The sequence below is a fragment of the Microtus oregoni genome, unplaced genomic scaffold (genome assembly GCF_018167655.1).
Source record: "Microtus oregoni isolate MIOR12 unplaced genomic scaffold, Mior012 000004F_ref0000308, whole genome shotgun sequence".
Lineage (NCBI taxonomy): Eukaryota > Metazoa > Chordata > Mammalia > Rodentia > Cricetidae > Microtus > Microtus oregoni.
Window position 1 is genome coordinate 21,612,921 of NW_024543063.1, and position 567,080 is coordinate 22,180,000.

The window sequence follows — 567,080 nt, forward strand, 5'->3', positions numbered from 1 at the left end:
ATACTAATCCCCTCAACAGTGCCCAAACTTTTATCATTTGGGGTCCATACATGCATGAAATGAACACATGGATGAATCAGAGGAAAGCCGAGCCAAGTGAAAACTCAAGGCCACAATTAAATGCTTCCATTTCAGAAAATGCACTGATTGGCGCATTTTCATTTTAATTTTCTTTGCACCTTTTCTAAACCTGGACTTGATTGTACGTGTATGCACGTGTGCCTGGGTGTATGCAGATACCCCTAGAGGTCAGAGAAGGATATCACACCCCTGATACTCTGAAGCTACAGATACTTGTGTGCCACCTATGGATGCTGGGTACTGAACCCAGGTCCTCTGTAAGAGCAGCAAATGCTCTTGGCCGCAGTCATCTCTCCAGCCATTTTGTGTGTCTTTATTTCTAACTATATTTTAATTTCCTTTGAAGTTGTCTTTAGTACAGACTGGGAGTTTGCCACTCAACTGTATAGCTCAGATAGGGTCACTCCTTTGGCTATTGGGGTGGGGTGGGGTCACAATGGCTCAGGGCTGGAAACTGAACTCAGAGTCTCCTGCCAGCTAAGCTAATCCCCTACTGCTGAGCTGTATCACAGCCTTCTTGTAGGTCTGTATTGTGAAACAGGGTCTCAGTGAAGTTCCCTGCTGGTCCTGAACACATTGCAGTCCAGGCAGAATTCTAGTTTGCAATCTCTCTGCCTCAACCTCCCCAGTAGCTCTACCTGCAAGAACAGAACATGAAGCCAGCTCCACTCAGTATCTTACGTTTTTCATTCTGCTACCATGTGGTCGGCTAAAATCTGACACCCTAAACTGACTCTCAGACAGTTTGCTGAGTTTTCCTTCTGTGTGCATTCTATCGATGGTGAATGCCTTGTGTGCTTTACTGCATGGCCGGGGTCTATACACGCAGCTACCGTACGCAGTATCTTAAACTAACTTCCACACCCTTTTCCTCCTCACACTCTTGCCTGAACTCTAAACCTGGCAATTATGTCTTCTTCTCTCTTGTTTGATATTTTAAAAAAATCAAAATTTCTCAAATTGGGGTTCATCACTAACTAGAGCTTAGAAATACTACTTTCTTTGGTCTATAAAGAAAGGAGCTCATGTCGACTCCAGGAATTAGAATTACGTTGCTATAGGAGGTAATGTCCCCTGTGACACTAGGCAGAGTCCCCGACATCAGGATTGCCTAGGGAGTTACTAAAATCAAAACTTGCTCCAGAAGTTGTGCCCATTTATGAGACCACTCAAAGGTCACAGGGCTTCATAGCCACTACACACATGGACACTATTAGAAGAAGGAATCAAGCCCCTGCAGAGAGAAGCGAGCCTAGATCATAGTTTTGATGGAAGGAGTGTTAAACAATTTGTAGCCACCTTTTAAATTATTACAGATCGGAAGATATAGAACAATAGAAAATGAGGAGGGAAGAAAGAGGAGAGCCTTCAAGCTGAGGTAGCAAGTGCACATTTACACATGGGAGACTGAAGCTGGAAAGACGAATCCGGGCTAAAAGATCATTAACTCTTAATTTTTCCAAGGTCAACCATGGCTTGTTTATTAGTGTGAGAGGATTCAATAACTGCTAAAAACAACAACAACAAAAACCCACTTTCCCCTCTGCAGACTCTCCACTTTCCCTAATTTTTGGTTTCCTTTATATCACATTAACAGATTTTGAAAGGAACACCAAAGTGTCATTCAGGACCGTGGACAGCATCAAGAAGGGGGCACTGCCAAAAGCCTTCCTCCTGTGGGTGGGACACAGGATGATTCCAGGACCACTCAATGCGACGTGTGAGAGGAACGATGGGCTCCCGACTTCCTGAAATCTGAAGGGACTGGTTCCTCCAGACATTCAGCTGGTGCTGTCTGACTCATTGAGAGTCAGAGGTGGTGACGACACCTGTACTCAGCGCTGACTCAGGAGACAGTGACAAGAGGTCACTCGGGAGTTCAAGGCCACTCTCTCTGCTCAGGACAACAGGGCTGCATAGCAAGCTCTTGTCTCCAAATAAAACACAATTTCTCAACTGAATTCCATCTAATGACAGACAACAAGACACTGAAAGTGAATAGTCACAAGTTGCCAGTTTAAAATGTCCAATTTTTAAAGTTTGCAATTTATAATTTGATGCTATTTATGCAATTTTCACATTTTTGAGAACTATGGAATACGCCAGCCCACTAAGAGAGTTAAGTCATACTGAGAGAGCAGGCTTGACACTGGACGACGATAAAGCATATAGGCTCTGTCCCCAAATATCTAGAACTCTTCAGCATTGCTTTCCCATTCTTTACACTGTGGTGATATTTTGTTTATGTTTTAACAAATAAAACTTGCCTGAAGATCAGAATGCAGAGCTAAGCCACTTTAATCCCAGGACTGAGACAGAGGCGGATGGATCTCTGCTAGTTCAAGGCCACCCTGAGATATACAAGATTGACTCTGTCTAAAAGAGAAACAGAGCTCATACAAAAGTGATCCCAGCACTTGGGACCACACACCTTTAATGCTAGCACTAGGGTGGTAGAGGCAGGAGTGATGTGGCTGGACGGAGGAAGGAATATGAGGTGGAAGACATCAGGAGCTCAGTGCAGTCTCAGGTTTGGTGGAGACAGATGGAGTCTGGAGATGCAGTCTGGGGACAGGACCACCCCTTCTGTCTGAGCATTGGTAAAGTAAAAGAACGCTCTTGTAGCTGGCTGCTCTGCTTCTCTGATCTTCAGCATTAACCTTCAGCATTTGACTCTGGGATTTTATTTTTAAGACAAAATAGAATTTGTGTTACGCTACACATTTAAATTCCCCTTAAGCCGGGCGGTGGTGGCATACGCCTTTAATCCCAGCACTTGGGAGGCAGAGGCAGGCGGATCTCTGTGAGTTCGAGACCAGCCTGGTCTACAAGAGCTAGTTCCAGGACAGGCTCCAAAACCACAGAGAAACCCTGTCTCGAAAAACCAAAAAAAAAAAAAAAATCCCCTTAATATTTAGATGTTGCTTGCAAGTGTGTGTGGGTGTGTGTGTGTGTGTGTATCTGTAGGATTTGGACGAAACACTGAGAGTTCTAGGAAAGAGTAAAAGATAAGGAGGAATGAGTATGACATGGAGCTTCTAGAGCCATGAGAGAACTGGCTAAGGAAAACCCAGTGGTCCATATGAAATATACTTAAATATCTTTTTTCACTATGGTGTGGCATAAACTGTATAAATTACTTCAGCCCCTTCAGATGGCAGTTGAAGATGAGCTACACAAATTTCCAATGCCTATTTCAAATTGACCCAGAAGTTCCACTGATATGGGGGAAAAGAACTATACAGCGCGTGTAGAGGAATATACTCAAGTGTTATTTTGTCAAAGAGAGTGGCTGGGAACAATACACGTGAACTGACCTTGCTAAATAATTTATGCTGTGTCTCTTTAAGGCAATAGAATACAGCCATGAAAAATACTGTAGTAGATCTGTATGTGTTGGTATTGAGCAATCCACACAGAAAAGAGACAGGGTGCAGAACTGTGTTACAGATGCTCCATTTATATTTTTAATAAATTTATGAGGGGCTTTCATATATGTGAAAACTTTATAGCTGAGCAAACAGGAACTCTTAGGAGCTATTCTTCTCCTAAGGAGCCTGAATTTTAAAAATATTTATATTCCATGTTTCTTTTTTAATGACATTGATAGGTTACTATTTGTGTTAGGTTGCTTTATATGTAATCAAAATACAAAGCAGGATGGGGTTGGAGAGATGGGTCAGTGGTTAAGAGATGGCAGCGATGGGTCACTGGGTACTCGTCTAGAGGATGCAGACTTGATTCCCAATGCCCATGACTTTGTTCAGTTTCTGATTTATTTTCTGAAGTATTACCTTTATGTTCATTTGTTTTCGAAGTGTAGCGTTTGACCACCCCCACCCCCACCTTTTTTTTTTATTTTTAGGTGAGTTATAAGAATCTTGAAAAGGGGGCTGAAGAAAGTTCTAGGGATGGGCTTGTGTAAATAATGGTAGAAAAGTTGAGAAAAACACGAGGCATTCCATGCTGCTGTAGTCTCATGCTGCTGCTGTGACAAAACACGTTCATGAAAAACAGCTTAAGTCCCTACCTACACCAACAAAGCCACACCTCCCTACAGTGCCACTCCCTTTGGGGGACCATTTTCTTTCAAACTACCATAAATGGGGTATTAGGCTTATATTTCCAGACCACACTCTGCTAATGAGGAAGCCTAGGGCTAGAACTTAGGCAGGAACTTAAAGTTAAATGAATTCCATGCATTCGTACCTCTAGCTAGGGAACAAACACACTAACGTGGAAGTAAGTACAACAGGAACCAAGGAGGATGCTGTTCTAAGCTTTAGCACTCTGCTTATCAAAGCTCTATTTTCATGTCTCTTTATAACATGTGCATGAGTCTTTTAAACATTATCATAAAGGTCTACAACTTGGGGTAAGGGAGTAGAATAGACAAGAGGCTAGGACATAGCCGGAAGTGTTCTTAATTAGTTGTTCTTAGATAAGGCAGGGACAAATTTAATGTCACCTCACCTCTGCTAGGAAGAATTCAAGACCCATCCTTGTGACCCAAAACCTATAGGATATTTGAGTATTCTAAACTGTAAGTCAGATTGCATTCACTAGAATTATATGGAGAAAATGAGAAGGAAAAAAGACAAGATGTTTAAGAACTTATCCATTCATCTTCTGGAGAAATTTACCTCAGAGATCGTAAATTGCTTTTGTCTAAAGATGCTTGGAATGGTTTAAGAACTAGCCTAGTTATGATCTAGGCTAAGGGATTAAGTACTCTAAGATCTTAAACTGTTCCACATACTCAAGATCTTGTTGTTTACAAGGTATGAAGACAAAACTTAAAAAAATGATCTAATGCCTTTACCTGACCTCCAGTGTTATAAAATGATGGTTTGTATTTTGACTTTTTTTTCCAGAAGCAAAAATAACAACTCATATTTCAATTGTGGTTTCTCTCTGACACTAAAATGCATAGCTCTTTGTGAAAATGTCGGTCATTATCGCTCCCACCTTCATGGTGCTCCCTTGTTTTGTGTAAGAGTGTGCTATGAACTAAATATTCTTAATAGCACGTTTACTCACTGAGGTTAAAAACAGGCAGACAGAGGTGAGGGGTTATGTTATGTGTTGATGGATTCATTTGGTCAATGCCATATAACAAATTTCCAAAAGCTGAAAGTTAGCCTGGTTATTGACTTAACTAAAATGCCTAGTAGACTAAAGTAGATGACTGCTCAGTTCCTTCACAGACAGTTGATCTGGTTCGCCTTGTTGACAGTGTTCTAATTAATGCATAATAGTCAATCAAAAATGACTTACTGGGCACCGATCAGGTACATTACACTAATACTCAGCAGGGAGCCTGGGGAAACAACCCTGGAAGGGATTAACTAAACGAAGACATAAACTGAAGCCATAAACTAGAAGCTAATGAGATAGACATTTGTCTTTATAAAGTGTCAACCTGTACCTGCGGAACTGGGTGACCCAAATGCAATTATGCTCAGGATCACCCAGCCAAGCACAGACCTGGAAGATCCAAATTTCACTCCTTTTAAAATTGAGGCCGTTTCTTCCTGGAAGAATTGGAAAGAGACAAGAGTTAAAAGTAGGAGTGAAATCACCATAGAGCGAGCACGCTCTCCATGGAGAAATTCTCCTAATGTCTGTGTTAGAATCCCTTGGTGATAGCATGGACGATTTCAGCGTGCTAGGACTCACATGAGACCAAATACACACAAATGCAGCACGTGCATTTTAAGTGAATTCTGCTGTAGCAGGCAGAGAGCACTTCGTATGCTGGAACAGATTTTGTTGTTTTACACGGATCCCTAAGCCTTTCCTGTGTGACTTGGTTAAATGTGGCAAGTGCATCTGTTATGATGTCTAAAGGTTAGTTCAGAAGCTTAAGAATTCAGGATGATGAGGCATTAATTCTATGACTATCATGTCTTCTTTCATGAAATCAGAACTTGCAAACTGGTTGCTTGCTGGTGGCATGCGCTTGAGCAATTGGTGGTCTTTTTAATCGGGCTAAATAATATTTTAATTAGATGTTAGCATTAAACATTAGGTGACAATACATCAAAAATATGATAGTATTGTTCTTTTTGAAAACAATCACAACTTAGGGACAATATGTTAAGTGAAATAAGGCAGACACAGGAAGGCAAATATCACATGTTCTCCCTCATATGTAGAAACCATAAAAATGCTAACACAGAGATTGGGGGCCCTGGGGTAGAAGGAAGATGACAGAATATGACAAATACAGATTGTAAGATGTATGCAAGTAGCCACACTAAACCCCATTACCATACACAATTAGTGTGTGCTAATAAATAATAATAGGATCAGCTTTGGCCCCAGGTGTTTGTCTGGCCTTGGTCAGGCAACAGAGAAAAGCAGCTGCCCCTTCTAATGGTCAGTGTTTCCCACCATCTTCCTGACATCATGGTCAAGTGTCAGGTACCATTTGTCACTATGATGCTTTCTTGCAGCTGGCCCACTTGACTCATTTATATCACCTGCCCAGATCCTCTAGGCACTTGAGTTTACGACCCCTGTCTTAAATGTACTTCAAAGGCGATTGCATTTGAGCAGTGTTTGGTGATGAAGACAGATATTCCACATTCGGACTTGTCCTACTGCATTCCCCTGGGGCACCCCTTTCTGCGCTCCTGAGCAGACTCTGGACTAATTCATTTAAAGGATGCTCATTCATCAAAAGGAAGCCCAATCTAACTCCAGCCTTTCTAGTAGGCTGCGCAGTTTGTCTCGTCTAATTGAGGTGCACCATGCTTTACTTTGCATTTCCACAGCAAAAGAAAGAACATTGCTCACAGAAACAGATGTCTTGTAAGAGATGGTGCTTTACAAACTTTTTATCAAAATGAAATACATAAAAATCACTTGGGGAAAAAATCATACGTGGATAATCCTGTGTCAGTACAGGCTCTTTTGTCTACAGTCCATGTGGTAGGGTTAATAATGGCAGAGACTGTGTAGGAAAGGATGGAGTCCATGTGATGTCTTCTTCTGAAACTGTTCTAAAAAACAAAGCGGAAAGTTTGCTTTAAATCCATAACAGGCACGTAAGAGCCCAAGAATATCATCCAATGGGTCCTGTGTTTCTCCCGTTCCATAAAAATACAAATAGCTAATATTTCATATTATTTCTCAGTAGTTCCTTGAAAGCCGAAATACAGCCTTTCCCCCAAAATAAAATGAAACCTGACCCTGAGAAACAAGCCTTTCCTCTTATTCTTTTTAGTTCTTTGACTATATGCATTGAAAATAAACCTAAGACAACTGGAAGCAAAAGTCTATAAATATAATATCAAGTTGAGGTTTGTGCTTGAAATGACCTGTTCTGGTGCTATTTTTTCTCCTGTAATTCACATCTACCTACTGGCTAGGGAAAGCCGTCAATCTGTGCGTGACTCATGATGACTCTTTAGGGTTGGAGGTTAGAGAGATGTCTCGGCAGGTGAGAGTGTTCCGTGTGCAAGCACGAGGACCTTAGTTACCATCCTTAGTGCCCGTGGCTGCGCACATGACTGTAACCCCAGCGCTGGAAGAAGGACAGACTGAATATTACTGGGGCTTTCTGAGTGCTAGACAGGCTCCAGGTTCAAGGAGAGACTCTGTCTCAAGGGAATAAGGTGGAGGGTAATTGAGCAGGACATCCAGCATCGTCATCTGGCCTCTGTGTTTGCATGGGTACCCACACATACACATGCTTACATCACACATATGACCTCATACCCCCCCACACACATACACATGCTTACATCACACATACACACTCACACACATACACATGCTTACATCACGCATACACACTCACACACATACACTCACACACATACACATGCTTACATCACGCATACACACTCACACACATACACATGCTTACATCACGCATATGACCTCATACCACACACGCTCACACACATACACATGCTTACATCACACATATGACCTCATACCACACACACTCACACACATGCTTACATCACACATACACACTCACACACATACACATGCTTACATCACACATATGACCTCATACCACACACACACATACACATGCTTACATCACACATACACACTCACACACATACACATGCTTACATCACACACCACACATACTCACATACACATACACATGCTTACATCACACATGCACACTCACACATACACATGCTTACATCACACATATGACTTCATACCACACACACTCACACACATACACACAAAGAAAACTTTTTCATGTTTCTCCATTTTGGGCTGTATGAACTTGATGTTTCTGCTTCTGGCCTCCTTCTTTGTGTATAAAAATGTACTGGTTATTCCACATCATTGCTGCAGTACGAGGATACATACAGTGTGGTGACAGAGTACAGGGCAAAGGACAGCCTTTATCGATACTGATCGGGCACCTTTCTTCCTGTTCTGAGACCAAGGCACCCGAAGAAAAGGCTCTTTACGAGTGGAGGTGGTGAACTCCTGTTTCCATCCTTTTTTTAGGCAGTTTTATTCACCCAGCAGACGACAAGGAAAGTGAATTTTGGTTTTCCACGACAGAACATGTTTAAGCTAACTGTTAATCACTGCTCTTGCCCAAGACTTCATCTTGCTTGTATATGAAATCAGGTATATGTGGGAAAGAATTTCACAGAAAAGGGGTTGTTTATATTTGAAATTTTCCTTTTGAAGGCCATATCGGGAAAGTTACAAAGATAAAGAAAGAGAGGAAGTGTCAGCTGGTGTGTGGAAGAATAATGTTGCAGAAATGTGGCCTGGCCCTGGCCGGGGAGCTGAGCAAACAGCATCTCTGCCATTGTCATCGAGTTCTCAGATTTTGTTTGTTTTTGTTTTTTCCCCTTAACACAGAGAACTGAATACAAATGGCGAGAAGGTAGCTCTGGCAGTTTACATGTGTGGGCCTTTACAATGGATCGTCATGCGGCTGTACTAGTAGGTGTTCATTGTGCTTTTCCTCAAGGGATCCTGACAAAAACCCACAGAGAAAGAAACAACCAGCAGAAGAGTCCCGAGGCTGCCACTGAGGGGCCTGGAGCTTTTCTGACTTTAAGCCACTTACTAATGCAGTTGGGACTGGGAGTGTTTTTCACATTCTTTAAAATCAACAAATGAACTTTTTGATAATTTCCTACCAGATTAAAAATAACTGTTTGAGGCCAGTATAGTTTACAGAGCAAGTTCCAAGACAGCCAGGACTGCATAGGGAAACCTTCTATGGAAAAACCATAAATAAATAAATAAATAAATAAATAAATAAACAAACAAATAAATATTAAAAATTAAAAAATAAAAACAAAATCATTTTTACATTTTCTTTGGCTTAGTAACTCTTACTTTTAGTCATACTTTAATATATTAACCCTTTCTTTTCTAGAATACTATTCATTTTTTCTTTTGGATGTTAGGAACCCAAAATTTAAAAAGAACTTTAGAAATAATTTAATGCTATTCCATCACTTTTTGGTGGAGAATATTATATTTCAGAGCTTACATCGAGGTTTAAAGCTCATGATAGAGATGAAAATCACATTTTTTTTACTTTCCAGTTTTCTGTTTTTTCTTACTCAATGTATGACAAAAGCATTAGAAACAGGAACTTCTGTTAGGCCCACAAATAGCTTTCCAGCTCTGTGTGACATCAATTTCTACCCAGCCTGTTACAGACAGATCAGCCACAGCGCCTTCCAAGCTCTGCCAACTCATTCTCTGATAATTGTTTCTTTTGTTTGTCTCTTTGGCTTATATTGTATCCATTCAATTAATTAAATTTAAGGTTCTTGATATTGCTTAATAAAATTTAACTTTGTTGGGAGCCTTGCTCTTTCATGCATATGAAAAAAATGTTTAAGAGTCATGCCAGCAGCTTAAATCAAAGAGTCGGTTATATGTTGAATGTGTGTGTGCTTCCAAACTCATATGCTGAAAGCCAGTATAGGATGCACTGGCATTAAGAGATGGTACTGGGTCATAAGGATGATGTAGTTGGCATTGAGAGATGGTACTGGGTCATAAGGATGATGTAGTTGGCATTAAGAGATGGTACTGGGTCATAAGGATGATGTAGTTGGCATTTTCTTTGGGCCACCAACCAGTTCCCAAGTAAACACATGGAGACTTATTATTAATTATGAATGTTTGGCATTAGCTTAGATTTGTCCCACTAGCTCTTCTAACTTAATTTGTTTCTATTCATCTATGCTTTGCCTTGAAGATTTTTACCTTTCTTTCATTCTGTATGCCCTACTTTCTTGCTTCCTCTATGGCTGGCTGGGACATGGGGTCTCCCTATCATTTCCTTTTCTTTCTTCCTGTAATTTAAATTCCTCCTACTTACTCTCCCTATCCTGAAGTTCCTTCATTCCTATTGGCCATTCAGCTTCTTATTAGACCAATTAGGTGCCTTAGGTAAGTAAGGTAAAACAATAACACATGTATATATAATTAGACAAATGTAACACATCATTACATAACGAATGCAACAATCTTTGTACAGTAAAATATTCTGGAACAAGATGGAGACTTATGAATAGAATCAGAGCCCATAAAGGTCAGAGTGAGGTTTGTTCTGCTCCTACTTCTGACCTTCTACATGAGGGGACATGATACCTTCTACATGGGTATCAAGGATGATCCGGAAAGCTTTTTGCTCCCCAGGCATCAGATCAGTTGGGAGCTTGCTTTTGAAATTCCCAGCTTAAAGAAACATTACCAATAAGTTTCTGCTGCCTAGAAATTACCTAATCTATGGTGTTTAGTTACGGCATCACAGATGACCTAAAATAGAGTCAATCTGCATGTTATTTCAAAATCCCAGTTTATGTTCTACTTGGTATTTGGATGTATACTGTGGAACAGCTATCTATGCTTCCTGTTAACTGAGCCCCAGGGCAGCTGGATATGGACAGCTTAAGGATAAAATAATACATTGCATTTACCTTACAAGAATAACATTTTTTCCTTAAAAACATATCCTTGTTCTTTGAAAAACAATCACACTTGTACACAAAACAACATATTGTCTGCAAAATACCTTAAAATGAACTGGGAAAGGTATACACATGTACATACTTGACATCAATTGTTCTCTCTCCCCCTTCTCTTACTCCTCTCTCCTCCCTCTTTACTGTCAGTCCCAACAGAAGCCATGGAGCACTTTCAACGCCGCTGCTTACGTATTTCCTGTGCCCCCAAATCCAACTGGTTGCTGTGAAATTCTCCTGCTCACAAAGTCCTGGGGTGTGGATGCTGTATTTATCTAGGTTCTTTGCAGCCCTAAAAATGGAGTATTCTTTATTCTGGGTTCCAATGCCTGGCTCCCCATTCTCTCTGAGGCCTCAACAGAATATATTTAGTTTCTATATTGTACAAATACAATGATCAAAATCATGTAACCAATCTCTAGGAGATTGTCGATTCTTCTTAGAGTCCCTGTCTCCCGAGCCCCACTGGTACTGCCCTTACAGCTCCATTCACAGCAATCTAGGTCTTTAATTTTCCCAACCTGCCCCTCTAAATTCACTATTAGTTCCAAATCCTTTCCTACAGGTTCAGGTATTTGTTACAGCAATAAGCTCATTTCTCAGTATCAACATTCTTGTCTTAGACTGTTTTTGTTGTTGTTGCTGTTGTTGTTTTGTTTTGTTTTTGTTGCTGCAAAATAATTCCACAGGTTGAAAATTAGATGTGGTCCATGGTTCTGAAGTATCAGAAGTCCAAGACTGAGAGACACATCCGGCGTGGGCCACTTTTCTGCACCATGGCATAGAAGGATGTATCACATGGGCAAGAGTGAGTGCATCATAGCACAAAAGGATGTATCACATGGGCAAGAGTGAGTAGCAGAGGACAAAGAGAATTTAACCTTGCTACAAAACCAACTCACCTCTCCAGTGACAAAACAACTTCTGAGATAATGACATTGATCTACTAATGACAGTTAAGCCAACATGTTCCAAAGTCCTTCCAGGAATCCCTGACTATAAGCAATGGCACTAGGAATTAAGTTCAGCACATAAATTTTGGGAAACATTCAAATCAAAGCAATCCATTTCAGAATTTCATTGATATATAACATATTACACACTACAAACACACACACACACATACACTAGCATAGACTTTTTCTGCATGTATATATATTCAAATATATAATGTGTACACATAGCCATCGAATATGAATATTATATATTATATATGTACACATTCTCTATTATAAAATATGCATCATATAACATAACTATATAATATACATTAATTTTATAGAGACAGCTTGAATAAAATAGAACAGATACTAACAATTAGGGCATCTTGAAAAGATTATACAGGAATTCTCTGCTATTTCTGACAGTGTTTCTTTATTTTTAAATGGTTTTTAAAAAGTGATTGCCAACATTATGAGTTGTACAATCCCATTTAAAAATTGGCATTCTTGTCATTTAATAAACAAACCCATTAAGCATCTTGTTCTCTTATATAATTAGCACCTTAGATAACTGACGACCTTTGATTCATGAAGTTAATTCCCAAATAACAAATCCTGCGAGGTATCAAAAGGCGTCTTGTAGTAAGATGTGCTAAAGTGAACCAGGAAAGGAGTTAAATTGATGGGAGTTATCTTGACTTTCTGTGCCACCCCAACATTTCTATTCTTCTAGCCCCACTAGAACGTTAACGTTAACTTTGCAAAACTTTTCCACCTGTATTCTCTCTCTATTCTGGCTTCCTTCTGGCCTCTGCGCAGGACTGCTATTTGCTGGCGGCTAGATGGAATCACTGAGATGAATTTGAACTTTGAACTGAATCATTCATCATTACATCTCTAAATAGTCTTACATTTCACATTTTTACTTAGTGTTTCTGTGCTATGTATATATGTGTGGTTACACATATGTGTGTGGGGATCAATGGGTAACTTTCAGGAGTTGGTTCTCCCCTACCACATGGGTCCTGAAGCTGAAATCAGGTTATCAGACTTGACTGCAGGCACCTTTACCCACTGAGTCATCTTATCGGTCCAATTTAATTATTTTGAACACATTAGGTCAAATTGTGATGGAAAGACCCCTTTGAAGGGAAACACACTTGTGTCTGGGTATGTTTGCAACTGTCCAAAAGAGGCATTGCAATCACTTTTATACCATAAACTAGCAGGAAAGCTAAGCTAAAAGCCTATAGCATCGATTACTGTGGTCATTGCCAGATTCCCCAGATTTTGATGCAAATTCCATTTGCACTGTTTTCCTAGTAAGATAGCCTGTAGCTCTTCCTCTCCCAAGAACCCATCACCTGGACTTGTTTCTCATACAGCATTTAGTGCTCATAAAACATTCTGCCAGATTTTAGGCAGCCTGGCTTAGAATGCTTCGTTGGAGCTCGCAAATGGAACATGGAAAAACAACTTGGGAACTGAACTCAAATTTCTCACCTTGGGGATGGAAGCCTGGGTATTTATTTTGGTTGTTATAAACATAGGCAGTAGATGAATTTAAAGTATTTTAAACCAATAATTATTAAAATACAGTGCAGAAGATTTATTATTTCCTCCAGGTGATGATGGCACATGCCTTTAATCCCAGCACACAGAAAGGCAGAGGCAGGCGGATCTCTGTGAGTTCAAACCAGCTTGATCTACAGAGTGAGGAGTTCTAGGACAGCCAGAGACACAGAGAGAAACCCTGTCTGTAAATCCCCCCAAAAGATTTAATATTTCAATGAAATAGAAAGACTGAAACTGTGACCTATTGCCTTATAAACTGAAGATCAGTGGACAGCACTAAACTAGAGTTGGAGAGAATGACCATGATAAGCTAAAGGACAATTGAAGGTTGCACACCACACTGGTTAGAAAAAAAGTTCTAAAATGGAAAAAATATACAAAAATAAAAAATTATTGAAAATAATTCAAAAGCAAATCATAAGTAGCTATTACTTTGGGTATTTGCAGCTTAGACAATGAGACTATCAAAATGATGGAAATAGGCACCTGAGTAAAAGAAATGAACTCATATTTTAGATGATATAATTGAATGCCTTCCAGGATGAGACATTTACTACTCAGAAGGAGAAATATGAGCTAGCCATGCTACATTCACTAGATATGGAATCTAACCGTTTGTTACCTTATTTGTAAAATACCAATTACATTTAGTGCTTGGCATATACAGGCACATACAAATGAGAGCTAATAATAATGAAAATAATTAACTTGCATCATTTATTGTGTTCCTACCACTTTGAAAAAAGCTCAAAATCCATGGTCTTAAGTGAATAGCTGGTGTAGGAGGTTCTTCTGTTCATGTGTTGCTTTCATTGGTTAATGAATAAAGAAACTGCCTTGGCCTTTTGATAGGCCAGAACTTAGGTAGGCGAGGGGAGGGGGGGCGGCAGAACTGGATTCTGGAAGGAAGAAAGCAGAGTGAGAGACGCCATGGATCCTCTACTGAGGATAGACATACAAGACCTTTGCTGGTAGGCCACGACCTCGTGGTGATACACAGATTAATAAAAATGGGTAAAACTAATATGTAAGAGTTAGCCAATAAGAAGTTAGAGCTAATGGCCAAGCAGTGTTTTAATTAATACAGTTTCTGTGTGGTTATTTCGGGGCTAAGCTAGCAGGGTGGCCGGGAAGAACAAGCAGGCCTTCCTCTTGCAACAGAAGTCATACTGGTGATAATAGGAGATCTTGCAGAGTGTCCAACGAATAAAATAAGGAATTTCGAACCTGCCAAAAATAAAAATAAAGACCTGAGCTGTAAGAAAAACAGCCTGAATCCAGAGGTGTTAGCAAGCAAATAGGTTCAAAGTTTGTGTTAAAACTTAGAGTGTCCCGGTTGTTCTATTAGCACCATTCCTTCCATTCTCCACTGAAGCTCTGCCACCTAATGGTGTTGATAGGACACTGACCACCAGTCACTTCCACAGAGGGCCCAGTCAAACTTCCCAGAGATACCGTTGGACTAACAGATTCTATGCTGTACCACTATTCCCTGGAGAGACCAAGACAGAGAGAATGAAGTTTATTTATCTTCAATGGTGGGAGGAGATGGCTCCCTAAGGGAAAAATATAATTCATGATGAGAGAATAAAATTTTCTTTGCTTAGTGCCCCAATGTAGGAAATAATCTGTTTATGGTATGATTGGAAATTAGAAAATGCTTGATATATAAACAGGAGTTTAAGCATTAAATTGTTAACTATGTTAAAATACTTGCACAAATTATTTTACTTTATCACAATCACCTCAGCTTCATTAGACTAATCAAGAGTTGATTAGTAAAATTGATATGCAATTACAATAGTGTCCATAATCACGTTGGGATAATTAACTACCATAGGTCTTCTTGTAAATGCAATGTTCTACGTGTTTGGGCTACACTTTATTGCTGATAAGATCTTTCTCATTGACTGTAGATTAACTCTGTCATGATGGATTTTAATTCTATTATAGTCTTTGAAGACAATGAAAAACCATTTGAGGTCTAAAACACACATTTTCATGTAAAGACCAAAGAAAAGATCACTATAACAATTTCTAAAACATGCTAATAGGTTGGATCCCATTATTGAATGGCATTTTCCCAACTATGATTTAATAGTCATTTTAAATATACAGACTATAGATTTTCCACTCTTCTTACATGTCAATTTCCTATCCCATTTAGTCTCGGATGTTGGAGATGCTAGGAATATAGACTGTCTGACAAGGAGAGGTATAGGTACACAGTGAAGCCAGCTCTACAAAGAACACATTGCAGGCTGCAGAGTCATGGGCTGGGGTCTACTCCAGCTCACTTGGTGCTCAGATCATTTCTCCACTTGCAGCTTCAGCAAAGAGTGTCTCCCTCACCAGACTTCAGGCTTGCTTTAGTCTAATCTTGCTAGGTCTGTTCCTCCTCTTTGGAACATAAATATTCACTTTGTGTGTTTTGGAAGCATGGAAGTTACTGGGTGACTTTACAGAGACCTGCAGTTAAGACATTGTCTCCAGTCTCAGAAGAGACTTTGGACTTTTGAACACTGTTGAGAGGAAGACTATGGAACTTCTGAAGTTGGAACTAAGTACAATTTTGTGTCATCTACCAATCCCCAATAAATACGATAATGTCATTGGAAGGTAGAACCTGTCTGGAGGGTGGTTAGGTCATGGGAGAGGAGCTCTCATAAATGAGGCTGTTACACTTATAAGAAGGATTCCTAGAACTAATGCTACCCACAGTCAGGTGAGAACACAGTAAGAAATCTATGAAAAAGTAGGCTCCCACTACACAGTCTGCTGGTTTTGACAGTGAACTTCTCAGACTGTTTATATTATTATTATTATTATTATTATTATTATTATTATTACTATTATTTTGTGGTTTTGAAACAGGGTCTCAATATGTAACCCTGGCTGCCTGGCTATTCTGGAACTTGCTGTGTAGACCAGACTGACTTCAGACTCACAGAGGCCCACCTGCCTCTACCTCTTGAGTGCTGGGATTAAAGATTTGTACCAACATGTGTAAGGCCCACGGGTCTACCCCTCCTCCCGGGGGTGGGGGTGGGTTCATTTTGAGGACAGTTTCTGGCCAGACATCTTGTTGCGATTTCCGGCTAAACATCCTGTTTGTTTCTGTGCTCCCTCTGCCCCCCTGGTGGTTAGCTATAAGGCCATGGTTTACGCCATTTGGGGCTTGGTAATTTTCCACCTGCCTGGCGGGGGTGGGGGGGTGGGGGGGTGGGGAGGATTTCCATTGTGCGGTAGCTAGGTATATGTTTTCCTAAGCTTGAATAAATGGCATTCCACATTATCTCCTCATGAATGACCCAAGTCTCTTTTGTGTTCTTTTAGACTCCAGGCCCTTGCCCAGCTTGCGAATGGTACAATAGCAGGAACTGTACCTTAGAGAGTAACGCAGGCATTACAACCATGCCTGACTTAAAAAATTCCTTTTTTTAACGAGCAATTTAATCCATTTATAGTGTTGTTGTTATAGTGCCCTGTTCTAGTTAGCTTCTCTGTTGCTGTGAGAAAACATTGACCAAAAGCAACTTGAAGAAGAAAGGTTTTATTTGGCTTACAGGTTATGGTCCACTATTTAGGAAAGCCAAGGGCAGAACCCAGAGGAAAGAACTGAAGCAGAGACAATGAAAGGATACTGCTTATTGGTTCACATCCAGGTCATTCTCAGCTTCCTTAGTTCTACAACCCAGGCAAACCTGCCCAGGGAAGGCACCACCCAGTGGGCAGGGCCACCAAACACATCATCCTTAAACCATAACCTTTCCATTCTTGCTCCTGAGATCTCAGGTTGATGTCACAATATAAAACCCAACCCGACTTTTAAAAAGCCAGTCTTTAAATTTTTTTTTATTGCTTTAGAAATTCAATGTCTCTTTAGAAGTCAAAAATCTTTTAACCATGAAATCCTGTAAAATAAAAATTAAGTTACATAATTCTTATTCCAAAAGGGACAAACCAACGGCAAAAAGGCAACAACCCAGTTTCACTTAAGCAAAACTGAAGTATAGCAGTGTTACTCCAAATCTTGAAGCTCAGCTGTCTGACTTCTGGGACTCAGAATAGGCTCGATCAGTTCCGCAGCTCTGTGCCAGCCATCCCCAACATGCAGTTTATCCAGTAGAATCAAGCTGGCTCCACTTCACTGGAAAGTGTCCTTGATGGTCGTAGCATCTACAGTATCCCGGAATCTCCATGGCAACTGAGGCTGCATCTTTACCAATGGCCCTTCCTGTATTTTCTTCAGGAACTTGACCCTGCCGTATGTTGCCAGGCCTCATCCAAACTCAGTGGCCTCCTATGCCTACAAAACCAGTATGTGGGAGATTCTTAAGCATTACTGAGTTCAACTGCTGGCTTAAGATGCAGCCTTGGCACGCCTGGAAGAAGGTCACCATTTGCTGACTGCGAGGAACGATTACTCAGAAGATTTAACTTCCAAGAAGCTAGGCTTTTATTAATCACAGATTCCCCCCCCAGCATCCATTATTCTAGTAAAACAAAGATTTTACTCCCATAGATTCGTAATTCTAATATGACACACAGGCATGAACATGCATGCATACACACACACACACACACACACACACACACATACATACATATAGTACTTCACATTGAGTTTTAAAAAGTAAAATCAAACACTATACTGATCTTCACATATTTATGACTGGATTTGTATTGCTTTGAGCTTTTATATCTATATGAAGCATATTATCTGTAGCTTTTTTTATTTTAATAAATTCTTTATTATAGTATCAGGGTAATTACCTCATAGAATGAGAACTGATCTTCTATTTTCAAGAAGTTCACACAGTTATTTATATCATTTTTTTCCTCAAATATTTGATCAAATTCATCAGTTAGTCCACCTGAGTGTGAGCTTTTCTTTGTGGGTAGGTTTTAAATAATACACATTCTTACTTGTCTATTATGAGATGAATTGTGTCACTCATAAAGATAGGATGAGATCCCACTGATCACCACTCTGATGTTAGACTACAGACCCCTTTTCAGGGGACGCCCATCTACCTGCATCCCTGTCTCTCTCCACCCTCCTAGCTGGGGTGCAGTCCCCAGGCTATCAGACAACAGTGGCTATTCCACAGGATGGATTCATGTTTAACTAAATGGGTCTTACTTCCTCAACATCAAGATCGTATATTTTTCCTCAAAATGCAAGATCCTCTTAACCTCCTCTGTCATCCGGGAATGAAGGAGAGCTTGACTGTACACAAACACATAATATGGATCACTCATCAACCACACGGCATAGAATTTCCTCATTCGTCTGAAACCTACGGGACCCCCCCCCCCCACTCTCCATCATGGGCCTAAACTCTCATCAGAGCTGCCACCATGTTGTCCCTCCATGGCATTTATAACACTTACATTTCTTACCCCAAAGTAGTTTTGTCTTAATGTCCCTCTTGATCTACTCACCTGTGACCTTACACTCAGGATGTTTTATTTGAATGACGACCATTGCAAGTGTAATGTTTAGATGAGGTCACATTGAGATAAATGGGAGTTTTCAACCCTGTGACTGTCATAGAGAGAGTGTGCGTGTGTGTATGCATGAGCTGCTGGGGAAGCACCATGTTGCGGTGAAAACCAAAGAAGACTAAAGTTTGCTACAAATACCAGAAGCTGGAAAGAGGCAAGGATTTTCCCTCCTGGTTTCAGAGGGAGCTTTGATACTGGACTTGCAGCCTCCAGAGCGCTGAGAAAACAAGTAGCTGATGTTTCAGGTTGCCCAGTTTCTTGTTACTTTCTTTCTTTTCCTATGTTAGATATCAATCCTAGACAATGAAGTCTTTTTAGATGTTATTTTTTGAACAAGTTTTGACAGTTTATATCCAAGATCTTGTCTACTTCATTTGCAACAATTACCTTATTAACATACATTTATACATAGTTTCTTATAATCTTGTAATAAATTTCTATAGAGTGGGTCATGTGATATATGTATTTTCAGGCCTAATTTGGGGCATTTGTATCTTTTTCCTCTTTGTAAATCAAATAGTCATTAAAAAAAGAATCATAATTTTTGTAGATCTCTCTCCATTTTTCTGTGCACTTGTTCCTCATTTATGTTTGCTGTATATATCTCTGTGTGTGTGTGCTGTTCGTTTTTGTTTGTTTGTTTGTTTTTGTCTTAAAACTAAACTTTTGAGACCCTTTTCCAAGACAGTGCTTTGAGGAAGTAAGTGCCTTTCAGATCATTGTTTTAGACAGAACTAGGAAATTTTAATGTTTTCTTTTTGCCCAGTTAAAACTACTTTTTAATTTTTTTTACCTTTTTACCCATTGAATAATTTAATTTCCCAACACTATTGTCGATTCCTAATTTAATTCATTGTTACCAGAGAGGATACCCTGTATGATCCCATTCATTCTAAATTTATTCACACCTGTTTTATGACCCACCATATGGGGCTATTCAAGAGAACAGACACTTTAAAATGAGTATAAATTCTGCTGCTATTAAGTAGAGTGGTCTGCACTTAGCATTTGTGTTGAGTGTTTTTTTCCCCCCTACAGCTTCTATATACTTAATGGTTTTGGGTCTAATTTCCAACCAATTATTGAGAGCATTGAAATATCAGACTCTTGTTGTCTACCTCGTAATTCTATTTTCCCCCACCCCCTTTTTGCAGCTGCTGGGCAGGCACTCCATCACTGGGCTACACCCTGAACTCCCAGTTCTACCAATTGTATTGTTGGACATTTATAGTTCTTGGATTTTCTTAATGTGTTGGCTATCTTACGTGAAATCTTTTTATTCCTACAAAGCTTTAATTTTCTTAAAGTCTATTTCCCATGCCCACGATAAGTCTCTTAGAATTACTCTCTGTGTGTATAGTCTGCTGTTAAGTATTGACAGTCTTATTATAACACGTGGTCCATTTCTGCCCTGTTGTGATCATGTATATCACAGTTGAATCATTTAAATTTGCAAGCTGCTCCATAAGAGGGATGATATACATTCCTTTATCCATCTTTTTAAAAAAAATATCGACCGGGAGGAGACAGTGGCACTGAAAGAGAAGATTGAATCTGAAAAGGGGAAAGACTCCTTTCCAGTAGCAGGTCAGAAGCTAATCTATGCAGGCAAAATCATCAGTGATGACACCGCTCTCAAAGAATACAAAACTGATAAGAAAAACTGCGGTGGTTATGGTGACAAAACCCAAAGCAGTGACAGCCCCAGTTCCAGTGACAGCTCAGCCATGGAATGCTCCCACCATGGCTGCAGTTAGCTTCTCCAGGCAGCAGTTGTGGCTCAGGCTCCAGCCCCCACCCCTGCTTCAGCTCCCACTTCCACACCAGCATCTAATACTCCAGCCTCAACTACAGCATCTTCTGTACCCGCACCTCTAGTGCAACTCAGCCTAAGAAAGCTGCAGAAAAGCCAGCACAGTCCCCAGTGGTTACTAGCCCAGCACCAGCTGACAGTACACCAGGAGATTCGTCCTGATCAAATCTTTTCCAAGATGCAAAAAGTGCCCTTGTGACAGGTCAATCTTAAGAGACTATGATAACTGAGATCATGTCAATGGGTTATGAACGAGAGCAGGTAATTGTGGCCCTGAGAGCCAGTTTCAACAACCCTGATGGAGCTGTGGAATATCTTCTAATGGGAATCCCGGGGGACAGAGAAAGTCGGGCTGTGGTTGATCCTCCTCCCCAGGCAGTGAGTACTGAACTCCTCAGTCTCCAGCAGTGGCAACAGCTTCAGCGACCACAACAGCAATGACAGCTACTAGTGCTGGATTTTAAAGGACTCAACCTCAGTTTAAACAGATGGGACAAATTATCCAGCAGAATCCTTCCCTGCTTCCAGCTTTGCTGCAGCAGATAAGTGGAGAGAACCCTCAGTTGCTGCAGTTAAAGGCACGAGATTTCCTGAAGGACTTGTGATTCAAGCTTACTTTGCTTGTGAGAAGAATGAGAATTTGGCTGCCAACTTTCTTCTGCAGCAGACCCTAGACGAAGATTGAGGAGACTCTTTTGCACTGCACTAACTTTGCTCACTGGATTGTCTGGGGTGACTTGGGCTCATACCCACAATATTTGGTATACGGTAGTAGGATGGTGGGGTGGGAAGGAGGGAGCTAGGACACAGGGCAGGGATACACACGATGCATGTCTGCTTCAGTTAGCAGATGCTACAAAGCCACACAGTGTAAAATACTAGACAACCAAACATCCGCCTTTGCAGGTCTTTATTCTTCTAAACAGTAGGTAACATTTCCTGGGTTTCATTCTAGTGTATTAGATCCAGAAATTTAGTGCGATGCCCTGCTTTCTCTGTTCTTTGACTTAACATTGGTTTCTGAATCTTTGCTACCTAGAATCTACAATCTGTTTTATGGCAACACTGGATAATGGCTTTTTGAAATTGGAAAAAAAAATTGGAGCATCTGTAAACAGAAATGCCAAATTATTGGTGGTCATTGTTGCTGCTTCACATAAATATGAAATTGATGCAAAAGGAAGCCCATTCTTCATGTTCAGTACTTGGGAGGGTAGAGGGGGACATTTTCTTAAAATGAGAATAATTACTGCGATTTTAAAATTTCCTGATTATTGAATTTGAGACCCTCTAACGTGATTTGAGAAGCTGTACATATATAGGCAGAGTTATTTTTACATTCTTTATTTGTTTGTGGAAAATTGGTAGGTGTCTAATTACTGTTTACTTCATTGTTGTATTGCAGTAAAAACTTTAAAAAAATAAAATCATATTTTACAAGCTAATATAACAATTGTGTGCTTTTTATGTTAGAGGGCTTATTCTGGCATTGATTCTTTAGTATTTTTAGTGTTTTGCTTTTTTTAGCCCTGGCTGTCCTGGAACTCATTCTATACACCAGCCTGACCTTAAACTCACAGAGATCCACCTGACTCTGTGCCCTGAGTGCTGAGATTAAAGGTGTGTGCCACCACCACCCAGTGATACTTCAGCATTTTTTAAGTCTTGTTTACATGTAAGAATCTACTGACTATTAAATTTAGGCTAGGAAATTAAGACCCAGGTGACATCTGTCAAGTTAGAAGGGATTCTGGCATGATACAAAAGGCTCATCTTACCTAGAACTTTTAAAGTCTAGCCTGCTCAGCAAATCATGTTACACAGGCTGGAAGAGCAGTTTTGAGCCAGGGTCTCCTGTGGCCCAGCATAGACTCAACCTGGCGATGCACCGGTGGGTTTCCTGAACTCCTCATAGTCTTCTCTCTACTTTTCAAGTGCTGAGATTACAGGCATTTGCCGTCATACATGGTAAAGTCATTTTCAAAAAACAAAAACAAAACAAAACAAAAACCGCTGTCCTCTCTGTCTTCTTAAATGCCAATGAAACATTTTACTTATATTTAAAATAGGATAGAAATGTTTTCATTTACTTTTTTTTTTTTTTGAGACAGGTACTCATATAGCCTAAGCTGGTCTTGAAGTTATGTAACTGAGGCTGGCCTCAAGTTCCCGTTCTACTCATCTCTACCTTCAAACTGTTGGGGTTATTGGTGTGTATCCTCATACCCTACTCCCTAAGCACACTCCTAAGCCCTGTCTACAAATGTATGTTTTTTTTTTTGAGATTACTGATTTGAAACTTGATTTCTGGCTCTTCTAAAGTCACCTCTGCATCTAATGACTTAAATAGTGACAAAAACGATGTAAGTATAAAAAAGTGTGGAGGGTGGCAGAGAATAGAAGACAGGAGCGAAGAGGCACAACTTAACAACAGTGCAGTCATGACAGGCTGCAAACTAACAACAGTGGGACTAGGCCTCACCAGTACAGTAATCAGGAAATGCCCAGACAGTACCCTGAGGGGACCAATCAGAATTGAGACAATAAAAAAGTACTAGATGCTCCAGAGCATTAAGAATACCTTACCTGCCCAAGCCACACCATTGTCACCTGTATTCAGGGGCCTAGTTTGGTGACAACAGGTTCCCCAGTTGTCAGTCAGGAGTCAGTGATCTTCCACAAATTCGGGTCAGCTGATTCTGTGGGTAGATGAAGTCACTGGTAGGGGGACCAGGATCTAACTCTAATGCATGAACTGACTTTGTAGAGCTCATTCTCTATGGACAGATACCTTGCTCAGCCTAGGCACAGGGAGGAGGAAGACCTTGGTCCTGCCTCAAGGAGGGGATGGGACAGTTCTATTGACTTCTCAGGGGAGGCCTTAACCTCTTTGAGGAGTAGATGGGGGTGGGTGGAGAGGGGTAGCAGGAGGAGAGGAAGAAGGGGGAACTGGGATTGGTATGTTAAAAAAGAAAAAATAGCTTCTTGAACTTGTATATAGGTTGCCAATTTTCTTGTAGTGACACCATTACCAATCCCTGTTTGATAAAACTGTTACCTTATTGCTGCCCAATCAGTTCAACCCCCATCTGATTTTGGAATTTCCCTATCCACCCATCCATTACTTTTCAAAAATCCTGCCTCAACTAAGCTCAGGGCTCCCTGATCCAACTGCTGTGTCAGAACAGACAGAGAGTCCAAGTTCCAGTTTTGCAAGAAAGACTTTGCTTTTGTATATGGACTCGGGACTCCTGGTGGTCTCTGGGGAAGAGAGCTCATGACATGGGCATAACAAGGAGTATATTAATAAAATGGATGCATTATGATTGATCAGAAGGAAAAAACAGGGAGTCCCTCTATTTGAGAAATTGCACCTATTTTTTCTAAGGAGATATATATTTAGTGTAAATTACTTCTCCCTGTTTAAGTGGGCTTCTGTTTTCAGGAATGCAGTTTCTCATTGTCAGTCTTGGACCAACATACTCTTTCACCTTAAAAGAGTTAAATTATAAGGTTCAAGAATTCATCCTTGAATTTGCTAAGAATTTTGTCATTTCGAAGTCTCAAATATATCTTCTATAAATGAGCCACATTTTCACTTACATTCCAACCCTAAGATAAACATTTCTAGGAAGAGTTATTCTATTATACAATAATAGAAGAAAAACTTTTGTGGCACATGAAGTTTTAACCCATCAACTAAACACGGCTGCTATAACCTTTGGAAAATACACAGAGGGCTACCTGCACCCAATTCGCGCCCTGGAAAAGTGAAACTTTCCTCCAATTCCTAGAAAAATTGATGTCAAAGACGTCTACTTGTACGAAATTAATGCAGCATAGTTTTTAGCTGAAGCTGGCTTCTACACTGCCCACGAAACCGGTTCCACACTAGAAGCAGAAGGGAAATTGCATCAAATGACCTAAGACTCAAATACCTTATACCTCAAGCCCTTCAAGCAGTAAACAGGCAAAGCAGCGCAGCCTCGGAACTGCGCCTGGGGACCGAAACGTACACCATGGCCTTGTTTCCCTGGCCTACTTTCCGAGACAAGCGGCTCTCTCCGGCCCGTGTGGAGCAGGCGGTGTCTCCCCTGTCCACTTCTCAGGATGCACTGGGCCAGGAATGAACTTTCTCCACCTTGAGGGAGCTGGCCATAGGCAGGACTAATGCGCTCTGAGTGTGTTAAGTGGTCTTTGGCTATTTGTGGCGGTAAAAGGACGCTGACATCGTTGTTACTCTGTGCTGAGTCGGACGACCCCTATATAATTAGCTAGAGGAACCCGAGAAAGGCCGTAAACAGCACTGAGCATGCGCGGCCAGTGTGCTTCTTTACAGCCAGGCCGCCGGAAGTGGAGCTTCCGGAATCGGCGTCCGTGCGGGAAGTGGAGCCTCGGGTTTCGGAGTCCGGGCGTGATGACGCGCATACGCGGGAATGCGTGAGGACGCAGGCGGGTCTTAAAGAGAGTGAGTTTCCGCGTCTGTTCGGCTGAGTTTGGGGCGTCGCTTTTGTGCGGCAGGTGTCGCGGCTTTCCCGGACCTCAGATGCAGGGGCCGGGGCTGAGATCCCTGGCGCGGGCCGGGCGGAAACGCTGCCTTGGGGCTAGGGTCCGCCGGGCGGAAGCGCTGCTTTGGAACCGGGCGGGAGATCAGAACCGGCCGGGCTGGTCTGGGTCTTCTTATCCCCCTCAGGCTCAGGGTGGGTGAGAGTTGGGGTGGAGGGGGAACAGGGGCCTGGTGGTGGTCGGGGAGGAGACGCGGGCCGGTCTCACCCTGATAACTTGCCCGAACGCTTGGAAGTCAGGGCTTCCCCGATGGGCTTTTGATAGGTTCCTCTGATATCGGGAAGTTTGAGACGAAATTGCATCAGCCACAGAGCTTATTGTAGCAAGTGTCTGTGGGACCGCTGCTTCAGTCTCGGTACGAAAACCCATACTAACCTCTGAAAGGCTGTTCCACGTTATTGGGTACAGACTTACACCTGAAGGACTCATCTCTGTTCTGCCCACACATAAAGCTCGTATTGTATGCGTTTCTGTTGTTGCAAACAAGGCATCAAGTATTTTTTAAAACTATTAATATCTGATTGTTACACAATTAAGATTTATTTGTCAGGCTGTCTTAAAGTCCCTTTCAGTAGGTTCGTGGCACACACTTTTTTTGTTGTTGTTGTGGAGGGTGTCCAGTTATCATACCTCTCTACTTTTTGTTCCAAAGTCCTAGCCGCTTTTACCTCTTCCTGCTTTTGTTACTGGTTCTGCTTCCACTCTTCTAGTGTTCTGACTCATTCCAGTAGAGCAGGTGATCCTCACACAGTCGTCCTGCTTTGGTCCCCGAGTGCCACATTATCAGCGTCTTCTGGGAAATTGTTGGCAATGCAGATTTTAGTGTCACAGCCCTTTGAGCAAGCCTTCAGGTCCATTCCAGTGCTTCTGGGTGCTGAATTTCACGAACAGCATAGCTATAAAAAGTACTTACTTGCGAAGTCACAGATGATGTTTGAATAAGGTGAAGTCACTTAACTGTGACGTCATAGTGCTAAGCATTCCATGAGCAAACACATAGGTAGTGCTAACAGGTTACTCAAAAGTCAGGCGTTACTAAGTTACTAGACCTGCATGAAGAAAGCAACGGAGATTGTGGAGGAAGGGCAGATTGCGGATCCATAGGAGTTGGGAGTCCATGGATATTGTGGCTGCCGCATAAAGGATGTTTCTTTTACCCTGTCACATTCTGAGAATTTAGACACAGGATAACTTTTTAGCTGGATTTGGTGGCTTACACCTGTAATTCTAGCGCTCTGGAGGCTGAGGTAGGAGAAATCAGAAGTTGGAGGCCAGCCTGGGATACATAATGAGGCACTATCCAAAAAATCAAAACACCAGAAAGTTACAGCAGTAGGCATTAATACTAGTATTATTTACAAAATGGGCTGATAGTAATTGTGACAAAGTAATTTAAACTTTCTTGGTTTTCTTGTTTCTTCAGCTTAGTTATACCAAAGGTTGGCCTAGAATTTGGTAAAGGCCAGAACAGAGTTGAAAAGAAAGGTAGAGGAGTGGCTAGCACGCCAAAGCCAAAGCTGATGATGTTTCTAGCCTTATCTTTTGTCCTCATATGTCATGCAGCTCCATAATAGCAAAGAAGGCCTCCTGTCTGTTTTTATTTGAAGGCTCACAATTAAGTTAGACAGGCTCTCAACCTGCTGATAGTCTTCAAGTTGCTACATGTAGCATTTTCTAAGAATTATTCCTTTCTCCAAGAGTCCACCTAGGGGAAGAAAGAATCGTTCAGGATTTGAAGCGGCTGCCCTAGAGCCTAGACTTTGTCACAGTATTGAAAAGGATTAGCAACTAACTGTGGCCTGTATAACATCCAACTTTGGCTAGAGAGCACTGGCACTCAGTACCTGAGACTCTGCAATATCATAGGGAGTAAATTGTCATGTACATATGTTGCTTGTGATACCAGTTTCTGTCAGTATCACTTAACCTTACCACCAAAATGATTCAGTCCCTTCACGAAACAATTGTTTTTCAAAGGCTCCAAATGTTTTCTTACTCTCTGTATGAGAAGCATGGGTAGCTATGGTTCTGGGTCAGACCAACCCTGCTTGAGTCCTGTCCCCCCGTGCATTGATTTTGGCTTACAGACAAATTAGCATCTGTCCAGTTTTAATCTCCCCCTGTAAAGTGGAAGTCATAACAGCATCTGAGGTGCCTATGTTAAATGAGACAGTGTGTTAACTCTTATTTGTTACTGCATCATGTTAGACAATGTCTCTTGCTGGGAAGGGGAAGAAATGTTTGTCAATTTCATGCTGACTGTCCTGTTTATTTCCTAATGACACAAGGTCATTTTATTACCCGGCCACTTCTCTTTTCAAGTGAGAGTCAAGGCTTCACAACATTGTGAGAGAAAGCCAACACTTGGAGAAAGTTACAGCTCAGCTTGGTAGAAAACCGTCAGTTATTTCATCAGCAGTGATTTCTAGACATTGTTTTCATAATTTCCAGAAGATTAGAGTTAATTAACATCAAAATGTCTTTGATTATCTTATACTTGATTTCTTTGGGTACAGATTTGTCATATGATGCTTTTTGTGTTATAGACAATGATACCTCTGCAGATAAATGCATAAAAATGTTATTGGCCCTGAAATAATCGATATTTTTCAATATATATCCTTTACCTAGAACACTGGTGTGTTCTACTTTTTAAAAAAAGTCGAAGTCCTTATATTTTCCTCATGTTTTTACATAGCTATAAATGTATGAACATGAAATATACTTAGAAAAATTCATAATGGGCCATACTTTTGTTTACTTTGTAGTATGCGGGTGAGGAGCAAATATAAGAATAAATAATCTATACACTTATACGTGTACTACATTAAAATTATTCTAAAAAGTCATTAAAAGTTTGAAATTGTTTTTAAAAGAATTCCTTTGATGGAGCTTTTATTCCGTCTAAACAGTGATTTTCAGATTTTTTATTTGTTTAATTTTGTTTTAACTTGGAGCCTCTTAAGCAGAAATTTACATAGAAAATTGAAATGTCAAAAGACTCATGATTTCTGTGGGGTTGAAAGACACAGACTCCTGCTGCAGACTGTGTCTAGAGAATGGGATTCTGGGAATCTGTGTATGAGTCACTGTCAGTGACATAGCTCCACAAGGGCTCTATACCTAAACCTGGGATGTTAGAATCCTTAGACATGCCGCTAGTTTTGTCACTGGGGCAAGCATATGTCTGGGTTTTCATACGGAGACATGGGTGGTTATTTAAAAACAAAGTAACGAAAACAACAACAAAAACCTGAACAAACAGAGTCTTCAGTCTGTATTTTTACAGAAATAGTATTCCATGCAGAAAAACAAACAACAAACCCCACAGCTTTTTAAAAATCCCTCTTACACTGTGACAGCTGTATCTGTATTAAAAACTGCTTCATATTTTAACTGTTATTTAGTATCATAAGTGACTGGGGAAGAGAAACAATGAGTCAAAAGAAAGTAGATGGTGTTGTTTGTGTTTACAAGCGGTACTGTTTTTGCTGTATGACAGTATCTGCTTTTCATTCATATGGTAAAGTAGTCTTTGTTTGTTTTGTTTCTGTTTTACTTAATTTTTACTTAATAATGACTCCCCATAAAAATCTAACCATTTGTGAGCTTGTTCCTAGTAGTGGTAGTACCACTGTCATTTTCACACATTGAGAGGGGTTTCCTGGTGACAGCTGGAGAGTGGGGGAGGGGAGTCACTTTCAATCAACCAGCTGCTCCTTGCAGCATCATGGTGGTGATATTTCAAAGCTGGTGGCTAATTCTGGCTGTATTCGGAAAAGAAAATGTGTCATATTTCTGGGATACAGTAGATAGCGTGCAGGAGCCCTTTGGGATCCAGATGATAGCCAGCTGACAGCGTGTGCATTCAGGCTTGCATGTCAGTGTTATTTACCGTCTAGTTTCTTGGACATTGTTACATGTACATCATAATTACAAAGCAATAAAGTCCAGTTCCATGGGGAGAAAGTCTCATTACTTTATGGACAGGAAGGGAAAATGAAAGCTGAACTACAGTGGTGTACTACGTGCTTTTATGTGGTGTGCTATTTCATCTGTCTTCACCATGGCTGTAGTAAGTCAGAGGGATTTTCTTTATCCAGCAGCTAAAGAGCCAGCAAGTTCGGGAGAACTGAGGTCGTGGTGTGTCCAATCCAAGGTCACATACCATATTTGACCCCTTCTGACTTTAACTTCAGGGATGTTACACCATGAGCTGTTTCCTCAGGGTGCTAAATGACGTATATTTTTATTCCAGAGTCACAGTATTAGGATAGCAATGAATGAAATTTATGTATGTATTACAGTGACTTTGGATTTATAAGTAACATGTAATGAGTGTGTGTTGCAGCCATGTGTAATTCTGGATTTTCTTTTTCTTGAACAAAGTGTTTTGGGCAACACTGAAACCATGATACCTTTCTTTCAGCAACTTGGTGATTTTGTGCATTGTGATGAATGAGTTGTGCTTCAAAATTTGAGCCACTATAAAAAGATGATATACTGGCACCTCGTCTCTTCCCATGTAACCAGTATCCTCTTCTTCCTGTCAAGGTGTGCTAATTTTGTATTCATAAGGGGCTTCTAAATTTTCACCCTGAAAAGTCCTTTAATTTCCATGAAATGGTTTTACTACTGTTCTGTGGAATTTGGGGAATCATTTCATCTTCTTCCTCATGGCTTAAGGACAATGTTTCTGCTAGTGTCATTGCCATAGAAAACTGCAAAGCTTGTTTTGCTATTTCCTCTGTATGCCTGCACATGTATGTGCAGTTTTGAAGTAGTTCATCCTATGCTAATGCTGCTCTTGATGACATTGCCTTTCTAGGTGTGGCTTCCTCAGAGGACTAGCTTGTTAAATAGGAGTATAGACTGATCCAATCATGTTCTTCATGTGGTTTTAGACACATACCCTGGCTGTTCCAGGCTCATGATTATTGAAATGTGTCTGTTTATGCACTGGGTGCAGTGAGAATTGAATGGATGAGTTTCTGGGAAGTGCTTAGAACCCTTCCTGGAGGCCATGTGATGGAAGAGATTCAATGCTCGCTTAGTTTTTCTTTTTTTTCTTTTCCTTTTAAGATTTATGTATTATGTATACAGTGTTTTGACTGCTTATATGTCTACATACCAGAAGAGGGCACCAGATCTCATTATAGCTGGTTATGAGCCCGCATATGAGCTGGGAATTAAACTCAAGACCTCTGGAAGAGCAACCAGTGCTCTTAAGCTCTGAGGCTCCTCTCCAGCGTGTTTTTTTTTTTTTTTTTTTTTTTTTTTTTTTTTTTTTTGTAGTGGATGAGTGCAGATGTTTGCCTGAAGTTTTAGAGACCTTTGTATCCAGTGGCACTTCATTTGTGTACTCTGGACTTAATTTCCATGAAGAGCAGAGGCACAGAAATGCAGTGCAGTTACTTCTAATTCATTCTTTTAAAAACACCAGTTTGGTAGAACTAGATGACACAACTGAGACCCTCTGACTTTCCTTTCGAGACTACAGTCCTCATCTAGTGCTCAACCAAGAATGCGCATTGATGAGGACTTCCTGGAGAAGTTGCTCTGGCCTCCTTGAACCTGTGCTCCCTTAGGAACAGCAGGCCCACAGTGGACTGTTGAGATAAGCCCATGTGACCTCCATGTTCTGGCTAGAGCCTTTGTTAGTCTAAAGGAGATGGCAGTGCTTGAAATAAACTCACACCTGCTTGTGAACACTTTTGTAAATATGTCGTTTTGTGATAGACGTCCTGGATTGCACACAGAAGAAGCAACTCTATCTGATGTGATTCAAGCAATTTAATTAAAGTCGAGACTGACTGGAAACTATGTGGATGAGCTCAGATTGAACAGAAAATCCTGATAGCTGTACCTCAGTAAAGACGAGTGATAAGGAGAGCTCTCTGGGTTTGTGTACTTGTGGCCACATTCTTCCAGGGACTGCTGACCTAGTTCCAACACCATCAGCTAGTCTACCAGTTCCAGGACAAAGCTGTTACTCCAGGTAGCTTACTCTTACCCTTGATTGAGAGTCCCTCTTTTCTCTCAAGATCACAAATGGGGTGGGCTATAGATTCTTGTTAGAGGAAGAATGAAGTATTCATGCTAGCTAGGCAGAAATCCCCAACCTGTCCCAATCACCAAGTCATTTGCAGATGTCCCGTGTACTTTGTGGGAACGCACCCAGTCTTTGAAGTGTAACTGCTTTTCCCACTTGACTAGTTTTTGCGCAGAGCAGATTCAGTTCCATAAATTATTCAGAAACCATTCATGCACGGATAAAATGAGGGGCGGCAGTGGCAGGCAGCGCTTTCTCACTGACTCAGGATAGACAAAGAAATTCGATGTAGAGCAAAGATGAGATTGGAAGTCCTTAAATCCTCTTGAAGGGTATGATCATGGCATACTTGCGCTGTGGTCCCCACGTGCACCCTGGTTTCAAACCTTCGGCTGCAGGGCTGTCAATTGGGAAACTTTAATGAGCTCTCATTACACGAAAACTTGTGGTCTGAGCGAGGAGGAACTGGCTTATGATTGATACTGGAAATCATGAATGTTGACGGGGCAGGAGTGGAGTTGGCCTGAAGTCACCTAGAGCTGTGGAGCAAAATTGAGGATTATATGCAAAATCTAGTAGCTTCAATTTTTCAGTCACTTTTTATGTGTAAATATAGTCTGATCTCTAGTGTTGAGCCAAAAGCACTTTTAAAAGGGGAAAAGAAAAATTTTGTCAGCTGACATCTTGAGATTTTTTTTTCTTTTACTCGCCATCAATGAAGGGTCATTAAATTCTCACAGTGTCAGATAATCTTGACAAAACGTGGATTGGGAGTTGAGTATATAGTTTATTTTAATTAAGAGTAATTTATGGGGCCATTGAGATGGCCCAGTGGATAACAGTTTGCCATGTAAGCTTGATGACCTGAGTTCAATCCGAGGGGCCCATGTGTAGGTAGGAGGAGTGAAGACCAGTTCCACAAAGTTGTCCTCTAATGCACTGTGGCCCATGCCCAGTAATAGAAAATAATGATAATCCTTCTTTTAGGATTCTTTCATATACTGTACTGTTAAAAGGTATGTGTGTAATCCAGTCACATAATACATCGTAAATATGGGGGATAGTATTCCTAGAAAGTGTTAGACACCATCTTATAAAAACACTCAGAAGTATTTCCAACTTTTTTTCTTCAGATCTATTTTAATTCATTTGTGCACACAGACCACTATCACTTTGCAGTTTATGGTTTTATGGTGTGTGTGTGTGTTCAAAAATCTCAGTTTTTCCTTATAAAATCAAACGAGTCTGTGTTATCCTGGGGAAAAACTGACACGTTTCTGAAGGTCAGTTGGTCAGTGTATTGTGTAGCTAGTCCTTACCCACACTGCCCTATACTACGGGCATTAGTAGTGCTCACCTTAGATATAATTTTGTCAGAAAGGATCTGTATGTTCCTCTTTCCCAAGCCACCCTTTTGATGCCCCCACTCCCTAACAACTTTTATGTTTTGAAACGGTTAAAGGTGTTGCTTATCCATCATCGTGCTCCTGTTTCCTCGCCGGTGCCAGCGCTCCATAGGGTAGCAGTACGCTCCGGGAAGCCTTTTGTCCTTCCTGTCTCCCAGAAGCCTGACAGCCTTTCATGTGGAATTCAGCAAGATTGCTTTTCATCGAACAAAGCTGAATGTTGCTTTCTAGGTGAAAAAAATAATTAAATGCTTTTAAAGATGTATTTGATTAACAGGAAGCTGATCTGTGTAAATTAATTATAAGTGTAATGATGTCATAGCCCTGTCTTTTGTTATTAAGCAGGTAATTGACCAGGAGTTTAGAAGCTTATTGTAGCTGACGGTTGGCAGTTTGACCTTGTGTGCTGCCTGGAAGGAAAACGTGCACGATGAATGTAAATGCAGTTTGTTCATTGTCCTGTGCTCCTGGTCAGAGCATCTGATCCCAGGGTCTTGTTTTCATTCTTTCATTACTTCTCTGTTGAAATTGCTGGCCTAGCGTGTAGTCCCAAACTGGGCATTATACTTATAGCCCCCACTAAAAGCATTTGACCAAACACAAACGCCTGTGTCCTTGAAGAACTATAATCAAGACATGAAACCTGGGCACATTTGGGATATATGGTCCGGTAAACAATTACCAAAATGAAAAGTCTCTGTGTTTTAAAGTCTGTGTGGAGGAACCTAAGACAGCTTTTGATGGAGGGACATAGGAGCACACTTGATAGGTGGAGAGTTTTTTCCATATTGTAATTTGGCAAAGTAAGCCAAGAGTACTTAAGAATGATTGGGTGATGGGAACCTTTAGTGAGTTCTGTTAAAGATGGGAATGTAAGAACCATAGGCTGGATATGACCATCTAACAGCTGTTCCCCGGCATAGCCATCCCACTCTTTCCCATGCGAACTGTACTGTCAGCCCGGTTAGATGAGGACATAGCAGTTTTAAAAATCACGATGCTATGTTAAATTACTCCAAGGACTAAGGAGCCTGGAGAAAGATACTGTCACGAGAACAAGATGGCAACCATATTCAATGGCAGCATGTTTTACATGTTTTACATGTGTGAGTGTGGCACAACGTGTGGCACCCTCTGTTCAGAAAGCCTCGGGCCTTGCTTCCGAAGGTGCTGCAGCGTGTAACATACCATCCAGTGGTAAGAAGATGGGATCTAGAAAAGTGAGGCAGTGGTGGGTGCTGAGGAGCATGTCCACTCTGTGCCGCTGGTCTCAGCTGGGGCAGCTGTCTGCAGGCATCCAAGTGGATTTCTATTCAGATGCTTCTCTAAGTATTGGGTGAGTTGAACACATTTGCTTATTTCTTTAGCAGAAGCCAAGAGACTGTTTGCTCCTTCTACATTCTTGCCTGGCAACCCATGTTCTCAGGGTTGATAGTATAAGTTCACTGCCTGATCTACCTTTAAAACCCCCTTTCTCCTTTTACCTACTTGTTTTTCCCGTCAAAGCTTGACTCAAGCAAGGAAACAGCCGTAAGTTTTCTGAGTTGAATTGGACTTAGCACACTCTACATTGGTAAGTTTGTATGTTCTTGGCACCTTGCTGAAAAGCATGTGAACTTGATGATACAAGATACAAGCTTGTGGCCAAGGACAACACTAGACCCAGATGGCTGAGATTCTCATCAGGAGAAAGACACCCACTCATCAGGTGAATGTAACCTGCCTTAGGCTCTGTTGAGATTTTGCAGGAGGAACACAGAGACTGAGTGGTCCTGTACACCTGCACAAAGATGGTCCTTTGGGCGAGACCCAAGCCAGGGACCCGTGAGAGTTACAACTAACAGCTTATTCACAAACTGGACCGTGGTCTCATTTAACGAAGTGACATTTAAATAGGTTATTTGAGCTAAATCCTGGCTTGTCCACAACATGAGTACTGATTGATAGGCTCTCCTTCATTGTTAGCCAGGTCAGTCTTACTTTGGAAGAGAACGCCTGAGGATTAACTAGCTCTGCATGTGTGTGTAGAATTGGCCAGTGGTCCTCCTTATTTTTGATGTGTATTTTTAGAATAACTAGATAGCAGAGTAGAAATGTATATTTCTTTTACAATCATTTAAAACAATAGATGCTAGACTCGGATTTTCAGGACTCTGGGCTGCAAAGCAGCCTAATGTTTCAGCTCAAGAAATAGATCATTCCAGAACCGCAAAGGTGAGGGCTGAACTGAACTGAGCAGATGTAGGCCAGCTGGTACAAACAGAGTGGGAGTACTGTGGCTGTGTGACCGAGCGTGGGGCACTGTGGCTGTGTGACCGAGCGTGGGGCACTGTGGCTGTGTGACCGAGCGTGGGGCACTGTGGCTGTGTGACCGAGCGTGGGGGCACTGTGGCTGTGTGACCGAGCGTGGGGGCACTGTGGCTGTGTGACCGAGCGTGGGGCGCTGTGGCTGTGTGACTGAGCGTGGGGCGCTGTGGCTGTGTGACCGAGCGTGGGGCACTGTGGCTGTGTGACCGAGCGTCGGGGTACGGTGGCTGTGTGACCGAGCGTGGGGCACTGTGGCTGTGTGACCGAGCGTGGGGGTACGGTGGCTGTGTGACCGAGCGTGGGGGCACTGTGGCTGTGTGACCGAGCGTGGGGGTACGGTGACTGTGTGACCGAGCGTGGGGCACTGTGACTGTGTGACCGAGCGTGGGGCACTGTGGCTGTGTGACCGAGCGTGGGGCACTGTGGCTGTGTGACCGAGCGTGGGGGCACTGTGGCTGTGTGACCGAGCGTGGGGCACTGTGACTGTGTGACCGACCGAGCGTGGGGGCACTGTGGCTGTGTGACCGAGCGTGGGGCACTGTGGCTGTGTGACCGAGCGTGGGGCACTGTGACTGTGTGACCGAGCGTGGGGGTACGGTGACTGTGTGACCGAGCGTGGGGCACTGTGGCTGTGTGACCGAGCGTGGGGCACTGTGGCTGTGTGACCGAGCGTGGGGCACTGTGGCTGTGTGACCGAGCGTGGGGCACTGTGGCTGTGTGACCGAGCGTGGGGCACTCTGGCTGTGTGACCGAGCGTGGGGCACTGTGGCTGTGTGACCGAGCGTGGGGCACTGTGGCTGTGTGACCGAGCGTGGGGCACTGTGGCTGTGTGACTGAGCGTGGGGCACTGTGGCTGTGTGACCTGTCATCTCATTGACTCGTTGCTTTCAAAGTCCATGTTACCCTGTGTGTGACTCTCTCATTGCTTTGGTGAAACACTGGAGGAGAGCAACTAAAGGAAGGAAGGGCATATTTCGGCTCGCGCTTCCAGGGCTTACCATGGCATCAGAGCTTGAGGCAGCTGGTCTGCTCTCACAGATGCCAGCCCAGCTCATGTAGCTCTTTTACTTTGGACTTCTCGTCATCAGTAGAGTAGGAAAATTTGGGTTTTGATTTGGGAGTGGGGGAAGCTTGTTTTCCTGTTTTATTTTTATATATTAGGCCATTGTTTATCCCTCTTTAGTGATGAGATCAGGACAGAGTTCAGAGTTTAACCCTTCTTTCCTTCCTTCCTTCCTTCCTTCCTTCCCTCCCTCCCTCCTTCCTTCCTTTCTTCCTTTCTTTTTCCCCTGAGACAGGGTTTCTCCATAGCTTTGGGAGGAGTTTAACCTTTCTGCTCCACCATCTTCTTGGTTGTGTGCAGCTGACCTCACCTTCCACCAACACTCTCACTCAGTGTTAACACTGCATCTTGGTTTTGTGAACAGAAACCCCCTCATCATCAAGTCTCTACCCCCGATTGTGTTTATTATCATTGACATGGATTTTAAGGCTCTAAATAGAGGACCACTTAATTTGAAACAGTCGTTCCATGTTTAATTTAAACGCTTTTCACAGCTACCACCTCCCTTTGCTTCAGCAATTCTGTGTTTACACAAATAAGGCTGCTTGCATGTCAGTGGGCTCCAAAACTCCTGACTCCAGAAAACCCCATCTGTAGTAATTGGGGGTCGATCATGTGGAAAGTGATCAGGCCACATGGGTTTGAGGCATGAGTGGGAGCCATACCTTATAAAAAGCCCAAGAGATCCCCCTGGCCTGGTTCTTCCCACATCTAAGGCTCTCATCACAGTGACATCAGTCTGCTGCTCTGACCTCTACTTTCTGGCTTCTGAAACTCTGAGGACTGAATGTTCACAGATCTCAGTAAGTTTGAATTAAATGTCATGGTATATGTTGTAAATAAATGTTGCTTCAGGATTAAACAAAATTGGTTTCTTTTAGTACCGTTCAGGAGTTGCTTCAGGCTTTATTTATTTCCTCCAAGAAGCGTTCATATGGAAGAGAAATAGGAGTCAGACTTTTTGTTTGTTTGTTTTGTTTGTTTTGTTTGTTTTCACTGTGTAGCCCTGGCTGTCCTAGAACTCACTCTGTAGACCAGGTTGGCCTCAAATGCACAGAGATCTGCCTGCCTCCCAAGTGCTGGGATGACAGGCATGCAATGATGCCTGTAATAAGTGTTTCTCATTTTATGACTTAAGTCAGAAGACCCTGGGGCTGTATAGCCAGACATTGAACCATTTCCCCATCTACTCTGCCATCACAGCACCAACAGATTTTTATTTCATCTGAAGCTCCTGTTACCCACTGTTCAGTGCAGGTTGGGAATCTTGGCTTTCATGAGTGATGTGCAGGTTGGGCACTGGGACCTCCCTAACGCATCAACAGTGGCAGTCAGTGTTGCTACTGAGAGACACAAGCAGCTGAGGGCCTTGACTCCTACCCAGCCAAGTCTGCCCAAGAGCTGGTTGTGATTCCTAATAGTCCAGTGTATGGGTACTGTCCCTTTGGTCATTCTTATCTGTATAATGAAAATAGAATTTGTGTTTCAGTTTTACACCAGGACTGCTGGAAAGGCATTCACTGGTTCAGGCTTTTGGGTTTGGAATTAGGAACATGCGCTGTAAGCTGTATCATGTTCATACATGACTTCCATGCCCTCTGGTGGGAAGAGACCCCACCTGACTGTCCATGGAGATGAGCAGCCCAAGTGGCTGTCCATCTGCAGAGATGGCACTGTGTAATAAGCACCTTGGACAGAGAAAGTTGAGACCTGGCATTTCACCACCCTTAAGTGTCTCGGGCAGAGAAGCACCACTGGGCTGTTTCTGTGGATAACTGCTGGGGGTGGGGGGTGCACCAACACAGGCAATTCCCTACATGAGTGCTGGACAGACCAGCTAGTATATAAAACAAAGAATGCCTTCATAAGATTTTTTTTTTTGGGGGGGGGTTTTCGAGACAGGGTTTCTCTGTGGCTTTGGAACCTGTCCTGGAACTAGCTCTGTAGACCAAGCTGGTCTCGAACTCACAGAGATCCGCCTGCCTCTGCCTCCCGAGTGCTGGGATTAAAGGCGTGCGCCACCACCGCCCGGCGCCTTCATAAGATTTTAAGAATGAAGTGAAATGAAACAGGTTACATGTGTCCACTATTAAACTAAATGTGTAACTATCAGCCATTATTAAAAAGGGTATGGATTATCAGAAGACATTAGTTCTGAGGCTGAGCCTAGGGACAATGATGATGATAACGATGTGTTATCCACGGGTACCTAGAGTTCTTATGTTTCATGAATTGTTAGTCATCAGTCAGTTCTAGAAGGGAAGTCTTGTCATTTAGGGCCAGCTTCAAAGGTGAGGGCTTCAGGCATAAATTAAAATTTACTCAAGAGCACGTGTGGTGCTACATACCTTTAATCCCTGTACTTTTGAGGCAGAGACAGGTGAATCTCTGATGTCTGAGGCCAGCCTGGCCTACAAATAGGGTTCCAGCACTGCCAGGGAAGTGAAGAGAAGCCTTGTCTCAATAAACCACAAATAAATAAATAAACAAACAAACAAAAAATGAAAAAGGGGAAAAGAAAGAAAAAGGATTTACTCAAGATCTTACCGCCTGAAGGCATTTAAGTCATTTAAGTCAGGATTTAAACCAGGGCTTTTTGACCCCAAAGTCTATCCTGTTAATGATGACATGCTTTATGATTTTTTGCAAGGTCAGAAAGGTATTTGATGGTTCACAGGGGAAGGTGTTGTGATGAAATTGGATTCTAAGCAAATTGAGTCAGGCATTTTGTAAGCCGGTTAGGGAGAATGCGCTGAAGACCCGGCGTTTGTGGGTTGTGTCCGCATGTCAACGACATGGCTATTAAGGGCCGCTCACTTGTCGGAGATATTGAGTCCTCACTCCTCCAAGGTATCGTGTTTTACCAGTGTGCACCTTCCATGGGATTGGTATTAAGACAGACTATTATAAAAGACAGTCGGACTTCATCCGTTAAGGGGCGAGGAGTTTTTTACTTGTGAAGATGGTGAATGAGCAAAGATAGAGGAGGAGCCATGTGTCTTAGAAGCTAGGTCTTCTCACTTACAGCCGGAAGAGGCAGCTGGGGATAACCGGGCAGACTCCAAGCTGGCATTCCAAACTGAGTGGCTGGAATAACAAAGGCTCTGAGTCAGGAGAACCATTGTCCCAAAGGACGCTGCAGACTCGAAAAGAAGACAGTGTTCTTAATCCTACTTTCTTTGGAGCAGAATCCGAGCTGTGGGCCTTTCCACGAGTAGATGACACTGGAATGTAATTATTGATAGTGTCATGGTATTCATGAAGACGAGACTCCCATTACCTTCTTAATATAATTTGATTCCCATATTCATGTTTTATTCATGAAGTCCATTTTTATTCATTTTGTTGTCTTCATCTCTTTATATTTCTCCCTTAAATGGGAAGTAAGAAAACAGAGCCCTCTTCCGATTCCCTTTGATTTTGACATTAGTACAGTTCAGGAAGCCACTTAACGGGTCTTAGAAGGCTAGGAAAAATTGTTGTTTGTGTGCAGCTTGTCGTCAGACGATTATGGCGTCTGATGAAGGTTCCACGCCGTCTCCCCCAGGACTCCCTATTTACCAGTCACCTTAGGTAGATGATGCTTTCTGGTAAATTGAACATGGTGTAATGATGTGAAGCCATACCATCTGCTATTATAGTTAATATTTAAATGTTAAGTCTGGAAAGCATAATTTGAATGCCATTTTATAAAACTTTTAATATAGCGTTTTGAAATGCATGTATTTATTTGAAAACGGACCTGATTTTGTCTGTAAGGAGTCAGTTAAAGAAATTCTTGTCTTTCACTAATAATGCATCTTATACTTTTTTAATTTTCAGAAGTATCTTGAATATCTGCATTGTAATTCGAATCTTCTAGGACCTAAGGAAACTACTACCTTTTCAAAAATAAAATTGTGCCAATATGTTTTATTAGAGGAATAAAATAATTGTGTTATGGTGCTGGGTGGAAACACTCTCCTCCATTGACTTTTCAGTGACACATGGAAAAAAGTTTGAAGCTTTCTAGGAATGCTTCAGGTCAGCTTATTCTGTCCTAGAGAAAGCAGACACATTGAGACAAGGAAGGGGGGCAAGATGCACTGCTGCTTCCTGGCCATTCTCACGGTCCTTTGAGTAGGTTAATGCTCTGTTTGTTACGAATCACTTTGTTATCTGACTCTTGCAATTAAGAAAGCAGAGATATTTTTATGTTCAGTATGAACATTTTCTCTTTCCATAGCATTTTGCATGGTTTGCAGAAATTAGAATCACCCACCCTCTGTGTTCTTTTGAAAGGACTTTGCGCTGTTTACAGGCTGATGTGTTCGTCTAAGCTGCGCCAGGCTGTTGAAGGGCATTCAAGCTTCCTCTCAACATACCATATCACAGGGGAATTGTGGTGCCAATCTTTGAAGTTCAGCCAGGTGCTTTCTTTGTGATTTCAACTTTCTTTTCGGTGCTTTCTCTCGATCCAAGCTTGTTCAGTGACTTCTCAAGGGTAAGGGGTGAGCTGAACACACTTCTACGCTATAAACACATCTCAGTTCATATGTGTTTTCAGCAATGTGAAGTTAGCATTTTATCACATCATTAGTCTTACATTAGGGAAATGTTTGTGCATACCATTTCATACTCACTAGGAAAGCTAGAATAAGAAGCATCAGTAAAAAGCAAAGGCTCTTGAGAATATGATGAAGTTGGAGGCCTTGCACTCAGAGAGAGTGTGTACACAACAGTGTATGAGTTTGGAAAATAATTTGCTGGCTGGCCCAGCGACTCTGCTCCTAGGAGTGTGTGTTCATACAGAGAATAGCACACTAGGATCATGGGAGCGTTATGCATCATAGGGCCAGGCTGCAAACAGTGGTCAAGCCCATCTGCTGAAGAGCAGAGAAACAAGATGTGGTTCATCTGTACGATGAAATGTTACTTGATCATAACAAGCATTGGGTGTAATATCAGTGATCTTTGGAAATAAGGAAAAGAAGTCAAATGCTCTGTATTGAATAATCTCACTTAGGTGAGATGTCCAGAATAAGGAATAGGCAGAAATGAGGTGGATCATTGGTAAGACCTAGGGGAAGAGAGGTATTGGGACTGCTAAAAGGTATGGCATTTCTTTTTGACATCAAGAAAGTTCTGGAAGACTGATTATGGTTACATAACCTATGAATATACTAAATTCCCTTAGTTGTGCACTTCAAGAATGTGATTATTATGGTATGTGAATTATGTCTCCATTTAAAAAAATTCTAAAGTTAAGTGTTTGAAAAGTCGGATATTTAGAAAGCTCTCAGCCTGGGCAATAGCAGACCTTTAATAAACTGTTAATCATATTTTCCCTAAAATTTTTTAAAAAGAGTATTTATTAAACTGTGTAAAACTAGTAAATGAAATTTACCAAAGGTCTCAAAGCAGTAATGGCATACCATTGATCCTTCTCCACTGTGTAACAGTAAACAGTTTCTTGGAGAGGGAGCCACCCAGTGTAAGATGATTTTAGTGAATTTGTTGCCCTCACAATAATACAGCGACCCCAGTCTTCAGTGTGGCCTTTAATTACTCCCATTAAGACTCTATCATGTCTGTTTCTCTTGTGGAATTAATTTGGTTAGTATCACATACCAAATTGGGAATAGAATTTATAGCTGGTATATACTCTTGCAATTTAATGGTCTCAGTTCTTATTGAACATTTAAATCTGAAAATTGAGATATATACTGCCTTGGTAAATGATAATGGTGAAATATTTTCTGCTTTGCAAGTAGAATTGAAAATCCCTGTAATTAGTTTCTTTTCCCTTTCTACTCCCCCCCGCCTCCTCCCCCCAACACACTGGTTTCTCAAGTTATGAATTCAGTTTCTTTGTTTATTCTAGCCATGTAGTTTTTCTTATTGCATACCTGTTTAATTTTTAATTTCTTATTAAAAGTAAATATGGCTAATTCCCCCATCAGTTTTCAAGAAATCTTCCATGTCTCTGCCACAATCTTGATACAGTGCTGTCTAGTGTATGTTACCACATAATTAAAATGGTGTTTTGTTTGTCATCGGTGCATCTGAAGTGACTCGCAGGTTTATTTCTGTGGAGCTGACACGGTGTTCTGAAAGGCAGGGTAATGTACATTGCATGGTGGGAAGATTGTTACATCTGGGCAGTGAATAGAGAAGAACTCGTAGCTGTCCTGGTTTTCTGGTTGTGTATGCTGGTTTTATAAACCTGGTCAGGAGCCCTCGACTGGGAAAGTCCTAGACTCCAGTAAGGAGTCTTTTACTGTTTTGGTGAACCATCATGTTGTCTGGCTGCTTTTCAAGTACTCATGTTCATACCCCAAAAAGTGCTGTTCTTAGCTTTCTGTCTTATTTGGGGTTCCTATTGCTGTGCAAAAACACCATGACCAAAAGCAAGTTGGAGGGGAAAGGGTTTCTTTGAGTTATAATTCCACAGTTCCAAAGGAAGCCAGGACAGGAACTCAAATATGGCAGGAACCTGGAGGCAGGAGCTGATGCAGAGGCCATGGAGGGGAGCTGCTTACTGGTTTGCTTCTTTCTAGTATTCTTTTTTTTTTAAAAAAAAATACTTTTTTTTATTTATTTACTTAACTTTATTATGTTTGTTGGTGTGAAGGTGTCAGATCTCATGGAACTGCATTTTCAGACAGTTGTGAGCTGCCATGTGGGTGCTGGGAATCGAACCCGGCTCCTCTGGAAGAGCAGTCAGTGCTCTTAACCGCTGGGCCATCTCTCCAAGAGCCTAGAATCACCAGCCCAGCGGTGGTACCAAGCACAATGAACTGGACCCTCCCCCATCAATCACTAATTAGGAAAATGCCCTACAGGCTGATCTACATACTGATCTTATGAAGTTATGTTCTACAATTGAGGTTCCCCCCTCTCAGATGACTATTCCTTGTATCAAGTTGACATAAAATTATCTGGCACACCTTCCTCAGATAAACTGCCTACCGCAGCAGGCATTGCTTAGTGCAGAAATCTGTCACTGTCCAAAGTACTAAGAATAAGTCATGCTGGAGTGTTCTGCCTCAACTTGGAGAACTATAAAACCTGTATTAGTAACTTTTCTATTGCTGTGAGAAAACACCGTGACCAAGGCAACTTATACAAAAAAGCATTTAATTGGGCTTAGGCTTCCAGCAGGTTAAAGTTCACAATGGCAGAGTGAAGTCATAGTGGCAGGAATAGATGAGAGCTCACACCTCAAACCTCAAAAACAGGAGCCTGAGAACACACTGAAAATGGTATGATTCTTTTGAAACCTTAAAGTCAGCCCACTGTGACACACCAGCAAGGCCATACCACCTTGAGACCAAGTATTCAAACATAGGAGCCTATGGGAACCATTCACATTCAGACCACCGTAAAGCACCCTCAGAGGCTCGAGGAACATCTTGGAAGAGTGGGTGGAAAGATGTAAGAGCTGAGAATGGGGAGGGAGATGTGCAGGACATGACGTAGTCATGACACTCATGAACATGTCCGCTGCAGGCATGGTTGTCTACATAAGGTCTGTACAAGATTGGGGCCGTCAACCCTTCATCATGGATAAAGTAGGAACACGTGAGGCCACACCCTTCCCCAAAGGATTACAGCAATCAAAGCTTGTATATGTGTGTTGGGGGTGTGTGTATCACTTTCTTCAGTGGGATAGCCACAGGTAAGTGGCTCTCGCTCCACTCAGTGGCTTCCTTCCACACTCCAACCAGCAACTCTAAATTCACAAGAAGAAGACATGAAAGGATGTGGGGAGACTTTTTTGAAGGGTGCCAGTGGGAGAGGAAGTGAGTTCGTGTGAAGATGACTAAAATTCGTTATGTAATATATAGAAGAACAAGAAACGGAGACTGAGTTTTCTGGACTAATTTCAACATCAATGAATGCCCCTATCAAAATGAAAATACTAGGACTTTCCCAGAACTTTCTTTTTCCCTAGACTGTCACCTCTGCGCATTTTTTCCTGTGTCTCAACCTGACTCCCCACCCCCTACTTTCTGTTAGTCCTTTCAAACTCCTGATCCTTTTTATTGGCCTGTCAATACCTCCAAAGTCAATACCTTCTGTGTTAGTAATTGTGCTTATCAAACCACTCCAGAACTTACCGCTCCGTGGTTCAAATTAGGATGGGCTCCTTAGGCTTTACCTCTGTATGCATCTCAGGGTTAGCTGGCCAGGACCGTTGGGGCACAAGAGCCTGTGCCGACTAGCCCAGACTCTAGCCCACACAGGAACACACGCCTGAAATGCATCTTGGGGCTAGGTTTGGGCCTCATGTATCATCCGTCCCTCCACTTTCTGTCATCCAAAGCGTGTCACAATGCCAGCCTCAGTCCGGAGGGTAGAGTGGAAGACCGCGGACTCACAGAACTCTCCCTTGTCACTCACTCAAAGGAATTCCCGTGAACACAGCCATGCTTTCTGTCACCGCCTTTGGCAGAGCTGTGTACCTGTGTTGTTGGGCTCTCTGTGCTTACAACATCTTGTGGTCGTGGTTGGTTTTACTTCTTGGTGACAAGTGAGCTTATAAACAAGGACCACATTTTTTCTGTGTAGAATTTGGCACATAGATAAATTTTTAAAGTTTATGACTAATAAAAAAATTGAGGAAGTTGACATCTGGTAGTATGAAAACTGGGCTAGACCGTAACATGCTCACAACCCTACATTTTGGCATTTCAAGTGTTTCTGCTAAAAATAATAGAAGAGATAAAGAGACTTGGCAAGGATTTGAGTTAAATTACTTAATGTTTCCATGCTGTCTTTCCAGGTTGTCATCATGCAAGTTGTCATTTTTACCTTTTCTATGTGTATGATGTGTGCTTATATCTGTATGATATGTATATGGATAAATGTCTGTGATGTGTGTGTATGACTTAGAGTCTGTGAGTGCTGGCACACATGTGCTCTGGCATGTGGGTGAGGGTCAGAGGCAACCTCAGATGTTGGTCCTCACTCTGGATAATGGGATTCCAGTTTTCATGTTTACGTGGCAAGCTCTGCACACCGAGCCTTCTCCCTAACCCATGTCTTTTCTATTATTATGACTGTATGTATACTGTGTGTATTGTGGGTGCGTATACCACAGAGCATATATGTAGGTTAGATGACAACTTTGTGGAGTTGGTTCTCTCCTTCCACCTTTTTTGTGGGTTCAAGGATCAAGCATAGGTTGCCAGGCTTTTTAATTTAACTAACTAATTAATTAGTTAATTAAGAAAGACGCATTACAAGTTCAAGGCCATATTCGTCAGCCTGCCTGTCCTTAAGTCCACTGGGTTCTGGGATAAAATTTCTAGTTTAGAATGTGAAATTAAGAAAGAGTTAATAAAAGTGAGTGTCTCTGTTGGGATGAGAAGTAGGCTGTGCTGGTGTGTACTCAACTTCCAGTGAGTGTCCTAGCAGCACACAGTTCTCAGCTGATGGACCTCACGTGCACTATGTGTTTCAGGTGCTGTTCTCTGCGTTCCTTCCTGGGTTTCTAATCCCCGAGCAGAATTCCCCGTCGGGGCTCTGCTAGCCAGCCATGCAGCGGAGATCAAGAGGAGTCAACGTTGGGCTCCTCATGCTGCTCTCTCAAGTGTTCCATGTTGGGATCAACAACATTCCTCCTGTCACCCTGGCAACCTTGGCTCTCAACGTCTGGCTCTTCCTGAATCCTCTGAAGCCCCTGCACTATTCCTGCATCAGCGTGGAAAAGTGTTACCAGCAAAAAGACTGGCAGCGTTTGCTGCTCTCTCCCCTGCACCATGCAGATGACTGGCATTTGTATTTCAACATGGTGTCCATGCTCTGGAAAGGAATAAAGCTGGAGAGAAGACTGGGAAGCAGATGGTTTGGCTACATCATCACCACCTTCTCCCTACTCACGGGGGTGGTGTATTTGCTCTTGCAGTTCACTCTTGCCGAATTCATGAATGAGCCCGACTTCAGAAGGAACTGTGCTGTCGGCTTCTCAGGTAAGGTGGACACTGTCTCAGGAAGTACTTGTGATGGCCGTGAGGGAGGCTGCCTGTTTCCTTTCCTAGTTGATGAGAGGACAGGATCCGGAGTGGTTAATGACTGCTGGGGCCTGCATCTTGAAGAGCAAACTGGCTAGGGTAGAAGAAGGCATTATTTAGGCCATCTCACTTTATGCTGCATCCCCATTCTGGTGCACTTAGACCAGGGCCTGCTAGAAGATGGTTTTATAGTACTGGACGTGTGCACCTGACTCCCTCATGGTAATGCTATGGAGGGACTCTTGGGTGTCTTTAAGGAAGAGTGTTCTTGAAAACTGAGTGTGCCTGTGAAGCAGGTTCAGGGCGCACTAGTTACCAACTGGCTTGAGTCCAGTGAGGCATATTACACTTGTCTGCACCAGGTAACACTAAGCAAGTGGAATGCTTACATATAGGCAATCAAGGGTTCACTGTGAGCTGGTCCCCGAGTCTCAAAAGGCTTCCAAGCAGATGAGGTCTCGACTGTGTATATCCCACTTGCAATTGAAGCCTCTAACTTTACCCCAGTACACCCAAGGAATTCCCTAAGGGGAAGCCTAGAAGACAACCTGTGCCACCTTTATCTTAGCATGTTGCCCTTGATATTTTCCATGGTTTTTCTTAAGAATCATAAACATAGCAGGGGGAGAACTGAGTTGGTCCAGAGTTACTGTGCCTCTCAATAATGTCATTAAAATAAATATCCAGTCATGATGGGAGATGGGTCAGCAGTTAAGAACATGAACTGCTCTTACAGAGGACCCAAGCTTGATTTCCAGCATTGTTGTCAGGCAGCTCACAGTCACCTGTAACATCTGTAGCTCTACTGGAGTACAACATCTTGCTTCCAGTGTTTTTCCATAGAGGCTACAAGAGTATGTGTTACTGGTATTTGTTCATTGTTCATATCCGTATAGCAAAAAATTAGCTGCTTTAAAAGGACAGTTCCCTGGTATTTGATACCATTGCTGGTGGCTCATTCCCACCTTCTGTGTTCTATACTTGGAAGCAGGTTGAACTTCCATGTTGGGATCCATCAAAGGAATGACTGACATGCTCTCTGACTGTATTTCAAAGCAGAAAGTTGGATGTAATAATTAGTAATAGTGTTTAGTCTCTTTGTATCCAGTGATTCTTCCTGAATCGGAATTGTTGATATTGGTGTGTTATTTATTCTCTTCTAGGAGTTTTGTTTGCCTTGAAAGTTCTTAGCAATCATTACTGTCCTGGAGGCTTTGTCAACATTATGGGTTTTCCTGTCCCAAACAGATTCGCTTGTTGGGCAGAGCTGATAGCCATTCACTTCTGCACCCCAGGGTAAGTCTTTCCTCTTGGGGAATAAACATGGGGCCCTCTATGATCCTTATAGAAAAGGAGTCCAAATAATAGAGGGAACAAGTTATTTTCTATGTGATGTTGGCCTGAAACCCCAGCATTTAGGAATCTGAGGTTCTAGAGAAACTCCTGTCTCAACAACCTGGCTTATAAAGAAATTCCTTGTCTCAAAAACTAAGAGAAAAACAAAATGAGTTGCTTTTAAACAATGAAGTTTATTTTTTAACCATGAAAACAGAGTTAAGTTACACAATTTTGATATTAGGCATTTCTTGGGTTGAACCCTGTCAGCTGCCGAACTGTAATTTAGGAGTTTCAGTCTCTTTCCTTGTAACTGGGGACAAGAGATCATGGTGTGCAAACTTGAGCATCAGTATTAGCCAGTCAGGAGTGAATTCTAATAACAATATTCCAAATATACCAGTATACATAGATACCACAGAAAGATAGAAAAAATGCCTTGCACTCTAGTCTGATGCTTTGGGGCCATGTTAAACGAGAAATTGATTTTGTAATAAACTCTTTAAAATTTATTTCCTTTGTGAGAAATAAGAGAAAAGCAGTGGAAAAGTGACCTCTTCTCTCTCTTCTTCTTTTATCCAAAAAGTGCAGAATCTTTCTCTCAGCCCTTCTTTACTACTTTCTATGTCTCTCTATATGTCCTCAGTCCTCCAAAACCTCTATGGCTAATTTTGGTCTGCCCTCTGATTGAAAGTAAACTTTATTGGGAATCTTGGAAGTGTCATTGTGATCAAAATATCCCACAACTGTAGACCCTGCTCTATTTACTTTGCCTTTCCTCCTTTGTTAATGTGGCTTCCTCAGAAGTCCCTCCGTAGAACCATCTGGGCCCCCAAGAACTACCGTTTTGATTTGTGTGACTTGTTGAGTACTACGTTCATTTCAGAGCACATTCCCTGTGTTGTGTGATGGCCTAGTGACTTGGATCCTCCTTTAATGCTAACTCTCCATCATGGCAGCATTGGCAGCTGGAGTATAAATGGCATGTGTGTGACACTGGACACCACTCATTTACAATTGTCTTGTTATTTGTGATAATTCAAGAAGGAAGGCCCAACAAAATCTTCAATGTTTTCTTTGAAAAGACGTCTAGAGGTCTAATAATGTCTGTCTCTTATCTGAACAGCCCCCCTCTCTGTTACTCAGTTCCTCCACGCCTTTGATGAGACTTGGTTTTCTATATGCCCAATAGGCTCTTGTCTTTGCCTAGCTGCACTCAACATTCATATGAAAATCACCCCCTCTGGTGCTTACACGTCTACCCTGTGATGAGCTCACTGAAAAACAGTGCTCCTTAATATTCACATGAGCGTTTCTGAAGCGCTCATCATGCTTCTTGCTTGCTTTTCTTTTTCTTAAGGGTCTCCACTTAAACTTACCTCATTCTGGGTGTAGGGATGTAATAACCCAGAAATTAAATGAAATTTCCCATCTCTAAAGCTTGAAAGAGTAAATTTTTTGCTTTTCAAGGTTTGCTTCAAATGATAAACTTTTAATATTAAAGCATCTATTTAGGTATGTGTCCAGAAACAGATCAGGCTGACCACTGGTCTAGAGAGCCGAGAAAACAAGTGTTTCTTGAAGACAGATCTATAATCTCAACAAATAAGAGAAATAACTTAAAAAAAAATCCTCATTGGGGGACACGAATGGGAAGGGGGGAAAAGGATGGGAAAAACTAGAGCTCCCAGTACCGTCCGTTGTGAACTTCCTGGTGACTGTTAAATGCAATTTTCATTGGGGAAACATGGAAAGTCTTCAGAACAAAACATGCATTTCTTGTTAGAACTATTTGAGCTGCCCTATGGATGGGAGCAAACTTTTGCTGTGTCTCTGGGTTTCATAAAGCCATGGTTGGTAGCTGCCCCAGGTACTCTCAGTGGTATGGAGGAACGTGTCCCGAAAAGGCCACCAGTAGGCATCATGCAAGAGGGAAGTGCTCACACTCATCACACTCAATTCCAGGGTGTCACTGCTCGTGACCACTCAGCTCCACACTTCATTTCCTTTCTCTCCCTGGGACCCTTTGTAGTGCTTGTGTTTGAGGAGGAGTCGCTGCTCCCAAGGCAGCTCAGGATGGGTGGGAAGGTTAAGTCCTCAGAAGAGGTTTTAGCCCTTCCCCACCTAGGCCCCCTCCCACATCTTACTGATGGAAGTAAGGGGGATCTGAGGCAAGGCTTGTCTTCCAGCATAGATCAGGAGTCTCTGCAGAAAGCTAGGCGCAAAACTGAAGTTCAGAGGACTAAACAGCACCGAGAGTGTGAGGACAGAGGCCAAGTGTGACTGCACCAGCAGTGCCATTCCAGCCCTGTGCTCCGGGGCAGATCTGACAGCCTCCCTGGGCCTCGCTTTTTCCACCTGTGGACTGAGGAAGATGAATGGCTCACAGAGAGCAGATTTAATTTTGTGGACATTAAGTTTATTCGATTATTTGATTCTGCTAACCCTCCTCAAAGTATGGGAGGAATCAGATACAAAAGAAAAGAAAAAAATAACTGAGGAAAGAAATCGTAATTTAGGAATTGATTTATATTGTAAACATGTCGAAATCCACAAAAATAGCAGAATGTAATTCCCAGGCCCCGCTGCCGAATTTCTAGTCTCTTCCTATGAAAATAATCTGGGGCTTGCGTTTCTGGAGTGAGGATCAGGGTATTTCAAACATAGGTTTTTATTAACTAGTTCAGAACACACCCTTTCATAATCCATCATGTAACGCAGAGTTCTTGTTCAATCTGGGAAAGCCTCTTCAGGCTGTTTTCATGGACAAACTATAAAACCCTGGGCTTTTCTAGTTTTTGTTTTGTTTAGCTTTGTGTGCACGGACCTCTGTCAGATGTTGTCCGACTGACTTGAATGCTGTCACTTAGTGGTAGCGGTGTAATGCGAAATTTCATTTCTTCCCTGATCCCAGTACTCTGCTGATTATTAAGTACCTAAAGCACTTTAGTCCTTTTTAGTGTAGTTTTCTTTGTAAATTCTGTTACCGGCTGTCCTTGCTGCTCACTCCTGCTTGTAGCTTGGGGTAGACCTTGAGGACGGTTGGCTTGGGCATCGCAACTGCCCAGTCCCTAGTGTATCTGTGTGATTGCTCAATTGAGACTGAAGCTGGTACATTGAAACTGCCACCTTGTCGCGTTTGTCACAGGGGAACTTCTATTTAATTTCTCTTTCAGCAATCGTCCTGGTTTGCTTTCTGCTGCTGTGATAAAAACCATGACCAAAAGCAACTCAAGAAGGAAAAAGCTTATTTTGCTTACAGTTTACAGTCCATCGCTGATGGAAGCCAGCTTGAGGTGGCCACCCTGAAGCAGGATGGACACAGGTCATGACGGAACACTGCGTACTGGCTTGTTCCCAGTGGCTTGCTCAGTCTGTTTTCTTATCATCAAGGACCCGCTTGCCCAGGGGTGGCATCATCCACAATGAGCTGAACCCTCCCACATCAAAACATGCCCAAAGACCAGTCTGATGGAGGCAATTCCTTAATTGAGGGTCGCTCTTCCCAGGTGATTTCTTTCTAAGCTGACAGAAACCAACCTGCACAGCTATCAGTACTGAGTCTTCTGCTCACGGCTTTACATGCTTGGCAAGCGGAAGAGTTTAATAGGCGCTGAGTTTTGAGACCATGACCCTACCGACAGTACTTGCTAAGCTGGGATTCGAGCTCTGCCTGTTAATGGCCCAGTAGGGAGCACACACAGTAGGTAGTCCAACCATTTCTGCACAGTAATGACTAACTTAACTATACACAGAAATGAAAACTTGCTCAGCTTCCACTTAACAGAAACCCCCAAACTGTGACTCTCCATCCCCAACTGATGTGGGAGGAAGTGTGGAATGGGGGAGATTGAAATGGAAAGAGGCAGCAGTTTTAACTGATGGTGGCTAAGGCATCTCATATTCACAGATTTTACCAAAATGCATGTTTACGTGAGCACATGGTCGGGACCCCTCCTGCAGCTCTGGCAGGCACGGGACCTGATCCTTATTTTCTCCCTTGTAAAAGGCCGTAACCCTAGCAGTTATTAATTAAATCCTGGCTAAAGGAGGACTGGAGGACTGCTTCTCCCTCCCCCTTGTGTGTATGCTTTTGGGTCCATTTTCAGTGTTGACTTAAACCATAACACTGTTCCCTTCCCCCAAACACTCTTCTAGTGTCTTCCTGATTTGGTGAAAGCTGCTGACTGAAATGAAATAGATGAGAGACATTTCTAGAGAAAGTAGAATTTAGTTGTGAGTTGATGAATGAGAAGCTTCTTCTGGAGGGGAAGGGATGTGTATATGGAGGGTGTGCTGGCTACTCTGTGTCCTGTGTCACCTCGACACAAGCTAGAGTTACCTGAAAGGAGGGAACCTCAACTGAGAAAAATGCCTTCATACGATCCAGCTGTAAGGCGGGTTTTTTTTTTTTTTTTTTTTTATTAGTGATTGATTTGCTGGGGGTAGGGGATGCTATCCCTGAGCTAGTGGTCCTGGGTTCTGTAAGACAGCAGGCTGAACAAAGCCTCAAGGAGCAAACCAGTAAGCAGCACCCCTCTATGGTCTTTGCATCAGCTCCTGCCTCTAGGTTCCTGCCCTGATTGAGTCCCTACCATGCCTCCTTCAGCGATAGACAATGATGTTGAATTGTAAGCCCGATAAACAGTTTTCTCATCAACTTGCTTTTTGGTTATAGTGTTTAATTGCAGGAATAATTACAGGGAGGAGGTGTAGGTATATGGAGGGGAAGGTGTCTGTATTCACTGTTAGGAAATAAGGCGGATGAGGCGTGATTCCCTTCACAAAGGAAATAGAAATGCTTCAGTCAAGCAACAGACCTTGTGGCACATCCTGGGAGATAAAGTGGGCATTGTTCCCCAAAGTATGTTCTTTCAAGTACTCGTTCCTCTGTAAGTTTCCTTACTTAGCTTGTGTGAAATGAAATCCAGGGGCCCAGAACCCAGGCAGTACATCCTTTCCAAGGGAACTTCAAGTCGGAGGCAACAGAGGTATGGCCTATAAAACAAAGAGCTGTCACCCTAAACAACTAACTATTCTCCGGAGAGCAGTCTCTTGTCCCTCTAACTGCTAACACTGACTGTATAATATGCCTGTGTCCCATTGTTCAGACAGACGGCAGCTCCTCCAAGTTTCTCTCCAAATTTTGAATTTCATTTGCTTCTTATGGGAAAGAGAGAGGGACCGGGAGAGAAAGGTGAGTTGAGTTTGGACAGAGTTTATCTGAGGTGCCAGGTGACACACAGGAACCTAGATACATTGTAGATTCTTAGATCTTTGCCTCTGGGATTAAGAGTGAGGTTGGGGATGACAGTTTAGAAAGTGGCTATGGGTAGTATCTCCTGTCCCATCTGTCCTTTTATAATTAGGCCACTCAGTCTCTAAGAGGTGAAGGTGAATTCTCTTATCTTTGACCTGTTAGATTTTTGGCACACTGTTTAATAGAATACAGCTTAAGTAGCATGCTGAGGTCACAGCTTTGCATTTTTTAACCTTATGAGTGAAAATATTTGTCCCTGATTCCATGTAAGAACTGTAACTTTCTTGGTCCCAGCAACCAACTGTCAATTTCAGGTTTGTGAGTCCTTAACTTTAGATGCAGCCTCAGGTTTTCATGCTGTGGCTATAGACAGTGTGGGACAGAGCCTGGCCACCCCTCGGTGTTCTTTCTGAATTCCTGACCCACAGAATCTGAGTCCTAGAAGACAGTTTTGTGCCGTGCAATACTGGGACAGTCTTTTCTGCAGGAGTGGTATCAGCAGGGAGCCTAATGACAAGAGGAAAACAGAGGAGGGGTGCAGAAAGTGTGAGCGGAGAGAAGTGGGCGGCGGAAAACTCCGAGCTAAAATAAAAAAGAACCAAAGAGATTTTAAAAGATCCATATTGAGCGTATGTGGAACTGCGAGTCACATGACAAGGCTTCAAAACAACAGTTTTCTCTGTGATTTGAACCTTTCAAAAGTCGTGACTGGACATAGCTGCTCATCCCTGTTCCCAGCACAGTGGAGGCAGAAGATCACAAAGATCTTGAGTTGACTTCCAGGCTGGCCTGGGCTGCATAGTAAGACCTTGTGGGCGGGAAAAGAAGGGAGGGCAGAAGGAGGAGAGGGAGAAGTCTCTGAGAGGAAGGGGGAAGAGAAGTCGGAGTCAGTGATGCACGTATGTAGTCTGGCTAAACACTATTTTAGAGGACTTGGGTTTCAGTTCTGTGTATGGGTGCTCAGTCAAGTCTTAAAAAAATAATGTGATAGGTTATAAAACTTTTGAGTTCTATATTAAATCAACCACTAATTTCTTCAACTCGAATCGAAGATATGTGAGTATTATCAGAGTCCTTCTGTGTCTGTGGTGGAAGAGCACGTTCGATCGCCAGGACGTTGGTGGCCTTGAGAAGAATAGGCTGTAACGACAGGTTTCTAAACTCTTGTGTTCCGCTGGGAGAAGCACTGTTTGTCCACAAGGCTTCCCCATGACCACTAACTCTCATGATTTGTCTGTGTGTGAAGTGTGTGATTCATACCTCGCCTGATCAAGAAGAACTTATAGCAGTGACTCATTCGTAAGCAAAGTTGTTACCGCACCTCATTTGGAAAGATACGCAGGGTTATAGAAGGCAAAGATGAAAAAGAGGTATAAAGGTTTACACAGTCCCCAGACGCCACTGCCACGTTTCCTTGTAAACTTTTTGAAAAGTAAAAGTATTTTCAATAACATAATACAAAATGAACAAAACCCACTGGACACTGAGCTGAGATACCCATGAAGGGTTTGTATAAGCGGACAAGCAGGTGGTAAACTTGCTGATCCAGCCGTATTTGAACCAATGAAGCTTCGCAGAGAAAGCTTTTAGACAAGAACAGGCTTCCAGGTAGAAGCTCCAGAAGACATCTTCTCTCAGGGCTGGGCCAACGCTCATGTGGCTTCCCTAACAGGACTGAGGCTTGCTGTCTGCGATTGGGGATTTTCAAGCATGGCTTATACTGTTTTTCAAGAAATTCCTCAATTTGTGCCATCCTTTTTTACTGGGATTAGCACAGAGTGACCTGTGGGGGGAGCATTCATTTGTTGTCCAGGGCATGTTTCTGTAGGATTACTGTTTTCGTTTTTGCTTGTAGTGGAAAATCACACATTTTACCTTTATATTGACTAAGGCTATTGCTTTTTTTCCCCCCCTTTTCTGTGTGTACGTGGAGGCCAGAGGTTTATATTGGGTGTCTTCCCTTTTAGACCTCTGTTACTATGTCTTGAGCCATTGACTTCACTAGGCTCAGCTGGATCCTCTGACTTAACTCGCCACCACTGGAATTAAAGACATGTGCAGCCCCCTTGGCATTTTACATGGATCCCAGAGATGTAGACTCAGATCCTCAGACTTGCACAGCGAGAGCTCCCCAGCCCTGTTTCATTATTCTGGAGAGCTTAGACAGGAGATACGTGGAAAGTGAGCATCCGGTTTCATTACGTGGGCATTGTTTTCTCAGCCTGTTAGAGTTTAGTTCTGATCAGCATTCCAGAACTGTTGGGAGAAGATTTGTGGTGTAGGTGAGATTTTTTTCTTCTGTCTTCTTTGGATGTCTGTTTATGTATTTCTCTCCTTTTGTCTTAACGTGCTCCCATAAAGGACTTTGCAGATTCTCTCTGCCTTCCAGGAGGGCTTCCAGTTGGGCGGAACTTAATGCGGGGGCATTTTTTCTTTCCAAACCAAGACTCCCTGGAGATTTTTATACAGTGAGATAGAAATTTTGAAGCAAGATATTTCCCCTCCCACTACAGTTGGAACTCACTGAGGGAACAGTAGTCTGTAAACCATCTTTGTGGCCATGGAAACCCAAGCCTGTGGAAAGAGAGACAGCCCAGCCCAGACCTAAACAATTGGACTCTCTCTACCTATTCTTGCAGATCTGGTAGAAGTTGGGCATACTCCATGTAGAAAAGAAAGCTAAACCTGACTGCTAAGCTGTCTTTAGTTCCTGTTTGCTGAGATTTGGTGTAATCTTACCTCTTAAAATCCCGTTTCTGAATGATGGCTTAGTCTGTAAGCCCTTGCCAGGCAAGCATGAGGACATGGCTCTGGATCCCTGACACCCATGTGAGAAGCTGGGCACATGAAGTCACTGAGATGACTCTGTGCACAGAGGCACCCTGCTGCTCAACCCTGATGACCAGAGCCCACATGAAAAGTCGGATGTGGTGGTGCCCATCTGTAATCCCGCAGTCCTACAGGGAGTGGGAGGCAGACATGGGAGAACAGACCAGAGACTCACCAGTCTGCTAGCCTGAAGTACTTAGCCTGTCATAAATAAGAGAAAACTTGCCTCAAAAACAAGACAGAAGGACAGAGCTAACTCTGGAAAGTTGTCCTGTGGCTTCCATTTGTGTACCGTGGCATGTGTACACATTTACATACATACATCATACACATAGTAATAATGGAAATAAATAAAATGCTGGGTTTATTGGTGCATGTCCAGCCCCGGGGAGGCAGGAATAGGCAGATCCATGGAACTTGCTGGACAGCTCTTTGACGATTTGTCAAACTCTAGGATTACTTTGGTGCACCTTCTCAAACCATAATGTGGAGAGTGATTGAGGAGGATAGAGGATGTTGACTCTGGCTTCTGTGTGAACCTACACACACCCACTCAGGCAAGTGCACATACCACACATGCACATACATTTGAAACTGGACATTATGGCTGCAGGAGCTCATGGCAATGGTGGCTACTCACAAGCTCTCTCTTTGTCTGTCTCTCTCTCTCTCACACACACATACACACACACACACACACACACACACACACACATGTTCTCACATTATTATAAGTAAGCTGAAAGTGAATGAATAAATGAAAAGGTGCTCATTTTTCCATGTTCTAATTGAAAGATTAACATAATCACCGCAGAAAAATTTTTTAAAAAAGAATGGTAATTAAGACAGTTACCCATCATTGTCCATCCAGGAATAAACCCTACTCTACAACTATAGCTTACCCGTGACCCTGGTGCACAGTAATGTTTTCTACATTTGTAATCACAGAACTCCAGAAGCCTCAGATTTAATGGCTACTTAATGTTTTCTACTGCAGTTTTTCAATTTGTTTTCCCACTTACTAGTTTGACTGACTGGTATTACTGCCTGATGTAGGCAGCGTTTGTCAGTCTCCTTTGCAGGTCTTGGCACTCAGGACTGAATCCTTGCATAGTTTCCCAGGGCAGTATTCCCTTGCCTGTCATTTGTCTTGTTTGTGTCCCCTTAAATAATTTCGAGAGCTTGTGATTGTTTATGTTAATGGGCAGCGAGAAAACCCTAGATGCCCTTCTTTCTGTTTCACGTTTTATTTGTTGGTTGGTTTATTTTTTATTTATTCATATGTGTGTGTGGGTCAGAGGACCTCTCTTAAAAGCCAGTTCTTTACCTTCACTCTGTGGGGTCCCAGGAGTCAAACTCAAATGGTCAGGCTTGGCAACAGCTACCTTTTCTGATTAACTGAACATAAAATGTGGACTCTTTGTTGTTTATTTTTTATTTTATGTTATGGGTATTTTGCCTGAATGTGTTTAAATGCACCGTGCGTGCAGTGCCTGTGGAGGCCAGAAGGGAGGGCTGGATCCTCTAGAACAGAGCTAGAGACAGCTGTGAGCCACCGTGTGGGTGCTGGGAACTGAACTCGGGTTCTCTGGAGGAGCAGCCAGTGCTCTTAACAACTGAGCCATCTACCCTGTTCCAGAAAATCTTTCATACTGAAAATAAGGATATAATTTGGTTTGAGGTAGGAATTAAAGACATAAGCCTGTTTAATTATTTTAAATCTTTTCTGTTTAAGATGATTTTAAAGTAATAGAAAAATTGCAAAATAATAAAAGTGTACAAGAAAGCTCCTATATTTCACAAATCCAGTTCTGCCTATAATTAACATTTTATTAGTACTGTGTCATTGTGTTGGCTTTATTATTACTATGACAAAATACCTAGCAAGCAGCTTGAAGAAGCGTTTGTTCCTAGCTCATGGTTTCAGCTGTGATACTTGCTTCCATTGATTCTTGGCCCAGGTGACCTGGTTGTCATGGCAGCAGGTGCTTCTGGCAGTGGCTCCTCACTTCATAGTAACAGGAAGTGGGGATTGGGGCAAGACAAGGCATAAGAACATGTCCCTGGAGACTCACTTCCTCCAGGTAGTTCCCACTTCCCAAAGTTTCAGAACCCCCTCAGGGACTAAGACCTTCACCAGGGAGCCTTCTTGAGTGACACTTCATATATAAATTTTAACAGGACATTGGCTAGAAGTAGTGAGGTGGTGTTGGTAACACTTCCTTGTTAACTACAGTCTCTTCTTGCCTCAGTCACGTCAGCTCTGGCTGTCCTAGCATACCACGGACTGTCTGACTTCAGCAGTGGGAATCCGTTCCTCATCATTGAGAGATCTGTGATTAAGGTGCCAGAAAACAGTTCCTACTTAGGTATGTCTTGCTGGCTACCTTCCTGGTGTGTCCTCAGTTCTCACATGACCAGTGAAGAGAGCGGTGAGGGGAAGGAAAGGAACAAAGATAGAGAAAGGACATGGAGGCACGGTGGGTGGGAATGGAAGAGGGGCAGACACAGGGACACAGACATTTGCAAAGTCTCCAGTCTCTTACAAGAGAGCTCATCCCATGCTCAAGTCCCCATCCTCCCTGACCCCATCTGAACCTTATTATCTCTCCAGGACCTTGTCCCCAGACACTCCCCATCGGGCAGTAGGGTTTCATTCTATCACTTGGGCAAAGACACAACTGGTCCCCAGCAGTTCCTGTTGCCCATGTTGGTTGTTTTACTCATTTGGTAATGAAGACTTAGGAAGTCCCATTCCTGAGCATCTGTGTGTGAGCATCTATTCTCATCTGTCCTTGTGTGACTCAGAAGCCGCGATCAATCAGCCACATTGTATGACTTCTAAGCCAGTTTTAATTTGCTAACAGGAATCCATATTGTCCTGTGTGATTGGACAGTTTTGCCATGGTTCCATTTAAAAGTCTATTACAAACAGAGGTAGAAAAAAAAAAATCTCTGTACTATCCTGAGCGTGTGAGCTTTGAATGGCCCCTTCTGTCCATAAATGAGTCAGGCTGTGTTCAGGGGCTGCTTTCTCCAGCCAGCCAGTTCAGAATAACAGTAAGCAGTGGGTAGAATCAGGAAGCAGCTGTTTCTCTAGGTGAAGGAGGGGTTGTCTGGAATAACATTCACCACAGAGGCTGGAACTAATTGGCCCTCATGCTGTGCTATGATTGTTGCTGTATGGAGGATAACACCTACTCAGTCTATACCCAACTAAACAGGCTTGTTAACGAGCCTGCTGGTGGCTTGGTGACAGTTGGGAGGCTTAGGCGTTCCGTGTTTGATGTCATAGGTAATGATGGTTGCAGATTATTTTTAAAAGATCAACTTTTTTTGAAAACTGGCAAAGAAGTTTTGTTTCCTTGTTCAGCAGGCGATACCTGCACATGGTACAACAGACAGCCCCATGCAATATGCACAAGCGATAGGTGATTCAGTTAACGTTTTACAGAGTCTTTGAGGATCTCACACGCATACAATGCTTTTTGTTCATATTCACCTCGCATTCCTCCTGACTCCCCCATCACCTCTTCCCAACTTTGTGTCCTTATTTTAAATAACCTACTGAGTCCAATTTGTGCTGCTTATTTCCCCATGTGTGGCCATCCACTGGAGTGTGGTCAACCCATCATCAGCCATAGAAAACAGGGTGATTTTTTTACACAGGAATTTAACTGCAATGTAGTTATTACAGTGACTTGAATTTTCCATAGTAATATTTTTTTTCATTGAAAAAATAATGAAACCTATTAAACTTATTCTCCCTCCCCCTTTGGCCTACTTAGAATAAGCTTTGGCCCTTTTGGAATTTTTTCCAGCAGACACTGTTGGTGATAAGTGTTTTATAATTAAATATTCATTCTCAAATAATAAGATGATAAATCTTAGCTCTGCTATAGCTGATTCATTTACCTGATTCTTTCCATTTCTGTATGAGGAGGAATGTTTCAAAATAGTGGTGTTGCTTCTATCTGCTAACCTCCCCTTCTGCAGTAGTGAGTGATTTTTAGTTAAAGGTCATGGGCACTAAACAGGCAAGAGGACTGTTTGTCATTTATATTCAGATTTGGTTCAAATTATGCAAAATGAAGACAGTGGGTGCTATGAATTGAAATCATTAGTACATCAATTATTCTGTGATAACAGCTGAGGACAGGCTGCAGACCACATAAACGGTCCTTCCATTTAAAGTCAGATTCTCATTAGCTTATATGAGAGAGAAAATAATTTGATTCTAATTTATCTCTTTTTAAATGGACATTGTTCCCTTCTGAATTCAGAAGGAGAACATTTTAATATTACAGTCATTTATAGTATACAGGTCAAATAAATAACATGTTGTATGTCTAACAGAATATGTCACTGCTATAATTTATATTATAGCAATTCCTTGCTTCTAAGATATGCATCTTTTTGTATAAAACAGGCCATGAACACAATGAGGATAACATTAGGCTTCACGAGACGAGTGCCTGTATTGTTTAACTAAGGATTGCCTTTTTGTTTGGGTTTTGTTGTTGTTATTGTTGTTTTGCTATTTGTACAAAGCCAGAGCTTCATCTCATGGACTTGTAATGTTTAGATTCTCTGGTAAGAATGATCTGAAAATGCCTAAGAATATATGAAGAAAATCATCCTTTTCAGTTCTGAAATGGAGGTCATGCCTGAGGTCAGCCTCAAACTCATCCTCCAGCTTCTGTCTCCAGCATCTCATGGTGCCTGGCTGAGATTTATATTTCTAAGCTTAAAAGTAGTGAACATAGTTTTACATGTTGATAAAAGGAACAGTTTTTTTTTAGGTCCAAATTCATTATAAACCAAAAGTAAAAGAATAGTGGTATAGGAGAGTCTTCTTTCTATGTGTTGCTTTCATTGGTTGAATAAAGAAAACTGCCTTGGCCTTTTTATAGGACAGAAAATTAGGTAGGCGGAGTAGACAGAACAGGATGCTGGGAAGAAGAGCAGAGTCAGGCAGAGGCCATGATTCTCCAACCCAAGACGGACGTAGGTTTGAATCTTCCTGGTAAACCATGGCCTCGTGGTGACATACAGATTATTAAAAATGGATTGAATCATGATGTGAGAGTTAGCCAATAAGAGGCTAGAACTAATGGGCCTAACGCTAGAAATAAACGAGAGGAAATGACTCCTTTATAATGAGCAACATGAGCTTCAAGAGAAATCTCAACAGGCAGTTTGGCAAAGGCCATTGTTCACAGAGGTAACTTAGTGCATACTAAATGCATGGCGTAAAGATTGATTTAAGTAATGAGAAGTTACAACAACCAGCTTTCTTCCTCCATAACTTAATAAGCTGTTTAAGGAAGCCATTGGTATTATTGAGGGTCTGGTGACCCAGGCGGTGATATGAACCGGTAGATGGCATGCTGGGGTGGACATTCTGCAGAGCGCATAGATGGCGAGTGGACAGAGTAGGAAAAAGGTTTATGTCCCTTGATTTCTGAGGATCTTTACAAACTACGAACAACCATAAACATAACAAGTAAGTATTGATACCATTCTGTGCATTGACATGGGCTTTGGGAAACCACTTAAATGTCCAGTTGCAGGTAAGTAAATCAATAATCATTACAGAGTACAACATTATACAGCCATTAAAATTATATTGTTAGAGATTAGTTTAATGAATTTGAAAAACACTCATGGCAAAATAAGGTGGGAAGCAGAATACAAATCACTGTATATAATATGCCTTCAACATTATTTTTGTGTATTTCGCATCCTGGGATGGAACCCTGGGCCTTACACATGCTAACCAAGTGCTCTATTGCTAAGCTATCACCCTTGGGTTTTTTTTTTTCAAGGTGAAAACTAGCTTGCATAAACGGCTGAAGAGAAACATATCAAAATAATAATAGTGAGTAGCTTAGATGAAGTATTAGTATGTTTTATATTTTTTCTTAAATTTTTTTTCTTCCCAAATTCTTTTTCATAGTGTCTTAGTTAGGTTTCTGTTGCTGTGAAGAGACACAATGACCAGTGCAACTCTTTTAAAGAAAAACATTTCATTGGGTGATTTAGAGTTCAGAGATTCATTCCATTATCATGGTGGAACATGACAGCACACAGGCAGACATGGTGCTGCAGATGGAGACGAGAATTCTACATCCTGATCTGCAGGAAACAGGAAGTGAGCTGAGCTAGGCATAGCTTGAGCATAGGAGACCTCAAAGCCCACCCCCATAGTGAAACACTTCCTCCAGCAAAGCTATATCCACTCCAACACTGTCATACCTCCTAACTGTGCCACTCCCTTTGAGGTTAAGGAGGCCAGTACATTCGAACCACCACACATGAGAAAATGTTATTTGTAGTGGGAAAGCCAAGCCATTGAAATAGAACTAAACAGTAGCATCTTTTCACAAATCTTAACCTGTTACGTGTCTTGTCCTCCACTTCTTCTCAGACATTGGCTGGTACATTATAGTTTCCCAATGAATCTTGTTGAATAAAATCAGAGATTGGGGTAGACCAGCCACTAGCCGAATGAAAATCCAAACTAGGTACAAACAATCAGATTTGCCACTCAGGACTAGAAATCGTGGGTGGGCTCAAGGGAAACTTCTGAGATCCAAAACTCGGTAAAATCCTAAAGGCACTTTCTGATATTCTGCTGAGGAATGGCAGGCTGAGCAGCTAGAGGAGTTGATAGTTCAGTAGGTGAGCAGAGAGGGATGCTTGTCCTGGGCCAGGAAACCGGTGACCCCCCCCCCCCCCCCAGCTGAGAAACCATACGGTGCGGCTTCAGAGGCAGCCTCACTCGGGGTGAGATGCAGGATGTTGTAGGTTGTGCACTCCACTCACACTGTGACCACAGTGACTCAGTCATCCTTGATAGAAACTCACAGACTAATAGGAGCACCGTGTCACATGGGCATTTAGGTCTCCAGAAAAAGAGAAAGGAAAAGACGTTACAAATCTCTGCTGAGAACCAGTATTTAAGCCTGTGGTTGACGGAGGAAGGTCATTGGTTAAGTAATAAAGAAACTGCTTGGCCTCATAGGTTAAAACATAGGTGGGAGGAGTAAACAGAACAGAATGCTGGGAGGAAGAGGAAGTGAGCTCAGAGGCCATGCTCCCCTCTCCCGGGCAGACGCGATAGCTCTGCTCTCTGAGGCAGATGCATGAAGCTCAGACCCAGGATGGATGCAGGCTAGAATCTTTTCTGGTAAGACATGCTACACAGATTATTAGAGATGGGTTAACGGAATATGAGAATTAGCCTGTAAGGGCTAGAGTTAATGGGCCAAGCAGTGTTTAAAATAATACAGTGTCCGTGTAATTATTTCGAGGCATAAGCTAGCAGGCGGCCAGGGTGCTGGGGATGCAGCCCCGCCGCTCCTATTACTACATGTGGTCAAGACAGTCCACAAGCACAGTGTATTATAAAGCAAGAAAGTTTAAATGTAACTAACCAAACCTTTAAGAAGCTCAAACAGGGAATAGATATGTGTGTATGTGTATCACACACACACACACACACACACACACACACACACACATATACATTCTCTTATCTCATATATGACATAAGAAGGAGATGGGACTGATTATGAAAAAGACATTTTAATTTTTTTCACATTTTAATTAAAATATAATTACATGAATTTCCTCCTTCCCTGTCCTCAATGTCTGTACTCTCCAGTTCCCTCCAGATCTGTCCCCTCACTCCCTCTAAGAACCTTGGCCTTTTTTCTTTGTTACTGTTCTATGTGCCTATGCACATGTCTTAAATGAATAAATGCAACCTGTTGAGTCCATTAGTGTTGCTGGTATGTATATGATTTCAAGATTGACCACTTGGTATTGGGTAAAAAGGGGGAAATCTCCTTTCAGGTCTTGGTCAGGGTTGGCCTGGAGACTCCCAAGTCAATATAAGTTGTTGCTGTTGCCCTTGGTTGAAGGGTAGTCCCTATTGCTAAAGACACCACACGTTTTAGGCACAGGAGTTGGATGCTTTTGAGCTAGATCTGCCCTAGAAGCCTCCTCCCTGAGATCTAGATTTCATAGTATCAGCAAGTGCTGTGCAAGCTGCCAAGGAAGGAAAGCCACCGATAGTCCTGCCCAGCGGTGACAACTGTGAACCCCAGTGGCCAGCATAGCTTGATATCTATAAAGGTGCAGCTGCCAACTTGTATCTTGGCAATAATTAAAATTGTATAATTAGACTTGATTGCTCAACAGGAGCGAAATCATGCCTGGTACTTAATCCTAGCCCACTACCAGGATCTAGTGAGGCCATAGATCGTAGAGGGAGGACATACTTCCACCACGTCATCAGACTGCCATAATCCGCTAACTGCTTTGAAATGCTATGCCCACAGGTAAGGGTAGTTCTCATCACTCATATCCAGGAGCTTGTCTTTGCAGCAGAGATCAATACAGAAAGCCACAGCTGGTCAGAATGCAGGGAAATATAATGGTTTATTATTTGTGTTTTTTTCTTTTCTCAACTTGTATTTGCAGATTGTTTACAAAAGTAGAAAAATAGACATTTTGTGGGAGGTCTGAGAACCCACACACATAAATAAATACTTTTTAAAAAGTCATGAAGGGTTATAAATTAAGGCGGGGGCTTGGCGAGTCCACACAGTGCAGAATTCCAGCAGCTGACAGGAGGGTCTGAGGTCAGGCACACTGATCTCCCCTGGCCACACACTCCAGGTCCCCCATGAGCAGGCGGAAGAGGTTGGAAGTGACAGAGGCCTCCAGGCAGCCAACGGTCTCCTTCTCCTGGAACCTGTGCAGCCATTGGGAGAGGAGGCGACTCGGGGACCCTGGCTCTGCTGTGGGCTGAGATTGTGTACAGGCCTGCAGCTGGGACTGGATGTAGCGCAGTGTGCGAAGAGGCTGGTGCAGGATGGAGCCCAGAGCTGAGTCAGTCATGTTCTCCAGGACCTCCAGTGTCAGGGCCAGCTTAGCCTGCAGGGCCTTGGGGCGCTCCTGGACCTGCAGCCGCTGTAGGTTCCAGGCCTTGGGGAAGAGACGGGATCTGCAGTTGACATCTTTCTTGAGCAGCCACTCTTCTATGGCATCCCTGGCCTTCCTGAAGGCCTGCACCTCTTGCGGAGGCAGAGACTTGAACCGGGCTAGGTGGCATTCCTTTGTATCTGATGGGAGCCTGGTGTCACCAGGCGCAGGATGAGCGCGGGTTCCTGTCAGCACCGTGGCCAGCAGCAGCAGGAGGAGCAGGCGGCCCCCAGCTGGCTTCATGCTGCTCTCTGGGGTCTGTTAGGAGACGGGGATTCGCGTTGTGCACTCGAGGCTGTCCCCGGGTTCCTCAGTCTTGCTCGGCGTTCCCGTGTGGCTCTCAGCCTGTTGCTGTGTCCTGGCTGAGACGCTTCGTCTCCAGTGCCTTGCCATCCCAGCGCCATGCTTTTAACCTGGCCTCGTGGGCAGCCCTGGCTGATGTAGAAAAAGCGAAAACAAGGCTGGAGATTGACACCAGCCACCAGAGCAGCCCAGACTGGGGAAGCCTGGAGCAGGGCGGGGCCAGAGCAGGTGAGAAAGTGAAAGAGAAAAAGAAAGAGCAAACATCACCTGGGGCAAGGTGAGTCAGGAGAGTTCCCACTCGCAGCTGGGTACAAGAACAGGTTTAGGATGTGGGCTGCAGCCCTGGGTGGGTCCTGTGCCACATCCCTCTCTGGAGTGCAGAGAAGACTGAGGTCTAGAGAGAAAAATCTCAATCCTGGGAGAAGAGGCTCTCCTTTTTGTTGTTGTTGTTTTTTGTTCTTTGTCTGTGAGGCTGTATAGAGGTGGCTATGGTCACTCTAAATTGCTCCATTTTATTTTGAGTTCGATACTCAGGTTGGCCTGGTACTTCGTTTTCTTGTCGTTTCAGAATGCTGGCATTACAGATGTGAGCCAGCCACATTGGCTCACTCCCAAAGTGCTCAAAGAGAAAACAATGCGTGACGTGGTGGCACACGCCTTTACTCCCAACACTGGGAAAGCAGAGACAGGCAGATCTTTGTGAGTTCAAGGCCATCCTGGTCTACTTAGTGAGTTCCAGGACATGGAGGGGTGTGTAGAGAGACACTGGCTAACAAAAACACACACAACAAAAAACACACAAAAATAAAACCACCCCACTTTTGTTAATTTATTTATTTGGGCTTGTGGAGGTAGAGGGTACCATTTGGAAAACAGTTCTCTACTTCTACCGGGGGGGGGGGGTTCCCAGGTATCAAACTGGAGTCTTGCAAGCCCTTTGCATGTTGAACCATCTCTCTCAGCTCCCCAAATTGCACTGCTTAGGAACAGAGTTGGCCAATTGTTTGTTGGGAGTCACACTAACTTGTAACAAACATCTTTATTTGAAGGCTAGAGAGTTGACCCAGTGGTTCAGAGTAGACCAGGATGGCCTTGAACTCACAAAGATCTGCCTGCCTCTGCTTTCCCAGTGTTGGGAGTAAAGGCGTGTGCCACCACGTCACGCATTGTTTTCTCTTTGAGCACTTTGGGAGTGAGCCAATGTGGCTGACTCACATCTGTAATGCCAGCATTCTGAAACAAGAAAACGAAGTACCAGGCCAACCTGAGTTGCTCTTCCAGATGACCTGGGTTCAATTCCCAGCACCCACATGACAGCCCACAACTGTCTGTAACTCCAGTTCCAGAGGATCTGATGGCCTCTTCTGGCCTCCATAGGTCCTTCATACAACAGTGCACAGACTTGTGGGTGAAACATTCATACACATAAAATAAAAATAAATCTTTAAAACAAAACAAAAAAGTTTTCATTTATTCTCTAAGGATCCATTCAGCCCCTCCTGGTGGTAGACACTGTCTGGGGCATTGGGATAAAGCATTAGAATGGGAACAACAAAAGCCCATGGCAACATAAACCACCTCCTCTGGGCTTTTATTTGTGTTTTATTAAATAAAGCTTGCCTGAAGATCAGAGGACAAAGCAGCCATACTAGTCAACTAAACCTGCCAGGGAGTAGTGGCACACACCTTTAATCCCAGGACTCGGGAGACAGAGCAAGATGGATATCTGTTGATTTAAGGCCACCCTGGGCTACACAGTATCGTAGAAAAATATTGCAGAAAAAGAGAAACCGCTCACACAAAGGTGATCCCAGCAGTTGGGCTCATACGCCTTTAATCCCAGGAGGCAGAGGCGGTGGATCTTTGCATTCAAGTTGAGCCTGGTCTACAGAGTGAGTTCCAGGTCAGCCAAGGCTACACAGTCAAACCTTATCTCAGAAAACAACAACAACAAAAATGAAACATAGAGATTATTCAAGTCGACAAGTCTGTGGCAGATTTCCATCACGAAAATAAGGTGGGAAGAGACCTGCAGACTGCAGAGATAGAAGGTTCACTTGTCGCTCTTACAGAGGACCCAAGTTCAGTTCTCGGCACCCACATGGCGGCTCACAACCATCTGTCGCCAGTTACAGGGGAGCCAACACCCTCTTCTGAGCTCGCAGGCATCAGGCACACACATGACACATACTCATAGATGTAAGAAGGCATTCATACACAACAAGCTGAATTAATATGTCTTAAAAAGAAAAGTAGAAAGAAAACTGAGTAAATAGTATGAAGACCAAGATGTCACCCTGGACAGGGAAGAGACAGGGTCATCTTAGATAGGTCTCTATTTTTATGGGAGAATGAAGTTTGCTGCTTTAAGATGTCTTACCCTGTTTTAAAATGTTTAGGCAAATGGTATTCAAACCAGATTTTTTTGTATAGAGAAAATCATCACTAAGTTTTCATGATTCAATGGGTAGAATGTAATTTTTCAGGACTCTTGGTATGTGTCTACTGTGTTACAATTGCTTTTTCCAACCAGACCCTCAGTCTCCTTCAGAGTTACACTTGGGGTTTTCTTCAGTGAGTTCTTACCCAGAAGACAGTCCCAGTGCCTGTTGGGAGTTGATGGCTGTGTATCTTTCCAGGGAGGGTTGCCCAGGATAATGAACTTTTGGACTTTGATAAACCAGTTACTCTTACTTACCAGGAGGTATAAATAGATACTGAGTAACTTGAACTCTGGACAGAGGCTTCCTTTCGCCCGTTTTCTTTAAAACAGAGTTGAGGTGTGATGCACGGGGGTAAAAATACTCAGAACTTGTTAATGAGAGACAGTGTGCACATAGTCTAATCTCAGCACTCACTTTTGCAGTTGCTGAAAATGCTGTTGTCAAACAGTATTTTAAAATCGTCAGAAGTGTGTGTGTGTTTTAAATGAGTTTTAAATAATTCAGCACCATGCAGGCAACCAAAAATGACTTTATAAACGTACAGTCTAGTTTTGCATTACATATACTAGAAGGTACCATGAATTAAAAATGACCGCTCTCCCATCCATCGTGTACCAAGAACAGGCGTGGAGTTGATGGATGTTTGCTGTTGCTGGTTGCATTTTCCCATTAAAGAGTTGCGGTACAATCATTTCAATAGATGCTGTGTTGTGAAAATGGAGAGCCAGGTTCCAGACAGCAGGTCTTGTCTGGTTTGTCTGACAGGATGGCTGTCTCATGGCTGCCTCTCTGCTTCCTTCTGCATGCTGCAGGTCCTCTGTCTCTGTGGCCTTCCATGGAGTGATGGGTTGCTCAGTTTTTGCTAGCTAACGAGCCATTACTACCTGAGCTGCACCGGAGGAAGAGTTTATTGAAACTGACTCCTGTGTTCAAGAGCCGAACAGCAGGCAAGCAGCGGTCACAGACCACGGAGGCCTTTAGCCACATTTAGCATTGGGTCATTTATCACCCTTCTCTGGCGCTTCCTGTTCCGTTTCTTTTTAAAGGTGTGACAAAGAAAACCTTTTTATCCCCCTGTGAAAACTCATGCGTAGAAAGTGTAATGCTGCCCTTTCCTTCCTCCAGCCAAAAAGTAGCAAAGCACTATGGTTCTTCTGAAGACTAAACCCTTTTCTCTCACCATTCTGTTTATGACTGTTGTGAGTGTTTTCTGATAAAAATGGGAGTGGTCACAGAGACAGAAGTGACTGAACTTCTCTCTGAGCAGTCAAGTAGCTTTCAGGACAGCACATTTCATTTGTGTTTATAAGGTTTGGGAAGTGACTGAAAGCCACAGAGAGTCGTAGTTCAAGTGGAGAGCACTCTTCTTCAAACACCACATTGCAAACGTTGAGTAACTGCAGTAACTTTAAAGGTTTGCCCTAAGAAATTATACCCCAGTGTCTTTCAGAATACACTGTATATAACTGCCACCAGGTGTCTGGAGCATGCCAATCGTGACATGTTTAGCACATAGTGTGTGCAGTGGCACTTCACGTGCTCCAGCACCTGCTCACGTGGACCCCAAGCTATGGCCACCTGGTGGGAGTGTAAGGCTGGGGTGAATGGCAGGCGTTCCTTCTGTGCTCCTCATAGTTAAGGCGTTCCTTCTGTGCTCCTCATAGTTAAGGCGTTCCTTCTGTGCTCCTCATAGTTACGGCGTTCCTTCTGTGCTCCTCATAGTTAAGGCGTTCCTTCTGTGCTCCTCATAGTTACGGCGTTCCTTCTGTGCTCCTCATAGTTAAGGGCCTTCTGAGAGCTCTCAGCTTTAATGATTGGCCAAGCCCCCTTTTTGTCTAGATTTCTTAGATGTTTGCATTTAATAGAATAGGATACAGCTAAGACCCCACAGTGAAAAGCCAGAACTAAGCGTGGAAAAGGCAATGTTTTCTGAAAATAGTGACAGTGATTAAATCCACCCTATCAAAGAAGAGTTCAAATAGGCATGTGTTGTTTGTTTTTTTTTTTTCCAACATTTTGTTGAAGAATACCAATCAGCAGCGTAGATTACATTTTGGAAGTGTTTTGTGGTTCAGAATGTGAGCACGATGTTGCTAGACTTGAACTATGTGAACGGTCTTGCAACTGATCATCCTAATTGATGTTTTCTTATCCCTCTGTGTGCAGAGGTTAAATTCAAATCATACTTTTCCAGCGACCTTCAAATCCAGCCAGACTGCAAAAGGTGTTCTCTTAGCCTCCAGGCATGGAATTACTAGATAAATTCTCTCTTTTCAGTGTCCACAGGCTGAGTGCTGCACCTATATTTGGGCTTTCAAAGCCCCGGGTTCTGGGCTCAGCAGCTTCTAATTTTAGTTCCTTATCTGTAAAGTGAGACAGTAATTGTATTTAAGCCATAGTCTGTTGAGAGGCAACACAGAAAAAAGCTGCTGCCATGTTAGTATCTATGCGTTGCCATCTATGGGTGTTGGTGAAGTGACTGATGAATGAAGCCCAGAGCAGTCAGAGGCAGGTGGATCTCTGTGAGTTCGAAGCCAACCTGGTCTACAAGAGCTAGTTCCAGGACAGGCTCCAAAGCTACAGAGAAACCCTGTCTTGAAAAACCAAAAAAAACAAAAAAACAAAACAAAAACTAAACTAACCAACCAACCAAACAAACAAAAAACCCTTAAATTTGTATCAGTATACAAAAATCTGTATCAGTGTACAATATTCAAGACTATTAGTTGCTTTTCCAATATGATGTGGTTCAGAGGGTCAAACAGTTCACACAACTCTGGACCTCCACTCCAGTGTCTCCTCTTGCTCTACCTTATTAGTCATCTGCTGCTAAGTAGCAAATATTCTCAGACTACTGGCTTAAAGAAACACACGCTTGTCACAGCCACTTCTGTAGCTCAGGAGCCTGGATGCAGTTTGTCTGGGTGTCTGCTCAGGCTGTTCCGCACGCTGTAACAAAGGTATTAGCTAGCCCTGGTTTCTTCTGGAGGCTTGATTCAGCATGGATTTGCTTCCAGTCCTTATGGCTGTTACAAGAATTTGCTCCCTCATAGGTTGCTGGACTAAGAGTCATTGTCAATTGGAAGCAACTTCAAATTTTCTGTCTCTAGAATGGGTCCTAGTATACCAACTCCCTTCAAAGAGGAGTCTGCTAGTGAGGTGGACATTGTATTCTTAGGGTACATAATTATGAAAGAGACAAGCTTTATTCTGTTGGTTTACAAACAAGTCATGGGTCCCATTCATGGGCTTATCAAGGATTGAAGACCAGGAACATTTGTGCATAGAGCAAAGGAATGAGGGCCAGGAATAAGGGGGCATCTCAAAGTCAGCCTTCTTCCCCTTCACTCTCAGAAGGGCTTTCTCTGTGATGACAAAGATGACTATTAATTCTCTTCACAAGACCATCAGTTCGAGAAATAGTGTACTGGCATCCACTCTGGCTTTATTAACCACAGGACAGATTAGAAGGGCATTAGGTTGTTTCTACTACTGTTAAGAATACTGAAATACCAGGTTGGAGAAACCCATAGGACTGACTGACACCTGCTGCTATTGACCTCTCTTCCAATAGGCCGATCTCATCACTAGATTCTTAAGGTTATGTATAAAGCATAGCCATCAGAGGGGCCTGATGTAGGTCATGTACCTGTTCTCTAGCTATCAAGAAGGAAGGCAGGTAAGAGACTCAGTGTTCATTGTGGCCCTGGGGGTGAGGTTGACCTTCTTTGATTGACACGGATTTGAGCCCATACAGAGGGTTTGATAGATGTCCAATATTGCAGGCTGCATTGCAGAAGCAGTTTCCGCTCTAACGGACAGTTTTCTGCGTAGCTGATTGTTCTTCACTGTTGTTCAACATTAACAGATGGACCAATAAAGCTTTTAGGAAGCACAGTGTGATATTGATGGTTACTCATGGTATGTGAAACTGACAGCATGCCTAGGTCTCTGAGTCATGGAATAGGTAGGGCATGCCACTTTTTAATGCCTAAAGTTTTATTCATTCTAGATATAACTAGAGCAGAATGTGTTTTTTGCTGAAATTTTAGGATAACTTTATAGTCTAGTTTGCATCTCAGTTTTTTGTTGGATATATGTATCCAGGGGCTTCCCTAACTAGCCACCGTCATTGTTTTGTCCTTTGTGACTTATGTACATGTGAATAAACTGACTTATCATGTTTTCCTTATAGTGGTATTTTATTTGTGTTTTAATAAATAAAATTTGCCTGAAGATCAGAGTGCAGAGCTAAGCCTTGAGAGGCCAGGGAGTGGTAGCACACACCTTTAATCCCAGGACTCGAGGCCAGCCTGGGCTACACGAGATTGAATCTGTCTAAAAAAGAAAGAGAACTCACACAAAGATGATCCTAGCACTTGGGATCCCAGACCTTTAATCCCAGTACTAGGGAGGTGGAGACAGAAGTGATATGGCTGGGTGGAGAGAGGAATATAAGGCGGGAGGAGAAAGGAACTCACTCTTTTCTGTCTGAAGATTTTGTAGAGGTACGAGCTCTCTAGTGGTTAACTACTTGGCTTCTCAGATCTTCGGGCAAGCTTTATTTATTAAAACACAAATAATATACCACTGTATTTCCTTGAGGCTATTTTATTTTACATGGATGAGTGTTTGCCTGCATGTTTAAATGTTTGTATGTGTACTGCATGTATATAGTGTCTAGGAAATCAGAAGAGAGCATTGGAAGCCCTGGAGCTGGAATTATAGCTGGTTGCAAGCTACTGTGTAAGTGTTAGAAACTGAACCTGGGTCCTCAACAAAGGTAAAAGCTCTCTTAACCACGGAGCCATCTTTCTAGCCTCTTATTGGGTTTTTATAAAGCCCAGAGAATGTGTAAATCTTTTAAAATAAGTTCATGTTTTCCTACTGGAATTTGCCAAGTTATAACTACTCTTATATAACAACACAATACATTTAGTAAGATCAGCTTAGCCGGAGGCAACCCTGATGTCATTTCTATGTGGTAAATTATGAAATGCAGAATTTTGCCTACTGTTAAAATATTATCTTTACTGGTCCAATATATCAGCTGATACCAAGCCAGAGGAATTAGAATTTGGGGTTAAGATAGCAATTTTCAATACATTAGAATCACTGAGGAGAGTAAAAGCAACACTAAAAATTAGAAATAATCAAAGTCCAAGTAACTTTGAAAGCCTATTCATGAGATTCATAAATGCAGCCAGGGCTGAGAATCAACAGATCCAAGAGGCGGACCTGGGAAAGGGAGCCTGCCATAAATGTTGCCATGTGTACAGTGGCAATGCAGAAGTCATTGCCACAGCCCCACTGTTGAGTCTGTCTCTGTTGCCCCTTCGCCTTGAACTTCCTTTAATGGATGTCAGCCTCTTCCTGCAGCTGTAGCGGGCACAGCTACCAAGGGGGCAGTCATTGCTAGTTCCGGAAATACCTTCAAAGGGCTGAGCTCTTGAGAGTGTTATGTTTACTTCATCACAGAAGCAAACTTGAAGATCGGGCCATAAACACTCTTACCCCTCTTCTACTTTTTGTTTACTTTCTGGAGGTGATGGGAAAATACTCAGGCACATGGGCTCCAGAAGCGTTTCTATCTGTAGTGATGGCAGATGGCAGAACATTTTCACGTGCCAAGTCGGGTTTCCTCTACCAGAGTGCAGTATGGAAGTGATCATAGCCTCATTCAAACATTCCTTTTCACCATGTGCACTTCAGCTGTGGGGGAAAGGTTTCTGTCTATCAGCTCCGTATGTTGGAGATTTACTAGGAATCCCAAGAATTTGTGCATGCAAAATTCACGTGAGCAATGCTTTGAAAAGAAAAATTTGTGCGGTCTCATGATTAAAGGTTATCAGTTAAGTAAACATTCAGTAAGCATATTCCAGGTGGTTTTATACTGTATAAGGTTGTTTTTAGTTGTCATAAAGATTAGTAGGGGAGTTTCTGGCATTTGTTGTAGTGGGGCCAAAGGTGCGACGTATTGTACAGCCTGTAGGACAGTCCCCTCAAGAATGGTCCCTTGTGTGTGTATTGTACAGCCTATAGGACAGTCCCCTCAAGAATGGTCCCTTGTGTGTGTATTGTACAGCCTGTAGGACAGTCCCCTCAAGAATGGTCCCTTGTGTGTGTATTGTACAGCCTGTAGGACAGTCCCCTCAAGAATGGTCCCTTGTGTGTGTATTGTACAGCCTGTAGGACAGTCCCCTCAAGAATGGTCCCTTGTGTGTGTATTGTACAGCCTGTAGGACAGTCCCCTCAAGAATGGTCCCTTGTGTGTGTATTGTACAGCCTGTAGGACAGTCCCCTCAAGAATGGTCCCTTGTGTGTGTATTGTACAGCCTGTAGGACAGTCCCCTCAAGAATGGTCCCTTATGTGTGTATTGTACAGCCTGTAGAAGAGTCCCCTCAAGAATACATACATATGCACACTCACCCCACACAGCATATGTTCTTCTGAGGGACTAGTAAAGGTGAAAAATCTGCTTATAATCATAAGCCAAACCTTCTTTGAGCCAAACCTCAATTGTACTTTTAATGTAAACACAGCAAACTTTTTGGCGCAGATTTAATATATACTGACTGTTTCCAGGGAAAATTGTAAGCTGAATTGTGAATGTAAGTTGGGTGGGAGTTGTACTCTGCTGTTTGGTATCAGGAGTTATTCACTCTCATGTGAAATCATGTCACCACTGGAACCAACCCGTGATACTGGAGTCACAGAACACCATGCTGGAGAACAGCCTGTGTTTGTTATCCCCACTTTATTTAAATCCCATGCACAGGTGGAGGAGAAGGCTTGTGTCTCCTGTAGTGCTTTGCTGGGACATGTATGATTCATATAGATTATCATGTTACTTTTAATTTTTCTTATTTTTACCTGGAGGATGTTGTGTTGAGCTGTGGCTGAGTGTATATGTGGAAGGAGTATTACTTGTAAATTTCACTTGATGAAAGTAAGGGAGATTTCTAGATATTTGGGTTATAAGGGAGCACTGACTGTAGGAACGTTGTGCCTTGTTTCAGCTGCAGGGTGACGACAGACAGGCTGACAGTGCAGGAAACTCCAGAGTCTTTCAAGGACACAGAGGACCCTGCAGGAACCAGGACAGCAGTCCTAAGGGAAAGCACAGGCCCAGGGCTTTGCTGGGGTTAGCTGGCTACGATGAGAGGCAAAGGGAACTGGGCCTGCCGAGACCTGGAGTGCCAAAGTACCTTCTGCAAATTGCTTGAGCGTGGGCCAGTGAAGGACTGGGGACGGGCAAGGAGAGGCTAGAAGAACACACACCAAGGGTCTCCAGACCTTGCTTGCATTCTAATCTAGCAACACCGAGGAGCTATCAAAGTGTTGGAGGTTAGTATTGGTTTGCATGGTAGGCCGTCCTTGTCTCTCACACTGTAGCCAGCATCCTGAGCCGGGGATGGGTTGACCTGACCCAGTGGGAGAGCGAGGCAAGGTTGTGTGGACTCTGGAAATATCAGATTGGGCCATAGAGGCCGTCTGCTATGGCTCCTGAGCTCACTGTCATTTTACTGCTTTGTCCCAGAAGCAGAGGTGTGTGTGTGTGTGTGTGTGTGTGTGTGTGTGTGTGTGTGTCTGTCTGTCTGTCATGGGCAGGTGGCAGATTTATTAACAAGCAGGGTCTTCTCAGCATCGAACATGAATATGGGGAAAGAGAAACCAAGGATGTCTCTGGCCAGGCGAAGTGTCTGTTAGAGATTCATTTATTTTGCACACAGTTTCTCTCGTTCTCACTTGCTTTGCCACAATGTTCCATTTTGCTTTGAAAGAGATTGGGAAACAGCACAGATTCTGAAGATACATAGAGTACAAACTGAGACATTATGGTTTTGATTTAGAGTGTTGTTTAGAAATGGAGGAACATGTTCTTAGAACCTACCCGGACAACAAAAGTATTTGAAAGATTTATCTACATTAGTGAGAAACACTTCTTTTTTAGATGATTTATTTTTATTTTATGTACCTTGGTGTTTTGCCTGCCTGTGTGTCTGTGTGAGTGATTGGATCCCTTGAAGCAGGAACTATAGACAGTTGTGAGCTGCCCTGTAGGTGCTGGAAATTGAACCAGAGTCCTCTGGAAGAGCAGCAGTGCTCTTAACCACTGAGCCATCTCTCCAGCCTTGAGAAACACTTCTTAAACAGAGAGCCTTTCTCAGCTTCTCCTACTTTTTTATCTCTTGAAATAACAAAATTAACAAGACACTATTATAAAACATCTGAAAAATAGGGCAAACTCATAGCTAACATTGTCTTACTGTTTTTGTGTATTTTCTTTTTGTTTTTATACATGTGTGTTTATGTATATATGATATGTTACATGGTACACATAAAAATACATCGGTATACAGATATTCTAAGAGTGGGATTAAATGGAGCTGGGAGCAGTAATTTGAATCATTCTTTAATTTCCAGTTTGCCAACCAGCATCTGGTAAATCCTAGACATCTGTGTTTAGTTGCCTTACAGGCTTCTTGATGAGCATATGAAAGCCGAGCTCTCCAGTGGCCCCACATCCTTCCATTTGTTTTTTCTAGTATTCCTCATCTCCGTTAAAGTCCATCAGCCATTAGCTCACAACTCGGAAACCGATGTCTCCTTTTCCTCCCTTTCTACACTGAATCCACCAACAAGTGCTTTCATTCTGCCTGCAAAGCAGGACCAAAAGCAACTTGAAAAGAAAACTTTATTTGGTTTCCATAACTTGAGTCACTGTCCACTGAGGGAAGCCGAAGAGAAACTCAAACCAGGCCTGAACCTGGAGGCAGGAGCTGATGCAGCAGCCATAGAGAGCGCTGCTTACTGTCTTGCTCCTTGTGCCTTGCTCAGATGGCTTTCTTTCAGAACCCAGACCAGCAGCTCATTGTGGGTGGAACCCTATCAGCCACTAATTTAAAAATGTCCTACAGGCATGCCAGCAGCCCAGTCTTAGGGAGGCATTTGTTCAAAAGCTAGCCAGTGTACCTCCCGAGTGTGCCAGCTTCAAATCTTACAATCCCTTTAAATGACCCTTAAGGAATCAACCCACACCACTCCATGGAAAGTAAACTGCTTCCTTACACTTACAACGCACGGTATCTGTGTCTGTCTGTCTTTCTGCCCTTCCATTTGTCTTCATATTTGCCTCAGTAGATTATAAGCTTCAGGAAGCAGGCGCTATGTTGTCTTGTTTATATAGTTATCAGTCAATAAATATTTGAGTAAATGAATCAGTTCTTAGTGACTCGGTTTAAGAAATCCTGTGCTTGGCATAGGTGGGTGGAATTGACAGCCAGGGAGTTGTCAGCATCATCTTTGCTTTTAGAATGACTTCTCTACCTTTGCAGGACTATTATTATTATTATTATTATTATTATTATTATATAATATTATTTTAATATACTAAAGTTTTGTTATGATGATTTTGTGCACATATATTGTCTTAGTTAGGGTTTCTGTTGCTGTGAAGAGACATTTTGACCATGACAACTCTTTAAAGGAATACACTTAATTGAGGCTGCCTTGCAAGTTCAGAGGTTTATTCCATTATTATCAAGACAGGAAGCATGACACTCAGACATGCATGGTCCTGGAGAAGGAGCCAAGAATTCTATATCTGTGTCCACAGGCAACAGGAAGAGACAGAGGCACTGGACCTGGCTTGAGCTTCTAAAACCTCAAAGCCTACCCCCAGTCACACTTCCTCTAACAAGGCCACACCTCCTAATAGTGCCACTCCCTAGTGACCAAGCATTCAAATGTATGAGTCTATAGGGGCTGTTCCTAAACAAATTATAATATGTTATTACTGTACTCATTATGACCCCATTTTTCCTTTCATCCCCTTCATGCTCCCCTCCCCCTCTCCCCACAACCCTCCCCTCTGCTTTCCCCAATTTCTATGCAGATCTCATTTGGTAAGCCCCAAGTAGAAGTCCTCAGAAGTAGTCTGTTGCCAGTCCCATGTCTGCAGTTGACATCATGTTAAATAAAACAAAATAGATAGCACACATATATAGTCCTGCCTTTACAGCGTACCAAGAAGGAGCTACAGTACCTGTGATGCCAGTGGTGGTGATGTCAGTGGCTGTGATGTCAGCGGGGGTGATGTCAGCGGTGGTGATGTCAGCGGGGGTGATGTCAGTGGGGGTGATGCCAGCGGGGGTGATGCCAGCGGGGGTGATGCCAGCGGCGGTGATGCCAGCGGGGTTGATGTCAGCGGGGGTGATGTCAGCGGCGGTGATGCCAGCGGCGGTGATGCCAGCGGCTGTGATGTCAGTGGTGGTGATGTCAGTGGCGGTGATGTCAGTGGTGGTGATGTCAGTGATGTAAGTAAGGGTGATGTCAGTGGTGGTGATGTCAGTGGCTGTGATGTCAGTGGCGGTGATGCCAGTGGCAGTGGGGAGGCATGGTAAAACTGTTTACAGACTCAGTCTTTCCTGCATTTCATGGCCAAAAATTCATGCTGGTTGAGTGGCCAGGGAGGACATCAAGAGCAGAAAATAGGCCATTTAGGGACATTTCATCTTGGGAAGAAACAGGAAAACGCTCCGCTGTGGCATTAATATTCAGAACTGTCAGAAACATTCTGCCATGCACCCCGCACTGCTAACTCGAGACCATTTATTCAATTCCCCAAGCCCCAGAGCTTCTGATCAGCTCAGTTCCCAACTGGTGTTAATCACTTTTACAGGAAGAAATTATGGCAAGTTCTCAGGCCCTTTTCCAACATCTTCCTCTATCATGTCCAACACTGTGTCTCCATCAGGCCCTGTCCTTAATGAGGTCATGGGCTCTGTTGACACTGGGAGACACCGTCTGTAGTCACGCACTGCCTGCTTTCTGAGCCGTGCTTGTGCTTGAGAGGACTCACTCTTCATCTGCGGGGAGAGTTAGCCGTTTCGCAGAGGAGGACCTTTCTAGCCGGACAGCTTTCAACCTCACTTTCAGATTTGGATCCTTTAACAGTGGCACGTGAGAACAGGAGTGCTTTACATAACAAGTTAACTCACCCTTACAAATGCCCTCTTAAAGGGTGACAGTCAGTGTATGGTGATTCCCTCCAGAGGAAAGAACTTGTTGGTTTGAATGATCTCTGCATACCATTTACAAAACTGAACCCTGCTGCCGGGTGGTGGTGGCGCATCCCAGCACTCGGGAGGCAGAGGCAGGCAGATCTCTGTGAGTTCGAAGGCCAGCCTGGTCTACAGAGCTAGTTCCAGGACAGGAACCAAAAAGCTATGGAGAAACCCTGTCTCGAAAAATCAAAAAAAAAAAAAAAACCCAAAAACTGAACTCTGCAGTGTCTCAGTTTTTCTCAGAAGTTGCCCTTCCACCATCGTTATTCTAGGGAGATTTTAACTTTTCGTCTTTTATTTTTTGTCTTTTCCCCTCACATGCCCACGTAAATATGTGTCAGCAAGTAAACAACAGCTACAGATCTCAAAAATTGCCATGGCTGGGAATTTTTTTAACTCGAGAAACACATGAGAGAGACATATATCAAAAAGCATAGCAAATTGTAAGCAGGTTAAGTAACTCCCGTGTGAAACTCGAATGCTGGCAGTGTTGTGAGCACGTGTCCACCATAAAGAGACGGCTTAAAAAGCTGGGAGGAAAGACAGATCGTATATGGAGGAGGTGGCTGCCTCCATTTCTTAACAGCAGCAGTGGATCCTATATCTGACATCAAACAGATAGCATAAAATAAAGACCCTTTAGAACACCCAGACACTAAGAAGATGTTTTTCCCTTTTCAGACAATAGCTGAAAGAATCTCTAAAAGATACATTTTAACAAGAAGAAAACTGACCCCAGAAATGGATGATACCATTGCAGAAACAATGACAAAATAATTTGGACAAGGAATAAACTCAAATACTTTGCATAAATGACTGCCTTTTGCAGTGATTTGATTACTAAAGAATGGTTTGGGTCACTATTGTTTTATGTTTATCTTTGAGGCAAGGTCTCACTCTGTAGCCTAGGATGGTCTGAGACTCACTATGTAGTCCAGGCTGCTCTGGAACTCGTGGCCATCCTCCTGTGTCTGGCCCCCAGATTTGGAGACTGAGGCACTACCCCAGTGTAACAGTGTTTTCCCACAACCACCTTGTCGAGTACAACCACCTTGGCATGAGGCTAGTCTCTGAGGTGCTTCTGCTGTAATCAATGGCTTTCATGCCAGGTTGTTGATGTCAATATCCACGCATAGCTGAAAACAAATAGCTAGCCTTGAGATCAAAGTTTCTATTGCACATTTATAGTTTATAGTCATTGTGATGGTTTGTACTGGTTGACACACTGACAAGATCTTGTCAGAAGATAAACTCTGAACCCTCATGCCTGTGAGGAACTGTCTAGGTCAGGTTAATTCAGGTAGAAGGACTCTCCTTAACTGGGCTGGGGTCTTGAAGTGAATCAAACAGAAGGGAGCTAGGTACCAGTATTCATTCCCGACTGCTCTTGACTGTGGATACATTGCAGCCAACTGTGTCACGCTGTCCCTGTGTTTTCCGGAGCCAAGCTGGACTGTACCCCCAAAACTAAGGGAAAATAAGTCCTTCATTTTTTCAATTATTTTTGTCCAGTTTTTTTTTTATCACAGTAATAGAAAAAGTAACTACTATAGAAACTGATGCTGAGAAGTGGATCCATTGCTGTGCTAAGCCAGACCATGTGTTTCCCAGAAACTTGCTTGAAGGAGGACTGCGGAAGATTTTGGCTTTGGGGTTAGAAAAAGCCTTGGGCACTGTAAGCAGAACTTAACAGACCATTTTGGTGGGTGCTTAAAATACAAGGATGCTGAAGAGAAATGTGTGCAGTGAAGACCCAGCCTAGGAGGTTTCGAAGGGAGCAAAGATGCTGTTCGGACTGGCTTGAGGCCATTTTGGGGTACTCAGTAGTGTCTTTCCCGTGTTCTGAGATCACAGCAGTAATGGGAATGTGTGCCCTGTGCCACTGTGTTTTGGAAGTGTGACCCTTGTTTTTATTTTATGGAGACAAGAGATCACTTGGAGTCTCAGTGTTGGAATCAAAAGCCTATGCAGACTTTCTAGTGGGACAAAATATATTCTATAGTACTAAATGACCTAAGGGGTCAAGAGGAGGGCAGCTTTGGTTTAAAACTAACACATTTGAGTGTCAAGTCAACAAGGGGCAGACTTGTGATGGATTAATATTGATTACCAACTTGCCAGGGTCTAGACCCAACCAGGAGACAAGCCTGCTTGTGAAGGATTATCTAGGTTAGGTTACATGAGATAGAAAGACAAAGACCCCATCCCACTCCTGACTGTGGATACAGTGTGACCAGTCACCTCGAGCTCCTGCTCTCATGAGGCTGTTCCAGATGAGCAGAAATCAAGCCTTCCCTTCCTCCTTTGGTCAGGTATTTTATCTTAGTACTGAGGACAGTTACTAAGGCAGTCATAACACTGCGTTTTCTAATAGGGCAGGTACATTTGAAAGTTGTCTTGTCATCGCTCCAAAGTCCAAGGCTTCCTTTTGTGCCTAAAGGTAACTCCTAGCTCAGTCTCTTACATTGAGGACGCCTGTATCTTCGAGGAAAGGAAGGCATTCTAGTGAATGGTTATCAGCTGCCGGGAAGAGTCATGATACTCTTTAAAACAAGCTGTCTTCCTTTTCTGTGGGGAACTTTCCCCTTTCTCTGTAGGAAGCTTCCCTCCTTTTGTGCGTGATGTGAAATATCTAGTTTTGATCAAGATCATATGTTTTCTTTTTATTTCAAAAGCGAACACTTTTTCTGAGCATAGATGAAGTAATAAAAATAGCTGATTTTCTTGTGGTAGGAGCTTTATGCCACTGTTCAGGATGGGAGCCGTGTTCCCCTTTGCTATTTTAATTATATCAGAGCAATTAGATTATAACTCATACTTTTGAAACCCCATTATAAAGATAAGGAATTCATTTTGCTGTATAATGCTCCAAACTGTAAATGAGATTTAAGATTAATTGTCTAATAGGTTGGATTTTAAATGGAAACTCTTTACATTTTATTTTGTATCTGTATGATTCACCGTGAAGCTTGCTTTAAAAGGTTTCAGAATTACTGATTCTTCTTTGTATTTAAACTGAAGTCAATTTCTATTTAAATCAAAGTTTTTTTTTCCTTTAAACTATCACTTTCTCACTTCTAGGTGGAGATGTTTGTGTTGTTATTGTTGTTGATGATGATGGTTGAATAGAGAATAAGAACATAAACATGGGGCAGGAGAGGGGGTATCGTAATAAAAAGCCCAGTTCCTCCTGTCCTTCCCATAACACGGAAAACACTGAGCCAATTCCGTATTTTTATTATCAGGTTATAAATTCCACGAGGTAGATCTCTGATGAAAGCAATAGTCTTCTCAGCCTATGGGTATAGCTGGGTATGTGGTAGAGTGAGGTAGAGGAACAGCCCTGAGGGCAGGCAGCGGAGGAGGAGTTCCTGGTTTCTGACAGAGGTGCAGTTAAACTTGGACTCCGGGCCACAGAGAGGGTGAGGATGTGTGGAGATGCTTGTGGTGGGTCCTGGGGCTAAGGGAAAAGATGATCGAAGCAGGAAGTGGAGTCACGTGCATGCTTCCTGTTCTGTAAGTAAACCAGTAGAGGTCAGAGGGAGGCAGTCACGCGGCTTGCGCTCTGGCTGAATACTTCTTGTGGGAGTGGTTGGAGCAAATGCTCCAGGTGGCGGATTAGCTGGTTTGCTTTTGCTCATTCAACATGCACTCACCTGGTGCTTACCTTGTATCGAGTGCCGGACTTTTCCTAATAGTTCAGTCGGGAACCCATAAGGACTTGCATAGCTGGAGTGGGAAGGGGTACAAAAGCTGCATTGGGCGTGACAATCCTCACAAGCTGGAGCTTACCACTGTGTGGAAATGAGACCCGAGAACAAGGCCAGTTTAGGGTAAAGGGGTATGTGCACATTTGTGTGCGTTTTCATGATGCCCGCCGCTGACAATCCATCAGGTACTCCAGGTGAGGGACTCGGCCATCTTACTGGTAAAATGTCCGGCTCAGTAAATCCCTAGTTACTCCTAAACTTGGGCTGCATGAATGCCACAGATATAGTCCCCAGTCCACAACCAACCTGGTCTCTAGAAATACTGCTGTCTTGATAGATGTGTGCATCTGAAAACATGTTTTACAAGTGATTGCCAGACTTCCGCAGTAATTCCAGAAGAATAGACCCATTTGATGCACAACCCATCTTCCAAGCTTGAAGTCTCTTAACTGTTGTTCTTGCCGAGTGACCCAAAGGTCTTTATGAAAACAGAGGAGGCAGTGCCTGGGGGCATCTGGCCTGAGTTTGGGTGGCTCATTGTTCTACATGAATAAACACGCAGCTGTCTGCTGTGCCGTGAACGTGGCTAGACACTGGCCCTCACAATGGCTGGGCCATCCAGATTGAATTCTGAGCAGACAATACTGACTCCATTTTGTGATGATGAGAGGTCCAGGGAAGAAATGGAAGTAATTTAATGGCTTGTCGTCGCCGAAGATGTCCACTGCGGAGAAGCAAGCAGATTTGTTTCAGTTAAGGAAGGATGATGTGTTTTAGATGTGTGAGCATTATTATTCATCACCCTGGTTTGGGGTTTTGTTTTTAAGGTAGGAAATGTTGTTCTGTGGACTGAGTGAAACGCGACTCAGCATAAAAGGCTCACAGTGGAACAAAGCGTGCAGACTGTGAGTGATTGGCACGCGCCTGGCTAATGAGAAGACAGTGTCTCTAATCAGCAACAGAACAAACACTCACAAGGCTCCCTTTCCCTCCTAGGACATCCTTCGCTGGGCACCTGGCCGGCATCCTTGTGGGACTGATGTACACTCAGGGGCCTCTGAAGAAAATCATGGAGACATGTGCAGGTACAGAATGAGACACTTGACCTGGCAGCAGTTTGAGGTTCATGTTCATGTGCATAGGAGCAGCCCTAAGATTCCTCGTGGTTCTCTTTGGAAATGTCCTGATAGACCCAGAGTTCTCTTTAAACCGAGAGGTAATGAGACCCCAATCACAGGCCTTCACGTTGATCCGCAAAGGAGAATTCAAGCCCAAATTTCAGTTCTGAGGTGTTCTTAAGGAACAAATGCTGGTGTAGACTTTTACTCTCAGCCCTAATGTGTTCACAGAAAACTGCAATTTTCCTCAAAACCTGAGTTTATAATAATGTATTTTCTATTAAATTCCTCGAAGTTAATAGACAGGCCTGGCAAGGTTAACAGAAGAAAATCAAACCTGGACTGGAGTACAGGGCCAGAAATTTGAAGAGTTCAGAATGACTACCAGGTCCTTGGTGGGTAAAACATTATATTCTCGGGAAGCCAAGCCATGTAATTTATCTCTTGAGGTTGGTCCCTGTTTTTTATTTTCTTTGCTTTTTTTCCTTTGTTCCCCCCCCCATACTGATGTTCAATAAAAATGTTTTATTTAGTAGTGAATGCATTTAGACCCTTTAATATAAAATACTGTACTGATTTTGACTTGTAAGGCAGCTATTTTGCAAACACTTGTTTTATAGACGATGCACATTCTAATATTTCATCTTTTATTCATGGGAAATCTTCTGAGACTATTTTACCTTTTTTTGAACCATAAATAATTTGTTTTCACAGTGTGTGCCGATGACTGTTGTTCTCGAGAACCATATAATATTCATGGTGTTTGAAAGCTTTCTGGGCCCTGTTCTGCTGCCTTTATTGGCAGGTTGTTTTCACTTTGGGGTAATTTTTACAGGCTGTACTGCGTCTACACAGAGTCCCATTCCTGCTCGTTCCCCAGTCCTGTAGCCTGTGTGCGCTTGGAGGAGGCAACAGGAGCCAACTTCACCTGCAATGCCCTGTTCTGCCACATTCTCAGCGTGGCTGCACAGAGCCTGTCCAGTGCCTACTGCTGAGAAAGGGGCGTGCCTCATCCTGATCCACGTCTCTGTGCCTTAAGATGTAAAGGATCTTAAGGCGGACGAACTAAAAAGTTTAGACACTTAATTGGTTTAATTTTCAAAAAGGATTTTCTCTACAATGATAACATTTAAACCTTCCTTAAGACCATTGCTCTTTTCTGTGCAGACATTTTTATATCAGGTTTGTTTTTTTTTTTTAAGTGCCACAGAAGAAAATTAAGTTTGAGAAGCAGCCTGCGTTCTGATGAGAGCAGAGAAGACGCAGTAGCCTAAAGGGAATTGACACAGGGACTTGTAGAAAACGGCCAGGAATGCAGATTCTGTTGCTTCTTGGGTCATCCTGGGAGTGTGTCTGGGCCTGTTTCTGTCTGGTTCACTGTGCCAGAGGAAGTCGCTTAGGAAGGATAGAGAACATGGCTCTCCTAATACCCTTGTTGGGAGAAGGCTTTTTTTCCTTATCACAGCCTATCTGGTGCCCTGTGAAGCAAAAATCACCTGAAGTCACCTAGAACCTTAAAGAAACCACAGTGCATCTAAATTAGGGTTTCACTGACACCTGTCTACACACACACAGACACACGCACACACACACTTGTGCACACACACACTGTTCCCTAAAAGGTTGGCTCCAAACAAATGAAGTTTGTTCTAACAGTTGTTTAGAAATGATTTAAGGTGACCCCGGGCTTTCTCATGAAGAACTGTGTAACTGCTGGAAAGATTAGCTGTTCAAACCTATGACCGCTGTTAAAGTCTTGGTTTTCTTTGTGTTTAGGTGTTTTTTCCCCCAATGTTGGGTACCCAGGACAGCAGTACTACTTTAATAGTGCAGGTAAGTTCATGGCATCTAATACAGTTTCACTTGTTTTAAACACTGAACGGTTCAGGAGCATGGAGATGCTTTAAGATGGCATTAGTTTGGCATCTGCTCGCACTGCATACAGTTGTACATGCACTCTCCCTGGAAACCGAATGGGCAGGGGTAAGCTAGGGTGCATCAGGTGGGCTGTTAGGAAAGACGGTAACTCCAGCATGAAATAGTTGTCTAAATGGTACAGTAAGGTACATATCACCCCAAGACTCCCACTGGCGGGGTGTTTAGATTGGTCCCAGGGATACAGTTTCACACTGTCTATCCCATCCACACATTCAGCGAGGCTTTAGCTTGTCCTATTATACTAAGAGTCTGTGGCAGCACGTAGCATTGCTTTGGCCAGACAGGAACATAGTAATTGTGTGTGTGTCTTGTAAAGCCAGTAAGATTGGGTGATGATCTACCCTGGCTCGTGAGGTCTTGTCTCCAGACACAGTCAGATTAAGCTTGTAGCCTCTTAATACTATTAAACTGATATAATTGAAGTTCAGCTCCCGCGTGAGAGGAGAACGTGGATGCATGCACAGTAGTATTTGGGTCTTTTGAGTGAGTGGCACAGAAATAGGTACTGAGTGTCTTAATGCAACAGACTGGACATGTCCCCCTTTAAAGTTTGTCTTGAAATCCTAGCTCTTATCATAACAGTATTTAGATTTGGGTTCTTTGGTATGAAATCAAATCACCATAAGGTAACGTCCACGTTAGTGCCCACATGAGAAGGACTCTTAAGAACCCCTTGTCTCCTGCCGTTTAAGTACACTTGGTGCCCATCAGCAGCCAAAAGAGAATACTCACGAGACCTGGAGCTGACATCCTAACTTGGACGACTGGAACTTGTCATAGCCGTTACCAATGACCAGAGATTCCATGTGAGGCTGGCAGCCTTTGTATCATGTGTCACATGGCTAATGTTTTAGACACTGAAGGCTTTATTGCCTATTTGGCTCTGTTCTAGCTAGCCGGCCCTTTCTTACACCATGAGAACAAGCAGTGTGAAGGTGTAAGTCGCAAACAATGCCACACCAGTTTGGAATTATGATTAATAGGATGATATTTATTTAAAGGGGAAAAAACTTAACAGATAACCATCCCAGACAACAGCCCTCTGCGCAATCAGGAAGGAGTCTAGTCTCCAGAAACGGAGCAGGAAGCGAAAAAGGGGCGAGAAGGGAAGTAGCCGCTTTTTTAAAGGGAGAGAGACCACGCCCCAGTGGGCTGGTATCTCAGCAGCTATAGGCTGGAGGAACGGAAGGACCTCCTGCAACAGCAGTGAGAATTCATAGATGTGGGACAATGACTGTGTGCCCAAACGACTTATGGAAATACCATGTTTCAGCTTCAGACCAGAGGTCATAGTTTTGTTGCTTTGGTTTGCTTTTGAATTCTGGCTTACCTAGACCTCTAACAGGTACAAAGAATTGTTAATATATATCTGATACTGATCTTGATTGTCAGTCTGACTAAATTGAGAGTTGACCAAAAAATCAATAAAGGGCCCATCTGGGCATGTCTGTGAGATAATTTCCATAGTCCATTAACTGGAGGGCCATGACCTGCCTTGGATGTGGGTGATAACATCCAGTTGGCTAAAGCCCCCCTGAAATAAAGAGGAAGAAGAATGAAGCCCACGGGCATCAGACATTTTCTCTCTCTCTGACTGACTCTCTCTCTCTGACTGACTCTCTCTCTCTCTCTCTCTCTCTCTCTCTCTCTCTCTTTGTCTGCCTATCTCTGTCTGCATCCTGACCTCCATGATGTAAGCATTTCATCCTCACTGCTCCCCTCTGCGGTGATGGCTCTTCCTTATCACAGGCCCATAGTGACAGGGGCAGGTAGACATGGCCTGAAACCCTGAGTCAAAACAACTCCTCTGTCCTGCAAAGGTGCTCTCTCGGGCATTTGCCACAGTGACAAAAAAGCTAATACTGTGTGCATGTAATGTATATACATATACACACATATTCACATGCATTTGTACATGTGTATCACTTTGGGTTTATTTTCCCATACAACTATACAAAGTTTTTTGTTTTTTTTGTTTTTTGTTTGGTGGGGATTGGTTTTCAAGATAGGTTTTCTCTATGTAGCTTAGGAACCTGTGCTGAAACTCTCCCTGTAGACCATGCTGGCCTTGAACTTGCAGAGATCTGCCTGCCTCTGCCTCCCAAGTGCAGCCACCACCCTGCCCCCATACAACATACAATGTTACTAAGTCACAGACTGTTATCCATCAGTACTCGGTGAAGATCACATTGCAGAGTGCTGTTATGGACACTATAAGAAAAAAAACAGCAGTTCTTCTCTTGGAGAGTCTAGAGGAGGAGCAGGTATGTTTATTTAGAGGTGGGTATATAAGGGTGGATATGTAGGAATAGGTGTATAGACATGGGTGTTTAAAGGTGGTTATATAGGAATGAGTATATAGAGGTGGGTATGTAGGCATGGGTATATAGAGGTAGGTATATAGAAGTAGGTATATAGGCATGGCTATATAGAGGCTGGTATATAGGCATGGCTATATAGAGGTGGGTACATAGGCATGGGTATAGAGAGGTGGGTACATAGGCATGGGTATAGAGAGGTGGGTATGTAGGAATGGGTGTATAGAGATGGGTATATAGAGGTGGATATATAGGGGTGAGTATATTTGAGAAGATGAAACAAAAGAGCTCATGACACTAATTAGATGATAATAAAAGCTGAGACATGATGTCATGTGAGTGGATAGCTAGTAATCCTAGCATTTCTTGAATTTTTCCCTACTCCCAATTGTCAGGTTCCACCTGCAGCTCTTTCCTGGGAGACGTCCACAGGCAGGGAACCTGCTCCACCCTGCTCTTCTCTCCTCACTGCCCCGCAGCCTGGAGAATGCCTTTATTATTTTTTTCCTAAAGGTCCAGAATCCTTGTCTGAGAATGGTTTTCTCCACTCTGCTACTAAATTTCCACAGAGGGGCTCACCCATTCCCTCTGTTCCTTCTAAGCAGAAGTCCAGTCAGGAGTGCTGACATGGAGGCAGGTAGTGATCTGAAAAGGAGAAAGGGAGTAACAGTCTATGAAGCTGTACAAAGGAGGTGGAGTGGTGAGCATGGCAGGTGACTAGGAGTTAGGGAGAGTAATTATGGAGAGAGAGGACTTCCCAGGGTCCTTTGAATTTGAAGGAGAATCAAATGTGGCCTGTTGGCGACTGTCCAGAATGTACTAAGAAAGACCTTAAGGATTCAATCCATAGCATAATAGTCTTAGAAGTAACGGGGTTCCATGTACTCTGTAACTCTCAAGACTCATGACTGTCAACAATCCTGGTTTATGTCATGCATGAGTCACCTGAATAGCCTGAAATTCACCCAGGTAATGAAGTCAGAAAGGGAAGACTGGGAGCCCTGACACACACACACACACCCATACACACACAAACACACACATACAACGTCTCAGGTGATGAGACCAAGAGTAAAAGCTCTTCATATGACTAGGACCTTGGGCTTGGGGATCACAGAGTTCTGTCTCTGCCTCAAGAAGGTGCTTTGTGTGTGAGGTTTTCACCTTTGCTTGGTCTGGGTAGGGTGATGAGTGTCATCTGAACTGAGATGGTGCGATAGGCCCGCCATTGTGGACAGAGTTGATAATGGCAGTCCCTTGAAGAGCATTTTGGTTGTCTTCTGTAGAAACCAGTTCATAGTGTGGGAAGCAGAAGAGAAGTAAGTGTTCCTGGCCTGTGTGACTGGAAGGAGCCGAGCTGGTCAGGGAAACCATCACCGGTCTGTCTCCCAGTGTGGTGCCTCATCTTGTTAACTTCTGCTCTCCAGGAGACAGAGAAAGAGGCAGGCAGCAGTGTGCAGTCATTAGAGGGAAGGGGTTTTCTCTGTTCTCTGCTGCTTCACTTTTGTGAGTCTCCACAGATCACAGTGGAGTCTGGGGAAGAGTTCTGTCAGGAGACATTCTTGCTGCACAGTTGTGAGGATGTGAGTTTGATCCCTAGAACCCAGGTTTAAAGAAATCAGTAACACACCCAGTGGCATATCCCTGTAACCCCAGCACCAACAAGGCTCTCTGAGCAGCCCACCTAGCAGCTTAGCAAAGCCCAGACCACTGAGACAGTGTCTGAAACACAGCACCTTGCAGAGGAATGGCACCTGAGGTTGTCCTCTGGCCTCCACGTTCACACACACCTCATTATGTAGTGTGTACACACACACACACACACACACACACACACACACCGGCCTTCTGGGTCTAGGGAAAGGAATGAGCTCTACCACACTTGTGCACAGACTTCTTGGTCCTGTCCTTCCTAGTCCTGACATCTTGCCTGACAGCTGGAAAATTGAACTTAGAAAGGCTGAGTAATATGGTCACATTTACAGAATAGCTGAGGGTAAGTCTGGGACAAGGATATGAGTTGGTGGTTCATTGATTGGCCCTGCTTTTAGGTTGTATGGAGCTGTGAGAGGCACACACACTCTGACCACTGAACTTTGGGAAACAAAGTAACCCTACTTGTGCTGTCTCTCTTTCTCCCTGCCTCCCCTCTCTTCGCCCCTCCCTCCCACCCAATACCCCTCTGTTTGCCACATTTACTGATATTTTCTGTTGGCAGAAGGAAAATCTCTCTTCTGTCCTTTTGTCCTTCTTCTGTGAGAGGTGGTGATACAGCTGACACACAGACTAGAGAATTCAAGACAGAAATCCAAACCTTTTTGATGTCCTGTAAGATTAACATATTAATATCCCTTCCTCTGGACTGATTGGATTTCCTCAAAGACAGCACTACAGAGGGCCCAGGTGGCCAGGCTAATGGTTATCTATGCAACTTTGATATGATTGTGCGTATCTCTTACAAGTAGGGATTTATTCTTAACATGGCCACCTTCAGCTGGGAAACTCCTTAGAGGTCAAAGAAGCTAAGAAATGTTTTGAAAAACTGTTACCAATTTTTCTAATCTGTGCTGTTTTTCTTTGCGGTGAAATCCTGGAATGTATATAAGGACCAGGTGGGGCAGTTAGCAAAGTAATGATAGCCAGAGAGCTTTTTGTTAAACTACAGAGCCGAAGTATATAACTTAAGAAGTAGTTATCACAAGACATAATTTAAACTTATTTATCCTAAGTATTGGTTGTGAGATTCCTCTGCCCTTGTTTATTATGAAGACTTAACAACATTTGATTGGGCCTTAGAAGAACAACTGTTGAAAAGTTTTGTTTCTCATGGACCCCTTATCATAATAGATGTTGGTGGCATTTTTGGTCTTGCTGGTGATTTATGATCGATTATACAAAACCTTTAAACCACACCAGTCCTTTTGACCAAAGACACCAAAGTTTTCCTCATTCTTTGTCTCCACCATTTGTCTGACAAGTGTCAAGTTAAGATTTTATAATGTCTGTATGATGAGAGCTGTTGAATTTATTTCACCCAAACATTGCTGGGTTGTTTTTAAACAAAGAAATAACATGTAAAAAAATGTCTTTCTATCAAGTGGTGGTGGTGCACGCCTTTATTCCCAGCACTCGGGAGGCAGAGGCAGGCGGATCTCTGTGAGTCTGAGGCTAGCCTGGTCTAGAAGAGATAGTTCCAGGACAGCCAGGACCATTGCACAGAGAAACCCTATCTTGAAAAAAAGAAAAAGAAAAATGTTTTTCTGGAGCAAGAAAATGTTACCTAACATCACTGCATTTAACACCCATGCAAGCTAAGACTGAAGACACGTGTGCTTTCTGCACAGGCCAGTGCTGCAGAGTATCGGGTCATTTGGATTTTGAATTAGATGAGCACTGTGGAGTGGGCTAGGGAGGATGCTGCTTAGCCCTTCTCAAGCACAGGCTCTTCCACAGGGCTTTAAAGGTGTCAGTGACACACGTGGGAAAATAACCGTGCATGGTTTTTGCCTTGCAATAAAATAATTAGCATTCTCAGAAAGTTGGGCAGTGTCACTTAGGGACTGTTGAGGCATTCTGCTGTGTTCAGTGACTTACTCACAAATATTCTGTTAGTGTTGTGAGGGGGATACTCCTTCCATTTAGGCTCTGTGAAATGAGTTTGTTGACCACTGCTGTCCAGCAGTGCTTGGTGTCTGGTGAAGAGTACGAAAAATCAATATCCATAATTCTATCCCATTCTCCCTTACCCTTCAGGAAGTGTGCTAAGGGTGTCCCTAACACATCAGGGGACCTGAGCTTTTCTGATGGTTCCACTGAGTAAAGAAGAATTTGAAAAGAACATCCATCTTTAAAATTGTTTTCTGTTCCCAAGGTGGTCATAAACCACTGTGAGAATTTGGAATTTTTCATTTTTCTTCCCCTGTTTTGAAAGTTATTGCTATTACCATTCTGACATGGACATGTAAGAGAGAACGTAGAAATGGGCCTAGTGGAAGTATTCAGTCAATACTCAGTGGCTTTTACTGCGTTGTTAGCAAAGCCCTCATCATTCCCCATCAAAGTCTAAGATGTTTCACTTAATCCTTCTTTCTGTATTCATTTTTTTTTATTGTGTAAGGAAATTCAACAAAATAGAACCAAGCCAGTAGAATACTACAGCAGTCAGTTACAGGAGTGAAGTATGTAGTGATATTTTGTTTGTGTTTTAACAAATAGAGCTTTCCCAAAGATAAAAGTGCAAAGCTAAGCCACTAAAGGCCAGACAGTGGTGGCAAACACTTTTAATCGCAGGACTTGGGGGACGGACTGATCTCTGCTAGTTCAAGGCCATCCTGGGCCGCACAAGATTAAATCTGCCTAAAAGAGAAACAGAACTCACACAAAGGTGATCCTAGCACTTGCGATCATACCCCTTTAATCTCAGCACTAGGGAGGTGGAGACAGGAGTAATATGGCTGGGTGGAGAGAGGAATATAAGGCAGGAGGATACGGGAACTCAGAACTCAGTGCATTCTGAGGAGCGGTACAGTCTAGGCAGTCAGTTTGAGGATGCAGGCTGAGAGGCCATCTGAGGGCAGAAGCTCCCTTTCAGTCTGAGCATTGGTAGAGGTGAGAACTCTAGTGACCGCTCTGCTTCTCTGATCTCTCAGCTTTCACTCCCTGATAGCTGACTTTGAGTTTTTACTATTAAGACCAACTAGAATTCATGCTACAAAAGTATCTACATAGACATTCTTTAAAGAAGACTTATAAAATGACTTATCAATCCATAAAGAGATGCTCAATGCCATTGATCATTAAACCACTGAACAGTGAAAGGGATGGGGACAACAGTGCATTCCTGCACTTAAGAGATAGAAGCATGAGTTTCACAAGTTCAAGGCCAACCTGGGCTAGTCTGTTCAGGGCCAACCTGAATAATATGATAAGACCCAGTTGCAAAAACAAGATGGTGGTAACCTTGTACCCACTTATATTAGTCAGAGTTTTGCTGCAGAGATGAACAGAACCTGATGAATTAATAGATCGCACACTCTCTCTCCCCCACACATGAAATTTATTAGAATGACATATAGGCTGTTGTCTAGCTAGTCCAACAGTGGCTGCCTATGAATGGACGGCTCAAGAATCCAGTAGTTGTTCAGTCCTTGAGGCCAGATGTCTCCGCTGGTCTTCAGTAGATGCCAGAATCCCAAAGAAGTAGACTCTAATGTCAGTGAAGGAATGGGCTTGTTATCAAGAGCAAGAAAGCAAAAGGAAAACTTCATTCTTCCATGCCCTTGTATGCCTGCCAGCAGAAGGTATGGCCCATATTAAAGGTTTGTCTTCCCACAAAAGTCCAGATTAGAAGTCAGTTTTTTTTTTTCATTTCAGATGATTTAATATTAAGTAAAGATCCTTCTCAGGTGTTCCCAGTCATTTGGGTTTTAGTTAATTCCAGTTGTTCTCAAGTTGACAACCAAGAATGGCCATCACACTGCTATAGTAGCTATAGCTAAATTTGAAAAGCTGTATAGTAGCAAGGATTGGTGCGGGTGTACTGGAGCCAGAGCCCTCATGCACTGCTTGTAGGTCTATGATATGGTGCTTCTACTTTGGATAACATTCTGGTGGTTCCCGAAAGATCTAAACAAATGTGTAGTCGACCAGCAGTTACCCTCTCAGATACACACAAATGTGGGTTCATGAATGCATTGGCCCACAGCATCATTCAGATGTTTGAAAGGTAGATCTAGGGCTGGGGGTGACAGCTACCGGGGTAAACTGCTTGTTACAAAACCCTAAGAACCTGAGTTTGGATCCCCAGCATTCACATCAAAGCCAGGCGTGATGACATCCACACGTGCCCTTGATGCTTGGGGGTGGAATCAGGTGGATCCTAAGAGATCATTGGTCATTGAGTCAAGATCAAGAAAATAAAGACGGGGAGAGCTTGAGGAAGACACTCAAAGCCAACCTCTGACCTTCACATGGGTCCATTATGTGTGTGTGCGCCCACATACACAAAGGCAGAAGGCAGTGCCCACCAGCTGCTGTGCAGATAAACTGTAGTTCAGCTATCCACAAAGATATTATGTGGCCATTAGAAGGAGTGAAATTCTGACACATGTCACAATAGTCAGAAGCCTTGAGAGCATGCTGTGTAGTGTTCCATACACAGTACAGCATGCACTGTCTGCCTCTGTGTATATGATTTGTGCAGAACTGACACTTCTATAGAGATAGAAAGTAGATTAGTGATTACTCAGAACCAGGAAGGATGTGAAACTGAGGGGTGTTATCTAAAGGGTACACATTTCTTTGGGGGAATTAAGAAAATATTTACAATCATTCCTGGTGATGCGGGTCCAACTGCATGCATGTCCGGGGAGCTGTCTCCTAGTGACGCTGTCTTACCTGAATTACTTTGCAAAGGTCCCACTTCCATGTACTAGTGACACATGACACAGATATCGATGTGAACGTACAGTAGTTATTGGGTTATCGATTGAAGCCGGCAGGGTTTATTGCAGTTTTATTTTTTAATGAAAATAAAAATCCGAAATTGCTGAATATTTTTACTAGTTATGATAATTTCCCTTTCAGTCTTGGATATGGAGGGCAGGAAGACGGGGGGTGGGTGGGGGAAGGGTCATCTAAAGCCAAGCACATATGAAAATGTTATGTATAAGGAAGCCTATGTGTGCTAATTAAAAACTGAATCAAAGTTTTGTCTAAGAAGTCATACATATTAAAGACTTTTAATAATAAAAAGTTCAAAAATAAATTTTAAAATAGATTGAGTTCCAGTGATCTAATTTCTGAGTGCGAAATTTCACTCAACCAAGCTCTGCCTTTCTCTGCAGTTACTAAAGTTAGTACTCACACATGCACTGGGTAGGATGAAAGAGATGCATGATACTGGTGCTTCCAGAGTTTCATTGACAACCTAGTGCATAAATTAAGACTTGAAAGATCCCCTTCAAAGAATATGATAATGCCAGGATGGGGGAAACGTGGAGCAGAACATAACTTCTCTCCTTGAGCCAGACTGTTATCTATAGAGTTCCCTTCAAACTAATCCTGTAGCCATTGACAGCTAAAGAAACACAGGGACGAGATCCAAACTGACAAAAGTTTGATAGAATTAGTTTAGAAAAGCAAACTTTGTTCCACTACTGTCTTTATTAATTGGTGTCTGTGTAGTGTGTAAATTATTATTTATTTATTATTTAGTGAGCATGTCTCCTGTTGAGTACCGTTTTCGAAAGTGCTATTATTTGGAAGTTCAGTGTCTGATGAAGTTATAGTCAGAGAAATTGGCTTATCCGTCTCAATCTAGTTATGAGTTTTTGAAATACAATGCTCAGCATGGGCACACTGTGGTTTCTGTGTGAAACACTGGTTGTCTCTGATTGTGTGGAGCCGCAAGGCAGTCAGACTTTCTCCGCTACTCTCCTCCATTCTCCTGACTCAAGTCAGAACTTCACAGGAAATAATCCGGTGCAGCAGGACAGTCATCATCTCTAAGCTGACAGCCACCGTCCATAAAGCCCATCCCAGTCTCTTCTCCGCACTTCCAGCTGCCTTTAAGTCAGTGTTTCTTTCCTCGTTAGCATGTCACATCTCATTCATGCCCAGTCCGGGTTGGACGCTGTGGCCGCAGCAGTGACAGGATCATTGTTGCCTACTCTTGTGCAAGTCTTCTTTGTATGTCCTCTTTCCTTAATGCAAGATGATTATTACACTCAAAATAATGACATGAATCATGTGCTTGTCTTTGCATACACAAAGCCGGAATTCTGAAGCAAAAGCCAAATCCATTCCTAGGGTCTGTAACATTTTGATTATACCCACAGGCCCCTCTGGATATCAGAATCACTACCCAGATGGCAGAGCAGGGGCCTATGAAGAAACTCGCAGGAACTATGACGCCTACACGGCAGGACTGAGTGAGGAGGAGCAGCTGGAAAGAGCTTTGCGAGCCAGCCTCTGGGACCGAGGTAAGAGCCCCGCACCCTCCAGTTAATTTAAAACCCGCCTCCTGGCCAAGTGGTCTGAGAAGGGACTATTTGGAGCAAATTAAGTCTTGAGCAGTTTATAAAAAGGGCATCTAGGTGAAAAGCCTGTGCAGATTGTGATCTCAAAGAAGAGGATGTGATGCCGCTGTCCCACAGCCTCAGCTCCCAAGGTGCCAGACTGGAAGCATTGTTAAGTGTTCTTTTTATAGGCCTGCTGTGCTCTGTGCTTTAACATTCAAGTCAAGAAACTTGAACCACATGTCTTAAGTACATGAGAAAGGTTAGCTTTGAATTCACGATGTGAAGTGGCGCTCCGTCCCTATACACCAAAGTCTTGGCCGTGAACCTCCCCACGGATTGTCCTTGAAACCAAATAGACTCAGGCTGGAGTCCTACTCAGTCTGTCTCTCCCAGGGGCGGAGTCTGGGATTTTGTAGTTTTAACACATTTTCCAGAGGATTCCTTTATAGGCTGATAGCTAAGAATCAATATACCTATCTTGCTATCTTTGCTTTGGGTTTGGCTCACGAAGTTGGGTATAGGTATCTTCATTATTGCCCTATTGTAAGTTACTAGGAAGCAGCCGTTTATACAGCATTGATACAGGCTTTATTATACTTCACATGGGGTACGGTGCAGGTACAGAGTGGACATAGAGGTAGAAGATGGGTCCCACTCTGGAGAACGTCACTGCCTCTGGTTGTGTATGTACTTAGTTGAAACCACCTCCTGCATGAGTAATTATAACATCAAGAATTTACGCAGAAAAGCTTCCCAATGCCTTACAAAGTGTATTTATGCTACATACTGCACTGCACAAGTAACCATAATTCCAAGTCCTCAGTGGGTGCTAGGGGTGAGAAGATGGGGGAGTGTCCTTAGATCCTCACAGAGGCAGAGCTGGTAGGATGTCAGGAATTTGTGGAATGTGCAGAGATGTCAAAGACATTCTTAACAGATGCTCTAAGTGTTGTCGCAAACAGAGAACTAAGGGATATGTTTGCACCAGCACTGGTTCTTGAAATGAGCGTTGAGAAACTGGCCTGGGCCGAAGTCCTGTAGTCGATCAGCCTCTGTGAAATGGTGCTGCAGTGGTCAGTCTCAATCGTCAGCCTGAGTAGGTTTTAAATCTCCATGGCTTGTCTATGAAGGCGTTCCCAGGAAAGTTTAAACATCCCGTGGACTGAGCTCCTGGGCTGAATAGACAAAGAGAGCAGGTTGGACACCAGAATTCATGTATTTCTGTGTCCTGACCTTGGACACGGTGGGATCAGCCACCTCACTGTCTTGCTATGCTTTCCCCACCTGGGGTTGTGTACGTTGGGATAAGCACATCCTCCCTAAAGTTGTCAGGAGGTTGGTTACAGCACCGAGAACCGTCACTGTGCTAGTGCTGGAAGGATCGCAGATGGGGCTCTGACGTGAGCTGTGTTTGGTGAATCTGGCAGTGACTTTCCACAAACAAGAGCTGAGCAATGATTAGATGCTGCTCAGTTATGAGAACATGCCAAGTGCAGCCCTTGAATTTAAGGAGAGTGGTGTAGGATGTGTTGCTTTCATTGGTTGAATAAAGAGACTGCTTTGGCCTTTTGATAGGGCAGAAACTTAGGTAGGCGAGAAAGACAGAACTGGATGCTGGGAAGAAAAGCAGAGACAGGCAGACGCCATGAATCTCCAGCCTGTAAGCCACAGTCATGTGGTGATACACAGATTTAATAAAAATGGATTGATCAAGATGTGAGAGTTAGCCAATAAGAGGCTAGAGCTAATGGGCCAGGCAGTGTTAAAATAAATACAGTTTCTGTGTTATTATTTCGGGTATAAGCTAGCCGGGCGTGACGTGGCCCTCTTCCCCTCATACAGTAGGAGGGCAGTCTTAGCAACAGCATTGTGCGTAGAGATACTGTGGTGTGATGGACTGAAGAAATAAGGTCCCAGATTGTGAGAGGAGCAAGAGGCTGGAGAAACCGGTACTTCCGGGTTGAATGATATCAGAGCTATGGTGTTTTTGGTACTCTTATCATTGTATGGCAGGTCACTCTGAAACTGGAGGCTGATGATAGTAGACATTCTTGCTTTAAGAATGTATGGGTCAGCAGGGCCAGAATGCCTTGCTATTAGCTGGCAAACTGCAGCAGTCAGGTTGGAGTATTCCCCAATGGCCTCATGAACCTACCTACTAGTTCTCATCCAGCAGATTTGTCCAGGCTCATTGCAGGATTTCCAGAGGCATTGTGTTAGAACAAGCAAGATGACTGACACGCTAGCAGTCACATGGCCTTTTGTGACCAAAGCACAGCACAAGGGTAGGTCTACTCAGCAGAAAGGGGACATGGACACTATCTCTCAGACTAAGGAGAACCCAGCCGTTTGGAGATCACTGATCTAGTGTCACAGTCTCAGGAAGCAATGCTGAAACCTGGAAAAGGGTCCCAGGACCAGTGTTGCGATGAATCCTCGTGGATTCCCCTATGTATGTGGCTAGTCATGATGCATTGCAGACAGGCAAGGCAGGGCCAGGTTCATAGGCACAGAGTTGTAGTAATATGAGCGGCGGGGCTGCATCCCCAGCACCCCGGCAGCCTGGCTAGCTTATGCTCCGAAATAACAACATACAAAATGTATTCATTTAAACACTGCTTGGCCCTTTAGCTCTAGCCCTTACAGGCTAATTCTCACATCCCGATCAACCCATCTCTAATAATCTGTGAGCACCGGTCTTACCGGGAAAGGTTCAGCATGTCTAACCTGGCGGCTTGCTTCATCGCGTGCGTCTGCCAGGGAGAGCGGAACATGGCATCTCTGAGGCGTCTGCTCCAGAGAGCAGAGCTATCACGTCTACCCGGGAGAGGGGATCATGGCGTCTCTGCTCCAGAGCAGAGCTGTCGAGCCTGAGCTCACTTCCTCTTCCTCCCAGAATTCTGTTCTGTTTACTCCACCCACCTATGTTTTAACCTATCAGGGCCAAGGCAGTTTATTTAACCAATGACCTTCCTCCATCACAGAGTGAATAGCTAATCTCCATCACCTTCCACACTGACTTCAGACGAATCCCAGGAGCCACAGAATGAGTGCATGATAGAATAGGTCAACAGTCATGTTTCTGAGGGGACAACACTGGATTATTAGCACATCTTTTCAAAAAATGTGTCTGCCAGTAGCAAGCTTCAAAAATGATAAGAAGTCAGAGGAGAACTCAGACAGACTGGGTCAAATATGAACATAGGATTTAGAAGTTTCCCATATCAAATGGGGAGAGAGAAGGGATCCATCCCAAGTGGATAGGCACCCTTTTGTGAAGTTTCACATTTTAGATTTGTCCAGTTTTAACCGGTGTCAGCAGCAAAGGTGCTGTCTTAGTTTCCCAATACTGTCAGAGAGCCTAAGGGAGAAATGCCTTGACTGAGCTCATGATTTCAGACATGTTAGTCCAGGTTGGCTGGATCCATTGTTTGGAGACTGAGGTGATGCAGAACATCATGGTAGGAGCTCCTTTCTGGCCACTCCTCCCTTGGCTGCTGGGAAGCCCGGAGCAGCAGACAAGAAGAGGCCCGGAAACAATGGGACGGATCATCAGAAACAGGTTCCTGGTGACCCGTTTCACCTCACAAGTCTCCACCTCCCAGTAGCTCATTCAGTTCTGAACTCACCCACTGAGGACAGTGCCTTCACCACCTGAGCCTTTGGGGAGGATGGCTGACATCAGATCCAAGCCATAGCAGGTGTTTCTCAGGAAGAGAGAGTGGCTTCCTCCAGCAGTTGCCTTCTGTGTTCTGCAGAGACAAGTGTGTAGGGGCTGTATATCAGGAAGCATCCTCCCGCTGATGGGCCTGGTCATTTCCGAGTAGCTTGGGAGTCTTGAATATAATAACTACAGAGAAAAGGTCCTGCATTTTGTGGATCAGAAGAGGAAGTTAGAGTCAGCCTTAGAGAATATTGCATTTGTAACCTTGATTAATTATGAAGCTAATATAAACATAATTAGTATTTAACAGAAAATAAACAAAAACATTTAAGTATTTAATGATGGACAGAAAATCAGATACATGCGACCATCAGAGGTTCCATACATTTAATCCTGTATTTTTAAAAGAGTTTATTGATTTTGTCTGTATGGGCCATTTGCCTGCGTGTATGTCTGTGTGCCACATGCTTGCAGTGCCCCGTGAGTACAGAAGAAGGTGTCAGATTCCCTGAAACTGGCATTATAGTAGAGGATTGATGGTCACCATATGGATGCTGGAATAAAACCAGCGTCCTCTGCAAGAGTAACCAGCTTATCACCGCTGAGTCATGTCCCTCTTTTGGGACAGGGTCTCATGTAGCCCAGGCTGGCCTGGAACTCCTGATCCTTCTCCATCAAAGGCATACACCACTATGCCTGAACAGGCTTAATCCAGTTGTCTAAAAAACAGTTGTGAAAACAACCGTGGAAAGGAGCACTATGCTGGATGGAGAGCAAGAGAAATAGCTTAAAATTTTCTTCTATACCTCTTTTAAATATTTTTCCTCAAAGTTTCATAATGGCATTTTATTATTTTATTGTTTTTATTGAGGTATTTATTTTCTCTGCTCCCCCTTCATTCCTCCTCCCCCAACCCTTCTGTCCTCTCCCATGGTTCCCATGCTCCCAGTTTACTCAGGAGATTTTGTCTTTTTCTTCTTTTCATGTAAATTAGATCCATGTATGTCGCTCTTAGGGGCCTCTTTGTTGTCTAGGTTCTCTAGGGTTGTGAATTGTAGGCTGGATTTTCTTTGCCTTATGTCTAAAAGCCACTTAACAAGTGAGTACATATTATATTTGTCTTTCTGAGTCTGGGTTACCTCATTCAATATGATGTTTTCTAGATCCATCCATTTGCCTGCAAATTTCAAGATACCATTATTTTTTTTCTGCTGTGTAGTACTCCATTGTGTAAATGTACCACATCTTTACCCATTCTTCATTCGCAGGGCATTTAGGTTGTTTTTAGGTCCTGGCTATGACAAGTAATGCTGCTATGAACATAGTTGAGCACATGTCCTTGTGGCACGATTGAGCATCCTCTGAGTGTATACCCAAAAGTGGTACTGCTGGGTCTTGAGGTAGATTGTTTTCTAATTTTCTGAGAAATTGCCACACTGACGTCCAAAGGAGCTGTACCAGTTTGCACGTCCACCAGCTATGGAGGAGTGTTCCCTTTACTCCACACCTTCTCCAGCATAATTTATCATAAATGTTTTTGATCTTGGCTATTCTTACAGATGTAAGATAGAATCTCAGAGTTGTTTTGATTTGCATTTCTCTGATGGCTAAGGATGTTGTCTTTCAGCTGTTTTAAATTCATCTGTTGAGAGTTCTCTGTTTAGGTCTCTGCCCCATTTATTTATATTATTTTGATTTTTTAATGATTCATTATCTCATTTGTAAAACATTTCAGGGAATGTAAAATAATTTTATTTTTCAACGTTTGTTGTTGCTTTTCCTGCCAGACACTATTAAGATTGGCCTGGTGACTTTGGGATTATTTTAATGCCAAAATAATACAGTCATATGCTGTAGGTAGATATGACCTACACTTTGAGTACATGCGTTTTTGTGGTGTGCCTCCCAGTGTGAAACTGATGCTGGCAGTCTCCCTGCTCCTTTGCTCTCATCGGCTCACCACTGTTCCTCCACACAGCCAGAAGTTCTCCCTCCTTTCCCCATTCACTTGCAAATTTATTGTCTAAATTTAAAGTTTTTCCTTTTTTTCCATTTTCCGAAAATAACAATAGCAACTGGTATTTGACATTGGTCCTTCAAAGGGTCCATGTAGATCTGAAACCCCTGCCTCATGCGAGTGTAGACTTTGTGGTTGAGTGTATTTGGGCCAGAGAGAAGGCAGATGGGATGATAGTCTTGGCTGAGGCCTGTAAAAGTGGTTTACACACTTAGTGTTACTTACTTCCCAGTGTTGTTGTGTGTCCCAAGAACAGAGGACATCCTGCTACTTACACACAGCACTGCTACCACGTCCAAGAAACTGAGCAATTCCCCAGCATCAAACATGTCATCCAACCCAAAATGTACCAGTTTTCCTTTTAAAAAAAAGTTTTCAGGGCAAATTCTTTTTATTCGTGTGTGTGTGTGTGTGTGTGTGTGTGTGTGTGTGTGTGTGTGTGTAGGGGGGGAGTCAGAAGATACCTTGTGGCAGTGGGCTCCATCCTCCTACCCTCAGTTCGGTGATTAAATGCAGGTTATCTGATTTGAGTGATAGGCACTTTATACCCTGAGCCATTTTATCAGCCCTACAGCAATTTTTGAAGTTTCTAATGTTGCATCTGATTGTTTCCTTTTTGTATAAAAAGTGCACCCTATTTTTTCCTGTTTTTTTTTTCCAGAGAGTGTATTAGGGTTTCTCTTGCTGTGATAAAACATCATAAACAGAAGCAGCTTGGGGAGAAATGGGTTTCATTCAACTTCCAGTCAGAGTCCTTTGTCAAAGGATGTCAGGGCAGGAGCCTGGAGATGGGATCTAAAGCAGAGGTCATGGAGGCGTGCTGCTGTCTGCCTTGCTCCTTGTGGCTTGCTCAGCCTGCTTTGTTATAGAGTCCAGGACAACCAGCCAAGAAAGGGCACCAGACACAGTGAGCTGGGCCTTCCCCATCAATCAAGAAAATTCCTCACAGGCATTTCCATAGGCCTGTTGGGTGGGGGTATTTTCTAAATTGAGGTTCCCTCTTTCTAAATAACTCTAACTTATGCCAAACTGACATAAAACCAGCAGCACAATTGGCCCTTCTTTAGCTTGACACACAAACACACCTATCTCCAAGGCTGGACATGTTAATATTAGTATCTCAATATAAAACACTGTAACTTTTTAAAAGTCCCATGGTCTTTAAAAAAAAATCAAACAACTTAAAATTTCAGCCTCTTTAAAATAGCCAAAGTGTCTTTCACAGTTTCTCTAAAATATCCAGTGTTTCTATAAAATTACAAATTCTCTTAACTGTGGGCTTCTGTAAAATCAAAAGTAGGTTATATAATTTCTTTCTCCAGGGGAAGAATCAGGGCACAGCCTGGGGCCCACTCACAGTCCTCTGGTCTCGGAAGGGCTTCCCTTCCCCAGCTCTGCCATTCGTAGCCCGCAAGAGCTTTTCTCGTGGGATCAGGCTGGCTGCACACCACAGGTGCTGCTGTCCTTGGCGGTTGCCATGGTACCAGCATCTCCAAAAATGTTGGATCTCCACCTACAGCTGAGCTGCACCAATAGTGTCTCCTGGGTTCTCTTCAAGAACTCTGGCCCTGCCACAAGGTGCCATTCCTCAACTATTCCTCAAGGCCAATTCAGTCCCTGGATCTCACCTGTGACTGAGGCTGTATCTTTACCCACAGCCTCTCATGGCCTCTCTTGGTGCCAAGTCCCAGCTGCTCTCCACAATCCCGTAAATCCTGCAGCGTTAGTCCACCAAGATCAGTTACATGTGGGTGATTCTTACAAATGAACAAACTTGGCTGTTAGCTTTATGTGCAGCCTTGGGCCTCTCTGGACCACAGCTTCTGTGTGTCGGTCCTGATAAACACTTTGCAGCAGATTGTGTTCCAGTGATGCTGGTCTCTTTTTACTCAGAGCTGCGGAAGTAGCCACAGCTGACCAATGTTGATTGTTTCAGCAAAGCAGAGGCTTGGCTTTAGTAGGTTTTGGTCTTTACTAATCACGTTGATTTTCAGTCCCAGCTGACCAGAACCACAGATTCTTGCTTCAAAAATATTAGTTGATCCCAGTACCGTCTTTAAGTCACTCTCAAGCTTCCCTCTGAAACTTCACAAGTTGACCTTCATTGTCTGCGTCTCTTCCCGCATTCTTACCTTCTAGGGTCCCACAGAACAGCCCACTGAGCTCTGAGACAGAATTCAGTAGCTTTTCCTACCCATAGTTCCAAAGTCATAACACAGTCCTCCTCAAAATATGGTTAGGTCAGTCACAGCCATATCACAAGAACCTCATACCAACTTCTGTCTTGGGCTTCCTGTTGCTGTGATAAAAGGCCATGATAAAAATCAACTTGGGAAGAAAAGGGTCATGTCAGCTTACAATTCTATATCCTAGTTTGTCATCAACAGAATTAAGGACAAGAACTCCAGGCAGGAACCTGGAGACAGGAACTTAAGCAGAGGCCATGGAAGAGTGTTGCTTGCTGGAATGGTTCTTGTGCCTTGCTCACCCTACTTTCTTACCAGCAGCCCAGGAGTGGAACCGTCCACGATGAGCTAGTTGTTCCTACATCAATAATCAAGAAATCCCACCACAGGGTTGTCCAGGTCTGAGGATATTCTCACTTGATGTTTCCTTTTCTCAAATGAGTAGGGCTTGTATCAAGTTAGCATAAAACTTGCCAGCACAGACACCAATCCTACTCAACTGTAAGAAGTCTACATCTTATCTGGTTATTTCTTTCTGACGTCTTTGAGATGTCTCTCTCGTCTCTGTTTCCTTCATGTTATCGTTTACATCAAGATTCCAGCCAGCCATTTTTAGCACAAATATGACATAGCTACCGTTGTATCCTTCACAGTAGTCATGAGGTCTTACACACACACTATCAGGCCATCCCTTTCCAGTTGTCACTGAGTCAGTGGACATTTCCTCTGGTTTCTTTCGTGTCAGTGTATGGTTCGCCCTGGCTTAACACCAGTGGTTTCTGGGTTCTCTTGCTCGCCCACCCTTCAGCCTTTATCCCTCCTCTCATGGTTTTCTCTGAGTTCTTCCTGGCAGCAGAATTTGAGGAGGTAAGCAAGTTCCCACTACTACTTTAGGATTAGGGTTTGGTGGTTTGTCTATCTCTGCAGCTCTCAAATGGACTCAGGAGAAGTTACTGTTTAGATTGTCCAGCCTTTGTGTTTATTGTAGGGGTGGGAGAGCACGTCTCTGCACTTCTCAGCATTCCACAGCGGGTTTTCTTCATTGGAGTTTGAGCCAATCGTTCCTTAGGGATTTCTTTTAGAGGCGTCTTATTATTCATTGGATTTATTTTTACTTTTGACTTCAGATACTTTAAAAACAGTAGTTCCTAAGGCTGGGTATGTATTTATTTCTCTTTGATTCATGGGATTTTGCAGTAAGGAATGTTATTTTCATAGTTATGTTTTGTTTGAAAAAGAGCCAGCTAAGAGAAATTCATTGGGAGAAAGAATACCAAACCTGCACCAATTAGTTTGAGACTCTTCTTTGGTTAAATATATTATAAAGGCAAGTTAAGGAACCAAGGTAGCAACTTTTTGACCTGAGAATTTTCTAATATTTCCAAATAGTGCCTGCCCATAATTACAAGTCCTAATTACAAGTGCATGCCGGGACTACTAACACCAAAGTATCCTTTGTAGGAGAAATAAAGAGATCTCTATTATTTCAAGTACTTGCACATTCACTATTAACAGAAATCTTGTCTTGTTCTGTTGGCAGTCGGCAGTTACAAATGGGTCCAAGAGGCAGCTGATACCATAATAGTAGGAAAAACTTGGATAAAAGCCACCTCTTTGAGTCAAAAAGCAGATGCCAGCTAGGAGCATTAGCTCACTGAGGTTTTTGTTCTCTCGCATCCACACTCCTTATACAATTTCTCTTCCTTTTTTCCTTGTTCTTCTTTAATAACTGACCACCAAGTTCAGCTGGCACTGGGCACAAAGTTCTGTCCTTTAGCACTTTTGTCTGTCAGCCTGGGGCCTGTGTCCTGGTTAAGCCTGGAAGTCCTTGCATCATGATGTGTGGAACAACATATGTATCTTCTGTTAGGTTTCTGAAAGGCACACACCCACATCCACACTGGTTGTCCTGTGAAGATCAGGCAGAGTTAACACACACACACACACACACACACACACACACACGACACTGTGAAACTGGCTGGCTCCTTAGCCATATGTGAAATCAAGGCAAGATACACTGTGGAAGCCTTGGCTTAAGAGTGAAACTGGTTGCCATAATGGAAGAAAAATAGGCTCCCAATTAATATCTAGCACTTTTACTGTTGATGTCTTTGAGTCCTGTTTATAAGAATCATCTATTCAGGGACATTAGCTGAGGTACAATTTAGATGAGGGGAGATTTGCTGTAATTAAATTATACATTTTTTTCCTTCTCTGTAGCAACATCAACACATGTAAAGGTAGTGTTTGTCTTGATTATTTTATTGTATGGGAAATCATAAGAAAAGTGGGCTGTGTTGCATTCAGTGCTCTTTTAGTTAGTTATATTATACAAAATAGGTTTCATCATGACATACTCATGTATGTACTTAGGGACTTTGAATGTGTCAGTTGTCCCCATTGCTAAGTCCAGGTTTGTTGTTTCGTAGCAGCAGACTGGAGGAAGTTGTGTCTAGGAAGTGTGGTGGGGTAGGGAAGGACCCGAAGCAGTGGTGTCTGAAAGTTAAGTATCCTGCTGTACAGATGAAGACCTCTAGAAGATAAACTCACACAGCTCTGTAAGGAAGACCTGATTTGATCAATACACACATGAGATGGTTGTATCTTAGTTGTCTGATTTTTTTTTTTTTTTGAGCCTCCCTTGGCTTAATGCAGTCACTGGCAGTTGGTGGTTTATAACATGAAATTTCCAGCTGCTACCTTGCTTGGCTGAGGAGCTCTGCAGCCAGGACAGAGATGTATAGCTAATGCTAATTCTGTGTGACCACTTAGCCTTTCTCTCTTTCTTTTAGTAATTTGATGTGTTTTCCCTAAGGAAAACTTCTACATAATAATAAAAAAAAAAGTACCATCTGCCAGATTGTCTCAAAGCAATTTCAGTGCAGAACAACGGTTGCCTTAAATTACTGGCTCTTTCTCACTGCTCTGCGTGTCAGGGTTTTTATCTCAGTGAATCAAGTTTTCTCTTTGAGACCATGTTTAGGTGTGAAATTGTGCATGTAAGGAAATAGAAGTATTGCCATATAACTTATGAGCGTGGAAGTGGGGGTAGTAATAGGAATCAGGTTCTGTGTCGGTCCCTTCTGGAAAGCAGGAGACTTCTAGATAGGGCCACCATGTAAACGTATTAGAGTAGCTGTCGGAAGTGGGGCATAAACAATCTGAATGTGTCGGGGAAATTCACACGAGACATTGTATGCGAATTAGTTTACATTTTTTCTGAGCCCACACTCACCCATGTATGGAAAGGCATCATTCATATGCTAATGATCACAGCTGACAATTAAAAACTAGCTGGAGCAATAATGAATTCCCCCCCCCCCCCGTCTGTCTCCCTTTTCCCTCCACACAGACACTACTCACTGGGCTGCCCAGTCAGTTTTCAGAATCACTGCTGCCTTGGATGGGGCCAGAGGGAGGGAGGGAGGGAAGGGCAGTGTCTCCCATTCTGCTTCTCAGCAGGTCCTCACCCAAGCTTCGCAGTGTGAGGCACTGTGGGCTGAAATTGTGAATAAATCTGGGTCTTTATGGTGAGGTAAGAATACTCTGCACTCTGATGGGCAACAGGAGAGTTCGGCTAAGCAGTGTAGCGGCTGTGGGAAAGAGAGGCAGTAGGTAGCCTTTGACTTAAGCGAATGATGGCCTTACTTGCTAGCCTGTGATGTTTCCTGCTACAGCAACCATGAGCTGCCGTAAGAACCAGCTGAACCAAGGGTAGAGGGTAGGGCTTACTAATACAGTTGTTTGAATTTTCCAGTTATTTATGCAAGTTTTTAATCTCAGAAATTACTGATACGTATATTTGTTGTTTCACGTGATAATTTGAAAAATTATTACTGGCCTGATTCAGTCTTGCTGTTTCTCTAAAAATGTGTTAATTTAGGAAAGGAACTGTCAGGTAGTATGTTAAAATTGCCCACGTCTTACATTCTTATTGATCAAGAGATGAGAAGAGGTTTTCAAAGCTCTGAACTGGGGCAAAATAATGACACGAAGTAGTACTCCTTTTTCCTTGGTTTTTTTGTTTTTTTTTTTTAACTAAGGGTCCTAGATTTCAGTATATATACTCAATAGTTGATACTTTGAGCTAGTAAAATTGTGTTTTAACAGAAATTTACTGATTTCTTTCCAAGTATTGTGAGCCCACTTCAACATGGTATATAGCGTGTCCTCTGATTGAGTTACAGTTTTTTTGGGCATTAATAAAGAGGTGTATTGTTGATTGTATTAAGCATATAAATCTCACTCAATTCTGGGGGTGGTGGTGGATATATATTATTACTATGATCCTATGCTAATTTATTGCTGTACATATATCATGATGTCATTGTACTCCTAAACTAATTAAGGCTAGGATCTGTTGCCTTTTCTCAAGGTCCAAATCAGGAGCAGAAGGAGACGGAGCACGAGCAAGGAACTCAGGACCACAAGGGGTGCACCCACACACTAAGACAATGGGGATGTTCTATTGGGATCTCACCAAGGCCAGCTGGCCTAGGTCTGAAAAAGCATGGGATAAATCCGGACTAGCTGAACATAGCGGACAATGAGGAATACTGAGAATTCAAGAACAATTGCAGTGGGTTTTTGATCCTACTGCACGTACTGGCTTTGTGGGAGCCTAGGCAGTTTGAATGCTCACCTTACGAGACCTGGATAGAGGTGGGCAGTCCTTGGGCTTCCCACAGGTCAGGGAACCCTGATTGCTCTTCGAGCAGATGAGGGAGGGGGTCTTGACCGGGGGAGGGGGAGGGAAATGGGAAGCGGTTGTGGGGACGAGGCAGAAATCCTTAATAAATAAATAAATTTAAAAAAGAAAAAAAAATAAAAAGGTAAAATTTACCTTATTTCTAGACAAACTGATAGAGAATAAAACAAGCAGTATAATTTCATATATAATATAGAGCTGGAATGTTCTAGACTAGAAACTGACCTCAGAGGCTACCAGAGCTGACATGTTGGCTTTAAACGGTGCGGAGACATGGAAACCAAAGGCTCGGTGTCCTCATGGTCTGTTTGTCTGAGTATGATGACATGCATCCTGCTGACAGTTTCTGCCCCAGGGAGCAGTGGAGGACCCTGGGCTCCCTTGGCTGATGGAAGGTGCTAGGCCGGACCCCCACTTTGTGGGCTATTCAGCCTTTCAAGCCTGCAGAGAGACCATGCTGGGGCAAGTTCACCAGCACACTTACATACTTGCTGTGAGTTTTGTACACATCGGCCTTTGTCTCACCGTGTGAGTCAGCGACACTCCACCATGTGCTGGAAGAAGGCCCACCTAACTTCCTAAGAGCCTTGGGCTGGGTGATGCTGAACACTTAAAAGAGATGATGGGCACCTAAGCTTATCAGTATGGCCTTTTCAGTTTGGGGTCGTGGTATTGCTATGAAGTAATACATAGTCACTCTGGAGAAATACAAATAAACAAAATGATGTTAAAGCATGACCTGGGACTGAATGGCTCAGCTGGTAAAATGTGTGTTGTGCACTCATGCATGAACACACACATGCACACACAAACACATGCAAGTAACCTGTAACCCTGCTTCCCAAAGAGAAACTACTTCCCATTTGGGGTGTGCTCTTGCAGCTATCTGTAAACGTTTTGTTGAAGCTCCTCCAGGCGGCTGAGTATAGATAATGAATGCTGTGTTAGGAAGGCTCACATGCCCACGTGCCCTGTGAAGTATGCGTTTTCAGTTATCTCCATTATTCTAGATATTAAAGAGAGGCACAGAAACATTAAGTGACTTTCCCAGAAGGGTCACATTCTAAGCAAGAAATGCCAGACTAGAAGGCAGATGTCACTATCCCTATACAGGATGCGCAAGTAGTCTGAAAAGAAGAGCCATGCAGACCTCTGTGAGCTGTGACTTGAAGCCCAGATCAGCATTAACTGTCTATGTCCCTCAGAGCAGTCTGCAAAACTGAACCAGACAGTGTTCTTTTGTCATGTTGTCTATTTTCACCGTTGTGGATTGAGAAGCCAAAGGAAGACTCAGCACTGTGTGTCACCTCGATGGGCAACTCTTTGCTAAATTAAAACCAGTATGTTACAAAGAGAGAATGTTCATGTGTCTTTGACTCTCATCCTTAATTCTTGCTGTGGCTTAGATGTAGTTGGCCCATGCCAATGGTGTTGATGTTTGATTCCCAGTGTGACAGGACAGGAGGTATCTGCTTATGGGATAGGATTAGGTTGTTAGAGAACCTTTATCAGTGCTATCAAAGTGAGTGTGAATTCTTGCTACAGTGTAACTGACTTAGTTCCCTAGAAGGAGGGCTTCTGTGCGGGATGCCTTCCTGTCTGTAGTCTTCCTCAAGTGCCCGCCTGCCCTTCCTCCTGCCAGAGATGACATTTTAGGGCTCGTGTTGATACTGTGCTCTTGAATATTTCAGGCCATGGAATTATGAGCCCAAATCTGCCTTTCCCCTGTAAATTACCCAGTTAACAATGTTCTGTTACAGCAATGGAAACACACTGAGACACCTGTCCAGAGATTGTCTTGCTCAATTCTATTGTTCCAGTAGTTTGAAAGTTTATTATTTTTAAGCAAAAATTCCTGATAAGATTTTTAAAAAGTTAAGATAAATTATTTGTGTTGGAAAGAATTAACCTCCTTTTATGGGAAGGTTGCATCTTAAATACTACACAGGACACTGTGTCAGGTCAGAAGCAAGATGCTAGGGTATATTTATTTTTGTTAAAATTGTTAGAATGTGCGTTTGGAAATACTGTGTCTTTTATTTTTTCTTTCCTCTCTCTCTTTCTTTCTTTCTTTCTTTCTTTCTTTCTTTCTTTCTTTCTTTTGAGGCCAGGTCTCACTACATTGCTTAGCTTGCCCTCAATTGGTCCTACCAAGCACTGAGGCTATATTCCACCATGCCTGCTTGGGGGAAAGTATATTATTATAGATATATTATTTATTATTATATTGATACATAATATATCTACTCTTATAGATCTATATCTGTAGTCCCCATCTTCAGCCATTTCTGTCTTCGAAGTGATTCGAAATGCAGAGGAGTCCATGTGCTTACGTGATGCTCGCATGAAGTGCGCCTTCAGATGCTGTTCTGTGACGCTTCCTCCCAGAATCCTCACGTGATAATTGCACGCTATCAAGTGTTCACATGAGAACATTTCCTCCATCTGCTCCAGCCTTCCCGGAAATCTCAGTCCTGCTTGTGTGTGCTCCCCCCCCTGCTGTGTGTGGTTGATAGTGCTGTGCCATCAATGAGGAAAGCCAAGAATTGTATTACTGGTTTCTATGTATTGTAGAATCACAAATCCACCTTCAGAGAGGTCAGGCTTCATCACGTGCCAGTCTGATTTCCACTGCCCTTCACTCCAAGGAGCCAGATGGGAGGGTCGCACTCTGTGCATTTATATATCCTCACCAACTTCAGTTAGAGCATCACCCGAGCTATTTAAATACATTATTGTGGTCATATAAGATCCAACATTCAAAAAGTTACTGAGAATAATATTAATATTAAGTGACTTTAATTACACTGTAATCATTGGCTTTGGCAAAAAATCTCAAATGGCATAATGGTGCTCAATGGGAAATAGGTTAAATAAATCCTCATATAATACTGAGCCATTAAAAGGACAAAGATGAGACATCTTTACACTGCAAGTTGTGATTCTGTATGATGATGATTATTATTATTGTTATTATTATTATTCTGTATGACTTGACCATTAACCTTGCTTCAGTTGGGATTATTTACAAATCTACTTGGAACACCAATCAGTAGTTTTGTTGTAGCAGTTTGTATGTTTAGTTGATTCTGAAAGAACACTGCTTTTACCTAGTGTGATGCTGAAATAATTCATAACTAGCTGGTGGGCAGGAAGGGAAATAAAGTGTTTAATAAGTATCTTTTAGAAAGAAAGGCATCTGTATGGAACATCTGCTGTCTTCATTATACCTTTAAATAAACTGTGCCTCCGGGGGCAAGCAGGTACCTGCTCTGGCACATTGTGCTATGACAAAGATAAATCTTGGACCTCTGGTAATTTATTGTTGTGTGGAGGATGCCTTGGGAGAGGAGGGACATAAGGCCCCGACTTATATATATGGGTCCAGCAAAGCTCATTTGGAGCCTACCCCTGAGAATGTGACATTTCAAAGATAATAATGTTCCCTACTCCTTGGTTGTTGACTGTCATTTTAATGTTTGGTCTAAACATTTCTCGAGGGATGTAGCACACAGACAAGCATGTGGACAGTGCTTTTCGGTGTGTGTCGGCACAGGCTTAGTGGAGTTGCTGGATCTCTTTGGTGTGTGTCGCCACAGGCTTAGTGGAGTTGCTGGATCTCTTTGGTGTGTGTCGCCACAGGCTTAGTGGAGTTGCTGGATCTCTTTGGTGTGTGTCGGCACAGGCTTAGTGGAGTTGCTGGATCTCTTTGTGTGCTTTGAAGGGATGCACGAGACCAAGGAACACTCTCCATTTACTGCTCAGTCCTGCGTGCAGTCAGCCAAGTGTGCGGAGGCCGCAGAGCCCCGCAATGGCTGTTCTCTGAGCGCCTTGTACATCAGCTGCCAGGTTTTTACAGACTATGACCTAACCAAGGGTGGTTTCGATAGTCAATGACAGAGAAAGACCTTGTGGCTCCAGAAAATAATATTTAATCACCAGCATGACTCATCTTATTGGCCAGAGGAAAAAATAATGACCTTAGCGATGAATTTTAAAGCCAGAATCAAAACATTTTTCAGCTGTCCCCGAGAATCAGCATTTCTGTGACTGCCCTGTGCTCTCTCCCAGACCTTGACAAAGGGACATCATCAGAGTTAATGAGCAATTAAGACATACTTGCCTGTCAGTTAACTGGCCTACTAATGAGACCAAGTAAGTGCTGTCCTTAAAACTGTCAGAACTTGTATTTTCTAGAAACCGTGTATTCTCCACTCTCTGTAGCTATGAGACAGGCCAGCACTTAACTTTGAAAATGTAAAATAGAGACAAGAAGTGTGCAAACTCAGTATAATTTACTCTAAACTCAGAATGCGAATTTTTATTCCTTTTCCATAAATGACCAAAGTGATACCTTATTTATCTGAAATCTTGTCAGACAATTTAGGTACTGAACAGCCTTTTCTCAATGAATGTTAAAGTCTGGGGTATATATTAGATTTCTCTTTTTAAAAAAAAAACAGAACTGATAGTAGATAGGTAGATAGTAGATAAATGGGTAGATGGTAGACACAGATAGATAGATAGATAGATAGATAGATAGATAGATACACACACATACATACATACATACATACATACATACATACATACATAGGAGATCTACTAGAGTAGCTTACAGGTTGTGGTACAGCAATCTCTGTCTCCTAATTGAAAGGCCACTGTTCATTGCACAGGGCTGGATGTCTCAGCCAGTCTCCAGTCTGTGTTAGAATCCCTCAGAAGGTTCTGCTCTCAGGGAAGAAGTGCCTCAGCAGCAGGAGAGATGAACTTGCCAGTGAGACTGAGAACAAGCAAAGTTTCCTTCTTCCATGTCCCTTCATTTGGGTTACCAGCAGAAAATGTGGCGCAGACTTCAGGTTGGTCTTCTTCAAATGATCCAATCAAGAAAACCTCTCACAGGTGAGCCCACCTGCTTGGGTTTTGGTTGGTTCCAGATGTAGCCAAGTTGACAATCAAGATTATCAATCAGAGGGTCAATGTGGAATTGATTCCTCAGTTTTAGATAATAAAGTCCAAACCATAGCCCATGTCTGGCTTTCAGTTTTGCCTTGAATATGATGAGAAACTAGAAAGGTGTGATTGCAGGAATAAGCAAAGTGCTGGGAATGGATAAAAATGGATAAAAGCTGGGGCGGGAAGGTGGGCTACTGGAGGAATAAAGGGGGCTGTGACCGTGATATACTTTAAAGTGTGGGGACCTGGGTGACAAATTAGGAAGATGGAAACAGAAACAGGAACTAGACCATGAAAAGCCTAGTGTTTACACGCTACTTTGCCCATGAGCCTGAAGACAGTTTAGAACAATGACTCTCAACCTTCCTAATGCTGCAACCCTTTTATACAGTTCCTTATGTTATAGTGACCCTGATAATAAAATTATTTAATTGCTATTATATAACTATAATTTTACTATGAATTATAATAAATATCTGATAAATATATATATATGGTATATGATATGCAACCCCCAAAGGTGTCACAACCCACCTATGGTCTAAAACCATTGAGAATTTTAAGCAGGGGAGTAACTACTGGGTATGGTGGCTCATGCCTATATTTTCTACACTTGGGTTGAGGCAGGAGGGTCACAAGTTTGAGACCAGCCTGGACTACTTGTTTAGACCCCATTTTAAAAGAGCAATAAAAAAACAAGCAAACCCTAGCCAAAGCAAAAGAAAGCCAGAAAGGCCAAAAACTAAGGGAGTAAGCAAATCACATGTGTGTTTGGAAATCGCTGTGCTAGGTAGGTATGGAGGAGCGAGGTACTTCAGTGATAGGCAGCATCTCAGGCACCATCGTCAGGGACCCATGCATGAGTGCATGGGTGTGCATTTGCGTGGTGCGTGACTGGAACCCTGAACTGACTGAGGCCCAAAGCTGGGCAGAGTAGAGCTGACATTGGAGTCCAGTGTCCAGCCCCAGACCGTGTACTTAATCTTTCTGTTGCTTTGCTTTCACACTGCCTAATAATTGTGGTATTAAATCATCATCAGTGATAATTTAATAATTATTAGTTTTCTAGAGCTGCCATACAAAATAGCCCAGACTGAGTAGATTCAACAACAGAAATGCATACTCTCCTGTTTCCAGAGACTACAGGTTCAAAGCCAAGGTGCCAACAAGTCCATTGCCTATCTCCCACACCCTCAGTGTGATCTTCCTTCTTTGCCTCTGGCTCTGAGGGCTCAAATCCCCTCTTGTAAGTACGCTATTCAAACTAAATAAGGGCCCATTCTAACAGCTTCTTTTTTAAAAGAAATTAGTTGCTTTGGTTGACAAAGGTTGTATATATTTATTCATGAACAGCATGATGTTTCAAAATAAGTATGTAGTATGGAATATCTCATTCAAATGAATTAGCATACGTTCACACACACACAATCTGTTGATCAACATGTGTCTGGCTCCTGGTCCCTCTCTTTTACCCACATAAGGAGGTTTCATTTACCTTTCTGGCCTGGCTTATTCACTCAACATAGTTAAGTCCATCATGCTATTGCAAATGCCAGGGCTCCCCTTTGAAGGAAACTGCTGCTCTGCTCTGTATGCATATTATTTTCTTTATTATTTATGCATCCACAGGCACTTAGGCTGATTCTGTGCTGATTGTTCAAATACTGCCAGACTGCAAGGGCAGCTCTTCTTCCAAACACTGAATGCCATGTCTTTAGCTAAATGCCCAGGAATAGGGTTTCTAGATTTTACCTTAGGTCTACTTCTAACTTTTTAAGAAACCTCTATATTGTTTGTCTTAGCTATTTTTCTTTTTGCTTAGATAAAATACCCAGACAATGGTGGCTTAAAGGGAGAAAATATTTCTTTTGAATCACAGTTCAAGAGTGTGACCTGTCACTGGGGCAGGAGTTGGAAGGGCCTAATTGCCACATCCCAAGTCAGGAAGCAGAGAAGGATGAGTAAACCAGGCAGCTTTCTCCTTTGTCTGCCCTCCAGCACTCTCTCAAGCCCAGGGAATGGTCCACTTTTAGGATGGTTGTCTCCCGTCAGTTGAGCTGATCACTGTATTCCCCAAAGCACAGCCAGAATCCAGATGAATCAACACAGTCCCTCACAGGTGTTCTTGTCTCCTGGGGATACTGATATTTGCTTTCTCTCACTCCCTCCCTCTCTCCTCTTCTCTCTCTCTCTCTCTCTCTCTCTCTCTCTCTCTCTCTCTCTGTGTGTGTGTGTGTGTGTTGGTGTATGTTGGTGTTATACATGTGTACATGTTTGTGTATGACTGTACACATACATGCATGTACATGCTGAGGCCAGAAGGCAGATCAGATTCCCTTCCCGATTGCCCTCCACCATATTTTTGAGACAAGGCTCCCTGCCATACTTCCTGGTTTGGCTAACTGGTATACCAACAAGAACTAGGATTCCCTGTCCCTACTTCCCTGGACCAGGGTTTCTGATGTGGGACAGCACACTGGCTTCTTAACGCCTGTGCTGGGGATCAAACTCCAGTTCTCACACTTCGCCAATGGCGCCACCTCCTTGACCCCACCTCCACGCTGATTTATATAAAGAGCACACTGACTACCTTCCCACCTACAAAGACGGGCCCTTCTATCACTTCCTCTGCAACATTTACCCGGTGACAGACATCTCACTGCGGTTTTAATGTGCATTCTCTATGATTGGAGACACTGAACTTTTTTTTCAAATACTTATTGGTCCTTTGCTTGTCTCCTTTTGAGAGCTGACTGCTCAGATCCTTTATCTGTCTTTAGACTGGGTCAGTTTTGTTTTCTGTCTGTTGGCTTGTTAACTAGAAATTAATACATAGTCTAGGTACTAATTCCTTATATCTGTAGTTTATGGGCATTTTCCTCAATTTATTTGTTGTCTGTTCATTTCATTGATTGTTTTTTGCTGTGTTTGAAATTCCGTTTGTTAAAGTCTGTGCCTGGGGAGGTCATATCCTAGCAGATACGTGTATATATGCATGCGCTTTTGTAGTGAGATCTTCCCTCATGGTTCTGTTGTTGTAGCTCCTTTGTTTTGGGTTTCAGTACTTTTGTCTTTCAGACCTTATGCTTTTCCTCCCGTTTTGAGTTGCTTTGTGAATATATGGTGTGAGGTGTAGGTGTAAAATCAGAAAGTCTTCTCTGTGCAAGTATTCTGAGAGCCTCATTATAACTTAATCACATCTGGAGGGTTCTAGATTTTAGTGCTTTAAGGTGTACGTGTGTAGGAATGCAATTCGGCCCCAGATGATAGCAGTGCTAGCAATAGTTTTCATATTCTACTAAGCACTATAAATGTTCTACTGGTTTAGTTTATGTTTTTGTACTCTGTTCATTCCAATTTGATTGAAATTGGAAGAATTTTAGTGTTCGTTTCTTTTTTTTTTGTAAAACATTCATAAAATAATTAAGTTAATCTTTATAAAGCACTGGTTGTTACTATCTTCTTGGATAATGTTAAACTTGCTATAGAAATTTCCACTACAGGTTTTATCATTGTTTTCGATCTTTTTTTTTTTCATTTAAACAATGCCTGGCCCATTATCTCCAGTCCCTTATTGGCTAACTATCACATATTGATCTAACCCATTTCTAATATCTGTATTGCCACTTGACTGTGGCTTGCTGGCATGAGTCTAACCAGTGTCCGTCTGGGAGAGGATAGTCAAGGCGTCTGCCTGACTTTGCTTTCTTCCTCCCAGCATTCTGTTCTGTTTACTCCACCCACCTGTGTTCTGACCTATCAGGCCAAGCAGTTTCTTTATTAATTAACCAATGAAAGCAACACATAGAAAGAAGACCCACGTACATCATTTCCCCTTTTTCTGTTTAAACAAAAAGAAAGGCTTTCACTTTAACATAGTAAAATTACATATAACAAAACAGTTATCAAGCAAAAATTACAATTATAATATTTATATCTACTTTATCTTTTATGATAATGTTTTCAATCTTCTTACTGGATAGCTAAAAAAAGTCAGAAAATATGAAATCTCAAAATGTTTTCCAAGCTACAGTTAACATTCATTCAACTATATATGTAGCCTTTCAGTTTAGTGAAAAGGTAGAATTCAGACAACATTAAGAGTGTCAGGGAAGACTTTATTAACAGCATAGTTTACATCAAGAAGGAGGGGCAAATTTATAAATGCAATGACCTTACTGACTTCCCATCAATAGAGACAGTCTTTTCTGGCGAGTTTAGGTTGTATGAGTGGTGACTGTGGGTATGCCCAAGGACTGCAAGGCAAGGAGTGAGTTTGCTAATCAAGTCAGTAAAACATTCTGCTTCCTCAGAGCTATTAGTAGTGCTGGTTGCCTGGAAGAGTCATTTGCACAGCTGACTTAAAATGCTCTGGCCCTTACATTGGAATCCATAGCAGGGATGTGGGACAAGTCAGGGTGCACAGGCAGTGGTCACAATCCATAGCAGGTGGGTGGGGCAAGTGAGTGTGTAAGGCAATGGTCAGAATCCATAGCAGGTGGGTGGGGCAAGTAGGTGTGCACAGGCAGTGGTCACAATCCATAGTGGGTGCATGGGGCGAGTGTGTATGGGCAATAGTCACAATCCATAGTGGGTAGGTGGGGTAAGTGAGTGTGCGCAGGCAATGGTGTAATAGAGGAACTGGGCTTCCTTCATCCTACACATCCCAGATAAGCTGGGCATGGCTTTGCTGGTGGGAACCGAGTTCTGAAGATCAGCTTGGGTTGTTCTCCTTTTGCTCTGCATCTGTAAGAACAGAGTTGGAAATTGGGTCTGTTTGTTTCTTTGCTTGTTTGAGTCAGGGTCTCATTATGCAGCCCTGATTGGTTTGGAAGTACTCGTGTAAACCAGGCTGGTCTCAGGCTCAGGGAGCTCTGCCTGCCTGTCCTCCAGAGGACTGCAATTGATGGTGGGCACCGTCCCGTCCAGCTGTGTTGTTTTGTTTATTAAAGTTGAAGATGCACATAGTGCCACCACCTACTTTAGAACAGCCTGGCTGTTCTAAACCTTGCATGTCTACATTTAATACTATGTGGAGAACCCATATAGTGTAAAGAAATGACTAAGGTGGGTTTCTCTAGCCCCTATTCGCACATAAAGATAGTTTCCTTATGTGTCTCCATAAGGGTAAAAGAAGCCATTAAGACCAACTTTCATCACATTCCAGATTTTAATGGAAATTTATGCAATTAAGAAAATACAAAATAGCATAATTTTTACGTATGCTGTGCTCTAGGCTTTAGACTTTTGAAGAATGCCAGCATAATGCAGTGAATTTTAATGATTTTTGCTTATAGTGCCTTTTAAAAAATGTTTGCCTTTTAACATGTTTCTTATTAGAGAGGAATGAAATTTTTTCATTCCTAATTAGAGCTGGCTATAATGCGATGGCGGGGCTGTGCCATTTAAGAAGGGCTCAGCTGACACTTCGGCACAGAAAAAGGACTAGTCTGAGCGCTTTGGCAGCCGCTTGGCCTGTAAAATTAAGAAGTCCTTATTAACACAGCTCTTATTGGACTATCACTCCGTGAAAGCCGTGGAGATGGCTGGTCCAGACTACCTTGGCACACAGCACTTGAGAAAGAGAGGTTGTCATTGGCTGAGAGTCACGCAGCCTGTCAGTCCCCAATCTGATCCTAGAGTCTGTGTCGCTCTGCTCTCTGTACGGAATCGTTTCTACCGGGTTAGCCTAGTTTCTGTTGCAGTATTACAGTTCTACAGGCTGGGTAATTTATAAAGAAGAAAAGTCTATTTGGGCTGTAGTTGTAGAGACATACAGGTAAGGCCTCCGTCTAGTGTTGGCCTCCTGCTGATGGCCTCCAGGTGATGTGGGGCATAGAGCACATGCTGGAATAGCATCTCCTGTCTCTCCTTCATGAAGTCACTGGGATTCCAGCATGCTGAGTAACACTATAATTCAGTGAGTCATGACCTCTTGGGGGTGGAGCGACCCTTGCACAGCGTTAGGAAGGTTGAGAACCATTGCTCTAACTCTGATCATCCTCTGAGAGATCCATCTCCAAACGCCACAGTCAGCTTAGGTTTCTACCTTCTTACCACCTCACACGGGGTGGGGGTGGGGTCCATTGCAGAACAGAGAGTCCTGGGACACACACAGCATTCTAAATTATACCATCACCTGGGTTCACGTTTCCAGTGTGATAGTCAGCCCTAATATAAGCTGAGTTCTTTGTGGCATGGGATCTTCACGTGCCTCGAGAAGTACCTAGTGAGGAACCACAGCTAAGAGGTCGAGGGCTGTCTCTTTAAATAAGTTCTAATGGGTTCCAGTAAGCAGTCACTGATAGAACCCAAACCAAAATAAAGACAGCCAGTAACCATAAAGGACATTGAAAAGGGGCATGCCTGCCGTCTTATGTTTTATGTTAAGGCTGCTCTTGTAATTTCAGTTGCCTTTGCATGATAGGGGCAGAGCAGGTGACATTGTGCCATCTCCTTCCCGCCACAGCCTCTACAGGAGCAGTTCTTAACCTGTGGGTTGCGACCCTTTGGGAGTCGAATGACCCCTTCAGAGGGGTCACCCAAGATTATCAGAAAACACAGATATTTACATTATAATTCATAACAGTAGAAAATTACAGTTATGAGGTAGTAACGAAAATAATGTTATGTTTGGGGCAACATGAGGAACTGTATTAAAGGGTCGCAGCTTCAGGAAGGTTGACAACCCCTGCTGTAGGTTAAGAATAAGCAGAGACAGACTTCCTCCTTTCACCGGGTACTCGCAGCTTGCATTCATACGACAGTGGCTGCTGAAACACCTAGAGTGTGTGAAATGTGGTGCTGAGAACACAATGATGGTAAATAAGATATAGACCATCCGTGTCCTGAGGGAATGCATGGCGTCCGGTAGAGAAAGCAGTCAACGGGAAGATAAATGGATAAGAGGAAAGACACACAAATAAATCAAAGTAATCATAACTGGGGGCATTGCTGTAGAAAGGATATGAATAGGGTGTGGTTAGAGAAAATAATAGACTCAAGGGAAGAAAGTGGAGCCACAGGGAAAGATCGCCAAATTTCTGCCCGAGTTGGTATTTAGCAATTGATGTTGAGACCTAAAATATGAGAAAAAGCAGACAGCTGGGAAAGAATTTCGCGTGACATTTACACATCCTGCCAGGATGTGGCAGGGTAGAGCTGACAACCACCATGGTCATGTTTATCCCTGGGAGATTGGTATCCATAGCCTCAAGGTGAGGAAGAGACAGATGTGTGTGCATCTGACAAGATGGAGAGCAGGGAGATGTTTCCTAGTGGTGAGTAGATTGGGTAGTACAGGGCCTAGGACCGCAGGCCCTCACCAGCTCTGCAGGGTCTGATACCCTGGGCCAGTTCTGCCTTACACCGAGGATGGCATCAACGAATTGTGGCTGGTGGTGCTTAGAGGTGGAAGAGAGAATCCCAGCTGTGTGTGCTTCCCAGCCTCAGTCTTGAGGACCTGTGTGCTGGTTGCTCCATCTAGAATCAGGTGAGTCAGTGTGTCAGAGGTCATCAGAAAGCTACCGTTCGGTTTGTGATGCTTTGCAGTAAAAGTTGGTAAGCTTTAGACGAGGCCAGACACCAACACGGTATCCCTGGGTGTTCCAGCTCCTCTGTGTCGTCTTGATATCCTTCAGTGGCGTGACAAGTCTTTTAGGGCCTGGGATCTCTGGCCTTTGGAATGGGAACAATGATGCCGTGTCCTTCCAGCTGGGTCCTGCTGTATTGGAATGTCTGCGGTGGCACATCCATAGGCTGGAGCAGTTTAGCCAGCAGATAGTGACTTCTCACCATTCTGGAGGCTGGAAGGCCAAGGTCAAAATGTTGGCACACCTGGCTTCTCTGTGTCATGTGAGCGTCCACCTCACCCTTGGCCTCACACCCTCTGTACGTGTCTCCTGCCTCTTTCCTTGTGAGAACCCCATTCAGAGTAAGTTAGGGCCAAACTCATATTATCTCACATAACCTTACTTACCATTTTAAGAGCTTTCTCTTCAAGGGAAAGCATACTCCCCTCCCTGTGGGGGCTTCTGCCATTTGTCCTTAGAACATCCCTAGTCATGTTTTCCTGCCAGCTGTTTTGGGTCAAAATAAATAATTTTGGTGGTTATAATGTATAATTAGAATATTTTAAGCCTCGAATAATCCTTGTACTCTGATTCTTCACAGAAATGTAAGGCCACAGAAAATGTGGTCATCTGAAAACTAAAAGTTTCAGATGAGCTTGGGGGGAAGCAGTTCAGCTCCTGTCAAATAGGCGCCATCTATGAAGTGTTCACCACGCCAGTGTCTGTGCTTTCCCGAGATCTCTTTGTGGTAATAAAGGGGGATGCAGTACCCATAATAGCCCCATGAACTCCCCTTTTCAAGATCTGGGGCACAGAGGAAGGAAATAGCTTGCCTGGGCATGTGGTTAGCGGCAGAATTCGAATTCTGTTTCAGTCCATTGTACTCAGGCATTCTTCCCCAGGAGTCCCACTCTGAGCCAGGACTTATCACTAACCTGTGCCCAGTGCCTTCCTCATGCAGAGCCTCTGTCCTGAAGGGCTCACAGCCACTCTGGGGGTTTCTCCTGGAACCAGTATGGCCCCTCTCTTTAGCCAGTCAGCATTCTTGGGCTTCTAGATATCCGTCTCTGGAGTCCTTTAGTGATCTCAGCAGCGAAAGTTGTGTTTTTCCTTTGCTCTGTAAAAGGCACAAGCCTGGGCTTTGGGAGAGTCGCTTTCCAGTTCCAAAGGGCTCTGCTTCAGGAATCAGAGTTTAGGCCACAAATTCAATATTAGTTTCCTTCGACCACATTTTCTGTAGCCTTACATTTCTGTGAAGAATCAAAGTACAAGGATTATTCGGGGCTTATAACCATTTAATTATAGTTTATAACCATCAAAATTATTTATTTTGACCCAAAACAGCTGGCAGGAAAACTTGACTCAGGATGTTATAAGGACAAATGGCAGAAGCCCCCACAGGGAGGGGAGTCTGGGCAAGGCAGCCATGTGCAGGGTTGTTCTCCGAGATCACAGACTTAGCTTCATGCTTGGTTTCTGAAGTCTCTCTTTGTGCATTACCCTAGAGCTAACTCGGTGCATGCTGAACCTTTTGCCCTGGGGTTTACCAATTCATCGCATCTGCTTCTGTGCATCTACTTCCATCGAGAAATGATACAAACATCACCACTGATGGCCTCAATAAGGTATTTCAGAAGGCTCTGAAATTCCCCATCTCTAAGAAGGTCTGGATAAGAATCAGTTCTCTTGTGCCTTCTTTCTGATGCTGTTGGGAAAGGAGCAGAACGAGTTGCTGCCAAAGAGCCAGTCTAGACGGAACCGGATCTGAGTATGGTCACACTGTTGGTGACGAGTAACGTAGGTGAGATGTGGAAGCAGCCCGACCGGATGACTGGTACACATGGAAACACATGTAAATTCCCACATCTGCCTGCAAGTGGAACCAAAATGCAGCAACCAAGCACAAGTAGCTAAGTTGGACTTCATTGAAATTAAGAAGCTCGGCGTCATAATGGCCAGCATCAGAAGGCGCAAAGATGGTTTGTAAGTGACGTCTGATGAGGGAACTTGCTTGCTTATCTAAAGAGCTCTGCAGACCCAGAAGTGACTGAGAACATGATTAAAGGTGGACATGTGATCTGAACAGATGCTTCTCCAAAGACACCCAATAGTCTACCAACAAGTACACACACTTTACAACCTTACTACAATAACTTTTAAAAATCCTAAATCTTAGCAATAATGTAGAGAAATCAGCAACCTCATGCCATGATGTTGAAACTATAAAACGGTAGCATGGCTTTTGACAACAGCCTGGTACTTACGTGAGTGAAAAAAGAATAGTTGAACTTTGACATACCAAACAGGAGTTTCCATAAGAAGGAAAAATGTAGCTTATGTAAAAATCTATGTGTGGAAATTCTTTGTAATAATCAAGTAGAAATAACTTTAATCGGGTATGATCAGACAAAGGGCATGTATTTCATCTGTTCCGTGGAATAACATTTGGCCGTGAAGATAGTGAGACACTACTAAAATGCTCTAACCCAGATGAACCCGAAAGCATGCTAAGTGAAAGAAGCCAAACATGGAGACCCTCATTGTATGAGGGTACTAGTTCTCCACTTTGTCGCTATTATTTATTTATTTATTTCTCCACGTTTTTAGATTGTCATATTCATCCTAGTGGTTGTGAAGTGCTGTGACCCCGTGGTGTGATCTGCATGCCCTCGAGGACGGTGACACAGTATCTTCCATGTCAGTGGACTGGCCAATTGTTCTTCTTATGATTTGTTTGAGTGTTGTTGTTGTTGTTGTTGTTCATTTGTTTTGTTATTTACTCTTCAACCAGTCTGGTAGTGTGCAGTGACACCTTACAGTGATTTTCATGCAACTATACTAAATAATAATGAAACTGTACATCTTTTCTTGTGTCTGTAAGTTTGTTGCGTCTGTCGCTTTGGTATTAATTCAGTTCCAACCCACTCGACAGGTGAAAGAACCTGTGAGTTACTACTCACTCTGTAGGTAGTAGACTTACATGTCACTGGAGATGCCAGTGGATTCTGTTACCTTGTATGGGATTGTCATTCATGGAAAGGATCAAGTAGTTCAGCTACATTTTCTTTGTATGTGTGATGCTGTTTTTATTTTTCTGGTGCTAGAGAGGATTACACATGGGGCCCTGAGCATGCTAGACAATGAGATGCACCCTGGCCCTTGCTTGTTATTGTTTTAATAAAGTACCTCACTATATAGTGCAGGCTAGCCTTGAGCACCGAGGTGCTAGGAAATCAGGTGTGTGCCACCATGCCAGATTGTGTTCAATTATTTCCATGCTCTAAAAGTTTGGCCAGATTGATTCTTTTTGTTGTTGTTGTTGTTGTTTTTTTAGTTGTTTTTATTGAGCTATACATTTTTCTCCATTCCCCCTTTTTCCTCCTCCCCATCTACCCTCTTCCGTGACCCCAAGCTCCCGATTTACTCAGGAAATCTTGTCTTTTTCACCTTCCCATGTAGATCTATGTATGTCTCTCTTTGGGTCCTCTTTGTTGTCTAATTTCTCTGGGGTAGTGGCCTGTAGGCTGGATTTTCTTTGCTTTATGTCCAAAAGCCACTTATGAGTGAGTCCATACTGTATTTGTCTTTCTGGGTCTGGGCTACCTCATTCCACATGTGCTCAACTGTGTTCACATCAGCTTTATTTGTAACAGCCAGAATGTGGAAACAACCTAGATGCCCTCAACTGAAGAAAATAGGTAAAGAAAACGTGGTGCATTTTCACAGTGGAGTACTACACAGCAGTGAAAAATAATGACATCTTGAAATTTGCAGGCAAATGGATGAACCTGGGAAAAACAGATTGATTCTTAAGTTATTCTTCAGGGATTTTCTTTTTAGAAAGAGTTAAGAATTATCAACTTCTTATTAGTTGATCAATTCTGTAAGCTAAGTTTACAAGAGTGAATTTTTAGTTTATGGCTTTAATAGTGACATCTTATTATTTTCTAGAATATAAGGGCTTTGAATTGGTGGGGTGATGGGGAGGGGACTTCAGCCGTACTGTCTATGGGCAATCAGTGAGCTCTCTGTAGCTCTTCCTACTGATAGAGAGAAACAGGAGTCTCTGAAATCTTGCAAAGCAGACTGTAGAGTGGGAATATGTTGATTTTTATAGGTTGCTGCCAAGTAGTTACTTATGAGAATTTAACTGAAATATGTGAATTACTGACCTTAATTTAAAATAGGTTTTATGTTAGCTATTTTATAGTAGCCTTTAGATGAGATTTTAGCAGCCAGATCAGCTCTGCCTATTAAGAGTTTGACTGCCGTGTTCTAAAATGTATGGAAGATGGAAGGAGGACCCTCGAAGGGCTTAGCAACCATGTCACTAAAGTCCCTGGTGAATCCTTCTGCAGTCTAGCTTTGCAGTTAGCCATACCTGGAGTCCCAGCTGTCTCTCCCTCCCCAGTGGACACTGCAGGATTGATGGGAACTGGTGGACAGGGAATGGTGTCCCCCTGGTACATCTGAGATGCATGCCTGAGGTGGGGGATGCAGGACACTTGGAATATTTCCGCCCTCGTTTTCCTGTCTCCTTTTCCCTGATCGTACACAGTGAACACAGGGGAGGCTCACCACACTCTTTTCAAGTTCTTGCTGTCCCTGTGTTTTCAGAGGAAGGAACCGAGTTGCAGAGAAGCAAAGTAGCCTGTCACATAGCGGAGGTCACACAGAGGGGAAATTCAACTGTTTCTCCCATTACCTCAGCAGTTGGTGCATTCTACCTTCCAGTCTAGTTCAGATTAATAAAAGAGAGGCTCCCGGGGCAAGTTAGGCTCCCTTCCAGTTTTCCAGTAACGTAAGGAAGTCCTTCCTCATCTCGGCAGTTGTCCTTCTGAAGTGGCCACACCAACTGCTTCATCCCAGAGCTGAAATAACCTATAATCTGAGCAAGGGAGAACCAAGAGCAGCCTCGGTCACTGCGAACCTGTCTGCAATTGATTCCCAAGGCTCATTGTGTAGCCCGTACTTCCACATCACTTTTAGCCATGAATAAGGGAACGTGTGCATTTTCCAGATGCCTTGATATTTACAAGTCTCACGTTTTACCATTGGAAGCGACTTCAGCGAGCATATTCATGGGTTGACACAAGTAATTAGCCCTGACAGTAGAACTGCGAGATGATCCATTCATAAATTTGTTTCTCTGTCACTCCACTCCAAATCTAATAGCTGTCTAGGCTTTAATCAATTCTCTGTGTGGACAAAGGGCCACCTTACTAAATTCCTCCACCATTGGTTCTAGTAAGAGAATTTTATCAGAATTAATATATGCTTGGAATTTAATCTTTCTATGTGCAGGAACTGGTAAAGATCAGAGATGCTAATCTTTCTAGAGAGAACAAATCAATAAGACAGAGGATGGGCAGGAAGAAGAAGGGAAGGAAAAAGGGAGGGAGGGAGGGAGGGAGGGAGAGAGGGAGGGAAGGAAGGAAGGAAGGAAGAAAGGAAAGAAAGAAGGAAGGAAGGAAGGAAAGGAAAGGAAAGGAAAGGAAGGGGGAGGCATCTAGTGTGTGCTGATGATACACTAGAGGTCCTGAGCCCTTTATGAACACCCCCACCCCCCACCCCTGCTCCGAGAACATGGAATCCTGTCTGAAGTGCCTTCACCTCCCTCCCAAGGACTAAAACAGCCTGTTCAGTACTCATTCATTCTGGAGAAGGCTGGGAGACCCCATTCCTCTCACCTGCCCCATCTCAGGAAATTCTTTTGTTTCTCCCTTGGTGCCTCCATCTCAAGAGAGACCACCTTATAGGGTGTAGGGGAGGGGCAGACCCACCAGAGGAAAAAACACTGCTTTCCTGCTCCTGCCCTTTTCTAATAAGATGTGCACTTCCCAGAAGACCTGCCCTGCCGCTGTCACCAACTCTGAATCCTCCAGGCTATCAGGAAGCGGCTTCCTCTCAAGAGACACATCCCACTAAATTCCTACCATTTCTGTTGCTGAGGCCTAGGGCCGCCTCCTTACCTTAGTGGCTAACCTGCCCCTTTCTCAATCCTTCCTACCCCTCCCTGCCTTCCTAATGCCAGGTGTGCCTGCTTTCCCCCTGCATGTTCTCTTCTGCACGCTCTGGGTCATGTCCACCTCTAAATATCTCCTTTCCTATTGGTCAGTAACTTCCACATTTATCTCCTCAGTACAGATATCTTTAGGAGCTTCTGAAATTGTATGTAACCTATCCAAGGACTTCTCAGAAGCTGCTGTACAAATTGGATTTCTCTCCCCTCCATCTGGTCCATCTAATGTTGCCTCCTGGCTGCAGGGAGTGACCAAGTGCTCCTGATGTGTCCCCAAAGGTCCCAGTGCTTCCTCTTCTTGTCACCTCCGGCAGAGCCATCATTACTCTGACTGGATACTCAGAGTTAAAAATGGAGTGATAGGAAGCCCACCCAATCATACAAGCCTTGCAGTTTGGTCCCTAAAGGAGACGGGTGCCCTTAGAGCACCAGGGGGCTGCTGCGTTGAAATGATCTGTAGGGTGACACAGTGGGCTGAACAGTCTCTTCAGAAGCCACTCCACCCAGCTCTGAGTGTGACTTTATGTGTAACACATATCTCTACAGATACAGTGAAGGCTGTCAAAATAATATCGCCCTGGGTTAGTGGTATAGACCCTAAATGCAGCGACAAGTGTACTGATAAAAGAGAGGAAAGGTCGAGTCAGACAAGGACGGATCACAGGAAGAGAGAGGTAGGACTGGGGGCGGGCAAGAGGCCAGAAATCCAAAGAACTCCTAGTGCCCCAGCAACATGTCATGGATTCTCTGAGGATTTGCTATCTATGTAAAGCTTTGGATATGTTCACCCTGACTGAGACCTGCTCAGCCAGAAGCTCTGCCAAGGTTTCAAAAGCTCTGTGGGCTAGTCTGAAATCCACACTATCTCTTAGGTAGCATTGCTAGGCCCCACCCTGAGCTCCTGATGTGGTAGGTCTGACTAGAGTCTAATAAAACGCTTATCCACTCATCTGGGAGTTGCTCTGGGAACCAGATGTGGAGGTGGACCCAGTCCCTGTAAAGGGGGCCCCAGAACCCCAAGAACATATTCTATAAATGCCACATGATAAATGTGAGTCAGCCTGTCTCAAGTGTACTTTCTATGAAACTCCTTTTCAGTGTTATCTAATGATCTAGCAGCAAAGGGTTTCTTAAATACCTGTTGAGTTAGTCAAAAGCCGTGTATAAATCAGCCTAGATTAGATGTCTGGAGTTGAAAGTTCTTACCCCACCTAAAACTTTCTACCTGTCTTGGCTTCAGCATCCATTATAATTTATTATATTCAATTTCCACTTTTCTGATCCATAATTTGAAATTTGTTTGTGATGTTATCAGCAGTCATTATTCTGCAACTTGATATATGTATTATAATGGTAAAACAAAGGCAATTTTCTTTTTGAAGTTAGATATTGGTGCAGTCTGTGCCAATGGGGCATTTGGCAGTGTGTAGATAGAGGATGTTCGGTAGTTACAGTCAGAGAGAGAGAGAGAGATGGTCCAGACTTGGGGCCTAGCGCTACTAAATGTTCTCCCTCCAGAGGACTGCCCTGTGCCATGAAAAGAAACAATAACCTATCCGTAGCTGACATGGATAGCTTCTTGGTGACATGACTTCTGGGCCTGTGACTCATGTTGGCTGGACTTACTTCCTGTGAGCATCCTGTGTCTGTTTTACTGGTTCTTCAGGAGGGCTCCACATCGTCTTATATATAATGTGATTTAATTCTTCTAGCACATACTTCTTCATATGCAAGTCTAAGCACTGTGAGTTTTCAAGGACCTCTGAGGTGTAAGCCTGTCCGCAAAAAAGTCACAGTGCCAGCACCAGCAAGAAGCTAGAGGTGGCATAAGAACGAAATAAACAAGAGGAACCCAGAGGGAACAATATCTAGTGTGTCAGGCAAAATTCAACCAGCAGACAGAGCCACTGCGAGTTGGTATCAAGAGTTACTACAAGGAACTGACTCATACAGTTGTAGGAGCTGAGCAGGCAAGCCCAAATTCCATAGGGTGGACCACCCCAGTTCTTAGGAATGGCTGAAGATTCAGTCCGTGATACAGTTTCTTCTGCTGCTGCTCTCGGGCCTTTACACCGATTCACTCAGGCCCATCCAGATGGCCCAAGGTGAGTTCACCTGGCTGTGGACTTTAAACACCGCATCAGATACCTGTACAGCAGCACCCTGGTTTGTGTTTGTTCTGTTTTTTGAAGAACGGAAGAGTCATCAGTGGAGAAGTGGAGAGGAGACATTCCAGACAGCTTGATACCTAAAAACTAGCCAAAGCAAACAATGAAAAATGCCGCGGTGGAAAGGAAGGCAGGTGTCTGGACTGGCTGGCTGTGCTCCGTAGCCTTTCTCTGACCTTCAGCTCTCCATTTTCTCATCTAGAGAAACAGGTTCAGTAGTTGTCAGAACTTTTCACCAAGAACAATGAGATGATGTTTTATGGCCATGATGGTGGTGATGTTGTGTTGATGTGAGCTGGGGTCACTGTGTTGGAGGAAAGGCTGGTAGGAAAACAGAGTGTCTTGTGACAAGCTTTATCTAAAGTGTGCATCTTCAATCAAGGAACAAAGCATGAGCCAGCATTCTCTTGATTCATATTGGTTCCTAATGACTAAACATGAATGAGAAACCTATGTATCAATCTATAGCCAGTTACTGCAAAGTCATTTGCTTTGGGCCTAAGACAAGGCAAATTTCCTTTTTTTTTTTTTTTTTTGGAGACAGGGTTTCTCTATAGCTTTTGGTTCCTGTCCTGGAACTAGCTCTTGTAGACCAGGCTGGCCTCGAACTCACAGAGATCCGCCTGCCTCTGCCTCCTGAGTGCTGGGATTAAAGGCGTGCGCCACCAACGCCCGGCGCAAATTTCCTTTTTAATACAGAAGCAAGCAGGCTGTATTGTTGGTACTTGAAGTATTGGTGAGGAAGAATCACTTATTATAAAGTACTGGATGCTTTGCCTTACCAGGAAGAGAGTTAAACCATTGACAAGGAGCTTGCTCCAAATTTAGGTAGTAACTGCTGTGGCCAGTTGACAGTCACCAAAGCAAGTACCAGTAAAGGCCCGGCAGAGTGAGAACAGGCTGGCTTCTTTCTCCCAGGGCTGTGCCCTACCAGCCGAGCTGACTCTGCTAAGCTAGTCTCTCCCCTAGTTTGCAAAGCCATATGTATTTTGAAGGGAATTTAATCCATGTGTTCCTGAATCAGTTTTGGCTAAGTCATTAAGCAGTTATTTTGTAAATGTGATTTCATGTTTGAAGTCTCTTAAATGTATTTTTAGTAGATTTTCATCCTGCACAAAGCTCATTTTCTCGTGGCCTGTTTTCTTGTTTGGCACGCTGTGCATCATCTCAACACATCTCACGGTGGAGGCACAAGGGAAAGCTTGGGCCCAGCAAGTCCAGTGCGCTGACAGGGTGCTTTGAAGCAGCCGGTGTCTGTTTGCAGGACTGTGAACCCTCTTCAACTGCAGGTGCTATACCTCAAGCTACTGTTACCCCAGCCACATCACCTTCCTAGCCCTCTCCTACCCTGCTCCCGACATGGGCATCATGAAGAGGACTCAGGGACAGCAAGAAAAGGGTGAAGAATGAAATCAAATTGCCTCCGAAGGCCTGTTTTTATGCTTTGTCATGTGAGCCTTTCTTTTCAAAATTGAGTTCATTCTCCTCTTTTACCTAGTGCTCTTGCCCGCCGGGAGGATTAAGGAGTCTGATAAAAGAGACTACAAAAGAGAGAAATAGAATTGAATTAAGAGCAATCCCCGGCGTCTTACTCTTGGAGCAAATAGAAAGTGTGATCTACTTGGCCGAAGCTAATTGAAAAGTGGTTTCTTCTTCTTCTTAACTAAAAGAAGTTTGAAAAGGAAAGTCTTTGGATTCCTGTGCGGTGGGCCAGGCTGTGCCTGTGCGTTCAGGTGAGGCTTGAACGCCAAGGACGCTGCTGACTGCACAGGGCAGTAGGGCAGCCATGTTTGGGATATGACTGAGCTCTGGGTCAACCCTGACTGCCTCTGTCAGTGGCATTTGCCACCTGCAGGGACAGGTTTAAGCAGTTGACGCTTCCCCTTGGGCTCTGTTGGCCTCTGGAGTATTTTTCCATCAAGTAGATGGAAAACTGTTTGTCCTTAAACCTTTCCTGAGCGCTATATAGTTGTGGTGTTGTTTTGGGTTGTTTTTTACAAGGAAGTTGAGATATTCTTTCGTGGTATTTTGTAAGGCAGCGATGGCTGTTGGCAGGTACCTGCCTCCAGCAGGTTGAAGTCTCTGTGAGAGTTATAGATGTCCTCCCCAACATATGGAACCTTTGAGGGTCTTTGTGGACTTTAAGAAGCCCACTCCCTGTCATTTCCACTATATTAAAACCTGTGCAATCCCATCCTTAGTCCTTAAATACACAGTTAAAGCATAAAAATATAGAACACAAACATATATGTAAACATATGTATAACTGAATTGTAAATTGTTGAAATGGTATTTTTCATAGGCATTAAATTAAACACTTTTTACTTTTTTCGTAGTTTATTTTGGGGTCAACTAATTATTATATGGCTTGAGCGCTTTAGTCCCTCAACCCTGACCCTGCAGTGGCTAAAGTCACCTCTTGCTTCTTCATTCCTTCCAGTTCCCCTCACCCTAAGACAAAACCTAGGCCAGTGCTTCATAACCGTGACTGGATGACCAAGCAGTTGAGGAAAGGAGAAGAAGAATTACCAAACAGAGAACAGCTGGAACATGGAGTTTAGCATTGATGTATGTCTAGCCTTCTGAACTTTTATTTTACTTTTTATTTATTTATTTATTTATTTACAGTCATAGGAGAGCTAAAAGGACATTCCACAAACTGTCAATTCAAGATGTCGTTGGGAGCACCCTGGTCCACACCTGCAATCCCAGCTCTCAGGAGGCTGAGGCAGGAGGATCACAGGTTTTGGACTGTCTTCTATACAGACCATCTCTGTAAAACTATTGTATTTCTGTGTTTTTCTCATTGTTCTCTCTCAAACTGTTCCTATTCAATGACAGCGAAGGCACAGAGAGAACAGACTGCAGGGTTTGGGCATCTTTTGTAAACAAAGGCTTTTCGTCCCACCTGGTCCTGTGTCCAGTGCTATGACAGTTTGTGATAAATTATCAAGATTTATAATCCTTGACCACTTCATGCTCTCCTCTGCCTTTTCCTCTCTGTCCATCTGAGCTGTGTTGAACACTGACTGATGTGCTTTGTGTAAGAGGAGAGAAAACAACCAATTGAATTCATGCATTGGGTTACTGTCTCATTTGGAAGGGAGGAGAGGGAACAGTGTCTATTAGCACTACAGGCAAAAGGACAGAGTCAGGCACATTGCAGGCACCTGGCAGGTAGGCACCTGGGTCCTGGACATGAAGATGGTACCAATCATTAACCATAACTCTGCTCTTATGATCCTATCCCACTTTGGTAGTACTTTATGTATGAAATTTGAGGCTTCATTTTAGTGTACCCCACCTGGCCTCTTGGAGATTTATCCTATTTTTTTCTAAGACACCTCAAACAAGGTCTTAATGGGAGATCTGGTGCTTGGTGCAAGAAATGGGGGCCTGGAATACTATCAGGCTGTGGTAAGTCCAGCTCCTGAATTTGTACAGTCTCTTGGCTCTATAGCTTCGTGTTTAGAATGAGCCGAAAGGGTCAAGAACTGTCACTGGGACTTCTGTCACTGGTGCCTGGACTCTGCCTGCAGCTTACTGTGTGTTCATTTTCTTTTGCACTCAGTACGCTCTTGCATCCGTGACTGTCCCCACCTCCTCCTCTGTAAACAAGAATGGAAAGTGTGTTGCTTTGGTCTTCGGCTTTACCCTCCCCCTCTGTATCCAAAATAGCTGCTTGGAATTCATGAGAAAGTTGTCTTCAGATGTTTATAATCCTGCAGAACCTCCCTTCTGTTTTTTATAATAAGACGATGCTGATGTTGGTGTTTTGGGTTAGAGAGGCTAGCCTGGCTCCCAGAGTGTCTATTACAGGGCAGCAGTACTTTTTTTGTAGCCTGTCCCAGCAGCAGTGGTGACCCTTGAGACACTGTCCTAGCCCTACAGTGTAACAAACAAGATCAAACAAAGCACTGGGGTGGGGGTGGGGTTACACACAATGGTTGTGCTTTGGGGCAAAAGCAAGGAAAAGCTCTGGTAAACGCAGTGTACCCCAAATTATATAAAGAGCATCCCCTTCTCGGGCCAAGCTGACTCAAGAGCATTCACTGCTAACCAATGAACCCTTTTGAGGTTTAACAGCTCGTAATTTGCACTGGCAATCACCCTGTTGCTCTGAAGTTTTACATCTTGCCTTTAAAGTTAACAGTTGTACTTTTTTGCTGTGTTCCTCCAGTAACAGCATTGTAAACACGAGGGCTTCGCATTTTAGCCTAAATTTGAACAATGTGTTTTTAAAGGAGCGCACCACATCAAAGCCAGGCTGTTGGGGCATGTTCTACAAATTCCTTTCTCTATAGTATTTAAAGCTACAAATGACTCATAGAGTCGCATTCCATTCAGATTAGTCATACTGGCAGAGCTCCTGGCTGGGGCCTTACTGCCCTTTCTCTTTGTGGCCTCAATCTTGAAAGCAGGTGTGAGCATCCAGCCAAGACAGATGCCTTTGCCTGCTGTCTTCAGATCCCAAGGAAATCTTGGGAAATGTTGCCCTTGCAGCAGTAAAGCCGAGGCTTCTTCCAGACCATCAGTTTTGTTCTTGTTTTCTTTTCTTTCTTGAGAAAAGGTCTCGGTTTGTAGCCCTTGCTGGGCTAGAACTCAGCACAGAGGCCAGGCTGGTCTGGATCTCACAGAGCTCTGCCTGCTTCCCAAGCGCTGGGATTAAAGGTGCACACCACCATGCCCGTCCTTCTTTTCTTTTATTAACTCAGATAGTCTCCGTGTCAAACGACTTTCTCTTCTCCATGCACCTTCCTAGCTTTGCACTTAATATTAAGAACATTCTGCCAAAGCAGTGGTCAGAGTGAGGGAAATTATGGGGAAGGGAGCTTTTGTACTCCTAGTTTTGAAAGCAACATGGGAGGATATAAGGGCACTGGGCTGGAACCTGACTCTGTCTACACCAGGGCTATGAAACCACGTGTTAGAATCACATACTCTGGTGGTGCAGAGGTGAGGGCATGTCAGGGGTGTGAAAGACCTTGGCCTGCGTGGCTGTGCTGCAGAGAGTGCAGCTTGGAAAAGGAGTTACTGTAAAGAGTGGCACCCTCACGGATCTCCTTCAGGCTGGGTACACGACTCCTCGAATTCCCTTGGTCGTCAGAAGACAGCCGTGCATTCTCTAGATTTCTACAGATAACAAAGTTGAGAATCAGCCCAAGAGCTTGTCTGAAACAAAGGGGAATAAAGGGAAGCTCACATTCAAACTCCTCTGTAGCCACCACAGCTGAGAAGCAACAGCGCAACTTCGGGTGCTTACTTCAGGCTTGGCACCTGACGTTCGGGTTCTGCTGGCTGCGGTGACTTGAAGAACAAAGCCAGGCAGCCTGAGCAAGCTGCTGCGGAAGCTGGGGCGCTGTCTCTCCCGCCTCTCAGTTCACTGGAATATGTGCCCCTCTCTGGAACTCAGCTGCCCTGCTCTGGAATCCTGTAATGTTCATGGTCACCTGGATACCACGCACAGACTCTTCTTTCCATACTCTAGCCAATGATTTATTTTTGTTTTTGATGGGATCTCATGTAGAGCAGGCTAGCCTTGGGCTTGTCATTTACCCAAGGCTGAGTTTAACCCCTTGTCTCCGTTTCCCGGGTGCTAGGGTTAAGCATGCACCATCAAACCTCACACACTTTATCAAATCTTTTTTTTCTCTTGAAACTGTAGAGAGGCCTTCCAGTACTAGCTTTTTATAGGACCAAACCACATGTTTAGATGTTTCCAAAACTGCTCAGAGAGCGATTTGCCCCCCACTTCAGCTGTACAGGATGAGTTGGGTTCTAGCTTTACGAAGTTTGGTTCTGAATTCTCACTTCTGTTCATAAAGGAAGCTTTACTTTTTTGGCAATGGTGGACAGGTATTTCAGAGTAACCCACATTCATTGTTGTCAAACCTCAATAATATAGACCGTCACTCCTCAAAATCATATTTGAGATTGGCCACAATGAGGCAATTAGAGGCAGGCTATTTCAAGAGTATATAAATCTCCCTGAAAAACCCCAGGAGGCTTTATGCTTTAGTCTCAGGGAAAACTTTTTCTGCATATATTAAATGCAGATACACACGTGGAATGCATACATGCAGACACAAGTACCTGCAAGAACATGCATGAATACATGATGAGGCTCACAGATGCACAAGATCAGGATTCTGGCCGGGAAAGGGTTTATCTGACCTAGCAGGCCACACAGAGAGTGGGCCGTGGACGCAGAGTTAGGTTCAATGCCATCACACTCCAGACCGCATGCTTCCTCTAGGACACTTTATCACAGCATAGACTTGGCTTCATCCACAATTCCTCGCTGACTCTGACCCATTTAAGAATAGCAGAGCTCCGAGGACCAGGGCCCAAGGCTCCTGCTTGTTTGTGTATTTCTCCAGAAGGCCTCTCAGGCTGCTTATCTCAAAGTTTATCCACTTGGGGTTGGGGCGTCCTCACCTTCCAAGTTATCCGCCGGGTCTTCCACTCTGAAGGCTTGAACATCACACTTGCGACAGAGCGCCTCCTTTGGCTGATTGTCAGCACCACTACCACTTTGCTTTCTTTTTTTGTTGTTGCTTTGGCCTGGCAAAGGATGTGGCCATAGGATGGAAGCTATTTTCTTTCTCGTGGTGGATCTACCCTGGGCTGTCCTCCCTTAGTACCCTTGGCCCAGTCCTGTGATTGACTAACTCACTGTCATGGCCAGGGTTCCACCTGCAAGAGATGGATGCCCGGGGGATGGAGGGGAGCTTTTAGCTGTAATGATGGCTTTGAACCATCACCATGCCTCTCTGGTCCCGTAAGGCTGTCAGGGACAATTTCCCAGGTCAGGGGTTATTTCCATAATTATGCATTGATGTCAGTATGTCTGTACATGCGATTATGCACTGACCAGGCTTGTGGTATTTGAAAAAATGGATAGTGTGAATATTTAAGGCTTTTAAGACAGCACTCAGTGCAATCAAATATATATAATACATCTCATCTCCCAGTCTGTTTCTTGCTCCTGGATGTTCGCTAATGTGTTAAGAACTCTAGAGCCCAGGCAAATTTGTGAGCTTTGTAACAGGCTGAGCTGTGTTTCCGAAGCCTATGTTTCTTCCTAGCCTCCACTGCTTGAGTTCCAAGGGCTAGCATGATTGGGCTCCTGTGTGGTCCCTCGCCTAAAGTAATAGCCTCCCCCTTGTGCCTGTGGTGGTCAGCAAGCTCTTCATCTTCTTCCGAGGGCACCAGCCCCATTGCAGAGGCTCCATCTAACACCTGTCAAAGGCTTCACCTGCCTCCACAACCCCAGTGAAGGTATAGACCTCATTGTATGGACTGAGGGGACGAAGGGGCACACTTCCAGTCCATAGCAGGTGTCTTCTGAACTTGCACCAACAGCTACCCGAGATCACAGGGTTGGCCAATGAGGACTCCTGGCAAAAACCACTGTGTGTGGTGGAGTGGGGTACAGAGGCTATGCAAGGAAAATCCCACCCATGTCAAACCCCGTTCTGCTCTCCTTCCACAGCTATTTCTGCTCTAAGCTGCTGTATCAGACATTGTTACGGTGAGAGCTGAGTGACCTGTCTTTTCTTTCCCTTCCTACTCCCATTCTCTTTTCCTCTTCTCCTTCAGTCGGATTTCTCTGGATTAGCACATGGAGTGGGTAGGCGGGCCGGAGGAAGGGCAAGTAGAGGTGTGGAGGGTGAATCTTGATTGTGAACGTGTTTGAGTTAAGTCCAGTCCCAGGCAACCTAGCGCCTGTTATTCTGGAGGATACTCCTGCATGCAAGTGGTACCCGAATAATAGCAACTGACCCGGGTTGGAGCAGACGCATGAACCAGTTAGCATGACCACACTGATTAGGCTTACATCATGTTGTGTTGTTATTACTGCATCTGGTCTTATCAAATCACCACAAACTGTATGGGTCCATCTCTCTCATGTAGAGCTTGGGTGGTAAGGAAGCTGCAGACGGGAAAGTGAGCAACACAAGGCCTATGCACAAGAGCAAAACGTCTTTCTGACTTTGGAACTGATGAGAAATCCCTGTATTTGTGGCCCCTCTCTCAGATCCTTGTTAGTCTTTCCTCAGAGAGAAGCGTGGTGTGACATAGAAACTGCCAGATGCTGCCACATAACCTGCAGTCCACATAGACAGTAAACAACTCCCTAATGCTCGGTGCAGCATCCTCTGGAGGGCCCATCTGGTTCAAAATGGCCCTTATTCTGCTTACAGTGCAGAATGCTTGCCTGACTGGAATGTGTCCTAGTTTTCTAGTCTGCAGACTCCGGGTTGTAGGCCTCTGCTGCCACCTGCTGGCAAAAGCAAGTACTGAGTGGAACCTGCTGGACATTTTCAGATGGATGATGGTCAGTGTCAGTGATTAGTGTCCCGCAGGAACTCAGTAAACACTGAGTGTCTGGACTCACCGGCAACCTCACCACACCCAAATACATTTCTTTTTTTTTTCTTCTGATTTGTTTTTTTGTTGTTGTTGCCGTTTTGTTTTTTGAGATAAAGTTTCACTATAGCTTTGGAGCCTGTTCTGGAGCTTGCTTTGTAGACCAGGCTGGCTTCGTACACACAGAGATCTATGTGCCTGTCTCTGCCTCCCGGATGCTGGGAATAAAGGCATGCGCCACCACTGCCCTTCCCCAAGTTCATTTCTTAACCAAGTTCCCTAGTAAGTCACATACAGAGAACAGTGAGGACCACCTCACTGGCCCATTAGAGACCAGAGTCCACTGAAGGTTTATAAGCAACTCCACCACCTCCTGCTGACCCCAAGAACGAGTAACCAGGTGGCATCTTGTTTGAGATACCCAGTCTCCCCAATTTATTTTGGGGACTCTGAAGGCAAAGATCAAAGCTTTGTCCTCTTGGAACTCAAAAGAAGTTTTTGCACTGGTGCTGGAGATACTGCTCAGCAGTTAAGAGTGTTTGCTGCTCTTGGACAGGACCAAAATTCAATTCCCAGAACCCATGTTGAGCACCTCAAAACCCTGTGAAACCGCAGCTCCAGCACATCCAACGCCCTCTTCTGGCCTCTATGGGTATCTGCACATACACACACATATGCGCACATGCACACACACACACACACACGCATGCACACACACACACATATAAATAAATAAGATATATAAAGATACAAGCTTAACAAAAAATCTGCAGTAAAGCAACTTGGCCAGTCTTTAACCAATTTTTTCGGGTTAGCTGCACCAGTAATCCACCCTGTTGGGGCCATGTGGGACCAAGAGTACACAAGTGGCTTTTTTCTTCTTACTTGGAACTTCAGTCTAATGAAGAGGTCAACCACCAAGCAAACCTAGCTGAGGAATTTCTATTGGGCATCTTGCCAGGCAGTCAAGGTCATAGGAAACAAGGAGTGACTAAGAGACACCCACAAACCAAGCATCTACGTGGACTGTAATTTCTTGGATTGGACTGTGGAACAAAAGCTTAGAAAGACTGACAAAAGCCAAAGGAAGTCTGGAATTGAGGTCTTGGCAATATGTTGATGGTTGTTTCTTAGTATTGACAAATTATCTTAATAATATAAGGTATTAACATTACCAGAATTGAATTTTCAGTTACCTTTGCCATTACAATACACACACACACACACACACACACACACACACACACATATATATATATATATATTCCAACAAAAAGCTTAAAATTACTCTTTATGTTTAGGGAGTGTGGGGCCAGGGCACTGAATGAAACCAAATGAGTTGGAGGACAGTGGCAAGGAGCACAGGATAGTGGTTCCCTGTCCTGCTACCACAAGTCCAAGTCAGAACCAAGCACGCCCTTCCAAAGAGGGTATCCTGGCTGCAGACTGAAGTCAGGACAAATCTGTGCTCTCAGGGAGGGGGTGCTGCCATTCCCTGAAGACTACCTGGGAACCAATCATGGGCACACAAACCTCAGCTGCAGGTCTGGGCCAGCTCTCACAGGTACGCATGCAGAGTCCGAGGTCCTGATAGAGTCGTAGGGAGCCCACATGTGGGGTTCCCCTCTGTATGCTGTGAATATATTTTGTTACCATTGGTTAATAAAGAAGCTGCTTTGACCCATTGTAGGGCAGAATAGAGTAAGACAAGAAATCCAGGCAGAGATAGAGGAGGAAAGAAGGCAGAGTCAGGCAGTCGCCATGTAGCTGCCAAAGGAGAAAGATGCCAGAACCTTACCTACCTACCAGTAAGCCACAGCCTCGTGGTGATATACAAATTAATAGAAATGGGTTAATTTAAGATATAAGAGCTAGGTAGGAACACGCCTAAGCTGTTGGCCAAGCAGTGTTGTAATTAATATAGTTTCTGTGTGATTCTTTGGGTGTGGAGCCCCGGGAAACGATGGCTTACATTGCTCAACTGTCATTCAGCTGCTGCCTTCTTGTTCTTCTGTGTTTCTCTAAGAAGTGATAAAGTATTACGTGCTTTCAGAATCCACAGTGAACTCTCAGTGCTGGGTTTTGCCGAGCCTCAATCTCCCTCAAAGGGGATATTAACTTCAGGGGGTACATTCAAGAGTCCTAAGTAAAATCTGGCATTTGTTGGGAATCGTAGCTAGGGCAGAGGGAAGGTGGTTTCCAGTGATTTCAAACAGAGCCAGTGTCCGAGTCTCCATCAGACAGCGACATCCTCAGACTTAGATTCTGGTGTTAAATGAGGGACTAGCATATCCATGCCTGGAGCACCATGGAGAGAGACAAGGGCTTGAGATCTGTGTCTGTGGTAAGTCACTCCAAACCCTACCTGTGAAATAGATAAGAAAATTCTACCTAGAAAGATAAATGGGACCAAGACCTCCCAGAACGATGTGGAAGACACTCACGAATGGAAATGTAAGGATGAAGCTATTCAGATTGACCTTTATAAATTCCTTTATGGATGGCATGGGCAAAAATGACAAGTGTATTAGAAATCAGTCAAGGAATAAGACGTGGGGGGGGGGAGGAGACAGGGTAAGCTGGAAGGGAGGGAAGGGGAGGGGAGAAGGCAACCCAGAGGCTTTAAAAGAAATACATGACTGGAAAGACCTGAGGATGAATAAATTGGACTATTTGAACCTTTGTGAAACAAGCAAGAAAGCCACATGCCCTTGTGGAAGGGATGAGTGGGGTAGTCTGTGTTCTGGAGCTCTTCTGTATTTCTACCTATGTGTCTGGTTCCCCATCTTCCATTCATAAAAGCTGATCGAGTAATATGTTCCCAAGAGAAGAATGGTAATACCTAGGTGGGCATGTAGCAGAGTTAGACCTTAGGACTCTTTCTGAGAAGCAGTGTACCCGACTTCCTGCCCCTGACAGGTTCATTTACTCAGTGGGTTCCTGGCCTCTTGATCCCAAGTCACCGCTGTCCAATAAATGGCCTCAGCTTCAACCAGCTGGAGGGAAGAGGACAGCGGGCTACATCACTTTCCATCTCAAAGCTTTCCGTGCTGAGATCTCAGGTGCCAATTGAGATTGGGGCTTGGCTGGCATGACTGATTGGCAAGATGGAAATGTCAGTGTTTTTCTCTCAAGTCATGGCTGTCTGTTACCCTTTTTTCAAGCCATTTAAACATTATGAAAGTCACATGATTTTAGGTGAAGTCCAAGATATTTAGAGAGAGATCATATTATAACTAATGATCCTGAAAGTAAAGTTGCTGCTAAGTGCCTACGCCCATTCAAAGATCATCTTTTGAAATTAGTAGACCTGGGGTTTCTTCCAGACGTTTCTGATCTTTTTAAGTAAATGATTTAGCGGCTCTCTTTTCAGGAGCCTTTGCAAATCTAATAAAGTAACATTCTTGAAAGAGCGTAGGGGGCCCACGCCGCTGCTCTTGATCCTTGACAGAGATACTACAACATGCAAGTGATTTGTTTAGTTTTCCTTTTTATTCCTTGTTCAGCTCTCTAGTTTAAGGGAAAAATATGATCACGTCCTGAGATGTCACCATCGTATACTTTGAGTGGCATGAGTCCTTATTGGCTCCTCTGCAGATCTGTGAACGCCAGCAAGTTAAACAGCCCTGTGTCCACTCGTGGTGAAGAGCAGGGAAAGTGACCATCAACACGTAGCACTCCTCAGCAGTTCTTATCTGGAGAAAATCATTTCTCCTCCTTTAGCCATGAAATGTAGAGATTTCTGTATTATACAGAAGGGTAGAAAACTGAAAATTTTCCATCAAGAACCACAAATCAATAAATTGTATGATCTCAGTACTGGAGCCGTCATGGAGCTAAGTCATCTTAAATAGGAAATGTTCCCCGGGCCCACTGAAGCATGTTCGCCGTTTCATGGAGTAAGATTGGGGTCTGACCTCCGTTTGCAGGGACATGGGGTGAGTCCCATAATACTAATATTCATTGCCAGGCTCTTCAGAGCAGAGCCATTTCACCCACCCAGGCCTGTAAATGTTCCATGTGTGATTATTTAACTAAACAGGAAAAGTCCATGCTGGACCCTTGGGCTTCCCCAGCAGCCCAAAGGCTCCTCTGTGTTACAAAGTTGTGCTGCCCCATGAAGTTTGTTAATGACTTTTCGCTGTTCATTTCTTAGCAAACTTTTAGTAGCTAACAACGCCACACGTGTGCAAATCACTGCTGAAAGTATCTGCAAATGTAACCCGGCTTGTTCTTTAAGGAGTTCCTGATGTTGGGATTTTATTTTCAGTGTGTATTAGGAGTTAGTTCAAACACAGACATTTAATAGGCTGCCTGGTGGTGTGAGGGATGTAACAGGTGTTCCCTGCATACTGCTAAGAGATGGATATGCACCGCCCCCTGCAGTCCTCTTAACAGTCTCACAGGGCGGGGGTGGGGGGGCTCTCACCATTCCAGTTCATGAACTAGGAGACCAAGACCAACATGAGGGAAGCCACTCACTCAAAGATACGTATATGTACCACCGGTTTTCAGCCTTCCTCATGCCGCCACCTCTTAATACAGTCCCTCATGCTGTGGTGACCCCAACCGTAAAATTCTTTCGTTGCTTTCATAATTGTAATTGTGTTACTGTTATGAATCATAATGTAAATATCTGATATGCAGTATATCTGATACTGGACCCCTATGAAAGTCATTTGACCCCAAAGGGGTTACAACCCACAGATTGAGAGCTGTAGCTATAAAGGAAGGAGGAGGGATCTTGTAAGGTCGTTGCCCTCCAGAGCACTGGAAGGCAAACAGCCCCCTAGTTCAGCAGTGCCTGCCCTGTAGAAACCGCCCGCGGCCTGTTTAATGAAGCATCTTATCTGGGGCGTGTTCACGAGTCCAAAACAGACCGAGGAAGCCATCTACTGATTCTCTGCCAGCGTGTTCCCGTTTGAAACTGGCGATATCTTCCACTCTCCTGAAGCTGGTCCAGACCCTGTGCTGTATCCCTAGCCACCTTGAGCAAATGTCAAAAACATGAGAATAAGGCTCTGGAGACATGCCCACAGGACCCTGGACCCTTTGGGTTCCAGAAGAGAGAACAGCAGTAGGAACAGTGGATGGAAGTTGCAGAAGTGTGTTTAAAGATGTGTGCAGAGAAAGGAGCTGGATGGCAGAGTAGACAGGAGCCTTGTTCCTGGCCTCGCACTGACCCAGAGTGCACACACAGCAAGCAGGAGGTGACTGATGACTGATGGCTGACTTAAAACATCTCTCAGAAGATCAGAGATTTATTTACACTTAAAAACTAAGTAGGGCTAGGCGGTGGTGGCACATGCCTTTAATCCCAGCACTCGGGAGGTAGAGACAGACAGATCTCTGTGAGTTCAAGGCCATCCTGGTCTACAGAGTGAGTTCCAGAACAGGCTCCAAAGCTACATTAGAGAAACTCTGTGTCAGAGAAAGAGAAAAAAAAATTGAGTGGCATCATGTTTGGGTCCTGGGTTAAGCCATTCAAATAGCAGGGTAGCTTGTTATTACCAGAAACTGAATTTGAAGAATTTTTAAAAATGCCCAGAATGTGAAACCTCAGTTAATGCTACTGTGCTAATGGAGATTGTGACGCTGTGACTCTCTTATAAAAGTGGACCACTCTGCTCTGTGTTGGAATTTAAGGAAATGGGAGGTGAGATTTTAGATCCGGGCCTTTGATATTAGCTGAGCCTTCTTACACTGCTCTTTTCTGGTTTTCTGTGTTCAAGTCTCAGTGAGTCCCACATAGCCACGAAAAGAAGCACTGGGTGTGGGTGGAACCGTCAGAAGTGGCGAAGAGGTACGGTGTCTAACTCATTCCCTGGTTCAAAAGTGAGGGCAGTTGGGTAGGTTATAAGAGGCCAGAGAACCTTGGCTCAAGTACTGCTCCTTTCTCTACTGGCCAGGTGACCTGAGATGTCTTGCTGACACTGACTATCTTTAATTAGCCCATCTGCGGAACTACTTTGGGAACAGAAGCTGAGTGAAATCGGAGCCCTTGAGAGAGCTCTATAAATGGGGTGACTTTCATGCCTCTGAGTGCCTAGGGATGTGAGTCCTCGCCTTGACCAGTGGCGTTTCTTCTGTTGGCCAAGCCTCAGTTCTCCTTGGATGCTCTGCAAATGGGTCCAGAGAGAGGGGAGAGAGAGAGAGAGAGAGAGAGAGAGAGAGAGAGAGAGAGAGAGAGAGAGAGCGCACATGCACAGGGCCTACAGGCCTGAGGAACTCTCACCATCTGCCCCCTAACTCTTTGCCTCTCCTTCCATCATGAAACAATTAGTCCTCCCAAAGGCAACTGTGAATCATCTGTCACGGAAACACAGCAGAGGACACTGGCTTTCTTTGAGAGTGTGAGGACACTGTCCACTCCCATTGGTTTGGGTCCTGTGGCAACGTTGCCACGTTGAGCTGCTCCTGATTCTAATCAGAGTCCCTGCCCATCTGCAGCAGGCTGTCAAGTGTTGGCCCGCGTTCATAAGTACAGTTAGAATTCTCTTGTTAAAAGCAGCCACAAACAGCAAAGTTGGATTTGGATCTGATTATATGAAACAATTTTAAGCAATAAGCTTGTGTTGATTTGATTCATGTAGTTGGCATTTCAGAAATTCACTATTCTGAACAAAGACAAATTCCTTTATAAAAACAGCAAAAAACTTTATCTATAGGATAAATCTTGAAAATTCATAAAATGTTTATGGTGAAAGTTGTTTAGTGTTTTTATTCACTGTCGTCTTTAATCTAGGTTAAGACAGTGACATGCGTTTTGCTGTACTCAAAGATCATAAAGTAAAGGTTCATCATTAGTGATGAGCATGGGCACAAGTCTTTCTCTGTTCTCTTTGATTGTTCCAGTCAAGAAGGGATAACAGGCTTAAGAGGTCATCAACGCGGGATCTCAACAAAAGAGGACTAGTTAGAAGTAAGTATCAGGGTCCCAATAACAACACATAAACAAAGTCACGCAAGAGTTTCTTGACTAGTTTTTGTGGACTTCTCTTGGACAGATAAAATTCCAGCTGGTTTCAGAGATCAGTTCTCCCTGGTCTCCCTGCCAGCTCACTATAGTTGTGACATCTATCCACCTTGTCTATGCGAACAGCAATGAAACAAGCCATTCGCAGAGATGGAGCAAGAAAGATCGCATGCCCACTTGCTTTCCATCAGAGGATGCAATTGTCCTTCTCATCCTCTCATGGGGCCAAGTGAGTTCAAAGCCTTTGCTCCCCCAGTCAGCCACAGCCGTCCTGGGTGGTCTGTGATGGGTGATGTCTGGTCCAATCAGATGCCTCTGGAAGTGACAAGTGCAGTTAATACCATATTTATTTGACAACAGCTATGTATTTGGGACTGGTCCAGGTCGTGAGAAGTGTCATAGCTGTCCCTTACCATTTCTGAGCTTCTGTCCCTGGTAGGAGGGAGCAGAGGTACACACAGATGGCATCTCTCTCGGGCAGAACATGGCAGCTCTCGGATAAGGACAATTAGCAGAGAAAGTCTGAACACTAAAGAGTTTGTACTAGGGGAAGACTTCAGTGCTGGTCAGGTGTTGACAAAGGGAATGAGACTTCGTTGCTATCGGTGATGCGAGAAAGATTCATTGCCAGTTAGCAGGCCTTGCAGATCTAGGAGTGAAAAGATGACATTTTAGTGCCACCTTCTTACCTGTATCCAACAGAGAGTATGAAGTTTCTTCCTGAGGTTTAAGATCAGACTGTTGATATGGGATGTCCTTCTGCATGCTGTGAATTTGTGTTACTTTCATTGGTTGATGAATAAAGCTGCTTTGGCCAATGGCAGGGCAGAGTATAGCTAGGTGGGAAAGCCAAACTGAATACAGGGAGAAAGAAGGCGAGGTCGAGAGATGGCAGCAGCTGCTGGAGGAATAAGATGTAGAGTATTGCCAGTAATTCACAGGGTGTTTGGTGACACACAGATTGTTAGAAATGGGTTAATTTTTATGTAGAGCTAGCCAGTAAGAAACCTGTGCCATTGGTCAGTTTATAATTAATATTAAGCTTCTGAGTGGTTATTCGGGAACTGGCGGGGGGGAAAGAAATCTCCAGTTACAGACTATATATTTCTCCTTCAAAGAATACCTCCATGTGCTAACTGAAGTTCTTATACTATCACAGCCTATATTTGGAGTATGTCTACAGACTGAGGAACCTCCCTCTCAGTCATGTGACCTTTACATTTTATGTCTGTCAGCTACCACACTGTGTGTGTTGGGTGGAGGTGGGGTGAGCTGACTGAGAAGGGCATTAAAAAATCAAGGCAGAACACGAATCCCTTGAAACATGGCATCACCGCCACTGGGTCAGTCAGCTCTGCTCCTGTTCTCCCTTGTGTATGCAGCCCTTCTCCTCCCGGAAGATGAGACTCATGTGTCTCAGTTAGGTGTGCTTCTGGTACCCAGGCTGGGAAGACAAGCAGGTTAGAGGGAGGAAGGAGAGGCCCCAGGGCTAAGCAGGAGAAGTCAGGCAGCATAATCAGCAGTGGGCTAGGGAGGAGTTAGTTGAGTTGGGCATAAAAAATGAAAGCAGACCTTTAGACATATGGAAGGTTAAGTGATGAAAATTAAATTATGGAACATGGTAGAAGAAAAAAGTCAAAGTGGGCCAAGTGTCAAGAAGCTGAGTGTGAATCAAGCACATGGCTGAACCATGCTAAAAATTATTTGCTCTCTGTTGAAATTAGTATTGACAGCTGAAGTTAAAATATGCTTGCTATGTGTCTTTTTCGTGTTGAAATAAGGATGACATCAAACAGCTGGTTTTCTCCTCTTGGAATCCTAGGGTACACTCTTCCTTGTAAATGTCAGCACGATGGACAGGCAGTGTGTGATTTCCCTTTACGCTTTCTTGCTGCAGGAAATACCAGAAATGGTCCAACACCCTATGGGTTCCGACTCACGCCAGAGGAAGAAATGAGGAGACAGCGCCTTCACAGATTTGATGGCCAGTGACATGGCACCACGCCCAGGAAGACGTGGTCCAGCTGTGTGATTGTAGCCCGTTCAGTCTACTCCCCAAGCCCCTTATTCATTGTGAACAAAAGCAGAGCACACTGTTATTGTTACAGATCACTCATGTCTGCCACGAGCTGTCACTCCATGGCCCCAGCCAGGCTGACATCTGGAAACCAGGCTTGCCCCGGAAGTGCACAGCTTTCTATCTAGCCCTATGTTCTCTCCTAAGCCAATGGTCACCTCTTCAGCTAGGACCAATTTCCACACACTCCCCACCTTCCCACCCAGCTCAGTTGCACATTTACACTGGGGTTGAAGACTGTGTCCTTTATAGAAAGTATTTTTTCACCAGGTGAGAGGATCATCTCTCACTCTGCCTCGGTGCCCTGCCTGGCAGGAGGTGCAGTGCCACCACCGCTGGTCCTCCTGGCAAAGTTCCATGATGATGCCAGGAGAGGATGTGGCTGCCTTCCTGGGACAGTCCATCCACTATCATGCAGGCTGCTTGGGGGGCTGTGTCTGCCTGCTGTTCACAACCCCTGCTTTGCTCTGCGTGTAGAATATCTGACTGGAGGGGAATAGGAGAGATCTAAGATGGAGAAAACACCCACTCACTCATCAGATAGCAAATGGCACCAGCAATTGGGGTGCACAGCCACACCTCCAGGAGCAGGAGACTTGTGTAACTACTCCACAGAACAGCGGCACTCGCCCCCCACATACAGAGCAAAGCGGAGATGAACAGTTAATTTCTCACTGGGTATCCCATTTGCTGGAAGTGTTTCTTTCTTCACCAAAGTGCCTTTTCATTGGTCACTGTTGTGCCTGGTGTCTGTCATAAACAGGCATCCAAAAAAAAAAGAATGCCCCAGAGAACTTCAGTGTTTAGAAAACAGAGTGTCCGAGTCACGGAAGGTATTTGTGTTGCTTGTGTTCTGAGAATAAAAGGACAAAGCCAGAATTATCGCTACTACCTGACTGTCTTGGAGCCTTTAGTTCAAAGAGAGTTAGGAGCAACAAATGATGCTCCTATTTTAACTCACATTCATGTGTAGTTTCTGTAGGCAGGCTTTCTTACACACAGTGCAAGCATCTACAAAAACATACTATTCATGCAGATGAGCTTTGGAGGGGAGTGCATGGGACCTGACTTCGTTTACAGTTTTGTATTCTGTTTTCAAAAGTGTGTGTGCATGTTGCTTTCAGAAGATTAATTTATAAAATAAATCAAGAAACTTGTAACCAGTAAAACCGACTTTAAACTAAGTATTATATGTCCATTAAGAAAATTCACAGGCCGGGCATAGTGACACACACCTTTAATCCCAGCACTCAGGAGTCATGGGCAGGAGGATCTCTGAGTTCAAAGCCAGTCTGGTTGACATATGAAGTTCTATGCCAGCCAGAATACACACAAGCACACATGTATGTACACACAGCGGAAACCCTGTCTCAGAGAAAGAGGGAGGAATTGAGGGGCGCAGGAGGGAAGGAGGAGCACATGCTGAAGTAAAGAAGGAAAGGAATTCACAGTGTGTAAATAAAACTCCAAATGCTCAGCTCTAAGATGAGCTGGTGCCCGGGGTTGACATTTTGAGGCTATTAACGTCTCGGTTTTCTGTTGTGTGCATTTGACACATCTGGTGCCGGCCAACTGTGCAACACCATGTCTGCTTGCTCATATGAACCCACCTGCATACACTTGACACTCGCATACAAATGGGCTAAGCAAATCCCTGAAGTCTGAAAGCATTTGGGCAGGCCAGCCAGCCAGTGGTGCCTGAGCACCTTGGTTGAATTTGTAATTGGTATAAAGCCGCAGTTAGTTGATGTTATGAATTATGCCCATGAGCCTGGGCATATCTTTAAGCACATTTAAATTGGAGTGGTCTGGGCTAGAGAGATGGCTCAGCTGTTAAGAGCACTGACTGCTCTTCCAGAGGACCTGGGTTCAATTCCCAGCACTCACATGGCAGCTAATAACTACCTGTAACTCCATTACCTTGCCATACCTTTCCTATCTCCCTCACTCCACACTCGAAGGCTAACTAAATGTTATTTTCCCACCACAGTTCATTTTCAATTAAATTAGAACTCTGCTAGCTTGTATGTGGAAATATTTTATTATTTTTTTATGTACCTTGAATCTAATAATAATACCTTCTTGCTTTGGACATTGGAATCCTAATTTTGGATGGTATAGTTATGCGGGTTTTTTTTCTTTATTTATGAAGTGGAATGTCACCAAATGTTTATAACAGATGTGAGAAAGGTCATTTTAGTTCTAAGTGAAAATCAGGTATTTTTCAGAATAAAGATGTTTTGGAAATTACGGTAGTTATGTTATTCAAGTAATGGGCTTACCCATGTCTATTGTTTTCTGTGTCTGGAATTTTTTTCTTTGTTTGTTGTTACATTTTTGTTTGGTTTTGCCCCATTCGCAAATAGGAATGCTCAAAATTATGTTACAAACTGGAAGTGGACTAAGAAAGAGTAGAGACACTGATTACCCCTCCTAACAGGGAGGTAATTAGCACCGAAAGCCGATTTTTAAATTTGGTTTCTTTATCAATAATCTTCCAATTGATTGTCTTTTATGTTCCCAGGGTACCCAGTTCCCAAAGCTTGGTGTGGGCAGTTAGCTTAAAGACTTCTTCATTCAGAATCTTTTCCTGGTTCTCAAGGAGGAAGGACTAGTTAAGCTTGCTTCCTCTTGAGGACTTGAGGAGCGTTGCCTATGATTGGCAGTGTTGCCTGTAAGAATACCTGCTGGCAAGGCTGGAGCTAAGCAGTAAAATAACTGGACTCAGGGCATTGCCAGGGGAGCTGGCAACGGGAATGACCAGAGGTGACCCTGCCTCTGTTGGAAGCCCATGTTCAGGAAAGAAGTGTATTCTGTTACTCCTAAGTGTATCATTTCTTCTACCCATTCCCTTCGATCCCTGCAGCAATTTTTTAACCTAATTCGCACTCCCCCCCCCCCACGTTTTTTTTCTCCTCCAGTGTTTTAGAATCGCAAGCTGTCAGCTCTGAAGGACCTTGAAGCCTCTCGATTCATTGCTTTGCTCCATATTTAAAATACGTCTTCACTCAGCTCGACATACCAATGCCAGTTGGGCTTCCAAAACCCATTTTAGCCGTACCACTCATCATCTCAAATATCTTTTATCGTTTGTCTGTGGACACATGGTAAAGGTCAGAGCCATTAACCGCAACCACCGGGCTCTCCCAGCAGCTTTGGACCTCGGCCCATGTGTTCCTAACAGCTTGCTCACTGGTCTTCTCATCCAGGCTGCAAATGCGTCTCATACTGGGATCTCTTCAGTACTGGATTGGCATCTCCTCTCCCTCAGCCCATTCTGTCCTCCACATTCTGTCGCCAAGTTGAGGCCTTTCCTAGAGACCAGAGCTCACATCGCAGACCTGCTGTTTTGTTTAGTCTGCATCTCTTGATAGCCACACGTTACTTGGCAATGCTGATTGTGCCGTGAGAGTACATCTTCCTTCCGAGGGCAGGACCTGGGAGAGTATAGTCACGTTTCTCGTTTTCCTCGCTGTACCTTCAGCAGCGTTTTGAAATGTCGGAGCATTTCAAGAGATACTTGAAGACTGAAATGAAAAGATGCTCATTCCTATAATGACAGGTGGTAAACCAAAGTGCTTCTCAAACTCGTGTGTGTGTGTGTGTGTGTGTGTGTGTGCGCGCGTGCGCGCGCGCGCGCGCGCGCGCGCCCAGAGGAGCCAGAAGAGGCTATTGGGTCCCCTGAGACTGTGAGCTGCCCAACATGGGTGCCGTGAACAAATTCCAGTTTTCTGAATGAGCAGCCGCTAGCCTTAACCACCTAGCCATTTCTCCAGGCCCCAGTACCCTGACATTTTTTGGCACGAGTTCTCTTTAGACACTGATCCGGAGAGTCCAGGGATCCACCTGACCCCACCCCTCTCTGTGCTAGGTCTGTATGGACAGTACCTCTTCAAGCCTGATTGTCCATAGGTGTTGGGAATCCAAACTCAGATCCTCGTGTTTATGCCGCAGGCGCCTTACCAACCGAGCCACCTCCACTCTCGTTATGCATTCTACAGCAAACTGGCTTTTCTGAGACCAGAGGAACATTGTATCACCCATTTTAAATATCCCCCACTTTTAACAAAAACTTAGGCCAAGAATACCCATGTCCAGCAGCGCGTACTGTTGTGGTTTGGATATGAAGTACCCCGTGTGCTTGCCCTGTCACCCTTCAGGCTGATGTGTTGAAGCCTTGTGATGCTGAGAGAAGTGGTGATTTTCAGAGGTGGAGCCTAGTTGGAGTGAGCAGGCCTGTGCTTGGAGGCTGTGCTGCTCTGGGCCACTCTTGGTGGCTCTCAGTCTGTTTCCTGGCCACCATGAGGCAAGCAGCTTCTGCTCCGTGCTCCCACAGCGTGAGACTCCGCTATACACCTCAGTTAATCCAGCAAAGCTGCAGCGGAAGCTGAGTTCAAATAAACTCTCATTCTCAATTGTTTCTCTCAGGCGTTTGGTGTCAGCCATGAGAAGCTTGCTAGCACAGGGAAGTTACAAGTCCCAGTATCTAACTGCCTGTCTCCTCAGTTGGCCTTCACACCTCAGCCTTTCAAATAGTCCTGGAAGTAGGCAGCCTCGTCTATTAACTCACATGACAACTCAGGCCTGTTAGGGCTGAGACTCATACTGCCCCTCACCTGGGATTGATTCCACCCTCTTGCCTAAGGCCTGGTTCTCTCTTTTTTTCTCCACCCAACACTGAATAGAGAAGTATACTTCATATAGCCTCAGAATCTCACTTTCCCCAGCCTTGGCTCTTCCTTCTGGCAAACTTATGTTCCCCACTCAGCCAGTTCTGAGGACAGACCACATTATAAGGTAAATTTAAAATGAAGATGGGCACAGTGCTGGGGTGGTAGCTCAGTCAGTGTTTGCCTTGAGTACTTGAGGATGAGTTAAGCCTTCCAAAATCCACATTAAATTAAAGAAAGCTAGGCCTGGTGGTACATGCTTGTAATCCCAGGGTTGAGGACACAGAAACAGGTGGGTACCTGGGGCTCCTGGCCAGCCAGCTAGCCTATGAATATCAGATCCGTGAAGATGCTTTCCAAAAAAACAAGGTGGATGGCACCTGAGAGCAACAATTTAGGGCCTCTAGCCTACATATGCACAACACACACACTTAACACACAACATGCATGCACATACATACATCTGCCTATAGAATACATAGTTTAAAAGAAAATACATTCATCAAGACAGTGGTTTTGGAAGCCATCACACAATTTTATATATAATGAACCATATCATAAGTGACAATACAGCAAATATTTATGGGTCAACAGTAGATCGGGCATCTTGCAAAAGTTGCATGATCAAAATTTCTTACTCTAAAACGATAGGCTAGAGAAAGTGATGCAGTTTATCAAGTGTTTCACATCTTCCCAATGACTCATTAAATATTTAAGCACCATAAGGTTCAAGCATTTCCCATGGATGTGGCAGCTAGGCGCCCTGCTTTTACTGCGTTATGCGGAGTTTCTTGTGGATAGCAGAATTGTAGAATGCTGACTTTTTTGATGCCAATTGTTTGGTCCCTGCATACCTTACTCATAATGTCCCTGCAGGAAATTGTGATAACTTTTTGTGGTACAATAACCAAGAACTGAAATAAAGAAGCATTCCCAAAGATGTTAAGAGCTGGCTAGGTATGAATAATTCTAGCCAGTAATTTATATGCCCTGGGAGGATCAATGTGTAATTTTGTTGGTTTTTTTTTTGGGGGGGGGTGGAGACAAGAAATAGTTTTCATATCGAATACCTTATTTTAAATAGACAATGTGACGATAATTGGTGCATGGTGGCTGCTATGCACTAGGTAGGTAATAATCCAACTTTAATTTTCAACATGAGTGTAATGTCCTAACTTATAGATGAGGGAAATTTAGCAGAAATCACCCATGACAACAGAATTGGGAAGGGACACATCTGGACTGAAACCTGGGTCCAACCAGAAGTCCTCCTTTTCCCACGCTTCTTACAGCCAGCTATACCAAATAAAAGAGACAGCTGTTAAACCATTCCAGTGGTCCGGTAGGACCCCTGATCCCAAAGGAGAACCGTCTGTTTTGCGGTAACCTGCAGGAAGTGCAAAAGGAACTCTTTGGTGAAGTCCAAGTCTCCTGGGTATTCTGCTGACTTTTTCTTAGCACTCAAAACACACGGACTTCGGAGATGCAACTTGGTACCAAGAAGTCGTTAAATCGTGAGGGAATACAGATTGCAGCCCAAGCCGTCTTGCTATTTCAGTGAGGGATCTTCTTTCTGCCAAATCTCTGAGCAAATCTCATTTCTGATTTCTGCTCAGAGAGAAGTAATTAGAAAGGGTCAGTGCTGGTTGACTGGCGTTGTGTTGATAATTGTAGTAAGAGCTTGTGGGTGTGTGGGAATGTTTGACGTTTTGATATTCTGAAGTAAGAAAGACTTATTATGCTGGGCACCCTCTTAGCAATGATATCTTATCTACAGAGCTGAACATCAGAGGTTTAATAAGGTATAGAAAATTGTCACTGAATGACAGAGCTGAGTCAATAATAGGCACATTCATATGTTAACAGTGGACAACCGAAGACGAGCAAAGCATGGTCCCTGTCCCACGAGGGCTTCAGTATTTAACCAGAGAACAAAAGGGGTGTACTAAGATATTAGAGAATGGAGAGGGAGAGCAGAGAGCCCCCCAAGTCTCTGGGAAGTTCATACACCTACACTAGTCTACTGTGCTAGGATAAACGTGTGTCTACCAAGCCAATGGTCCCAAGGGAGAGCATCAATGGTAAAAAGAGGAACCAGAGACACAAAGAAATGGGAATGTTTTGCAGATCTGTGTGCAGTTCAAGCTAACAAGAAATGCTCACGAGAGACGCTCGCAGACAAGCCTCACAGTTCACGATGGACTCTCACCCCCTGTGAAGTCATTTGGACTTCATAGGCGGTGTGGTCATTGTGGATTTTAAGCCAAAAGATAACAAAATCTAATTTGGGTGGAATTTAGAGGATGGCTGGGTTTCCAGACTGGAGCTATCTCCTGCGAGAGGCTAGGTGGAAAGCTGTGTGTGATGTAGGGAGCATGGAGCAGGTAGTAGCCCCCACAAAAATGGGGATGTTTCAGCCTGGGGAACAGACCACAGGCAGCATGGACACCTGCCTGATGGAGAGGTTCCGCTTACCAAGAATGAAGACCCAGAAAGAAACACCCAGTGCATGTTTGGTACGGGGCCTCCAAATAATTCCCATTAGGGATCTAAGCACATTCCAGCTAGACAAGGGCGGAGGTCCTAAAAAGGAAGTTTAGATAAGACCATCACAGTAATGGGTTAGGATAACTACAAAGCTTTGTTCGTGTTCCCCTCTGAGCAACGCTGCTCCAAAAACATTGAGATATAGCCAGGTGGAAAGAGAAATAATAACTTTAAAATAACATGCTCTACTGTCCCAAGAATGTTTTCCTCATTGTTTTGCCCTTTTGGACCATTTCAAAATACATTTCTGATCCATGCCATAGTCAGAGGGGGGATGTGGAATCTATACTTGGACTTGTTTCATGGCTTCTCTCTCAGGGAGCTAAACTGCCCTCCTGATTCAGCCAGTCCTGAGTTATTTATGAAGAGTGTTAATATCCTAACCGCAAAGTGGAAGGATTTGACGTGTGTTCTAATGCTTCACCTGTTCCCCTCACCTCTTCCTGGAACCTGTTCTCAGACCAAGTTCATCATGAACTATCAGGAGGCCTGGTTTGGGGATCCTGGAAACACATGAGTAATGCAAATAAAAAAGAAGTGGGCTTCAATTTCAGACACTCAAAACATTCAACACGGATAGCATGAACTCAAAATCAAATAGGTCAATAGGAAATATTCTGCTACATTAAGAAAATATTTCATAATAAAATAGAGATGTTCAGCCCTGGTTACATAGTGAATTCCAGACTAGGATGAAACAATGTCAACCATGTCTTCAATAACAAAACAAAAACACCAGGTTTCTTTATTTTAAAAAAAAAGAAAGACAGACAGACAGAAAAAGAACAAAGGAAAAAAAGAAAAAAGGCTGAACTCCTAGCACATTAGAATCTCCAGGAAATTGCCAAGATTTTGAAGCCAGCGTGGAGTTTTGTAGTGAGTCCCGGGCCAAGTTGGACTCCAGACTGAGGCACTAGCTTTAGAAAGAATAAAATAAAATAGACATTATTGACCAGAAAGTTCTCTTAAGCAGCCACCCCACAGGGAGCCTACAACAAAAACGCTAAATGTATTCTGCATAACGGAGCCCGCCATTGATCAAAGGATGACAAGGAAAACACGTCTTGGAAATGCTTTCCTGTTTCCCTTTATTTTCAGTCATGTGTGTGAGTATGTGTCTGTGGGTGGGTATTTGTATGTGTACAGGAGTGCCCACGTAGGCTGGAGAGGAACTGGAGTTATGGTGACCACGAGCCATCTGACCTGGGTGCTAGGAACTGAACTCAGATCCTCCAGGAGAACCATAAGTGTTCTTAACTACTGAGCCATCTCTCCAGGCCCGGAAACAAAATTTTAATTGAGTTTTTCTCTCAGTTTATTCTTAAGTGCCCTGAAAAGTGAGTTCTGACATGAGTGTCACCCTCAGGGGAAAATCCTTTCTTCTATTAAAATGCCAATTTTACTCTAGCTGGGGAAGGTTAGTTTAAAAAAAAAATAATAAAATAAAGTCTTTTCTAGCAAGACTTTCTATTTGTGATTTGTTGCCATCCCTGACTAAGTAGCCAACAGATCCTTTGGTATGCAGAAAAATCACTGCAAATTGACATGGATCCTGCCCGTGTGCAGGAGCTGCTAAGGTCCAGTATCAAACAGCTGTCTCGCCATGATGCTAATACAATATAAAGAACGTTTGAAAATTGGTGAAACGGATGCTCCCATAAAAAAACAAAAATCACAGGAGCTCAAAATTCAGACTGGATATCGTCTTTGTTTCTGTTCAAGAGAGCCCCGCGCCTTCCTGGTGGGGTGACCCTGACATAAATGAATCGTCTTACCTAAGTTTAATTAAGCCAGCCTTTAATTTTCTCCCAAGTGCATAATGACAGCCCTGTCACTTCAGGAGCCAGTTGCCATTATGTGTGTGGAGGAGGAGCCTCGCAGGTTCTCCTGGGGAGGAGAGCCAGAGGCTTTGTACCAGCCTCAGGATTGCCTGAGTAAACCCCATGTGGCTTCAGTGCCATTAGCAGAAGGACACTCTGGCCCCCCAACTGGGGAAAAGTAGTCTGTTTGCAGGTTCCCTGGGACGGGGAGTCGATTTTTGTGAATCACTACCTTAATATTCATTAATAGCTTTTAGGCTCCTAATCCCTTATTGAATATATTTTTCTATAATTGCTACTTTTCAAAAGGGTTGCCAGAGCAGGCATTTCTATTCTCTGTAAAATGCAGGAGAGAACATAATGTTTTATATTAGTCCGTGAAGTGTTTATGCTAATGTTGAGGCCCTGGAATACAGGACTGCAGGCCTTCCTGGCAAAATGACTCATTCTGCTTTGAAATGAACTGCTAGTGTAGAGAGGCTCTTTTTCCTTTCTTCCTCCTTTTTCAAACCCTCTTTGGGCCATGGTCCCACAGTTATTTAAAGTGCATGGTTAAAAAGGATAGATTATAATAGATTAGAGAGGAAATCATTTTTGAAACATTGAAAATCTCTGCTACATAGCTTCATTTGTTGGCCTATTTATATTGTTCCTGTAAAATCTAGCCAGAAGCCCAATAGATTACAGAATAATTGACTTCAGTTGTCTGAGACGCTATCAACCAATGAATGAACTCTTCAGTCGTTTATAATCTGGTCTTTGTCATTCATTTGCTTTTCTGGGAATTAACACATGTTCAAATAAAGCCTGTTCTTCCATCTTCTCAATAAAAGGGGAATGTATGGGTTTCATCTGGATTGGTGGGGGCCAAACAAATCCACGTGTGCAGCGTTCACTTGATCTGTAGCGAGGAGAAGGAGGGCTCCTGGAGGAGCCACGCTGAGACAGGGCGAGGCTGAAGGAGACGGGAGAGAGCACCACTGAATTTGCTACAGTAGTTGGGGCATCTTTTCCTCCACGGAAGTCTCTCTTGATGACCCTTTGCATGTTGTGAGTCCTCTAGCTGTTTTAAATTCGCAGGCAGACCTGGCACCGGCTGATTTTCTGGCGCTGGGCCTGAATGTCTTTCAAGGTGTCCGGTGACGGGCTAGAGGAAAACTGCTGGTCTGGGCTCACCGTGGTCAGCCAGAAGCTGTATTTATTGGCAAAAACGTGACAGGTTCCATGTCGGCCCTGGCATTCAAGGAATGGTGCAGCTCTGAAGTCTTCTAGGCAGCTGCCAGGTGACATGAGGGCCTGCCCTCCTCCTTGGTCCCCAGCTCCAGTGTGCTACCGAGACAAAAATGAAGAGTTAAGGCTCAGCCAATCAGTGACACACCTGGCTCTAGTTCTGCTTTGAAAATTCCTACATCACTCAATAAAAAGCAACTTAAATCTGCTGAGGTGCACTAAGAAGTGTTTGGGGTGACTATGTAAAATGGAGCCAATTTCACTGACGGCTAAAGTAAATCCATCTTCTACCAAACTTACCAAAGAATAGTTAATGAGAAAAAATTAAAAATAATAGTGAAGGCCTTGTAGCTCAGCGGGCTATAGTCCGCACTGGCCTGGATGACCTTGTGTCCTCTGGTGTCTACACAGTACACAGAACTACCATCTAGACAGGTATAAGATTCAAGGATAGGAGACTCACCATCAGGAATGAGTATCCGATCCAAAGGCTCCTCCACCCACGTGGACATGGTGGAATGGATTGGTCCTGACTGTGCACGGCCACTGCCTGGGCTGGGGCCTCACACACGGCGCAGCGGCTGATGTAAGGGCGGATCTCTTCCTCCAAGAGTGGCATCATGGGAAGAGGAGCCGCGCTAGCCAACCAGTAGGACCTGTCATTTCTCTGGGCATAGTGGCACACTTGGTGAATGTTGCAGTAGGCAAAGGGTAGTGTGCTAAACACGGGAAGACAAGACCCCGCCAAACCTTAGAAAGAAGAAGATAGGCAGTCTATGAGCAGCCTGCTCTGTGCAAAGCGGCCAGGAACCCCCACACCTGCTAGAGCCTGTGTGTTAGGAAGCTCCACCCAGTCCCACTCCTCCCATTCCAGACCCCGCCCCTGAGAAAGCCCACCATCAGCAGTTCCTCCTCTGGACCGTCTCAAGACTGCCTACAGACTATTTAAGACCCAGTCCACAGATCTACCACATATACTCTTATGTTCTATCTCCTGCCTTCCTGAGGCCACCCAGGAGTGCTCTGCTTTGCCTTGCCCTGTTTATTAAATCTGCATTTATTAATTCAGTTTAACTTGGCTCTGAGATTCCATCTTACACCTGTAAGAATGGCCAAGATCAAAAGTGCTCATGATAGCTCATGCTGGAGAAGATATGGGGTAAAGGGAACACTCTACAATTGCTGGTGGGGATGCAAACTGGTACAGCCCCTTTGGATATCTGTATGGCGATTTCTCAGAAAATTAGGAAACAACCTACCTCAAGACCCAGCAATACCACTTTTGGGTATATCCCCAAAGGATGCTCAGTCATACCACAAGGACATGTGCTCAACTATGTTTATAGGAGCATTGTTTGTCATAACCAAAACCTGGAAACAGCCTAAATGCCCATTGACTGAAAAATGGATAAGGAAAATGTGGTATATTTACACAATGGAGTACACAGCAGAAAAAAATAATAACATCTTGAGATTTGCAGGCAAATGGATGGAGCTAGAAAACATCATACTGTGTGAGGTAACCGAGATCCAGAATGGCAAGTATTATATGTACTCACTCATAAGTGGCTTTTGGACATAAAGCAAAAAAAAAAAAAAACCAGTCTACAATCCCAGAGAACCTAGACAACAAAGAGGACCCTAAGGGAGACATACATGGATCTAATCTACATGGGAAGTAGAAAAAGACAAGATCTCCTGAGTAAACTGGGAGCATAGGGACCATGGGAGGGTAAAAGGGATGCGAGTAGAGAGGGGAACAGAGAAAAAATATATGGCTCAATAAAAACAATTTTAAAAAAGATATGAACTAGCTAGTAATATGCCTAAGGCACTGGCCAAGCAATATTGTAATTAATATAGTGTCTGTGTGATTATTCGGTCTGAGCAACTAGAACATGAATGAGCAGTCTCCATTTCCAGCCCAAGTCTGTGTCCCATGCCTGTGGTGCCCCGTGTCTGTGGTGCCTCATGCCTGTGGTGCCCCGTGTCTGTGGTGCCCCGTGTCTGTGGTGCCCCGTGTCTGTGGTGCCCCATGCCTGTGGTGCCCCGTGTCTGTGGTGCCCCGTGTCTGTGGTGTCCCGTGTCTGTGGTGCCCCGTGTCTGTGGTGCCCCGTGTCTGTGGTGCCCCGTGCCTGTGGTGCCCCGTGTCTGTGGTGCCCCGTGTCTGTGGTGCCCTGTGTCTGTGGTGCCCCATGCCTGTGGTGCCCCACATCTTTAATTTCAGCACTTAGGAAGCAGAGACAGGTTGGTTTCTGTGAGTTTGAGGCCAGCCTGGTCTACACAGTTCCAGGTCAACCAACGCTGCATAGTGAAAGCATGTGTCAAATAAAACAAAAGTGAGTACTAAGTAGGCAGGTAATAACCAGTCACCAGAATGAGGCTCAGTGGTAGTAACAGGATCGTGGGAATTAGCACGAGAGGGTTGCTTTGTTCTTAAATAGTAATGCCACGGAAGATTAGTGGTTAAGAAGTTGATGCATCTGTAAGGTTAAGACCATGGTTTTGCTCTCTGGACCATAGTGTGGATGGCCCTGTATAACACGTGACAGCATCTGTCTTGGTGAATCCATACCGAGATCTTGATTGTGTGCCTTCTCCTGTCCTTCCATGTATAACAGGCTGAACCCAGTCCAAAGCCGGGGCATACCCATAGGGCAGGCAGGTTCTTGATCTGTCTGACTGTGGAGAACAAGGAGAAAGCCACTGAGGTATCCAGGGCCAAACCCCTTGGGCCCAGGATCACCAATCGAACCAGGAGGGCCTGCAGAAAGAAAGGAAAAGGGGGGGCATTCCATTTAATAAGTGTTTTCTAGTCTCAGCATCATGAAGCAGAGGGAGCAGGACACAGCCTGCCTCTCAAACTACACCCTTGGTCTGTCTGTAGTTCACAGAACACAACTCTTCTGCATGGAGGAGGGGTGTCTTCGAAACCCCTCACAATGGTTACTAAGGATAAAAACACCTCCCTGGTGACTGGAATATATTGATATAAAATAGAAAACATGAACATCGCTTGGATGCTTGCAGAGCTCATATCCAAGGGAAATCCATTTGTGCACCTGCTTTAGAAGCAGCTGAGAGTGAGGACTGCAATGTCACAGAAAAGGAAAGCGAGGGAAACTCTACCTGGTGCTCCGGGGTAGCCAGCCTCTCCAGTGTCGCCTTTGTGTCCTGGGGGCCCAGGAGATCCAGGGAAGCCATCCTGGCCCCTCCTGCCATCCGGCCCAGGCTCTCCTTTGCACCCTGTGGGAAAGTTCATGGTGATGGTAGGGAAAACTTCAGCATGTACATCCCGTGAACTGCCTCTGGGTTCTTCCCCGCTTGAATGATATAGAATCTGCGCAAGTGCATGACATCAGCTTATGACCTCCCCAAGCAACTGGGAACACTGAGGTTCTGAAAGGTATGGCAAATTGACATTAGTTCCACCATGATCTGGTAAAGGGCTATAGCCCTAGACCAGGGAGGTGTTGAGGAGGAATGTTATTCCATTTTCTTCATTTTATTGTTAATGTTGTTGTTGCTTTTAGAAGATGTTGAACAAGTATTAGTTTTATAATCAGACATTCTTTCAGGATGATGTTTTAAAAAATCCGGGTGAAAGTGCAAGTCAAATTTAACAGGATTCATTTTTGTTGGTTGTGTTTGGTTGATTTGTTGATTGGTTGGTTTTGTAGACAGAGGGTTTCTGTGTGTAGCTCTGGTTGTCCTGGAACTTGCTCTGTAGACCAGGCTGGCCTCATACTCAGAGATCTGCCTGCTTCAGCCTCCCAAATGCTTTAATTAAAGGCATATGCTGCCACACCGAGCATAGGGTTCAGTTTTTAAGAATGGCTTTTCATCAGGGTTTAGGATGTGCTAGTTTTCAGTTAATTCCTTCAGGTGAATTATCAACTGAATCTTCATAGAGGCCGTGTACAGCCCAATCTACAGTTGCTCCAGAGAGAGAGAGAGAAACCTCTGCAGGCATGGAGTGCACACGTGGATTAGCCAGGGAGCAAAGGCAGAGATGGTGTCCCTCAGCCCCCATGCCCCACCTCTTGACAAGCTGCAGGTGCATCCTTGTGGATCTTGGCACAACTGTACTGGTCGTACAGGGTGTTTTAAGTGTTTGGCTTCCTTTTTCTTCTTTCCAGTTCCTTAACTGTAGTTTTGATGGGGTCATGGTAGCAGCTCATCATGTTTGTGGGTGTTTATGCTAAATCATTTAGCTGAATTACTATCCCTCTCTGTGTTTCTAGACCCTACTTGTTATCTCCTTCCTTAAATTAGCTCATTACGGGCTGATGTGTGCCACTTCTCTTCCAAATTTGTAGTGAATTCCTAACTCCCAGTACCTTAGAATGTCTATATTTGGCAACGATGTCTCTGAAGATATGATCAAGGCAATAACAAGGCCGTTATGGTGGGTAAACCCAATCTGGCTTGGATCTTTACAGGAAGAGGGGGACGCTGCCATCAGGAAAGGAACCTCAAAAGACACCAAACCCATGGCTGCCTTGATGTCAGACTTGTCCACCAGAACCAAGGGGTGGAGTATTTGTGTAGCTCTGTTCATTCCTTATGACAGCCAGAGCAAACTGAAACATAGTTTAAGACTGGCCCGTTCATCCAAAGGAGGACCGACCAGAGTTCAGATCCCAGCACCCATATGGGGCGGCTCACAAACACCAGCAACTCCTGCCTGCTTAGGAGAGTGAGGGGTCACTTTACTGGTCTTTCTTCTTGCCTACTGCCTCCTTAACACCATGATGACAAAGCTGAGAGATGCTCTCCCAGACCTACAGAAGAGAAAGGCTTTACCGTTGACAGGGGAGAACACAGAAAATAAAGGGACCCACTGAAGACATTGTCCACATCCTGTGCTGTCAACCACAACCCAGCCCTGAAGAAAGATGCCGGGACTGGGGCTGAGAAGCTAGCAATATCAGGGATGGCAGACATCATTTCCTTCCCTGCGCTGCTCTAAGATGCCCCTCTCCCTCCCCACCTGCTGCTCCAGTTGAGGCCCTGGCTGGGTTTTTAACTTTTGCTCCAGTAACTGACTGGAATACCCTGGACCCCAATCTTCCTTGTGAAGCAGGCCTAAGCAATTCCCAGCCACATAGGCCCTTCTGCTTTTGAGGCAGAAACCCAATGAGTCCAGAACAGCAGCCTTCAAATTTGTCTTTAAATCAGCATCTACCACCATGGGTTGGCCCAGGTTCAGAGAATCCACATTTCTGGCACGTTCCCACATGGTGCTGATGCTGCTGTTATTGGGGAATCACATTTTGGTAACGACGGCTTCTAGACTTCGAAGTTTACAGCTCGTTCTGGCAATGAACTTGGTGGTATATTTGGAAAACCCTGTATTTCTGCCTAGTTTATGTTTCTCCTGCTCCTTTTTTGTAATTTTTGTTCTTATTTCTGCCTGTTCTTTTTTCTAGAAACGAATTTAATGTTTTATACCCACCCTCCCTTTTTATGTTCATATGTGTGTTTGTGTGGACACCTGAATATGTATGTAACCCCCGCTCTCTCTCTCACACACACACATATGAACATAAAAAGGGAGGGTGGGTGTAAAACATTAAATTAGTTTCTAGAAAAAAGAACAGGCAGAAATAAGAACAAAAATTACAAAAAAGGAGCAGGAGAAACATAAACTAGGCAGAACTAGCGCTCAGAACTCATAGAAAAATGGATCTTGAAGCCCTCTCCGCATTTGACAAGACAGGAAATCTAGGCTGGGACCAGCAATGTGTGGTTTTAAAAGCTCTCCAGGGAGGAGGGGTGAAGGAAGGGATCTGGAAGTTCCATAAGGCTTGAAATTCCAGGCTTTAGATGTCCCCCTCACTTCTCTCTCTCTGCAGGTTACCCCTGCTGACCTTCAAGACATGGGAGCCTAATGTCAGTACCTCTCTTTTCCTTTTCTGTTGCTCCAAGAGCATGGCTTTGTTGGATTCATTTATTTCTCGCAGAGTGCTGGCACCAATAATCGATAAATAATTCATGAGAGCGGTGGTTAGATGAATTATGGCACAATCAAACAATGCAATATTCTGCAGCCGCCGCAGACAATATTGTTGGGAAATATGTAATGACACAGAACTAATGGCATGTTCAGATCTGCAGTTTGCAAAACAGTGTGAGAAGACGGACTCTTGAAAGCCGTGCCGAAAGAAGAGGGGACAGATACACAGCCAGCTGTGCCTCCTAAAACTGTGTTTACCTTCTTTCTTTTTCTTCTTGTTTAAATACCTATAATCTGAGATTTTGTGTGAATGTGTAGGTGTGTGTGTATGTGGGTTCCAGTACACACTTGTATGTAGGTGTGTGTGTGTTTATAAACACTTGTGTGTAGGTGTGTGTGTGTGTTCACGTATATTCATGTATAGATGTGTGTGTGTGTTCATGTACATTCATGTGTAGGTGTGTGTGTGTGTGTGTGTACACTGATGTAGAAACCAGAGATTGGAGGCAAGCATCTTCCTCAATAACCCTCCACTTTCTCTTTAGACAGAGTCTCTTGGAACCTGACACTTACTGACTTACCTAGTCTGGCTGTGTAGCTAGCCCCGAAGTTCCTACTGTGTTTTCCTTCCCAGCATTGGGATTATAGGCACCCTGGCTGCACCCAGTGGGTTCTGGGGGATGAACTGAGCTCCACATGCTTATGCAGAAAGTACTTTACCACGCTGGTGTGGTTGCTGCTCATGCCTTTAATCCCAGCACTCAGGAGGCAGAGGCAGGCGGATCTCTGTGAATACAAGACCAGCCTGGTCTATAGAGCAGAGTTCCAGGACAGCCAGAGATAGACAGTCAAACCTTGTTTCAAAAAGCGAAATAGGAAGGAAGGAAATAATTTATCAACAAAGTCATCTCCCTACCCCCAATAAGGTTTTGGGGTTTTTTTTGTTTGTTTGTTTGTTTGTTTGTTTTTTAACTTCCCTAGAGACTGATGCTACCACTGCCGATAACCATACATCTCCCTCACAAACAGTTCTCAGTGTTAGGTGCTTCTATCTACCAGGGGCCATGTGTTAACATCTGGAATCATTTCTGCTTGTCACAAGGTAGAGGTCCAATATTCATTTTTAGTGATAGAGGCCAAAGACACGCCACAACACCACATGGTGAGGGGCCCTTTGCAGAACAGATCCCAGGCTGCTACGGTCTCTAGGGTTGCAGGAAACCAACTAATACAACATTCAGTTCTCCCTCCAGGCCCTTTGGCTCTGCACTGGAAAGAACCATGTCACAGCCAGGCTGTGGAGGAAGCAAGAAACGGGTTGGTTCCCAGCCTCCCTTCTGATCCTCTGCACACAGATGCTGAACTCAAAGATGCTACAGTGGGTACGAAGGGGGCTCTGCTTTCCACAGCCCGGCACTCCCTAGCTCAGCATAAATTACTCAACGTGGGCAGGATGTCCAAGAAGAAAATAAACTCTATGGAAACTACTGTTTCCCAGCACAGTATGGTTTTGGTGCTAACAAGGGTTCTCCCACCCTGATGGTCATTGACCAGGGCTTATGAGGTCAGTTCTGGGCACAGTACAGCCATTGCCAAAATTCAGAACTACTTGCCCTGTTCTCCTCCATCGTCTCAGTGGGTCCTGTCCTTCTCTTGTCTCATGAGCTGTTTCTGCTCCACTGGTTCATAACTCAGTCTTTTTTTTTTTTTGTCTGTTTTGGGCTTTTGTTGCTGTTGTTGTTACTATTCAAAATGAAGCCACCTACTCTGAAGTGCTATGGAGTTTCCAAATGCATCCTCCAGGAGCTGGGCAAAGCTAAAAGATTTAAACAGGAGTTCAACACAAGAAGAGGAAGACTGTGTGGAACTCGAATCCAAATCCCTTTGTGTTGACACACAAAAATGTAAGAGGAAGAAAGTTTTCACAGATTAGCCACCGCAAGTTGATTAGATTCTTCTTGAAAAACAATATCACAAAACACATAGGTTTTTATTTTGACAGTGAACTAAGAGAAGAAATTTATACCTGGTCCAGGGGGGCCTCTCTCTCCAGGAAGCCCTACAGCTCCCTCTGGTCCTCTGGGGCCTGGCACTCCAGGAAGTCCTGGGATCCGAGGACAGGAATCCAGGTCGGCAGGAGGCCCCGGTTCACCTGCAATTGGAATCACTGCTGTATAAATGGATTCCCATGCTTATGAACCTGCTCCTTCTACATTTTCCAGTGAGGGATGGATTCCTGACATGGCACTAAAATCTTAACAAGAATCTTCAATAGTCCAGTGTAAGTTCTGCAATGGTGGGAACTTGCCCTGCTCCCTGCAGGGACCCTCACAAACCTTCTAGAAAGCCTTGGTGGATTAAGCGACTGCTGGAGTCAGAGATGGACAGCCAGTGAGATCAGAAATAGAGACTACTCACTCTTGGCTGAGGTAGCAATACTTTGATGTCCTTCAAGGGATTTTCAACCTTTGTTCCATATTTTACTAGTGAGCTTCACTGCAAGAGGAACTAGGGGTCCCTAGAGGTTGGCTTAGCATATTCCTAATTCATTATACTGGAACCAGGTGGATTCACCTAGTATCGGTTTCCTCTATGTGAATCAAGATGGCCAGAGGTTTTTCAATCTTGAATAAATGTTGGAATGATCTACAGGGGCAACAAAGTAGACTGTTACCCGCCACCCTCCAGAATACTGTAGTACTTGGCAGCCTCGGCTGTGCCCTCAACTTCGGGCTTCATAAACCCAGCTACAAGGGATTTTCGATCATTTGCGGATGCAACACCTGGATTTCTGACGTGAACCCCAAGGCTTGGTATGATTTTAATTCTTCAGGTGGTTCCAGTGTCTGCCAGTGCTGAGAAGCACCAATACAGAGCTGACTGCAGACCAGCACATTGGAAACATTTGCCAGTAAGTCAGAAAGCAATTTCAGTATTGGGAGATCTGAGCTAGACTCTGACTGTGCATATCTAGCATGTTCCCAAGCAAGGTGAATCGTGCTGACCAAGCATTCTGACCTGGAGGACCATGGCACTGGGGGGCTGACACTCTCTTAACATACTGCTTGTATCGAGACAGGCTGCTCCCCAAAGCCTCAATCAGTCACTCTGGAACATCCCACGGGGGCTAGAAATGCCACTGAGCAGTACTGAGAACAGCGAAGAGACACCAAAGGCCTTGTGTATCAGGGCCTGTGTGGAGCACTTCATCACTCCGCTCCTCGGACAACCATGCCACAGGCTTGTTTTCAGACTATCCCAGGTAAGAAAAACCCAGGGATACGTTACATATTTATAGTTACACAGTCCAGACATTGTCCAAACTACAATCCAGAAGGCAGTGGATCCAAATGTACCTTCCTAACCAGCATATCAACTTAAGGTTCTGCCTCAACTTGCTCTCTGTCTCTATATTTCTCTGTGTCTGTGTTTCTAATGTCTCTGTCTGTCTATGTCTCTGTCTGTCTGTGTCTCTGTCCGTCTGTGTCTCTGTCCGTCCGTCTGTCTGTCTGTCTGCCTGTCTGTCTGTCTCTTTCTTTCCGTGTGTGTGTGTGTGTGTGTGTGTGTGTGTGTGTGTGTGTGTGTGATGTGGACGGGACCCATGGATACACATACCCTTGGGTTACATCCATAGCCGAAGAACTCTCAGTTTGTGTGCAGTAAATTCTAATTAAAGAAATGTTGAAAACCACACCATTTGGTTAGTTATAATTTTCTCAAAGTTCATGAAAACATGCATAATGGCTTTAAATAGCAAGAACCAAGGAACAAGACTCTCTGAGGAACTCTGGCCGTGACCACCGAGGAGCGAGCCACACAATACTCCCTGTGCCTTTGCAGAATGGACCTCAAGTCTTTAAGCTGCTTGAAACTGAATCTTTCATAAAACATGGCATGAAATTATAAGCAACACAGGCCCAGAGAATTTTTCACAATACGTCCAGTTTAATGTAAAATTGGACTTTGCCGCAAGGCTACTGAGAGAGATACACAGGAATGTCTCCTGTTTCCCCAACATAAACTGGACCTTTCCAAGACGAGGCCAAGTCGGGGGAGCTTGGCTGATTCACTGTCTGTTGTTTTAGTTGTCGTTCGTCGTTCTGGCTTTTTGAGGTAGCATCTCACTATATAGTCAATGGCATTTTGGATCAAACAATCTTCCTGCCTCATTCTGCCCAGTGCTAGTATTACAGAGGTTTGACACCTCGCCCCCCTTTTGACTGGACTTTAGGTAAGGACTGATATATTATCTTTAAATGAATATCAACTTATCACAAGAGAGGGCAGAAATAATAATTCACCATCTCGCTTTAATTTTAAATTATGAATATTTAAAATAGTATTTTTTAGAAAAGTTTTCATCCTGTTTTTCTTCACCTTTTGATAATGTAGGAGCTGAAAGAAGGTAACCGGTAAACATGCCTCTTCTAGAATCCCTAAAGTAATTTATGGGTCTGTTTTCAGGGTAATTTCTTTGGGGTAATAACAAATACTTGGAAAGAATAAATGCACATTTTCATAATTTATTTCTTTTTCCTCTTTTTGTTTTTTGGAGTGAATTGGGCTTACAGTTTCCTTCTAATTGTATTGTGTGGTGTTTGATTGCATGTATGTCTATGAGCCATGTACAGGCCTGGTGCCTGCGCTTGCCAGAAGAACAACATCTTCCCTGGAATTAGAGTTAAGAACAATTGTGAGCTGCCATGTGGATGCTGGGAATCAAACCCTGGTCCTCTGGAAGAGCAGCGAGTGTTCTTAGCTACTTAGCTATTGAGCCCTCTCTGCAGCCCCCCTTTTGTGGACTTTTGAGAAAAGGTCTCATTCTATTGCCCAGGCTAGCCTTGAAGACATGGTAAATCCTCCTGCCTCAGCCTCAGTGTTGGGATTTCATACATGAACCACCACCACCACCACCACCCATTCCTGCTTTTCACCTTTTGAGACCTTTTTTTCATTCTCTTTGAAAATGCCAGATACAAAATCACACATTGCTTCTGCGTGACAGACTATTGTGTGAACATTTTATTTCTAATACACAAATAAATTTGTTCTTGAAAATGGACTTGCCTCTTTGTGGGTCTAAGGGCTTATCTTTTAGTGATGTTGATGTTGCTCATTTTGGAGGCATTGTAAAGGTTTCCATTGTAGGAATCCTAAGAGGAGCTGCACTATTGTGGGTTGTGGCATCCAACAATGAGAGAAATTCTGCTGAGCTGAACTCTTGTAACTGAGCTGGAATTCTGAGCTGTGTGCCTATCTCACCTTGACACCTTCTAATGAGGGCCACCGCCAGGACCCTAAGATGAGATTTACTATGGCTGCAAAGAAGCCAAGACGTTAAAACGATGACGCCAGAAGCCCCATCTACACAAAATTGCAGCAGCTTAACTCACAAACACAACAAAAAGGGAAAACGCAGACATGACATGCAAATAGAGTCGGGGGAAATTATCCATTTCACTGCAACCCTTACCTCTGCAGCCTGAAGAGATCCAACGCAGAAATGCAAAACGAGGTGACGGTTTTCACGTGGTGAAGAGAAAATTGAGATTTGTGAGGGAGGACAGAAGTGAAATCAATGGCTGAGAACATAAATAATCATTTGAGGGACTATCGGTGACAAGCAGAGTGACAACGCCGTATTTACATAAAGCATCTGCATCATTGTGATTGACAGAAACCGTTATGATTTTGCACTAATGGAGTGTTCATCTTCACAAGGACTTGAAATGAGGCTCTCTTGAGGAGCTGACAATGCTGGCTGATTTTCTATGGCGAATGTGTCCCGAATGAGTGTGTATAGGAATTATGGCACTAAAAGGCTTCTGAAAATTCTGTATTCATTTGTCATGTTTCATAGATGATATATGCACAGAAAGGAAGCAAGAAGAATCCCAGTACCAACCCTCCGTCAGGCTGTACTGTGACCCCTGATGAAGTAGGGTGCTGTTTGTGCCACAAACATTGCTAAGCATTCTGAATTATCACTGCATATCTAGGATATTGTTTGGTGATTATTTTATTTTATTTTTTGGTTTTTCGAGACAAGGTTTCTCTATAGCTTTGGAGCCTGTCCTGAAACTAGCTCTTGTAGACAAGGCTGGCCTCAAACTCACAGAGATTCGCCTGCCTCTGCCTCCCAAGTGCTGGGACGAAAGACATGGGCCACCACCACCCAGCTTGTTTGGGGATTTTTAAAGACAGTACTTCCACTCACCTTACATGCATATATCTGTGTGTCCTTTCTCTTCCCAATTCATCATTATGGCTACAAAGTACTGGCTACATACTAATTAGGTCAAATGACCTCCCATCCCATAGGAACTAATGTACTTTTCAGAAAATGGACAGCTATTGAAATCTGGGGGCAAGAAGTCAACACAGAATCCTAACAGTAGTCAAAGCCTCCTTTGTCTCATGGGTGAAAAGCACACAGACATTTATTCCTGTATAAATAATATGTCTGACATCAGATCTTAATTAGTAAATGTATTTGTTCTGAAAGTATGTCAGACATGAGATTTGATGGGGCAGTCTGAGACAAATATATTCTTTATATCAAATGAGCTTAACATGAAGCAATGGTTTCTAAAGACTGACCCTCATAGTAACTACTTAAATGGGAGGCTATCTGGACATGCCTTAGGAGATGATGGTCATCAGAAGCTTACCTGGAGGGCCTATGGGCCCTTTTCTTCCTGGAGGGCCAGGTAGTCCCTTCTCTCCAGGTGCCCCAGGAAAACCAGGTGGCCCTGGAGGCCCTGGGAAACCCATTGGTCCTAAAGAAAAGATAATGATGAGGGTGTAGAAGTGATGTTACAGTGACTATAACTGGTTTAGCATCTGTAAAGTTCTGCTCCAAGAAAGAGCAGGGCAGCGTCGGTGTGAGGGAGGTGCTTTGCCTTATTTTGAGACATGGTCCTGCTCTGTAGCTCAGGCTGTCCTGGAAGGCTCTATGCAACTTAAGTTTAGTTTTAGACTCATGGTTTTAGACTCATGACGATTCTCATGTGTCAGCATCCCATGTGTTGGGGTTCCACACATGAGCCACCACCATGCCTGCCTAGTTTCACTCCTTAAGTGTGGCTTCTACATTTTTGAACCACAAGTGTAAGGTTTCTTAAATTTATATTGCTCAGTTCTGGTACAGAAGATATATTCTTGATCTTTTCTAGCTTAGTTGTTTATTTAAGATAGGTCTCATGTACCCTAGGTTATCCTTGAACTCACAATATTGCCAAGAATTATTTGAACTCCAGATCCTCCTGCTTCTACCTCCCAAATGTTGGGGGATTACAAGAGAGCACATGCTAGGCATCCAACCTGGGACATTCTACCAATTCTGGCCCGTGTGTCTTTCTTTCGATTTTTATTCCAGCTTGAGGACTTTTTAGAGGCAGCCAGGACATCTTAGAAATGACATCATTGTTTACAGAAGAAATAGGAATGACCTCATGTGAGGGAAGACGGTACCTCAGACCCTTAGAGTAAGGTAGAGAAGGTCTTCACACACTACCGAACGAACAGCCAACACTCATACCTTTCTGACCATCTTTGCCATCACATCCTGGGGCGCCCTCACACCCTGGAGGGCCTGGTGGGCCTCTAGAACCAGGTGGTCCAGGCAAACCACAGTCACCTGGATCCCCTTTCAGAAGGCTCACATTCCCGGGGGAGCCTGGAGGCCCAGGTGCTCCTGACACAGGGAAGAAGCAAAAACATTCTTTAAGTCAAAGACAAAGGTGAATATTGGTGGCTTGAGAATGTCTTAGGGAGTTAAATACAGTGATTTGCAAACAAGGCATGTAGGGAATCAGAAAAATAAGAAAATCAACATTCTCAGAAGTGAAATACAAAATGTATGTCATGGGGTCCAAGCCAAGTAAAGCTAAGTTAGTAACTGTTAAACTAAATAGACCTCATTTTTTCTGAACCATTTGGAAAATATCAGCTAATGGTTGATATCTTCAAACATCTCATTGTTTTGACTGGTTGCATGGATGGATGGATGGATGGATGGATGGATGGATGGATGGATGAATTGGTGGATGGAAGGATAGGTGGGAGGGAGGGTAAGTAGATGGGTGATTAAATGGACAGATGGATAGATGAACAGACAGACAGATGGATAGATGAACAGACAGACAGATGGATGGATGGATGGATGGATGGGTAGATAAATGAGTGAATGAAAGTTTGGGTGGGAAGGAGGGTAGGTGGATGAGTGGTTAAATGGATGGATGGACGACGGACAGATGGATAAGTGGATGGATGGATGGATGGATGGATGGGTAGGTGGATGGGTAATTAAATGGACAGATGGATGGATGGATGGACAGACGGACGGACGGATGGATGGATGGACAGATGGATAATGAGTGAATGGAAGGATGGGTGGGAAGGAGGGCAAATGGATGAGTGGTTAAATGGATGGATGGATGGATGGAAGGATGGGTGGTAAGGACAGTAGGTGGGTGTGTAGTTAAATGGATGCATGGATGGATGGATGGATGATGGATGGATGATGGATGGAAGGATGGGTGGATGATGGATGGATGATGGATGGAAGGATGGGTGGATGATGGATGATGGATGGAAGGATGGATGGATGATGGATGGAAGGATGGGTGGATGGAAGGATTGGTGGATGGAAGGATGGCTGGTAAGGACGGTAGGTGGGTATGTGGTTAAATGGACAGATAGATGGGTGTGTGTGTGTGAATAAATGAGTGTATGTATAGTTGGGTGGGTGAGTGAGTAGATGGTTGGCTGGAGAAATTAGTGGGTGGGTGGATAAACGTATGGTTAGATGAATGGCTGGGTATATGAGTTGAAAGTTGAATGAATGAATGTGTGGGTAGATAGATAGATAAATGGATGATATTTTAAGAAAGAAAATATAGCTACTGAGAAATAAATGTGTCCTCAAAATTATAATCTTACTTTAAAACAAATATCTATACAAATCAGTGAGCTGATCACAACTTATTGTTACTTAACTTCTGCAGTTTTTACTCCTTTTATTTTTTATACAATTCCACCCTTAATAAGGTTCTATGAGCCAGTGGGAATGTGGCTATCAACAAGGAAGAACCCATGACTGACCTATGCTCTTTATCTGTAGCCTGACCCACCTAGTCTATCTTTTTTTTTTTATCTGCTAACAACTTTTATAATCTGGCCCATCTCTGTGCAGCAGTGAGGGGAAAAGGCACTGCTAGTGGCCCATGTGGAAGGTTTCTGTGGCTCTCTAGGCCTGTGGGAGGGTGCTAGAGAGCAAGGAAGCACAACTCTCTCCTGCTGGGCACTTGCTGCAGGCATCGTCCATCTAGAGACGGGAAATGTTGGGTCCACCTGTGTGTACCCAAGCAGCGGCAGTCTGTTGCAGCCGACATAGAAGAGTGAGCGGGCCGTGTTCTGGGCCTGGGAGAAACTGCTGCCTGTGCTGCCACTCAGTGCATCACACTTAATCCATCTGCTCAGTGGGTAGAGCCACTTTGGCATTTCTCAGGGAGATGCTACATCCGTATCTAGCTAGCTGTTTCTAAGGAAGAAACCACTGCCATCTTCTGTCGTGAAGCAATCGTACCTCTTGGGCCATCAGGGCCGGGAGGTCCCCAGTCTCCAGGTGGACCTGGATCAGGAATGTCACCTTTAGCAGGTCTTCCTGGAGCACCTATGCGACCAGGTGGTCCTGGTCTCCCTGGGGAAGCACATGTTCATCCGTTAGCCTCATCACAACTGAAATGTTTGGAACTAGTTCTTGAGGAAAGATTAAAAACATGCTGCTTCTTACCTGGGGGTCCTGGGAGGCCTTTTTCTCCAGAAAGACCTGGGGGAGAAATTCCTGGGCTCCCAGGGTCACCTCTCTCTCCCTTTAGCCCAGGCATTCCCATGGGCCCAGGCGGACCCATTTCATGCAGACCTAATGATAAAAACAGCGCCAGTATGGCATCTACGAATTTATCCCTGTCACCTGAAAAGGACCCACCCCTCAGCAGGAGTATGGCAGAGGAAATGGTAGGTTCTGTCAAGGGACCAAACTCTGGTTGCAATGATTCTCTAGTTTCTGAGCCCCATTTCTTGCTTATGACCTATCACACTGACCAACCACAGGTTTGTTTTCTTTTGGAGTTTTGTCCTAAATTTTAAGAAATATTAGTTTCGATACAGTTTCACAAAGCAAAAAGAAAAACAAACAAAAAATTAAAGGAGATGATTATATATAACTCAAGCAAATTGCTTAGAGAATTGCTTAGAAATCTGAGTGGAGACTGGCCTACCATAATTTGAAGCTTCCCATTGAAAGGGGACAGATTTGGTTTCTTGGAAGGGTTGAATATTTAATAAGACCAATTGAAAGAACCACGCAGCAAATCTTAGGTGACCTAAGTTACTTTTTGAATATCCAAAATCCACAAAGATTTTGTCTCTCTCCAACAGTAGAGTCACGCCTAGCTGTAAAATCCTTTTTTTAAAAACAAGTATTCGAATTCACGAGTTGGTATCAGCTACTATGTCTGATGTAGGCTATTTTAGTGGGGAAAATTATACAATAGACATATTTTAATGGAATAAGCTAAAACACGAAGTTGAAGATTAACCCGTCTGTGATATCAAAAATAACCCCAAGTTGGGAGCTGGAGAGATGGCTCAGCAATTGAGAGCACCCGCTCCTTTTCCAGAGGCCCCAAATTTGACTCAAAGCACCCATGTTGGACCACTCATAAACCATGGCCTGTAACTCTAGCTCCAAGGAGAACCAAGCACTCGGGCTCTCCCGGCACCTGCGCTCACATGCATACGACCCCCACATAGATGCACATAATTGAGAATTATAAAAATAGATATTGAAGAAACTCATGGGAAGTGATTCAAGTAGTTTCTCTCGATGGTCACAGTAAAGGGATGCCAACACTATTAATTAGATTAGTGCGACTGTAGTGTGACTGTACCCACCATGCTACACTTAAAAAACAAGCAATGTATATTTTTAAAAAATAACAAGATTATTTTTTTTATAACATCTTGAAATCTGGTCCCATTTCACAAGAATTCAGAATATTCAGTAAACAGACCTAAGCAACAACATGAAAAGTATTATTAACTGCCACTCCTTTGAATCAAGTTTTCTTAGATGTCTTTTTGCCTATAAACCAACCATCCACAGATAGAGAAATAATTCTAGCACTGTCTCTTTGCTCCACCATTCTTTTCAATTCACCCCCAGTCCTCACGACTTGAGGAAATACCATGGAAAGATTCTACTTCATCCCTCAGTCCATGGATCAAAGTTTTATCATCAGTGGATCTGTCTTACCTGAGGTACCTTTGGCTCCTTTCTCACCCTTGAGACCGTGCAAGCCGTTCAGACCAGGAGACCCGGGGGACCCTGAAAACACAACACAGGTTCTGTGTCTCAAAGGTTAGGCCAGCTATTGCTTACTAGTCTTCCTGGTCTGGCTACAATACGATGCCTACACCAGGGGAGGCAGGAAGCAGACAGATCTCAGGTCAGCATAGGGACCAGAAGCCAGCCTGAGAGCTTTTTAGCACCAACATTTGCTGAAGATGTTTTTTCCAATATGAAGACTTAACAGATACATCTCTTTGGCTTGTTTTGTGACTAACCCATGATGGGAGATGCTCTGGAATTGCCACATTTGGGTGCAGGAAGTGACCTTTGATTTGATGACGATAAAATCTCTTTAGGCAAGGGTAGAGATTGGATGGCAGTAAACCCAAGCTCAGTGCTTCCCAGTTTGAGTCTTCACTTTCCACCAGTGTGTTCTGGTCCTAACTCCTAGATGCAGTCACGGTAATGACCAAAACAGCAGGATGATTGGTGCTGCGGTGTGTGGGGACAGCCTGTTCTCCTTGGTTTTCGGTTGGGCACTGAACACTGGAAGACAAACCTGTGAGGCGAGCTCAGCTCTCGCTATCTCTCTGCCGCTATTCCTTTTGGAATTGCCCTGACACTTCCTTACAGGGACAAACTGGCTTTGTGGTGGTCTCTCAGCTCAAGCCTTATGCTTCCACTGACGTCGGTACACATGGAACTAGATTAACCAAGAGGCATTTAAGTTATCTGGAGACAACTATGAGCCTGGTTTGACTTTAGTTACTATCAGACACATCCAGTGGAAAGTTTTTCTTAGGGTTCTCCTTCAGTAAATGCTGGGTTGTGTTTAATGTTTTCAAACAAGAGGTTTCCAACAGGCCAGCATGAATTTGAGACCAGGACTGAGGGGACAGAGATGTAAGAAATATCGTAGAGTCCCTCGAGTGTGCAGAGCCCGGCCACACGCAGTCCCGTGTGTCTTGTTGTCCCACTGTGTGATCCTAGGAAGGAAGCTTTCTCAGCCTTTGGCCAAACCCAATGACCCGCCTAGCCCATTGCTGGACTTTCTATCCGCTAGCTGTCCTTTGCCACCCAGAAGGAAGCCATCCTCCACACAGCTCATTCACCCAGATTAGCATTCTATTGGTTTGTGACAACACCACACTGATCTCACGTGACCAAATGCACAGGAAGAGCCCACGGTCCCTCCATAGGGCTTCTTGGATGGATTGCCTCTGCCAAGCTGTCCAACAACCATGCCTTTGGGCAGCCGCCTCCCTGGCTCACGGGTAAATCAGACCCCAAGACCAAACTCTACTAATCTTTCTATCCCACAAGGAACATAATTTCTACACCTCATAAGTATCAAGCAGATGTTTGTTGACCCACTGTAAAAAATAAAGAAAGGAGTACGAGGGTTGAAGAGATGGAGAGAAGGCTTTGTTTAAAGAGTAGACTAAAGTTCTTGAACTCTGCTTGCCTGCCACATTTTTTTCTAATATATTTGTAGGACAAATACAATTCCCAGAAGTTAGAGATATCTTCCTATGGGTAAATAATTCCAGGGCTGGTTCCACTTTGTTCGGTAAAGCAGGTTCTCATGGAGAACCCTGATTGGAGGACAGCATAGTTATCATCGGTACTTAAAACAGACAACTGCTGTTCTCCTTCTAAGATTGCAAATTTATAGTGATTCCAATGAGCCATGTTTTCTTGCGCCGAGAAAAAAGATGGGGGGGCAGGCGGGAATGTGTCCTTATTTTCCCCAAATCTCTTATTTTCTAACTGCTTTTCACTAGCCCTGGCTTAGCTTATTTTCCAGTTCTCTTTCCTATTTTATGAGCCAGTATTTCAAGTTTGCACCAAAAGAACACAGCGACCTTCTTCGCCTGCCAAATCTGGATATTTATTGCAATTTATCTAAAATGATAATAAATTTTTCGAGACTACTTTGCTATGTCTATGTGTTTTGATCTCCAGTGTTAGCCACCAAGATTGATGGCCAGGGGACTTGGCTAAAGGAGGACTGTCCTCCCCTCTGCCAACTCTCCATTGTCACAGCAACATACCCAGATCCTGGGCTGTCACAGCCCAGCCCCTTGCCATTGTTGAACTGGCCGACCCTTACGTGACCCAATGTTATCTTTCTAAATTGAATGCAGCTACATCTGGGCAGGGTTTTCAGCATAATTTCCCCCTTTGACTGAAAGCTTTTATCAATCCCATCTCTAAATCAGAAAGTTGTTCATGCATAAAATATATACAGTGCAGATGAAGGGCAATTAGGCAAACAAAGCACATTCCTGGGTAATGAGGACTTTTTATTCACCTCTCTGATAGTCCTTCTGTTTAACAGCCACCATTTAAGGCTGCACCAGGCTGCACTCAGGGACCAGGATGCTCATGCTCCAGTCAGTGAAGCTAACCTCCACCCCAGCACATGGTGCCTTCCCTCTGTATTAGAGAGTCCACTCGGTGCCAGAATCCCCACTCCCAGGTTAGAGCTTTGTGGGAAAGCCAGCAAAATGTTATTCTGTACTCCCAGGTACTGGCAGGGCTTACATTTTAAGAGGGTGACCAATGTGCTCCTGCATGTCTGGGACCTTTAGCATTGGAATCCACATCCTAAGACAGTCCCAAGAAAAACGAGGCAGCTGGCCACACTCACGTTAAGGTTGATGGACAAGAGAAATCTTCACAGCTATAGGCAAAGGTTGAAAAGCCTTGAAAACCCTTATCAAGAACAGATTCTAAAATAAGATTAAATTAATTTTTTTTTCTACTGAAAGGATAAATATGGCTTCCTAATGCACAGAGTTCCATCTCCCAAGAGCATAGCTCATGACAGGCACTGAAGAGACAATGAGTCACAAGAAAGACATAATCCCTGACCTGACAGGACAAAGAAGCAATGAAATCTAGTTTGTTAAGTGCTGGGTGAGAGACAGGAGAATAATTCAGTTCCAGAAGCTGGGGGGAATGTTGCTCTGATTGTCATGGCCCTCTGATGGAAGGCATTTTCTTTCTCATCAAAGGCATTTGATAGTACCTTCCAAAAGTGAACTCCTGGGGCCAGGAAAATGGCTCAGTCAATGCAGTGCTTGCTATATAAGGATGAAAGCCTGCATTTCATCCCAGGGCTTATATGTTTAAAAAAAATCTGGGTGCATATTTGTAACCCCAGCACTGTGGGAGCTGAGACAGGTTGATCCCTATAGCTCATTGGCCAGCTATGGTCCAATCTAATGCTCCCTGAGGCCAGCAGTGGTCCAGTCCATCACTCACTGAGTTCCGGGTTCAGCGAGTCTCCCAGTTAGTTTTGTCAACCTGACACAAGCTGGAATCACCTGGGTAGAAGAACTATTTTTTAAAAAAAGATCTTGGTTACAAAAAAAAAAAAAAAAAAAAAAAGCATATTCTATGAGAGTGAAAGACACTGCCTCAAAATAAATAAATAAATAGGTGGAAAACAGCCAAGGAAGACACCTCTGACTTCTGATCTCCACCCGCACGCAGGCACAAGGGCAGATGGACATGGATACACACCCCTCTCCACAAACAGAAAAGTGAAGTATGTTGCTCGCCACCAGCCATGGCCACACAGCAGATAACTCTCAGTAGGTTTTCATCCTCCTTGTGTTGTGTGAATATACAATGAGAAAGACGTGTTTCCCTTTTAGAGAAAGCATGTAGTTAGGAGCCAGCGATCACTCCGCTTGTATCGTGTGTCTAAGTTAACGTTTAATTCTGACAAGCAGGACTCAAAATTCCATACGGTCTGTGTACGCAGAGCAAACAAATCAGAGTTCAGCAGCTGGTTTGTTCAAAGGAGAGAGCTGGTTCCCCTGCCTCACTCAGAACATATTTCAAATATTTAGTTTCTCTGCTCAAAGTGTTTCTGCTGGATCCTGCTTCATTTTTTACATCAATACAAAAAACCCGCAACAATGGATTTATGCTGAGATGTTTTGAGTTTTAACAATGTTTTGTTTTGTTCCATTTGGCTGGATCATTTACTGTGTCCTTTGCAGTGAAACAGCGTCCCCGAGTGGTAGCAATGAGGCACTGCAGCAAGGGTCTGCAGAGGAAGTAAATGCCCCTTGATCTGTTTCCTCCCAAAGCCCCTCAATGCCCAACATTGGGTGGAAATTGGCAACTCCTTTAAAGGAATTTTATTATGAACCAAGTTCACACCCATTAGTTGTTTTGGTGTTTTTTTTTTTTTTGAAGCGGTGTCATACTGAAGGTATTTGATAAATGTTCAAAAAGGAAGAAAGAACATATTACAGCCACCTGCAGGCACTCAGACATGCTCCCTGTTGTGTGGAATTGAAAGGCCGTGGAGTGGTAATAACAATGGTAAATGTTTTCTCTTGGATCCCCAGCAAGTCCTTCCAGACTGGAAGAATGCTGAAGTCAAAGAGGAGGCCAGGAGGTCTGCAAGGGTTGCCAGAGGCAGGAAGTGTCCACAAGCACCAAACAGAGGAAAAGCTCAGAACCACGGCCTCCTCATTTCGTGTGAAATATTAAAGCTGTCACACGTCTGGTTTTCACATTACTCCAAATGTCAGCGGAGATGGAGACGATACCAAGAGACTGGATGCCCTAGCAAGAGCTTTTTCTATTATGTTATTTGGTTGCCAGCAAATGCTTGAGTGTGCCGGAAATTTCCAAAGGAGAACTTCCCCTGCCTGCAGCATTGCACCAAGAAACACACCTGCGCTGCTGCCTGTGAAACATTGCAGGTCTCGGATAGCGGAGGAGTGAAGAGCAGAAAGGATGAGAAAAAGCAGAATTTGGATTTTCAAACCAGCAAAGCGTTGAATTCCAGGAGTGGCTTCTAACTCTTCTCGGAGGAAGTCCTTTCATTTTGACTAGCGTTTAATTCATGTGTATAAGCCACTGACCTGAAGACAGCTGGGACCAAAGGAAGGAAAGTGGAGCCAGAGGGACTTACCAGGGTGTGCAGAGGAAAACTTGGCCCTCACCTGCTGTTTGAACCATAGACCCCAACTTTCTAAGTACTAATTCACCAACCAAAAAATTTATTGTGTATCAACTGGTACCAAAGACATTTAAAGACAAATAATCGGACCACTGTTGACTTTAAAAGCCAAAAACTGCAGTCAGGGCAAGTGTTTCTCTATCTAACAAAGAAAGCAAATAGAACCGTATGTGTGTTTATTTTCTGGAAAGCCCTCTTGTCTTTTCACCCCATGATCGGTACGCGTTTATTGATGCAGACAAATGCCTAAAAGTCTTCCCCCTTCAGTGTCCACCACTCTGCTATAGCTGAACGCTTTCTCAATCAGTACCCACAGTGTTGGAAACATTTTTATTCTTTCCACTGTGCTTTGCTTTCACATAATGGACTAACAAAGTTAAAAGCTGTGCTTCTGATTTTATCTACAAAAATGGAGCGTGCCCTATATGCTCTATAAACGTGATGGACAGAGAGTGCTTACGATATCCTATAACTCAAGAAATGGGCATTCCCGCAATTCTAAGTTTCTAATCGCAACTAGTGCCTGAAAAGCTGAATGGCTACCAAGCTATTTCTGTTAGTTCAAGTACACCTGGGAACCCGAGTGCCGCCCTTCTCGGGTGAGATGGGTGACCCCAGGGCCTCTGGGAGTTCTCTTTTTATCTTATCACCCAATGGATCTGTTCTGTCCAGCAAGTAATTTACCCACAGAGTTCAAGACTGATTCTAAAGCTGTTTTGTTTTCACTTTATTTATTTGTTTATTATAAAGGTATTTATAATAGCTGAATACAGACAAGCATGCCTTTAATTCTGAAATTTCTCCTTTGGGGGTATAGGAGATCACTACCTAATGCCTTCCTTACCAGTTCTCAGGGTTCAAATGCTTGCCAGCTCTGGTGCTGTGGTTTGGACATGGTCCTTGTCTCCCCAGGGTTCAGATGTGAAACTCTGACTCCCATGTTAGGTATTAGGAGAGTAGACGCTTAATCCAACTGCTCTCGCATTGGAGACCAGACCTAGCTCTTTTAGGAATAGCTCCGTGAAGGCTGGAATCATGCATATTTTCTTTAAAATGACACCCAACACCTAACACAGAATCTAGGGCATAAAAGGAGCTTGGTTATCAGTGGAGGCAAAGGGGCAGGCATGCACAGAAAGACAAGCACCACGCCCTCAGAAGCAATAGGAGGGGAGCAACCAAGATCCAGCGTGAAGAAGGCAAGCAAAGATGGGTGTGGCCTCAAGCCTTGGAAGGAGGGGGTGTTAGTGGTGGAATCCTTGAGAGATTCCCAATCAAGCAGAGCCACAAGCCCAGGAAAGGAGCAATGGCTTTGTCCTCCATGGGCTGGAGGTCTCTGGAAGGCTGGGTGTTCTCCCTACTTACCTTTTACTCCCGGAGGACCTGGCCTCCCTAAATCTCCCGGGGAACCTCTTGGCCCAGGGTCTCCCATTTCTCCTGGGTGGCCCTTCAGCCCAGGCATCCCTGGGTCACCTGGGGACAGGAGAGAAGATTTCCAGATAATGACCATAAGTAGCATTCCCTATGTAAGGCCACCTATGCTTTTCAATAGACCAGGGACACCTTTTCTTTCTAGATATGTTTAGCTCTAAGGAGACAAATGCTTAATTTCAGAAAGATACAGTTCGAAACAGTTGTAGTTGCCAATGATGAGTTTAGCTGGTTTTTTTTTTCCTTCCTGAATTGAAAGGAAAAGAATCATTAAGACCATGAGCTGTGTATGGGTTATTGCTTTAGGGAAGGGAGACAGCCTCACAAATGACAGAGGAATGAGAGGAAATGGCCTGCCTGTTCTGTCAGTCACCTTCTGTGGCTGGTGCAGAGCTGGCACTTAGCCAACGCTGCTTGGAGTAAAGTCGTTAGTGTAACCCTGTGAAGCTGGACTGGGTTTGGTCAGTGAAGGGGTAAGTGTGCATGCCCTGTCCCGAGGCACGGTCAGGGAAGCAGAAGTCTCTAAGTGAAGAACCACTCTTTCCAGTACACTAAGTCACAGGAATGCTCAGGAATTTTCAAGGCCTTCTTGCAAGGTACCTGGATATCCTGGTGGTCCAGAAGAGCCAGCTTGTCCAGGTCTGCCCGGTGGTCCTCTAGGCCCATCACCTCCAGGAAAGCCTTGCTCTCCAGGGGCCCCAGGATGTCCTAAGGAAGAAAGAAAGGATCAAAATCCCATTAGGTATAGAATGATCTTTGAAATGGCAGCTAACAGCCAACTTCTAGCCTCACTCAGTTGTGGTTTGTTTGTTTGTTTGTTTGTTTGTTGTTGTTGTGTTTAAACTCTTTTCAATTGGTAAAAAAGACATGATTGAGGAAAATTTGATGAGGAAGTCCCCATATTCCTCCTCACATCTTACCACAGAATTCCATCTGGACACCCACATACAAGTAATCCCCACAATTTTGTTTTCTGTTTCTAAAACTAGTATTGTATCACCAGCAGTTTTCCGAGCCTGTCATAGTTTATCATTTGCAAATAACTTCTTGATTCAATCTTATTTAAACTAATCAATCTAATTTCCCCTACCGCTGGCTGTGCAAGTACTTGTAATTCTTTTCGCTTTTGTGAGTAGTGATCTTTATATACATATATAATCTTTTATTTATTCTTTGACAATTTCCTAGGTGCATGCTTTGATCATACTAACCCACTTCCCACCTCCACTCTCTTTTATAGATCTTTAACCATGTTCTCTCCTTTTGAACTATTTCCTTAGGAAAAAATGTCTCAGGCACAGAATTTCTTGGTAAATAGTGTGATATTTGGGTTTTTCTAAAATACATTTTTAAATTCGAAAGGATTTTAAAGTAAAACATAACCATTGTGGAATTCCATCCTGAAATGCTTCAGGAGGTATGCCTGAAAAAGAAATCTTCCTATGTTGCTGAAATAACACTGTGGCAGCCGAGATAATTAACAATCAGTCCCGAAGATCATCTAAGGCTCACCACAGACACAAGTCCACTCCTGCCCTGTTGTGCTTGTAGCAACCCTCACGAAATTCTACACCTCACAATTCTGCACATTGTGCTCAATGGGCCTCTTAAATTGAAATACTAAAAGATAAAAAAATTAAAGTCTCTAAGAGTCCCTTTCTCATGACCGTAACTTCCCAAGTAGAAGACGTTGGCTGCTCTCTATGCCTCCTACAACAGGCCGTTCAGCACTGGGTTTTTTGTTTTTGTTTTTTTTTTTTTTTATTTTTTCTAGACAGGGTTTCTCCGTAGCTTTTTGGTTCCTGTCCTGGAACTAGCTCTTGTAGACCAGGCTGGCCTCGAACTCACAGAGATCCGCCTGCCTCTGCCTCCCGAGTGCTGGGATTAAAGGCGTGCGCCACCACCTCCCGGCAGCACTTGGTTTTTGACAGGTTACCTGCGTTTGGAAGAAGGTACTGCACCTGCAGCCACCACCCACGTGCCACCTTCCCACAGCCCTACAAACAGCACCCTGAGAATGAGCCATGCTCTCACTGAAGACTTTGGGTTGCTTGTCATGGACCATTGTCCTAAAGATGATAGCAGGGACCATTGTCCTAAGGATGTTTGCAGAGAGCCCGACATCCCAACTATCTTGAGAACCGTTTGTTAATGGAACCACAAAAAGAATGTTTCCGCTTACACGAAAAACACCAGGTATGCTAACTGGTGACCTTTGCTACCCCGCCAAGTTCCTTCTTACCCCTACCGCCCACCCCAAGCCAAGTTCCTCATTCAAGGGCTATATAAGCTGTAACCATTACCCTAATAAAGTGAGACCTTGACAGTTGAATTCTGTTTGGTCTCCTTCTTTTCTCTCGCCCATGATAATTACAGGTAGAACCTCTACAGACCCTGAATAACTGGACCTGCTGGACGGGTCAGTTGGTAGCCCTGTTTTTGGTCATTTACAACTACCCTGGAGGTTCTACCAGGCTTCCCCTATCAGGAAGGGTCTTCCTCTTCAACTGAGTGTGCAGGGCAGATGCAGAGTGGTTCTTGCCTCAAGTATTCTCTAGGCCTTCAGTGTCACATTGGGACTGCTGAGACCGCTAGCATAATCGATTGAGAAGCTACTGAATTCTCAGACCCTCCAGTGATCAGGTAGCCAGACTGCCCACACTCTCCTGTGTAAGCCAATCAAATAAATCCTTTTTTTGTAATATAATATTATTACATAATGCAAGGGTATTATTACAGTGTAATTATAATATAATCCATTGATTTTATTCCCCTAGAGATTGCACTTTAAGTTGTATTTATTTTATTACTAGAAAGATGGCTATTTCCCTATACGCTTATTTACATGTATAACTTTGATTGAAATTTATAGTGAACCAATAGTCTAGGCAAAAAAATCGATGGCTGAATCTTCAAATAAAATATACACCTTTGCATTTCCAAATCCATAGCAGGATAGCATTCGTTACAGCACTGAACTAACTGATGTTTGTGCCTGCTGACGGATCAAATGTACTATCCCATAGCCCTGCTCTGTGTATTCTGATTGATCCCAAACACCTTCCTGCAAGGGACCCATGGCATCATCATTGTCGGGTCTAGCATGTATTCAAAGCTGCACCCCAAAGTTACGCTTGTGTTGAGAACAGAACTTCAGGAATAATTTGAACTGTATTTCCCTTGGAGATGAAGTGCACAGATGGGGTTAGAGTTGACCCAGTAAAATCTTACATAATCCTGGGCTAGCTACTCTCTATACATCCTCACGGAGGTCACTCTAGGGCAGGGTGAGGATTCCTAGCCAAGGAAAACAGTGTATCCAAACTCTGGGCTGATGAATAACAGAACCAATTTTTTAAAACTCTAAGTTGAAGCCATAGCAAATAAGAAACCAGAGCAATTTAAACACTGATGACCGCAGGACACCAGGTCAAGCGGGGCAAGGCATATTGTCTGGGAAAACTTGACTCAGTATGAATTAACCTCAGATTTAGGGTCTTCAACTTTAAATACTAGGCCACGTAAAATGGCCCTTGTTTGTGCCATCTGTGCTACTTTGAGCCTGGAGATTTTATGTCTTCAGAGTTTATGACAAAACTGCCCATAAGCACAAGAACACATCTTACTGGTTGGCTGACTTCACAATAGTGAAGTCACCCGAGCTGACGCTGTGTGTGGAGTTTTCAGTGCACAAGCGTCTTTGATTTGATGTTCTCATCAGACAGTCTATTTTGGAAAACAAAACAGAGCTCCTGACAAATGGAACTTCAAGGTGACGCGTGGATGTCCTGGTTAGTTTTTGGATCATCTGGGAAGAGGGAAGTTCAATTGAGAAAAAGTCTGCATCAGATTGCCCTTGTAGGCAAGTCTGTGGGGGCATTTTCTTGATTGATGATTGATGTGGGAGGGACCAGGCCACTGTGAGTGGTGACACTCCTGGGCAGGTAGCCCTGAATTGTGTAAGAAAGTAGGTTGAACAAACCATGGGAAGAAAGCCAGTAAGCAGCGTTCCTCTGAAGCTTTTGCTTTGCTTCCTGCCTTCAGATTCCTGCCTTGAGTTCCTGCCCTGACTTATTTTTATGTTGGACTACAAATCATAAGATGAAATAAACCCTTTTCTCTTGAAGTTACTTTTGGTCATGGCACTTTTCACAGCAATAGAAAGCAAAATATGACAATGGCATTCTAAATACAAAGTCTTAGTTTACAGGGAAACTATGTGAAGCCAAACCTAGATTTAAGCCTAACCATCACTGACTGATTGCACTTGGGCAAAGTGACTTAAGCAGCCACCCATAGGTGTCTGTTCACTCTGTCCATACAGTGTATACGCCTGTGCGTGTATCTTTTGCACTCTCCTGATTATTAGCTTCAGATATGCTCCTAGCAGAAGAATTCCTGTGTTAAGAAGCAAGCATATTTTAAATATTGGTGCATTTTTCTACAGGGTCCAAACCAAAGTGCAAATTTCAACCTGTGTGCTCCTTGCCATCAGTGGGAGAAAGATTCCAGGATAACTTTCGCCATTTTAAATGGTGGCAAACTAGTCTGAATTTTAATTTGTGGAATATTCACTTTGAAAATCCAATATGAGTAGGCAGAAGGGAGTGTGTTGCTGTGCCGATGCTATTGGTCACAAGAGTCATTGTAGGAATACATTGAGGGCTCCCAGAGCCTGGTCCTGGTATACTTCTGAGTGAAGGATGCCACACAGAATTGTTTTGATACATACATTAATGGGCAAATGGTAAAGAAAATATTGATAGGCTAATTCCCAGTGATCACTGTAAAAGTAATTACATTGTGTTTCAAATTAAGTCTTCTATCTTAGAGTAGGAAAATGTGCATCTATACCTTGGTATCCAGGACTACCTGGCTCACCCTTCGGACCAGATGGACCACGCTGACTGGCAGGGTCGCCTTTGCTTCCTGTGTGTGATACAATTCCAAGAGCATTAGTTAGAAAAATACTGTTAGGCTTCATATAAGTAACTTCCATGGTGTTTGTCTTCATAATCTCGCTTCAGGTTTTCCTGGGGACTTTTTAAAAACTATGTTTGATCTTAATGAAGAACAATAGAAATATAAATGGAAGATGTGATTTATGATTTTTAAAAGATTGATGCCATGTGTATGAATGTTTGGCCTGCGTGTGTGTGTGTGTGTGTGTGTGTGTGTGTGTGTATGCCCTGTAAATATCTGATGCCTATAGGGGTTACCAAGACAGTCAAATCTCTCAATGTTGTTTGAAAACATTTAAGCTATTATAACTTCAGTATATTTGCTTGTTTGTCTGTCCAAAAAGTAAATAAAACTCTTTTTTTAAAGGATCTTGACTTGTTAAGAGTACAATTTAAGTTGCATTTACAAGGCCATATAGTTATGAGCACAAGGTAGGCTTACAAATAAAGTTTTATTGGAATGTCGCTGAGTAGTTGTGGCTGAAACTATGCCCCACAACATTAAAAAGAAATAACTTATGACACTTTAGAGAAAAGAAACTTTTTATCTTTAATTAAAGGTAAAAATAATTTGAGTATATGTTACATCTGGCTTGAAAATTATTAAATAAACAATTAATATCTGGTGGGGATTTATGTTCTGTGATTCTTACAAGTAGAATCCCAATAACCGAACAGAGGAAATCTGTAAGTGAGTGGCTGGTTCCTATGGAGGACAAGGTTTCTGAGTCAAAGTGGACACTCTCTAGAAATGAGGATTTGGCCGGTTGCACCGGCTGCAACCGGAGAAGTGGTCTACATGGACAGCTTCTGAGACTTTCACAGAGAGGGAGGCTCATGATGAGCCTGCAGGCATCCCATCTAGGGGCCTTTGGCTCTGGGTGGAAAATGAGAGCCAGTCGAAGCTTCAGTGTGCCTTTGTTGGGAAGAGTTGCTGCTGGATTCTAACTAGTGTGATGCACCTCATCCTTGAAAAGATGTTCACTCGCAGGGTTACAACACCCAGAACTCTGGGCCTGACAGCTGTGAACATGTTCTAAGTCATACCTTTAGGTCCTCTTGCTCCATCATCTCCTGAAAATCCAGGGGGACCTGGAGAACCTGGATCACCCTGGTAATTAATGGAACAAAAATAAGACCCTAGTTGGGTTTTCCACGCAACGGCACAAACATGCTGCGGTTTTCTACAGCCAAATTGGTGCTTGTGATTGACAATGGTAAGGAAAATGCTTGAAATATTGCTTGCTGTGTCTGTGTTTTACAAGCTGGTAAAACTCCTCCAGAATTAGAGCTATCCATCCCAGCAAGAAGCATAGAATTGTATATAAATGATTACCAAAGGGTAACTGTGTCCTACTATTTGAATTTACAGTTTGATCAAACCAGTTGACATAAAATAAAATATTGAAAGTAGTGCTGTAGCATAAATTTTAAAGATCCATTTTATTCCAAAAGATGGAAAGCCAACCACTTTATACATTTTCCAGGAGTGTGTTACAAGCTACTTCATTATATTTTTTGGTTTCTCAAGAGGAATGTTAATCATGATTCTGAAGGCCAAGTACATTTAAAGTGAAATCCATACAATCTTCAAACAGATGGGAAGGCTTGGAAACCAGAGTTTGGGTAGAGTTCAGGATTTTTTTTCCCCAATAAAGCATCAGTCAAGAGGCAAGTCTCTACAAGTTATTTAAACCTGGGCTGGAATGTGTGAATCACATGACTTGCTCATCTACAGCAGGACAGCCAGTTCTGAGCACTGGCTGGAAATTTCAGTTATGTAATAAGCTTCTGGAAGGCTCCTTTTTTTCTTTATGCTACCTCTTACTCTCAAATAACCATAAATGACAAGGACGCGTACTGGCAAATTATAAATTTTTGTGGGATCCCGAGAGCAGAAAGAGTTTATTTCTTCTGTCTTATAGGGGCAGCTCCTCACCTGGTCACCTGGAAATCCTGGAAAGCCAATGACTCCCCTTAATCCAGGTGAGCCTGGAGGGCCAAGGGGGCCGGGAGGCCCAGGAGGCCCATTTAACCCAGGCGGTCCTCTGTGCAATCCAGGTACTCCATCTCTTCCGGGATCTCCTCTTCCCCCTTGCATCCCTGGGCTTCCTTTATCACCTGTTGAGGTCGGAAGTGTTACAAATCCCTTGGCTGAAACCTTAGACTAAGTGGAGATAATATTGAATGCCTCGGTTCTACTTGTAAAAGATGAAGACAATGAAATTGGGGGTGTTGGCATCTGCTCAAAACCACATCTCTGTGGTTTCTGTCTTTGGCAGCCTCACTATGAAAGGAGCTGCCAGAAATAGACAGGAAGCCATGGGTAGAAGGAGGGACCAGGCAAGGTCATTTGCTACAGGATATACACCTTACAAACAAAGAAGAATTCAACCCAGAGAAGTTAAAGCACTTTCTCCTAATGGCTAGCTAAACAGCAACCCAGGACATAACCCAAGCAGATTAACCCTGAACTTGAGAAAGAAAACAAATTCAGTTGACAAAAATCCTTACCCTGCCATGTTTCAGCGGACTAGCAGCATGTCATCAGGATGCTTTTTAGAAAAATATGGTCCCTGGTAAGCCTAGATCTGTAGATTCAGGATCTGGGATTTAAACAAGATCCCTAGGGGGATTTATATACACACTCTAGTTTGAGAGAGACTGGTCAAAATGACACAGGCAGCCCCAGATATTCATGTCTGCTTTCCCAAACAGAGGGGGTTTAAGCCTGGAGGCAGTAATTTATGTATACCTTGTCTTGATCCCAGTGTGGAAGATCCACATCTATAAATACATATCAACTCCAACTATTTTTAGCGTGGAAAAGCCAACATGTTACTGGAAAAGTTAGCAGAGTGTAATTACATTTAAGAAATGACCTTTCCTACTTTGTTATTAGTGGGTAAGTTGCCTAACATACTGGCTTCCCTGAATGATCTATAAAATGCCAACTTATTTGATATGGTTGAAAAACCTCAAGCATTTACCTCTCGGTCCTGGGAACCCATCATCTCCTGGCTGCCCAGATTCCCCAGGCTCCCCCTTTCTGGAAATGATGACTGTTTCTCCTGCATCACCGGGAGGTCCTCTGTCTCCTGTAGATGTTATATATATGAGAGAAACACAAACACATGCACGCTGCACATGTAACTCATCTTCCATGGCGTGTCACCTCCTTTATAAAGTCCACCTACCCCCACTAATCTGTATTCACGGCTCCCTCAGTATCAGTCCCAGGGACTGAAAATTCCCCCCTTGTCTCCACTTGTCTACCCCTGGGACCGGGATGCAGTTGGTACACTCAGTAAGTCTGCTATATTTATCCCAAATATCCCAGGATCCTCTGTGAGTTAAGACATTTGTAATGTCATCATCCACAAGACTGTTTGCTTATTCTGTAGAAGCTGGATCATCCACACACCGGTCCAGTGTCCCGTACCTTTCTACCTCACAACCCTTCTTTCCCTGCTCCATACGTTAAAAGGACAAGCACATATTTCAATCTGGTTCTCCACATGGGGACTTCCAAAAAGTGGGAACTGGGTCACACACCCCAGCTTATCTGGAAACACTGTCCTGCCCTAGCACTGCTGAGACTGGCTTAGTAGCCCAATGTGATGGGAGGGCCTGGTTAAAAGGGAATTCTGTGAATCTGTCGCTATAGCATTAGTAGTTTAATGTCAGCAGTAGGGAGAGTGTTTATGGTGCCAGGGGCGTAGTTACACAATGATAAGTGGCAAGCACTGTGGGGGGGGGGCGGATTTTCCTCAGAGAACATTCATTTTGGGGGAGTTTACAAGTGCAGCATTAGCCTTGATCCACTGTTTAATTCTCTGTGGAGTGACTAATAGTGTGACCCAAAGCACCTGCAAATGTCAATTGTCTTACATAGCAAAGAGATTTTTGATCCTTATCATGTTAAATTCCTTAATTCTGTGTAAATAGTTTATAAGCTAATAAAACAAGCAAACAAACAAAAAAACCCGACAGAATCAAAAAACAAAGGGTCATTTGAATAAAACTGGAGGCCATTTTGCCAGAGAGCTTGAAGAGTTGAAAACTCCTTCCAAAGACTGTCAAGCATTGATTTTTATTGCTAGAAACGCTACTTTCTCTCCTGCAGCAGCAGCTGAGAGATCAAAGAAAGCATCTGTGCTGTAAAAGGAAGCTTCTATGCTGTAAATGGTTAAGGGGGGCAGAATTCAAAATTTGAAACCCTGAACAATATTTTATGAAAATTATATACAAATCAAATTTCATTGTCCACAACTGAAATTTTGTTGCAACTTTCAATTTTATCTTGGTTGTGCGTTGACTCTGGTAGTTTCGTGTGCCAAGGCCAAGGTGTATTGTGTGGCAGAGGTCATTCGGCCTCCAAAAAATGTTTATAAAGCCTGAAACGTCTTATGGAGAGTGACCACCAGGAGAGTAAGGTCTCTGAAGCCCCGTGTTTATACATCAATGCATTAAGGACCTGTTGTTAGCATCTCCGACATGCGAGTATTCATTTACCTTAGTTATATGTGATAAGATTGCAAGGCAAGGAAAATGATTCCTAAGACACCATAGAACCAAAGAAATCCAGAGACACATGAATAACATTTAACCAAACACGGGAACAAGCTCATACAGTCCTCCACCCCAGTGCTGTTAAACCCACTTGCCTTTGGCTCCTTTCTCTCCTATGTCTCCCTGGGAGCCAGGCCAGCCCTTCTCTCCAATTTCTCCCTTTCTTCCAGGTTGTCCATCTGGGCCTGACCTTCCTCTCTCTCCTGGAAAACCACGGTAACCAGGCGGCCCTGGGTGTCCTGGTAAAATGAGAACATGGAGTTTTAGGGAAGCACTTTGAGGCTAGTGTGGTTCTTTCAGGTCCCTGGTCATTCAGTGATATAAATTCTGCCCAACATTGTATGCTGAAAGCAAATCATTAATTTGAGTCTGACTCTGGTCTCAAACATCCGTGTTCTCCCACCCACTCCTATTTCCCTGATCTATAGACCTAACATCCACGCACTGTTGTTCTGGGGGGCCGGAGCCCACCATGTTTTGAGAGCACCAAGAGAAAGGACAAGGGTAGAGGGAGGGCCCATCTGAAATGAAATGTGTTATCCCTGACCTAGTGATATCATCATACTGCCTGGTCCTGTCAGCTGGGGTGCCTCGTCCTGTGAACCCCAACATGTCCCCAGGCTTTTTCTCAACTTACCCACGTCAGAACATTCTGTCACTAGAAAGGCTAACACAGAGAAAAAAGAGCAGGGCCAAGCTAAGCTAACAAACACATTCTGTTAGTGTAAGTCTTGCCTAAGAAGTTTCGTGTGGCAGTTGAGTCGGAGTTGACGAATTTGGGAGATTTTCTGGGAGAGCTCTACTCACCCTTTGGGCCTGGAAGGCCAGGTGGGCCATCATCTCCAGTGGGGCCTGGAGTCCCAGGAGGCCCTCGGAAACCATCTGCTCCTGGAAGGCCTGGGAGGCCAGGGAGGCCCTTCATCCCAGCTGGTCCAGAAGGCCCCATGTCTCCTGACTGGCCTTTCCAACCTGGGGCCCCTGGGACAAAGCACAATAGCCCTGAGGCTGGAAAACTTAAAACTTTCTTCGAACATTCACAGGAAAACACATTCTACAGAGCTTAAACCTGTGGCACATTAAACAAGAGAAAACAATGCTAAACAGTTAAACTGACAGGAGCAACTCTGCATCTGCCTGAAAATATGTTTTACTGGATGTTATGAAAAAGGGAGCAGAGATCAGCTGAATATTTATCCCCCTGAAAAGATGAATGAAGATTGTACAGTTTGTTCTTTTTAAAAATATAAAGATACAAAGATGAAAACCAAAGACTGTAGTATATATGCTCTAAAAAGAGAAGAGGATGAAGAAGAGGAAGAAGAAGAAGAGGAGGAGAAAAAAGAAAAAGAGGAGGAGGAGGAAGAGAAGAAGGAGAAGGAGGAGAAGAGGAGGAGGAGGAGAAGAGGAGGAGGAGGAGAAGAGGAGGAGGAGAAGAGGAGGAGGAGGAGAAGAGGAGGAGAGGAGGAGGAGGAGGGGGAGGAGGAGGAGAAGGAGGAGGAGGAGGAGGAGGAGAGAAGAAGAAGAAGAAGAAGAAGAAGAAGAAGAAGAAGAAGAAGAAGAAGAAGAAGAAGATTTCCCAGAACCTTCAGAACCTTTGCCCCAGTGAACTTCAGATAGACTCTTAACAACTATGGTGAAAGATTTGTACAAATCAGAACAGTCAGAATGACTGACTCTTGAGATGAGGTTGTAGTAGCAAATTCTGTCCCAAACTTGCCTGGCTTCTCAAATGGACATCTTGCATTTGGATTAAAGTAGAAACAGATACATTACAGAATGAATGACCCCAGCAACGAAATGAAGAGCATAGTGGAGATAGCTCCTGCTGTGGGCTGAACGTTCTCCCCGGACTTCTTGTGCTGAATCTTAACCACCAATGGGAGAGGTAGGGAATTTTGAAGATGATTAAGTGTGAACATAAGAGAGGTCTGTGGTAGTTTGCACAAGGACACTAGAAAGAGACATCTGTGCGGAAGAGGTCCTCACCAGAAATCAAAACTCCTGGGGTCTTCATCTCAAAATTTCTAGCCTCCTAATCAATTTCTGTTGCTTAGAAATTGCTCAATCACAGGCATTTTGTGATAGTTGGCCCAGGGGATGGGAGGAGCCCCTGAACACCCGTGTGAGAAGATACACACTCATTCTTGTGCCAAGACTGTCATCACCTGGGGCATCTCCCAAGGCCATGTTTGCAGGAACAGCTTTGACAGCTGATGCTGCACTTTCCTTCCACTTGAAGGCTGCTGAGAAGTGATGCTTCCTAAACTTGCATATATTGCAACCCACCATGTGTGCAGCCACTAGCCAGCTCCATACATGTGGCCTGACAAGAATTTGGTTGGGAAAATGACACAGACCAAGATGAAATTTATGAATGAAGGATATTTTTGTCTCCAACTCATGATTCTGCTGACAGCCATACATGAGTGAGAGGCAAGCTTCCCGACTGTAAGGAGGGAATGCCCAGATGCTTCATATTTTGACACTTGGTGGCACTTACCTGGACTACCAGGAGCTCCAGGAAGTCCTGGTTGTCCTGGGGTCCCTGGAGCACCTCTTTCACAGGAATGACCGGGGGGTCCTGGGATCCCTGGAAACCCAGGATTTCCCTGTCTGCCTTTGGGACCTTTGAGACCTGGAGATCCAGGGTTGCCAGGTGGCCCTGAAACGATGATGCATTAAGGACACTCATGAGTCCGCACTGTACAGGGGGCCTAGAGCCTCCCTCAGGCATGTCAATTCCAGAAACAAACAATTTGATTCTGACTCTGGGCTCCATGAGCTAACAGTCGGAATGAATTTTCATATCATAGATACGGCTCCAAGTGAGTATGAAAACCACACCTTGCTAAGTGAGTTGCTTGATAAGCTTATGGATGGCTTACTAAGAGGTTACTGACCATAGGCTTTCCTCATTCTCTCACCCTCCACCTCTGCAGCAGATTGCACCCAGGCATATAAGATGCACCTGATGCAAGCTGCGTGAATGTGCATTTGGTGGGAGGTTTTGTCAGCTATCCTTTCAAATTTCTATTGGACTTCTGTGGAGTCTGTTAAGACTCAATCCTCCCTGCTAAGCCCGAGTAGCCAGACCTCACATTGGACTATCTGCCTGGGTCTGGCACTGGCAGTGACAGGTTACCCAGCCCTTGCTGTCAATGGCTTTTGGAGCAAACACAGCCTGGATATAGCTAAGTGGATTAATTCACCGTGGCCCCGCATTTGCAAACATGCAGTAAGGGCACAGGTACACATGTCGTGTGTGTGTCTGTGTGTGTGTGTGTGTGTGTGTGTGTGTGTGTGTAGGTTCATCTAATGTGATCAGTCCTTATTTGTAATCATAAAATAAATGTCCATGCACTTTCTGACTGAAGTGCTACAGTATAAACGTTCTTTCTGGACCAGGCCAAAGCTGAGCAGACATCCTCTAATAGACAGACCTCATACCTTCAAACCCTGGGCATCCTGGGTAACCTTTGCTTCCTTTCATGCCTGGCACTCCTGGAAGACCCCTATCTCCAGGGGGTCCTGGATCACCAAACGAAGGGTCTCCTGGGATTCCTTTCTGGCCATCCATTCCAGGAGACCCAGGTGGACCTGGGGGTCCGCTAGGGGAGGTCCCCTTTTCGCCTCCAATGCCTGGATCTCCCATGTCACCACGAAAACCTATTCAGCAACAATAACAAACTGGTTTATGTACTAATATAGATCCAACAGTATAAGGACAATGCTTTGATTAAAAACCCTAGGCAAGCCGGGCGATGGTGGCGCATGCCTTTAATCCCAGCACTCGGGAGGCAGAGGCAGGCGGATCTCTGGGATTTCGAGGCCAGCCTAGTCTACAAGAGCTAGTTCCAGGACAGGCTCCAAAGCTACAGAGAAACCCTGTCTCGAAAAAACAAACAAACAAACAAAAAAACCCTAGGCAAGCTTAAGCTTACATTTCTAGGACTTTAGAGACTCAATAGTTCCAGAGATGGAACTCAAGTCATAGAACCTGGTGGCAAACAAAGTTTACTCACTGGGCCAGCCTACCATCCCCCTTCTTAAAAAAAATTCTTTTACTTTTATTTGCTTATATTTTTGAAACAGGGTCTCACTCTCTAGCCTAGGCTGCCCTGGACCATCGTAAATATCCCAGGATAAGCTAAAACTCAAGGTGATTCTCCTGCCTCTACACCTGGAGTGCTGGGATGATAGCTGAGTGCCACTATGCCAGCCTCCTGACCACCCAATCCAGACACTGCCCTGGACTGTGTCAACCACACAGTCATGTGACTGCCAACGGCTAAGGATTCCCCCTGGAAGGGGTCTCAGCTGCTTAGGATTCTGTTTATCTACAAGATGTCACAGCACAGCGGAGGTCTGTGTCACCTCTCTGCCCCCAAAGAATCATCCCTCCATTATCTCCAGATCCCTTGCCATTTCCTTATGGCTGCTCATCTTTAGGAATACACAAAAATTCCTGATGAAATGCTCCCAAGGCAGAGAAAGCCTTTACTTACCAGGTGGACCTGGAATTCCAGGACTTCCTGGCTTGCCCTGCTGGCCTTTCTGCCCGTCTGGACATCTCATTCCTGGAGTTCCAGGGGAACCTGGAAACCCCTTCGGACCTAAATAAGAACAAATAAAACAAAGATTCAATTGCACAGAAAAAAAAAACAATCAGGAAAAACAACAACAACAAAAAAAAGGATTTTGAAATGTCCTTTTTAATTGTTTTTTGGAGTATGTCAATTTTATGGAAGTAGAAATGTTTGCCATCATGGGCTACAGAATAACATTCTGTAGCCATTGTTCCCAGGAAGTGTTTTGTTGTAATTTTCTGAGTCTGTACTATGAGGAATTCCTCCTGGGGGCTTTTCACACACATCACCATTCAAATACATTTCAGTGCCTTTCAGGACAGGTCTGAAACATAAACCTAAGAGCCTAGCCTGTTCTTTAGGAGAACAAGGTGGTTCCCAGAGCCCACCCTGCTGAAAATGCAGAAAAGGAGCCCTACATGATAGATAGATAGATAGATAGATAGATAGATAGATAGATAGATAGATCAATCATAGGCAAACTGCTTACTAAAATAAACAAGATTTTCCCTTAAACCTCTGATTTTCTCCCAAGTCAGCTCAGCCAACATAACTTCTGAATGGTAAACTTTGGAGGAGGTACAACGACATGAGTTTATAGCGCAGTTATTTGCTTCCTATAGGCTAAAACTGCTGGCAAGAAATCCAAGTCTTTCATTCATCCCCAGTAAGGTAGCAGTAAAAGAAATGAATACTCAATGAACTGACCTACAGATGTAGGATTATGTCTCAAAACTCTTGTAGCTTGTGATGAGGGGAACATACTACCCTGTCCTTTGAGCTGAAGCTTGGCCATGTAACTGGCTTTAGCCAATAAGACTTAATTTTTATTATGTCACACACACACACACACACACACACACACACACACACACACCACTTGGGCCAATGAGGCATGAATTGCATGATGTAATCTGAGCTGTGAGGTCACCTTGGGAGACTTGGCCCGCCCTCTCCTAGTCCTGCAACCCCATTAAAAGAGAACACACTGGCTTTTGCAGTAGAACAAGTGTTGCCCATCTGGACTTAACCTAGGACCAGGGTCAGTCACACCAAAACACTATATCCTGGATTGCCCGGGTCCCCACTGTTTCTTTAGACTCACAAGAGTCAGAGCAAGTGTGTGTGTGTTCACTGAGGTGCTGAAACTCTTTGGAATTACTGTGATGGAAACAAACAGTTTCAGAAGACAGTAGCAAGTCAGGCATAATTCAACCTGTAGATGCAGTTGGCCATGTGCGTTTTGTATTTCTACTCATGAATACAGAGTCCAGAGATCAATGTCAGATGCCCTTCCTCTATCTTATTATGTATTTATTTACCTACTTATGTATTCTTTTTCTTTTTTAATTGAAAAAATTCATACAATATATTCTGATCACGGTTGCTCCTTCCCCAACTCCTCCCAGATTCTTCCCAGCTCTCCACCCACTCAACTCCCCACCCTTTCTTTCTCTTGGGTTTTCTCAGTGAATCTTGAACTTACAACTTCAGCTAGACTGGTTAGCTAGAGTCCCTGAGATTTTTTTTTTTGTATCCACCTTCCCAGTGCTGGGATTACACGTGTACGTTGAACAGTCAGCTCCCTGCATGTGTGCTAGACATTGAAACTCAGGTTCTCCTTATTCTTGCCTTTACTGGTGTGTGGGGGGTCCTTCTGTATATTTTTTTGCTTCTATTGGTTAATGAATAAAAAAACTGCCTTGGCCTGTAATAGGGTAGAGCAGAGATAGGCAGGGAAAACTAAAATGAATGCTGGGAAAAAGAAAGCAGAGTCATGGAGACACCATGGAGCCACCAGAGGAGAAAGACACAAGCTGGCAGCCAGAACCTTGCTAGTAGGCCACAAACCTTGTGGTAAAACATAAAATAATGGAAATGGGTTAATTTAATATGTAAGAGCTTGCTAGGAATATGCTAGAGTCATTGACCAATCAGTGTTTTAAATAATATATTTTTTGTGTGATCGTTTCATGGTCTGAGCAGCCGGGAATGAGTAAGCAGCCTCCCACAACATTTTACTGATTGAACAGTCTGCCCAGTCCTCTTCTATCCTTGTGTAGTACAAGAAAAGCCATGTTTACTAACAATGTTGTACCCAAAAAAAGTTGATTTAAATAAACTTTAAAAACATAAACATGGGTCTGTGGTTTGATTCAGCTAAACACAAGGGACTGACTCAGATGAACTAGATACATGGACATATATTCAGAGATGCTGATTTAGGAATATTTTCAGGCTCTGTCTAGTCAGAACTTGTCCTGTTTGGAAGGTACTGTTCACAGGCAGGTCATATTTCCCACTCAAGACCCAGAAAGAGATATAGCTTTAAATTCTCAAGGACAGAGAGGCTAGCTGGCAAGTGGTCAAGCCAAAGTAAATTTTGCTGCACAGAGTCTGGGAAATCTGTGGAAGGGCCTCAAACCATGGAGATAAGGCCCAGGAGCTAATGACTGTAGTGTTTCTCCCAGGCTCCTGTCCCTCAAGACCTCACACCAATCTCAGAAGTACCCTGGCTGGGATCGTTCACTGTGAGCTTATCTATATTCTTGGTTCTTTAACTCTGGAAAGTGTGTAGGACAAGAGCTTTGCACTGGTGATACCTGGAGGTCCATCAAAACCTGGAGGGCCTGGATTCCCTGGATAGGTTACATTGCAAGAAATGGTGTCACCTGGAGAGACAAAGAAGAATGACATTTAGATTAACCGAGCACCACCAAATGCCCTGTGACACCTCATTCAAGAGACTTTTTTATTGGTGCATTGGCGTGCATAGGAGGAGAAGCGTCCAGGCATCTCTAGACCAGCCTTTCAGATGGCTCCTTAAACCTGAATCTCAGCTGTCAGAGCTGTTGCAAGCAGTATAAGAAAAACATTGAGTCTAAGAAGTACCTGTTGTAATAACCTGGGAATGTATAAATTATTAATATCAACGATGGTTTGTAGGCCAACAGAGTCTAGTGGAATGGGTAGAAGATGCTGACAGGTTATGAAGAAAAGCCATGGGACTCGGCACTGAGTTCAGCTGACTTTGCTCTTGGTTTGGACACCAGGGAGCTGCATGAATGAAGAGGTTTGCTGGATATTAATGACAGCCACCATTTTTGAGATCTCAGTGGAGCAGGTTCTTAAGATACACGGTCTCTCGTTTTCCCAGCGAGTCAGCGATGAAGGTGCTGTCATCCCCACCATACTCGGCAAAGTAACTCATACCTTGTGCCTCCGAGTCCTCATTGACTAAAACCCAAAGTTTCACTTTCAGAACAACGCCTCATGGCTTATTACTTCGTATGCTTTCAAGCTAAAATATGAGACATAAAGAAAAATGATATTACATTTTTCTGAGTCTCATACCATGAACTTGCTTCTTATCAAATACAAAGTTAGTTGTCTTTCTGTGTTGTCAGAACGAGAGCCCCAAACAGTATTTTTATTTCCAAACTTCAAAATTAACACTATAACCCAAGGTGTAATACATGTCTCAAAGGAAAAAAAACTTAAATAAACCTCTTTCTGTCAGCCATAACCCTGAAAGTAATTTTTTGAAATTCCTATAGCTGTCAAACATACTTCCAATGTCATCATCATTTTCCATCTCCCTAAAATGCTTGCAAGTATGTTTTCATGGACAATAATTTTTTAAATGAAATACTAGTGTGGCTCTTATTCAAATATATGACATTATCTCAAAAGATTCTAAAAAATTTATGCTTTTAACACATAGGAGTGATTCAAATCCAGGTGGACTTTATGCATTAATATGAAGAAATGAATAAAAAGCAATTTAGGTGTGACAAACAAATAAATCCACAAAGAGATTAGCATTTCAGGGATTTATTCTGAATATTGCTTATGCTATAGTTTTTGTTGCCTTACAACCTGTGAGATTTCTATAGCCCCTGGATGGAATCCATTGAACCAGCCTGCCAGAGAGATGGTAACTTCACCCAGAGAATTCCCTTTAGTTTTCATGACTTCAATTACTATCCTAGCATACAAATTCTCAAAATTACCTCTCTGCCCCTTCATGCCATCAATACCCCTCATGCCTGGATGCCCGGGCTCTCCTGGCTGGCCTCTCTCTCCTGGTGGGCCTGGAAATCCCAGTCCTGGAGGTCCCACAGGTCCTGTTGTCCCTCGAGGACCTGGCAGTCCGGGAAGCCCTCTCTCACCAGGGGTCGCATCCTTATGGTCACCCTGGAAATGTTAAGGTCACACACCTATTAGTGATCTTCCAAAGTTCGTGAACTCAAAGCAGTATGCATATTAAAAAGCCCAGATTTCAAAAGACAGTATCTTAGAAGCAAATGTGACCCAAAAGAACTAATTGAGAGTCTTCCTAATATTTTATATTCATGCTTTGAATCTTTACATCCATGTATATGATATGGGTGCATTTGCTATGCTTCAGATACAGAAAGTGAATTACATTATACCTTAGGTACAGACTAAGAATTGGATGCAGAACCACTAACAGCAAATGGGAATAACATAAGCAAAGGAAGTGGTAGGGGATGAAATTGACTTCTTACATCCTTATAATATAGTACCCAGATAGACTTCATCAACCTCCATGTCTTTGGGTAGAAACACAGCAAAGATTTATCTCTACTGCATAGCTGGCTGCTTATACAAACATATGAGAAAGTAAAATTCTACAGCAGTACTGTACATACTCTGGGCCCCGGATCCCCTCTTTCTCCAGCACGTCCATCCTGACCGTCTTGTCCACGTGACCCTGGAAATCCTGGTGGCCCATCAGGCCCTCTTTCTCCTTTCTGCCCTGGGAAAAGGAGGCAAAAGACCTGTAAGCGCTCACACATGGGGAGTGAAATAAAAGAGAGGAAGGTACTCAATTCAGGGTAATGGTGTTTCACTCTGTGTGGGTTGATTAAACTTCCTTGGTGACTCGGTTGTCCATCTTCTCTCAAACCACCACAAAAACAAAGGGAAGAGTGGCAGTTATGCAAACTACTGGCTCTCTTTATTTGGAAAATTCTCTTTTGCCTATTCTATCAAAGAGGTGATCTGTGGAGGGAGGTTATGCAAGCTTCCTGACTCAGTGACAGTGCATGGGACATTCTGTCCCTGACCGTAGTGGGTGGGAAAGTTGACAGATTATTGCCTTAAACTACACAGTCCTTTGGAAGTTATTCCTCTGCCTACAGCTCACAGAGCATCTCCGATTTCAAGGACCTAGAGCTGCCTCATGCATGGTATTCCTGGGGCATGGGGGCATGTAGTGCAGAGAAAGACTGGCTTGTGAGAGCAAATGTACATAGACCAATTGGAAATCTACATCTTGATGTTCATGTTCTGTCTAGTAGGTCAATAAATTATATCATTTTCCCCAAACTAATTCAAGATAAGCACTGGTTACTTGTCATGTGAATTCCATTGACTACTAAAGGACATTATGATGCAGTGAGCCATCATAAAGCAACTCAAAAGAGATTTCGCTCCAACTTCAAGTTCACCACAATGAAGATTCGAATGTGTCACTAATGGGGCACATTGTTTTCAGATAAGAGGCAAGAGATTCAGTGCCCGATAGTCACACCATTGTACAAAGGGCAGGACATGCTCTTAAGACAATCTCGGCAACCCTAAATTATACACAATTGATCTGCAGTCACAGGGGAAATCAGTGCAAGTGGATGCCTATAGACCATGCATACAGTGTCAGAGGGCTAAGTGATCAGTCACGCTCACCTTTCACTCTTGATGTGACCATGTCACCCTTTGCCCCTTTTTGGCCAGGGGACCCCAAGGCACCAGGCGTTCCCTTGGTTAAAAAAATTAAGAGCAGTGCATTAGATTAATTCTGGTAGGGAAGAAGTCATTCATATTCTTGTCTACCTAACTCCTCTCCTCTAAATCTCTTGTCTAAAGATCCTGGCTTGGAAATCTTTGCTTTATCCCTTTCTTGCCTTTCAGAGTAGTTCTATCGTATACAATCCAAACTTCCTAGTGCTAAAATCTCTGTAAAGTCTGTATCTTAGCTAACAGAAATTTATCCACACCTCCTTTATCTTAGCAGTTCACTACAGTTAAGATATCACGGAGAGAGGGCTCCATGCTTAAGAGCACTTGCTGCTTTTGTAGATGACATGTTTGGCTAGCAGCACCTAAATGGTGGCTCTTACAACCCTGTAGCTCCAGCTCAGGGGACAGACTTCTTCTTTTGGCCTCCACATGCGGCAGGCATGCAGGTACTCATATACGCAAAAGGATAAAATATAAATCCTTTTTTAAAAGCTGGGTAAAACAATACATGGGAATTCTATATGGATATGGAACCTCATGTTGAGTCTCAAATAAAATGTACCCTAAATAAATATGCATCATCAAAAATATTTTGAATTACATGAGCTTTGATCAGTAAAAACAAGAGCAAAGAGGAGGTTGAGTAACATAAGCGCCTCCAAAGAGCTGAAGGTGGGGAAAGAAGTCAGGGAATACTGTGGTGCTAATGGAAGCTGATAAGAAAGAGGTGGGGAAATAAGGTTCTTTCCCCCAAGGTGTGATCCTGGTCCCCAGCTCTAAGCACAGTGTGATGAGTATAATATAGAGAGAATACATCAGAAGTACAATCAGCCCAACGGGTCCTAGACCAACTGAATTAATGCCTTACCCATAATAACCATGCACAAACTAGTAGTCCACAATGAAAGCAATGTTAGCCCTGAGAAGCCACCCAACACAAAGCCACAGTAGGATTTTAGAGTCACTAGCAACAAACAAAACAACAAACAAACAAAGCTGACTATGATAAAAAACTGATTTTTACCAAAAAAAAAAAGGACTATAGTATGCAAACTACACAATAACTTCAGCATCTTTGTTCGTTATCCATGTGTTAGGACCCAGTTTCCTGCTGCGGCAGCCTTGCAGGTGTGCTGTGCACATGCAGGAATGGTAAGGCTGGAGATCTGGAAACTCCCTTTCATTAAAGAATTTTCTTTTCATTAGCGTTTTCTAGGAGAAAGGGAGAATGGTTTGGGGATCTCAGAATGGAGCCACAGGTCACCCCAGCATAGAGGAACAATGGGTGGTCTCTAGAGCCTCCAGGGGAGGCTTCCTGAGAGTGATGATTTTATTCTCAGGGGTCAGACAGATGGGAGGCTGTGCTTCAGCAAGCGAGCACTGTATTATGATGAACAGATGAACTCTGCACTGTGTCTCAGTGATCTTTGACTTCAAGTTGCTAGTTCACCTAGGTTACTGCAGCTATGACTTCATTGATTTCAAGGACCCTTTGGATCAGAGTGATTCTGATGCCTTTGTTCCATGTATGATTCTGTCTGTATGGCTTCTCCACAGCCTTCCCTTCTTGGTTCTGAACATCACATAGACCCCAATGAAGCCCCTTTTCACACCTCCAGCCTTGACCTCTCCTCTGAGTACTTGCATTAGCTGTTCCTCCACAGAATTCATTTTAATGTGTTTGTCTAAATATCTCCCAACCTAAAATGTCTCCATCAGTTCCGTGTCCTTTTCCGCCAAATGCCCAGTTTCCAGGGTCTTCATCCTTGTCCAAGGCAACTGCCTTCCTCCTGTGGCTCAGGCCAAAGACCATTGCTCCATCTGGACTTCCATTTTCCCTGTATGGTGTATCTGACCTAACGGCCAGTCCTTGGACTTGCCAGTCAAATTGTGTCTAGGCTGACACTCAGCACCTTCCCTTCAATCTGCCTCTCTTCCTTCCCGCCCCCCACAATTTTTCAGCTACCTTCCACTTCCTCTCCAGCATTCTCCCTTACCTAGGTTCTCCTCTGCACAGAGCAACTGATGAGGCATCAAAAATGAATAATAGAGTATTGCCTTCCTTTTTAAAGATTCCCTAAGCTGTTCCATGTCCTTCAGGACAAACACCTCAGCCTGATCCACCTGCAAAGCCCTGAGCTCTGCAAATTCTCCTAACAGCTAGTAGATGTGTGTGTGTGTGTGTGTGTGTGTGTGTGTATGTGTGTGTATGTGTGTGTGTGTGTGTGTGTGTGTGTGTGTGTGTGTGTACTGGGGATGAAACCAGGACCTCCTGTGTTGCTACTTACTTCCTGTCTCCAATCAAACCACATTCTATGGTCCATGGCCTTTGGTCCTCATATAGCAAATTGTGTATGTACTAATGTGTTTACTATAAAGTCTGGGCTGTCCCCAAAGCTCCAGAACTTCATATAATATTCAGGTCCCTGTTGTATCTCCAGACAATTAGGGACATAGTAGACACCTGATAATTAGTAATTAGTTAAATGAATGAATAAATGATGGATGGACACGAGAAAGTGTTTAGTCATTAAGGTGTTTATAGGTTCCAAATGTAAAATGTATATAATACATTAATTTGGAAAGGCACACACTAGATTCTATCTGTGTCTGTCTTATTTAACTAAACAAATTATGATCAGTAGGAGTTACTTACTTGGGGCCCTGGAGGTCCTTCAGCACCAGGCTGGCCTGGATCACCCTTTTCTCCGTGCCAGCCAGGAAGCCCTAAGTCTCCTTTACTTCCTTGTCTTCCAGGAAGTCCTGGAGGGCCAGGGGGTCCCATGGGACCAGGTGGACAGACACAGAGTCCCTCATTTCCTAGGAAGAGGTAGAAAGTCAGTTTTGACATGATTCCTGACAAAATCCCCAGTAAGCTATTTACTCCAAAAATAGCGTGACTAGAAAAGGCGAAGGTATTCAGTGCGCAATTCTTTCACAGACACCTGAGGCCGTGTGCCATGTGGATGGAGTGCAGCCTATGGCTGGCTGGCTGGGGCTGGGGCATGGCCTCTGTGGATTGAGACCTCGTGGGAAGAGCCTCGAGAGCAGTGTGCAGCAGGACGGGGGCCGTGGCATGGCCTATGTAGGATGAGGCAACATGACTAGGGCAAAGGTGAAGCACGGAGCATGGTAGAGAGGTAGAGGGCGTGGTCTATGTGACGTGCTACGTGAGGACTGAAATGAAGCACTGGGCACGGGCTGGGGCTGGATGTGTCTGTGGCATGGCCTATGTGGGATGGGCACACAATTTCTAAATAAATGGAATCACGTTTTGTGCCTTAAACTCACCCACACCTAATCTAAAATTCTGGTAGATAATTGAAAATCCTTTTTAAAAAAAATATGTTACTGAGGAAACAAAAATCAATAAATTACACTAAACATATAGATTAATTATAGCATGACCCTGAATAATCAAGGAAACGCAAGGCATGAAGGGATTATTGATTGAGCGGCACATTGCAATTGCTAGTTCACTGCAGAACATAATCTAATGAACAGGACTTTGGGTACAAAAAATAAAGTTTGGGAAAGTCAAATTGGTTTGTGTTTATGCTCACATGCTGCCTGGCTCAGATGTTCCAAAGGCCCTGACAAGTTGTGGGGGGGGGGGGGTGCACAGCCTTGGGCTTTAGTGAGTCCGGAAAACATGAGATCCACAGACAGAAACGCCAATAAAACATTAAAGCACAAATAGTGCCTAATCTGCACAAGAGGACCTGTGAGCAAAGCTGCCCCTGAAGGCAAAATGTATGGCCGCCCTTCCCTGCAGATCTGCTCTCCAGTCTGTGGGCGTCAGCCCTACGTGGGTGTCAGAAAACACCGGCAGCCATGAAAGGCAACCAAAAAGGAACTCTGAGTGTGTGCATGGCATGTTTCTGCCCACACTCACCTATGCCGTGTCTCCTGACCCCACTGCAGCAGTTTTTCTGAACACACAACACTAAGGCATGCTGCCGGAAACCCCTCATCTCAGATCCCACACTGCTCTGTGCCGAGAATCGCAGTGCTGTGACTGCGCACAAGCACAATGGTTTAGTTATGGACAAACCTTTCATCCCTTGGCATCTAAATATTAAATTGACCTATCTTTGGTTGGATGATGTTAAAATGGTTAATTTTTAAAATTTCTTTGGAGTTGCTGGCATGAGTTTAAAAAAACAGTTGATAATAAATTTTGGTGGAATTAGGACAGAATTTCCTGAAATGAAGCTGGATGTACTTCCGTTGTTTTAGGCTATATATGTATGCAAAGCAATGCTCTCAACGTTGATTATAAAATCAAAATATCAGCTTGCTCTCAGAAACATTGAAGAGGCTCTACATCCTGCAGCATTCAGACAAAATTAAATTCTTTACATAAAAATAAACACCTTTATCTGTGAGTATGCAAACTTGCTTTCATATTTAATAAATAACGCTTATATGTGTTACAAAATTCTTTTAAAACAAATTTCTCGGTTATGTACTATTAGTAAAGGTTTGATTTGTATACCCATTTTATATTCCCATACACTCAAAGCTGCACAAAAAAATTCTCAAGTAAAGATGAGTCATGAGTGATAAAATGATAAAGCCCTTGTCTGACTGAAGAACTTGAGTTGTGAGTTATTCACACTAGAGTACACACTGGCGAGAGGATGGGGAGGAACAAACCTGACTGACACGCCAGGCTATTTTTCTCATAGACACCCTCACCCTGGTCCTCCATATGTGGCTGTCATGTATAAATTCTACCTTAGGTAAATACTTGCCTTTTTCTCCTTTGGCTCCTCTTCTTCCTGGGGGACCCATTTTTCCCTTTTCTCCCATTGGTCCAGGACACCCAGGGCTGCAATATATAACTTTTTGGAGGCAAGGGGGTATCAGACAAAATTGCATGACTTTATGTCCCCTGGAGGGCACCAGTGCGAATCACTCAGTCTCTTCCTTCTCTTTCCTGTCTCTGTCCCAGGTTTTATTTCATGATTTCCTATCTCCCTCTTCCTCCCTTCATTCCCCTCCGTCTATCTTCCACAATTTTCATAATATGTTTCTTCTACCATAACCATTGACAAAAGACATTCTTAACACCATCCCTAGGTTAGTGGACTACAGATTAAAAAAATAGATGTCAAGAATAAATACCAAAACAAAATAAATCATGAACGAAGCTGGAGTCAGAATCTGGCAACTGGCTGTCTTTTCCCCTTCATTTAGCAATTACCAGATAAAGAAGAAAACACAAAGCATGGCTTGCTAAGTCAAACTTTCGACACATGTAGTTCAAGATGACAGATAAACTGCAAATGACACGCTTTACATTTCCCCCACATTCTAGGAGTGTAAAAGACTGTAAAACAAAAATAGAAGGTAAAAAACAAATCCAGGAGAGCTAAGCCTCAGTGGAAAATGTGAAGAGAAACAAGAAATGAAAAAGTTAAAATGCTGATTTCACACCAGAATCTCCCCTGAGGTTTAAGGAGTAAAATGACAGTGAGGCCCAAAACAATGATTTGATAATGAAATATTTAGATGGAAAGATCCCTCTCAAAAATTTTTGCAGAAAATAAAACATCGCATCAAAAATGGAAAAAGCAAAGTTTTAAGAACACTGTAAAAAATGACATATTAAAACACTATTTACACTGGATAAATGGACAGTCTGCTGCAAAAGGAAAAACTGAAAGAGTATAATAGGATCAAGTAAACTCAAAAATAAATATATACACAGTAAATACGACAGCAAAAAATCTATAAATTCAATAAGAGCTGAAAGATGAAGTTGAAGAAAATTTCAAAAAAGCTTCTAAAATGGAAGTGAATCTCAAACATAGGATCAGACAGGGAAAGAGTATAGAAGTTTTCAGTGCTCTCACTGGAGCTGGAAAATGAGCCTGAGAAGAAAAATTTTCAAGCCAGGATTTTATACTCAGCTAAACTTCCCATCAGACAACCCAGTAGAGCAAAGGTATTTTCAGATAAGTGTGATCCTCAGCTTTACTCTCTTATCTCTAATCCTTACTTGAAAGTCTAGTGCGTGAGTAGACAACTGAAAGAGACCTAACTAGTGGGAAGCAAAGACTTAGAGAAATGCAGAAGGGGTGACAGAGAAAGATCATCCACATTTATCACTACGTTTTCACAGTCGCAACAAGACGGAAGTTTGTTGTCCACCAAAGCATAAATGGATCATGAGCATGTTGTTTATGCATACAGTGAAACTTTATCCTATGTTCAAGAACAATGAAATTATTAACTGTCAGTAAAATGGATAGAACTAGAAAATATAACACTGAGGCAACCCAAACTCAGAAAGACCCATGTGGATCCTAACTTTCAAAGGTTAAACATGTGTATTTAAGTGGGATCAAGTGAGGAGAGGAGCCAAGAGACTACAAAAGGGTTTAGGAGGGGGGCAAAGAGGCTTAAAGGGAAGGGATGGGAGGGCAATGGAGCATATGAGATGTGGAAATGAAAGAAGGATCACTGCAGGAGGAAGTACGGAGCAAGGGAGAGGAAGGGATGCCAAGGTGATCAATCACAAATGCACAGAAATGTACATTTTCCTTATCATTCTTTCTACAATAGAGTGTTTAAATGGCATTAGAAACTATAAAAAATAATTTTTAAAAAGCTGTGAAGAAAATCCAAGTATCTCAGCAATTAATCAAAGGTGCTGCCTTGCTAATTTAAAAAAGTCAAAAAGCTCCAGGAAAGATTTGTTGGGAAAGTATACTGTAAGGCTATTTCATGAGCTAACAGTATCATAAGAATGATGGATACAAAACTCTGGTAGGTTTGAGGTTAATTTCAGATAGCTAAGAATGTCAATCAAACACAGACACACATGCAAAAGACAATTTACCAACTGTTTCTGTGAAAAGAATAACAAATGTGTCATTATAAGATAACCTGGTGTATAGCACCTATAAACCATTCCATAGAAATACTAAATATTTCCAGAGCCCCAGTTATGACAATATCACTCTCAGTAGGCAGTGGGAATGGAAAATGTGTACATATAGAATGAGGTGTGGTGAATGATGGGTAATTCTGTAGGGAGGAACAAAAGCCAATAAACAAAGAGAAAAACTTCAGTAACAGAAATACAGGTTGCAGGGTAACAATATAGAAACAAATACCAAAAGATCCAGTTGTGTGTGTGGAAATAGTTGTCTCTGAGGAGGAAGAAACAGAAAAAACAAAGCCTGGCATTTCTCTTCTGCATAACAGGCTCTGTACAACAGCTCATCTTTTAAACCAAGCTCACATATAAATTCAATAAAATTAAAAACTATGTTAATAAAACAAAAAATTATCAATTAATGAAATTCTATCTTTCATTATTAAACAAATTAATAAATTGCACTACTTAATTGATAATTAAATGACATTTTCCATATTTATAAGAAATAATTTTAATATTACCAACTTATGAAATATTACACAAGTTTTAAAGTATTTAGAAAATCATACTGTCTGAATAGATCTGTAATTTTGAATTTCAGCATAAGCTCTAATAAAGATAAATGAGGAATATTTTACCATCTGATCCAGGGGTGCCCTGTGGTCCTGGTGCTCCAGGAAGGCCAGGTGGTCCTGGCTTCCCTGGTTCTCCTGGAGCACAGTCGAATCTTTTAGAAACACCAGCTTCCCCTGGAAATCCTGGAGGACCAGGAATCCCTGGTGGCCCAGGGGGTCCCACCATGCCTGCAAGAAATATTAAGAATGGAAATTACAGGTGTTCTCAAGAGTAACGCTTTTTATAGAGACCACAGATCGGCACATTTAAAGGAAAATGGCTGAAACTATTTGACATCACATCTAGTGAAACAAGCCAGACATAGAAAGATTAACACCCTGTGGCCTCACTTCCATGTGGGCTCCAACAGTCAAACTCACAGAAGGACGAGTAGAATGGCCATTGTTGGGGAAGAAAGAAGTGGGAACAATGGAGGAACTGATCCAGGGGACAAAGTTTTGGGTGAGTTGAATAAATTTTGGAGATTTGGGAGGTCCCATTTATTAATTGTTTCTTTCAGTGTCTGTGCTACTGGGGTTATATGTAGGAAGTGGTTTCCTGTGCCAATACATTCAAGTGTACTTCCCACTTTCTCTTCTATGAGGTTCAGTGTGGTTGGCTTTATGTTGAGGTCTTAGATCCATTTGGACTTGAGTTTTGTGCATGGTGATATGGCCTATTTTTATTCTTCTATGTGTTGATAATTATAGATGGGTGGGAGTCACCATGTTTTGACTGGGAATTGAACTCAGGACCTCTGGAAGAGCAATCAGTGTTCTTAACCTCTGAGAAGCTTCTGTAAAGAAAAAGACACAGTCAACAAGACAAAACAACAGCCTACAGAGTGGGAAAAGATCTGAACCAACCCCACATCAGACAGAGGGCTGATCTCTAAAATATACAAAGAACTCAAGAAATTGGTCATCAAAAGAACAAATAATCCAATAAAAAAATGGAGAACTCTTAACAGATGAATCTAAAATGGCTGAAAGATACTTAAGAAAATTTCAAAATCCTTAGCCATCAGAGAAATGCAAATCAAAATGACTCTGAGATTCCATCTTACATCTGTAAGAATGGCCCAAAATCAAAAACACTGATGACAACTTACGCTGGAGAGGTTGTGGGGTAAAGGGAACATTTTTGCATTGCTGGTTGTAGTGAAACTGGTACAGTCCCTTTTGGATGTCAGTGTGGCGATTTCTCAGAAAATTAGGAAACAACCTACCTCGAGATTCAGCAATACTACTTTTGGGTATATACCCAAAGGATGCTCAATTATACCACAAGGAGATGTGCTCAACTATGTTCACAGCAGCATTATTTGTCATAGCCAGAACATGAAAATAACCTAAATGCCCTTTGACTGAAGAATGGACAAGGAAAAAGCGGTACATTTACACAATGGAGTACTACACAGCAGAAAAAATAATGACATCTTGAGATTTGCAGGCAAATGGATGAATCTAGAAAACATCATATTGAGTGAGGTAACTCAAAACCCAGAAAGACTCACTCATATCTACTCACTAATAAGTGGTTTTTAGACATAAAGCAAAGAAAACCAGCCTACAATTCACAGTTCCAGAGACCCTAGAAAATAGTGAGGACCCTAAGAGAGACATAAATAGATCTAATCTACATGGGAAGTAGAAAAAGACAAGATTGCCTGAGTAAATTGGGAGCCTGGGGACCACAGGAGAGGGTAGAAGGAGAGGAGAGAGGAAGGGATGGTAGCAGAGAAAAATGTATAGCTCAATGAAAACAATAAAAACGTTTTAAAAAATTAAGATTTAAGATCCAATGTGCAGCAGGCAGAGGACAGTTACCAAGTCACACTGTATACTTGAAGCTGTTAAGAGAAAAGATCTTAAAAAAAATCCTCCTTTCAAACATATACAGGCACACATGCACACAAACCAATAATGACCATGTGGGCATGGCCAGTGTGTTAATCCACTAGACACCTCACTGTGTACAAACATCGAGTTGTGTTCGTCACACAGACACAAATTTAAGTGCACACCTGAGAAAGAGAGGGGGTGGGGCTAGTCTAGATAGCAGAGATTGATGCACCCCTGCTACCCAGTGCTTGGGAAGAGGAGACAGAATGATCATAAAACTGAGGGTACACAGAAAGAGTACATAAAAAAGTGGAGCAAACCCCCACTTTTATCACAAGACTGATTGCCAGATCGAAAGCAGGAGTCACACCACAACAATCTGAACAAACTCTATGAAAGAAAAAGAAGAGCAGGGTGCAGTAAAACGTTAGCAGATGAGGCGGGAGAGATGGCTCAGTGGTTTCAAGAGAACACCTGCTGCTCTCCTAGAGGAGCACAGTTCAGTTCCCAGAACTCACATCAGGTGACTCACAAGCACCTGTAACTCCAGATGCAGGGATCCAACACCCTCTTCTGGCCTCTGAGAACATTAGCACACCCCATGGTATGTAATCACACACACACACACACACACACACACACATTCCCGTATAAATAAATAAATAAAAGTCTTCTAAAACTTGACTATCCCATACACCAAAATGCATCGCTGCCTCTGAAAGGAGCTACAAGCGAAGGCACACAGGTATGGGGAATCATGTTTTCTTACGTTCCCCAATTCTTTAGGTGAGCTGGCACAGACATATTTCACTTATTTGAAAGTATTGTTTTCTTCAATCTTCTCATCCTATTTATTCATAAAATTAATCCAAGAAAACCCATTCGCACATCTACTGGCTGCAATATGTGCTCTCCTAGTCATCTATGTAGTAGATGGGTAGAGGTCTTTAAATTTTTTTTTCTTGGCACACATGCACAAATAATGACTGCATGTGCCTAACGTGTTATCTGTGGGAGTGCAGGACCACTCCACTGTGCGTGCCTATGTCATAGCAGGCACAGAGAGCAGCCACAGTAATAAAAACTGAACACACATTGATTTGGTACTATGCATCAAACTGGATCCTAAGGCCTGCTCACATTCCACATCTTCTAGTCCTGACCAACAGAGTATTCTTTCTTTACATAATCCTGGGTCAATTAAACCCATACTGCAACCCCCAAAGACTGACTGTACCAGACAAGGCTTTTGATATTTCTCTTGCCATACGCTAAATGAGGAAGAAGATAGTTCGGGGGAGAAGTGAACAAGAACTTGGTAGTTAGTGGTTCAGCAGCTCACGAAACTTGATAAAATTTCCTCAGTAAATACAAAAGACATGGGTCGGGCAAAACATTTACTTAAGATTTTCCTCCTGCCAGGTTTCTTCTGTTCACCTGGTTCACAGAATAAAAACAAGCTTCAAACTGCTATTCCCCATCTTTCTGGAATACTGACCAGCACAGCTCCCAGAGGGGCCCTTGGTCCTATGGCAGCGAGACATTCCCCTGGGCTTCTTCAAATGTCATGGGGCCCATGATTGCCTTGATTTTTCTTGGGGATTGGGGAGGCAGATCCTTTTCCTCTAAGTAAAAGGTTTGTAAAATCGTGATGTTGATTTGTTCATCTCACATAGAATATTGGGACCCTTGTGGATTTTAAGAGTATATGTCAGCTGGGAGAATCTGCCAGAATGGTAGCTCAGCTAAGTAAACACTAGCTCCAACAGAAGTTTCAAATCCGCTCTACAACTGGAAGTCTGTTGGAAGGCCTATCAAACAAATACTTGCCTTAGACAGCTCTCGTTGACTGATAATATATATTATACATATAGAATATCTATGCTATAATGACATATATTGTGTGGGTGTAAAGGAACCTATATTACTTTCCTTGATTGTCTTGAATTTGGAGGCATTAGAAATTCAGGGCCATTGTCATAACACAACGCTTAGCCTTCTGGGCCTGGAGTGCACACAGGCAAGTGTCTTTCACAAAGACTCTGAAGGCAACCTCCACGTCAGCCAGAATTAAGGATTACGCTGCTATGAGCCTGATGTGGGAAATCCACTGTAACATATGGTAGACTAATACCTGGGCAAGTTTCTCCTGGTCTGCCTGGGGGCCCGGGAGGACCTGGTAGTCCAACATCTCCAATTTCTCCATAGCGGCCAGGGGGCCCTGGGTCCCCTGGAGGACCTGGTGAAGGCAACAATAGACATAATAAGACAAATGTCCACACACATCTTGAAACTCAGGAGTCTGCGAGGCTTGGTAAAGTCCAGGTTAGAGGCATTTTTGCAGTTTCTTGACACATTTTAAATGGGATACGTCGATCTAAGTCCCCTCTGGCAGAGTTCTCTGACACTGACTTAGGTGTCTCTTTTCATGGGCGTCTTGGTTATCTTGGTAGATGTTAGTTAAATCACCTCATACATTTTTTTTTCAACAGTTAAAGAAAAACTGTTTTCTAAAAGTTTAAATAATAAAAATATCCACTACATATTTACAATCTGAAATAAAATTTGATGTCTTATGCCAATGGGACATGAAGCAGGATGCAAAGCTTTCCCAACATGTTGAACGTCACATCGTCACAATAACTGTTATGGCTTGAAGCTGAAATGTCCCTTGCGAGTTTGAACACTCCAGTGCCACTCAGTGTTACTGGCTTCGGAGGCTCTGCAGTCTTTAAGGGGTGAGGCCAGGATGATGGAAGTTAGACAAAATAGGGAAGGAACTTTGAAATTTGTGCCTGGTTCCAGTACCTGTGCCTGATTCCAGTTATCTGCTTGCTTCCCAGTACGGCTGCCCCATACAAAATCTGTCCCACCACAGTGTTTATGGACCACGCCTTCCCTAGAATCATGAAACCATGAACCAAAACAAAGCCCGCCTCTCTTTCTCTCAGAAATGTTGTCACAGCAATGAGAAAAGTAACTAAATACTAATATTTATGCTTTAATCCTTCCTGCTGTGCAATACACAGGAATACTAGGACAAACTCGTTTAATTGGACCCATCTAGTCCATTTCTGTATAAGTTATGGAAGAAATAAAGTGAACACAAACCTTTGAGTGGAGGAGGGGGAGTTACCAAAGCACCAGGTGGTCCTGGGTCCCCGCGATCTCCGGGATCCCCCTAAAATCATTCATTCATTTACTTTTCTTCAAAATAACAATCATACTTCCTAGCATTAAGCAAAGGTTAGAAAGTCATAGGCACAGTCATCAAAGAAGTAAAAACAATCGTCTGGCTAGAGAAGAGAGTCGGTCAAGACTTTACAGAAGAACTAACAGGCACCTGGCCTCTCACCTACACAGAGAGAAAACAATGAATGGACAAAGATATAACAAAAGAAAAAGCAGGAGCTGTACCAAAATTCCCACTGTGTGTCCATAAATTAAGCATCATGTAAGCCACCAAGTTTCTTAGGAAGGTTTTGAACATTAGTATCTAATGGGGCATTAGAGCATAAACATCTCAGTCACCTAGCAAGACCTGAAACAGTGTTTCATGATAACGGCAAAATATTGTCTCCGCCTTAATCACAACCCCCACCCCCAAAGCCCCCTGCTTCCCCTGAACAAGCCATGAATGTTGTTACAAAAGAGGTTACAAAACAAAGGGAAAAGCTCTGCAGTGCCACAAAAGCTGATGATCTTCTGAGAGTGTTAAAGCTCTTGTTAGGATCTACTTTCAAAAGAATTACTTCTCAAATATAAACATAACAAGCCTGGCGGTGGTGGCGCACGCCTTTAATCCCAGCACTCGGGAGGCAGAGGCAGGCGGATCTCAGGGAGTTCGAGGCCAGCCTGGTTTACAGAGCTAGTTCCAGGACAGGAACCAAAGCTACAGAGAAACCCTGTCTCGAAAAACCAAAAAACAAAAAACAAAACAAAAAAAAACCATAACTGTGCTTCATGTACTACATGTACTAGTTACTATACATAACTACATGTACTAGTTACTATGACAATGGTATGACAATAATCTATTTATACATAATACATAGCCTGAATTAAAATAGCATTTATAGGATTACACCTGTCTTTTTCAAAAGTTACACTTAGACTATTCAAAATATTCTAAAACCTTCAGTTGATAGCAGAATGGTCTAAAAGTTTCTCTGCCATGGGTTTACGTTTTTACCTTTGCACCAGGAAAGCCAGACAGTCCAGGATCTCCAGCCACTCCTTGTTCTCCCTAGGAATGACCAGAGACACACTCAAACACCTGGCTGAGTCGAGCTGACCTCACCTCACTTCTCCCTAATGTAAACAGTGGCTACTCACAGAGACTCAGGGCAGTCTTCACCACTCTGGGATGGAATCAATTTTGTAGCTCAGTTTTTAAAACTAACAACTCAATGCTGCAATTCAACTGTTCTCAGTCTTCCTGATGCTGTAATGCCACCCCCAACTATAACATTATTTTCGTTGCTACTTCATAACTCTCATTTTGCTACTGCTATGAATCGTAATGTAAATATTTTTAGAGACAGAGGGTTGCCAAAGAGGTTACAACCCACAGGTTGAGACCCATTGTATAATTCACAAAATGCAGGTATCTGAGCCAGGTGTGTAGCCCTTAAGATGGAGGGGCAAAAGGATAAATGGATCAGGGGTTCAAGACCAGCCTCAATTACATAGTTAGGTAGTGAGTTCAAAGCCAGTCTGAACTACATGAAACCCTGTCTCAGAAACTCAAGAAGAGTGTTGGAGAGATAGTGGGATGGCAGAGTATACATTATTCCTGCAGAGGACTGGAGTTGGGTTCCTAGCACCCATGTTGGTGGCTCATCAATTCTGATGTCCTCTGGACTCTGTGGGCATTTTCACTCACATGTACATATAACTGTGTATATTTTAAAATTATATAAATGGATGTTTGGGTAAATGATATAATTTAAAATTATATAAATACATGTCTAGATAAATTATATAAATGTAAAATATAATATATTCTATGAAATATAAACATACATAATTTAAATATATAAGCAAAATAAAATAAATCCTTTAAAAAACAAACAAACCCAAATACGTGATTGAGGGTGAAATGTCTCGGTGAGTTAAGTTCTTTCCACAAAGCCTGAGGTTCAATCTCTAGAACCCACACAGTGGGAGAAGAGAACAGACTTCCTCAAACTGATCTTTGAGCTCCATGCATGCAGAGTCATACATGTGCACATGCACACACACATAAAATAAATAAATGTAAAATAAATTTAAGACCTAAACAAAAACAAAGACAATCCATCCAACTCCTATCAGTGCTGACACACAATAGTCTAGCTTAAACACAATTCTTCCCTCTGCTGGGCACACACAACAGTACAACTTAAACACAATTCTTCCCTCTGCTGGGCACACACAACGGTACAACTTAAACACAATTCTTCCCTCTGCTAGGATGCACACTTGCCTTGAGTCCTGGAAAACCTGGAGATCCATGGGAACCAGGCTCGCCCTAATAATTACAGAAAATCAACAAGCAGAATTCAAACATAAGGCATGAAGCTTTTATCTTTATCTTTGTCAGCCTTGCTGTATTGGTATTTAGCCTTGATATGCATTGATATACAGCAGAATAAAGTGTAATAAGCATAAAATGGACTCTATGTGCTTATGCCATGTGGCATTCTCCTTGACCTTTGTGTAGTCTGATTCAGAAAATTCACATTATTGCCCGCGTTTAATGAAGAGGATGTGTGTGTTTGCTCTTTCCACTGTTCCAATTTAAATTATTTAGCATAATAATCTACAGCACATTCATTTGCATAGAGATGAATAGTTACTCTGTGCAACTTCAGCAAGCAAAACAACACAAAAGTCAAGAACGGACCAATCAGTTGCAGCTCTGGAGTGATGTCAGCATCCTGGAAACTGGTCTCCACGGTGGCTCCGTGGGGCATGCATTACTGACTGACTGACGTGAGAGCATCTAGGAGCTGACAGAGTGCTTCCTGTGAGGCACCCATACCTAGACACCTCAGTATACAAAATGCATTTACACCAACCAGCACAGGTGCCTATCACCCTAAAACTGAGCCCACAGGAGCAGCCACAGACCTGTCCCCTGCCCCCAGTGGTCCAGTCTTGTGCAAGCCTGTTGTATCAAAATGGCATACATGGAAGGGGACACCCCAATTCTTCGGCAAAATGCATTACAGTGTATGGGATAGTTTTCATGTTTGAGTTCATGGCAATACAGGCATTGCCTCATGCGTGTATGGAAGAGCAATGTTTTCAATCTCACTGAGGCTTAGGACTAAGGATCCTTACCCGAGGTCCTGGGAACCCAGGAATACCTTTCTCTCCTTTGGTTCCGATACCAGGCTCTCCCTTTAAAAGATGACAGCATTAGAAGGCTTCAGTCAACAGTACTTCCTTAATTTTTAAAGCAACAACAAAATGAAAAACAAAAACATTGGTAACACCTTAAAGAGAGTAACTCCTTTACAGTGGGGGTTTATAAGATTATAGTAAGGCAATGAAAATTTCCAGTAGTAAAGGCTGGCAGTTAAAATAATGAGAAAACTGCACCAAAAAATCAGCTGAAAATATTATCTCACATAAATAAATGAAAGGAATTTAAATCACCTTGCGTCCTGGAGGTCCTGGAGGTCCAATCATTCCGGGAATTCCTTTTCTACCCTAAAAAGTATGATGGATATATTAAGATTACATAGTATTCACTGAATTCCGTACACTTCATAAATCATTTTTTTGACGACCTGTTTCTCATTAGGCTTTTTTTTAAAGTAAGAAACCAAATTAGCAACTCAGACCTAAGTACATTTTTATCCCTGGTTTTATTTGGACGAGTGTGAGAAGCACAGAGGACATGGAGGAGATATGGACTCAGCCTGCAGGTCCAAGGTTGGGGATATAGTTATAGGAAGTACTGGCTTGTTTGGATAAGGTAGGAGACTTTAGGTATAATTTAAAAACAATTACAGACCATGCATCTGGCATTGGGAATACCTGTGTTGGACAGATGGATCAATTACCCACAGACAGATGAATTTGTATTTTCCCAAAGTCTACGACATATTCAGCCCTATGCATGTGTTAGCTTTTCGGCTATCAAACCACAAAGCCCATCACCAAACCTGGAAAGTCAACTAGATCCCCCATGACCTTTGCTGTCTGCACTTCAGAACAGCACTCAGGGGTAGTGTGATCTGGGGTACTTAGCTCAGCCCATGCCCAGTCTGTGGATCAGTGGCTGAGTGGACCTGAGAACATTGGAAGGCTCTGAGCCTCAGCGCTCAACCCAGACTAACTGGACTGATGAGAGCACAGGCCAAGTGGGGCAGCTTTGAGATTCATTTGATGAGGCCCGGTAGCCCAGCCCTGGGCCTGTGCCCAAAAGAATTCCTATTCATGCTTCACAAGGTGACCTAGGAGGTACGTGAGGCTTACCTTTTCTCCTTTATAGAGGTTCACATCAGGTGGCTGTACAAACAGGGTGGGCCCAGGAGGACCATGCTGGCCAACTTCACCCTTTAAAAACATTGAGAAAATAGGAATTTCATTTTAACTACCTTATGTTTTGAAGCAAAGAAAACTTTCACCCAGGAATAATATAATTTTTCCAATCCTGTGAGCCTTAGATTTAAAATAAAAAACATGTATTGCGCTGTAAAAAAATTATTTATCGTTTCATATGAAAATATGGCTTAAAACAAATTCTAAAAATAAAAAAAAATTATCTGTAATGTTACTATCTAGGGAAAATCTACTGAAGATGTTTGGTGCAGTGCTTTGTAGTGTTTATGTATGGTACGCACACAATGGGTGCACATATATACATATGTCTGTTCACGTGAATGTGAACAGTGTCTTGTTAAATGCATCCCTAAAACTATAATCAAACTAAATATTATGTATCTCATAATAACAAAAATCTCAGCAGATAAGAGACTGAAATAGGAGGATCACAAATTTGAGGCTAGCACGGACTGCATAGTGTGCCCATGTTTCTGATACGCAGTATTTCTTCATGAAGGATACCACTTCAAGTTCACTGAAAATAGTGTAACTAAAGAGATCCAGTCTCTTCACAGACCTGGGAGGCTACCAAAGAGCTTGCAGGCTAGGGATAGTGTAAGTTTTTTTTTTGTTTGTTTTGTTTTGTATTGTTTTTTTAATATCCTGTTAGCTAATGGTGTTGAAATACCAAGAGCTCAGAAGTTAGAGATAATTATAAGGTATTTTTTTCTTTCTTTCTTATATCCTGTTAGCTAACAGTAATGATGTGTTGACTGCTACATACATTCTGTAAATAGAGGACTGGGCAAACGCCTGGACAGCACATGCGTGAGCAATATGTACTGATAATGATAACCGCTCTCATCCTCATAGTCCAAACACAACCTATACAGACCAACAAAAAAAACCTATGCACAACCAAAAAAGAAAAAAAGACCTACACAGAGTACCTTCAAGCACCATGCTAATATTTTTTCATCATAAAATATACCAAATAGCTAACATAATCAAATGTAGACAGAAAAGTCTGACGAATAAAGCATAAAAGATCCACAATCACATGACTCAACAATACTTAGTAACAAACATGAAGGGTGGGGATTCAGTTTTTATTGTTTTATTTTTAATTTTTATGTTTAGATAATGTTTCATGTAGTCCAATTGACCTCAAACTTGCCATGCAGCCAAAAACTGATCCTGAATTTTACCCCTCCCATCTCCACCTTCCCAATGCTGTGATTACATGTATGTACCTCTTGCCCAACTTTTCCCAGAGAGGGATGTGTGTGTGTGTGTGTGTGTGTGTGTCTGTGTGTGTGTGTGTGTGTGTGTGTGTGTGTGAGAGAGAGGGGGGGGGGTTCACCTTCCCATGGGCTGGGATTGAAGGCATGCATCACCATGCCCAACATTGTTACCATTGCATACTTGACTTCCCAGTTCTATGACCTCACCTTTATGGTCAATAGAATATTATGGGCATTTCTTTCATCATGAGAACTTCATATATATATATATATATATATATATATATATATATATATATATATATATGACTCTTTTTAACCACCTGTATTGTGACTTAACTAACCTGGAACTTCATCCATATCAACAGGGAACAGGTCAGTCTTGCTATGATAACCTTACCCTGCTAACCTCCCTGCTGTGGAGTAGATGCCTAAGAGCTGCTTCTCCTATGTGAAGAAGAGCACCCATCCCCCGCTGGGCATTCAAGGTAAGTCCAGAGAAACCACCACCTTAAATCGCTTTCCTAGAGTACCCTGCCCATGAAGTTACTTCCTAGCACCAGAATGATGCTTTGTCAGAGCTCAGGGTATTATGTTTACAGCTAAGGGTAAACTAAGTCAGCATGGAGGAGCTGTGAGTTATGAAGTTGAACGACGAGGACACCGTGAGCACAGATGGTGACAACAGCCTCTATTACTAGAGACGACATCTCAACATTTGCTCCTCCACATGAGGGATCCTTACCGGGTCTCCCCTTTGCCCCTTTATTCCCACAGCACGATTTCCCTGAAAGAAAAAAGAAAGAAATCTAATTGCTTTCTAGTTTTAAAAAGACAATTAAAAGCGATGAAGACTTTTAGCTGTGCAGATCATTAAGGCTTATTCAAAAGGGAAGGAGGTGATTGAGGTGAGTGTCGATGGCCAATCATCTCACTGAGGATTTGATCTAGCACTTACCTTCAACCCAGGGCTCCCAGGATGACCTATAGGCCCCTAAATCAATGGGAAAAATTATTAGCAGTCATAGTCATCAGAATGCCTTCCTTGATCACCCCAAGTGTTGACCAGAAAAAAAGTTGCTCAAGCCACTCTCATTCTTATGAGGTCGATCATAATGTGACCTCCTAGAAGTAAGGAGAAAAATAGTGGTTGCCAGAGTCTGGGGAGGCTGGATAGGAAGAAGGGCATGAAGAAGAACTAGCCAATGAGAATGAAGATTTTATTAGTTGAAAGGATTGAGTTCTGGCTCTACACCACAGTGAAGTGACAGTCAACAATCGTTAACCACACATTACAAAATGACTACTGAAGATTTTAAATACTTCCGATACAAAGAGAGGATGGATGTTACAGGTGATAGATGTGCTAACTATCCTGATTTTATCACTGCACATTAGATGAATGCATCCAAATATCACAGTGTACCTCATGAATACATACAGCTGCATGTGTGTGTGTGTGCATGTAAGTGCTCATACAAATGTAGGTACATGTGTGTGTAGTGTCTGTGGAGACCATGATCCATCTCAGATGTCCTTTCTTATTTTTAGAGACAGTGTCTCCCACTGAAATCTGGGGTTCATTAATTAGGCTGGGCCAGCTAGTCAGGTAGCTTCAGAGTTCTACCTGTATCTGTCCCTCAGCACGGGACAGAAGCATGTGCCTCCTTTATGACAAGAGCCAAGAAGCAAGCTTGATTCTTTTTTTTTTTTTGGTTTTTCGAGACAGGGTTTCTCTGTGGCTTTGGAGCCTGTCCTGGAACTAGCTCTGTAGACCAGGCTGGTCTCGAACTCACAGAGATCCGCCTACCTCTGCCTCCCGAGTGCTGGAATTAAAGGCATGCGCCACCATCGCCCAGCACAAGCTTGATTCTTTATGTGAGTTCTGGGGTAGGACTCAAGTCCTCAGGCTCATGAGGAAAACAATCATTCTAGCTCTGTGTACATAATTATGTGTCATTTAAAAATAACAAGCCTAGTGTGAAGGCACATGCCTTTTAGCCCAAGCTCTCCAGAAGTAGAGGCAGGCAGATCTCTGACTTTGAAGCCAGCCTGCTCTACAAAATGGGTTCCAGGATAGCCAGGATGTTATAGAGAAACCCAGTCTTGAAGGAAGAAGGGAAGGAAGGGAGGGAGGGAGGGAGGGAAGGAGAGAGGGAGGAAGGAAAGATGGAAAGAAGGAAGAAAGAAAGAAAGAAAGGTGGAGGGAGGGATGGAAAGGAAGGAAGGAAGAAAAAGAAAGAAAGAGAAAGAAAGAAAGAAAGACTTCTTGAATTTTGCATACAAATGGATGGAAATAGAAAACCTTACCTCCTGAGTGAGGTAAGCCAGACCCAAAAAGAGGAACATGGGATGTACTCACTCATATTTGGTTTCTAGCCATAAATAAAGGACATTGAGCTTATAATTCATGTTCCTAGAGAACCTAAATAAGAAGGTGAATCCAAAGACAAACACATAGGCATCCTCCTGAATATTAACCTTCATCAGGCGATGAAAGATACAGAGACAGAGACACACATTGGAGCACCGGACAGAAATCTCAAGGTCCAAATCAGGAGCAGAAGGAGAGGGAGCACGAGCAAGGAACTCAGGACCGCGAGGGGTGCACCTACACACTGAGACAATGGGGATGTTCTATCGGGAACTCACCAAGGCCAGCTGGCCTGGGTCTGAAACAGCATTGCATAAATCCGGACTAGCTGAACATAGCGGACAATGAGGAATACTGAGAACTCAAGAACAATGGCAATGGGTTTTTGATCCTACTGCACATACTGGCTTTGGGGGAGCCTAGGCAATTTGGATGCTCACCTTACTAGACCTGGATAGCAGTGGGCAGTCCTTGGGCTTACCACAGGTCAGGGAACCCTGATTGCTCTTTGAGCAGATGAGGGAGGGGGACTTGATGGGGGAGGGGGAGGGAAATGGGAGGCGGTGGCAGGGAGGAGGCAGAAATCCTTAATAAATAAATAAATTTAAAAAAAATAAAAAAGAAAGAAAGAAAGAAAGAGAAGGAAGGTGCACACAGTGGACTTTTAAACATGGATGGGCTCTTTTTCTGTGAAGGGAGTGACTTCTGATGGGAGACCTACACACCAAGATGAATTCCTGCCAATAAGTGTGGTTCATTAGCCTGACTCAAGAATGCAGCTTTGTTCTCAGTGCTACACTGTTGTCTACAGAGGGACAACATTGTCAGAGCTGTACTTACTGCAGGCCCTGGTGCACCAGCATACCCCATGGGCCCTACTGATCCTTGGGCACCCCTAGATCCCTAGAGAGAGAGAGACAGAGATCAGAACATGTACTGTGAAAGCAACAGTTATCTCTCACAGACAGGATGGCATGTAACCTCAAGCAGATATAAACCTGCAAAGCAGTCAGTCTCCCCGCATACACTCAGTGAGTGCATCTTCAGCAGAGGTGGGAGCAGCCTTCCAGTAAGGGTGACACACTCTCCTCATCAGCTCAAGAGAACAATTAGCATCATACAACCCAAAACTTGTAATAATTAAAGCCAGAAACAAAAGAACTTCATTAGTTCTTCCTAATTCCAATTCAACTTTATACATCTCAAGATGTCTCTTCATATCAGTCTTGGATAACATTCATATTTAAAGTCTTTTTTAGTTTATGCCCAGGAATATCTACCTATGTCCCTTTTGTCTGCAGAGGCCAGAACAGGGAACCCCTAGAGCCATGGTTCTCAACCTTCCTTACGCTGTGATCCTTTAATATAGTTCTTCATGTTGTAATGACCCTCACCATAAAATTATTTTCATTGCTACTTCATAACTGTAATTTTGCTACTGTTGTGGATCATGATGTAAGTATCTGATATACAGGATATCTGATATGCTACCTCCAAAGGGGTCAAGACCCACAGGGTGAGAATCATTGCCCTAGACCTAGGATTAGAGACAGTCATGAGATTCCAGGTGGGTGCTAAGAACTGAGATCAGGTCCTCTGCAAGAGCATCCAGTGCTCTATAACCACTGAGCCATCTCTCTTGCCCCATATTTAAATATCAATGTATTTGTACTTTTTTTAAATTGATTTTTATTGAACTCTACATTTTTCTCTGCTCCCCTCCCTTTCTCTCCCCTCCCCTTCAACCCTCCCCCGAAGGTCCTCATGCTCCCAATTTACTCAGGAGATCTTGTCTTTTTCTACTTCCCATGTAGATTAGATCTATGTAATATATTTGTACTTAAAAAAAAATACTCTTGAAATGTGGCCTAGAGGACTAAAGTGAATAGAAACACTGTCCCCAGCTCAGGATCAAGATGGCTCAGACATAAGCAATTCCCTGTCTCATATGAGTTGCCAGCACCATGGCTTACACTCTGGCAGATGGCGGGATAGCCGAGCAGCCCCAGAAGGCTGGCAAGAGCAGTGCCCTGTTCTACAGTTCACATCAGTTAGGGAATGGGCCTGGATTATTCTGTGAATAATCACTGGGAGGTAAAACTGCTTTCGGTTTCAATCTTGCAAACACTGATAAACTGAAAGGCTAAAGTGATCATTGAGTTACAAACTACGGGAGATGAAAGTGGGCAATATAGCAATAAACAGTCACTAATTTAGCAGGCAAAAATCTTAGAGAAGTGGAATAAAATTCCAATCGCTGTATTTATGTAGGAGGCTGTGTGTGTGTGTGTGTGTGTGTGTGTGTGTGTGTGTGTTTCTAAAAGATAATTTTGTGAAGGCCAATAAATGCCTAATACTACTAAATGATCATGACCAGACAACGGGGAGTTGGGATAAAAGGCAGCTTTCTGAGGTTTAGCAGGGCTTCCTGGTGGGTGAACTGGATTTAACACCCCCATGTCAGTACTATGAAAATTTTAATTTTGACAAGAGATCACAGTTTTATTCTAGGTAGGTCCCACACTTTTTGTGGCTGGTCATGTTGAGCTTAACATCTCTAGAGCTATCTAAAAAGAAGACAGGTGCCCATGGTCTTCTCGGGAGACTTACTGGCAAGCCGGGCTGTCCTGGGTTCCCACGGTCTCCCTGCAATGACAACATTATACTGTTTTACAAGAGGAGGGCTGTTTTCTAAGGACACAGATGACCCAGAAAAACAAGTGGAGCAAGAATGATCTGCACTAAGCAAGATAGGCAGCAAATTCACTTTGTTAGTGTTGAGAAAACAATCACAGAAGGGCTCCATAGAGCTGTTTTCCTTCATTTATTCTCCTGTCTACATACTGGAGGCCAGAACAAGGTGGGTTGAGTCAGTGTAGGGTAAAAAGGACCAAGGAAAAACACCCTGACCCTGACTTAACCCCAGGACCAGGGTTTTAAATCCCACCAATCCTGAGCTTACCCCGGAGTCAGACTGCAAAATCCCACCAATCCCTGAGCATGAAATCCCACCAATCCCCGAGCCTTCCCCAGAATCAGGCTATAAAAACCCACTAATTCAAGGAAAGAATGTCCTGCCCATCCCCCCAAGAAACTCTATATAAACTTTGTACCCTGTTCAGTTTGCTGCTGCTCCTCACCACAGAGGCAGCCACCCTCCTGGAGTTTTCCTTCCCAATAAATCTCTCTAGTGAGGTTTGTTGTGTGGTGTAACATTTTCTCAGGAGCAGAGCCCAGCCATAACAACTTTTGTAGGAGCCAGAGCAGAGCAGAACGGAGAACTGTAACCCTTTCCCCTAGCTGTTACCCTTGCATTGGGGACACTTTTCCCTGGAGCAGAGCTGTTCGCTCCTAGCTTACATTGACTTTGTGGCATTCCTTAGTTCCTGACTGTCAGAATACCTTCCCATCTGAGCTGCAATGCTTACAGTCAAGACAACATAGAAGAAGGATGTGGGTTGTCCTTCTGTTCATCTTACACTACCATCTTGGTCTAAAAGTTCTATGTTCTCACAATATACCTATCTCTGGTCTAGTGGCTATATGGGGCCTTGCTGCACAGTAGTGGTTTTCAACCTGTAGGTCATGACCCCTCTGGGGTTTACATATCAGGTATTTACATTACTGTTCATAACAGCAAAATTGCAGTTATAAAGCAGCAATGAGAATAATTTTATGGTTGAGGGTCACCATAACATGAGGAACTCTATTGAAGGTTGCAGCTTTAGGAAGGTTGGGAACCACCGATCAGGGGTGGCAGGAAGAGACTGAGGGAGAGCCCCTCACTGCTGCAACATCCAGATCTAACTCTCAAGCTTGTGGCAAGGTTGATTGCTCTGTGTAATGATCAGAGTGTGTGCATGCTCCTGGACACAGGGTCATTCTAAACTCACTATGCTTAAAGGACGACTTCAGATTTTACCCACGTTTAGGTCTAATTACATCTGAGGTGTTAGTTTCACAATTCCTGTTCAGCCAAGGCCACCTCAAGGTTCTCAGTGACCTGCAATTCTCAGGTCAGTCCTCACCAGTGACTACCTGGCCCAAATAACAGGCGATGAGCCTGGGTAGCCCCGAAATAAATATGTCCTTATAATTCTGAATGTGTAAGTGGCACGGAAATCTACAATCAAAGAGATGAAGGTCAATACTTTCACACAAGAGGAACTGAGCCGTCTTGTTCTGTCAGGTTAATGACCAAAACAAACAAACAAACAAACAAAAAACCCAGTAAATCCAATAAAACTTTGAAAGAAATCTCTGCCCATGCATTTCCAATTGGGAAAAAGACTTTGACAAACCCATGATGACAGATATAACACTCACCTGAATACCTTTAATGCCACCGGAAATGAACACCGATCTTCCTTTTTCTCCATTTTCTCCTGGCTGACCCTGAAAAGGAAAGATTCATTAGGAAAAAATAAATTGCTGTTCCACTGTTTTCTTTTCTATATAAAATACTAGCCACCAATTTAAAAAAGCATTGCAACCATCTACCTGGGGTGGATTTATCATCTACCTAATCTTACTGACTAGCATACAGGTCTCTCAGGCCTTCAGTTAGCGTCTGCGAAGGCAGCCCCAAAGGAAGACGCCCCACTAATGGATAGTTTTAGTTGCTAATCATGAGGCAGAAAGACTACATTCTACTCATAATATAATGCAAGATGGTATTCATAAAAATAAATAATTTTGCAATTTAATTTTTGATCCAGAAATAATTTTTAAGAGCATTTACTTGACTCCTTTCAGTATTTGTATTTAAAATTGATCTTATACAACCTTTGTAAGGCTGTATTTCAAGTTAACAGACTTTGTGACTGCTCGTTTGCCTAGAGAGTTTTGTTTGTTTGTTTGTTTGGTTGGTTGGTTGGTTGGTTGATTGATGGGCTGGCTGGTTTTTGAGACAAGGTGCCACTATGTAGCTGTAGTTTGTCAGGAACCCTGAGATCTGCCTGCCTTACCCTCCCAAGGGCTGGGATTAAAGGCCTGAGCCAAGGTGGCCAGCTGTTAAGAGCATTTTTAAAGGTAGATGAAATAGCTCAAAGAATTTCATTCTAATTTTCCTATATAACAACTTAAAATTCCCGTTAACATCTTCTACACATTGACTTGACACACAGAGTATTTGCCTTCTTCATATTATCAAGCTCTCTGTAAAAGAGTATAACTCTCCAAATTGATCCCACTCGCCAAAGCAGCTCCCTTTGTTTCCCTCAGTGACTTCCTGGTCAGTCCCCCTTGAGGGGTCAGTTTGGCCTCTGCAGTCAGTCCTGGCTTCCTACAGTTCCAGTCTGCAGGGATCTCAGTTCCACACTGAGTGATGAAAATCAACTGAAGAGCTGCATACAGGTTAGCGTTGAAACTTGGAGGCAGAACATTTGTCCAGCCAGCCCTAGGTCCTGGGTTTGATCCCAAATTAAAAACTTCGCTTCACTGCTAGCTCCTCGGTCCACAAACCACTACAGAAATAACAGACCAGTCATGATCAGTGACTGATGACGTCATGTGTTTCAAAGCTCGTGATTGATCACATAAGCCTACCATGATTGATCACTGCACGTCTTTGTCCACTCCTCACTCCTTTTTTATTTTAATGTATTATTAGCATACCCTAATTATTTATAATAAGGGGTTTCATCATGACATTTTCATACATGTTCATAATGTATCTTACTCATAGGCGCCCTGTCACTCTCTCTTGTCCCCTCTCACATCTGTTCATCTCCCTCTTCCCAGCTATGTCTCTTCTGCCTTTTTGTCATTTCGGTGACTTTGTAAGTTTCACTTAATTTGTCTACAAGAACATGGTTCAGAGTCTGCCTACAGGAGTGTGACTGCACATCTTTTATTCAGACATGGAAAGAGGAGAGAGAGAGAGAGAGAGAGAGAGAGAGAGAGAGAGAGAGAGAGACAGAGAGAGAAAAACAGTCCAGCACAACACATAGATATGTTGCTTTCTTAGACCTCAGAGAAAAACTCAAATGACATTTTACAAAATAGCTATTTGAGACAGGGGATAAGTCTTCAAAGATGAAAGGGAAACAGACACAAAAGAAGCATTTAAAATGTTGCAAAAGAAATTCAGAGTAAGGGGAGTTGGAGAAAACATGGCTGCCAGAGTACAACTGATGGGCTCTTCCGCAGAGACCACAGTGACTGTGAGGGAAAGACAGGGACTCAAACAACAGCTTCACACTGAAGAAACTTGGGAAGATATTTCACAATGACGAACACTGACCGAAGCTTAGAAAGAGTGTGACATTGTGTCACAGAATAAGAAAAGGTTAATTTGGTACACTTTGTTACGTGGCATGAGAAAGAGAAGCACTGCTGAGAACTTTTCACAGACCAACTCAATACTTTGATTCTCAATGTTTAAAATTACCAAGTGCTGCATAAATATTAGCTCTATTTTTTTTCATTTCTCCATATATTTATGAGTGACAGTGAGAGAATTTTTAACCGTTTACTGAAACACTTAAAAGATTACGAGACAATAGTAACTTTCCCATCCATGGCTGAGGTTGCTTTGGGTAGCTTTAGTATTCATGGAAAATTCCACTCTACAGGCAGGGTGGTCAGAAGAAACAAACACTGCTTGACAAAGGGACTGTTGTGACATTCCAACACTGTGGTCAGTACTGCTTGCTATGGAAAAGCTACCACTGAAGAGCCCCTGCTCTCTGAAACGCCTGATTCAGCAGAATGAGGTCTGGTCCTGTTGGAAGAGCTGGGGATGTGTGCGTTCATCTCACCGCACTGGACTGTCAAATGGCTGGGACTAGAACGGAGCGCTTGACTGAGAATCTTAGCACCCAAAATGATTTTTACGTGATATCAAGAAAGGTGCCAGCCTGGAATTCCTTCCGAGCTCTATGCTCAGACCAGCTCTTCAGTCTAGAGCACAGGCGACATGAATGAAGGGGAATGGATGGCTCTGGCAATGCCAATAAGAAGCCTTCTGGGAGGATTTGAGAAGAGCAATTTAAATGGCAAAGCAAAAAGGCTGAAAAACCGCCATACAGAGGAAGTCAACATTTTCTTAAGGGAAGGCATATATTTATTTATTAAATATTTTTCTCAATTTTTAATTATTCTTCGAGAATTTCATATAACGCATTTTATCCCAGCCCAAATTATGTCAGATTTTTACCTAAGTGAGAGGCAGGGAGGTGCATGGTGGAACACAAGAGTGTCCCTTGCTGAAGCTGTATTTAAAGACAAATTTAACCTAAATGGTGGGAATGGAAGTTTTGGTAAACTGTCCCATCCTTTTTAAAATATCCAGTCTTTGTACAGGAACTAGAAAGACCTTAATGAAACCAGATAGATCACAACCCTTCTCAAAGCCAATAGGGTCTTCTTATAGCATGGAAAAGAAAATATAATTTACTTCCACAGCCTATGACACTCCGACGTATTCTGGTTCTGCCCACCTTGCCACTCCCACCCCTGCAGTCACCCAGTTTAGTTCACCATGCTGCAGGCAAAGCTGCATTGACTCCACTTCCCTAACACACCAAGCCGTTGCCAGGATAGTCTTTTCACTTAGATCACCCTAGATTGTGCTAACGGTGTCTTACAGGGGGGCCTCCTGGGCCAGGCGCTCCTCTTTCTCCTGGAAATCCTGGATCACCTCTTGAGCCACTGAAACCATCCACGCCAGGTTTGCCTCTGGGTCCAGGAGGTCCTGGGTGACCCTGCAGAGAACAAAACTGTGAGTGGAATATTTCTACAAGAAAACCTAACACAAAGGCTATGCAACACGGACCCCAAACTACAGAACTTAGGGCACACTTGTTTACTTGTTTCTCTTTGTGAGGCTTCCTGAAAGAGCCAGATGGTGAAATTACAATTTAGAAATGTACTATGTCTACGGTAAGTTCATTGAGCTTGAGTTGCTCTCCAGCTTAGGAGAAAACCTTCCTTGAAATACCGAGACTTGGCTGCATTGTGAAGTTCCCCAAGCCCCACTTCCTTCTTCTCCTAGGCTGTATTTATGACTCTCAATGTCACTTGCAAAGCTGGGACCCACCAGAAGATGAGGTTCCTGTTATGGGCACACATTTCATTCCAGAGCACTGAGCATGACATAATATCTAGCATTTGTTCTTGACTTTTTTTTTAAATGTCTTTGAAGACTTTGCTCTTTATGTAAAATGTTTTAGTTTGAGAATTATTGCACAATTGAAGAGTAAGCAGTCGTTAAAGAACTAAGTGCACATCTATTTTGAAAATATATTTTTCAGGGATTTTGTCATTTCCCCCCTTCCCCTTTTTCCTCTCTAAGATATATTCTTATTATGTAAACCAGAATTGTCTCAAGCTCGTAATCCTCCTGCCTCAGCTTCCCAAGCACTGATACCTCACTCTGCTTCACTTTGAAGCTACTAGTGACTGCTTTTATTCCTTTCTTAAAACAATGAGAAAAATGTGGGGACACTCACTGGTACGCCATCCAAACCTGGAAATCCAGGGACACCAGTTGGACCCTATTTTAAAATATGAAACAAAGATGTAAAAATTAATAGACTATTAGATTGGCAAGTATGGTATATGAACAGTTGATGACCCAAATCAAAATCCCTTAGCAGTCATTGTCACTTGATTTTAGGCAGATTGGTCCAGGCCTCAATGTTTAAGAAGAATCCTTTCACACTCGGTTATACAGACCTGGGAAGGCAACTTGGCAGAACCAACCCAAACTGAATATTCAGCATGCTGTCATGAGCTCTAGCCCTCAGAATCCTTCCCAGGACAACAGACTCTTAATGTGAGCGACAGCAATTGATGGGGTTGTGTCCCTTCCCTGGCACTACACTGAGCTGCAAAAGCATTTCACATTTTCATCAACACGAAATAAGCTATGGTTTTACATATAGGATGGTATATTCTTTGGTACTTTTCAAGAAATAAATGTGGATTGAGAAATTAACATAGGATGATCTTTAAGACATACTGTTGACTGAGAAATTAAAGGTTCGGCTCAGCACACATAATACTTTGTTTGGGAAGTTTGGAAAGCAGATGAACAATGCCAGTCCTCTGTGTTCACATTTACAGATCAGTGAAAGTTCCAGAAGGGCTTGCCCCTTGGGAAAGGGGCTGAGAAAAAGACTGGTTACCACGGAGTCCTGTGGTAGTCTTAGTTTTTGACCAGGTGCAGTCATGTGGTATTCCTGAGCCTAAGCATTATAAAGAGGTAGGTGGAACAATTTGTCCTTTAATGAGACAATATACCTTTCCTTCCTGCATCCCCATCCATGGTGCAGCAGGCTACGGGCATGCAGCTTCTCAAAGCTGCCCACTGTCTTAAATTATTCAGAAGAGCATGAATTCAGATGTCTGGATTTCTCTTCTCTATGCAGGCTTACCCTAACACTCTGGGCTTCCCCAGTGTTTTAGGCTTTATTACCCTTTTATTTTCTGAAGTTCTCCTACCTGTCGTGTGGCTGCTTGTCAGTCATGTGTCTCACCTCCATGTTCCAGGCCTCTATGCCTCCATGTCTGCTTAGACTGCATGGGTATTTTCCTTTCTCCGGTCTATTCTCCTTTTAAAAGCTGCTGAGATTTGAAGTTTGCCTATCCTGGGAAGTTTTCTTTTAAATACTAATAAGATTGTGCTCAGAATTTTAAGTAAACAGACCCTGAGTGTTGGGGACTGATGAGATGCTAACTGACTCACCTTGTCTCCTTTCTCTCCTTCTGCTCCAGGCAAGCCACTGACACCTCTCAGTCCTTTCTCTCCTGGAATCCCAATGGGTCCCGGCGGTCCCAAGGGCCCTATTGGTCCCTGTGGCCCCAGTGGTCCTGGTTGACCCTGAAATTGAAAGGAGAGCAAAAGAAGCCATTGTGTTTGCTCATGCAGGCGCTTCCCTGTGAGTATAGGAAAATCAGAACACTAGAGCTGAGCAAATTTTAATAGAAACACAAATGATTGTTAATTTAAGTAGAAGCTATCGCATTGCCTTTCCAAGTGGATTTTAAGCTCTGTGATAAATTTGCATTATTGTGTGCATATATACATGTGCACATATATGTATGCATGTGCATGCATATGTGCATCTGTGTATGTGTACAAGGGGACATGTGCATGTTCACAGATGTAAGTGGTGATTACATCTGCTATTATTATATTATAGTGATTAAAGATCTGCTATTATTTTTCCACTGCCAATTGTACTTGTCAGTCTTGGGATGTCTCATGAAGCATAGAAGTAGAAACATCAGACTCTTACTGCTACCACATAAAGAACACAGCGATGAGTGGAGGAGAAAATATCTGATTGTTCATAGAATTCAAAGGGATAATGATCTTCTTTCCTATAGCTGCTTCCCCTCCCACGAGACGGGGTTTCTCAGTGTAGCCCTGGCAGTTCTGGAACTCTCTCTGTAGATCAGGCTTGCCTCGAACGCAGAGGTCTACCTGCCTCTGCCTCCTGAGTGCTTGGATTAAAGGTGTGTACCACCACTGCCCAGCTCCGTAGCTGCTTTTAGCTCATTTCTCAGTCACTGTCTAGACAAATGCTTTCTGTGCAATCCCTGCAGTCCAGCTCCCTGCAAAGCATGTGGGTCACAACTGCCTGAAACTTCAGCTCCAGGGGATCCAGGACCCTCTTTGACCTTTGGAGCCATGTGTACTCACGTGCACATACACACAGATACACATATAAGTACGTTTTAAACAAATATTTTGTAAGAGGAATGATAAGGACAGGAATTGTTTTGTGGGTTATTCTCTCCATTCCCACACTCTTGGGACAAATGGACTGCTGGTGATGATGACCACAAGTTTGACAATCCTAGCCTGATCACACATTCACTTTAACTGCCCTGCACCTAGGGCCATGTACAGTTGGTGATTTTGAAAAAATAATTCTATCAAAACATTTTGGGAGCCTAGAGAGATGGCACAAAGGTTAAGAGCGCTGGCTGATCTTCCAGCAGTCCTGAATTCAACTCCATACAACCACATGGTAGCTCACAACCATCTGTAATGGGATCTTGTGCCCTCTTCTGGTGCGCAGGCATATATGCAGGCAGAACACTGTATACATAATAAATAAAAACAAGCTTTAAAAACATAATTTTGATATGCAGAAATTCAAGTTTGCTTATTTTTTTTTACAATAATTAACCTATGAAAACAAAGAGGCTATTTTAATGGACTCAGAAACAGAGAAATAGAGAATCAGCTTGTTCGGATGGCAGTGTCTCAACATTCTGAACTGGATGTGGGTAGAAAGTGTATTCGACTCTTGTTGCGTTTAGTAACCTGCTTTGCTGTCTTGGGCTACTGAGAGAAGTTTGCACTGACTGCTGAGTCACCAACGCACGGGGGTCTATCACACACTATGGTGGCAAAGGTGCTCCCCACCATATCTTAGCATGCTTTACATCTCCTTAGAGTAAAAACACCCTTCAGACTCATTTAAAGTTGGGCTGTGAGCTTTTGTGATTCTTCAAATTTTCTAAAACCCATTAAGAACAAGATAGTTTATAACCCTTTGTCTCAATAACACTCATAACAGGGTTCTTGGAAAAAGTATTTCTTGCAGAGCGCTCTCTGTTTAAAGCTCTGAGATATCCAGGTGTCGGCTCCATTTGTTTTGGGTGCCTACTCCTGTGTGATTACATGAAGGAAGTACTGTGTGCTGGCAATTGGAAGGGTTCAGATAGCCAGATGTTCCCCAATGTGGCAGAAATTCCTGTCAACCTGGTGTCAGAGATAGCAAGCACCCTTCGCCACCACCACAGCTAGCCATAACCCTCTCTGGGCTATACTCGGGCCTTGCTCCAGAGTTAGCAAACAACCCTAATCCATCTTTTGTGTTACAGATACCTTTTGTTGCCCTTGTCTGAGAGTTTCTCAGGGATACAAAGCCTATGCAAAACTGGTTAAAGGCAACCGGGAAAACCATGGTACCTCATGAATCAGGTATTTGCATTTGGCATTGTATTTTTGGAGGCTTCATTCAGGCTGTTTTGAGGTATGGAAATCTACTGGCTAAAGTGTAAACATGGAAAAATAAAAATGCTGAAGGTTAAGGGCAAGTGTTTCAGCTCACCTAGGTTGAGGATCCCTGTGGCTGCTTAGGATACGTTTGTTCTCTAAGTGTCTCTGAGTTTTCATTTCATGGACCTGCAGGAACCCATGCACCTGTGTTGCACTGCCGGCGACACCCCAGGGCAATAGCCAGGCTTTCCCACCAGAACAACACATATTTATGAATGCCAGAATACCTTACCACGATCCCCTGCACTCAGGAGAAAACCCCAGTGAACATAAGTAACAACTGAGACCTAACCATTACCAAACTTGGATCCTGTTTAGATAGCGATGCCGGCCTGAGCCAGTCCCAGTCAGACAGGCAAGATGACACAAAGGTTTAAACTGGGTCCTAATGAAGGAACTGCTAGCAATAATGCAAACGATATCATTTGCCGTAGCAGGATAAACAATCTTGTGAAAACCCACTGGCCTGAGATGGGGCGAACACATTGTTTGACTTCTCACAACAAAGCACCATGTAGTGTCACCCAGCTGAGTTACGGAATACCACAGTACCGAGTACCAAGAAAACACGAAAGACCAGAGCAGAGAGTGGAGGCAAAATCACAGCCCAGGGAAGAAAGGAAACCAAGTCAGTCATCTCCATGGACAGCTAGAGGAGCCCCTGATGGGAGGTTAATTCCTGGTCATCCCATCTGGGACTGAGAGCCAGGGCAGTCCTCTCTGAGGCTGGGGTGTGGACAGATAGATGCAGGCGTGGGCAGCTAAACTCCACTGAGCAAATGTGGGTGTGCAGTGAGGGTCTGGGGAGAGTGTGCCCAATTGACAGTATTTACAGTCATCGAAAGAGCAACAAAGAGCCACCGTTGGCTGCAAAAAACCTGAGGAAGACAGTGATTGAGGACCCAGGCTCAAGGTTCAGTCCCTGTGCTCAAAGCTCAAGGCCACACTTACTGGCTGTGTGTCCTTGAGTACATGGTTCCTTCTAAAAATATCTTTTTAGCATATATTAATTGTACATAATAATGGGCTTCATTGTGATATTTCTGGACTACACCTTGAACCTCTGTCATGCTCAGCATCTTCATCTGGCAATAGCTTAGGGCCATAAAAAAACTATAAAGTTGTTTTAGAGAGTACCTGTTGTGATACATGTTAGCCACTGTTATTATGTGCTATTATAACAAATGTGCAAATGACAAAATAGGAAAGATCCAAGCCAGGACAATGTCACATTCCCCTCCCTGTGCATCTTACAGCCTGCAACAGTGAGCCTTGTAATAAAGAAATTGCTGTTTCTGCGTCACAATTAAGTCACTGAGTCCACGAGAATTACTTACAACCTTTAACACCTGCCCAGACAGTGCAAATCAAAATCATAGTTTATAAATGTTTCCCTTTTTATTCATGCATGTTCATCCTCAACATAAGGACTACAGTTAATTGAGAATTCTAAAAGATTTTTAAGAATTCTGATATATGCATATGTTACCAAATAGCAATGATAAAACAGAGCCAGGAGACGTTGACAACATGGAAAAAGTAGATCAATTTGCAATGGATAGCATGAACATTTTAGATCACAAGCTAAACGGAATAATGATGATTTTTTTACCCTATGTTGATTAATCTTGTATCTAATATTAACATTTTAAAAGAGATTAGATGACATCCATTTAAAAGTTCCCTTGTTTTTTAAATATGAAACTCAGAAAACAACTGCTACTTTGTTGTTATTGTTGTTTTGTTTTTTGTTTTTTAAGACAGGGTTTCTCGTGAAACATTCCTGGCTGTTCTCGAACCCTTCCTGTAGACCAGGCTGACCACAAACTCACAGAGATCTGCCTGCCTCTACCTCTCAAGTGCTGGGATTAAACAGGTTCACCACCATGCCCAGTCCAGCTACAACTTCTATTTTATTAAGTTTAGAATTATCTTTTTATCATGCAACCAATTTGTACATCAACTCCCCAAATTCTCCTCTGTGAATACCATACTTTACAGGAACATGTTTTTAGAGACATAGCAAGATGAACTCTCAACTGTGAAAGGGGGAACTAAGAAAGAGGCAACCAATCAACTGGCCATAAATCTCTTCAATGCATTTCATTTCAGACACGCACTCTTGAATCCAGTAAGCTAATGGAACTTTGCAGAGAAAAAAAGGAATGGAAACATTTAATACAGTGGCAAGACTGATAGAATTCCATTTAGTATGCTATGGAAGCAGGTCCTGATCAGAGAAGGAACCATAAAACATTTTTAAAAAACAAACAGTGCAGCAGAAAGTAGCTGTTTGTTCTGCTGAAGGGAACCAAGCCTTCCTCCAGGGCCCCGACCCAAACCCCTGCCCTTGACATGCACCCCAACTTCAGGCCATTTCTGGGAAGCTCTTGTACTTCAAAGCTCTGGGCACACGTCCCGACTCAGGAGGACCCTCCCTTCCTGCCCTTGGCTGACTGTCTCTCTAAGTTCCTGTGGAAAGAACCCATTCCCCTGACTCACTGTCCTTACCCTTGAGACTAAGATGATCCTCCAGGATCTCAAAAAGGACATCTGCTTTTGTACTATCTGCACAATCCTCTTTGTATCTTCACCCTCCCCCAGACCTACACTCACTGAAACATGGGCTCCTGGAAGACAGAACATGGATGCCCAAGGTCATGCTGGTGAGAAGGTCAACCCTCGCTACTATAATTAAACAAACCAGAGACAGACTGATTGATTATAAACAAGAGATCTTAGCTGAGGATGCAGCTCAGTGGTGGAGCACACACCTAGCATACATGAGGACCTAGGCCCAATATCCAGTTTCACAAATATTAATAATAGTGTCAAGAGCCAATTTCCTCCTAAAATCATTGCAGAAACCATCACCCTGGGGAGTCTGCAGAGAACCCCACACCCCTAATTGTGTTAAGAAATTGTTCTATTGACAGAGCCTACCCCACACCCAAATTGGCTGTTAATGGAGAGCTATCTGTTAGCGGAACCCGCCCCACATTCCAAACTATCTAGAGAACTAGGTGTGTCATCTCCTAGTTGTGACTTCCTGGCCTACGTGACCAACGAGAACCACGTGACCAACGTGAACCACGCAGCAAGAGCCCAGGCCCCTGTGCCCACCCCCCCAACTCCTTACCCTATATAAGCTGTACCCCATCTCTAATAAACGGAGGCTCTGACAAACTTAGCATAGCCTCATTCCTCTCTCTCAGCCCTTATCTTCCAGATAGTGCCTCTCCGGGACCCTGGAATAACTGAACTGCCAGGAGGGTTACAAACCCCTAGACTAAGTAACCCGCCAAAGCAATCAACATAATAGTAATTAATAATAATAATAAATTACAGAAAATGCATGTATTTGGGCTCATAGTTCTGGAAGTACATGCAGGGTATGAATGACATGGTACAGGCTCTGGTCAAGCCCAGGAAGCTACCACACAATGATGGGAGAAAAAGTGTGTGTGCTGGGGTGTGGGGGGTCTACTTTCTCCCCTGTCTTTATAAAGCTACCTGATTAAATCATGGAGCTACACTCTAATACTCTATTCTATTCACTTTCCCAGAGGCCTCACCTCAAAGCATTAGAGTAATCACCAGGAAAGCACAGCAGATTCAAGCTTGCCAGTGCAAGTGTGGTGAGCCAGCCCCAAAACTGTGAGCATGGATGAGCTGTCCTCATTACCCATCTGTCTTGGGGCCCCACGGGCAGGGGAGAGTTGATTGCCCCTGCACCCATCACTATCTGGGGCAGGTGGGAGAGCTGGCCCTGTGATCGCAAGGGCAGGAGAGTCAGCCCTGATAGTGCAGGTCTGGGTGAACAAGCCCCGAAGTTGTGAGCATGAGAGAGCTGTCCCATTTCCTATTTGGCAGACCAACCCTACAGCTGCCCAGGTCCAGACCCAAGGATATGACTTGGCCCACCCCATCATCCACCCCAGCTATGATCTGCTGGAGCATATGAGGGAACCTGACCTGCAGACTCACAGCTGCAGGATCTCCATAACACAGGACAACAACAGGATATCCAGGAGGAGCCCAAGTCAGAGCCCAGCATTGACAGGGTAGCAGAAACCAAAGACCTCAAACCAGACCAATGACTCTTTGCAGTGAACTCTTGCAAGTAAGGATATATGGACAAAGGGGTTTACAGTGACTCACTGTATCACACTGCAGTTTCCATAAAGATATTTTTAAGTTTTTCCCTTTTTATTTTATTTTATTATTTTCCTTTTTTTCTCTTTTAAAGTTTGTTTTATTTTGGGTGTATGTGCAGGGGTGGAGGGCAGATGAGAAGAGACAGGGAAATGAATGGGATCAAGAGAGATGCATGCCCTCAATATCAGTCCAAACACACTGAACCTGATAGAAGAGAAAGTGGGAAGTACTCTACAACACATGGGCACAGGAGACCACTTCCCACGTATAACCCCAGCAGCACAGACACTAAGGGCATCATTGAATAAATGGGACCTCCTGAGACTGAGAAGCTTCTGTAAAGCAAAAGACACTGTCACTATGACAAAAAAGGCAACCCACTCACTGGGAGAAGATCTTCACCAACCCCGCAACTGACAAAGGTCTGATCTCCAAAATATATAAAGAACTCAAGAAACTAGACTGTAAAAGGCTAATCAACCCAATTATAAAATGGGGGCACTGAGCTGAACAGAGAATTCTCAACAGAAGAAGTTCAAATGGCCAAAAGACACTTAAGGTCATGCTCAACTTCCTTAGCAGTCAGGGAAATGCAAATCAAGACAACTTTAAGATACCATCTTACACCTGTCAGAATGGCTAAAATAAAAAACACCAATGATAGCCTTTGCTGGAGAGGTTGTGGAGAAAGGGGTACACTCATCCATTGCTGGTGGGAATGCAAACTTGTGCAACCACTTTGGAAAGCAGTGTGGTGGTTTCTCAGGAAATTCGGGATCAACCTACCCCAGGATCCAGCAATACCACTCTTGGGAATATACCCAAGAGAGGCCCTACCATACAACAAAAGTATATGCTCAACTATGTTCATAGCAGCATTGTTTGTAATAGCCAGAACCTGGAAACAACCTAGATGCCCTTCAATGGAAGAATGGATGAAGAAAGTATGGAATATATACATATTAGAGTACTACTCAGCAGTAAAAAACAAGGACTTTGTAAATTTTGCATGCAAATGGATGGAAATAGAAAACACTATCCTGAGTGAGGTAAGCCAGACCCAAAAAGAGGAACATGGGATGTACTCACTCATATTTGGTTTCTAGCCATAAACAAAGGACATTGAGCCTATAATTAGTGATCCTAGAGAAGCTAAATAAGGAGAACCCAAAGAAAAACATATAGGCATCCTCCTGAATGTTAACCTTCATCAGGCGATGAAAGGAGACAGAGACAGAGACCCACATTGGAGCACTGGACTGAAATCTCAAGGTCCAAATCAGGAGCAGAAGGAGAGAGAACATGAGCAAGGAACTCAGGATCACGAGGGGTGCACCCACACACTGAGACAATGGGCATGTTCTATCGGGAACCCACTAAGGCCAGCTGGCCTGGGTCTGAAAAAGCATGGGATAAAACCAGACTTGCTGAACATAGCAGACAATGAGGACTACTGAGAACTCAAGAACAATCGCAGTGGGTTTTTGATCGTACTGCACGTACTGGCTTTGGGGGAGCCTAGGCAGTTTGGATGCTCACCTTACTAGACCTGGAAGGAGGTGGGTGGTCCTTGGACTTCCCACAGGGCAGGGAACCCTGATTGCTCCTGACGAGGGAGGGGGACTTAACTGGGGGAGGGGGAGGAAAATGGGAGGCGGTGGCGGGGAGGAGGCAGAAATTTTTCATAAATAATTAATAAAAAAATAATTTAAAAAAAGAGAGATGCATGACATAAAAGACAGAATAGACAGACAGACGATAGATAATTGATAGATGATAGATAGATAAATAGATGATAGATAGTTGATTGATAGATAGATAAATAGATTATAGATAGATGATAGATAGATAGATAGATAGATAGATAGATAATGTTGAGTCCTCTCAGCAGACTGCCCCCTGTTGAGCAGTGAGCAGACTTGCAGGCCTGCCAGAGCCTTAACAAAATGTGACATAGATATCATTATGTCTTGATTCCAACCTCCCTAAACAGCAACTTTGCAAGTAGAAAACTCACATAAAATGTGGAATGCCTCCCTTTGAAGACATGAACTTTATGGCTTCATTTTAGTGCTTTTTAATATTATTAGTTACTTTGTTACATGATAAAATTTTAAAAGATTCATATTAAATTGGTCTAAAAGTCCCCCAAACATTAGTCTTTGAAATAGTGGTCTGACAGTTCTTTCCACTAGAATAAATAATTTATCTACAGTAAACCAGAAAGAATTCCTATTTTCATCAAACCAGCTCACATAAAAATGGGGTCAGGAAAAAAAGAACTCCTTATAAGTAACTATTTAGGCTTGCTTATCTCTAAGGCTATCTTAGAATCAATTAAGAGTGAATAAAGAAAAATAACAGCTCATGAAAATTATTTTTGTAAATAGAGAATCAATCACCACAAGAATGTTTCATCATTAAAAAATAGTTTTAAAAAGCCCCAACTGATCCTAACCCCTAGTACTCACCCACCATTCGTGAATTGATCAAAACAGGTTCCACATGAAATCCTGCAACTGACGTTCAAATAGAAGAACAGTATTTAGGTTGTTCCTACTATGTGCACAAAATTTGCCTCTGTTGTTTGTGAATTTCACTATGAGACAGTGAAGTCACTGGGAGAAAAATCAGGCGACAACCAATTTGACCCTTGAGCATCATGGGTGCACCGTATGAAACCACCAGGTCACCTCCTTCCCTCTGTTCCAGGGACAGACTGGCACAGGTCATCAGATGGGTCATCGGCTACCTGGCTCCTGGCTCATCCAGACAGAAGAGAAAGATCAGAGCACATAGAGAATCATTTGGAGGCGAGGACAGTCCTCAGGACTCTGTCCCTGGCTAATTGACTAAGTCAGGAATAGTCCCTCAGCAGGAGTAAGAAAAATCACATTTGTTTTTACAAGGTAGAAGATAAAAAGAATTATACATTTCTAAAAAATAAAATAAAATCTTCAAGTCAGCCTCTTTTTTTGCTGGCACTGGTCTGGTTTCTCTGAGACCAGAACCCCTGTGATAAAAGATTTTTAGCAGTTGGGTTGCAAACTGACAACTACACACACACATATACAGGGCTGGGGAGACAGCTCAGATGGGAAGGAGCTTGCGATGCAAACACGGGGGCCTGAGTTGAAGCTCCAGAACCCATATTTAAAAGCTAGGTGGGAAGGTACAGGTTTGTGGTCCCAGAGTTGGGGAAGTGGGTACAGTCAGATCCTTGGGTTTATGACTAGCCAGCCTTGCTCATTTGATGAAATCCAGACCAGTTAAGCAAACTATTACAAGGAGTAAAAGGGCATAAGAGATTGTCTTCTGCCTTGCTCAGTATCTCTCTTTCTCTCCTTTTCTCTCTCTCTCTCTCTTTCTCTCTCTTTCTCTTTCTCTCTCTCTCTGTCTCTCTCTCTCTCTGTCTGTCACTCTCTGTGTCTCTCTCTGTCTCTCTGTCTCTCTGTCTCTCTTTGTCTCTCTCTCTCTCACACACACACACACCCACACACTCACACACACACACACACTGGCTATCAGAAGTATTACAGGAAGGTTTGGTTATGTACTGACTACTCTCCCTTACTATCTCATAGAAAATAATCAGAAACATTATAAATCATGCAACATTATCCCTATACAGATAGATTGAGAAAATTGCCTCAGGACAATGACTTAATCAAGCCTGCATCCTTGCTACTTGAATCTCTACCTGGATGGTCAATCTCCCTCAGGACCCCCTCTGTCTCCCGCTTCTTTACTGGCATAATGCGGGGTCTCTCTAATCCCTGTGGTGTCTGAAGTGATGTTTTCCTCTTCCTCCTCCTCACCATCATCAGTTTTTGGAGACAGGTTCTCATTCAGTCTGTAGGCTGGAGAGATGGCTCAATGGTTAAGAGCACTCATTGCTCTTCCAAAGGTACAGAGTTCAGTTCCTAGCAACCACATGGTGGCTCACAACCATCTGTAATGAGATCTGGTGCCCTCTTGAAAAAGAGACTTGGTCAGTGATCCTCATCAACTTATATCATGAAACCCAATAAGGACAAGTTCAACAGAACCACCATATACGGGCTGCCCATGCATGCTTCAGCATTGCCTGGGCACAAATTTCAATTTCTTTCTAACTCTGTAGCCCAGGCTGGCTCTAGATCTCTATGTAGCTGATTGTTGAATGCATGGTAAGCTCTTGCTTCTGCTCACTGCCAATGAGCGGTCCCTGGCTCCAGCGCTGGGGTCACAGGCGTGTGTCAGCACTCCCGGCTGTAATCTGTTTTATATGTAGTCTTCACTTTGGGGAGGGAATGGGAACTCACGTCTTTGAGGAATGCTAGGCAGGCACTCTCCTGCTGAGCTCTGCTGCACAAGCTGAAGATACGAAGCTATCTGCACAAGCACCCTGTTCCTTTACGAATCTTCTCCGGGAAATAAAGCCTACCCTAATTTACTGCAGACTTCTCTTCCCGTGGGCCTCAATCTCATCTTCTAGTCCCAACCCCGGTTTCCAGCAGTCTTCTAGACAGTCTCTTGGATGCCTTTTTCCTAATTCACAATCAATGTCAAAGCAAGGCTCCTCCCTCCCAGGCTCCTTCCCTGTACTTGCAGGTGGTGACTGATGTACACTCAGCATCCCGTGGTCCATTCAGACTCACTATCTCTCCCTACCAAGACCACATTTTTCATGTCTTTTTAACTCAATTTATGCCATATGTCCAGTTAATCTTTATCCATCTGCAAAGCCCCAGGTCATAGTCACATCATCTTTGCACAGGTTATCCCAGGGTCAGTCTCCTTCACTCCCTTGATCTCAGTTTTTCCCCCAACACAGCAGTCAGCTGGTTAGCCCCCTTCTGTCTGTCCTTTCCTTGGAGTACCTTACCTCTGATGGCACAATGTGTCCTCCACTGCCCCAGCCCACCCAGTCCCTGTGACCAGGTATTCATACTTCATTCATACTTGTTTCCCAGAGATGACAAGAGCTTTTCTTCATCTGTCACTCAAACCCTACTTTCCTCCCAACAAAACAACGATGATGGGAGTGACATCAATGACCCTGCTGCCATGTTCTGCAGCTCCAAGCTCAATATGGAGTTCTGCTTTATTCTCCTGGGCTCTTTACAACCACAGAAAGCTGAAGGCCTCATTACTTCCTCATTACCCAAGGAGGACTCTAAGCCTCAGAGAGATGAAACAATTTGCTTGAGGCCATACAGCCAGGACCTGGGGAAGTAGAGATCTGAACCCAGACCTTTTGATCTCAGGTGTCTGCCCGTGTTCCCATCCCATACCACACCAACCTAACTTTCCCCAAACTGTCATGTCTCCCTGAAAGTAATCGCCAGATTCACCACCTGTAATTCATTAATGTTTTGTGCATATTACTCATGCATATTACTTAGTATTTGTTTAAGACGATGTCCTTTAGAATGAATTTGGGACCAGAGATCCATTCTCACCACAGACACTAGATCACTACCTCACACATTACAAATTTTAAATGTATACTCAAGTCTACTGGATGCTTCTATAACTAAAATTTACAAATGAATGTTATGTCTAATGTACCTCTCCCTCTGCTGCATATATTTATTATTAGCGTTTATCATTTACAATTCCCTTTAATCCCTCTCGTCTTGATGCGGAAGTGTAATTCAGAGAGCACGCCATTAGGTGTCACTACAGTATCACAAACATCCTCAAGCTGGGCCGCTGGTGAAAACCTGAGTCCTCTGGGCACACAGTGCCTCCAGAGTCCTGCCATATTATTGGGGGAGGGAGGAGTCTGGACATCAGGAGGAATTTCAAAACTGAAGATGAAAAGGTGATGAACCATCCAAGGAGCCTGGAGTCAGGAGCAAAGGATGTTCCTGTGCCTTTAAGATTATGCCACCTGTTCATGGCGAGCTAGGGGTACATTGATCAGTCTGCCTTGGGGAGCACTAGGGCTTTAACTATGCTCTCATGTGCAGATGCAGTGGGCAGAGACAGTGTGCAGGTGAAGCCGAAAGACCTGCACAGAGAACCAGAGGAGAAAGCTTAGGAATCTGGACAATAAGGTCCCCTCTTGGACACCCCATTTTGTAGAATTAGTATGTAGAGCTCTGAAGACTTGGGTCATCAGACGGGGTTTTCTGTGCACTCTGCTCCCATGACTTCCCCTACGCTGTTCTCTTGGTGTCCCTTCATCCCTTCCCTGGCCTCCCTGTGCAGCACACTAGTACAGTAACTTCAGTAACCTGTTAACAGGGCTCCCCAGCAGCACCCTACCTTCCTCAGACACCTGCATCTACCACCCATATCTCCATTACTCTTACAAGATGACAAGGATGGAATGTGGTTAGGGTCTTATCCTAGATTTGCTCACCGTAGGTCACCCAGGAGGAGCTCTACTGCCCTCTTCTTATAAGAAGGGCGTGGGTGAGATTCAACACAGACCACACAGAATAAAGCAACATGAAGAGAGGCAGAGGTGGGATCTAGGGCAATGCATCCAGGATGAAGGAATGTTAAACACTCTCAAGAACCACAGAGGTTGCAGCAGTTTCTCCAGCTTGCTTTGCACATCTGGCCTCAAGTGAAGACCACACCTCTGTTGCAGCAGGCCACCAAGCATGCGCTAATCTGTCGCAGAAGCTGCGGGTGTGAATGTGACTTTTTCTCCATGCTGGGGCTGGCTGCCCTCCAACTCCAGCAGGGTCTGATCTCAAAGGCGCATCCAGCATCCTGTGCCCTCTGCCCACATGCTCCCGTGCAAAGCCAGCTCAGGAAACCAACTCATACACCCAGGGAGAAGCAAGCGCCTCTCTCGTCTCTTCTCTCGCATGAGGCACCTTCAAGCACCCTGAAAGTGCATAGCATTGACCAGGGAATAAGAAAAGAGGCTGGAAGGTGATTCTCATCTGTCTAAGGAGACTAAGGGCTGTGAGAAGGCCCAGCCACCGGGACTTTCTTCTCTGCCTTGCCCCTTGCTTGGCAAGGATTTGATGGTTATTTATTGAACAAATGGGAAAGTATTATTATCGATTGCAGTTAAGACAGCACCACAAAGTGACCAATTAAGAACTAGGGAGACCTGAAGCCCACTGGAAACCCCTACACTGGAAGAGACGACTGGCACAAGTAGATACGCCGAAACCCCCCATCAAATCACACTACAGCTGAGTCCTGGAAGAAGTCCGGTTTTGTTAGAACCACGTGCACGCTTGGCATGATGGGAAACGTAGCACATTGTATGGTGCAGGGAGCAAATATTCCTTTTCCTTCTTGCATAGACATAAATGGTAGATATCAAGGAGACTTGCCAGCATATCAAGATTGATGTTAGTCACCTGTATCAATTCTTCAGATAGGCATCAACTATTGCTGTATTGATGCCAACTACACTGTAGGTACCCCTCTGCTAACTGTAGGCTGGCAAAGCCCTTCTTCTCAGAAATACTCAACCCCTATACACAATATGTTCAAACCTGGAAATATATCCCTTCAGCTTCTACAAGTGTTCTGGTGTTTTAAAACCATGTTACCATTTCTGAAATAAACACTTGAGCAAAGTTAAGCCAACATCGTGAGGTCGAGTCTGGCAGCTGGAATCTACCAGGAAGCACACGTAGTAACAGGGCATGAGGGTTTAGAAACATTCTAGATTTTTGTGCCTTTGCAAGACAAAGGCATGTCCCAGCACCTCATGTTTATCGGTAGGAATGGCCCAGACTTCTGACCTCAAGTTCCCTGCTGTCCCCTAAAAACACGTGCATCATGTACATCACTGATCACAGGGTTTTCTGGTGATGACCAAGTGAGACAGACAATCAACCCTTGGAGGAAAGGGCTGCAGCGTAGCCAGAAAGCAGCGACAAAGCAGTGGGTGGCGGACTTGCTTTATCAGCCTCCAGTTGTCTCTGGCTGGCGTTTCTGTGAAAACAGAACATTACTGACTACTGGGAATCCAGAGACATAAAATTACTGTTCTGGGCCCTTTGACAGGCTGTGTCTGAAATTTGTGTCCTAAATGCAGTCGTGTGGGCGATAAAGAGCCTGGAGGTTAGAACTGTGTGAGCAAACAACGCTATGAGAAATACTAAAAGTAATTGAAATTCCCCAAGAAGATTCTCCTTTTGAATCACAGGATGCAGGCTGATAAAAATATAAGGGATGAGTGGGCGGCAGTGCAGGAAGAAGCCGTACTGAGCCTACCCAGTGATTTACAGTCCCCAGGGAAAGAGAGACTTGCTAGTATTTGGTCTGGGTTTCAAACTAAAAGCTTGAAGGCAGTGTGAGTTTAAAGCCACTTGCCCCCTGTACTGAAAACACAAGATCACAAAACTTTGCTGGTTTCAAGGTTACTTCCCTCCCTCAGATGATGAAACACATTCACCTAGTTTTCTAAACAGTCTACAGAAAGATGAACTCTATCACCATCCCAGTCACTAACCCAGAACTCATAAAAGGTCCCATCCTGGTTGGTAAGGACATGACTTCATCTTCCTTATCAACAGGCGACCACTAACTCCATGGCGCTCCTTCCACTCAGACTGCCAAAGACTAAGTTAAAATTCTGTTCAAGTCTGCCTTTTTACAGAGATGGACAGAGAGTCTGGAGAGGAGGTGGAGAAGAATTAGAGATCATGGAGCAGCCCAGTAGCTCTCCAGGTACATCTTACACCCAGAACCATGGATACCACCACCCCAAGGGGCAGCTTTAATCCTCTAGACAAACCTTTTTCTCCTAGGTTGAGCTTGACCCTGCAAGCCAGCAATCAGGAGGGTGTACCCCCATTTCCTGCCCCCAACACCACTGACCTGGAGAGGTCCTAGAGCCACAGTGGTCAGAGTTGACTTCCCATAAAGATGATCATCGGTGGCCATGCCTGAAGCTCCCAGGGATTTGAACTATGAGAGTTTACTCATTTTCAAACAGTGCCCTCGTGAGATAAGAAGCTTGGGTTCGGAGAGTCACTGTTAACTTGTAAACAGCAGGAGTCCTTATGGATCCACAGTGTGCTGACATGGCCACAGCACCGGCTCCTGAATTCTCTCTAGGTGGAAGTCTGGGTTTTAATCTATTGATTGCTGTCTACTAGTATAGACTGCCTACTAGGTGTCATCTATTGTACTAGGCTCAAAGCAGTGCAACAGAATGCACTTACTCCAAATGGGGAACCAGCAGGCGACGACTTGTCCCTCTAAGGTATGTGCTATGAGTCAACAGGCTGTTTTCATGACCCATGACAAGTACCTGCTGAAGATCTAATAAAAAGGTTCAGCCACAGCCATACTCAAACTGATTGAGAGATGAGGCTGGGCCATGGTCTCTGGACCACTGCATGTATCTGCCCCTAGTTTACCTCGCTGTAGGTTACTGCAGCTCCAGACTTTGATAAAGAGTTTTTATCAAGAAACTGGATTTGCTTGTCAAGAATTGCTTTAGTGTCCTCAATGAGGTGTGTGGATGTTGCTCCTCTAGAAGTAATAGTTATGAAATGAAAACCTAAATGCCTGGTCCAAGTTGTTGACCAAGGTTGGCTGGTGGTGGGACATGCCTTTAATCTCAGGACTTGGGAGGCAGTGGCAAGTGGATCTCTGTGACTTTGAGGTCTGCCTGGTCTACAGAGTGAGTTCCAGGACAGACAGGCTACACAGTAAAACCTAGCCTTAAAACAGAACAAAGCAAAACAAAACAAACAGACACAAACAAACAAACAAACAAACAAAACCTGCCAAATAAGGATGGGTAATGGCTCATGAAGTGACTATTCCTCTCTAATGAACTCTTGGCAATTGATGGTTGCTATGGAGGTCATTTTCTTCAGTGCTGTATCCACTGATGAGATGACATTATTTCAGCAAATAGCTTTCCACCCATGCTCATATAAGCAACCCTAATTAAATACAATGAACTACTCAAATGAAACACACACACACACAGATAGAGAGAGACTGGCAGGTGATGGCATAAGATAATAATGATTAAAATGACCAGAATTTATTATATGTATGTATTATCAAGGAATAAACATAGAAGAATAAAACAATTAAAAAAAGAATTATTTCATACCAAACAGGTCTAGTGTGGTGTTTAAACAAACAACCCAATGAGCCCACAGAAGAGGAGCAATCTCCTTCTTGGGGACACCAGATTTTCCCCTAAATAAGATGAGTAGGCTCAGCGAGACACCTCCAGCTCCTGGAACTCAGTGTCAACTTGTTATTATTCAGAAGTCCACCTGGAGCTTGGCTGGATGCTGAGGACTGGATTCCTTCATCTCCATCCCCTCCTACTGATGCATAATCTCCCTCCCACAGTCTCTGCTGGAAAATGTCACCCACCTGCAGCCCTCACAGGGAGATTCCAGCCATCAGGAAAGGCAGAGGTTGCTGGTGCTGCACACAGAGTTCTCTTGGCCACCCACTACCAGGGACACACACAGAGCAGAGAGAAACTCAGCTTTGGGAACCCTGGCAATCCACAGACAGCCTGGGATGGGGGAGGGGGGGCTGACAAGCATACTCTGAACGCCATCATAGGCTTGTGATCATGGAGACACTCAAGAAATGGAAGCAGGATCCAGGCAGCAAATACAAAAGGCTTGATCTCAGGAAGGACCCCTTGATCTCGCTAAGTGAAAATAGACCCAGGTTTTGGAACCTAAGTGTAATAACTTTTCCATGCCTGTGGAGCAAGTGCTGGAGGTGAGGCCAGGCACCTGGATATAGTTGCTGGCTCTGATCTGGGTTCCTTACACTGCCAGATGGAAACAAAAATAATCACACCCATCCCACTGAGCTGATGGGGTAAAAACAGGACTTCTCTGTGTGTGCACTGCTTGTGTTGGGGGATCAATCTCTGGTGTAGAATATACCCTGCACTACAAGAAGCTGAGCCATACTGTTGGCCTCTACCATTAGACACCAGTAGCTCCCTCCTCCAAGCTGTGATGACAAACAGGTCTCAGTTGCCAAGTGTCCTCAGAAAGGTGGGTGAAACTAAATTGTCCCCAGTAAAGAACCACATAATTAAGGGGACTGAGGTTTCTAAAGACACATAGGTACATGAATAAAGCCTTGGGATTGGAGGAAGAAAATGTTTTGCCCTAAAGACTGGCCACCACCCAAGTATACTCTCTGAGTTCCATGCCTATCCTTGTGGGATTGACATGGACATCGTTTGGACTGAATGTTTGCTTATGCCTCCTGTTCATGTACTGGAATTTCAAGCTCCAGTGTGTCAAGAGTAGGAGATGAGCTATCTGGGAGGTGACTTGGTCATCACCATCGTGCCCTTCTGAGAAGACCCTAGAGAAGAGTGAAGAGTGCTTTCTTCTTCTTCTTCTTCTTCTTCTTCTTCTTCTTCTTCTTCTTCTTCTTCTTCTTCTCCTTCTCCTCCTCCTCCTTTTCCTCTTCTTCTCCTTCTCCTCCTCCCCTTCCTTCTCCTTCTTCTTTTTCCTCTCTCTCTGTCTCTCTGTCTCTCTCTCTCTCCTTCTCTCTCTTTCTTTCTCCACACCACAAGGACACCATCCTCAAGCTGGGAAAAGGCTCTCACTAGTAGACACCCTGATCTTGGCTTCTCATCCTCCAGAACTGTGAGAAAGAGATTAAAGTTGATTACGGCCCCTAGTGTACTATATTTGTTTCAGTAGGCTGAAAGGCTTGGTGACTGCTGCATCCAAATCATTGAATTGACCACAAAAGGGTCTAAAGCTCAGAAAGACAGCCAACCTTAACCCTTCTTATGGCGGTTATTTTTATAGTTTTTAAAAAATTTTTAATTGACACACAACTATGTGTGTTTGAAATGCAAGAGTGATATTTCAGCCTACAGAAAAATGATGAGAGTGTTTCGAAGCTAAGAGTTGCTTCATCTGAACCTCAGCACACATGAATTCACAGCTGCCAAGTGCAACTGTCAGTGCACAGAGAAACGTTTTCAAGTTCCTGAGATATGAAAGGCAGTGGCCAAGATGGACTCCGTGCTTTACAAAATACTTAAGAGTTCAGTTGTCAGCAGAACACTTCTGGTGGCTTTGAGCAAGCAACTGGTCTCTGGCTCTGTCTTCTTCGGCACAGCACAATTGGTGCATAGAAGGTGAGGAGTCATTGAGCTAAGGAAGGCATTTTGAGCACACAGACCAGTCCTTGGCAAATATGGAGCAAGCAATGTATAGCTATTGCCTTGGCTTGGATATTAGGTTTCAATAAGGTGCTATGCATGAAAAGGTATTATGGTCGCATGTCTAGAAAGATGACTTGAAACCAAGTTAAACAGTTTTTCTTTCACCGACTTCTCAGAGCCTTTAAAACACTGATATGCAATAAACCTTGGAGGGGTGACCTAGAGTGACAGACACCCCAGGCCTTTCTTCGTAGGATGATTCATGACCCTAGAGTTGTATAACACCCAGGGGGAAGTGCACTGTGCAGACATGTAGCTTCACACATAGTCTAAGTTAATTGCAAACCTTTCTAAGAACGTGAAGAACATTCACTGTAAGAGATATGCAGCATTGGCTAACGGTACATGCTAAGGACCTGAGGCTATGTAAATACTCAAAATGGTGTGAAATCCAGGCACACTATCAGTGTTGACTCCTGTGTCACTCACCCGAGATCCCTTTTCAGGAAAACACTGGCAGACAGAGCAGTTTCTTCCTCCACAGGGGCTGCCATACTTCTTGCCACTCTGGAAAGGGAAGCCATTCGGTCAGTATTTCAGTCCTCAGGGCTCAGCTCAGGTCATAGACTATATGATAGAGCAAGCCCAACGTGTGCACATCCCACGGGACGCTTTTCACCTTTAGATCCAGGAAAAGTAAATATTAATGTATTTATTCTGAGACAGGTTGTTGCTATGTAGCCAGGTTGTTCCACTCAAACTTTTGATCCTCTGCCTCGGTTTCTCAAGAACACCAGCACGCCTGGCTGCAATGAGATGTGCTGACACTTAAAAAGAAATAGCACCCGCGCCATGTGCAGCACCCGCGCCATGGTGCAGTCCGTGGGTCGGACCCCACCCTGGAGACACTGGACGGAAAGGATTGTATAAAGGCTTTCTCCGCTATGAAGCGTTCAGTACTAAGTCATGCACAGTCTAGAACTGTAAATGTGCAGTTAGCAAGCTGTGTGCAGATACAGAGTCTAAGTTTCAACGATAACACTGCCTTTCTCTCCACAGCTCCGCTTGTGTCTCCCAGATCCACCAGGGTACGTGATCCTCACCAAAGAATTTCTTCTTTGGATAACTCTCCAGATAAATATTACAGTTTGGTTTTACGTTTTCCTTCCAGCAGTCCCCCAGTTCTCCAAGGTGGTTCCTCTATTGTGTCCCTTAGTCAGAAGCTCCTGAACCTGAGTCATCTGGGCCTCTTCCTGCCTTAACAGACTTTTCTATAACTCTCTCTAGAAAGTCAATGTGCACGCGTGCGCGCACGCGCGCGAGCGCGCGCGCGCACACACACACACACACACACACACACAAAGCTTCACACACTTCCTGCCCTCGGTGAGACACACACCTTGTCACCCATTGCACATCCACATTATCTATGCCCAGAGCCCTCAGCCCCTTCACTACTAAGTGTATTCAAAGAATTACTATTTCCATATGTACATTCTTTACAGAAAACAGCAAGCTTCAGGCACCTGCTTTCATGTACTATGGCTTTGGTTCAGGTGGGAAAGGGGAGTCAGCTGCTATTAGCAGAAATAGGACTATCAAGAAAGCAGCAGAGATAAATTTTGTCTATGCTTATCTGTACAATAGATACATCTTTTAAGCTTAAGGCAATGAACACACACTAATGTGGAATGGAAGAAATAGAGGACAGCTAACCTATAATCACAGCCGTCAGTAGACAGAGGTGAGAGGATCAGGGCCAGTTCAAGGCCAGCCTACTTTACATGACTCTCTCTCTCTCTCTCTCTCTCTCTCTCTTTCTCTCTCTCTCTCACACACACACACACACACACACACACACACACACACACACGAAAGCCAATAAGCTAATAGCTGCAGTGCTGGTGACCAGTAAGTAGGTGTAATGCATGCATGTTAATATGCATATTACATATAAATATGCTCACAAGCACACGCAAATACATGCATAAGTTCATAAATATAGGTGAGGGTGATAAAAGAAGAAGGGTCTACTCAAAAGGTTTTTGTTTTTTAAATTTATTTATTTACTATGTTTACAATGTTCTGTCTGTATGTATGCCTGCAGGCCAGAAGAGGGCACCAGATCTCATTACAGATGGTTGTGAGCCACCATGTGGTTGCTGGGAATTGAACTCAGTCTAACTTCCTTTAAGGGGCACAGTAGGTTTGAGTATAAATGGGCTCATGGGGAGTGGCATTATACTAAAGGATTAGGACATGTGGCCTTGTTGAAGTAGATGTGATCTTTGTGGAGAAAGTGTGCCACTGCGGGGTAGGCTTTGAGGTTTCAAATGCTTCAAGGCATGACCAGTGTCTCTCCTTTCCTGCAGCCTGCCAAACTAGATATGGAATGCTCACCTACCTGTCTAGCATGTTGTCTGCCTCCATGCTGCTACGCTTCTTACCATGATGATAACAGACTGTATCTCTGAACTGTAAGCCAGTCCCAATTAAATGTTTTCCTTTAAAAGAGTTGCTGTGGTCATGGGGTCCTGTCACACCAACAGAAACCCTAACTCTAGGGCGGAAAGGAGCAAATTCAAAGAGAAAATATCTTTAGGCATTAAACATAAAAGACGTATTTATGAACAAAGGTCTTATGGGTCATTAAAAGCATTGAAGAATTAGAGGGATTGAGGCTCTAAGAGACAGGCCAATCTGTATAGTGCCCGCCATGTGGACATGAAGCCTTGGGATCAGATTTCCATCATCCATGTACAAGGTTGGCACAGCAGTTCAGGCTTGTGATCTCCGTGTTTATGGAGTGGAGACAGGGAGAATCCCAGGGGCCTGTTGGACAGGTACTATGTCTAAACTGGTGGACTCTCGATTAATGAGAAACTCTGTCTCAATGAATGGTGGAGAGCAATAGAAATAAATATACATTTCATGTTGACCTTTGGCCTCCCCATGCGTGTGTGTGAACACATATAGTGTGTAAACCACAAATGAATGAATTTGAAATTTCAGGAGTCTATGGTTCTTGAGTTTTAATTACCATTGTTATCTGTGAAAGCACGAGTTCAAAATTCTAAAAGGTTAGGAATGAAATGCCCAGGTTTGGCTGGAACAGCACGTAAGCACAGTAGCTAGTCTGAATGCTAGGATTGAATTGAGGTCAGAATTCATTGCTGTGTTCAGTGAAATACCAAAATAACAATGAAAAATGGAGTCAGTAGATTAGATGCCTCGATAGCCAAGGCAGGGTCTTTATTTGATACTTGCTTGTTTTGGCCAAGCATCACTGAGATTATGTGAGGCAGGATTCTATTTCAGAAGTTGTTTTAAAATGGATTAGCAGATTCTAAGAAAGAGCCACCCACTGACACGTGAAATGGTGTGGAAACCTGCAAAGGAAGAGTCTGCGCTCCACAAAGATGCTGTATTGGATGAGGAGATACTGAGGGTGACACTCAAACCCCATGGGGAAAAAGTCATATATGGTGGGACAGGTTTGTGATCCCAGCCCTGGTGAGGCAGAGACTAGCAGCTCTTGAGGGCTCGCCAAGCAGTCATACCAGCCAACTTGTCAAGTTCCAGGGCAATGAGAGACCCTGTCTCCAAACGAAAAGAAATGGAGGTGGGTGATGCCTACAGAGCAGCATCTGAGTTTGTCCACTAGCCTTCATACTCAACAAACACATCCGTGCTAACGAGAGAGACAGAGAGAGAGAGAGAGAGAGAGAGAGAGAGAGAGAGAGAGAGAGAGAGAGTCAGGCAAAGCCATTGAAGAAGGCAAGGACAATACCACAGGCAACTAAACATTCTTAGCCTGAACCACAATGACTTGGTTTTGTGTGTCAATTTAACATAAACTAGAGTCGTCAGGGGAAGGAGGCTCAGTTGAGGAAATGCCTTGATGAGATCCAGTTGTAAGGCATTTTCTCAATTAGTGATCAATGCAGGAGGGCCTATCCCATGGCAGGTGGTGCCATCCCGGGACTGTTGGTCCTGGGTTCTATAAGAAGGTGGGTTGAACAAGTCATGGAAACTGAGCAGCTTCCCTCCATGGCCTCTGCATCAGCTCCTGCCTCAGGGATCCTGCCCTGTTTGAGTTCCTGTTCTGCTTCCTCCAGTGGTGAACAGCAATGCTGATGTGTAAGCTAAATACACCCTTTCCTCCCCAACTTGCTTTCTGGTCATGGTGTTCCTTCTCAGCAATAGAAACGCTAGTTAAGACAACGTCCATACTCAAAACCTAACTGGGAACACACCCACACTCTTAAGCTCACTGGGAACACACTAGACTCAAACACTCACTGGGAACACACTATACTCAAACACTCACTGGGAACACACTACACTCACACACTCACTGGGAACACACTACACTCACACACTCACTGGGAACACACTACACTCAAACACTCACTGGGAACACACTACATTCACACACTCACTGGGAACACACTAGACTCACACACTCACTGGGAACACACTAGACTCACACACTCACTGGGAACACACTACACTCACACACTCACTGGGAACACACTACACTCACACACTCACTGGGAACACACTACACTCACACACACCCTTGGAACACACTCACACTCACACACTCACTGAAAATAATACACCTACACTCACATATTCGCTGGGAACCCATGTACACTTATAAACTGGGAACACATCTCTGCTCACACACTCACTGAGAACACACCTACCCTCACACTGGGAACACACCTATACTCAAGCCAACTTATTTTTCTCCAAAAGAAAAAAAACAGGAGAGAGAAGCCACTCTTCTCTACTCAAATGTGTAAAACATGTGCTGGTTGTATAGAGAGTAAAGTATTAACTTCTCAAAGATTAACTGTCCCATATCTGAGCTCATTTCCTTTTTTATAAGAAAATAATACAGATACAAAACCAAAACATCAAACTGTGTAAAAACATATTAGAGGCATTTTCTCTCTCTGCCCTGCCTTCAAGTTCCCTACCCTCAGAGGATCCCTTTCTTTCCATTGGTGTCTAGTCACTGATAAGTATATTCAACCACATGCGCCCACACTGCTGGTGATTTGGCTTGTTTCACTGATACTCAAGTGGCACGCTGCCTAGTGCCTGGGCGTTTTCACGTAATCCCTGTTTTCACAGTTCGTTCTGACATGCTCCTCGCCGCGGTCCCGCTCACACAGTATCAGCACGTGTGCTTCCTCTCCCTGCTGGTGAACGCCTAGGTTATGAGGTTATTATGCCCCTCTTCAGGTGCTGAACAACACCCTGCAGCGAGGATTCTGGCACACTCATCTTTGCACATGCCAGACGTGTGTGAGTGTACATTCTTACACCAAAGGAACGTGCGTTCGAAATCTTGGTAGATGACACAGACTGTCTTCCACAGGTATTGTGTCAGTTCACACCCTCCCCTTAAATCCCAGTTATCATCTTGCTGCTCCCTGGGTGAAGACTCTAAAATCTCCCTGCACCACAAGCGGATGAAAGTGTCCAGGGCTGAGTTATCTTTGATTGAGGAATCACATTCACTCACATGGCTAGAAGGAACAAGGGGAGTGAATTTTAGGAGGCTTCAGACTTTTGTAACAGAAAAAAAAAATGCGTGCAACACAAAAATAAGCTTGGAAAAATCAAATAAGATTAACAACAACAACAACAACAAAGCTGCCCCCAAGCAAGCATCACACTGGGGATATCTCAAATGCATATGAATTCAATGGGACAAATTTCATTGTCGCTGTAACACAAGCAGAAGACTGAGTCTTATCTGGGTTAAAGAATAAGAAATAAGAGAGAACCAAGAATCAAAAGCTTTTCATTCCTTGAGTCAGAGTAGAGATTTTTTTTTTCTATTTCAGTTACTTTGCAAAGGTCTCTGATTATCAAGGGACTTGATCTCACTCCTGTAACCTTTATCCCCAAGAGCTGGCAGCCTTAACAAAGCATCCCTGAGAGGTTGGGTTCACAATTTAGTTTCTTCCTCAAGGGAGCAGCAACAGAAGGGCTGGCTACAGACTGGGATTTCTCTACAACTAAAAAGTGTCCAGACTGAAGACTGAATCTTATATTTCTTGGTGTAATCTTGAAATGGCCCAACTACTTCTTCTCTGTTCCAAATAAAAAGAATTCAAGGAAGGGCTGTGGTTATTACAAGATAAAACCTCTCCAACACCCAGGCAATTCTATAAACAATTTTGATTGAAAAAAATATCCAAGTGGCCTCGGGCTGTGTCTTATCTCAATATCCATTTCACAGATATGAAAGCTGAGGCCCAGAGAGTGACTAGATTAAACATATTCTGAAAACATATAAATCATATACCCATGCAATGAATCATGTATTCTACAAAGTAAACTTTCCATGTACAGAATGAATTCATATACTTACCCCATATTCATATCGTACGGTAAAGAGAATAAAAATTAGTGACCTACGAAAAAACAAAGATATAGATTGAGTGTTTGCTTTAATAGGAAACAACCTAAGCAGAGTAACAGTACTAAACTCAGAAGACTGGTTCTCACTCCTAACTGCTACCATCAGACACAGTCATCCATGTCACCGTCTCTGCAGAAGGCTGGTTCTCACTCCTAACTTCTACCATCTGACACAGTCTATCAACCATCTCTCTGGCTGGCATCATTGCCTCTCCTCTTTTTATCAGTCAGGGAAGATTACTAAAGGCCTTTGGTGAAGATATATTGAAGGCCATGGTGCTGGAGTCCACAGGGACACCCAGGGTGAGAGTGAGGTCTGAATGAACGGATGGGTGAGGAGGAGGTTCAGATGACTCCCCAGAAAGCTGGAGGAAGTTAGAGGAGACAACTGTGGTCGGGAACACACTCGAGATCAGTGTATCTGAGTTGTCACTTAAGGGGACCCATTCAAGAAGAAAGGGAGGTAGATGGAAAGCTGCCTGAACGAGAAGAGCTTGGGCTGAGTGGGAATGATGTGGCATTATTAGGGAAGTGTGAGGTGGTCCACAAATAGAAATCCACCTAGGGCCTTTCTGCTACAGTGAACACATTTTACCAAAAGCAAGGATGTGATCAAGAAAGGCCAAGCAAGCATTTGCCGGGCGATCCATCTCTACGTCAAAACCTTCAGTGTACACTGTCTCATTTGGTCCTTGAGCATCTGTGGTGAGTTGGTGCTCCTAGCCATACTATACATACTTCTCTCCCCATGTCTTTCTGTGGTGGCAGGAGCACCGGAGCCAGGCCATGGACTTGGTTTTTTGTAGCCTTTCCCACCTTGGAATCATGAGCTAAGTGAACCTTCTTTTTCCATATTCTAGCCCATTTTCTTGGAGTAACAGAGAGAGTACAGGCCATAACAAAGGGTTGTGTCTGGGTGTGACCCTGATTAAAAGACCAGAAGCTGGAGGGTCTCATGTTGAAATCAAGGTATTTGGGGCCTGTGTTCATGAACACAGAGAGCCTGGTTCTCACCTTTCCCAGATTTTAGAAGTGCTCGTGTTCTTTGACTCATGGTCCCTTCCATCTCCAAAGCTGGTGCTCTCTGGCCTCTGCTTCTGCTGAGACACCTTATTCACTGATGTTGGACTCCCTCCTCCTTCCACATCTAAAAGTCCCTTGTGATGACATGGGATCCACCCAGACAGTCTCAGACCCCCACTCCTCTTCAAGGTCACCTGAATTCTATTTGCAACCATGAGTTCCTCTCCTTGTGTAAATGACATATTAACAAAAACTGAGGAGTAGACATCCTTGAGGCCATTAACCTGCCCACTGCATTCAGGAAAGTGTTTTGTCCTCATCCACTAGTTTCAGGGACCCTGAAGTTCTGGACATTCATAGCTTTGCTATTGGAATCTAGTAAGTAAGATAGCAGGAATCCAGAGATTTTAATCGCAAGCACAGATTTACATTCAGTCATGATGTGGGTGCATTTTGGGAAAGACGTTGGTATTTAAAAGTCAGAACGGGTCCCAAATGGCAGCAAAACTTATTCCATAAAGACGTACACACACCAAGGATACTCACCAGGGGCCTGTGACTGAGGGCTTGGTCCATCTGAAAAAGCACCTCATGAAGACCTTGCGCACAGATACCCTCACTGGTGAACTCTGTGTCCAAAATCCTCCTCCAGTCTTCTCCTGCCTTCTAGAAGACTCTTGTGGACAGTTGGGAGTCTGTGTCCTGTGTTAGACTCTGCATGTGTGAAATACAAATACGTCTCTCATCACAATGGTGTGCAATACAGTTGAGAATAATGGCTTCCATTATTCTATCCATGAGGAAAACATTTTCTGAACAGCCACAATGACTGTTGACATAGTCATCTTTTCTTAGTGCTTGTCATAATGAATAAATATCCTTAGAGACTAAAATATCCTACTAGGGGCAAGAGGGTAAGGTGGGGGGCAGGGACATAGAATGGAGGAAGAGAGTGGGGTGAGGGATGAGGAATTCATGAAAATGCATGAAGGAACTCGTGACTTTGTAAGCTCTCTGTAAAAAGGTTTTTCCTTTATTTTTGCTTTATGCGTACAGGGTGTTTGGCTGCATATGTTTGTGTACCAAGTGCATGCAGCGTCCAAGGAGACCAGAATGGGGGCGTCTGATCCCCTGGAGCTGGAGTTAGAAATAGCCGCCACCATGTGGGTTTTGGGAAGTGAACTCAGGTTCTCTGAAAGAGCAGCTAGAGCTCTTAGCCACTGAGTGATTTCTCTAGGTCCTCACAAACTAACTTTAAAAGATAAAAATATATAAAATAGGAATTGAACTATTCTCAAATCCTTGATATGTAGCAAATATAGCTTTGAAAAATGAAGAATTATGAGAACTAAAAGCACGTTTTTCACCACAGACTTGTATATGAATACTCATAACAGCAAAACCAGGAAAAATACAGTAATGGAAAAGCAAAATATTATACCATGTAACGAAATATTATTTAGCCTTAATAAGGAATTATACATGGATATGTGCTGCTATGTGGATTAACCGTGAAATCTTTGTATCAAAAGCAGATAGACAATGGGCGAATCCAGAGATAGAAAATAGAATAGTAAGCATCAGGGGGAGGGGCAGATGAAAAATTGGGGAGCACGGGGTTACTTTGGGGATGGTAGCTATGTTCTGAAATTAGAGCGTGGTCCTGTCGTCCACTGTGCTTGTATCTGGGACTACTCAGCTACAAACCTGCGAAGAGTTAAAATGCTGAGCTTCGTTTTTTTTTTTTTAATTTTAATTGTAAACAGGAGAAAATATATTTTTAAACTTGACCTGAAGGACTCTTTCCTTTGATCTGAGGTCTCTTTGAAGAATGAAGGCATCTCATTTTTAAAAGTTTGGCTCCTCTGAGGCCCTGTCCTCACGGGAACTGGTAAGGAGAAGGGAACCGGGCACGTCCGATATTACAAGCTATCTTTCAGTTTCTGGATGAAAGCTGGGCAAATGAGTTCACCACGGTGTCGATGGAAGACTAGTTTCCTGGTGAGTGCTGGAGTCGCGTTCCATGACAGTTTCCAAACCAAGTAGAAATACGGTTGGGAGAATGCATGCATCATTTCCATCCCCAAGCTGATTATTGTAAATAGCTTTTGATTTAAAGTTACATTCTGGAAATGAGTCTCAAGAAAATGGATTATTATTTTGGAATGAAAATACACGTTGCTTTAAATCACTTTAATTATACTCAATATTGTAAACAAATGGAGAATTGTCCAAAACGATGGAAAATCAGAGATATTTATATTTTAATTAAAAATAATTGGTGCAGAGGCTGGAGAGATGGCTCAGTGGTTAAGATCACTCTTTCAGAGGACCTGAGTTCAATTCCCAGCAACCACATGGTGGCTCACTACCATCTGTAATGGGATCTGATACCCTCTTCTGGCATGCAGGGATACATGTAGATAGAGTACTCATACCTTGAAAATGCATAAATAAATAACTTTAAAAAGTAATTGGTGCAGTTAATCTCCACAGTCAGCTAGGCACACTGGGAAGACACTTTCACAGGGGAACACTATTAAATGCAGGAGGATATCTGCTGACTACTGTCCTAACGTCGGGAGTTTCTCAGCACACTGGGATGGATGATTTCTGGAAACATCAGAATAAAACCATTCAAGCATTACTTTAGAAACATCCAGTATGTTATAACGCCACCACAGTTCAATTTTACCACCAATGGGTAAAAATGTTGCACATATATTCTTTAATGGAAATGTATGATGCTCAGTTTTTAATCATGAAATTGTATTTCCATATCATTCATCCATATCTACTCTACTGTTTTGTGTGCAGTTGCATATGTGTGTGTATGAGAAGGTCATAGGTCAAACCTTGGTGTTCCTCAGGTGCCATCGACCTTGTTCCTTGAGTAAGAGTCTAGCATTAGCCTGAGTTGGCCAAGTAGGCTTGTCTGGCTGGTCTGTGAACCCAAGGGATATCTGGGATATCTGAGGATGGGAGTAACCCAGTTTCATTTCTGTTGTGATATAACACCTTTACAAGCAACCATAGGGAAGAGGGTTTAGTATGCTTACACTTCCAGGATGTGGCTCATCCCTACAGAGAAGTCATGGATGCAGGACTACTGGTCACACCACATCTGAAGTCAAGAGCAAAGAGAATGAAGGTACCCATGCTTCCTGCTTACTCTCATTAAGCTTCTTCCTGTCTTACACAATTTGAGATTCCCCACCTAGGTAATGGTGCATCCCCCAGTGGGCTGGGTCTTCCTACATCAATTAACAGTCAAGACAACCCCTCATAGACATGTATGCAGACCAACCCAGTCTAGACAATTTCTCAAATGAAACTCTCCTGTTGGGTGGTTCTAGGTTATGCTGAGTTGAAAATTAAAACTAACCAGGGTAGAGAGCATGCTCTTCTCTTGAAAAGAGTAAAAAGGAAAATTGTAGAAAGAGAGGTGAGAATCTTGATCAAAGACAGAGGAACTCCATGGAAGAATCTGTGCCACAGCTGAGAATCAGGATATTGATTTCTTTTTATTCTCCACAAAGTGAGTTATATAAGCAGTTTTTGCTTCCCTGAGGTATGTGTGCTTTTGTGTGAAGCGCTGTTCTAAGGGAGCTGCCGAAGGGAAGAAATGGTCTATCAGGAGCAGATGGTGGATGGGTGTGCATTTATATGTGCATCTGTGCAACCCACAGACCAGCCACACAAAGATTTTTCAGTCTTTGTGGCTGTGATATATTATATGTCACATACAACATACATGATATTATTATATGTGATCTATGAAGACTTTCTCGGTTGCGGTGGCCATTGTTAAGCATATTGAAGTATGTGCTTTGGTCCAGCTTCCAAATACATAAAATATTATCTTGTCTTACACAGCAGACACCCTCTAACTTAACATATTACATTAATGGCTGATGCTGTGTGAAACTAGATGAGACACTATGTTTCTGATGGAAGTTACTGCCGCTACAAAGAATATAACTCAGACAGCCTGAATTGCTATGACACCAGGATATATGCAAACAGTGTTCGATGATCTTCTACACAGTCACTGTGGGCAGAAGCTATGTGTCTTTTGATGGAAGCTTTTTGCCACTGTTGACTGTTACTGAGAAAAGGTGTATTCTCGGTGATGGCATCCTGGTCCTGCCTTCAGTCCAGCCATATAAGGATGTGGTTGGATTTTCTATTATCTGATTCCACCTCTGAGGCCCTATGGGAAGGATCACAATAAACCCCGGACTCAAGGCAACCCAACTCAAAACATGCCACTGTGACAGAGAACTCAGACTCTAGAATGGGGAATAGTAGAGAGAGAGGGGCTACGGGGGAGCAGAAATAAGCACAGTGAGAAGAAAAGATGAGGAAGAAAGATGCATCAAGCCATGGTCCAGGGAAGAGTCCAGGTGGAGAGTAAGCTTGAGTTCGGAAAAACAAAACAAAACAAAAAAACCAAATGCCAAGTAGTCATAAAAAGCTGTTGTCAGAGAAAATGCTACAGGGTCTATGATCTGCTGAGAGGATGGAAGCTGCCCCAATCCCTTCCGGTAGTTTTACTCTCCGTTTCCTGTGTCCGAGTGAATGGGCCTGCCTGTGCAGACAAGGCGGATGGAAGGCCCTCTCCTTCCTGAAGGGTCTAAGGCTGTTGCACTCGCACAGAAAGCTTGCTTGCCCTCCGAGAGAGATTGCACGTCAGCACTTTAGCCATTTTCTAAGCACCTGCTCACCGCAGAGCCCTGTTATGTCTCCAAGCTTCCCCCCCAAAATACAAACAGAAGTCCTCTCTTGCATGTGTGACCAGCAAATGCCACCATGTTGTCTTGCTCTAACCCCTTGTGATTCTTAATTCCACTTCACTTGTTTGTAAAGCAAAACTTCTTGGTTTCCAGCTCCCCTGAGAGCCTTATGAGTCTCTGCTCAATGTTTTCCAAGTGCCCCAATCTTGGGAACCAGATCCAAGATCTTCCAGAAATCCACGAGTTGCATCATGGGAAATTTGTTTTCTCTGAGACAGGATCTTGGGTTGGAGCCCTGCTGTGCTCTCATCAATGTGGGCAAGTAGCCAGGGTTGGGAATCAGATGAACAAGGAGCTAAGGCTTGGACTTTTCTGCTCACAGAACGCTTGTAGAGAGGTTCATGTCTTTTTCTCCATTGGTGACACCAAATCTGTGAGTTCTGTTAAGTGCCCAGGTTTTGTTTTTTCTGTGAAATAACTTCCTACTTACTCAATGAGTACATGTGCTTTCTACCCAATACAACTATCAGAAGGTTCTTTCTGGTGATAAACAGTTCAAATTGTGTAGGCAACTATTTTGTATATTTTTCTTTCTCCAAACTAGAATTTTCAATGTTTGGGCTTTAATTAGAAAGGGGAGCGGTGCTGAAGAGGTGATTTATAGGTTAAGAGCACTGGCTGCCCTTCCAGAGAACTGGGGTTCAACTCTCAGAACCCACACTGACCAACAACCAGCTATAACTGTAATACCAGGGGATCTGATGCCCCCTTCTGGTTTCTGCATGCAGTGCATGCACATGGTGCATAGACATACATTCGGGCAACACTCATACACATACTTTTTTTTTTTTACCTTAGAAAGGGCTTTCAGAGATTATAAAACCACTCCTAGTCATGTGTAGGGGAGACTTATTTACCCCAGTCCACTGGAGAACTTCCTTCAATGACCTACACCTTCCCTGCTAAGTGTTAAGGTTTTCACGGCTAGATATGTTAAGCTCAGTTGTAAGAGTGCTTGCCTAACATGCATGAAGCCCCGAGTTCCCCAATACTGTATAAATAGGGTGGGGCAGGACATGCCTGGAATCCCAGAACATGGGACACGGAGGCAGGAGCACCAAAAGATCAAGGTCCATCCTGATTGCATGGTGATGTCAAAGCCAGCCTGGGGTACATGAAACCCTGTATCAATATAGTTGGATAGATGGATAGAGAGGTAGATAGATAGATGAATGAGCTAACAATTTCCCAATATACTTGTTAATTACTTGTTCCTGGTTTCATCTTTTAAAACTTTTAGGACTGGCAATATGGTCCACTCTATGATGGCATTTGCTGCCAAGCACAAAGGTTTGAGTTTAGTCTAAGAACTGACACTGTGGAAGAACTGACTCCCCCAAACTATCATCTAATCCCAGAGGCATACAAGGATATCCCCTACACACACACACACACACACACACACACACACACACACACACACAATAGATAGATAGATAGATAGATAGATAGATAGATAGATAGATAGATATAAATAAAATGTAATGCTTTTTAAATTAGAATTTATTCCCACTAATACATTTGAAAACAAGGAGCATTACGCATTAACGGGGAGCCATGTGTTAGTACACACATGCACTATGTGATGTTAAACCAAGAATTCTCTCTCCTCAAACATTTTCTCCTTGATCATCTCTTTATGTTGAAGATGTACAAAAGACATTGCTGTGGTGTCTCTAAATATACAGGGTAGAGTTATTCTACAGCCACTGAGAATTTGACCCATCACCCACTGGCCTGCCTCTTCCTGCCCCATCCTCTCTCGGACATTCCCAGCTCCCCACCTTCTGCCCTCAGCTCCTAGAAACCGATATACAAATGACATAGAACATGATGCGAGTCTCTCTGTCTGGCCTCTTTTACTTGACATTACAAGCTCCATCCAGTCCCATTGATTTCATTTATTTAAGTTGATTCTATTCCAAGACACACCCCCTCAAAAAAAAAAAAAAAGCTCACAACATGGTTTATTTGAGTTCCTTAGCAAAAACATTTAACCTCGTTCCACACAAGATTTTTCATGTGGGTCATGAGTCTGTGTGGTCCGAAGACCCTCAGAATGTGGCTGCAGCTTCGTGTTCTCTGAAAGGGAAAAACTTGTCAACTATGCAAGTAAATTCTTGAGAACTACTCTAAATTCCAGCTGGAACAGAACGCCCCTGGCGTAGAGCCAGCCCACCCCACCTCTCCTACCCGGTAGACCTGGTTCCAGTGTCTGAACACTGCAGTCCTTAGATGACACTGGAATTAGGTCTGTTCAGCCAGAGACAAGCGCGTCCTACCTCAGCTTGCCCGCTATTCTGGCAACACGGGCGTCTATTATCACTTCCTGTGTGAGGTCTACCTCCCGATATTAACAGAAAACTTGACAGTAACCATAAAAATGCCACCTCAAGGGACAAAATGGTACTGTTCTAAGAATACACAGCTAACTTGCAAAATCAGACTGGCCTTGGACCTCCAAGTTCTGAGTGGCATCCTTAGTTTAGAACGCTCTCAAATGTGCCACTGAAAGTTCTAGACTCCAGCTTCTCCTGCATCTATGGGTTTTCTTCCTGCCCATGGAAGTATGCTTATCTCAGCTCTCTGGACCTTCCAGACTTTTGAGACCTGCCAGTGGAATGAGATTCCTGCAATAACATCAGCTGATTCCTTGGACTGGGCCATTCCCCCAAGGGCAGGGGGAAGATGACTCCCCAAGTGGAAAGAAAGCCTCTGTGGTTCCTGTGTAGAGTCTCCTTCCCCGCATGCCGACCCTGCATCCAAATAGTTAGGAGATGAGAGTTAGGAAGGTTAGGATTCAGATATTCACTACCACCACACGCCCAATTCATTAAGTAATTAAAACAGATGCTCAGTGTAGCCCTGTGCAAGGCCATATTTCCTCTGAGCTCAAGATTTCTCAGTACAGAAAATTAATACCTGAGGGGTCCAAATGAGTCTGAAACAGTAGCCTGTGCAGTGCCTGGCCCAATAACTGTTCCTTCCTCACATCCCTTCCTCTCTTCCTTCTTTCTTCCTTAATTAGTAATAGAAACAAGAAAAAAATTCCCAACATGTTGGAGAAGATTATAGATATAGAAAGTTAGGCTAGCCCAAAATTAGAGATGATTTGATCTAAAAGGGAAAGGATACAGTAGCTTTTAGGCGGGGGAGGTAGTTAGCTAGCTAACTAGTTAGTTAGAGATGAGATGGGATGAGATGTAGTTAGTTAGTTAGTTAGTTAGTTAGAAATGAGGTATTGTTGTGATGGTCAGGGCTGATCTCAAACTCCTGAGATCATGTAATCCTCCTGTCTCTGCCTCCTACACAGTTGCATCTGCGGGCTTATGTTGTGGGTGGGGCTTAACAACCTTTCAAACAGCAAAGAAAGGGAATCATTCAGAAGGGTGACTCTTCAGTTACTGTGGAAGAATGAAGCATGCCATGGGACAGTTCTAGGTAGGATTACAGAGGTAGCATATGCTCACCCTGAAAATACAAAGAAAGACTTGGTAAAAGGCAGGGGACCTCTCCACCGTCCTCCATCATCTCCTGTTACTCTTTCCACCTCCTCTTCCTTCTTCTTCTCCCTCCACCTTTTCTTCCCTCCTCTTCCGTTTCTCCATCCCATAGCTCTCCTCCTTCTCACTATAACAAATAGTTACCAGAGTGACAGAGGCTAAATGCACAGGAAGTTCTCAACTATGGGCTCTATATGAAGACTTCACATCTTCTATGAAAATCTGTGAGTGAGTTTCGGGAAATTGACCTCTGGAAGAAAAGAGTTCTGGAAAACAGAAAACCAGTTAGAAATGGACTAGAAAGGACCACAAAGACAGCCTGTTCCCTGTGGTTCCCAGAAAGCCCAAGTTCTCCTGTTGAGGCCTTTGCATTTGGGATTCAAGTCTAGAAATGTGAATGTTTTAGAGGTCAAAGGGGCACTCTCTAAACAAGACAGAGAGGAGGGCAATAGTTAAGTGTTTAAGCCAAAAGAAAGATTTCATAACACATGTCCAAATGGACTCTAACGTTAGACAGAAATGCTGAGGTGGGGTACAATGACCATCTCTGAGACAGCAGGAAAGCTTTTTCTTGGGGAAGAGAAACTGCGCTCATGCAAGGTCTTCTCTTTCCTGGGAACATCATCATGACTTCTTCCTGTGGCTGCACTCTGTCTTCTGCCATGCCTCTAAGTCATCCTGGCTTCCTGGAGGAGTTCATCCCAGGGGCCTAGAATCGCCTTACATGTCTCTTCCTTCAGAACAAGACCTGAAATAACACTCCACATTGACCAGCTTGACCACTCAGGAATATAACAAGAGATTCAAATCCGGATTTCGAGGATGGAGACCTAGATAAAAGAGCTTGCCGCTAAGCCTGATGACCTGAACTTACTCTCTGGAATCTACATGGTGGAAGAAGAAAACCCTTGGCAACTTGTTCTTTGACCTCCACACAGGTACTTCAGCACACTCTCTCCCTAATAAATAAATGTAAAAACCATAAAAAATAAAAGCCTGGGCTTTAGAGTCATGGACTTTCTGTAGTTCACTGCGCAGCTTAGCAACACATTTAGTATGAACCACCACAATGGCCATCACTGAATAGAGTCAAGGGCAGGATCCATGTATGCATAAAGTTATCCAGTGGACAGCATGGCCCAAATAATTAGCAGCTAAAAATTTCATTAGAAAACAGTTGCATAATTATAGTTAAAATCAACTTGCTCTTTTATTATGAATTTGGAAATGAAGAACTTAGAAAAAGCTCAGACAATAAAGCTAGAAATCAGTCTATATTACACATTTACAATAAAAATAAATAATGTAGGAACAAATCTTAAATCTAGTTTATATATAAAACAAGAATAAAAAACTGATCTGTAAATTATAATCACTAAATATAGTAAATCATTGAAATATGAGGTATCTTTCAAGAAATTTGATTGGCATTGATGAGGTATTTATTTCCGGTATCATCAGCATATATTTTGTATGATACATAAATATCTATGGTTATTAACCCAAGAACTATTTACCTAGCTCTTGTTTGTGCTAACTAATGCTTACACGTGATGGAGGAAAAAAAGAATTGATTTACTGAAGTAACTGTACATTACTGTTTGTCTATCTTCTACAGCTATTATATTTTAGAGTTTTTTCATATGCATTCGGTACACATGTGTATGTATATGCATGTTTGTGTGCATGGGGGAACATTTGCAGGCCCAAGGTTGATATTGAGTCTCTATCCTATAAATGGGAGCAGGATCCCTTACTGGATCAGAGCTCAGCATTTTAAAGTTGTGGCTAGGCTGCTAGCTAGTTCTCATACTCATTTCTGGAATGCTGAGAGTGCAACAGACCACCACCTTCACTGAATTTTATGTGGGTTCTAGAGATCCAGACTTCAGTCCTCATGCTTACATGGCAAGCATTTTACCCAACTGAGCCATTTTTTGGCCCTGTGAGCAATTTTAAATGGCTACTCTGACAATAGCATCGAAGGTGGATTTCAGAGAACTTACAAGAGAAGAAGCCAGCCAGAAGGCAACTGTAGTCTCTGGATAATAATCTTGGGCACCAGGGCAGAAATTTTGGCCTTAAAACAGCAGCAGAGAAGTCAGGGGCAAGAAAGAACTGGCATAAGCTAGTTGTGACTCTGGGATTCTAAAACCACCTGAGAGTCTAACTGATGATAAGAGAAAGGTCTCAGAAAAAAGAAAAGACAAAAAGGAGAGTTGAAGAAATTAGAGCAGAAGCCATGGACAATCTATTCCATATATCTCCTCAAAAGCAGTAGCACATACTTGTGTGTGCAGTAGAGGCCATGGAAGTTTCTGGAAGAAGTAGATTTGAGGGTGAATGGTATGTGAACTTACAAAGCAGGAGGACAGAACCACAAATGGGCATCCTCCCTAAAACTGGTGAAGCAGACACACTTATTTTAAAACCAGGGCTAGAGATAATAAGTAAAATAAAACAAAGCACTTGCTTACAAGAATGGGGGCCTGAGCCTTAGTTCAAATCCCTAGCCCCCTGGTATAACTGGATATCAACATGTAGAAGAATGAAAATAGATCCATATCTATCACCATGCACAAAACTCAAGTCTAAAGGGATCAAAGTCCTCAACATAAAACCAACCACACTGAACCTCATAGAAGAGAAAGTGGGAAGTACATTTGAAAGCATTGGCATAGGAAACAACTTCCTGAATATAACCCCAGTAACATAGACACTGAAAGCAAAAATTAATAAATGGGACCTCCTGAAACTGGGAAGGTTCTGTAAAGCAAAGGTTATGGTAATCAAGACAAAATGGCAGCCTACAGAATGGTGAAAGATCTTCACTAACCCCACATCAGACAGAGGTCTGATCTCCAAAATATACAAAGAACTCAAAAAAATTGGTTATCAAACGAACAAATAATCCAATAAAAAATGGGGTACAGACCTAAACAGAGAACTCTCAACAGATGAATCTAAAATGGCTGAAAGACACTTAAGGAAATGCTCAACATCCTTAGTCATCAGAGAAATGCAAATCAGAACAACGCTGAGATTCCATCTTACACCTGTCAGAATGGCCAAGATCAAAAACACTGATGACAACTTATGCTGGAGGAGATGGATGTAGGGTAAAGGGAACACTCCTCCATTGCTGGTGAGAATGCAAACTGGTACAGCCCCTTTGGATGTCAGTATGGTGATTCCTCGGAAAATTAGGAAACAACCTTCCTCAAGACCCAGCAATACTACTTTTGGTTATATATCCAAAGGATGCTCAATCATGCCACAAGGACATGTGTTCAACTATGTTCACAGCAGCTTTGCTTGTCATATCCAGAACCTGGAAACAACCTAAATGCCCCTTGACCGAAGAATGGATAAGGAAAATGTGGTATATTTATGCAATGGAGTACTACACAGCAGAAAAAAATGACATCTTGAAATTTGCGGGCAAATGGATGGATCTAGAAAACATCATATTGAGTGAGGTAACCCAGACCCAGGATATATGTTCTCACTCTTGAGTGGCTTTTAGACATAAAGCAAAGAAAAAACAGCCTACAATTCACAATCCCAGACAACTTAGACAACAAAGAGGACCCTAAGAGAAACATACATGTATTTAAAGTACATGGGAAGTAGAAATAGACAAGATCTCCTGAGTAAATTGGGAGCATGTGAATTATAGGAGAGAGTAGAAGGGGAGGGGAGAGCAAGGAAGGGGAGCAGAGAAAAATATATAGCTCAATAAAAACAATTTTTAAAAAACAAACAAATCCCTAGTACTCATGTAAAAGCCAGGTTGGATGTATCCACCTGCAGCCCCAGTATTGTTGAGATCAGGAACAGAACTGCTGGGGCTTGCTGGCCTCCAACCTACCTCCAGGGTCAGTGAAAGCCCTGTCTCAAGGGTATAAAGCTAAACACGATAGAGCAGGACTTCTGGCATCTTCCTTTGGCCTCAGAATACAGACATAAGCACCTGCACGTATCTGAGTGCATACACAAAGCACACACACACACACACACACACACACACCCAGGAACAGACTTATCCCCAAGTGACAAGTGTCTGTAAGCCCAGCACTAGAGAGTCATGGGCAGTAGGATAATGAGTTCAAATGCCAGCTTGAACTCCATGCGAGAGAGAGAGAGAGAGAGAGAGAGAGAGAGAGAGTCAGAGAGAGAGACAGAGAGAGAGAGACAGAGAGAGAGACAGAGAGAGAATAAAAGGGAGGGGAAGGAAGCAAAAGGGAAAGAATGGAGGGATGGAAGGAGGGAGGAAGGAGGAAGGGAGAGTGGGAGAAGAAGAGAAAGAAAGAGATATAGGGAGAGAGGTTAAACAAGAAAGAAGCAGGACTGGAGAGGTGTCTCAGCAGTTAAAAGCACTGACTGCTCTTGCATGAAGACTGGGGTTTGGTTCCCAGCACCCACACGACATCCATAGCCATCTGTTGACAACAGATCCATGCGATCCAGTACTTCTCTTCTGGCCTTCACAGTCTCCAAGTACATGTGTCGTTCTGGGCCTTGCTGGCCTCCTGCTTGGCCCCAGGTTCGGTGAGAGACCCTGTCTTAGGAGAACATGGCTGTACGTGTAGAGCAGGACACCTGGCATCTTCCTCTGGCTTCAGAATACAGACGTGTGCACCTCACACATCTGGCCCCATGCACACACACACTGGCATCTTCATCCAGCTTCAGAATATAGACATATGCGTGTGTATACATCTGCCTCCACGCACACACACACTCAGAAAAATACTCAAACAGATAAACCTTAAAAAAAACTTTTAAAAATAAAACAGAAAAAAACAAGCTAAAGGCAGACTAAATAATTATATAAAGCTTGCCAAAGGGATTAAAAGTTGGATTTAAAATCTTCACCTAGTATCACGTGTTTAAAAAAAATTGTACAAAAAGAACCATCTTCTTTGCTTTCCCTTTGCTTTTCACATTTAAGGAGTAAAATAGGAGTCACTAGTTCTTTTGGTTTTATTTTTTTTTAATTCACATGCTCTGGTTGATTTTGGGTTAATTACACCATAGGTGAGCGTAGGCGGCAATGTAGCCAAGTGTGTGTGGCGGAGAGACGAGGAATGCGTGCTTTAATCTGACTTTCAAACAAGCCACTTCTCCGTGTCTCACCTGCAAGGAAATTGGCTAGAGATCTTGGATCTTCGACATTTACTTTCTGATTTGCTGAGTCTGGGTAGCTGCTGAGACTCTAGTTTCTAACAGCTCCTGTTTATGTCAAAGTTTCTGGTCTTAGGAAGGCAGGATTCGAGGTGCCTTGAAAGTGCCCTGACCTGGGCTCAGTATGATGCTGTGCTTGGTTCTTGTTCATTAGCACTGAACTCAGAGGAGCATCCCTGCACCATGCCACCATGGTCCATCTACATTCTCATCAGTTCCATCTGCTTTCCTTTATGCAACTCCAGTCAGAATGCAACATGTGCTAGTTACATGGAGATCTCGTACGAGAGACTTCTGATGGATTATCAGATTCCTACAACTCCCCAAGACTGGTACCATGATTAGTCTGATGTTATAGAGGGTAAGAGTCCACCCTGGAGAAGTTAATCCACATCAGTAAGTACAAAAGGATTCAGAATCCAGTGGGTAGACCAGATGCCAGGCTCTCCAGCATCTGCCTCCTTCCTGATTCGTGTCCCATTCTCTTCCGCTGCTGCATCAGAAACATCATCTAGGTGACTCCTTTACCCTATGATGCTGATAAAGCTCAGGGTGTTCTTCTATCAAAACTCCAGGGATCTGGGCTGAGGATTCAGCTCAGCGAGTGAATTATCCACTGTGGAAGCGTGAAGACCTGAGCCTGGATCCCTAGGATGCATGAAGAGCCTCATGCATATATCTGTAATCACAACACTCCTAAAGCCAGGCAGGAGATGTAGACAGAAGAATCTCTGGAACCGGACATGCCAGAAGAACAAGAGGCCCTGTCCCAAGCAAGGTGGAAGGTGGGGACCCACACTCAAGGCTGCCTGCACACACTCTCTGTGGCTCTTGCTCAACCACGCGAGAATATGCACACACATGAACATGCACTCATGAATACATCACACATAGAGAGAAGGTGATAAAGAAGCTACGGGGTCACAAAAAAAAATCCATTTAAAATTCAAATTTCCTGGAATCTAGCCAAGCGGGGAGGGGAGCATTTGATATCAGTACTGAGATTTTGATTTGTTTTCAGGAAGCAATATCACTTTGTAAAAGATAATCAAATGCTTCTCAGGACCCTTGGGCACGGTCACTTCAACAGCAGCAGAGTCCCTGCTGTCCTCCCCGCGAGGATGGCAGACATTCCCTCAAGAACTTTCTGGAAGCCACTATGTGGCCAATTATATTTATGATCTGAGCACAAACTCGTATTATTATTATTATTATTCCACCGAAGAGACCCTAATTCTGTGCAGCTAACGAAAATAACTGTGGTCGGGAGTTAATATATTAAACAATAATAATAATAATAATAATAATAATAATAATAATAATAAATAACATAATAAAATAGTGACTACAAAGCTAGTTTGCACAAAGAATCTGCAAGAGGCTCTGGTGTACTCCAATAAGTTTATTCTGCAGAGAGTCTGATACAACCAACTTGGAGTTCACTGAGTATTGGAACTTGGAACTGTTTCTCAGGAGACTCTAATGTACCATCACAGTTGTGCGTCATGAAAGAGTCCCCCCTTTTTTATCTACAATTTGAAGGGGAGGTGAAATGGAATTCAGATGGCCGGTGACCGGTACTTCATGGAAGCTGGGCCTTTCCTGCACTCATAAACATCAGTTAATAGGCCACTGACTTGCTAGCGGCTGAGCTTGCTCTCACTGATACGCTCGTGGCATTTAGATGGTTATCACAAGCCCTGTTCTCAGTTACCACTGTGAGGATGCTATAGCTGTTTAACGAGGTGTGCTGTAGAGCTAATTCAACAATACATAATTCACCAAGAATACTACCTGTCTGTTAGTACAACTCTCCGTTATCACTGTGACGATTGTATCCAAGTAAAACCGTCTGATTTGACTGTAACCTGTGCATTTTACACGGCTCACTCCATTCAGTGTTGTCTGCAGCACGAGAAAGTATAGAAGCCTGCTCCAACAGGGTGCCCTACGGAGCTAGAGGTGGCATTTGCATCCAAGGCCCTCCCAGGCGGGGACACCCTGGACCAGAGCTGGCTCTTGTTTTCTCCCCCGTTTCCGCAGATAAGGTTTAGCCTGAAAAGCAGTTCAATTCAGAGAATAGGATGAGCTTTCTCTTTCCCCTCAGCTGCCTCTTGCTCTTGGCATTTTGGAATGCCAATACTGCCAGGACAGTAACTCGAGCCTCCAAATTAATCAAAACACACAGCGCCCAGTTCAAGCCCTGGCAGAGAAGCCTGGGAGCCAAGCAAGCTCTCCTCTGCTGACCCCAAGGCCACAACTGCCCCATCCACCACCCTTTAGACGCCGCAAAGCTTCTGCTCCTAGGCAGGTGCCTTGGTGTTGGGGCAGTGCCTGCCTGTGGGCGGCTTACCTGCGGGAACAATCCGGCAGACAAGGAACTGCAGGCTAGCAGACAGATTTGATACGCACCTCACAGTTGCGGCTGGAGGGAATCCACCCGTGACCGTGTTCCTTTCCACTGCCTGTTCAGCGTCAAATCTATGCAGTGGTTGTGAGTTGAAGGCCGTCAGCAGATGTACAACCGCGGGAGCTACCAGCAAACCTGGCCCCAGAGTCGCAGACTCCCGCGCGCCTCCAGCTTAATCTGGGCAGGGCTGCTGGCCACTCCCTCCACCCTGTGCAGCTACCTCCCTACCGCACACCCCTAAATTCCTCACGCTGACCCGCACCCTCTAGGCACCAGAGTCCCTGGAGCGCAGGGAATCACCTCTTTCACCCTGACCCTGGATCAGCGCCCCCCTGCCTGCTCTGAGGGCGCCCAACCCTTTCTCACTTCCTGGGCACGATGCCCGGTTGAAGGGACAGTGCCTGGCGAGCTGGGAGGGGGGACGAGGGCGGGACCTAGGCCACTTCTTCCCTCCCTTAGAGTCACAGTCAAAAGCTTGGGTGAGGACAAGCAGACTGCGGTGGGTCGAGCCCTACAAAACTCGCCCCAGTAGGTCAGCAAGCAAGGCGAGCTTCCCAGCGGTGCCTCCCTAATCTGTGCCCCTAGCGGTACACGGAAGCCTGAAAGTTCGTGGGTCCGGTGGATCCCTGGGCACACTGGGACTCAGGACCAACGCCCATCATGCACTCAGAGAGTGCTCCAAGGTTCCGGGCGCTCCTGTTGCCTATCCTGCTGCTGCTCCTGGCCACACCGCCTGTGGTTAGCAAGGTGAGTGACTGAAGGGGCTGAGCGACCCCACCACTGCTTGTACCTATCCCGGGACGAACAAGCCAGTTCCACCCACTAGGGCTTCTTCGGGTCACTATTTGGAGCGTTGCTCAGCGGCAGACTCCTCCTGAGTTCAGGGATGGCAGTGCACACGGGGTGGGTGGGGGGAAGAAGGGCAGCCCCGGGAAACAGGTGGAATTTGCAGTGCTGGTAGAAGCGAGGAGCCAGCCAGCTTTTCAGGATCACAGGAATCCCAGCTGGAGGAGAACAGCTTGCAGATACTGGTAAATGGAGACCATAGATAGGTTATAGATGGGTGTATAACAGGGAAGGATATAAGGTAACTAAGATTATAAATATGTTATATAAGATAGCCAGGTGATGATAAATAGATTGATGATAGGTAAATGGATAAGGCATGGATGGATAATAGATGAGTTAGGTAATAGATGATGGATGGATGGACAGATCAATGATAACGATGATAATGGCTAGGGTACTGGAGGTGTGATGTCAGGCTGATGGATGAATAGGTGGTTTGGTTGGCTCGAAGTGCCCAAGCCTTGGAGGAGACACCTCCTTGGAGTCTCAACACTGCTCCTTCCTAAACCAGATCTCATCTAGACTCTGATTTCCCGAGATTTCCGTGTTCCTTTGGCACTCTCTGGAAACAAAAGCCATCACTGGAAAAAAGAATCAAGACCTAGAACTTATATTAGAATGACTTGATTTCTCTTTGGAATTTGGGTGACCCCATGCTCATTTGAATCTATTCCATAATCCTGGTTCTTTACCACTAAAGATAAAATCTCTCAAAACTGTGAGACTTGTTTTGGCTTGATTTTAACTTGTGAAACAGAAATTAACTTTTCAGATGCTTGATGTTATTTTTATGTTTAAAAGTTAATTTGGGTACAGTAAGTTTTGTTTCCTATGATGAGCAGGTGTCTTAAGTCTTACATGACTGAGAGCGATTGTAGATGGTCCCAGAGCGACTTATGTGTTACCTGAGAACACATTAAGGGCCTATGACTGCATATGATTCAATTGTTTTCATTTCACTTACATTCTAAGTGAGGCATTGCAGCCATCACAGCACAGCTAACACTCCTCTAGATTTCCATTTTCCAACAAATATCCAGACTCGCCTTTTCTGTGGTATTTATTTCCGATATTTGTGTGCTTACATACACAGCTGCAAACCATGGCAAACTAGATCTTGTAGACCAGGATGGCCTCGAACTCACAGAGATCCATCTGCCTCTGCCTCCTGAGTGCTGGGATTAAAGGTGTGCGCCACCACCGCCCGGCAATAGTTGTGTTTCTAACAGAACCGTTTCCAGGCTTTAAATGTGTCCTTTTGTAACCTATACATCTGTCTGCACCTGAGGTTAAGATCTACATCATTTTATCTTCCACTGTGTTGCATAGTATTTAACAATGTGCTAAAGTTAATTGATCTGGCCTCCCACCATTCAGTCACATGAAGGTGACTTAGCATTTCTGTACCTGCATTCTCAAAGATTGTTGTAATCTATGCAAAGCAACTTTAACAATAGAACATTTTTCAAGGTTAGTGATATGACTCAGTGTATAAAAACTGACAACAAAATTTCAATTCCCAACAGCATAAGAGAACCAGCTTTTGGTTCTCTTACTGGGTCCTCTCCCTGCCCTCTCCACAGTGAATAAATGAATGAATGAATAAATAAATAAATAAATAGCAAACCAAGACTGGCTAAGCTAGGTGGCTAACTGCTGCTGGGTAGGATGGCTACAATTTGTGCAAACCGGTGCGGACTATCAAGAGCTTTAGCAGAAACCAGTGCTTTGGGAAAGTCTAAAGGAAGTGCATGCTATACAGAGGCCTGGGAACTCTCCAGAGCAGTAAGAATAACAATCTTTCTGGACTGAGAAGAAAAACAGCGAGAGTGTGAAGGGACATGGGCCCCTTGAAGAAACACCCTTGAAAGGTGGGGCCCTGGGACAGGAGAGATGGCTCAATGTTTAAGACCAGTTGTTGCTCGTGCACAGAATCTGGGTTTGATTCCCACTCAGAGGTTTACAACCGACTGTAACTCAAGTCCCAGGAGATCCAATGCTCTCTTCTGGCCTCCATGGATAGCAAGCCCACACACAGCCAAATACATGCATGCAGAGAGAGCACACATATAATAAAATGAGAAAATCTAAATGTTAAAATGTGGTGCTCTGTGACCATAGATCCTCCAGGTATATACCATGTGAAGTTATGTTGTGATATTCTCTTGCATTTTACATGTGAAACAATTTTTGTTTGGAGTTTAGGAACATCAAAACATTGCAATTCAAGTTAAAAACTATCACAGTGAATCCATCTTTTGTGTTTCTATTGAAGTTTGAGGTGAGCCTTTGTTAAAAGCATTCAAAGCTGTTGCTTCCATTGCAACTGCTGAAGGAGAGAGAAGAGGTGCCCCTGAGATTATAAAATAGCCTCTCCTATGGTAAAGAAAAGTGATCTCAAGTTAACTGATACCTGGGTGAGGTGACATGTGCCAACGTGACGGAACCCATAAGCCAACTGTGACCTTGAGCAGGCCAGGACGCTACTCTGAATCTCAGTCTTTTCATCTGTGATGTGGGAGTGTCTACCTCCTTCCAGTAGCCAGCAGCTCAAGAGCGAGGCAGTGGGGGAGGGGACACTCTTTAAGCACATCTGACTGTTGACCTGATGTGCCACCATCTTTAGGAGAGAAGTTAAGAGTCTCATTTTAATCACAAATGAATTATATCAATATTAGCAACTGATTTAGATTTTACTCAAAACAGAATAGCAAGCAGGAAAAAACAAAAACAAACAAAATCGTGGTGAGTCAATCACTGTGTATCTGAGAGCTATATCCAGTCTTTGGGCCAGAATGTGCATAATGTCTGTGCTGTTAGCTGAGTGCTGGCATGTGCATAATCTCTGTGCTGTTAGCTGAGTGCTGGCATGTGCATAATCTCTGTGCTGTTAGCTGAGGTCTCCAGTTGTACTTTAGCACTTCCTCAAACAGGAAGCCAGCAGCAGTGCTGACCCTGCTTGCCCTGCCTCTCTCAGCCAAGGTGAAACAGCCTGCCCACACAGTTTGTCCCCAAGTACCCAGGGAGAAGGAAGGGCTTTGCTGCTTGGCTGAGAAGCCAGGTGCTCCCTAGCTGCTTTACTACCTTTAGGTTGACAGCCAGCTGCCTTCTGGCTAGTTCACCCATTTTAAACAAGCAACCCCAGGCCAGGCAATAGGTGAGGAATGTATGTCCATCTCTGCTCCCTGGATAAGGCAAAGGTCTCCAGCTAGATTAGCATAGTCTTAAATTCCAGGAAGAAGTGCAGAAACAGCATATGAAGAAGCTTTCTCATCTGAATTCATTTTCAAAATTGAAAACTTCAGTTGGATTAGTTAGCACTTCAAACAAACAAAAAGTAATGTAATAGTGCAAATTTATATATCCTGAGGCTAAGCAAATATTAATAAAATAAAATTCTCAAATTCCCCATGTTAGGGGAAAAAAATACAAAATGTCCTAATACTTAACAACTTGATTTTCTTCCAGTCCAGGAGATCTGTGTATGTCATTCTCATGAAAGATTTTGTGTTTATACTCCACACAAGTGAGTGGTGTGTGTGTGTGTGTGTGTGTGTGTGTGTTCCCCTCAAGAACAAATGTTACTATTTGTGGTTTTTCAAATGTAGTAGTTTCATATTGTACACTTACTTTCTTTAATCATTGACTATTATGTCATTGGATTTCATCCATCTTGACATACATTTTTTGTAGAAATACCTGTTTTATAGCATTCTGTAATATAAAGCAGCTTGTTTTTTTGTGGTCCCTTCCTCAACAACCTAAGCCTGTCTTCACAGTTTCATTTTACAAAGTTGCAATGCACACCTCTCTACGTGTAACATTGTGACAGCTAGAACTGGAACTGCTGGGTGCTCATAGCAAACTCGGTATTGATACATTAATCTCCAATGAAGCCACATCCAGCTTACCCTTTCCCTTCATCAGCTGTAAAAGTTGGTGTGCTTGGATGTTAAAAAGCATGAAGAGAGACCTTGCTTTAATTAGTAATCTTCATACTTGCTCACCCCTCTATACTTCCCTCATCGTGAATTTTGTGGACCACTTTCTGCTTGTTCATCTACTACAAACTTTGACTCTCTTCTGCTAAATATTCAGAAGCGATGGATATTTGGATATCAAGTTTGTGCTCTTTTAACGTGTTACAGGAAGGTGACCCTCATCTTTGGCTTACCTTTTTATTTAGTTCTTGGTGTCTTAATGAACAACACTTCAACTAACATAACTTCAAGGTTAGCCATGGAGCTTTAGCATTTCGTTTTCTGTACCTTGTCAAAGAAATTCTTCCTTGGGATTATAAAAACATCACTCAATATTCCTTCATCTAAAAAAAAAAAGGAGTTACAGTTTAAATTCTCTATCTTGAACTGTCTTCAGCTTATAGTATATGAATTCATTTTTACCTGTACGATAACGAATTATCCTGTATTCTTTCAGTAGAGCATGTTTTCCTTGCTTTGCAGTTACATCTGTAAACATGCAAAGTGTCCACTGATCCTTTGTGCTGTTTTCTTTTGTTTTATTCTCTATGGCCACTTTCTTTGTTTTCAAACTACATCTTCTATAGTGAGCCCCAAGCAGAGCAGTCATGCGTGCTGTTATTATTTTCTTTAAAATTGCCACTGCCAATCTGCTAGGCCCCTCTCGCTAAGGTCTGGCATCCACTTGTCAAAGTTCTATCAAAAATCCCTGTTGGATGCTGATATGCATTCCATGTAGCATATAGGTTATGCTGCTGCATGAACAGGTGCCTGTCTCATACAGATGCTACCAATTGTGAAACTTTAACGTGGACCCAGCAACCTTCCTGAATTCTCTTATTATTTCTAATATTTTATGCATTTAGATTTCATGTGTAGCTGATATGTTATCAGTGAATAATAACTCTATTTTTTTCTTATTTTTATATATTTTGCCATCTCTCTCTCTCTCATGTTTGTGTAGTGTGTTTATGTGTTTGGAGAAGGGATCCTGCGCATGTGTATGAGGCCAGAGGTCATCACTGGGTATATTCTCCAATCCCTCTCCACTGCGTTTTTGAGACGAGCTCTGTCTCTGATCTTGAAACTCACCAGCTAGCTAAACTGGATGGCTAGCAAGCCCCAGGGATGGTTCTGTTTTGTCTTCCTCAGTGTTGGGATTGCATTGGCATACGTGGATTGAACTGCTGGGCTCATGTACTCCACTGACTGAGAGATCTTCCCAGCCCTTCTTTTTCTTTTTAATACTGTGCTAACTACAATCAGAACTTTCGTCTTGTCTCATTATTGTATTATAGGGAATGCTTCTAACATATCATAATGTAATATCTGATGTGTAGTTTTAAGACAGTCTGTCAGATTAAAGAGTTTCTTTCCCTCACAAATCTTAGAGTTTCTGTTTTGCCAAATGAATCTGTATTAATGTTATTACTGATTTTGTATATGTTTTAGGAAAACTTCATAATCTGCAGCCAGCCAATGTAGTAATTCAATATATTTTGAATGTCAAACCATTCTTCCATCCTTGCATCACTATGTGATGAGCTACTATGTGGTCACAATGCCTTTTCCTAAAACACATTCATCACTAAAGATGGCACAGGCGTGGGCGACCACATTAACAGATGTAGAGTGAGGTAGCTCACCAGTTAGCATCTATGTAAAGGCCATGCTGGTCAAGGAACAAAACATCACTAGGACCTCCCATCTCTCTTCTGTGACTCCTTCCTTCTTCCTTGAAAGACACTAAAGTTGATTTCAGCTAATCACTTCCTTCACTTTCTTAAGACTTTTATTGTCAAAGTGCTTATCCAAGTTCTCACTCGCACTTTGTCTGGGCTGAAATTTCTGAATATAGATTCACAAGATGTATCCTTCTTTGGGCTTCTCTCATTTCATTCCGAATTTTCATTGTGATTGATCCCTCGGTGATTGTGATGGAGTCACATCTTCATCACTGCACGATGTTCTGGTGTGTGAATAACAATAGTATCTCTAAGTGTAAGCGGCTTCCAACTGGAGGCCATTACAAGCAATGTTACCATATAATATGAGTTTCTGCAGTATTTTTTTGAGTTTTTTTTGTTTCTTTAATATTTAAGTATTTTATGTTCCTGGTGCCGCTATACACAATGCATTTTAAACGTTTTAGAAATCTTACTATTAAAGACACAATAAAATCTAATTGGGTTTGGCATTTTGATATTGAGCAAGCAATTTGAAAATTACAAATACATTTAATGCAAATTTTTTCTGCCTTAACTGCATTACAAAAATCAATTAATAGTGTTTTATTGTCATCAATCTCAAAACCTTTAAAATATTTACCGTGGCAGCTATGCTGAGTGGATTACTGAAACGATATTTCTTAAGTCTCAAATATTTTTCCTGGCTATAATTTTGAAAAATTGTGGTATCAGTTATAGACACATTTTTAAAATTTTTTTTGTTAGTCAAAGTTTTTGATCATGTCATTAAAATGTTCTCTATGAGGCAGGGTCTCACTGTGTAGCCCAGGCTGGTCTGTAACTCTGCTCTCTCAGTTTCTGGAGTGCTCATACATGTACATCACCAACCTCAGACGACTGTTCCTTGATAACCTCCTCCTCGTTTTCTCTAAAGTCAATCCTTTCAGCTGGTCCTTGCGATGTTTCCCCCTAGTTCTCTTACTCTTTAAAAATCATTATGTTCCTTCATTTATTTTGTGTCTTTATGTCTATGCACAAAAGCCACGGCACGCCTGTGGAAGTCAGAGGACAAAATGCAGGAACCAATTCTCCCCTTTGGCATGTGGGACCCAGAGATCTGATTTGAGTCGCCTGGTTTGGTGGCAAGTGCCTTTCTCACTGCGTCCTGACTTGTATGTGAATCAAATGTTCTTGGCCTCCTTGAGTCTAGCATCTTGACCTTTAACGTCTCAACATGATGTCACTTTCAGCATTACATGGGCTTGTCCTGATGACTTCCTTTGGCTTTATCTCACTGCTCCTTCTTTGCACCTCAAAGTTCATGGCTTCCATGCCTTTGGAGCAAATCTTTCTTCTGTGTGAAGTGGGAGAGCCAGGATAAATTCTCTTCTGCCCACAAAGCCTTTTGGAGACCTTCTGCACAGTCCAGTGGGATCCATTATCATTTAAACCTATGCTTTCTCACACGCTACTTCTTGAGAGATCCAGGCCAAGCCACTTCTTCAATGTTAATCTCCTTTTCCCCTCCACACTGGACTCTGAAATTTTCTTAAGTGCATCATTGAGTTCTTTAATTTTCTCTTCAGCTGTTTATAACTTTCAAATGATTTTTTCCCTCAACTGCATTTCTTGGTAATAAGCATGACCTCAAATCACGTGATGCTCATTACAGCCCAGGCCTATTAATCACCAGCTTTAGTTTTTGCCTTAGCTACTCACCTTAAAATAGGGGTAACAGGTTTGAACCTTGAGATTTTATGAAGCATGGATTATTTGATATACACACTTTCATTGGCAGGTTTGCAATCATTCTCTGTATGATAACTGGAAAATTGATACTCGTTAGAACTTGCTTTCAGTGACTCCTTGAGGATCCAGGCTCTACGCATTTCTATTCTTTTTTTTCTTTCCAGTAATTCCTTTTGCTTCCTCTTGAGCACTCGACAGATACCTACTCCCTACCGCCCTTCTCTTGTTCTTTATTTCATGGTCCAGCTTCTTTTATTTGCTGACTCTCTCATAAAGAGATGGTGTAAGGGGAGAAATATTGGGGAAGAGTATCCTCTCCCATCACTCAACCTGTCTACCCAGGAGTCTCTCCAGAGTTAAATGTTTGTGTCCCCCTTAAAACCATATGCTGAAACCTACTCCCAGGCTGATGGCATTGGAAGGTGGAGCCTTTGAGAAGAGATTTATTTATAAGGAAAGAATCTCATGAATATTATTCATATCCTTAAAAAAAGCAGACAGAGGAGGCAGACCTACCTTACAATGTATAAAGACAGTCTGGAGGTGCCTTCTTCACTAAAACAAGCAAGGCATCCCCAGACACTGGCTCCATTACTATCTTCATGTCTAACTTCTTCATCTCCAAACTGTGGGTAATAAATCTCTATTATTTACAAATTACCAAAACCAAGGTATTTTAGTAAGTGCGTCCCAATAAACTAAGAAGGTAACAAACAAGTTTCTTTCCATGCTTCCAGGATCACCTCCTCGCAAATCCTTCTGCTGCTTTTCCCAAACATATTATGTTTCTATTTTATGAGGCAGGGGTCAAGATCAACATAGCACAACCACCCACTTTTTCCTCCAGACAAGCCAAGAGTTCTTCTTGAGGACTTTCCTGAGGACAAGCACTTGGCCATTTTTTGAGGATGATCCTAGGAAAAGCAGCAAAATGGGAGAGATTTGTCTTCCTGCTTCCCCTTTAGCTTTGACTCTGTTTACCTGTCTGCAATCTGAACCTCCTGGCGCTAACGCTAAAATGAGCTCTGTGAAACACTGCATTTGATTAAGGACCCAGAAGCTTTAATCGGGGTACTATTCAAACTGCAGTGCCGTCTAGCTGGAGAACGCCCTGCATTCCTGCATCCCTTTGGAACTGACCCTACTTGTGCTGTGGCATTCAGCCAAGGAGCAGCCATCCATCAAGGAGTTGAAGACTTCCAAAGCCCAGCGAAAACACAGTGTGTTGAGTATTTTTGCTCCACACGGTTTATATCTGGCTTCCGCCAAAACTCTTAATCATAACATAGCATCGCCGTAGCTCGTCTTCCTCACCTCTGCTTTCAGCTGAAGGGGGAATGGAAGCTGAGATGATACCGTTTTCACAGAGCAGCCACATTCCTGACTGTCCCTAGCACAGTGCGTATGAATTTCTCCTTAAACACTGAGACTCCATCTCTACAAACCTCAACGGCCTGAAGGCTGTGGGGAGACTTTGGGATGAACTCAGGTGAACTCGCAATTCCATGTTCAGGATGCAAGTTCCCCAGGTACACGTGGGGCTCATCTAATAGGTACATTCTGTAATCTGCCAAAATTAATAAAGAATAAGAAGTCTTGAAAGAGAAAGGGATGTGCTGGAGAAGAAAGCTATATTTGCAAAGTTCTTATGTTTTGTAAACTTCCTCTGTCTGTGTATGTGTGTGTATCGTGACTACGAGGGGCTGCTTTGACAAAATCTCATACATTTCATTAGTATTTATCTCTCATAGTTTGCAGAGATCATAAGTCCCAGATCTGGGTACAAAATGACTAAATGATGGTAAGAGCCCACCCTTGACTTGTGTGCTCATGTGGAAAGAGAAAGGTAGCTAGCTCTGTGTTGTCTGTCCACCAAGAAATTACTCCCATCTCAAGGACTTTGCACTTATGACCTTGTGGGAACTTAATTACCTCCCAACACCTAGTCTTCAAACACTACCACATCCAAGGTCGGGGCTCTAGCGCATACATTTTGGAGTGGGGATATAAAGATTGTCCATAATATCTTATACCTTGTCTGCAGGTTTCCAATGAATAGAGTGTTTCCCTGACCTTTGACCAACAACTTGACATAAATAAAAGCTACCAATGAAGTTTTGAAGGTAGTGAAACTTCTGTGGTGATCATAGTGTAGAACTTCAGCTCATAGTATAGAACATAGCTACTATAAGAAAAATTCTCAGAGTTACCCATCCATAGGAATTAGGACTATTTACTACAAAAGTCTCAGCGTGACAGAAAACAGTTTCGTCACCTTAGCATGAAGCCTCAGACAGAGGCCTGACATTCTTGAGAGGGAATACACATTGATCTGTTAAGACAGGCTTTGCTGTGAGTTCCGAATTTATCACGGGAAATGTAATCACTGGCTGTTGTCTTCCCAAAGCATCCGTGTCAGTCTTTCCTTCTTCCCAGAGTTCCCCCTTTGCATCTGCTAATTAAGGCTGCTGGCTTCAGGTGTTTGTTCTGGCCACGACTGAACTGGGTTGCATGATCTCAGTAAGTTTCCACTTCACTCGATTCAGAGCTGCAGATGCACCAACATCTGTGCGTCTGTCACACAATAGGAACATGATACGAGCCATTACTTATGAGCCACATAAACCATGTTGCATTTTTCTAAGTTCTATTTAAATATCCAAAGAGATTGGTAAATTAATTTTAACATATATCTCAATGTGTTTGTCATATTATCTAAATATAAAGTTGCTATAAAAACATCGATGAGATATTTACAGTGTTCTTCTTCATATCATCTCTTCAAAAACTGAGAATATTTTTGCATTTCTAGAATATATTAGTTAGGACACATTTCTATGTGTAGCCAGTGTCCTGAGGAGTGACTTCTGTGTTCATTTTCCAGTGGATGGGGAGAGGGGCATTCTACAGATGATACCCATGGCAAGAACAGTGATTACTTCTACAGGAAATAATTGCCAAAATGATAAATCTCATTGCTACCATTAATATAATACCAGGGATTAAATTCTCCCATGAGTTCTGGGTGACAAATGATATTCAAACCCCAACATGGAGGGGTTTGCTTAGGGTTGTGCTTGGCTGATTACGGATAACAGTGTTTACACTTAACAAATTGGCTTTTAAAAAATACAAACAATACAGTGCATTTATGTGGCTCCCACAACAGTTGTTTAACTACCTGAGACCAACAGGGAGGCTTAGGAGTTAGCCACGTGTACAGTGGCAGGTTAAGATGTCCTTTTGTGCAGCTGGCATGTCACTCATTGCCTATCTCTCCTCAGCCTCACTGGGAAGGATCTGAAGTTGCTGAGCATGGTACCAAGTCAGAAAGTATAAAACCCCAGTGCAGAGGTTAGAGAGAGTAAACGGCATTTTAGGAGCACAGAAGGATGGAGAATTCCTCTAGGTCGTCATAGCTATTGTTCAATCTAGCTCTCCTACTGTGTCTCCTACTCTGTTTTAAAGCTCAGCTCTGTACATATAATATCAGACTAAAGAGAATTAATAAGAGTGTTTCCACTGGGGTTGGAGAGAGGGCCCAGCAGTTAAGAACACTGGATGCTCTTCGGAGGACCCAGGTTTGATTTTCTCCACCCACATGATGGCTCACAACCGTCTGTTGGGTCTAAAGGATCTTTATCTCTCTTCTGGCTTCTTCAGACACTAGGCACACATGAGGTACACAGATATATACATAAACAAAACACACACATAAAGCAAAAATAAAGAATATTCTCATATGTAATGATATGGTATTGTATACAAATACATTTTGTGCATGTGTGGTTAAAGAATATTTTATTTTTTCAGTTCTTTTAATCATTGTATATGAAAATGGTTTTAAAATGTGTAATCTTGAGAGATATTTATAATAAGAGACTGGGGATGTAGTTCAATAGTAGAGTTCTTACCTACCACGTTTAAAGCCCTTGGTGTAACCCCAACACTGGAACAAACAAACAGTTTTAGCAATAGATATGCGTCATCATCATGGCAGCTGGGTGGGAAGTGTGCTGGCTACTTTCATCAACTTGACACAAGCTAGAGCCACTGGAGAGGAGGAAGCATCAATAGAAAAAAATGACTGGATTGTAGACAAGCCTCTAGGGCATTTTCCTAATTAGTGACTAATGGAGGAGGGCCCAGCCCATTGTGGGTTCTATAAGAAATCAGGTTGAGCAAGGCATAAGGACCAAGTCATTAAGCAGCACCCCTCCATGGCCTCTGCATGAGCTCCTGCCTCTAGGTTCCTGCTCTCATTGAGTTCCTGTCCTGACTTCTTTCAGTGATGAACTATGAGGGATCAAGTGTCAGCTAAATAAATCCTTCCCTTCCCAACCTTCTTTGGTCATGGTGTTTCATCATCGCAACAGCAACCCTAACTAGGACAGGGAGTAAGTCAAGAACTTCCCAATTTTAATCCTTAAGATCTGCATTTCTTAATGAGAAGGTCTCTCCCGATTGGACTCTCAGACAAGCTATTCCACTGTTTAGAAACGAGCTCGAGGGTGTTTGGAAACACTGGGGAGACTTGTCGTCGTAATGTAGACAAAACAGGTCGCTGGAGTTTTTCTCTCATTGTGATATTTTTGTTGTTATGTGAACTTCCCAAGGAAAAGGTTCCGTAAGTAGGAAGCTGAAAGATCTGTCCTCTTCTCCCTTTGGATCAAATGACAACATTTACATACATAGGGAATCAAAGTAACACGGCTAGATGTTTATTTTCTTTGTTTGACCAAGGGATAATTTTATGCTGTTTGTTTATATATAACATTGAAAAGCTGAAGAGTTTGAATGCTGGATTTCAAAATAACCCGGGTATGTTTTAAAGTGATGAAAAATATAATCTTTAGTCACATTTTCTAAGGCTGGCATTGCTAATACGTTGGTCTCTTCCTTTCTAGATCTTTCCTTTGCCTACTTTTTTCATCCAACAGTAGGCTGGTGCATATTTTTTATGTTGTTGATTACTATGAATACAATTTTCAAATTTCTACAGAAGACTTCACTGTAGACGAATGTCATATATTACTGAAGGAAACTGTGCTACTGGACGTACTGTGTAATTCCAATTATTTAGAAATAAAGGCTAAAGAGGTAGCTCAATCTCTAACTATGCACTATGTAAGATTGAGGACCCAAGCTCCAGCCCTGTAAACCACTTAGGAAAGCTAGGTATGGGTGCATGCATGCATTTAAAATCCTAGCACTAGCCAGGAGATAGAGGTGCACGCCTTTAATACAGCACTCGGGAAGCAGAGACAGGCAGATCTCTGTGAGTTCAAGGCCAGCCTGGTCTACAAGAACTAGTTCTGGGACAGGCTCCAAAGCTGTCTCAAAAAACCAAAATAAATAAATAAAATAAAATCTAGCACTAGGAAAGCAGAGAAAGACAGATTCCTTGAGTTCATGGACCAACTACCCTAGAGTAATGGCCAAACTACAGGTCAATGGAAAGACCCTATAGAGCAAGTCAAGGTAAGTGATACCTGAGGAACCACATTTAGGGTTCATCTGTAGGCAAAGGTCTGCTCATTCATTCCCCGGCTGCTCAGACTCAAAATAGCCACACAGAAACTATATTATTTAAAACACTGCCTGACCCATAGCTTAAGCATATTTCTGGCTAGCTCTTATATCTTAAATCAACCCATTTCTATTAATCTGTGTATCACCATGTGACCATGGCTTACCAGCAAGGTTCCAGAGAGTCTGGTGGAGGCTACATGGCTTCTTGCTGACTCTGCCTTCTTTCTCCCAGTATTCAGTTTAGTTTTCTCACCTAGCTCTGTTCTGTCCTGTCATAAGCACAAGAAGTTTCTTTATTAACCAATGGCATTCACAGTATACAGAGGGAAATCCGACATCATTCATCTATGGCCTCCATGTGCATATACATATGCACATGAATACACACACGCACACACACACATACATACACACACACACGGGGGGGGGGGGGGACAGGTAATGCTAAAACAGAATTGAAGATAAACTTTTACCAAAGTCATCTTTTAGTGATAATGATATTTTAATAATGTACTTTCTTGTCAAATGTCCAACTCCATAGCATGCATTTCTGAGAGTCAGATAGCAAAGTAACATCATTTCTGCTTCTCAGATGAAAGTCTTATCCAAGAGCACTGCCAGTTAACAGAGGAAGCGAGTGTGTAATGGGGATATCTGAGGAGTCTTTCCAGATACCTGAAGAGGAATATCAGATTCTACATGTTTGTTGCTTAAATAACTATGTGATATTTCAGATAAAATTGAATTTTAAAAGGATTTGATTATCAAAATAAATGATTCCTGATTCCATTTATTTGCTGAAATATTATTTCTCTCTGCAGTGTAGAAATGCTTTAACCTATATCCCTGCCACTGTCCCATTCAACTCATTAAAGACAGGTGCCATGTCTGTCTTGGTGATTCCAGCTCTTAGGTTCACAGTTGGTAGCCGGGCAGTGGTGGCACACGCCTTTAATCCCAGCACTTGGGAGGCAGAGGCAGGCGGGTCTCTATGAGTTCGAGGCCAGCCTGGTCTACAAGAGCTAGTTCCAGGACAGGAACCTAAGCTTCGGAGAAACCCTGTCTCGAAAAATTAAAAAAAAAAAAAAAGAAAGAAAGAAAGAAAGAAAGAAAGAAAAAGAGAAAAGAAAAAAGAAAAGATTCACAGTTGGTATTTCCGGGCTTCAGTGAGCTGCTGCAGGACTAGAATAGTATTTAATTAAACACTAAAACCAAAATATCAGTAAAGAATGACTAGTTCCTCAAATCCTTAGGCATTTAAAGAAAACCATGGTTGTGAGACAAAATGTTGAACAGGCCATTTATTAATTCAACAATTAAAATACGTTCTCGTATCTTTACTGTGTGTTAGGTATATGGTGGGAACAAAGATAGATTTTTTTAATGCCCCCCCCCCATCCTCATGGTATATGTGCTTAAGAGATAGGCCTGGATAAGCACCCAGAAAACAAATGATACAGATACCTTGAAAGCGTAAATATGGAGAAGTTAAACTCAAGTGGGGATTAGAAAGAAGAATCAAGCTAGGTAAACATAGAACTGGGTGGAAGAGCAGCAAGCAGCATATTTCGTACCAGAGCCAAAAGTGGGAAGATTTCACTGACCTGAAAACCATAGCTTATCTTCAAAGGAAGTACGTAGGGGCTAGCGATGAGCTTGGGAAGCAGTAAGCAGCTTTTCTTGGCAGTACTTGCATCTCCTCCCCCAGCTTGCGTTCCAGTGCCAACACTTGTTAGTAGCTTATATACGTGTGGGCTGGGTCCATTTTATTCGGTCACCCTAAGCAAACATAGATTCCACAGTCCCTTCCAAACTTTCTTTAATACTGGGGCCACATCATATCTGAAACCTCATGAAAGAAAAATCTCATGAGAGTTCCCACTCACAGAAAGCCGGCCCATGAGTTCCAGCTGGGTGTTCTCGAATAGCTGGCAGGGACCAGCAGGTAGATTTCTTGACTACTGCATGTGCCCGGGGCTGAGCCTACAGGTCATTTTCCATTCACTGTGACCGACTTGAGCCTTTCTGAGGCAGAACACAGAAAGAGCATGTGACCTGCATGCGCTCCATCCCCAGACGTACAGGAGCAGTCATGCAGGCAGGGGTTATCTGAGGCAGCAGGTCATACAACACAGGTAGAGTCCTTCATGAAGTACCAGGAGAAAGACGCTGTTCTGATGACATTGGGCAAGTCATTCAAATTCCAAGGCTCTGCATGTCCTCGCTCATAAAATGTGGTAGATAAAAAGTTGCCCTCCTTATCTACAGAAAGACTGCAGTTAAGCGCACTCTGTGCCCAGTCAAGCATTCCACAGATGCCGGGTATCGCCAGGACAAGAAAGCTTCAGCCTGTCACCAACGCAGCTGTCTGAATGTGCTTTTCAAGATCCAGCAATGTCCCTGTTGTCTTGTGACTAGGACGTCCTGGAATGTATTAAGGAGTTTCCTACTTCTGGCATTTTCTAATAACTTTATTCCAAAACATCAGCAGGAACAACATCCTCCCTGAGTGCTGTTCCTATTAAAAGAGAGCAGTTCCTTAACCTTATGGCGTTCCATGCAAATAGTGTCGCTAAAACTCTGCCAGAGATGTGACCATTTTCATGGGTTTCTGCCAGACACCTCAACCAACCTACTTGCTAGAGATATTCCTGACTTAATAGTAGTAATAGTAGTAATTCGGAGACCTCGGAGACGGTCAGTGAGTAAGAGCACCAGCTATTCAAGCTCAAACGCCTGAATGTAAACCCCCAGCATGCACTAAACAAACAGCTAGAGAAAGGCAAGCATGGCCACACATAGCTGTAATGTCTGGAGAGCGTCTGAGCAATAGAGAACGGAAAATTGTTAGAACATGGCGGCCAGCCAGGTTAACTGAACATCAGTGAGCGAGCTCTGGGTTTAGAGAGAAATCCTGACTCCAAGGTGATAAAGCAGTATACCCAGCACCCTCTCCTCTGGTCTCCTTAAACAGTCACACGGGCCTGCCTGCCCCCACCCTCACACAGCTATCATACACCCCACATACATCACACACACTACACACCAACACATATGTTACACGCTCGCATAGCCATCACATACATCACACACATAGAGCTATAACACACCTGCATCATCACACAGCCACACAGCTCTTACACACACACCACACACATCTATCATAGGCATTACACACACACACCACACACACACATCTATCATACACATTACACACAAACACACCACACACACACATCTATCATAGGCATTACACACACACTTCACACACACATCTATCATACACATTACACACACACTTCACACACACGTCTATCATACGCATTACACACACACACACACATCTATCATACACATTACACACACATCATACACTACACACACACATCACACTTACAAATTAGATCACATGGCATTTGGCATTTGGTATCCTGAGTTGTTTTTTTTTTCTTTGTGTAGTGATGGGGAGAGAATCAGGATGTCCTACATCTTAGCAAGTGCTGTACCACTGAGAGAGAGCAAGTCCTGAATCTTAGCTTTCCCATGGTGTGCTGTACTGTGAGCACTTGCTCATCGTTAACGATCCCTTAAAAGGGAATGTATCACTTTCTGCCATGTTTATATACCTCAGCTTAATCAAACTTTCTCATATTAACAGTGACATCTATGGTAACTTTTCTTGCTTTGTGTCTGATTTTTGTAAGAGATTCATATAATGAAAGCATTAAGTATAACTAACATAAAAACTTTTGCACCATATATTGTATTTGTAAAATAATAAAGTCTTAATAGTGATGAGCAAAAATAAGACAGAACTACTGAAACTCCTATCTTGTGGCTACAACAGTAATTAAGATTACATATACACACATATTTAATATTCTTTTCTTATTTAATAAAAAGTGTGATTGACTGGAAAGTGACAACTGAAACTTTTTTTTAAAAATCCCCCAAATAAGTGTAGTGATGGCTCATTGAGTAAAAAAAAAAAAAAAGATTCCCTCAACTAGCCAATTTGTGCAGTATGACTTCTGGAATGATCGGTCCATCTTTTTAAATTTTTTTTAACTTGTCTCAGATCTGACCTCAAATAATCCAAAGAAATATCTTGAATGGCGCCAGTATTTTCTTAGAACATAGCCTCATGATGAAGCACAAATCTAAGCAGATGATCATAGACTCTATCCACTAAGTCCTTTGTTATAATTGGTCGCTGTTTCAAGTTTATGTTTCTCCCGATTTCTTTCTGTTGACCTGGAGGTATAATCCAAGCAAATCCCTTCCTCCTCTAATTTGATTTTGATCAGACTGCTTTATCACAACAGTAAACAAGCCAGGACAGCATCCACCTTAGCGGCCATGCAAACGACACCTACACAGCTTGCTCAGCTGTGCCTTAGAAGATAAACGAGGGTGGTTCATTCTGAACCTATTTCTCCTCTAATTCTAAATCCATAATTTGTATCTTTTTTGCTTTTTGAGACAAAGTTTCTCTGTAGCTTTGCAGCCTGTCCTGGAACTAGCTCTTGTAGACCAGGCTGGCCTCAAACTCACAGAGATCCGCCTGCCTCTGCCTCCCTAGTGCTGGGATTAAAGGTGTGCACCACCACCCCCTGGCTAATTTTATTTTTATCATTTTTAATAAAAGAACCTTTTACCTCATGCAAAGCATTTTTTAAAGACTTAACCTGTTTTGATAAGATACTTTGAAAGCTCGTCACAACCCACTCCATGGAGAATTAGCTGGACTGTCTTGGCCGAGTTGTTGAGCTTTGTTTCCTGAGTCGGTAGATGATAACATCAAGCTATTGCTTCAATGATGAAGTGTTTGACATGGTGCCTGGCATATGCTAGGACCTCAGTGTGCGGCTGTGCTTGCTGACAACTGGCAAACCCTCGTCTGTGCTGGAGAAATGGTGCAGTAGTTAGCGCCACTTGCTGCTCTCTGGAAGCTCTGCGCTGGTTTGCGCCACTTGGAAGGCACAGACAGCTGTGTCAGGAATTCAAGGACAGCCTCAGCTACACAGCAAATTCCTGCCAGCCTCAGCTGCAGAAGACCCTGTCTCAAATAACAAACAAGCCAGCAAACCAAAGCAAAACAGCAACCACACCAAAATCCTTGCTGCTCGTTCCTATACCAGCCTTCTCACCATAGTCCTGGGGCTGGTCTATTTAGACTATTTATTCATGAACTACTCACCCTCCGTTTCATTCAACCTAATTCTTTTTGAAGAAGTCATTTCACAAGCCTGAATCATTCCTATTGCTTACCACTAAACACGGTAGCAGAGTGGAGGCAGGGAGCCATACAATATTCTAACCAGTAGAACTGGTGGCACGGCAGCCTTCTACCCCTACCAATGAGCCTCATCCTTCAGGCAAAGAAACAGGTAGCTTCAGGAACCACAAACTCGGGCCAGCAAGTGCACATAAGTGCTGGGAAGATCGCCTGGCAGATACCCAGTATGAACAGGGGATGTTCAGTCTGAAGTTACTAATTGATTAATCAATCACCTGGGGCGTTTCCAGGTTTGCGTATGTTAGTATGAGTACCAGCCCTGAAAAACAGTAACAGTGAAAGTCAGGATTTATTCATCTATCTACAAAATAAGAGGAAAGGCTAACTACCAAAACATCATCTTCTCCTTACTAGACCTGGATGGAGGTGGGTGGTCTTTGGACTTCCCACAGGGCAGGGAACCCTGATTGCTCTTAGGGCTGACGAGGGAGAGGGACTTGATTAGGGGAGGGGGAGGGAAATGGGAGGCGGTGGCAGGCAAGAGGCAGAAATCTTAAATAAATAAATAAATAAATAAATAAAATTAAAAAAAAAACATCATCTTCTCCAGAGTGCCATTTGGAATGGTTGCTTGACCTAGAAATATTCATAAGGATACCATGCATGCCTGGCACCTGCCTCTGAAGAAAGACCTAGGCGGTATTTTTTTTGAGCTACTTTATTTTGTATTCATTTCCAAGTGTATTATTTGTTAGTATAATTGTTTGTGAGCTTTGCCTTTTATTCTCTCTACCAGAAATAATCTAACTTCTCCAAATAACTTTTTTTGTTTATTTTATTTTTTTTTAGTTGTTGCAAAAAAAAAATTCCACCTCCTCCCCGTTTCCCATTTCCCTCCCCCTCCTCACACACATCGCCCCCTTCCCCCACTCCCCTACCCCTCTCCCCCTCCCCCCAACTCCATTCCCCCTCCCTCTCGAGAATGAAGAGCAGTCCAGATTCCCTGCCCTGTGGGAAGTCCAAGGTCCTCCCACTTCTATCCAGGACCAGGAAGGTGAGCGTCCAAACAGGCTAGGCTCCCACAAAGCCAGTTCATGTATTAGGATCGAAACCTAGTGCCATTGTCCTTGGCTTCTCATCAGCCTTCATTGTCCGCCACGTTCAGAAAGTCCAGTTTCATCCCATGCTTATTCAGTCCCAGTCCCGCTGGCCTTGGTGAGCTCCCAATAGGTCAGTTCCACTGTCACAGTGGGTGGGTGCACCCCTCATGGTCCTGACTTCCTTGCTCATGTTCTCCCTCCTTCTGCTCCTCATTTGGATCTTAAGAGCTCAGTCCGGTGCTCCAATTTGGGTCTCTGTCTCTATCTCGATCCATCGCCAGATGAAGGTTCTAAAGTGATATGCAAGATATTCATCAGTATGGCTATAGGATCAGGTCATTTCAGGTTCCCTCTCCTCAGCTGCTCAAGGTACTAGCTGGGGACTTCTCCCTGGACACCTGCGAGCCACTCTAGAGTCAAGTCTCTTGCCAATCCTAAGATGGCTCCATTAATTAGGATATATATTTCTCTGCTCCCGTGTCCATCCTTCCTTTATCCCAACCATCCCATTCCCCCAAGCTCCTCCAAATAACTTAAAGTATAAAATAGTAGCAAATCAAATTAATAAAACACAACAGCATAATCGGAATATGCTTAACGTTCATGTGCATGAAACCAGGACAGGACAAACGAAACAGTGATTCAAGTCTGTAGAGCAGGGGTGGAACAGCACCTACTAGAAACAGGTTTGAACAATTCTCTCTACACCCCCATGCATGCTTTTATGCCACGAGACATATTTGGAGGACTATTGGAGCCCCAGCCGCTTCCCAAGTCTCATTTGCTTATTGACTTCCATGAGATAAGCAACTTGTTCAGCCATAGGCTCATGTGACAGTGTGCTGTCTCCCCACATGGCCCAAAGCAACAGGGGCAACTGATGATGGCCTAAAACTGCCAAAACACCTTCCTCAGCTTAAGAATTCAAAAATGATATCTATTTCAAAATCTATCAGTTTCTTGGGATTGTTTGTCTACCTGGTCTCATTTGCAAGCAGAGTTTAACACTGAAAAGAGGCCTCGAATAGCCCACTCAGAGCTCAGCAATCCATGTGAAGCATGGGCCTAGCACAGAATGCTTTTACATAACCCAAGCCACCAAGAGGGATATCCGGTCAGCTATTTTTAAAGTGTTTCTCCCTCCACTCCGGCTCATGTAGCCGAGTTAAAACAGTTTGCTTAGAAAATTGGCACTGGTTCTGTGATTCATGAAATCAAACTTTGAATGAAATACTTGCACTTACTTTAAAAGTAAAACTGTTCTGCTGGGGAACTGCCATCCCGGCCTTTCTAAAGTGGACACACACGCGCGTGTGCCGAATGAATATACCTTTATATTACTAGATATATGGTAGTGTGTTGAATATACCTTTATATTACTATATATGTGGTAGTGTGCACTGAGTTAACTGCATTGGGATTAAAGGTGTGTGCTACCACACCTTGAAGTCACAGAAGTCAATCTCCCTCTGCCTTCCAAGTGTTGGGATTGAAGGTGTGTACTACCACACACAACAACTCTCTTCCTTTTTTTTTGTTTTTTACTTTAAGAACTTCAACTTTTAGTCTGCATATATTTTTAACACACTTTAAACCATTCAGAAATTTTCTCTGTCTTTGAATCTCTCTTTACTGTATCTCTCTTTTTCTGACCACACGAGCCTTTAAATTACTGAGCAATATGGGTAGGATTAAAGGCGTGGCTTTGCCAGCTAGATCCAGCCCATTCCTTAGCTTTCCAGCCTCATGGCTGAGGTACTGGCTGTAGCCATGTTTACTGCCACAACTCTATGGCATTTCAAGGTCCCTGCCAGCAAGTGAGCTTCAGCAACCTGTGCTTGCAAACTGCATGAACCACCTGCGTAAAAGAGTCAGAGTTTGCCCTGGCAGGACAGCCCAGAAAGCTGGCATTTTTAAACGGCGCAGCTTTTTTCCTGCTACGGTTGAAAACCGAAAAGCATGCATTCAGCTTTTCGTCAATACCATTTAAGTGTTTCGTGGCAGGACCTCTTAATGAGCTGCAGGCTTTGCAGCTAAAGCTGAGTCAGGAAGCCTCTCTTAGATGAGGCGCTTGCTTGCCTCTGGCAAGCAGAGTAGACCCGAAAATTGTTGCTACCACGTCGGGCGCCATTCTGTAGTAATAAGGAGGAGCGGCAGGTACTGTCTGCCAAATGTTGGGTTACGACTGGAGACACGAGGGTGGGGAAGAGGATGTGTCTTTTCAGGGCATACAGTGGAGTAAAAATGAAAGCCAAACCAACAGGCAACCTGGGTAGCTGGGAAGGTGGCAGTAGAGGATGCCTGTGAAGGGACAAGGGACCTATCAGAGCTCATCAAAATACATGCTGAGACTCGCAAAGGGAGGAGACAGTCTCACATAGAACAGCAAAGGGAATTCTCCTTTTGCATCCTGCATCTCAGCTGTAGTCACTATTGGTTAAAAAAAAATACTGAAAATCTTCTTTGTGTGTGTGTGTGTGTGTGTGTGTGTGTGTGTGTGTGTATACAAGTCTTCACATGTGCAGGAGTGCACGTGTGTGCAGATATACATGCATGTGTGTGTGCATACATGCAAGGACCAGAAGCTGACATCAGCTGTATACTTCAATTGCTCTCTCTGTTTATATCGAGGCAAGGTCTTGCAGTAGAGCCAGGAACTTGCCAATTTGGCTACTCTAGCTAGCCAATTTGCCCCAGGGATTTCTTGTCTCAGCTTCTGAGTGAGGGGCTATTGGTTATGTGAGGGTCATGATGGTATTATAGGTATGTGTTAGCTGCAGAAATGTCATGCCTGCCCGGCTCTGACATGGGTACTATTGGTTATGTGGGGGTCATGATGGTATTACAGACATGTGTTAGCTGCAGAAACGTCATGCCTGCCCGGCTCTGACATGGGTACTCGGGATCCAGACTCTGGGCCGCATACTTACACACACTGAGCCTTTTCTCTGACCTACACTCTTGATTTTTGATATAAATTGAATTCACCTCTCTCGAGAGATAGAGGCATTGTGGAGAGACTAATCCTTCTCTGCATTTCACTATGGACTGCTCTCTGACTCCCTTTACTGAATATAGAAGGATGCCAAGTCTCTCTCCTGGATCTTGGCCCTTTATGACATGGGCATAATTGCCTTTTTCTTTTCCTATTGTATTCTTTTACATTTATGTGTTATTCAAAAGCATGCATAAACACATCATTTTATCCTAAAAGATAAAATTATGCAACAGAGAAGGAGCTGCTGGGTTTTGCATATTCATTAAGAATGGAACATTTTATTGACATATTTAGTTAGTACAGAGTATACTGGTGATATCTGATAAAAATATGTGACCATTAAGGAAAATGAGCAAAGATTGTTTTTTAAAAAGAAAGAAATTCTAGTTTTACTTGAAAAGGTAATATTATTAATATTTCCAGAATTTTCTCCTAGCATTTTTCTATGTAAATGCTTTTTAGAATATAGTTAGAAATGTATTGCATATACAATTGTACTTTATTATATAAGCAGACAACATAAATAATGTTCATATGATCATATAATTTTCAATATTCAAATTATCAGTTTGTACTTTTGGATACTTAGACATTCAAACTTGCTTGATCATATTTTTATATTTTTTTTTACATTTGTTTATGGGAAAGAGGGGTCCATGGCACAGCATGCACGTGAAAGTCAAAGGACAATTTGACAATTTGGTTCTCTCCTGCCACTATGTGGGTCCCAGGAAGCGCAGGTGATCAGGGTGGTGGCACGTGACTTTACCCGCTGACACAACTCTCTGGTCTTTGGCCATTTCTATGCTAAGTATTTTGGAGATATTTAGAGCACTTAATTTTATATTCTTTTGACCCAGATCTCATTGTGGCCCAGGCTGTCCTCTCACTCACAGCCTTCCCATCTCAGTCTGCTAGTGCTGGGCTTGCAGTGGTGGCCACCAGGCACAGCCTTGTCTTTTCTCGTCTCGTTACAGTGCCGCAACCACATGTACGAGCAATGCTCTGCTCCATCTGTCGGATTATGTTTCTGTACGGTTATTCCCACAGAAATAAGACGTCAGTGTAAAGCCGGACGTGCTCTGTGCAAATGACTCGTTTTATTGATTCAGACTTTGATGCAAAAAAGAGGAGGAGAAGGATTAAGGGGAGAATGGGCAAGAAGCATTTTGCAAAGCAGTCTGTTCTGTTTGAGCCATCGAAGTGTTGAAAAGTTCCACAGAAGATGCCTTTTTGGAGCCCTGGAACACGGGTGCAAAGGACATGCTGAGTGGTTGCCACAGGAGGGACAGCAGGGTGCTCAGCCAAGCAGATTGATCAGGTTCCCAATGACTCAGTTTGGAGAAAGGCGGAGCTAGAATGTTAGCAGTTACTGCCTTCAGCTTCAAGAAATTCCATCACGATTCTAGTGGAAGTCAACTTGCTTAACAATTATTGACACAGTCTCAGGTTACTTTGAGCGGAAATGGCTTTCCTAGTCTGGTCATTACAAAGGCTAAAAATAGTTTTTTGTCATGATTAATTTCCAGAACGCTAATCATAAATTATTAAAAATGTTCTTCCAAGCACAAAAGCTCTGGAGCACATCTGCTAATTTATTTTTAGGGCAGAGAACAGAACAACATGATATAAAATCTGTAGCCAAATACTTTGTGTTAGATTCAGCCAGTGTAAAATTTCTTCGTGAGATCTCTCTAAAGTGTTACGTCTGTTTCCATGCTTCTCTCACCACTGACACATGGAAACTGAGGAACATGCTTACGCTGCCCTGGCTTCGAGGACCTTGCTGATAAAGCTTTCTGGGACATGGCTGGCTGCGTCTGTCTCCCACATACAGATACACACATTCTCTGTGGATTGAAGACTCATCAGAACCATCACAAGGAAGTGAAGGAATTCTGCAAATTAAGTTCATTTATAGAATTAAAGAAACAAGTTTATTTGGAGTGCAGTGAAGTCAGAAAGGAACAAGAAAAAAAATCAACATATATTAAATATTTCTCCTAAGTAATTCCCAGTCTAAGGAGACACTCAAGGTGACAATGGCAAGATATTTAAATAAATATAGATAATGAGAAAAATGGGAATAAGAACATATAAACTAAGTTTGACCGTTTCCTATGGGTTGGGGTTGTATGACCCTGGCAGAACACTTGCCTACTGTGCACAAGGCTCTGGGTTCAATTCTCAGTTTGCAAAAATAGCACAAACAAGCAATGTAGATTCTATGTATCAGTTGTTATATTGCTGGCATCCCCAGAAATACATGATCAGTGGTGATGGCGCACACCTTTAATTCCAGCACTTGAGAGGCAGAGGCAGGCAGATCTCTGTGAATTTGAGGCCAGCCTGGTCTACAGAGCGAGTTCTAGGACAGCCAGAAATATACAGAGAAACCTTGTCTTGAAAAGCCAAACAAACAAAAGAACATAAAGGCTGGGGTGGTGATGCATACCTGCAATCCCAGCACTCCGTGGGCAGGAAGATTATAGCAAATTTGAGGCCAGCCTGGGATGTGCAGTAAGACCTGGTGGGCAGAGGCAAAGGTGAAGGTTCTAAATAAACTCAGGAAGATTAATACTGTGAACAGTCCACTCGGGATACTTTTTAAAATCAAATACAGAGAAGGAGGAGGTAAAAAAAAAATAAAGATACTCAATGCAAAAGAAAATAGAGAAACTATAACTTCACAGATATGGTGGATAAGTGCCTGGAAAATAGTTGAAAACGAAGGAATGCTAGCACTCCTTGTCAAAGAAAAGCCAATAATATTCAAGATGAGAATAGAGACAGTGGCACAGAGGTGTTAGCGGCCATCAGCATACTCCATGACAGTGAGTTTGAAGACATGAAAGAACTACAATTTTTAGATAGAATAAAATAGAAGGAAAAATTTAGAGAGAAAACCCGGGGGGAAAAGCCAGGGAAAAACAAAAGCTCCTACTAAACACCATGTAGGGAGCTCTTGTGCCAAAGCTGTCACAAATGACTTTGCCCATCATTTTCAGAGACAGTTAAGTCTTCAAGTACTGAATGGTTCGTCTGCACAGACAATAAAAATAAAAGAGAAAATTTTAGTTTCTGCTTTTGTCGTTTTACAAAGCATCAAAAACTAATCCTGAAATCATTGAAGATACTGCAGGAAAAATATCATTGTAATCCAACTTCATGAATGAAAAAGTTCTGAGTAAAATATTAAAAGAATGAAATAATAAAATTAAAAAACTCATAATACTCAAAGAATAAATGCCACACCAAGCAGAACCACTTTCATTTGCCAAGTTGGGTATGTTTCAGGTGAAAGAAAATATACAACTTTACACTTTACGTGACTAGAAAGTATTTGGGAAGACTTCTAGCAGTTTCTTTACATACACACACACACACACCACACACACACACATATCACACACACACACACCACACACACACACCACACACACACACCACACACACACACCACACACACCACACATATCACACACACACACACCACACACACCACACATATCACACACACACACACACCACACACCACACACACCACACATATCACACACACACACCACACACACACACATATCACACACACACACACCACATATCACACACACACCACACACACACCACACACACCACACATATCACACACACACACACACCACACATATCACACACACACACACACACCACACACACACACACCCAACTGACGGCTAATCTTCACTGTCATCGTGGCAGATTTTACATCACCCAATAGACACACCTTTAGGCATAATTATGATGGCACTTCTAGGAAGGGTAGGTACCTGGGGAGGAAGACCTGAATGTTGGCAGCAGCTTCTCATGGCCTTGGGTCCCAGGGTGACTGAGGCTCAAGTGAAAGAGAAAATGAAGAAATCCATCTGAGTTCCAGCCTTCCTCCCACCCCGCTTCCTGACTATCAATGCAGTATGACTAGCCGCTACCATAGTTATAGCCATCCCTGCTACCATGTCTTCCCAGCCTTGGCGGACTGTCCTCTTGAACCGTGAACCAAAACAAAGCTTTCTCCACTGAACCACTTCAGGAAAAACATAAAATATAAACATGAAAGAATAAACTGAAAATCAAGAATATAATTGCAGTGGTTAAGATGACCTGAGCAAGGGGGTGGTGGTAAGCAATTCCATGGATATTAATTAGAATGCCCTCACTGTTCTCACAGGGGAGGTGACCATGATTGACTTATGACACCAATAAGCAGCAGGCAGTGATGTGAAACACAGGGGACTCTCAGGTTAGTGTGAACTGGGTCTTTAGTCTAGCAACCTGGTTCTAGAACTTTGAGGGTGATCCCTGAAACGTGATCTCCCAGGTCCTCTACAAGCAGTGGCAGTCACCACCATGAGGGGATGAAGAGCAGCTAGATTTACTATTCCTCTTGGAAACGGCCGCGCTGGCTCTCCGTGGGCATCGGCGTGGGCCTCTGTATTAGCTTGTGGCTCCGAGGATGCTGCATTTTGCTTGTGGTCGGAACAGAGTGAAGTCAGGGCTGAGCTATCTATGTGGGCCATCTGCTGTAAGTGATCGCACCACAACCATCTTCATTACTGCATGCACTTGCAACACTGGAGCCAGACACTCACTTCCTGCACCAGGGTTTAACGAACTCCGATTTGTGAATGCTCACCCGGATCTGATTAGAATGCTGGCCTTAACATCAAATCTTCTTTAAAAAGCAAAGGCCAACACATTACTGCAAAAATTCGTATTATGCCATCATTTCCAATGGAGTATGTGAGATACATCTTGTTTGTAAGACAATCATGTCCAATAATTTCTTCCACAGATTCTTTTTTTTTAATAAATAAAGTCAGAAGCAATGAGTGAAACATGTTTATGGTCCTGGAACTCAGGGGCTCAAGACAAAGGCACCTGTGAAACAGAGAGACTGTATTTAAAATATAGAATGTATGTTCATCATACACCCATCTAACAGAATGCTCGGCCGTGTGCCGGATGGTAAAATGAGTGAGAAAACGTCCTTGACCTCAGGAAATCTTCATCATAGCAGTATGTTTCAAACCTAGGGGTAAATTGTTGCCATGAGGCCAATCTGACAAAGTGGAACAGAAGAGCCTGCAAGGAAGGTGAGATTTTCCTCTTCTGAGAAAGTCCTTGCTGTCTTTTCTCTTCATCAACTTAAAATCCTTTGGTTCGGCATCTTACATAAGTCCTCTGGATAGAAAGAGAAGAGTGTTGTCTGGAGACAAACAGGAGTGACCCCGTTGAGTCACTGGAATCCAAGCAGGGGGCTAAGATGTACCCCATGTCTCCCCATCACTCTGGCATTACTACAGGCTAGCCCAAAGCAGCAACGTGATCATGGACAAGGCTCTTCCTCTAAAAATCTATGCATGTACACAGGAGCCCAGAAACAGTGTTTGCAACACATGAAGCTCTCAGAACAAACCTGGTGGGTTGCTATGACATTGCCTGTGGTGTGAATACTTTTGTCTAGTGCTCTGATGATTGTCCAGTGGAGAATAGGAGTTGTTTCTGCTCTCCACAGAGGAACTAAAAGGAACAAGTAAATAAGAATGATACAACTTAGGTTAGGCACAGAGACGCTCCAGCCAGCAAGAAAAGACTAGTGTTGGCAGTTTACAGCAAAGTCTGTTACCAGATATCTTGACAGTTCACACACAATTAAGAATGTGTATTCATGCATGTACACATATGCATGCATACACACATACACAAACACCCCACTTACTTGAGATTGTGTTGTTTCTACCATAGACACTATCTGGTAAGTCTTCCCACCGGCAAGCCATCATTCTAGAAAATTAAATATTTTAGAAATTCAAATACAACCAGGTAATCCATGGCCTGTTGTTCATTTTGGCTCTGAGAGCCTGTGACTGGATCAAACAGATCCAGGGTTTATTTCTAAAGCTGAAACATTCCAAAGAGATTGACTTGAAATTGCCCTAAAAGTCTCTGCAAGTCCTCAGTTTGACAAGGACTAGAAGTTGGGCTTAGTTCCTTGCTTTGGTGTTCCTGAACTGTCACCTGTGACCCTCAGGAACCACCTGAGAGAACTCAAATATTCAGATTCCAGACTAAACATTCACATGCCTGGCTCAGGCTCAACTTTCCTGAATCAAAATGAGTAGAGGTTCTGGGGAGGGGAAGTGCAGATGGGGCTGCTTTCAGCAAGCTCACTGGGTAATTCTTCCAGTTTGACTTTCAGGTTTGGAGAGGTTTATTGTTTTGTTTTGCTCAGATGTTTCGTGTAGCCCGGGATGGCCTCAAATCACTTTGCAGCCAGAGATGACCTTGAACTTCTGATCTGCCTGTCTCTAACTTCCAAGAAATGCTGGGATAACATGAGTATGTCACCATTTCCAGTTTATATAGTGCTGATCAAGCTCGGGGCTTTGTATACCCTAAGCAAACACTCCACCAACTAAGCTACATCCTCAACCATGCCCTAAGTACATAAAAATGTCAGAAAGTTATCAAAGGAACAGGTCTTCGAAAGAGAGAAGTCCAATGAATTGCTTAGTGGCATGGTTTTCTCTACTATATGTTGGTTTGCATGTTATGTTTATCTGAAGCCATGAAGGTACTGAAGCATCTGCATGGGTTTACCACTTCATAGACTCTAGAGGCACAGACATCAAAGAAAGAACTAGGAAGAATCTTATACTTACACGCAGCTAACTTACCAGGGTCGGGATGTGAACTATAGAGAAGAAGAGAAGTGAAGCTGTGTATCTGTGTGTACACTCACACGCGAGGACTTTATCTGCAATCTATGGCTATTTTTTATTAGAACATTCTTCAACCCCACTGTATTCAAAATCCCTTCTGGATGTCATTAGCCCTGGTGTCTCTTCCTTCTCCGCTATCTGGAACAATGTCAGTTCTTCAGACTGTTGGCTCCTGACTGTTCACCACCCCATTCTGTTCCACATCATTGGCTCCATTAACACACAAAGGGGTTTTCCACAGTCCCTACACTGTGACCCACAGCTGATGCTTAAAGAGTGTATCTGATAGTGACCCACCCCCCTTCATAGGAAACAAGAAAAGTGCTGTTGGAAGTTTCTAGAATGTGCTGGAACTGAGACTCACAAAGCTGCTCAAATTTGCAAAGATATCCACAGTTGATTCTCTGGTAGCACAGCGGGAAGAAAATTTTAGGTCCCTACTGCCAGCTCTAAAAGTGTAGGGACAAACTCCAAAAGCAGGACCTCTGAGTTCCCACAAGTGCTGCCTGTGACCTGTCTCTGTCTGTCCTTAACTCATAATAAAGCTCATGACTTTGTTGTCTTTTACAAAATGTCAACCTCCTTACCTCTCTTAGCTTGTTATTTTGCTTTTTTTCCCTAAAATGTTAGAGTGAAAATACTCGACCATTTGAAAGTATTGTTGCTAAATTTAATTAAGCTTAATTTAAAAACTGCACTTCTCATATTTAATTCTGTTGTAAAAGTAATGAAATACCTTGGGAAGCCTTTTAAAGATTTGTTCTAATGGGATTACAATGTTGTTTCCATGAATCTTTTCAAGAACAATCAGCCCCCAAAAGAAGCAAGAAAGTCAGAGCTGAGCAACATTTACTTAGTTTCCATGTAAAGAACAAAGACTATTTTCTGTGAGGAAACAAAAAATTGCTTACTTACAAGTTCACCAACCGTTTTAGGACATGGAGCTTTGCCAGTGAGAAGCAGCAACAAGAATTCCTCAGTTGGTAAAATTTTACAGTAGCCTAGCAGGACCTGACCTAGTTACGCAGGATCAAAAGGCAAAAGCCAACATGTGTGGGGCTGCAAAGAAAAATTTGGTAGATCCCGAACTCCCAATAATTTTCCAGCTGTCAGTCAGTATAGCTAAAGCCTGCAAGTACGAGAAGAATGGACGGCTTGTATATGTTTCCAGCAGACCTTGATTTCAACAGACTGTGAAATCTGAGGTGTGAGGTCGTGTGTTTGGAGAGACAAACAGTTAGTTCTGAAATCTGAGAAGTACCTGATGCTACTACAGACAGCAACCAGAAACTTCCCCCTCCTTTCCGCTGTAAATTAGGAAGGCTTCTGAAGGTAACCAGAGACTCCAGCCATCTGCGAGACTCAGGCTCCAATTGTGTGTGTTGGTGACTCTTGTCTGCTGGATTTGTGTTGTACAAAGTACCTCTTAAATGCATCGGCCTAGTTTTCCATTACTTGTTTGGACATATCCTTCAGACACCGTGGAAAGATGTATTATTAACTAAAGTACCGAATGGAAATTATCGCACATTCTAAATGCCAACTCTTAACCATTAACCTGAATGTTGGTAAAAAAGACTTCAGTGACTTGCCAGAGCACTAAGTCCCACTTAGCAGTCTGATTTCAAGGTTGGTCAGCAGCATGAAACTCCAGGTGCAAAATTCCTTTTCTGAATCGTTGGTATTCTCTAGGAAAAAAAATGAAGCTACTGGACTTGCTATCTGCCATGCATGAGGACACTACAGCATCAGTTGATCGGGCTTGCCTGTATCACCTGTGTTCAGAGAACTGTGTAATGAGAACTCCTCTGTAACTTCCTTGTGGGTGTGTCCACATCTTTCGTTTTCCTGCTTATTTGTCCTTCTCATCATATGTCACCATGGATAGATAGACCTTTGTGTGTACTGGACCCTACCTTCTATGATTATGGCTGTCTGACTTCAGCAGCCATGTTTGTTGTATGCTGTGCTTTCTCCTCTCTCTCTCTCTCTCTCTCTCTCTCTCCCTCCCTCCCTCCCTCCCTCTCTTTCTCCCTCTCCCTCTCCCTCTTTTTATTTCTTCCTGCAAGAACAAAGTCAATTTTTATCTCTTAGTTCATTTTTTAGTAATAATACTCCATAATTATTAGACACAAATCAAGCACACCCCTTTATAACACAAACCCTCTAAGCACGGAACTTTACATAATGTTCATTTCTGGGTACCTCACAACTGCACCAGAACCTGGACGTCATACATATTCACTGTCCATCATTCTGTCCAAATAGACCCTACCTAGGCTGGGTGTGGCTATAGTTTCAAAGACACCAGTGTTGAGTCAGGAGGATCACTTGAGTGTAGGAATTCAGAGCTATCCTGGGCAACACAAGGAAACTGCTGAGTTCCTGCCCCGACACCTTTGACATGCTAGGTGATCATCTGGGATTGTGGGCCAAATACACCCTCTCCTTCCCTAGTTGCGTTTAGTTGGTGCTTTATCATAGCAATGGAGATGAGGCTAGAACCCCAGCATGGGAGTGCTCAACAAACTTTTCGACTCTCACCAGGCGCTGAGTCTACCGCTCTTTCACTGTTGTGTTTGCCTTCCTCTTCTTTGTCTTACACCGCTACCATTTTCCTTCCTTTCACTTTTCCCCTTACCACAGCCCTCCGGGAATTCTCACAAACCTCACTCTGTCCTGGGGAGGCTGAGGATCAAATTTCTGCAGCCCCGCAAAACTGGTAGCTCAAAAGTTAAAAGTCTCTGAGCTTCTACAGACAAGCCAAGAAAATTCTTTGTTGGTATTTTCTCTGAAAAGACCTCTTTCTTAGCTTAATCCTTAAACCCGACAACTGCTGAGCCGCATGTGGGATAAAATGGCCAAAGATTTTTCGAATTCTATCTAGATTTGCCCCAGTCAGCTCTCTAAAGCTGCTCATGTAGAGCTTCCTGTTTAACCAAGAAGCCCTTTCTGTTCCCACACTAGGTGCTGGGCTCCTCAGAGCAGCAACCTGTGCTGTCAACTGTGTCTGCGCATGCGCGTACACAGCAGGCAGGTTTTCATCATGCGAATGCGCGTGCACAGCAGGCTGGTTATTATCAATTCTGCTCTACTTGGTCAAGGGCTGAGTCTGTGCATGGAAATACACCCAGTTGGGGACTAGCAAGCAGGTACGACACTAGTGACAACACAGGATTCATTTGTCCTTTCAGTTCATTTTTTAAAGATGTGTAAGCAACTAATTACCTTCCAGATAAGAAACAGAATTTCCTCACTTAGAAATGTAAACCTGGTTACTTTATAGAAGGCATATAATGCTTCCACATTGTATCTAGAAATAAGGTTGACTGATTCTTTCTTCCTTTCCTTTTTCTTTTCTTTCTTGTTTGCTTGCCTGCTTGCTTTCAGTTTGTTTGTTTTGTTTTGTTTTTTGAGACCATGTCTAGCATAGCCCAGGCTGGTCTTAAACTCATGGTGAAATCAAGAATAACCTTGAATTTCTGACCCTGTTTCTACATCCTGAAGGTCAGGATTACAGCTGTGTGCCACCATGCCTAGCTTTTATGGTGTTGGGCATCAAACTGGAGCTTTGTGCAAGTTTGGCATATTCTTTACCAATTGAAATCTAGTCCATATTTACACTTTTGAGAATTTTGTCTATACATTTGAGAAAAAGATTACCAAAATATGAGTTCAAATATGAAGCCAGTCCACCATGTAAACATTATCCTACACATTATGCTATACGTAATACACGTATATAATTTGCCAATTAAAAATTAATTTAAAAAGTAAGTTGGGCACAGTGACACATGCCTCTAACCCAGACACTCAGGGAAATGCTCCACAGCTTTCCATGAGCCCAGTCTTATGGAAGGATTTTCTCAGTGGAGGTTCCCTCCTCTCAGATGACTTTACCTCATGTCAAGTTGACACAAAACTATCCGGCATACTGAACATAGCTACAAGGACCTATAATCCCAGCCCTAGGGACAGAAGTGGGCAGATCCCAGCCAGCCTGGATGAGACAGTGAGCTTCAGCTCAGTAAGGAAACCTGACACAAACCGATAAGGTAGAGAGTGACAGACAATATCTGACCCCCGCCTCTGCCTGGTATACATGTGTAAAAGTGCCGGCACAGATTTATCAATGATAATTCTATACATTTCTCCCACAATGCTTGGAACTCAGAAGGGAATTACATGCCTGTTCTACCATGCCTGGCTAAGTATAAACACACAGAGATCTGTAGAAGCTAGTCTGTCTTCACATTCCTCTCTTTGCACTTACTGTTTCCCTATGTTTTCTCTCTTTGCTCTGATGCCCCCACACTGGCGGAAGAGAAAAAGGCAAACACAGGATTCTAGAAAGAGTAAGGGACAAAGTAAAGACAGGACTGGGGCTGGAAAGACAGCTCCACCGTGAAGAGTGCTTACTACTCTTCAGCGTTTTCAGCTTTGGTCCCAGCACCCATGGAGAGGAGTACTCAGCTATGGTTTCAACACCCACATCAGGTAGCGTACAGCTACCTGTAACTCCAGGGGATCTGATGTGCTCCTCCAGCCCCTACAAAATGTTGCATACACGTGGTATTTGTAAACTCAGACAAAAGTCATACATATGCATATGTGTATTTTTGAGATAAAGAGACACAAGGGATGAGGTTGGAAGCAAAAGAATCTCTATGCATGCTTCTAATGCTTGATAATTAAGTTTCAAAGATATCACAAAAAACTTTATCTAAAACAATAATAACATAGGGAGAGGAAAATAAGCATTGAGGAATTTCTACGGGAGGATATCAATAAAACGCAAGCTTTACCTAAGCCAGTCATCTCAGCACAAAATAAGATCTGAGAAAAAGCAGTTCTGTCATCCGTGATCCTAAGCTTGGAGCATAAAGTGAAATGCCATAAGCAACGGGGTTCTTGAGAGGTTGTCCTGGGATAATCCTGGGGAGTTTTTGTGGGGGTGCAGCATCTAAGCTGTGCTCTGCAACAATGGGAAAGTGTGATTTAGACAACACTTATCTGATTCCCAGATCCGTCATCTACTTCCCTCTCCCCGCCCCCTCCAGCCAAACTAATCAAAAGCATGTAGCCCCACCCATAGCACCTTCAGCCTTTGCTGTCCTGCATCCCCACAGGCCCACAGTTTGAATGCTGTCCTTCTTATCTGTGCAGCTGGGGTAATGCAATCTGGGAACTCCAGCTCTTCTGACTTGGGGCTTTAAATGATGCGGCCTCATGTGGGTTTTTCTCATTGTCTTTCTACTTGGGTATGTGCCAAGAAACCCTTGTGTGACTGACAGAGTGGAGGGGAGTGAGAAGGCTGCTAGAATAGCAATTTTTGTCTGTTAACTGTTGAGTATATACCCTTGTTATAGGCTCAAAAAGAGATTGCTGATGTTGCTCAGTTGGTAGAGTTGCCTAGCATGCATGAAGTCATGGGTTCAATCCTAACACTACATAAACCAAGCATGGTAGCCCATACTTATAATCCTTATTCCCCAGAGGTGGAGACAAGAAGATCAGAAATTCAAGATCATCCTTATCTATGTAATGAGTTCAAGGCCAGCCTGAGCTATATGAAACTGTGTCTTTCAAAGAAAAGGCATCCTAAGGATCAAATGAATCACTCCAATACTCCAGATACTTAGTAAGAATTCTAAGTATACTGTATGAGTCTAGAACCTGGCTGATACCAACTACTGTTGCAGAAATGGGATGTCTCTAAATCACTAGTCTAAGTCTTTGCTACAAGTTCCATAATGCTGTCCAAGAGCAGAGCATGCAACAAATATAGCACATACTGAACACACAAGATTGCAAAGCATAGATCCTACCAGTGTGCTTAAGATCTCCAGCATGGACTACCAAACTGCCTGCCCTCCCATAACTTTCAGAGGCTGTTTGAAACTCAATGCTAATTAGTGTCTTATCACCTTTATAGTTAAATTCTATTTATTTATTCCAAAATAAGCATCCATATTAATATGCAATTTTAGTTATAATACATATTACTGTGGCCTGTTTTCACATTCAACATCAACAGAATTATACTATCTTCACAGTCTGTGCGTTTTCATGATTCAGGTAAAGCTGCCATCTACCCATCTTCACCGTTGTATAATCTCTCACTCATCTGATGAATGCAATAAAACTCATTTTTCTTTTCTATCATTGAAGTAATAGGTGGAGTTTTCCAACTTTACTCTTACAAGGGATGCTGCAGTGAACATATATGTGTGCTCAGTGGAGCACACAAGTGCCAGAGTTTCTCTAAGAAATACTCTAGGGGTGGGAATTGCTCTGGCATGGAGGGATTTGTTCACCGACCTTTGTTAGGAACCAGATTAAAGACTTTCCCGAAGCACTTGAGAGTTGTGGTCTCTTCTCCTCTCCCCCAACCTTTGGTCTGACAGACTCATTGTTTGACATTCTGGAGTTCACTTGGAGTTTTCACCAAAGTGGTGTGAGTGTGGATTCCATGCCTGCGTTTGGGTTAAACATATTGGTCTCCTTTAATTAAATTATGGGTGTGATTTAAAGAAAGAACTTGGTAAACTTCAAAGTTTACCAAAGTTGTCGTGGTTTGAATGAGAGTGGCCCAGTGTTCCTCTCTCTCTGTCTCTGTCTGTGTGTGTGTGTCTCTCTCTCTGTCTCTGTGTGTGTGTGTCTCTCTGTCTCTCTTTCTCTGTGTCTGTCTCTCTGTCTCTGTCTCTCTGTGTCTGTCTCTCTCTCTGTCTGTCTATGTGTTTGTGTCTCTCTCTCTGTCTCTCTGTGTGTGTGTGTGTCTCTCTCTGTCTCTCTTTCTCTGTGTCTGTCTCTCTGTCTCTCTCTGTCTCTGTCTCTCTGTGTGTGTTTCTCTGTCTCTGTCTGTTTCTGTGTGTGTGTGTCTCTCTCTGTCTCTCTTTCTCTGTGTCTGTCTCTTTGTCTCTCTCTGTCTCTGTGTGTGTGTTTCTCTCTCTCTGTCTCTGTTTCTGTGTGTGTGTGTCTCTCTGTCTCTCTTTCTCTGTGTCTGTCTCTCTGTCTCTGTCTCTGTGTGTGTGTTTCTCTCTCTGTCTCTGTCTCTGTCTGTTTCTCTGTGTGTGTGTGTCTCTCTGTCTCTCTTTCTCTGTGTCTGTCTCTCTGTATCTCTCTGTCTCTGTCTCTCTGTGTCTGTCTCTCTCTGTGCCTGTCTCTGTGTGTGTGTCTCTCTCTGTCTCTGTCTCTCTGTCTGTCTCTGTATGTGTGTGTGTCTCTCTCTCTGTCTCTCTTTCTCTTTGTCTGTCTCTCTGTCTCTCTGTCTCTGTCTCTCTGTGTCTCTCTCTGTCTCTGTGTCTGTCTCTGTGTGTGTGTCTGTCTCTCTAACTCTGTCTCTCTCTCTGTGTCTGTCTCTTTGTCTCTCTGTCTCTCTGTCTCTCTCTGTCTCTTTCTCTGTGTCTGTCTCTGTCTGTCTGTCTCTCTGTGTGTCTCTCTCTGACTCTGTCTCTCTCTCTGTGTCTGTCTCTCTGTCTCTCTCTCTCTCTCTGTCTGTCTGTCTCTCGCTCCTGCCTTTGCACCAGTGGCTCATGGCTACTTCTGCAGCACCATGCCTGCCTGCTGCCATGCTCTCCCCATGATGGTCACAGACTCTCTGAAGCTGGAAGCAAGCCGCCTGTTAAATGCTTCCTTTTTAAAGTTTCCTTGGCCAAGATGTCTCTCCACAGCCGCAGAACAGTAATCAAGGCAGTCACCCTGCCATGTGGTCCTAATGGAGATGATAAGCCTGTTTAAAGAGATGTTCCTCCTTGAGTTGCTGAGACACAGCTCTTGCCTCAGTTGCAGAGGCATTGACCTTTCATGGACAGATTCATTTTGAACGAAATTTTTAGCTTGGCATTTAAGAACTTGTAAACAGGGGCTAGAGAGATGGCTCAGCAGTTAAGAACACTGCCTGCTCTTCCAGAGGTCCTGAGTTCAATTCCCAGCAACCACATGGTAGCTCACAAACATCTGTGATGGTACCTGGTGCCCACTTCTGGCCTGCAAGCATATATGCAAGCAGAATAATGCATACATACTAAATAAATAAGTCTTTAAAAATAAGAACTTGCAAACATAATTACTACCCTTCATCCTGACCCAAACTGAACTCCTCTCCACTGCAAACCAGCAACACAGCATTGTTCTTGAGGTACAGTGACAGGTTTCCTAGGGTTTCTTAAACAGCTAAAATAAAATGTCAACTAGAAACAAGCTCAAATTAAATCAAAGGGGTCGTGTGTATGCAAATGTGTGCCCAGGGCACAAACCAGCTTAGTGTCATGCACTGCGAAAAATGACTCAGGCTTTTTTGTTCTCAAACCAGTTCCAATTTTCCTGCTTCTGTGTCATGGGGTGGCAAAGTTTGTCTGGAAAATTGAATAGTGGCTGTCTCGGCCCTTGTGGCCTTAGTCACTGTGTCCATTCCTTCAGCAGCCATCCCGATGGGAAGCTTAACAAAAGTCTTCTTCTTCTTCTTCTTCTTCTTCTTCTTCTTCTTCTTCTTCTGCTTCTGCTTCTGCTTCTTCTTCTTCTTCTTTTTCTTCTTCTTCTTTTTGTTTTGTTTTGATTTGATTGGCATATCATAATTTAAAGACATGGATCACTCCCACCACAGGGGCCATGCAAAACCAGACAGGTAGATGAAATGTCTCCAGAAGATGGCAGTTAGCAAACCCCGCTCAAACCCGTGTGTTGGAGACATAAAGCCTTGTTTCTGCATTTTTGGTGAAAAGGCATAGGAAAATACACGGGGAGCCCCACCCTAATCACTGGTTCTGATTGCAAGTTAGGAGCAACCAGGAGTAAAACTGGTACCAGAAAGAAACTAACTTGGGTTTATGTCAATGGGTCTCAACATGTGGGTCATGACCACTTTGGGGGGATGGATGACTCTTACACAAGGATTGCCTAAAACCATTAAAAAACATAAACATTTACGCTATGATTCATAACAGTAGCAAAATTACAGTTATGAAGTAGCAACGCAATGATTTTATGATTGAGGATCACCACGACATGGAGAACTGTATTAAAGTATATTAAACAGTGCTTGAGAAGCACTGCTGTAGGCGTTTAGGGCTCAGCTCTTAAAATGGCTTAAGTAAACTGAGTCAGACAAATCTCAGATTTCGTATGAGAAGGCTGTTATGTCACAGGGACTTTGGCACCAAATCCCAAACTAGGAATGGAAACCAATGTAGGCATCTTAGATAGTGTGGGAAAGTACCATATCCGTGTGAGCCCCTACCACATCCGTGTGAACCCCTACCACATCCGTGTGAGCCCTTACTACATCCGTGTGGGCCCCTACTACATCCGTGTGAGCCCCTACCACATCTGTGTGAGCTCCTACCTACCACATCCGTGTGAGCTCCTACCTACCACATCCATGTGAGCTCCTACCTACCACATCCGTGTGAGCCCCTACCACATCTGTGTGAGTCCCTACTACATCCGTGTGAGCCCCTACCACATCCGTGTGAGCTCCTACCTACCACATCCGTGTGAGCCCCTACCACATCTCTGTGAGTCCCTACTACATCCGTGCGAGCCCCTACTGACACGGGCATCTTGAGCTGACAGAGTTATGATCAGGCTCCACCCTGTTCTTGCATTTGAAGATCGAAAGCCTCTGCTGTAGCCCTTCAAGCTTCTGAAAACCCAAAGAAAGTGTGGCGGCAAGAATATCGGTCATCCCATTAAAATTCCAGTTCTAGGAAAGAGGTTCTCGTCAACATGGGAGTAGTCCCTGTTATCTTTTCTAATTTGTGTTCTTTGACTCAGACATTTTGAAGGATGTTGTGTTTTCATGGCTTCAGCATTTTATCTTCCCTACTTCCTGTTATAAACACAAATTGCCAAAAATATGGCTAAAAATATGTTTTTAAAAAATTACTAATTTTTTTAGTAATTTAGTTTTAAAACTAAATATGTTTTTTAAAAAATTACTACATTTATTTGTGTATGTGTCTGTGTGTGCAACATGAGTAGGTCCAGATTCAACATGCAGGAAAGAGTTTTCTCCTTCCTCCAGTGGGTCATGGGAACTGAAGCCAGGTTTTCAGGCTTGGTGTTGAATGTCTTTTCCCTCTGGTCCATTTCCCTGGCCTTTATGTCTTTTTTTATTATTATTATTAATCTGTAATCTCAAAACCACTTTACAGTCAGAGTTTCTAACTGGGCCTCCTTCTGAGGTGTAGACACTGGCGTTGGAAAGCAAAAAGCATTTCAGAGATTTGGAGCCTAGAACTTGAGACTCCCTGCCTAACCCTTTGAAATACAGTCATCTGGTGATGTCAGCCTCCTTCCCATTGGTTTTGGACCCCATATTCTGAAGAGGCTTCTTCTAAACTCCTGGACTTCTGGGAATTGGGTGTCTGGCCCAAGAACTCTCTTCTTATCACATATTTCCCTGAGGGCCACCAAAGGCAGTATTTACCAGCCCCACAAGAATGAAAAGTGTCCCTGAGAGCATTCTCAGCCTAGCTCATTCTTGACTGTCTGACGCTTGTATTGAATGGTTTTTGTTTAGTTGCTTGAGGACAAGAAAGTAAATGAAAAATTAACCCTAACAGGTGTGTTTATCTTAAACTTCCATGGACTTGTCAATATCCTTTGGTTTCATTGTTAATATCTTATGTCCTTCCTCACACAACGTCAGACACTTAATGATAGTAGAGCAATTGGCACTCAAAACAATCTAAACAATTCAAGAAATTTCTAAAGTCCACAATGAAATTCAGCAAACTCCCATTCCCAGAGAGCTCATAGCCTGTGATAAACCTGACCGTTTCTTCAGAGATGAAAACTAGCGGCCTGAAAAGTTAAGCCTACCATTATGGGTTTTGCCCACACCATCACATAGAGTCATCTACAAAGGAAACGGTGCCCGCTCGAGGGCAGAGAAACTCTCGGCACCATTGTGAGAGTCACATTCACCCGTTAAACTATGCATTCCAACGCCCCAGCCAAGACCATTCGGACATTCCAGAACTGCAAGTCAGCGCAGTCCTCAGCCCCGAGACAGGTAGCAACCCTGATTGCTGAGGCCCAGATTGAGGAGGGTCGCACCCTCTTACAGATGAGCTTCCATAGACAATGTTGAGAATCTGCCCTAGTCACGAGCTAACCCACTCTGAGGTTTCCTCAGTAACTGCACACATGGAAAGACGTCCAGTGAAAACATGGCGTTTTTCGTCCAATACGACGCTGGTGGCATGTCTGCGCACAGGAAAGGATTTCATGGGCCTGTGTTGTTCTTTCTGTAGTGCACCTTCCAAAACCAACAGTGCAGCAAGCTGTCTGGATGTTTAGCTTTCGGAGCCAACTTGAACAGCCAAACTCCAACTTAGCAAGGACAACACAATATTTTCGATATTATGAAAGAACAAAGCAAATATATGAAAATACAGTCATCCCAGAAAGCTCCCAGAGGTAGCCCCTGCTGGGTGTGCAAAAGTCCAGGGACAGGAAGTCCAGCTGCTTTGAGTTCTAGAGTGTGTGCTTTGTTTGCTTGTTTGTGCTGCCTACCTGCGCATTTTATTTTCAAACTCAAAATTGATTTTGTTTTTTTTTTAATGCCCTTTTCTAAGTCTCAATCTGTAAAGTGATTGCTGCATGAACATTGGGACCTGAGTTAAATCGCAGGAGTCTGTGTAAAATGCTGGGTGTGGCACAGCAGCATACTCCTTGATCCCAGCACTGGGAAGGCCCAGACAGAAGGATCACTGGGGCTCACTGACCAGCTAGCCTTTCTGAGTCAGTGAGCTCCTGGTTCCCTGAGAGACTGTGTCTCAAAAACAAAGATGGTGGTCCATAGAGAAAGGTACTCAATGTCATTGCTAGCTTACACACACACACTTGTACACACATGCATGCACAGCCACACAGGCATGCACATACACACACACACACACACACACACACACACACACACACACACCACTAATTCCCTTTCCCTTACATGTTCCAGAGAGACACCATAATGTAGCATGTATCCTCTGACCTACCGTTGGGTTTTTAGCTGCCTTCCCTATTGGCTGCCTACTGGCTCTGACATGGTTCTCCTCTCGTGCCTTGCTATTGATAACACCCTGCACCTGCCATTGCCTTTTCTTTCACTGTGCCAATCTTAAGGACTCCGGCCATTTCTTCCCTGACTTCCTCTGCTGCTTGGGAGATTTTACCCACTTGGTATCAGTCATCAGATGAGAGCAAAAAAGTCAGTCAATCATCAAAATATCTAAAATACCCACATGTGTGCTACTGAGGAGCCGTTGATCCCGGTGTGGGTTTGTTTTGTGTGGCGCCCCAGCAGCTGCCATCCCGCAGCTTCCATCCCACAATTACTTCTTTCCGATCTGTTCTCAGCGCCGTGAAAGACTGTCACTTCCCACATCATCTCATTTTCATGTTTCATCTCTGACTACTTTAATAATGGTTAGAGGCTTTGCATAGCTAAGCAATGTACAGCCTTATTCATTTACCCTTATGCATTTAGGCCCCTGTGACAATCTTTTTCTCATAGCCAGTAAGTGGCTCCAGAAACTTGTTTGTCTGCAGCTGTGTCCTTGATGGTAGCATTTCTGTCTGGTAAAGTCCAAGTGTTTCCCCATAATTTTTGTACTTATCTAGGCTGGCATTTCATTAGTAGCTTCTCCCTGGGATTTTCTTTTTTTTATTTTATTTTATTTTTTGTCCGTTTGTCTGTGTGAGGTTGTCCTCACTCAAGTTACAGATAGTTGTGAGCTCTGATTCCCCTGGAATTGGAGTTTCAGACAGTTGTGAACTGGGAATTGAACCTGGGTCCTCTGGAAGAGCCGCCAGTGCTTTTAACACTGAGTTATCCCCTCCTTAGAGTTTTCTAGACTTTTTCAGGAGACCAAAGTTGGCCAACATTTCATTTTCCATGCCTATACTTTTGTTAGTGGATCAGAGTGGGGGAGACTGCCTCTTGCTCATTCTCCCTAGACTTGGGCAGTTTCGTATCACAGATGTGACTCACATGGGGTCTTGGTGACATCAGCTTGATCACTTTCTGTGCACAAGAAGATTAGCTGAAAGTATTGTCACTAATGTCCTGTCAGTCACAACAAATTATAACCTCAATTTCATGTTCTCAGAACAGTTGCCAGGTGTTTTGAGTAGACAGACTCTTTCTGCAAACCGGAGTTGTGGGTGATGTCATTCCAGGATCCTATGCTGTGAGCTTTTTGAAGTGGTTTAGCCCTTCCCCAGCATACAGGGGTCAGCAGTAGCAGTCAGTTGGTGACCTTGGTCACCACTCCCTGACCTTACCAATTCCAATATCTCTCTCCCAGCACCCACTCTTATCTCCATCTCTGTCCCTCTGAGGGGACAATCCTGTCCTTGCTCTGTGTAACCCTTTGATGTTGTCCCTGTGTTCTTGGTGTCCCTGTCTCTTTTTTTCTTGTTAATTTGATTCCACACTCAGTGAGGCATCAGAGCGTTCATGAACACACTCTCTACACTCTCCATGCTCATTCTGAGCTCCTCTGGCAAAATACACCTGCTTAAATCCTACAGTTTCCATGTGGCCGAATGAGTCTGCCTCCCTTCAGTCTTTCAGCTCTCTGCGGTCACAGTCCCTGGCCACCTTTAGTCTTTCAGCTCTCTGCGGTCAAAGTCCCTGGCCACCTTAATGAGTCATTGCTAGTCCACCTCACACTTCATTGCCTTCTCTCCTGCTTCCATTTTTCTCAGTGATTGGAAGGAACGTACTACTTTACATCTTTTTTATTGATTTTTATTGAGTTCTACATTTTTCTCTGCTCCCCTCCCCACTTCTGCCCTCCCCCAAGGTCCCCATGTTCCCAATTTACTCAGGAGATCTTGTGTTTTTATGCTTTCTACTTCCCATGTAGATTAGATCTATGTAAGTCTCTCTTAGGGTCCTCATTGTTGTCTAAGTTCTCTGGGATTGTGGTTTGTAGGCTGATTTTCTTTGCTTTGTGTTTAAAAACAACCTATGAGTGAGTACATGTAATAATTCTCTTTCTGTGTCTAGGTTACCTCACTCAAAATAATGTTTTCTAGCTCTATACATTTTCCTGCAAAATTCAAGATGTCGTTAAGTTTTTCTGCTGTGTAGGACTCCATTGCATAAATGTATTACATTTTCCTTATCCATTCTTTGGTTGAGGGAAATTTAGGTTGTTTCCAGGCCCTGGCTATGACAAACAAAACATAGTTGAGCATATGTCCTTGTGATACAATTGAGCATCCTTTGGATATATACCCAGAAGTGGTATTGCTGGGTCTTAAGGAAGGTTGTTTCCTAATATTCTGAGAAATCGCCACACTGACATCCAAAAGGGTTGTACCAGATTGCATTCCCACCAGCAATGCAGAAGTGTTCCCTTTTTTCCCACAACCTCTCCAGCATAAGTTGTCATCAGTGTTTTTGATCTTGGCCATTCTTACAGGTATAAAATGGAATCTCAGAGTTGTTTTGATTTGCATTTCTCTGATGACTAAGGATGTTGAACATTTCCTTAAGTGTCTTTCAAGCCATTTTAGATTCCTCTGTTGAAAATCTCTGTTTAGGTCTGTACTCCATTTTTTTTTATTGGAGTATGTGTTATTTTGGTGTCCAGATTCTTGAGTTCTTTGTATATTTTGGAGATCAGACCTCTGTCTGATGTAGGGTTAGTGAAGATCTTTTCCCATTCTGTAGGCTGTTGTTTTGTCTTGTTGACCATGTCCTTTTCAGTTTCAGGAGGTCCCACTTATAAATTGTTTCTCTCAGTGTCTGTGCTTCTGGGGTTATATTTAGGAAGTGGTCTCCTGTGCCAATGCATTCAAGTGTATTTCCCACTTTCTCTATAAGGTTCAGTGTGGCTGGCTTTATGCTGAGGTCTTTGATCCATTTGGACTTGAGTTTGGTACATGGCGATACTACTTTACATCTTTATTTGTCTGTTGTTTTCTGTCTCCTTCCTCCTGCTATGTGCCCAGATTTAAAATATTCTTTAGCACATAGTAGGCATTCAATAAATGCAGAATGCATGAGTGGATGACATCATTTCTAGGTTTGCTGAGAAATGTGGAGTTAGAAAGTAGGAAACGGTGTGTGGGGGTGGTTTTGAGAGTAAGAGCATGGATCATCATATCATTGATCTCAGAAGATGTTTCATTCAAGGTAAAAGTCCCTCAAAGCACCCTTAAGCACAGAGAGTTCCCCTGCCAACCTGTTCCTTAATTTCAAAGCATGTGTCATCCTTCAAGTCTCACTACCAAGCCCCCCTCCTCTCCTCTCTCTCTCTCTCTCTCTCTCTCTCTCTCTCTCTCTCTCTCTCTCTCTGTGTGTGTGTGTGTGTGTCTCTCTGTCTCTCTCTCTCTATCTCTCTGTCTCTCTCTGTCTCTCTCTGTCTCTGTCTCTCTCTCTCTCTCTCTCTCTCTCTCTCTCTCTCCCCGTGCATTCCCCACAATCCCAAACCCTTGTATTTCCGTCACAGCACACATTTCTTGGCCAATTTGCAAGATCACCCCCACCGTTCATGCTATCTCCTGGAGTTTTCCTTCCAGAATTTATTCAGAATTTACCCATGTGGTATGGGATAAGGCTCTTGTACCCTGTAAAGATTTGTCACTCATATTGGGTCAATAAAACACACATTGGCCAGTAACCAGGCAGGAAATATAGGCAGGGCGACCAGACTAGGGGAGTTCTGGGAAGAGGAGAGGCTCAGCCTGCAGTCACCACCCAGACACAGAGGAAGCAAGATGAAAACGCTGCACTGACAAAAGGTGCCAGGTGAGATAACTAAACACAGACAAGAATTATGGGTTGATTAAGTTGTAAAGACTAGTTAATTAAAAGCCTAAGCTAATAGGTCAACCAGTTTATTATTAATGTAGGCTTCTGTGTGTTTCTTTGGGACTAAATAGCTGAGAGACTGGGCAGGACATAAACTTCTGCTTACACTTGTGGAGTTGTGGGAGCTAAGGGGATGGTTTCCTCCCTGAAGAACAGCTCCATCTTTCCTCGGTGCTGTGAACTTGTCAGAACACAGAGAAGAGTAAAATGAGTCTTCCCTTGAGAAGCTGAACCACGTGGTGCTGAAAACCAGGGAAACAAAGCAGGAAACAGATGGACGTTCTGAGAGCAGTATGCGCCACCCAGGTGAGGGGACTGGCAACTGCTCTGAGTACTTAGAGAAGAAAGGGCTAACCTTTGGACAGCTCCCAAATATGCAAACTTACCTAAGCAAAGGACTGGGCATGGAGAAGTGGCTATGGCAGCCACACACCATGTGGAAAAGCACAGGAATGTGAACAAGCAGGCAGCTTTTGTGGGTGAGAATAGCACACAACACTTCCTGGGGACCAGCACCTCAAGCTGGGGGGAGGGGGGTGAACGTGGTCACCAGAACACAAAATAACGTCCTAAGTTTATGAGTGTAGACTTGGCACTGATGGACGTTCATGATAAGCAAATATGTTTAATGGAGGAATTTGGCATAATCTAATTTGTGGAGTTTATTTGGAGTTACACACTAACCCCAACTATTCTGCATTTTTCAAACTAAGTATATTATATTATTGTTTCATAAATACCACAGGAATTAATAGTAATGATATTTGAAGTGGAGATAAGTTTATTTTTAATAGTAGATATGTTGAGGATTTTGTCAGTGTGGTCTGGGGAACCCTTACAGGTGAATCTGCTAAGCACTTTTTCAATCCAGACTCCAGCCTCGTTCTGCTTGTCAGGGATGGGGTTCTGGGAGAGTAAGGATATCCTGGCTCTAGAAAGCTGGAGGATTCTGAGACTGAGAAGAAAATACCATGGAGAGAATTTTCTGAATCACAATGTGACGTGAACCAAGACTGCCATACCAGCACGCTACTTAGATCTCACATTATAAGAGGCAAAGCTCAGGGTGTAGGGATCTAGCTGGCCTAACATGCACAAATTCCGGGGGTCCATTTCCTGCATCAAATAAACTGAGGGTGATCGTGCACACACGCAATTCAAGCCCTTGGGAGATGGACCAGTTGGCAGATAAACAAGTTCGAAGCCAGCCTGAAATATACAAACCTTTATTTTAAGGACATTGAAACAGAACACACACGTGCACGCACACATGGAATATGCATGCATACACACAAAAACAATTTTTAAAAAAGCTAACTCAAGATTTTCTTATCCTTTATGAAGAGTCATAGTCATGATTCCTTGGCTTATACCCAACCCCACACCATCTCTTACTTAGGTAGCATCACCTATGTCCCTTGGGGGAGAAGAAGTTTGATAGGGTAGTGAGCAGCTTGGGTGGAGCCCAATTTAGCCAAAAAAAAAAAAAAATGCAGGCACCGTGGCTCTTCACACAGGCCACCCTTCAGGCAGAAAAGTCAATGTGTAGTGTGGCTCTCCAAAATTGCTTCAAACTGAGGTGTAGTCTTTTGCCAAGGTCAAAGAAAAAGCTGTAGGCTCCAAAGGCAATCTGGACCAGGTCTGGAATGAGAATGAGGTGGGAGAAGCTGAGGCCATCTTGGCATCCTGTAACTCAGTCACCATCTCCTATCAGCGGTGGTTTTGGTGTGTCTGTAAAAATTTTCCAGCTTTACAGCTTCTTCACCAAATGCCTTCATCACTTTGTGTTTAAAAATTTCCTCTGTTTACTCTAACTGCATGCTTTTTCTGTAAGGAAATCAAAGCTAAGTTAGTAGTTTTCCAAATGAAAAAAAAAATACCATCTAAGATGAACTTAGCATGTTCAGTAGTTTGAGAAAACAACTAATAAATTACAGGCCTTTGAATGTAAAAGAAAAGGCACTTTCTATATTTGAAATGAATGTCTTGTTGTCCTTTTGACTTTGATTTTCAAAACAGCTATCCTAGATGGACTTTTTACCTTTATCATTAATTGTTAGCAAAGTAAAACATGCACAGAGTAGCGACATAATAATAAAATACCCTTAACATGAAAGGTTGAGATTAAAAGCCCTCTCCTTCCCTGACCACTTCTTCCTGAGTTCCTCTTCAAAAAGGAACCAACTTCAACACCACAGAAGCTATTCTCTCTCTGAGTGTGTGTGTCTATCTCCCTCCATCCCTCCCTCTGTCTCTGTCTCTCTCCTTTCTCTCTCTCCATCAACACTTACCTGTGTATAAGTCCTCAGAGGGGGTGAGACACAATGAGTGTCTCTCCCAGCCATGACAGGGTGCTGACAGCCCCCGAGAAGATCCTGTGCAGGTAACCACAGTCTCTGTGAGTTCAAGAGTGTGGGAGTCATGACATGCCCAGAAGCCAGCATTCCATACTGCTCTCCAACATACCATGCTCCTCCTGCCCCTCTCCATAATGTTCCCTGAGCCTTGGAAGGAGTGACAGAGCTGCCCCACCTGTGCTGAGACATTTAACTTTATATTAACATTATATTTGACCAAGTGCAAGCCTCTGCAGTCATGACTCATCACTCTGACCAAAGCTGACAGCAAAACTATTCTAAGACATAAAGGTGGCTAGCCATAAGGCAGTTTGTCGGGCATCATGTCCGTTTGACAAAACAGTAGCAGTACTTGCCTACCAGGACCTGTTACCTCCCCAGTCACAGGCTTTGGGCTAGGTTTACAGTTCCGGACATGAATTCTTTTACCTGGACTGGGCATACAATTCAACCAGAAAGCAGTTCATTGCCCCCATACTAGAATTGTTCCTGTGGTTCCACTGAGCTCATCTTGCCTGGCCAGTCGATATTACTACACACAGGGTCACCCACTGCGTAAGACGAATGGTGTGACCAGCGTTTTGATATTGTGACATGATGCATTGACGTAAAATTCACAATGGAGAATTGCACAGTCAAGTTATCAAATAAAGCTGCATAAAAGTCTTGCATTCTGCACTGGGTTATATGGCATTTACAGACTGTGTGCTGGACACGCCTACAGTCCCCAAAGTATCTCAGGACCCTCAAGTCAACAAGCAGAATGCCACTATTTCCCCAGCAACTGACCAGAGCAAGGAAGCAGGCAGCTTTTGTACATAAGAAACATACTTTAAAAGAGTAAGTAGCAGCCAGGCACTGGTGGCACATGCCTTTAGTCCCAGCACTCAGGAGGCAGAAACAGGCGGATCTCTATGAGTTCGAGGCCAGCCTGGTCTACAAAGTGAGTTCCAGGAAAGTCAGAGCTGTCACACAAAGAAACCACCTTGTCTGGGGAGTGGGGAAGCAGGGGAGATTAAATAGCATCAAAGGGATTTCTGAAAGACCTAAGGAACCAGAATATTCAGGCACTCACTTCCCAGCATGGAGTTTGGATTTTCTATTGCTTGAAGTTTTTTTGTTATGATTATTTGAGGGATTTTTTTTTCATTTTTATTTGATTTTAGGGAAGTTTTCGTGTTAAGAGTTATTGGTTCTAAAAACACTGTCATTAACATATCATATTGTTTTAGTGGACCCATTAGTACACATGACAATGTAAAATTAGCTTGCTTTCACCTATGAAGAGAAAATTCTAGAACAATAGATAACAAAGTCAACAGTGTTTCACAGCATGAGCAGGGAAGTGAGAAGAGGCACCTCGGGCCCATTCGGTACCTCCCAGTCTAACCTGTGCATGTCAGTGAGTCTTTCTTTAGGCTGAGGGATGTGAAAAAGGAACAATACACAGACTCTTCATAATACAGACACCACATGCCCCATGAAGAATGGCTAAGATGAAGAAATCCAGTGACACCCGCCAGCACAGTGGGGGGATCGTGGACCCTTTACTCACCATGAGCAAGAATCTAAGCTAGTTCCGCCGTTTCAGAAATCAGTAGAGAAGCTTCTCAAAAATTAAAACTAGAGCTACCATAGGATCCAGCTGTACCACTTCTGGGTAAACGCCCCCAAAGACTCCATGTCCTGACACACACGCACTTGCACACCCATGTCAACTGCTGCATTGTTTGGAAAGGAAGAGGATGGGTGGATGCTGAAAATGTGGTGCATATACACAAGGGAATTCATATATTCACATATATTCATACGCACACAAACATACCTGAGGAAAACTGAAGGAAAATAGATGAACCTAGAAAACTTTATAGTAACCAAAATAGCAAGCTCAGAAAGGAAAAAAGCTAATGTTCTCCCTTATACACGAACCTGAGCTTATAACGTTCATAAGTATATATGAACGAGGATGAGTAAGGAAGTATGGATATAGACTGTAAGACTAGAAAGGAGCTCAGGGGAAGAGAGCAAGAGATGCTGAGGTAATAGGGACACCTATAGGATATGTGGGACATGAAGGCAGAAAGGAGGTCATGGATTGGGGAAATAGGAGAGTATGAGGGATGGGAGGGGACAGGGAAGAAGGGACACCAGGTCAAACAAAAACAGTGCTTGTTTGAAAACTCCACAGTAAGATGTATACTAATTAGAAATGCTTAAAACTAAAAGATTTTAAAATAGTTTAGGGGACAGGAGTTGCTAGTAACTGACACGCACCTCACTCTTTGGAATACACAAGGTAGGAAGGACGTGTTTTTACCGAAGCGTTTATCTCCAAACATGCCAGAGAACTCATATTGCCACTCAACTGCAGGCTTGTCTGTCACTCAGAAAATCCAAAGCGGGTGGCTGGGTTTGTTGTCTAGACTAGTGCCATCTCTCTGGGCAGGAGCTGAAAGATGGGAAGAGTGGGGGCACCGGTGGAGATGACGATGGGTGGGGCAGGCAACCCCTCGCCAGACCCTTCTTCACTGAAGGGCAAGCTGCCAAAGCTGCAGGTCACTGGGCGGAGGCCACTCTGCGGAGAACAGTTGGTGGGGGCCTGTCTGGCACCGCTTAGCTTGGACTGGCTCAGCTCTTCTTTTCACATACGAAAACCATTGCCTCGGGCCATTGGCTGGGCACAGAGACTGGCAGGGTCAATCATGTTAATGCAAAGTCAGCAGCCCTGTTCATTAGAGTGTGAACCAACTCCGAAGATGCCAGCTTCCCCTCCCACTGACCCCGGGTAGCTGGATGTGGGGAGAGACAGAGGGAGCAGGAGGCCACTTCCACATCATGAGCCAGCAGAAATGGGACATGCCATGTTCAGAGAGGAGGAGGAGAATCTGAAAAATGTTTTCTATCAATGGGAAGTAAAAATGTATGTATAAATTTCTTGCACCTTTCATAAACAGTAAGAATCAATGTACCTCATTAGATGGCTTATTAATTTATTATTTTTCTTTATGTGTGTGATTGTGTGGGTAAATGCCATGTGTTGGGGAGGGGGTGCCTGCAGAGGTCTGAGAGGGTGTTGAATCTCCTGGAGCGAGAGTTACAAGTGGTTGTGAGCCACCCAATATGGATGCCGGAAGCCAAACTCAAGTGCTCTGGAAGAGCGGCATCCACTCTGACCACTGAACCAACTCTGCAGCACCAAACACTGGCTAATTTTAACAGAGTACGGGTGATGCTTGGATGCTGTGGGAGCTGAGACAAAGCCTATCCCGGCTGCCCAGGCAGCAGCTGAGTAATTGCTGCTTGTATATCACCTGTACAAATTGGCACCCATAATTATGAATATCAGATACCACTGAGATTTCTAAGGAACATTTTATTAAATAAAAAATGTACATGGGCACAGATACTGTAACATTTTATTAAGTATCTGTGCCCATGTACAAATAACATTGAACTAGTCAACTAATATACTTGGTATCCTCTACGGATACTGGTAACAGACGCTATGATCCCGTTGTGGAACTAACAAAGAATTTTCAGTCTCACCTTATTCTGGAAGCCCAGGCCAGTTTTCTGGCGCTGGATGAACTCAGGAGGAAATGTTTCAGGGGAACATGGCTAGTTTACACTGACTGAAGATAAAGTCAGACAGTCACATGGTTGGCCTTTGGCAAATAGTCATGTGTGGAACAGAGAGGGAAAGTCCCCAGTGCCTGAGACCTTACTGAGTGCACAGCCATTTGTAAGCAGCTTTTCACTGATCCCTATTCCTCTGCAAACCATCACAAGATGAATCTTTTTTTTTTTGAGATTATAACATAGTTGTCATCTCTCCTTTGACTCCCTCCCTCCACACCCTTGCTCTCTCGCTAATTCAAGGCCCCTTCTTTCATTAATCGCCACATGCCACAGGGCAAACCTTAACACCTTCCTCTTCAAGTGGAACCAATGACTGGGAAGCCTTTGGCAACTGACCCCAAACTCTACTTGAAACCTGCACTGATGACCCACAGGACATACATACGGTAGCCCGTGTGTACTGGGTATGGAATCCAGGGCTCTAAATCTTTTAGATTCTCTGCAGTGCATGTTTATCATGCATTCTGAGGCTATAAAACATGAATGCACTCATTAAAAGAATGATGCCCCCCCTCCAGGTGAGTTATTTAATATTCAAATGTGCCAAAGCACTAGCCTCAGGCAGCATTCTGATTCCAGGTGAGAGAGGGCGGGGTTGATTACTAAGAACATCCTGCTCCTTACTTCCTTGAGGTTTGGCATAAGGACACTTTGTTGCTGAAAAAGGAAAAATCATAAAACTGGCATGAGAAATAGCCAGTTAGTGGAGTTGGTTGAATGGTAGCTGCTGGCGCTATGGCTTTTTAAGGGAGTTAACTTCTGAATAGTAATCAATGGGTTGCATCCATTAAGGTGGTTGTGGCATTTTAAAAAACAGGTCCATCAAAATGAATGCAAAGGATTTAGCCATGGCTCCTGAATCATTTCGTTGAGGAATCTAACGATCAACTGATTGAAATATATTTGCAAAGTTTAGATTGTGTTTAAGGGAAGAGGGCAAGATGAAAAGAATTTATACCTTGCATGAAAGATCACTCCCTGGGGACCTTATTTCATGAGGTCCCATGCCAGTCCCTCTATGGCCATCACACGGGCCTCAGAACAGTTGCCAGAGAGCTGTTCTTGCTGTAACGTGGAGGTCGTCCAGTCAGGTGGAGGATCTACCTGTAGGCAAGTTGTCACGTAACACATTCTGAAGTCCCAGACAGCATGGTTGTGCAGACATGTGGGCAGGCCACACCCTGACTGTTTGACTGATTCTGGAATAGTTCTGCTAACCCAGGCAGAAAGAGACAACTGTGGGCCTAGCTGTGGAGCCACGTCTCCTACGCAGCTGCAAGATATAAGAACAGGTCAGATTGTGAAGATAGGATATAGTGGCCCACTCAAAACGCCTGTCCTTTGAGTCGGCGCCCAGAAAGATCAGACTCTCTGTACCTTCTTCTAGCCAGCAAGGCATCTGACAGTTTTCTGTTAAAGGTGATCCAAGTTCAGCTCTCTTCGCACGTGTGTGGGGGCCTCATAATCTCCAACTTTGGGGAACGATATGTAATTTTCTGTCCTCTGGGGCTACACCGATGCATGTAGCATATATTATACATACACACATAAACCTAGAAATGTTTTTTAAGTGATGAAGTTTCTACTATACAAACAAAGATTTGCTAGATGTGAACAGCTTTCAAGTTTCTGCCATCATCAAGAACGTTAAATAAGGGCTGGAGAGATGGCTCAGAGGTTAAGAGCATTGCCTGCTCTTCCAAAGGTCCTGAGTTCAATTCCCAGCAACCACATGGTGGCTCACAACCATCTGTAATGAGGTCTGGTGCCCTCTTCTGGCCTGCAGACATACACACAGACAGAATATTGTATACATAATAAATAAATAAATATTTAAAAAAAAAACGTTAAATAAACTACGATCCTCTAATAAACAAGTGTGCTAAGATGATATCCATTTAGGCTTCTTCATTAACATGCTGTGGTTAGGTAAGAATACATGCTCATATGGAGTAACATGTCAGCATGCGTGCCATTTGCTTTTGGGTTATTTGGTGACAGGGGAGTGTGTGTGTGTATGTGTGTATGTGTGTGTGTGCGCGCGCGTGTGTGTGTAAAGACAGAAAGTAGGAGAGACCAACAGAGACAAAGGGAAATGGAATGGATTAGCAGATTATACCAACAGCTGCTGAACTTAAGTGAGATAGTATATGGCTGTTTCTTGTACTGTTTTTTTAGCCCTCATAGACTTAATGTTTTTCTAAAATTTTCTTCAGTCCAAACAACTAACAAGCAATTCAGTTTGCACTGGTTTTAACGTGTGCAGATAACTAAAGGCTCTGGTTCCGTTCTTGTTCACCTCAATCATAATTGCCAAACAACCATCACATAACTCCTGGGCTTTAAAATTCCAAGTGCAGGGTGAGCCATAAGCTTCCATCCAATCAGTGCAGAGTTTGTTCAGGGTGTAACAGCACAAATAGGGTATCTGCATGAGCAATGCTGGGTGGGTCCTTCTCTCCTGGGATGGACATACAGGCATCAGAAAAAAAATGTACATCAAGCATGTAACTACAAAATCCACGAGAAGGGATAAGAGAGGAGATGTGGTCTAGACTAAAGGAGATCAGCAAGGAGGTACTCACTCAAGCTCTGGCTGAAAGGTCCCCAGGAGTGGAGGCCCAATACAACCTCCAAAATAGATGATAGATAGATAGGTAGATAGATGGATGGATAGATAGATAGATAGATAGATAGATAGATAGATAGATAGATAGTCTTCCTTGTGGCCCCATTTAATATTCTCTGGTTTATATAGAGGCTAAGATACCTCTCCCTTCTGTGGATCAGATGCTCAGGATCCAGGTGTCTGTGGCTGATGAGAGGCAGAGCTTCTTGCTGTCTATTGGGAACAGTGGCTAGGGAATTCCTTGTATGCTCTACTTGAAGACACTGGCTAGGGAACTATACCTATACTTATGTCAAGTGCACTCAGTGATGGAGTCCTCAACTGTGAGAAAGAAATCACTACCAACAAGAGGCCTTCATGAAACAGATTCCTGAGAGCTGGCCCTAAGGTTGTGATTCAGTTAGTCATGGGGCAGAGATGAGATGTCGTGGATGTTCAGGGAAGCCATTGCTAATAAGAGTGCAGCTAATTAAAAAACCCAGAAAGACAAATCTGAGATCATCAAGACATGCTAGTATCATGCCAAACACCTGTGAGGAAAACAGCAAAGACCTGGTCTTCTGAGAATATCAAATAACCAAACCTCAGGGAGGCTATCAGCGCCTCAGTCAGTTACTTCCCTTTCATATAAATCACAATGTTCATGAATGGGTGAGGGTGGGAAGAGTGGAAGTCACCCCCCATACACTCACCTCTGTGAATGGCACAAAAGCCCCCGTCATCCCCTCAGGAAACATATTCAGTTCATTATGTGTTGAGACTTTTTCTTTTCAGTTACACAAATAGAATTCCCTCTTTCCTTTGTAATTTACCTACAAGCCTCCTAGCTTTGTACAATATCAATTATCAGTTGATATTATCAATTATCAATTATATTTTTCTATAGAAGAAGACTAATTTTGCAGTTAGTATTAACTAAAGGAAACGTTGAAGGAAAAGGTTCATGTATGACCACAGAGTATATTATTTATGTCAAAGTACATACTAAATCTGCCATGTACAGCTATTTTTCTTCTTGTTTCTCTGTAGGTAGTCAATATTTTTTAGAGCTGATCTGTACATAGTTTCTAAGGGCTGAGTTTGTGGAGGTATCAAAGGGACGAGATAGGACAGCATTTCCCCAGCTCAGTGATGTAGCTTTTGTTCTTTTCATAAGGAAGATCATTCAGATGTCAGCATAGTGAGTGAAGGTCTACAAGGCACACAGTGAGCATCTATTTTAGTCTTGAGCGTTGTTTCAGGGAAAGTGAAGCTTGGAATCACCTGTGGAACATGTTATGTGTTCAGTCATGATATATGAGATTTGTTGCACACAGGAAAGTCAGGTACAAATATGCATTGAACCCAAACGCACAGACACAGACACGCACCCACACACACACAAGCGCACGATCTACTGAAGCTAAGAATATGCCGGTGTTACACCACTTTCCACCCACAACAATGGCAGTTTCAGACAGTCCAACTTTTTCTTATCATGGAAAAAGGGAGAGAGATAAACAGCTTTTCCTTTTCCACAAACAAGTTGCCTAACTTCCCAAGTCCAGAAAACAAAAAACGGTGACACTTCCATGTCATTTGACACTCTTTCTAGGATGGTTTTCCTCTTCACATTTATTGATGAAATGCCAGTGTCCCATGCATGGGAGTTTAAGTGTCCAAGATTCAAAGAACATAAAATGGGTTGGCTATCCACCAACTGTCCTCTATTGCGCTTTCCAGGGCTGCGTCTGCAAAGGCAAGGGCCGGTGCCTCTGCGTGGGGACCAAAGGGGAGAAGGTAAGAACAGAACATCCCGCTGCCTTGAGTCTGTCACACTTTACTCTTCTGTAGTGGCGATTTTCACTACGTTATCAAAGTCCCCTAAATCCACGTTTAAAGTAATTATATATAAACATTAACCTTAAACAATGTTGAAAGCCTTCTACGAAGCTTTGGCTACTCCTGCTTCCTTGTGTAAATACTGGCAGTTAGACTGTAACTCTCTCGGCTGAATAAGTAGCAAGTTGGCAGAAAGAGAACATTTTAAGACGCCTCCCTAGCATACACTATATTTATGATGTTGCTAAACATGAAAGAAGAAACTAAAACAACTTGATTCTCTCGCTTCTATGTAAACATTGAATGAAACCCACAGATGCTGTGCCGCAGCACTGGGACAAGATCGCCCCCTGGTGGTAAAATCCAGCAGCAGCACTCCAGTCAAGGAAAAAAAAAATTCAAAGCTCCATTGCAGAATTCAAAGAAAAAGAATGCTGTGAAATCTCATCAGTTCGCCCCATTAACTTGCAATTTATGAAAATTAAGACAGGCAGAGCTAAAGTATTTGTTGTTTGTTTACAAACTCCTTCCTCGGAAACATTAATTAATTATTCAACAATAATGAAGGGTAACTAACAGCTATACACACAATGCAGTCCTCAAACATGGGAAAGTAACTGAGCTTTGAGAAGTGTAGCAAATCCACTTCTGTCTCTGTTTAGCAGGTGTGCTTGCCTACATACCAGTGGAAAGGACCAGACATTCAATCTTTTCTGTGGCTTTATGTAGTTATTTATCTATTTATTTATTTGTTGCATTTACCAGATGTAACAAAACAAATTAACTAGTGGTCTTAACTATTAAGACTATTTCTTGGTATTCACATACATGGGAAGGCTTTAAAAAAAACCTCAATTCTACTAGGGCCCATAGCATCATTTAGCTCCACCTACAAGATCATGATGTTGCCCTTGACACCTCTCCTGCAGCTCCTATGAAAATAGCTGATTGGGGGATGCGTTCCCATGCAACAACAAAAGGTCTCCAGTCTGTACTTCTATGGCATTCTGTTTTCATTCTGTCATTACTAAGACCTCAAAACAAGGCTTTCCACCTCACCTTCACCATTTCCATGCCTTAATAAACACACTCCACTAACCTTAATTTTCTTTTTCTTTTTCTTTTTTTTTTTTTTTGGATTTTTGAGACAGGGTTTCTCTGTAGGTTTTTGGTTCCTGTCCTGGAACTAGCTCTTGTAGACCAGGCTGGCCTCTAACTCACAGAGATCCGCCTGCCTCTGCCTCCGGAGTGCTGGGATTAAAGGCGTGCACCACCACTGCCCGGCCTAACCTTAATTTTCTAAACATACTGTTCTTTCCATTCTTGGTCCCTTCCATTCTAACCTCTATCCTGAGTAGTAGGTTTACCATCTGGGAAAAGTCATTCTCTACAAGGACATGGGCATCACTTTGAAGCCTACGGACGTGTGTCTCTAGATGATGGTTTTCCTGGGTGCTGAGTGCGATTATTGACTCTTTGATGCAGGAGAAGAACGCCATGAAGAAGAGAAGGCTGGGGTTTGGTGCAGTGTGTTGCTGGCTCATTGCTGCTTGCTTCTTGTTCCATTTTGGTTTTAACAGGGGGAGAAAGGCTGTGCTGGGCCCCCTGGTTTACCTGGCCAGAAAGGATTTCCAGGTCCTGAAGGCTTGCCTGGACCACAGGGACCCAAGGTATGTCACCCTTAAAGCTTTGTTAATGCTCTGTTTACCAAACCCCTTTTTATGCCCACCACATAGGCCAGTAAGGCCCTGAAGAGAAATTCCCATCATAGCCACCTGGTGGATGAAAAACAAATCCTTGGTTTCCTATCTTAGCTGAGCTTTTGGAGGTACATTCTTAGTCACCCAGACCCCGTGTAGTTTCTAGCCATGAATCTGGCCAAGCTTGTCTTACACGGGAAGATGAGGTCTTTCCTCCTTCACTGAAGACCTGTCTTTCTACCTGTGCCCTGACCACTGGGATTCCCATCATGACCGTAGTCCAGGAGTACCTCCTCTCTAAGAGACCTTTGAACTATGCTTTTGGTGCTGTCTCTTCTCTTTTAGTGCTAAAATATTCAAGTATTCTTCTATACTGGCATATACCTTTATCTAGATCCTTAGGTACCCTAACCAAAGGTTGTCAACCTCTCCTTGTCTTTTCCATAGGTCAGGTTCTTGAAGAAATTGTTAATGTGGTACCTGTTGGTCTCCTGCTCACCTCCCCATAGCCAGTGACCTCCAAATGGCCACTGAGAGGGTGCTTTTGTGTCTTTACTTGACACGAACCTCTTCTTTGATTCCATTCGAGTGGGTCTGGAGACATCTGTCTGCCTTTGGTTTTGGAAGTCCCTTTTCCTGAATCTCTTCCTGTCTCCGTAGCCACCTCTACCTTTGAGGGGTCTGTTAAGCATCAGGCTTATAAGGTCTATAACAGAGACTGCTACCCTCACACTTGTCACACATCTTTACCCTAAAGGGTGTGACACACAAAGGTCTCGTTTCAATAAACACCCGAGAGGATTTGCTAAATAACCGCACCGTGAGATCCGCTGCTCATACCTTCCTACTGGTGACATTAGCTAGACAGATTCGAGTGCTCTCACGCACACAACCTCTCCTGACTACTAGTCTCCAGCAAGCTGTAAACTTATTAAACCTATTAAAAAATCATTGTAATTGATCTTTGTGGAATCTTTCAAAGTTGCAAACTGTATTGACATATCTATTAGAAAAATGCAGAGAACACTTAAGTGATATTTTTACCTCAATCCTAGAACTGACCCAATTATTCCTCCCCGTATTTTGTATATTCCTCATGTTGGCACTGTGATGCATACACAGAACTCAAGGAGACCTTTCTGTTCGCCACCTCATTATAAAGGACACATGTGAATAGACACATAGGGTTCACTGAAGGTCTCAGTGTAGGCACTTTTGTCCCCTGGAAGTGAAGTGTCTCGCTCTTGTGGTTCATAGATGCCCACCTGCCCAGAGCTCTCCGTAATCACCTCAGACTAGAGACTTTTGCAGGCACTTCCTCGAGGAGGCAGGAGCCTCTCCTCAGCCTAGACAGTGGGGCTGCAACCAGAGACTCCTAGCTTCTAATCGGGGATTAGCTTTCTGGTGACCAGCCCCAAGCCAGGAGCCTGTCAAAAATCCCCTCATCAAAAGATGTCTCTCTATGTGTTGGGGGATTCCGAGGGACCTGGTAGCTCTATATGAGGAGTCAAATATTAGGAGGCTAAAGACAATCCTTGTATCCCAACCTCTAAGGAAGGATGAAGGATCTTAGGAGCTATAGGCCAAGCACTAAAGGCAGAGACAAGTATCTGTGACCACACCTAAGCGACGAAAGCCATACTTACAGTTTACAAAACCAAGCCTGATGCCCAGGGATTCTACCATTCCTGTTTGTCTGGTCCAAGCCAGTGTTATTCTTCCTCCTTTTCTTCTTCTGATGCTAATCTTGAATTAGCTAGGATGGGCAAGATGGCTGAGAAGGTAAAATGTACTGGCTATATAAGCATAGGGACCTGAGTTCAGATCCCCAGAACCTCTGTGAAAGCCAGACACAGCAATGCACATCTAAATCCCAGAGCTGGGAGCAGAGGGACAGAGAAGGGATCTGTGGAGCTCAATAACCAGCCAACCTAACTGAACCAATTAACACTCTCAGTTCAGTTAGTGTCTCTGTTTGAAAACGTAAGATGCAGAATAATAGAGAAAGATACCAAATGCCAAATCTGGCTTCCACATAGTGCATAACACACACACACACACACACACACACACACACACACACACACATGTTTGGCTTCCACATACATGCATAACACACACACACACACGTTTGGCTTCCACATACATGCATAACACACACACGTTTGGCTTCCACATACATGCATAACACACACACACATGCATGCATGTACACACTCACGTTTTTTAAAACTCTGGTTATTCCATTGACTGTTTTCAGGGCTTGGGCTTGCATTTCCTTTCGTTTCTCTGGTCCAAGTATTTTCGGTGTGTGAAGCCTACAGGTAGACCAGCCGAGAACTCCTTTCTTCTTTCGTTCCCTATGCCCTACTCTGCTCGCTTGCCTTCAGCACCCCTTGAGGAATACCACTTGCAATTAGAGTTGTTAGCGCCATGCTGCCTCGTGTAGATTGCACATTGGGCAGATACTCCACAAAACTAACCCAGGAAATGCCTGTCATGTCATGAGATCTTATTTTCAAACATAGCTTAGAGGTACATACAGCCCCAAGGGAGAACTTGACTGAAGGCAAACAACCAGAAAACATTAAAATCTTGCCAAATTACCTTTCAGATTCATAGGCTTCCTTTCTCAGTGTTATTTTCTGCACAAGAGGATTTACTACAGGGAAGTAGAACCTGCAAATCTGTCTACTTTTCCGACCTAGGCATAACAAAACAGCTTCCACCCAGGGAAAGAGACAGCCTTGAACATGACCTTGCACCCAGGAATTCCACCTCAGAAGGGAAGGGTTGACTTTGGCCTAGACAGTCCAATCTCAGAAGACTCTGTAACAGCCTTTTCTCAAAAAGGAAAAAAAAATTGAAACTCTCTGGAATGACGAAAACAGCTTTCGCACAATGGTGCTTTCACAGCAAGTAGTGTAGCTAAAATATTCTCCATTTAAGGTTATTCCCTATGAAAGGGGGCCTCAAACTGGGATGCGCTGGAAAGAAAGTCATGTGTGGTGCAGGCAGTCCTGGCTTTGTTACTCATTTTCTCCTACGTGGCAGGCACCTTTCGCTGTGAAATGTTGTTTCTCCTGCACGGAGTCACCAGCTGCTGCCCTCCTTGGCCGTTTTAACCACGGCGTTCTTCCTTATCAGACCTCAGAAGCTGCTGGGCTAATGTGAGTCTTTTACAGGCTCGCAGCACTTTCCAGTGCAGGAGAACCCCAACAAAATCCTGATGAAATGTGGATTCTGAATCAATATGCCTGGGATGAGGAAAAGGGGCGGGACTGTTCCCAGGTCGATGCCAAGTCATTGGTCCCTGATGACACTTCTGAGTAGCAAGAGTATAAATGCAGTTTTGTTTGTCCATTCTGATTGGTACTTGATTGGATCAAGTGATCAAGATTTACCAACAGGGAAATATTCACAGGAGGAAAACTGCTCAGCGTGGAGACCAGCCTGGGGTGTCCGGTGTGTGGGGGAGGCAGGGTGGTGTAGTACCCGTGGAGACCAGCCTGGAGCGTCCAGTGTGTGTGTGTGTGTGTGTGTGTGTGTGTGTGTGTGTGTGTGTTACCACCAAAAGGTTTTTGCTGTACTGACTTTTCCTTTTTCTACTCGGATCTAGGGCTCTCCAGGACTTCCAGGGCTCACTGGCCCCAAAGGCATCAGGGTTAGTAGTTCCACCCATCTGGTCTGATGGTTGGTTGAACACTAACAATCGTCTAGTAGGAAACATTATTCAAATGTCAGAGAGGAGGCTGTCCATCGTGTCTAGCTCCCCAGATTGAGTTTGAGAACAGGAAAATTAAACCACTAGCTGAGATCAAAATAATGGTCACCAACTTAGGGACAGATGTGAACTGGTGGGGCAAGGGCTCAAGAGGACTTTCAAGAGTGATGAAGATGCTGGTCCTGTTTGAGGTAGAAGTGATTATGAAGCAACCGTGAGTATCCAGCCTTGGTGGTGCTCGTCTCGCATCCCACCACTCTAGCGACAGGGCAGGAGGAGTGGGAGTTAAGGATAGCATGAGCAACATAGCAAGACTCAAGAAAGGAAGGGAGGGAGGGAGGGAGGGAGGGAATGAAGGAACGAAGGAAGGAACGGGAAGGTAGGGAAGGCACGGAAGGAAGGAAGGCAGGCAGGAAAAAAGGAAGGAGGGAGGGAGGGAGAGAGGGAGGGAGGGAAGGAAGGAGGAAGGAAAGATGGAAGGGAAGGGAATGAAGGAAGGGAAGGAAGGAGGGAAGGAGGGATGAAAGGAGGGAAAGAAGGATATATATTAAAAATCCTTGCTTTTCACAGAGCATAAACAGATTACTGCATGTAAAATATACCTTAAAAATGAATTTCAGCCAGGTGTAGTGACTCACACCTACAACCTAAGCACTCAGGAGGCTGAGGCAGGAGGATTGTTATAAATTCGAGGCTGGGCTGCCTAGCAATATTTCCAGGCTAGGCTGGGCTATTAGAGTGAGCCCTTATCTCAAAGAACAAACAAAAAAATAATTCCCCACAGCCAAAGCAACCATAACAGCCCCCTCTTAAGAGTTTTATAAGGTAAAACTTCCCACAGGGGAAAGCGATTGTGAGCCTGATGATCTGAGTTCAATACCAGGAAGCTACTATATTAAAAAAAAAAAAAAACAGATTCAGTAGTGCACAATCCCAGTACTCATATATCCAAATAGGAGGTGGATATAGGAGATGGGCTGCCACCCTGAGTGTTGGATGGCAGAAATATCAAGAGAGGCCCTGCCCCAACAAGGTGAAAAACAGAAAAAAACTCCCCCAAAGTTGTCCTCTGATCTCCACGAGTTTACTGTGTCACAAACACCACACACAGAGACACAGACAGACAGACACACACAGACACAGACAGACACACACACATGCACACACACACACATGCACACACACACGTGCATACACACACATGCATGCACACACACATGCATGCACACATGTGCACACACACACACACACACACACACACACACACCAGGTTTACAAATGGGAGGCAGGGGCAAAAGTTCACAAGCACGAACAAAGCCCTGGATATATACACAGTGAGCTCGAGACCAGTCGAGGCCACACGCATAGCAAGGGCGACTCTCACCAAGCAAAGCAAAAGCTGCCAAGGCCAGATGTACCAAGGTTTGTCAAGCCTTTTTGTTTGTTTTTCGAATCACCTTTTGATATACTCAATACATAGCTGCAAAGGAATGATCATTGAAATGGCGAATAATTTTATGTTTATAGGATGAACATTTTTAACTGTTTTTCTCTCTATCCCTTCCTCTTTTGCTTATGTTTAGGGAATAACTGGATTACCAGGATTTTCAGGTCCTCCTGGACTTCCAGTAAGTAATTAGAAGCATATGGGTGTATGTATGTTTGCATATGTATTATGTGTGTATGTGTGCACATCTGTATATGTCTGTATACAGATGTTTGTGCGTATATTGTGTGTATATGTATGTATGTGTATATATTTTTGCGTATAAGTTTGTGTGTTGTGTATGTATACCTATATGTATGTGTGTGTACATTTGTATATGTGTATATGTATGTGTAACATGTGTATGTGTATATATGTATGCGTGTATATGTATGCATTGTACATATGCACATATATGTGCATGCATGTGTACATTTGTGTGTGCACTTACTCACATGATCATCTTAATGAAAATGTTAGAATAGTCACACAAAGAAGCATGTCTGACACACTCTTTACAAGAAGAAAACACACCCTAGGACTGACCATGAGGAGTGTGGATTTGTATGACCCCTGAGCAGAACTGAGTAGCAGCGGTAGAACAAACTAGAACAGCCTGGTTTGTAGCACAGAACAATGCCACAGTCCCCTCGGTGACTATTCTGTCCTCTTCCCTCCCTTCCTCTCTCACTTAGAACAGCATGCCATGCAATCCCACTTTCTGTTTCCTAGATTTTTATCTAAAATATCCACATCTCACCCAACAATCTTTATCTTAGCATGTTTTCTTTCCTGTGGTATTAAATTATATCAAAGATCTACAATTTAAATTTGCCATGTAAGCATTGAAGCAACCATTTCTAGCCAATAGCCATTTAAAACCACTCTTCATTTTTCTTGAGTCCAGCCTTTTTTTCAGGGTCCTGGGGCTGGTGATGCTGCCTCTGTCTTTGTCAGTGAGTCTTGCTCTCTTTCTAGGGCATCCCAGGCCACCCTGGGCCTCCCGGGCTGGCTGGTTTACCAGGATGCAATGGTTCTAAGGTATGTCCTGCTCGCACGGGTGGTTAGTGAGAGCATTGCTGGATGAAAGGGCAAGGAAGAGGCTGTAGTGAAATGGAAATGGACTTTCTAGTAGCATTCTTTAAATCAGCATCAACAGCATGATTGAATATCAATTGCTTCCTTGCTCCTTATATATGGATTTAAGGGAGTTTTCCAATCAATTCGCACAGAAGCTCAATGACTCTCTTGCATCAGAAGTTGTAGGTACCAATCAGAGAATAAAGCTTCGAGAACAAAGTTAGTGTCTGGAAAGGAAAACCTGAGCGTTGAAGGGCCCTCTTGCCTCTATTGTGTCCCAGCAGAGCCCTGCCCTCCCCCCTAGAAGGGTGGCCACAAGTGAACTAATTACCAAAGTTCCAACAGCAGCAATTAAAAAGTTCTTGGCACAATTAGGCTGCTGTTTATGCTTAATTTGAGGAGCAGTCGACCTGATCTTACTCTCAACTAAGATAATGGGTTTCTGGCCCTCGGCCCTCTAAGCAGTAACCATCAAGAATTTGAATTGGTTTGCCTAGAGTTGTCAACCGCATTAACAATTGGTTGGAGGGACCACTCGGGGATAGCTACCCGCGTGGGACGTTCTAGCACAGCTAAGAATTCCGACAAACTTTCCTTGTCTTCTAGGGTGAACAAGGATTCCCAGGCATTCCCGGGACACCAGGCTATTCGGGGCTCCCAGTAAGTCTCCATCGCTCTCTCCACATCACAAACATAAAGTATGGATGAAAGTAGTCCATTCTGTGTGTTGTGTACACAAGCCCCTCATGATATGGGGAAGGATAAGACGTTATCAGACTCTGAAGAAAAAGAAAAAAAGAGACAGAGAGAAAGAAAAAGAAAAAAGAGAGGAAGAAGGAAAGAAGGAAGAAAAGGAGGGAAGAAAGGAAAGAAGGAAGGAAGGCAGAAGGTTATGAGGTCACGTTTAGACATTAAGGCTTTGTTTTACTTGACGTAACCACACAAAGATGTATAATAAGCAGACAGACTGGAGGAGAGGATGTGAGGTGAAGCCTCCAGCAATTCAGAGAGAGCATAGGGAGCAATGAATGGGAAGTCAGACTTGACTTCAGCATGTAACTTCAAAGTCAGGAGGAATGAGCAGGCAGGGAAAGGAGGAAAGGCCCTAATGGCAGAGAGCAAACCAGAAAGAGTATAGAATAGAAGTCCTGGGGAAACTGACTTCAGTGAAGGATGGGGCAACCCAAGGATGCTGAAAGGTTTGGTAATACAAGAACTAATGACTTGGTCTTAGCAAATGACATGAAGTCATTGCTGACCTTGGAAAGCAATGGTTCCATGGCAGGAAGGACCTGGGAGGCATAAATGGAACTAGGGAGTAGGCGGGAGAAGAACAGGATATAAATTTGCAGGCAAGATGAAAGAAAGGCTGTCTGTACTGGAGGGAGGCAGAAGATGAAGAAGAAACTGTTGATCTGTTGAAATGTGCGAATTTGAGGACATTGAAAGTCAGTAGCAAGAATGTTAGAATGTTATGGGGCCAGCAGGCAATATAAGGAAGTAGAGACAAGATCAAGTGTATGGATTTGTTTGGCCTCCGGTGGCTAATGCATTGCTTCTTTCCCAGGGTCCTGCTGGTTTGAAAGGACAAAAAGTAAGTCATTTGTCATCTACTATTACTGAATATCTCTAACCATATGTATGAAAAAATATTTCAATTAATTAGTGAAATATAAACTATAACACACTGACCTCATAAGTCAGGTCTTGGTATTAATAATTCAGATACTGTAGAAATTAAAACATGGCACTGTCTCCTATTGAGCAAATTCTTCTGACTCTCACCATAGACAGGTCTTTGAATGGTTATGCCATTCTTTCAAGAAGAAGAATCAAGGGGCAAGAAACTGATCTCATGTTTGAGACTCCACATTATAGGTTAAGAATTACTACCACTTTGGGTGTCTTAGGAAATGATTTATTATTCTTTTTCCTTCTATCATTACAAGTTGACGGATTTTTAAGAATAGTAGAAAAGTGGGAGGAGGGGCTTGTGAAACCCCACCCTCACTTGAGGAGCTATAGGAAGCTAATGGTTGTTGGGGAAGGAGAGAGATTTTCCTCAGTGGTGTAGCCATTGGTAAGTTGTCCATGAGCATATAAATAGCCCCTCAGCCGTGGTCCTATAAGAAACCTTAATTAAACTCACGTGTACGTGGGTGCGTGTGTGCGCGTGCACACACACAAACACACACACATACACGTGTGTGGTGGGAAAGTATGGGGTGAACTATAATCAGCAGGAGTGCTGGAGGAAAGGTGGGTAGTGAGAGTGAATATAGTCAAAAGGCGTTTTATATACAAGTGCATAAATGTCACAATGAAATTCATCATTATATATAATTTATAGAGGCTAACAAATATTTTAATGAGTTCTTTGAATGCTTCAAAAAGGAATGATCTGCACATTTGCAAAATGCTTCTCTAAGTGTATATATCCTCACAAGTGTTCAGCTTTAAGGAGGTAGAACCTTGAATAAGCACTCAATTGGAGTTGATTGGAGTTGATGACTGACCGTCTCTGTTTCCAAGGGTGAGCCTGCTCAAGGAGAAGACAGGGAACTCAATGGCAAAGGTGACCCTGGGCTTCCAGGGCCTCCAGGCTTCCAGGTACAATACTTCTAGAAGGATCTCTCATTCATATTCTTATTCGTACTATAGCATATTCATATTATCTATCTATCTCCCTCTCTCCCCCATTCCTCCCGGCCTCTCTCTTTCCTCTCTTCTCTCCCTGTCTACAATGTCCGCCTCACATGTCATTCTAACATTGACTCCATTGAGAGGAGCAACACAGTGATATGCAAAAAAAATGACATTGTGGATATCTTTTATTCTCTTCTTAAGTGTCTGTCACTCGAGACTGTTCAGGGACGATTTCTACTCTCTTCATATTGGCTGAAATCAAGGACAGGTTCACACCATGCATTGACTACCACTTACAATTGGAGTGCTGAACAAGCTGGCGCCAATGTTTACACAGCATCTTTATGAGTTTCACTGAAGGGTGGTTCTCTCCCCCATTGAACCTCCAATAGTTTGCTTCACTAGTCCATTTGTAGCTAGCCTGGCGGTGTTTCATAATAAATCCAGTGAAACACAGCTATCTGGGGCTTGTTTTAAACTTTGTGATTCAGAAGGCCCCCTTAGGTAGACATCGACTATAATTTCAGGCTAATGAACCAGAACTAACTCACCTTAGTTTGGAATTAAGTGTGAGAATTTCTGCAAAGAGACGGGATATTTACCTCTGTGAATGAGAATTTGAATTGAGGCTGTGGAGGAACGGTGAGCCAGGTCAACTAAGCTGTGAAATTGGGCTCAGAGCCCAACAACTACAGGTGTGTGGCTTGCAGCGGTAATGGGCTCCTAAGAGAGGGATGGGACAGGATGGCTCTTGATCCAGTGGAGGGATCAGTGGTGCAGAAAGGACACAGCTGTCTCCTGTCAGTTCACTTCTGTGCACTATTTATTGTACAGGCCCTGAAGACAGTGCGACATGTTTAAGATTTCTTAGAGGCCAGTTGTCGGCAGGATTATTTCCAGGCTCTAGAGCCCAGATTAGCCAACGACCAGTTCTAAAATTCTTGTCCTCGTGGAGACCACAATCTGATGAGTAGACAGAAAAACATATCAGTCAATAACGGTACCTTGTGTTACAACATAATGAATGCTAATGAGAAAGGTAATGCAGGGAGTAGGACTAGGAAGTATCAACAGGGAAGAACTCCAGCTATACACAGAGAGAGAAGGAGCCCAGAGCTTTGGTGACACAGTCAGTTAACTCAAGGTACTGATCCAGCCGAGAGGGCAGCCTTCTGAGAATGCCAGCCAGAGAGAGAAAGGAAAGAAGTGATAGTATAGGTATAAGGAAAACTAGGCAGGAGAGCTGTAGGTGGGGCCGGTCCTAAAGAAGGAGGAGAAACACTGTCCAAATACAGGGAGGAAGAAGGAAAAGACAGGAAAGGAGAGAGAAAGAGATAAAGAGGAAAAAACCCTGAAAACTGCCCAAGTAGAGAAGCATTGCTGGCAATGCCCCATATGCAGTAGCATTAGACTATCCCAGGTATCTGTTGCCTCCAACAATGAGTTAGAATGGTTGGTTGCTGTCACTTAGAAAGGAGGCGGTATGCTCTTGTGATTCCATTAAAACATCACTGTCTAACAAGTACACTGAATTCCTTCTTCTCTTCAAGGGTTTTCCAGGCCCCCCAGGTTTTCCAGGGCCTGCCGGTCCACCTGGTCCCCCAGGAGATTTTGTGAGTATGAAGTCCCTCTCAATGTCTACGAGCATTCTCTGGCTGGGCACGACTCCTGCTGCAACGTTTCCTTATGGCTTTTCTAGGGTCTTCCAGGTGCCATGGGACCCAGAGGACCAAAGGTAAGTCTGTGTTCCCACGTTATAGCAGTCAGAGCACCCTACCCAGCCCAAAAGCCTATCAGACCACAGTGGGCACCTCCCTGGGATCACAGGAATCCCAGCAGGACAGGGGACAGGACCAGCCATAACTGGGGAAAAGCAAGGGTTTCTAATGGATAGACTTCCGAGGCTGATAATCTTGCCTTGGGCCATCAGGCTGCTTTGCAAAATCCGTGTGATCTTATATGCCTAAATGAAAGGTGACTTTGTGTGGTCTTTCAGTGTTTCTACTAAAAAGTCAAGTTGTAGCTTAAGGATAAAAATGTTGAGTGAATAAAAAGTTAAGTTAAATTTTAAAAAATGTTGCATGAAGCTAACGTCGCCAAGGAGGCCTTACTAAGCAGTGTTTCTTATTGATATTAATGACCCGATGTACATGATCCTTCCCAGTATGCTCTTGCATTTATTACTTCACTGATAGATGCACGCAAGCAATCTCTCTGTCCCTCCCCGAGTCCTGTTCCCCTCCCCCTCTTCCTCCCTCTTCCTCTGTCTCTTCTAAGTTCAGATTACATGAGTAGCAACTGAGGTTTGAAATCTCTTGATTCCCCTGCAGCTCTCTACACCAATGGGACAGAGACTGTGGGGGTTGCTTTTCTCATTCTTGATACCAAGTACCCAACAAAAGCAAGCTGAGACAGGGAAAGCTTATTTGGGCTCAAAGTTTGGGGTACAATCTTGCACCTATATCAGAAGGAGAGGGCAACAAAAACTCTGGCTCGGGCCTGCCACTTTGTCTTCGACCCCAGTCCACAGAATCGGGCCATCTACCCGCTGAGCCTTTTCTGTAGCCCCTGTGCACTACGGAGTGCAGAGAGAGTATAGGTATCATATGAAAAAACAGAAGGAGAGAAGCAGAGAGCTCACTTTCCTCCCCACACCTCACTATTCCCTTAGTCCAAGAATGAACCAATTGGATCATTTTTAACAGTCCCCCCTCCCAGCCCTACCTCCTAATACTTTACAGTTGGTGGTAGGTTTCCGCATTCGCTGTGATGGGTGTTCATACCACAGTAGGCACTGCTGCTGAGTGGAAGCTTTTCCTCTCTTGTGGCCTCACGCCACTCAATTACTAAAGACACCATGGCTCGCTTTCCACTCTTGGCTTCTCTGACGTGAATTTCAGAATCTCAAAGTTCAGCTGCTCACCTCTCTTATTTTTAGCATGGCAAAAGTAGGGCATCAGGAAGTGAGGCAGCCAGAAAAGGAAGTTAGATGGCCAGAAATCTAAGGGCTCACCGGGAAGTAACCGGTCAATGGGCTCAAAACCAGACAGGTGCTTAGCCAGAGAAATTCCCTTTGTGCTGGTTTCCGCTCCCCAACGTCAATGTGACATCCGTTATATTCAGTGGGTCTCCAATTTCCTGGGCCCCCAAACTGTCACCTTTAAAAGAAACATGTTGCTGTTCTTCTATAAAAGTAGTAATAAAGCTTTATAATTTCAAAACTAAGATGAATATATGTCTTCACTTAAAAGACTGAAATGTTAATGAACCCCAATTATTAGTATTTATTTTTTAAATATAATAACTGTAGAGGAGAAGGTGCAGTACAGAAATTGCCAACAAGACTGCTCCATTATTAGGGTGAAGGCTTTCATTATTAGTAAGAGAGGAAAAAATATCCAGAGACACCTGGAAAAGCCCAGAGCAGAGGAAAAAAAAAAGACTGCAGACTGGACACTGGACATGATCATAGAATCAAGAGAGGGAGAGGGAAAGAGAGAAGAGTGGAGATAGTGAGACAGCAATAGATTGCTTGGGGGGCACTCTGTCTATATAGAGAGAACAAGCCGGTATCTGGAAGGACGGAGGAGTGGGGCCTTTGAAACATCTAACAAATACTCGTGAGTAAGGTCTGAGGAGCCTGGGGCTTGGGCTCTCATGTTCAACCACAGGGTCTTGTCAGTGGAATTATATGTCCCCTTCTGCAAGATCCAAGAGAAATGACTTTTTGGGGAGACGTTTTATAAGTTCCTGAGGAATGCTGGCTTTTATCTAACTTCCAGAAATCCTTCTATATATAGTTCAGCTTGAACTCATTTCTAGACATATGGACTTCCTGAGACCTAACAATGGCATTTCATGTTTTCTTACAGGGTCATATGGGCGATAATGCCATAGGACAAAAAGGAGAAAGGGTAATTGGCATGCCACCTCGTGGGTTAATGGGTCAGAAGACACACGCTCCCCAGTGCATTTCCCTCTAGTTAATTTGCGGGCCATGTTGAAATGAGTTTTGTTGTATATGAGGTGGGAGAGGAAACAGGCCTTTGAGAGGGTAAATCTGCTGTGTTGATGATGTTGGGTGGCTCTCATTCTCTGCTGTAACTGTCTTTAGGGCGTGAAAGGATTGACAGGACCTCCTGGGCTGCAAGGAACAGTCATTGTTACACTCATCCACCCAAACAACACATTGGTAAGGCTGTAGCTTTGTAACTATGGTTGTTCTTTGTTTCCGGAAAGACATCTTGATGATCCCTCATCTCTTCTCCAAGCTCCATTATCATCCTTGTTTGTCCCAGTTTCCCACTCCTGGCCAGCCTGAATATCTCAGTTTAATTTCTCCCAATATCTTTCATGGTGAGGGATGGAAAAGTTAAATGGAGAGGGAGAGCCATGTGATTCCAAGGCAATGGCCCAATTCTGTTCACACTCTTCCCTGTTCCCTCTTATCACCCCTAACACAGTATGTGTGGCTTTGATACAATAGGATGGCAATGACCTATTGACAAGGTAGAGGCATACTATAGTCTAACAGGACCCTTGGCATGGCCATTGTAACCCCAAGGACACATTCAGTCTTCCCCAAGCACTGCTCCTTGTCATTTGGACACTGATTGTTTTTGCTCCTATAGTGGGATGAAGAAGGCCAGGCTTTGGAGCTGAATTGAGTGGTTAGGAAATGAATTCATAGTACCATGCACCAATCCAGGCACTAGCCTGGGCTTGGGAAGTCTGGGAGGGTAAATAAAGAACTCAGATGGTATGGAATTAACCAAGAAACTAAATCCTGAAAGTTACATTTAATTGTTTTTAAAAAATAGTTTAGTTGAGGAGATGGAGAGATGGCTCAGAGGTTAAGAGCATTGCCTGCTCTTCCAAAGGGCTTGAGTTCAATTCCCAGCAACCACATGGTGGCTCACAACCATCTGTAATGGGATCTGGTGCCCTCTTCTGGCCTGCAGGCATACACACAGACAGAATATTGTATACATAGATTTAAATATAAAATACCCGTTTTAAAGGGGTATTTAATTAAAACCTCATGGGTTTTAATTATAACAAATCTTAACAATTTTTGTAGTGTAATATACAGCTTATAATATTCACACATTATGTTCAACTCAGTGGCTTCAATGCTCACTGACTTGGGCAACCACAATCACTGCCAATCTTTTTCCCCTCTGTGCTTTTTATTTTCATTTTTTAAACATAATTTCTTTATTGAATATTTGGGAATTTCACATTATGCACCCCACCTCTTAGTTCCTCTCTATCCTGCCCTCCCCCTTGCAAATGAAAATTAAAAAAAAAAAGCAAACAAACACAAAGAGAAAAAAATAAAACAACAACAACAAAACTTCTTCACTCATCCCTCTTTCTCACCTCTCCAACACCTCTTCATTCTTCCTGGTGGCACTGGAAACCATGGTGTGTCACACAATAGACCCTCTTTACCAATCAGCTTTACTTGTTCATTGCAGTGAGTTCTGGTCTGGTTCAAGGACTCTGATTTCTTGCACACCATCATCACTGGACCCTCACAGAACTCCTCTTGGATAGCCCTCAGCTGCCCTGAATCATGGAGATCCTGTCATTATGGTTCCACAAGGTCTTTCATGAGCTCCAAAAGATCCAAGATGAGGTAGATGTTAGAGTGGGCCAACCCCAAGCCTGGTTGTGAGCCTGGGTGGTAGTTGAACTGGTTGGTCCAGGCCCCTGGGGCCACCCACCTCAGGTGAGGGGTGGAGCCATCTCCCTTACGCCCAGGCCATCAGGGTCAGCTATCCCCAACCTGTGGCAAGGGATGGGCCCATGGGGGGAGTAACTCTCTTGCTGAAGCATCCAGCAAAGGACAGAGCCCGCTATCCCAGGGCCAGCGAAGGACAGAGCCCGCTATCCCAGGGCCAGCAAAGGACAGAGCCCGCTATCCCAGGGCCAGCAAAGGGCAGGGTCAGCTCTGCATGTCCCTCTGATTCCACCATGCATGGTTTCCACGGCCCCATGAGGCCACACGGGCCACAGACATCAACAAAGACCCCAGCTGCATCAGGACCAGGGATCCAGACATGGCCCTCAGCAGCAGCTTGGGCCCAAATACATTGTGGCTCCTGGTGGAAGCACAGGCCACCCAGATCAGGATGGCTCTGGTGGTGTCACACCTCCTGGATACCATCAAAGCCACATGTTGTGGCCATGACCCTGAGCTTCTGAGTAACCTTTGGTGGAAGCACACACAGACCTAGACATGGTTTTTGGCAGCAACCAGGCCTAGATGTCCATTGTCCTGGGTAGCTGATCGCAAGCATCCTCAACAGCGTGGCCCTCGGACATTAATTTGGCCACAGATCCCAGGCATCCATATGGCCTTCAATGGTAACAGGAACCTCAGACATCAACACTGATCCTAGATTCACAAACTCATACATAGTCCTCAGCTGCACTTCTGGCCTGGATGTCACCATGACACAGGCCATTCAGATCTGCATGACTCACGGGGCTGACTTGACACTCCCCCCCCCCCCCCCACACACACACTGACTCTGAACAGCAAGATAGCTGAGATGAAAAATGGTTCATTTTCTGCTCTAAGTCTCCTCAGAAGACTTCCATGTATGGACCATTCTGCACTGAATACCCATGATCAAAGCTAGGGCCATAGGCTAAGCTGGTGTCCATGATCCATGTTGTGCTATGGGAGGCCATGTTGATATCTATGATATATGCTGCCACCAAGGACCAAGGTGGGTGTCTATGATCTGAACTGCCCCTGGAAACTGTGTGGAAGTTCATGATCCATGCTTCTGTAGGCTGCTATGTTCAAGGAAGCTCCTTTTGCAGTGGTATTGATGACTGAAGATTTATCACTGAGAATGAGAGACATTGAAGGCCTCTGTGACAACCTCCACCCTTACCCAAAACAGAAACAGTCCATACCATACAGGAAGCTTAAAAGTTGTGATAAAGATGCTGAAGTGTAGCTCTTCACAGTTGTTGGCTTCTGGCAGAGGGTTGCGAACAGGCTTGGGACTTTAAGGGACTGGCTACTGGGAGTTTGACCGTACTCTGATGAGTATATGGGCAACACAAATTGGACTTGGTAGTTTTGGGGTGAGAATGATGGGGTGCAAGAGTTGGAGGACTGACCTGGGAGGAGTGGGAAAGGGAGTGTATTGGGGTGCATTTTAGTAAATTCCCAAATAATTAGTAAAAAATGTGTTGGGGCGGGAAGGAGAAAAGTAGTGTACCAATAAAAGTGATTTGAATGTGTTAGAAATGAATGCACTTACAGAAAGCTGGTATAATGTAATTTGATCCAAAAGATAATTAATTTTCTGCACTCTCTGACCACCTTTTACTGCTTGTAGGCACACGGGGCAGAGTTCCCACCTCTCACAACACTTCCTCTTCCAAAAGATCAAATTTCTTCAAAATTCCCAAAGAAGCATAGATAAATTAAGCTACCGTTTAAAGGGTGCTTTGAACACTCAATGACGTTCTTTTAGCATCATCTCCTAGGAAAAGTGCATGAAAAAGCAAGTCAACAGTAACACCTGCACTTGGAGGGCAGGCAACAAACTATCAGTAGATTATTTTTACTAGTCCTGAGCTTCATTATACAGATGAGTGGATTTAAGGTTAGTGCCCAATTATAAATTGTTTAAGGGTGGATGACATGCTGAGATAATACTGGTCCGATTCCTGGGGTGCCTGTGCTAGGGCCAAGGATTAGAACCAGGGCTCACGTGCTCTCCTGATCTATCTCCCCAGTACAAAAGCACATTTTAATAAAGACATAGCACATCTTCACCAAAGACGAGAGAATGTTTTGAAAACCATCAATAATCATATCTATATTTTGATCTTAAAAGAGTTTAGAAGTCTGAGCTCTACCAATTACCATGTGATGTTTGGTTTTTCTGTGTTATCTGTTTCGGTTAACTGTAGTGAATGATTAGAAACAGAGATGTAGAAGAACTCTGATCTTACACCGTTATTGGCTGGCAGATGTAATAGTAACTAACACAGTTACTGTTACATCTCTACTGGAGATACACAAGGGGTTCCTTTTCTTTGAAAGGTTGTATTAACGTGAGTTCATATTTAAAGTGAAAGGTGAGAAATAAGAAGAACCATGTGCTGTTGTCATGAGGCCCAGTACTGGTTTTCACACCTAGTTTCACTGTACAGAGGGTATTTCATGCAACTGGTTTAATCGTATTTGGTTGGTTTGTGATAATGACCTTGAACTGTATTTGTAACAGGACTTCAAGGGGGAGAAAGGAGATACGGGAGAGATGGGTGAACCTGGGCGTCCCGGACCCTTGGTAGGTGATTTAAGTCATTTTATTCCTATGACACATAAAACAGAGCCTTAATACATATGGTTAAGAATATTTTTATTCTTTGACAATTTTGTACAGATATGCAATGTATCATAATTTATGTCCACCCATGACTCCTCTCCCACTCCCGCAACTCCTCTGAACACGCCCCCTACCATGGGCCTTATTCTTTATCGGTAACCCGAGTACAATTATTACAATCTTTATCCATATATTGATGAATGATCAGCCTTTAAATATTGATGTTGACTAAAACACAGAGCCCAGGAATATTCTAAAATTATTTTTGAAAACTTTTCTGGGTGAAATCTCTGTGCTACTTTAGGTCTGACTTGACTATAGCACCTGATTTTGAATATCTATTTAAAACTAATTCTTTTTATATAATATTTTTATTGATTAATTAGGAATTTCACCTGAGGCATCTCAATCATATTCACTTCCCAGTCCTCCCAGGTCTACTCCCAACCCATATGCTCTTCCCCAAAACAAAAGAAGGAAAAATTTACCAAGTCCAATGTAATATGAAGGCCAGCTTGTTAGGGTTTCTGTCCTGCCCAGTTCCCATAGCCGGCAAGTCCCAAAGAAAATCACACAGAGGTCTCCATAAGTTATAAAACTGATTGGCCCATTAGCTCAGGCTTCTTATTAGCTCTTATAACTTATATTAACCCATTATTCTGATCTATGTTAGCCACATGGCTCGATACCTTTTTCAGAGGGGCAGGTCACATCCTGCTTCTTCGATGTCTGGACAGGACTGCAAAAAGAGCTTTCTTTTTCCCAGAATACTCCTGTTCTCATTGTCCTTCCTCTACTTCCTGCCTGGCTACTGACCAATCAGTGTTTATTTAAAACATAATTGACAAAATACAGAATTGTCCCACACCAGTCCAATCTGAGTTACCCATGTGCTCACTGGAGCATGATCAAACTCCCAGTGACACTAACCCCTCAAAAAAAACCTGAGTCTTCCCCGACCCCCACCCTGCCAGAAGCCATCAAGTGTGAATAGGTACAACTTCAGCTTTCCAACCACAGTTTTTAAGATAAAACTCAATCTTATCATAAGACTTTTAGATTACCTAATTTTAAATATGCCCAATAGAATGGATGAATTATTAATCATGAAGGTACAAAATCAGAAAGTGCATTTCTAAAGCATTCCATAACTCTGGTCACACAGGGGCCACCTGGAGACTCCTATGGATCAGAAAAGGGTGTTCCTGGAGAGCCTGGTCCAAGGGTAAGGTGGCAATTCAGTATCATGTGTAGCCAAGGAAGGCAGAACTTGGGAATCTTTGGGTCACAGAGTGAGATGCTCCAACTAGAAATGTTTTTTTTTTATTATTTTTTTTTAAGTTTTGGTGAAAGGATTTATTTTTCCAAATATCTGAAAATTTCAAGCCTAAAACAAGTTCCAGGGACTTCAGAAAGCTGGGACGGGACCCTCTCTCTACCTCACTTCTTCTCTGGGTACCAGGCTATTTGGTCCAAGAAATGATGATCTTCTGTGAAAGGGGAAAGGAATGAGGTACAGCCCATGCAATGTCAGGCTAATGACATCTAAGAAGAAACTGGACACACACACACTAGTCAGGGGACTCATGTGGATGACAGCAACAGAAGCAGTCAGCTTAGAGAAAGAACAACTCCCAAAGTGTGTCTGGAAGAGGGATGCTGGGAACCCAGAAACAAATGGGGTCACTTCTCGACTCAGCTCCATTTTGGAAGATTTAAACAGATATAGCATGTAAAAACCCTAAAAAGCATGGGTTGAGGCAGGGCAAGTGGAGTGGGGATGTTCAAGGAAAAGTGATACAGCTTGCCTGATTTTAATTCTCTCAGAAAGGGTCCAGACCATAACGTTTCATCTGAAAGACATGTCTACTCAGACACTACAATATTTAAATATTTATCTAGGATTTAAGAAATTGCATTTCAAATCACTAAGTTATAACTACTTCCTTCTCTCTAAATTCCTTATTTACCTCTCCGCTTGGTGCTTCCCTGGGTCTACTTCCAGCGTCAGGATGGGACATGAACTCCACGCAAAGCTTTGCTGTCTTCTCTCCCTCCTTTTGACTCTAATCAATGATCCTAACTGGCATCCGCCTTCTCTGGGAAGAGATGCCCATCTCCTGTAAGATCGGGAGTCTTACCTTACAAGATCAGACAGTGAGGAACCTCCCTGCACCTTTCTTGCCTTATGTCAAAAGGAAATTGTATCATAAATGTTTTCTGTTTACTAAAGTCAACCTGTTTAACATTAGTAAAACTTAAGTGGTTTTGTTTTAGGGGAAACCTGGAAAAGATGGTGCACCTGGCTTCCCTGGCACTGAGGTAAAGCAAGCCTACTGATATCCTGGAAGCAGCGTGATACTAGGTGAAGGTTATTTGAGAGTCATGAGGTGATCTCAGCTTTTACAGACTACACTTGGCTCTTTAGACCCACTGGGAAAAGGCCAGCTGAACACACCTAATGATAGGCCAGACAGCACAAGACCAATACCGCTCAATCTTCTCGGATACAGTATCCACAGCAGCTGATCTCTCAGAGTAGCAAAGTAGACCCAGGGACTGGGAGGTGTGGTGAGTTGGAGGGACAGGAAGTGGTTAGTCAATGGATGCAGAAGTTACCTTTGCTCCCAGGCAAATGTTAGTCTTAGTCTCACGGTAAGGTAACTAGAATCAACACGGGTGTGTTGTCTACTTGAAATTAGTTAGGAAGATCTTTAACACCATAATAAAATGACAGACAATTGAGGGGGTGGATGTGATTAGTTCCCTGACCTGATCAATACACAAAGTACACAATCTGGTAGATAAAATGTGATTATATAGATCAGAACTGGTGAGATCTCAAAACATCGCATTGTATACCAAAAGTATATACGATTATTACATATTGCTTTTGAAAATTCATTTTAAATATTTAAAAATTAAAAAGTTCCTGCTGTGCTTGCTTCATAGAGATGCAACTGACTCATGTCTTCTCATCTTCTGCCCTTTTATTTTTCCTATAGGGAGCCAAGGGCAACAGGGGCTTTCCTGGGTTAAGGGGTGAAGCTGGCATTAAGGTAACATCCTCTCTTCAGCCTTTTCCAACTGGTTGGGTATTGCCTACCCTCCCAAGAATAAGGAATTGCAATCACAGGCTTTACCAAAATAAGCCAATGTTGAACTGAAGTGAATATTTTTGAGTCTGTCTTTGAAGGTTTCCTACAATCATATAGCAAAAGCCATCAATATTACTGAGAATTTCCTGTTCCCAGCCTAATGCTTCTCAGATATTCCTACTTGATCCCCAAGTCACTCCTGGGAAATGGGGGCGAGTCCCAATCCACAGATGAGAAAGTTGTCTTCCATAGAAGCCTATCACATGGCAGGCACTTGTCGACTCTCCTCCCTTCCTCACCACCATGCGACTGTGGTTACTTTCCCCGGGCGTGGAACCCAAGCTCTCACCCACTGTGGTTCACAGGTCCCTTCCGGTCTGTCTTTCTAAGTTTCAACTTCCTTCAGATTTTTGCTGCTGTGTTGTTTTCTGTTTCACTTTTATTTATTTGTTGGGGGAGGGGCACATGAACCAGAGCACACACGTCGAGGTCAGAGGACAGCTCGTTGGGAGTTGCTTCTCTCTCCTACCATATGGGTTCGGGAATCAAACTTGGATATCCAGGCTTGGTGGCAAGCCCCTTTATCCACTGAGCCATCTTGTAGGCCCATAGGTATTGCTTATTTTAAAAATCGTGTTCCTGTTAACAAAGTATTGAGATTAAAAGCTGGGGCTTGACCTTTGCCCAGGAATCGTGAAATGTTCTCGGTCTTCAGTGCTGGTTTGATTAATGTGTGCGGTCTGAACTATGGATGCTGAGCAGACAATTCTGTCAGTCCTGTGGAAAAAGACTCCTCCTCTCTAGTCTTTCCCCGGCTCTCTCTCTCTCTCTGACAGTGCTGGTTATCATAGTGCTGTCTGTGCCTCGGTAAAGCAAGCTTGCTCACTCTTGTATTAAACAGGGAGATTTCCCCATAGAATAATATAAACTTATTTTGTTGATAATTGATAGTAGCTTGAAAAGAAAGACCTTTGTAGTCTATTTTTTTTTAAAAAATCACATTCTTTTAAATGCTGGAGAGTAACATTATAATAAAAGCCAGAAAAAAAAAAGCTCAGATGTTGAGTGTATTTGCTAGGATGAAAGGACAATAAACATTCCAAGAAGGTTCTCAAGGAAGAGATAAAACATTGTTCTGTGTAGTTGAAGTTGACACCAGCTGGCTCAGGACTCTAGATACGTATCAGCTCCCTATGAGCAGGGTTTCAGCAAAGGCTCCCAATAGCAGGAATCCATCCGGTCATCTGAAGTCATGTAGTCTGGACTCTGGAACCTCAGCTGGGTCATGTGTCTCTGAAAAGTCACAATCACCTTGTAGTATATTCCATATCACTTGCCTCTGATATGCTGCCAATGTTCACAGACAATTCACATATGCAATGATATACATTCTGATTCAAACTCTGCTTTTTAATAGCCAGTTTTGGAAGAATTTTGGATTGCCCTCTCTAAATGAAGGAGGCTGGGTACATTGGGCAGTAACTACATCCCTGGCCTGGCTATCCTACAGCTACAGTCTGTGTGAGGATGTGGATGTGTAAGGCTAGGGACCATGTGGTAAAGGAGGAAGGTGGATGATAGACAGGCTAGCACTGCCTTCTTCCCAGCCTTGCAGAAAACTCCACCTAGACAAGGGCTGGCCAGGAAGATGACTTCAAGGCAACACCCCTGTAATCTGGTTTGCACATTATACCTAAATGACATGGCCGTGACCATTAACTTATTGTTTAGCCTTGTATTTTGTTTTTTTAACTATGCTCCTTTGGGTTTGCATATTCACCTGTAATGTCTTTCATTGCAGGGATGGAAAGGAGACATTGGCCCTCCAGGATTCCCTGGTCCAGTAAGTGCAACTAGAGAGAACAATATCGTAGTTAAATTCTTCCAAGTACTGAGCAAGTTTTGAATCAGCATTTCTCATTAACTGTTATGATGAATGTAAGAGCATATTCATTTTCATCAAGCCAAGGCAAAGACGAGTTGTCGTCATTATTTACCCATTTGGCAATGGATAAATATTTCGGTTTGATTATGTTTGATTCCTAGAATGCACTAATAAAGCCCATCTTGGACTCTGACACACACACAAAAAAACCAAAAACTTGGCCTCATCACAGTTTGTCCAAGGTGATCCTCTGCTCTCAAAGTGGAATAAGAAGGTTGCTGCTGAAGACAGCTAGGGTACCTAGGAACAAGAGAGCCTGGTCCTTCTATTTGCATGGTAGCTGAAGCTCTGCCTTGAGTTTAAGGCAGGTCAGCAAGAATCTGTCCCTACAACCCAAGCTCCACTGCCCTGGGAGCACCACCCTGCCTGGCACAGACTTGATTTGATGACATTGCAGGGCACATGAGACGAATGAGAGAGACCGCTGGCTCTCAGTTCTGGCATCTGCTCATTCACCCAAAGCAGTCAGTGTCCTAGCCAGTGTGCTTGGCAAGGGTCCGACTGTACAGGCTGTACAAATGACCCAGGATGGCAAAGAGTCGTGGGCTAGATTAGTTAGAAATGTAACTCTCAAGGCTGGAGAAAGGTTAAGAGTGCCTACTGCTCTTTCAGGGGACCCGAGTTCGGTTCCTAGCACCCACCCTGGGCAGCACATATTACCTGTAATCCCAGCTTCAGGGAACCTAAGCCTCTAGTCATTTTGGAAATCTGCACCTACATGCACATGCCGCCCCCCACACAAAATTAAACTGAGGTGCTGAAGAGATGGGTAGCAGTTAAGAAAAAACAGTTAACTTTGCAAAAGGACCCAGGCTTAGCACTCTGCACAAACGTGATGGTTCATAACCATCTGTAACTCCAGTTCAGGGCATCCATTGACCTCTTCGGGGTACCAGGCACATGAGTGGGACACCTGCATATATGCAGGATAGCTCTCACAAACACAATATAAGTCATTTTTTAAAATACAGTTCTCAGACCCCCAAGCTACAGAGCTTAACTCACTGAATGAAAATGGGTCCCAAGAATCAGTATCTTTTTATTTCAGATGCAAGTTACTGACAAATATCGTTTATGCTAGGAAAGTGTGATGGGCTACTTTGCTTTGTGAAATCATAAACTTCAGCTGAGCCCAATACCCGACATCTGTACACATAACTGTGGAATTTATGATGAGCCCTATTATGTCATTGCTGCTGGTAACTTCTGTGATTTAATAGACGAAGCTTCCATGAAAGTTCTTGTTGCTTTATTTTGTCACTGAACAAATATATAATGTGGTGGTTGAGACACATCAATGAGACGTGTTTCTAGGGCTAAGGATGTAGCCCTGTGGCCCAGCACTGTCAAACACAATGCCCTGCGTTTGATTCCCATCACAGAAAGAAAACAAAATTTTAAAAGTGTAATTAAACTAAATGTAGCTCTAGCTGAAAGCCTATGGTATAAGTGATGACATCAGAAAGGTTATCTTTGTCTTAATATCTATCCACTTGTATATGGCCACCGTATTTCTGCTAATATCAAAACCTCTGAACTCAGGAAAACAAGGAAATTCTCTTTTAGGCCCAAATGAAGAGATTGAAGAAAGGGGGGTTGGTGAGCAGTAACGTTTCTGTTTATTCTCTACCTTCTCTTTTAAGATAGAATATTATGATGCGTACCTGGAAAAGGGAGACAAGGGAATGCCAGGCCCACCTGGGCCCAAAGGTGCTCGTGGCCCACAGGGTGAGGATGTATTTATCACCATTGTTCTATCTTTCTTTCAAAGCACTGAGCAGAATTTATTTATAGAGCTATGATAGTTTCCAGGTGAGGGAGGAAGGGGAATTCCCACTTTATGTTAGTGGAGATATTTTTTCATATTTTTCATGGAAATTTTGTAAGTGGTATACCCTAGGAGTTGAATGGTTACTACGGTGACACTGTTGTAGAAGATTTTTAAAACTGAACAGAGAGTGTCTCTAACTGGGCAAGCAATTAATTGATGTAATGTATTCCCAGGTCCTAGTGGTCCCCCTGGAGTTCCTGGAAGCCCTGGTATGTTTGTGTTTCTTTTGAGTACACATAAAAATGCTATTAAAGAGGGGAAAGCCACTGTTTTGTGATTTCATATGATTTGTAAAAGACGATTTGCCATTGCTGATCTCAATGGGTTTCTAGCTTCTTAATAGCTATCCTTGTGGCCCACGCTGACAAAACCGCAGGCGTTAAAGTGACACTGGAGGGTTTTTAATGCAAGCACGTAACTTTGGGGTAGGATCAGGAGCCCCAGTTTTCAGATGTGGCACAAAGATGGAAAGCACTGATGTCACAGCAAGTAGGTTAGTTGAAAATAACCACTTTTGTTAAATACAAAGGCCTGCAGGGATGCCTACATTATAATTAAACTTTTTCTGTAAAATTTCTTTTTTTTTTGTTGGTGTTGGTTTTTTGTTTATTTTATTTGGTTTGGTGTTTCAAAACCAGTTATCTTGTGTAGCCCTGGTTGTCTGAAACTCTTTATATAGACCAGGCTGGCCTCGTACTCAGCAATCCACCTGCCTCTGCCTCCTGAGTGCTGCAATTAAAGGCGTGCACTACCATTCATGACATTTTTTTCTCTAAAGTTTTACATTTCTGTCTCTGGAGATAAAGAATAGCATTAGAGATGGGTTCACAAGAACCCATCAATGGTGATTGCATTATGTTCTTTTTAGAAGAAGCAAATTTAACAGATACAGAAATTGACAAATATTGTGTATGCCTGCACATACCTACTACACACACACATGTATAATATATATATATATATACATACACACACACACACACACACACACACGTTAGTGTTAGTGGTGGGTCTCCCCTGAATTTAGAATGTATACAGACTTATGTATGAATGATAGCAGTGGGTAGCTCCTGAACTAGAATGTATACATATGTATGTACACATGTTAACAGTGGGTAGCTCCTGAACTAGAATGTATACAGACATATGTACACATGTTAACAGTGGGTAGCTCCTGAACTAGAATGTATACAGACATATGTACACATGTTAACAGTGGGTAGCTCCTGAACTAGAATGTATACAGACATATGTACACATGTTAACAGTGGGTAGCTCCTGAACTAGAATGTATACAGACGTATGTATACATGTTAACAGTGGGTAGCTCCTGAACTAGAATGTATACAGATGTATGTATACATGTTAACAGTGGGTAGCTCCTGAAGCTAGGACTTATATAGACTTATGATGCAGGTTAGTAGTGGCTCTCTCCTGAAACTAGAGTATATATATACATGTTAGGGGTGGGTATCTCCTAAAGTTAGGATGAGCAGCTTCTCAATGAGAATTTAATGAAACTTCCTTCTCCACCCCAAAACCCTAAGAAAAGTACTGTCTCCTCTAAGAAGGCAGTGAACAGAAAGGTACAAGATTCTGAAGCAGGATTACCATCAGAAGGATTTGGCTTTGGGCTCAATTAACAACCCGGCTGGTTTCTTAGCTCTTTGGTGGCAATATCACTCCTCCTAACACTTAAATTGTGAGGCAGAAGTTCAAGATGGCCCCTCATCGCAACATTGCTGACTTAGGTTTGGGTCTACACCATCTAACCTAACATCTCTATGCAGATATGCCCACCTTTACCCACAGTGAAAATACATTTCAATTGCAACTTGTTCTTTCTCATCTGAGAGCGCCAAAATTAAGCATCCTCTAGTTTCTAATTAAAAAAACATTTACAAAGTAACACATGTGCAAGAACTCCTCACAAGTCATAGAACATAAAACTTACAGCTCACTCCAGACTCTGCTCCAGCTCCCTGTACCAAATCACATGAGTCAGCTTGTTGGAATGGGCTGTTTCACACTTTGTCTTAATACGATGCCATCTATTAAGTCCGCCAAGGAAGGAAGGATAGTCTCTTTTTGTTTTACAAGCTTTAATTAGCTATCAACTTCACAACTCTTGTAAATAAGAATCTATCTTCCTGTTTTCAACTGAAAAATAAACATATTCATCAGAAGAAAAATTAAAACACTACAAATGGCTCTTTCTTCCAAGGTCTGTCAAGGCCTGGCCTCAGAGGACCTCCTGGATGGCCAGGCTTGAAAGGAAGTAAAGGGGAGAGAGGACCCCCTGGAAAAGGCACTGTGGGCCCTCCCGGACCCCTGGGCTGCCCGGGTTCACCAGGTCCACCAGGCCCACCAGGACCTCCAGGACTTCCAGGTAAAGATATAAAATGGAGTCCATTGCCCTATGACAGGTGCCACAGAACTTCCTGAGGACAACCACATCAAAGCCATCTGAACTCAGACATGGTCACGTACCTGTGTACAACCTAGAAAATGTAAATAAAACAACAATACATCTTTGTAAGCACACATCTTCTCTTGTAGAGAAACTTCTAAAGGTGCAGCTTGCACCAGAAGGATGGAAGAAATGCATGTAAAATGATATGTATATCCAAAAAGCAAATAAGATTAACTCGTGTGTGTGTGTGTGTGTGTGTGTGTGTGTGTGTGTGTTTAGTGGTAGTGTTACTATTGTTTTGTGTTGTGTCAGTGTTGATCATTGAACCCAGGGCCTCAAGCATCACGTGTCAGACCAGCACTCTAACCACTGATACACACAGACAAAAAACTGATCTCTGACGGTGTCTTTTCTTAGGTAACATTGTTTTTCAACCGGGACCACCTGGTGATCGTGGAGTACCAGGCAATATAGGACCTCCAGGAGACCCAGGAATTGGCGGGCCGAAAGGTTTGTTCAAACCTAGTGGTATGCTGTTAAAAAAAAAAAAATCCACTTCCATCACGGCTTCATCAATTTTTTACCCTCTCCAAGCAGCAGTGATCTCTCAAGTAGTCAGAGAATTACCTCTTTTCCAGCCAGTTACCTAGAAGCATCCATTTATCTGTAAGTCAGTAATTCAGTTAGCATGCTAAGCCTGAAGTGAGTCCGTCCTAAGTGCACAGGGAGAAATCGAAACAGTAGATTCTTTATGTGTAGATTCTTCAACTTTCCTCTCTCAAAGACTCATAACTCACAAGAGAACATACACAGAAATGTAAATTAATACTGGGATTAGTTTCACAACATTAAAAAATGTTTCAGTAAATACGGTGGGAGGGGAATACCTGTCCTTTCCGGCCACTCTGTGCGACTTGTAATCCTATGCATGCGCTGTCCCGTTGCAGGAGAACCAGGCCTTCCGTGCACAGAGGTCCATTGCATCCCAGGGCCCCCTGGTCTCCCTGGATTTCCAGGACTAGATGGTGTCAAAGGTATCCCAGGTATGGACACTTTGTGTGAAAATTTGCAGCTTTGTGGGGACAGAAAAGTAAACAGACTGGGACCTTGGAAAGGGTGTTAGGTTGCCTGAGTGGCATAATGAACTTAAAGGAAGAGTTCTGAAGTCACTGTGTTACCACGAAGTCAGTCAAAATCTCTGACATCTTTTTTTCCAGTTCCATTTGGGTAACTGAGTGCTAATGAAGCCTTCTCCCGCCCCCCCCCCCGGGAATTGTAAAGGGAGTCCTGCTGGGGACCCACAGAGGAAGCAAGGGACCCCCTTTGCAAACACAGAGTCCTTCTCCGTCAGTCCCGCTTTTGAGAGAGTCGATGACATCCCCAGTATTTGCTTGTCCAGTAAGGCGTGAGGGCAGTAAAAATTAGCAGCCATGCCCACAGCTGTAGGGGTGGTGGTGCTGAGAAAGCCTGAAGGGCGGGCACACTTGAGCAGCCTGCCAGGTACTCGGCTCCAGCCGATTATACTCCAGCATTCTAAGTCCTTTTTCATAACAAAGATTTTTATTTAAAAGCTTGAATTATTTTATTTAGCATTAGGTTAATTTCTATCTCAAAAAATTGATGGATCAATTTTTTAAGGGGAAAACATCATTGGCTATGCTATCTTTTCATGTGTGGGACAGACAGGAGATTCGCACATTTGGAGGGCTGTATATCTGAGCATACCTGCTTAGCATTCATGACAGTGGCTAAAGGCTGAAAACATAGCTTACATGGTGAAAAAAAGCAGTTAGCTAAAAAGAAAAAAAATAGCCTAGCCAGATAATAGTCAAAATGTTTTGACGTTAATCTCGACATCTATACTTATTGACAAATTGACAGGTATCTTGTATGATTCTAAAGTAGTATATACATGAGTCTCATGAATTTATGGATGTGAAGATTTACAATATATTCTAAAATTGAGCAAATGCTAACTTTGTCATGGTAGATTCACAGTTTTTATTTTCTTCTGTATAATTTTCTTTCAATGAGCATATATTATTTTTACTGTAAGAAAAGTAAATATATAATATATATACCCTTAAAATTGCAAGGTTGAGAGGGCTGGGAAGCTGGGATCTAAGTGTTCCAGTTGACCACTTTGCCTACATGGACGGGATAGGAATTCTTCTTTGGTCTTCAGCAGGAAATGTTTTGTCTTCTCCATACACGGCACTGCTCTGCTCAAAAGATCGTAATCAATTGCTTTGCAGGAGGACGAGGTGCACCTGGCATGAAAGGAAACCCGGGGTCCCCCGGAAGCCAAGGTCTCCCAGGATTTGCAGTAAGATCTCATAGTTATAAACTTTAGTTTCAGCTCGGAAAGCTGAGTTCTCTACAAATATGACTGCATCCCACATGGGTCCGCAGGGAATGGCAAAGTGTAGGTTTTGAACTCAGGAAACGGAAGGTGCGGTCACAGGAGCTTGTTGAGTAAATGAGTGAATTGGTGAATTTATTCATGCACACGTCATTTTTGGTGGTGGCAGATATAGAAATTAGATCACTGCCTGGGGCTGAGTGTGGAAACCGGGATTGACGATAGATGGATTCGAGGGTTTCTGTGGGTGCAATGAAGATGATTTAATGCTGATTATGGTTAAAATCATTAAATTTTACTGATACATAATCATATATACATATCTACATATTTAAATATATATATACTTGTTAAGAATCAATTTTATGGTATGTAGCTTATACCTCAATATATCTTTATATGCCTTCATATCTCAGTATAGTTGTTACAATTACGGATCATCTGTCATTTTACTGTTATATATAACCCTGTTATTAATTCTATTTATTATATAATGAGCCAGAAAGTTATATTTGATAACTAAGAGATGCATGTTAGAATTTATCAACTCGAACATAGTCTGAATTCTGATGGTGCTATGGCAGATAGAATTTCTACCACTATGTCAGTGAAGGAATTATTGCTTTAATCCCAATGACTTATAATGTCTAAGTGGCTTCTTTTTCATTTTGGGAAGTTAAAAAGCAAAACAAAGTAAATAAAATGTTTGGCACGGTATTTGTGGCACAGAAAAAGCTCACATTGACAGCTAAATTTGGTGACGTATACCTGTAGTCCTAACACTGGATACTGAGACGGGGTTGCTGGGACTTCCATGTCAGCTTGTCCACAGTTTGAGACTCTGTCTTTAAAACCACTCCTCCCCGCCTCCACCGAAAGGAATGTATGCTGAAAGATATCCATGTTCTAGTATTTTCCTCTAAAGCAGAAGAGACACTCAGAGACCAAGGCAGGCACATGGGCGGTCTCTGATACAGGCACTGGGCTGTCTACCCTTCAGAGAGCAGCGTCACGGGTCTTCGTGTACAATAACTAATCAACTTCTAACATATGTATTTAATAGTATGTGTATATTAGGAGTTTTATAAACATACAACTACATATGTCTGTCAACATAAAAATATTAAATGTGTTTTAGGGGGAAATTCATGTTTATTAAAATTGAAAAGTTCTTCTTGAGAATGTTTTTACAACTGACCAAGAACAGTTCTTCCAGAACAGAAGGCCGACTCCCTTTTGTGTCACCATAGGGATTCCCAGGGGACCAAGGGCACCCAGGACTGAAAGGAAGCAAAGGTGAAACACCTCTACCCTGGGGGCAAATGGGTGACCCAGGTGAACCTGGACTCAGAGGCCTGCCAGGGAGAAAGGGCTTCGATGGAATCCCTGGAAGTCCAGGAGCAAAGGGATCGCCAGGACCTAGAGGAGAACCGGTTCGTATTTAGAATTTTTTTATTTTTTTTTACACCTTCCACTCTATAGTAAAACACTCAGAATCCAGGAGATAATGTGATCACCAAAATTACGTAGTTCTACACTCTAGTCACAAAGTAAGACATCTTCAAAATAGCAGTAATAACCCAAGCAGATATTCACAGTATTTGGACAAAATGAGCTCCTTTCAATGGCTTAGCCCAGCTAAAACTCTATGCTGATAACAACACTGGTTCACACCCTGTATCTCAATATGTGGGTGGAATGTATTTGTAGAAAAACTCCAAAAAATGGGGATAAGATATGGCTCAGTTGGCAGAACCCTTCCACACACAGAGGAAGTGCTGGATTTAATCCTCAACGTGGAATAAATGGGACAGGAGTGCCCACATCTGTAATCCATGCTGGAGGAAGTCATAGCAGAAGTTCAAGGTCATTCTTAGTTACGTAGAAAGTTCTAGGCCAACATGGGCCATGTGAGATCCAGTCTCCAAAAATAAGGAGAGGAGCCGGACTGGAAAGGAAGAAGAGAAAAGGAAAAAAGAGAAAGTTACTAGTAAAGGAAATTTTTAGCAAACATTTTTGGGATTGTTCTTATTCTTCTACATAAGTGCATACAAGATACAATATTCAGGGATATATTAGTCAAATGAAGAGATAGAATGTCTAAAACATTTCAGTTCGTGCAAAGGTTATTCTTTCCCAAGGATAGAATTTGTCACACATTCAACTGGAAAGGTCATGGGGTGACACACCACGGGTGTCCCACAATGTACCTATGAGAAGTTTGCCCAAGTGAATCTACAAAATGCCAGCTTTTCCACTTTTCCAAAGCTTTAATCAGATTTATTCAATACAGAGGATCTTAAGTGGGACAGTGGGGGAAACTTGGTAAGCAAGTTTGAAGATACACTCACACACACACACACACACACACACACACACACACACACACACACACTCATAAGTTATTTACAGATCTTCTTAACAAGGTGAATCCAACTCGCCGGAATGTAGATACTGTAGGCAGTTTTTCCTGGTGCATCTGCAGGACCAGGGATTCCCAGACAGCCTCCGTGGTCCCCTGTTTGCGCTTGAACTACCCTGCGGTAAGGAAATACTGAATTGAGACACTGCCGAACATGTTCCCGTTGTCACAGGCCCTGAGTGGAAGGAAAGGGGACCAGGGACCTCCAGGGGCTCCTGGATCACCTGGCCCTCCGGGACCCCCAGGACCAGCTGGACCACCGGGCTATGGACCTCGAGGAGAAACAGGTCCAAAGGGAACACAAGGAGTTCCTGGAGCCCCGGGACCACCTGGAGAAGCCGGTTGGTTAGTTTTTTCCAGTCTTGCTTTCCTGCGAAGTGGGGGATGGTTCTCACAGCCTACAAGGCTCTTTCAGAACTAATGAACATATACATAAATCTGTTCCTGGCAAGTCTGTCTCCTCGGAGATTGGGAAAGATGTGACAGAGAAAATCCATTTCCTCTGTAACAGGAAGTTCATCTGAAACTTCCTGTAGTCATTGCTTACTATGACTGATATCAATACACTTTCCAAGGGTTGGGTAGAATTCAGCTACAAGACAGGAGGGGCAAAAAGCAAAATATAAATAACTAACTAAGTAAATTAAATTAGAATAAATTGATCTGAAGAAGTGTCTTCCCTTGTATCTGTGACTCCAGGTTATAAACCAAACATCAAAACAGCTAAGATATGTGAAAATCATCGATAATAATTTTAAAGCCCATGTGACTTTGGCGTCCCACAGGTATTGGATAGGTCCCTACTGTGGAGAGTTTTCAACAAGTCATGCCTGTGTGGTATTTATCACTTCAGTGAACACTTAAACAGTGATTGATTGGAAACCCTTTCTGTCCAAATCATCTTTATCAAGATTCGGGTACCACTCCATAGAGTTGATATGTCATCAAGTGAATGTATATTTTTATCCACATGTGTGTAAAGCTTATTTAATGACATTTATTTTTTTTAAACTTGGAGACTGTTGTTCTCATCCAGGGATTTAGCAAACTACATGGAAGCCCAAACCTAGCCCATCAGTGAATTTCGTGTGGTCCAAAGTTAAGAAGGGTTCCTATTGTTTTTTTTAGCAATTGAAGAAGATTTTAATAACATTCTAGTACAAATTAAAATTTATAGAATCCAAATTACAATGGTCATACGAGATTATTGGGATTTAGCCACACTTCTGTGTTCTTGGCAGCTACTGAACAATGACCAATGATCTATTACAATGTAGCTGTAATAGATCAGAACTACAAAGCCCAAATTACTTACTGCCTGGACCTTTATATAGTCTATTGACTCTTGCTTAATCCTTCATCCAACTCTCTTCTGTTCTTTCTAAATATGAATGTATCAAATTCTCCCATCATGTTTTTATAGTTTTGAATTAAGCCATTTTTTATTATTATTAATGTATGATGGTGATAAGACTAATCACAAACATGGTTTAACACTGGCTACTATTTTCAGAGAATTCCCTTAAATATTTACCTGCAAGGTGATCATTATTTCCACAGTGACATAGAAGGAACTTCTCAAAGAGGTTAAGAAATAGGTCCACGCCCACCGAGCTTGCAAACAGCAGTGCCAAGCTCCAAATCCGGGCCCCACAAGCCGAGTCAAACTTGTTGTTTTGTTCAGTAGACCTCACTAGCTTTCCGTGAACATCAGCCATTCAATAAACTGGTACCCTGCCACTATTCTCCAACTTCACTCCTACTATCAATTCCTGGAGCAAGTAAGCTTTCATTTCATAGGCCAGCCTGCTGGGCTATTTTATTTCTTTTTGTTAATAATTTATTTATTTTTATTTGCATTGGTGTTTTAACTGTGAGGGTGTCAGATCTTGAAGTAACAGACAGTGTGACCTGCCATGAGGATGCTGGGGATTGAACCCAGGCACCCCTGGATGAGCAGTCCTGATTTTAACAGCTGAACTATCTCTCCAGCTCCCCCTGCAGGGTTATTAAGTAAAGCTAGGCTCAATGAATATTTGCAGATCAACTAGAAAAGTTTCTGCAGACTGGTCACCCCTGAACTACTTTTGAAACCCACAGAAACAGGGCTTGGTTTTATTTTCCTTGGAATGTATTTAAATTCCTTCTTAATAGTTCCCACGGTTGCAAAAACATACTTTAATACACAACCCAATATTACAATCATGTCTTTTTCTTAAGGTCTTAAAGGAGAACCGGGCATATCAACACCAGTTCCAGGTCCCCCAGGACCTCCAGGGCCCCCTGGGCAGGCCGGTCGCCGAGGTCTACCTGGTGAGTACCCCTCTTTCCAAACACAGTCCGTGACATCAGATGGCGCTCCCACTTTCCTGGGAAAATACCACTCCCATTTTAAGGAAAAGAAAATACATTCATTGGATCTGAAAGAGACTACAGGTGGGAACCATTCTGAAAAGCAAGCAGGCAGGGGGCTTTCTAATGTCCTTTGAGGTTATCCACAGGCTCCCTGGTGCTTCTGAAGCAACAGTTCCAAAAGATAACGGATACAGTTGCTTACAGAGGTTATAGAGCAGAGTGATCCCCATGGCTTCTGCTGGGAGAGCAAGCAGCGCCTATCCCACGAATCAGTGTGTTTCCCGCAGCACCTTTATTTGAAACTTGATTTACCTACAAAAGTATTTGAAATTTAATTTTGATTTATAGAGGAAGACATATCACTCAAGATATTTAGGATCTTCTTAAATTATTAAATTATATCATTTGTTTGTTTGTTTATTGGTTTTTCAAGATATGGTTTCTCTGTGTAACAGCCCTGGCTGTCCTGGAACCCACTTTCTAGACCAGGCTGGCCTTGAACTCACAGGGATCCACCTTCTTCTGCCTCCCAAGGCTGGGATTAAAGGCATGTGCCTCCACTGCCCTGGGAAGTTACATTTTTAAAATTCATAGCAGTTCCTGACCTCTAGCCCACTGGATAGGAAAGAAAGGCTGATGTTACCTTAAAACGTATTTCACAATTTCCAGGAAGCGCTGGGAGGACACAGAGAACACAGACATTTCTTTAGGAGAACAAATGAAAAAAATTCACTGATGTGTGCATGTATGTGTTTTTAAGGTTTGCCTGGACCTATGGGAATATGTGAGCCTGGTCTTCCTGGACCTGATGGTGAACCAGGGCTCCCAGGAATTGGACTTCCTGGGCCTCCAGGACCTAAAGGTAAATTAAAAACTGTGGAATATAAGGTCCGCTGTGGATGCTTTGAAGCTATAACCATGAATAAAATAGGAAACACATCATCTGTGGCACAAACGATGCTGCCCAAGACTCTTCAGAAGTCTTAGGACAGTATCAGGTGAAAAGACAGAATTCGCATTGGGCCAGGCACTATATTAATCATATTTTTTCTTTCTGCACTTTAACATATTTATTTGGTGTGCCATGGGGATAGGGAGTACATGTGAAAGTTAGAGGACAATTGCCGGACTCCATTCTCTCTTTCCACCATGCGGATCCCAGGGATCGAACTCAGGTCAGTGGAAAACTCTATATGCTGAGCCATCGTCACACAGGCCCGCCAATCATGCTTTCTAAAAAAGCACAGAAAACTAGCAAAAAACCAAAAGCCTTGGAAGGTAATTCTCTAAATAGGTAATAGCAATTCTTTCTAGTCATAAGAATTTTTTATTTAACTCTGCCCTTCTTGGGTTTATGTATTTCTTGAATTCCACACAGTTTTAAATAAGAGATTAAATACTAATCTCACATTGGCCTGGGGCTATATGGTATAGCAGTAGAGTGTGTGTTTAGCGTGGATAAGGCTCTGAATTCATTCCATAGCATCAAATAAAACCCCAGGCTTCCCTGTGAGCATGAAAACAATTAGAGTAAGTATTCTGCTTTAAGGAAAGTTGCCAGGGCTGGAGAGATGGCTGAGCAGGTATAAGCAGACACTGCTCTTACAGAGTCCTGGAGTTTGATACCCAGAACCTGGATCAGACATCTCACACTTGCCTGTACCTGTAACCAGGGGGGACCCTGGTGCCTCTGGTCTCTGTAGGCATTGGCACTCATACTGACATGCCCACATACATAGACCTAATTTTAAGATGATAAATCTCTTCAACAAGGAAAAAGAAAGATACTGTTTTCATCAAAATAGAGACATTCCAACAACTCCAGCTGCTTATACTGAATAATAATTTGAGCAGTGCCTCTGATAAGCACATCAGACAAAATCCAGGCTAGGATCCATTCATAAAAAAAAAAAAACCCTCAGGCACTGGGCTATTATGTAGAACTGTAGGCTTTATGATACCTTTGTGTTTGTTTCACAACTGCCTAAATTGTTTGCTAAAATACAATCGTTTTGATATTTCACCTCTTGTTAATACATCATTGTTGATTGCGCATCTATTCGACCCATGTAAGGTAACATTTAGCAAATGAAAATCCAACCCCCGAAGCAGGTTTGATTCTAATTTCATGAATTTCTTCCTTCATGAACTAATGGAGCCTGGCCCATATTTTGCCTAGTCATTCCTGGGTCTTCCATTAACAACCTGCCTGCTAATTTTGCAACTCTGGATCCACTCTCTGGACAAATGCAGGAAACTTTGGAAAGTAGAGCTAGCCAGAGCTAGAGGACCAGAGAGCTGTACTGTAGTGCATCCACTGGGCCTAGAGGACCAGAGAGCTGTACTGCGGTGTATCCACTGGGCCTAGAGGACCAGAGAGCTGTACTGCGGATGCATCCACTAGAGGACCAGAGAGCTGTACTGCGGATGCATCCACTGGGCCTAGAGGACCAGAGAGCTGTACTGCGGTGTATCCACTGGGCCTAGAGGACCAGAGAGCTGTACTGTGGATGCATCCACTGGGCCTAGAGGACCAGAGAGCTGTACTGCGGTGTATCCACTAGAGGACCAGAGAGCTGTACTGCGGTGTATCCACTGGGCCTGACTCCATAACTCTGCACTGGAGTAGTTGAGGTTTAAGAATTTTCTTTTTCTTTTTTCTTATTGAAACAACTTTCATAGCAAGGCAATTTGACTTTCAACTCAGTCTTTTGTTTTGGTTTTTATTTTTGAACTGCTAATTTATCCGTTGGTTTTATCATCATCCAAACATTTATAGAAGCATCTCTCTACCTGGATGCCTCATCAATGTATTTGATAAAGGAAATATAGCTCATAAACTTTCGATGAGGCTAATCTCCAATGTTTACTGCTTGTGTTTTGTGTTTTTTTGTAGGAGATCAAGGTTTCCCAGGAACAAAAGGATCACCTGGTTGTCCTGGGGAACCGGGAAAGCCAGGCCGTCCTGGAGAACCAGGCCACCCAGGAGCCAAGGTCTGAAGCAACTGACACACTGAGTTCAGGGCAGGCCAATTACAATCAGCAGTTGAAATGTCCTTATCAGACAAGACACTTGGATTTAGAAATTCTCAGTATATTTACAAACAAAGATACTAATTTTCCAGGATATTTGTAGATATTAGTTTTTAAGTCCCTGTGGAAACTCACATATCTATTCTTTTATTAATGACTTCATAAACATTCAGAGTATATAGGGACACTCACATTTTCTTCAGCGGATATGGACGGCATATCCTGAAGCAGTATTTTGCGGCAAGGTCATTGTCTAAAATTGAAAGGGAAATATTTGCTGAACTGTGGTCTCTTTGCAAACAAACTCAAAGCACCCCTAGCAAGCAGAACTGAGAAGCATTCCACTGGGGACACTAACCTAATGTCTCTGCTGCAGGGAGAACCAGCACTAGCCAAGCCTGGGGAACCTGGAAAGCCTGGCTTTCCAGGAGAAAGAGGCAATCCTGGGGAATGTGGAGAAATCGGACTCCCTGGGCCTCCAGGCCTCCCTGGACCTCCAGGAAAGGACGGACCTGATGGGCCTCCAGGTACAAGGTCAAGTGTGATGACCTTTCTCCTCAGCGAGCTCCACTAGGTGCTCTAGGGGGCTCTAAGCACTTCCATCTCTGTGAATAAATCAGTGAAAAAGCCTAGTTCTTTTTCCATTCAGGTTGGCTGTTCTATGTTCCTCCCCTCCTTACTTCTTCCTTTTTTCCTGAGTGTCCTCTATCCAAGCATATTGATGGTTTCAGACAGAGGTGTGGTTGGGGAAGGTGAAGTCACAGGAGGATGAAAGGACAGTAGCCCTGGGACCTTGGGCTCTGGCACCTGATCAAATGCCTGGAATCTCTATTGCAGGAGACCCAGGACAGCCTGGACCACCTGGAGCAAAAGGAACCCCAGGGAGGTGCACGCAAGGACCCAAGGGTGTCCAAGGACTTCCGGGCCTAAATGGATTGAAAGGGCAACCAGGTACGAGGAAGGCCTCCCATTCAGGAACTAGGTAGGCAGATGGCTGGCTGGGTAGGTGGCCTCTGGCTCTGTCCTTTGGAAACTGTCCAGCAACAAGTCCTGACTGCTGTTCAGCAAGACATGTTCTTTTTGGAAATATGACCCTGGCTTTTATGGATATTCCAATTAGCAGTGGGTACTGGTTATACGAAGAGACTCAAACTTACCATAGTGAGTTGACTTGTTCCTTTTATGGAAGGAAATATAACCCCCACCAAGAGCTTAATGATAAAGATAGACTGGCAGGTAGATGAGTCACTAATATATATCCATATGCATAGACTTTCAATCAGTGGTTTACTTTTAGAACTTCCTAAGGAAATAGCAGCTTTATGATGATGAAGGCAGAGAAAGCGTACACAAAGCTACCTGTTTAGCTGTAAACTAAAATATGTAGTTGATTACATCATAAGCAACATGAAATCAATATCTGTGAAAATAAACCCAAGGGAATAAGGTTGAATGACCTATTGACTGGGAAGCATACTCTACCCACTTGGGCCCTTTCAACCAGATCTGGTGCTGGCTCCTAGGAAAAGGCCTTTAGAACTGCGCTGAGTGTCTGCAGACTAGCATCCTGCTTACCTGTTGCAGATAAATTCATGGCTAACACTTCGTCATTAGAGTGGCACCGCTGTTTGCAGAACATATGGGGGTTCACTTCTTGGGAGCTGCTGTGTCGGCCTGCGGTGAAGGGCTGGTAAACGGCATAGAGCGCAGTCCTGGGATGCATCTGCAGCTCTCAGAAATAGACATGAGCACTCTTCCTCGATCACTGCGTGACCCCGAAAATGGATAACATTAGAGCAGTGGGGATTTGAGAGACTGTAGGAGAGACAATAAACAAACACACAGATCGGTGTGCTGTTTGCCCAACATCATATAGCTAAACAATCAACAATGAAATGCTTTGGGAGGTGCTAGGGGAAGCATTTGTTTAAATCACTCATTCATCTCTTCATCTGTAGGTAGAAGAGGTGATACAGGGCCAAAGGGAGACCCTGGCATCCCAGGCTTGGACAGGTCAGGAATGCCTGGAGAACCTGGCCCACCAGGAATGCCCGGTCATCCAGGTGAGATAGGACCACCTGGCCGGAAAGGACATCCCGGAGCTCCAGGATTCCCAGGGCTACCAGGTATTCTTTGTGCCATTTCTTCAAAGTCTTCTTCCACATTTTTCCCTCCAGGTGACTCTGCACACTGTATGCTTCTTCTTTCCGCTTAGTCTATTTTTTCTCCTAAATCATTTTAAGAGGGAAGGGTCAAGAGGCAGGAGAGTAGAATAGAACCATTACATTTTATAATTACCCAGGATATGGTTATGTTTGCTGTGGAGTAATTTTGTATATTATAAGACACCAACTAGAATTTTATTGAGGTTTTTGCATTTATATTTGCAAGGAACACTGGTCAGTGTTCTCGTGATGGCTCAATCCTGTTTGGACCAATGCTGGCCCTGTAGAGAACAGGCTGGAGTGAGTTCTCCTGCACAGTTTCCTGGAAAAGCTTATGAAGAACTACTCCTCCTTGACCACATGACAGAGTTCACTAGCGAAGTCATCTGGGGCTGGACTCTTTTTGTGTGGAAAGTCTTTAAATTATCAGTTCAGGGTCTGGAGAGATGGCTCAGCAGTTAAGACCACTTGATGTTTTCCCAAGTGATCCACACCAGGTGGCTCATGACCACCTGTAACTCCAGCTCCAGGGGATCTGCCATCCTCTTCTAGCCTCTCCAGTCACCTATACACATAATTATCAGTTTGCTGTAATTTATGATGACTAGAAACAGCTCTAGTTGATTTTCTATTGTTCCGCAAGTCCATTTTGGTTCCATGTTGCTCTAGAAACTTGCCCATTGTATCTAAGTCATCTACAGTGTGGTCACAAGACTATTCACGTTATATCTTCCTAATTCCTTTGAATTTGTGGTTGTTTAATTCTTCTTTCATTTGTAAAGAACATTCTGCTTCCTTGAGACATAAGGACATCACTGGTCTCCTCTCCAAAGAGACCACGATAATGGCCTAACTGACGCATTATGCTTCAGTTCCTATTATTGGGCTTCTCTTGTGTACCAACTCTATTCTAGTTCACATCTCCCATAGTAGGAGAGCAATAAGAACTACATTTAAAAACCAACTTTAGGATGAATAAGAACAAAGTATTATGAAATACATAAATGAAAACATCAGAATAAAACTTTATCACTTAGTAAACTACTTTTCAAAACAATGAAAAAAACTAATTTCACTAGGTACTATGAAGGAACAAAATGAGAGGTGTAGAGAAGGAAGTAATACGGCTGATGCACCGGAAGCTCAGGAAACACTGTTGTCAATTCTGGTGTGATTTGCTACAATGATATACAGACCCAAGTTTTAAAAGACGTTGACCCATCTCTTACCCAAACTTGGATATTTTCCTATTTACAAAAATCACTCTCTCCCAACTTCTCTGTCTATAATATTTTGTTTTCTGGAATATTTTGTTTTTTTATAGTTTATACATCATGGAGCATTTTGTGTTAATTTGTCCCCACAGGCGAGAAAGGAGAGCTTGGGATGATGGGTTATCCTGGAACCACTGGTCCTCCGGGGTCTCCTGGGAAACCAGGTTCACGGGGGCAGAGAGGTCAGTGCTGGTGTCTTTCTCGGTGGCATGAGGTATTGACAGTGCTTATCTACTTAGTTGCAAAATAAATGACATTTGTTCTTTAAGAAAATAGTTGTGAGGGAAGAACATATTTGGGTTTTCTGTGTTCCCTTCTCCCATTGGCATGGAGCTGATTTTCACCCTGCACACTACACCAGCACCATTATGCTTAAGGCTGTGTGTTCAGAAATACTATCAACTTCTTAGCACCGTTCACACTTCTATTTTATCATGCGCTCTGCTAAATGCTGATTTCTAATGCAGTGCTTATGAACGAAGGACCTGATGTGGTCACTTTTGTCTGTCAGGTAGCCTTGGAATCCCAGGAATAAAGGGGGAAAGAGGACGCCCGGGAGCCAAAGGTGAACGAGGAGAGAAGGGAAATCCTGCATCTCCCCAAATTCCACATTTAAAGGGGGAAAAAGGAGAACCGGGACTCAAAGGTAAAGAACTTTCTATGTTAAGAGTCGGCTGATTTGGGGGCTACAGAACTATCTGAGCAAACCTCTTTAGCTGACAAGTGAGGACGGTGTTGAGGCTGAGCATGAACAATACTATGTCGTTCATTGAATGCATTCACTTTTATTTTTGCATTCTGGTCTGCTGTTTTTAAATGGATACTAGCTGATTTTTTTAAAATATTTATTTATTTATTATGTATACAATGTTCTGTCTGTGTGTCTGCCTGCAGGCCAGAAGAGGGCACCAGATCTCATTTCAGATGGTTGTGAGCCACCATGTGGCTGCTGGGAATTGAACTCGGGACCTTTGGAAGAGCAGGCAATGTTCTTAACCGCTGAGCCATCTCTCCAGCCCCCACTAGCTGATTTTTTTAATCAGATACCTCAAAGCCCAGATTTTTAAGAAGTCTATGTAAATATGACATCTATTTCTATGAAACTTACACAGCAATGTTCAGAGCATCACATGTTGAAAGCAATCTAGGAGCCCTTTAACACAGGGAGGGACACAGAGAAAGCGGTGTATGTGCACAGTGCAATTCTTTTCAGAAGCATGAAGAAAAACAAAGTGAGGACATTTGCAGGAAAATGGAAGTGACCAACAAGAACTACATTAAGTGCATTCAGATTCAGACAAATGCCGTATGTTTCTCTCATGTGCGGATCCACGCTATCACATAGTGCTCATGGAATGAGAAACTATATGCAAAGCTGCCTAAGGAAACCGAGAGGGCTGATGGGAGCAGGGGATTAAAAAAGGAGGTAGACTAGGATCTGCAGGGGAATCTGCTCAAAGTAAATTTACATTCTTGCATGAAAATAGTCTTATGAAAGTCATTTTAGTAAGGTAAACAATATTGTTTTCTTCTTAAAAGAGTCAGTCAGGTGACCAAATTATTTTTGAGAAAGGAAAACTAGGAAGTGGTTGTTATTTATTTAAGCAGAGTGGTGAAGGTGTAGGTTGTCACAGCATTTTCAGCATATAGCTGAGGATCACAGATTCAAGAACAGCAAAAGGGAACATATTATCTAAGCCTCTCTAATATCTGCACAATCAACTTTTTAAAAATCTGTTTTTGAGACAGGACTGCATTATATAGTCCATGTGACCCTGAACTCATTATGTGTCCAGGCTGGTCTCAAACTCAAGATTCTCCTGATGTAAACCTCTTGGGTACTGGTGTGTCAGGACAAACCTCCTTTTTTTAAATGTGAATTTTAAACACAGAGATATCCACTCCAGATGTGGAGGAGACATAGAAGATACAAATCAGTGGTGGTTGTATTACTTTGAGAAACCTGCATGGGAAATAGACATATCTACAAAAAACCATGAACAATGTAAGGCATAAATGAGAAATATTATACTTTTTAGCCAAGGCCTACATATCATGTTCATGTACTACAGTAGGTTTGATAGATATCGACTCAATCTCATGGTAAGCCAAGGAGGTGGATCTGGTGGAGAAAGATCATATGTGGTTGAGAAATCAGGCGGCCATTGCTAATCTCATTTCTCACATAGGACTTGAGAGGTCAAGTCCCTTATCCAGTGTGTTTCTCCAGTGTTACTGTGAGAAGCAGCAGCTGGTTCCAGTGGTCATACCTGTCCTTCTTTGGGTGTGCTGCCATGTCTGGACCACAGACACTGGAGAGATGAGGGAAGCAGAAAACTCAGCAAATGCAATAGCCAGGGGAGCCTCCAAAAAAAAAAAAAGTTTTTGTGAGTGTGATTCAGACAAGCAAGTAACTGTTGGCTCCAAGGCTTTCTGAGGCTTCCACTGCTAGCTGAAGACCTTCTGGCAGCTGGTGGTCCCTGGAAGAAGGAGAATGTTCTAACTTGCTCTGACCAAAGGCAATATGGGGAGGAAATGTCTTACTTTGCTTACACTTCCAGGTCACAATCCAACATTAAGGGAAGTTAGGGCAGGAACTCAAGAAGAAACCAAGCAGAAGCCATGGAGGAATGATGGTTACTGGCTCCTCTCTGGCGTGCTCATTTATTTTTCTTATATAACGCAGAACAAAATATCTAGAGATGGTGTTTATTACCCATGAAAAGCTCTGCCCTCCCACCTCAACCACGATGTCTGACAGACATGGCCACAGACCAATCCCATCAAGGCAATTCTTCAGTTGAGCTTCTCCCTTCCCAAGTGACTCTAGGTTGTATCAAATTAGCAATATCAAGACAGGGGGCCAGTTGTTTTTTGTTTTGTTTTGTTTCAATGGTGTGGCCCATGATAGCTTACCCATGTTCCAGGGGATGTAGCCAAGACCTATACATACATGGGGAATACTAATTGGACCCAAGGGGTTATTTTAGAAGAAGGAAGAAGAGGAGGAGGAGGAGGAGGAGGAGGAGGAGGAGGAGGAGGAGGAGGAGGAGGAGGAGAAAGAAAAGGAAGCGGGAGAGGGGTATGGAGGGAGGAGTGTATCCAGTAGTTGTTGAAGTAAGGGAGAAGGAGTGGTGTATAATATCTAGAAACATTGTATTCATATGTGAAATTAAAAATAATGAGCATTAGAAAGAACTCAACCTCCTTATGCTGTGTACAAATCTTGCCTCCAGAAACAGGCCAAGTCTATATTACTTTTTAATGTTTCTGTGTTAGGCATTTTATTATATTCTGAATACATAGGTACAGCTTCCTGGTCACAGTGAAACTTAGAGTTTAGTTGGGGGAAATAAACATTAGTGGAACCTCAACCCTGTTTCAATCCAAGTAGTAAATCTTTGGCTTTGTGGGCCTCATGAGGGCTATATTGTACACTTTCTTTGACTTTGTTTGTTCTTATAACCCCTCTAATAATTTACATTGTTATACTGTTACAGTTTTACAAACCATCCTTTGGTCTCTAGCCATCTAAAATCAAGCCAGGGCCTTCAAGATAACTCCAGTGCTGAAAGCATTTGCCATGTCAACCTAAAGACCTCAGAGAAGAACCACACAAAGACTGAAAGAAAGACCCTGCCCTCCAGACACAGGCAGTAACACAATCACACCCACACAGGTTCATTATAAACACCCGCGCACAACTACACAGAGAGACATGCAGTGATACTGAGTGAAATCTAAAATAAGCGTTTGCATGGATGAATAAATAGAAATCAAGCCTGCAGGCGAGAGCAAACACAGGCATTGAACAGCACACATTCTTAGATGATGATCAACGGAAAACCGAAGGAGGAGACAACCTCACCCCTTCACCACTCCTTTCTGTGCACAGGCTATTATCTAGTCTGGAAACCCTGTCTCATCCCACACTTTCTTCATCCAATTAGCTTCGTGTCTTCAAGGCTGAGCCACAAAACAGAAGCCTCCCTTTTGTCTATAGTGCCCAGCTGCGTTACAGAACGTATCTCACTGTGCAGCAATTGCCTATTGCTTGGCTGTCTCCTCAATTAAGCACTGAAAACATGGCAAGAAGAACGTGACTTATGTTTATTTCCAGCAAACAGCACCAGACTTGTCTGTTAATTAGACACTAAATCCACAAGGATGTAAGTGTATATGCGGGAAAAGGCACAAAGCCAGGCCAAGGAGAGGCTGTAGAATGTTCCATGCAGTTGAGGAAGTTCGTAATGGATTGCTGATAAAAGAGTATCTGTGGACAAAAATAAGCAGGGGAATAAATCAATCAAAGTCGAGTTTTAGGGACTAAAGGGTGTCCTGGAACGTTAGTGATCTTCCTAGCCATGCGAGACTACGTTCAGTGCTACTGCTGAGTGACAGTATGAGTCTCATCAGGGTCTTTGACCTACACAATGCCTCGTAAAGCTTAATAAATGTACTGAGGATAGAATTGTTTATATAAGAATTGGCAGTATACTGTTTGACTTTAAAAAATGAAGAGGTATTTTGGCTACTAAATCTTAAAATATCTTATTGTTGTTTATAGCATTAGGGATTGAACCCAGTGCCTCATCATATTATTAGGGAAGGGACCTACTACTGAGCTACACTCCAACCTTTTAAACATCACTTCAATGCATCTCATGATGACAGTTGCCATCGATGGTGGAGAACTGTCTCAAGGCAGACGCTACGCTAATACTTCCTACATCTTAGTGTATTCGGCTCCTCTTAAAAAAACAAGCAGACAAAAAAGCCAGGAGCCCACGCTTCCCCATGCTCTTGATAAATGTGTGATGTTGCATTAGTCAATAGCCTATCGGTTTAGACCAGGATGAGAGTGAGTCTGAGATGCTTCAAGTTTGTTTCTCACCGGGTGAAACCCAGGGCCTCATGAATTTTAGACAAATGCTTTACAACTGACACATGTCTTTAAAATTTGCTCTTTAACTCTAGGATTTGTAGGAAATCCAGGTGAAAAAGGAGACAGAGGCATTCCAGGGTTACCAGGTCTGAAAGGCTTTGAGGGACTGCCTGGGCCTCCAGGCCCTCCAGGTAAGGCTAACTCTTCAATAAAAACATCATTCTCTAAGCTTTCCTAGACTGAACTGTAATGAACATACTTCTAGACTTTGGCTAAACATAAACTCTACCCTGAAAGTGTTCCAGGAGAAAGTTGCTCTAAATTAAACAAAAAAGAAAGGGTTTGGTAGCTAGCATCTATCTAAATTAAACCAAAAAGAAGGTGTTTGGTATCTGGCATCTACTGCCTAAAATATAACTCACATGTGGTTCCATTTTTACCCTCAAAGTTTTATTTTTAATGTGTCAGCAACAAACATTAATTAATGCTCTAGTCATTTTCACTTTTGCATCTTCCTTTTGTAAACTGCGAAGTAATTTTAAGCTATTAAACTACTCTCCTACTCCCAGTAACCCCAATAGCAAGATGACTTAGACAGCAATTGCCCTTCGTTTGCTGCCAGAGAGATACTGCTGTGTGGTCGCTCAGAGGAGCCTCTGCTGACGTTGGTCCTAGGACGGCTCTAAGCAGGGCTAAATCCAGTTTTCCACATTCTGAGTCTCCAGACCTAGGGGGAGCCCTAGCTGAAGGAGAAAGGGCAGCGAGCTTAGCCAGCTAGCCTAGGTGTTTTGTGCTTATCTATTCCATGGAGCACCAGCTAATCTATCATCCTGTTATGACAAGCCCTTGAGCTCACAAGTCAGAACTGTAGACTGTTCTATGTCTTGGATTGTTCTAGTTTTTCATTTAATAGAAAATTCTGTACTTGTCCACTCATGCGAGCAGAAGATGTGTGCTGAGCCCAGGAGCTGGGTCGTAAGTGACTCTGTTTATTCTCAAGGCCCTAGAGGAGACGTGGGACGCAGTGGAAATCCTGGAGGACCAGGGCCAGGCGGCATGCCGGGAAGCATGGGGAACATGGGTGTGCCAGGTAACACTATGATCCTGCTATTATGAGCCACTGAGCTCATGACAAGTCACACTGTAGACATGCTGTGTTTCCGATTGTTTTGTTTTGTTCATTTAATAGAAAGTTTATGTTACTAAGTGTTGCTTTTAGACAAAGGACTAGATATGAGTGATAAGAATCTCTGTATGTTCTATAATAATCATACATTATATAGCTCAGAATTGTGAAAAACATCTTCTTAATGCTTAGGATACATGGGATACTTTAAGATTCTTCCTTCACTTGTTTTACCTGCATCTGTTCTCATTTCAGGCCCTAAAGGGAGAAAAGGAACTTTGGGACTACCAGGTCTAGCTGGAAGACCAGGCCTTCCAGGGAGTCGTGGTCCCCAAGGAGATAAGGGGGAACAAGGTCATTCAGAAGGTGCAAGGCCAGGACCACAGGGTCCAAAGGTATATAGACCACTGAAATAGTTACATTTTGGCAAAAGTGGAGGTCCTTTTTGGTTTTTTTTTTTTGCTTTTGTTTTTGTTTGTTTTGTTTTGTTTTTGAGACAGGGTTTCTATGAAGCTTTGGAGTCTGTCCTAGAACTAGCTCTTGTAGATCAGGCTGGCCTTGAATTCACAGAGATCCATCTGCCTCTTCCTCCTGAGTGCTGGGATTAAATGACAAGATTCAGTGTGGGCAGAAGAGAAAACAAGAGATTTCTATACAATCGGCAGTTATGATTTTTTTTTTTTAACATATTCCTATTTTGAAGCTAAGGCTGTCTCATGCTCTGAATTTGGGAAATTTCTCCATCCCTGCAGTTTAAGTGTGCTCCCAGTAGGGGGCAGTGATGAACGGCACACAGAAACTGATAGGGCAGGGTTTCTTTCCTCCAGTTACAAACTGTGGCTTTATCTCATATAAAATTTTTGTTCTTGCTTTTCTTTTCATGCAGAACTTTTACATTTGACATGCAAAATTCTTTGTCTTATTAATATATAATAAAAGGCATAGACTAAAATAACAATACAACATCATTAAAAGGTAAACAAGACCCTAAGATGCCTGTATGTATGTATCCTTGTAGTTGCAGATCTTGAAATGTTTTCACGTCATTGCACAGAAGTCTGTTGCCTTGTTGCAGTGATCCTTCTCAGGGCTTGTGTTCCACCAGACTGAGGCTGGCTAATAAAACACTGTATGTGTGGCAGCAACTGGACGCTTGAGTGCGGCTTGGTTGCTCTTTTAGGTTTATTTCCATCCAGTCTTTCTTTCTGCACTTAACACTAAGAAGCAGAGATGCACAGTACAGAGTCATTACAGACATTCCAGTGAGCAGAGCTTCTAAACATGGGACTCTGCTCCTCCCTGGGGAAATCTACAGCATCCCGAGGGACCCACTAATCTGGTGAATTGGACATTGAGTCCTTGAGTGCATGTGTTTGTAAAGGAAACAGATGTCTTTTGTCAGCTGTTCAAGGGTTAAAGCACTCAGAACATAAAGCTCTCAGAAGTCATCTCTATTGGTCCAGGAGATTAGCCCTTTCTCTCATACCTGCAATTCCAGTCCTTGGGAGACGGAGACAGGATGAACAGTGGTGAAGGTCACCATTGACCACACAACTTGGAGGCCAGCCTCAGACAGCCACATGAGACCCTGTCTCAAGGCAGCAATGAAGAACCATTGCTGTTATTATTTCCATCATCTGCAGTAGTCATTGTCAAAACGAGAAGGAAGTTTTTAGGCAAGACAAAGACTCAAGAAAAGGAACTCTCATTATTTGGAGCACAATTTTCCCCCTGATTTTAACTGGTTTTCAGAAAACCAGGGAGATGCCTTCCACTGGGGTATTTTCTCCAAGAGCAGTCCTATTTGGTTGGATTCTTGTTCGGCTCTCTACCAGCTCTGTCTAGGCTCAGAGTTTTGCAGGTAACAACCACATGGAACCTGCAGTGTTCTCCGTTGGCCTCAGGCTGGTTTTTAGCAGGTTAGGGGGTTGCAGTAAGAAGATAATACATTCCAGTCAGCAGGATGGAAACTTTGTAAGCCACCGTCAGCCGTGCATGTTCTGCAGTATCATCAATCTGAGAAACAGGCGTAATGAATAGTACATCCATGAAAGGATGTTTTTAAACATGCGATATGCATACATGTGCCTTTAAGCACTGTATCCGCAAGACACCTCTCTGCTTAGCCTGTTTCCTACTCCCTTTCAGTTGGCACAGTTTCTGTAATTTCCTACTTGTGTGAATTTTTTATACCTAACTCCCAGCTGGCCTCTGTGGTCCATGAAGGCAGGGGCTGTATGCATCATATATGGGCAGTCTGTCGTCACATAGACCGCGTGCTGTCCAGGACCCCATCTTGGTTAAAAGTCCTACTATTGCTCTTTTGAAACCCTCTCAGTGTCTTTAAAAAGAGGGAGAGCAACACTTGCATTTTGCATTGGCCCTCACAAAATGTGCAGCTAACCTAGTCCCATACATTCAGGGTCCTGGCCTGTAGCAGACACTCAGCAGGGCCTGCTAAATGAATAACTTACTTACTTCTAACCACATGTCCTGCTTATATGATAACTTTAAACGTGTTTAACTGAATTTAAGGGCGATCCAGGATTGCCAGGTGACAAAGGAAAAAAAGGAGAGAGAGGCCCACCTGGGCCACCTGGACAATCGGGACTTGCTGGACCTGATGGAGCCCCTGGGAGTCCTGGAAGTCCTGGCCACCCAGGTGAGCCCTGTTTTACAGTTTGGAAAGGTAGAAACGGTGAGGATAGGATGCCCCTTACCTTTTAGCACCATTTCTGTAAACAGAAAGCTACTTTTGATGTATAGTGATGTGGGGTTCCCCTGTAAATGCTGTGAATATGTTTTATGACCATTGGTTAGTAAAGAAGCTGCTCTGGGCCTACAGCAGGGCAGAATAGAGTAAGGTGGGAATTCCAATCAGATAAAGGAGGAAAGAAGGCGGAGTCAGGGAGACACTATGTAGCTGCCGAAGGAGAAATATGCCGGGAACCATAAGCCACAGCCTAGTGGCAATACATAGATTAATAGAAATGGGCTAATTCAAGATGTAAGAGTTAGTTAATAAGAAACCTGAGCTAATAGGATAAACAGTGTTGCAATTAATATAGTTTTTGTGTGATTATTTCCGGTCTGGGTGACCAGGAAGGAATGAACAGCTTCCGTGTACATACATACTATAACTGTTTTGATTCAACTTTTAACTTCAAATTCTACTGCACTAAAAATTGTGAATTAATCAGAAGCAGCCTCATTTTACTGTTAAGGGGACCAGAACCTAAACACCTGCTCTTGTAATCAAAACATCTGAAGTTCTGTCTCAAAAAATTCAGCCAAGAAGCCTGAAATGATATGATTCCCGCACAGTCTTAGATTAGAATAACATAGCTAGCAGGACTTGTAATGCATGCATAGACTGGGTAGCTTAACAGAAGCCTGTTTGCTCACAGTCTGGAAGCCAGAACTCTAAGACCAAAATGCTGGTAAGGCTCATTCTTGTGAGACCTTGGGGTGTGGCTAGAGCCACCATTTTTTGCCCCCCCCCCCCTTTTGTTTTCATCCTAATCTCTTACAAAGATGCCACAAGTGTTGGGCTGCAATCCTCACTTTTGTTTAGCTTTTTTAAAATTGCATTATTTATTTATTTATTGCATGTGAGTGTGGTATGTGTATGCTGCAGGATGCATGTAGAGGTCAGAGGACAACTTGGATAGGAACTTGTGGGAATCAGTGCATCCCTTCCATCATGTGGATCCCGGGGATCGAACTCGGGTTGTCAGGCTTGGCTGCAAGCGTCACTACCCATTTAGTTATATTGCCAGCCCCAATTTTTAACAACCATATTATGAAACACAATGGCATTCTGTGGTACTGGAGGTTAGGACTTTGATGTATAAATTTGGGGAAAATATAATTCCACCTGTAGTGTTATTTTAAATATTTTTTGCCTGGCCTAGATCTGGCTTAGACATTGATGTCCATGCTACCTTATAGCAGGTTTTAATTTTGTTTTATTAAAATCCATTGCTCAGCTAGAGATGAAGCTCAGTAGTGCAGCATTTGTCTCACGTATGTAAGGTCTTAGGTTCAATTTCCAGCCCTGGGAGGAGGAAGGAAAAGTGGGAAGAAAAAAATTATTTAATTAACCTGAAAAACAAACAAAAAACTTGCTGAACTATTTGGGTACAACTGCAGACTTACATAAAGATAGCATTTAACTGACATTTTCCAACACTGAGGCGTTCAATAGCTTGGAAGTTGGCTCCTGATCTTAGCAGCACATCAGATGCTGAACATTGTATCTGGGGTCAAACTCAGGTTGTCAGACTTGGCCACAAGCACCACTACCCACTGAGCCATCTTGTCAGCCCCAATTTTTAACAACCGTATTGCTAAATACAATGGCATTGTGAGGTGTTGGGTGTCGGGACTTCAACATATGAAGGGGATGACACCTATGTGATTTCCCAGGAGAAATGTCTGAGGTGACCTGGCAGGAATGTCTGTGAGGGCTGCCCGAGCATGGCTGATGGGAGGAACTGGCTGTTTCAGTGGCTGAGGGAACTACTACTCACATCTCAACGTTCTTTTTCTCTGCCCTTTCTCTGGATCTGCAGGGAATCCGGGTCCTGGTGGTGATTTGGGTCCTAAAGGAAAGAAGGGCTTCCCAGGCCTTCCAGGAAGCACTGGCCCTCCAGGTTTCATTTTAAAACTTATTCTGTCCCTTTGCCTGAAGAAAACACACTTCCTTCTTGAGGTTAGACTGTCTAACCGCTCCCATAGGATTCAGAACAGTGGGGTTGAAAACACCGCCTTTTTAATCAACATATCTACCAGTATAAAATACCATGTGGTCATCTCATGAGAGTATTAATTTGGGCATATATTTTTTTTTAATTTTATGCAGTTCCGCAAACAACGGTTCTGAAAACTCAGTACCTTTGAGCACTTTCCACCTATCTCCCCGGCATTCACCGTAGGCCATAGAAGGAAAGAGGCCAATCCAAACCACGTCATTGAAAAACATGATGTGGTTTGGATTTCTGTTTGTTTCAGGCCCTCCAGGATTCCTAGGACCTCCTGGACCAATGGGTATGAGAGGTAGCCAGGGCCGCGACGGAATTCCTGGTCCACCCGGAGAAAAGGGAGAAACAGGTACAGCTTCTGCAAGAGGGGGAGAGAGAGAGAGAGAGAAAGAGAGAGAGAGAGAGAGAGAGAGAGAGAGAAAGAAAGAAGAAAAGAAAAAAAGAAAAAGAAAAACAGCCTGGTGGTAGTGGTGCATGTCTTTTAGCACTCAGGAGATAGAGATAGGAGGGTCTCTGTGAGCTTCAGGCCTGGTCTACAAGGGCTAGTTCCAGGACTGTTACACAGAGAAACCCTGTCTCAGGAAACGAAAACAAAAATAAAAACAAAACCCAACATTTATTTACTTTGTGTGCATACGTGTATGTGCAAGGGTTCATTCATGCTGTGCCATGTGGAAATCAGGATGAACCACAGGAGCTGATTCTATCCCTACCCTACAAGGGTCCTAGGGGGTTGATTCTAGGTCGTTAGTCTGAGAGGCATGAGCCCTCACCCACAGAGCTACCTCACTGGCCCTTACTTTTAACATTTGATCCACTGGTTTATTAATAACATTTTAATTCCACGTGACTCAAACCATTGTTCGCTGGTAGAATGGATGGTCTCTAACACATTCTCAGCATGCACCAATTGTACTTCCTTCATATATATGATGTACTAAGATGAATTGAATGTTGATATACCCAAATTACCTCTTCCAGGCTTGCTGGGGGCCCATCCAGGCCCAAAAGGGAGCCCTGGTGTTCCAGGTAGGCACTTCTTCTTCCCTGATCTTAACTGAATCTAGTTCTCTGTTTTTGATTTACCAGACAATGTAACTTGGCAAGTGAAAGATGCCCTCATGGTGGCATTAAGTATTTAAGGTCTTAGTAGTCAATTAAAACTGTTTATTATCACAACGAAGGAAGGAATCCAAAGCTGTGACTTGGCTTTGGGGATCTCCCCTCTGTGAAAGTTTGTAAAGATAAAAAGAATTTGTATATCTTTGTTTTGCTGTTGTTGTTAGTTGGTTGTTTCAATGAATTGACTCCTAAAAGGATGCAGGGGGAGCTGGTTTCCCTCTGAGCATCCTATGTTGAGACACAGTGGTAGTGCTGCCCCTTCCCACTTTGATTCCAGCCCCTGCACTGAGCTTGGGGTTCATGCTATGGTTTGTCAAGGGCTACGCTGTACCTCTCTCAACACCTGAGACATGACGACTTATCTAACATGTTCCTCAAAGTCTATGTTTTTTTTTTTTTTTTTTTTTTTTTTTTTACCAACTGCAGGCATGCCTTTCTCAGGCTAATGTCATAAGAGAAACAGACTCTTTGATCTCTTTTCCATCTTATAGAGAAAGAAGCCAAGAGAGACAGCAGATCGTCTGTACCTTTGAGTGGTCTTTATCAGCCTTGTCTATAGGAGTGTTTCAAGCATCTACTACACTTTATTCATAACGAATGATGTCATGAGAACCCGCAAAGGACAGGTTGATGTGGAACTGGACTGGGCTGCAGTTGGAGTGGAGACAGGAGCTGCTCCTTTCCCCTTATTTCTTAATGACTTGATTGTCCTTTTGGTCAATCTCAGTATTCATGCACCTTCCAGAGCCTTCCAACTCTGACGAGCATAGGGCCTTTCCCTCTCCCAATGTCTTGTAGTAGAGTTGTAGGCAAAGGAAACGTTTCTGTTCATATTGTTAGGCTAAGCTCAAAACTGGGAGGAAATGTATTTGCATTACTTTGGATTCGACTGCAAATAAAATTTCAAAAAAAATCACACCTTAGACAAAAAAAAAACAAATAAAAGCTTTAAATTAAAAATAACAGATAGTCCAGTCATGTAAATGATCACGTGCCTCAATACTTCTGGGATAACAAAACATGAAGAGTTCGTTGAAACTTGGAGTATGGGAATTGGCTTAATTAGTTTATTCTCCAATATGCTTAAAAGAACTCATATTAGACAATAAGGAATCATTTCAACAAAAAATGTAATAGAAAATCCATAATATGAGTGTGTGAGGTCACTGCGGAGCACAGACAACTGAAGTCTTCTGACCGCCTTCTCCCACAGCATAAACTACAGGCACCATAGACTAAAGGCTGTGGACACACAACAGACGACAGCTTAGCATCCACCAGTTTCATTTCCTTTATCACCCCAGGTCTTTACTCTCCAACAGTGCTCTGCCCACGACTTTCCTCCAGTCACCGGCCTCACCCTCACTTCCAGAGTCATGCATTTCCTCTCAAGAATACCACAGAGGGAACTGGAGAGATGGCTTAGATGTTAAGAGCACTTGCCGTTATTGTAAGGACATGGGTTCAGTTCCTAGCATGCACATAATGGCTCACAACCAATACAACTCGAGTTCCAGGGGATCTGACGCCCTCTTCTGGCCTCTCTGGACACTAGACACACACATGGAGCACATACACACATGCAGGCAAATCACCCATACACAAAAAAATAAAATACATAAGTCATTTCTTAATTTTAAGAAAAACAGAGATGGAAAAAGGAGAGGTTGTTTTCAATCTCTACTACATCTTTGATCCAGGAATGTCAAGGCAGAGTTTTTGAAGGTTTGCTGAGATGGTAAATAATACCTGGTACTAAGCTGTGACCTTTCTGGGGTCGTCTTTCACATCTCTTGCTATGTTTATCCCTCCTGGATGCAGTATCATGGCTATGGGGAAGATTTATTCAGGAAACTGAGCAGGAGTATAACTTCTCTGTGTCTAACAATTCCAAGTACACATCACTACCCTGACATTTCACTTTTCTCTGCTCTACTGAATTATCTATAAATAAATAATGTTGCTCTAAAGATTCACCAAATAATGAGTGTGGCTTACGTCTGCATGACAGCTTAGATCTTATATCGTGCCTTTTGTCTCCATGTTAACTAAATGTATCTTTTTAAGAACTGAGCTATGACAGGTGTATTTTGACTTTAAAATTAAGCAATGAGAGAGTGGGAGATGGCTCAGTCAGCATGAAGCATGCAGGATCTGAAATACCAGCACTTCAGAAGGCTGAGACATGCAGATCCCTGGAATCTGGTAGTCAGTTACTCCAGACAAATCAGTGATCTCTAAGTTCACTGAGAGAGAATTTTCATTAAAATAAGACACAGGAGCATGAAACACACACACACACACACACACACACACACACACACACACACCAAATAAAATAAGACAACAAAGATTAGTAATTGTATAGTGATTTTTCCTAGATCAACGCCTAGGCCAAGGAAGACCTACAATTTTGTTCTTCAGCCTCTTTTCTAAAAAGGCAAATAAATTATGAATTTAAACATTTTCAAAGAAAGTGCCTATATTACTGAAGCTAACCACACACTATAAACCCAACCGAGCCTTTTTCTTTTGCAGGTGTCAAAGGCGACAAGGGAGCTCCAGGCTTGCCTGGCCTCCCTGGCAGGAAGGGGACCATGGGAGATGTTGGACCTCAAGGACCCCCAGGCATCAGTGGACTCCCAGGACCACCAGGTCTACCTGGGGCAATTGTCCCTGGCCCAAAAGGAAACAGAGGTCTTCCTGGCCTAAGAGGAAGTCCAGGTATGAAAGTCACATTTGACATCAGAGGTTGTCTTCCTCATATTACCTCAGAGCTTCTTGTCTCGTTTCATTTTCTTCACTTTTCTCCTATCCCTGACTCTCATGACCCACTCTCCTGAATCTCTTACTGGCAACTCTAATGGGCTCTTTGTGAATCCAGGAAAGCCAGGTCCCCCTGGACCTCCAGGACTTATCGTAAAAGGCATAAAAGGTGACAAAGGATTTATGGGCCTACCTGGCCCCAAAGGTCTACCTGGAACTGTAGGCGACATGGGCCCACCAGGGCACCCGGTGAGTGTGTAATGTTATTAACACTTGTGACTTACTGTTGTTATACTGCAGCCATATTGTATATCTCAGTACTGGTCATACCTGTCCACTCTTCATGACCTATTAACTCTGGTGAACTGTTGTGCATGATCAGCTGCACCCGGAATACCAGATATTCACTACTGATGACACATCTGTGTGGTCTGTGATGACACATCTGTGTGGTCTGTGATGACACATCTGTGTGGTCTGTGATGACACATCTGTGTGGTGCTGTGATGACACATCTGTGTGGTGCTGTGATGACACATCTGTGCTGTGATGACACATCTGTGCTGTGATGACACATCTGTGCGGTGATGACACATCTGTGCTGTGATGACACATCTGTGCTGTGATGACACATCTGTGCTGTGATGCATTCAAGATCCCACAGAGGCCAGGAAATCAAAAAATTTTAAGGGCTGCAAAGATTTCACCTCTACAAAAGGCCTTTAACTCATGGATCTACAGGGCATAAACCTCTGACACTTGCTTATTTAAACTCAGGGAAAAAAATTAAACACCTGGTGGTTGACAGCTGCCTCAAGATGGGTACCATTTTTGATGGTACCATATTCATTTGCTTTCTAAATAACCTTTGCTAGCCTATAAATATGTCCATTTTATACCCACCACATAGCACCAATGTTTGAATGTAATTTCCATGTCTTCCTATTATTTTATACCTGGTTCTAGGAGATTTGTAATAACTTCTTCTGTGTCCTACTGGGCAACAATTCCAAGCACACATCACTACCCAAGTTTGCTTTTCTCTGCTCTACCGAATTATCTACAAATAAATAATGTCCTTATAAAGTTCACCAAATAATAACTGTGGCTTATGTTTGCATGACACTTTAGATCTTATATCATACCTTTTGTCTATATGCCAGCTAAGTTTTTTTTTAAAGAACCGAGCTATGACAGGTATATTTTTACTTTTAAAATAAAATGATGAAAGAGCTGAGAGAATGTTTTGTTGTTCATCAGCCTTTCTTCTACCCTGAATATACCCCAGCTCAACAGTAAGATCCTTTAAAAAATGAAGCCAGCAGTAGAAAAACCATGGAGTAAATAAGAGCTAAGTCCCCCAGTGAGTGGCTAAGAGAAAGAAGTGTCTCACTGACCCAAACGTTACCATTTTAGGAATTCAACCTAAAATTCCCATGGCCACTCAGCTGACTCATGGCCACACTGGTAATTACACGGAGCTTAGAGTCGGCTGGGCTCACAAGACATTTCTTCAAACCTTCTGCAATGTTGTTGTAGAAATAATCTTCCTTCCCAGAGAGAAGTCACTCCACATACCTATAAATTAATAAAGGAAAAGGCTTTTTACTGGCACGTGTTCGACCCTATCTAAGGCCCAAGAGAAGCTTGTCTCCAATAGAAGGTTTTACTAGTTTATATACACCTTACACTTATGCATTTCACATACGCTATCATCTATCCCACTCCAAAAACAACAAGGGAAGAAACAAACTACATACAAAAACACCTCTCCAGTCATGGCTCCAGGTTACACTTTGAACAACTTAAGCAGAGACCAGAGACTATAAATCTGGCTATGTAGGCAAATGGGAGATTTCTATAGCAAAGATATTGCTAGAATTATTTCAAGCAAACCAGTGTTGTACTGTTTTTTCAAATAGTTGTTACCCAGGTTCATCTTGGCCAGCTGACAAAATTATGCTTTTCTCAAGGAGAGAACCAGGGACTTTTTGGACTTGTAACTCCCGCTGCCCCTCCCCTTGAGCATCCTGTTAGAGGCATATTCTTTGGTGAAAAGCCTAATATCTGGTCAGTCTTGGTGAACATTTACATCCTAGCATCATCAATCTTGCTCACCTCTAACAGGCCTGGTTAGCAACTTCTCTTTGGTGTAGTTCAGAGAGAGCATTCCTTCAGCCAAATTCTACCTTATGTGATAAATGTCGCCTAAGAAAATCTACTAGTAAATCTTTTACGACACCAATTCTATTACTTTGAGTTTCTCCTCTATCAGTGTTTCTTCCACAGTTTCCTTGTTTAGCTTTGTGCCATTGGTGTTTGAGATGCAAGCACAGGACTTTTACATTTACCTCCAATGATGTCATCCTGTTCTCTGGCCAGCTCCTGGGCTTCCAGCCCAAGACCTCTCATTTCTGAGCCTCTCCCTCAACCTCTCCCACCTCTCCCGAATTCTCTTAGTGACCCATTCAGTAAGCCCATTTCTGTTTTCCTCGGTCTCTTAGAAAGAGGTGTTGGATAGGCAGCTGTGGTTCAATACTCATTATGGAGTGTCTGCCCTGTTCCAGTCAAAGCATCCTAACGTGAAGGAGGCAGACACTGAGGCGTGTCATTCTCACACTGCACGCTAAGTGGAAAGGTGAGGAGCTGAAGGAATACAGGGAGGACACGTCATTTCCTCTGTGAAATGCGCTCAGGGCCTGAGTCTGAAAAGATGCACACCAGTTATCCAGGAGGATCCAAAAGGCAAGGATGAAGGCTAAAAGGCCTAAAGACACTGTGCATGTGTACAAACTGAAGGCAGGGGTTGACCTTGAACCAAAGATCAGAGGCCTGAAAAGAGGTCATGAAGGTCTCATTTACTAGACTAAGACACAATACATCACAGCTGGACAGATGGCTCAGTGGCTAAGAACAACTGTTGTTCTTCCAGGGGTCCTGGCTTCAGTTCCCACCACCCACATCAGACAGCTCATAACCACCTTGTCTTTGTTAGAGTTTTATTGTTGTAAAGAGAGACCATGACCATTGCAACTCTTAGAAAGGAAAATATTTAATTGGGACTGACTTACAGTTTCAGAAGTTAAGTTCATTATCATCATGGCAAGAAGCATAGTGGCTTGCAGTTAAGACATGGTGCTGGAGAAGGAGCTAAGAGTTCTGTAGCAACCACTGTGACCACAAAGACACAGTGAAGAGAACACATAAATATACAGACTCTATGACCCAACCCACCACCCCGCCTTTAATACCCACACTAGGGGTGGATATGGAGGTTCTGAGGCATGGATACTAATAGAAACTGTGTAAAACTCTTTTAATCTCTTTTGTTATTTAGTTTCTAGAATCTACTTTCTGAGATATTATCACCTCCATCCAGTCTGTAGATGTCACTCATGTACCCTCTGATGCTCTGGAAGGTCTCGTTATTGATCTGATGATCACATCTAAAGTTCTCCCAGGGACACTGGCAGATAGAAAGTCCAGTCTGTAAAGAGGACTTGTCTTAATTCTTTGAATGGTTTCAAGGTCATTTCCAAAGGGAAAATGATTCAACTTGAGGGATGTCCTGATAAGCAGACTCTTAAGAAGTCCCTCTCTGCACAGAATGACCTCCCTTGCCACCCGAGGGCTGACCCTGGTATCTGACTCTCCTTAGCTACATTTTACTAAAGAGAACAGGCAGTTGTCAGAAGCCTGAGTCCCTGAGCACAGGGTTCCCTTTCCTCTCTCTCTTCTTTTAATCTCAGACCACATTGTGTCAGCAAACGGACTACTGTCTTTTTCCTCTGGAGGCAGCTGACTCTAAAGCAACCTGCGTTATTCCTGGCACTTTATTCACGATTTTAAGTTCATTGTTTTCAATAGCATTCTATCTCAATTTCTAGGAATAATGGGAGTAGAACTAAAGTATTTCTCTTTTCAGAAGCCCTGCCCCTTTCTTCTCTCAGGGCTGTCCTTGAGTGTCTCTTACTCCCACAACAATGTGAGCTCCTTCTACTTAGCAGGCTCAACCTCTACCCTTACTCTCCACCCCACTCCCATCTCCAGACAGTTTCCTTCTCTGCCACCCTCATCAGGAGGAATTTAGAACACTGCCAGTTTAGCAGAACGACACTTGGGTTCAACAATGGCTCTCATTGTGTTCACAAAAATCACAGGTTTACTCTTCCTGAAATGACCTGAAATACAGGGCAGTTCCATTTAAATGCATTCAAAGCTAAAACAGTGTACACTAACATTGGATGTTAGTGTTTCGTGTGTGCGAGTATGAGAGTGTGTGTGAGAGAGAGAGCATGTGTGTGTGAGCGTGTGTGTGTGCATGCGTGTGCGAGCACATGTGTGTGTGTGTGTGTGTGTGCATGTGTGTGTGTTGTTTCAAATAGTCCTAAGAACTCTAAGGAGTATAAGAGCTATAGATAGGCAAAATACTGAACTGACAGGTAAAAGTGATATCTGTTAATTTCTCCTTATTCTTATCCAATATAAAGTTATATCTTTTGCTTAAAAAATAATCTGTTATGAGTGTTGTGTTTTTAAAACTTTGTGGTTCTGCTCCTTCCCCTTGCTCAAATATAGGGAGCACCGGGTATCCCAGGTCTTCCAGGTCTCCGAGGTGATCCGGGATTCCCTGGATTTCCAGGCATAAAAGGTACTATTTTGACACTGTTGCTCTTACAGATACAGTCACTGCTACTCAGATCACATCTGTAACTCTGCACATCATTGGCCACAAGAGACAGTGAGGAATGGTACAAACAGGACCGTGGGGTGAGGATCTACAAACAGAATTTCAATGTGAACACTCCACTAGCACCTGAACCCACAGGGCTGAGATAAAATCTACAGCATAATAATGAAAACTATAAGAAAATTAGAGACAATTGAAAGTGTTACCTTTGGGTTTTTTTTAATGTATTGGGATGAGGGGTGGCATACTACATCAATATTCACAGCATTATTTTTAAGACTTTGGCTCTCTTCAATCAATTTCATAATTTAGAAAGCTAAAAACATCTAAAACAGCAGCCACCAGACCATTAGTGTGGGTCAAGTGAATTTTTATGTAGATTGTGTTTTATGCAATGTATTTATTTGTAGTATAAGGACTGACCCCAAAGCTTCATCAGGACTCTATAACTGAAACCCAAACAATTATAATCTTACTGTGATATGCCAGTAAAGTATGCTTGTAATTTCAGCACTTGGGAGGCAGTAGGAAGAGGATCCCCAGAAATTCAAGGCCAACCTGCTCTATATTGTGGATTCCAGGCCTCCCAAAGTTATGCAGTGAAATTCAGCCCCAGGAGTGGGGGTGGGGGGTATCTACAACCTAATGCAAATTTTTAAAATTTGTTTCATTGTTTAACTGTCTACTCCCCCCAGTATGACTTTCGTAAGGGCAGGGATCTCTTATCACAGGCTGTAGAAATACTAAAGAACAATTGGATCCACACGAACAAGGCCAAGTTTCCATGCAGGAGAACTGTTTCTAGGTTCAAACGAGGACCAGGTGGGCTTTAAAACATCTTTTTAGAGTTTCTTCAGATTCCAGACTTTTAAGGAGCAGTTATCTGACGATGAATCTTTATGAGTGTTGGTGAGGTGCCCCACTGGGTGTGGGTCAGGTGAATATAGTCAGGCCTTCCTGAGCAAAGTTAATGACATCATCTTCACAAGTTTCAGAAAAAAACACGGCCAGTGGAAAAGCATATAAAGGCTCCACTAAAGCGAAGCATCTTTCAATGCTTTAAGTATTTAGAGGTAAGCAGGAGGAGATTCCTACAGCCAACCCTGTGATATCTCCCACGGGACACAATCAGTTAGCTTTCAGAATCAAACCCCTGGTTTGGATCTACTATGAGATTTCACTACTTTATTTGGAAAAAAGTTCCATCACCAAAATATTTAGGTTGCTTCTCATAGTCATAAGAAAACATTCATACTTTCTTTCATTTCTCAGAGTAAACGGACAATTTCTAAAGTAGTTGTCAGGTAACTTTTGGTGCAGTAATTAATTATTTTGTTTGTTTGTTTGTTTTCTCTGTTTTGCTTTCTTGAGAGAGCCTTAAACTTGCAGTCAGTCCTCCTGCTTCTGTCTCTCAGGTGCTGGGACTAATGACCAGCAGCCTAAGTCCAACCAAACTATATTTCACCTATTGGTATCATATTTAATATTAAAATATCTTAAGTAAGTAGATGCGATGCTGTTGTTTTGAGACAGGGTCTCTCTATGTAGTATTGACTGTTGTTTTGAGACAGGGTCTCTCTATGTAGTATTGACTGTTGTGCAACTTGCTATGTAGACCAAGCTAGTGTCACACTCACAGAGACCCACCTGCCTCAGCTTCCTGGTGCTGGGATTAAAGGCTACATGCCCAGTCCATGTCTATGCACCTTAATAGTCTTTGAAGGAGTATTTCTCCAAATTGATGGATATTTCTTGGTCACCTTTTATTATCTGTATAAAAGATTATGAATGGAAGTGAAATGTTAACCATTTTGCTACCTAATTAAATGTATATGAGAATTTCTGATATAATGAACTCTGGGCTATCTGTACAGCTGGAACAAGATTTAAAAAAAAGTAGGTAACATAGAAAACTAAACGTAAAAGATCATCAGGAGGTCTTAACATGGGTTCAATAGGACCTCATAACTTACTTGAATAGTCCATTGGTTCCTGAACTCAAAAAGTGAACTCTCAGGAACACTCCCCTGTGACTAGTAAAATATAAGGTTTTCCCCCCTTTGTTTCTTTCTTCCTCTTCATCCTCCTTAGGAGAGAAGGGTAATCCAGGATTTCTTGGATCAATTGGACATCCAGGACCCATTGGGCTGAAAGGACCACCTGGTAATTATATCTATTTCTCTAGTATTGTTCTCTCTAAAGGAACGGTAGTTTCGTGAAGCCATCTTCTCATTGTGTTTATGTTAATAGGTGAACGTGGAAAACCTGGTACACGTAAGATCATCTCCCTTCCGGGAAGCCCAGGGCCACCCGGTCCACCTGGACAGCCAGGAATGAAAGGAGATCCTGGGTCACTGGGACTGCCTGGAATCCCAGGTGCGAGACTGGCCTCAGTGACCTGGAGCCTTAGTAATGGGTGAAGGAAGAAAATCCGTGAAGCATTTGGCAAGCAGACAAGAGAACTCCACAGAAAACACCAAACACTGCAATGTTTTGTACAATCAGTTTAGGACTGGGCTCATTTACCCTTGATCAGCAGGGAAAAAAAAAGAGTTTAGACCCTTATACAAGCCTCTGGACATGGTACAGAGTAGGGGAAAAAACACTCCTTAAAAGGCTGCTTTGTTTTGATAAGGTATTATATCTGTCTCTGGCAAATGCCAGTTCTCGGGTTCAGGTTTGAAATGAATGCCTAACTACACCCACATTCTGCATATGTGGATGCATCTAATAATTTGTATAGCCAGGTGTTAGGAAAAAATGACTTCAAAACCTTTCCAGAATACTGAGATTTGGACATTGAACCTAACCTCTCACATATTAGCATATTGGAAAAGACTTTTGAACAGGACTTTTGTTTTCTAAGTTTGTCTGAATCACACGAGAGATAAGAAAGGTATTATTGGTTTGATCACTCCATGGGCATTGTGAATTCTGAACAAAACAACACAAGGCAGCACACACTTTCATATATTCATAGTTTCTTAAGGCATTCTGGGAAGTCGGTGAGCACAATGACATGTTTGCTCAGGACTAAAGGCCTTCCTAGGATGTCAAACACGGCTGGTGATACTGAAAAAGTCCTATGCTTCGTCAGATGGGTGGCAGCCTGACCTCTTATTCTAATATGATAGCATGTCATACAACACTGCCTTTTGCCTAGGGCCCTGTGGACCAAAAGGTAAACCAGGCAAGGATGGAAAACCAGGATCTCCAGGAGCAGCTGGTGAAAGAGGCAACAAAGGCTCTAAAGGCCAGCAAGGTAAACACGCAGCTTGCCTCCCTTTCCGAAGCAGGATTGTGTCAAGGTTCAGAGAAGACTTACTTATGCTTGTGAGTGATCATGTGACTGTAAGAAAGAGCGAGCATTCTGGAGCTTCTGGTGAGTGCTATTGTTCAGATTAGAACAAAGGCAGGGTGCCATCTGCTCATTAGGAAGGAAGAAGAGTCACAAATGGCTGGACTATACCATCCATTCTGCCTTGAGCAAATGTACTCTTCATTTTTAGTCACAGCGTAAATCTTTGGCTATGAACAAATAGAACGGAGGAGGCACTAGTTAGTAACCTATTTTCAGAAAGGCAAATTGTTCCTTAATTACCTACAGGTGTTCTGTTGGCTAATAGTTTCTTACAGGAGCTGTGTGACCTGGACCAGCAGGGGCTCTTCAGTGACAGGATCCTAAGCGGGAGGGCCAGGAGATCAGAAGACAAGAAGATAGGAAAGTTTGGGATAGAGAGGTCTTACATAATCTATGTCTTATGCCAGGCAAGCTGGTTAAGAAGTACAGCACCTGATGTACCATTTCCAGGGGAGAAAGGGGACCGTGTGGGTGAAAAGATATCATTATAACAGGAGGACTAGAGGGAAGCTAATCAACCTATATCACTCAAGGAGAACACAGGATACCTGAAGGGCATCAGGGATTGAGCACAGGGCAGCCTTGGGACTGATAGCCTTAGCTCCTTAGCATGGGAAAAATTTAGTTCTCAGGATCCTAAGCCACAGCTTCCCCAAGGTCCTCACCCCAGATCAATATGGCTCTGCCAGGTATATCCTGGGTTTTAGAGAAAGAACTGCGTTCCTTTTCCATAGGTCAGGGTCTCAGGGAAAAGCGCTCAAGGCCCTGGCCCCAGGCTTTTACTGATTCTGTCAAGTGTGTTTCTGGTTTAGAGAAGGAGCTATGTTCCTGCTTTGTACATTAGTGTTTCCTTGGCTTGGTCTGGTTCTCAATAAGTACATCATGCTAACTTGGGGTTTTTGTCTTTTGTAAACATCATAAATGCATGTTTGCTTGTTTGTTTGTTTTTTAAATGATACCTTGACATGAATAGAACAACTTTGCTTCCTTATTTAGGAAAGTCACCTCTTAACTATACTATTTTGAATGCAAGTAGTTACTCAGGTGTATATTCTGTTTAAAAAAAAGTCTCTTAAATATAATGTTCTACTTAGAATATAAGCTATGTATCTAAGTCTACCTTGTGCAAAAGTTTCAAAGTACCCCTCTGGAAAATACTGAAATATCTAACTGCCTAAGATTACTGACTTTATTAATGAAAGCATAACTTCTATGTATGATTTCCCAGCTAGACTAGGCACTTCAATTCAAATATGATACTATAATATTAATTGTAATATTAACTGTGGGTTACTTTTCATCTAGTGTTGCTAGGAATCTACATTAAAGAACACAATTTGACATCATTCATAATGTGCTTTTGTAAATGGTTTTATTAATTTATACAAATTTTCCTATTATCAAAGCTGTATTTTATGAGGTGACAGTAAGCATAGGATACTTCAAATCAAATTGTGCTGGGAATTGATTAGAAAATAGTTAAAACTATAGAGGCCTCATAGGATTGATACAAGGATTCAAGCTTAGATTTATAAAGATGCAGTATAGAGTTTGGGTAGTGCGTATGAACATGAAATCTTTTTGTGTGTGTGTAGGGGGGGGCACAATTTGAGATAGGGTTTCTCTGTATGTGGTGCTGGTTGTCCTGGAACTCACTTTGTATATCAGGCTGGTCTTGAACTCAAAGAGCTCTGCCTGCCTCTGCCTCCCAAGTGCTGGGATTAAAGGTGTGCACCACCACTGGCTGGCTGCATGAGCATGAAATCTTACCTCCAGTTTCTGCCCTGCTCAGCCAATCATTTCACAGTTGCCGTGGAGACACTAGAATGCATCTTCTGCTTAAGGTCCATATTAGTTAGCTTTGCATCACTGTGATGAACATCCTCAAGAGAGGCAACTTAAGGGAGGAAAGATTTCTCACCAACAGGAAAGGTACAGCAGTGAGGACACCTTGTGACAACAGAAGCAGCTGTCACCTCTTCGTGCGTCAGCAGGCAAATAAAACTAGACTTACTAGCAGGTCAAATTGTCAGGCCCCACCTCCTAAAGATCCATAGCCTTTAAAGTAGGGCAACAAGCCAAGGAAGAGCTGAGCATTCAAACCATAAGTCTCTGAGCTTATGGAATCACTTCAGATTCAAACCACAACACGACCAAACATCGCCCTCTGTGAGTAAGAGCAGAGGTCAGGGAACATAGAGAATGTGTCTGCCTCCTATGTTTTAAAGTCAAGGCCGTTGTGAACTTGTGAGGCTCCCAGAAGGAGATGGAGGGACGGGAAGAGGGGGAGAGACCCCTAACTCACTGGGTCTGATTTAGGAAGTGACAAAAGTAAACCAGCCTCTTCCTACTGCAGAGGAAAGGTGAAGCATAAATACTGCTTGGTTTGTGACTCTTCCGAATAACCAAGAACCCTTGTTACAGTAGAAAGAAGTCTGCTTGCCTTGCTAATGTATCAGACACTTTCTGAAAGTTTGCACCTCTAGAAAGAACTTTCAAAGTTTTACATAATTGTTTTCTGAATTTATCAAAAACTTTGTAATTTTTATTATCTACGTGAACAGCCTTACACGTTGTAGGTATTTTATTTGATTCTGTGCCCCCCGCCCACCATACACACACATTGTCAGGCAAGCCATTCATAAATTCATTCATACATACAAAATGTATACGAGGACGACCAACTCAAATGCAGGATGCTATGCCAGACATCCCAAGGGAATTCAAGGGTTAAAAAGGTCAGACCTCAAAAAACTCAAGATACATACAAGTACCTTTGATAAGATGCATCTTGTGATAAACTAATCTTTAATATTATTTTTCTTTTGTATACATTATGTTTGTGTCATTGAACAAAACACCTGTTATAAATAATGTAGTAGTAGAAATAATAATAATGTAGAGGGGGAAGATTTACTTTGGCATTTGGATTCAGAGGGCTCAGTCCATGGTTGTTTGGCTCTACGCTGGGATGCCACATGATGGAGGAGCGTTGCTCACTGCATGGAAGACAGAAAACAGGAAAAGCCTTACAGAAAGGACGAAGGCAAGATCCAGTATTTAAGAAAAAAACCCACTTCTTCCCCTCACCAACTTCCAATAAAATCATCATCTATGAATCCATCAGGGCATCAATGCATTCATTAGGATAGAACCCTCATGATCTAATTGTTTCTAAAAACTCCACAGACGCCCCCAGGTATGTCTTAGTAAGCTCCTTAGTGGTTCTTAACCCTCTTGATAACTAAAATAAACCAGCCTAGCCATTTTATAACCCCCATTCTTTCCTAAGACTCCATTTCACATCAGAGGCTTATGGGCCACATAAATTGATTTAAATTGCTACTTTGGAAAACAGGTTTGAGAGTCTGGTTATGTTGTAACATGTATAATTTGTTTTTCAAAGGACCACCTGGATTAGACGGATTGCCAGGCTTAAAGGGAAAACCTGGAGACAGGGGCCCATCTGCCTCTGGGACAATAATGCAAGGGTTTGTCTTCACCCGACACAGTCAAACCACAGCCATTCCTTTGTGTCCTGAAGGAACACAGCCGCTCTACAGTGGGTTTTCTCTTCTTTTTGTGCAAGGAAACGAGCGTGCACACGGACAAGACCTTGGTAAGGTTCTAGTTTCCAGTCTATGATGCAGACTCTAAAATATTTATCGGATAGGAGCTTTCTCTGAAGGTCACTGTAAACTGTTAGCGTCTTCTGGGGCATTTGAGGAAACAATTGTAACCCAAGTTTTACTTTTCACCCTGATGTGTAAACTGCTAGAAGGAACCCACGTAGGTTGGTCAATGCCAACAATTTTTGCCCCAACTATCTGTCTTTTGTTAATCCTCAAATAAATCTTTTCTAAAGCTTCCTCTGGTTATTAGCTACTATGAATACCAAAGACATTGTCCCAGCTGAACAACATCGGGCCCCATGTTCTATCCAAGCTGGTTAGGAAAGCTGTAGAAAGCATCCTTGATAGGGGAATGTTTGCTTACCCATTTGGAGCTTCGACTTTCATCATTCTTACAGATTTTCAGCAGCACACTTTGCAAATAATTCTTTTCTATTTTTTCTTTTCTTTTTCCTTTCTCTCTTTTTTCTTTTTTCTTTTTGTGAAGACTTCTCACTGGTTATGTAATAATTAACCCATGTCTAAATAATGATACAGAGACCGTAATTCAGGAAGTGATACTCAGCTTCGTGTTTTATTAGGCACTCTGGGCAGCTGCCTGCAGCGATTCTCCACAATGCCATTCTTATTCTGTAACATCAATAATGTATGTAACTTTGCATCACGGAATGATTATTCATACTGGCTGTCAACACCAGCTGTGATGCCAATGGACATGGCTCCAGTTACGGGCAGAGCTCTTGAACCCTATATTAGCAGGTAAAAACCCAGTCCCCTCATTTTGTAAGTAGATTGCTTAACTTGTAAGGACTGTAAGGGTAGGAAGTGGCCGTCATACTATTGGTTTCATTTTCCAGGTGTATGGTCTGTGAAGGTCCTGCCATGGCCATAGCTGTTCACAGCCAAACGCCAGCTGTCCCTCCATGTCCCCATGGCTGGGTTTCTCTCTGGAAAGGGTTTTCCTTCGTTATGGTAAGAAGAAAAAAACTGTAGCACATTTGAAGTAATGATTATTACCTATAGAATCTTGTATAGAAAATAGGATCCCCTACCTGGTAATACGTGTAATATGCCGTAGATGTTTGACAATCTGAAAACACACTTCAAAGGTCTGGGCAATCAACTCCGCAGGTGGTGTTCTCCTAGCGTGCCCAGAGTCCTTGGTTCCATTCCTCAGTAGTCCAGAGAACTGAGTAAACCCAGCATTCAGGAGGTAGGTGCAGGAGGATCGAAAATTCAAGGTTATCCTCGACTACGTAACAAGTTTGAGGTCAGGGTGGGCTACAAAAAAAAACAAACAGTCTCAATAAATAAAAACATTAACAACAAAAGAGTCATAACGTTGATAGTGTTGAAAAGTCATGAAGCACTGGAAAATAAGAGATAGCAAGACGGCGCAGTGGGGGAAGGCACTGCCGCCAAGTCTGATGATCTGGATTAAATCCCTAAGACTTATACGGTAGAAAGAGAATAAGCTTCCCCAAGCGGTCCTCTGGCTGCCATACATTTGCTGTGGCATGCATGTACACACACACACACGTGCACACACACACGCGCGTCAAACAAATATAATTTATAACTTTAAACAGACAACTCAGATTCCCCACAAATCCCTAATTGTAGCATTTAAGTGAGAAACGGCTACTCTTTAATGGAAATAGAATGCCTGTGTATTCATTTTTGTGATGGTTTCTTTACCTTCATTGTCTGTAATGCTTTGATCACCGGGGGAGTACTTCTTAGTGTCTGTGGATTCGTAAGTAAAAATCGAGCTGTTTTCTAAAGGTATCATGATTATGAAGGGACAACATATGCTTCGTACTATGCCCCTCTGATGCTCCTATGGCACTAACAATGGGAAGAAGCCTCTTAAGAAAAGCCCTGACATTAGAGCTAAATTAAGAGCACGGACCAACCCTCTACAGTGCTAATGGCATGTATGCATCACTATTCACATTCTGCACAGCCTTGTTAGGACAGAGCATTCGCCCCTCTTCCCTCACAGCTAGCTGTCTGTCCGATCAGTAATTAACTTAAAAACCATATTGAGCACCCATCATGAGTCCCAACTTCTGGGCAGTAAGGACAGCAGGGACCATGGTCTTCTCATGGAGCTTATATCCCACTGGTAAAGACAGACAACAGACTGAGAAATAGAGAAAACAGTAGTGGTCATGGGTCTAGGTGCTGACCTGTCTGCTGAAAGATAAGGCAAGAGAACTTACAGCTCTCTCTTTCCTTGGGAAGACTGTATCTCTTTCTAGAGCATGCCCAGAGTGTAAATAAATCTGGATAAAACAGAAGAAATTTCTGTCTATGTTTTCTTTTTCCGTTCCTGTTGCTTTGTATTTTTGCTCCCTACCCACCCAAAACTGTAAAAAATTGTATTTGAAATACAACAGGTAATGGTTTACAATGGGATCTTTTTGTTGCGACAGTTCACAAGTGCTGGCTCCGAGGGAGCGGGACAAGCACTCGCATCACCTGGCTCCTGCCTGGAGGAGTTCCGAGCCAGTCCGTTTTTAGAATGCCATGGACGAGGAACTTGTAACTACTATTCAAACTCCTACAGCTTCTGGCTGGCTTCGTTAAACCGAGAAAGAATGTTCAGGTAATGTGCAAAGTCAGCCTTACTCTGATGACTTGACTGTGGAACGTTCAAGCCTGCCTGTATCTGCTTTTTATTTTACCTGTGTATGGATGTCCTTACATTAACTCTCTCACTCCTGCCAATAAAATCCTGTCTACCTTCACAGTCCTAGGTTAGAATTATTTTGAAGTCAGCAAGTAGACTCTATTTCTCACTGTGTCAGTAAAGACCAAGTGTACACATGATCTTGTCATCATTAAGCATATTCAACACAATATGGGTTTATAGTAAATTACTGAATAAAAACACTAGCTGATCCTAAAGTACTATATGAGAAGACTCATGAGTATTTAAATGGAAAGGAATAGTCTTCAAAAAGTGACCTGTAGGTTTGCAGGAAAGTCTGTGTTCTGTGAATTCTGATGAAACATAACTAAAATATAAAATATTGATGTTTATATATGCAAACATAAATTTATCTTTTCAGAAATTCTGTTCTATAAAGGGAGAGGTTTCTGAAATCAGACTAACTAAAATAAGCTGAATTTATTAATGAAACTCAAAGCAAACTAAGTATCCCCTTTGATCCACAAATCAATGAGTTCTTTCATTATGTTTATTTCAGAAAGCCTATTCCATCAACTATGAAAGCTGGAGATTTAGAAAAAATCATAAGCCGCTGTCAGGTGTGCATGAAGAAAAGACACTGAAGAAATCAAAGAAAATAGAACCACTTTTTTCCTTCTTGAAATGCAAAGTCACGGCTCAGTACATGGATTTTCCTTGGGTATTTTCTTCTCTAACCTTGCAGTGTTGTTCAGTGACGATCTGGTAGTGGCACGTTTCAATGCACCAGAAAGCATTTCATTCCAGTTAGTCTGTAGTGTGGGTCTATAAACCTGTGTGGTTTCAAAGTCCCCTCGAGGAAGGCAACAGCTGTCCACAAAATATCACTGAAATCACATTCCGCTTGTACACAAAGCACTGACTAAATGATGTCTGTGTGGAGCTTGAACTGCAAGCTAAGGGAGAGTTGGTCCAGGGGATGTTCAACGTTTTCCTTGTCTACCACTTTGACCTAAGGAATTTGGTTTCCTCCCACTTCCTTTCTGAGACCTTAGACTTCAGCTAGAGAAGGAAATGGGCTATACAGTACACGAGCACATCATGACCGGAACTGGATAGTCAGACCTATTGAGATGTACAATGCCCAAGAACACACATGGATGAGGTTCATGATGTTTCAGGACTCATTTAAATAGGCCCAAAGCTAGGACCAAAGGAAACTTCCTGAAGGGAATCATAATAGGCTTTGATATAAAGTATGGGTTTTTTTTTTCTGTTTTGTTGACGATGTCTATTTGCTATTTTACTATGGCCATAGATTGAAAGGGGATAAAATGTTTACCCTTAGAGGATTAATTTTTACTAGGATGTTATACACATACACTGAAATATTTCTCTTCATTGTTCTCAATGTACTCACAAGTAACAAGGAGACTATTTACTAAATGTGCACTTTATCCCAATTCCTATAGATACTGGCCTTAAAGAATTTCACTAGTAGTTCAATAACCCAGGAAAGAATGAGAGGCATTTGCTGGTGTATCAGACTTCAAACATTTTTCTTTGATCGAAATAGTTCGTGACACGATTTTACAGATTTGTTACTTTGTTCCTTTTTTAACTTATCCTTTGGAAAACATTACACACATACACGTTTTTATGTTATATATTCTCACCAACCATGTGGAGAGAGAGACCACTGGGTGTAAACCTTACTGTATGTCTTAAAACTTGCTTTTAAGTATATTGATACATTCCCAAGTTTACTTAATTCAGCCCAACAAATATTTTCTTCAGTACCAACCTATGTCCCATATACTGAGCAGGGTCTCAGGGGAAGGTCGTGAGACAGACTTGTTTCTGATATAATCATGAGAGGACAACTTATTCTTTGTGTAAAGACTGCCACATATGCAAGACCTTCTCTACACAAACACACACACACACACACACACACACAGAGAGAGAGAGAGAGAGAGAGAGAGAGAGAGAGAGAGAGAGAGACTCTGTCACACATCAAAACCAACCAACCAACCAACCAACCAGTCTCATATTTAGGTGTGGCTCTCCCCTCATTATTGTTTTGTTTTTTTTTTCCTTTACCACTGTTTCCAATAGTTCATAACAATTCAGAAGGCCTGAGAAAAAGTTTAAAAATAAGAACTATAAGGCCGGTGCAGCAGTTAAGAGCACTTGTTGCTCTGGCAGAAGCCAACGGTACCCATACTGGGTGATTCACAGTGACACCTACTGCTGGCCCCTTTGTGTGCACACACGTGTATATATATATACACACTCAGTCACATATCAATGTGCACAAAATTTTAAAATTAAAAAAAAAGACCTATGCTCAAGGAGTTCATGATCTTTAACTTCTTTTAGTCACCCAGAAGCAAAAGCTTGAAAACTATTAAGAAAACAAACATTTCATAAGTCAAATAGTTGTAGTAGCATTTAATAACTCATGGAGGCCAGGCATCATAAGGCAAAGCTTATATTTCTTGATCCTCGATCCACGAAGGTGGAGCTGATGGTGCTGATACTTACGTTCAGGCGGGTGCTGTAATCTCATCTATTTTGTATTGGAAAATGTGACCCGAGGACATAGACAAGGGTTGACATTCTCTGTAACTCACATGACAGGTGCCAAGACATTTTTACACCTGAACTAAGAAGTGCAACATCTCATTTCAATTATGTATTTCACCTAACTTTCCTATTCAAAAACCATCCACTGTCCTTGTTCCATTCTAGCTGTAAAAAGAAGGAACTAGCCTTGACCAGTGTGGCCCCTGAGTAGTCGTAGCAGCAGCAGCCAGGAGCTTGTTATCAATGCAATTCCAGAATATTCCAAACCTGCAAAATTAGAAACTGTAATTGGAAACCAGAAGTCTCTTTCATTTTGCTGAGAGGCATTTCATCATATAGCCAAGGCTGGCCCCCCAATCACAATTTTTCTATCTTAGCCTCCCAGAATTTTGTTTTAAAAGTTTTCCCCCATGATTCTGGGGCACTCTGCTCACTAGGGAAACATTCAAGGAACTGGCCCCACCCCCTTGGCCATTGCCTTTTTAAAAAACCCACAGGTGTTTGTGTTTTAGGGAAAACCATTTTACTACCAGACTGGTGCTAATGTCAAATGGCTGCCTTCCATTTGCCCCCAGACCTCTTTTTTCTCTGGTCCTCTTATCAGTATTTGACTTCTGGGGGAAAGACAGGCAACACTGAACACGTAAATCCCAATGAAGCCATATCAACAGCTATTCAGCCACACTTCTAAGGGTGTGCATTAAAATACAGTCCATATATATTATTTCCCAAATGTCTGTGAGTAAATTTTAAAGTTAAAATTTAACTTCATCTTGCTGGAGAAATGGCTCAGGGGTTAAGAATACTGGCTGCTCCACAGAGGACCAGAGTACAGTTCCCAACACCCAGGTCAGGCAGCTCACACCTGCCTGTAACTCCAGCTCAAAAAGATCCAACTGGCCTCCAAGGACACCCATACACAGGTGGCATTCACTTGCACAGGCACAGACACATATATAAAAATAAATCTTTAAGAATTCTTAACTTGATTAACAAAACGTTTGTTTTAAATTTGGTGCTTCAACTTCATAATTTCACAGTGTGCTAGAATAACCAACTTGTCAACAGCTTGTTTTTGCAAGATAAACATTATTAATTTATTTATAAAAGTATTAAAAATGTTTAAATTTGAATTTTATTGTTAATTTCACAAGGATTTTCTATACTTCAAATGTAATTTACTACCACTAAACTTAATTTAATATTTTCTGTATAACCAAGTTAAACTTATTTAAAATATATTGACTATTTTATGCTGTTATATCCTGAAAAAATTATATTACAATGTACTAATACTTCTGTAAATATAACTAAAGTTCTATTGTTTTGACAAAAATAAAATTAAAAGAACAACTGTATCAGGTCTTTGTTCTTTTAAAGGAAATAAGTTTGTTTTGTTTTATAAAAATAATAGCCACTGTAAGAACAATAAGCAACTTTGAAGTTAAGAATATTAAATCTGCTACTGTTTAATATTCATTCTCACCCAAAATAACCATCAAATTAAGACAGTAGATGAATCTTGACGGCTAAAAAAGTAATCTTGTCATAACTGAAAAGTGTATCTGAAGAAAGAATATCTGAAGTGAAAAAAGAAAACATTTTTGGATGTAAAACCCTATTAGAATTTAAGTCCTACTGGGAAGCGTAAATAGTAAAGGCTAGAAGTAATTCAACAAGATGAAACTAAATGGATCAGATTGTGTGGATTTATATACTATAAGGCGGTAGTCATAAACAGAAATGTCCACATCAGTGAGACAAGAAAAGGAGACCCAGCATGAATCTACAACACGGTAAAGAATAGACTCTCCATGTGAATAGGGAGAGAAATGCCCTCCATACCACACACCCTGCCCTTCCTCCCTCCTCTTTTTTTTTGAAGACTATAGTGTAACCTAACACTATTAGAGTAGGTACTCTGACATGCTGTGAAGCAGTCTTGTTTAATAGACTCAGAGGATGCCAGAAGATAAATGACAAATCAGGGTTACAGGAGACTTGGGTTTGGTAAGTAGATCATGGATCTTTATTTTTTTAATGGTTATTTCAGAAGATTTTTGTTGAAAAGAAGGGGGAGTAGAGACAAAAATATCAATCTGTAACATTGAAGAATTATAGAAAGTAATGGAAACAGTGGGACCTTCACTTTTAAATGTCTTGATCACACATGATCTACTTACCCTAAAGGCACTGACTTGGAATGACAGAATACTACTATGTATGAAAAAAGACTGTCACAGTAAAGTAGCAGGACACAGCACCAACAATAGGCCACTTTGGAATAAAGATTATTTTGAGAAAAAAGGTGGTTAAAAAGTCTAAAATAAAACTTGCATACGAAAGCTAACTTCCTTGTACCCAGGAGGAAGTTGTTCTTATAGCCAAAGTCATATAGACAAGATGAGAAAAACAAACAATCTAGTTAGACTAACTCCCATCTTCCTAAGCACTTATCCAATGCCCTGAGCCAAATCCCTTTGGGCCAAATTCCTGGCCCCCCAAAATGTTGTCTCACATTTTTACAATTTACTACAATGGCCAGTTTCTAATATAAATTTTGGATCCCAAGTGTCTCTTTGGGCCCTCATTTCCCTATACTCCAATGTACAAGCAAACATTACTAAATAAAAGTTGTATGCTTCTCTTCTGTTCAGCTACTGTTTTAAGTCAACTTAACTGGATTCCCACTGAGTTCTTAATAGGGTAAAGGGAAATTTTACTTATCCTACACCAATATTAGGAAGGATGCAAGAGTACAATTCAAAAAGCTTGCCAAAGTATTTTGAAAGAATGATTAACATTTCTGGGGTATCATCCTTGTTTTTGTTGTTTTGAGAACGGTACAGTTGGTTGTGCTGGCAAGCCGGAAACTCCCCACATCCTCTTATCTCTGGTTCCTAAGTGTTGTGATTATTGGAATACGCCAAAGATTGGCTTTGGAATAGCTTTATATTCAAGACTGCACCACTTGAGTAAATACTCTTCCCTTGCACAAGGGAGTGAGAGATTTATTCCAAAATCACAGCTCTATACAAATCTACGTTTGTCTCTTATACAAAATGGTTTAGTGTTTGCAAATACCCTATGTACATGCCCACAAAGACTTGAAATTGTCTCTAGATTACATATGTTTAACACAATATAGATGTGTTATACTTTATTAGTAAGGAATAACCACAAGGAAAAGAATGTGTATGTTTGATATAGATGATGTCACAGGCCGCCTACTCCCTACATAGCCTAGGCTGGCCTGGAACTCCTGATCCTCTAGCTTCCTCCCAAGTCCCAGTACTGGGATTTCTAAAGTGCACCAACAGTTTCAACTATAATAGGAGTGGATGGAAAAGAGAGAAATCTTTTCATGGTTGATTCCTGGGATGCAAAACAGTGGATAAAATAGTTAGGCTGTTTATGAACTTTGAGGCACACGTCGTTTTTCCTGATTTGGCTTCCATTCTATTCGTCTATGAGGGAGTGAGCCTGGTTCTTGCTTTCCAGCCGTATTCTTCCATAGAGGAGCCATAAATTGGATGATTAGATTTGAAAGAGGGTTCTGACAGCTATTATTTTCAAGGGAGAAATTTAGCTTCCCCCTTTTCTCGGATTCTTAATTTGTAGGTTTTAGGAAAAACCAAAATTAGAGTGTTGAGGAATTACTCCCAATATTTAGTTATATACGCAAATTCTCGGGCCTCGCACGATACGAATTTTGATTCAGACGGTTCTTTGAAACAGGCTGCTAGTTTACCTTGCAAACTCGAGGTTCTCAAAGATCGCGATGTCTAAAAATCCCCCAACAGGAATCCAATCTAAGAACTTGAGCGGTTTAACCTGAGGAGGGAGCGCTTTGCCCACAACAAAAATGGCTCGTTAGCGACGTCTCACGAGCTTGAGCGTTAACTTCCGCCCTTCCTCTGTCACATGATTAGGAGCCTACTTCCGCTACGGTTCCTAGAAGGGGCCAGTCCTGGCCGTTCTCGCGTCTGTCCCGGCCCGCTGCGGCCGCTCCGCCGCTGCTTTGCCCGGGCGCCTTGGTGCGCTCGGCCAACGGCCTCTGCGAGTGCTCGCCCGAGCGCCCCGGAGCCGGCGGGCGGCGGCCCTTTCCGGGGACCCTCCAGCGGGCCCAGGGTGAGTGCTGTAGTCTCTCCAAGCGGGGTTCCGGGCCTAGCGCCACAGCCGTGACCCCCGCCTCCCGGGCCGGGCGGAGCGGCCCCGGCCTTGGCTTGTCCTCACGGCCCTGCGCTGCTGTTATCAGGGGCCGGCTTCTTCACCCTTTCTACCTGGGCATCTTGTTCTGTGGAACAAAAATCCAATTTAATGACGAAACAAACAAACCAACAACAACAAAAACCCCCACTTATCGGGTTTAGGAAGCGGGAGGAAGTCTGTAAGCTTGGACCTGGGCTGTTTTTGCGCACCTCTTCCTAGTGCCCACGTACCTCACAGCATGACCTTGAGGCTGTCGCGTTTTTGTGTGTACGCGTTTTGTGTGTACGCACGTAAAACCATGTAATTCAAGAAAGGCCTTTGGGAGGCCCTGAGTTGGCCAAAACGTTTATCTTTGCTCGCTGGTGGCTATGCCGGCTCGCTCTTTGGGGTGCCCTCTCGGAGCTAGGTTCCGGGGCCCTCCTTATAGCCCCCGACCTCCGTTTGCAAAAATGAGCTCTTGTCTTAATTGCAAAAGCCAGAGTCTTGGCTTAGGAGCGGGGCGCATTCCCTGGGAAGAAAGAATAGCGCACTGCCTGAATTGATGGCGCTTTCTAATTGCAGAGAACTAAAGCTTGAGCCCAGTAGTGCTATGCCGGCCTCCGCGGGGAGACGGTGAATGAGAATGTATGTCTACCCCCACCCCCCAACTCCCGGTGAGAAACACTCTCAGCCCCTGGGCTACTACTAATGAGATTCCCCTGAGAAAAACTAAAGAAAGTAGGACGGTTCAGTCCTGGTTAGTTTTCTGAGCACGCACTTACATTGTTGGGGGTGGGGTGGGGTTCAAGGACTTGTGAATTGAGATAGATTTTTCATCAGTGTTGTCTGTGATGTTCCTAAGGATTGCTTTTTACTGAGCTGCCGCTCCGGGAGGAACTGTGGCTTGTCTCCCTTCCTGTCTTGTCTTATCTCCCTTCCTGTCCGGTAGAGCTACTTCGTTTTAGTTAGGTTTTTCTGTCTCTCTTTACTCTTGTGAATTTTTTTTTTTGTTGTTGTTGTTGTTAATAGATACTGGATTGGGGTTCTTTCTGTTAATATTTGAGTTCTTTATAAATTCTAGATCTGAGTCCCCTGTCCGAAGTCTAGCTGACAAAACTTTTGTAAACTAACTCTCCATTCTAATTTGTTTAGAAACTTTTTATTTTATGCAGTGCCATTTGCCAGTTCTTGCTATTATTTCCTGGGCTCCTTGGAGTCCCTTGCAGAAAGGCCATGCCTCTGTAGCCTCAAGGTTTTTGCCTGTTTTCCTCTAGGAGACATTAAAGCCTTTGATCCACTTTGACCTATTTTTTGTAATAGTTTTGTTTTTGTTACATGTACTTATGCGTACAATACGTTTATGTTCCAAGGCATTGATTAAATATTTCCTTTAAAAATAGATTTGCGTTTTAAAAAATTAAAGGCACATTAAAGAAGAAATTCAATGTGGGACCCTAATGAATTTGGAAAATATTACTTTTGTTTGGGAATGGCCAGTACACGGACTGTGACATCAGTTAAGAATCTAAGGGAGATTTTTCTCAAGTTATACATCAGTCATGTAGTGATTACCGAGCAGACTCTAAATGGCAAAGCATGTGGAATTAAAACCTTAGCCCCAAATTAGGTTTATTTGGCACCAAAGGATGTTGCCCAAAGTATCTAATTTACTGAGGAAGAAAAATAATTAGATCTCATCTATTTTATTGAAACATAAAAATTAAACACTGAGGCAATAGAAAGTTAACAGAAAAGTTTTCTTTACTTTTGAAATTTAGGTCGTTTAACTTCAGAGGAAGTTAAGGTCCTTTCAGTGACACCTATCTGTTCTTGGTTCCTGAGTCTGTTCAAACTAAAGATTCCTAAGTTAGGATACCTGTCGTGGGATGGAATGTGGAGAACGTTGACAAATGATCCCAGGAACAAGTTACTCTCAGGAAGTCACACTGGGCCTCACCAAACGCAAGTGAGGCTTAGGAAGTTACCCTGGGCCTTATGAGGCCCAACATAAGATAAGACATTTCATTTTCTTGATATGATCTGCTTTTCTGTTGTAGGACTTTTTAAGGTAGTCTCTCTGTGTGATGTAAGCTGGCCTTGAACTCTTTCTGCTTCAGCCTCCTGAATGCTAGGATTATTCACCACTCAGAATATAGAGAGAGAGAGAGAAAGAGAGAGAGAGAGAGCGCTCAGCCCTCTCTATATGTTTTTATATATTTTATACAGTGTTTATTTATTTCTGGTTCTATGTTTTAAAATGAAAATTTAACTGAATTTCCTTACTAAATAGATGATATGTATATATACATTAGTTTAACTTGAACTTGTCTTTGGCCTGCCAGCTTTCTAGATAAGTCTTGCTTTACATCAGTGTTTTTCAACCTTCCAAACACTGCGACCCTTTAATACAGTTCCTCATGTTGTGACCTCCAGCCATAAAATTATTTCACTGCTACTTCATAACTGTAAGTTTGCTACTGTTATGAATCATAATATAAATACTTGATATGCAGGGTATCTGATGTGACACCAAAAGGGTTAAAAACCACAGGTTGAGAATCACTGCCTTATATGGTGATTAGTCACAGGGCCCTGTCTGTAACACTAAAACTTGTGGAAAGCTTGGAATTCTTTCTCTGTTTGTTTTATTTCTTAGTGTCAAGTTGTGTATTTTTATTTGAAGAATTTCCAGCTAGGTCTCTAATAAAGGCATCATCTAGCTTCTTAATCACTGTATTTTTTCTCCCTCAAGGACAAAAGTGGCTCTCAGTCTAGCACATGCATATTGGAGCAGTTGAAGGATTTACTATGAAGCCCAGAAGCAGATAGTGCCAAATAGCAAGCCTGTTATTTCACATTTGTAAGTAAAATTTTTTTTCTTTGGCTCTGTTTTCTTAGTCGTTAAGGCATCTGCATGTCAGTTCCTTAAACAGGAGACATTTAGGCAAAAAAAAAAAAAAAAAAAATAAGAGAAACTAGTTAGCAATCGTAATCCAAGTAGGTTTACCACACTAAGCAACCTCCAAGGAGTATACTTTAAGGCCTGGAGTACATTTCTCCTTTAAAACAAAAAAAGTGATGGTAAGACATCTATATTGAGCCAGGTGGTGATGGCACACACCTTTAATCCCAGTACTTGGGAGGCAGAGGCAGGTGGATCTCTGTGAGTTCGAGGCCAGCCTGGTCTACAAAGTGAGTTCCAGGGCAGCCAAGACTGTTACACAAAGAAACCCTGTCCCAAAAAACAAAAAAACCTTAAACTAATTTGCAAAATAACCCCTGTGATTAAGACATTTATATTGTCTTTAATGTTTTATTGCTCTTGACCTATAATATACTTTGCTGGGAACTTAGTGTAGTTTGGCTTCCTTCTCAGGAAACCACTTATGCACCAAATTTTTAGGCAACCTCAAATACATTTACTTTTAGCCTTGCATTTTCTTCATGATTTTTTTATGTCCTCTTAGAGTGTGATGAGAGGAGTTTTCTGGAAGCCATATTCCCCCAATCTCACTTCAATTTTCTTTATATAGTGATAGAACTTTCAATTATCCTTATTGCAAAATCATGAAATAGCAACTATGTTTGATACCATCTTTCTGACTTGTGAGGTGCTGTAGAGTGACAGTTGAGACGTTTGAAATCTGGATTCTCAAATCAAACCATTTTAAGCAAATAACTACTTTTATTCATAGTTCTCTTATGAAATGAATTGTTGAAATACTGATTTTTATTCTTTCTTTTTTACAGCTGGAAAAGCAGTGTCCGTGTTGTTATGTACACCTCCAAAAACAGTTCAGATCTGTAGGGGAGTTGTTGTAAAGTAAAGAGCTACAGGGTAGCAGTATTAATAGCTATTGTAGACGTATTTGCTCTGTTAAAATGAGTAAGAAAACGGGCAGTGACACACCACTAGGAAGGTCAGTGAAACTTTTCTCAGTTGAGCTGGTTTTACAGGTTGGACAGACAGTAGCTTCAAAGCTGCTTGCCATAAGCTAACCGTGCTCTTTCATGCTTTCCTTAGCATTTTTTATTTGGGGGCAGCATTCTTTCAACTCCATCTCCCTGGAATCATGGATCCCTCTCCAATTTAGAAGGTTACTCAATGCATTTGTACTGTTTTCCCTCAAGGATATTTGATACTTCTCAAAACTAATGTAAGAATATGATCCTAAATATAGGTTAGTATGTGAACATTTAAGCCCTGAAAATAAATGTGTGCGTTAAGGATTTATTAATGTAAATCATGTATTTGACATTCATTGCATCTCAGTCATCAGCTTCACTTGCAATAAGAAGTTATGATTTGTACTATGTAATTTTGAGGGAGCTATACTTTTTTTTTTTTGGTAAATTGAGCATTAGCCTTATTTACCTTTGGATTCTGATTTTCATTGTTGACAGGATTTATTTCTTGCATGATGCCAATTTCTGATTTCATTGCTATTAAGCCAAGGCATATTCTTCCACATAATTAGGATTTTTTTTCCTTTGCAGCTTTAAACATTGGACTGGGGCTTCATGCATGTTAAACAAGCACTCTACCTCTGAACTGTGCTCTTAGCCTTCTGATTGGGAATTTTAAATTTTGTTTCAGGCATTTTTGAATTGCATATTTGCTTACACAGAGAATGCTTATGTGTATGCATTTGTATTGTGGTTATATAATACTTTAGAAATTTACACCTACTCAGTGTCCTCGAGGTTCATTTTCAAATAAGTCAGAGCTTTATGCTGAGGAAGGTGTTTTCTTTGATTCGTTTTCCTTTCGCTTATAAGTGAGAGGTTTCCTTTTGCACTGTCTGCTGTCAGGTGTTGTCTTCTGACATCACTGCATAGAGGAATTGACATCTGCACACTCAGTTTTCCTCATCTTCATGTTTTCCTTCTGTAGGGTGAGTGGGGCAGCATTTCCTTCTCCCACTGCTGCTGAGATGGCAGAAATTAGTCGAATTCAGTATGAAATGGAATACACCGAAGGTATTAGTCAGCGAATGAGGGTCCCTGAAAAGTTAAAAGTGGCGCCAGCAAATGCTGACCTGGAACAAGGATTCCAAGAAGGAGTTCCCAACGCCGGTGTTATTATGCAAGTCCCAGAGAGGATCGTTGTTACAGGTATCTCACACTTGATTAAAAGTGCCCCCAATAAATCTTTTCTTTTTTTATGAACATTTAGGTTTTTCAAAATATTGAGAAAAGGTATTTTTACTAGTTTTACAAATGTATGTATGCCCCGCAGGCCTGTTACAGAACATTGTCACCTCAGAAGACTTCCTGTTCTCATTCTCCATCATTCCCAATCCTTCAGCTCTCAGTAGCCATGATCTCCTTTCTGTACCTAGACAGTAGATTTGTCTTAGAATCACCTGTAAATGGAGACATTCAATATATTCTGCTTTACCTAGTTTCTTTTGCTAAGAGTAATTTTTTTCTTCTTTTTTTTTTCTTCAACTGTGGGGCTTTGAAGCGAGGATCTTGTGCACTCTGGGTGAATGCTATACCTCTGAGCTCAACTTGCTGCTCCTTGAGTAGTTCTCATTCATGAGGCAGAGTTTACATTGTTCACGCTGCCCTCGAGTTTGTCTGCTACAGAGTCCCAGTCCTTGTCCCTGTCATCCTCCTCCTTCGGCCCTCTGTACTGCTCAAGTTACAGGCCTGCCCCACCAAACCCTGTTTACTTTCTACTTTGTTTTTATTTGGGGACAGAGAGTTAGTGCACCTCCGAGGCACTCAGGGTCCTCCTGCCTTAGCTTCTGAGTGCAGAATTGCAGACTTAGGCTTGCTTGCAAGGCTAGTGTAATGCTTTTCTGAGACTCCTCCACATTGTTGCAAGTGTTATGTGTTCATTCCAGTTAACTGGTAAGTAATATCATTGGTTTATTCATTGATATTTAATGGACATTTGTGCTGTTTTCTTTTTGAGATTCATAGGAATATTCATGTACAAACTTAAGGAGTATATATACCTTCATATCTCAAGACGTGAAATGACTTTAAGTTATATTTAACTTTTTCAAATGTTGACAAATTCTTTTCTAAGTTGCCATGTTTCTTTTCAATCAATATTTGTTAGTTTTAGTTATTTTATATCCATTTCCCTAATGATTGATTATTTTGAACATGTATGCATGTGGTTTTGGCTTATTTACTTTTTGTATTTATTACTTTTCTATTGCTGTGATAAACAACATGACCAAAACAATTTGTAGAAGGAAGAGTTTATTTGAGTTTACGGTTGCAGAGGGGTGGAAGTCCATCACTGTCAATGGAGAGGTTTGGTGACTGAAACAGCAGACCGAGTGCTCACCTCTGGAACTATGAGCCCAAAGCAGAGAGAAAGAACTGGGATTGGAGTAAGGCTTTTTATCTCAGAGCCCTCTTGCCGTACTTTCATCACCAGTGCCCTTACCTCCTAAACCCCCCCAAATAATGCCATCAACTGAGGAACAAGTGTTCAGATGTGAGCAAGATTATAGGGGACATCTGTCATTCGAATCATATATTCAAATGTTTTGCCAATTTGAAATTTTCTGTTGTGAAGGTTGTATACTTAGAGACAGGTTGCTTGAGTTTTTTGTTTGTTTTTGGTCTCACACACACACAATAATTTCTGCACCATGGTGTTAAATAATTGTTGAATACCAAATACCAAAATGAAACTACTGCTGTCAGGTAGGTTGTAATACAAATCTGACTGGGCATAAAAACATTAAACAAACACCCCCACCCCTTTTTCCCCCTAGGAAATAATGAAGACATTTCATTTTCAAGGCCAGCAGATCTTGACCTTATCCAGTCCACTCCCTTTAAACCTCTGGCACTGAAAACACCACCACGAGTGCTCACACTGAGTGAGAGACCACTAGATTTTCTGGATTTGGAAAGACCACCTCCAACTCCTCAAAATGAAGAAGTAAGTAGAATTACCTTCTCTTGTGTTTGAAAGAACATAAGATAAAGTTAAAGAAGAGTTAAGCCACAAAGCATGCATTAGTCATATTTGTTAGGAGTTTTCCATGTGGCAATACTGGTGTCAGTTGATTTTACAGTTCCCTAAATAAGGTATTATGGGTTTGTTTTTGTTTTCTAATTTAAAAGTTATGTGGTAAAGTGAAAATCTTGGAAGAGCAAGTATTGCTACCATTTATGTAGACTTAAAAGAAGAGCAGCTATAACTGTTATACCTATAATGATGCAGAGAGTCTCAAAATTTGTTTTTGGTCTCTGAGTGCTGGAGATCGAGCACTTGGACCTGCTAGGCAAGGGCTTTACTACTCTTCCTGGGAAAGGAAGCTTTGCACTAAGAAATAATGACTCCGCCATTTTGGTATGGAATCATCTGGCAAACAAAACTAAGAAACCCTTTCTCTTGACACTACCCATTCCTACAGCTTGATATGAAGTTCCCACCAAGTTAGTAACAGTGATGTCCCTATTGACAGAAAGTTGGTGTTAAAATGGACTTAAAGAGATTAACAGTAAATTTAAAGTCTTGCCAATGACGTTGACTTAAGACCAGTATTGAAGCCTGTTCTTAAAGACAGTGCTGACATTCATTTTTATTACAACTGGCACTCCTCTGTCTACTTTAATTTTTCCATTATGCATTTCATGTAAACCATGTCAGTGCAATTCCTAGGACATACTCTTTTTACATTTAGTTTCTTCTTAGGTGATTAAGCTTACATGCTCATAAATACCAGAGTGAACATCCTGCATATCACCTTAGTGAAAAGCACTGCAATTGGAGTATTAATTATGACCCAAAATTGTCTAAGTTACTTCTAAAATTTAATTTAATTTGGCAACCATTTTTTTGATATTTTATGTATGAAGCACTGCAGTAAAAAGTATAGTACATACCTGCCCTCTGTAAGTTTTCCATCTGTATAGGACAAGGAGAGGAGATGACACACAGAGCTTCTCAAGTTCTTTAATAACGGGAAAATCGATGGATACTTTCGGTATGCATGCTGGCTAATTTTATATCCACTGGACACAGACTAGAGTCATCTGATAGAAGGGAACACCAGTTGAGAAAATACCTTCATAAGCTGCATAAAATGGGGTTGTAGGCAAGCTAATTATTGATTGGGGTGGGGGAGGTTGGCCCATTTTTGGTGGTGCCATTCCTGGACTTAAATGGTCATGAGTTCTATAAGAAAACAGACTGAGCAAGCCGTGAGGAACAAGCTGGTAAGCAACACCTATCCATGACATCAGCTCCTGCCTCCAGGTCCAGCCCTGTTTGAGTTCCTGTCCTGATTTCCTTCAATGATGAACTGTGATATGGAAGCATACACTGAATAAACCCTTTCCTCCCTAACTTGCTTTTGGTCAGAGTGTCTCATCTTAGCAATAGTAACCCTAAGACAATATGTGCAATGTTTACAAATATTTGGAACACACCTCTAGACAAAAACATGGCTTGGTAATCCTACCTACCGAAAGTATTGAAGAGCTGTGCAGTAAGCCATGTGAACAGGGCCTCAAACTTGAGTGTTTGAATCATGGCCATTCTGAAAATTCTTAGAGTAGATCTGAGTGTGTGATGAAGGAGACAGAGACTTTTGCATCAACACTACCTCTCAAAAAGGAACTTCCGTAGGTGGGTAGTGCCAGGGTGAGATCTTTCAGAGGACATGGAAAGAGGTCTATGAAAAAGAGGTAGAAATTATGCCTGTGCGTTTTGTACCTTGAAGAGTGTGTTCAAATGAGATTTGACCTACCATCATGTCCAGTCTGTCAAGCAGAAGTATGCTCTGGAAAGATTAACTGTAATAACTTCCAAAGGCTCTTTGAAAAGTTCACTTAAGTACAAAGAGAAAGCAGACCCCAAATTAGCTGTTCTTACTTTAGAGAAAAGTACAGTAATGCTATTCATTTGTAAAATAAACCAGAAGAGCTCTGAACCCCCATATGGACACAAGAAGTATCAGGTGATCTAGGAGGAGCAGTCATTTGGCCTGTGAAAACCAGGACCTGATTTTGGAAAACAAGAAAAGAATATTTTCACAAAGCGAGCTTTTGTTCAGTCCAACAGGCCTCAGCAGAAGCAGTCAAATCCTGCATCAGTTGTGTACAGATGTACAGCCAGAGCTGATATCCAGCTCAAACAGCCTTATCATGGGTATGCTTAGCACCAAGTGCTCCTGGAGGCTGAAGATTGCACAGAAAGCCCTGGGTGTCTGTCAGAAGTTAACCTAGCAAGCATTCAAGGCAGCAGGTAGTTATCAGTACCCTCTGATGGCCCAATGTAGTTGATAAAACCACCGTGAGATGAGAAGCAGATCATAGCTGACCTGAAGTATAACAAGCCACACTAGTGTACCCATAAATTCATTGATGATGATGACTTCCAGGTGTCCAGTGCATGCTCCAGTATGTCCTGCAATGGCTAAAAATAAAATCAGAAAACTCATGCATATGAATCTCATCACAATTTAGTGACAAATTGTTTACTCTCTTTTCTTCCCCCTTATCCATGGGAAGAGGAGCTGGGAGTCCGGGAACAGAAAAAGCAAAGTGTTAAAATGAGAACCATTTTTGTGGTTTTATATTGTGCACATACACCCATGGATGATTGATTCACATGCACCCAGTCTTTGTTTAGCTACCAGTTGCACCCTTGTCTTGAGTTTCTCTTGCTGTGGTTAAACACCGTGACCAAAAACAACTTGGGGAGTAAACGGTTTGTTTCAATTCCATGTAACAGTCCATTATTGAAGAAATCAAACAGGACTTGACGGGAGCTAACATACAGACCATGGAGGAGTGCTGATTTCATGCTTGCTCTCCAAGGCTCACTTCACTTATGTTCTTGTAGCACCCAGAACCATCAGCCCTGTGTTGGCACCTCCCACAGTGACCATCAGTAAAGAAAATGAATTACTGGCTTGCCCACAGGCCAGTTGTGGGGCACTTTTTCAATTGAAGTTTCCTCTTCCAAAATAGCTCTAGAATGTATCAAGTTGGCATAAAACTCAGCATACCCTTGTCATAGGCAAGACCTCTTCACAGTGACACATTGCTCGTGCCTCCATCCCATAACCTTAATTATTGTCTCGGCTGTTCTCCTTGTTAGTTACTCCAAGTTTTGGAAATTGATCATATTTGCATTGTGGAAGATGTCCACCCGAGGTGTTCTCTCCACAACCTCCTACTTTTCCCCATTGCTCCAGTCAAGGTCCCAGAGAGAGCAAGAATTATTCCTGGAGGGGGTAGTACACACATGTAATCCCGGCACTTTACATGCTGAAACAGGAAGATCACAAATTCCAGGCCAACTTGTGCTGTATTGTTTTAAAACAAAGACCTTAAAAAGGAGTGTAGGGCAAATGCTGAGGTCTTTTTAAAACAGATTTTGTTGTTGTTATTGTTCTCAACCTTTTATCATTACATTTGTTTACTCTATTGTCTGATTTTTCTTAACCTGTGATTGCTCTGTAACTTGTACAAACCATTTAGTATTTGAACAACCTAACACAGAAGAAGTGGAAAAAATCGACTTTATGAAGACAATAGAGTCCCTTAAACAACATGTAAAAAATGCCCTTATAGAAATGGATGAGAAGTATAACAAAAAGTTTGAAGAAATGAGTAAATACGTACATGATACCATTTTACAATTTTAAATACTAAGCTACCATTTAAAAAAATGAATAGATTTTAAAGTAGTGATGGGTTTAATACAAGTCTAGAGAAGCAGTAAACAGAAGTATAAGAGGGCTTTTGTTTATGCATATTGCTTGGAGTTTGAATACATTAGAGGAGACTATTAATGCTTGTGTGTGTCATCTCTAGTGCTGTGTACTGTATATCTAGACAAGTTGGGCTTATGACCCAACTTCCAGGGAGTAGCCTCGAGCAAAGCAGCTTTTCCCTTCCATCCCTCTCATGTGGAAAAGCTATTCCATTTTAAAGCAGCCGTGGCTGCTACAGCAGGCAGGCAGGCAGGCAGGAAAGTCCCAATCAGATTCTTATAAACCAACACAGTAGTACTCGCTATGCATGAATAAAATATACTTGATCATGGCTGTTAAATTTTTGGGTTAACCTTAAAAGGTATGTGTGTGCACATGCATGTGGATGCCAGAGGTTGATGTCAGCACACACACAGATACACACACATACACAGAGGTTGATGTCAGCACACACACAGATACATGTGGAGGCCAGAGGTTGATGTCAGCACACACACACAGATAGATACACACACATACACAAAGAAGAAGGAAAAAGAAAATTTAAGACCAAGTCTTACCTGTCTGTAATGCCCAGGTTTTGCTTCTTGATTGGCTTTTCTTAGCTCCTTGTATTTTTATGAGTAGTCTTGGACGAAGTTTCCTGTGTTTTTTTAATGCTAAATAGCTTCTAAGCTACTAAGAATATTCCATTCCTTCCCTTTGTTTTTGCCTTAACAGATCCGAGCAGTTGGCAGGCTAAAAAGGGAACGTTCTATGAGTGAGAATGCTGTTCGCCAGAATGGACAGCTGGTCAGAAACGATTCCATGTGAGTAGAATCACAGCATTGTAGCTTTGTTTGTAGCAAAGGTCATTGTAGATTTTCTTCTGTATTTTGTCTGTATATATCTTTTTCTAAATAATTCTCATAGTTTTTAAAATCTGTTTTACATCGATGGATAGCACCTTGTACTGTACTTTCTGTAGTTATACAGTTTAACAATTTTGTCTGTTGTGACAGCTTTTCAGTCCTGTTTTCCTCTTCTGTGTGTCTGTCCCTTTTAAGGAAACTGAATATTCTTTCTCCTTCACTTTTTGGTCAGTCTTCGTGAACTCATCAGGAACCCTTTGTGATGTCAAGCATCATGTTAGCTTCTCTGGGAACTCAGCAAACATCCAGCGATGACACGTCTCCTTTGAGAGCTTACAGAATAACTAGAGCACAGTACAATTAGTGTTCTTACAGTGTACCATATTAAGTTATAGTTGAGACCTCGCTGCAGAGCGAAATGGTGCAGAATGGGCTCTTTGGGGTTAATAATCAGAATTGAAAGAAGACTGTTTTTGTCTTCTCTTTGAAAGAAATCATATGAACAAATTCACTGGCATCTCTACATAATCAGTGAAGTTGTATCCCAAATGTAAGTTTTTGTTTGCTATGTTGAAATTTTTGTTCTTTTATGTGGATGCAAGGAAAAATTGAGTTCTTTGATGACTTGGAGTCTCTCATGGTAGTTGGAGTTATCCTGAAGGATCACATAGGAAGAAGTTAGGTTAAAATGAATATATGTCTCCTTTATGGAAGACTATCTGAAAGGCTCAACCATTAATGATTCAGTGTCTGTCTTCCTAAGGTATCTTATTGGCAGATGTCAACAGACCCATGAAACACATTTGTCTAAAATTGTTTCCAAATATACACATAGTAAATAGACTCCACAGTTTAGTCGTATGGCTAATGTGGATAAAACAGCTCTAATCCAGTTACCTTGTATGTGTAATTGTGTAGTTGTAAGGCCGCAGAATCTTCTCGTAGGCTTTCCTACTATTTAAATTGTGACTTGCTGTTTAGGCTCTTAATTGACCTTTTATATCGTTAAAATTAAAGCATGGCTACTTCAGTATTATATTAACCTTTTACAAAGTATATTGTATTGATGGCAAAGTTTAGATGAAGAAAAAGGAAAAAGATCTATATGTAAGTTCTTTGTAACACAAAGGTTAAGAGCTAATCAATACTTTATTCTCTTTAAATTGCCTTCATGGCATTTTCTATATATCTAATAAAAACAAAAAAGATTTTGATATTTTTGCCCATTCTCATACCATTGTTAATGTTACTATTTATAACTAAATTCCTAGTTAGAGCTTTCTTATGTCTAATTAACCTTAGGTCTTTGTATGATGTGCATAAAATGGGCTTTGTTCATTTGGTAAGCAAGAAACTATCCATACAGCTACAGTTACATCTGCTACAGAAATTGTTGAGCTCTTTTTACTTTAACCTATTTTTTTAGATTGATTATAGACTATTATGCTTGACCCTTTGTCTGCCTCCAATCTAGTTTATTCTACAGCTCATGAAGAAAAGTTTAAATGGGCCGGAACTTTGTTTCCTTAATTACTTTTAAGAAGCAGTGAGGTTGATTGTTGGCACAAAAATGAATTGTGACAGTAGAATCATAGTAGAATCATTTTCTTGTTATAAAAGCTGAATATATAAAAGAAACGTAATTATTATTTAAGGTGGCACAGATCAGATTCTGCCCCAAGAAATAAAATTTCAAGGTTCCAGGCATCGATTTCTGCACCGGAGTACACGTAAGATTTTATCCGCTCTTTTTCCCAAGTAGGGGTTGCTTTAATTTTGCAGGCTCATGTTAATACTAATCTGTTTTACCACATAACTGACACATAATACCCTAACTCTCTGTTCTAATACTTGTTCAGGATTTCTCAAACTGTCATTGTATTCTTTGGGACTGGGGTGGGGGGGGGGCGCAACTCTAAGGAAGTTTTATATGGTTTGGGATATAGAAGAAAGGAAAATGAAATAATTTCTGTACATAAAGAGCAAATCCTTTTCTCTGTTCTGTATTTTGCCTTGGTTGGCCTATGCGTCCTCTGCAGATTGCACCTAGCAAGACTCAGCAATCCCAGTCATGTTTTTACATTTCAACATTTTTTTTTTTGTTTTATTTTAATCCAGAGAAAAATGAAATCTTAAGTGTGGTTTGTCACTGAAATTGGTTGGTTGGTTTGTTTTATTTTGTTTCCCTGTAGAAAATTATGTTTGGAGCAATCTTTTGAGATCACTAAACTCTTGTTTTCTATAAGTATGACAAACAGTGTCTAAGAATAACTGCCCACTCTTGACAGTGGAACATTTTGGTATGAAGTGTAAAACTTCAAGCAGCATGTGCAAGGGTCTAGATTCAGTACTCAGCTTTCACACACACACACACACATGCATGTACAAAGAAACAGCACTGTTCCCACACAGCAAAGGAAACCACACTGCACACTGATGGCTGGTCATCTCTTCCTCTGGTTTCTTGCTATACTTCTTCAAGTTGCTAAATTGCCTTAGTCATAGTAGCAGCAAATTATAGTTCTCTCTATTTAGGGTCCCAGAGAGGCCAAGTGTGGTGCCACACACATTTAATCCCAGCAGAGGAAGGTAGAGAGCTCTGTGAATTCAAGGCCAGCCTGATAGACATAAGCTATGTTCAGGACTTGTATGCTGAGATATTGTCTCCAAAAAATAAAAATAAAGGTCCCAGAGAAATTAATGGGAGCTTGTGTTTCAATGAAAATGTTTTTCTTTTTACTTTTTCAAAGAGGCTAGTTCTTCAACAAAGACATTAATTAACCTCACAGATTGAGAAGCATCATTTCTATGAAAACCTATGGCAAGAGTTCTCCTGCTTTAAACATTTCTTTTAATGAGTTGCTCCAAGTCACTAATTTTCATTTAGTTCTGACATTGACTAGCCACTGTCTATTTAACCCTGTGTGTCAGAGTCTGTGAGCGCGAGGGATAATGTGAGCATGAGTGCTGCTTCAGAACTTTAAAGCTTCTGTGTGAGATACTAAACTTGAGTTTTCTGTTTTATAACATGAGAAGCAGGTAATTATCAAAGTGCATTTTATTAAATTATGCATAACGTGGTATTTGTTTAAAGACCTGACTTCAGTGCCTTGCAATATGTTTGTATTTTCTACAATAGTTGACTAGTCAAAATTAAACAATAAAAACAAAAATGTAACTAAGTGGGCAGAGGTAAAACCTAACTCCAAAATCATTCTGTCCCTTCACAGTTGGTTCCAGTAGAAGGTCGTTAGAACTCCTGTGAGTGTAGCATTATTCTCTTTGTCGTTGTTGTCTTCAATGAAATAAATATATTGGTTAAAATGCATACAAGAATACTTAAGTTGCTAAATTATTCTCCTAATTCCTAATGAAAATTGCTAAATTATTGTTTCTAATTAAGATTTTTTTTCGCTTTACAATATAATTAATCAGCATAGAAGTGACCCTTCCTGTTCTGTTCTGAGCTGCACTGTAAACAAGTGACAAGTTAAATAGGAACAGCCAGAAAATCCTTTTGTGTTCTGGTTAATCACACATCTTTAATAGTATTGATAATGACTTCATGTCATGATCTGGGAAATGTAGTTCAATAAAGGACAGACTTGCTTAGCATGTATAAGCCCCTGGGTCTTGTCCCTGGCACTGGGGAATTTTTTTTAAGATGTTTTGTTTTGCAGGACTTTATTTCATCTTTTACTGTCCTATGTAAATATTTCTGTTAAATTAGTTAGAGATTGTGTAAGTTTTTTCTTGTTTATGACCATATCACATTTCATATGGTCATAGAATCTTAGAATTGGAAGACATATGTAGATGTTTTTATTTTAAATTTATTTTTTTTGATTGATTTTCCTTATATGCATTAAAATTATCATTAAGAATATAGTGAGGACTTGTAGATTATTTTAGAATCCAACCTTCTGTTCATTCCATCCTGAGAACTCTTTGCCATTAATTTGAAGTTACTTTAAGCTTGACTATTTTATAAGATGACCACCTCATTTCCTGTGTATGTATTTGAGATTTCTTTTTCTCCTTTTATTTCTTGCTTTTTCTTTCACTCCTTCTTCACTTCCTTCCATCTGTTCACCTCAGCCATGCTAAGTAAGTACTCTACCAGTGAATTATGTTCTCAGCCTGCTTTCTGAATTTAAATCATAGATGACTTTATGTTTTTATATTTTAATGGAGAAAAATCCATCAAACTATATTATAAATTTGGAACCCATCCATTGACATCAATGCTTTAAGATTATAATTCAAAATACTAAAAATAAATAATACACTAATTCTACAGCTAGTATACTTGTTATGGACTATATAGAAATGCTCATGGTAGACCCTAAAATCACAGAAACAAACAGTGCTAATGTAAAACCTGCCTAATGAAAGTTGGCCAGTCTTGCTGCTGGCTTTATCAAGAATTGTAATCTTCCTAAACCTGTAACTCAGTGGAGGTGGTGTACATTGGGATTTCCTTCTTCCGCTATTGTAATATCGGTCTGTCTTTCCATCTCTGTCAATTTATCTGTGTTTCAGCCCCAAGGGGGACTTGGCTAGGAGTTTTTCTGCTGTGAGCCTCAACTTTACCTCCTGTTCCCCTTCCCCAGTATCTCCAGGATGCAGTAAACAGTGACACAGAACTTAAGTTTATAGTCCCATCCCTGCCGCTCAGCCTGGCTTCTTGCACACAGGCACTTGAGGTCTTGTTCTGTCTAGCGGATGTCTCTGTGCAAGCCCCATATAGGCCGCACTTCAGCTGCTCTGGTGGTTTTGTTTGCTTACTTCTATTTCTTTCTTTTTCCCCAGCTGTGCTAGACTATTGTGGGATTTGCCAAGTCCTATAAATCAGATTATGCATTGGTATTTTTATATGTGTATGTAGGTATATATAAGATTATAGATTGACATTTATATATAGGTATATATCAGATATGTGTGTGTGTGATTATACATTGATATGTTTTTACCCAGAAGAATTCCAGTCTCTACTGGCATTTAAAAACATCAGTTTGTCTTGTCATCGTTAGGCTAAGTTCTGGAATTTCTGTATATGCCAGGATTTAGCTTAGATTTTTCTCTTCTAAGTAGTCTTTGGGAAAAAGTACAGTTTTCATATTTATTGCACTTTTCTCTTTAGATTATGAAGATATTGAAAGTTGTTCCTAAACTTAGAGATTTTGTTTTATTTTAAAAATAGCCTCGTTTTGGTGGTTCCCGCTTTTAGTTTCTGCTGGGGCAGAGGCAGCCAGGTCTCTAGGTTTGAGGCCAGCCAGGGCTACAGAATGAGACCCTGTCTCAAGAAGCAAAGCAAGACAAAATTTAAAAACAGGTCACCCTAGTGAGTTTTGCTGCCTGAAACTATCGAGCCTCAGCTTTCTGTAAAGAGAAAAGTCTCAAGTCCATGGGTCAGTTACGTGTCTCATGCTTCAATATTAAACAGCTCTCTGAATATACCAACACAGATATTAAGAATTTAGGCCAGAACTATACAAATAGCTCTGCCTAAATGTGCTCAGTATACCAAAAGAAATTGTGAATCTCAGGTCTTAAGGAAGGAATTGTTGTAGCTTGGAAGCCGAGAAATAGTTGTTCGTCTGCCCTCGTGGTAACTTAAATGCCCTGTCTTCCCTCATTGTATTCCCGTTGTAATCCTGGGAAGTTTTATGTTTTAGTCATTTAGCTGATTAAATTAAACAATCAAAATGCAACTACAGTTTTTTGAGGATTTAGCTCATGATTTAATTAATTGCCCATCATAAACTCAGCGTGCTTCCTTGTCTTTGTGAAGTATTTGAAATGATGTCTTTATGTCCTCATGCTAGATTCATGTGTTTAGATGTTGATATTTACATACAGAATCCTGGGTCCCACTCTATCATCTGTGAGTCGTGGCAGTGTTGATTCTCAGGTGTTTGCTGTGTATGGGTGACTCTGAATAAACCATGCCTCCTTTCTCCTGTACCAAGCTCTGAGCACACTCATTGCTGAATTCTTTCCCTCCCAGTTGTTCTTTCCGCTCAGTTTGATACTTAGAATTACAAACCTGCTGCTGTTGCGTCATGGCTGCTTTTTAAAAGAAATTCAAAATGTTTTTTAACTTCATCTGTTTGATTGTTCTCTTAGAATAGATTGAGTGAGGGTGGGAAATGTGGGCAAAAAAACAGATTTAAAAACTGCTGTGCTGAAGTTTTATGAAAATCTGACTTGAGTGTTTTTCTCTTCATTTGCTGTGCTTATGTGAACAGTGTGACACCATCGCCACCACAGACTCGGGTTTGTCCTCCCCATATGGTACCTGAAGATGGAGCTAGTCTTTCCTCTGCCCGTGGCATTTTGTCGCTTATCCAGTCTTCTACCCGTAGGGCTTACCAGCAGATCTTGGATGTGCTGGATGAAAATCGCAGGTGACTAGCCATCAGCGGCTTTGCTGCTCTGTTGCGTCTGTTTTGGCTTTTTACTTAGTGGACTGTGGTGTTGTGTTTTTTGTTTGCTCCTTTTAGTCTCTTTCTAAGATGCAATGGTTTGAAATGGCTTGCTTGCTTTCCTTTCGTTTGAAATTATTGTCCAAACTTCACATTTCACAAGGTTATATTGGCTTTCCCTCAGTTGTAAAAGGCATTTTGTTCTGCACGTAGGAAGTGCAACAACTTTTTTCAAAAGCTTTGCTGACCTATTTTGAGTGCTTGATTCCACCTGGAGACATGGTGAAGGACTTTGGACTGAGCACACTAGTTGTCTTCAGTCTTTTGATTTCATTCTCTGTTCTAGTGAAGTAATGAAGAAGGCAGGAGATGTTGCTGTACCTCCCAGTACACTTTTCTATTAGCTCTGGATTCTAGGCCTATACTAGAATTCTATGTGCTGTTACCATTTTTGGATAATGCTGGTATTTTTCAGTATATTCAGAGATAATACCTCACTTTTGAACATCTCTTGGTATATCATTAGAATTATACTTCAGTTTGTTTAAAAAGTAAGAAGTAATTTTTTTCCCATCGTTTAAAATACCTTTGTCTCGCTTCATTAACTCGGAGTATTTTAGAAAGATGGAGTCCCAGAGCTTCGTTGACACCATGTGGAAGTCAGATAAGCTTCACTCCAGCTGTCAACATTGGCCTAGTGGCTTTGAAAGTCGGTGTTCACATTTTTGTCTTCATTTTATTAGACTGTTAGTGTTGGCATTTTTGTCTTCATTTTATTAGACTGTTAGTGTTGGCATTTTTGTCTTCATTTTATTAGATTGTTAGTGTTTGCACTTTTGTCTTCATTTTATTAGACTGTTAGTGTTTGCACTTTTGAAGGAATCCCAATCAATTAAGCCTTAATTTCTTAACCTGGTGTCTCTGGCTTGCTCAGAACAAACTTGTTCTTTCTGTGCCTTTAGTCCTCTCAGCTCTTTGCCTGTGCCATTGGTGTCTGGGCTACCCATGCTGTTGATCAAGGGCCTTCTGGATCCAGATCCTGTCTCCCAAGGTTAACAGAATGGTGCATACTGGGCCATAGAACTTCACACTGTAGTGAAGAAAGCTTTGAAGCCTACGGCACTAGGAACAAATTACTGTACATATCTATGTCTGTATGTGTATAGAGATACACTTTTTTAGTTGTTGGTTTGTTTCTTTTCCTCTAAGGGTTTGAGTCCCTTTTTTTGCTCTCTGAAGCTTTGTGGACTCTGTTTGGAAGCGATGAGCAGCAACAGGGTTCAGAAGGAACAGTGTAGATAGAGGGAATCTCTCAGATTCATTCTTGATTCTGCCACTCAACAGCTAACTGCGTGCTGGCCTTAAGCAGATAACTGGTGTCTCTTTTCTGGGCCTCCGTTTCTTTATCTGATGAGAAGGTGAAGATGGGATTATACTTGGCTAACTAGATTATTGACACAAATCTTCTGCCCTTCACCATTATTTAAAATGTGGACTGATGGCTTCATATTGCTTTCTTGGTATAGCAGGAGATCCAGAAAGCACTGACCTTAGGAGCTCAGATTGATAAAGACTGCTTCCACCTTCTTCTTCCAAACCATTTTTTTCTCCACCAGATACCTTCTTTAGCTTTCTCGTTATAGTACTCGTTAGGAGAGATTACATTCAAGGGTCAGAATTTACATGGCCAGTGCTATTGTACTGAAGACGTCTGGATGGAAAAGTGATGTCTAGATCATATGTAGGTGAATCATCACGAAGTGACAGTTACTGTCCACTGTTACTCCCCCTCCTCCTGCCTGCACATCCACAGCTCAGATACAGGGATGTGGCACTTGGGGGAATGTGAATTTTTTTCCTCTACGCTGAAAAAAAAATTGGCTAAAGTTTAAGTATACAAACTCTGAATCTTACCAGCGTAAAATTTGTATGTTTTTACTATGAAAAACTATTTAGAACATTAAGTTAATTTATATTTTATTTTTACATTATAATAACTTCAAAATTATAATACTAACCCAAATAAAATTTCTGAAATTGAAGAAGAAGCTAGATGTGGTGAATCGCATCTTAATCCCAACACTTGGGAGTCTGCAGCCGAGAATCACCCTGAGCTCAAGGCCAACCTAGGGCATAGAGTAGAGCTTTGAGTCAAAAATCAAGAAAGAGCTGGACATGGTGGCATATGTCTAATCCCAGCAGCACTCGGGAGACACAGATGTCTTTGAGTTCCTGGGGTCCCAGAAAGTGAGGGTCTCCTCAGTCTCACGAGTGCTTTCATTACCCAGAGGGTTTGCTTGTTTGTTCTGTTTTAGTTGTACAAAGTTTAATCGGAATTTAAAATGTCAAATCAGTTTTTATTTCTGCCATGGAAGACGTTGGCCTAATTTTTCAAAGAAATGGGAATGTGAAATTTGGATAATGCTCCACTTGCATGATTATAAATTAAGACTTCTTAAACAGTGTTCAGCGCTTTTATGTTCCTTGCTTTCATTATTTTTTCTTTTCTGTGTTATTGCTCTTGGCTATTTTGTTAATACAATATCTTTGCACTTGGGACTGCACATTAAATGTAGCGTGTTTAAACTAGAACTATTTGTCAGAAAAAGTAAGAGCTTTCTGTTTGTTTTTTATTGTAAAATGATGCAGATTCCTAGTTTCCCAGCATATGAACTCATTTTAATTTGTATGTTAAGTGGCACTATATGCTGTATTGGGTTTTCTTCCTCTGCTGAACTTGGTTCAGGTAATCTAAAAGGAGTTAAGCACGTAAACCAAGTGACTTCCTAGGTGCTATTACAAAAGTTCATACCCAACTCTTAGTGCTGAACATTTGGGAAACTGGACAAAACACCAGGTGTCCCCTGCCCAGTTGGCAGCAGTGCAGCACTGGTAAGATCTGTCATTTGCTGGCAGAACTTGCTAGAGCTACGCATCTCATTCTCAGTGTGAGGTGCTAACATCTTCTAGAGAACTCCGTCTGTTACATGTAAAACATTGTTTAAGCATTAATACGTGAGTTGTGCATAAGATTTTAGGGGGTGGCTTGATTATTTTTAGTTTTTCTTTAGCAGGTTGTACTAGATTTTGAATGAGTGGAATAAGAAACCAATATATGAAAGGTTTCTATTTTTGGCAGGTATCCATAAAATATGTAACATGGACTACTACAGTTCGTAGAGTATTGTGAAGTGTGTTATAACTTTTAATTCTTGGTCCTCCAATCAGCCTGTTTAATTACTATAATAGTTGATATTTTGTAGAAAAGAAATGCATTCTCTTAATTTAGACCATTTATTTACTCAAAAATGTCAGTCTACAAACTAATACTGAAATTTGATAGTCTTAAATTTCCTTCCCTTTTGCTATTCTAACTACAAAATACACTATTGAACTATTTTTTTAATATTAAATCATTCTTATGGTAGAAACTGGTACTTGAATGAAGTTTCTAATTTTGCCAAATACCTGTCTAATTTACTTTTATATTATATGTATCAATTGCCAGTGTGAGAAGACAAAATGAGATACGTTGTGAAAGGTAACTGTATTGTTTATCGCTCTGCATTTGTAAAAGGGAAATCTCTGTGGTGGAATATGTTCAATATGGCAAATCGTTTTGTCCATATTGACACACTCTTTAAGACCCTTTAGGAAATACACAGAAGTGGCTTCATTTCGTTAGCCATTCTCATATTTTTATAATTTAAGTAACTGCAATACATAGTTTTTCTTCACAAACTAGAAGACTTAAAAAACCTATCTGAAGAATGTATGCTTCAGCATGTTTTATAGCGAGCAGAGTGAGCCAAACCTCTCTCCCTCGAGTCTATTAAGCCCTTTTATTCTGAGCTCCAAATATATCCTTATTTGGTGCATATAGTTACTTGAGGGCATGCAGTAGCTCAATGTTAAATTTTTCCTTTATAAACTGAGTTGTTTAAAAAAAAAGTGATGTATAGGGCTAGGACTGTAGATCAGTTGAAGTGCTTGATAGCATTGAAAAGCTTTGCTTCCCAGCTCCACATGAAGTGGGGTATGGAGGATCAGAAGTTCAAGGCCATCCTCAACTCCACATAACTTGGGGCCAAACTGTGGTGTGTGAGACCCTGTCAAAAAAGAAAAGAAAAAATTAAAAGCAGAAAAAAAAATGGTGGTTTATATTCCACAACTGTTACAACATCAGAAAAAGATAGAACATGTGTTTTCAAACCCTGTGGTGGTTGTCAATATACATACAGTGAGGCAAACCTGCTGGCTTAGAAGAATGTCCGTACACGGAACCTCTTCTCATCTCTCTCTGATTATTATCTTAAAGACAGTTCACTGGTGCAGCTTTAGAATATGTTTCTTGATTTTAACAAATTTAATTGGAAAGGTTCCACCTTAACCTGGTAGAAGACTGACTGTCCTCTGACCTCAGAGCATGGACTGAGACTAAATGAAAAGCCCCACAAAGTTTTCCTGCAGCACCCTGTCTGTCACTCGTGGTTGTCTCAAGCTCAGACACTCACATGCTGTGTCTCCCTACAGGACACAGCTGCCCTAGGGAAGGAATTGTGGGCAGTGGGTATTTCTTTAAATTCCTAGTTTATATTTATGACAACCATAATCATGCAGGTGCTACTAACAGGTTCTTGATAATGCTTTTAGTGTGGCTAGTGGCTACATTTTTTCCAGTTAGAAAAGAGGAATTACGCTTTTTAAATAGCACCATATGTTGGTGCTATTTTTCCATATTGTTTATTTTGTTTTTTAATTATGAAGTGTTAAATTATGAAAATCATTTAAAATGGGAAGGGCATATGAAACAGATTTGCAAAGCATTTGAGAGATATTATATTGTACTGAAGCATACAATATAATCCTATCTGACTTTTATTTGTCTTGTTTTTGCTTTATTTTTGTACTCTGTTTCCTGACTCTGTCTTGTGTCTTCTGCAAAAACCTGCCCTAGACCTGTGTTGCGTGGTGGGTCAGCTGCCGCCACTTCTAATCCTCATCATGACAACGTCAGGTAACTTGGAGACTTTGTGATTACCAAAGGACACAAAGATTTGATGGAGCTTGTATTGTGTAGGACATCATAATGCATGCCATAACCATGATTGTATACATGTATACAACATAGGCCTCTGCAGCTTTCTCTTACGAGAAATTCTGTGTTTTGCTAAGAATGGGGACAGTAATTAGTCCTGATATTTGTTCATCAATGTATGAGAACATTGTATAATAATAAAAATTATGATAGGGTATGGTGGCATATGCCTTTAATTCCAGCACTCAAGAGGCAGAGGCAGGTGGATCTCTGATTTTGAGGCCAGCCTGATCTATATAGTGAGTTCCAGGCCAGCCAGAACTACACAGTGAGACCCTGTCTCAACACCTCCCACCCCACCCTCCCAAAAAAAATATGGCATGGTATAATAAGAATATTCGATATACTTTATAGTCAGTATTGTAGTAGATTTATAAGGGATTTTGTTAAAATAGAAAAGATATAATCTTAAATCTTGTTTTATGTACATAACTTTTCTTCACCTATTGAGTTGAGCCTTTGTCTCTTGTACTTACCCTTTTCATATTATCAGATATGCTAGGCCCAAGTCATGAAGGGACAAGGAGTGGCAGATACAAATGTGGTCTTAGGGGCCATAACCTTCAAGGAGTTCCCCTGTCTTCTGTAAGGACACAGAAGACAGATGCTGTCACTAATTGATGTTGTTACTAATTTTCCAAACCAATTTTAAGTAGAATTGTGCTAACTTCTCTTCTTCAGAAGAGCCTATCATGTTATAAAAGAGAAAAGGGAACCATCCATGTCTTGTTAATCTCATCCATGTTGCCTTGGTGTCCCTGGCCACTGTGCTTACCCATTTCTTCTGTGTCTTAATTTAGGCCACACTGGTTTCCCCTGACAGTTTTCTATTGGTTTTTAATCCCTTTAATTTTCTGAGAAGGTGTTTTCAGTGAGTGGAGTTTTTAGTTCTGAGAGATGCAATTTTAGTTTAAAATAATTTCATACTTTTTTTTGTTTTAAATTGATGATGAAATCTTTACTTTTTTACAAATAAAAATTATCTTTAGATTTCTAAAACTGGCTTAGTATTAAAATGGTAACTTCATGTATACTTTATTTCTTTGTTAAGACTAGTTTTCTTTGTGGTGTGTGTGTGTGTGTGTGTGTATGAACATATCTATTCCTTTACCTTTGTGTATGGCAGGGGATGGGAAGTATCTGTGTGGTTGCAAGTGCATATGCATGGAGAGCCAAAGGTCAGCCTTGGGTGTAATTCCTCAAGTGTTATCCACCTTGGTTTTTGAGATAGGGTTTCTCGCTTTGCTTGGAACTTGCTGATTGAGCTAAGTTGGCTTGCCAGCAAGCCACAAGAATCCTCTTGTCTCTGCCTTTCCAGCACTGGGATTACAAGGATGCTTCACCATGCCCAACTTATTTTTGACACGAGTTCTGGAGATCAAACTTAGGTCCTCAACTTTTGAAAGTAAGCATTATTGGCTGAGCGTCACCCAGCCCTGCATTCGCCTTTGATACAGGTGCTGGTATCCTTTGATAACCCCCTGCAGTTACTCATTTCATGTGTGACCTTGGGGAAATAGAAAAGTTTTATTTTGAGCATAAAATATAGAAAGGAAAAGATCTTTGACACATAATTTTCCCCACTAATATTTAATAATTTGTGGGGCCAGGTTGTATTATTGTGGTTCTTGGGACAAACCCAGGGATGTGCACAGGTAAGCAAGTGTTTTGCCCCTGAGCTAAACCCCCTAATCCTCATAATTCTGTTTTAGTGTGCATGAGTAGTTTGCTCAGTTTATAAACTCGCAGTCCTATTGTCTACTTAGAAACCGAGTTTATTTCTCCTAACTGGTGAAGTTTATTTTAAATATTTCTAGATACATTGTTTCTAAGAGAAAAGGCATGACTAATATGAACAGTCTGACCTAGCCATAAGAGAAAATGCGAGTCAGCGATTGCTGTAGATTATTTACATTTACCTTTGCATGCTTTATTAAGGTGGTTTTAACATTTGAAGCAGTAGAACTTTGTGCATAGGCATATTAGCATGCCTGAATGAGATATTTAATTCTACTTCATGTCCTTTTATGTACGGTTATGTAGGTTCTGTAATGAGAAGGTGCTGGGAATATTGGAATAGGTGATTCATGTGCCAACTCTTTGTGGCTTACATAAGAGTAACTTTTAATTTTAGTTAGAATCTACCCTTGTAGAAAGGTTACCATGTCATTTCACTAAAATAACCATATAGAATATAAAGTAGACACACATAAAGAAATTTGTATTGTATATAAAATATATCTCAGTAAAAGTGTTCATTAAAATGAGTTTTAAAATACAGAAATCTGGTGCTCGGAAGATGGCTTAAGAAGTTAAGAGTGTTTGCTGCTCTTCCAGAGTTCTGGAGTTCAGTTTCCACATGCATGTGGACAGCTCATAATCACCATCAGTAACTCCAGTTCCAGGGAACCCACTGCTGTCTCCTGACCTCCTCTTGTACCCATGTGGAATGTACTTAGATACACATACATACACGCACACACACGCATCCACGCACACACATACGCGCACACACACACACACATTTCACATTCTTAAAAATGTAGAAACCCAGACAAATGGAAGAAATGGCATTTCTACATTTTTTTTTTTAATTTTTGGTTTTAAAATTTTATGTCAGGCTTGGTACATGTTTGTGACCCCACCACTGAAAGGATTAAGTAGGAGGATCAGGAGTTGATGGTCGTCCACTGCCACATAGCAAATTTGAGATCAGTCATATGAGACTCCATCTCTGCAATACCACTATATTCCCAAGTCAGTGCTCTTTTGGAAGTGAATGCATTTTAACACAAAGTACCTTTTAGTGTTTTCTCTTTGCTTTGTCTTGGTGGTTTCCCAGCATTACTATTTTATATGCAGCCTCTTGTTGGCTTATTGAGATTCTTTATAGTATAGTTACAAGAGATTTAAAAGATTGATCACTCATTTTTGTGGGAGAATACAATAAAAAGTAACTGGAAATCAGAAGTAAAGTAAAAAATAGACAAAGAAAGGCAGGCAGAAGTGGAAGATTAATAAATTATCAGTCTTCTGTCTGTTGACTTTGCATTCCCTGCCATTGAGTCTCTGTCTACAGAATGACGTGAGGACCTGGCTCATACATAACTCTCATGTGTCACTGTGTCCTACAGTGGCGACTCTCCAGTCATTTCAGACAGGAGCCCTTCCTTTAACATTGCTGCATTTTTCTGCCTTGAAAAAAAGTATCCAGTAAGAGTTTTCTCTTTTTACCCAGCATCATAGGTAGTCAGCTTAAGCTACTTTCCTTTATTTGTGTCGATTCACATGAGAAATGCTTATTTATCGTTAAGCACGAGTCTTTTGAATACTTCGTTGAGTAGTATAAGGCACAACACATGACTTAACAATTACTCTTAATTTTTAATTTGTGTTTCAATATCTTATCTGCTAGGTATGGCATTTCAAGCATAGATGCATCCATTGAAGGAGCGTCAGACGACATGACTGTGGTAGATGCAGCTTCATTAAGACGTCAGGTAATTACTACCCCAAATAAAATATAACCTAAACTTATGTTCATGAAATATTTCAGAGTAATTTTATGATTTTTCTCTCCTGTGGATCCCATGAATTCAGGCTATCTAGGAAGCCATATTGATTTTTCTCAGATTCTTTAGAGATTTGTTAAGCCATCATTCAAATTTTTCTGACCAACATAAAACATTACTGCCAAAATGATTGATATAATCAGGCCAGTATCAAAGAATCGTGATGTAGTAATAAACCAATCTAGTCCTGAATTGTTTTACTTTTGATAGGTACACAGTCACAGGGACCTTTGTTACTGTTTATAATTTCTTCATTTTAGAAACCACTGCTTTGAGTTTTCCCACTGCCTCTACATGCATAGTTCATGACCCTGCCCATAAGTCCCCTCTTGTAACTGTACTTCTTATGTGCTTAATTTTCATATGCATTCCTGCTGTCTTTACATAGAGGCATTCCCATGCAGGAAAGGCATATTTGGTGTTCTCATTATGTCTGTCAAATATAAAATAAAGATCTGAGTGGCATATCAGAGGGCCCACTATAATAGGTCATTGGGGCTAAGTATTAGAGTGGACTGAGAACAGTTATCCAAGTCCAAGACTACACAACTGAGACTCGTGGAGGAGGCAGAGAGAGGAGCGGCCATCCTCTGCTCCTTCTGTGGGATAGACCCTCCTGACACACTTCATGTTCCTGCCAGAAGAACGTAGGGCAACAGTGTCCTTACACACACTCCCTAACTCACATTTACAGAATGCAAATGAAGAAGCATATTTAAGTCAATTAAAGCTGTTGTAGGTAGTATTTTATTTTCTATTTATAGTTGTATTTTGATCCAAATAGAACTTCCTATGTAATAATTTCTTAGACAAGTTAATGTACTATTTTCTAAAAATCTGATTGCTGTATGCATTAGTACTATTTTGTATTTGTCTTTCACCTAGATAATCAAATTAAATAGACGTCTGCAACTTCTAGAAGAGGAGAATAAAGAACGTGCTAAAAGAGAAATGGTCATGTATTCAATTACTGTCGCATTCTGGCTGCTTAATAGCTGGCTCTGGTTTCGACGCTAGAGGTAACCTCAGCATTCACATATATTGTCTCAACACCTGGAAATATAAAGGATTTGCAAACTTCATTGTTTCTGTCTTTGCATTGTATGCTGTTTTAGGGACCTATTCTGTTATTGATCTGCATTCAGCTAGTTCTGCAGTGGCACCTACACACTCTCCTTTTGCATGTTTTGTAAATAGGCTCTTGGTTTGTTTGTTTGTTTTTAAAGAAAATCATTTTTTGGGGCCTCATCTGTACAGCTAAGTTCTCTAAAAAGAAATGCCAGTCATAAAGAGTGAGTTTAGAAAACTATGTAAAAGAAAACAGTGTTTCTCAGATGATTAATTTCTTTGATAGATGCTTTTTGTGTCTGCGTCACAACATTAATGCTTTTGAAGTCATAGTCTGGTGCAGCACTTAAGAAAAATCAAACCACCTAATTCTTGATCACCTGTACAGAGGGTGTGTGTAAAAACTCCTAATGATTCAGCAGTTTATCTGTGTGCAATATGTTGTTCTGATTTTCATCTTAGTTTTCTATAAAATATGTTTTTACCAAGTCCGTGTGTGAATGATTTAAAAACTTAAACAATAAAGTATAAATGTAGTGTACTTAATAAACTGTCAACCAAAGCAATGTCTATGGAAAGATTTATTTCATAATTGGTACTGTGGACTGAGTATCTTATTCAAGTCTTTCTGCCCTGGGAGCAAGGTCATTAGTGGACCTGTGGATCAGAAGAGTGTCCTGGGTTTCTCAGATCTCCATCCTGACGCTGGACTTGCTGCCACTGTAAATGCTAATATATTAGATCTGTGGAAGTGATTCAGGTTTTGAAAACAAAACCAAACACCTTTATAAAGCCCTGTATCCTTTTTTTCATTGTAATATTTGCTTGCTAATACACCAAATCTCATAAATTTGTAAAGCCAAGGTTTGGGAGCCTTTAATACTCAAAAGTATGTATCTTTTCAAGAGCAAGTAGAATTCAACTAGGTGCAATATTTCATTATTATTATATTAATAATAATTATTAATACATTATTAATATAATTATTAACATAATAATATATTATTAAATATAGGGGTTTGGCAAGGATTTCAGGTGGGGGGATACATCATCAGTTACTTTTGCACCAGAAGGTTGAAGATTTGGGTAGATTTAACATTGATGTTCTTGCAGTCTTCGTTAATCCAAGAGGAGGGTTCTTTCTTGTACTTAGTGTGACTAAATTGATAAATTAAATGTGTAACTTCTTTTGCTGAGCAGGCATGAAAAAGATTTCACAAACAGGCTAGAAGTAAAAGGAACTCCTGGGAGATTAATATAAAAGCTATTATTTTTCCTGATGATTGTTACAAAGACCTAAAACATTCTTAGATAGAATGTCCTACAGTGATTAGGAAAAAGTTGTTAATTACCCAGGAGTCGGGGGCTTGGGAGGGGTTTTAAAAGGAACAGATTCCATTCTAGTTAGGATAGTCAGGAATATTTTGTAAATACTTGAACAGAGACAAATGGAAATTTCAATAAGCAGAGATATAGCATGAGGGCCTGCTTGTTGGGGTTTCTGTCCTGCCCACTTCCCACAGTCATTAGGTCCCAAAGATAATCACACAGAGGTCTACATAAGTTATAAACTGATTGGCTCATTAGCTCAGGCTTATTAACTCTTATAACTTATATTAACCCATTATTCTTATCTATGTTAACCACATGGCTCAGTACCTTTTTCAGCGGGGCAGGTCACATCCTGCTTCTTTGGTGTCTGGACAGGACTGGGGAAAGAGCTTCCTTCCCAGATACTCCTGTTCTCATTGCCCCGCCTCTACTTCCTGTCTGGTTGTCCCGCCTATACTTCCTGCCTGGCTACTGGCCAATGAGCGATTATTTAAAACATAATTGACAGAATATAACAATTCTCCCACACTACAGAGATGAAAGATTCTAGAGATTGGGGGTAAGATACAGTCAGGGCTAATGACCATAAAGAACCAAGAGGAACAGAAATGATCATATCACTTTCAGAATCCCAACACTTGTCTTTCTGCTTTTGGAAATATTTTAGAAGCATTTTCTGTTGCTGAGGAATTGACAGATTAAGGATGGTGATGCGAGAGAGAAGATACTAAATAGTGAGGTCTTTTGGTTGGCCAAACAACACAGCAGATATGGTACTGTCAGACCCTGGGACCTGAGTGTGAAGCCAAGAACTGACTCCTGGAAATTGTCTTCTGACTTCCATAAGCTCTTTGGTGGGCACACACATCCACACACATCATAAGCACACAGAAAAGTATGTAAATGTAGAAAATAAGGTTTCAAAGAATGAGGATTTCCTAGTTTGGATATCAAATCAATGACCAAATGCCCTCAAAAGATGCTGACTTCAGGTGGTCTGTGTGCTTTAGGTATTCAATTTGTAGCATCAGTTCCCAAGAGACTAAAGAGCAAAGAAAGAACCTGGCAGACATTTCCACCGATAATGTCACTCAGAGGCGTCCTCCTTCCCTCCCTCCACCCCCCCCCCCCCTCTCTTTTTATCTGATGCAGCAGAGACCTAGACTCATATCATTCCTTTCCAGGATGATGAGTAAAGTCTAAGACCCATCTCAGGTTCTAATTTGTTCACTCAAGTACAGTGACCTGGCATTTGTTTTACCTGTTTTTATTTCTTGTCTGATTAGCAGTTTGATACTAATTAGTAAGCATTGTCTTCACTAATGTCTGGGTGCTGAAGATTACATTCATTCAGCAATATACTTAGCTTGGCACTGCCTTGTACCAGGTACTCTGTGCTATGCACTGATTACACCAGAAGTTAGTAAAATATATGTCCTAGCGCCCATGGAACTTATGGTCTGGTGTGGGACAGTGCAGTGTAGCAGTGTAAGAATCACAGATGAAGAGCTCTGACTGCAACTAGGCAGTGGTGGCGCATGCCTTTAATCCCAGTGCTTGGGAGGCAGAGGCAGGTAGATCTCTAAGTTTGAGACCAGCCTGGTCTACAGATGTGGGAAGTCCTGTATATGTATTGCTTTTATTGGTTAATGAATAAAGAAGTTGCTTTGGCCTGTGGCTGAGCAGAATAGAGCTGGGGAAGGGGGGTGCTAAACTGAATACTGGGAGAAAGTAGGTGGAGTCAAGGAGACATCATGTAGCCACCAGAATGAGACAGCCCTCCTGGAACTTTGTAGGTAAGCCACAGCCACATGGCCATACACAGATTAATAGACATGGGTTAATTTAAGATGTAAGAGCTAACCAATAAGAAGCTAGAGCTGCTGGGCAGTGGTGGCAGCACATGCCTTCAATCCCAGCACTCAGGAGGCAGAGGGAGGCGGATCTCTGTGAGTTCGAAGCCAACCTGGTCTACAAGAGCTTGTTTCAGGACAGGCACCAAAGTTACAGAGAAACCCTGTCTCAGGGAAGAAAAAAAAAGCTAGAGCTAATAAGCCAAGCAGTGATTTAATTTAGTCTTTATTTATTTAGTAACAAGTGTTTTTGTGTGGTTATTTCAAGTATGGGCAGCCGGGAACAAGCAGCTTCTACCTACAGTCTACAGAGCAGGCCCCAAAGCTATGGAGAAACCCTGTCTTGAAAAACCAAAAAAAGAAAAGAAAAAAATGAAAAAGCACTGGCTGTTCTGCCTGAGGACCCAGGTTCAATTCCCAGCTCCAACATGATGACTCACAACCGTCTGTAATCTCAGTCTGGGGACCTGACTGCCTCCTCTGGCAGTGAACACACACAATGCACAGCAGACATATACCCAAAAGAAAAAGAAATGGTAACACCATTGTGTTCAATTCTTCAGAGAAGCATTGACACGGTTAGTGGTTAGTGGATTCAGTTAGAACCACTTGTGAGATGGGCCTGTAGGCATGCCTGCAGGGGATTGTCGGCAGAACCCCTCACCCCCAGTGTGTCCGGGATCATATGAAGTGGGAGAAAGTGCTGAGCACCAGCAAGCCTTTATCCCCTGCTCCTTGACTGTGGCTGGTTGTGACCAGCTTCAGCACAAGCTCCTGCCCCCTGGACTTCCTTAAACTGGGTGCTAAATACACCCTTTCTTCTTCCTTTGCTTTTGTCAGGATATTTTAATGACAGCAGCCGGAGAAGATGCTAAGACAAGGGCCAAAGGCACCATGCTCAGCATTAGATGGTTTGACAAAGTGACTGTCAAACTCTTCATAGCTGTGGTCTCCTGAAGGATGGAAAGTACTCAGTCAGAGATTAGACGCTTGGGGGCAAAAGATAAGGATCTAGAGACGAGGTCTTAATAAGGAGCAAAAGTGGGAAAAAGCTAATGAATGGAGGGATGGGAAGGAGTGGTTCTTAATCTTTTTAATTCTGTGGTAGACAGAAAGACCTTCCTTCATGTTTCAGAACTTCCTGGCTTGGGTGAGTGTTGGCTTGGTTAATTGTGATCATGTACACAGGAGACAGTAAGAATATCTTGAAGCTAAGCTTTCAAGTATTACTAAGTGGTGGTGGTGGTGGGGGTGTTGGAGAGAAGGTCTTCATGCAATTTGAGCTAGAAAAAGGCTTCCAAGTTCTTGATGTGGACACTTGTAATTGTTTGTAATTTTTGTAAATGTTTGTAAACATTTGTAATTCAGTTCCTATCAAGGTTTTTTGGTTTGGGTTTCTTTTTTTTTTTTTATAGATTTATTTTGAGTATTTTGCCTACGATGTAAGTAAATGCATGTGAACCTGCTGCCCACAGAGGCAGAATAGAGCTCCGGGTCCCCTGGAATTTGGGTTAGAGACAATTGTAAGCGAGTACTCTTAAGTGCTGAGCCGTCTGTCTAGCTCACTCCAGAAATCATTTTCTAAGACTGATTGATTGATTTGTGTTTGTGTGTGCACGGTTGCCCTGGAGTCTAGAAGAGGGCACTGGGTCCCTGGAAGCTGGACGAGTTTCAGGCTGCTGTGACAGGCCACTGTGAGTCCTGGGAACCAAACCTCAGTTCTCTGCAGGAGCAGCAAGCACTTTTCTGATGAGCCAGGTCTCCAGCCCACTTTCAAACTCATAAACCCCATAAAGCTAAGATAAAAATTGAAATCAATTGCAGAAGGGATGACATTCAGAAAAATTGTAGGTTTTTAGTTTTCTCTGTTTTATAGCATTTTAATACAGTAAATACATCTTGTTACCTTTTAAAGAACAGCATAAATAGAAACCAACTTTTAAAGGCCGTTTTTTTTTTCTTCACGGTATTACGGTAAACCATGAGAAGATGTAAGAAGGCAGAGTAGAGTGGATTGCTGTGTGCCTGTCAGCTAAGTACAGCATTTCTCTGTCAGCTTCTTAAGACCAAGACACCCGCTTCTACAGCCATCAAACTACTCTCAGGTCTAGCGAAAGTTTTTTCAACATACACAGGGGAGAAAAAAAAGCTTCACTAACTTCTCCCCAGTATCAGCCGCTGATGACTTTTTTCCAGGTGTGCTACATGTACAATATGCTTTCTATGTGAAAGGCTGATTTCCTTGTTTTACTGATTTTGTTTTTCCACACAGGGTTTCTCTATGTAGTCCTTGATGTCCAGGAACTCACTCTGCAGGCCAGGCTGGCCTTGAACTCAGAGATCTGCCTGCCTCTGCCTCTGAGTGCTGGGATTAAAGGCCTGTGCCACATGGTTCAGCTTGATAGGTTGATTTTTTTTTTAAGTTACTTCAGAGATGGTTTCAAAAACAACTTTTTGTACTAAAACCACTCAGTGTTCCAGATGAAGCTCCATTATTGAACTTATAAAAGCATATATTTGAAATGCGATTTTCAAATTCAACGTACTGACATTCTAGTTTATTAGCTTTTAAGCTACACAACTCCACTCCTTCGCCTAGAGACACCACCACACAGACAGCCAAGGAAACCAATGAGTATCTGACTAAGCCCAAACAGGAGCTCGAGGATTCCGACGAGCAGGAGACTCAGAAATACGGAGAAGTGGAAAATCCTGTGTCTGTCTTCTTCAGAGTTAGAGCTGGGAACGCCCCAGTTACTGATTATGTCGCTGACGGTGGAGTTGTTAGAATCAGTACGAGAAACACAAGATTTTTCGAAGAACCACTGGAAATCGAAGGATTCAGGCTGGAAGTTACTGGGGGGAAAGGAGAAGAGTTAAATGCGCCTGTGAACAAAAAGGCCCAGTATGGTAAGACCCAGTGTCCATTTTTAAAAACTGTATACAGAAACCATAGCTAAAGTCTGGTTTTCTGAGCACATAAGCATAGCTCCAACTTTAAAACTCCACTTAGCGCACGTTGTATCATTCTCTGGAGAACACCTGGTCTTAAGGAGAGCCACATAAGATTGAAGGGCAAAGAAATATCAACTGTGTCGGGTATTTGTGATTTTTGTGAATTTTTTTGTTTGTTTGCTTTGTTTTTCGAGACATGGTTTCTCTGTAGCTTTGGAGTCTGTCCTAGAACTAGCTCCACCCACCAGGCTGACCTTGAACTCACAGAGATTCACCCTCCTGTCTCCGGAGTTGGGCTTAAAGGCTTACGCCCCCACCGCTTGCCTCTGTGTCGGGGATTTGAACCTGTCCATGCAGACTTTCTATTTGCAAGAGGTAGGAAAGCAATCTCTCTCTCTCTCTCTCTCTCTCTCTCTCTCTCTCTCTCTGTTTTTCTCTCTCTCTGTGTGTCTTTCTCTCTCTCACACACATACACACACCCACACACAACACTCGGTTTTCACCTACATCTGCTCTGAGGTCAGATGGATGGTTTTTATTCACAATATTTCAGATAGGTCTGATTAAAATGATAGATGGCCCTTCTAACATTAAATGAGAAGTGTTTAGTCCTAACACATCTGTTTCAGGATGATTTTGTTTTGTTTTTTGTTTATCAGAATAAAATGGAGTAGACTCCCAACAACTGACTTTGGACCTGAGAAAATAACAGTACTTGCAACACATGGCCTATGAGACTGGATTTGCCTGAGACTAGGATTGCCCTATTGTGTAGGCCTCCGCAGCTAGACTAGAAGGGACTGAGTGCCACTGTCCTCAAAGCTTGGACTGTGACCCACTATATTGATAGGCTGTTGTCGTTCCTTGATGGTTAAATGTGTTCAGTAGCTGTGGTTGGGAGTCAAAATTGTCCTTACTAGTAAAGGAATTTCTTTGAATTTTGTTTAGTTTATAGTAACTGCTATATAAATTTTGAGAGTTTTTTTTAAGTAGGTAATACGTAAAAACAGTTATTTCATAAAAGTAGAAAAGTTAAATCTGGTGGATTTCCCAAACTAAATGTCTAATTAAAGGTAGCTAATGAATTAGATTTGTCTGCCTGTTTTTGCAAATTATGCCAAAATTCAGCCATAGAATTGTCTCAATGGACCATGTATATGTAACTTCTAATGTAAGGTGTTGTTACATGACAAATATTTTTATGTCTGTCTATAAGTACCTAGCATGAGCACAGGTATCTACTAGCTGCTGTTTCTTGTGTTTTACTCATGTTTTAAGTTTCAGAAGGGAAGGGCTGGGATGGTGCTCCCATGGACGAGCACTTGCTGGGAAAGCCTAAGAACCGGAGTTCGAATCCCAGTGTCCACACAGAAACCCAGAAGACAGTGGCCACCGGTAACCCCAGTACTGGGCAGGCAAAAGCAAGGTACTCCCTGGAGCAGGCTGGTCAGGCCCCAGGCTCAGTGAGAGAGCCTGCCTTGGAAAACAAAGTGGAGAAAATCTGAGGACACGTGACATCTGTCATCAAGCTCTGGCCTCCATATGCGTTGGCACCCACCTGCACAGTGGTCCACACGCATACCAGGCATCGTAAATGCATGAGCGCCATACACAAAAAAAAAATGAAAGCATCTGTGGTTTACAAATTTAGTGGTTAATTAGGGACCAGTTGGATGGCTCAGATGTTTAGAGTACATTCTGTCCTTCCAGAGGACCCAACACCAACCAGGGGCATCTTACAGCTACCAACTGCCCACGACTCTGATTCTACAGGGATCCATCACCTGTGGGCCTCCATCAATACCTCATTTACAAACACACACAATAATAATAATGAGAAAAGAATAATAATAGTTAGGGCCTGAGGAGATGGTTCAGCAATTAAGAGCTCTGTTGCTCTCCTAGAGGACCTGGGTCTAGATGTCAGCATCCACTTACTAGTTCAAACCAGTCTTAATTCCTGTTCTAGGTACAGTGCCCTCTTCTGGTCCCTGTGGGTACTACACAGGTGATGCTCTTGCATATAGGCAAAACAACTCATGCATAAAATTTAAATTTTAAAAAAGTGCAGACATGTGGAGAGTAAATGTTCCCCTCACGCATGGCTATTCCCAAGGATCTAAATTAAGTATATATTCCCAGAGCTTTTAAGAGACATACACATATAATCATGAATTTTTACACAACAAGCAAGTATAAGCCCCCTGAGATCAACTAGACCATTTAGAAGAGATCATGCCCAGAGCATTTGGGTCGTGCAGCCCCTCCACTTCCTTGTGAGATGTCACCCATTTGTATTAATTTACCAAGTCCTTAGGAATGTTTGAGAAGTCGGGACGGAGAAAAGCCTAGCATTGTGCATCATAAGCATTGTGCACATTGAGACCTCTGCTGGGTCTGCTGCAGCTCTATGAGACAATGCGACAAAATGCTACTCACCTTAAGTTTCTCAACGAAAACTCACAAGAGACAGTACTGTTGGCTTGAGAGTTACAAATGAGGGGACCTTCCGCGAGAGCCTGGAGTGACACCAGCATGCAGTACACAGCCCCGATGATTGTGATGACGCTCAAGAGTGATGAGAGGAACATCTGGAAAACAAAGCCCACGATGTCATACGTCCTTGCCCTCTCAAGTTGGTCTGTGCTCCTAGAGTCTTTATATGTGCGTGGTGCTTGTACATGTTTGAGTGGGTGTGTTCTGCACACGCCTGTGTGTTCATGGGGGGAGTGAACGAGATTGATGTTGGGTGTTCTCCCTTATTACATCATTCTCCGCCTTATTTTTGAGACAGAGTCTCTCACTGAACCTGGAGCTCAACCATTTTGCTCGGCTAGCCAGCCAGTGAGCTTCCACGCCGACCTTTCTGCCCCTCTAATGCTGGGGGTGCCCCTGTACCCAGCCTTCAGGTGAGTCCTAGGGATCCAAACTCAGATCCTCAGGCTCATATGTCAGACACTTTACTGAGGGAGCCATCTCCCTAGCCCCGTGTCGTCCTGAGTCTTGAGGCTGCAGTTTGATTAGGTGTGGATTTATGAAGGGGAGGGGCAGAGATCAAAGTCTGCCGCTGAATTACAGTTGCCAAGAGGTGATTACACTTACCAATGTCTCTGGAAAAATCTCAACTTCTCTCCCCTGGGTTTTTATATTCCCTCTGCTCACTGGAAGCTGGCTCCTCCTTCCTCCTATAGAGCTCTAACCACATTGAGCCCCCTGCTGGGTCCTAGCCACCTAAATTTTGATTCCTGGGCTCTTGGCTCCCAATGCTGTAAGTGGCCAGTGGCCACCATCCTTAACCTATCTGTCAGCAGCAGGGTGGAGAACACAGCTACTCAGCTGTGCACAGCAAAGTGGGCATTTTGCCGTGGGGGCCTCTTCAAGGCCTCAGCATCCCTGGTCTCCACCCAGCATATGCTAGTATCACTTCATCCTCCCAGTCCCGCATGACGACTAAAAGCTGTCTCAACAACACCACGTGACCCTTTAGGATATGGGTGGAGGGTCTAAATCTGCCCACAGTTGAAAATACTGTGGAGGGAACATTTGTGCCTTTTGTGAATCTGGGTCACACAGAGTGTGGAATTTGGTGTAAAAAAAATAATGTTGAATGTGTTTCCTTCTTAAAAAAAACCTGATTTTTATGTTTCACAAAGTTGTTAGTGAATACGATTATTTCAAAGTCAAACCTGAAGCAAGAGGAGACTTTCCTTCCCTGATTGGAAACTCTTAGCTCCTGATCATCGTGTGCTTCAGACCCCCAAGGACCAGGCAGGTATGTGGAAGGGCATAGGACCACATGTGCGCTACCTCATGCAATCCTTGAGCAACCCTAGGAGATCTATCAGTATTCTCGTGGGGGAAGAGAAAACTAGAAAGGAGGAGATTGACAGCTTTTTAGGAAACCTTTCTAGGAAATACTGGTGCCCAGGTCCTTGTCACTTAGCATCCTTAGCTGAAAGCACACGGTAAGGGGAGTTAGGATCAACTGTAAATCCTGATTCTCCAATGCTATTGAGACTTGTGCAAGCTACCAGATTTACTCCTCGAGAAGTGCCTGTTATCTCTGACTGGCCACTATGAGGGAACCTTGCTACACAGTTTCAAAGTGAGGAGTCTTCAAGTGATTGAGAAAAATCATCATATTGAGAAAGAAAAGGGGAAGGAAGCAAAGATCTCTTAAATAGGAGGAAGTAACAGGAACAACTGGAAGAAAGTCCTGGTGTCCCCTGCCAAGAAGGGAGGAGAATTTTATGGCACCTTGGTCTCATCTAGACCGAGAAGGTACCAACTGTAACTTGATTGAACCCCTGACTGCCAGCAAGTGAACGCATTGCTAAGGACATTAACATAAACAGGCGATCACTGTTTAAGTGACCAGGACCATCGCTAACAGCATCAGCAATGGTACAGAATGCCTTGTGCCCCCACCCCCAGCAGCCCTTGCAGATGCTCAGCTTTGAATGGCCCGTGGTTTTGCTGAAGCATGACTGAACTGGATACAACTCAGATTAGTGTGAGCAAAACGACCTCCTAACTTAAAGCTAGTGTCTACATGAAAAGTGGCTCCATTGAGGAAGGGAGAAATGGCTCAGTGGGATGAGCACATACTACTCTTTGGAGGGCCCAAGTTCAGTTCCAGCACCCGCTATCTCACATCCTGTGACTCCAGGTCCAGGGGATCTAACACACTCTTCTGACCTCCTCGGGCAGGGCTCTCACGGTGCATATTCACAGAGACATAATTGAAAAACAACACATAGTTTAGCTCTCCCAACCTGCTTGTGTCCTTGAAAGAAACAGAACTTAACCGACCATTTAAAAGACTATTTTTTTTTATGAAAGTACGTGCAAAAATGTTAATAGAAATTTGGGTTAAGAACAAGTCATGTGCTGGTTACTTGTCGAGTTCAAAGAATCAGAAGTAAATCATCTTGAGAATTTGTGAGTATCACACAGAAGTGAGGTCGATCTGCACTAAGATATGGTATTTTAGGAACAAAAGTGACAGGGAGTAGAAACACAGAATACTTGCAAAGTAGCAGGAACAAAGTCAGACTGAAAATACCATAGTTGAAGTGATTATTGTAATCCTAGAAAAACAGAGAATGCCAGGAGTACGGGGGAGGAGAGAGAGAGAGAGAGAGAGAGAGAGAGAGAGAGAGAGAGCCTCAGTAATTGAAAGTGATTGCTTTTCTTTCAGAGGCCCCAGATGCAATCCCCAGCACCTCTGTGTCAGCTCAACCTCTGTAATTGTACTGCAGTTCTAGGGGACCCCACACCTCTTCTGGCCTCCACAGGCAGCGGCATACGTGCAGGCAAAACACACACATGCATGAAATAATTTTTAAAGACGTTATAACACAACCCATGTTGTCTGGGACATTATCCGCTTTAGGACAGTGGCTCTTCCCCAAATCACCCGGTGCTTCTGAAGATTGACACATGCAAACTCTTGGGATCCACTCAGGTGCTTGCAAGTTTGAAATCTCCCTAGATCTGTGTGTGTTCTCATCTGACTGGGAACCATGGATTTAAAGCCTTTCTGCCAACCTCAGTCCCATGCAGTGGGTATAGGTGCTTGTCATTGGTCTGCCCCTGCCTTGAAGAATTAGACCCCAGTGTCCTGTTCATGGTATAAATAGTGTAAGGGCTGAAATTGGTGGTCTGGTGGGTTTAGATTAGAAAAATATTCACTGTGCTACCCTGGTGAATTATTTCCTTTTTTCTTCTTTCTGATCATCAGTGTCTTGGTCAACAACGAGATCTCCCAGGCATGATGACAGAGGCAGGTGCATCTCTGCAACCCAGTCTACATAGTGAGTTCCAGGACAGCCAGGACTGTATAGAATCTGTCTTAAAAAAATTTTCCATCAATTAATTATTAATTAAAATAAACTAAGACTTGACCAGTGCCCACATTAGGGTTTTGAGGGATTAAATATAGTAGGTATTAAATGTTTGAAAAATAATTGATGTCCCCTTTAAGAACAAATATTCTGAAGTAAAAGCGATTAACCTAGCAAACGTCCCTTTCCATGTGCAGTGAAAACCTGAGGGTGCATTTGCCCTGAGTAGTTTATATACTACTCAAACAAGCGTGGTAGTGTTCTGAAATTGACTACAGTTCTGGATGTGACAGAAATCCTCATTTAAAAAACTTCCAATTCTTCAGGTGAACTGAAGGTTGAGGAAAGGACCAAAGACTAGTTCAAAAGCTAGATGTCTTTGTTGTTGTTGTTTGTTTGTTTGTTTGGGAGGGTCTTTGAGTAACAGCTCTGGCTGCCCTGGAACTAGCTGTGAAGACCAGGCTGGCCTCGATCTCACAGAGATCCACCTGCCTCTGCCTCCCAAATGCTGGGATTAAAAGCTTGTGCCACCACTGCCTGGTTCAAAGCTAAATCTCTAGGAGAAAAAAAAAAGCTGTCTTCTCATCCTTTATATGACTATTTAACAAACTCCAACAACATTTGTCCAAGACTGAGGCCCAGCAGATGCTGATGGCTCGGATTCCGTAGGCTGTTAATGTACTTCAGCTTCCAAGCCCACCGCCTGTTACTCACCCCTGTCTTGTTATTGCAGCATGCTCTTTTTCTGGAGGCCAACGACATTGTTGTTGCTGGGATGGCCTGGAAAGAATGTTAAAGGAAAGATGAGTGCTATCGCTTCTTACCTGATGAAAACCCATCATCAGCACCTTCCATGGACTGCCCCTTGGGAGAATTCAGGGCTCTGGAGAACAAAAGAGAAAATCTGGCAAGATCCTTGTGTTGTGAACCTTATCACCGGTCGGTAAAGATAGAAAGGATGAGAGCTGAGATAGTAGCTATGAAGCTTTCTGGCTCCTGTTTACTCAGAGGTGGCTATAGTTTCCTGGATTTTAATTAGAGTAGGATGGCTTATTGATGCATGAGTCTTAGAGGGATTGGTTCTATCACCCCAATCTTACCTTGTCATCCTCTCTCTCCTACTCTGCTTTTCTTTCTCTCCCCTGTTATATCTCCCCTCCCTCTTTTCCTTGAGTTACTATAACTTCCAGCCATATCTAATTCCCCATAAATTAAACAAGTCAATTGGGGAAGAAAGAAATTGACAGTTTGTTTGCCTAGCGTTTGGCAGGGACCAATTCACCGTCGCTCCCACGAGCCTCCCTTTCTACTCCCCTGGCCTCCGGCATCTTGCTAGTCTCCTCCAGCTTATGTATGAGAATGACAGTTGGTCCCACCTGCTCTTTTCTGCGCCTGCATCCTTAGTATGTGCTGATTTTTGCTGGACACTGATGTTTAGAACTCTTTGGGTTTTTTGTTTGTTTGTTTGTTTCTTTGTTTGCGACAAGATCTTATTATGTAGTCCTGGCTGGCCTGGAACTAACTCACTGTGTAGACCAGGATGGCCTTGAACTCCCTGCCTAGTGACAGGCAAAAGTTGCATTCTGTACAACTGAGGAGAGCTTTACACTGTATCACATTCTTAAGAGTTAGTTTTTGATTTTTAAAAAGAATTAGGCATCAGCTATGACCGGAAGCTCTTGGCGAGGAGTTTTGCATCGTCAAGGGACAGAATGTCGGTTGCTTCCTTTCACTTGTGAATTTTTAGCTCTGACTGAAGGTGTTTGCCAGCTCAGCTCGGCTACCCTGGATTGGTTCCCCTACCGTCTGCTTTGGTAGCATGGCCAGGCTCTGTAACTACATAGCAGACGCTATTAGAACTGAATGTGTTTTGGTTTGTGTCACCCCCATAACTGTCCTCTAATGTAGCTCTAATGTTCGTCCTATCTCCCTCCCCCATTTTGCCACTGTCAAAACAGGTGGAGCAAGTTTGAGGAACTCGCCTAAGAAAGTTGGAGTGTTCAGAACCAAAGCCAGACTCTTGGCCACTGCCCCACACCAGTGGATCCTTAAAGTTCATAAAGCCCCATTCTGGTCCCCAGAACCCCACCACCCTTGCTCATGGCACGCTCCTTCTAAAGGTCCCTTCCCCCACTTTCTTCCAACGTCACATCCACCTCTGTATTTTCTAGAACACAGATTTATGCCTCTCACAAGGCAGCTTTCCCAACACATGTCACCTCATCTTATCCTGTGCTGACTCCATGTCCTTTGAGTTGCTGCCAGGCTTTGCTTACACATTGAATACTGATGCCTTTCCAATTCTGAAGTCACGCATACATATGGCGCCCCAACTGCCCTGTGCATAGCTGAGAGCCCAGAAGAAAAGGAAGAAGAAATCTGTCAGCATTTATACGTTCTACTTTTTCTGGTTGTCCCAGAAGACACTGCTTTCTGATCTTACATAACAAATCATGTAGAACAGGAACTGGTGAACATGCACTCCCCACCCCTGTCGCTTTATTTTATAAATAAAGGTTTATTGGAACCCTATTCATTTGCATATTATCTCTAGACTTGCATAAAAACGATAGGGTTGCATAGTCGGTGATTCCTGAGCATATTTAAATACATGCGTTGTTGTGCAATTCAGTCTTGCTTTTCCTGTTTGTATAAGTAATTACTATTCATTTTCTTGGCGGGAGCCCATGCTTTCTACCAGTTTTAGAAATGGTACATTTTCATCAAGGAGGTGCACAAGATCCATAGACAGTTAGGAAACTGTGATAGAAGCCAAGCTTTGGGGAATCCTAGAGGCTCTTGAACAGGAAGGCAACATGCAAGGCAAAGGCACAGCTCAGCATGAACACAGAAGCTCTGCCTGGCAAAGGCTCTGCATGCAATCTCATCTGTTTGACTTGCTGTCATCTGCTCTCCACTAAGGTTTTAATAACTGACTGACAAATTACCCTGATGTAATGAGTAAAATCAATAAAAAGAATGATTAAGGCCCAGCTTATAATTAACTCTATATAAAGTAAAAGGGCTTTTCTGTTTATATTTCTCAAGGAACATTTTTAAATGGTTTTAATGCTTGATCACGTAACATTTATATTGACGTCCCCTCCCTTAGTAATAATAATATTAAGGATAATTAACTACGTGATGCTTTACTTTGATTATAGTTTCAAAAGATAAAAAGGTTTGCCTCTGAGTTGGGTTGGTTCTAAAACCATAAATGACTTCATAAAGTAATCAGTAATGAGCCCAAGAGTTTCTATCATATGCAATTTCCTGTAAAATCCCCCGTTTCTGACGTGACCCTAATTTGAAATGGAGCACTGTGCATAGGATTTAAGGGCTATGACTGTATTCTCAGCACACTTAATCGGTTCTTTCTCACAAACTTCCCTGCAGAAGCCAGAATCTTGAGAGAAGTCACAAAGGACATACCTCCTGCTACAAAGATGTACTTCCTCCTTCTGTGTGCAGCCCAGGACCACGAAAATATGCTTGCCTTCGGAGCGCTGCTGTCCCCCACCTGTTTGCTTGTGGGCTAACTTCTAACCTGAGGGTCTCCCTATGGGGAGCAGCCGATGTTTCCATGCATTCGATACTTTAATGGTCTCTGGTGAATATTTATCGGGGGAAGCAAGGTCTTCTCAACTGTGGTCCAAGGAGTCCAGATTCTTGGGAAGCCTTTCGCAAGTGTGTGTAACCTTTTCCGTGATTCAGCTTCCTGGTCTTCTTACTTTATGGGTTTTTACCTTTGACTCCTGTGGGCCTGGGACACGGACTAAGGCTGATGGTATTTAACTGGCTTTGGCATTAGATAAATCTAGAACTGGACTTCACACCCACTGTTGTCCTTGTGAATGTTCTCAGCCTTCTGTTCTCTGGTCTGAAAAGGAGAAGAGATACCTGCAGCCCAGATGGTCGTGGGGCTGAAACTAGACATCGTGGTACCTAGTGCTCTTTAATACTTGTAGCAAATCTTTAAAATATCCTCTCTTGTGTTTGAGCAGTACCAACTCATATCAGGAGATAGCTGTGTTTCCCCACACAGCTTATCTCAGCTGGGACACTGCTGGGAGCTTTTTTTTTTTTGTTGTTGTTGTTGTTGATTTTTCGAGACAGGGTTTCTCTGTGGCTTTGGAGCCTGTCCTGGAACTAGCTCTGTAGACCAGGCTGGTCTCGAACTCACAGAGATCCGCCTGCCTCTGCCTCCCGAGTGCTGGGATTAAAGGCGTGCGCCACCATCAGCTTTGCAGCCATGGCTCCGATGCTTTTGGCTGGCTTCTGATTCTGTTTACACTAGATGCAGAGGAGGCCAGCCCTGCTCAATTCTGAGGAGCCCTTCTAGAAGACTGGATACAGGCCTGATGCTTTGCCGTTGCTTCACGCTGTTCAGCCTGAAGAGAGACCTGGCACAGCAGTGTGAAGAGGTAGCCTACATTTTGCAAAAATGCTTTTCCTGTGACTGTGTCTACCTGAAACAGACGGCTAGATCACTCCTGTCGGCAAGGGAGAAGAAGCCATCAATCTGTGGGGAAGGCTTTTCAATGTCTTTGCAATGCCAGAAGGGTTCAAGTATATAAATATAAATATATGTAATATATAAAGTTTGATATAGTGTGGCCTTAGAGGTTTTGTTGCGCAGGATTTTTGTTTTGGTTGGTGGGCTGTTTTGGATGTTTTGTTGGGTTGGCTGGTGGAGTTTTTTGAGACTCAGTGTCATACAGACAAAGTGACTTCAGATTTTTAATCCTCTCTCCTTGGTGGAAGAGCTTCACATGTATGGCACAGACCTCAGTTCTAAGACTGTCTTTATGTGAGCTTAAGAGAAGCCCAGTAACAAGAAACTGATCTTCACTAAGAATTGGTGACCCCCAGGTGGGAGAAAGGGCTCAGGCGTTATGAAAGACGCAAACTTGGATCCCAGCACCCACATCCATCAGAAGGCTCACCACTGCCTGCAGCTGTCCGTACAACACCTATATAAATAGATTGATTCAAAGCTGGGCATGTTTGTGCACTCATAAGCACCACAAGATCCTGGGGTATGAGTAGAGGAGGAGAAAGAAAACATGAAGTGGGAGAGGCACAAGACACTTCCTCCAACAATTCATGATCCAAGTAGAGAACCCCTCTTTCTTTTATGTTCTGAGTTTCTTTAAAAGTTAGTTCAATGTTTCATTATTTGCAAAACCCTAGTAATATCAATGATTACAGTGCGCTCTCTCTCTCTCTCTCTCTCTCTCTCTCTCTCTCTCTCTCTCAGAAGCTCATTTCTCTGGCACTGACTAGACCCCCTGATGCACCATACAACTGATAGGACAAATGAAAGCAAGGTCCTAGGTGCTGAGTTGTCCATTTCAGCATCCCTGATCCCATCACACAGATACCAAAACAGAGCCCTGGGATACGTGACTTGGTTGTGGTAATGTAGCAGAGACAGACATGCTGTCCTTCCGATTCTTCTAGATCAGAAGACTGGGTTCTACAAGTGGGTTCACTCAGACCGGCTGCACCAGAATCCCTGGGAGAAAATGTAAATGAGACTCGGCCCTGCTGGGCTGGCTCCCTCCTGAGGACACCCACAGGTCCTTGCTGTACCACTCCATACCAGATTTCAACAGAGAAGGTCCATTCACTGTCATCAAGCTCTAAAGCTTTCTGTGGCATTCTGGGGTCTATGTAATAGCCAAAGCAAAAAGTCTCTGTTTTCAGTGGATGTGATAAAACACACGACCATGGCCAAGCAGCTTCTAAAAGAGGCCCAGGATTTTGATCTGTGTGCCTTAGACCGACTCTCTTGAGAAGCAGGCTAAGCCTCACTGTGCTGCCTCCAAGACTGCCTACATGTAGGGGTGCTTCCCATTCACACTGCTGCTGTGTTCCCTATCAAAATGCTCAGAAATCAGAATGGGGCAAAGAAAAAGATGAGGCAATGAATTAAAAAGACGCCCCACAGAGCTAGGGGTGTAGTGCCCTGAGTCCTATCCCCAGTACCACATAAAAGGAAGAAAAACATTGAAAAGAAAAAATCCTTACTATTAAATAAGAAAATTCAGAAGTGTCATCCTACCTGTGAAGAGATGCAGTAGGTACTAACCTTCCATCAACCTATTTTTGCTTCTGCCTTAAGGTCCCTAGGATAGACCACAGTTTTCTTTAGGTAAATTGTCATTCTTCACAATATAAAGTATAAATCATTGATAACCTATTTTCCTAACTGTATCCTATAAAGACATAGTTGGCTGCAAAGTTGAAAGTCACACACAAAAGACATCGGTAAAAAGCAGTTCACCCCCTCTCCAAGTCAAGTCAAGTAGCTATTACTCACCATCACGCCTGCTCCAATAATTCCCGGGAACCACCACTCATAGCAAGAGATGGGGTTTGGGGACGCCGAGTCGCCCTCCACTAAGCTCACTCCCAGAGGTATACAATTAATAACCACTCCTAGAATGACCAGAATCAGCAGGCTGAAGCCATTGCAGGATGTCCACCCCTCGCAGCACGTCATGGTTGTTGTGGTGCCGTTAAAAACGTCCTCCAACTGCCTGGGCTTGTGTAGCTGCCTGGCCTTTTATCCCAATGTTCTGGTTAAAGTTTAGCACGTATGAAAAATGAGTTGTGAAAAACAGTTCAGAGTTCAGTCCGCCAGGATTTTATGAGGATTATGACGGGAACTAATAATCATTTTATATTATCATAGGATGAAGGAAAACAGGCAGAAAAAAAAAATCTCTATTTGCTAAGTGGTGAATTTACACATGAATACAGGTGAGTCAAAACTGACAAAAATGGACTTGTTTGGCATAAGCCCTCTAAAATATTCCTTCTGAAATGCCTTATAAGATGTCAAAAGACAAGTATATCCAATTAGAATAAACTACGTTTCATATGTTGGTATAATTATGTATGAAGTATTCCTACTTTTGGAGTTATTCAGTAAGAATATGTATAAGATTAGGAAAAAACTTCTCTACAAGTATTCCTGATTTTTCTAAACATTGGTATTCCGTTTGCGCTGTTTGACAACATACAGCATTTTTGATGCTGTATAAAGTAGATAATCTGTACACGACCCACATATGACATCTGGGAAATCTGGCTGATGTCCTTAGAAGGAAAGTGACCAAATATGGAAACCATGACATAAGTAATGGGCGAGAGGGGAGCAGAGATGATGGTGTCTGGCTTTATTCAAACCATGAACTGTGGACCGCAATTTCTCTTTCTAGACGTTGACTCCATGATCTCTCCTACTACCAGCTTGTGAGCCTGCCGTGGAGAGACTCGATCAGCTGGGAGAAGCTTCAGAGGCAAAAGTGCTTGTTCCTCCCAGGTAGCTGCCATAGTCCCAGGGAGGCCGCACGGATGGTGGTCCCCAAGGGGCCCAGAGGAGCCGCTGCAGCATCTGCATCCAGGCTCCCACACGTACTGAGGCCATGTTTGAAGAGGCAGTGATGGTCTCTGCTCTCATTATTACTGAAACTGGCCTGCTCTATTTCTGAAAGATGAGTCATTAGGCAACACCTGCGTACGAGTGGGTAGTAAAATTCAAATGAGTACATCCAGAAGAAACATGCAAACGTCAGCCAGCTCTAGCTATAAAACCCTCCTTCTATTCCCAGAACGCAGATTTCACAGATACTATTGGAGGCAGTGATGGACTACCGTGCTGGAGGCCACTGGATTTACGGCAGGCAGGGGGAAGAGAAAACATGTGGTTGGAGAGGAGGTGGCCCACTCGGTGGCTTTCTGAGTCTTGGTTTTTACCTGACAAAGAATGGCTATAGACTTGTCCTACTGTCCTATAATAAAGTACCCTTTCCTACATTTTAGTGAGTTTCTAATTTTCCGCAAACAAAAGAGCTAAAAACAAAAGTTACTAAAGCCAGGTAAGTACCCTGTTTGGAACATGGCCTGGCAAAACCATCAGGAGTCCAGATGTTCAGAAGGAAGTAGTTTATTCAAACGGGCTAGAAACCAGTGTTCCATCAGGTTCTGAAAATGGCTAAAATTTGACCAGAAAGCGATGAGAAAAGCATTCTTACAATCCTGTCAGTTACACACACACACACACACACACACACACACACACACACAAATCGAAATTCTTCTGTGTTAAGTGAAAAGAGATGCTGTTGAGAGAGATTCTGCCTGCAAAACATGCTTTAAAAGGCCAAGAGTAAAGATTGGCAGCTTTTCGTGTCTGCAGGAAGCCTTCCTAGGACATGGCATCTCAACTATCAAAAGAGAGCTGCTACCTTTGCTGCCTTCAAAAAGGCAGAGGAACAGTCAAGTTCAAACACACTTTGGTTTCGGTGTGGGTCGGGAGACCACTGCACCCCACCACAGTCTCCAGGTAGGTGACTGAACCCTGGAACCCTGACCTAACCACTATCATTTCAACTGCATCTTGAGGACTATGAAACTGCTGTTGGAGCCATGAAACACAGAAGATTTCATGTCCACTATGTTCCTTTTCAACAGCCATAGACTGGAGCAAGAAGACAGCCTTTATTTTGTATCTCTCAAAGGTCCACCTAGTCATTGCATATCCACTTTCCAGATGAAGAAGACCCTGGGGGAAAGTAACGTCTTTGTTGTACAGGAAGGACAACTAAAAAGACACAGAAACGGATAAGAAACTAGACAGTTCACCATCATCACCACAGCTGTCTCATCTAGGTTATCACATCATATCCTTTGAAAACAATCTGAACCAAATTTATGCTTCTGAGTCTAGAATGACATGTAATCTTTTAAAAACATGTTAGGACTCTCCAGCACCTACTGTCTTTTCTCTCATGGCTCTGAAGCTCCACTCCATGTAAAGGGGTCACATGGTGGCAAGCCAGGTCTTAACCAGGATTATTGACGTCAACCAGGAAACCTTCTGTTGACTCACTCTATGTCATTGTGTCTATTTGTTTGCATTGACCTATTGTGTTCAGTGTCAAACTTTGTCTACCTTTTTGTTGTGGTTGTTATTGTTGTGATAAGGTTATTCTGTGTGTAGCCTAGGCTGTCTTGAACAAACCTCTTTAGAACAAGCTGGCATCAAACTCTCAAAGATCTGCCTGCCTCTGCCTCGCTAGGCTCTCGGAATAAAGGTCTGTGTCACCACTGCCTGGCTAACCTTTGTCTGTCTTATAACCTTCCTCTACCTCTACCTCTACAGGAGTTTGCAACCTGTGTTCCCAAAGCATCAGTTCCAAAAGTCAGCAAGAAAATCAAACCAAAGACAGTAAAACACAACATTTTTCTACTGTTTTATTGATAAATTATACTGAGAAAGACAAAAACATTTTAAAGTTAAAACACATACAATATACAATCAATGATAGAAGATTTGTAAGTACAGGTGTTCCATCAAAGGCAAACATTTCAAAATAATAGAATACAATCTTTCTTTTTTTCTTTATTATTATTATTGATTTTAAGACAAAGTTTCTTTCTTTTTTATTATTATTATTTTTTTTGTTTTTAAAACAGGGTTTCTTAGTGTAACAATCCTGGGAGTCTTGGAAATCACTTTGTAGACCAGGCTGACCTTGAACTCAGAAACCCACCTGCCTTTGCCTCCCAAGTGCTGGGATTAAAGGCATGAATGCATCACCACCTCCTGGCTTAGGATACATTCTTTCATGCAGTTGAGATCATCAATGTGAATTTGCTGCATCTTCACAAACATTGTCCTACTTTCATTAAAATGCAGATTATAATTGGTGGTGGAATTTTAAAATATGAACACATTATAATGCTTAAATTTATATTTGTGATGAGAGTATCAGGTATAGACAGAAAGAAGGGCTATGAGTCAGTTTTAAGAACTCAATAGATGCATCTGCTATTAAAGTTGAAGAGGACTTTAGAGATTCTGAGCTCAACTTTACTATTTCATAGATAAATGAACATAATTCAGGGAGGCTGACAAAATTATCCGTGATTTGGTATCTCCAGCAGAGCACAGACTTATTTCAGTCTTCTTTCTAATAAGGGATATTTCTCTTAAGACTTACAGCTTGATATGTAGGTGAAATAGAAATAATTACACCTTAGTGTCTAATGCATGCATGTATGTATGTGTGTATGTATGTAATATAAAAGTATATGAACCTGGATCCTACCATCATCTCCCCAGAGGCCAGCAGTCTTCCTAGCAACAGCACTGCTTCTTGCAGCCACACTTCTGTTGGCAGCAGCCACACTTCTGCTGGCAGCAGCCCTTCCCACAGCCACAGCCACAGCCACAGGAGCGGCAGCAGGTGCGGCGGTAGCAGCAGACCACAGGGGTGCAGCAGCCACAGCAGCGACCACAGCAGCCAACCCGGTAGCACCTGCAGATGGTGCAGCTGTTGCAGCCACCACAGCCACCACAGCCACCACAGCCGCCACAGCTGCCACAGCTGCCACAGCCTCCACAGCCTCCACAGCCGCCACAGCTGCCACAGCTGCCACAGCCTCCACAGCTGCCACAGCCTCCACAGCTGCCACAGCTGCCACAACCACAGCAACCCATGGTGTCAGTAGAGAGGACTCAGGTGCAGTGAGGAGAGAGACTCAGGAGAGGAGAGGGAGATGTGATGCCTTCTCCTGCTGGGGGCGGGGTTTATATACCTCTTTGGGCAAGCATAACCCAAGCATGTGACTTCTATTGTTTTTCTCAGCTTCCTCGAGCAATTCTTCAGCACTCATGGCTTACTTCCTTCTTAGGGAATTTAACCTCACAGACAGCTTATTTTTAGCCATAAATGTTTTTGTTTAGAAAACATTTACAGTTGGGCACTGGAAGAGTTTGTTTACATACTATTGTCTGCCCAACCAATGAGAGTCCCACTCTGAAGTTATTATTTGAACCTAGCGCGACTGGAATAGAGAGACCACCCATTCCCATGTTTCTAGCTTGTCATCACTGATTTCTGCAGAGATGATGTCAAGAAACTCTTCTCGAGGACCTGCCAACCAGAGGTCACAAAGCATTTCCAGAATCTACATGCAACTGACTGGCCTGTGCAGTAGCTGGGTTTGATCCCAGCAGAGCAAAGAATAAAGAGGCAAGGGCCTTTGTTTGTTTAAGAGATGTAAAGAAAGACATCTTCAAGGTTAGCCGGAAGCAGACCTCCTTCAGAATGCCACCATCACCTAGAGCTGCTGCTTGCTGCACTGTCTGCCACGTGACATCTAATTGTACAAATGAGACACATATCTAGCCCATGGTCCTGTGCCGCCTGACCGTGTAAGCTGGTCTTCCCCTTTGGTGTAGTGCCTTTCTATGAAATTATAAATGGGGCAGAGAAAATAGTAAGAAAACAAACAAGAACGAGGTACAGGTAAATCTCCCCTGTAAGGTTAGCCCCACCCCTGCAGAAACCTGTACTACAGCTTCAGCACCCCTGCAAGTAGGTCATTTTAAGGCCCAGTGCTAAGCCCTGTCTTAGAGACATTTGTCCCCAGGGCTATGACAGAAGCCTCTACATGCTATGACTCTTTAATAATCAAAGGCACTCTCCGTGCATCCAGGACCACCCTCAACTCTAGATGAGGGAGCCCTTGCCGTGGGTATTGACTGAGCTTCAGAATCTCACTTATCACAGTCCAACAGACAGTAAATCTACTTAGAAAGAAAAACTGTGAAGGCAAGGGTGGAGAGAAGGTCACTGAATGAGACTATTTCTGTACAATCAGAAGTACTTGGGTTTGGATCCCAGCACACACATCTCAGTCAGGTATGGCTGAGAGTGTGCATACACGGGGGCCAGAGACAGGCGACGAACTGGGACTTACTAGCTACCACCCCACCTCCAGGTTCAGTGAGAAACTTTACAACGCTACAAGTTGTAAAGTGTAGTATTGGAACAGCAGTGATACTCTTGATGTCCTCCTCTGGCCTCTGTATCCTGACAGGTACACGCACTTTCTCGTGTATATGCACTGACCACACATACCACACACACATGCATACTCAAACACACATACACACATACAAATACATAAGAATATGACGGAATCTCTGCCTCCAAGGATCAAGGCTCAGCCTTGTCTGTTTTCCATGCAGCTCCCAAAACTGAGGGCCAGATGGTGCTTTTTGCTCCATAGTCTCAAACCAGAGATGCTTCTCTCTAATAGCACAACATTTGTGACCAACTATCTCTGGGTGGGGAAGGCTGTGACAGAGATCTTTAGGAGCAAGAAGGACAAAACAGACTGTAGTGTTGTTCTGAAAGCAGGAGTAATAAACGCTTATCTCCGGGAAGCAGTGGCCAGCGTGCTTTTGCCTTCTGGTGCCGAGATCCCCTTTGTACATCTGACTGCCTTAGTGTTTATGTGGAGACCAGAGCTGCCTCATATTAGAGCTGAACAGTGCTTTAACATTAAACAATTTGCATTTTGCTTAGATTTGTTCACATTTAACTCTAATATGACTTTAGAAAATACGTCATTGATTCTTTACTTTACAGTAAACAGACACTAAAATTGTGAATTTTTTGCCTTTATAACATTTGTGGTTGGGCAGTGGTGATGCACACCTTCAATCTCAAAACTTGAAGGCAGTGGTCGGTGTGAGTTCAAGGGCAGCCTGGTCTACAGAGTGAGTTCCAGTACAGCCAGGGCTACACAAAGAACCCTGTCTCAAAAAACCAAACCAAACAAAGAATCATTTTTAAAATATATGTGTATTTTTAAAGAGTGAGTAAGAATCATGGAATCACTAAGCAATTTTATTTAGACACTAGTGTTCCGGAGTTGGGGACACAGCTGGGTGGGTAAAGTATTTGTCACATGACACAAGGACCTGAGTTGAGATCCCCAACACTCACATAAAAAAACTTCATGTGTAATCCCAGACCTGGGTAGGCAGAGACCACGGGCTGACTGAGCAGGCGAGCTAGCCTCAACAGTGAGCAACATGAGAGACCCTGAGTCAAATATTAATGGGAGGAAGATATTCTAGCCTTCACACATGCCCACATGGGCAGGTGAGCCTGCACACATATGTACACACACAGACCATACATACATGTATACCAAAAATTAAGTGCCCATTAATAATAATTTGAATAATTTTATAAAACTTTGCATATAATATGTAAGACTTTTTCGAGAAACCTAACTTTTTCTACTCATTTCTTCTCTTTTTCTTCTTAAAGAGGGGTCTCATTATGCACACAGGTCATCCACAAACTCCTGAGCTCAAGCAATTCTCTTTTCTCTGTTCTTTGAATAGCGGGAAATATAGATGCACACCTCCACACCAAGCTTAAAGATGATGCACACTTTGTGACAATACCTTCCTTTGTCCTCTTGATGAAAATACATGAAAATTATATAGAGTTTAAATATCAATTCAATTTTATTTTAATCTGTTAAGTCATTATCAACACACTACAAATAAATCTTTAAATCTCAATTTTATAGATAATTAATAATTGTGCTGTGATGGCAGTAAGGAAAACATTATATATAATATCTGCTAATTATGTACTTTATTTACGCAGGGTTTCACACTGCAGTCAAGGATGGCCTGGAACCTCCTATCTGCATGCCTCACCATCCTGAGAACCGGGATTTCAGGAACGCCCCACCACACCCAACTAAAAGTGTATAAAACTGTTATCCTAATTTCTCAGCCCCATATCCTAAGTCATTACTCATCACCTAGACAAAATACAATAGTATTAAATTCAGTTGCCTTTGTTATTTTGCCAAAACCTAGAGCAGATTTGTATATTGCTTTCTTTCTTTCTTTTCTCTTTTGTTTGCATTTTGTTTTGTTTTGATTTTTTGAGACTCTGTATAGCCCTGGCTGTCCTGAAACTACTTCCTGTAGACCAGGCTGGCCTCAAACTCACAGAGATCCACTTGCCTATGCCTCTAAAGTGCTGAAATTAAAGAGGTATGCCAACATCTCCTGGCTGCATATTGCTTTCATCTGTTGCTTTGAAAGTATGTTTGATAAGGCCAAAGGATAGAGTGCCTTTTATTGAAGTCTGTTAGCAAGATACATCACTCTAAAATACTTGACACCAATCTGTAGGTTTTCAATTTACTGATACTCTGGTTCTTCACATGATCAGACTGTGCCTGTGTGCACACAAATGTACCAAGCATTTGGGATGAGGGATAGAATGGCCTCAAGGACTCAGAGAGCAGGCCATGCTCAGGACACATGATGGTAATAGAATTGAAGAATAGGGAGCAGAAAGGAACTCCGGGGAAAAATGAAACCTGTCAGAAAGATAACTAAAAACCACTCTCAAGAAGCTTGTGTGTATCCCAGGCTTAAGCATGGGAAGAGGACACCCCAACACTCCATGGAACAAATGAGTTGTTCTTCCCATAAGTGCCATGAGCAACCACACTTAACAGTGTATATTTTAGGAGGGCAACCCCAAGATGCCCTTGCTCTTCTCTAAGGCATGGGAGGTGTGGTCAGGATAGGCCCAGCTCAAATCTCACCTTCTTAGAACTTTCCCTTGTCTTAGTAAAAGATGCCTGGATATTGCTCTTCCCTGAGAAATCCCAGGCAAAAACAGACTAAGAGAGAAGAGAATGCATTCTTTAAAATGTAATATCTAGGCCAATTTTCTTCTTGTTCCTAGGATGCTATAGATAGAATATCATTTGGGGATGTGTTATTGAATTTGACGCAGAGAGGACTGTCATAATGTATTTAAAAACTACAGCGTGGAGCACACAAGGCTCTCCGAACATTCTGCTTACGTGAAATCCACATCTCCTTGTCTATGGACACTGCTTAGAGAAAACAAACGCTGCTCCTTTTAATTTAAACTATCTTTTCTCTCATATCTCTGAAGCTCCACTCCGTGTAAAGGGGTCACATGGTGGCAAGCCAGGTCTTAACCAGGATTATTGACGTCAACCAGGAAACCTTCTGTTGACTCACTCTATGTCATTGTGTCTATTTGTTTGCATTGCCCTATTGTGTTCAGTGTCAAACTTTGTCTATCTTTTTGTTGTTGTTATCGTTGAGATAGGGTTTTACTGTGTGTAGCTTTGGCTGGCTTGAACCTAACTCTATGGACCAGGCTGGCTTCAAACTCACAGAGATCCATCTGCCTCTGCTTCTCTATGCTCTCAGATTACGGGTGTGTGCCACCAGTGCTCGGCTAAGCCTTGTCTGATATCCTTCCTGGAGTTTGCAACCTCTGTTCCCAAAACATCAGTTCCAACAGTCAGCAAGAAAATCAAACTAAAGACAGTGAAACAATATTTTTCCATTATTTTATTGATAAATTATATCAGGGAAGACAGGAACATTTTAAAGTTAAAACACATACAATATACAATCAATGTTAGAAGATATGTAAGTACAGGTATTCCATCAAAGGCAAACATTTCAAAATAATACAATACATTCTTTATTATTATTATTATTTTGGTTTTTAAGACAGGGTTTCTTTGTGTATCCCTCCTGGCTGTCCTGGAAATCACTTTGTAGACCAGGCTGACCTTGAACTCAGAAACCCACCTGCCTTTGCCTCCCAAGTGCTGGGATTAAAGGCATGCATGCATCACCACTTCCCGGCTTAGAATGCATTCTTTCATTCAGTTGAGATCATCAATGTGAATTTGCTGCATCTTCACAAACATTGTCCTTCCCTCAATACAATGCAGATTATAATTTTTGGTAGAGTTTTAAAATATGAACACATTATAATTCTCCCAGATTTCAAGCTATATATGTGATGGAAGTATCAGGTATAGACAGAAAACAAATCTTCAAAGGGTAAAAGTGGGAGGGCTATGAGTTCAGTTTTAAGAACTCAATAGATGCATCTGTTATTAAAGTTGAAGAGGACTTTAGAGATTCTGAGCTCAACTTTATTATTTTATAGATAAATGAACATAAATCAGGGTGGCTGACAAAATTATTCGTGAAATGGTGTCTCCAGCAGAGCACAGACTTATTTCAGACTTTGTTCTAATAAGGTTTATTTCTATGAAGACTCACAACTTGATATGTAGGTGAAATGGAAATGATTACACCTTACTGTCTAATGCATGCATGTATGTATGTATGTGTGTATGTATGTAATATAAAAGTATATGAACCTGGATCCTACCATTAGCTCCCCAGAGGCCAGCAATCTTCCTAGCAACAGCACTGCTTCTTGCAGCCACACTTCTGTTGGCAGCAGCCACACTTCTGCTGGCAGCAGCCCTTCCCACAGCCACAGCCACAGCCACAGGAGCGGCAGCAGGTGCGGCGGTAGCAGCAGACCACAGGGGTGCAGCAGCCACAGCAGCGACCACAGCAGCCACAGCAGCCACCACAGCAGCCACAGCAGCCAACCCGGTAGCACCTGCAGATGGTGCAGCTGTTGCAGCCGCCACAGCCACCACAGCCTCCACAGCCTCCACAGCCGCCACAGCCTCCACAGCTGCCACAGCCTCCACAGCTTCCACAGCTGCCACAGCCGCCACAGCCTCCACAGCTGCCACAGCCGCCACAGCCTCCACAGCTGCCACAGCCTCCACAGCTGCCACAGCCTCCACAGCCGCCACAGCCTCCACAGCCACAACAACCCATGGTGTCAGTAGAGAGGACTCAGGTGCAGTGAGGAGAGAAACTCAGGAGAGGAGAGGGAGATGTGATGCCTTCTCCTGCTGGAGGCGGGGTTTATATACCTCTTTGGGCAAGCATAACCCAAGCATGTGACTTCTATTGTTTTTCTCAGCTTCCTCGAGCAATTCTTCAGCACTCATGGCTTACTTCCTTCTTAGGGACTTTTAACCTCACAAACAGATTATTTTTAGCCATAAATGTTTTTGTTTAGAAAACATTTACAGTTGGGCACTGGAAGAGTTTGTTTACATACTATTGTCTGCCCAACCAATGAGAGTCCCACTCTGAAGTTATTATTTGAACCTAGCGCGACTGGAATAGAGAGACCACCCATTCCCATGTTCTTAGCATTTCATCACTGATTTCTACAGATGATGTCAAGAAACTCTTTTCGGGGAATGCCAACCAGAGGCTACAGAACATTTCCAGAATCTGCATGCAACTGATTGGCCTGTGCAGTAGCTGTGTGTGATCCCAACAGAGCAAAGAATAAAGAGGCAAGGGCCTTTGTTTGTTTAAGAGATGTAAAGAAAGACATCTTCAAGGTTAGCCGGAAGCAGACCTCCTTCAGAATGCCACCATCACCTAGAGCTGCTGCTTGCTGCACTGTTTGCCACGTGACATCTAATTGTACAAATGAGACACATATCTAGCCCATGGTCCTGTGCCGCCTGACCGTGTAAGCCGGTCTTCCCCTTTGGTGTAGTGTCTTTCTATGAAATTATAAATGGGGCAGAGAAAATAGTAAGAAAATAAAATAGTATTAGAAGACCTTTGAATACAACCAAGAATGAGGTATAGGTAAATCTTCCCTGTAACGTTAGCCCCACCCCTGCATAAACCTGTACTACAGCTTCAGCACCCCTGCAAGTAGGTCATTTTAAGGCCCAGTGCTAAGCCCTGTCTTAGAGACATTTGTCCCCAGGGCTATGACAGAAGCCTCTACATGCTATGACTCTTCAATAATCAAAGGCACTCTTCATGCATCCAGGACCACCCTCAACTCTAGATGAGGGTGCCCTTGCCGTGGGTATTGACTGAGCTTCAGAATCTCACTTATCACAGTCCAACAGACAGTAAATCTACTTAGAAAGAAAAACTGTGAAGGCAAGGGTGGAGGGATGGTTGGTGAATGACACCACTTCTTTACAATCAGAAGGACCTGGGTTTGGATCCCAGCACACACATAACCAGTCAGGTATGGCTGAGAGTGTGCATACATGGGGGCCAGAGACAGGAGGTTAACTGGGGCTTACTAGCTACCAGCCAACCTCCAGGTTCAGTGAGAGACCCTGCTCGAAGATGTAACGTGGAGTGTTAGAACAGCATCAATACACTTGATGTCCTCCTCTGTACTCTGTATCCTGCACCTTCTCGTGTATATGCACTGACCACTCATACCACACACACATGCACACTCAAAGCGCACATACACTACAAATAAAACACATACCTACATGAATGCTTCTGTGTCTCCAAAGACCAAGGCTCAGCCTTGTCTGTTTGCCATGCAGCTCACACAGCTTATGTCGGGGCGATGCCTCTGCTCCATAGCCTCAAAACAGAGATGTCTCTCTCTTAAAAGCACATTGTTTGTGACCAAGTCTTTCTGGTGGGGATGGCTGTGACAGAGATCTTTAAAGGCAAGGAGGACAAAATAGACTGTCATGTCATTCTGAAAGCAGGAGTAGTAAATGCTCATCTCTGGGAGCAGTGGTCAGAGTGCATTTGCCTTCTGGTGCTAAGATCCCCTTTGTAGTTCCTGCTGCCCCAGTGTTGATGTGAAGACCAGAGCTGCTCATATCAGAGCTATGCAGTACTTTGAACATTAAACAATTTGCATTTTGCTTAGATTTATTCTCATTTAAGCCTAATAAGACTTTTGAAAATATGTCATTGATACTTTACTTAGTAGTAAATGGACTTGTGAATATTATTGCCTATATAACATTTGTGGACAGGAAGTGGTGACGTACACCTTTAATCTGATCACCTGAGAGGGAGAGGTAGGGGAGTCTTTCTGAGTTCCAGTATAGCCAAGGCTATGCAGAGAAACCGTATCTCAAAAAACCAAACCAAACACAGAAGCATTTTTAAAATATATGTGCATTTTTAAAGAATGAATAAGTAATATGTGCTCACTAAATAATTTTATTTAGAGACTGAGCATTCAGGGATTGGAGACACAGCTGAATGGGTAAAGTGCTTCTCACACAACACAAGGACCTGAATTGGGATCCCCAGTGCTCACATAAAAACAACATGTGGCTGTTCCTGCCTGTAAACTCAGACCTGCATAGGCAGATACCAGAGTCTGGCTGAGCAGGCAAGCTAACCTCAACAGTGAGCAACATGAGAGACTCTGTGTCAAATATCAATGGGAGGAAGATATTCTAGCCTTCACACATGCCCACATGGGCAGGTGAGCCTGCAAACATATGTATACACACAGACCATACATACATGTATACCAAAAAATGAGATGCTCATTAACAATAATTTGAATCTTTTTTTAACCTTTGTACAAAATAATGAAAACTTTTTGAAAAACTAAACTTTTTCTATTTGTTCCTTTTCTTTTTCTTTTTAAAGAGGGGTCTCATTATGCGCTCAGGTCAAACACGAACTCCTGAACTCAAGCAATTCTCTTTTCTCAGTTCTTTGAATATCTGGGAATATAGATGCACACCTCCATACACTGGTGCAGGAGAATTGTCTGTATTCTGTCAATCATGTTTTGAGTAAATGCTGATTGGCCAGGCAGGAAGTATAGGTGAATCAACCAGACAGGAAGTAGAGGCAGGGCAATGAGAACAGGAGAATTCTGGGAAGAATAAAGCCCATTCCTCCCAGTCCTGCCCTGACCATAGAAGAAGCAAGATGTGGCCTGCCCTGCTGAGAAAGGTACGGAGTAATGTGGCTAACATAGATAAGAATAATGGGTTAATATAAGTGATAAGAGCTAATAAGAAGCCTGAGCCAATGGGTTTATAACCTATGGAGACCTCTGTATGATTTTCTTTGGGGTGCGCTTCCTGTGGGAACTGGGCAGGACAGAAATTCCAACAAGCAAGCCCCTTCTGTTACACAATGGTGCCCATGTGGACAACAGCATCCACATAAAGCATGACAGAGCTTGGGACGTAATTCTGGGCAGAAAAGAATAGAGTAAAGCATGGCTACTTGGTAGTAGCTATTTCTCGGGTCTTCCCTGCTTGCTAGAGACAAGCAAGCTCTCTCATTTAAGAGAGGCTTCCTAACTCAGCATTAGGACTCTTTTAAGAAGTCCTGCCATGAAACATTTAAACGGTGTTGATGAAAAGCTGAACACATGCTTTTTGGTTTTCAGTGATAACAGGAAAAAATCTGCACCTTTTAAAATGTTGGCTTTCTGGCCCATCCTGCCAAAGCTAACTCTGATTCTGTCAGACAAGCGGTCTAACTATGGAGCATATGAGTGTGGTTTGTGAGGACACTGCTGCAGGTTGCTTGCTAACAGGCACCTTGGAACCCCATAGAGTTGTGGCAATAAACATGGCTAAAGCCAGTACCTCTGCTATGAGTCTGGAACTTCATAAAGCTAAGGATTGGGCAAAGCCACTGCTTTAATTCTACCCATATTGCTTGGTAAATTAAAGACTCGTGTAGTCAGAAAAAGAGAGATATACAGTAAAGAGAGATTCAAAATAAATCCTCTAAATGGTTTACTGTGTGTTAAAAATATATCCTTCCTTGGGAGAGAAAAGTAAAAGGTTAAAAGCCTTAAAATAAAAAAGAAAGAAAAAGAATAGTTGGGTGTGGTGGTGCACACTTTAATCTTAATGCCTGGGAGGCAGAGATAGACAGACCTCTGTGAGTTCAAAGTGTGGTAGCACATGCCTTTAATCCCAAAGCTTTGAAGGCAGGGGCAGACAGACCTCTGTGAATTCAAGGTGTGGTAGTGGACACTTTTAATCCCAGCACTTGAGAGGCAGAGACAGGAAGATTTCTGTGAGTTCAAGGACAGCCTGTTCTACAGAGTGAGGTCCAGGACAAAGATACACAGAAACCCTGTCTCAAAAACCCAAAAAGTAAAAATAAAAGAAATAGAGGTTAAAATAAAGCCACGTAAAGATGGAAAACACACAGAGAGTCTGGATGTTGTATGCTATTGTGCTCTCTTTGAATTGTTTGAATGCTGAGGAAGGAGCAACAGCTGCTAAAATATATTTGCCTATAAATGCTGCTGAATTAATCCAAGATAGGTATTTTGAAAGTACCTTGACTTAATGTGTTTCACAAAATAGAAACAGAAGAGTCATTGTCAAACTCTTTTTCTGAAGCTACAGTTACCTGATACCAAAACCAGGAAAGAGAATTACAGACCAATCTCACTCATGACCATCGGCGCAAAAATTCTCAATAAAATTCTGGCAAACCAAACCCAAGAACACATAAAAAAAAGTTATCCATTATGGTCAAGTATGCTTCATCCCAGAGATATATATTTCAACATATGGAAATATATCAATGTAATCCATCATATAAATAAACTGAAAGGAAAAAACATATGATCATTTCATTAGATGCTGAAAAAGCATTTGACAAAATTCAACACCCCTTTATGATAAAAGTCTTGGAGAGATTAGGGATACAAGGTTCATACCTAAATATAATAAAAGCAATATACAGCAAGCCGACAGCTAACATCAAATTAAATTGAGTGAAACTTAAAGCCATTCCACTAAAATCAGGAACAAGACAAGGCCTCTTCAATATAATGTTTGACGTTCTAGCAATAGAAATAAGACAACATAAGGAGATCAAGAGGATTCGAATTTGAAAGGAAGAAGTCAAATTGGGATAACTCTAACCAAGAAAGTTATTTGACAAAATCTTTAAATCTTTGAAGAAAGACATTGAAGAGGATACCAAAAAATGGAAGGATCTCCCATGCTTGGTAAGATCAATATAGTAAAAGTGGCAATTCTACCAAAAGCAATCTATAGATTTAATTCAATCCCCATCAAAATCTCAACAAAATTCTTCACAGACCTGGAAAAGACAATAATCAACTTTATATGGAAAAACAAAAAACCCAGGATAGCCAAAACAGTCTTATACAATAAAAGTACTTCCAGAGGCATTACCATCCCTAACTTCAAACTCTATTACAGAGCCACAGTAATGAAAACAGCTTGGTATTGGCATAAAAACAGAGATGATGGAGGAAGGTCATTGGTTAAATAAAAAGAAACTGCTTGGCCCTCATTGGTTAGAAGATAGGTGGGAGGAGTAAACAGAACAGAACGCTGGGAGGAAGAGGAAGTGAGCTCAGACTCCACAGCTCTCCTCTTGGGAGTGGACGCCTCAAAGAGACACCATGCTCCCAGCTCCCAGGCAGACGCACGTGATGAAGCTCCGACCCAGGATGGACATAGGCTAGAATCTTCCCGGTAAGCGCACCTAGGGGCGCAACACTGATGATTAGAAATGGGCTAAATTAATATGTGAGAATTAGCCTAGAAGAGGCTAGATAGAAATGGGCCAAGCAGTGATTAAATGAATACAGTTTGTGTGTTGTTATTTCGGGCATAAGCTAGCCAGGCAGCCGGGGTGCTGGGGACGCAGCCCCGCCGCCCCTTATTACTACACAGAGACGTTGACCAATGGAATCAAATTGAAGACCCAGATATTAACCCACAATCCTATGAACACCTGATTTTCAACAAAGGAGCTAAAATTATACAATGGAAGAAAGAAAGCACCTTTAACAAATGGTGCTGAGTCCAGTGGCTGCCTTGCACAAGTGACTCCTGGGCCCAGTTCTGGGGCAAAGATGCCTGCCCTTCACATTGAGGACCTTCCGGAAAAGGAAAAGCTGAAGATGGAGGTTGAGCAACTTCGCAAAGAAGTGAAGTTGCAGAGACAACAGGTGTCTAAATGCTCTGAAGAAATAAAGAACTATATTGAAGAACATTCTGGAGAGGATCCTCTCATGAAGGGAATCCCAGAAGACAAGAATCCCTTCAAAGAAAAGGGCAGCTGTGTCATTTCCTAACTCTGGGGAAACTCTATTCTCACTCGCGGCAAGTTGTTCCTTTATTTGTTTTAATTTTCCCCGAAATAAAACCAAAGTGTATGTTAAAGAAGATAAAAAATGTAATTGAGAAGAAAACTGCTGCAGGACTCTCCAGGAAGTTTATGTGCGACTGTGGTGTGTGCCTGCTTCTGACTCCTGCTCAGGATACTCCCGTCTTCGGAGGGCAGTGGTGGGATGAAGGCATGACCCTACCCTTTCAGTGAGCTGCTTGCTGCCTCCAATAAAGTTTGTCTTGGGGAAAAAAAACAACAAATGGTGCTGACCTAATTGGATGTCAACCTGTAGAAGAATAAAAATAGATACATATCTATCACCATGCACAAAACTTAAGTCCAAAAGGATTAAAGAACTCAATATAAATCTTACCGCACTGAACCTGATAGAAGAGAAGGTTTTGGACTACTGCCTGGGAAGTAGTCTGCAACACATGGGTACAGGAGATCACTTCCTATGTATAATTCCAATAGCATAGACAATAAGAACAACAATGAACAAATGGGACCTCCTGAAACTGAGAAGCTTCTGTAAAGCAAAGGATACTGTCATTAAGACAAAAGGCAACCTAGTGAATGGGAGAACATCTTTACCAACCCCACATCAGACAAAGGCCTGATCTCCAAAATATATAAAGAACTCAAGAAATGAGACATTAAAATTCTAAATAAACCAATTAAAAAATGGGATGCTGAACTGAAAAGAGAATTCTCAACAGAAGAAGTTCAAATGGCCAAAAGATACTTAAGGTCATGTTCAACTTCCTTAGCAATCAGGGAAATGCAAATGAAAACAACTTTGACATACCATCTTATACCTGTCAGAATGGTTAAAATCAAAAACACCAATGATAACCTATGCTGGAGAGGATGTGGAGGAAGGGGAACACTCATCCATTGTTGGTGGGAATGCAAACTTGTACAACCACTTTGGGAATCAGTGTGGTGGTTTATCAGGAAACTGGGAGTCAACCTACCTCAGGATTCAGCAATTCCACTCTTGGGAATATACCCAAGAGATGTCCAATCATACTACAAAAGCATTTGTTCAACTATGTAAATAGCAGCACTATTTGTAATAGCAGAACCAGAGAAACAAGTGCCCCTCAATGGAAGAATGGATAAAGAAGGTGTGGTACATGTACACATTAGAATTCTTCTCAGTGGTAAAAAAACAATGACATCTTGAATTTTGCACGCAAATGGATGGAAATAGAAAACACTATCCTGAGTGGGATAACCCAGACCCAAAAATATGAATATGGTATGTACTCACTCATTAGTGGATTCTAGCCATAAACAAAGGACACTAAGCCTATAGTTTGTGATCTTAGAGAAGCTAAATAATAAGGTGAACCCATAGAAAAACATATATTTATTCTGCTGGAAATTGGAAGTAGACAAGATTGCCAGGCATAAGTTGGGAGTGTTGGGGTGGGGATAGGTTGGGGGGAAGGGGAGAGGGGGAGAGATAAAGGAGAGGGGGGTTTGGAGAGAGCTCTGGGGAGTGGAATAGTTGAGATGGACGAAGGGTGGATATGGGAGCAGGGAAGAAGATATCTTAATTAAGGGAGCCATTTTAGGGTTGGCAAGAGACTTGGCTCTAGAGGGGTTTCCAGGTGTCCAAGGGTATGTCCCCAGCTAGATCCTTCGGCAGCAGAGGAGAGGGTACCTGAACTGGCCTTGTCCCATAGCCACACGGATGAATATCTTGAATATCACCATAGAACCTTCATCTGGCAATGGATTGAGGTAGAGACAGAGACCCACATTGGAGCACTGGACTAACCTCCCAAGGTCCAAATAAGGAGCAGAAGGAGGGAAAACATGAGCAAGGAAGTCAGGACCGTGAATGGTGCATCCACCCACTGAGACGGTGTGACTGACCTAATGGGAACTCACTAAGGCCACCTAGGCTGGGACTGAAGGAACTTGTGATCAAACCAGATTCTCTGACAATGGGGGCTGACTGAGAAGCCAATGATAATGTCACTGGGATTTGATTCTACTGCATGTTCTGGCTTTTTGTGAGCCCAGTCTGTTTGGATGCACACCTTCCTAGACCTGGATGGAGGGGGGAGGGCATTGGACTTCTCACAGGGCAGGGTTACCTGACTTCTCTTTGGACAAGAGAGGGAGGGGGAGGAGAAGGGGGAAGGAAATGGGAGGAAGGAAGTGGACATTTTTATAATAAATAAATAAATAAATGAAAATACCTTGACTTCAAATTAAAGTCAAAATGTTTGTTACTTTGGAGAAGAGATTTTGCTTTTGTTTCCACAGAAAAAGAGAGGCTGTGGATTCATTCTGAGTTAAGAAAAATCAGGATTGTTCAAGGAAGCCCACCTGAGAAATCTCTGGCAGAAATAAATGGCCCAGATGTCTGAGTTCTTCATCCAGAACAGGTTTGAGACTGCTACCTGAGAAGATCAAGAATCACAGGATATTCCAATCAAGACTTGATCATAATTCTAAATTTTCTTTAGGTCCCCATAATATTATCACCTCCCCAAACAGCTGGAAGTAGCCTGGAATGCTGTGCCCACATTCCCCCAAAATGAACTATGGATATTTTCCTTTGTTTAAAAAAAAGGGGGGGTAGGGGGAGTGGTGAGAAGATTTGTCTGTATTCTGTCAATCATGTTTTGAATAAAGGCTGATTGGCCAGGCAGGAAGTATAGGTGGGTCAAACCAGACAGGAAGTAGAGGTGGGAAAATGAGAACAGGAGAATTCTGGGAAGAAGGAAGCCCAGTCCTCCTAATCCTGCCTAGACCACAGGAGAATCAAGATGTGACCTGTGCCGCTGAGAAAGGTACTGAGCCATGTGGCTAACATAGATAAGAAAAATGGGTTTATATAAGTGATAAGAGTTAATAAGAAGCTCAAGCAACTGGGCCAATCAGTTTATAACTTATGGAGACCTCTGTGTGATTTTCTTTGGGACTTGCCGGCTGCGGGAACTGGGCAGGACATAAACCCCAAAATCAAGCCCCTTCTGTTACACGATAACAAGCTTAAAGAGGATGCACACTTCGAAGCATGTGACATACACCTTCCTTTGTCCTCTTGATGAAAATACATGAAAACTTTATATAGTTTAAACATCAATTCAATTTTATATTAATTTATTTTATTTTTGTTTTATTCTATTTTATATTATTTTAATCTAATTTTATTTTTCTTTTGAGTCATTTCACCATACTACAAATATCTTTAAATCTCAATTTGATTGATAACTTATAATTTTGCTGAAATGACAGTAATGAAACATTCTGGAACAAATATATAATATTCTCCTAATTATGTATATTTTTAAAGGCAGGGTATCACACTGTAGTCAAGGACAGCCTGGAACCTCCCATCTGAATGCCTCACCCTCCTCAGAACTGGGATTTCAGAAAGGCCCCTACATTCCAAGCTAAAATTAAATAAAACTGTTGTCCTAATTTCTCAACCCTGTATCCTAAGAAATTAACTAATCACCTAGCCAAAATACAATGGTGTTTAAATTCAATTGCATTTGTTATTTTTCCAAAACCTAGAGCAGATTTGCATATTGCTTTGTTTCTTTTGTTTGTTTGTTTTCTTTTGTTTTTTGTTTGTTTTGCTTTCTTTGAGACAGAGTTTCTCTGTGTAACCCTGGCTGCCTTGGAACAAGTTCCTCTAGACCAGACTGGCCTCAAACTCACAGAGAGCCACTTGCCCACACATCTCAGGTGCTGGGATTAAAGACATGTACTAACGCTGCCCAGCTGCATATTGCTTTTATCTGTTACTTTGAAAGTATGTTTGATAAGGCCAAAGGATAGAGTGTCTTTTATTGAAGTCTGTTAGCAAGATATATCACTCTAAAATACTTGACACCAATCTGTAGGTTTTCAATTTACTGATACTCTGGTTCTTCCCATGATCAGACTGTGCCTGTGTGCACACAAATGTACCAAGCATTTGGGATGAGGGATAGAATGGCCTCAAGGACTCAGAGAGCAGGCCATGCTCAGGACACATGATGGTAATAGAATTGAAGAATAGGGAGCAGAAAGGAACTCCGGGGAAAATGAAACCTGTCAGAAAGATAACTAAAAACCACTCTCAAGAAGCTTGTGTGTATCCCAGGCTTAAGCATGGGAAGAGGACACCCCAACACTCCATGGAACAAATGAGTTGTTCTTCCCATAAGTGCGATGAGCTACCACACTTAACAGTGTATCTTCTAGGAGGGCAACTCCAAGATGCCCTTGCTGTTCTGCTAAGGCATGGGAGGAGTGGTCTGGACAGGTCCAGCTCAAATCTCACCTTCTTAGAACTTTCCCTTGTCTTAGTAAAAGATGCCTGGATATTGCTCTTCCCTGAGAAATCCCAGGCAAAAACAGACTAAGAGAGAAGAGAATGCATTCTTTAAAATGTAATATCTAGGCCAATTTTCTTCTTGTTCCTAGGATGCTATAGATAGAATATCATTTGGGGATGTGTTATTGAATTTGACGCAGAGAGGACTGTCATAATGTATTTAAAAACTACAGCGTGGAGCACACAAGGCTCTCCGAACATTCTGCTTACGTGAAATCCACATCTCCTTGTCTATGGACACTGCTTAGAGAAAACAAACGCTGCTCCTTTTAATTTAAACTATCTTTTCTCTCATATCTCTGAAGCTCCACTCCGTGTAAAGGGGTCACATGGTGGCAAGCCAGGTCTTAACCAGGATTATTGACATCAACCAGGAAACCTTCTGTTGACTCACTCTATGTCATTGTGTCTATTTGTTTGCATTGCCCTATTGTGTTCAGTGTCAAACTTTGTCTGTCTTTCTGTTGCTGCTGCTGTTGTTGTTATCTTTGAGATAGGGTTTTACTGTGTGTAGCCTTGGCTTTCTTAAACCCATCTGTTTAGACCAGGCTGGCTTCAAACTCACAGAGATCCGTCTGCCTCTGTCTCCCAAGTTTCTGGAATTAAAGGTGTGTGCCACCAGTTCCTGGCAAACCTTCGTCTGTCTTATAACCTTCCTGGAGTTTGCAAGGTGTGTTCCCAAAGCATCAGTTCCAACAGTCAGCAAGAAAATCAGAGCAAAGACAGTGAAACACAACATTTTTCTATTGTTTTATTGATTTATTGATATTGTAGAAGACAGGAATGTTTTAAAGTAAAACACATGCAATATACAATCAATGTTAGAAGATTTTTAAGTACAGGTGTTCCATCAAAGGGAAACAATTCAAAATAATAGAATACAATCTTTCTTTTTTTCTATTATTATTATTATTGATTTTAAGACAAAGTTTCTTTGTGTAACAATCCTGGCTGTCCTGGAAATCACTTTGTGGACCAGGCTGACCTTGAACTCAGAAACCCACCTGCCTTTGCCTCCCAAGTGCTGGGATTAAAGGCATGCATGCATCATCACCTCCCGGCTTAGAATACATTCTTTCATTCAGTTGAGATCATCAATGTGAATTTGCTGGATCTTCACAAACATTGTCCTTCCCTCAGTACAATGCAGATTATAATTGGTTGTGGATTTTTAAAATATGTAGACATTATAATGCTCCCAGATTCAAGCTATATATGTGATGGGAGTATCAGGTATAGACAGAAAATACATTTTCGAAGCAGAAAGGTAGAATATGATTCAGTTTTAAGAACTCAATAGACGCATCTGCTATTAAAGTTGAAGAGGTCTTTAGAGATTCTGAGCTCAACTTTATTATTTCATAGATAAATGAACATAATTCAGGGAGGCTGACAAAATTATCCGTGATTTGGTGTCTCCAGCAGAGCACAGACTTATTTTAGTCTTCTTTCTAATAAGGTTTATTTTTCTTAAGACTCATAGCTTGATATGTAGGTGAAATGAAAATGATTACAGCATACTGTCTAATGCATGCATGTATGTATGTGTGTATGTATGTAATATAAAAGTATATGAACCTGGATCCTACCATTAGCTCCCCAGAGGCCAGCAATCTTCCTAGCAACAGCACTGCTTCTTGCAGCCACACTTCTGTTGGCAGCAGCCACACTTCTGCTGGCAGCAGCCCTTCCCACAGCCACAGCCACAGCCACAGGAGCGGCAGCAGGTGCGGCGGTAGCAGCAGACCACAGGGGTGCAGCAGCCACAGCAGCCACAGCAGCGACCACAGCAGCCACCACAGCAGCCACAGCAGCCAACCCGGTAGCACCTGCAGGTGGTGCAACTGTTGCAGCCACCACAGCCACCACAGCCTCCACAGCTGCCACAGCCTCCACAGCCTCCACAGCCGCCACAGCCGCCACAGCCGCCACAGCCGCCACAGCCGCCACAGCCGCCACAGCCGCCACAGCCTCCACAACCACAGCAACCCATGGTGTCAGTAGAGAGGACTCAGGTGCAGTGAGGTGAGAGACTCAGGAGAGGAGAGGGAGATGTGATGCCTTCTCCTGCTGGAGGCGGGGTTTATATACCTCTTTGGGCAAGCATAACCCAAGCATGTGACTTCTATTGTTTTTCTCAGCTTCCTCGAGCAATTCTTCAGCACTCATGGCTTACTTCCTTCTTAGGGACTTTTAACCTCACAGACAGCTTATTTTTAGCCATAAATGTTTTTGTTTTGAAAACATTTACAGTTGGGCACTGGAAGAGTTTGTTTACATACTATTGTCTGCCCAACCAATGAGAGTCCCACTCTGAAGTTATTATTTGAACCTAGCGCGACTGGAATAGAGAGACCACCCATTCCCATGTTTCTAGCTTGTCATCACTGATTTCTGCAGAGATGATGTCAAGAAACTCTTCTCGAGGACCTGCCAACCAGAGGTCACAAAGCATTTCCAGAATCTACATGCAACTGACTGGCCTGTGCAGTAGCTGGGTTTGATCCCAGCAGAGCAAAGAATAAAGAGGCAAGGGCCTTTGTTTGTTTAAGAGATGTAAAGAAAGACATCTTCAAGGTTAGCCGGAAGCAGACCTCCTTCAGAATGCCACCATCACCTAGAGCTGCTGCTTGCTGCACTGTCTGCCACGTGACATCTAATTGTACAAATGAGACACATATCTAGCCCATGGTCCTGTGCCGCCTGACCGTGTAAGCTGGTCTTCCCCTTTGGTGTAGTGCCTTTCTATGAAATTATAAATGGGGCAGAGAAAATAGTAAGAAAACAAACAAGAACGAGGTACAGGTAAATCTCCCCTGTAAGGTTAGCCCCACCCCTGCAGAAACCTGTACTGCAGCCACAGCACCCCTGCAAGCAGGTCATTTTAAGGCCCAGTGCTAAGCCCTGTCTTAGAGACATTTGTCCCCAGGCCATGACAAAACCCTCGTCATGCTATGACTCTTTAATAATCAAAGGCACTCTTCATGCATCCAGGACAACCCTCAACTCTAGATGAGGGTGCCCTTGCCGTGGGTATTGACTGAGCTTCAGAATCTCACTTATCACAGTCCAACAGACAGTAAATCTACTTAGAAAGAAAAACTGTGAAGGCAAGGGTGGAGGGATGGTTGGTGAATGACACCACTTCTTTACAATCAGAAGGACCTGGGTTTGGATCCCAGCACACACATAACCAGTCAGGTATGGCTGAGAGTGTGCATACATGGGGGCCAGAGACAGGAGGTTAACTGGGGCTTACTAGCTACCAGCCAACCTCCAGGTTCAGTGAGAGACCCTGCTCGAAGATGTAACGTGGAGTGTTAGAACAGCATCAATACACTTGATGTCCTCCTCTGACGTCTGTATCCTGACAGGTACATGCACCTTCTCATTTATATGCACATATACCACGCATACCACACACACATGCACACCCAAAAACACACATACACCACAAATAAAACACACACATACATACACACACACACACAATTATGTAAGAATATGAAGGAATCTCTGCCTCCAAGGATCAAGGCTCATCCTTGTCTGTGTGCCATGCAGCTCACACAGCTGAGGTCTGAGAGTTCCTTTCACTCCATAGGCTCAAAACAGAGATGTCTCTCTCTAAACAGCACAACATTTGTGACCAAATATTTCTTTGTGGGGAAGGCTGTGACAGAGATCTTTAAGGGCAAGGAGGACAGGAGAGACTGTGGAGTCTTTCTGAAAGCAGGAGTAGTAAACGATCATCTTTGGGGAGCAGTGGCCAACATGCTTTTGCCTTCTGGATTCGAGGTCCCCTTTGTAGATTAGACTGCCTCAGTGTTTATGTGGAGACCAGAGTTGCCTCAAATCAGAGCTGAGCAGCAATTTAACATTAAACAATTTGCATTTTGTTTAGATTTGTTCACATTTAAGTCTAATATGACTTTAGAAAATACATCATTGATTCTTTATTTAGTGGTAAACAGACACCAAACTTGTGAATTTTTTTGCCTTTATAACATTTGTGGCCGGGCAGTGGTGATGCATTCCTTTAATCCCAACACTTGAGAGGCAGAGGTAGGCAGGTCTCTGTGAGTTTTAGGCCAGCCTGCTCTACAGAGTGAGATCCAGTACAGACAGGACTACACAGAGAAACTGTGTTTCAAAAAACCAAACCAAACAATATAACATTTTAAAAAATATATGTATATTTTTAAAGAGTGAGTAAGTATCCAGGTTCTGGCTATTACAAATAATACTGCTATAAACATAGTTGAACAAATGCTTTTGTCATATGATAGGGCATTTCTTGGGTATATTCCCAAGAGTGGTATTGCTGGGTCCAGGGGTAGGTTGATCCCGAATTTCCTAAGAAACCGAAACACTGACTTCCATAGTGGTTGCAAAAGATTGCATTCCCACCAGCAATGGATGAGGGTACCCCTTCCTCCACAACCTCTCCAGCAAAGGTTATCGTTGGTGTTTTTGACTTTAGCCATTCTGACAGGTGTAAGATGATATCTCAAAGTTGTTTTGATTTGCATTTCCCTGATTGCTAAGGAAGTTGAGCATGACCTTAAGTGTCTTTTGGCCATTTGAACTTCTTCTGTTGAGAATTCTCTGTTCAGATCAGTGCCCCATTTTTTAGTTGGGTTAATTAGCATTTTAAAGTCTAGTTTCTTGAGTTCTCTATATATTTTGGAGATCAGACCTTTGTCTGTTGCGGGGTTGGTGAAGATCTTCTCCCAGTCAGTAGGTTGCCTTTGTGTCTTAGTGACAGTGTCCTTTGCTTTGCAGAAGCTTCTCAGTTTTAGTAGGTCCCATTTATTCAATGTTGCTCTTAATGTCTGTGTTTCTGGGGTTATACATAGGAAGCGATCTCCTGTGCCCATCTGTTGTAGGGTATTTCCCACTTTCTCTTCTATCCTTTTCAGTGTGCTCGGGCTGATATTGAGGTCTTTAATCCATTTGGACTTGAGTTTTGTGCACGGTGAAAGATGTGGGTCTATTTTCATTCTTCTACAGGTTGACATCCAGTTGTGCCAGCACCATTTGTTGAAGATGCTTTCTTTCTTCCATTGTATACTTTTAGCTCCTTTATCAAAAATGAGGTGTTCATAGGTTTGTGGGTTAAAATCCGGGTCTTCTTCAATGGAAGAATGGATGAAGAAAGTATGGAATATCTACACATTAGAGTACTACTCAGCGGTAAAAAACAATGACTTCTCGAATTTTGCATGCAAATGGATGGAAATAGAAAACACTATCCTGAGTGAGGTATCCCAGACCCAAAAAGATGAACATGGGATGTACTCACTCATAATTGGTTTCTAGCCATAAATAAGGGTCACGGAGTCTACAATAGGTGAATCTAAAGAAGCTAAGTAAGAAGGGGAACCCAAGGAAAAGCATATAGTTATCCTCTGGGCTAAGGGAAGTAGACAAAATTGCCGGGGAGAAAATTGGGATGTGGGGGTGGTTGGGGGTAAGGGGAGATGGGGAGAGAAAAGTTAGAAGGGAAGGAGGTCGGGCCTTGGGAAAGCAGGAGGATTGGGATAAAGGAAGGTTGGACAGGGGAGCACAGAACCACAATTCTTAGTTAAGGGAACCACTTTAGGGTTGGCAAGAGACCTGACCCTAGAGGGGCTCCCAGGTGCCCAAGCTGAGGTCCCCAGTTAGTTCCTTGGGCAGTTGAGAATAGGGAACCTGAAATGACCCTATCCTTGAGCAATACTGACGAATATCTTGCATATCATCATAGAACCTTCATCTGGTGATGGATGGAGATAGAGACAGAGACCCACACTGGAGTACTGGACTGAGCTCCCAAAGTCCCAATGAGGAGCAGAAGGAGGGAGAACATGAGCAAAGAAGTCGGGACCACGAGGGATGCACCCACCCACTGAGACAGTGGAGCTGATCTATTGAGAGCTCACCAAGACCAGCTGGACTGTGACTGAAAAAGCATGGGATAAAACTGGACTCTCTGAACATGGAGAACTATGAGGGCTGATGAGACGCAAAGGACAATGGCACGGCGGTTTGATCCCACGTAATGTGATGGCTTTGTGGGAGCCCAGCCAGTTTGGATGTTCACCTTCCTAGATATGGACGGAGGTGGGAGGTCCTAGGTCTTACCACAGGGCAGAAAACCCTGACTGCTCTTTGGACTGGAGAGGGAGGGGGAAAGGAGTGGGGGGAGGGGGAGAAGGGTGGGAGGAGGGGGCGTAGGGGGGGAGGAGGGGGAGGGAAATGGGAGGCTGGGAGGAGGTGGAAACTTTTTTTTTCTCCTTTTCTCAATAAAAAAAAAGAGTGAGTAAGTATTATGTACTCACTAAGTAATTTTATTTAGATTCTGAGGTTTCAGGGGTTGGGGACACAGCTGGGTGAGTAAAGTGTTTGTCACCCAGGCACAAGGACCTGAATTGGGATCCCCAACGCCCACATAAGAACTCCATGTGGTTGTTGCTGTCTGTTATCCCAGAACTGGGGAGACCAGGAGCTGGCTGAGCAGGCAAGCTAGTCTCAACAGTGAACAACATGTGTGTCAAATATCATTGAGTGGAAGATATTCTAGCCTTCACACATGCCCACATGTGTAGTTGAGCTTGCACAGTATGTAAACACAGATACCACATACATACATGTATACCAAAAAAATAGATGCTTATTAACAATAATTTGAATCATTTTTAAACTTTGTACATAATATTGAAGATTTTTCAAGAAACCTAACTTTTTCTACTTATTTCTTCTCTTTTTCTTCTTAAAGAGGGGTCTCATTATGCACACAGGTCATCCACAAACTCCTGAGCTCAAGCAATTCTCTGTTCTCAGGTCTTTGAATAGCTGGGAATATAGATGCACACCTCCACACCAAGCTTAAAGATGATGCACACTTCAAAACATGTGACAAACACCTTCCTTTGTCCTCTTGATGAAAATACATAAATACTTTATATAGTTTAAATATCAATTCAATTTTATTTTTAATCTTCTAAGTCATTTCAACACACTGCAAATAAATATTTAAATCTCAATTTTATTTATAACTAATAATTTTGCTGAAATGACAGTAATGAAAACATTCTGGAACAAATACATACTATTGAGCTAATTATGTATATTTTTAAAGGCAGGGTATCACACTGTAGTCAAGAACAGCCTGGAACCTCCCATCTGCATTCCTCACCCTCCTGAGAACTGGGATTTTAGAAACGCCCCTCCACACCCAGCCAAAATTGAGTACAACTGTTATCCTAATTTCTCATCCCCATATCCTAAGCCATTAACTGATCACCTAGCCAAAATAAAATAGTGTTTAATTCTGTTGCCTTTGTTATTTTGCCAAAACCTACAGCAGATTTGCATATAGCTTTGTTTCTTTTTTTTTTCTGTTTTTTGTTTGTTTGGTTGGTTTTTGTTTGTTTTGCTTTTTTTGAGAGAGTGTTTCTCTGTGTAGCCCTGGCTGTCCTAGAACTAGCTCTTGTAGACCAGGCTGGCCTCAAACTCACAGAGATCCAATGCGCCTGCCTCCCAAGTGCTGGGATTCAAGACGTGTGCCACCACTGCCCAGCTGCATATTGCTTTCATCTGTTGCTTTGAGAGTATGTTTGATAAGGCCAAAGGATAGAGTGTCTTTTATTGAAGTCTGTTAGCAAGATACATCGCTCTAAAATACTTGACATTAATCTGTTGGTTTTCAGTTTACTGACACTCTAGTTCTTCCCATGATCAGACTGTGCCTGTGTGCACACAAATGTACCAAGCATTTGGGATGAGGGATAGAATGGCCTCAAGGACTCAGAGAGCAGACCGTGCTCAGGACACATGATGGCAATAGAATTGAAGAATAGGGAGCAGGGAGGAACTCTGGGGAAAAATAAAATAAAATCTGTCAGAGGGATACCTAAAAGTCACTCTCAGAGAAGCTTGTGTGTATCCCAGGCTTAAGCATGGGAAGAGGACACCTCAACACTCCATGGAACAAATGAGTTGTTCTTCCCATAAGTGCCATGAGCTACCACACTTAACAGTGTATCTTCTAGGAGGGCAACTCCAAGATGCCCTTGCTGTTCTGCTAAGGCATGGGAGGAGTGGTCTGGACAGGTCCAGCTCAAATCTCACCTTCATAGAACTTGCCCCCATCTTAGTAAAAGATGCCTGGATATTGCTCTTCCCTGAGACATCCAAGGCAAAAACAGACTAAGAGAGAAGAGAATGCATTCTTTGAAATGGAATATCTAGGCCATTTTTCTTCTTGTTCCTAGGATGCTATAGATAGAATACCATTTGTGGCAGTGTCGTTGAATGTGACATGGGGATGGCTGTCATGATGAGCATAGAAGGTCCTCTACACATTCAGCTTATGTGCATTCATGCTGCTTCATACGTCTCTCTCACAATTAGTGCTTGAGGAACTGGCAGTGTGGACTCAGTGGTAGAGCACTTGCCTAGTGTGCACTGGACCTTGGGTTCAATTCACAGCAACACACAGTCCTTGGCTGTCTGCGATCAGTCCCTATGTCACAATCCACATCTCCTTGCCTATGGACATCTTTTATAGAAAATTAACGCTCTGCCTTTTAATTTGTGAGATTCTAGTCCACATTCCGTACAAACCTTGCCATTCATCATTTCTCTTCTTCTAAACAGGCTCACCTTTAAATGTTTTTCAAAGGAAGAAGAACAGAAAAACATTGCATATCTTTCTACTGTTTTATATCCTGGGAAGCAAAGCTGTAACTGTGGATTAGAGTGAAGGAGAAAGGAGAGGGATGATGGGCCGTTTGGCCCTCCTGGGGTGGAGCAGGATGGAATCTTTGAGATAGGGAAGGAGTGGGTACAAGATTACCAGTTTTACAAGCCACTTTTTACACAGCTACAGTAAACATTTATGAGTAAAATAACAGTTCTGATCGTCGCTCAACAGAATGCCTTCCATGCAATAAATAATCTGTTGAGGCGGAGGGTTTGCTTCTAGGAAGCTCTGTCCATGTGGAAGCGTGCCTGACAGTAGCCACAGTCCTGGCCAGAACTGTGAACATTTCTGCGTTGTTGGAGAATTAAAACATGGCTTGGAGGTTGATTTACTTCATCCAGTGAATGTTTATTGGACACCTACTGTGTGGTAGACATTTGATATCAGTGAGCAAATTCTCTACCTCAAGCTTCCATATCTCATTGCCAGTGGACATTGCATATAGGAAACAAACACTGCTCATTTTAATTTATGATACTTCAGTCCACTGAAAGCATGGCTGTCCCCGAGGAAACAGGAAATAATGCGAACATTAAATGTTGAAGTGAGCAAATTGGTGTAGAGCAGTACACAGAAAAGAGAAGCCTGGGCGGGGTTTTTGGTTTCAAATGACGTCTCATCTGGAATATGAACTTTGAAAATGAGACAAAGGCGTGGAATGTAAGAGGTCTAAAAACATTAATTGGAGAAAAGTAAATTACAGAACAAGATGGCGTTTGGGAGAGGGCATGGTTCTGAGAGGAGGTATTAGCTACACAGCCCAAGTTAAGGTTCTACAAGTCACGCGTCTTCTCACGTACACCCAAGAAGGGGGAACCATTGCAGACAGGGTGGGCACCTCAGTTTGTCCCAGTGGATTTTCCCCAAGTCCTCCTTTCACTAAACTCCCATGCCCTTGGTTGCCATGCACCTTCTGCCAAGATGTCTGCTCCCCTGTGCCCATGGTCCAACGTGTTTTTAGCACATCAGGCACCCTCTTCCATTTCTGCCCCTGGGGCCACCTTTGTCCATCAGAGCTGGTTCTACCTTGAGAAGTTTTTCCTTCCATTTTACCTGGATTTCTAAAGTCTTTGCAGAGAGAGAAGAAATGGCCTTGTTTACCATATTTCCTGGTTAGGAGTGTGTGTGTGTGTGTGTGTGTGTGTGTGTGTGTGTTACATAAAGTCAACTGTTTTTGTTCATTCCCTATCTGCTCTTGTACAGAGTCTATTGATAGTGGGCTGCCACAAATAGAAAGTTGTCTTTGTCAAATGTGAGGAGGAACCTTAGGAGGCTAATCAAAGTCTCCAGCATGGAGTGCACTGTCAAACACGGGCCAAATACTTTGCCACAAATGTGAGTCATTCTCCCTTCTAAAAACAGACCCAGGGTTGTCATCAGAAAACAGGTTTTGTTGACTATAAAACAAAATCTTTATATTTTCGTTTAATTTTAAATGATAGGATTTTAGTCAGACCTTGCTCAATTAATTACATGCTGCGAAACTTTGGTCCCTGTTTAAAGTAGACTCACTTCTGTTTTTAACAGTTTGTCCATGTGTTTACTTGTACCCATTTTCTCAGAGACTGATGACATCCAGCATTCCGTTTTGAAACCAAGGACATTGCTGGGGTGTGTTGACTCATGCCTGTAAGTCTAGCACTCAGGAAGCTAAGGCAGGGAGATTGCCATGTGCTAAAAGCCAGCCTGGGCTACACAGTGATGAAAGGTCACCAAGGGCTACAAAAGAAAAGAATGGAAGGGGAGGGGGAAGAAGGAATGAAAACAGTGATGTGGAGTCTCAGAGTTCTAGACCTTCATTCCTGGTCTCCCACGTGGTAACTGAGAACTAGGCCTCTAAAGCCAGCCAGGTCTAGGTGCTCCCAGTGACTGGCTTTGTCTGTTTTCTCCAGGAAGCCAGGGAAAGGTTCCTCTATCTTCTATGTTGTTCCAACCCACCTTTTTTTAATGCTGCTTCCTGTGTCTTAGTCTTTTCCTCTCCATCTTGGCCTCTGACTGTTTGGCCGAGGACCTGCAGTGTCATTCTGGCTCTGCTTTTGGGACTTCCACCTAGAGAACAGACTCTCAGTCCTCTTAGGTTCCCCCGAACCCACCTTCAGGTAGGAGACGTGCTTCAAAAGGACTAGGCTCACAGCCAGCAGGTAACAGGCATTAGAGTTCATGCCTCATCTCCACTTCTGTAATAACACAGTGACCGTCTTGATGGTAAGACTTGGATCTGGACAGCTTACAGGCTGAGTCAGTGAGAGAGGGGAACCATGAGTATCTTCTGGAGACACTCTGTTTTCTTTATCACTTCCTGCCTGGAGCTTCTGTGCAACACAGACACATCACGCGTTGGCTGTGTGCACTTATAATATGCAATGACGACAGAAAGTTTATAGCCCTATCATTGTAAACATAAGCATGATTTGATTGCGACAGGGTTACTGACAGTATTTGCACACTTTGGACTTCCTTGCATTGGAGATTGCCTATTTCACCCTTTGTGGGTACTAGACTATCTAAAGACACAGTGGGTGACTGACCAGTAGCACTGGAAGCAAGGTCAAATTTTCATAGTGAATTCTGATGTAAGACTAAAGTACCCACAAACATGGATATCCAATTTTAGAGACACTCAGCATTGTGCAAATTCAGGGGCTGGAGAGATGGTTCAGCGGTCCAGAGGACAAAAGTTTGGTGCCCAGCACCCACAAGAGTAGGTATCTGGCATCTGCAGGCTCCCACACACAGATGGCATACACAAAGAGGCACACATGTGCAAAAATAAAAATAAATAAAAGTACAGGGGCTGGAGAAATGACTTAGCAGTTAAGAGTACTGGCTGCTCATCCAGGGGACCCAGATTCAAATCCCAGAACCTATCCCAGATACGACCTTCTGTATCTCTAGACACAGGGGATCCAACACCCTCTTCTGGCCTCTGTGGGTGCTAAGCACACATGTGGTGCACAGATAAACATGTAGACCAAACATCCATACATGTCAAATAAAATGAAGGAAAAATGTAAAAAAATATAAAAATAATATATTATACATATGATACATAATAAGTGTATTATATATACTCCTATCCTCACAAATTCTCAATACCAGAATTATTGCATTCTGTTTTTATTGCATATTGAATATAGAAATATTGCATAAACTTTAATGCAAGTACTTAGGAGGCAGAGGCAGATGGATCTCTCAATTTGAGGCCAGCCTGGTCTATGTAGTGAGTTCCAGGACAGTCAGATCTACACAAAGAAACCCAGTCTTTAAAAACAAACAAACAAAACAAAACAAAGCCAGCACTAGGGATCTCTATGAGTTAGATGCCAGCCTGGTCTACACGAGCTAGTTCCAGGACAGGCAGAGAAACCCTGTCTTGGAAACCCAAAAAAAAAAAAAAAAAAAAAAAAAGGAAGAGAAAGAAAGAAAGAAAGAAAGAAGGAAGAAGGAAGGAAGGAAGGGAAAGGAGGGAAGGAAGCAAGCAAGGAAGGAAGGGATAAAGGAAAAGAAAAGATAGAAGGAAAATAGAAGAAGGAAACGCCCTACAGGCTTGCTACAACCACATTTCATGCCGGCATTTTCTTAGTTGAGGCTCTCTTCTCTCACATGACTTTATCTTGTATCAAGTTGACATAAAACTATCTACTTCCTTGACTATCTATTGCAAGGGGACCATCTAAACAGCTCCTGCCCCTCAAGGAAAAAACCTTAAACAAAGCTCATCTAGTGTCTAGTTCAACATCTACTTTCCTTCCCAGAGATCTTGACCTGTCTACTGGGCTCATACACTATCTCTTCACTAACAGTGGTGGCCACAATTCTCTGTCTTCCTTCACCATGTACAATTGTAGTGACAGCAAATGTTCCCAGCTGTGAGTTCAGTACTACATTCTAAGCTGTGGTCTCTACATGCAGTGATGGAATCTGCATTCACATCTATAATGAAATCTGGGTTTTTCTCTGTATGCTCTCAGAAGGTCTTCATTGGGATGGTAGCAACATTTCTTAATGTTGTCCATATTTATGGTAGTGTTAAGAAACACACAGAATTCTCTTTTAAGGAACTGGAGATATGGCTCATTTAAAAGCACGTAATGCTCTAGCAAAAGTAACCGAATTTTGTTCCCAGCCACATTGGGCTGCCCACTCTGTTTGTATCCCTAGCTCCAAGAGATCTTATACCTTATCTATTGGGCACCTGAATGTGCATTTGTGGAACAAACACACAGACACAGAGACAGAGAGGATGGGTGAGAAGGTGAGAGAAATCATTCTTGAAAAAGAAAATCCTATACGTGTATATCCGCCTGTAATCTCAGCACTTGAGAGGAGGAAGGATCCATAACTACACAGAAAGTTCAAGGGTAGCCTGGGCTACATGAAACCCTGTATTGGTGTGGGAGGTCCTTCTGTATATATATTGCTTTTATTGGTTAATGAATAAAGAATCTGCCTTGGCCTGTGATAGGGCAGAATAGAGGTAGGCAGGGAAAACTAAACTGAATGCTGGGAGAAAGAAGGCGGAGTCAGGAGAAGCCATATAGTCCCACCAGAGACAGACGCAGAATGGAACTTTACCCGGTAAGCCACAGCCACGTGACTTTACACAAAATAATAGAAATGGGTTAATTTAATATGTAAGAACTTGCTAGGAATATGCTAGAGTCATGGACCAAGCAGTGATTTAATTAATACAGTTTCTGTGTGATTATTTTGGGACTGAGCAGCCAGTAACAAACAAATGGCCCCCACAACACTGTATCAGAAAACCAAAATAGTAACAATGAAAGACCTACCATTAGCTATAACATGGATGGCTAACACAGCATGGGAGCCATTATTATGCTGACAGTACTAAGGCAGACACACAGAGTTAGCAGTAGGAGAGAGGGGATAGAGAGCGGTGGGTCAAAAGGGACAAAGATGTAGAAAGAAAAGTTTAAAGATCTCCCTTTCCATGAAGCCCACAGCTAAAAGTACACTGTGTTTTGCATTTTAACTAAATGAGTGGATGGTCCTGCCACAGAGAGAAAGTGGGAGACTATGTTAGGCGACAGTTTTGTTAATCTGATCCATTATAATAACCACGTTTCTGCATATGTATTTTATATCATCATGTTTTATACCTTACATATAGAAGATAAAAGTTAATATACCTCTCTATTTTAAAATAAAGGCTGAGCATGTCTGTTCTTGAACTCATGGTGATTTATATTTTAGAGGGGAAGAGAAGGGGGAAGGAGAAGAAAAAAAAAGGGAAAGAAAGAGAGAGGGAGGGAGTATATGGTAAGCACAATGGGTGGGTGGCTGGCTGCCAGCCATGATAGATTCAAGGCCTAGCTCTTTCCCACAACGTTTACGTTGTGGTTTACATGGTTGAGAGTGGAAACCTTTTTCTTTTCTTTTCTTTTTCTTTTTCTTTTTTTTTTTTTTTGAGAAAAGAGCTTGTGTAGCCCGACTAGGATTATAGGCATGCACCAACATGCTTGACTTCTACTTCTTAATTAAACGAATATTTACTGTTGTTGTTTAGGGACAATTTCCAAACTCTGTAAAACACAGTAATCTATAATTTAGTTCTCCTCTCTGAGGTGTAAAGCTAGCCGGGTGGTGGGACACAACCCGCTGTTCCTACAACAGTGGAGTAGCTGTGGCCTTGGGATCCCTACCTCCCTGGTCATGCAGTGTTCTCTTGTCATGGACCTCGGGTTTATTTCTGTTTGGGTGTGTCTGAGAATACGCTGATTAGCTATAAATATCCTTTATAAGGAACATTGAATGAATGTCCAACAGATGATCAATCCTGGGGAATTTCCAAGATAGTATTTACAGCTTTTGCTGCTGCCCTGGGTCCGACTCATTCTGAAGAGTCCAGGAGGGTGCCCCACTTGTTGATCTCCCACCCCAGCCCCTGCAACCTCCCCTGCCTTTCCCCTCCACCCCTTTTGGCACTACACTTCCTTCTCCCCAGATTTACAGTGATGTACTAGTCTCTTGCTGGTGGGGCAGTCCACTACAGTTCTTTATCTTATCAGGTCCTGCAAAAGCTTCATTTCCCTGGCAAGATCTCAGCACTTGAAGGGAAAGGGCCTTCTGACATGGAGTTTTATGGGAGCTGAGTTATCAAAAGAAAAGTCTTCTATAAGGGCAGGTGTGCTTCTTATCAGGTCTTAGGTCAGTAGTCCTCTTTAAATGTTTTTTGTTTTATGCATAAGCATGTTTTGTCAGTGTGTGCACTGTGTGCAGGCCTGGTGACTGAACAGGCCAGAAGAGGGCACCCGATCCCCCGGAACTAGAGTTACAGACAGCTGCCAGTCACCTCATGAATGCTAGGAAGTATACCCAGGCCCTCAGCGAGTGCTCTGAACTGATGAGCCATTCCTTCAGGCCTACTTTTTGGTGTTATTTCCTGTTCTATGTTGTTTAGTTATATATTTTTTTTTGATGGAATCTTATTTTGTATCCTTGGCTGGCCTAGAACTTCTCCATGTAGCCCACACTGACCTCAGACTCACAAGAGTCCTCGGACCTCAGCCGCCGGTATGCTGGGATTACAGGTTTCCTCTACCATGTCCAAATAAAAGTCATTCTTATGAATTAATTAATTAATTTAGAGACAGGCTCATGTGTATACCAGACTGGCTTTGAAATCATTATGTGCCAAATGTGACCTGAACTTTCTCCTAAGTGCTAGGATTATAGGCATTGCCATAATGGTTACTTATTTTATATGCTGCTAGGGTTTGAGCCCGGGGTCTACATCGTAGCCCTAAGAGTCATTATTTGAAAGGCCAATTCTGTTCTTCCAGAGCCTCCCCAGTCAGTCCTTTGTTGGTATTTCTAGATGAACTCTAAGTTCATCTAGATGCTGTTGATTTCCAGCCTCTCTGTTTCAGAGAACACTGTGGTCCTCCCATAAGCATCTCCTCGAAATCCTCTTAAGATGGTGCTAGGCTAAATGGTCCTTCAGCTGAAGAGTTTCCACTACGTGGTATGTATTGCTTTATTTCCACACTCATTTTGTGAGTGGCATATGCCCATGCTCTTGTGTGCCTATGGATGTGCACACGCCCGTAGAGCATTGTCTTCTTCAATGAGTCTCCATCTTATTTTTTGAGACCAGTTCGCTCTCTGAATCTGGGGTTCACCTATTGGACTAAACTAGCTGGCTCCAGGGACCAGTCTGTCTCTGGCTCTCTAGTACTGGGGTTACCTCTGCAACAAGATTTTATACGAGCGCCAGAGATTTGAACTCAAATCCTCGTAATTACAACGTAGGCAGGTTTACCGGCTGAGTCATCTCCCCAGCCCCTTGCTGGCTGCTTAGGAAGGACTTAATGATCAACTGGACAAGAGCAATGCTTGGGGATGGGGGGTAGTCAGGAACTCCTGCAGGCGCCAGCCTGAGCGCACAGGTGCTGGAGAAACTTCTGCTAGGATTATGGTCAAACAAGAAGGTGACTTCAGAGTCTAGGGGTTCAGTTGGGAATACTTGTGAGCATGCCCGTGGAGATGGTCGGGGAACTGATAGAAGGATGTGCTCAGAGTTCAGGAAAGGGGCTAGAGGAGAGCCCCTCCCCCAAACAGAGCTAGGGGCCAATGTAGGACTGTCCCACTGGCACTAAGAAAGCAAAATGGAGAACCGTGTGTGAAGAAGAGGGAGCAGTCACTAGAGCCAATTAGGATGCCCTGAGATGGGTTTTGGGGCTTGTACTGAGAAGGATTTGCTATGACTGACCCAGGTCACAGGGGGCTGAGTGACACAAGGGGTGAGCAAGGGAGAGCAGAAGTCTTCTCACCCAGAGTCCATGTCATGCTGAACCGGAAGAAGCTCCCGTGGAATCCCTGGACGGGATCGTATCAAAGAGTGCAGGCAATGACGTAGAGGCTTCAGAGCCCAGGGTGACTTTTGAATCTAATCTCTTTGACAAGGGACAGCTTATCTCTGGCCTTTACCTTTGGCCTCACTTTCAGAGGAAATCAGAAAGAAAAAAAATAACCAAATCATTTAGTGTGGTTCAGGTTACAGCCCTGTGTCCTGCTGACCTAAGCCAGATTTATTTCCTGGTGCTGTATTTTGTGTTCTCTGAGCATGTGTGAACGGTGTGGGTGGGGGAGGAAGTAAACAAAGGGAAACTGAAAGGCCTTTTCTTATGGAGAGGACAGAGACAGACAGGGAAACGCGTTTATGGGGCTGACAAGATGGCCCAGTGGGAAAGGTAGCTGCCACTAAGGCTGACCACCTGAGTTGGATCCCTAGACCTCACACACTGGAAGGACAGCACCAACCCCCAAAAGTTATTCTCTGACCTCCGTACGCACCAAGTAAAGAGAGAAAATGGAATTCTAAAAATCTAAAGAAAGCATGTTTCTGGGCTGGAGCTGTAACTCACTTGGTAGATAGGCAAGCCCACACAATGCCCAGGCTCCATGCCTAGCTCTATACACCGAGTGTGGTGATGGAGGCTTGTAATTCCAGCACTCAGATGGTAGGGGCAGGAAGAGCACAAGTTCAGAGTCACCTCTGGCTACAGAGCAAAGTTGAGATCCACCTGGGCTAAATGAGACCCTGTCTCAAACCAAACCAAACACTAAAACAGATGGCATGCTTGAAGAATGTTGGGTGCTGCCAGTCCCTGAAAAATCCACTCATGTCTTGTGATCAGGAGCACAGTGTGTAGACTTCCTGGCCTGTCTCTGTGACTGTGAGGTAAGGGGTTTGGCTCCACAGTGACAACGTCCACACCAAAGAACACAAGGTCGAGAAGGCACAGAGATCCTTAAGGGAAAATGCCACCGATGGGATCAAAAGGTTGAATGAAACCTTTTTCCCCACTCTTATACAAGATTCAAAAACCCTAACTGGGGCATTGGAAACTTTGAGTTAAGAAGGCAGTGTTCTTTCCAGTTGCTTAGCAAGGATGGCCAAGTTGCGCGTCACACACTATGGGAGGACAAAGAGTCACATCGCTTCCAGGATCTACTAATTACGGTGTCCTACAGGGACAGAACACCTGTGTGGGAAATGGAGCCATAAATGTGTATCCATGGTGGGCAGCCCTTTCTGCCAGGCAAAGGGTGTCTCTGTCATCCCTTGTTTGTTCTACCTAACCTACTACAAGGCATAACTGAGTGTCCAATGGGGGGCTTAGAAGGCCATATGGAAGTATCTTTGACTCTGGTTCCTGTATTTTAAAAACTGGAGCATCCAGGCTTGGACCACCTGTCTCATCGAGCCCAGATCTGGGCCACTAACTACCATGACCAAAAACTTAGAGCACAACCTACATCTCTGAGGCTGGAGAGAAAGGAGCCTTGCCACCTAACACAGAACTTAGCATCGGAGAGATGATGGGTGGAGAGAAAGTGGGCTTTATTCAGGATGGTTGTAAGGCAGGAGGCAGCCATTTGAATGTCCCCAGGATCCCCTTTCCAAGGATGGAAAGAAATGGGGATGAAATGAGGGACTCAAGTCAGAAGTCCAGCATTTCCTAGGAGCTGGACCCAGGCAATCTGATGTTCTCATATTTGCATACAGACCACAGACCCTGACTCTTCCATGGTATTCTTTTACCTGGAGAGAGGGGCTTCACAGTCTTGGGTTCCATTTGTGGTCAGCAGTTGGTAGCTGCTTTTTTTTTAAAATCAGTTTTCTAAAGATAACTGTCACTATCAACTTTACAAACTTCAGGACTATTGTGACATCTTGAGAAGCTAGAGGATGAGCGTGCCTATTGGCTCTCTCCACTGGCACATCCTCTCTTCTGTTTTCTTCCTCTGCTTCTGAGGCTTACAAGTTTAAGGGCTGTGAAATGGCTTCAAAATCAAACAGAAAAGAGAGATGAGAAATGATAAGGTTTATTCGCAAACTATACATGGTCCTTCAGGTTTGTAATCTCAGCACTTGGGAAGCTGAGGCAGGAGGATTGCCGTGAGTCTTACACCAACTAAGACTGTCTCAGAGCAAATCTATCAAGTCTTCATTCTCCTCATACTTGAGCCGTCGGGAAAGCGCCTTGTGACGTGCACTGCAGACACAAGAGGGCAGTGTGTGCTCACTGATCAGCTCTGAGGCTCAGGCCATTCCCTCCTCCAGCAGCGTCTGGCTGCCTTCCCAGACCTAAGGAGAATTAATAAAGAGCTTTTGGGGCAAGCATGGTTATCCTGAGTCTAGTCACTGAGGCACAAGGTGAATTCAGCATTTAAAGGCAGTTTACCAGGAATGGGGAGGAATGTTGACACTTGGGATCCAGCCCAGGAACCTCATCATTACGACTGTCCTGCGCCAAGGTGTTCTAAAAGACGGACTTCAAGGCACAGAGAAACCGAGACTGTCTTGACCTTGGTTCACAAAACCTCCATTTAGAGAAAGTTGCTCGTTCACTGGAGGGAAATAGGTTTCTTGCTTGGTTGATTTGGTTTAGTTTCGTGTCTTTGAAAAAGTTGTGTGCAGACCAGGCTGGCCTTAAACACTGTAGATCAGGCTGGCCTTGAACCCCTGATCTTCCTGCCTCTACCACTGGAAGGGTGACATCACAGACTGTCCTGGCTATAAGTGCAGATATCACTCTGTACTTGTTACGTGCTAGGCTGGAGTCCGAGGCACAGAAAGGAGTCCCATGAAAAGTGAAAAAAGCTTAGCCCGTCTTGGGGGAGTAAATCCACAACCTCCATCCCACATTCCTGCCCCTCTCTTTTCCTCTGGGAGCAGTCCCAGCCAGCCGAAACTACCATCTATTCTTACTTGGAAAGGAAACGTGAGTCACACAGTTGGTTCTCCGATTGTGGCTGTCAGCCATACTTCTCTGAGTTACCAACTGCTTCCAGTTTCTCTGACTGTCGAGTGGCAAGTGGTGAATCCAACACCTCCACCAAGGGCGGGGCTGCAGGGAGGGCTGTGCAGGCCATCTGATGCCTCCAGCTTGCCTATCTCACTCGCTGAGCTGGGCTTCCCACTGAACAACGCACAGCCCTGCGCACTGGAACCTTCCCCAGTCCAGTCTCTTCAGCCAGAAGCAGACTCTGGCTCCTGCCAATCCCTGAACCCTTAGCGCAGTTGTAGGGAACACAAATACCTCAAGGACTAGACCACAGCACTGGGATTTATTTCACTCACAGCTCTTTCGTATTCTAATACTTTGCCATTAACTGTTTTTAAAATGAAGACTTGAGGAACTAAGAACAGAAATAGCTATGCAGCAAGCAAGCAAGCCTCAACACACACATTCACCACCCACTCTGAGATGGTAACACCTATGTACCCCTCGTGAAAGGCCACTTTCCTCTACTTGTGAACATCATTAATATTGACTAATCAACATTTGGTGGACATAGCCAGAGAGGTTCAAGGTCCTTATGTCCTGGAACAAAGAATTGGACAGAATGACAATTGGACAGAATTACACATGAATTGTAGGCAACCTACTAAGTTGATTTCTAAATAATTATGTTTATGCCCATAGACTGGTACCAGCTTTGGTCAGAGCAATCTCTTTTTGCAGTGAGCGGTAGTAACTGTAGAGCCTTCTCAGACAGTTTATTCTGCTGTGATAAAACACAGTGATCAATGGCAACTTGGGAAGGAAAGGGTTTGTTTCGTGTATACCTTCACTTCACAGTTCATCGAAGAAAGTAGGGGCAGGAACTGAAACAGAAGCTGTGAATGAGTGTTGCTTACTGGCTTGATCCTCATGGATTGCTCAGTCTGCTTTGTTTTCTTTGACTTTTTTTAAAATATTTATTTATTATGTATACAATATTCTGTCTGTGTGTATGCCTTCAGGCCAGAAAAGGGCACCAGACCCCATCACAGATGGCCGTGAGCCACCATGTGGTTGCTGGGAATTGAACTCAGGACCTTTGGAAGAGCAGGCAATGCTCTTAACCTCTGAGCATCTCTCCAGCCCCTCAGTCTGCTTTTTAAAACAACTAAGGACCACCTGCTCAGGGATGCCACCACCCACCATGAGCTGAACCCTTCTACAACCAGTCATTGATCGAGAAATTGTCTACAAGCCAATCTTACAGAGGCGTTTTCTCAATCAAAATGCCCTTTTCACACATGTCTTGGTTTGTATCAAGTCGACAAAAATTCAACCAGCACACTTATAATTGGTAAAAATGATGAGAGCAGATGATAGTTAAAGATTTAGCTATTTATTTCACATGTCCAAGGTCCAGAGGACATTATGAAAAAGTGGGAGGAAAGAATATAAGAGCTGGAGGAAGGGTGGAGTGTTGGGGATGCTTATCTTCTAAGCCTGTAAGCCTGGCTGCTACATTCTAGAATTCACAGTAGCTGTGATTACCTGGACACGATCTGTAGAAGACTGAGCAGAGTAACATCATGGCGGGTGGGGGGGTACTCATGAAGACCTTTCCGTCCCCGAGGAGCTACAGGCACCTGATGGTTGCTGAGAGAGGGAAAGGCATTTTCTTGGGTAGTGTAGGCCTCTTCTAAGGTGACCATACTTCTGCAAACAACCCAAATAAAACTGATTGGGACACACACACACACACACGCCATCAAGGCAAATGGAGGAGAAGTAGTGGGGAGAGGAGAGGAGAGGAAAGATGAGCCGGTGGGTGGCAGGCAGGAAAGAGCAATAGGGGTGAATATGCTCAAACCACACAGTACACGTGTATGAAAATATAAAACCTATTATTATGGGTACTTAATAGGTGCTAATAAAATATTTTGAAACCCATCATGTTGTGTAAAAAGTATTCCTAATGAGCCTGGAAGAGTTGAAACTGGTATTAAACATGAGTTGAGAGCAAATAAAAAAAATATACACACTTTCAAGATGGGAGTGGGCAAGAGCAAAGAGAGTGTGCTAGCTCAAATGGTCCAATGTGCAAAGGACGGGGCATTTGTGCTCCACAGCTGGGGCATTAGAACGTGGGGTATACGGTTGTTTTGTTGTTTTGTTTTGTTTTGAGACCCCGTCTCCTGTAACCTAGGTTGGCCTTAAGCTTACTATTAGCAGAGGATAATCTTGAACCGATCCTCCCACTTCCATTTAGAGCTGTGTATTTAAGCTATGGGTCACATTTCATTGCTCTGGAGTGACTGCGTACCGACACCAGAGGTGGGATTTAGTTACTCTCCTGGAATCTGAAGGCATTTCATTACGCTGATTTTTGCGAAGCTTTTCTTTTTCCTCCTCCCATTATCCTGCTTCAACACCAGAGTGTCCCCCTGTGCCCTTCCATACTGAGCATCTGTCGCCATCAGTCTGTATGGCAGATTATATTTAGGGCAATGGCCTAACACGCAGGCGCAGTCAGCCCCACAGCCAGGTGGACGCACACCTCTGAGTCGTCAGTGTCCCTCCATAGACCGGCTCCTATAATCCCTACTGCCTCATTCCACCCTGGGATAGCCAAGTAGGACCGACAGTCGCTCATTTGTGCACAGGGGACTCAAACTGCATCAGAAAATGAACGGTGGCGCCGCTATATCCCTCACGGTAAGTGGAACTCTTGAATGTGGTGTCAGATGACGCTAAAGAAACAAGAAAAGGCTCTACCTACCATGCGCAGCCCGAGGATGGAAGCTGGATGGGACGACTAGAACGTGCTTGGATTCGTTGAATAAGCTGGCAGTGAGGAAGACAGCTCTCTCAACGTGCTTTGCATAATTGCTCCCTCTCAGTTGCCGTGAATGGTCCAAATCCTGCCAGACGTGCGTCTCTCCGTCTGTCAGCGCCCAGCCCCTTGCCAGGACTTCTCATTCTGTCCATCAGGCATAATTTCCACACTCTCTCTTCCCTGTCAAGAATAGTTTAGTTCTTCATTTTCCTCAGGCATTCAAAGAATTTCTTACTGTAGAGGGAGGAGGGTTGGTTTATAGCAGAAAAATAAAGATCTCAGATTTATTTGGAGATACTGGGGATCAGACCTTGGACTTCACATATACTTGGCAAGTACCCCATCAATGAACCTCTCCCCTGTCCTCTTTCTACTCATTTATTTTGAGAAGAGGTTTCACTTGGTTACCTAGGCTGGCCTCAAACTCACTGTCAACTAAGCAAGCCTTAAACTTGTAATCCTTTTCCCTTAGCTTCCTCAGGAGCTGAGATTACAGACCTCATACACCAGGACCATTCTTCATGTATACTATGAATAGCTAGGGTTTTTTGTTGTTCTTGTTCACTTGTGATGTGTTGTGATATGTTGTGATGTCATGTGATATGTGTGTCTCTGTGTTTGTGTGTGGTGTATTCGCATACATGTACCAGTGTATGTGACTGAGTTTGCATGTATGAAAGCCAGTGGAGGCTGTTGGGTGTCCTGCTCTGTCACATTCTATCTTACTCTCTTGATACAGGCTCTATCGCTGAACCTGGAGCTAGGTGACGTGACTTGTAAGCTCCACCCATCATCTCTGGTCTTCCCCAAACATGTTCCACAAGATGCAACTCTCACGTCTTTGAGAACATCTTTCTGGCTAATTCCAGATGAATTTCTAAAGTCAATATATTAAATATACATCATTTCGTACTACGTGTATTAGCATGTTTGGTTCGATGAAAGCCCTGGTTCGAGAGGTGTTTGCTGTGGGGTCACAGGTCTAAGACAGAACGGTTGGTTGCACCTGTGATACGTTTCGCACGAGTCTAACCCAACTTGTTTCTCGTCCCTTCATATCCGGTTCCACTTCATGAGTCATGTCAACCAGTCATTTCCCTTTCACAAGCAAGGTCTTTGGTTATGGAGACCCAGCTGGTCACACTGCATAACAATGTCCTGACACACTGGGCAGTCGGGCAGGCGGTTGGCTGGGTCTAGGAAGACACACCTGTTCTGTTGCTATAGCTAGAAGCTGACTGGACCCGCAGCTGTTGCGGTGATTCTAAAAATGCTTTGAGAAGAAGGGCATGGTGTAGAGCAGAGGTCCCCAACCTTCCTGGTGCTGCAATCCTTTAGTACAGTTCCTCAGATGGTAGCCACTCCCAACCATAAAAAGATTTTTGTTGCTACTTCAGAACTGCAATTTTGCTACTCTTATGAATTGTAATGTAAGTATCTGTGCTGTCTGATGGTCTTAGGCAACCTTTGTGAAAGGGTTGTTTGACCTCCCAAGGGGTTGAGACCCACAGGTTGGGAACCACTGGTGTGGCCCCTGAGGCAGGAGGAGCTAGAGTTTAAGGCTAGTCTGCACTACAGAAGGACCATATCAAATAAGGAAATGCTTTACCCAGCAAGGCAAAGTCTCTGACATTGAAAACAAAAAGTGCTGAGATCGATTGTAATAGCTTAGTGGAAAGAGACTACAAATTTGATACCCTTTGGTATCTGGGATGGTTTCTTTGCTAAGGGACCCACCTCCCTTGGAGACTAACAGTGTGAAAATTCTCTTGTTAGCCTGTGGATTGGGATTCATTCTTGTGTGGATGTCCCCTGCTGTGCTGGCATCAACTAACTGTTAACTTGAGGTCTGATGAACAATTAAAAGCTTCCTAAACGAAACAACAACAAAGCCCTCAGCTTCCTAAATCTTAATGCATGACACCCTCACTAATTTTTCAACTGCTTTTCACAGTTGAACCGTTTTTCTGAACACTTTATTTATAGGTTGACAACTCTTGCTAGCCCCAGGCAGCCTCGTGTGTCTTTTGCTAGAGCAGGGACCCATCTCCTCCTACTCCAAGCTTTGAGCTCTTGTATTTGGTTTCTGGATTCTGCAGTCTATCTGAGTTCTCTATGAGAAACCTGTCTCTTATCTTAATCATTTCTTCCCATGAATATACCAGAGAAAGTACATGGAGTTTACTGGGTAGACATTATTGTTAAGTTAGGAGCATAGTCCCAAGCTCCTGGCATTTGTCCCAGTCAACCTGACCTGGGAGTTGCATTGCTCTGGACTCCAAATCCCAGCATGCCAGGGTCAGGACTACTCCCATGGGGTATTTAAGGTGACTCCCAGGGTGGTTTCGGGTCTGCATGGGCTCCCTGCTGTCCTGTCTCCTCGTCATGCACTTGGCCACCTGAGAGTGTCATTCTTAATAAAACAATGGGCATTTTGATTCGTTTGATTTGACCTAATTGGATTTCTTTTCTTTTTTTTTTAAAAAGATTTATTTATTATGTATACAGCAGTCTGTCTGCATGGATGTCTGCAGGTCAGAAGAGGGCACGCACCAGACCTCATTACAGATGGTTGTGAGCCACCATGTGGTTGCTGGGAATTGAACTCAGGACCTTTGGAAGAGCAGTGAGTGCAGCCAGTGCTCTTAACCTCTGAGCCATCTCTCCACCCCCCCACCCACCCCCCATTGGATTTCTTGCACTTGCAGAGCGGCCCTTTTCTTATAATTTTACTTTCAATTATTACATGCTGCCTCTAGAGTTTTACTGAAGTCCAACCTTTGAAGGCCAGAATTCAAAGCAACCTTTCCTGCAATTTAAAGAGAAGCCACAGTATAAAAAGAGAAGGAACTCTTTCTAGGACGCAGATCAGTTACCCTTAGCTTCCCTGGCCTATGGGCACAGGTTTGTCATAGAGTGTGCTTAGACCCCCTAGGGTCTGTGTGATCCTTGAGGTTTCCTTCTCCGGACTTAAGATTCTAGGTATTTCAAGTTGGTTGTCTTTTGACCAGTTTGCTCCATCCCCATAGACATGCAGAGTGAGAATCAACTTAGCAGCTCCTATCTCAAACCTGCAGAGAGATGGGATTTCCTAGGGTTTCACTTTTTCCTACTGCTCCCCAAACAGTACTTCTGTTACAGAGAAACACTCTTATCTAGTCTGCACAACAGCAATTACAGATGAAGAAATAGAACCCACACCCTTGACACCAAACTCCAGGCTAGGTGGGATTCGCCTGCCTGCAGTGGCCAGAGTCTCTTGAAGCTTCTGTTCTGTTCCGTCAGAGCTCCTACCCAGATAGAGAAGGAGCTGGAAGGAGGCATCCCTAGTCCTGAAAACCCTGGGGAATAGCATTTCTATCTACAGAGGAGCAAAAGCGGAAGAGACTGAACGCTAGCAGATCCTACTTCTGGTTGTGTTATATGGACGCTTCCCTCACCCCCATAGCTAAACGGTCACCACCGGGACCCCTTCTTTCCTTCTCAGTGATCTCACTTATTTTATTTGGCCTAATTTCTCTTTACAGTCTTTCTTATCCATCACTAACCACCCAACCATTATGAACAATCTAAGCGTTCCCTAAGCACAAGTATGCCGGGTTTACATATTACTAAAACATGACCTCATTTGTTGGCACTAAAAATATTTATTAAATGCATAGGAAGTCTCTACTACACATGGGCCCATCCACTCTAGGTCATAGATTCATCAAATAATGGGCTTTAGATTTACAGTATTCTCAGATTGTAGTAACATAACATCAAAAAGAATCTAAACTGAGGAAACCTTGGCATTAAGTAACCAGAGCCCAACGCAAAATGCTCAGAACTAAACTTAAGTAATTCTCAATGTCTCTAAGGGTTTAAATTAAAGAAGGTTCTGCTATTAGCAGGAGAGTATTTACTGACATCCTCCTGTGTGACAAAATTCATGTTGTGCTCAGGTGAAAAGTAAAAAGAATGCGCAATAGACATCTGCCTCAGATGTGGGAAGCATCGTCCTGTGGACTGTGACCCTAGACCAAATGATACAACAGGACGCAGGCTGAGTGTCAGCATCCCTCCCTCTTCCTTTCCTGACTGGAGGTGCGGTGTGACCATTTGCCTCATCACCCCGCTGCCACGACTCTCCTGTTGCGAGAGATTGTGCTCTCAAGCTGTGAGCCAGAAGAAACCCTTCCTCCCTTAATCTGCTTCTGTTGGTGTCTGTTTTGTTTGGTTTTGATCAGAACAACGAGAGAATGGTATTTCTGGAAAGCCCTTCAAAGAGAAGTTCTAGTCTTTGAGCAGAAGCAGGGTGGAGCAAACAAGGAAATGAGTTTAGAAGGGAACTCTGTTTACCTTAGAGATTAAAGTTCTCCAAGGAAAGGAAGTAGTAGACAGGCAGGACGCACAAGACAGAGATCTGGAAGTCCTCACTCAAGGAAACGGGAAGGAAGTTGTCTGAGTGCAGAACTCACGGGAGGAGCAGTATATTCGGCAGGTGCCTGTGTCTGGAGGGCAACTGAGACCCGAACTGTAGGTGAGGTGATGTTAGAAAGAATTTTAAGCCACACAGGAAGAAGCCTCATACTGAGTGACTCAGGAGAGCAGGTGCCAGCACTGACAAGAGGGAAAGAGCAGAGAGATGCAGGAAGCCAAGCAAGAAGTATGGCCCATGAGGGAGTCCCCTGTGCAAGACTGATGCGGGACATGGTGGTCTATGCCTGGAATCCCAGCACGCGGGGTTGGAGATGAATGGGAGGGTGCTTGAGGTGGGAGGGTTGTTTAAGCTCAAAAGTTCGAGGCCAGCCTGAAGCACAGTGAAACTCCACCTCAAAATAGAAAACAAACACACTATTCAGGGTCTGGAGATGTAACCTACAGTCCATACTCCAGTGCCTACTAGGCTGGGAGCATAAAGTTTGTCCCCTACACCCCAACGACACACACGGGAACCTGCTTTTGTCAGGCTTTGCTGGAACAAGTTTTACCCATTCATGTACACACTGTGCAAGAAGTTGAATTACTATATCCTCCCTTTCTGCCGCAGTAAAAATGACTTTTAGAGTCAAATGAATTAGCACGTCCATTATCTCACAAAGGGTGTTTTGAGCATTAGAAGGACCCTGTCTGTTCTCTTAGCAAATTTTCTGTGTTGTTGTGGTCTGCTTTTTGTCACTATAACAAAGCACATCAAACTTGGCAGTTGTGGAATCTGGGAAGTCCAATACCACGAGCTCAGCTTCAGGTGAGGGCCCCCCTCTTGCATCAGCATGGTAACATGGTGGAAAGCATTGCATAACCATGTCACAGCAAACATATCGGGTAGACCTAATTCATCTAGCAAAGTCACTCCTTCAGTCGCCCGTTGACACACAGATGCACTAGTCCATGTCCCATCTGACCAGATGTCCAATCTCCTGTAAGAATCATGTGAATTTGGGTGCTGGCCTTTCAGGGAGTGGGTGAGGCGTTAGAACGTAGCGCTAGAGGGCCTCCCTAACACAGTCTGACTCACAGCGAAACAAGTTTATATGTAAAGTATATGTGTGTGCATATACACATGTACCTATGTGCATGTATACAAATGTATGCATAAAATGGCAGCAAAGTCAAATCATAATATATTATTAGCTCTACTATTTAATAAATTGAAATCTTTATTTCAGGAACTCTGAATTTGACTGTGTTTGGAGACAGAGTGTGAATCTACAGGAGTTGAAGTGGGCGTTGTGACTTCGTTTCATATAGGCCAGTCTTAAACACACTATGTAGTTAAGGATGACCTCAGACTTCTGATGCTCCCACCTCCACTTCCCAAATGCTGGGATTATAGGCATGTACCACCATGTCCAGCTTTGGCACAGTTTTTGTTTTGTTTTTAAACAAGCAAATAAGGCCATTGGTAAGGTGACATTTCATCAGATGTATACTTTATAAGAAGAGATTAGGGGTGGGGTGTAGTTGAGCGTTAGAGTGCTTTGCTCGGTAGGCAGGAGGACCACGAGGATGAGCAATGGTGGAGGGGAGGCCCCCAGAAGCTAATGGCTTTTATGGGCCTGAATGGTGGTAACAGGCTACATGATGAGCAAAGCTGCTCCCCAGCTGGCCCTTCACATCATCCGCTGACTTCCGAGTCTAATGACTGTCCTAGGTCATACAGCTGGGACATTCCAGAGTCAGGATTTGAACTCAAATGGACACCAAGGCATCCTGTACTTTGCCTTTCTCCAGGAGCTTGCTGTCTGGCCTTGGCCACAAGTGCTGATAAGCACCCGGGACATCCAGCCAGCTGGGCTCTTTTGCTTCCTTCAGTTCTTCGCCGACCTTTGGGCAGCTGTTGTGGGGAAATGCCAAGTCATAAATAATTTCTACACCAATGCCGAGGCAGCCGAAAGGGAAATGCCACTAGGAAATGGTATTTCAGATAAGTACAGATTTCATAATTCAACCATTTCTCATAACACTATTTCCTTATTTTGAGTTTATGGTAAACTGGTCATCATTCATAAATGTGGGAGAAGCCTACCTTTTCTTGGACATATGACCCAGAGATAAACGTGGTTTAAAAATGAAGCCATTCTATTGCTTTCTAGAGTGGGACAAGTGGACCATAGGAAAGAGAGGAACAATGGGCCTTATTTATAAAAAAAAAAAAAATGAACACTTGTATCTCGAGTCTCCCAGGACAATTACGGTATTGTGACACGCTATTGCAGTTTATAATCCCAATGTTCCAGGAAGCTTGGTCACAACTAACCAGAATGTTCATTAGTGTGATTTCATTGCACAGGGCAGCTCTCAACACCAGTTTCTCTGTCCCCGTCCCCACCCCGGTCTGCCCATTGTGGTCAGCTGTCCCCAAGTCTTCTGCTTTTTCACAGGAAGCCAGAAATTAAGTTTGCATCGGAAATTTCCCAATCACTAAATCTCAGCAACTAATTCAATTTTTTTAACTTTTGAAATGTGGTCTCATGTAGCCAGGCCCTATGTCTAACCACTACGTAGTTGGGATGACCTTGGTGTTTTGATTCTCCTATCTCTATCATATATGACCATTCCTGGTTTACTAGATAAGCATTCATGCATACTAGATAAGCATTCTACCAACTAAGCTACATTTCCCACCCCAATTGACTCAATTTTAAAGAGAAAGGACACCCAGGATAGAAATATTTTGTGTGAGAAGTTGTTCCCGCATGGGCACCCTGTGGTGACTCCTGCTCTGGTCGGACCTTGCTGCCAGGTTGAAGGTTCAAAGAGTTTGAAAGGAAGTGTGCTTTTTATTAAGCAAGTGCTGCAAGATCCATCTTTCCTGTGTGGTCTTTACATATACATGTTGAGGGTCCTCCTGGTCCCCCTGCCTCTAACTCCCAAATGCTGGTTACTAGTGAACCTCATTATGATGGCCGACGTGACTGATTCTCCTCCTCCTCCTACACTTCTTCGTCCTCTCCTTCTTCCCCATTTTTTTGTATGTGAGAGTTCCTGGGTGTGTGTGATATGTGTGTGCATGTTTTCATGTGTGTAGGTGCACATGCACCTGTGTTCACATGCCTGTGGAGGCCTGAGGGAATCATCCTCCATTGCTCCTCCACTGAATTCATTGAGCGTTTGAGGCAGGGTCTCTCAGTCAAACCAAGAGCCAGATGATCTGGCTAGTCTTTCTAGCTAGCTCGCTCTGGAGATACCTTCTCTCTGCCTTCTGGAGCTGGAGTGACAAGCAGGCTGCCAAGACTCACCTGGTCTTTAGGTCAGTTCTGGGGATCTGAATTCCAGTCCTCACACTTGTAGGGCAAATACTTTAATCACTGAACCATCCCCACTAACGTTGTTTTAAATATCTCCTCTTTTGTTTCCAGGCAGCTCAGGGGTCTGGGTCAAGATGCCTCAGGCTGGGCTTAGGAGGCCCCTGTGAATGTGGCCGCATGGCTTCCTGCTGACTCAGCTCATGGACCAGATCCCGGCTGGAATTAATGTTTAGTACTTGGCATTTCCAGCAAGAGTGACTTTAATAACCCCAAGAATTCAAACATCTTAAAGGAAATGAGGTTGTGTGGGTCAGATAAAGACCATGTTTCTCTTTAGGTGTCAGAATGGAGACATTTAAGAGAATCAAGAGAGCTGCTCCCTAATGGGTGGAATGAGGTGAGCCCCGCTGACAGAAGCATCAGAAATGCCAGGAAAAAAGCTGGTGCTGAAAACGACACCCCAAATATATTCCTACTGTACCCAAAATGCATCCAGGGACTCCAAACTATTATGCGCATCTCTAACCCTAGCCCGGGGGATTGAATGTAAGAAAATGTTCAGGGCTACATGAGACTCTGTGTTCAAATAAAAAAACCAAACAAAGAAGCAAACTGTATATATAATGAAAAGAAGGAAGGATAAAGGAAGGAGGGAGGGAGGCTAAAGGAAGAGAGGGAGGTTAAAGCACCACAGGACTGTGGGTAAGAAGGGGATTATTGAGGTGGTCAAATGCTGCCTTAGCACATCTGGGTCTGGTCCCATCCTGGGCCAGGCACTGAGCACTCCTTTCAGCCCCGCCTCCCATGTTCTGTATTTGGCTTTGTGCCCTGTGGCTGGGAGACCCACAGACCAGAGCTCTATAGCTCAGCTGGCTCCCTGTAAGGCCCTGTCTACAGAGGGATATGAGAGAAAAAGGAATACTAGAGCCAAAGTGGGAGGAGAGAAATAAATGTTCGTGCTCCTTTCTCTTTGCTTTTGGCTCCTGGAACCGTGTCATAATGCTTCACTTGAAAGCCGCCGGTCCTCCCTGGGGCCCAGATGAGATCAGTGTATGACATTCTCGTCACTTACAGAAGCCACCGCAGCACCTCTGAGATATTAACCCTTGAGACATCAACTCTGATGCTTGGCGCTCCTCTCTGGAGTCTGGCTGTAAGCCCTCTATGGTATCTCCTCCCAATAGCATATCTTCTCTCTCAGCTTGCTCTTTTTGTTCCCAAGGCCTCGAGGTGAGCAGAGGAGAGGGACAGCTGCTTTCTATAGCCCGTCTCTGTGAGTTTAGTATTAGCATTGTGCCGTTAATCCTCTCCGTTGAAACAACTGATGCAGCATCTATCTACGGACCGGATCCTGCCAGACACACATTTAAAGCTGGCTCTGTTTGTTCATCTCATGGAGGGATCAGTCCGCATTGTATGCCAAGCTTCCTGCTGAGTGATGGGCACACAGTGATGACAAAGTCAGACAAGCTCCAGGCTTTCCCACCGAGGAGGAAAACAGCGAACAGAGTGTGGTCTCAGCGCCCACCTCCCCTGAGTGCAGGGAGAGACTTCGGTTGTCAACAGCTAACTCTCATTGCTGCAATAGACCCCTACTACTGGAGTATACTCTGCTTCCATAACATTACGAAAATCAATGATTGCGCTGATGGTCCAGGCCAAGAATACCTGCTTTCCACGGTGAGACCCCTACTGATCAGGAGTCCGTTGTGTCCCAAACCTAGGCACACCATTAATATCTCTGACCACATTATTCATTGAAACAGTGTAAAATTTAATTTAATAAATGCTAAAAAGGTCAGGATTATTTTCCTAAAAACCCAATTACAGGAAGGTCATTATTAACAGTGACACAGGTAGCTGTCACGTGCCTGAGAAGGGCACTTTGTCTCTGCTGTCTCCTCTCCAAAAGTTGTAATTTGAGTCTGATCGAGACAAAAGTGTCAGATGGCCCTGCGCTGGAAGACATCCTATAGGACACGTGGCCAGTATTTCTCAAGACTGTGAAGGTTGTGAAAAACTGACAAGAGAAATTGTCATTGACCAGAGGGCTCCGAGGAGATGGGACCACTAAATATAGCAAAGTACCTGAATCGGATCCTGAGAAATGGGAAAACAGAAAAATGGTAAAAATCCAAATGAAGTCCGGGGTTTAGTAAATGACAGCTGGCCAGGGCTGGTTGCTCAGTCTCCACAACTGGACCCTAGTAAGCCCTGCAGTAACATATAAGAAGAGGGGATGGGTATCCAGAACTCAGCGCTAGCTCTGCAACCTACATGCACATCTAAAACTACACCAAAATACAATGTTTGTTTTAAAAGGAAAAGCAACTAAATTACATGCTTTGAGAGATTTGATAATTATAGCTTGCTTTCCAACAATGCTGTTAAATTAGGCGTGGGCAAAGCCCTAATTGTGAAAGATAAAGAATCGAATCTTATTTTTACAGTTTTCTTTAGTTGCATTTCCCACTTTGAAGACATGAAAATCAAGAATTGTAGAAGATGCCCTATACCTGAAGTCTATGAAGAAACAGCAACAACAACAACAAAATGATCCAAGCCTTTAACTCAACACTCAGGAGGTAAAAGAGGGCAGGTCTCAGTGAGTTCAAGGTCAGCTTAGTCTACTAGGTGAGACTGTTTCTGAACAACAAAAGACACCGGGCTCCCATCACAAACTTATATTCATTATAATTATAATTATAAATAATATATATCTATATATACACACCATAATATATATACCACCTATATATATTATTTTTGCTCTTGACTTAAAGAGTACTAGCTGCATATATTTATATGTATAACATATATTCACATATATTTCTATTATTGACTGTGAGTGTATAAGTTGCATTTATATATGTTTATATATATAGTTTGTATAATGTATGTTTATATAGAATATATATAATTTCTGCTCTTAATCACAAGTGTACTAGCTACTTCATCTCCTGCCCCATGGTCCAGCCAATGGCATTGAGTGATGATTAATAGATATGGGCACTCCTCTGGGTGAGTCTGTAGGGGCATTTCAGGGAGGTTTAACTTGGGAGGAAGAAAGACTCATTCTGGGTGTGGCGGGCATCATCTGGGCTGAAGGCTGACATAATAAAAGGAAAATGAAGAAAGTAGGTCGAATGCCTCTCCGCATTCCTTCCTGCTTCCCTGGTCCTCTGAGATACGAGCAAACAGCTTCATGCTGCTGCTGCCATAGCCTACAGTCACCCACTGTGATGGACTACACCATCAAACCCTGGGCCAAAATAAACGCTCCTTAAGTTCTTCTCCTTGGGTATGCAGTCATAGCAATGAGATGAGTCACTTGTCCACGTTACATTGACAGCTTCACTTCTTTACAGAGTGAAAGTTTAAGCCAAATGAGCGCTAACATGTCAGGGCTGAATCTGCTGTTTGTTGATTTTTTAGATGAGTGAATAGCAAACTTTTCATGTGGAAAACCACAGCTTATATTTAAGGCAATATATATATATATATATATATATATATATATATATATATGTCTATACAATAGAGTTTTAACAAAATATGTGCCCATAGGTAGACTTTTGTGTTCTGTATTGCTGTGTGATAGCTCGTCTCAGTGGCCAACTTGACTGCAACTGCAATCAATTAAAACACAAGCAGCGAGGCTGACCTGCGAAGGATGTTTTTGATTGGATCATTTGAGGCAGGAAGACCCACCCTAAATCTGGGTCACACCTTCCGGTGGCAGTGCACATCAAAGGACTTGGAAGAAGGAAGCTTTTGCTTTGCGCCTGCCTACACTCACACTCGGCATGTTTGTCTATCCTGCTGCTGAGGCGGGCCTTTGCTGACTTCTCCCAGATTGTAATATAGACTGAAGACCAGCAGCTCTACAGGAAGCATCTGAACTCCAACACCTGACTGGGACTGCTGAAACCTCCAACCACTGAGTTCTTGACCTTGCCTTTAGATGACAGCAAACGCGGCACTACTCTGAGCACAGCCTATAACACCCCTGTAAATTACCTTTAAAAATTATAGATATAGATATAGATATTGATATTAGATACATAGATAGAAGATAGATAGATAGATAGATAGATAGATAGATAGAAAATAGATAGATAGATAGATAGATAGATAGATAGATAGATAGATAGAAGATAGACAGACAGACAGACAGATAGATAGATATAGCTATCAATTCTATTAGTTCGGTTTCTGTAGAGATCCTTAGTACACTGGCTACCACATACTTAACAGCATATACAGTTGTCCAGGTTTCCGGCTTAGTTGTAAACATGGATGTGGGTAGTGGGGAAACAGGAGGAGCAGATATTTTATTGTTTTGTTTTAGTTTGGTGTTTTTGGTTTGTTTTTTGTTTTTGTTTTTTGAAACAGGGTTTTACTGTGTAGTCCCGGCTGTCCTAGAACCCACTCTAGACCAGGCTGGCCTCGAACTCACAGATATGTGCCTCATATACCTACCAAATGCTGGGATTAAAGGCGTGTGCCACCACCACCAGGCTAGGAGAAGTTTTGAAAAACTATCCAACAAACTTTGAGTTCAGTTTGGGATGTTTTACATAATTACAATATGTTAGTTTCAGATGTGCCTACTCAGAGCTCAAATTTATCACACACACACACACACACACACACACACACACACAGAGAGAGAGAGAGAGAGAGAGAGAGAGAGAGAGAGAGAGACAGAGAGAGACAGAGAGAGAGAGAGAGATTTTCTAAAGTAATGTAGTCTCCAGGGACTATATTATCCTGTGCCCCCAGTGAAATAAACAGGGCACTGTGAAAACTGTTTATTTTCAGCCCCAAAGATGACATCCCCACTGAAGCCTATGAGATAGTGGAGTGCAGATTCATATAATGCTTGTTCTCTCTCTCGCATTTTTATTTTATTTTGTATGCATATGTGTTGACCTGGGTGTATGTATATAATATGCACCATGTGTGACTGCCTAGTCTCCACGAACGCCAGAAGAGAACGTTGGATCCCCTGGAGTTACAGGGTGCTTGTTGTACCAGATGTGGGTGCCAGGAAACATCTGGGTCCTCTGCAAGATCAGCAAGTGCTCTTAAATTCTGATCCATCTCCTAACACCAATGTCTGGCTTATACACACGGGCACATACATGCATGTCCATGTGGACACATACATGCTGTGATTCCTCAATTTCTGCCTTTGAGGAACTTGTCAGTGCTCCAGTGGCAGTGGAGAGAGATCTACACGGATCAACCTGTAGATTCTCTCATCGCCACTCACAAATCATCAATCATTTAAAAATGGCTGGCTCAAGAAGCAAACATTCTTCTCTTAAACTCTAATCAGGAATGAGCAGAAAGAACCAGTCCAGCTAGGTCAAGTTCCAGGTTCAAAACACCCTTCCCTTCACGTTGTGACAAAAGCAGTTGGTTTAAGCTCAACTTGGGGTCTGGCTAGTGAGGCTAAAATCCTGGAACAAACATTTTTGCCTTAAAGAAGAGAGACTCGGACTGAGGAGATGACCCAGTCAGTGAAGTGGTAAGCATGAGACATGAGGAATTGAGTTCAATCCTCCAGAGCCCACAGAGGTTGGGGGTGGAGGTGAGGACCTGGGCATGGACTTAGTGGATCAAGGTGCTTGCCACTATGCCTGAGCAGAACCTGAGTTCAATCGTTGGGTCCCATGTGGTAGAAGGAATGAGCCCCAGTTTTCAGACACAATAGAAAGAATAGGACCTAAAATTTACCATATTAGCCACTTACATGTAGTGTCAAATCTATTCACCTGATTGTATAGCAGCTCACCATCACTTTTTATCCCACAGAACTGAAATCATGGCTATTATGTAGCAGATTGAATTCTTGTAAATAATACTATGAATGTGTTATGATTCTCAGCAACCAATCTGGAGGCACAATGCAACCAATGTTCATAGTTAAGTTTCAGTGATCTTCCTGACTCTGCCTCCCCAGAGCTAGGATGACAAGCTTGTTCAGCATTAAAAACAAACAAAAAACAGCTATTACATATATTAATTAATCAATCATATGGGGAGTGTGCCACCATCTCACCCCTTCTACCATAGAGAGAGAGAGAGAGAGAGAGAGAGAGAGAGAGAGAGAGAATGAATGAATGAATGAATGAATACGGGTGCTCTTGAAAGCCAGAAGGTGTTGGATGATGCTGAAGCCAGGTCCCTGGAAAAGCAGCCAGTACTCTTAACTGCTAAGCTATCTCAGCAGCCCTGAGGCAGAGCCTTGTACGGAATTTTGAGCTTGCTTAGAGTGACTAAGAAGAAAGCCCCAAGAAAACCATTGCTCCTGCAGCTCCAGTACCGGGTGGGCAGGAGCTCATCATGGGGCCCAGCTTGTCACATGGGTGCTATGAATCCAAACCTATGTCCTCATGCTTGTATGGCAAATAGTTTACTGGCTGAGTCATCTACCCAACGGAGTATTTTTGTCTACTAGATGTTTCTGAGTCTATTATTGGACATGCAGTGGGGAGTTCTGTGGATGCTACCAGAAATAAGGTAGAAATGAATTAACGTTTGTATCTCTCAGTAAGCAAAACCCACAATGGAAATAATTTTCATATTTCAGCATAAACAAAGAATGTCCCATGGTGCACTCTAGACAATGGAAAACCACGATATTAGGAAAAGACAGAGAAGAGAACTGACAGAAACTGTGGGGTAGAAAAGACCTATGTGTCTACACCCAGGGCCTCAGATTTCAGAATTTCAGGATGTCAGACAATTCTAAAAGTCACTTAGTGCAGGCTGAGGGGCATAAACTCAGGTCATTAGAAATGGGTGGCAAGTACCTTTACCACTGAGTCATCTTGCTGGCCTGTGGGGACTTTACAGATAAAAATACCTGCAGCTGTTTAAAAAACAAGCAGGACGCTCATGAGACTCTGTGAGACATGCTGCAGCCTGCTTAAAATGGAGGAGGTAGAAGGGCACATCCTAGAAAACATGGCTTTGTAACAGTCCAGTTCTAATCCACTGAATTTCATGGGTCGCCAGGCAATCAATCAATCAATAGGCAATATTAAACAATAGACAGAAACACTGTGAGGTTAGTTCATATTATTTCATGTTTGAGCAGTGCCGGTATTTCATAGGCCAAAATGAATAATATCAAAATGAACATTAAGACAAATCTGTGAGGTTGAAGAGATGACTCATGTTAAAGCACTTGTTGCTCTTACAGAGGACTCAAGTTTTTCCCAGCTCCTGGAAATCTAAGACTCTTTTTTTGGCCTTCAAGGGCATACATGTGTATATATATTCACACACAGAAACACATACATGCACATGAATAAAAATAAAGTAATATTTTGAAATATCAGTTTTGGTTTATGAGGTATATTTATAAACAACAGTATGCATGCCTTTCAGTTCATTGAACTTTGACAATTATGTATTCTCATGTAACTGTTACAGTCATTACAACAATCAAGATATAGAATATTTTCATCAGTCAAAAATTCTCTGATGGAGCCGGGCGGTGGTGGCGCACGCCTTTAATCCCAGCACTCGGGAGGCAGAGGCAGGTGGATCTCGGTGAGTTCGAGACCAGCCTGGTCTACAAGAGCTAGTTCCAGGACAGGCTCCAAAACCACAGAGAAACCCTGTCTCGAAAAAACAAAAAACAAACAAAAACATTCTCTGATGGGGCTGGAGAGATAGCTCAGGGGTCAAGAGTACTGGCTGGTCTTGAAGAAGAGCCAGGTTCAGGTATCAATATCTATAATGCAGCTAATAACTATTCTGTCTTAGTTAGGGTTTCTGTTGTTGTGAAGAGACACCATGACTATGGCAACTCTTATTAAGAAAAACATTTAATTGGGGTGGCTTATATTTTCAGAGGTTTAGTCCATTATCATCGTGGTGGGACATGGTGGCATGCAGGCAGACATGGTGCTAGAGAAGGAGCAAAGATTTCTACATCTTGATCAGTAGGCAACAGGAAGTAAGGTGACTTCCACACTGGGTGTAGCTTGAGCATAGAAGACCTCAAAGCCCATACCCCCAGTGACATACTTCCTCCACCAAGGCCACTCCTACTCCAACAAGGCCAAACCTCCTAGTAGTACCATTCCCTTTGGGGGCCATTTTCTTTCAAACCACCACATACCCTAACTCTAGTTCCAAAGGATCTGATACCCTCTTTGAACACAAACACTCATATTCATTAAAAAAGAAAATGTTCTCTGATGGGACCAATGAGAGAGTTCAGCTGGCAAAGAAAGGTACTTTGCCATCCAGGCCTGACAACCTGAGTTTTGTCCTAGGGCCTCAGGCAGTAGCAGGAGAAAACTGACTCTCAAGAGTTGTCCTCTGACTTCCACACAAGCATCATCCTTTCCCTACATAAAATAAATAAATATAAACAAAACAGTTCATGTCAGCGTTTAGGAGCCTGAGGTAGGTGACTGTGGTAAATTTGAAGTCAACTGTGCTACACTTGAGTTTCAGGCCAATTAGGGTAGAGTGAGACCCTAACTCAAAACCAACAAATAAACCAAAAGTTGTAGATTTAATAATGTTTTGCTCACTAAATATTGTTTATATTTCCTAAAACTGTGGATTCTCTTATATGACCACAGGACAATTATCCAAACCAGGAATTTTACTCTGAACAGTATTTTCCTATCTTCTACAGACCAGGAATTTTACTCTGAACAGTGCTTTCCTATCTTCTACAGACCAGGAATTTTACTCTGAACAGTACTTTCCTATCTTCTACAGACCAGGAATTTTACTCTGAACAGTACTTTCCTATCTTCTACAGGATAGGAAATTCTATCTTATTAAATTCTAATTCTACCTTATTAAATTTTGTCAGCTGTCCCGGGGCTGTCTTTTGTCTTTCATAGCAAAAGGAACTCAAAATTTGAATTCCATCACCTTGCTCCCATCTCTTGGGATTCAGGACAATTGAGTATTCTTCTCACAACAAGGTGGCTACTTTACACATTACTCCTCCATTCTCTTAGGCTTGTGTGTTCACTCAGGCTGGATCTAAGAGATCCTCCTTTGACAGAATGTCACAGGAGAGATGCAGAATTCTTCGGTAAGTTCTGTTAGAAGACACCTGCAGCTGAGAGGTCACCATGCTACAAGGTTAACTTCAGCCATTTGGTATGGTGGTGGCTGCCAGGTTTTCCCATGACGGTGGGATTATTGCTTTATTCTCCATAATTACAGTGTGTGTGTGTGTGTGTGTGTGTGTGTGTGTGTGTGTGTACATGCGTGTGCACACACACACTCACTCCTGTCTTTCTTAAGCTCCACTATGCTCATCAGCATCTATATTGGTGAGCTTTCTTCTCCTATGGGAGAAAAAAACAGCTCAGTTGGTGGGAACCAAATAAGTGAAACCCTGAAACTGACCTCTGCCAAACCTTTTGTTGTTCTCTGCCATCTGATAGAAAGAGACAGACCAGGAATGCTTCAGAGCTGGCAACAGGGATTTCTGTCTCCAAAAAAGTTTTCTGGGGTCTTGCTTGATATTGTGATTCCTGGCCCAGCAGCTACTGTAGTTGGCCTGTTATCGCTGAGGTTTAGATTTCTCAGTCCTCAGGGATTAACTCGGATGTGATTATTCTGAGCTCAGGAATGTAGGAAGGGTTAGTTATTTTAGTAAAAATTCCAACAAAACACATTAAACTACTAAGAAAAGAAGTTCTCGTTCCCTATGTAGACTCAAATAAAAGCTTTCTGATTGAGGCTCTCTAGCATATAACAAAGCTCATTCCTAATTGTTCACAAATGTATTTTTCCCATCTAAGTACTAAACAGGAGAGAGAAATCTTCAGAGTGGGATGACCGTAGAGGGACAAACATACTTCTAAGAAACATTGTACTGTTTGCTCATTTACATCAGTTTTGACTGGGTGTGTTTTGACATTGGATGTTTTACACTTTTGTATGCCGGTGACATTATACTAATAGACCCTTAGATTTTTACCACAATCATTTCCCTTCTGGGTTAAAGGTACTTCCATGACCATTCCTGCTAGCAAGTCATGTGACAAGCAATGGGCAGGAGCTATGTTCATTATCTAAACTCATCTTCTAGAATCTCTTTTTCTTTTGTCTCTCTAGAAGTGTGGGAAAATGTGCCACACACATTTCTCAGTGCCAGGCTGTTCCCACTGAAAGGGGCAGGGGCGGGGCAGACCTAAATGTTCAGTCCTCGCTGCAGAGGTTTTTGCATCTTTGCCTCTGTTGAAGCACTGGATCTTCTGGTTCCAGATGTCTCAGCCTTCGATCGTGCACAGTAGGAAATAAAGATTGCAGAGATGGCTCCACGCCTGGGCTGTATGCAAGGGGAGTCTGACTTCCTGTTCAGTCTGACTTCCTGTTCGCTCTCCCTCACGAACAGACCTGGGCCAGAAGAGGAAGCCCTGTCTGTTTGCTCTTTTCTTTCTTTTGTAGATTTATTATTTTTAATTTTTATTTGTGTGTGTCTTGTCTGCCTGTGGATATGTGCACATGAGGGTAGGCTTCTGTTCTGCTTGAGCCAAATTTTTCGTTCTGCTTTGGTGAACTCTTTCTGAAGATTCTCCAATCAAATCCCTGTCTTGGTGCAGTCCCATCCATCTGGGATTTGTTTCCTTCACATATTTCCCAGGCAAACAGTCAAAAGGCTTCATGCACCCCAGTTATCCGTCAGCATGGCCACATGCGAATCCAAAGTTCTCTCAAAATCTCAACGTTCATTATTTCCTTCCTGCCTTGCTGCCTCCCTTCCTTCCTTCCTTCCTCTCATTCTTTCTTTTTTGGTACGAGGTCTCATATAACCCAGGCCATCCTCAAAGTGGCCAGATAGCCTGAAATATCTTGAACTCCTGATCCTGGTGCCTCTAACTTCCAACTGCTGGGATTACAGTATGTACTACCAAGCCTAGCTCTGACAACTAATGTTTAGAAATGGTGATGTGATAGTATTTATAAAATTAGCTATGTCCATGAGCATCTATTCGACAGTTTTCTGTATTTTGAAGCATGAAATTACTTTATGAAATAAACAAAAGTTTTGAGCCCAGTGCAGTAATCCCAGCTCTCAGAAGCTGAGGCAGGAGGATCATGAGTTTAAGATCATTCTGGGGCTACATAGTGAGCCCTTGTCCCAAAACAGACAAACAAACAAAAAAATAAAGTCAGACTCAAGTAAAATGCTCCCTTTACTCACTGTCAAGTAGAACTATGTTAATTACTCTTTGATTTTTTTATTTTTTGAAATTAAAATATAATTATAACATTTTATTCTTTCCTTCCTTCAGTCTCTCCATGTATCCCCTCCTCTTGCTCTCTCTCAAATTCATGGCTTCTTTTTAAATGTTGATATATTGAAGAGATACCATGACCACAGCAATTCTTACAAAGGGAAACATTTAATTGTGGTGGTGGCTTATATTTCAGAAGTTCAGTCCATTACCATCATGACAGGGAGCATGGTGGCATGCAGGCAGGCATGGTGCTGGCTACATCTTGATCTGAAGGCAACAGGACATGGTCTCAAGTGGGACCCTGAGCGCAGCTTGAACAAAGGAGACCTCGAAGTCCACCCCTACAGCAACACACTTCCTCCAACAAGGCCATATCTACTCCAGCAACCACAACTCCTGATAGTGCCACCCCCTATGAGATTATGGGGGCCAAATGATCAAACTACCACAATAATGTATTCCTAATAGATGACTACAATCTGTTCAGTTTACATTTGACTTGTGTGCGCATGACTTCAGAGCTGGCCGCTTGGTACTGGATAACCAAAACTAAGTATTCTTTCTCAGCTCCTACAACATAGATTTGGAATAGAACATCTTCTATCAAGCACCCTTTACTCCTTGGGCTCTTACGCATCTTCCAATAATTTCCATATCCACCACAGTGCCCTGATTGCAACTGTTATTTTTTAATGATCCTGTTACTTTTGCAGAGTTTGCTATGTCTGAAATCATTAGGCAGGAAAAAAAAATACCACAGAAATCAAGTCATTTCCTAAATAAATAAATAAAAACCTAGCTCAAAACAAATACACCGAACGTTAACGATTTTGAAAGAAACTGTTATGGTATTGAAGAGTACACACAGTGTGCTGCTCTCTTTCAAAGCAATCCTTTGCCCAAAGGCACAAAATGTGGTTTATGAAGTAGACATGGTGGGTACTCTAGGGAACTCCCTGTCATTCTAAAGATCTTTAGTGTCCAGGAGAGACAGTGGACTTAACTGGCTTTTGCAGTGAGAAAGCATTTTTGACTCAGAAACTGGTGTGTGGGGAGCAACGGTAGGGACGATGGAATCCAGAGGCTGCAGTTTAGGTCCCCCACCCCCAGTCTTGCTTTCTGTGGGTGCTGATATCAGTTCTGTGCTAACAGCCATAGGAGGGGGCCTCAAGTCCTTGAATGATGGTACCCTGAGGGAAACAGAGCCATTTCCTAATCTGGCTTTCTCCTTTGCCTAAGGACCCTTCCCAGGAGACCCCAGAAGACCTCTCCTCTGAACTCAGCTTACATGCCCACACGGGCATCTAAGATGGATGGATCTTCATACAGCCTCCCAGGGGCTCAGCTGCCCCTGCGGAACTGTGGACTGCCTTGGAGAGAGGTATTGCTCAAAACAATTGACCAGAAGTAATGAAGGCTGGTCATGAGGTCCCTGTCAACCCCCAGTTAGGCTATGGCTTTTAGTTATTCCTCTCTTTTTTTTTGCAAATTATCTGAGTATTGGTTTCAGCATCTAGCTGGCCTAAATGTAAGAAAATAATATACGGTTCCACTATTTTCAGTTCTTGATGACACGTGTGCTAATATGACCAGAGCAGTTAGGTGAGAGAAACAATTGACAAAGCGCATGTGCATGAGAGTGTGTGTGTGTGTGTGCGCGTATGTGTGCGTATGTGTGTGTGTGTGTGTGTGTGAGAGAGAGAGAGAGAGAGAGAGGGAGAGACAGAGAGAGAGACAGAGAGAGAGAGAGAGAGAGAGAGAGAGAGAGAGAGAGAGAGTATTTTGGTTTGTTGATGAAGTTAGGAGGTAGTGCTTTGATTCAAAGAGGGAGATAAGCCACAGAACAGTTGTGTTAATGGATCTCTGTTAACAGGCCAGAATGTCTCTACCTCTGAGAACCTTAGGGGCATACATCAGACACAGCAATGTGTCCCCAGCAGGTGTTCAAGAAACAAAAATGTATGCTCTTGAAGAGGGCCAGGGTTCAAATCTCAGCACCTATATGGTAGCTAGCAACTGTCTGAAACTCCATGAGCTGACATCCTCACACAGGAAAAACACCAATATAATGCATGGAAGGGAGGAAGGGAGGAAGGAAGGAAGGAAGGAAGGAAGGAAGGAAAATTATATTATAGCCAAAGGAGACAGGCTAGGACAGTGGCACAACCCTGCTTTAGGATTTCAAGGGTGGTTAATGCAATCATTTGAACTGTCCTCCAAAGTCTCCTGTGCTGACCGCTTGCTTCCCAGCTAGCAACATCACTCTCTGAGGTTCTGGAAATGTTAGGAAATGGGGCCTAATTACAGAAAGTAGGCCACAGCCAGAAGGGTACCTTCAAAGGCTCTGCCTAGTGCCTGGTTCTTCCCTCTACTCCGCATCCTGCCCATTATGAGGTGACGAGAGGCCTCCAGTGCTCTGTGGCCATGAAATTCTCCTTTCCTATGGACCCAGAGTCAACAGCACTGAAGACAGTGGACAGAGGCCTCAGACTGAGGCAAGACAGGCCACATCACTGAAACTAGAGAAATAACTAGGAGAATGAGATATCTGCAGATTGATGCAATGAGAGGTTCAAGGCTATGAGACCATCCCCCTCAGTTCTGTGATCTGTTAGTTTTTATGCCAGACCCACACAGACGCCACGAACAATGTTTTTTTTTATGTTTTTACACTGAATTTTAATTTTTTAAAATTTTATGTTCACGTGTCTGTGCAGGGGTGTCAAGGTGCCATGGAATGTGTGTCAAGGTCAGAAAACAACTTGGGAGAGGCTGTTTCTCCTTAGTCCTGAACTCAGGTCATCGGACTTGGCAGCAAATATCTTTACTGACCAAGCCATCTTGCTGGCCCAACAATCCTGGTTTAAGACCCCACTTAATTCCGGTAGATTAAGCCCTCTTTTTAATCAAGACATCAATAAAGTTTCTTTTTAAATTTTTATTTTTAATTGATTTGATACTTTAAAATCTATTTTATAAACTTCATTATTGTAAAAGCTTGCAAATAAGTGAAAAAAATTCAAAGAAATTGTGAGCAGGCACTAAAATAACACCATCAACAGAAACCATTGAAGGCTGGCAAAAATCATTTGGTTTGTTACACAAAGTAATGACCATCTCTTACATTCTCTGATTGTTTCCCCAATTTCTTTGAAATAATGAGGTATTTCCAGTACTGGCCTGGTAAAGGCTTTGAGGCAATATATAGATAGTACCGCGAACTCTGGGGAAAAAGAAAAAGAAATTGGGGCATAGAAAAAATATAATTTTTCTATTCTTCTCTACAAACCTCTAGGTGAACTTATGAGGGACTATTAATAGTGCTGAATGCCCAGCACTGGGGCTGTCAGTAAAGAAAGGGAAAGCTTGCCTTTCTTCTCACCCTGCACCATCTGCATGAGAAGTATATACCATGGACATATAACGTGGCCGTTATGATTCTCAGTAAAACAAAAAGAAAGAAAAGGAGCTTATTAAATGTGCGCCACAGTTGATAAGGTTAAGTCCCTACTGATGGATTCTTAGTTCTGCTGGGCTCAGCAGGCCTGTCTTCTCACTGAAGCGCTCATGTTTGAGTTACCGTTGGCAGCACCATTTGGGATGAGAAGAATGTGACTGAGTCCAACAATGAGGACCAGGTGCTTACCACTGTGTGCTCTGTCCAGACGCTTTAAATACTAGCTGTCATCATAAAAGTCTCCTCTAATCCTTGGCAGCACTGTCCGCACGAGGCCCCAAGAAATGCCCAAAGATCAGATGTAAAGCTAGCACCTTACAAAATGGATAGGTGATAATTACATTAGCAACAGATTTTAATTTACCTCAACTCATTGGTTCAACCTTTGATTCTGTGTGAGGGGTGCGGGGTAGGACACAGACAAATGCCACACCCTAGCAAAATTTCAGGGTAGAGATGGCTCCTATACAAGATAGAGGGCTGATGTAATTCATTTTTTAAATGTATTAGCATTATTTTGATAATGATCCTGTAGCGAGGACCACAAAGATAGGTATGTGCGTGTGTATATATATATATATATCAATGTATTAAGGGGTGCGAGGGAGAACAGACTCACAGAGTTGGGAATGAGGGAACTGAGAACTAGCCATACACGCCTCTTCATAACACCTCACTGGTCTTCTCAACCCAAGAGAGCCTGCGAATTGAGGGAACTGGGAACCAGTCACAGGATGCTTCATAACACCTCATGACCCGAGAGTTTAAAGATACCTATACGCAAATATGTCTAACAAAGATTCTTGTTGCCTTCAGCTGGTTTTTCAGGTTTTTAAAAATGTCTAGACGACCCTGGGATTTGCAGCAGCTCTTTGGTCTTCGGAAAAAGTGACTTTTAGTTTCACAAAACTAAACATTTGCAATTATGTCGTGGAGGGGGGCACATCGTTTGGTCTGATCCCCCCTGATATTTGACAGTGAAATATACATTAAAGACGAGATCAAGGCCAGTGCCAAACTAGCTGGACAGAGCAGCCAACCAGGAAACGTTTGCTAGCCGAGGTCCTTTCACGGCTGCAAGAGACAAAGTTTAAGTCTCTCTCTCTCTCTCTCCTCCTCCTCCTCCTCCTCCTCCTCCTCCTCCTCCTCCTCCTTCTTCCTCTTGTCCTTTTCTCTTCCTTCCCCACCCCTTCCTGAGTTCTATCCTATCCCTCCATCCTATACTCCAGTCTCCTTTTCTTTCTTCGTAAAAAAGAACTAACAGTGGGTATGATGAGGGTGGGCAACCACTCGATTCTCTTGGGATAGTAGTGTACTATGAAAAGTTTCTCATTGGGCCTCAAAGATCTGCTGTGTCTATAAAACCTTCAGTTGTGCAGTCAGTCTGAGAGCAAGCGAGGCTCTGTGAGACTCTGTTGAAACAAACAACCAACCAACAAACCAAGCAAGCCGTGAGGGTAAGAGAACTGTGTTCTTGCAGAAGACTAGGTTTTGGTTCTTAGCATCCATGTGGTGGCTCACAACCATCGCTACCTCCATTTCCCGGAGAGGGGGGAGTATTAGCAAGAGACAGCCGTAGGTTCTTTGCCTCAGCAGACTAGGTATCGCTTGTGGGGGGCACCTTGTGAAATATGGATACCCAACAGATCCCTGGCCTCTGCTCTCTGGAGATAGGCAGAAAATCCACCACCACCACCACCACCACCACCACCACCACCACCACCACCACCACAACCCCTGCCCCCCACTGCCAAGGACACACACGAAAACAAGTCCAGATGTTGTCATATAGCCCTCACATGGGGAAAAATTCCCTTGAGCCAGGACCCATTCCCCCAAACTCAGAGATAGAACCGCCTTCCCATCCATTTCCCTCTGAGTAGATAAAATTTTTTCAAATAGTAAAAGCTGCACAGGGTCAAACTTCATATGGCAAAGTTTTCCTCCATCCCTGGCCTATGCCAGCCTGTCACTGTCCCCCATGGGAGATGTGGCCTGCTCCCGAGATGAACTCTGATGGCCTGATAGATCTTTTCCTGTCTCATATTCTGCCTTGTGACAGCATAAACGACACGCTGATGCTGAAAACACACCAGGGACCACAGAACACGTTCTCTCGGGGACACCGCAGCACATGCCAGTCCACAAAGGAAAAGTCACTGGTTCAGTCAGGACGAAGAGTCGGCCTTCAGATCAACGTCACCTGACCTCTGTGTGCGATGCACGGCACCCTCCCAAAGAAATAAATACATCTGATTCTTTTAAAGCAGAGTAAATATGTCATCCTTGCTGCATTCAAGGCCAGGGTACCTCACATACCAACGAAGCTAAGATACAGTAAGACAAGCATAAAGATGGAAACACACCACCAGGTGGCTTCACAATCATAGCCAAGCCTGCACACTCTACGTGGCAGCTTCCACTTGCAACAGCCTTCTTCCTGTTTGGGACACAAATCATACTGCGTTCCTAGCGTCTACTGAATTGTGAAATGCAGAAGTAGAGACTTGGTCATAAAAAAATGTTTTTTTTTCTCTCCTCATTCCCGCTCTGTTTTATTTCCACCCCCTTTCCTGCCCCCACTTTTTTTTTCCTGACAGTGTTCACACATGCATGGGAGGAGTTGACTCAACACATCTGGATTATGAAATAAACCATGAGGTGTGTGGATGGTTTCATGCAAACTGTATGTGTTGTTGATGTTCCTTTGAGCGCTTGAAATCCAGCAGCTGCCTTAGCAAGTTCTGGAAAGAAGGACACACAGATTTTACTAGCCACTCTGTCATCAGAATGATTTTTTTTTAGATCCCACTCATCAGGTCTCATTGGAAAAACTTGACATTACTCTATAGATTGCCAGCTGGGAGGTAACATTGGTTCACTACTTAACTCCTAGTGCCTTTCTCTGTGTGGACCCATTTTCAGGGTTTGCTGGGGTGGAGGTTCTCACTAATGTCTGGTTATCGGGAATTCATCCCATTCAAGGGGACTTACCAATGCTTGTAAAGTATCAATAGAAGCCAATGAGTGGTTTTTGTTGCTATTTTGCTTGATTTATTTGAGAGAGCCCCACCACCCAGTCCAAGCTGGCCTCAGATTTGTAATCCTCCTGCTTCAGTCTCCTGAGCACTGGACTTAAAGGTGTGCACTGTAACACCCAGGCAGAAATTAGAGTAAAAAGTTCAAAACCATCTACCACCCACCTTCTGGCTGTAAACAGACCTCTCCTTCTGGGTTCTCATGTTCCTATGTGATTCCTAACTGTTTGTCTTGTTCCTTCTGCCTGAGACCTTTCTTTCTCCCATGGCCACGTGCCTGTCAAGTCCTGCCACGTTCTTCACAGGATCTCCCACCCCCACAACCCCCACCCTCCCAACCCCTACCGCCTCCTCACCCCCACCCCCACCCCTGCCACCTCATCCTTCTAGACCAAGAAAATTGGATTTCGTACATTATCTCACTGCCTTGTGACATTTAAGATTATTTACATTCCCTTCCCGCTCCACAGAAAACCCTTTGAGACAGGCATGGCATCCGGTGACTCCTTCCACTCCCCAACACCACATAGCACTGGACTTTGTACCCCAAGTTCAGCAGATAACGTGTTAAATAAATGACCCATTAGACATCACGTCTCTGCCTGATATTTGCTCTGCCCTGAGCGCGTCCATCTGGAGAGTGAGATAATGCAGTTAAGTTCCCCTCCGGCCCCATCAGGCGTCCCAGGTGAGGCAAGGCAAAGGCCAGCTCCAGATCAAACCTCGGAGCTGATGTTGCAACCTCCCCGTGGCAAGCACGTGTCAGCATTTCTGCTTCCGCATCTCTCTACGTATCTCCAGAAAGCAGGCTTCTTAAAGAGAACATCTGGTTACTGAAACGGGGACAGTTACTAAAACACAGCCGTGTTCTCTCCCCCGCCCCCATCCAGGGTTTTCACAATTCAAAATGAAAAAAGGAATTACATCACCTAGTCTTACCCTTCTTTGTAGGGATGGCTGCCAGAGAGATGATGAAATGACATTATCCTGGACCTGAAAGCCATTGCTGGAAGTGAATCCTCAAGGAGGAGGAAGGCCAACAGTTATAGTTTCTTACATGTGTGCGAAGCTGAGAATGAAGCCACAGAGGTGAGTTTTAGATAGATGTCTTCATACGTGTTATCAAAAGAACTCATATGTTTGGCCTACACGGTCCCGAGTCTGCTTCGGAACTGCTGATGAATGTGAACTTCTTAGACTGATAAAGAAAATAAATTACTTTATTTTTTTTTTTAAAAAATGTTTCCTTTTCTCAATAAAAAAAAGTTAAAAAAATGATGAAAAAAATGTTGTCCTATTGATTTATATAAACCCATATTTCAAACAAAAGATTTTTTTTCGCTTGAATATTTTCTCTCACAGAAAGAGTTAATAGTTGAGGGCCCGGCTTTCGGTCACTCTGCCTTCTTCTTTCTGAAAAATTGAATTTAGACAAGGCAGTTTCATAGTTTTTTAGGCGCTTGTTTCTTTGTCCTCACTGTTTCTTTAGCGGCACCTGAGAGTCATATAAAATGTGTTTTATTGTCAATGCAGGGAGCCATGTTGAGTCTCAGATGGTCCTAGGGAAGAGGTAGTGGGCTGTGGGAGTCTGTTGAACAGCAGCCGGGAGAAGACTTGCCTGCCTGTATTTGTGTTCGGGTTCTATTACCGATGGCAGTTTGGGTTGGGGACCGCCAGTTAACCTCTCCGCCTCTCAGGCTGCTATCTGAAAACTGGAGATAACAGGGATGCATCCCTCAGATGGACAGGCCCTGTGAAGTATTCAATGTTGATTCTTTTTATGAATGGGACTCCAGCATCCAAACAGTATATTCCTTTCAAACCAGTGCTTGATGTTTCATCTGAGGGGCAAGGCAAGAGAAAGCTAAGCAAGAGACACTGGTCCAAGGGGTTGAACCATGCTTGCTTTGTGAATCCAGCAAAAGAGCGCATTCTCTGTGAGCTCTGGTTTCTTCACTGTCAGATGGACACTGTAATCACTACTTTCCATAACAAATGAGCCAGTCTTGGTGGTGCATGCCTATAATGCTAACACATGGGAAACTGAATTAAAAAGATTGTGAGTTTGAGGCCAGCCTGGGCTGTGTGGCTATGCATAACACAACTCTGCTTTAAAACCATATAAAACAAAACAGAAAGAAGGGGGCAGGGTTAGGCAGCAGAAGGCATTGAGGCCAGGCGTAGAGGTGTCCACCCTTAATCTCAGCACTTGAGAGACAGAGGCAAGCAGATCTCTGTGAGCTTGAAGCTCCTGGTCTACTTGGAGTTTCAGGCTAGCCGGTGCTAAATAATAAGATGCTGTCTCAAAAAGAAAAGCATTGAGCCCAACATCTGTCAAATCTGGTTATTCAGTAAGTGGTACCTATCTGATGAATAGGTGTCACCCTAGCATCATGAGAAGTCAGATAACCAAAGACCAGCACATCAGCTAGAAAAAAATCTGGGGATGGGGCTGGAGATGTAGCTCACGTGACATATACTGGTCTAGCATGAAGCCTGGGGTTTGGTCACAGCATCATATAAAACCAGACATGGCAGTGCACACCTGTAATTCCAGTATCCAGGAGGTAGAAACAAGGAGATCAGGAGTTCAAAGCTAGTCTCTGTTACATAGGGACTTTGAGAACAACCTGAGTCATAGAAGACCCTATTCTTTCAAAACCAAGACTGGAGAAGTGCCATAGAAGACAGGAGTTGGCTAGAGCCTTGATAAATAGATTTCTACATTTGAAGCAGCCGTAGATAATAAGTTTTATGTCTTTTTCATTTATTTTCTTATTTTGAAGTTTTGTTTAGCTGCATATGTGCACAGTGTTGGGGGTAAGGAAGGGTCAGAGGGCAGCTTGTAGGGTCAGTTCTCCTCTTCTGCCATTTGGATCCTTTGGAGTGAACTCAGGTCAACACGCTCGGTGACTAGCACCTTTGCCTATTATGCTATCTCAGACGCGCATGCCCTGTTCATTTAACACTTGGATGTATTTAGTAATGCTGTCTGCATTCTAAAACAAGATGTAGGCACAGAAAGTTGACATGATCTCCCTAAAGTTCCACTCATGAATCCTGGCTGAGCAGGGAATATACACAAGAGCCTATGCCCGCAGCCATCACTTAGAATGGAACAGGGCAGTGGGGATAAGGCAGGCATGATATGAGAACAAGCCTGGGAGGACCAGAGAGCATGCTTTAAGTCTTATATTTTCTTTCTCTAGAGAGGTAAGTTCAAGTGGGATGAGCTATCATTAAAAGAAAGCCCCCATGTGGTGGAAAAGGTTAAAGACGAAGGGCAAGTGGGACAGAGTTCTCACAGTCACAGGCCACAGAGAGGTTACAGAGAATGGCTTGCCTTCTGCATCGGTGAGGACCATGACTTAAGTGAAGGCGTTAGAAGGAGGACCTGGGTTTTGTGAAACCACACTAGCCTTTTTCGAAGGCTGCCTGGGGTTCTCACAAGGTCACCTCGTCTAAGACACCAAAGCAGTTCTCTCCTTTGTCAGCAAAACGCTGCTGTTGCTTCTCATCAGGCAGAAAAACCTTTTGGTACTGCCTCTCATCAGGTCTCGGCTATTACAGGCATTTTTTTTTAAAGGTTAGACTCAAGATATTTTTCAGATTTAAGCTGTAAAATGTCATCTCGTGCATGTTTAATTAATCGTGTCAGCGTCAAGGTTGTGAAAAGCAACCTTGCGGAGCATGTTGAAGCAAACAGTAAACAGTCTTCAAATCCCTCAAAACACAAACTGGCACCAGAAAGGCATGTTTTTCTGGGCTGGGGCAATAGCACATGATGAGACAGAACTCTTGCCTAGGATGCAAGGAGCTTGGTTTATTTTGCCCAAAAGCAATGGCGAATAAAAAGAGCACGTTTTCCTTTAATCATAAAGGCTCCAAGTGTGTCTAGTGTGTGGTATTATTTTGCATGTGTGCAAAAGATCTGCTCTCTGCTTTCAGAGTGTTACGGACACAACTTTAACTGTCCTTAAGCACCGGGCCCTGCTTGAAAATTGCAAAGTTTTCTTTTCCCAGCCTTGTCCGGGTTTAGATGCCAAGCTGCTGCTTCTCCTCAGTTAGATTCGGTGGCAGTTACTGAGTGATAGGTGTCACCGGCTTAGTGTGACCCCTAGTCTGTCTGAACAGTCTAGACGGCAAGTTTCACTGAGGCTTTTTGGCTCCCAATCACATGCCCTCACCTCAGTATGCAAGATGCTTTCAGGCATTAAGAGGCAGTTAGCTTAAATTATTCAGTGATTTGGCTCCTTGCTCTATCTTCTGCCCCTCCGACTCCCATTAACCCACTTCTCTTTCCCAATTTCTACTCTTTTCTATGTCTATTTAGTTAGTGACCCAATGGGTCTCATTAGGATTGTTTACAAAGTGGGGGCAGGAGTTTGTTTTTAGGAGTGTGTGCATCTTTCCAATGGCTACACCACTCAAGAAAATGCCTTTCTCCTTTATCAATGATCATTTACACAAAAATTCTCAGAGACAGGTGGCACCCCGTGAAATATTTGAATTTTAAGTAAGTTCACTGTATATTAGTTTCTGTTTTCTATAATTGTCATCTAGTTAAGAGAAATGTGACATTTCATCAAATTTCTCTCTACAACTGACCTTTCATTAAGCAAAGGAGGCTGAAGAGATGGTTCAGAGTACCCTTCCAGGGGACTTGGTTCAATTACCAGCATCTACATCAGGTAGCTCACAACTGCCTATAATTCCAGTTCCAGGTGATCCAATACCTTCTGGTCTCCTTGAATATGTGCCTACACGCAGTGCACATAAATTTACATAGGCACACACATGTACACAAACACAAAAAAATCTTTAAAAAAATACAGCTTTATAAAAAAAAGAATTACCAGACAAAATTGCTCCCATCAAAACATAGAAGAAGAAGAAGAAGAAGAAGAAGAAGAAGAAGAAGAGGAGGAGGAGGAGGAGGAGGAGGAGAAGAGGTACAAAAAAATTCCAGAATGGACTAGGGAGAGACCAACCCCAATCCCTCACCCCTATTGAAGACACCACTGACATCTGATGGCTACTTGGGAGGAAGTCACTCTCCTTTGGGAGTGTGGCTACTGATAGACGCTCATATTTCAGTGGGTAGGCACACACCGTGTGCATATGAGTAGCACTAATTGGACTCAAGGCATTAATACCAAGCAAAGAGGACATGAAGCTGAGAGGCAGATGCGCTGGGTCACCAGGGTGGTGTGAGGTGTAAAATCAAAAACTCATTTTCATAGGTGATCCCTTCTAAGATGAACCCAGCAAGAATAAATAGACTACTGAACAGGTGGTCAACACTTGCAGATGAAGTAAATCCAACTGAATGGCTGTTTTTCTTCTTAAGCTTCAGAATACATCTTTTGTGAACTGTAATGTTCTCACTTATTTTTCTGTATTCAGAATGCGTATATAAGAAATATATTTGTTATGAAATTGAAATGTGGAACATTTGGGGGAGACAGAAGATAGAACAAAGAGAACACGTGTCAAGAAAAAAAAACCCAGGTAAACAAATCATTGAGCATATACCAAGTAAAGTGTAAGTGGTATCTACCACTGTGTTCAATCTTTTCTGCTGTTTTCCACCATGTCCTTCCTTCCTAACCCTTTTAGAGGTGACATTCTAATTGCTAATCAGCAGTCAATGAAGAACCAAGAGGTTGGTGACTCAACCATCATCACACAGTAACAGCCCTCTAAGTGCCTCGCCCCATTGAAGGCACTTAGAATACATTAGAGAAAAAGCACAAAAGGCTCCTGCCTTCTTAGACTTTATCTCTCATGGGGCATGGTGAAGACATCAAACATAATATATGAGACGCATATTTAAGTGGAATAAGGTTAAGAACGGATCCATATAGGGATGGTAAGAAAGGTTGGATTGTCCTAGTAAACAGGGTCAACAGTAGAGAGGCCCAGAGAAAAAGCTGAGATGGCGAGAAGGTAAGGTGTTATCCAGGGCAGCACCTGGCTAAAAGCAGAACCAATAACTAGCGGAAAACCCTCAGACAGAGGTCTGGTTGCTGTCTTGGTTTGTTTATGTATATGAAAGTTCAATCGGCACACACATCTTTGTATTACATTCATGCCTGATGTTGTAGAGGCCAGAAGGCACCAGATCTCCTCGACAGGAGATATGGATAATTGTGAGCAGCCTTTTAGGGGCTGGAAATAAAACCTGACTTCTCTGGAAGAGCAGCCAGGGCTCTTGACCACCGAGCCATCTCTCCAGCCCCTGGTGAGTGTTTATGTAGGAACAGGACACAGGCACTGAGCAAAGGTTGGGTGTGGGAGTTACCTGGTTGGGCAGCAATGTGGCAGAAGCCTATTTCCGTGTTGAAATGGGCTCTTCCAGTACTGAGTTAGGATGAACGATGGTGGGGATCAGCGTAGAAAGTAGGGGCACCAAATTACTACTTTCTGAGTTCCCATCAGAAAGTGTGAAGATCCTCTAGGATGTACACTGTTTTAAACCAAGAGCCTGCAGTTGGGGCTCAGTTGCTACAGTGCTTGTTGGGCTACCCTGAAGCCCTGGATTCCACTCCACAGCATCACACACATCATCCAGAGTGGTGCTACCCGGAATCCTAGCAGCCTCAGGTAGAATAAAAGGATCAGAAGTTCAAGATTATCCTACGCTCTATAGATTGTTTGAAATTAGTTGGGATACATGAGACTCTGTCTTTTTGGGGGGACAGGAGGAAGGGTTTTTCTATAGCTTTGGAGCCTGTCCTGGAACTTGCTTTCTATACCGTTCTGGCCTTGAACTCAAAGAGATCTGCCTGTCTGTGTCTCCCGAGTACTTGGATTAAAGGTGTAAAGCTGTGTGCTACTAATGCCTGGCAACCTGTCTTAATAACAAACAATAGCAAAAACCCCACAGACAACCAGGCCATGGTGGCACATGCCTTTAATCCCAGCACTGGGGAGGCAGGGGCAAGCAGATCTCTGTGAGTTCAAGGTCAGGCTAATTTACAAAGTCAGTTCCAGGACAGCCAAGTCTACACAGAGAAATACTGTCTTGAAAAATAAAAATAAAATAATTTAAAAAATGTGCAGACAAAGAACTAGAAGAAGAGAGATGGCTCGGTGGGTTCAAGCAGGTACAAGCTCTTGCCTAGGAAGGAGTGCTGTGACTCATGGAACCCACATAAAGGTGGAAGTAGAGGGCAGACTCCACAAAGTTGTCCTCTGACCTCCACAGGGGCACCATGCATGCACTCCTTCCCCTAGTAATAATCAATTAGAACTAAAAACAAAAGAACTACAAGACGAAAAGCAACCCAACCAAGCTCCTGCTTCCTTGTTTTCTTGGACGTGTTACTCCGTTGCCTGGGAACTTTGCCACCCCCCCCCCCCTTCCCAGGTTGCATCAAGCTTTGTGTGCACTTTGGAGGAGTGAGGCACCTACACAGCCCAGACCTGTCCCTGTAGGAGTAGAATGGCCGTATCACAGAAGACAAGCTGCTTCAGTGAACACCGAGGCAAACACGAAGCTGGAAAGTTCTGGAAGTGGTTTTGGAATGCTGAGTGATGTGCAGAATGGAATAATGACATAAAACACAGATAATACTCAGCATCTCAAGAAAACAAGCAGATTGTGGTCCCTTACTCTGCTGCCTTCTGGGAATAATTCTTTTTGAGAGAGGGTGTTCTAGTCTGTTCTCTTTTGCTGTGACTAATACTGTCACCAAAAACATCTTGGGGGAGGAAAAGGGGCTTATTTGGCTTGCAGTTGCAGGTCACAGTCCAAAAGGGGAAGCCAAGGAAGGAACTCAAGCAGGAACCCAGAGGCAGAAGCCAGAAGGGATGCTGCTTGCTGGCTTCCTTCCTCTGGCTTACTTGGCTACCTTTCTTCTACAGCCCAGGACCCTACCCTGGGATGGCACCACCCATAGTGGACTAGGCCATTTGATATCTATCAGCAATCTAGAAAATGTCCCACGGACACACCCACAGGCCGAAATCTTAATTCGGGTTTCCATTCCCCTAAGCAATTCCTCAATTAAGGGTTTCTTCTTAGGTGTGTCAAGTTGCCAACCAAGATAAGTCACCAGGTAGGATCTCACTATGCCGCTTGGAGTGACGTGAACTAGATGTGTAGACCAATCTGGCCTAGAACTCAAAGAGATCCTGTATTTCTACCTCCTAAGAGCTGTGGTTAAAATTATATACCACCATGGCCAGACTACGTTTTGCCTCCAAACTAGTGGTTCTCAACCATGCTGCAACCCTTTAATCCAGTTCCGCATGTTGTGGTGATCCCCAACCATAACATTATTTCATTGTTACTTCATAACTGTAGTTTTGCTACTGTTATAAATCGTAATGTAAATATCTGATATGCAAGATATCTGATATGTGATCCCTATGGGGGTCGTGACCCACAGGTTGAGAACTTGTTATGGTGTAGCTTAGATTTTGCCAAAAGTCTAATGTCAAGAGTACAGGATAGGGGTGGGGAAAGAAAAAGAGAATGTAGGTGAGGGAAAGAGAAGGAGGGGGAAGATTCTGACAGGTAGATAGATTTAGAGGAAGTGAATGAAAGCATTTACTGATATGTAAGAGAGGTTCAGAAAAAATTGAGACAGAAGTCCTAAGACCTTGAAACTCCCAAAGAGTTGTTCCAAAGAGTTGTCCTAGCCTTTGTCAACCTAAGAACTGTTTAAGCAAGGATGTTCAGGGAGGGCCCTTAATTATTCCAAATGGCCACAGATGTAGGAGTACAGCTATTCAAAGAAATCCTGGGAGAGATTGCTGCCCTAGAAAGAGAGATCTCTAGGCCTCAGATGCACCAAGGAAAGCCACCGGGAAGTTTAAATAGAACCACAGAGATCCAGTCACGTGAGAACAGAGGCAAGGTCAGAGGATCTTTAGGCAAACAAGGGCACAGCTCCCAGTCACCTGGGATCGTCGATCTGGTGTGGGTGAGGAACTGCCCGAGAGTGAGCCCTGCCCATTTACAGGCATTTACAGTCCGGGCAGGACATGAGAGCACAGACAGCATATTTAGCATTACCGAAGAGGCTCCTCTTGTCTTCGTACCTATCTGCAGTCCAACCGCAAGAGGAGGGGCTAATCCAGTCTGTAAAAGGCCTGAAAAGGACAAGATATAATTGCACTTCAGAGGTGCAAAGGTTGCTACTTGGAAGTTTTCCTGGCATTGGTGGAGAATGCAGGTATGTCATGCCCCAGGGAGCCACAATAGAGTCCTTGCTGTTATCTGTGTCAACAGTGGGAATGTTGTGCGCATTTGCTCCCCGTCCTAAACCAGGGATGAAGGGATGAAGTCATTTAACTTCCATAACAACTTCATGAGGTTGGTAAGATTCCTCCACACACACACTTTTCAAGTGAGGAAACTGAGGCACAGGAGAGTTCAACATATTAAAGGAGAGATTGGGACTGAGACTGAACCAAAGTCTGTCATCGCTATCCTGTCTCCTCAGGGGCAGGAACACACAGGAGATACGGGGCCAATTAAAGGTGGACGCCATTTCCGAAAAACACACAGACACAATACTCCACTTCCTTCCTCCAGTTAAACATTAATACACAGACACGCCGTGTCGGTGGTTAGCGGTGTGGGGGGCATTTCATCGGACAAAGGGACTGAACTGAACTTCATCAGATCTTTACTCTGAACAAACAAAGACTGAGTAGGGACTGAGTAAAGCAGAGTCCTTGATGGAGGCCACTGAGTGACCTTCAGGCCACTTGGGCCGTGGTGACTCCTGCCCTTCAAAGTGCAGCAGCGCTCTGGTCAAAGAAGAGCAGGGAGGGCTTTTCACTTCCAGAGGCTTCCGGAAATTGCAGCCAAACTGACTTTGAGGTGACACCCACTCAGCGGAGGACGAGTTAGGTGCTTTTCAAACCCGGAGAGTTCAGGGTGTGTACTCAGGAGTGGTAAGGGGGCTGCACTGGAGGTATTTCCTCATGCAAGCCCAGCCGTCACCTTCTGAAGCTTTAGTTGCCTCGGGGCCGAGATACTAAGTAATCAAAAAAACAAAAAAAGCGGTATGCTCCTGGATCCTCACTTCAGGGGTCCCCCCATTTCTCTGGGCATTTCACTCTCATCTTTCAGCACTGCACGGGAAGCAGCTCTGAATGTGAGCAATTACCAGAGTGGCTATTCAGAGGATTTTCCCCATGGGGTTTTTGGTGTGTGTGAATTTCAGGTAACTTCCCTGATTTGAATAAGTCTTCAAGTGAAAACTCTTTCTCGTGAGCAGTCTAAGGCTTTGGGAGATGGGCAGCATCCTTCCAGAACCGCAGTTCTGGTCAAACACACCCAGTTAAGAGTTGTCCCCAGACTGAACTGCGAAGAGGGACACTTGCCTTTGGACTTTCATCACCAGCCTTTTCCTGGTCTGATGCAGAACAGGGTTGGATTCCTTAAGAAGAGGTTTCAACAGAGACCAGTCTGTCTGCGGACTTTACTTCTTATGGCCATGACAAAGTACTGGCAAACGTCACTTAAGGAAGAGAGGGTTTATCTTGGCTTGGGTTTAAAAGTCCAGCCCACTGTGGTGGGGAAGGAAAGCAGGAGGAGTGTGAGGCAGTTGGTTACTTTGTATTCACAATCCGAGTGAGGCCTCTCTCTACTCCTGGGAATCTCAGTTCAGGGAATGGCACTACCCACGTTTGGGTGGACATTCCCACACCGAATATCATAGGGTAGAAAACACCTCTCAGAGATGCCTAGAGGCTTGTCTCTTAGGTGACTCTAGATCCTGCCAGATTGACCATCGTGGTTACAGTGGTTAAACTATGGCTTCCACAGCTGAACTACCTTCTTTCTAACCCCAGCTCCATGGCTTCCCAGCTAATGGACCTCGACACAGTGATCAGCTCACTTGTAACCTTAGTTTCTTATCTATAAAATGATCAAAGCAATAAAATCTACCTGCAAAGACTGCTGTAAGGGTTAATGGGGGGTCACTTTACAGAAGGTGCTTAGTAGCAGGAAGTGTCAGACATTATTATGAGGTGTCAGGTATGCAGTTCTGGGAAAAATCACATCTCATTTTAGCAGTGATGGCAACATCGGTTGTATCAAAAGCCACTGCGCGAGCCGGGCGGTGGTGGCGCACGCCTTTAATCCCAGCACTCGGGAGGCAGAGGCAGGCGGATCTCTGTGAGTTCGAGACCAGCCTGGTCTACAAGAGCTAGTTCCAGGACAGGCTCCAAAACCCCAGAGAAACCCTGTCTCGAAAAACCAAAAAAAAAAAAAAAAAAAAAAAACAAACAAACAAAAAAACTAGCCGGGAGATGGTGGCGCACGCCTTTAATCCCAGCACTCGGGAGGCAGAGGCAGGCGGATCTCTGTGAGTTCGAGGCCAGCCTGGTCTAGAGAGCTAGTTACAGGACAGGCTCCAAAGCCACAGAGAAACCCTGTCTCGAAAAACAAAAACAAAACAAAACAAAACAAAAAGCCACTGCCCGTCGCTGGGATTTGGTGAGAAAAGCGATGTGTGTTTCAGAGACCCATGTTTAAGATACCTCTATCTGGGCCAGCGATGGCTTTGCCCCAAACTTGACAAGTTGAGTTTGATCCCTGTGCCTTACTTACATGGAGGAAAGCAGTCCAGAGCCCCACACAGACTCCACATGGTCCCATGTCACTTGTGTGTGTACATGCACACACACACACACACATTCACACGTGTGTACACAAAATGTAATAATAAAGCATCACTCTCTGTGTTCCCTTCAACACGGAGGAGTGGGAAGGGTCCATTTGCCTTTACAGTGGGACCAGAAAGCCCTGAGGGGTTTTTCCTTCTGACAACTAGGGCAGGTTTTTTTGCCCACAGGGGCCTCTTTCTTTCCCCTGAACCAGAAGGGAAGCTCCCCTTTCTCTTTTCAGTCCTGGGCAAGAACAACGTTCCATTGACAGTGTGAATGGAGCGTTTCTTACCCCAGACTCTTCCTGTTGCAGAGGCAGAGGCGTTTTCTCTTTCCCTTGGCTGCCACAGACTGTGATTCAAGTTCTGTGCCGGCCAGCAGGGCAGCCTGGGAGCCTTGATTTTGGCAGAGACCGGCAGAGAAGGAAGGCTGCTGGGTTCAGAGTCTCCAGGCTGGCTCGTCATTTCTCAGGTGGGAAACTCTGAGAAGTGTCCCTTCTTTACCTGCCCAGGACTGATCTGACCAGCCCGTGCAGCCCGCTTCTTTCTCTGTACATTCCATTACCATGCTTCATTAGGCATCTGAGCTATGTGGCCCGTTACACTATACACGGGACACAAGCCTCCCCCTTAGATGAGCCTCCGTGTCTCCTTTCCTGTCTGGCAGATAGCCGCTGCTCAGTACATAGGCTCTGGCTGAAGACTGGAAGCCTCTTCTGGCTTCCCCTGAAGATCTAGGACCTGTTTTTCTGCTAAGTGAATAACGAAGGAGATAGCTTAGGGTTTCTGGAATGGCCTTCAATGGGATCTGTTAACCAACTGGAGTATCTTTTATGGCCCAGCAAATTAAGAAACACAAAGGTTGTGACCAGGTCCCTTAAGTCTCTGAGCATGCTGGATGGTGAGAGAATGTTGAAAACGAGTTGAGAAAAGAGAATTCAAGGAGAAGCAACAAGGACAGGAAGAGCTTAGTGTGCAGGCATCGCAGAGCGACAGACACCTGCGACAGAGAGGCGGCAGCCCGCTGACCACCTGTCAGCTTTGGTGGTGAGGAGTTCACACCTTGCAGGTGTCTGGCTTTGACACACGGCACCCAGAAAGCACCCTGTCTTTCCAGGAAGTGCACGCGACTGCTGATTCTTAGTCATTTCTGCCCTCGTCCCCCTTCTCCCCCTTTCTAGCGCACTGCTTTTCGAAAATAGAAGAAAGAATAAGCCAGGAAGCGATGTTAAAAAAAAAAAATAATCAGACCACAGCCGAAGGGAGGCACTCTCAGAAGAGGAGGGGAAAGTATCACATTGAGTCATCTTCATTGGTGCTTGATGCTTGAGCGACTATTCGCCACGTGGAACCTGCGGGGGCGGGGCTGGAGGAGTTTGTGGGGCCAGGAGGGACCAGCATTAACGTTTCCCTTGCGTTATACGGGCCATAGAGATTAGTATTGGTTCCTTAGCCAAAAGCAGGAAAAAGTCAAGCCACGAGGAGGGGAAAATGGTCATCAGAGGGGAAACCCCACAACTCTGGCTTCCCTACCCCATATACTCTTCTTGCTGCCAGTTGACGCCTGCCTATTTGCAAAGCCAGCTTCAGTTATGGGACGATTGCCTGAGAACGAGGTGAAGGAACATCTGAAATCTAAGAGAAGGAAGCTCTCCAACATCCAGCCCAAACGGAGTGCGTGGGAAAAGAATGTAGAGGCCTCTTAGAGGCTCTGGGCTATAAATTCTGGGGCTAGGCGAGACAGTCAGGACTTGGAAGTGATAGGGTGAAGGGAGCTAACCACAGAGAGAACTCATGCTTACTTGACTTTTTTTTTTTTTTTGAGGTTCTAAGAAGAAAACAAAGCCTCAAAATGGAAATATCTTTTAAAAAGCAATTAATCTGCCATGCTTTTAATCTGAAATGTCCCCTGTAGACTCACGTTTTTGGATGATATGTGCTCAGTAGGCAGCGTATTTATTGATAAATTTATTTTTCTGTGGTACCCCGGCACATCCGTTCCTTTTCAGTTGCTAAAACACCATGAACAAGGCAACTTACTAAAAACCGGTTTGTTTGGCCTCATGGTTCCAGAGGGGTAAGAGTCCAGGACGGCAGGGACCCAGGGCAGCAAGTGGCAGCAAACTGGCAGAGCGGAACGCTGAGCGCTCACAACCCTTACTAAGAACCAGAGGCCGAGAGAGCAAACCGGAAGTGGGATGAGTCTATAAGCACCTAAAGCCCACCCCTAGAGATGGATTTCCTCCAGCAAGGCTCCCTGTGCCAAAGTTTCCACAAACTCCTAGAGGGTACCACCAAATGGGGATCAAGTGTTCAGATATCCCAGCCTATGCTGGGCGCTCTCGCTCAAACCCACACACCAGGGTTAAACCTAGGACCTTGAGTGTATTTGGCAAGTGCAGGACCTGCCATCAAAGAAACAAACCAAACACTAAACGAAACAAACAAACAAAAACCTTTGAGATAGCTGCTTACTAAGTTGCCAAGGCAGGCCTTGAATTTACCATCCTCCTGCCTCAGTTTCCAGAGTGACTGGGGATGCAAGGCTTTAACACCATGCGTGTGAGGACCACAATAATGATCTCTATACCATCCGAGGTTAGGAGAAGTGGTGCAGAAGCATCCAGGGCATTATTTTGAAGGCTCTGGAGTCCTTCCACAGGGTTGGGGTGGGATAGGGTGGGCAGAAGTGGGTCTCTAGGGGCAGGCTTCTCAGTATCTGGCCCGGTTTCCAGCCTGTTGTTCTGTTCCCTGATTTGTGCTGTGTGAACAAACCTTTACTACACATTCCTAGTCCCATGAACACAGCCATGACTTCCCTGCCATGGTCGATCGGCATACCCTCATAACCATGTGCCAAAATAAATATATAAATATATATACATACATATATACACATGTGCATACATGCGTACATGTATATATATATATCAGGTATATACACATATATGTGTTTATATGTATAAATATATAGTCACATTAGTGCAATACTAAGTAACATAAAACTTAGACCTTGCAGACCCAAGAAAGCAAAATAAGGCAACATCACTATTCTCTACCTAAGTCCCATCCACTAAAAATGTGAACTTAGAAAATACTGTAGGTAGCAAGGAGGGCCAAGGGGACAGGTTCGTGCCTGGCAGCATCTTTGCGTTTTGTCAGTGGATCTCTGTGTCACTGTGGAAACAGACATTGCCAGAAGTCTGAAGCATGGTTCTCCATGGAGGGGAAGCTCTCTTCTTTCCACTCAAAAGCTGTAAGGGCTGAAACCTCCACCAGACACAGGGTAAGATCTGCTCTTGCTTAGCCTGTGTGGCTCTCCAAGCGCCACTCAGCCTACGGCATGGAGGGCGGGGCAGATGAGGATGTGTTGGCAGCTGGCTTCTGGCTCTGTGAGGCCTCTCCAAACATTAGAGTTTGCTCAGGACATTTTCTCTGACTCACCCTGGGTGATAAGACAGGAAAGGGCCTTGAAGCAAGCCAGTCAGCATTCAAGATTTTGTGGTTTTCTTTTTTCTTTCTTGCTTTTTCCCCCCCAACCCATTGGGGGTTTGATTTCAGAATTTGCAAGTTCCTTAATAAAACCTCTGTAGCTTTAGCTGAATGGTCGCCATCCTAGGAACCAAAGCAGCAGAGAATGCCGAACAACAAGCAGAATGCTGGGCCCTGCTGCCTCTGACTGAGAAGAGCTTTACTGCTTGGCAGTCAGTAGCTGCCTTTACTTATTCCCTCAACGAATACTTATTGAGCCCTTTCTAAGTGCCATGGCCATGCTAGGTGCTGGAGGAATGCAGCAGCTCTGGGACCTGGGACCTGGACTCTTTCTCAATAAAGTCCACATAGTGTGTGTGTGTGTGTGTGTGTGTGTGTGTGTGTGTGTTTGGGGGGGTGTGTCTTAAAAACAAAACAAGATCTGAGCTGGCCATGATGGATGTGAAGGGAAGTCTTAGCCACTTTTGGACGTGAAACCATCATGTGTGCAAAGGCCCTTTGTGGGGAGGGAGGGTATATAAAACTGAGACACAGGGCTGGAGAGCAGTGGTGCAGACTTAAGATGGTACCCAGAGCACATGGGGCTGGACCAGGGAGAAATTTGGTAGGTAAGGAGCCTCTTGGGAGGCGGGGGTTGTAGCTCAGTTAGTATAGTACTTGTCTTGCATGCAGAAGGCTCTGGGTTCAATTCCCAGTACAGCATCAAACTGAGCATTGTGGAACAAGTTCATAATCCCACATTGGAAAGGTGGAGGGGGAGGGACCAGAATTAAGGTCATCCTAGACCACACAGTGAGTTTCAGGCCAGTTTGAGCTACAGAAAAGAAGAAGCCCCCTGGCCTTTCATCTTAAAAGAAACAGGAAATCACTGAAACGGCTTCATTCACACAGGAGGGGGTGGGCTTTCAGTGGGAAATGCCTGAATTACATTTCCATTTCGAAAAGATTATTCTGGCTGCAGAACTAACGTCTTTTAAGGTAATTTCTGCTCAGCAAATCCAATAAACACAGTTTGCCAGGGGAAGTAGAAGCCGGTTCGCAACCAGTTCTGGGTTTGAGTCCTGACAAGATGGCATTTCAAAGCCTCAGTTTCCTTGTCTATAAAATGGGATACTAATATCTCTGGTGTTCTTGCAAGGGTTAAAGGAATGACAATAAATAAATAAATAAAGTCTTCCTACAAGTTATTCTCTGAAGTAGTAAGTGGTGTTGATCTTATGTATTACCTAACATTCAGTGAGCCAGTTATTCTTAGACAAGACAGACTTCACATGAGTTTCAGTTGGCTCCACATTCATTTGGAAATCATCACTCCTGCCTCTTCAACGACAAATGCACGGCAAATACAGCCACTCATTTAGCTGGCTGTATAAGCTGTGGCTATCCACCCTTCCTATCATGGTCTTTGTCAGATGAGCGACCGGCACAGAGATGAGCAGCCAGGAGGCAGACAAATGACAAGGGCCTGAATAGAGGCCGAGGGCTGTGGGAAGGGGTGTGTGTGTGCGGGGGTGGGGGTGGTGGGGGGAGGCGTGGGAGACTATGGTGGCGTCCTCTCGTTAGAGTGGGGTTAGCATTTTTATTCTGTTCTGATAGCCCTTATGTCTGTGTCAGCCTGGGGTCCTGCCAGAACACAATTCAGTGGCTCTTAAGTCTAGGTGTTGTCAGAATAGACAAGAGCCTACTCACAGTCTTCCATCGGCCAACGGCGAGATGATGCCAACAACGAGGATGTGTAATGGGTGGCATAGATCCATCTAGATTCTTGGCTTATACATGACGATACTTAAGAACAGTCATCACTGTGAGAAGGTGAAATGAGGCCAATAGAGGACCTTGGATATCTGAGAGTAAAGGCAAGGAATCAGACATTTATCTTGCCTTCCTGATATGTAATTAGTAGATGTGGGGAAGATTTTTTTTTTTTTATTGTTTGATGAACTGAGGCCACACCTCCCAGCAGGCAGTTCTAGCTGGCCTGGAACTTGCTGTGTAGACTGGGCTGGCCTTGACCTCACAGAGACTCACCTGCTTCAGCCTCCTAAGTGCTAGGATTAAAGGGACATATCCCATTTTGACTATTTTACCAGAAATATTTCAGCTTAAAAAAAATGAAGACATGGGAAGGACAGAGTCAGAATATCATTATTTTGTAGTTGTGACTGTAGGCATTAGCTGTCAGTGACTGCTAATGTCACGGAAAGATGCCCCTGTTATGTGCCTCCCAATGGGAAAACAGTGCTCTTGCCTACACTAAACCAGATGCAAATACACTAGATCTAACCTCCTATTTGTACAAAAGAGAGACTGGGGTATGTTATATGACACAGTGACAGCCTATAGAAAAGAGAGTGAGCAGAGAGACTCTATGACATATACTACCTATTTAACTCTCTAGAGGTGGTGGCATCCAGGAGAATGGAGCTGATAAATGAGGCCGACTGAAGTCTCATGCAATAGCCAGCTTTATTCAGAGCATCAGACAGTTTATACTCTGGGGGTTAAGAAGAGTCACACAAGAAAAGTGTCCATTCACATGGGCAAGCAGCATGTGGAGGACAAGCCTCCGTGAACAAACCCTAGCCAGCTGTACTGAGTAAGCAACAAAACCCAGAGTAAACTCACTCCTGTAAGCTACACCCGGGAAGAGCACAAGACATGTTCCAAGAACCATCCTGTGGTTTGGAAGAAACGCAAGTCCCCAGACTCTTGGCTTCTTGGAGTTTTCCCATAAGCTCTCCGAAATCTCCTCATAGGATTCCATTCTTGGACCCTGCTCCGATACTCACCTAACTACAATTGTACATTAAGGAGCCAGGGAAAGTATGAAACTCTGTAAGTGGATGCATTTGAAGATAAATGATTCAATAGCTACAGTTTAAATTAGGAGAGGGGACAAGGTATTAATAAAGCAAGATGAGGCGTGAGCTGATGGTTGTTGAGGGTGAACAGGGCTTCTAGGTTGTCTTTTTCATAGAAGAAATAGTTCAGAAACCCATTAGTCAACCTCTCTGTCCTCCTCTTTTAATACTAAAGGCATTTACTATTATTAATAGCATGATGCCAACCTGCCGGCTCCTGGGCTGACTCAGCATTTCAAGCTTTATAAACTTGAATTCTCCTCCGTCTGTGGTAGGGGCAGGGATGGTATTCTGTAACTCTCTGACTCTTCCCATACTCCTTTAAGCAATGAGGGCACAGACGGTGGTTGTTAACTTTCTTGATTCTGTGACCCTTTACTACAATTCTTCATATTGTGGTGACACCCCAACAATAAATTATTTTAGTTGCTACTTCATAACTGTAATTTTGCTACTGTTATGAACAGCAACATAAATACGTGTTCCGATGGTGTTAGGAGACCCCTTTGATAGGGTCATTTAAACCCCCACAGAGGGTGGTGACCCATGGGTTCAGAACCACTCACTGCCTTAGGCGCTGGCAGTGATTTTGATTTCTTGCAGAGACAAAGAGGTGTAGGTGTCGCAGTTGGACAGGGGTGGAACCCCAGCTTGGGTAGGTGATTACCTAAATAAATCTAGCCTAGTGTCCCATACTCCCAATTGGTGACATGGAAATACCAATCATGCTTAGCTCAAAGCTCAACCATGAAGATTGTCTGTTAAGTGCTATGCACTCATTCCACAAACAAGGAGCTCCGAGCCTTCAGTTCTGAGAGGCGTACCGAGTGGAGCAGCGAATAAAATACAAGGGGTAGACCATTTGGAACCTGAAGGGCGAGTTCAGAGCAGGTGGGAAGCAGTAAACATAGTAGCTTGACAGGGAGCAGTTCCCAGAGAGCCTAGATGCAACCTTAGGGACAGATCTGGGTCAGTCTGGCTAGAGAGCTGCTTGAAACTCATATGACCTAAGTGACTTAGCTTGCTAGGAGTGTTCTTGCCTTGCCCGAAGTAGGACTGCGCCCACTCTGCTCAACCTCCCTGGACGTCTGGCAATGTGTAAGGAAGGATTTTTGGTTGCCATACCTTGGAAAGAGAGGGGCCATTTGGTCAGGGCATTTAGTGGGTAGAGGTCAGGCATGCTTCCCTCCAAACTATGGGACAGCCCCAACGCCAAAACTAAACTCTTCCAAAATGTCAGGAGCGATGATCTTGATAACCCTTGCTTGCTATACAGAAAACAGTAAGGGCAGGAATGAAAAAGAAGCTGCGCTCGCTGTGTGGAGGGAGCAAACCTAAGTCTAGAGTGGCTGAGTAAATGGTTATGAAGTGAAAGGAGGCTAGACCCTTGCTAGTGAGGAATTTGGGGTTGCCCCTAAAGCAACGAGAAGCTCTCGGAAACGTTTCTGCCGGGAGCGTGCGAAGCGCTGAGCACGTACAGGCGACCAGTGGATAAGGTCTGTTATTTATCCTCACCATTGTGTCTTCCCTACCTACCCGCCCAGCTCCAACCCCTGCCGCAGCGTGGCGGCAGTGACTCCTCCCGGCCAGCAGAGGGCACCGGCCCGCACTTGGCCGCTGGCCGCCCGAGGCGGGCCTCCTCTTGCCGCCCCCCCCCCCCCCCCCCCCCCCCGCCTCGTCTTTTCCCCCTTAGGAGAAGTCGGGAAGGTGGCGGCGGCGACGGCGGCGGTGGTGGCGGTTGTCCCGGCCGGCCGGTTGGTGTGACCGGTCGGCGCGCGCTGCGCAGCGTCCGCGCTTCGTCCAGCCGGGCGGAACCGAGCGGAGGGCCGAGGCCGGAGCCCGCGCGGGCGGAGGAGGGCGGAGGCGGCGGCCAGGGCGGCCCGTGGGAGGGAGCGCGGGGCCCCGGCATTGCCGCCGGCTCCCGGCCCTGCCGGCCTCGTCGGTCGGAGCCGCGGCCATGGCGGCCAGCGCGAAGCGGAAGCAGGAGGAGAAGCACCTGAAGATGCTGCGGGACATGACGGGGCTGCCGCACAACCGCAAGTGCTTCGACTGCGACCAGCGCGGCCCCACCTACGTGAACATGACGGTCGGCTCGTTCGTGTGCACCTCCTGCTCGGGCAGCCTGTGAGTGCGGCCGGGGGGCCGGGGGTACCGAACCGGGGCGGCGGGGCCCGTTGGGATACGGCCGGCCTGGGCCTCGGGGTCCAGGATGCTCTTTTCGCTTTGGCGGGGCCTTGGGGTGACCGGCGTGGGTGGGGCGTGGGTGGGGTCGGGGTCAGCGAGCGACCGGCCCGGCTGAGCATCCCGGCTTCCCGCCGCTCAGCGGGCGTGGCCCGCACTCGGGGGGCGCAGGCCCGGAGAAGCCCCAGGAGGGTCTTTGTGCGTCCCGCAGCTTCGCGGTTCGGAACCCGGCAGCTGCCCGGCGCCGCGGAGCCGGTGGGGAGGGAGAGAGTAAGGAAGCCGAGACTAGGGATTTTTCTCTGGTCCACGGCACCTAGGTAACTGGGACGTGGGGGCGGGTGGGGGGGGGGGCGGGCGGGCGGGGATCACGGGCGGGCGGGGATCCCCACGACTCGGTGGCTGAGATGTGACTCCCAGGAGAAAAGTTCTCCTTTGAGGACTAACTGCGTGAGGGGGTAGGCAGCAAAAGCACGAGGGTTGTGACTGCGTGGCTCCAAGTGTCCCAAGTTGGGGAAAGTTTTACTGGGAGTGGGATATGAGGAGTTGTGTGGTTCAAAATAAGGATGGAGCTCGATGAGATTTCTGAGTCAGTACCCAGGTGTCCTGACTGTATGGAGAAATGGGGACAGGGGAGACAATATTGAGAAAGAAGGAGCTGGAGGTGGCCGCCTGAAATTACTCAGGTAGCTTATGTCTGGGCTTATCTGTTTAAGCTGTGTTTTGCTGGGAACTTTTGTTCCTTGTGAAATTTCATTTGGAAAGATTGCAGGTGATTGTGAATTCAATATAAGTTACTAATGAGCTTGTAGTTAATATTCCTTGGGTCTTTAAACGAAAATCTTACCGTGTGTGTGTGTCTGTCTTTCTGTCTGTATGTCTGTGTGGCCATGGGTGCATGATTTGAATATTGGGGATTTGGGTTCACTTTGACCGGCTGAGCCTTCTTGCCGGCCCTCCTCCCAGTTTTTGTTATGAGATTAATAACAAAGTACACAACACATGGGAAAACGAATTTCTAAAAAACTGGGAAGTGTTGGATGTGGCCAAAAGACCAGTGTTGGCTCTTATTTCCCCAGTTTTAAATTTGGGCAAGGAGGTGTCCTTGGTTCTCCAGGAGCTTCCCAGTATTTTGGGTGGTATCTATTAGGTTTCGCAGGAAGCTTAGGGTGTGGTGATAAATGCTTAGTTGGCCAGGTCTCTTGGCATTCACATTCTAATGGGGCAAAGGGAAAAGTAGTAGGAAAAGTGACAGGGAGCCCTGAGGTGCTGGCACTTGCCTTTATTTAATGCCTTTAATTCCCCTGCACTGGGAAGCCTAGGCTGGAGGATCTCTGTGAGTTTGAGGGCAGCCTGATCTGCAGAGCAAGTTCAGGAAAAAACAAAACAATATGAAGCAAACAAAAAGAAAAAAAAAAGAAAAAAGAAAAAGGACTGAGTGGTGAATTTGGGAGTAGTGTAGTAAGAGAGTCCCAAAGGTTCCTTTCAGGTTTGTAGGTAGGGAAACACTCAAATTTGCCACAGCTGCATGGCAAATAGGAGCTAGTATGTGTGGCTCATGATTTTCATTTATAAATGAAATAAAATTAGGACATTAAAGTCACTTAAGCTAGGCAACGTTGGTTCCAAAATTAAGTTAATAATCTAATTTCTAAGTGTACTTTTTTTTGTTTATTTTTTAAGTCAGGGTTTCCCTGTAGCTTTGGAGCCTGACCTGGAACTAGCTCTTGTAGACCAGGCTGGCCTCGATCTCACAGAGTGTTGGGTAAAGGCGTGCACTTAAGTGTACTTTACTTTTGATGTGTGTTTAAGAAGTATGTTCTATTTTTGCCAAACATGAGGTTCTTTGATGCATTTGAGCCTTTGGGTTGGAATACATATTTACGTTTGTATAATTTATTTACTTTTTTTTTTCAAAATACAATTTCTGTGTGTAGCCCTGGCTGTCCTGGAACTTGCTCTGTAGACCAGACTGACCTTGAACTCACAGGGGTCCAGCTGCCTCTGCCTCTGAGTGCTGGGATTATAAACTTGTGAGCCACCACCATCCAGCTAGCTGTATGTATATGTTTGAAGTCAAGTCTTGAGAGCTCTTTAAAAGCACAAAGTGCTTCCTTGCAGCAAGTGTGTAATGAAGAAAATAGGAACATGAGACATAGAGGACCTATCAATGTAAGGTTTTTTGTTTTTTTGTTTTTTTTTTGTCCTTACAGGGTTTCTTTGTAGCCCTGGCTGTCCTGGAATTGCTCTGTAGACCAGGGTGGCCTTGAACTCACAGGGATCTGCCTGCCTCTGCCGGCTAAATGCTTGGATTAACGGTGTTTTCACCACTGCCAGTTTTATTGGTATAATTTTTTAAAAGTTATCCTTGTTTTTATTGTTTGCACACATATACATTTATTTTTTTGTGCACATGTGTGTGCATGCATTTATATGCAGTGTGACACTTGCATGGCTTGGGTGGCTGTGCACGGATGACTTGAGGGACTCAGCTCTGCTTTCCCATTGTGGATCCTGGGGATTGAACTAGGTCGTTTGGCTTTGTGGCAGGTGCCACTGAGCTCTCTCTGGACTCCTAGTATAATTTTTTATTTTAAGGAATATTTTTTCCTTTATGTGTGTGCTATCCTTGGAATATGAAGGTTGGCTTGGAGACTTTACAGAGGAGTTGATGTCTGAGGAAAGATCTTCAAAGCTCTTCAGGTAGCAGCAGCTTCATGTAGTAGAAGAATGGCGTACTTTGGAGCTAAGTGACAATGCTTTTCATTTTGCTTCTAAAAGCTGTGTTATTAATATTGAAAATATCCTCTCAGCAGTTTCTCATATATGAAGAATAAAAGTTTCTATTTCAAATTTGTTTTCCATACTGAAGAGAACCTCATACAATGTCTGGAATACAATAGATGCCCAGTAGGTATCTATCCCAGGGATTGGGAACAGAAAGTTTGATACTGATATGAGAAGCACTTTCATCAGACTTTTGTTGGTCCCAAGTTTTGGGCTGTAACCTGAAACCTGACTCAAAAATACAAAGACAATTAGCTGATAGGTTTAAATGATATTTCATTCCTCTCATCTGAAAAGATGATTACCCCTAGCTCCTGGAGCCACAAACTGCACTAGCCTAATTGCGCCAGCCAAGCCAGTCACTGGCTACCCTGTGCCAGTGCCCTCTGCATGTTCCATCCTCAGATTCTTGCCAAGAAAAAGTGATGCTGCAGTTTTGGCCATGGAATGTTTGCTGTAGCATTTGGGGAAACTAACACCTGAGGATGTTTGTCTTTGAAAAGCCATAATGCTGGAGAAACAACTCAGGAAGAATGGAATAATAATTCTGTATTTCTTACGTAGATGATATAGTATGTCATGTATATGTTGGCTTGGATCCATCCCCTGGTCTTCCGATTTTAAATTTGTGATGACAGCATATTGTGTGTGCTCATGGTTGTTAAGTGTACTGTATAATTTATTGAACACATTGTATTTGAGAATAGGGCTGACTTTACATGATGAGAAGAAAATACATTACTTTATTGTGGCGACAGGAAGCATGTTTGAATTGTTCAAAACACAGGGAATGATGTGTATTTTAAAAGTATGAAGGCATTGGTGACCCAGACCTTCAATCCCAGCACTTGGGAGGCAGAGGCAGGCAGATCACTGTAAATTCAAGGACAGCCAGGGCACACAGAAACTCTGCCTTGAAAAACAAAGTTGGAAGGTAATTAATTCGTTTAAGACTTCTCAGGAAAGTATTACTCCTTTTGATTAATATCATAAATGGTTTGAAGAAATAGAGGTCTTAATTATACCCTTCCATGATAGTTGCTTATGGTCAGAGGTACCTTAACAACCTGGAAGCACTAAGGAATGTGATGAAGACAGAGATTTACAGGAGAGCGCGATGAATTTAGCAGGAATCTGATGCTGTTATCTTCTAGAAGAGAGGATGGGAACACTGTCTAGACTGTCACTGTAGATAGTGTAGGCCTGTTGTTGTGGAAGAGTAATGAATTTCTTCTATGTTATGTTCCTAGGGGAAGCACTGTACCACATGTGGAAGGAAAGGAAGTTTTCTTAGACTTGTCATGTCTAGAGCTTCTTGTCTTCTCTACACTTTTTGTTGAATTCTGAAGGCCTCTTGGTGGATTAGAATGAAAATTAGTGAGGCTAATATTGTAGGAATATGGGAAAATCTCTTTAATTTTTCTTTCCAAGCTTTTAATTTTGTTAGTTCTGTCTTTAAACACATGTTCAATACTGTTTTTTGTTTGTTTGTTTGTTTTTGTTTTTTTCCGAGGTGGTTCCTTTGTAGTTTTGTAGCCTGTCCTGGAACTAGCTCTTGTAGACCAGGCTGGTCTCAAACTCACAGAGATCTGCCTGTCCCTGCCTCCTGAGTGCTGGGATTAAAGACATGTGCCAGTACCACCTGGCTCAGTAGTGGTTTCTTAAAGGTTACTAGTCAACTTGTACAATAGAATCTTGAAATTCTTGAGTTTTGTAAAAGTCCTTAAATTTTATAGGACTATTTTTCCTGGCAGCTGAAGAAAATAATATGTAAGTATATGCTAGTTAAGTTTAAATTTGAAGAGTAATTTGAATTTGTTTTATTTTACAGAATTTATTCTCTCTCTTTTTTTAAAAAAAAAAATAGAATTTACTCTTATTTAAAGAACACTACACACGAGTTTAAAAAGTAGGGGCTGTGAACAATAGTCTTGCCAGAACAACAAGAGCTCTTAACCAGCCCTGACCCTAATTTCTGATGACCATAAAAAAATACTTTAAACCCTTTCGTCTTCTTCCATATTTATTGGTTTTAGCTAACATAATATTCCTATTCTCTTTTTCCTCAGTTTTGGCTCTTCCTAACCCCCCCCCCCCCCCCAGACAGGGTTTCTCTGTAGCGTTGGAGCCTGTCCTGGAACTAGCTAGCTCTGTAGACCAGGCTGGCCTTGAACTCACAGAGATCCAGCTGACTGCTTTCCAAGTGCTGGGATTAAAGGTGTGTACTGCTGCCGCCTGGCTTCTTCCCAGTATTTTACTGTAGGAGGAAGGTAGGATTTGGCCTTCCTGTTCTCACCATCCTTGCCTATATAGCCGATCCTCTCCTCACATTTGTAATTGTCTAGTTTCTTCCTTTGGAATTGTTTTGCTTTAGTGGATGGATAATTACTCAGCTTTTAGATATTATCTGTGGCTAAGCTACAAAGCTTCTTTCAATGTGATAAGACACTTTAGTTTGCTTCCGAATGGGTGAGTGTTCGTGTCTGGAGGCCATAGGACATTGGGATGCCCACTCTCTTGCTCTCCCCTCATTTCTCTGAACCCAGACACCCACTTACCACCTCCATCCCTCAGCCCTGGGGCTCCAGGCCTGTGTTAGCACCCCAGCTTCTGAAGTGACTGGAGAGGGACTAAAGTGGGTGCTGTGCTGGCAGATGTTCTTACTGAGTCATCCTTCCCCAGCCCATATCAATTACAGTACTGTTTTTTGATAAATATTTCTGGGTAATGTTTGTAATCTGCTTTGGCAGTGCTGCCTTGTAGGCCTCTGTACAGCTACTCTTTTCTGGGCCCTCCACTCTAATATTTCCCCGATTAAGGATGAATGGGGAGTTACTGTTACAAACGAGGTGGCTGAAAATCTCTTCTGTTGTTTAGCGTCGGGGTCTTAGGTGGTACCCCCCCCCCCCTTTTTTTTTTGTTTAGTTTGAGACAGGGTTTCTTTGTGTAGCCTTGGTTGTCCTAGAACTCTCTCGGGCCTCAAACTCACAGACATCTGCCTGCCTCTGCCTTCTGAGTGGTGGGGTTAAAGGCGTGCCCAACACCATCTGGCTTGGTGATAACCATTTTTATTACTGATTCTTTATGTCATGTTTTCTTCCCTTTTCAGAACAAACATTTGTTTGTTTATTATTATGTTGGTTTTTCGAGACAAAATTTCTTTGGATGTTCTGCAACTTGCAGTGTTGACTAGGCTGGCCTTGAACTCACAAAGTTCCACCTTCCTCTGCCTTCTGAGTGTTGGGATTAAAGGCGTGCAACACCACTATCTGGGTATTTTTGTTTTTAATCTCTGCTGTTCTGAACTGTGTTTTGAAGTGTTGACCATTGATGTAGGTCTTTTGTTCATTTGTGGTAGGCCTTTTCTTTTCAAAAGCAAAAATAATGAGATGGCGAGGTGGCTCAGTGGATAGAGAGAGGCACTTGTTAGGAGGACTGACAACCTACCTGAAGCCCACATGGTAAGGGAAAACTGAGAGGTAGTTGTCTTCTGCTGCCACGTGAGAAATACATATATAAAAATCTGAGACTACTGGTCAGTGTTCATTCACTGTTACTTACAGTAAAGTTAACTACACTGTTAAATCATTCTAACATAAAGTTACTCTTCTGAATACTAACCCAGATACTGAAAAGATGAAGCCTACATCTAAAGAATGAGTTGGTGAAGAAAAAAAGCAAGTAGTTCAATGATTTGTTTGTTTTTCAGATCAATTACTCATATTGTAAAATGTTTACATTTATGTCACTGTGTCAGTAGGCTCTGCTGCTAACCTTCCAACCATGTGCTTGAATTTCCATAAGCACTCTTAGTTACTGAATCATAGCCTTTTAAAACACAAATTTCAGCTTTGTATAAAGAAATGTTTTACCTACAATTCCATTTAAATCTCAGCCAAATACAGCAGTCTAAATGAGGATATATCTACCTTTTTTGTCTGATGGCAGTTTGGTAGTGATAACATTTTGCAAATAAATTGTTGCATTTATGTGATGATAGAAAAATAAATTCTGGTGTGACTGCTTTTAAACTATCTTGCCCAAGTTATAAGAATCATTTATTTAATATCAAATGTTAGGGCTTTAGAAAAAATTAAGCTTAACATAAATGAATTTGATACAGAGGAAATCGGGGGTCTCTTTATGGCATTCTTAATCTCATAAAAGGATTTAAAAATGGGCTCACGTGGAAGCTCAAAGAAAATTTGATTAGAGTTTAAAAGAAAAACTCCAGGACAGGCAAGCTGTGCAGGAGGAGAGAAAATCGTGCCCTTTAACTGGCATGAAAGCCAGACATGTGGTAGAAAAGCAGTCACACGGTGGGGAGGAGGACTCAGGAGACTGGGCAAACCTGGTGTTAGGGGAAGCTCGCTTATGAAAGAGAAAGAAGTAGGGAGAAGTCACACTGTTTCTCAATGATTCAGAAAAGTGGGCGGACTTAGGAAGCCACATGGCTAGTGGCTATAGCCTAGTAAGGTGCTTCAGGAGGGATGGATTCTAGGGCAGAAAGTACAGTCCCCAATGAAAGGACTATTTATTCCACCTATCTCTTTAGCCTTCTAGGGATGGTTCCGTTGTCTGGGTGATTGACCTGGCTCAGCCGGAATTTTAGGTCTCCACATAGGCAAGAAATTTTATTCCCTGGGCCAGAGGAATTTCCCTTAATGGGCCTTTCTTTATGACAGTTTCTTAGGTCTCTCTGAACGATGGATTCTCATGGATGTGGACTCTGAACCATGGTCTTTGTTTTGGTGAAGTACCATTTATTAAAAGATTATTTTAAATTTTAATTGGGTGAGTGTGGGGTATGTGTGTACACATGGGAGTGGGGGGTCCTGTTGGAGGATGGAGATAGCAGATCCCCTTGGAGGTGGAGAGTTGTAGCTGCTTGACATGGGTGCTGGGAATTGAACTTGGTCCTCAACAAGAACAGTATGTTCTCTTAACACTTGAGACTTAACTGCTGAGCCATGCCTTCGGCCCCGTTTATTTGTGTAGTTTTTTTTAGACATAGTCTCATTATATAACCCCAGCTGTTTTGGAACTTGCTGTGTAGACCACGTTGCTCTCTAGCTCACAGAGATTCATCTGTACAATACTGGGGTTAAAGGCATGTGCCACTATAGGCTGGTGAATATTTTTAAAATATTTTTTATATAAGTATTTTATATATCTAGACAAACAAAAACTACCAGAATGGTCCTTCTGCAGAACAGTTAAAAATAAGTTTTAATTGAGTAGTGACTGGGAGATTTCCTCAACGTCTAGTAAATGCTGCTCTGCAGTATGGGGTACATCATTTTATCAGATAATTTGATTTTGCTAACAGAGCCATCTCTGGAAAGCTTTATTTAGTTTACTCTTAACTGATGTTTTTGATGCAAAACAAAAACCAAGAAAAAATTTGAAACAGCTGTCAGTACTTACAGGTCCAACATCCCACACTTGATAGGTTACCCAGATTAGACACACATATATACACACACACATACACACACAGTCTTGCTAGAATTTGTATTTATTTCTGCCTCTTCTGCCAGTACCTGCCATCCATTGGAATACTTTATGTCTGGAGGTTCTTGGTTTGTCAGCAGCTTTGCTATTGAATGAAGAAAAGGACATAAATAAGGAAGGACATGACTCCTAGGTATGGTGGAGGAGATGGTTTACTGTAGATATGAGGGAGAGCACAACCAGAGGCAGAGACATCTGGGAGCCTCCAGAGTCTTCATATTGTATTGTCCAGGCTGATCTTGAACACCTGCCCTCAGGTGACCGTCCTGCCTTAGCCTCCTTAGAGGCTGTAACTATAGGCCCTGCTTTGGCGTGTTTGCTATTAAAGAACAGTGTTGTTGGGAGGGTCTCTGCAGTGTTTTTCATTCCTTGTTTCTTTTTTTTTTTTTTTTTTTTTGGTTTTTCGAGACAGGGTTTCTCTGTGGCTTTGGAGCCTGTCCTGGAACTAGCTCTGTAGACCAGGCTGGTCTCGAACTCACAGAGATCCGCCTGCCTCTGCCTCCCTGGGATTAAAGGCGTGCGCCACCACCGCCCGGCTCATTCCTTATTTCTTTTGGGCTAATCTTTTTACTCTGCTGTCCTTGCAGTGGGGCATTGCAGATCTTTGCGGATCTTATGCTGTTAGTTTGTTCATCACTGGTCCCACTGTGCATCGATCGCTTCATTACTTGAATATTGGTTTCTAGATGATTGCCCTGAGTATTGTAAGAATCTTGGGATTGTGGATTTCTAAGAAAAAGCAAACAAACAAAATAACTATTGTGTCTAACATTTATTTACAGAGAGAGGGAAGGGGGAGGGAGAGGGAAGCTGAGTTTGCACTCTGGGTGAATGAACATAGGTGTCCAAGAGCCAACAGTTTGTAGAATCTTAACTTACTAAAGGCATCTTCTGTTTTAGATTTTAAATGTGTAATTTTTATATTATGAAATACGAGATTTTTTTAGTAAATAACTAGGCTTAGGATATACCTGATGTCAAATTAACTTTATTACTTTCTGACAGTAGTATTAACAACCACATACATTTATTAAAATATTTTAAGCAGCTTCTCTCTCAGCAGGGGAACAACAATTAATAAATCAACGAAATGAGCTTTCTTACTCATCTAGCACAGATTGGTATTTGAACTGAACAAACGACTATTTGCAAGATTGAGACATAGTTAGGAGCATACTGGCAGACATACACAGTGAGTCACGCCATCTGGTTACAGTCATACCTGGGTGGTGGTCATTAAAACAACTCCTGGGGATCTGTATATGACTTAATTATACTGCAGAAACATTGGGTTGTACTGGCAGGTTACTTTGGAACTTAAGGCCAATTAACTGGCGGACATGCTTTCAAAACATCAATGTTACACTTACGAAATGAGTATAAAAATGTTGGCCCAAATTTGGAGACTTAAAAATGTGTGTTTTTAGAGTTCGGGGTGGGCATTGCTATTAATACTGGCTCTGAAAAAATGATGTTTTTTTTACCCAATACTTTCATCAAATAGTATGAGTCATAAGCTGTTTAGTACTGACTGTATTCATCTGATGACTAGCAGGAGAAGTGGCATCAGCTGCCAGGAGTACATGTTAAGAATATGTCAATTTTGATCCATTTCTTCCCCTCCCCTCCCCTTCCCTCCTCTCCCCTCCCCTCCCCTCCCCTCCCCTCCCCTTCCCTCCCTCCCTCCCTCCCTCTCTTTCTCTCTTTCTTTCTTTCTTTTTCCTTTTTGGGGCAGGCTTTCTCTGTGTAGGAACTCACTCTGTAGACCAGGCTGGCCTCGGACTCACAGACATCCACCTGCCTCTGCCTCCCAAGTGCTGGGATCAAAGGCCTGCACCACCACTGCCCAGACCAGGATTCTGTTTTAAAGAGATTTGGTAGGTAGAGAAGACAGGCTGCTAGCTGGGCATGGTGGTGCACACCTGTCATCCCAGCACTTGGGAAATGGAGGCAGAAGAATCGGGGAGTTAAAGCCAGCAGGCTACAGACTGAGGTGTAGATGGAGTTGGGCGTTGTGTGACCCTGTCTCAGGGAAAACATTGCCCACAACATTGTAACTTCTTCAGATATCTAGCTATGAACCACCCCATCCCCAACACTGTTATTTTGTTTGTTTTTTTCTTGTAACTGCCAACTACCACACTCTAAACTAGTAGGCTTTTTTGCTGCCCCTGGCTAGGGTCCTTGGTTCTTTGGGAGAATAGCATGAGGATGGAACCAGGCTTTCTGATTGCTCACTTTATGTATGGTTAAGCCAGACTTGCCTGCAGAAGCTGGCCCCTTTCCATTTTTATTTCGCCGTATTACATAAGTAGATAAGTTTGGGGGCAAAATATCTCACTTGTGTCCTTTACTAAAGGTCAAGTAGCAAGTGTATGTATGTTTTTATCTTATTAAAAAGTAACGGGCCTGTCCTGATGTTCTCTTTCCACTGTTTTTGGAAACTACGTATTCCATACTTAATAATCACTGTTGACTGTTGTTCATACTAGTCATTCTGTGATTGATCCGAATTTTTACTTTGATAATATTTAATTGTTGGAAATACGAAATGCTTTCTCAAGTTTTATTAATGCTAAAACCTTTACATGTGTCCCCCTTTACTCTTACAGATTGACCTTGTATATTTAGATTTGCCTGTCGGTTGGGGCCTGTGTTTATTCCTTTGCATCTCAAAAACTTTGTATAGTTTCCTTCCTTCCTTCCTTTCTTCCTTCCTTCCTTCCTTCCTATCCCCACCTTTCTTTCTTTTTCTTTTTTCCTTTTACTCCCACTCAGAGTTTCTCTGTGTAGCCCCTTTTTGTCCTGGAACTTGCTCTTGTAGACCAGGTTGGCCTCGAACTCGTAAGAGATCTGCCTGCCTCTGGCCCCCAAGTCCTGGGATTAAAGGCATGAGACATCAATACTCAGCCTATAGTTTTGCTTTTTAAATTGTGTATGATGTAAGAAGTTTCTTTACTTAAAAGTCTCTTGGGTAACATTTTTTTTTTTTTAAGTCTGTAATTACTGCCATTTTTCTCTTTGCTTTTCTGGATCACAACATTTATTTCATTTCCACATGAAGATAATATTCTCATTTCCTATGGAAAGTGGTTTTAATTTAATTTAAAATCATTAAAATTTTGACTGTTTCTAACTGTAGATTTTATTTTCTATAGTTCTATTAAAGTAATTTATTGGATCTGAAAAATCCCAGCCATTATCTCTTCAGATTTATCTTCTTCATTCCTTCAGCTCTGTAGCTGTAGAACTGGTTTTAGATGTCCGTTAGGCTTCTTAGTTATAGTTTTCCTCTGTCTTTATGTTACCTTCTGTCTTCTACTTCATTAATTTTATGTTCAGGTATGTTTATTTTTTATTTTTTTGAGACGGAGGTTTCATTATGTAGTCTAGGCTATTGTGGAACTTCCTAAGTAGACCAGGCTGGTCTCAAATTTTTAGAGATCCATCTGCTTCCGCCTCCTGAGTGCTGGGATTAAAGGCATGCACCACCACGCCCCGGCCTTTGTTCAGTTATGTTTAATCTGCTTTTTAAACTGGCTTGTTGAAAATTTAACCTTCACGTTTCTAAGTTTTCACGTCAGAAAATTGGAGTTTGAAAGGTGTCCCATCTCCCTCCTTGACCTTTCCCCACTCCTGGAGAGATAGCTAGAAGAATGTGCTATTCTTGCAGAGGGCCTGAGTTTGGTTTCCAGCCCATTACACTGGCCTGCAGCTCCAGCTCTAGGGATTCCTATGCCCTATTCTGGCCTCTGGCACCTGCACTGGCATCTACATACCTTCCAGGCACACACATACACACATTATTACAAATAAAATTAAACAATGAAACCGAAAGAGTGTCTTGTCTGACTGTCATACTGTTAGAAATACTAAATACCTGTGTAGGTGCTTTATAAGTATTTTATTTTACATTATGAACTTATATTTTTCTGGCCAGTTGCTTTGCATAATATAGTTCATTCTTAGTTATTTGTTGCTGATACTGTTTTTTATTCTTTAAAATTTTTACCATTTATTTTGGGTATGTGTGTAGGTGTGTGTGTGCTGCACATGTGTGGAGGTCAGAGGTCATGTGTGTGTCTGGGAGTCAGCTGTTTTCATGATGTGAGTTCCAGGGGTTGAGCTCTGGTCACCAGGGTCCTGCCCTGCTGAGTCAGCTCACAGCCGCATATTTTTAACCTTAAAAATCCCCTGCCCAATGCTTACTTCCTCTCACTTTGCTACTTTGCCTCTCCTTATTTCAGAAAAGCCTTTACTTTTCTATCTTCCTTGTAAAAATCTTTTAAAAAGAGTTTATCTGGGCCAGCTACATAGAACAGTGGGTAGAGATGCTTGCTGCCAGGCCTGATGACCTGAGTTCCGTCTTAGGACCTGCACCAAAATGTTGGAGGAGAGAACTGCCTACTGCAGATTGTCTTCTGACCTCCACACATGCTGCTCTGTGGGGACAGCATGTGCACCTGCTCACGATATATATAATTTTTAATAAAAATCAAAACTAAGTGTAACTCAAAGGCATGTTGTGGCTGTTTGAATGCTAATGCTGTGTAGTCTAATTAAATTTGCTTTGTATGTTAAGCAATAGTTTAATATTAAATCTGTTTATGGAATGAAAATACTTAGAAGTTTAAGTATACTAAAATGTTTTGAATAATTTAAAAATAAGCAGTAGTAATTTTGTAAAATATTTTATCTTTTAGGAGAGGATTAAATCCACCTCACAGGGTGAAATCTATCTCCATGACAACATTTACACAACAGGAAATTGAATTCCTGCAAAAACATGGAAATGAAGTAAGTATTTTGCAATTTTTAACTTGGTTGCGGTCATTTTAATATGATTTAATAAGTTGCTTAAAATAATGTATCCTTGTCTCCGTGTTATTTTTGTAGTCTGTATTTAGATATTTCAGAAAGTTCCTATTTGATAATGTGTTTGGAATTAATGCCTGAGTGTTTTACATAAACCTAGGTACTTAAAACTTTACTTAGAGGTAAGACATGGGTATTTGAGACTTAGCAGTGTTGGCTGTAGAAGGCAGTTTGAGGGGAAGGAGAGAAGGAGAAGTGCCAGCTCTGTCATGCTGCACTAGTTACGTGATGAGCTCTCAAGACCTTTTCCATCCTTTCTAACTAACATCTTAATTAGGTGTTTGTTATGTCTCCTGCTTAGCTAGGTTGTGAAGGGCAGCATAGTGTCCTAGGGAACTGGTTCCTGTGACCTCTAATGGGCTCTCAGTAATGCCATGCTGTTGGCTTATTTCTTTTTAGATCTGAGTTTTGTTACTAATAAAAGTAGTGATCTATTGTTGTAAAACGGGTGAAGTTAATAGAGCATGGAATTGCTTTGTTTTGTTTTTGAGGGAAGGTATCAAGACAGGGTCTCGCTATCTGTCTAGCTCTGTCTGTCCTGAACTCTCTCTGTAAACCTGGCTGGCTTTGAACTCACAGACATCCACCTTCTCTGCCTCAGGGACCAGAAGTGTGAACCACTATGCCTGGAGGGAATGCTTTTTAAATCTTGGTAAGGTTGAGTGGGTCTGGCGTACCATTCTGGTTGCGTGTCTGTAATCTTAGACACAAAAGACACAAAAGAGGTTGAGTATTAAGATTTTATTGGTTTTAGTCACCTCTTAGTTCATTCTTAGAAAAATGTATGCAAGAGTATTCTCTTTCTTCTCAAATGCTTTAGAATGATTACTTGAAATTTTTTACCTAATCAGCCAAGCATTGTGTTGTTCAGACGTAAACCCAGCACTCAGAGATAGAGGCAAGAGGATCCGAAACTTAAGGTTACCATTGGATGCATACCAAATTCTGGACCAGCCTAGTCTGCATGAGATCCCTGTCTAAAACCAAAATGGAATAGAATTATTTGCCTACTGTGATACACATGTAGTTTTGTTTCTAAAATGTTGAAGAGTGAATTCACAGTTGTGAACTATTCTAAAATACATATTTAGAGAAGAGACTACACTTTAAAGTTTCTCAGTTTGGCCAGTGATGAAATATTTTGAGTTAGTAGATGATTTGAGTACTATATAGGAAACTACAAAGCTGGATGATAGGGCTCACCAGTTAAGAGCACATACCGCTCTTACAGGGACTTGTGTTCAGTTCCTGTCACCCAAGACAGGTAGTTCACGACTGCCTAGAACTCTAGCTCCAGAAGATGAGGTGCCTTCTTCTGATCACCAGGGCACTGTGCTCTATCTGTCTTGTCAGTTTGCCTGATTATCCCCACCCCTCCATCTTTTTAAAAAAGGTGACGTACTTAAACACATATATTTAGGCTTAAAATGGCAGTGTCATACATTTTGAACATGAATGAATTTATGTTTGGAGATGAGTGATTCTGAATCAGGAGATCAGAAAGTATATTGTTTTTTTGTAATGTTCCTACGTCCTCTCCCTCTGATCACCATGCTTGACTTGAGTTTCAGTGTGCTGGAGGGAGTGTGTTTGATTGTTGTTACTATTGGAAAACATTGTTAATTTAATCTGGAAAACATCATGGATGAATGATGTATAACTTGTAATAATGTATTGAACAGAACTCCCCTACATGCCATGTGCTATATATGATCACTCAAACATTTATATAATGGGAGGCATCAGCTGGGTGGTGGTGGTGCACACCTTTAATCAATCCCAACACTCAAGGCCATCCTGATCTACAAGAGCTAGTTTTAGGACAGGCTCCAAAGCTACAGAGAAACCCTGTCTTGAAAACCAAACAAAAAATAATGGGAAGCATGTATACAACCATATGCACATATAATTTATTCCTGTGTTACATATATTACAGATGTATACATGTTAACTACTAAAGAAAACTATGTGCCCCACCCAGAACCAATGGGGAAGATTACTAAGATTCAAGGCAAAAGGCATGGAAACATGAAACCCTCAATGCATTGACTTATCACATGTATTCATCTAGGGAGATTATCCTGTGTTTCAGAACTTGGTCAAGAATTGTTCACTATTTTGAAAAATTATAAAACTAATGGTTAAAGTCATAAGTGAAGTACCTCTGTATTGGGCTGCTGATATGATGAGCAATTAATACTGGTACTTTAAATATGCAGCATGGACAGATTATGTCTTTAGTTTCTATAGATAGGCTTTATAAATTATTCAGCTTTTAAGTGTGTTTAGACTCTCACAGAACAGGAGCAGATGTAGTGGAGTATATAAACCATAGTCTTAGGGCATGAGATGCCAGATGGTGAAGCTATACATGATTCCACTGTGTCTATTTTGTGTTTTTGGCCAACAAATTACTTCACATACTTTTTCCGTACCTTATCCTGAAGCTCAGTCAACTTTTTGACACTGTAATAATTACCTGAGAAGCCTATGAAGAGTAAATATTTACTTTGACTTTTAAATTTGTTTTTGTATTTATGTATTTATCTTTTTTTTTTTTTTAATTTGAGTTTTTGAGAAAGTTTCTTTGTGTAAGTAGCCTTGGCTGTCCTGGAACTCAATCTGTAGACATGGTGGCCTTGAACTCACAAAGTACATCTTTTTCTTTGTTATTTGTGTTTGATTCATCACCTTCCTCCTTTTCTGTGTGTGTGTGTGTTGCTTGTGATGGTCCCAGGGCTTCATGCATTCTAGATAGTCTACCAACTAAGTTATGCCCAGCCCCTTCCATTCTTCAGTTTTGAAAGTGATTTATTAATCACCTCCTTTATTCAAGGCACTGTTATTGAGTGCTAATGTTACTGTGAACAAAGCTTGTCCTCAAATACTAAGCATGAAGAGTATGTCTTTAATTTTGATAAGTACGCTTACACGAGACATACTCTGATACTTTTTAGCTGTGCGATGCATTATTGCTAACCCTAGGCAAAGACACATTGTTATTCAGCAGATTGCTTTGATTTAGCCTTTCTGGTTTCCTCCTCAGCTCCTGGTGGCCACCATTCTGTTTTAGGTACCTTATATAAGGGGAATCATATAGTGTTTGTCTGTCGTAGACAAATTATTTTAGCTGTTGTTCTCAAGATTCATCCTTGTTACATAGAGCAGAATTTTTGAAGAAATATGTTTTAAGGAGGTAGCAAAGTAAATTTAGAATGTGTAAGAAATTCTTGATTGTCATGAACTGACTTATCTAATAGATGGAAGCGATGCATAACCACTAGGGATGATTGGAGTGGCTTCTTGTCTCCAAGCTCACTTTCTTTACTTTATATTTTTGAGATGACCTCACTATATAGCCCAGATAGAACTCTAATTCCTGTTTAGCTCAGGTTGGCCTCAAACCACAATGATTCTCTCTCATCTCTGCATTTTGAGTGCTGGAATTATAGGCATGTGTCTCCATGACTGCCTACTTTATCTGAATTTTTATAACTAGAACCTATTTGAAAAAACTAGTAGCTAAAGTTTCCACATTGAGACTAGAAAAAGAAATATTCGGTTTTTATTTCATTGACACTAATTTATGAAGTTCGTGACATAGGCAAATCATTTTTTCCCTTGAGCATCATTTTCCTTTGTAATCTATAATGAATTCTGTATTATTTATTGTCTGAGGCTAGAAGAACTATATTTTAAAAGTTGATACATTATGATTCTGTAAGCTGGCACTTTTATGTGGGAAGATACTTCTCTGATTGATTCCTAAGTTTAGAAAATAATTATCACAAAGGAACATGGTGTGCTTTGAGTAGAATGTAGTATACAGGGAATTTTGCAGGAATCTTTCACTAAAGGCAAACAGGAATTACTGTAAGAGACTGTCATTTAAAACTGTCCTATTTATTTCCCCCTTGATAGTACCATGCAATGATGTCTGTTTGCCTCCAATGAAAGACTTCCTTCATCTTCTAGCATTGTTTCCGGTGTGCTTCAGTTATTCTCTCCAAATGTTATTCTTGGATGCTTCAGTGGTGTCATCATTGGTCCATGTTCCTATGCCAGGAATCATCAAGAACCAGCAGATGTTTTCTATGAAGCATGAGATGTAAATATTTTAAGGTCTTTGTTGGAACTGATCAATACATATATTATAGCATAAACTAGTCAAACCCTAGGAAAGCAAGTAGGCATGGCTATTTCAATAAAACTTGGTCTATAAAGAAGACCATAGACCAGATTTAATTCACAGGATGTGATTTGCTGACCTGTGTGGCCTATATATATTGAGAATTTGGATCACTGAATTTATTTCTGCCTAAATAAGTTGGGAAGCTAATGTTCTAGGTCAGTATACATATTTTAGGTGGTACAAAGGAGAAAAACTTCACTTTACAGATGCTGCAGGGAGGTAGCTTTTTAATGCTTTTGCTCAAGTGTCATGTGCCTGCTGATCCTCAGGGTGGCAGAGGAGTAATAGTGTGTTAGACACGAGGTTCTTTCATCATGAAATATACTCTTAAGAACTGTCACATAGGGGCCATGAGTAAGTGACACGTCCTACAGTGTGTATCCCATCTGGGATTTCATTTTCCATTTGGGTTAGATGGGCAGGGAGAACTTGCTGAGCAGTGTGTCTGGAAAGAGCAATCAGTTCTACAAGATTGTCTTTGAGGAGTTATCTAGGACCTGGATGTGTTGGGTCTCATTAGTCAGGATTAAGTACTTAGATGTATTTTTTCAATGAGGTCATTATAAGGTAAGGAATTCTGTGCTATAAACTAAAAATGAAAACAAAACCCAAGGGGAAAATAAGGAAGTTCGATTTGTCTCTCTGAAGCCTCGTGTTCTCTCATGATTATAGAGCTGGGTTATAAATCTGTCCCTTGTCTGCACAAACTGTTTCTGCTTTTTTTCACTCAGTTGTGTATGCAGTGATTCTTGCTAGCACATTATAAAAAAACAATGTTAAGGTGGAATATCATGTTTTCTGAAATGTATATAAATGTAGAACTGTTTATTTCTTTTTCATGAGATGTGGGTCATAATGGTGATCTTTGTTTTGTCTCTGCAAACATTGTTCAGTGTATATATCATTTGAATACTCTATCGCTGAGGAATATGTATGCATATTAGCTGGTAGATTAAAATACTAGCATAGTCATGCGAGTTAAGCTTACTGAGTGGGGAAATGTTTATATTGTATATCTTGGACCATGATGTACTTGGAGTTTTTCTTATTACAGACTCCTTCTTACTTGTGTTTTCATTTGTTTTGTATTTGAAACAGGGTTTCACTATTTAGTCCTACCTGCCCTGGAACTTAATATGTTTGCTATGCTAGGCTGACTTCAAACATAGAGGATTCACTTGTCTTTGCCTTCCAAGTGCTGGAATTAAAGGTGCATGTTACCACATCAGTTTACCTTAGGTTTTTCTTAGGAAAGGGATGGGCAAAGTAATAAGTTGGTGATAGACTGGACTGTATCTGAGAGGTAGAGAGAGGGTCTGTCCCTGTGCACAGGACCCTGAGTTTGATTTCCTAACCATGGGGATGAGGGTTGGTAAGAGAACTGGGTGTGGTAGTTAACATCTGTAGTGCTATATGCCAGACTGAAACAGGAGGATTGCAGGTTTGAAATCAGCCTAGGCTATGAACATCACCCTGAAAGTAAGTAGATAGAAGTTTGCAGTAGACTTTTGTATAGGTTCATAGTAACTATTTAAAGAGTTTCTACTAGCATTTCCTCTGTAACTAATACTTTCTACTCTTTAGGTTTTTTTTCTGTTTCTAAAAAGTTGGAATCAGGTACTTATGAAATTTTTAGCGTTTACTTAAAATTATTTAACTTTTTTGTGTTTATAGGCAATATTTTTTTGATGTTGATAGATATGGGCAATATTATTAAATATTTTACTATGTATTACCATTGGAAGGAGACAGTACTCCATCTCTAGAAGACTGAAGACAAAAGACATTTTGAGAATGTTATTTATAGAGATGGCTTATTGAAAAAAAGATGTTCCCAACTCCTCCTGCTCTTTTCTCATCTAGAAGTGAACAGAATCATACCACATTGTTTATTCCTTTCATTAACAATAAATATTTGTTTTGATAAAGGGGGATATGTATGTTGGCATTTCTGTACATTTTACTTTCCTTGAGAGGATTAAAAGCAGTAATGAGTGATCCTGTCCTTAGTGGACCTCCATCTAAAGCTTGTAGCTGTTGTAGCTCTTGCCTACCTTCCCCCTTTTTACAAGTGTTTGGGCATTTATGACATGGGCCTGTATGTTTGTTGTCATGTTTTATTTGTTTGTTTGTTTGTTTGTTTTCTGTATCAACAACTGTCACCCCTGTTCTTGGAGCTCTTTAGTTTCGGTGGCAAGCCTGCCTGGACATATACAAAGAAGGAAGCCTTTGTTTCTGGTCTCTGACTGGGTTCTGCTGTTGGGATGATTGGATTTCTGCAGCATGGTTGAATCCTTTAAAGCTCACAGCTACCATAAGGTGGTCTGGTTTTTGAGGCTTTATCTTGTGTTTTATTGAAGTGACTGGTGGAGTGCTGGAATGTTATGTTTTAGCTCAGTGGTTTTAAACCTCTGAGTCGTGACGGGGGGGGGGGGGGGCGAATCACCTTTTCAGAGATCACCTAACACCATCAGAAAACACAGATACCTATATTGCAGTTCATAACAGCAGCAAAATTGCAATTATGAAGTAGCAGTGTTGTTTTTTTTGGTTTTATGGTTGGGGGTCATCACAACATGAAGAGCTGTATTAAAGGGTCATAGTATTAGGAAGGTTGAGAGCCACTGCTTTAACTTGAAGTTTTCTTACAGCCAGTCTGTGCTTTGCAGTAGCGTCTTGATTAACTTCCAGTCCACATTGAGTGTCCATTTACCAACAAACTGACTGATGAAGTATACTTTACACTCTGTTATTGGTGGTCATGGTGGCAATTCTAAAATGAGTGTGCACTAGAGGGAAGAAAAATAACTCAAAGCTTTAAAAACTTCTTTGTTGGCGATTATCAGTTCATTTTTTCTAGATTTTATTTTTGATTCTTACCTAAGAGTGTTTTTAAGTCATTTTGTTTATTGAAAACTTATGGCTCAACTTATAAGCATTATAAAGGTTAAGAAGTGTTTCATGAGGCACATACTTAAGAGCAAATCTAACATGTGATAGTGTGTCGTGAGCTTTTTCTGTAAAAGTACAAAGCAGTTTGCCTTCAGCGGAGCTTGAATATTGAAGACCACTTAGATTCTGTCTACAGCAGCAGGACTAAAGGTGGACCTAATTTCTTGAATTCCTGATAAGACTTTCCCTTATTAGCTGATGCTTATCTAATCACCCACCACTGAAGATTTCTCAAAAATAGCACAACACTAACACTCTTAGTACATAATTGTCAGGTGTGTTAACTTATGGAACATGCCCAGTATCCATAGCAAGGAAGTCCCAGTATTATTTACATTTTACATAAGAAGACATATCAGACAGCTAACAAGAGTTGGCTGAGCTAGTTCAGACTGTCAACCACCATAGCCAAGTTAATTAGTATGATTATCCACTTCCTTTCTACAAAGGTTATCAGAACTGATCTCATTATGTGTTGAGTCCTTACAAATGATAGCTTCTAGGGACTGTTATTATTCTTCAGTACTACCTCTAGCCCACACCTCATGTTCCTCATGTTAACAGATGTTACTGCTTCGTGTGTCTTCTTGTCACAATACTTGTTCTTTTAGACGTTAACTCCTTAACGCTTTTCTTGCTGTCTCTGAACTCCCACCAGTGTCCACATGGGTCATTTCCACAACCCTGGAGTCCTCCACCTTGTCTCCAGTGGTCCTGCATCCCATGTTACATTTCCATCCATAACTCTCACCTCCCAGATTTGGAATTTAAGGATTTTGCTGTGTGACCCCCACTGATCCTTTATTCGCAGTCTTTTCCTATGAAGCTTAACTACAGTAATTACTAGAACCTTCATTCTACTAAACACTTTGTCTTCCTCTTTTTCTTGGCCTAGCTTAGAGTCTGTGGTCTTTTTATTTAGCCAGAATCAACACTGTGCTTCTTGTGTTCTTAAACAAGTGCATTCAGGCTGCTCTCCCTCCTGCAGTCACCAGCACACAGCACTTTTTTTCAGTTTAGTTAACAGAATAAGAGACTGCTATCAGCGATCAGCCAAGGCTTATCGAGAGCAGTTTCAATGTAGTAATGGGGAAAAGACTGAACTTCTCAGGGACCAGAATGTGAGGGTAGTTCACCAGGAGGCAAAGTGGGGAGTTTTTTGATGTGTTGGGAAAGCTTAGTGACACGTTTTCTGACTAAATTTGACAAATACTTGTTTCCTTATTGGTAGAAAGAGTACCACATAGAGGCCATTTTAGAAAATTAGTATATATATACGCCACCTGCCTGCCGAGACTGGGGAGGTCAGAGGACAACTTTCAAGAGTTTTCTTGTCTATGACAGTGGTTTTATGGGTTGATTAGGCTGGCCCCAGGCATTTTTACTGGCGGGCTGTGCTGCTCTCCTTTATCTTTGGTGATTTCTCCACCAGCATAGTTATCTTGAAGTTTCTTTATCATCACATTGTTCCTTTTATTTGCTGTCTAATATTCTGCTTAGGCTATTGCTATTTTGTTTTTTGAGATAGGGTTTCCCATTGTAGCCCTGTCCAACCCCAACTCACTCTGTAGACCAGGCTGGCCTTGAACGCAGAGATTTACCTGCTTCTGCCTCCCTAGGCTGAGATTAAAGATGTGCACACACACCCCTTCCCCCAGCGATATTTGCAGGTTGTTTATCCTTCACCTCTTATACAAGACTTATTCTTTCCAATTTGGACTTTTCAGTGAAGCTGCTGTGAAGAGCTGGGAGTGTGCTTTTGTATTTCGGGGGCAGATACCTCCAAAAATGACTTGATTGCAGGGTAGCTCAACTGCCTTCTATAAGTGTTGCATCGTTTTACATTTGGGAGAGTTTCAGTTGCTTAGCATCACAAGTATAGTCAGCAACTTCCATAGTGTATTATGTGTCTGTATCCTGTGAGTGTTTCTGCCATTGGTTCTCAGTGGCATATGGTGTTACACTACTTACCTGCAGTGTGAACATCTTTGGTGAAGTGATTGTTTAGAGCACCCACGTTGTGTGTGTTGTTTATATATTTTTTTAATTTTTAGTTTTGTTTGTTTTGTTTTATTTTTTTCACCAAACAGGGTGTTTCTGTGTAGCCTTGACTGTCCCAGAACTCTGTTGGTCTGGAAGGCTTCAAACTTGCGGAGATCCACCTGCCTCTGCCTCAACAAGTGCTGGGATTAAAGGCGTGCGCCACCATTACCCCACCCTATGGTTTTGTTTGTTTACCTTTTTTGTGTGTAGTGTTTTGTTTGCATGTATCCCTGCAGGCCAGAAGATCTCAGTACAGATGGTTGTGAGCCACAATGTGGTTGCTAGAATTTGAACTCAGATACCTCGGAAGAGCAGCCAGTACTCTTAACTTCTGAGCCATCTCTCCAGGCTCAGGTTTTATTCTTAGCAGTTGTATTCTTAGAGTTTCTTACATTCTGGATTTGAGGGCTTTCGTAGTTCTTTAACATTGTATTACTTGGTTCTTGTCCATTTTTTTCCTTTTTAAGTTTTTTCAAAAACAGTTTTACATTTTTTTGAAACCCAACCTTATGATTTTTCTCTTTTATAGTTCTTTCTTTTTTGTGTCTAATTTGAGTAATGACTCACTTTATTTCTATTCAAAAGAGTTAAATGTCTCAGACTGTTGTCTGGGTAAAAAAAAAAAGCATGTTATAAGTCTGAAATTTTTCTGCTTGTATTTATATTATTGTTATACTTTATTAGCAGACTGTTCAGGATTTTGGTAATTGTATTTTTTGGGGGGTTGGTTTTTAGCTTGCTAAAACACTCCTAAAATTGCTGTTGATGAAGTTACTGTTTTATGGGTAAAGGAACCAAGGTTCCCATAGATTATTTGACTGCTATGGTTCACAGCTAGTGATCATGCCGAGACCAGAAGAGCCCCAGTGCTCTCAGGTCTAATTTGCTGCTTGTTTTCTTAGGAAGTTCTCTTCATAGGCTGTTGTTCTGCAGCATATGCAAGTGAGTTAAGATTGCCAGGAATATCCTCATGGAAAGCAGCATTGTTAGACGCTTTCCAAAAGAAGCAGAATTTTCCCTTTAAATTTTATTAAATGAAGAGATTGAATGTCACACGTTTTTCCCTTCTTTCCTAAGGTCTGTAAACAGATTTGGCTAGGATTATTTGATGATAGATCTTCAGCAATTCCCGACTTCAGGGATCCACAAAAAGTGAAAGAGTTTCTGCAAGAGAAATACGAAAAGAAAAGATGGTGAGTAAATTGTTTTAAAACTGCCCAGACTACAAGTATGAGTGAGAAATGATTGACTCTGTTAAGATAGACAGGTGGAACAGAAGGAATTATTGATGTTTGGTGGGTACAACAGCCTCATTACTTTTTGACTTTTCATTAGATTTGGTTTCCAGAAACCTTTGCTTGTACTTTTATCTCCGTGTATCTATGCATGTATCTATGTCTAGTAGCGAACAGCCTTTCATTACCATGTCAAGACTTCTGCCCAGGAAAGCCAGTGATCTCTACTAATTTCTTCAGATGTTTATCCTGTAATGCTTCTTTCCTTTCATTCTTTACTTTTTAGTGTTTACTGAGTAGTATTTTCAGTCACTGTTAACACAGCTCTTGTGTAGTAGTAGTCTTTCCAGTTAATTATGTCTTGCTGGAAGTCTTTGCTCTAAATATCTCTTCCCACCCAAGAAATTAGCTTGCTGGTTGGGCAAGAAGGGAAATTTTACTCCCTCTAAACTACACTAAAAGTATGGGTTCTAACTGTAGAGCTAATACTCAGTATTTGGGGCTCCTCAGCTTTAGCTTTATAAGGTACAGAGAGTTGAGGATCAAAGGATAATTGGGAAGCAGATGGACTCTTGTTTCCCTGAGGAAGAGTATTTTGACCCAAAGAGTGATGTAGTCAAAGGTAGTATTGGTGGGGGAGAGTTTCCTGTGGCTTATGGGACAGATGTCTGTGAACAGTAAGCACATTTGCTCTGAGTTACACGTCTGTATAAGCTGTATTTCTTAACATTGTCTTGTAAGTTTAGATTAACTGGGACTAGATTAACTAGAACTGGATGCATTAGGAATGACAAGGTAGAAATCTACCAGTAAAATTTTAGTTCAGAAAGAAAATATTAGAAGGTCCCCAGGGTGATAGTTAAATATGGTACACAAGTGATTTTTTCTATTTTAGTTTTTTGAGACAGGTTTCTCTGTATAACAGCCCTAGCTGTCCTGGAACTTAGAGATCCTCCTGCCTTTTTCTCTTAAGGCATGTGCTGCTACATGCAGTTTGTTTATTTATGTAATTTTACTTAACTCCCTCCCCCCCCCACCTTTTTTTTTCTTCGTAGACAGAGTTTCTCTGTGTAGCCAGCCTGAGTGTCCTGGAATCCACTCTGTAGATCAGGCTGGCCTTGAACTGAAAGAGAACAAAAAAAAAATTTTTTTTAAACAAAAGCCATCATCCTTTTATCGTTCTTGTTTTTTAGTTTGTAGGTTTCCCAGCCTATGGATAAAACTGTTCTCCTTGAGTAGTCCTACCTTGGCTGTTGCCTTTTGCAGCAGCGTTCATTTTCAACAGTTCCGAAAGTCAGTTAGGAGCTAGCTAGCTGGGATTTTAGTGAGCTTAGCTCTGCCTACAAAGAGAAGCAGGACTGTGAGAAAGAAGGAATGTGAAAGATGCTGGTACAGTCAATTCCTCTCCCACAATTTTAACAGGAAGTTCTTTCTTCAAGCCACAACCTAAAAATCCTGAAAATCTCAAATAATTGTGTTATTTTTTTCCCCTTTTCTAAGAAACACAGTAGTCACACGTAAGACTATTATAGATACAAGCTTTCTAAAAGTGATGGGTTGGTCTGGGCAGTGGTGGCGCATACATTTTTAATCCCAGCACTTGGGTGGCAGAAGCAAGTGGGTCTCTGTGAGTCTGAGGCCAACCTGGTCTACAGAGTGTGTTGAGGATAGTCAGGGCTACAAAAAAAAAAAAAGACTAGAAAAGTGATGATTGGAATGTGTTGGCCATTATCCTCATGAACCAGAATCTGCTCACCTGCCTCGTGCCGCTGTAACATGATCAGAGAGCAGTGAAATGGTTTGGCACGTGGTCTGACCAGTGGCCACTTAAGGCAGCCTTCCTAAGAACGTTTGTTGTAGGAAGCAGCACAGCAGGAATAAAGTTGTATGAAGTTTTGAGATGGTTCTTTTCACTTAGATATACATTCTTTAAGTGGGGCAAATCATTTTAGTCATAAACTATTATTTGCCATATCTTGTGAGCAGAGTTGTCCAAACCCAAGAATTCATATACCACATCATTGAAGAGCATAAAAGAGTGTTTTATTCTCAGATCATATCCTGTATTTACCTGATATGGCTAGTTTAATTGTTTGTGATTGTTATATGGTTGGATAATAGCTAATACATTGGTAACTAATTCTGACCACACTACAGATATGTTTAATCCCCACAGCAGCTTTATAGGTGAATGTAGTAATAGGAGCAGCGGGCCGCTTCCCGCCACCTGGCTAGCTTTACCCGAAATAATTACACGGAAACTGTATTCATTTAAATACTGCTTGGCCCATTAGCTTCAGCCTCTTATTGGCTAACTCACATCTTGATTAACCCATTTCTAATAATCTGTGTAGCACCACGAGGTGTAGCTTACCAGGAAAGAGCTTAACCTGCATCTGTCTGTCTCGGAGAGGAGAATTATGGAGAGGAGAATTATGGCGACTGACCTCACTGCCTTCTTCCCAGCATCCTGTTCTGTTTAGTCCGCCTACCTAATTTTCTGTCCTATTAAAGGGCCAAGGCAGTTTCTTTATTTAATCGATGAAA

At 42.9% G+C, this 567,080-nt stretch overlaps 8 protein-coding genes, 1 long non-coding RNA gene and 1 pseudogene across 25 annotated transcripts in view; 6 read left to right on the forward strand and 4 right to left on the reverse strand.

Moving 5' to 3' along the window:
* The first annotated feature begins 20,601 nt into the window (after positions 1-20,601).
* Positions 20,602-21,594, forward strand: LOC121447526 (annotated as a pseudogene).
* A 3,676-nt stretch (positions 21,595-25,270) lies between these two features.
* Rhbdd1 (rhomboid domain containing 1) lies at positions 25,271-148,612 on the forward strand. 2 transcript variants are annotated; one of them, XM_041650756.1, is made up of 7 exons: positions 25,271-25,377; positions 45,752-46,259; positions 47,465-47,597; positions 83,243-83,331; positions 85,141-85,197; positions 95,459-95,602; positions 146,183-148,612. In XM_041650756.1, exons 2-7 carry the CDS (start codon positions 45,827-45,829, stop codon positions 146,275-146,277), a joined length of 951 nt encoding a protein of 316 aa, XP_041506690.1. In that variant the 5' UTR covers positions 25,271-25,377; positions 45,752-45,826; the 3' UTR covers positions 146,278-148,612. The 2 variants fall into 2 exon arrangements, with proteins under 2 accessions (XP_041506690.1, XP_041506691.1); XM_041650757.1 differs by lacking the exon at positions 146,183-148,612 and adding an exon at positions 122,252-122,360.
* On the reverse strand, positions 64,378-64,962 carry LOC121446883 (interferon lambda-2-like). Its single transcript, XM_041649785.1, has one exon. The coding sequence runs from the start codon at positions 64,960-64,962 to the stop codon at positions 64,378-64,380; it is 585 nt and encodes a 194-aa protein (XP_041505719.1).
* Positions 148,613-151,562: 2,950 nt separating the features above from the next.
* Col4a4 (collagen type IV alpha 4 chain) lies at positions 151,563-272,533 on the reverse strand. The gene is made up of 48 exons (XM_041649674.1): positions 272,401-272,533; positions 257,049-257,216; positions 255,430-255,472; positions 249,525-249,602; positions 230,450-230,584; positions 229,212-229,256; positions 228,348-228,464; positions 225,085-225,153; positions 223,369-223,404; positions 221,599-221,661; positions 219,343-219,378; positions 219,130-219,171; positions 217,072-217,152; positions 216,247-216,300; positions 215,929-215,988; positions 215,069-215,113; positions 213,794-213,847; positions 212,713-212,782; positions 211,736-211,840; positions 207,781-207,945; positions 205,008-205,097; positions 202,907-203,070; positions 200,197-200,269; positions 199,161-199,267; positions 198,498-198,681; positions 197,088-197,156; positions 194,404-194,511; positions 193,346-193,564; positions 192,399-192,560; positions 190,706-190,876; positions 189,994-190,137; positions 188,317-188,424; positions 187,266-187,447; positions 186,374-186,437; positions 185,220-185,294; positions 180,966-181,073; positions 180,300-180,407; positions 173,909-173,980; positions 172,385-172,513; positions 172,178-172,291; positions 170,129-170,284; positions 169,260-169,367; positions 168,062-168,070; positions 164,615-164,740; positions 159,759-159,875; positions 159,205-159,393; positions 157,093-157,379; positions 151,563-156,728 (listed from the first exon to the last, which is right to left on the reverse strand). The coding sequence occupies exons 2-48, from the start codon at positions 257,093-257,095 to the stop codon at positions 156,468-156,470; spliced, it is 5,049 nt and encodes a 1,682-aa protein (XP_041505608.1). The 5' UTR covers positions 257,096-257,216; positions 272,401-272,533; the 3' UTR covers positions 151,563-156,467.
* Positions 272,534-273,040: 507 nt separating this feature from the next.
* Positions 273,041-400,382, forward strand: Col4a3 (collagen type IV alpha 3 chain). The gene is made up of 52 exons (XM_041649675.1): positions 273,041-273,145; positions 328,471-328,527; positions 330,150-330,239; positions 333,889-333,933; positions 335,577-335,621; positions 336,458-336,520; positions 337,166-337,219; positions 338,127-338,153; positions 339,092-339,169; positions 340,756-340,818; positions 340,905-340,940; positions 343,078-343,119; positions 343,320-343,397; positions 347,467-347,529; positions 348,734-348,793; positions 349,846-349,890; positions 350,574-350,627; positions 352,468-352,509; positions 354,255-354,339; positions 354,616-354,651; positions 356,667-356,831; positions 357,273-357,365; positions 357,803-357,898; positions 359,111-359,181; positions 360,468-360,650; positions 361,812-361,980; positions 363,860-363,952; positions 364,755-364,856; positions 366,891-366,988; positions 367,404-367,554; positions 367,865-367,978; positions 368,986-369,153; positions 370,559-370,648; positions 370,978-371,112; positions 375,444-375,542; positions 376,352-376,441; positions 376,733-376,872; positions 379,013-379,139; positions 381,052-381,132; positions 381,491-381,589; positions 382,222-382,269; positions 384,901-385,086; positions 385,247-385,377; positions 389,707-389,779; positions 391,910-391,981; positions 392,069-392,194; positions 392,982-393,080; positions 396,586-396,798; positions 397,393-397,570; positions 397,669-397,783; positions 399,250-399,422; positions 400,027-400,382. Exons 1-52 carry the CDS (start codon positions 273,059-273,061, stop codon positions 400,109-400,111), a joined length of 5,013 nt encoding a protein of 1,670 aa, XP_041505609.1. The 5' UTR covers positions 273,041-273,058; the 3' UTR covers positions 400,112-400,382.
* On the reverse strand, positions 396,061-402,324 carry LOC121446840. Its single transcript, XR_005974140.1, has 3 exons — positions 402,015-402,324; positions 397,864-398,092; positions 396,061-396,178 (listed from the first exon to the last, which is right to left on the reverse strand). It is a non-coding gene; the product is annotated as an uncharacterized LOC121446840 (long non-coding RNA).
* A 3,672-nt stretch (positions 402,325-405,996) lies between these two features.
* Positions 405,997-434,529, forward strand: Mff (mitochondrial fission factor). Of its 8 annotated transcripts, XM_041649773.1 has the most exons (12): positions 405,997-406,187; positions 409,000-409,107; positions 409,998-410,167; positions 411,142-411,362; positions 412,991-413,160; positions 417,671-417,759; positions 419,457-419,531; positions 424,053-424,211; positions 427,738-427,770; positions 429,187-429,246; positions 432,743-432,827; positions 433,785-434,529. In XM_041649773.1, exons 3-12 carry the CDS (start codon positions 410,130-410,132, stop codon positions 433,914-433,916), a joined length of 1,062 nt encoding a protein of 353 aa, XP_041505707.1. In that variant the 5' UTR covers positions 405,997-406,187; positions 409,000-409,107; positions 409,998-410,129; the 3' UTR covers positions 433,917-434,529. The 8 variants fall into 8 exon arrangements, with proteins under 8 accessions (XP_041505707.1, XP_041505708.1, XP_041505709.1 ...); XM_041649774.1 differs by lacking the exon at positions 427,738-427,770; XM_041649775.1 differs by lacking the exon at positions 419,457-419,531.
* A 4,487-nt stretch (positions 434,530-439,016) lies between these two features.
* Tm4sf20 (transmembrane 4 L six family member 20) lies at positions 439,017-452,513 on the reverse strand. The gene is made up of 4 exons (XM_041650166.1): positions 452,279-452,513; positions 446,668-446,733; positions 442,547-442,698; positions 439,017-440,008 (listed from the first exon to the last, which is right to left on the reverse strand). The coding sequence occupies exons 1-4, from the start codon at positions 452,459-452,461 to the stop codon at positions 439,726-439,728; spliced, it is 684 nt and encodes a 227-aa protein (XP_041506100.1). The 5' UTR covers positions 452,462-452,513; the 3' UTR covers positions 439,017-439,725.
* Positions 452,514-468,313: 15,800 nt separating this feature from the next.
* LOC121447476 (guanine nucleotide-binding protein G(I)/G(S)/G(O) subunit gamma-11-like) lies at positions 468,314-468,860 on the forward strand. The gene has a single exon (XM_041650750.1). The coding sequence runs from the start codon at positions 468,357-468,359 to the stop codon at positions 468,576-468,578; it is 222 nt and encodes a 73-aa protein (XP_041506684.1). The 5' UTR covers positions 468,314-468,356; the 3' UTR covers positions 468,579-468,860.
* Positions 468,861-540,433: 71,573 nt separating this feature from the next.
* Agfg1 (ArfGAP with FG repeats 1) overlaps positions 540,434-567,080 on the forward strand; it is a 46,266-nt gene continuing 19,619 nt past the window's right edge. For all 9 annotated transcript variants that reach the window (XM_041649596.1, XM_041649598.1, XM_041649599.1 and 6 more), the window contains exons 1-3: positions 540,434-540,881; positions 553,940-554,033; positions 564,376-564,491. In XM_041649596.1, coding sequence (XP_041505530.1) covers positions 540,715-540,881; positions 553,940-554,033; positions 564,376-564,491 — 377 coding nt within the window. In that variant the 5' untranslated portion in view covers positions 540,434-540,714. The remainder of the gene's footprint in view (positions 540,882-553,939; positions 554,034-564,375; positions 564,492-567,080) is intronic.

Excerpts from the sequence above, each read along its gene's own strand:
- Rhbdd1 (XM_041650756.1), top strand. The coding sequence starts at position 45,827 with ATGCAGCGGAGATCAAGAGGAGTCAACGTTGGGCTCCTCATGCTGCTC. Across the intron at positions 46,260-47,464 it reads CTGTGCTGTCGGCTTCTCAG|GAGTTTTGTTTGCCTTGAAA; the intron begins GTAAGGTGGACA and ends ATTCTCTTCTAG. Across the intron at positions 83,332-85,140 it reads AATCATGGAGACATGTGCAG|GTGTTTTTTCCCCCAATGTT; the intron begins GTACAGAATGAG and ends CTTTGTGTTTAG.
- LOC121446883 (XM_041649785.1), bottom strand. The coding sequence starts at position 64,962 with ATGAAGCCAGCTGGGGGCCGCCTGCTCCTCCTGCTGCTGCTGGCCACG.
- Col4a4 (XM_041649674.1), bottom strand. The coding sequence starts at position 257,095 with ATGAGGTGCTTTTTCAGATGGACCAAGCCCTCAGTCACAGGCCCCTG. Across the intron at positions 228,465-229,211 it reads CAGGTTTGGATGGCGTACCA|GGTCACCCAGGACCTCCTGG; the intron begins GTGAGTGTCCCC and ends TGTTCTCTGCAG. Across the intron at positions 192,561-193,345 it reads AGGATGCCCAGGGTTTGAAG|GGCCACCTGGCAACCCTGGA; the intron begins GTATGAGGTCTG and ends TCATCGTTTCAG.
- Col4a3 (XM_041649675.1), top strand. The coding sequence starts at position 273,059 with ATGCACTCAGAGAGTGCTCCAAGGTTCCGGGCGCTCCTGTTGCCTATC. Across the intron at positions 369,154-370,558 it reads AGGATTCCCAGGGCTACCAG|GCGAGAAAGGAGAGCTTGGG; the intron begins GTATTCTTTGTG and ends TTGTCCCCACAG. Across the intron at positions 375,543-376,351 it reads TGGGCCTCCAGGCCCTCCAG|GCCCTAGAGGAGACGTGGGA; the intron begins GTAAGGCTAACT and ends TTTATTCTCAAG.
- Mff (XM_041649773.1), top strand. The coding sequence starts at position 410,130 with ATGAGTAAGAAAACGGGCAGTGACACACCACTAGGAAG. Across the intron at positions 419,532-424,052 it reads ATTTCTGCACCGGAGTACAC|TGTGACACCATCGCCACCAC; the intron begins GTAAGATTTTAT and ends TTATGTGAACAG. Across the intron at positions 429,247-432,742 it reads CCTCATCATGACAACGTCAG|GTATGGCATTTCAAGCATAG; the intron begins GTAACTTGGAGA and ends CTTATCTGCTAG.
- Tm4sf20 (XM_041650166.1), bottom strand. The coding sequence starts at position 452,461 with ATGACGTGCTGCGAGGGGTGGACATCCTGCAATGGCTTCAGCCTGCTG. Across the intron at positions 442,699-446,667 it reads GCTGCAATAACAAGACAGGG|ATGTTCCTCTCATCACTCTT; the intron begins GTGAGTAACAGG and ends TTTGTTTTCCAG. Across the intron at positions 440,009-442,546 it reads TTTTCGTTGAGAAACTTAAG|TAACTTCCAGCCTGAATCCT; the intron begins GTGAGTAGCATT and ends CTTTCCCCCCAG.
- LOC121447476 (XM_041650750.1), top strand. The coding sequence starts at position 468,357 with ATGCCTGCCCTTCACATTGAGGACCTTCCGGAAAAGGAAAAGCTGAAG.